Source organism: Carcharodon carcharias, chromosome 2, assembly GCF_017639515.1.
Source record: "Carcharodon carcharias isolate sCarCar2 chromosome 2, sCarCar2.pri, whole genome shotgun sequence".
In the NCBI taxonomy this organism is placed as follows: Eukaryota; Metazoa; Chordata; class Chondrichthyes; order Lamniformes; family Lamnidae; genus Carcharodon; species Carcharodon carcharias.
In genome coordinates this window covers 35256142-35792023 of record NC_054468.1, presented here as the reverse complement: position 1 = coordinate 35792023, position 535882 = coordinate 35256142, and the positions used below count along the sequence as shown (strand labels likewise).

At 42.5% G+C, this 535882-nt stretch overlaps 4 protein-coding genes and 1 pseudogene across 4 annotated transcripts; 3 read left to right on the top strand and 2 right to left on the bottom strand.

Moving 5' to 3' along the window:
• The first annotated feature begins 7899 nt into the window (after positions 1-7899).
• Positions 7900-18845, top strand: LOC121287223 (homeobox protein 2-like). The gene is made up of 3 exons (XM_041204911.1): positions 7900-7974; positions 16000-16469; positions 16655-18845. Exons 1-3 carry the CDS (start codon positions 7900-7902, stop codon positions 18843-18845), a joined length of 2736 nt encoding a protein of 911 aa, XP_041060845.1.
• Positions 18846-117875: 99030 nt separating this feature from the next.
• On the bottom strand, positions 117876-135981 carry LOC121292701 (NACHT, LRR and PYD domains-containing protein 3-like). Its single transcript, XM_041215006.1, has 9 exons — positions 132807-135981; positions 131413-131499; positions 130954-131124; positions 130272-130442; positions 125895-126011; positions 124765-124935; positions 123827-123997; positions 122722-122889; positions 117876-119012 (listed from the first exon to the last, which is right to left on the bottom strand). Exons 1-9 carry the CDS (start codon positions 134528-134530, stop codon positions 118916-118918), a joined length of 2877 nt encoding a protein of 958 aa, XP_041070940.1. The 5' UTR covers positions 134531-135981; the 3' UTR covers positions 117876-118915.
• Positions 135982-197264: 61283 nt separating this feature from the next.
• Positions 197265-246615, top strand: LOC121287217 (NACHT, LRR and PYD domains-containing protein 14-like). The gene is made up of 9 exons (XM_041204898.1): positions 197265-199102; positions 207264-207350; positions 208197-208367; positions 214059-214229; positions 216777-216893; positions 219298-219468; positions 220672-220842; positions 233129-233296; positions 244888-246615. The coding sequence occupies exons 1-9, from the start codon at positions 197265-197267 to the stop codon at positions 244982-244984; spliced, it is 2991 nt and encodes a 996-aa protein (XP_041060832.1). The 3' UTR covers positions 244985-246615.
• Positions 228450-244598, bottom strand: LOC121292696 (annotated as a pseudogene).
• Positions 246616-286735: 40120 nt separating the features above from the next.
• Positions 286736-535577, top strand: LOC121287210 (uncharacterized threonine-rich GPI-anchored glycoprotein PJ4664.02-like). The gene is made up of 131 exons (XM_041204885.1): positions 286736-286919; positions 329463-329666; positions 329948-330127; positions 331980-332129; positions 332459-332605; positions 338415-338561; positions 339900-340046; positions 340357-340545; positions 341387-341533; positions 341844-342032; positions 342874-343020; positions 343331-343522; positions 344361-344507; positions 344818-345006; positions 345848-345994; positions 346305-346493; positions 347336-347482; positions 347793-347981; positions 348823-348969; positions 350310-350456; positions 351797-351943; positions 353284-353430; positions 353740-353928; positions 354767-354913; positions 355224-355415; positions 356254-356400; positions 357739-357885; positions 358196-358384; positions 359226-359372; positions 359683-359871; positions 360713-360859; positions 361170-361358; positions 362201-362347; positions 362658-362846; positions 363686-363832; positions 364143-364331; positions 365171-365317; positions 365628-365816; positions 366658-366804; positions 367115-367306; positions 368147-368332; positions 390907-391032; positions 394550-394675; positions 396169-396294; positions 406375-406500; positions 408950-409075; positions 412900-413025; positions 414506-414631; positions 416461-416586; positions 418076-418201; positions 420642-420767; positions 423052-423177; positions 423514-423639; positions 424226-424351; positions 425737-425862; positions 426203-426328; positions 426913-427038; positions 428435-428560; positions 429577-429702; positions 431101-431226; positions 431561-431686; positions 434252-434377; positions 439862-439987; positions 440327-440452; positions 441028-441153; positions 442550-442675; positions 443015-443140; positions 444417-444542; positions 445940-446065; positions 446405-446530; positions 447106-447231; positions 448630-448755; positions 449093-449218; positions 449789-449914; positions 451309-451434; positions 451773-451898; positions 452474-452599; positions 453997-454122; positions 454462-454587; positions 455163-455288; positions 456705-456830; positions 457170-457295; positions 457871-457996; positions 459395-459520; positions 459858-459983; positions 460554-460679; positions 462074-462199; positions 462538-462663; positions 463239-463364; positions 464759-464884; positions 465223-465348; positions 465924-466049; positions 467447-467572; positions 467912-468037; positions 468613-468738; positions 470155-470280; positions 470620-470745; positions 471321-471446; positions 472845-472970; positions 473308-473433; positions 474004-474129; positions 475524-475649; positions 475988-476113; positions 478677-478802; positions 479378-479503; positions 480903-481028; positions 481368-481493; positions 482078-482203; positions 483614-483739; positions 484077-484202; positions 484786-484911; positions 486289-486414; positions 486750-486875; positions 488956-489081; positions 489422-489547; positions 490132-490257; positions 492131-492256; positions 492829-492954; positions 494338-494463; positions 497490-497615; positions 501943-502068; positions 505545-505670; positions 506010-506135; positions 512194-512319; positions 517411-517536; positions 518815-518940; positions 522472-522597; positions 525650-525775; positions 527157-527282; positions 530346-530467; positions 535327-535577. The coding sequence occupies exons 1-131, from the start codon at positions 286841-286843 to the stop codon at positions 535354-535356; spliced, it is 17970 nt and encodes a 5989-aa protein (XP_041060819.1). The 5' UTR covers positions 286736-286840; the 3' UTR covers positions 535357-535577.
• Positions 535578-535882: the final 305 nt, after the last annotated feature.

The following is a 535882-nucleotide window of genomic DNA, read 5'->3' as shown; positions in this document are numbered from 1 at the left end:
ATTAAAGTTAAAAAAAATGACTTCTGGGAAGAACTCTTTCTTCACAGAAGGCACATGTGACCTGACAGATGCCTACAATAGTTTTGAAAATGGGTTTAGAGAAAAGAGCATTTGGAAGGAAATCAAAATAGCAAGTGGATAACAGCAATAAAAATATTGCAATAAATAGAAGTATAGATATTTCAATTGGTCAAAGTCCCTGGTATTTTGAGGAGATTATTATTGCATTCTTAGAGTTGAATTTAACTCATGTCAAAGATGCTTACATTGCCAATAAATTTGAAACAATTAACATGCTTTCTATTTTGCAAACTTACCCAGCAGAGTAATTGGGATATAAAAGTGCCATGATAAGGGCAAGCAGCATTTGGATTTTTATAACTGTGTGACCACAGGCAGTTCATCATGTAGGGTCACTGTATGATTTATTACAGTGTGGATGGACAGGTGCTGGGGTGGGGTTGTGGGGTGGTGAAATAAAGGCAGTACTTTAGACTTCCATGCGCTGGATAATTTTTTACAACTTTTTAATAGCAAACTTCCTGCAACTAAGTCAATAACCTGTATGCAGTAAAAACGTAATTCTTCATGTTGGCAAAAATTGCCTTTCTCTCAAACATATTCATTAAGTATATCAATGGGAAGAGGATAACCAGGAAAAGAGTAGGGCCCATAAGGGACCAAGGGGGCAATCTATGGGTGGTGCCAGAGGACATCACTAGAGTGTTGAATGAATACTTCACGCCCGTCTTCACCCAAGAGCAGGAGGATGAAGGTATCAAACTCGTGGAGAGAGCCTGCGAGGTTCTTAAGCAAATTGATGTAGGGAGTGACAAGGTATTGGAGGTGTTGGCGAGCTTAAAAGTGGACAAATCTCCAGGTCCGGATGATTTGTGTCCCAGGCTGCTGAGGGAGGCAAGGGAGGAAATCACAGGGGCTCTGATCTGAATTTTTAATTCCTCTCTGGCCACGGGGGAGGTGCCAGAGGACTGGAGAACAGCTAATGTGGTTCTGCTATTTAAGAAGGGTTGTAGAGATAAGCCAGGGAACTACAGGCCAGTGAGTCTCACATCATTGGTAGGGAAACTATTGGAGAAAATTCTTGAGGGAGAGTATCTATCTCCACTTGAAGAAGCAAGGTTTGACCAGGGATAGTCAGCATGGCTTTGTCAGAGGAAGGTCATGCCTAACAAATTTGATGGAATTTTTTGAGGAGGTGACCAGGTGTGTAGCTGAGGGTAGTGCAGTTGATGTAGTTTATATGGATTTCAGCAAAGCTTTTGACAAGATCCCACATGGGAGACTTATAAAGAAGGCAAATGCACATGGGATACAGGGTAATTTGATAAGGTGGATTCAAAATTGTCTTAGTTGTAGGAGGCAGAGGGTGATGACAGAAGGATGCTTTAATGACTGGAAGCCAGTGTCCAATGATGTACAATGGGAATTTGTTCTGGGTTCCCTATTATTTGTCATTTATATAAATTACATAGGTGACTATGTGGGGGGTAGGGTTAGTAAGTTTGCAGATGACACCAAGATTGGCCGGGTGATTAACAGTGAGGTTGAGTGTCTTGGGCTGCAGGAAGATATAGACGGGATGGCCAAATGGGCAGATAAGTGGCAGATGGAATTTAACCCCTGAAAAATGTGAGGTGATAAACTTTGGAAGGAGTAATTTGACAAGGAAGTATTCAATGAACGGTTTGGCACTAGGAAGTTCTGAGGAACGGAGGGACATTGGCGTGTATGTCCATAGATCTCTGAAGGCAGAGGGGCATGTTAGAGGGATGGTGAAAAAGGCATATGGGACACTTGCCTTTATCAATCGAGGCATAAATTACAAAAGTAGGGAGGTCATGTTGGAGTTGTATAGAACCTTGGTGAGGCCACAGCTGGAGTTTTGTGTGCAGTTCTGGTCACCACATTATAGGAAGGATGTGATTGCACTGGAAGGGGTGCAGAGGAGGTTCACCAGGTTGTTGCTTGAAATGAAGCATTTAAATTATGAAGAGAGGTTGGATAGACTTGAATTGTTTTCGTTGGAGCAGAGAAGACTGAGGGGGTGACCTGATTGAGGTGTACAAGATTATAAGGGGCATGGACAGGGTGGATAGGGAGCAACTGTTCCCCTTAGTTGAAAGGTCAGTCACAAGGGGGCATAGGTTCAAGGTGAGGTGCAGGAGGTTTAGGAGATATGTGAGGAAAATCTTTTTTACCCAGAGGGTGGTGATGGTCTGGTATACACTGCCTGGAAGGGTGGTGGAGGCGGGTTGCCTCACATCCTTTAAAAAGTGCCTGGATGAGCACTTGGCATGTCATAACATTCAAGGCAATGGGCCAAGTGCTGGTAAATGGGATTAGGTAGGTAGGTCACGTGTTGGTGAAAACTTGATGGGCCGAAGGGCCTCTTCTGCACTGTGATTCTGTGATTCTGTGAAAGAGCTATCTGACTATTTTTCATATATCAGTAAATGGAATTCAATATTATATATGCTGATCTTTTAAAAATGCAGTAAATTGACAAAACTTAATAGTTGATTATTTTACCCTGAATCAAACACAGTTACGTGTCCAGTAAATTTTAAAATATTCCAGTTAATGTATGGCTCAGAAAACATTATCAAAGGTTAACTTTTATGAACTAATTTTAATTGGCACAGTTAACTGTAAAATAATTTAAAATTATCATAGTTAGAGTATGGTCCAGGATAGAAGGATCAAAAGTGACTTTTTTTGTGAAATTTTTATTAGTGACATGACATTTATTATTACTGACAAGTCATGTCTTATTTTTCGTGGCCTCCTAGGGTTTAAGAACCTCTATTAAGGCAGCAGTGAACCCAGAAAAACTGAATGGAAAATGTATGGCACTTGCTTTGGCTGGTTTTTGCCCACTATTGTATTGGGGTCCTGAACAAAGCGTTAGTCCCTCAGTTAGCGTACTCAAAGTGCCTAACGCTTGTTTTTGGCAATTGCCCTGGCCACTTGGAAATCAGCAGCTGTCGATCTCAAGGCCTGTTTCGAAGGGGGAGCAGCTGCCGTAGATTGTGCCTTGAAAATGGTCCCCTCAACATGCATTTTGCACCAGAAAATCAGGTCAGAAATTATTTTCTCCCCCAACTAATAGTACCATAAAATGTACACCTCAAGGCCTCAGGAAAATTGGTCGAAGACTGGTATCTGGATTCACTTTTGATGGTCCTGGCTGGCAAATTCTGGACGCTCAAGTGATTAAAGAAAGAGCGTCAAAGAGATCCCTTCAAAGGAAAATTACAGCCCACCCTCCACCAAGGCTCTTGGCAGACAAGTCCATAAGAAAGAGGACATGGCAAGCATTAAAAATGGGAAGGATACCACAGCAAACTGCCAAACTCAGAACATCACTCCGCAGCCTCCTGTAGAGCAGACAGAGTCGATGAAAGAGGAGGCAGCTGCACAATATCAAGGAGACCAGCAGATGGTTAAGAGAAAAACCATAAATAAGAAGACACAAAAGAAAGGGAAAAGCCGTCATCCAATTTAGCAACAAGAAGTGACTGATGTCCCAAACAGACACCAGTAGGTGCTCCCTGTCAGATGAGGAAGGGCAAGAAAGCTGCTATAAGGAGAGAAAGTGACAAAGGTGGTAAAGGAGGTAAAGGCCAACAGCAAATTAGACACCACATACAGACTCCTGTCTCCTGATGGAAATGCTAAAAGACATGCGCATGACATCTTCAGCAACCCTGTTGATGGAGGGCCGCATAGCTACACCTGGTTAAGGCCATACAGGTCTATTGGTTCAAGATAGACTTCCTGTTTGCACCCTAAGCACTAATGGTCAGAGTTACTGACATCAACCTGGTATTCTTCTCTGACTACTGCCTCCTACCGGCTGGTGGTCAACTAAAGGACGAGCAGAATGTTGGGAGTCATGGCAGCTGAGTGTGAAACTGTTGACACCAGAAAACATCAAATAACTCAAAAAAAGATTACAAACATTGGAAAACCGTGAAACTCCTCTTTGAGTTACCAAAGCACTGATGGGAAGTGATCAAGATGAATATCAAGAGGCCCTTCATCCCCAAAGGTCATCAGAAGATGAGAGAGAGAGGAACAGGAGGAAATGTCTTGACTCCAGGAAAGCACAGAATCTACTCCTGCTGCAGTTTATGTAGGTCGATGTCAGAGAGGATCCCTAAAAATGTGAAGAGCCAGCTGGCCTCAATTTTTTGCCTCCAAGGTTTCCAAGATTATCTTGCAGTCCAGATTCTGCTCTGCGGAGCAGATTAAGGCATACATACATTTCTTCTTCTAAAAAGTGCACAGCAAGAGCTCTGTGATCAGCAGCCCGAAGGCAGAGGATGGCTCAGTAATGCGATTATGGCCTGACAACCAATTAAAGAAAGCAAATACTTTTATGCCGGCCTGTACAACGTGAAGCCTACAGACAGCACAGCCTCCCAGTCCTTCCTGTGCTCTAATACAGAAATCTTAGACAACAGTAAGTGGGAGAGTCTGGACAAACTGTTACCTCTGGACAAGTTGGTCCTTTGGGCCAAGTAAAACTCCTGGAAGCGATGGTTTACCAGCCAAGTTGTATTCAACTCTGCAGCAATGGGTCAGCCCAGGCCTGCTTGAAGTGTATGAGAGAGTATGTTGCTGGCAGCATGTCGGAATTCATGCATGTACATTCTCATCTACAAATGGGATAGGGAGTTGATCAGAAATTGGCAGCCCATTTCACTGCTTAATAGGGACTACACAATCTCTGTCCAAAGCCAAATGGGTCAAGTCTGCTCTGTGGTTAGTGATCCATCCTGGTCAGCCCTACACTGTATCTGGCAGAAAGATCTCTGAAAGCCTCTGACTCCAGGAGAGGCGGTGGCGTGTGGTATTATCTACTGAATAAAAGCAAAATACTGTGAATGCTGGAAACCTGAAACAGAAGCTGAAAAAGCTCAGCAGATCTAACAGCACCTGTGGAGAGAGAAACAGGGTTAACATTTCAAGTCCGTATGACTCTATTTCAGAGCTCTGAAGAAGAGTTATATGGACTCGAAACATTTACTTTGTTTTTCTCTCCATTATCTACTGAATGTTGTGTTAAATCCACCAATTACAATAGTGAAACTAGGTATCATAAAAATTGGTGCCAAAATGGTAAGCAATAACAGTGAATTACATTGAACAGTTCATTGAACAAATGCTGGCCTTGCCAGTGACATTCACATACCATGAAAGAATAAAAACAAAAATTCCTCTTCTTCTTGAGTTCTCTGCCTGAAGGCAGGTCTGACCCACAGCACTGCACTCTCCAGCACAGTTAGGGCAAAGAGACAGGTCCCAAATCCATCCCAGCCAGAACCCATACTGTAGGCACCAATTGGATCTAAACCAGCTGTCCAGCCAATTAGCCTCCCAAGGAGTCCAAATTGACATGGCAACATGCACCTTGACATGCATGCTGTTGCCTTGAGAAGAAGCTCCAATTTCTTTCCATCACATGACTGATCAGGAATATCTTCTGCTCTTACCACCTGCCATTGGCATATGTTGGAAGGATTTACAAGTTAATACTCAACCTGTTTGGCCACATTACGATGTACTTTCCTTGGTCATGAAATTCTGGAGTGGGACTTGAACCCAGAGCTTCTAGATGAGAGGCAGAGACCCTACCCACTCCCTGCACCACAATACCTCACAGCAATTATAAAGGTGCTTAAACACCTTTCATTATTGAACCTGCATGACAACTCAAAAACAAGCTTGTTATGCAGCAAAGTTTTACATAATATCTGAGTAGTCGAGCTTTTGATAAATCTGAAGTTCGGTGGAGATCTGTGTTAGACTAGTTAGACTCTCTTGGCGCATGGTCAACATTAAATGGTTTTTTAATCAATTTTTGCCTAACAATTTTCACTGACACAGGCACCACCAATAGTAATCAGAATACAATACAGAGATTAGGATAAAAGGTTTTCTCTGTAAAAGAGAAATAGTTTTAAAAATGATTTACTGGAGAAGTGTCTGCATGAGTTTCCAGTACAGTTTGTAAATTGTAAATGCCAGATTATTGAATCACTTCAAAGAGTACCTTTGATAGATTTCTTCTTTGTTCAACTACAGGAAGAAAGAAATCCCTTCAGAACCTGCCTTTTAATGTTTTTTCAAGATTGCCTTACACCCCATCATCCAATATGCTCCTTTATTTATAAAAACAAAAAACTGCGGATGCTGGAAATCCAAAACAAAAACAGAATTACCTGGAAAAACTCAGCAGGTCTGGCAGCATTGGCGGAGAAGAAAAGAGTTGACGTTTCGAGGCCTCATGACCCTTCCACAGAACTGAGTGAATATAAGGAGAGGGGTAAAATAATGTTAAAAATCATCAAACCACTCTCCAGTTGCCTATCGAGTGCAAGTGGAGACTTACCTTTATGGAGATGATTATCCATTTAAATACTACATCAACCGCATACTTCCTGTCACCCCTCTCCTTATATTCACTCAGTTCAGTGGAAGGGTCATGAGGACTCGAAACATCAACTCTTTTCTTCTCTGCCGATGCTGCCAGACCTGCTAAGTTTTTCCAGGTAATTCTGTTCATGCTCCTTTATTTCGTTTTTTAAATTCATGGTGTGGGCATTGTTGGCTAGACCCATCTTTAATTCCCCCTGTTAAGAGGGCATTTAAGAGTCAACTACATTGCTCTGGGTCACATGTAGGCCAGTATTAGTGAATCAGATGGGTTTTTAACAACAATCAGGCTTTTTAATTGAATTCAAATTTCAACACCTGCCATGGTGGGATTCAAACCCCAGTCCCCAGAGCATTACCCTGGGTATTTGTCAGTGAACTATGCTACCGCCTCCCCTTATTTTTCCTGAGCGAGTATAATGCTCCTATCTGTTCATTTATTTTTCATGGATCAATGTTTACAGGAGGAGAATAATTTTTCCTGCCTGCAAATATTTGCGCATTACTTCTTTCTCACTCTGTTGATATGACTGCGGGGGCTATGAAGGACCAATCTGGTGCAAGGCATCAAATGATATAATAAAGCACAGAATTACATGCTTTAGGATAATCACTTTAGGAAGGGTTTCGACTTCCACATTCATGTTCATAGAAAAATTGCTAAAAGAATGGAATGATTTTTAATTACTGCTATACATTTTAAAATGTTTGAAATGAAAAGTTTGTAATAACTTTTTGGGTAACTTTATAAAATGTAACATTATAAAACACTCTAGGTGAAATTTCAATGCTGCAGAATAATTTGAAGTAGATCCAATCACAATATTATTTAGCAAGCCGTGGTACAAGTTGCAGTCTAAATTCAACATTGTTGTGCCTGTTTACCAGGCTTGAAGCGGGTGCAATAATAAAAACATAGCACTGTGATGGACTGCACCCAATTTGGAGTTTGCAGCCACATCTGTCCTGAGATTTTTTGAAGTATTTCTTATGGTCACTTGAAAGGTGCACCAACTGGATTTTCATATTAAGATAAGAGTCCTACACTTCAGCATGATCCATTTGCTAAGTTTATGTTTGGAAGCACCTGATTCACTGGGTTTTAACATTGATCAGCTTTGACAGGAAGTATGCGGTTGATGTAGTATTTAAATGGATAATCATCTCCATAAAGGTAAGTCTCCATTTGCACTCGATAGACAACTGGAGAGTGGTTTGATGATTTTTAACATTATTTTTACCTACTGTTGCATGAGTCAAATTAGTGGGTGATTTTTATGAGCTATTGCATTATTTCAAAAGGTTGCTGCTCCAACGTCATTGGTACATTCTGTTTGACCTGCCTTAGGTGCAGCAACAGGAAGAGAAAGGGCAATAGCTGCAGCAAGAAATGCCATTAGATGAGAGTGAAAGAGGATGGGGCAAAGGCTTTACACCATGACAATGTGCAGGGATTTGATTTTCAACACAAACTTTGCAAAAGAGCTGTGTGATGGGCAGCTGCTGATCCAGGTATTGCAGCCTAGGTGATATTCAAAATTGAAGCACCGTCGGTTCACAGATGTGAATTGCAGACATCCTTAAATGAGCACAGAAGACAACTTGTGTAGCCTTGTCTGCTTGGCATCCCTCCTTTGGCTCTCCCCTTATCCTAGACATGCCAGATAGGAGGATTCATATTGTAAAACCAACTGATACCAATAGTTGTGCTGGGAAAAATATTATTTACATCAATCGGCACAAAGACTCATAAAAACCTAAATCCCAACAGAGAAAAAAACTAAAAGCAATTAAGAAATGGTCAAACAACTTTATTGTGTCCTTTTAGTAAACCTGGTTGGGCCTAGGACACTACCCTGTGGAACTCCTGCAGTGATGCCTAGAACTGAGACGATTGACCTCCACCAACCATTGTCCTTTGTGCTAGGTATGACTCCACCCAGCAGAAAATTTTCCTCCTGATCCCCATTGACTCCACTTTTGCTAGGGCTCCTTGATGTCACACTCAGTTAAATATGGCCTTGATGTCAATGGCAGTCACTCTCACCTCACCTCTGGAGTTTAGCTCTTTTGTCCATGTTTGAACCAAGGCTGTAATGAGGTCAGAAGCTGAGTGACCCTTGCAGAGCCCAAATTGAGCGTCAGTGAGCATGTTATTGTTAAGCAAGTGCCGCTTGATAGCACTGTTGATGACCCCTTCCATTACTTTACTGATGATCGAGAGTAGACTGATGGGACAGTAATTGGCTGGGTTTATCCTGCTTTTTGTGTACAGGACATACCTGGGAAATTTTCTGCACAGCTGGGTAGATGCCAGTGTTGTAGCTGTACTGGAACAGCTTGGCTTGGGGGCACAGAAAATTCTGGAGCACAAGTCTTCAGTACTATCACCAGAATATTGTCAGGGCCCATAGTCTGTGCAGAATCCAGTGCCTTTAGCTGTTTCTTGATATTATGTGGAGTGAATTGAATTGGCTGAAGACTGACCTGTTACAGGTTTGCTATTTCAATAGAACAAATTTAAGCAAATAACACCTACAAAGGCATCAGTATGTTCCAATATTCCGTTTTTATTTGATAGAGCAGAGTTTTTTTAGTATATGTCACCTGATTATCAGTTTACCCATTTGACTACTATTGTTAACAAAAGAGCTAATCCATCTAATTTATGCCAATAATACATAAGAAATAAGAACGTATGAAATAGGAGCAGGATTAGACCATATGGTCATTGAGACTGCTCCACCATTAAATTTGATCACAGTGACCTTTGACTTCAATTCCACCTGCTCCCCATATTTCTTGATTCCCTGAGAGATGAAAAATCTGACTACCTCAGCATTAATTTTTTTTTTTGAAAAATATACTTTATTCATAAAATATCTCGAAGAATATTACAAAACAATTCTAAATCGCCGTCACAAAAAGTGCAATCAGATTCAACTATTACACATGGATCACGAGGTGCTTCAATACACTCAATGAATATTACAATCATTTCAATATGGTCATTACAGACAGACAGTGCAATGGGATTGGAGTTATCAACATACATCATGTTGCACTCTTAGGTGCTTCAATACAATTATAATATAATTAGTATTTAAAGCATACATTCATTGTGAGCCATACAGCCCGAGAGGGTCCATAAAACTCCCAGCCCCTCGGTGCACTATGGCAGAAAGGTCTTAGACAGCGACCTTTCCCCATTGCGCCTTTGCAGTGGCTGCCCCAAGCTTTTGTGCATCCCTCAGCACGTAGTCCTGGACCTTAGAACGTACCAGTCTGCAACACTCGGTTGGGGACAACTCTTTCAGCTCTTTGCACTGGAAGACCAACAAGTTTCGGGCAGACCAAAGAGCATCTTTCACCGAGCTGATGATACTCCAGCTGCAGTTGATGTTTGTCTCGGTGTGTGTCCCTGGGAACAGCATGTAGAGCACAGAGTCCTGTGTCACAGAACTGCTCGGGATGAACCTTGACAGAAACAACTGCATCTCTCTCCAGACTTTCTTTGCAAAGGCACAATCCACAAGGAGGTGAACAACAGTATCGTCCCCACCACAGCCACCTCGAGGGCAACGTGCAGAGAGGGTGAGACTCCTGGCGTGTAGGAAGGATTTGACAGGGAGGGCCTTTCTCACCACCAGCCAAGCTACATCTTGGTGCTTGTTGGAAAGTTCTGGCGATGAGGCATTCTGCCAAATGACTTTGACAGTCTGCTCGGGGAACCATCCCACAGGATCCACCATCTCTTTTTCTCGCAGGGCCTCTAAGACGTTATGTACTGACCACTGCCTGATGGACTTGTGGTCAAAGGTGTTTCTCTGCATAAATTTTCCCACAAGGGACAGGTGATAAGGCACGGTCCAACTACTTGGAGCATTCCGCAGCAGCGTGGCCAGACCCATCCTTCGCAACACCGGGGACAGGTAGAACTTCAACACGTAGTGACACTTGGTGTTTGCATATCGAGGATTTATGCACAGCTTGATGCAGCTGCACACAAAGGTGGCCATCAGGATGCGGGCGATGTTGGGCACGTTTTTTCCCCGCCTTCTCTAGAGGCTTTTACATCACGCCCTGCGGACATGATCCATTCTCGACCTCCAGATGAAGCCAAAGATGGCTCAGGTGATCGCCATCACGCAGGAGTCTGGAATGGGCCAGACCTGCGCCACGTACAGCAACAGCGAGAGTACCTAACACCTGATTACCAGGTTCTTATCCACAATGGAGAGGGAGCGTCGCTCACACATACCTAGTTTTCTTTGCACCATAGACACTCGCTCCATCCAGTTTCTAATGCGTGCCCCGATCCCTCTGAACCATATCCCCAGCACCTTCAGGCCGTCAGCCCTGACGGTGAAGGGAGCAAAGGATTGGTCAGCCCAGTTCCCAAAGAACATGGCCTTGCTCTTCCCACAATTTACTTTGGCTCCCAAGGCCAGTTCGAACTGATCGCAGATGTGGATCAGTCTGCTCACCGACAGCGGATCCGAGCAGAAGACGGCGATGTCATCCATGTACAGGGAGACTTTGACCTGTGTGCCACCACTGCCTCGGATTGTCACTCCTCCTATGCCCAGATGGGCTTTCTGATGGACTCAGCAAAAGGTTCTATGCAACAAACAAACAGGACAGGGGAGAGAGTGCAGCCCTGCCTGACTCCAGATTTACTAGGAAAGCTATTTGATTCCCACCCATTGATTGAGACTATGCTACTGATGTTAGTGTAGAGCAGTTGGTTCCAGTTGCAGATTCCCTCCCCAAACTCCATTTTGGGGAGCACATCCACCATGCATGTGTGCGATATTCTGTCAAAGATCCAGGCTGATGAGACAGGTGTCCACACCCCAGTCCTGCACATAGGCAATCGTATCACTGAGTAGCGCAAGGCTGTCAGAGATCTTCTTGCCGGGCGCAGAGCAGGTCTGGTCAGGGTGGATCACCAATTCCAGAGCGGACTTGACCCGATTGGCAACGTCTTTGGACAGAATCTTGTAGTCCACATTCAACAGTGAAATGGGTCGCCAATTTCTGATTTCCTCCCTTTCCCCCTTATGCTTGTGGATGAGGGTGATGATGCCTTTCCTCATGGATTCTGACATGCTGCCGGCCAGAAGCATACTCTCGTACACTTCTAGCAGCATTAAATGTATTCAAGAATGCTGCATCCATAACCCTCTATGGCAGAGAATTCCAAAGATGGTCCGCTTGTACTGAGACTGTGCCACCAATACATTATAATATTTCCAATGTCACTGAACACTTCTGAACCCTTACAATGGATAGAAAAGTGAAACTTACAAGGAACATGTCTTAAGCAAACAAAAAATAAAAGCAATGTAAATACCTTGTACAAGGTAACCTTTAATCAGATTACACGAATATACTCTAGGGGAAAGTCCACATGGAAACATAAATAAATGACAGTTATGAAGCACAAGTCAGCATCTATTGAAAGGGCATAATAAAAACATGTTTATCTAGCATTTGAAAGACAACATTCATTTTCACATTTGCTCCAAACATTGCTTGACTGTTCTCCCAGTAACATAATAGTTTTGGAAGTGCTTCTTCAGTATGATCTCATGCTTTAACATTGCAATGGCGACAAACCCTAAACATTTTTGTGTGCTTATCTTGCAATTTCTGGTAAGATTGTTCATTTTTGTTCAGTTCAAATTCTTAATTACTTGTCTATTTTTGCTTTCATTAGTCTCTAAACTCTATAAGCATTGTTCAGGTATATGTTAATCTTTAAAATGCTTTGCAACTGTATTTTAAAATTAAGCTCCCTTGTAAGGTTTTGGATGATTTATTGTTAGTTCTTTCTTTTTTAAAATTCTTTCATGGAACATGAGTGTGGGTGGCAAGGACTACTTTTATGGCCATCCCTAACTACCCTTGAGAAGGTGGTGATGGGCCACCTTCTTGAACCATTGCTGTCCATGTGGTATAGGTACACCCACAGTACTATTAGGAAGCGGCTTTTCAGATTTGGACCAAACAACAGTGAAGGAATGACGATGTAGTTCCAAGTTAGGATGTTTTGTGGCTTGAGGGCAACTTGCAGGTGGTGGTGTTTGTTGCCTTTGTCCTTCTAGCTAAAAGAGGACTTGGGTTTGGAAGGTGCTGTCAAAGGAGCATTAGAGCATTGCTTAGTGCATCTTGTACACTGTCACTGTGCACTGGTGGTGAAAGGAATAAATGTTTAAGATGTTGGATGAGATACCCATCAAGTGGGTTGCCTTGTCTTGAATGGTGTCAAGACAAGTGGAGAGCATTCCATCACACTCCTGACTTGTGTCTTGTCGATGGTCGACAGGCTTTAGGGGGCCAGGAATTGAGTAACACACTGCAGAATTCCCAGCCTCTGACTTGATTTTGTGGCCACAGTATTTATGTGTACTGTGGCTACACAGCAGTGACTGAAGCAGTCCATGTTGAAAGATAGCAAGACCTGGACAATATCTAGACTTGGGCAGACAAGTGGCAAATAATATTAGTGTCACAGAAGTGTCAACGAGAGAATCTAACCATCACTTCTTGATATTCAATTGCATTACCAACGTTGAATACCCCACTATCAGCATCCTGGGGGTTACCATTGACCAGAAACTGAACTGGACTAGCCATATAAATACTGTGGCTATAAGAGCAGGTCAGAGGCTAGGAATCCCGTGGCAAGTAACTCACCTCCTGACTCCCCAAAGCCTGTCCACAATCTACAGAGAACAAGTCAGGAGTGTGATGGAACACTCCCCACTTGCCTGGATGAGTGCAGCTCCAACAACATTCAGGAAGCTTGACACCATCCAGGACACAGCAGGCCGCTTGATTGACATCCCTTCCATGAACATTCATTTCCTCCACCACAGATGCATAGTGGCAGCAGTGTGTACCATCTACAAGATGCACTGCAGGAACTCACCAAGCCTCCTTAGACAGCACCTTCCAAACCCATGACCACAACCATCTAGAAGGACAAGGGCAACAGGTACATGGGAAATCCACCACCTGGAAGTTCCCCTGAAAACCATTCTCTATCTTGACTTGGAAATATACTGTTGTTCCTTCAATGTTGCTGGGTCAAAATCCTGGAACTCCATCCCTAACAGCAACAGTACCTACACCATATGGATTGCAGTGGTTCAACAAGGCCGCTCACCGCCACCTTCTCAAGGGCAATTAGGGATGGGCAATAAATGCTGGCCTATGCCCACATCTCATGAATAAAAAAAAAATGCTGGTCCAGTTAAGTTTCTGGTCAATGGTAACATCCAGGATTTTGATGGTAGGGGATTCCGCAATTAATGCTATTTAACGTCAAGGAGCGATGGTTAGATTCTCTCTAGTTGGAGATTGTCATTGCCAGGCACTTGTGTGACATGAATGTTACTTGCCAGTTACAAGCCTGAATGTTGTTCAGGTCCTGCTGCTGCAGGCACAGTCTACTCCAGTATTTGGCGAATGGCACTGAACACTGTGTAATCATCAACGATCATCCCCACTTCTGACCTCATGATGGTAGGAACATCATTGATAAAGCAGCTGAAAATTGTTGGGCCTAACTAGGACACCTGAGTTGCCTGAGTTCTTGGAATCAAAACTTTAAGGAATGCTTCACATATTTAAATGCATTTTCAGCATTTGTTTAGCCAGACAAAGAAACCTATGGCTATATTATTCTCTGCAGGAGTGCTGGAATTTGGACTTTTTCTTAACAAACTGCAATAGTGTTGACCTCTGCAAATCTTCCAGGATCAACTTAATTCACACAACTTTACCCTTATTGAACTGGGGCCAAAGTCTGCAGTGTTCTCCAACACTAGCCTGGTTAATGTTTGCTGGGTCTGTGGGAAGGTACCACAGGCAGGCAGCTATGAGTACCAATTTGGGCATTTCCCCAGGACCTGTGTGCCCATGGAAGCCAGAAACTCTGGTGCCTGTCTGTTCATAGAAGGATGGGGGTTACACCCTGGAGTTCACTCAACCCTCTTGGTGGTGGTCTTGTTGTTCTGTTAGTAGAGCACCTGCCTCTGTTGATATGGCAACAACTTGTGAAACAACGTTTAAAAATTCCTCAGGGTTCCACACTGCTTGCCTGGCCTCATGAATGGGTCTCATACCTTCTATTTTGGAGACCTGAATGCTTCTCCTCATTTGCAGATACACTGGCTCCTGACTGATCCTTGCAAGTGGAACCTCTTGGCATAGCGAATCCACTGCCTCGGCTCCTTTGCCATTTACCTTGTGAAAGATTGATGACATTTCCACACCTTACGTGGCAAATAGGAAACTAACAGAACTGGCAAAGAGATGCAGTACAAATGTGTCTATGCCATTTTTGTGGTATTGTTGGTGGTGGGAGGAGGGGAGGGGCAGTGATTGAAGCGATGAAAGGGAGGTAGGGGGTGGGGGTGGCGAGGTTTGTCCCACTGGTTTCCTGCTGGAAGTCTGCAGGATCATAGAACATGAGAAGAGTAGGCCATCCAGCTTCTTAAGCCTTTTCCTTCATTGAAGGAGATCACAGCTAATGGCCTAAATTCAATACTCTCCTTGCCCCCACATCCCTTAATACTCTTGACCAGCAAAAATCTACCAATCTCAGGTTTAAGGTTCTTCATTAAGCTAGCATCTATTGCATTTGGTGGGAGGGAGTTCCACACTTCTACCACCCTTTACAAGAATAAGTGTTTCCTAACTTCTCTTCTGAATCGTATGGCTGTGTTGTAAGTTTATGTCCCTTTGTTCGAGACTTCCCCTACAGTAGAAAAAGTTTCTTCCTATCTGGCCTTACCAATTCCTTTCAAAATCCTAAAAATCTCAATCAAACCATCCGTAGCTGTCTATGTGCCAGGGAGTAAAAGCCTAATTTATTTAGTCTCTCCTTATAATTTAACCTTTGTAACCCGATTAACATTTGCAGCGAAACTATTCTTCTCCCCCTCCATTGACCAGTATATCCTTTCAAAGGTCTAGTACCCAGAACTGGTCTACCCCAGATACAGTCTGACAATGACTTAATTTAGCTGGAACAAAACTTTCTCCCCTTCATATTTTAGCGCTGTAGTTATAAAGGCAACATTTCATTAGTCTTTTTGATTGATCTTTGTACCTGACCACTACATATTAGTGATCTGTGTACATGAGCCCCTAAATCTCTTTGGAATGCAACTGTTCCTGGTTTTTCACCATTTTAAACTACTCAGATCTATTCTGTTGTGATGGCCTCACACCTACCTTATTGAAAGCCATCTGCCACTGTTTTAACTACTCAGTCTGTCAATATTTCTTTATATTTTTATGCTGTTATCTATACTACTGACTATGTGACCAATCTTTTAGGCGAACTTGGATATATGATTCCCTCTTGTATTACCTAAGTCATGAATGAATGTACTGAATAATTGAGGCTCAAGCACAGATTTTTATGACAACTGCTAGTTACTACCTTTCAATTCAAGGTTCTGCAGAATTTCAGAGCCACTGTATGTGTATGACTTAAAATGTACTGGTTTCCTTTTTCAGATCCGGGTTGCAGCACAAACAATTCACACTAATCCTGTCACCACTAATACAGTTGTTTACATGAACATGACTGTAGAAAATATTCATATGAATTATTCTGAGGAATCTTCATCAACCCGTTCATCAACATTTTCACAAAGGCCAGAATATAAAGCCACAAAGCAAAAAGTAAAATCAGATAGAAGGATTGGTCTCTATCCATTACTAATTCATTTAAAGAACACTGAATGTAAAACAAGAAGGGATAATCAAAGTAAAGCAGAAAATACTGCTCTATTAACTTCAGAGCTACATTCGGCATCCACAAAGTTTAACACAAGTCGAGAAATGACAACATTGCTAAACAAACCAATTCACCATTCAAAATCACAGCAAAGGAAAGTATTGCAGAACACAATACAGCCACTAATGAAAACAATTCTCACCATACAACAAGAACAACTGAAGACAATTAACCTAAAATACGGGTGGTTAATACCTCAACAAAGTAAACGAACTCCAATCAACACGCTTGAGCAAAACATTTTTTCTAAAACATCACAAGAAGCTCATCAAAAACGTAAACAGACATTGATGAACAAAGCTTCTCCTACAATAATAGGAAGAAGGGTTGAAGGTGAAATGCAATCTTCACAGAATAAAGCTTTCCTGGCAGCAACAGAAACAAGTACACAGAGACAAAACCAGATATCAGTGAATACAACATTCCCAACAACAACAGAAAATGGTACACAGAGAGAAAACCAGACATCAATGAATACAACTTTCACAACAACAGAAACAAGTACACAGAGAGAAAACCAGACATCTGTGAATACTCCTTTCCCAGCAACAATAGGAACAAGTACAGAAAGGAAAAGCCAGACATCGGTGAACGCAACTTTAACGACATCAATAGAAGAAACAGAAACAAGTACACTGAGAGAAAACCAGACATCAGTGACTACAACTTTCCTGACAACAACAGAAACAAATACGCAGAGAGAAAACCAGACATTAGTGAGCACAACATCCTCAACAACAACAGAAACAAGTACACAGAGAGAAAACCAGACATTAGTGAACACAACATCCTCAACAACAACAGAAACAAGCACACAGGCAGAAAACCAGACATCAGTGAATGCAAATTTCCGAACAACAACAGAAACAAGCACGCAGGCAGAAAACCAGACATCAGTGAATGCAAATTTCCCAACAATACTGGAAACAATTACACTGAGAGAAAACCAGACATCAGTGAATACAGCTTTCCCGATAACAGCAGAAACAGCTACACAGAGAGAAAACAAGACATCAGTGAATACAACTTTCCCAACAATACTGGAACCAAATACACAGAAAGAAAACCAGACACCAGTGAATACAACTTTCCCAACAATACTGGAACCAAGTGCACAGAAAGAAAACCAGACATCAGTGAATTCAATTTTCCCAACAGGAACAAGTATAGAAGGAGAAAGCCAGACATCAATGAAAACAACTTTCCAGACAACAACAGAAAATGGTACACAGAGAGAAAACCAGACATCAGTGAATACAACTTTCACAACAACAGAAACAAGTACACAGAGAGAAAACCAGACATCTGTGAATACAACTTTCCCAGCAACAATAGGAACAAGTACAGAAAGGGAAAGCCAGACATCGGTGAACGCAATTTTAACAACATCAATAGAAGAAACAGAAACAAGTACACAGAGAGAAAACCAGACATTGGTGCATACAACTTTCCCAACAACAACAGGAACAAGTACACACAGAGAAAACCAGACATCAAAGAATACAACATTCCCAACAACAACCCAAACAAGTACACCGAGAATATACCAGACATCAGTGATTACAACTTTCCCAACAACAGCAGAAACAAGCACAGAGAGAGAGAATCAGACATCAAAGAATACAACATTCTCAACAACAACAGAAACAAGTACACTGAGAGAAAACCAGACATCAGTGACTACAAATTTCCTGACAACAACAGAAACAAGTACACTGAGAGAAAACCAGACATCAATGAAAACAAATTTCCAGACAACAACAGAAAATGGTACACAGAGAGAAAACCAGACATCAGTGAATACAACTTTCACAACAACAGAAACAAGTACACAGAGAGAAAACCAGACATCTGTGAATACAACTTTCCCAGCAACAATAGGAACAAGTGCAGAAAGGGAAAGCCAGACATCGGTGAACGCAATTTTAACAACATCAATAGAAGAAACAGAAACAAGTACACAGAGAGAAAACCAGACATTGGTGCATACAACTTTCCCAACAACAACAGGAACAAGTACACACAGAGAAAACCAGACATCAAAGAATACAACATTCCCAACAACAACCCAAACAAGTACACCGAGAATATACCAGACATCAGTGATTACAACTTTCCCAACAACAGCAGAAACAAGCACAGAGAGAGAGAATCAGACATCAAAGAATACAACATTCTCAACAACAACAGAAACAAGTACACTGAGAGAAAACCAGACATCAGTGACTACAAATTTCCTGACAACAACAGAAACAAGTACACTGAGAGAAAACCAGACATCAATGAAAACAAATTTCCAGACAACAACAGAAAATGGTACACAGAGAGAAAACCAGACATCAGTGAATACAACTTTCACAACAACAGAAACAAGTACACAGAAAGAAAACCAGACATCAGTGAATATAACTTTCCCAACACCAATAGGAACAAGTACAGAAAGGGAAAGCCAGACTTCAGTGAAGGCAACTTTAATGACATCAACAGGAACAAAGGAAACAAGTACACTGAGAGAAAACCAGGCATCAATGAATACAACTTTCCTGACAACAACAGAAAATAGTACATTGAGAGAAAACCAGACATCCGAGAATACAACTTTCCCAACAACAACAGAAACAAGTACACAGAGAGAAAATCAGACAACAGTGAATACAACATTCTCAACAACAATCGAAACAAGTTCACCGATAATATACCAGACATCAGTGAATATAACTTTCCCAACAACAGCAGAAACAAGCACAGAGAGAGAGAACCAGACATCAAAGAATACAACATTCTCAACAACAACTGAAACAAGTACACTGAGAGAAAACCAGACATCAATGAAAACAACTTTCCAGACAACAACAGAAAATGGTACACAGAGAGAAAACCAGACATCAGTGACAACAACTTTCACAACAACAGAAACAAGTACACAGAGAGAAAACCAGCCATCTGTGAATACATCATTCTCAACAACAACCGAAACAAGTACACTGAGAATATACCAGACATCAGCGAATACAGCTTTCCCAACAGCAACAGAAACAAGTACACAGAGAGAAAACCAGACATCAGTGAATATAACTTTCCCAGCAACAATAGGAACAAGTACAGAAAGGGAAAGCCAGACAACAGTGAATGCAACTCTAACAACATCAACAGAAACAGCAGAAACAAGATCAAAGGAAGAAAACCAGACATCAATGAATACAACTTTCCTGACAACAGAAACTACTACACCGAGAGAAAACCAGACATCAGTGAACACAACTTTCCCGTCAGCAACCGAAACAAGTACACAGAGAGAGATCCAGACATCAGCGATTACAACTACCCCAACAACAGAAGAAACATGCACAGAGAGAGAGAACCAGACATCAAAGAATACAACGTTCTCAACAACAACTGAAACAAGTACACTGAGAGAAAACCACACTTCAGTGAATATAACTTTCCCAACAACAATAGGAACAAGTACAGAAAGGGAAAGCCAGACAACAGTGAATGCAACTCTAACAACATCAACAGAAACAGCAGAAACAAGATCACAGGAAGGAAACCAGACATCAATGAACACAACTTTCCCGACAACAACTGAAACAAATACACAGAGAGAGATCCAGACATCAGTGATTACAACTACCCCAACAACAGAAGAAACAAGCACACAGAGAGAGAACCAGGCATCAAAGAATACAACATTCTCAACAACAACTGAAACAAGTACACCGAGAATATACCAGACATCAGTGATTACAACTTTCCGAACAACAACAGAATCAAGCACAGAGACAGAGAACCAGGCATCAAAGAATATAACATTCTCAACAACAACTGAAACAAGTACACAGAGAGAAAACCAGACATCTGTGAATACAACTTTCCCAGCAACAATAGGAACAAGTACAGAAAGGGAAAGCCAGACAACAGTGAATGCAACTCTAACAACATCAACAGAAACAGCAGAAACAAGATCACAGGAAGGAAACCAGACATCAATGAATACAACTTTCCTGACAACAGAAACAACTACACCAAGAGAAAACCAGACATCAGTGAACACAACTTTCCCGTCAACAACCGAAACAAGTACACAGAGAGAGATCCAGACATCAGTGATTACAACTACCCCAACAACAGAAGAAACAAGCACAGAGAGAGAGAACCAGACATCAAAGAATACAACATTCTCAACAACAACTGAAACAAGTACACTGAGAGAAAACCACACTTCAGTGAATATAACTTTCCCAGCAACAATAGGAACAAGTACAGAAAGGGAAAGCCAGACAACAGTGAATGCAACTCTAACAACATCAACAGAAACAGCAGAAACAAGATCACAGGAAGGAAACCAGACATCAATGAATACAACTTTCCTGACAACAGAAACAACTACACCAAGAGAAAACCAGACATCAGTGAACACAACTTTCCCATCAACAACTGAAACAAGTACACAGAGAGAGATCCAGACATCAGTGATTACAATTACCCCAACAACAGAAGAAACAAGCACACAGAGAGAGAACCAGGCATCAAAGAATACAACATTCTCAACAACAACTGAAACAAGTACACCGAGAATATACCAGACATCAGTGATTACAACTTTCCGAACAACAACAGAATCAAGCACAGAGACAGAGAACCAGGCATCAAAGAATACAACATTCTCAACAACAACTGAAACAAGTACACAGAGAGAAAACCAGACATCTGTGAATACAACTTTCCCAGCAACAATAGGAACAAGTACAGAAAAGGAAAGCCAGACAACAGTGAATGCAACTCTAACAACATCAACAGAAACAGCAGAAACAAGATCACAGGAAGGAAACCAGACATCAATGAATACAACTTTCCTGACAACAGAAACAACTACACCAAGAGAAAACCAGACATCAGTGAACACAACTTTCCCGTCAACAACCGAAACAAGTACACAGAGAGAGATCCAGACATCAGTGATTACAACTACCCCAACAACAGAAGAAACATGCACAGAGAGAGAGAACCAGACATCAAAGAATACAACATTCTCAACAACAACTGAAACAAGTACACAGAGAGAAAACCACACTTCAGTGAATATAACTTTCCCAACAACAATAGGAACAAGTACAGAAAGGGAAAGCCAGACAACAGTGAATGCAACTCTAACAACATCAACAGAAACAGCAGAAACAAGATCACAGGAAGGAAACCAGACATCAATGAATACAACTTTCCTGACAACAGAAACAACTACACCAAGAGAAAACCAGACATCAATGAACACAACTTTCCCGTCAAAAACCGAAACAAGTACACAGAGAGAGATCCATACATCAGTGATTACAACTACCCCAACAACAGAAGAAACAAGCACACAGAGAGAGAACCAGGCATCAAAGAATACAACATTCTCAACAACAACCGAAACAAGTACACTGAGAATATACCAGACATCAGCGAATACAGCTTTCCCAACAGCAACAGAAACAAGTACACAGAGAGAAAACCAGACATCAGTGAATATAAATTTCCCAGCAACAATAGGAACAAGTACAGAAAGGGAAAGCCAGACAACAGTGAATGCGACTCTAACAACATCAACAGAAACAACAGAAACAAGATCACAGGAAGAAAACCAAACATCAATGAATACAACCTTCCTGACAGCAGAAAGTACTACACCTAGAGAAAACCAGACATCAGTGAACACAACTTTCCCGTCAACAACCGAAACAAGTACTCAGAGAGTGATCCAGACATCAGTGATTACAACTACCCCAACAACAGAAGAAACAAGCACAGAGAGAGAGAACCAGACATCAAAGAATACAACATTCTCAACAACAACTGAAACAAGTACACTGAGCGAAAACCAGACAGCAATGAAAACAACTTTCCAGGCAACAACAGAAAATGGTACACAGAGAGAAAACCAGACATCAGTGACTACAACTTTCACAACAATAGAAACAAGCACACCGAGAATATACCAGACATCAATGAATACAACTTTCCCGACAACAACAGAAACAAGCACACCGAGAATATACCAGACGTCAGTGAATACAACATTCTCAACAACTGAAACAAGTACACTGATAATATACCAGACATCAGCGAATACAGCTTTCCCAACAGCAACAGAAACAAGTATACAGAAAGAAAACCAGACATCAGTGAATATAACTTTCCCAGCAACAGTAGGAACAAGTACAGAAAGGGAAAGCCAGACAACAGTGAATGCGACTCTAACAACATCAGCAGAAACAACAGAAACAAGTTCACAGGAAGAAAACCAGACATCAATGAATACAACTTTCCCGACAACAGAAACAAGCACAATGAGAGAAAACCAGACATCAGTGAACAGAACATTCTCAACAACAACCGAAACAAGTACACTGATAATATACCAGACATCAACGAATACAGCTTTCCCAACAACAGAAACAAGTACACAGAGAGAAAACCAGACATCAGTGAATATAACTTTCCCAGCAACAATAGGAACAAGTACAGAAAGGGAAAGCCAGATAACAGTGAATGCGACTCTAACAACATTAACAGAAACAGCAGAAACAAGTACACCGAGAGAAAACCAGACATCAGTGAACACAATTTTCCCGTCAACAACCGAAACAAGTACACTAAGAGAAAACCAGACATCAGTGAAAACAACTTTCCCTACAACGACAGAGACAACTACACAGACAGAATACCAGACCCCAACCTTACTTAAACCTATACCATCAACCCCTGCAACTTCGGGAGTACCGAGAGGTAAAGTAATGAATCTCAGGAATGACCGAAAGATGTACTCAAGGATATGCACTTACTGCTTTATCTCATCTATTCTCTTTAGATTCGAAAGAGTGCCAATTCATGTGATTTTCCTGGATGTCTATTTGTAGAAAAATAAGTTAACATTATGTTTGGGTATGTTTTAACTTGGCAGCAAACATCAGGAATTGTAACAACTGTGCATGGGCATTTTTCATTCTAAGCCTCTGCTGTTCATTTTAGCGCTTTTGAATCGCTCAACTTCCATTTCGCATGGCTAAAATCTCTTTCACATCCTTTTATCTTGATAACGCTGAAGAACGTTTCAACTTTTTGTCAATTAATACCAAATCAATCAATGATAACCCAACCTCTGCTGAGAACAGCACTCTTGACAACTTCAATTGTATATTCAGGAATTGATCCATTTCACTTCTACAGGATAGGCTGATGTTAACGCTGATAATTTTGCTGTTATGTTTGATCTTGGATAACGCATCAATCAGACTATCCGCTCTATGATACTGGTATTTCAATGGATTCCAAACTATTTTCCTAAAACAAGCTGCACATTATTGAAACTGCCTCAAATCTGTCCCAAATAATTGAATGAGAATTCTAAAAAAAAACCCCATCAGTTTGAAGCCTCGCTGTAGTTGAATGGGGATACTATTTCAAACAGAATAAAACTAAAGCTGTCATTATATAAGCATGACTAGCAGAACTACATTACTGAGATTATTACATACAATCTAAAGTGAAAAACAGGCCATTCAATTAAACCATTTCAGGCCGCTGTTTATACTCCTCATGTGCTTCCTCCCACTCAACTTCTTCTCCCTTTATCAGCATATCATTCTGTTCCACTTCCCTCATGTACCTTCATGATCAATAATATGCACTGTACTTAAGGTACAGTCTACCCAAAGTTCCACGTAAGTTTAACACAACTTCCCTGCTTTCCAATTTTATTCTTCTAGAAATTAAGACCGATGCTTTCTTTGCATTGTTATGACCTTGTTTACCTGCTTTGCTTCTTTTAATGATTGGTGTATCTGTATCCCTAGATTCTTCAACCACATTTAGACTTTTATTTACCAAGGAGCATGTTGCCTCTATGTTCTTCCTACCAAAATGCATCATCTCATACTTCTCTATATTGAAATTAAGTTGTCATTTACAAACCCATTCTGCAATGCGGCTACCTAATTGCCCATCTTTTTAAATCTACTTCATCTATCAGGGCTACTCTATCTGTTACTTCTCGAAGTAATTCTATAAGTTTGGTCAAGCATGACCTTCATTTTTGGAATCCACCCTGACTATTCTTTATTCTACTTTTCCGTGACTGCTTTGAATGTTGCGTGTGTTATAATGATATAAATGCACCAATCACTCCTAAGGAATGTGTGAGTACATTATGCATTCATTTATTAATACTAACCGCGTACGAACTGATATACATGGACAGAAAGCTTGAGGACATCAAAACTGCAGAGCTGTGTGTCTGTGTTTTGCTGCAAGCCATTGTGAAACTGAGACTGGATCACATGACACACTTCCCTTAAAGCGATGTCATGTTGCAATCCCTTAAAGGCATATTGCAACATTGAGTAAAGATATAATTATATTTTCTACCACCAATATTGATCTAACTAATTTATAATTCCCTGGACTCATTTTATCTCCCTTTTTAACTACCTGAAAAACACTGACTTTCCACCAGTCCTTTGGTAATATACCCTTTTCTAATAAACTAAATGTAATTACTGCCTCTGCTATCACTTCCTTGGCATCTTTCACACAAGTGACCAAACATCCATCTCCAACACCTATTCACCATTGTTCAGCAGGTTGGTATTACTCTCATCTTGTTCCATTCTTATTTATCCAGTCATACGCAGAGGATCATTTGCAATAGCTTCTCATCCCAGTCCTGCACCCATTACTTCTGACCTCTCCCAAGGACCTTTTCTTATTCGTCATCTTCATATGGCCTCTGGGTGACATCATCCAAAAACACGGAGTAAGGTTCCACGTTTATGCTGATGACACCGGCTCTATCTCACCACAGTTTCTCTTGACCTCTCCATTGTCTTTAAATTGTGAGATTGCTTGTCAGTACTAGATGAACAGATATTTCCTCTATCTAAATAAGGAGAAGGTTGAAGCAATTGTCTTTTGTTCCTACCACAAACTTGGTCCCCTGGCCCTCATTTGTGGCTTCGATAATTCTAGGCTTAATTATCCCAACACATTCCTGACTGCTCTCCCACATTCTATCCTCTGTAAATTTCAGGTCATTTAAAACTCTGCTCCTTGCATCAAGTCCTGTGAACCCCTCACCCCTGTGCTCATGATCTACATTAGATCCTGTTTAAGCAACTTCTCAATTTTAAAATTCTCATCCTTATTTTCAAATCCATCCAAAGTGTCGCTCCTTCCTAACTTTGTAATCTCTTCCAGGCCTACAACTCTCTGAGCTATCTGTGGTCCTCCAGTTCGGGCCTCTGATTTCCTCAATTGCTCCAAGATTGGCAGCATTGCCTGTAGGCTCTGGAATTCACTCTCTCTTTACCTCGCTTTCCTCCTTAAAGGTATTCTTCAAATACTACATATCTTTGACCAAGCATTTGGTCATCTGCCCTAATATCCCCTTATGTGGGTTGGTATTAAATTTTGTTTGTTAATGCTCCTGTGAAACACCTCAGGACATTCAAATATGTTAAAGGTGCTATAAAAATGCATGTTGTTGTCTTTTGAGTTATGCATGGATGAATTCCCTCTGAATCCTAGTTTTATCCACTCCAAGTGTTATTGGTTTATCAATTATCTCCCTCTTTTCTATCCTAGATGTTTTGATTTTTTTTTTGATTTCTCCTTATCATGCCATGTCTGCCTTGTTAGCCTCCCCGGTAAATATTGAGGCAAAATAATTATTCAACATTTCTGTGTTCTCATTATCTTTACTACATTGACTAGGCCATTGGTTTGTTGGAGCCACTGGTTTGCGTTGTGTTGCTGTGCCATTTAATATCACTATCAACATCCTGGGTGTTCTCATTGATTAGAAACTGAACTAGACTAGTCATATAAATACTGTGGCTATAAGAACAGGTCAGAAGCTAGGAATTCTGCAACGAGCAACTCATCTCCTGATTCCCTAAAGCCTGTCCACCATCTACAAGGCACTAGCCAGGAATGTGATGAAATACACTCCACTTGCCTGGATGAGTGCAGATCCCGCAACACTCAAGAAGCTTGACACCATACAGGTCAAAGCAGCCCACTTGATTGGCATCACATCCACAAACGTTCACTCTCTCCACCACCGACAAACAGTGGCAGCAGTGAGTACCATCTACAAGATGCACTGCAAAACTCACCAAGTCTCCTTTTCCAGCACCTTCCAAACCCATGACCTTTATCATCTAGAAGGACAAGGGCAGCAGATGGATGGGGACACCACCACCTGGAAGTTCCCCTCCAAGCCACACAACATACTGACTTGGAAATATATTGTCATTCCTTCACTGTCACTGGGTCAAAATCCTGGAACACCCTCCCTAACTGCACTGTGAGTGTAGCTACACCACATGGATTACAGCGGTTCAAGAAGTCAGCTCACCACCACCTTCTCAAGGGCAATTAGGGATAGGCAGTAAATGCTGGCCTAGCCACGATGCTCATATCCCATGAATGAATAAAAAAATTTGGTGGTCTTGCCAATGACACCCACAATAAAAACAAATAAAAATAAAGTTCTAAAATCTTGCGCTTGATTAAATCCAGCGGAGTCCTGCAATATAGCCCTGTAAATCTTTCCAGAATGATTGTAGCTGATTGATTTTACATAATTTTACAATGAAGAAAGATCTACGATGTTTAGATGCTGAAGGAAATGATGCTGATGATAGGGGCAGTAGCTCTTTCCCCCAGAAATAGCTGCACAGAAAGGAGAGGAGAGGCATCAGCCAGCTGTCAGAGAAAGGACAGGACTATTTATAGCCTAGTTCTTTCAATGAATTGAAGTGTGTGTGTAAATATATACATATTATACATAATATATAAAGTCACTTAAAATCTGCCTATTCCCATCGTATCCTTGCAAAGTCCTTCACTGTCAAAGACTTCTGGCATTTCCTTCATAAAACAGAGATGTCAACAAACAAGCTGCAAGTAAATACAGAAGTTAACTCTGAAATCTATTTTGGAAGGGTGTGCTTACTTTCCAGAGAAACTTTCACTGAAAGTCAACAAATCTGTACATCCTATCTATAACTTCTTGCTAGTTTGCTTTTTGTGTCAGTTACCTTAAATGCTCTTGACCATGATCGATTGCTTCAATGAAGTGTTCTGTGAGTGAAATGAAGTTGAGTGGAGGAATGAGATGGTTCCTTGAAGGTCTGAAAACATTCTTAGCTCCGTGAAGCAGCTGTACCAGAGGGATCAGCTTCTAGCAGACCTTTTTTTTAATGATGAGCCCTTGACTATATCTCCTTCATAAGTAAGAACTAGAGGGTACCTTAAGGAAACAGGTTGCTTGTCACTCTCTGAAGACCCAGTGACATTTGTGACCACTTCTTGCAACCCACTGTGGCACAGAGGCTCTGAGCTGCAATGGTCAGGGATGCAATGATTTGAAACAAGACTGAAAACCCTTGTGAAATTAAGCTGTGCAGGTTGACACTGAGGCATAAGTGAAGCAATAGTAGCCGACATTCAGGAACCACCAATGCCCTTAATACCTCATCCAACACCGTGAAACTGGAGAAACCTCCTGGGTTGTCACTTACTCCAGGAAACTTAGTAGACCAGGAGAAATTTTCTGCAATGTATTGCAGATGAGTGTAGTTGCTTACTCTGCCATTTCTCTGCCATCTCAAAAATCCGTAGAAACTCTCTTCACTGCTTGCACATGAAATTGATGCCTCCTAATGCCCCTGAAAGTAGAACTTTGACTCCTCAGGAAAAGATGCTTATTTTCACCCTTGGTGAAGGATTGACACTTCCCTTCTTCACTCCCTTGTCCTTTAAGCTTATTAGTGCTTAATGCCTCGATCAGTGGAAACCATTCCCATTGACTACTTCTTGGTGAATAGGTGACGCCATGCAGGTGCTGGGGCAGGTGAGATGTCACTGCAGAGTTGGTGAGGACATAGCAGGATTTGTGGATAATGGTATGGCTGGATTTGTGGATATGGAAGTGTTTTGCTGGTTGTTAGTGTGGCTGGCCTCTTCCTGTGCGTGGTCCTTTTGATATGAAACCCAGAAGAGCCTGTTTAACTGCTTGTGCAGTAATATTTCCTCTTGGAGTGGCTGGGTGTAAAGGCATTGAAATATCTTCAGAAAACTCATAGGGTGGAATTTTCCATGCCTGCTGGCATCAGGTATGTTTGGCGGCATGAGTGAACAATATGGCTGGAAGGCCAAAAATCAGTTTCACAATGTCATGAAACCAATTTGCAATCACCCGCTCAGCCCGTCAATGGCGGGCCGTGTTTCCTGCCATCTGACATTGGGAACTTCAATGGAATACGTCTTCATATCATATATGGCCAGCCCACTGGAATCATCCCTCCCCCCGCTGGATTGTCCACCCATGTCAGCGTGAAAACAAGCCGGTGCAGAACACATCTTGACAAGTATGACATGCAGAAGTCATGACTTCCGCCAGAGCCTCACTCTTATCATGGACATCTGAGGAGCAGAAGATGCTAGAGCCCGGCAGCAATGGGAGGAACATCCATAGCATGCTGGTGGATTCTCATGGACATGGCTCTTCTGTGAAGCCGCTCACGGAAGGTGGAAAGTCACTGTTAAGGGTCTGCTCACAATGGATGATGGTTGAGGGGATGGAGAGGAAGGTCCAGCTGTGTTCAGGAGAGGAAGATGTACCGGCGGTGGGGTGAGGAAGATCTAAGACCGACTGGGAGAGGAAAAGGTGTCAGGGGTGGTGAGTTTGGGAGGGGGGGAATTAAGGTGTTGGGAAGTGAGGTTGGGAAGGGGGAAGCAAAAGTGTCGGAAGGGGTAAGGTTGAGAGGGGGAACAAAGGTGTCGGGGGAGGTTGGGGGCAGGGAGGGACTACAGGGGGAGGAGGGGGTAACGGGGAGAAGACGGCAACTGAGGAAGTAGGTGTAAGGGCAAGGTGGAAGGTGTAAGGGAAGGAGTTTGAAGGGAGGAAGGAGTGTGGAGAGGGAGGGAGTAAGGGTGGAGGAAGGGTTCAGAAAGGGGGAAAGACTAAGGGGGGAGGTGGGTGGGGAGTCCGGGGGCTGGGCGGCAGGGGGAAGGAGTTTCAAGGGGGTCAGGGGTTCCAAAGGAGGGAGGGAATTCCAAGTGGGGTACGAAGGGGGGGATGTCCAGGTGAACATGGAAGGGAGTGTTCTGATGAGTTCATGACTGCCTCCTGGGGAGGGAGAGCGTGGAAGTGGTATAAGGGAATAGTGAGTATGACCAAGGACAGAGTGAGGCGGTAGGGTGGAAGTGTCAGTTTTTGACCATATCAGTAGAAGGAACGGCGAGGTTGGTTCGTGGGGACTCGAGGCAGTAACGGGCCCTGGGGTGGGAAGCAGGAGGTCAAGGAGGGTAATGTGGATCGGGGTGGGATTTTTGGGAAGGAAAGGAACGTGCATGTTCACCTAGACATCCCTGAAAGAAAAGTTGTGGCTGGTAAGTGACAGTGGAGAGGTGAAAGTTCCTTCCCAGGGGGGGTCAACAGTGATAGAGGATAGGAAATGGGTGACTGGAGGAGGGGAAAATGTGGGGGAGTGAAAGAAAAACTGTATTACCACCACTCTGGCTAAATCGAAAGTGTAACGAAAGTTATGGTGGATCAGATCAGGTGCTGCATTGGGCGGGCAGAGATGTAGGTCAGCTCAAATGGACAACTGAAAGTGAACCCCAGCAGGCAGCATTGAAAATGCTCAGGACATTGAGATGAGTGTGATATGAGAAGGATCCATGTGCATGGGAGAGTGCTTGCCACATACATACACACATTTCACCCACAAGAATCAAGAATCACTTGTGGGCTGGCCGCATGCAGCTGAACTACTAGTAGGGAGGGGGGGAGGCGAGGTGGGGGGACAATGCAGGGGGAGGCCTGTCAATGAAGCTGAACAACAGCATTACACATTATTTAATGAAAGCGCATGTATTTCCAGAGTGTAAAGTGCCAAAATGTGTTCACCCATGTAACTAATTGTGATCAGAATTTCTTAATTTTTGAACGCCTTAGACTTCTAGTTGCTGCTAGAAGGGATGGTTGGCCCTGTTGTCTCTGATGCCTTTGGTGTGGGTATTCTGGAGAACCGAGGGCTTGAGGTGACAGAGGACGAGGTTGAGCGGGGTCACAGGTAATGGGGGCTTGGAGGGAGTGGACAGCCTCTGAGATTCCTGAATGGGTGGCATAGGGGTGTCCAGCTGCCGCTCCTCCTCCCTTCGGGTGCCCTGGGGCCCTGGACTGACTCCTTGAGGGGAAGGACCACCTTGGGAGGTATCGAGGTCTCCCATTTCCCTCTCGTGTTGCCACTGCAGGAACTCACCCATGGCTCCTGCGATGGAGTGCAGGTCTGCACACATCTCTGCATTCTGCTGGATCAGGGTCTGCATGGCATTCGCCATCCTTCCCATGGAGACCTCCATTCATGCATATTTGGGCACCACTTCATCAGAGAGCAGACAGACGCACTTCTCTGATTTGTTGAGCTATTGAGGGCTTCCAACAGCTCTGCGTGATGTTCCCTCATCTGTTGCAGACTTCCCAGGATGAGTTGGTAGGCCAAATCCAGAGGTTCATCATCTGACTTGGACCTCATAGATGCCTCTTCCCCAGCAGTCCTCTGAGTGCCAGGGAGCTCTGCTCACCCTGCCTCCTTCTGTTGCGAACACACATCCATGCGGTGACCACCAGATTGTGAACCTGAACCTGCTCTAGATCTAGGTCTCACCAAGGTGTGTATCTCTGCGCTGTTGCAGTGTATGGATAAGTGCTGTGATGGGTCTTCCAGACTGCTTATTTCCAGCTCTTCAATGGAGGAGTCCTCTTGGCTTGAGATGAGGACCTGGATGGAGCTGAGGGACTGGCTGGCTGAGGGTGTCGGTTGCTTGGCAGAGCTCCCTGTGAACCAAAGTAGAGATAATTAGTGCATGGCAGCAGGGTCAAAAGCAGGAGAGAGAGCGCTCACAGTTGTGTTGAGAGATGGATGATGTGGTGCAGGATCCCCCATGAGGGTGTTCGCCGCCGGGATCACCATCACCGCAGGCACTGTCAACATCCTCACTAGTCATAGCGATGGCATGGGTGAGGGGGCTAATGTGGGCCACTCCACCCCCAGTCTGGGACTTCTCCCTGCTGATGTGAGCAGGCTTTTCCTGTATGGAAACAGGCAGAGAGAGTGTGAGAAGGACACATGGCACTGCATGGAATATTTGTATGGTGAGCGGAAACATGGACGGGATAAGACACGAGTTCCAGAGGGTATGAGCATGAGGAAGATGTGATGGTGTGTGTGAGAGTTAATGGTGTTGTCCCTTGAGGTGTGAGATCCCTGTCGATGTGTGACGGGTTTGTGAGTGTGTGAGTTGAGAGTGGTGAAAAGAGCGACTTGTCCTGGCTGAATGGATGAGACCATTTATCCTGTTGTGGCACTGTGTGGCTGTCCTCTTTTGCGGGGCATTGGTGCTGATCACTGCTGCCACCTCCTCCCATACTGAATTGGTGATGCTGCTGCCCATCTTGTAGCCAGAGAGGGGGTACAAGACATCACAGCGAGTCTCCTCTGTGTCCAAAAGGCGCACGAGGGATGCATCATTGAACCTAGGGGCTGCAGTCTTTTTGCCTTTTGGGGCCATGTCTTCTGTGCAGCAGTTGTGGGCTGGAAGCACTGAGAGGTACACTTTAAATATAGTGCCTGGCATGATGAAGCAGCAAGGTGACGGCGTGGCAGGCGATTGAGAGCCCAATTACCATCGAAGTGGCATGTTTCCCGGGAATGCGTAATTAAGGTGGCGGGATTTGGACAATACTGTGTGAGAAGCTGCCATTGGGGCCGGCGAGTAAAACATCGTTTTTCCCGACCCGCATCAGAATTAGTGCAAATCTGCGACGATTCCACCTATAATACTGGACTCTACCTATGATGAGCTTTGGCTTGCTAGCACCAAAGCTTTTTGTGCATCTCGCCCCCATCTTTGCTATCTCCCCACAACCCTCCTTTTTGTTTTATTTTCTGTAGAACTTCATCTTCTTGCAGACTCAAGATTTTCAATATTACTATTCCTTCCTCAGATGCATTTCTCTGACAATTTTCTTGATTCATTCATGATAATGCTGGCAAAGCCAACATTTATTTCTCACTCTATTGCCCTTGAGAGGCTGTTGTGAGCTCCAGTCTATGTGGTGTAGATACACCCACTATGCTGTTGGGCAGGGTGTTCCAGGATTTTGTCCCAGCGACATTGGAGATGTATCTGGTACCTATCCTGGATGCTCCACCAGTTTTACTCTGATTTGAATTTTCTGGAGCAGTTTGATACAACTGAGCTAGGCCAGTTCAGAAGGCAATTAAGAGTCAGCCACATTGCTGTGGGTCTGAAATCAGATATATTCCAGATCAGTAAGGATGTTAGATTGCCTACCCTAAAGGAGATTAGTGAACTGGGTGGGTTTTTACAAGAATCCAGTACTTTCATGGAATTCCCCCAGCTGTCTTGGTGGAATTCGAATTCACGCTTCTGGAGCATTAGCCGGTCCCTCTGGATTACTAGCCCAGTAACATTAATACTTTGCAATGTTGCCATTACTGGTTATGCATGAATTCCTTCTTTACAGGTACAGAACACAATATTAAGATGCAATGGCGTGGACGTTTCTTTCTCCATAAATGGCTGTGGGCACCCCATGATAAGGTCTGTGGGTGCACTGATCCTTTAAATCACTGATCCTTATCCTTAATTGTGGCAGTCCTTGGGGTGGTAAAGATCACATGGAACCTCCCTTCATATGCCTGAACCACCCTCTCACGGAATCACAGAATTGTTACAGTGTAGAAGGAGACCATTTGTGTCTGCACTGGCTCTCTGAGCATTTTAACTTAGTGCCAATCTCCTGCCTTTTCCCCCAAACCTGCACATTGTTTCCATTTAAATATTCATTCAATGTCCTCTTGAATGCCTCAGTTGAACCTGCCTCCACCACACTTCCAGGCAGTGCATTCCAAACCCTAACTACTCGCTGTGCAAAAAGGTTTTTTCTCACCTCACATTTGCTTCTTTTGCAAAACACTTTAAAACTGTGCCCTACGGTTCTCAATCTGTTTATGAGCAGGAACAGTTTCTCCCTATCCACTCTGTCCAGACCCCTCATGATTTTGAAAACTTCTATCAAGTCTCCTCTTAGCTTTCTCCTCTCCAAGGAAAACAGTCCTAACTTCTGCAATATTTCCTTATAACTGAAGTGTCTAATCCCTGGAACTATTTTCTTAAACCCCTTCTGCACTCTGTCCAATGTGTTCACATCCTTCCTATAGTGTGGCACCCAGAACTGTACATAATACTCCAGCTGAGGTCATAACCTCAGTACTCTTGCACTCTATGCCCCTATTAATGAAACCTAGAATACTGTATGCATTAGAAACAGCTCTCTCTACCTGCCCTCCACCTTTAATGACTTATATACATATACACCCAGGTCTCTCTGCTCCTGTACACCCTTTAGAATAGTATCCTTTCTTTTATACTGTCTCTCCATGTTCTTTGTACCAAAGTGTTTCACCTCACACTTCTCCGCATTGAACTTCATCTGCCATTTATTTGCCCACTCCACCAACGTGGCAATGTCCTTTTGAACTCCTACACTGTCCTCCTCACGCAGTTTATAATTCTCCCAAGTCTTGCGTCACCTGCAAACCTTGAAATTGTCCCCTGCACACCAAGATCTAAGTCATTTATAAAAATCAGGAAAAGCAAGGGTCCCAATACTGACCCCTGAAGAATTCCCTTACAAACCTTCCAGCTTGAAAAACATCCATTAACCATTACTCTTTGTTTCCTATCCCTCAGCCAATTTTGGATCCACATTGCTACTGTCGCTTTTATTCCATGACTTATAACTTTCCTCACAAGTCTGTTGTGTGGCACTGTGTTGAATGCCTTTTGGAAGTCCATATACACCACATCAATGGCCTTGCCCTCATCAACTATCTCTGTTACCTCTTCAAAAAACTCCAGCAAGTTAGTTAGACATAATTTTTCTTTAACAAATCCATGCTTACTCTTCTGAATCAATCACATTTTTCCATGTGACTATTAACCCTATCCCGAATAATTGTTTCTAGAAGTTTCCCCACCACCGAAGTTAAACTGACTGGTCTGTAATTGCAGATATTTACAAACTTTTTTGAATAAGGGCATAATATTTGCAATTCTCCAGTCCTCCCCCGAATCCAGGGAACATTGAAAGATTATTGCCAGTGCCTCTGCAATTTCAACTCTCGCATCCTTCAATATTCTTGGGTGCATCTCATCCAGTCCCGGTGCCTTATCAACTTTAAGTACGACAGTTTATCCAATACCACCTCCTTATCAATTTTAAACCCTTCTAGTGACTGAATTTCCTCCTCTGTCACCATGGCCTGGGCAGCATCTACCTCATAGGTAAAGACATGCAAAGTATTCATTTAACACCTCAGCCATGCCTCTTGCCTCTATGTGTAAATCCCTTTTTGGTCCCTAATCAGCCCTATTCCTCATTTTACCACCATTTTACTATTGATGTACTTAAAGAATACTTTGGGATTTCCTTTTATGTTAACTCCCAGTCTTTTTTTACCAGTCTTTTTTCATAATCCTTCTTTTTTCTTGTGTTTGCTTTTGCACATCCCTTCAGAACCTTCTGTATTCAGCTTGGTTTTCAATTGTTTTTGCTACCTGACACCTGTCTTAAGCACACTTTTTCCTCTTTAACTAAATTTCTATCTCCTTTGTCATCCAGGGAGCTCTGGATTTGTTTGTCCTACCTTCCCTTTTGAGGGAACATACCTTGACTGTGCCCAAACCATGTCCTCTTTGAAGGTAGCCCATTGTTCAGCTACTGTTTTTCCTGCCAACCTTTGGTTCCAGTCTATCTGGCCCAGCTCCGTTCTTGCCCCATTGAAGTCCACTCTCTGCCAGTTGATTATTTTTACTCTGATGGGGCTTTCTGCTCTCAGTGCCAGTTGTTGTCTCCTTTTGGCCCTTATTTCAGCCAATAATCATCTATAGACACATCTGAGAATCTGGAAGTCCTTGTTGCTGCAGAGCTTCCACGGCTGCTGATTCTTCAGAATTTCTTCATTGTGGCTAATGTTCTCAAAATGACATGCCCGCTAGGAGCAGTACATTGATAAAGAGTTTATTATTGCTCCTAAACCATCTCACGTACACAATTTGAGCCCCTGGTGGATAAATTGGTTGCTTTAGCTGTGGAGTCACGTGGGCAGTTGTAAGTAGCTGTTACCTTGGTGACTGGGGGAACAATCCAGCCCTCTATCTCTTTACTTACCAGAGATTCCAAAGCACTACCAGAGTTCCCTTCAAACTGAGGCAGGCTCCCAAAAAGAGAGCGTCAATGGCTGACAGGCCACACGTCTGCAATGGTTTATTAACCAAGTTTACTTCTTTACTATTGGTGCTAAGAGCCAATATAAGTAAGCTTTTGGTGCAACATGCATTATAATTGATCAGACTATCAGAATATTGAGATTTCACTTCAGCAACCTGAGAGAGCTGCAGTACAAAACTATAGGATCTTATGCATAATTGTCATTTGCTGGATGCTGCAGAATTTTACATTTTTAAAGGACTCACTTTTGATGCGCTGGAGGAGGATGAAGAAAAGGAGGAGGATGAAGTAACGGTTTAGGTAGCTACTGGAGGGTCTGCCTCAGGCAGAAGTTGACCAGCAGAACTCACTTGCAGCTACCAGACTGTTGTGTATGTAGTGGAATAGCTTCCCCAAGAAAAGCTCCTTGCTTATTTAGCAATTAGTCCTACTATCATGTTCCCGAGTTTTGCAGATTCCTGTTTTGAAAACATTCTGCTCATCTGTCACGCATATATTTTCCCTGCCTAAGCTAATTCATTGCATGTATATACAATTGATGTTAAACAGAATTTGATGATAGTGTGTCAGATTATCAACTTGCTTTTCAGAAGAGGTCACTGGATAGATATAGTGAATGCAGGTGGATGTATTTATTGTATGTGGAATTTAAGAAGGTGTTTGATAAGAATGAAAATTTTCTTTTTCTTCCTAAGTTTAGTATCCATAAAGCTAATAGGTATTCTAATCATCACAGGCCTATTATAGAAATACTTTTAAAGTTTAGGCTAGCAATAATAGGAAAACTATTGTCAAGTACAGTTATCTATTTAAAAACAATCATAGCTCCAGGTAAAGTTGCTGAAAAACCACATGCAAGTTTGCAGACTGTGAAATGGAGACAGAAATACCTAGACATTGGTTGAGCAGCAAATTTAAGGGTAGATTTTAACATCCTCCTTCCCTGCCACCCATCCCATCTCCGCCCCTCAGACTGGTGTAAGTGGAGTGGATGAGAAGTTAATATGGTGGAGGTGGAATGGCAGGCCACCACTTAGTTTTGCATTATGCTCAGTAATGCTTACATTTTTTCATGTTGTCTTCTAGAGACTACATCAACACAAACTCCTATGATAATGACAACTCCAAAGCTAACAGCTCCAGCAGTAATATCCACCTCAACTTCAGCTGTTACCTTAACAACCATCACCAGAGCTCCAACTCCGACTCCAATTCCAAGTAATCCATGTGTACCTAATCCATGCAATCATAATGGGACCTGTATTGTGACAGAGGGATATGTTTGTATTTGCCCTTCAAATTGGACAGGAACAAATTGCAGTGAAAGTAAGTATATAAATCAGTATGTTTTAACAAGTCAGGTTTTCTGATTCTTTTGTTTTAAGTTGTTTTGTTCTTTCTTAGGTAAGTTAATTGCAATTAGTAAATGTATTCCTAACAATTCAGCTGTTAAAGCTATGGCCATGGACCTTCATCTTTTAGAAGAAAATTAATGACATATTATTAAAAGCATTGTTGCTTACAGAAATAACAAAAAGTCTCTTCCTACAAATTTCCCTTAATCTTCTCTGCTCTCCCAATTTGTTCTTTGCTGACCTCTCTTTGTCTTCCTATTTTCCACCTCTCTTGGTATGCCTTTCACACAGTTTTCTCATAGTGATGTTTATCTGTTTGTCTCTGACTGCTTTCTCCTTTTATCCTCTCAATCTTTGTGTAATTTTACTTCTCTCTTCTCCCATCGAATGCAGGACTGCAGCTCCCACAGTGTACTATGGCAAAAGCACCTGCACATTGCACATCATCTCCCTTTCAGACTGCACTGTGACAATCGTACGTGTGTGTTATCAACTGAATACCCATGCCAGGCTATGATTACCTGTGTGCATTGCAAAAGTTGTACCTGGTGCAATGATACCAGATCTCCAAGAGTTTCAAAAATGTGCGTGTGGGTCACTTTGAGGGCTTTGCGTGCTTCATACTTAGATCTAACAGCCCTGACATTCTGATGCTTGATTGGGTGTAAATTCAATGGATTTTTCTAGGGTGGTTTGGAATTTGGAGTTAAACAGATAGTGACAGTTTTATGCTCCATTTAGTTATACCCCAAATTTCGCCAAATATGAGGGAGAATGTAAGAAATGGCCATCCTTACTAAGGTGCAGATTATGGGTGGAATTTTACGGCCCCTCTCGCCAATGGGGTTTTCCAGTCTCGCCAGTCAATGGACTTTTGAACGACTTGCTGAATTTTCGGGCCCTGCCGCCACTGTGAAGGGGCTGTAAAATTCCACCCTATGTCTTTAGGCTAGGGTGATATTATAGGTGATGATATTATAAAATTTCATTATTATCCTTGGAGGATTTGCCCTTCTAAATTGTGGCACTATGTAAAAAAGAGATCGGGACCAGAATGAGGGAAGTACCATGCATGGAAGAAGATTTGAACAAAGCAGCCAAATGCTTTGTGGTATTGGCTGTTAAAAGAGTGGATGGCTGGGATTTCTTTACTTGCCCCTCCTCTGTTGGGTGCCCAACTTGTGCCATTGACACACTCAGTTCATGAGAACTCTCTCTGATGTTAGGCAGGATCAGAAGCAGATGTCACCAGCGTTCACTTTGCCAAAGTTTCACCAGAAGATGAGTCTTTGGAGTTTTGGGCCCAAGACCTTTATTTCATTAGCATTAGTCTTAACTAGATTTGTGAAGAGTGAGATGTAAAATAGTCTGTTAACACTCACTTTCCAGGTTCATGTTTGAGCAATCATGACTTGGTATTGACGGGTAGCTGTTGCCCATGGAAGTGTACCACAGCATGAATTAGCATCTTCAGGAGAAAGAAACAAAGCTGAAGGGGTAAAACCTATTTAATTCCTATCCAGCATGATGGAGGGCATGGGTTGGAAATTATTGAAAATCTTACTGAGGAATTATTTTCTCTCCTCAGCTGCAGTCTGCAAACAATCCACATGCCATTTTAATGGAACTATTATGCTGACATTTGACACAATTCTGTTGGGATCGTTTGGTTATTCAAAAGAGTTTTGTGGGAATAACGACGCAAATGGTACGTAAATTGAATTTTTAATGTGTGATCTGTTTACCATTTATTCTATACTTATACATTTCTTCTACACAATGGACAATTAGTTATTTACTTGATTGCAGTATACCTGCCTCCCATTTCATGTGGACATTCAGTGTTTCTGACTTAGCACCCATGTTTCTGGATGAAAACTGGCTTAGCTAGCAACGTCCACATCCCATAAGTAAAAAAAAAACCTAACCTGTGTATTGCTGAAAAAAAGAAGCATGTCAAAGCCTTTTGTCTTGCCACTTGTCTTGCCTCATCAGGCCACTTCGCAAGAATACCAATATAAGGGGAAAATAATAATTTATATTATATGTGAAGAGAGAGCTGATTGGTTGGCAAGTGGACTCTGATTGCTAGAGGTGTTGCCATGGAGGATGCACCAATGATGGTGACTCATAGTTAACTGCCAAGCATTGTTTGAAAATTAAAGCAGGCAGCTTGACCCTGAATGGTCAATGCATTGTCCTGAGGAATGAGAATGCGAATGGCTTACACTTATTTTGTTTAGCTGCAACAGGAGTAATGTGTGTACATATTCTTTCTGTCTGCAAAGAACAGGGTCCTAATATATGTAGGTTCCAGTACATGCAAATATGCCACATTCTGAGCTCAACTGACAAGCTTAAATTGGTTGTCATTGTAATTCTTAGCACACAATTTAATTAGCAAATGTTGTGCAATCGTGGGATCACTGTGTTTGAGTTTTGCAAGCATGGGCTGGTTGGGTATGGTCTGTATCTTGCCCATTGTGAACAGTGGCTGGGACATGCTGTTTGACACTATCCACCAGTCTTTGGAACTTACAGCCTGCATACCTAGCATCACACTGGCACTGAAATTCATATACCGCATTATTCATTTGTGTAATAGGCAGAACATCTTTTTGGCTTGACAGCAGCATCCTGTTAGTGGCGAATATCATTCGTGGTTGCTACTGTATAGTAGCAGCTGTTGCTCAAATTTTTGAGTTACCTTGCCCTTCCAGGGTAATCTGAGGTAGACTGGGCACTTTTCAGGGCAGAAATTGATGGCCTTAGGCCCATTCATGAGTCTGTGTGATATACAGAGCGAAATGATCTGATCAGGGCAGTCGTTATCCTGCAAGATGCCTTTGGTGCGCCCTGTTTCAGCATCAAGCTCGCATGGTTTGCAAATGGCTCGAGCCCTGGTTACAAGGTTGCTGATAAGACCAATGTTATAGTGTGGAACTGTAGGAATCCCAACGTGTATATTGACCAGTGAAGGTAGGCTTGTGGTAGAGAACCTCCTGGCAGATTTCTCAACTAGTACGTCAAGGAAGGGGAGTTCATTTGACTGCTCCATTTCAAAAGGTGAATTTGAGCACAGGATGGAGCCCATTAAGACATGTAAGGAAATTATTACATGCAGCTGTGAATTTAAATACAGTAAACATATCATCTACATATCGAACCCAACAAAGATGTTTGCTAGAGCTGGGCCTGGAGGAGATCCCATAGTGACACCATCTATTTGGGCATACATGGTGTCATTAAAGCTGAACTCAGCTCCGCGAGTTGTCAAGTTCATAAGTTCAATGAATACTGATTCACTCAATGGTGGCAGGCCTAGATTGCCATGATATAGTGCTGTAGCACAAATATCTATGGCTTCCTTAAGTGGAATATCAGTGAATAGGCTAGCAATGTGTGATGCTAGTTGTGTAGGTCATACTTCCCAAAGACTGGCAGATCATATCAGACAGCATGTCTCAGCCGCTGTTTGCAATGAGCAAGGTACAGACCATACCCAACCAGCCCATGCTTGTAAAACCCAAAACACTGTGTACAACTTTAGATATGATTCCATGATTGGACAACATTTCCTAATAATCCTCAGTGTGCTGAGAATTACGTTGACAACCAATTTAAGATTTTCAGTTGGGTTCGCAATGTGGCGCATTTACTTGTACTGGAAGCATATATTAATACACAAGGCCCTGTTCTTTGCAGAAGGAAGAACATGTACATGCATTGTGCCTGTTTCAGATAAACAAAATAAGTGATAGCCATTCGTGACTCATTCCTCAGGACAACGTATTGGCCAATCAGAGTCAAGCTGCCTAGTTTAAATTGCAAACAATGCTTGGAAGTTAATTGTCAGTCACCATTACTGATGTATTCTCCATGGCAACACCTCCTCCAATTAGAATCCACTTGCCAATCAATCAGCACTCTCTGCTTATATGGTATAAATTGTTGTTTTCCCCTTATATTGGTATTCTTGCGAAGTGTTCTGATGAGTGCAAGATGAAAAGCTTTGACATGTCTCTTTTTTTCAAGTAATACTCAAGTTCTGTACTCCCAAAAACTAACCTGTCCCCTGATACTCACCCATTTCTAACTGGAACTGCTTCTCTGGCAATCAGAATTCTGCTTCATGACGTAGGCGAGAATTTCCGACCTCTGACAGTTTTGTAAAATCTATAATTTCTGCTGGCCATGGAGTTTTAATCAAGCGAGGGTGAAGGGAAAATTATTGAAAGCCTTTGTCAGTGTGAACTGGGTGGAAGGGGAGAGGGAGAATTGAAGAGGAGTACCTTCTATGAACTTGGAGGGGGCGGGAGTGAATGGGGGAAACAGGGCTGAGAGTCCAAAAAGTGACACCATGAATTGAAAGGGGTAAGATTAGAGAGGAGTACTGGCCTGAACTGGTAGTGGAAAGAAGAACGCCAGCGTGAACTAGAATGGAGGAAGGGAAGAGTACCACAGTGCGCTGGTAAATAGGGAGAGGAAACATGCCTGGAGGAATTGTGAAGGGGGAAATGAGACATGTGAGGGGAGGCTGGCGGTGTAAGGAATATAAAGTGAAGGAATATGTGAAGGGCGAATGGGCAAAGAACCGGGAGAAGATTGTGGTCTGGACCTATCACAAGCCTGGAAACAATTTTATCATCAGATTTAATATAAGAGTCTAAATAACCCATAATTTCTTTCAGGAAGTGCGAAAGAATGCCTCAAATTGTTTCCACAATTTTTATTGTTATTTTCTGCCTTTTAAAATAAAGAGAAGGCAAAATACATGTCTCCCTATTTTTGTGAATGTTTTTGGTAGCAATTTCAAATGGCTGTATCATATTTAATTAATACAATTACCTTTATTACCTTTCATTTGTTGTTTATAAGCTGGATTACCACTTGCAACACGACAATGCTTACTCAATGGAAGTTTGACTCTGACTACGCCACAGTTGCTTAATTGTAACTTGAGTCTGCACAGCGTCTTGGTAAGACAATGTCAAACCACAAGCAATAAATTAACATAAACATGATTAAACATAACATGAATTTTTATTCATATGGCTTGGGAAGCAGTTACAGTTCAATGTCGAGGTTAACAATCCATTTGCCTGCTTCAGCTGACACAATGTGAATGGTCTGATGCCACCAAGAATAGATTTCTCAGGGCAGAAGTTCAGTATATGGACAATGGTCTGACTTGGAACGCCACAGTCACAATTTAAGCTAGGGAGCAGGTGATCACGTCTTCCCTGGCCCGTTCTCAAGCGGTTGAGGGTTGTCCAGATTTTCTGTGAAAGATTTAAAACTAGGACTTCACCACTTGGGTCAGGTTGCAGTTGGTGATGTTTGCAGTCACTGGGGGAGGTGCACCACTGAGAGGTGGGTCTGTGATCAGTTTGAAGGTTGTGGAGTGTGTTCCAGTAGGGACTACGGGATTTGAGATGAGTGCGTGGGATTTTTTGAGGTCCTGTGTCTATGGGAGTGTTTCGTTAGCTGTCAGTTAGTGGTGTTCATTGAGGAGGATGTTTGCCTTGCAGACATCAGGAGGCTCAATATTTGCTAGTTCAGGAAGCCATCTCGAGCTGTGTGGATCTCAATATCCCAGAAATAATCCTCATGACTTCCCGGAGGTGGATATCTACCACATTTATGTGATAGCTCCGGAGTCAAGTTGAGCAGCAATACTCTGCTGTTGGGCAGACCAGAGTGAGTGAAGCAGTGAGTAGTGTGTTGGCTCTGCTGCCCAAAGTGTCACTTGCCTCTTTCCGTACGAGATTCACTTTCACCTTGACCTCGCTCTGGTGTCCTGGAGATGTTGCTAATAGGTCAATGTATGGTCAAGAATGATGCCAATGTATTTTGTTTTTTTTCTACTAAGGTTTTTCTTTCTCTGTGATCAAGAATGCATTTCATTATAGTTGTTCCCTGTCCCATGCACGTGCTTTGACTCTTCCTCTTCTGACGTTGACCCCCCTATCTACAGTTTGAATGAATGATCCTCCAAATTTGTATAAGTAAATTTCAGTGCCATAGAGGCTGTTTAGCAGTTATTTTTTAAATGAAGATGTGAGCATAACTGGCAAGATATGTGTTTAATTTTCACCCCTTGAAGTGGTAGTGGTGAGCCACCTTTTTGAGCCGCTGTGCCCTTCTGGCACTCACAGTGTGGTCAGGGGTGGAGTTCCAGGAATTTGACCTAGCAATAGTGATGGAGAGGTAATATAGTTTAAGGCCAGTATGTTACATGAGTTATAGGGAAACCTGAAGGTGGTGGTGTTCCCTTGCGTCTGCTGTCCTTGTCCTTCTAGATGGTAAAAGTCATGTGTTTGGAAGGTGCTGTTGAAGGAGCCTTGGTGAGTTACTGCAGTGCATCTTGTAGATGGTATGCACTGCTGCTACTGTGCATCAGTGGTGGGAGGAGTAATGTTTAAGATGATGAATGGGGTGCCAATCAAACCGGCTGCTTTGTCCTTGACAGTGTCGAGTATCTTGAATACTGTTAGAGCTGCATTCATCCTGGCCAGTGGCGAGTATTCAATCACACTCCAGATTTCTGCCTTGTATTAGCCAGATTGGATATGTCCTGCTTTTTGTGGAGAGGACATACCTGGATAATTTTCCACATTGTCAGGTTGCTGCTAGCATTGTAGCTGTACTGGAACAGCGTGGCTAGAGGCGCGGCAAGTTCTGGAGCACAAGTCTCCAGTACTATTGCTGGAATGTTGTCAGGGCCCATAGACTTGTCTCCAGTGCCTTCAGCTGTTTCTTGATATCAAGCGGAGTGTATTGAATTATCCGAAGACTGGCATTTGTGATGTTAGGGCCCTCAGGAGGCGGCCGGGATGGATCATCGACTTGGCACATCAGACTAAAGCTGGCAGCAAATGCTTCAGACTTGTCTTTTGCACTTTGCCATCATTCAGGATAGGGATGTTCGTGGAGCCTCTGGTTAGTTGTTTAATTGTTCACGGCCATTTACCGCTGAAGGTAACAGGACTGCAGAACTTATCATGCCATTAAAGTTTAACCTTTTTTCAGTTCTAATAGAGATTGCCTCCTGAAATGTTAACAACATTTTCATTTTAATTTGCTGTTAAATCTGTTGCGCATTTCCAGAATTTTATTACTTTTTTGTGTTTTCTGTTATTTTTTACACAGACTGATTTGAAAACAAATCTCAAAGTAGAGGAAGCTGCATTTCAAACTGTGATGCTGACAGCAAAGCCAGAAAAGTTAACTGTGGAAAATGTTAGCTTAACCGCAGATATTCTCAGTGAAATAATGAGTGATCCAACGAATTTAGAATTACAGGTCATGTAATATGATCTTTTGTTTACTCACTTAAGCTTGCTGCATCGAGCTTACTACAGTTCTAATGAAAGATTAATGATCAGCTTGATGTTGTAATTTCAGTGCTAAGCCTTTTTTTTGAACAATAGCAGGTTTCCCTTGATGATACAGAGAATATTCTGTTTTATGAAGGGCGGACTTAGGGATGCAATGAAGTGGTAGTTGTGAGCTTGTCGTTTATAAGATTGGCAGAACCGATAGTGCACTGAGGCCCTCCAAGCCTGCGCTGATCATATTGCCTGTCAACTAAAACATTTTGCACTTCCGCGGTTCCCAGTATTCCCATCCTATTCAAGTATTTGTCAAGCTGCCTCTTAAACACCACTGTCCTACCTGCTTCCACCACCTCCTCTGGCAGCAAATTCCAGACATTCACTACCCTCTGCGTAAAAAACTTGCCCTGTACATCACCTTTATAGTTTTCTCCTCTCACCTTAAATCTATGTCCCCTAGTAATTGACTCTTCCACCCTGGGAAAATGCTTCTGACTATCTACTCTGTCCATGCCACTCATAATTTTGTAAACTTCTATCAAGTCGCCCCTCAATCTCCGTCACTCTAGTGAGAACAATCCAAGTTTCTCTAACCTCTCCTCATAGCTAATAACCTCCAGACCAGGCAGCATCCTGGTAAACCTCCTCTGCACCCTTTCCAACGCCTCCATATCCTTCTGGTAATGTGGTGACCAGAATTGCACACAAGTGTGGCCTAACCAAGGCTCTATACAGCTGCAGCATGACTTCCCAGCTTTTATACTCAATACCCCTGCCAATGAAGGCAAGCATGCCATATGCCTTCCTGACTACCTTATCCACCTGCGATGCCACTTCCAGTTACTTGTGGACCTGTACACCCAAATCTCTCTGCCCGTCGATGCACTTAAGGGTTCTGCCATTTACTGTGTAATTCCTGCCTGTATTAGACCTTCCAAAATACATTACCTCGCATTTGTTCGGATTAAACTCCATCTGTCATTTCTCCGCCCAAGTCTCCAACCGATCTATATCCCGTTGTATCCTTTGACAATCCTCTTCAATATCTGCAACTTCTCCAACCTTAGTGTTGTCTGCAAACTTACTAATTAGCCCAGTTACATTTTCCTCCAAATCATTTATGTATACCACAAACAGCAAAGGTCCCAGCACTGATCCCTGCGGAACTCCACTAGTCACTGCTCTCCATTCAGAAAAGCACCCTTCCACTTCTACCCTCTGTCTTCTATGACCAAGCCAATTCTGTATCCATCCTGCCAGCTCACCTCTGATCCTGTGCGACTTTACCTTCTGCACCAGTCTGCCATGAGGGACCTTGTCAAAGACCTTACTGAAATCCATGTATATAACATCCACTGCCCTTCCATCATCAATCATCTTTGTCACTTCCTCAAAAAACTTGACCAAGTTAGTGAGAAACAACCTCCATTCACAAAACCATGCTGCCTCTCACTAATACGCCCATTTGCTTCCAAATGGTAGTAAATCCTGTCACGAAGAATCTTCTCCAATAATTTCCCTACCACTGACGTAAGGCTCACCGGCCTGTAATTTCCTGGATTATCCCTGCTACCCTTCTTAAACAATGGAACAACATTGGCCATTCTCCAGTCCTCTGGGACCTCACCCGTAGCCAGTGCAGATACAAAGATTTCTGTCAAGGCCCCAGCAATCTGCTCCCTTGCCTCCCTCAGTACTCTGGGGTAGATCCTATGTGGCCCTGGGGACTTATCCACCTTAATATTCTTCAAGACGCCTAACACCTCCTCTTTCTTGATCTCAACATGATCCAGGCTATCTACACACTCTTCCCTAGACAAATCGCCCACTAAGTCCTTCTCTTTGGTGAATACTGATGAGAAGTATTCATTCAGTATCTCTCCCATTTCTTCTGGCTCCACACACAGATTCCCACCTCTGTCCCTGAGTAGGCTCACCCTTTCCCTGGCTACTCTCTTGCTTTTTATATATGTATAAAAGGCCTTGGGATTTTCCTTAATTCTGGTTGCCAGTGACTTTTCATGACCCCTTTTAGCCCTCCTAACTCCTTGCTTAAGTTTCTTCCTACTTTCTTTGTATTCTCCATGGGCTTCATCTGTTCCCAGCCTTCCAGCCCTTACGAATGCTTCCCTTTTCTTTTTGACTAATCTCACAATATCCTTCGTTATCCGAGGTTCCTGAAACTTGCCATGCTTATCCTTCATCCTAGCAGGAACATGCTGGTCCTGAATTCTTATCAACTGACATTTGAAAGCCCCCCACATGTCAGTTGTTGATTTGCCCTCAAACATCTGCCTCCAGTCTAGATTCCTCAGTTCCTGTCTAATATTTTTATAATTAGCCTTCCCCCAATTAAGCACCTTAACCCAAGGACTCCTGTTTTCCTTATCCACCAGTACCTTGAAATTTACTGAATTATGGTCACTTTTCCCAAAATGCTCCCCTACTGAAACTTCGACCACCTGGCAAGGTTCATTCCCTAATACCAGGTCCAGTGTTGCCCCTTCCCTAGTTGGACTATCTACATATTGTCTCAGGAAGCCCTCCTGGATGCACCTTACAAATTCTGCACCATCCGAACCCCTAGCACTAAGTGATTCCCAGTCAACATAGGGAAGTTAAAATAACCCACCACACTAACTCTATTGCTTTTACATCTTTCCAAAATCTGCCTACATAACTGTTCCTCAATCTCCTGCCGGCAATTGGGAGGCCTACAGTAAACCTCCAACATTGTGACTGCACCCTTCCTAATCCGGAGCTCTACCCATATTGCCTCGCTGCATGAGCCCAATGAGGTGTCCTCCTGTCGTACAGCTGTGATATTCCCCTTAACCAGCAGTGCAACTCCCCACCTCTTCTACATCCCTCTCTATCCTGCCTGAAACATCTAAATCCTGGAATGTTCATTTGCCAATCCTGTCCATCCTTCAACCAAGTCTCTATAATAGCAATAACATCATAGTCCCAAGTACTAATCCAAGCTCTAAGCTCATCTGCCTTGTCTGTTATACTTCTCGCATTGAAACAAATGCATTTCAGACCCCCAGTCCCACGGTGTTCAGTAATTCCTCCCTGCCTGCTCTTCCTCTTAGTCCTACTGGCCATATTCAATGGTTCCCAGTCGTTTATTTCACTTGCTGACCTATTGCTCTGATTTCCACCCCCCCTGCCATACTAGTTTAAACTCTCCCGAGTGACACTCGCAAACCTCGCAGCCAGGATATTGGTGCCCCTCCAGTTTAGTTGCAACCCGTCCTTCTTGTACAGGTCCCACCTGCCCCGGAAGAGATCCCAATGATCCAGATATCGGAAACCCTCCCTCCTACACCATCTGTTCAGCCACGTGTTCACTGCACTATCTTCCTATTTCTAGCCTCATTGGCATGTGGTACAGGGAGTAATCCTGAGATTACAACCCTAGAGGTCCTGTTTTTTAACTTTCTACCTAACTCCCTGAACTCCCACTGCAGGACCTCGTCACTCCTCCTGCCTGTGCCCTTAGTACCAATGTGTACCACGACCTCTGGCTGTTCTCCCTCCCCCTTCAGAATGTCCCGTACCCGATCAGAGACATCCTGGACCCTGGCACCAGGGAGGCAACATACCATCCTGGTGTCTCTTTCACGACCACAGAAGCGCCTATCTGAGCCCCTGACTATAGATTCCCCTATGACAATTGCTCTTCTGTGCTTTGACCCCCGCTGCTGAACAACAGAGCCAGCCGTGGTGCCACTGCTCTGGCTACTGCTGTTGATTTCCCCTGACAGGCCATCCCCCCAACAGTATCCAAAATGGTATACCTGTTAGGGAGGGGGACAGCCACAGGGGATTTCTGCACTGACTGCCTGCCCCTTCTAGCGGACACCCATCTATCTGTGTGTACCTTGGGTGTAACCACGTCTGTAAAACTCCTGTCTATGACCCTTTCCACCACCTGAATGCTCCTAAGTGCATCCAACTGCTGCTCTAACCGATACATGCGGTCTGTGAGGAGCTGCAATTGGGTACACTTCCTGCAGATGTAGTTGTCCGGGACACTTGAAGCATCACAGATTTCCCACATCCCACAGTTGAAGCACTTCACCCCAGCAACTGCCATTTCTAGAACTATTTAATAAATTAATTTAAATCTAATAACTGCTTATTGACTCCTTATTAACTATACGTTCCCTAGGGCTAGATTTCTACTATAAATGCTAAATTCTAAGAACAGTAATCCCCTGATTCTGGTCTATATACCCTCTACTTATTAATTAATAAGAGTTGCTTTCTAGTACTGTTGGTTGATGTTGTTGTTTCTCTTTCTCTTCTTGCTGCTCTTCCTCGTCCTCGTCCTCCACTTGTTCCTCCCAGGTGGTGGTAAAGGCTGACCCCTCTGTATAGCAAAACTATGTAGCATGTAGCACACCACACAAATCTGAAAACTCAATCAGAGGTGTACTGCAGAGGTCCTCCAGATGTTTCAGGCACCGGAACCCTTGTTTTGAGCATGTCGATAGTCTGCGAAGTGAAATTTCTGGCGGTGGCATGACATTCATCGTAGGCCTGCTGTGCATCTGTATCTTGGTTTCTGACAAGAATCATGAACAATGTCTGAAAGGGATATGCCTTGATGCAGAGTAGCCAGCCCCTGACCTGATGGTCTGGCTCAAACAGAGGTGGGGAAGAGGCCTGGTCTGGGAAAGAATGAATTGTGACTTCTGACAGGAAACCAGGCACACACCTGTCTTGTTTGCTGCCTGTGGTTGCAAGCCAGCTGGATATTGAGGAAGATGCCAGGTTGTAAAGGGGGAGCACACAGAGCAAGTGTGCAAGAATATGTATGCAAGTATATGGCACCTTGTACCCTGGGAAAGCCTGCAAACCTCGTTCAGTTTTGTCCTACTTCATTTGGTGCATGGGCAGGAAATGCAGGTGGTTATCCTCAAATTGAGATTGTCGATCACCTCCCTGCAATTGCAGTGAACAGTGAACTATGAGATGCCATTCATATCACCTGCTGCAGCCTGGAACAACTGTGGTGTTAAAAATAAGGGGCTCAGTGACTTTGATAGTCACAGGTAGTGCTGCCCATGCCCTAGTTCGGAGCTCCATTTGCGGCTGCAGCAGGTATCAGAGCTCAGTTACCGCTTCTCTGGTAAAGCACAGATATCTCTCACGTTGTATAAATTGGGTTAAGGTGTAAAAAATCTTACCTGAGGACTCACTGTGGATCGTGCCTCCTATGCAGTGCCCTCCTTTTCCATCCTCCCAGCTCCTCCTTCTTGCTGTTGGCTTCTTTTGTGCTCCGCTTTCCCCTCTAGTCCCAAAAGCAGATCTAACAGACTACCCAAGTGTGAAGTCCAACATTTTCATGGCAGACCAGCTCAAAGTTCTTCCCAGAATACTCAGGGACAAAATTCGTTGGGACATGAAAGTGGATGAGGAAACTGCGATGTTCAAACATCGTGATCATTTAAATGATTACAGCATTCAGCCAGCATTAAACATACTGCTGAGTGGCTGTAGACCTGAGCATTGGACACAATTGTGAGAGGCTAACACCAGTTCAAAACTAGCCTGTGCTACTTAAAGCCAGTCTGCACCTTTTAAAAGGATTGTGCATTGTGACTGAATCAGGTGCCTGAAGTCATTCTCATAGAAATGGCAGAACCCGGCAGACTTCAGGCTCCTAAGTTGGAGCACTGATGCAGGAGGTGGACAGGAGGGGAAAGGTCCTCTATCCAGAGAGAACATGAAGGTCCTCCAGGCAATGGAAGCAGATAGTCGTTTAGGTCAATGCCTGAGGACCTGGATGCAGTGTCACAAGTAGTTTAATGACCACACTTGTGGTCAAGGTCATTGAATGCATATTAAAATCCATAACCACACAAATGTACCAGTAGCTTTACATACTGCTTAATGCACCACATCCTCATCACTCACTTACCTACAATCTCTCTGTCACAACTTACACCTCACATTCAGAGTTTCACCAAACCTTCATACACTTAGCACCTGCTGCAAGCCTCACAAGCTCACCTGTCAGCTTGCACACACTGCCAGCGATTCCATGATGGGCACACCAACCAAACACACTGCACTGTTCTTTTGCAGGACAAAGTGCCACACAACCACAGACAACAGCACCTAACCTGATGGGGGACAGGCATGGCTGTATGTGCTCAACCTGTTGGGGGAAATTAGTGCTCACTGTTATTGAAGTGGCAGTGACTAAGGTCGTGGCCAATGGCGGGGCTGAAAACATTGAAGATGATGGAATGCTCCTACCTAACCTTCCTTCTCATGTCCCACAACTTCTTCTGATTAGAACCTGCAGATGGTCTAAGGATACACCTCTTGCTTCTCTCCGTTCAAATACCTAAGTACTGAAAGCATACCAGTCAGCTGTGTAGAAATGTGAAATGCAAGAGGGAGAAGAGACTGATGATAAGGAAACATCATCGCTCGATTTCATACTTGCAACCATCAGCTCAGATATGGGCATTGCATTTTTGGGTAGAGGTAGCTTAAAGGTAGAATCTATCAGTGATGAGGCATTGATACAAGTAGCCTGCAGCAATATAAGTGGGAAAGGATAGCGCAGGCGCCCCCTTGCCAGAGAGTGAGATCACACATGAGTTCTGTGGCAGAAAAATAAGATGAGGACTTTGTAGGGGAGGTCTACAGGAAAAGGTTGGTGCAATGACAGGCCTGCCAGAAAGCCTGCGGTCACCCTCAAGAAGCTTGCAGCAGTCTGGAAGCAACATTACATAAATCTTTCTTTCACAAAGCATCCTTTCCAGTACACCAGTATGGCCAATACTATTAATACACTTTCTCCTTGTGTACCCAGGCTGGATATGATGTCCTGCTGAAAGCTCTGCTCCCGCTCCTGCTCCTCCCTCTTCAAGATGCTTGTCCTCCACTGTGTGCCCTATGCTCATTACCTGCGCAGAATCCTTGGAGTCAGAACAAAGTCCTTCACCCCATTTCTACTTCACCTCTTGCGCACTTCACCAAACCTGACAGTACAAACTACCAAACACTACTAATTCTGCAGTAACCAATAGAAATCAATCGTCAACTAACCTGAAAGTTACTGATGATTCCTTTTAAACAATGCTGGTTGTTGTGGGTGGCCAGCTTGTACTATTAATGATAGAGTTGATCTGCAGACACTTCTTGGTTGAAAACATTAAGTTTATTTACAATATACTCAGCAGCAACTACACATGTACCATCAACTCTAACTCCGTCTGACTGCTGAGGTAGCCCACGCTACCCTCCTATTGGTTACTACAGATCATGTGATCTTCCTTAACACATGTTATTCTTAAAGGTACATTACACACTAAATAAGACCACAATTACTACATTCCTTCCCCTTTAACTTGGATATACGTATTATAGTTACAAGTACATATTTTTCAAGACAACATAATATTTACACTGGGTAAGGAATTAATAAGTTCAGTCTTTCAGGTGGTTTCCTGATATGTGTGGAACACTGCAGCTCCACAACTTCAGATTCTTCAACAGGAAACTCATTTCTGGAGTTGCCTGAACATTAGGTGCTTTGGTGGGCACCTGCAGTTCTGTATCTTCAACTCTTACAGGAATATCAGACATGTCAGTCCTGGGTTGAGCATCCTCATAAGGAAACGCGGACCCGGTCATGGTCACTGGTGGAACCATATCTTGGTGATTTGTCTCTCTCTTCCTTAAATGGTCCACATGCTTATGGATGATCCGGCCTTCCATCTCCATGTAGTAAGATAGAGGTCCAATCACTGCACTTATTTCACCCGGAAACCACTTTGGTCCTTCTCTGAAATTTTTCACGTATTCCGTCTCTCCCGCAGTAAATTTCTCCTCACGACTATGCCAGTCGTATCTAGTTTTCTGGCTTCCCTTTCCACCTTCCCCTCTAAATCCGGCATTATTAAGTTCAATCTCGTCCTGAGATGGCTTTTCAGCAATAACTTCGCAAGTGTGACACCTGTTGTTGTATGAGGGGTAGTCCTGTATTGAAAAGTAAAGCGTGCCAACCTGGTTGCCAAAGAATCACCAATTAGTTTTTTCATGCTTGCCTTGAATGTTTGAACTGCCCTTTCAGCCAGTCTGTTTGAGGAAGGGTGGTACGGTGCAGTTTTCACAAGTGATACTGTTGAAACTCAGCACTCATAAATACCGTGCCATTATCAGAAATGACTACACCTGGTAGTCCGTGAATGGCAAAACTCTGATGCAGTTTCTCAGTCGTAGCGCCAGACATTGGTGACTTCACCTCATATACGTCCGACCATTTTGAATGGGCATTGACAATGAGCAGAAACATTGTTCCCAGGAAAGGTCCAACGTAGTCAATGTGTAACTGCACCCAAGGTCTACCTGGCCACTCCCATGTGGGTATTGGAGCTGTCACTGGCAATTTTTGGAGTTGCTAACATTGCACACAGTGCTTTACTAAACTCTCTATTTCGCCATCCATCCCAGGCCATCATAGATAGCTGCTATGGTCTGCATTCGGGAAATTCATGGATGGGCACTGTTTAGTTCAATTAAAAGTGGCTCTCTTCCCTTTGGAGGAACTATCACTCATGCTCCCCAGAATAAGATGCCATCCTGGCTGGTTATTTTATGTCGTCTGTTGAAGTTCGGTTTCATTTCGTCAGATACGGACTCATGTGACCAACCATGTAGTACTTGTTCTCGTACTTGAGATAGGACTTGTCCAGTCTCTGATGTGTCAAGCACATACCAGTGAGGAATCTAAGAAATTTAACAGTAAAACAAGTTCTTGTGGAACCGGAAGGTGTTGATAATTTTCTTGTAAAGGCAAACGACTAAGGGCATCGACGTTTGCGATTTGGTTGCCAGGTCTATTTATAAAAGTGTATTCGTATGCTGCCAGAATTAAAGCCCATTGTTGTATCCTTGCTGAGGCTATGGGTGGTATAGCCTTTTCCTCACTAAACAATCCAAGCAATGGTTTGTGGTCTGAAACGATTGTAAAATGGTGGCCGTGTACGTACTGGTGAAATTTCTTGACATCAAAGATGATGGACAGGCCCTATTTTTCTATCTGTGAGTATCCCTTTTCTGCTGTGGTGAGCATTCTTGATATGTAACCTATTGGCCGTTCCGGGCTGTCATCCATCCAATGAGAGAGCGCTGCTCCCACTCCGTAGGGGGATGTGTCACATGTCAACACCAATTCTGTCGTCTGGTCATAATGCACTAATAGATTGGACGAGTGCAACAATTTGTTTCACCTTTATGAAAGCTTCTTTCTGGAGCGCTTCCCACGACCAGTGTTGGTTCTTTTTGAGTAGAGAATGCAGGATGGCCAGCACTGTAGACAAATTGGGTAAATACCGTCCATAATAGCTCATCATCCCTAGGAATGATTTGGGCTCTGAGGTGTTCTTTGGCGCAAGTGCCTCTCTTATGGCTCTCATTTTCTCTTCAACTGGGTGGAGGTCCTGTGAATCTACCTGGTGACCCAATAGATTACCTCCCTCACCTGGAATGTGCACTTTTCTTCTTTCTAGTACGGACTTTAATCTTGGCCTTCGTTTTGACTTCACTGTTGGCCAGATTTCTCTCAGATGCAAGCTGAACTTGTCTGAGCTCAGTGGCTGAGTCTCCCAAAATTTCATTTTCTGTCTGCTTCTTGGGAAATTCTGCGACTTTTGCTTCCAAAACCTCTTTGGCTTCAGTTAGCTGATTCTTCAGCTCTTCACTAGACAGCTAGTTTCACTGAGTCAGCACTGCCTTGGAGTTTATCCGAACTCCTGTCTCCTGGCTGTATCCAGCTATGTGTGACTCCCAGGGCTTCTTGTGAGCCCTCTCTGATTACCAGGACTCCTCCTGAGCCTTCTTCATGTTTCTTCTACTGTGCTTCCATTCTACTGTTTGAGACGACCTTCATTTCTTCATGTTGCTGAATGGTTACACATTCCTTTTGCATCTTGAATGACAATTAACTGTTCTTTCAACTGTTTAATTTCTTGTTGCCCTCCCTCTGGGGTCTCCTATTGATCTTGGCAGAGTTGCCCTCTCTCTGGGGTCTCTTGTTCCCTTCAGCACTAGTTGCCCTCTCTCTGGGGTCTCTTATTCCCTTCGGCAGAATTGCCCTCCCCCTGGGGTCTCCTGTTGCCCTTGGTGGAGTTGCCCTCTCTCTGGGGTCTTTTGTTGCCTTCTGCAGAGTTGCCCTCTCTCTGGGCATAACCACTAAACTTGTATTTGCCACTTTAAATGTATTGCTGCTTCAAGAGCAGTCACTGCTTTTATCTCAGGCTGTCGCTTTCTTCTCTCTTTTCTGGGTGATTCTGCGGGTTTTTTTAAATTTAAAACTGCATCACCACTTTCTGCTCTGATTGCTGCTTTTTTTTTACTTGCAAGCTGTGTGCCAGCTTCTCTGACCTACTGAGCCTGCAGAGTTACCGCCTATTTTACAATTGAAGTGCAGATTTTCTTTTTTGTTTTGCTCACCCATCTTGTGGATTTTCACTCAGGGGTCTTCAAATTTTGGTATTTTAAAAAAATGTCGGGAGTGCTCTGGGAAATTTCTCAGCCATTTGGATCGGGGCCTTTTTTTTTACCTTAAAGCAAACAGCATACCTAGTGAGTATAGCTTCCTTTCTTTTTAACCTGATTTCTTCTGTTCAATCCTATTTTATCTTCATTGCCAGTTTGTTGTAGGGTGGCTGAGTTGTGCTATTAGTGATAGAGTTGATCTGCAGACAGTCCTTGGGTGGAAACATTGTTTATTTACAATATACTCAGCAGCAACTACATGTGTGTTTTCAACTCTAACTCCATCCCTACACTGACTGCTGAGGTAGCTTGCAGTACTCTCTTATTAGTTACAACAGATCACGTGATCTTCGTTAACAAGTATTATTCTTAAAGGTATATTACACACTAAATAAAACCATAATACTATGCTTTCTTCTGCTGATTGCATATTCAGCTGGGTGAGATTTAGGGAGGGAGCTAGTTGATCATTCAGGTGGAAAATGACACTAGTACAGTCAAATCAATGTTACACGCTGACTGACAACACAATCTGCCTACTCGGCGTACTCCTGGTACATGCTCCTAGCATTGACACTACCAACCTACCCAAAGTGGAGTGGTCTGCACCAGTGGTGTGCACATATGGCACAAAAGCCATCCCGGGTCCAGCCCATGGTGGCAAAAATACAAGCACGGTGGAGCTGAATTTTACAACATTAAAGTCTAGCGGAATTGCAGAAAGTAATAACAAAAATGAACCAGAAATGGACCAGCAGATTAACAAAACAGCAACTAACCTATATGGAGGCTATGAAACCTATAAATAGCTCTGCTGCAGGGCCCTTCTTGACTGCCTGAGTCATGAGTTGCTGGGCAGCTTCATTGTGTGGAGAGCCAGGTGGTGGGCAGACCAACTAAGAGCCCTACAACAAACATAGGACATTAATTTTAATATTATAATGAGCTTCCTGAAAAGTTCTAAAATGTACCCTACAAGCCTAAGAAAGAACCCAATCCAATATGGCTGATTCTGCAGGCAATATTGTGTCTCTAAGATACTAGTTTCATGCCGGTAAAATCTGTGTAACTGGCCTGGCATGATTGAATTTTCAAACTATTAGCTACAAGACCAGGCTTTTGGAAGAAGGTAAGATGTTCAAGGAAAATTTTTAATGGAGGTGCTCAAAATAAAAGTTTGACTGATACATTTTATCATGTTATTTTGAGATATGTAATTTTAAATATCAATAACTTTATTTAAAACTCTATATTGCATATTGGAAATTTCAACTATTAAGAGAAGTAGTGACAAAGGGCAGAATTATCCGAGAGTTGCATTAAGTCCGGTAGAAATGACATTTTATCTGCAGGCTGCAATGGCAGCTTCTCACGCCGTATCTTCCCAATCCCGCCGCACTAATTATGCATTCCTGAGAAACACACTATTTCAATGGTGGGCAGGCTCCGATTCACCCACCACGCCATCAACTCGCTGCTTCATCATGCCAGGCACCACATTTAAAGTACAGCTGCGAGTACACCTCTCAGTGCTTCCAGCCCAGGACTCCTGTACAGAAGACATGGCCCCGAAAGGCAAGAAGACTGCAGCCCCCAGGTTTAGTGATGCATCCCTTGAGCACCTTTTGGACACTGTGGAGATCTGCTGTGATGTATTTTACCCCTGCTCTGGCTGCAGGAGGGGCAGCAACATTACCATTCCAGCTTGGCAGCTTTGTAGGCAATGACAGTGGTGATCAGTGCCAATGCCGCACAGCAGGGGCTGGCCATCCAATGCTGATAGGGGATGAATGATCTCATTAATGCAGCCAGGATGTGGCAACCATCTCATCACTCTAAACTCACACACTCAAGGCCATCACACATTCACTGGCAATTCAGTCACTGCCAGCTCAAGGGACATCACCACCCCTTCCCATACACATACCCTCAATGTCCATCTGGCCTCATCTCCTCTGGAGACTGCCTGCTCAGCCCTCACCATCTTAAGACTACTTGCATAGATCAACATGTGTCCCAACACACAACCTGGGATACCCCCTTCCCCTGTACAGCCCTCATCCTGCAGCCTCTTCCCTTGCCTGAGGCCACTTCTCCCTCTTCCCCAAGCAAGTTAATTAATTGGTTTTTTCTCTCTTTATTTCAGATATCAAAGTTTGACTTTTCTTTTGTTTCCAGTTTCTAATTGGCACTGAAAATTATGTTTTATTTAAAAATACATTTCATTGATGCTCCTGCTATGTAAGTATGAGCTGGGGGTCTCTCTGCATGGACAGATGCTCACTGAAAGAGAAATCAAACAGTACGATTTTCAAATGAAAAGAAAGCCAAATAATTATAGCAGTTTGCTTTCTCTGGCTGGAGAGCCAGAGCAGTCAACAGGAATTTTAGTTAAAGTACCAACTTGGATTAGTTTATTCAAACTACTAGGATTAATGGAATAATTGAACTACAAGCTGCCAACATTATATTGAATTTTGTATTGTTGTCAGCATGCCGAGGCAGTGGGGAAATACCCCTTTCACCACTTGTAGATTAGTTTAATCCTGTAAATACTGCTACCATTTAGGTTTCCACAATCTATAGCACATACTTGTCTCAAAGATTTAATAGGAAATTGAGAATTTTGTCTGAAGTTCATGTGTATTTATAATTTTTGTGTTTCCCCATAGACTTCCGTAAGTGCAATTAAAGCATTCTGTAATATGCTGGAAGCGAATCCTGACATCATTCTTAAAGTACAACCAGAACTGTCAAGGTAATGAGACCATTATGAAAGAAAATAATTACTTTTACAGAATCTGGTTTTATGTATTGCTTCTGTCTTTATTGAAAATACATGAGACCAACTTTTAAGTAGCTATTTGAAAGTTTGAGCTATGGTATTAAAATTGCGGATGTTTTAATAATGTAAGATTCATAATCTAGTTCGTAACCAGGCTAGCCATAGACACTGCAATACTTAGTGCATTGTGCCACCCAGCTGCCACTTGTTATGCTTGGACTTGGATTTTTCCAAACACAGTCTCAATTTTAGCTTTGGTCATCCATTCTTACCTAAGGATCATTTTATTTCCATTCAATGATAGGATCCCGATTTGCATATATTGATGAGGTGAACACCTGAGTCAGATGGACATTTAAACTGCAGTGGCACGGTAAAGGCTGTGGAATAGAATAACCATTTCTAGTTATTCTGCCTGGTTTCTAAAGGCCAGGAGCAGCAGTAGGCCACTTGGCCCTTAAAGCCTGCTCCAACATCCAATAAGATCATGACTGATCTGATTGTATACTCCTGCCTATCCTGATAATCTTTCACTCCCTTGTTAATCAGGAATCTATCTAGCTCTGCTTTAAAACTGTTCCACTGGCTTTTGAGGAAGAGATTTCCGAAGACTCACGACCCTCTGAGAGAAAAAAATTCTCCTTGTCTCTGTCTTAAATGAGTAACCTCTTATTTTTAAACAGTGACCCCTAGTTCTAGATACTCCCACAAGAAGAAACATCCTCTCCACATCCACTCGGTCAAGAACCCCCAGGATCATAAAGGTTCAATCAAATCACTTCTTACTCTTCTACACTCCAGTGGATTTATAATATTAATAAACTTCACAAGTAATTAGAAGTTCCATACCATGCAGCTGGTAGTGAAATCAGTTAATACATTGCTCAACGCCTTTAAAAAAAAATCTTGCTGAATCTCTGGTTATATAGAGATAGAGGTGATCATGTGTTGATTGGAGCATGAAGTTGTAATTTATACAAAGCCACTGTCCTGGGTTTAAATAAGATTGGACTTTGCTCTTACAGAGTGTTTTCATAAGGAAAGCTTTGGGGGTGTACTCATCTTTTTCAGAAGAACTTTCAAGAGACTATGACAGAATAAATTCTACTGTTCTCAGTGCCTATGAGTTTTACCAGAGGCCTAAAGACAGAAATTTAGAAAATTACAAATTTATAAAGGATACAGGATCAGACTTACATGGAATTTACTAGAGAGAAGGAAATGGTATTCTATAGCGAGTGTAGTTTCATCTTGTTTTCCTTCATCAGAGACAAGAAGGCAGTACAGGCATGAGGCTATGCATGGATTGCAAGATTCCCCAAGATGCAGGGTGTCATTGGATGCCTGAATATTGATTCACACATACTCCTCATGTGAATTTTCCTGAACTGAAAGTGATTCCATTCCATCAGTGTGCAGCTGATGTGTGAATACAAGCAGCTCAACACACAGATGAATATCCATTTTCCTGGCAATGCAAAAAAATTGATGGAAACACAATAGTATTAGTGCAATAGAAATACAGGCATTTAAGAAGGAAAAGAGTAACCAAAGTGAGCATTGGTCCTCTAGAGATTGAATCTGACAAATTAATAATGGGAAACAAGGAAATGGCAGAAGCCATGAACAGGCATTTTGTGTCTCTTCACTGTAGAAGAATTACAAAGCTTTACAAAGATACTTGAAAATCAAGAGGTGATAGGGAGGGAGGAACTTAAAACAAGTACCATCACCAGGGAAAAGGTACAGGGAAAATATTAGAACTAAAGCTGGATAAGTCCCCAGGACCTGATGGCCTGCATCCTATGGTCTTGAAAGAAGTGGCTGCAGAGACAATAGATGCATTGGTTATCATGTTCCAAAATTCCTTAGATTCTGGAAAGGTCCCAGTGGATTGGAAAATAGCAAATGTAAAATCTGAATTCCACAAAGGCAGGAAGGAGGAAGACAGGAAGCAGGAAGCAGTTAGCCTAACATCTGTCATAGGGAAATTGCTAGAATTTGTTGTAATATACCTTTAAGGGATAGGAGCATGATATCACTAGAAGGGAAGTGTGTCATGCAATCCAGTTTTAGTTTAACTTTTGCCTGTGAGCACAACACAGCACAGCTCTGATGTCTTCAGGATTTCTACATTTGTATAAATATTCTCATGTACCTAGTCTTAATAAATGAATCCACAACGTATTTACCCAATCCTTTATGAGTGATTGGTGCCTTTACATCATTATAACAACACAGCAGAATCCAATATTAAGAAGGTTATAGCAGGATTCTTAGAAAATCATAATTTGATCAGGAAGTGTCAACATGGTTTTGTGAAAGGGAAATCATTTTTGGCTAATTTGTTAGAGTTATTTGAGGAAGTAACAAGCAAGGTGGATAAAGGAGAACCTGTAGATACGGTGTTCTTGGATTTCCAAAAGGCATTTGATAAGGTGTTACATCAAAGTTACTGCGCCAGATAAGAGCTCTTGGTGTAGGGTGTTACATTTTAGCATTTATAAAAGATTGGTTAGCTAACAGGAAACAGAGAATATGGAAAAATGGGTTATTTTTGTGTTGGCAAGCTGTAACCACAGGCATCAATACTGAGGCCTCAACTATTTGCAATTTATACTAACGAATGAAGGGATTGAGTACATGGTAGCTAAATTTGCTGATTACACCAAGATAGTTAGGAAAGTAAGTTGTCAAGAGGATGTAAGAGTCTACAAATGGATATAAATAGGTTAAACAGGTGGGCAAAAAATTGGCAAATGGAGTATAATGTAGGAAAATGTGAACTTGTCCACTTTGGCAGAAAGAATAGAAAAGCAGTACCCTAATTAAATAGAGAAATACCACAGAACTTGGTGGCACAAAGGGATCTGGAGTCCTGGTACATGAATCACAAAGAGTTCGTATGCAGGTACAAGAAGTGATTATGAAGACAAATGAATGTTGGCATTTATTGCGAGGGGAATGGAAAATATAAGTAGGGAAGTTTTGCTGTAACTGTACAGGGCTTTAATGTGACCCCATCTGGAGTATTGTGCATAGCTTTGGTCTCCTTATTTGAAAAAGGGATATAATTGTATTAGAAGCAGTCCAGAGAAGGTTCACTTGACTCATTCCTATGATGCAAGGTTTCTCTTATAAAGAAAGGATGAATAGGTTGGGCCTTTACCGAGTAGAGTTTAGAAGAATGAGGGGTGATCTTATTGAAACATATAACATCCTGAGGGGACTTGAGAGAGTGGATACTAGGAGGATGTTTCCTCTTATGGGGGACACTAGAACTCGAGGATACAGTTTAAAAATAAGAGACCTCCTATTTAAAACAGAGGTGAGGAGAAATGTTTTCTCTCAGATGGTCATTAGACATTGGAATTCTCTTCCCCAGAAATCAGTGGAGGCTGGGTCATTTAATTTATTTAAGGGTGAGTTATGTAGATTTTTGGTAGATGAGGGAGCCAAGGATCATGTGGGGCAGACAGGAGAGTGGAGTTGAGGACACAGTCAGATCAATCATGATCTTATCGAATGGCAGAGCTGGCTCGAATGGCTGAATGGCCTACTCCTGCTCCTATTTCCTATGTTCCTATGTTTCTTCTCCAGCTCCCAGGTAGCTTCAAAGGAAAAACCCATAGCTTTAATTATGTAGCTTTAATCTGAGATTCTGTTATATTGACCTAATTCCGAATGTATTTTTGCCCTATGTGTCTTATTAAATCATATCAATAATTATTCTACCCGCTCTGGAACTGCTGACAATAAACATTCCTTCACAAAATATCCTCCAGTTTTTTTTGGAACATTGCCAAAGAGACGTACTCATCTCATGCCAGTTCAATCCCCAGTCTAGGACATGAGTACATAAATCTAGGCTAACGTTTCAATTCAGCAACGTGGGGTTACTGCTATTTTTATATGAGGCATTAAACCATTGGATTTTTTCAACACCTATCCTCTCAGATGTAAAAGATTCCATGACATCAGTTGAAGAAGAGCAGGGGAATTCTCCCAGTATTCTATTCAGCATTTATCCCTTATTCATCTCCTTCAAAACAGATTAGCTTGTCATTTATGTCATGACTGTTTGTGGGGCCAAGCACTGATTGACTGTTAGGTGCTTTGGAACATCCTGTGAAGTTGTTGTGTAAATACAAGCTTTTATTTATTTTTATTTTGGCATATGTCTCAGGGTACTCAACTGTCATAAGCTTCTGCCCTTAACTGTAGCTCCTTTCAGGGCTGAAATACTCCATGCCAACAGTTTCAAAGTATATGTGTGGGTGAGGTTTTAAATGCAAATACTTTGACCCTAAAAATCCTGGGGATTTTGATCTTGGTGTAAGTGCCTTCAGCCACACTGTTGATGTACTTACAGCTACTTGCACTCACCTAGAAAATTGGGACCATGTTTCCTAAAATTCATAGTCCAAAAATGAGGTGAACAATCAACTCTTTCTTGGACTTGAACGCAAGTTCTGTCGAAGGGTCATGAGGACTCGAAATGTCAACTCTTTTCTTCTCCGCCGATGCTGCCAGACCTGCTGAGTTTTTCCAGGTAATTCTGTTTTTGTTTTTAATCATTACAGTAATTGCATTTAAAGTGAAAAGTGATTTTATTTAATACATTGCTTTATCATTTTAGATTGACTCTACGCCTTGAAAACATGACAGTTCATGTTCGTGACCTGGATCATGTGTGTCCACAAGTAGCAGTGAAATCAACTAAAATCAATTCTACTCATTATCAAAATGGCTTTGGACTAGTTTCATATCAAAGTAAGACTTTATAAGAATAAATCACATAATAATTCAATATGCCAAATAATATAGAATGTGCACATCTCTTGAAAAAACTTTTAAATCTGTTCACTTATTATTAAGGTTATGAATTACACATGATTTAGCAATACATCTCCAACATGTTGACCATCTCCAACAAGAGAGAGTCTAACCATCGCCCTTTGACATTCAATAGCATTGCCATTGCTGAATCCCCCACTATCAACATCCTGGGGGGTTACCATTGACCAGAAACTGAACTGGACTAGCCATATAAATAATATGGCTACAAGAGCAGGTCAGAGGCTAGGAATCCCGTGATGAGTAACTCATCTTCTGATTCCCAGAAAACTGTCCACCATCTACAAGGCACAAGTCAGGGGTGTGATGGAATATTCTCCACTTGCCTGGATGAGTGCAGCTCCAACAAAACTCAAGAAGCTTGACACCATCCAGGACAAAGCAGCCAGCTTGATTGGCACCCCACCCACAAACATTCACTCCCTGCACCACTGACGCACAGTAGCAACAATGTGTACCATTAACAAGATGCACGGCAGGAACTCACCAAGGTTCCTTAAACAGCAACTTCCAAACCCACAACTGCTACCATCTAGAAGGACAAGGGCAGCAGACACATGGGAACACCAACACTTGGAAGTTCCCCTCCAAGCCACTCACCATCCTGACATGGAAATATATTGCAGTTCCTTCACTGTTGCTGGGTCTAAATCTTGGAACTCCCTCCCCAACAGGGACAAGCCAAGCTGCACCAGCTGAGCTCTACATGATGTGGACGTGGGAAGGGTATGGAGCTTTTAAACTCCTCAAGGAGAATTATTTCACGGAGGTTTTCATAAGTGGCTTCAGTTTTAAGTGCCTGCACCCACTAGTCAAAAGCAAGTTGCTTAAGTCTTTCAAATTCCAAGTATGTCTGGACATGCCGTTTCCTGAGGGTACAGAATTTCTGATGGTACGCCTCTGACACTAACTGGTACACACTTAAAATAACCCTTTTTTGCTGCCTCTTGGTCAGTGGCACTTTCCTTAGGCAAGAGGGAATAAACCTCATGAGCCTTTCCTGAAAATTTACTCTGCAGTAATAAGGACCAATGTTGGATTGGCCATTTTAACCTCTGTGCTAACCACTCGATAAAGGCAGTTTCCAGATCTGTTTCATCAAATTTAGGGATTAAATGAGCAAACTGGGTTGCCTCAGCCCTTAAGTCTGAGCTAGTGGTGTCTTCAAGGGACATAATAGGATTCCTGCTCCTCAGTTCGAGCTGCTTTAGTTTAAAATCCCTTTCTCTCTCTCTTTGTCCTGAAATTCTCCCTCTTCTCTCTGTGCTCTTTCCTGTCTTCCCCCTTTTTCTCTTTCTCTTTCCCCTTCCCTTTCTCTTTCCTGAAATTCTGATTTCCGCTACTACATTTTTAATCTCTCTACTGCTACTTATCTGTTTCATCATCCTCAATTTCCACCTGTAGAATGTTGATTGAGCCATTTGCATTCAAATATCATGTTGTCAGACTGACATAGCTGAGGTGCAGGGTCGGGACCCAGAATTTATTCAGGTGTTAGGTTCTCAAATCAGCTTTGAAAATATGCTAATTTTTAAAAATTATTCTTTTTCTATTGCATTTCTCTAGATAATTTGGGAACCTTGGAGATAGATGCAATTAAACCTGTCTTTAAGCCAGATAATATCAACAATACCGCAATGAAGGCATACATCTTCATACCTAAAAATGATTCCAGTAAGGATTTTCTTATTGATATCGAACAGTTTTAATTCATGTGCTTGAAAAAATAAGACTTGCAGTCAGAAGTTACTGTAATAAGTGAAAGTATTTTAACTTGGTACTGTAAACTGTGTTACAGTTATTGGTGGACTGCTGAAATTGTTTACCATAAGTGTTGTAAATGTCTAGTTCATTGTTCATGGTTTTAGAAGACTCTTTTTAGCTTTGCGACTATAAGTTTTGACTGTTGAGAATGGGGTCATCTAGTTGGGAAACTGATGAGCAACGCTGAGCAATTCAAACAAGCTTGGAGTTTATTACACTTAAAAGGTTGGGGTCATGCTGACTTAAGAAGTCAGAACTAGAAAGGTGATGTCATAATCAGCATGGTACTTGCTCTTAGATTCGTAATGGTGCCAGTAAATCTGGGAACTGTGTTTTATCTTTATTAGAAATATGAGTTATTCTAGTAAATTATGTGGTTTCCCAGAATCAAGGAAAGCTTTGGGAATTAAAAGGTTGTTAAAGCCATTTGCTTCTTCAGATCAAAGAAAAAAATAGGACAGGGATAATTAACCTAAATGTCTGATGAGAGGATATCCCAAGGCATGCTGTCACTGAGATGGGTGGAGCTTTGTGAAATTCTTTTTTTTTTGAGTTTACCTCCTCGAATTCAGTTAGTTTAGCCAATAGATAAGACTGGTTGAGAGAAACAGCTGGGAACCTGTGTCATGGAAATTGAGACAGTGGAAGCTCATTTGAGAAGATAGTCAAAGCTGATGGTATTAGAAAGCTGGCAATTAAGCCAAGAAAATATTCGCTTCATCATTCTGCATGGAATGCAGGTGAGGGCTTAATCTCAGTTTGGATTTCATGTGAGAAAAGCAGCTAGAAGTTTTACTCTAGCTCGCAGCTACTGGAAGAAATCTGCAGTGGTCCTCATGGAACCTTATGACAAAAAAAAATCAATCAGCAGAATTAGCATGGAAGCATTGAGAAAGCAACCAGAACAAGGGACTTCAGCAACCACAATCAAGATGCATTTAAAAAAAAAGAGTCTTATCTTGGTGAATAGCTGGAACTGAGGAGAATTAAAGTAAATTCCAGAGAACTGTGCCATTGTTTTTGATGGTCCCAAAATGAGTAAGTAACTCTATCATTAGTATAAGAGAATTTGTGGGGTAAGTAAGAAGTAAACTGAGTGCATACGTAGTTATGAACCATTTTGTTAAGCTAATAGTGTTTGTTTTATTTAAACCTTTATATACATTAAAGTTCATTTTTGTTTAAAAATCTAAAATCTTGTGGCGTTGTTCTATTGTTTATAATGAGGGGCAGGATTTTACGAGTCGGTGAGCGGGGGTGGGGCCCGCTCACTGACACATAAAATGACGCACAGTGACATCGGGGGCACGTCAGCGCACCCCATGTAAATTTTCAGGAAGGCAGGAGCACAGCAAAATCAGCTGCACACCCGTCAACCTGTCAATGGCCAATTGAGGCCATTGACAGGGTCAATTAAGTAATTAAAGGACCTGCCCGTCCAACATTAAGGTTGGTGGGCAGGCCAGGAGCCCGGGTGGGAACTAGAAAAAACATGAAACCTCATCCACGGGTGGGATGAGGTTTCATGTAGGCTTTAAAAAATTTTAATAAAAATTATGGACATGTTCCAACTCATGTGACATTGGCACATGAGGGGACATATTAGAGAAATTTTGTTTTTCTATTTTTATCTTTTGTATATTTACAGCTGATCTCCCTGGGGCTGCACTTAGCTCAGTGCAGCCTCAGGGAGATGAGTGCACTTTTTCATGCGCATGTGTAAAAGAGTGCAATCTTGATTTTGGGATTCCTCTCCGCCCACACAGGGAGCGCATAGCATTTCTGTGCGGACGTTACGCTGGGTGGGCCTTAATTGGCCTGCCCACATAAAATGGCTGCATGCCTCCAGTTGGGGGCGCTGATCGGAAGCGCGCCTGTACACACCCGCCCTTCAAGTTACCTCTGACGGGGGGAAAATTCAGCCTGAGGTGTTTGGATTTCGCTTTAAATGTTAATGGTCCCGAACAGGATCATAATGTTTGGAAACCTCTTTTGTTTTGTATTAATTTACATATCAATGAAATATGCGGTGTGCAAGATACTACTTCAAAAATGTGTGTATATTGTTCATAAGTTATCAGAAATATTTCCATTTCATATTGTTATGTTAAAACTTGAACTCCAATTTGGTAATGTAAACCATAGTTGTTGTTTGCTATTACTGCCATTGGTAACAATTTCAATATTATATTGGCCCAGATTAAAAGTGCTTTTAAAAGTATGTTTCTCCTCTTTATGTAGGCTGCAGCGGGAACTTGCCTCTCCCAGCTGCAGTGTGGCATCAGTCAGATAAGTATTGAGGCCTAATGGCGAGGTGCAATTCAAGCAAAGCCACGCCCTCTTTGGCATCATGAGCTGAAGACATATCCCTTGAGGACTACCTTCAGCTCAATGAAATGTAAGTGCTTGCAATGATTTTAAATGTTTTCTTTAATCTACTTCCAGACGTGACTCCAGGATGGTGTGTTGCCTTCCTGGTGCCAGGATCTGAGGGACGGTGATCAGCCAGAAGTTGTGGTCCATGTTGGTACCAATGACTTAGGTAGGAATGGGGATGAGGTCCTGAAAGCAGACTTTAGGGAGCTAGGAAGGAGGTTGAAAGGCAGGACCTCTAAAGTAGTAATCTCAGGATTACACCCAGTCCCACGTGCAAGTGAATGTAGAAATAGGAGAATTGAGTGATTAAACATGTGGCTGGAAAGCTGGTGTAGGAGAGAGGGCATCAGATTTCTGAAGCATTGGGACCAGTCCCGTGGAAGGTGGGACCTCTACAAGCTAGATGGTCTACACCTGAACAGGACTGGGATGAATATCCTCACAGGGATTTTCATTAGTGCTGTTGGGGTGGTGGGGGCGTGGTGTTAAACTAGATTGGCAGGGGGATGGGAACCTGTGGGCAAGTTCAGAGCAGGGAACAGGAGATGGAGAATTAGTGAGTGACTCTGAAATGCAGAAGCAGCACAGGTTAAAAAGTGTACAGCACAGGAATTTGGCAGTGTTAAAAGGTATATATGTAAATGCAAGGAGAATATTAAATAAAGCCAATGAACTGAGGGCACAGATAGACACATGGTAGCATGATATCATTGCTATAACAGAAACTTGGCTTAAGGAGGACAAAAATGGCAACTCAGCATCTCTGGATGTAGAGTTTTCAGGCAGGATAAGGAGGGGGATAAAAAAGGTGGGGGTGTAGCATTATTGGTTAAAGAATCAATTACAGCTCTGAGGAGGGAAGACATATTAAATGAAGCATCAGATGAGGCTGTATGGGTTGAGCTTAGAAATAAAACAGGAGCAGCCATATTGCTAGGAGTGTACTATAGACCCCCAAATAATGGAAGAGAGTTAGAAGAGCAAATATGTAGACAGATTTCTGAGTGCAAGAACAATAGGGCAATAGTCGTCGGGGACTTCAGCTACCCAAATATCAATTGGGATATCTTGTATTCAATGCCTCACCCAATAAAGGAAAACGTTCCATATGCTTTCTTGACGTTGTTCACCTGTTCTGCCACTTCAAGGGCATATGGACATGCATTCCAGGGTCTCTCACTTCCTCAACCACTCTCAGTAACTTCCCGTTTATTGTGTATTCCCTTGCATTGTTAGCCCTCTGTAAATTCATTACCTCACACTTCTCCAGATTGAGTTCCATTTGCCACTTCTTTGCCCACTCAACCAAATCATTGATATCATTCTGGAGTACACAGCTATTCTCTTCGCTATCAACTATACAGCCAATTTTTGTGTCAGCCGCAAATTTCCCAATTACGACCATTACCCTTTGTTTTCTATCACTGAGCTGCCACTTTCCCCTGTATCCCATGAGGTCTCACTTTCCTGACTAGTCTGCCATGTGGGATCTTGACAAATGCCTTACCGAAATCCAAGTAGACAATATCCACTGCACTAACCTCATTAGTCTTCCTTGTTAATATGAACAGTCTGAAGGGCAGAGAGGAAGCAAAATTCTTGAACTGCATTCAAGAGAATTCTTTTAGCCGGCATGTAACAAGCCCAACGAGAGGAAGCACAATTCTAGATTTATTCTTAGGAAATGAAACTGGATGAGTGGATGAAGTACGTGTAGGGGACCATTTTGGAGATAGTGACCATAATTTAGCTAGATTTAGCATCGCTATGGAAAAGGACAAGGATAGAACAGGAGTAAAAGTTCTAAATTGGGGGGAGACATATTTTGCAAAGCTGAGAACTGAGCTGGTGACAGTGGACTTGATACAACTATTAGAAGGAAAAACTGTGTCATATCAGTGGGAGGCATTCAAAGGCGAGCTTCTACGGGCACAATGTAGACATGTCTCCAGAAAGAAAAAGGGTGGTACTGCCAAATCTAGAGCCCCCTGGTTATCCAGAAGCATACAGGCCAAGATAAAGCAGAAAAAGAAAGCTATGACAGTCATAAAAGACTTAATACTGTAGAAAGCCTTGAGGAGTATAGAAAGTACAGGGGTGAAGTAAAAATGGAAATTAGAAAAGGAAAGAGAGAATACGAAAAATATTGGCAGGTAAAATCAAAGCTAGTAAAATCAAAGAAAATCCTAAGATGTTTTACCAGTACGTTTAGAGCAATAGAATAACTAAGGAAAAAGTAGGGCCTATCAGAAATGTGCATGGTAACTTGTAGGTTGATGCAGAAGATATGGGCAGGACTCTCAATGAGTGCATTGCCTCTGTCTACACTAAGGAGAGGGATGATGCAGACATTCCAATTAAAGAGGAGGAGTATAAAATGTTAGATATAATAAGCATAGTGAGAGAGGAAATACTACATGGACTGACATCCTTGAAGGTGGATAATTTACCAGGGCCAATTGGATTGTATCCCAGGCTGTTGAAGGAAGCCATGGAGGAAATAGTGGATGCTCTGAGGATCATTTTCCAATGCTTACTAGATACAGACGAGGTCCCAGAGGATTGGATCTCTGTAAATGTTGTACCATTATTTAAAAAGGGTGGAGGGATAGGCCAGAAAATTATAGGCCGGTCAGTCTGACTTCAGTGGTGGGCAAATTATTAGAAACAATTCTGAGAGACAGGATAAACTGTCACTTAGAAAGCCATGGATTGATCAAAGATAGCATGGTTTTGTTAGGGGAAGATCGTGTCTTACTAACTTAATAGAATATTTTGAGGAAGTAACAAGGAAGATTGATGAGGGTAGAGCAGTGGATGTTGTCTACATGGATTTCGGTAAGGCATTTGACAAAGTCCCACATGGCAGACTAGTCAGGAAAGTGAGGTCTCATGGGATACAGGGGAAGGTGCCAAATTGGCTCAGTGACAGGAAACAAAGGGTAATGGTCGATGGATGTTTTTGAAAATGGAAAAAGGTTTCCAGAGGTGTTCCATAAGGCTCAGTGCTGGGGCTCTTGCTGTTTGTTGTATATATTAATGATTAGACTTAAATATGGGAGTCATGATTAGGAAATTTGCAGAATGAAAAAAAATTGGCTGTGTAGTTGATAGTGAAGAAGATAGCTGTCTACTCCAGAATGATATCGATGGTTTGGTTGAGTGGGTGGAGAAGTGGCAAATGGAATTCAATCTGGAGAAGTGCGAGGTAATGAATTCGCGGAGGGCAAATAAAGCAAGGGAATACTCAATAAACATGAAATTATTGAGAGGGTTTGAGGAAACGAGAGACCTTGGAGTGCATGCCTCCGGACCCTTGAAGGTGGCAGAACAGGTGGACAAGATGGTCAAGAAAGTATATGGAACACTTTCCTTTATTGGGCAATGTATTGAATACAAAAGCAGGGATGTAATGATTGAACTGTATAAAATGCTGGTTAGGCCACAGCTGGAATCTTGTGTATGGTTCTGGTCACCATATTACAGGGAGGATATATTTGCTCTGGACAGTGTGCAGAGGAGATTTACAAGAATGTCACCAGGGCTTGAAAATTGCAGCTATAAGGAGAGAGTGGACAGGCTGGGGTTGTTTTCCTTAGAACACAGGAGGCTAAGGGGTGACCTAATTGAGACGTACAAAATTATGTAGGGTCTATATAGGGTAGACAGGAAAGACTTGTTTCCCCCAGCTGAGGAGTCAATTACCAGGTGTCATAGATTTAAGGTGATTAGTAGAAGGATTAGAGGGGACATGAAGAGAAACTTTCTCACCCAGCGGGTTTTGGGCATCTGAAATTCACTGCCTAAGTTGACGGTTGAGGCTGAAACACTCAACTCATTTAAAAGGCACCTGGATCTGCATCTGAAGGGCTGTAAGCTGCAAGGCTACGGACCAGGTGCTGGAAAATGGGATAAAAATGAGCAGCCAGTTTCTTTCTTCTATTTTTTGGCTGGCGCTGAATGGTCTCCTTCTGCACCATATCTTTTCTTCGGTTCTATGGTAATTCTAGCTACACCCCCACTCCCCAGCACCTCTGGCTCCACAACACCTCTGGCACCTTTGGCCCTACTCCGATTCCCCATCACCACCACCCCCCACGCCGCCGTCATCCCAGCTCCTTTCCCCACTCGGCTGCTCCTCCCAACCCCTCCACCAACCCCTCCCCAGCTCTTATCTGACATTGGCAGGACTCTTTTTTCAGACAGTGCAGTTTTCACATAATTTCATTTAGTTTACATACAATGCGGAAGATGTAAATGATAAAATAGATGATTTCATTGCAGATAAACTTGATCCATACCTGATGGCTGACCTAGGTGCAGAATTATCCCCCCCCATCGGGGGAGCAGGTTTAGGAGCGGGTACATGGAGGTGCGCCTCTGATCGGCACCCCCGATTGGGGGTGCGCCGCCATTTTATGTGGGCAAGCCAATTAAGGCCCGTCCAGCATGATGTCTGCCAGGAAGTGCTATACGCTCCCTGTACGGGCAGAGGGCTTCCCTGAGCCGAGAGTGCACTTTTCTCCCTGAGGCTAAGTCCGGAAAATTTTTAAAAACATAACAGATAAATTCTCCTGACATGTCCCCTCATTTCACTGTAACATAAGTTGGGGCATGCCCATCACTTTCATTGACACTTTTATTAAAAATTTTAAAAGCTATATGAAACCTCATCCCGCCTATGGCTCCTTAAGGTTGGATGGGCAGGTCCATTAATTATTTTAACGACTTTGTCAATGGCCTCAATTGGCCATTAACAGGTCGGTGGGTGCACAGCTGATTCTGCTGAGCCCCTGCTGACCTGAAAATTGAAATGATGCGGGGTGACATTGGGAGTTCCGCCCAACATCATCCCATGTCATTTTATGTGTCGGCGAGCAGGCCCCGCCTCCCGCCCCCCCACTCGCCGACTGGGAAATCCTGGCCCTAATGACTGATTTCGCCACTTTGAGAAATAGGCCCTATCTCGTAGATTAAAAAATGACCAAAATTCAGAATCATCCAAAATTCAATACTTCTCTTTGTTGGGAACTAGGCAGAGTATTTACTGACAATAGATGATTCTGGACTTGTGGAGTTTGTCCACAGTTCCATCAATCAGGGGAAACGGGAGGAATATGAGCAAGCTGTTTGTCAAGTGGAGGAGTGCAAATCATAGAAGTCCATGCATCACAACGTTCAAGGAATGATCTTTGGAGACAGAAATGGTAGACCTAGGGCTGAAAAGTACAGCAAGGCAAAACAGCCCAGCTCCATAACAATGTGCTGGGTGATCACTGATGTTTGTATTATTTGCACCCAAGCAGCTATCTATATTAACCAAAGCCCCAGCTATTGTGTATGTATTCTGTGAGGATGATCAGACACTGGCAACAGATGTGACTGATATATGTAAAAGTTCTTTGACTTGATACCTTTGACCTGTTGAAGATCTTTTACAATTGGCCATTTACATGAATAGAAACAGTCTTATTGATTATTAATAAACTGAAAGGCTGATGTGGAATTAAATATTTTTAAAAGCAGAAAATTTTGATTTGATAAATATTAGTTGATCTGCGCAATTTGTATGGATGTACTTTGAAAACATTCAGAGTATGGCATATTTTGAACCATCACTTTACAAAGTGGGTTGAACTGTAGACATAGGCCAAATATGCCTGACTGTCATTGAAGAAACCTCATAATGTCCTATAAAAGACAGAAGGTATACGTCTCTCAGGAAAAGAAGGGCATGACTGCATCTTTGTATAGCATCTTTGGCTTAAATGATACATGGGCTTTTAGAATTCATAGGGACACAATAATATCATAACTGTTCTGCTGAGATTGTATTGCCCTCTGAACCCTGCCACTGACCTCACTGTGGTTTGTGGGGTCAGGAGGAGGACTCTCAAACAGCAGACCGTTGGTGGTTTGGGGGTCTTTGCTGTCCCCCGTCTCCTGTATTAAAGCTGCTATCATAGCCTGTAGAAGCTTTCTGGACCAAGAGGGTGTCTCCCCAGAAAGATGATGAGGCAGTTCCCCGAGGCTCCCTGTATCAGGCTGCTGTTTTATTGTCATCTTTGAAATTCTTCCTGCCTTTAATCTTTGGGGACCCAAGCCCCTTTCAGGTTTGGACCCTCAGGTGAACCCTAACTGTTTTAAGGCTATACTGGTTCCTGGCTGAGAGCCAGGGTGTAGGAACTTTGAGGCATTCTCATTCTATGGTCTACCAACCATAGACTCAGTTCCTTACACCTCTGCTGCTGTTGAACAGAGCAGAGGTTCTACCATCTTGAAAACTCTGGCATAAGGCTAGGATCAATTCCAAGCTAAATTTGTGGGCGTTCCAACAGACTTCTATCCAACTTACAGTTTGACTTCAATGAAAATAAAACTCAGGAGTGAATTTCAGAAAGTGCTTGGAGCTCAGGCTACCCATAAACATCTGCAATGTTACTATCCTGTTAGGCACCGTTGACATTTAAAGAGAAATCTGAACACTTTGTTTTAAATAATAGAAACACACCACAAGATTTCATGTTTTTCAACAAAAACAAACTTTATTGTATATAAAATAATTAAAAAAACAAGCTGTCTTAACACTATAAGTTACAATTATGTTTGTTATGCACTCAGTTTTATTCCTTACTTTCCCCACGTCTTTTCCTTAAAAGTCACATCAAACTTACTTCTTTAGGGAGCACCCATAAGTATACCACTGTCCTCTAAAATCTACTTCAATTTTCCTCAACTCCAGCTAGTGTCAGAGGCTATTTTTCTCAGTGAGCTACAAACTGTATACACCAGATCCAAGCTGCAACTACCTCTCTCAGCAAACACCCAGATAAATTGAAACCAGAGAACTTCCCTAAGCTCTATCCATCTCCATGATAACACAGCATGCTCTAGGATGTCCTCAAACAGACATTTAGTTTAAGTATCCCTCATTTAAAATTCCTTCTTTGATCTGAAGAAAGAAATGTATTTTACAACCCTTCAAGATTTACTGAATGCATCTAAGCTAACTCCAACTTCCAAAACAAAAACCTCTTTCTGCAAGGATTGCAGATGTCATGTCTCCAATTCTTTAGCTAAGTAAGCCCACTTGCTGTTTATGATCTTACCTTTCTCACTGTTCACCTCTTAAGTTAACACAGCCCCAATCTTTTTAAGTGTAATAAACTCCAAGCTTGTTTTTCATGCATTTATTCTATTTTCTACAGTTAAACCTTTAATTCTTAAAACTAAAAGTTAACTTCTAAAACACAGGAACAAATGATCTAAATATTTATAAAAGCAGTAGCACACTTTGCATATAAAAACTGTTATCATTTGAATTGTACGTCTTAAACAATGTCAAATTTTGGAAGGAGGACCAGAATTGGCAACATTCTGCCTTTTATGATTAATTAAAAAATGGCCTGTTGAATTCTAATTATTAATCACTATTTCTCAATTCAATTAGAACTTTCTGCTTGCTTCTTATCCTTGATTCAGATGGTGGCATTGGATTTGTGCTCTATAAGGATGCCTCATTCTTTCCAAACCCTAAAAAGAAAGACGGTATTGTGTTGAAGACTCAAGTAATATCTGGCTCTGTGTCAAAATCCACTGGTCGCGTTGCAAACCAAGTAACAGTAAAATTAAGGAGCAAGGTAAGATAATTGTAACTATAATAGCTGATAATGCAAAAAGTAGAGAGACAATTAAAAGTGCAATTGCAATGCCTTTCATCCAGCTCAAAAGTTTACTTTATGAACAGATGGGGAGTAATTTAGTCGACTTCAAACAGATTGCTTCATTTTAATAAAAGCAAAAAACTGCAGATGCTGGAAATCCAAAGCAAAAACAAAAATACCTGGAAAAACTCAGCAGGTCTGACAGCATCTGCGGAGTGGAACACAGTTAATGTTTTGAGTCCACGTGACTCTTCAGCAGAACTAAGGGAAAATAGAAAAGAGGTGAAATATAAAGATGACTGCAGGATGACTTCTAGGATCCAGATCACCATGATACCGTGATTGGATTTACTACCATTTGGAAGCAAATGGGTGTATTAGTGAGAGGCAGCATGGTTTTGTTAAGGGGAGATCGTGTCTCACTAACTTGATCAAGTTTTTCGAGGAAGTGACAAAGATGATCGACGATGGAAGGGCAGTGGATGTTATCTACATGGATTTCAGTAAGGCCTTTGACAAGGTCCCTCATGGCAGACTAGTAGAGAAGGTAAAGTCACACGGGATCAGAGATGAGCTGGCAAGGTTGGTACAGAATTGGCTTGGTCATAGAAGACAGAGGGTAGCAGTAGAAGGGTGCTTTTCTGAATGGAGAGCTGTGACTAGTGGATTTCCGCAGGGATCAGTGCTGGGATCTTTGTTGTTTGTAGTATACATAAATGATTTGGGGGAAAATATAACTAGGCTAATTAGTAAGTTTGCAGACGACACTAAGGTTGGAGGAGTTGCAGATAGTGAAGAGGATTGTCAAAGGATACAACGGGATATGGATCGGTTGGAGACTTGGGCGGAGAAATGGCAGATGGAGTTTAATCCGGACAAATGCGAGGTAATGCATTTTGGAAGGTCTAATACAAGCAGGAATTATACATTAAATGGCAGAACCCTTAAGTGCATCGACGGGCAAAGGGATCTGGGTGTACAGGTCCACAGGTCACTGAAAGTGGCAACGCAGGTGGATAAGGTAGTCAGGAAGGCATATGGCATGCTTGCCTTCATCGGCAGGGGTATTGAGTATAAAAGCTGGGAAGTCATGCTGCAGCTGTATAGAACCTTAGTTAGGCCACACTTGGAATATTGCGTGCAATTCTGGTCGCCACATTACCAGAAGGATATGGAGGCATTGGACAGGGTGCAGAAGAGGTTTACCAGGATGCTGCCTGGTCTGGAGGTTATTAGCTATGAGGAGAGGTTAGAGAAACTCGGATTGTTCTCACTAGAGCGACAGAGATTGAGGGGCAACTTGATAGAAGTTTACAAAATTATGAATGGCACGGACAGAGTAGATAGTCAGAAGCTTTTTCCCAGGGTGGAAGAGTCAATTACTAGGGGACATAGATTTAAGGTGAGAGGAGAAAACTATAGAGGAGATGTGCAGGGCAAGTTTTTATGCAGAGAGTAGTGAATGTCTGGAATTCGCTGCCAGGGGAGGTGGTGGAAGCAGGTATGATAGTGGTGTTTAAGAGACAGCTTGACAAATGCATGAATAGGATGGGAATAGAGGGATATGACCCTGGAAGTGCAAAATGTTTTAGTTGACGGGCAATATGATCGGCGCAGGCTTGGAGGGCTGAAGGGCCTGTTCCTGTGCTGTACTTTTCTTTGTTCTTTGTTCTTTGTTCTAAGCTGGTTTAAGGGGGGTAGGACAGGTAGAGCTGGATAGAAGGCCAGTGATAGGTGGAGATAACCAAAAGATGTCATAGTCAAAAGGACAAAGAGATGTTGAAGGTGGTGATATTATCTAAGGAATGTGCTAATTAAGGGTAGAAAGCAGGACAAGCAAGGTATAGGTAGCCCTGGTGGCGGTTGGGGTGAGGGGAAGGGATCGAAATAGGCTAAAAGGTAGAGATAAAACAATGGATGGAAACACATTTAAAAATAATGGAAATAGGTGGGAAAAGAAAAATCTATATAAATTATTGGAAAAAAGGGGGATTGGAAAGGGGTGGGGATGGAGGAGAGAGTTCATGATATAAAATTGTTGAACTCAATATTTAGTCTGGAAGGCTGTAAGGCCTAGTTGGAAGATGAGGTGCTGTTCCTCCAGTTTGCATTGAGTTTCCCTGGAATAATGCAGCAGGCCAAAGACGGACATGTGGGCATGAGAGCAGGGTGGAGTGTTGAAATGGCAAGCAACAGGGAGGTCTGGGTCATGCTTGCGGACAGACCGAAGGTGTTCTGCAAACCGGTCACCCAGTCTGCGTTTGGTCTCTCCAGTGTAGAGGAAACCGCATTGGGAGCAGCAAATGCAGTAGACTAAATTGAGGGAAGTGCAAGTGAAATGCTGCTTCACTTGAAAGGAGTGTTTGGGCCCTTGGACGGTGAGGAGAGGGAAAGTAAAGGGGCAGGTGTTGCACCTTTTGCGGTTGCATGGGAAGGTGCCATGGGAGGGGGTTGAGGTGTAGGGGATGATGGAGGAGTGGACCAGGGTGTCCTGGAGGGAATGATCCCTGTGGAATGCCGCCGGAGGGGGTGAAGGGAAGATGTGTTTGGTGGTGGCATCATGCTGGAGTTGGCGGAAATGGCAGAGGATGATCCTTTGAATGCGGAGGCTGGTGGGGTGATAAGTGAGGACAAGGGGGACCCTATCATGGTTCTGGGAGGGAGAGGAAGTTATGAGGGCGGATGTGCGGGAGATGGGCCTGACACGGTTGACGGTCCTGTCAACTACCGTGGGTGGAAAACCTCGGTTAAGGAAGAAGGAAGACATGTCAGAGGAACTGTTTTTGAAAGTGGCATCATCAGAACAGATGCGACAGAGGCGAAGGAACTGAGAGAATGGGATGGAGTCCTTACAGGAAGCGGGGTGTGAGGAGCTGTAGTCGAGGTAGCTGTGGGAGTCGGTAGGCTTGTAATGAATATTGGTGGACAGTCTATCACCAGAAATTGAGACAGAGAGGTCAAGGAAGGGGAGGGAATTGTCAGAGATGGACCATGTGAAAATGATGGAGGGGTGGAAATTGGAAGCAAAATTAATACATTTTTCCAGGTCCAGATGAGAGCATGAAGCAGCACCGAAGCAATCATCGATGTACCGGAGAAAGATTGCTTCATTGATTGGCCAATTAATATATTTATATAAAGGAAGAAAGACTTTCATTTATATAACACCTATCATAACCTCAGGCATCCCAAAATGCTTTACAGTCAATGAAATATATTTGAAGTGTATCCACTGTTGTAATGTAGGAAATATGGCAGCTAATTTGTGCACAGAAAGCTCCCAATGTGATAATGAGCAGATATTCTGTTTTAGTGACATTGACTGAGGGATAAATATTGGCCAGGACACCCTGGAAAACATCCTGATCTTCTTAGAAATTGCACCATGGGATCTTTTATATCCACCTGAGAGGGTAAACTGGGCTTCAGTTTAATATCTTTTACCTAGGAGATAGCACCTCCAACAGTGTAACCCCCACTCTACTACTCTGGAGTGTCAGCCTAGATTTTTGTACTCCATTTCCTGGAGTGGGATTTGAATGCGGAACCTTCTGATTCAGACGGTGGAATTTTGTGCTCTCGCTGGTGGTGGGTTTGGGAGCGGGAAGGACATTTACTTAGGAAGGTTGGTGGCGTACCTGAACCCCATTGCCTTTTCGCCTCCACCAGAATTAAGTTCTGGGTGGAATGGCCCATGGTCAGCCTTCCCTTCCAGCTGCTGCTATTGAGGCTGCCAAGTGGCCAATTAATGACCATTTAAGGGCATCACCCGCTGCCACTGGTATTAACCCAGCGGTGGGCAGGCCTGTCACATGTGGCACGCACAACAGGTGGACGCAGGTTTGATCATCTGAGCACAGGATTCAACAGTTGATATATTAGAATATACAGAAAAAAACTATGCTCAAAAAATGCCTTCAAGGTAAATAAGAACCGACACTGAAGATGATGAGTGGAATGTCTGGCAAGTAAATCTATGATAGCAAATTGGATATTGCAAATACAATGTGGACCAATTGCATATGGACACTTGGAATGGTCAATCAGAAATTGCTGCCTCCAATATAGTCTCAAATGAATTCATCAATTCTGCGTGGCAGTCATGCTGGGTAGAAGATGTAAATGTTTGGATGGTATTTTCCTCTCCAGTATTTCAAAGTAAGCATCAGCTAATCAAAAGAAATGGGTTATAACCACTTTTAAAGATATGGAGAGCAGGATCCCAAAGGAAACATAGAAACATAGAAAGTAGGAGCAGGAGTAGGCCATTCAGCCCTTCGACCCTGCTCCACCATTCATTATGATCATGGCTAATCATCCAACTCAATAGCCTGCTCCCGCTTTCTCCCATACCCTTTGATCCCTTTCGCCCCAAGAGCTATATCTAACTCCTCCTTGAAAACATACAATGTTTTGGTCTCGACTATGTTCTATGGTAACAAATTCCACAGGCTCACCACTCTCTGGGTGAAGAGATTTCTCCTCCTCTTAGTCCTAAATGGTCTGCCCCATATCCTCAGACTGTGACCCCTGGTTCTGGACTCCTCCACCATCAGGAACATCCTTCCTGCATCTACCCTGTCTAGACCTTTTAGAATTTTATAGGTTTCTATGAGATCCCCCCCTCATTCTTCTGAACTCCAGCGAATATAATCCTAATCAACTCAATCTCTCCTCATATATCAGTGCTGCCATCCCAGGAATCAGTTGGGTAAACCTTCGCTGCACTCCCTCTATAGCAAGTACATTCTTCCTCAGATAAGGAGACCAAAACTGCACACAATATTCCAGGTGTGGTCTCACCAAGGCCCTGTACAATTGCAGCAAGACATCCCTATTCTTGTACTCGAATCCTCTCGCTATGAAGGCCAACATACCATTTTCTTTACCGCCTGCTGCACCTGCATGCTTACCTTCAGTAACAGGTGTACAAGGTCTTGTTGCACATTCCCCTCTCTCAATTTATAGCCATTCAGATAATAATCTGCCTTCCTGTTTTTTGCTACCAAAGTGGATAACCTCACATTTATCCACATTATACTGCATCTGCCATGCATTTGCCCACTCACTCAGCTTGTCCAAATCACACTGAAGCATCTCTGCATCCTCCTCACAGCTCACCCTCCCACCCAGCTTTGTGTCATCTGCAAATTTGGAGATATTTCATTTAATTCCCTCATCTAAATCATTAATATATAGTGTGAATAACTGGGGTCCCAGCACCGATCCCTGCAGTACCCCTCTGGTCACTGTCTGCCATTCAGAAAATGACCCACTTATTCCTACTTTTTGTTTCCTGTCTGCCAACCAGTTTTCTTTCTATCTCAATGCACTACCCCAATCCCATGCGCTTTACTTTTACACACTAATCTCTTATGTGGGACTTTGTCGAAAGCCTTCTGAAAGTCCAAATAAAACCACATCCACTGGCTCCCCCTCATCAACTCTACTAGTTACATACTCGAAAAATTCCAGTAGATTTGTCAAGCATGATTTCCCTTTCATAAATCCATGCTGATTCTGTCCGATTCTGCCACTGTTTTCCATGTGCTCAGCTATTAAATTTTTTATAATGGACTCTAGAATTTTCCCCAATACCAACGTCAGGCTGACTGGTCTATAATTGCCTGTTTTTTCTCTACTTCCCTTTTTAAATAGTGGGGTTACATTAGCTACCCTCCAATCTGTAGGAACTGTTCCAGAGTCTATAGAATTTTGGAAGATGACCACCAATGCATCCACTATTTCTAGGGCCACTTCCTTAAGTACTCTGGGATGTAGATTATCAGGCCCTGGGGATTTACTGGCCTTCAATCCCATAAATTTCCCCAACACCATTTCCCTACAAATACTGATTTCTTTCAGTTTTCCCCTCTCACTAAACCCTGTGTTCCCCAATGTTTCTGGTAAGTTATTAGTGTCCTCCTTTGTGAAGACAGAATCAAAGTATATATTTAGTTGGTCAGCTATTTCTTTGTTCCCCATTATAAATTCCCCTGTTTCTGACTGTAAGGAACCTACATTTGTCTTCACCAACCTTTTTCTCTTTACATACTTTTACAGTCAGTTTTTATGTTTCCCGCAAGCTTAACCTTGAACTCTATTTTCCCCTTCTTAATCGATCACTTGGTCCTCCTTTGCTGAATTCTAAACTGCTCCCAATCCTCAGGTCTGTTTTTTTTTCTGGCCAATTTGTATGCCTCTTTCTTGCATCTAATGCAGTTTCTAATTTCCCTTGTAAGCTGTGGTTTGGCTACCTTTCCTCTTTTACTTTTGCGCCAGATGGGAACAAACAATTGTTACAGTTCACCCATGCACTCTTTGAATGTTTGCCATTGCCTATCCACCATCATCCCTTGAAGTAACGTTTCCCAATCCATCATAGCCAACTCGCGCCTCATACCATCGTAGTTTCCTTTATTAAGATTCAGGACCCAAGTCTCAGAATCAACTCTACCACTCTCCATCTTGATGAAGAATTCTATCATATTGTGGTCGCTTATCCCCAAGGGGCCTCGCACAACTAAATTGCCAATTATTCCTTTCTTATTACACAATACCCAGTCGAGGGTAGCCTGTTCTCTCATTGGTTCCTCAATGTATTGTTCCAGAAAAACATCCCGTGTACACTCCAGACATTCCTCCTCTACAGTATTGTTACTTATTTTATTTGCTCAATCTATATGCATATTAAAGTCACCCATAATTACAGATGTTGGCATGTGGGGGCTGGCCCGACACACATGCAATTAAAATGATGCGTGATGATGTCAGGTGTGCGTTCCGACGTCACCGTGCACCATTGTAATATTTCGGAAGGCGGGCTCTATGAGTTTGGAGGTGCACCTGCCATTAATTAACGGGCCAGTTAAGGCCCTCGAGGCAGCAATTGACATTGATTTTGCGCAGCCCGTGTGATTTTCAGGGCGTTGCACGGACACAATGGGCAGGCGGGTAGGCCACATTTTTAAAAACCTCATCCACTGGTGGGATAAGAGGGGTGAGCGGGCTCGCTAATGCAAGTTGTTAGAACTTTAGTTTATTACTTACTGCTACTTGCTTGTGTGAACAGGACAACTTCATTTCACTTCACAGCTGCTTTGACAGAAATAACAGGCTTTAGTTCAGGACTCTGGAGGAATCATAACACTTGGGGCCTTCCAGGTATCAAAGGACACTCCCTTACCCAGGGAATGGGGATTGTGGTCTCCACTGGAGGCACCTCCTCTGAGAAGGAAGAGAGGGCTAGAAGGGGGAGGAGGCCAGGAGTCCATATTTAGCCTCCAGTGGAGTGATCTGTGGGAGGAGAGGTGCAGGCACAAGGGGTGCATGGTTAACAGGAAGTCCAAGACAGAAGGGGCTGCAGAGGATGCCACTATCCTGCTGGCAGGGTTTACAGGCAGGGATGCAGCTACCTCAATATGTCTGAGGTTCAATGCTGAAGGAGGCTCCGTCTCAAGAAAGTCAGTAGCCTCCATCTGTCAGATGATTGGCCCTGAGATCAGCTGCAATTGTGTGGGTGGACACCCCATGCCAGTGGCTCTGAAGGTCAAGGTGGCCCTAACCTTCTATGCCTCCTTCCAGGGGTCGGTGGGTGATCTTTGTGGAGTCTCCCAATCAGCTGTCCACAGTTGTGTCAAGCTGGTGACAGACGCTCTGTTCAGGCTTGCATTGACTTTCATTCACTACCACACGGACAAGGCCAGCCAGGCAGTGAGCCAGAGGCTTTTCAGCAATTACTGGGTTCCCCTGTGTCCAGGGTGCAATAGACTGCACACATGTGGCCATCAAGGCGCCAGTGGGTGAGCCCGGTGCCTTCGTCAATAGGAAGGGTTTCCACTCCATGAACGTGCAGATGGTGTGTGATCACAGGATGCAGATTCTGCAAGTCTGTGCAAGGTACCCAGGCAGCTCCCACGATGCCTACATCCTGAGACACTCCCAGATGCCAGGGATCTTCAGTGCTCCAGTCCAGCTTGATGGATGGCTGCTGGGTGACAAGGGCTATCCCCTCAAAAGGTGGCTCAAACCTTTGGGTTCCACCCAAAATCATAAGCTGATAGCAGTACAATAGGAGCCACACCCCCACAAGGGCAGTGGTAGAGAGAACCATCAGTCTTTTCAAGATGCGCTTCCGATACCTGGACCATTCATGGGGCACACTGCAATACCCCCCAGATTGTGTGTCACTGATAGTGGTTGCATGCCGCACTCTCCACAACCTGGCACTGGAAAGGGGAGATGCAGTGCAGGAAGAAGATGATGCAGCTGCTCAGGCAGCAGACAATGAGTCCAGTAGTGAGTCCGAGGATGAGCACGGTCCTGAAAATAATGAGGGTATAGATGTCGATCTGGGGACAGGGGCAGCTGGGAGGCTCTGATCCGTTGCTCCTTCAGCTAGCCTACCAAAGATGAACCACCACCACATGCAGACTCCATACCTGATACCTGACAGCAACATTTGCTTGGTTAACAACATGCACTATGTGCCATTTTAATAAAGCTCAATGACAAACAAGTCTCTCATAACATCATGGGTTCCCCTTCACCTACAGAACTAATGAAGCACCTAGAAGCTAGTGATAAGTCCGTGTTGTGCCTAAGGTGCTTTGCGTTTAGGCTTGCAGGTGCTACGTCTAGGTGCTCCCCCCCTTGCTGGCACCGGCATTGGAGACAGTCTGCTCACTATGCTGTCCTGTTGGCCTTGATGACCTTGGTGGGCGTCCTCTGGCCCATGGAGCCCATGCCTGGGAGGGAGTGGCTAGTGGCACGGCTGGCATCTCCCCAGTTGCCGTAGCCTCATTGGATGCCACAATCACTGGCGGAGGGGCAGAGGAGCTGTTGCCCTCATCCAGAGTACCCTGAGAGGAACCCGTGAAGAGGACAGGTTGCATCAGTGTCAGGTTGCTTTGGACTTTCCTGCTCATAATTGATGGATGGGCACCTGGCTGGGATACTGGGCCAATCCATCTCCCACACTCACAGTGACCACCTGAGGTTATTGCCAGTGCAAGGGTTCGCAGGTCTGAGCGCATCCCCAAGAAGTCCCGATTGATCTCCTGGAGGAGCCTATCAATGAGAGTCACCACTCTCTCCACGGAGGACGCAGTACACTCGGCATGAGGGTCATTGCATTGCTCATGCTCCACAGGGACTCCTCCACAACGGAGACCATGGCTTGCATTTCCACATGTATCTCCGCCAGATCCTCCTGCACACCCTGCTGGACTTCCAGCATCTGCTGCCTCAGGTTCAACTCCAGAGGCACATCATCAGCCACCGACCGAGCATGTTCCTGGTCCCCAGCAGTCCTCTGACTGCCGGCACCATGGGCACTCTCTGCCTCTGCCTGCACCTTAAGCGAGTGTGAAGTGCCCTCACCGCTTTGCACTGAGATACTAGCCGACGATCATATTTCTACCAAGGCGCTGGTGCCTGCCTGGATGAGAGGATTTGGAGCTGGTGCGTTCATGTCTTCTGTGCCCTCAGGGGTCAGCAGCAGTCCCTCAGGCTCCTGAGACCAGGCGTGCTCTGGTGAGGCTGAAAGGAAGAACAAGGACATTTGATCAGTTCAAGTAGTTAAACTGTTAATGTGCATGCTTGGCACATGGATCAGGATGCACTCGTCTTTCCATTATCAATGGGGATCCCATGTTGAAGGCTGAAATCAATATACAGCCAACAGTGGAATGGTTGCAATGACAGACATTCTGACCTCAGCGCATGGTACTCTTACCTCCCAGTGGTACACCAACCTCACCGCAGCTGGTTGACCTAGGTGCATGGTGCCTCTCCAACTCCAGTACCTCCTGCTCGTATCTGGTGATGATCAGAAGGTGGGGCTGCCCTCTGCCAAAGCGCAGCCGCTCAGCATTATTGTGCACTGTCTTCTCCTGAAAGGAGAGAGGAGAATTGATTAATCCATCATTTACCTGCATTGCCATTGCAGCCTTGACATCCCATCTGAGGAAAACCTTAAAGGTCTCATCTGATTCGTGACCCTGGAGCCGCTCGACACTCAGTCCAAGCAGTGAGGGCTCATCCCCTTGCCCAGATGCTGCCTCCATGACATTTGCCACTCACACTCACACACTAAGAACGTCCAAACCCACAACCACTACCACCTAGAAGGACAAGGGTAGCAGATAGATGGGAACACCACCTCCTGGAAATTCCCCTCCAAGTCACTCACCATCCTGACTGGGAAATGTTAAGTCGTTCCTCTACTGTCGCTGGATCCAAATCCTGGAACTCACCCCCTAACAGCACTGTGTGTGTACCTACACCACGTGGACTGCAGCGGCTCAAGAAGGTGGCTCACCACCACTTTCTCATGGGCAACTAGGGATGGACAGTAAGTGCTGGCCCAGCCAGCGAAGTCCACATCCTGTGAATGAATGAGTAAAAGAACACATTTCTGAGGTGCGGTGGGGGTGAGGAGGTGGGGTTGGGGTGGGGGGGATGGGGGTGGCCAACCTAACTGCTGTGCTAAGTGGCCCATGCCAACACGGTACTCACCCTTCTCAATCGCTGGAGGTCATTCAACTGCTTACGGTACTGTACCCATGTGCGTCTCACCACATCATGGGAGCTGACCCGTGATGCCACATCCTCCTAGGCATGTTTGGTGAGGTGCGGGGACCTCCTCCTCCTGTTCCTTGGGACAAGGATATCCAGGCGTGCTGCCACCTCCTCGAGGAGGGCAGCGAGGCACTCATCGGAAAACCTCAGGGCCGACTGCCCTGCCGACCTGACCTCCTGCCTGGCCTGCTCTCCGGCGATGTTGTCCATTGCAGCTAACTGAACTCAGTGGCAGATGATTGAGCTCAGTGGCAGCAAACCGAAGTCAGTGGCAGCCCCTTAGGACGGCTGCCTGTGCCATTTTTGAATAGGCCGCCGGATCGCCATTGGACCCGGCGGACATCGGCCTCATGCTGCCGACCGACCCTTCCCACAGATCTTGGGAGCTGTGAATTACGCATTAATTGGCCCGCCCACGTAAAATCACGGTGTGCACCCGATCGCAGGTGGCCGGTCGGGTTTGTGACCGGCCCTGACCGCTCCTGCCGAGCCCGCCCGCCAACTGAAAAATTCTGGCCTATGTATCTCTTTTACGTAGGAACATAGATTCAGGAATAGACCTTTAATGACATAATAAGTTGGCTGCATAAAACAATATTTTACAGTATTATGCTAATGTATCTTCAGGGCATCATGTTGTTTAATCTATACACTGATATATTGCATTACATTTCTCCTCAGTGTATATTAGCTTTATATAGCCTTCATTTACTAAAACTTGGCTTGTATTCTCTTGAATAAGGAGATGGAGGTATTTAAAATGTTGAAAAGATTTGATAGAATAGATACAGAGAAACCCAGGTACCCTAGTGGGGGAATTACAAACAAAGGATAGAATCTTAAAGTTAGAGCAGAACCATTTAAGAGGAAAATCAGGAAGCTCTTGGATTACAGAAGTATGGCACTCTTTCTCCTAAAAGTCTGTGGATGCTGGGACATTTGGAGCTGTTAGAATTGAGGTTGATAAATTTTAGATAGATAGCCAAATGTATCGAAATATAGGGAATGGAGGTAAAAGATGAGCCATGAGCTCATTAAATTATGAAACAAGCATGTGGGGCTGAAAGGTTTACTCCCATTCCTATGAATTTTAGCACTCTATCATGTCTTTCAGAATAATCCAACACACTGCACATGCAGCAAATTACTTTAAAGTGTCAGGAAGATATAATAATGTTCTTGGAATTTATTGTAAAATAGTGGTATTTATGTCTATAGGTGTCCGTGAGTGTGTGTGAGAAACTTAATTTGATTAAAGTCAGCTGGTCTGAAGGCTTTGATGTGTATTAGAAGATAAAGCTAGGTTTGAAATGTTAAGTAGGTAAACTTAGGGGAAGTTTAGAATGTAAGATGTAAAAGGACATTTGCATTTTAAAATAAACTAGACTAGCTTGAATTCAAAAGAAGAAGTGAAATATTACACCTAGCCAAGGGAAGTTAAGAAACAGTGCATTTATTTTTCCCAAAGATTACTGGTGAACTTGGTCCTATGAGCGATTTTTATTACCAGAAAGGTAGAGTCCAAAGACATAGTGAAACAATGGGAATTTGCATTCAAAGGGGAAAATATGTATGAAGGAATGAAGGCTGTGTCTAAGGGTAGGAATTCTAAGATCTAACACATGTGAAAAGCCTTCAGCATCTAAGCCTCAAGCTGCTGTCTACAAAGAATTGAAGTTAAGGAAACTCATTATGAATTTGATTGTTCAGGGTATCAGGTTTCTTTGCCTGGTTCCTTTAAAATCTATGTGGCCTACTGTTGCCTTAATGAAAGTGTGACTGGGAGTTAGATTAATTAGGGGATTTAGAAATTATTGTAGTAGTAATTTGTAGTCATATTAATGTGCTTAAAATCATTTCTCTTATTAATAAATGTTTAATCTAGTTTTGTAAAAACCTATAAAGCTCGGTGGTCTTATTACTACTAAATTCAAAGCCTGCATCTTGAAACATACAAATTGCAAAAATAGTTGTCGCAGTTGTCTCAAGTTTCCCTCTGGGATTTGAACAACTCAGCATTTACCATCGGCTGTGCCATAACAAAAGTGCAGTCACTAAGTCTGTGTGGATCATTATGTATTTTGGAGTTCCTTTGAAAGGAGGTTTTTTTAAATACATGGGGTACTTTTCCTTCACTTTTTTTCTTCAATTTGGGTCCAGTTTTTCTTTTAAAATTCCTTTGTTTCTTTCATCTTCTTAGTTGTACTAAGAGTATAAAAAGGAATCCCAAAGGATGGTCGGTTTGAAAAAATGAGAAATTCACACCATAGGCTTTGTAAGGTTGTGTTTCAGGTACATCTGGTGAGGATTCTCTCTGTAAGCGCAATGTGGTGAAATGCTAAACATATTATCCCTTTAAACGTATTTCGGCTTTTGCTATGCCCACAGAGCAACTCTTTCTCATTTTTGAACAGAACAGATAGGATCTTACTCTATGTCTGCATCATCTTTGTTAATTCAAATTTGGAATGCTTCATGTTGACACTTGAGTTCCTTTCTCAAAATTGACATTAGTCCCTCTGCTGAAATGAATGAAATAGATAACATAAAAAGAGTTTGTACTCTAAGGGACACTGCAGAAAAGCTGTCTCCAGATCTGAAATCCAGTTTTTCTTTAATTCCAGGTCCTAAATGCTGGATTTTACTTTAAAAGTTATGAATGTGTTTACTGGAATTACTCCGTTGGACAATGGAAGGGAGATGGATGTCATCTCAAGAGAGAAAATAAAACTGCAGAATATTTTACATGTGAATGTGATCATCTGACTAACTTTGCTGTTCTCATGGTGAGTAATTCACTTCATCTTTAGTTTGGATGCAAAAAAGAACTGAGTAGATAATAATAGTATGCTAAGGTGGGCTTCATACATGTCATATAGGTACCAAATCACACATGCTCATCCACATACATGAAAGGTTGCAAATAGGCATATGTAATCATTTTTGCATTATGTCAAGAACTGATTGTGGGACAAGTTTCCTTTTATCTTAGGTCCCAATTACATGTATTCTCATTTTTTGAGCTGCATCTGTCCTTGTTGTGTAGCCAATAATACATGCATCAGAGTGCAAGAGCTACAGACAGCAATTCCCATAATTTCTTGTTGCAATATTATGTGTAATTACTCCGTGCATTTGACATTCCATGAAAATCATTTAAACTCACTCTTCTATGAACTTGCATTTGGGGCTGTTCCTGTGGTAGCAGTACTTTTATTAGAAGGTAGCACATTAGCTGTAGAAAGTTAACTTGGCAAAACAGGCTTCAGGGGTGGGGGTAGGGTGGAGTTGGGGGGCTGGGGGAACAGGTGGTGGTGGTGCTCAGTGGTTCTCTTTGATGGTTGGGCCAGGTAATTTGGTTCTCACAAATTGTGGGACAGTTGTGGGGGTAATTAGTGAAATTGCAGCCAATTGCAGGCGATACTTTTCCTTAAGTTCCAATTAAGACTTTTCCCTCATCATTACTTTGAGTTTAATCAACAGCATCATGGCATTGTTTGAAATCATAGTTTGAATGATTAAAGTGTCAGTAAGCAGAATATACGCTGCTTGTAACTCTTTCGAGTTAAAACCAATTAAACCAAATTAACAAAATTGGGATAACTCAGGCACAGCCCCTAATTCAGGTCAGCTGTAAAACCAAGAATAAAGTTTAAAGGAAACTTACAAACTTTAAATTAAAATGTGATTAAAGGGGTCGATAAAGCACCCCAGTCCCCTTGGTGCTCACCGAGCACGGAAGGCCTCGAGAGTGCCGGCAGACACCGCGTGCTCCCTCTCCAGGGACATCCGGCCGCGAACATAGCCGCGGAAGAGGGACAAACAATCGGGCGGGACTCCCCCGTCGATCGCCCGCTGCCTGGATCTGTTAATGGCCAACTTGGCCAGGCCCAGGAGCAGGTTCACGAGGAGGTCCTTCTCCTTCCCGACCCCCTTCCGCACCGGGTGTCCATAGATCAGGAGCGTGGGGCTGAAGTGCAAACAAAATATTAATAAAAGGTTTTTCAAGTAACTAAAAAGGGAGTGCAGCCTACAACACCCTATATATGCATGGTCCACGGACTCCACAAGACCGCAAAAAGGGCATGTGTCCTGGGAGGCCGTGAACCTATGCATTCTACGATTATAGGGGACTGCTGCATGCAACAACCTCCAACCCAGGTCCCTGATAGAAAGGGGGAGGACACCTCCGTAGAGGGCCTCCCATCGGGGGCCTCCGCCGCCGGACAGCAACAAGGCACGCCAGGGCGTGTCCGGGCGGCGGACAAGGGCGAGAAAATGGAAGGTGTATATGCTGTTTGTATGTGCAGCTGTTACAATAACCAGCTACAAGCTTTGGAACAGAAAGGAAATGCAGGTGGGGCGCATAATTACTGGCCAATCTGCGACCACTGGTGAAAATGAAAATGTATCCCATTGTGTAAAACCAAAACATAGAATTGTGTGCCAATTATTCCCCTCTCCTCAGCATACCTTCTTCTAGTGGTCAACAGGTTTTTACTGCCATTTTACAGCATTGTTCTGGATTATGATATCATCACAGTTTGTTTAGGTGCCTATCTGGTGTTCTCCAGGGAACAAGTGTTCCATTTCCTGCTGGTTAACACGCTAAACCATAGTTAGCGTGGCTATGTGCTAGTCAGTGCCTTAACTAACTTACTAATTTAAACTGTGTTTATAAGATGTAGCAACATTCTTACTTTGTTAGTAAATAAATATGATATTTTCATCTATCTGTCTAAAAGGTCTTAATAAGTTAGGGTATATTTCATATTGTTCTGAAGTAAGAATGAGTAGAAAAACTGCTGTACAACTGAGCAAAATCTAATTTGGTTTTAGTTATTATTACTTTGACCTTTATGATATTTAATAATAAACCATTAGCCTACAGATAAGAATTAATTTTGTTTAATTTTACTTACAGACTGTTAGAAGTGAAGTTTTACAATATTTGGACACAATTTCATATATTGGGAGTGCATTATCCATTCTGGGACTACTGGCAACAATAATTACACCAATATGGATGAGGTAAGGAGCTTTAAATATTTTATTATTCACATGAATTATGAAGTTTCTTCAGTAGAGACATTGTAATAATATATATGAATATATATATATATATATATATTAAACAGCATAATCAGTTCCTTGGAATTGTTACAGTCAAATTTGACGTCAGCACTTCTATTGGGTGGGGAGTTGGTTAAAACATGAGCCATTTTCATAGCTGGGCCTTGTGAACTCCACCACAAACTGCTCAAGCATTGGAGCTAATTGCTGATTGGGTTAATTTGGTAGCTCCTTCACAGAACCCGATAGGACAACTAACTGAAATCAAATGAAGACGAAGGGGCCAACTTTCCTTTTGTCTTGTGATGGAGAATTAGTTAGGTGCAGCATATCTGAAATGCATTCTGCCTGACGTTATCCGAACTCACCTCGATTTCTGACCAGATGCTCCCCTAGCGCAGGGCTGCCTCTTTGCACCTGGAAGCAGAGGCAGGAATCCCTCAGGCATTCCTCTGCTATGCTGGCTGAACACAGCAGCCAGTGGGCTTTTAGGTTCAAGGATTATTACCAATGCCTGTAATGAACAGATATTTGTTGCATACTCCCTTCATATTCTCTGATCTGAAAGGAACTGGGAGTGTGGTCTAAGCCTCACTTCTTCTGTCTGCACCTCCATAATGGGTAGCCATGAGGTGTAGGGGGAGGAAAATGAGGAAGGAGGGTCAATTATGCCCTGTTAAGCTACACTTGCATGGCATAACTGCATTCCACCCTATCTTCCCCCCTGGATTTCCAGCTAATTCTAGGACAACATGAAGGGTGCAAGTGTCCAGTATGATAGAGAAAGATGCAATTAAACTTTTTCTAGCTTTTCACCAAACTCGATGTGAAATCAGACAAATAAGAAAAATGCCTAACAGAACAAGTTCTTGTTACAATATGCAGCTTGAGCATTGTCTAATTCATTTAATTTTAATTCAAGGGACTATCGTAGAAGTGTGAATGGAAAACTTCAAATAAATCTATCACTTGCCCTTCTGGGAGTATACATCACCTTTCTAACTGGGTCAATAAGTAGTAGCTGGGCAAATACTCCTGCTGAAATGAATGATTCATCAGTAAAGACCTCAACATCTGAGGATCCCTTCTGTACAGCATCAACATGGTTTTTACATTTTTTCCTTCTGGCTTCCTTCGCATGGATGTGTGTGCAGGGAATTGCATTGTATAGTTCGTATAATCGTCTTATTCAACAAATGGAAAGGAGCTATTTTGCTGCAGTGTCAGCAGGTATAGCATGGGGTAAGTAGCTGATGTGCCAAGTTAATCATAATTACATAAAAGCTAATAATGGACATTCAAATATAACTAGACTTCAGATTTCAAGAATCCAAAATGTGCAGCAATGGAATCAGGTTTAAAGTTGGCTAAAGAGTTAAATCCTCGAGTTTTTCCATCTTTGACAGTTGGATTGCAGTCCTAAGACTAATATTAAAACGAATAGATGGAAAATCATGGACTATGAGCATTTGGTTCACTGGCCTCTGTTTCTTGCAAGTGCAGCTTCTTGTTGTGAGTGCCCAAGTTAGGAACTAGCTCTTATAACTCTTTCGAGTACAAACCCATTTCCATCTGTTTCAGATGAAGTTACATTGTTTCATAGTTTGCCATTGTGAGATTTGAACTTTTGATCTTGGGGTTACAAACCCAGTACCATAACCACTTGGCTATTTAGGCCAAGCCAACTAGCTCTTATATCTGTGCTAGTGTAATTGTAATAGTAATTGATATCAGGTGTAAGATTTTCAAGCCTTGATTAAGGTTTGGCAGGGTTTTGTGCACACCTTTTACCAAAGGTCTGGCAGATGAACAGAATGTTCATGGTAATTTAAAATCTTAATCTTCTGTAAATTTATGAATATACAAACATTGATGGAATTTAAAGATCCTCTAATTTATCCAGCCTGTCTCACACAATTATCATATCTTGTTTAGAATGATTGATACCATCTCCACCTCATCCAAAACCAGGCAATTTCCTCAGACAGGTGAAAACTAGATAAAAACCCAGGCCAATTTGGAGGAAAAATATCTGAGAAATCTCTCTCCTGATCATTTGGGTGATCAAAACCAGTCCAGATCACTCTGGCCTTGAATTCCCTGCAATACCTACCTTTTCTAAAAGGTGATTTGCACCCCAGCCAGAAACAGGTCCAGTCTTCACTTGAAGAAATTGAGTGCACTGGCATCTACCACATGAACTGATGGCCTGTTTCAGAGGCCCATGGTGCAAAAGTAAAAGTTCAACATGAAGACAGTATGGAAAAAGAGGGTTTTGATGGACTGAATGAACTATGGGGACAACTTTATTTCATTCCATAGTTCCCACTACTCTGCAATAGCTCAATATTAGGTCAGAAATTGCTGTCAAAGTACCAGTGAAGCTAATAACACTCAGTTACTTGTCCGTAAATAGTATAGCAACTTAAGGCAAGGAGCAGATGTACGGTTAAATGCAAATACCCAAAAATTGCTGTTGAAGTTGCACTGCACTACTGCACCATTAGCTTTGTAAATAAGGCATTTCACTGTTTGCCTCACCATTGACATGGAATGAATGTTGTGAAGTTGTGATATATATGAACTAACCCTGCAGATATTTAGAGCCAGTAATTAATAGCGTATTTACTCTAGCAAAACCATTCATGATTGTTAATGCCACCATCAAATCTTCTGACCTTTGCTACTCTAAAAAGAACAATTGCAGCTTATCTAGCCACTCCACATTGCTGAAATCCCTCATCCCTTGTACCATTCTAGCAAATCTCTTCTGCACCCTCTCTAAGGTCTTGACATCATTTATAAAGTTTAGCTCCCAGAAATAAATGCAGTATTTCAGCTGAAGTTTAACCTATATTTTACAAAGGTTTATCATAAATTACTTGTTGTTGTACACTAAAAGCAAAGTTTCTCTCTGCTTTTTTAACATCCTTGTCCTGCCACCTTCAAAGATTTGTGTGCAAACAAATTCATCCATTGCATCTCTGTTGCTGCAATCGCTTTAAAATTGTACCATCTAGTTCAATTTGCCTCTCCTCATTCTTCCCACCAAAATGTATCACTTTACACTTTGTATTAAATTCCATCTATCATATGAATCCTCATTTACCCAGCCAGTCTGGCACTCATGACGTCGGTTACAACCCTTCTTGTTGTTTCATATTATCTGCAAACCAAAGTTTAGGTTATTAATATATATGTCAAGATCATCAGTATAAATCTGGGGAGCTAGCAATTCTGCACCACTGAACAAATCCTTGCCCTTTTGCCCTTACAATTATGTATGTGTTAACGTATTTTGTTTTTGTTGCAACATGCTTAGAATAATTTTGCTGCTTAATCAGAGATAATTAAAGGCTTTCCAAGATTGCTTAATATGTAAGCAATCAGCAATGTGATATCGAATTGCCACTGGTCTTAGTATCTACAGGCTAGTGTGGTACAGATCACTACCCAACAATTCCTGCTAGATGAGTATGTTTGTGTGTAGAGGGGAAGGTTGGATTTGTTTTTGATTATCCCCATTGTCGATTATTCAGTCGACATTCCAGATGCATCTATAAAGAATGTCATTTGGGTCAAATTACTGGGAGATCGCCATTACATGCTAAATTAGTATTATTTGACACATGAAAAGGATTGACAAGGTACAAAAACAAAGAGTCCATGTCTTCAGAAATAGTACAAAGTGGTTTAAAAAAAAACCTTATTCTAATCACATTTTTCTTTTATTATTTAGGTGTACCAGCTCTTATTGCAATTATAACAATTGCTGTAACACAGCCAAAGAATAAATACAGACAAGACAAAATGTGAGTACAATAAAAAATACCTTTTTGACTTTTTATACCAAGAAATGTGGTTAGCGAAGGAAAGGCCAATCACAATCTCTAGAACTGGGGATGGATGCCTGGCCTTTAGATGAGGTTATAAACCTAAAAGAAAATGACCCCAAAGCCAGGGTCTAAAAGGGATGAAGTTTATCAATATTATGACAGAATCCCAGATTGCACCAAATGTTAAAGTGAGGAGTAACAAGGTGTAAAGAAGAATACAACCTTCATGAATGTTTCGACTCATCTCACCAATTCCACATCAAAAAGTGGCCATCTAAATTTTCATCTCAGCAGTGCCAGTCCCAAATACCACTTACCATGAGCCCACCCCACCACATACACACCCCCTGAGACCCTATCAAACACAAGGGATGGAATTTAATGCCATCCCCTGAAGCAAGTTTGGAGGAAGGAGGCAATTTATTGGGCTAGAGGATGTGGGGTGGTGGGGAGCCCACCCCATCCTTCCTCAGTCCTGATTATGCATGCGGTGGGAAGACTTGTGGACGGTCTCCCCGCCCTGACACTAATTGAGGCCGAAAAGTAGGCAATTATTGCCCACAATGGTCTCAACCCGTCTCCACTGGTACTCAGCCAGAGGGAAGTTGCCATGTGGGGAGCCTAAAAAGCAAATCCCTGTCAGGTTTGCTTGTGGGCTCTCGAGGGCAGGTGAAGAGGGAGGGTCCCTCATTGTCAGGCACTCAGTGCCTGATCGAGGGCCTGGACATTGAGTGGGGGGCTGGGGGCGGGGGGGGGTCCTCTGAAAGCCAGCCCCTCCCTTTCTTCTGACACTCTTTTCCCCTCCCCCGGCCAGCAAACCCTCCCCCGTGACCCACATCCTACCCTACTGACCTGTGGCCTGGGTCCCTCGCTGACCCTGGGCCTCTGGTGGATGCCTTACCTGCAGCTACCACCAGTCCCTCACTGGCACTGACTGTAATGAGGAACTACCAGTTTCTGATTGGCTGCAGCTCTTGGGAGATGGGATTTCCACCTCAGGTCCTTGATCCTGAACTGGTACTTAATATGGCAGGCCTTCCCCAAAGAAGGCATTGCAGGCGGATAAGACCCTTGATGCCTGGATTAAATTCTGCCCAGAGCTTCTTCATCCCAAATGGGCGAGCCGGGAGCACCCATGGGTTTTGATAGGGCAAGTAGGTTTCAGTAGCCAGAAGCCACAGATTTAAAATAATTGGCAAAAGAACTAGAGGATTTGTTTTCACACAGAGGATTGTTTTGAATTGAAATGAAAGAGAGGTGAAGTAAAAACTTTCACAGGGAATTTCAAAAGGTAATTGGACAGGTACTTGAGGGGTAAAAACAAAAAACTGCAGATGCTAGAAATCCAAAACAAAAACAGAATTACCTGGAAAAACTCAGCAGGTCTGGCAGCATCGGCGGAGAAGTTGAAGGTTATGAGGAATAAGTAGGAATGTGGGACTAATTTAAGCTGCTTTTTCAATGAACTGGCATAGGCATGATGGGCTGAATGGCCTCCTCTGTGCTGTAAGATTCTTTTTTGTGAGCTACCTTTTCATTCTCAAGCGTTAAAGAAAATAGATTGGCAATTAGACTTGTTTTATTAAACATGTCTGCACACACCCCATGATTATAGTGTTTCTTATCAATCAGATGATAAAATAAATCTCATTTGTGTGCATAACATTTTAGATCAATAATCTTTATGGTCGATGTTGAATTCCAGCCTGAAATTCCAGGGCCCCTGCTTTGTAACTCCTACCTACCTACAGTGAATGGGGTGGTCCTAGGCTGTTGAGATGTGGCTATTTAAATAGTCAAGGATTGTGTCCCACCTGTACAAACATAATCAACTCAAAGCCATTCTTAAGTTTCTTTATTGGTTTATAGCACAGGATGTTACAATAAACTAAGATTTTATACATTATGATTGCAACATTTTTTACTGTAATATATGAATGTTCCAATTTCAGCTGCTGGCTTGCTGGAAGCACAAGCACAAATCCTGCCCAGTTCCTTAGTGGTGAAAATGTACTTTTTTGGGCATTCTTACTTCCAGTCACTTTGATGCTGTTGCTGAATGTGGTGATCTTTGGTTTGATCATGTCCAAGATGGTTTGCAACAAGAAAAACCTGAAAGCTTACAGAGGGTGAGCTTTTGATATATTTTACTTATTACCCTGGGTTTACATTGTAGCTCACAATTCAGTGGAACCTAAATAAATAATACATGCAACAGGGTAAGTTTCCTTAATAGTTGGCTTCCCAACATTGAAGAATCTGATATTAATGAATTGTTAAACAGTCTAGCATGTTTGACATTGTGACGATATTAATATATGAACACTTAATGAGTTGGTATAACATTTAAAATTAAACAGTTAAAATAGCAAAATGTGGAATGCAATACAAACATGTTTTTTTAATATCACCACTTGTTACTGAAGGAAGAGGGGATATAGAACACTTACAACTAAAGCCTCGAGCTAAATATATGATGCAATAGAAAGAGATAGTGGGCTGGATTTTTGCTACCAGGATGGGTGGCTATGGGGGCTGACAAAGGCTGAGGTGGGTTGGTTAGAAGGCTTATCTCAGTTCCCTGGGATTTCATCCCAGTTGTTTTAGAAGCTGTTAGGTCCTTTATCTCTTACCTCTCACAGCTTCTCACTGCCCATGCCACCTCATGGTCCCTCTATGTCAATCCATGCCACCCACCCATCCCCATGCTCCCCTATAGCCACTCACCCAGCATCCATCCAAATTAATATCAGGAACCTGTGAAGATGAAAAATGATTACACTTGTAATAACCTAATGCAGCTCTCATTTGTACACGTTTGATAGTGAAAGAATCCCATTCATGAAACCTGTTCAAACTTTATAAATCTCCTCAAGTGTTCAATCTCTTATGTTAAGAAACAAACTTATATTCAGTAGTTACATCAAAGATAGGTAATCCTGCAATAGCATCTTTAAAATGTCAATCAACCAGTGAACTCAGAATCCCTGCTGAGATAATTATAGATTTTGAAACTCAGCCAAGCATGCAGAATAACCTAATAATAGCCCTTATCACATCTCTATTGAAACCGCACAAGCAGATGGTACTTTGTTTTCTAACCTATACCAGTAGGTATAGTCAGTCAAGGCAGCCCAGCACTGGTATTTTATCTTAATTCTCAGCCTGTTTTTTTAGGTTTAAAGAGCCATGGTATGTAAATACCATGGCACTTAAACAGAACTTACCCACCTTTCAACAACATTTACTTCACACCATCAATTCATGACTCCCACACTGCAGGATAAAGCCCTCGGAACAGCCAAAATGGGATCTGTTTGATCTTAGCACTAAGTTCAAATGGCCCCACTGAGTTTGTGTTTCTCTCCTGTGTGAATCACACCCCGACCCCTTATCCCTGCCAGCAAAAATTGGATCTGTCAAAAATGGGGGCTTCCGCATTTGAGTCCTGCTGTCATTTTTAAAAGACTCCAGAGTCTTCCCAATTCTGTGAAAATCCGGCCTAGTGTTTAAGAACACTTATTTATACGGTATATAGGAAGTGATACAGATATTATTTAAGGAGTGCATTGTTCTAATTTTCTTTGTTCAACATCAGAAAATAAATTTAATATTTACGAGCAAAAACACCACTTATAAAATAACAACTTATTCATATCCGCAACTGATCTGATTCAAGTTTTGAAAGTTGAATTTAATAAGAGCTGGAAACCTTCAGAGAAGCTCTATGTTTCTTTCCCCACAAACTGCTGTGATACTTAAGCCAAAAACCGGAACTAATGTTCCTGTATGATTACATCCATGTTTGTTTTTGGAATATAACTATACAAGCTGCAAATAAAAACTCCTACAATTCAAAGTAAATAATTGCACATTGGACGTTTCTAAGAGGCATGATATTATAATAACATGAACTTAAACGAATGCACATCTTTCTGTTTGCATTTCATAAATAATTATAAATTATAAAATGGAAGTTATTTATATTTAATTTCTATTATAGGGACTTTAAGAAAACTCTTCAGAAGCATTTTGCAATAATCTTTGCTAACACAGTGACGTTGGGCATGTGCTGGGTTATTGGTTATTTGATGCTTATCGACGCATCATACGAAGTATTCAGCACGCTTTTTTGTATACTGAATTCTCTACAGGTAAGGGAAAGAATTAAATAATGATAGAGAATGCGCGGTGTTGTAAAATGCCAATGCTATAGTAAGAGGAATTAAAATCAAAAAAAAATTCTTAAAAACTCTTTCCCAGCTCCAACAATTAGTTGTCCTGATGAAGGGTCATCATTTCTTTTCTTTCCACAAAAGCTGCTGAGCATTTCCAGCATTTCATATTTTTTTCATTTCAGATTGACAGCATTTTTTGCATTGTTAATTTAGTTGTCAAAGTTTCTTCGAGCTTTAGGCTCAAAAGTGCCTAATTTCTTCTGGTCTTATACTTTACTGGCAAGAAATATGTTTTACTCCTTCCACTCTAATTTACCCCTGGTGCAATGTGAACATAAAATCTCCGGTCCTCATTCAAATTTGTTTAAATTAACTGTATAGGATTCGGCGGGTGGATAATGAAGAAACCCCAACAATCATTATAATCTCTCATGCATTGACCTTGTGACAGAAACTTGACAGTCTAGTTTCCTGCTCCGATGTTAAGACCTGAAAATATTATGCTTTTTCATCACCAATGATATGTCAAAAGCAGGGCCAGTGCAACTTCTAGACTAAATGCTAGCCTTTTTTCATTAAGAAAACCTTTAAAGAAAAATAATCTGCTTCTACAATGTCCCTGACTCATGACTGAAGGTATGTCAAAAAGGGGGGAAAAAAAAACACCTTCTGCCATTGATTACACTGCATACTTGTAGCAAATGTGAATTACCTTGCTTAGACCCAGTGTGGTACCTAGATATAGATATTAGAACTTACATTTCTTTGAATAGCCATTTGTTATTGCAGTGGAAGAGAATATTAATTTCTTAATTTATTAATAATAAGAACCTTCTATCCTCAGTTCGTACAATACTAATATCTTGATATGATTTGTATTTTCAGGGTGTTTTTATTTTCCTGCTGTGCTTAATGAATATGCAAGAATTTCGAAGAAGGATGAAGCAACCACTGAAAATATTCAAACACGAGAAAAGGACCAACATTTCAATGAGCTGTCTTATCATTAGAGACAATTAGCAGGCAACAATTGTGTGAAAGCTGTAACTTTTGGATGACCAGATTTTCCCCTCAGTGTTTTGGAGGCGGGCCCCACTCACTGAGGGGAAAATGAAGCAGGATGATGTCGGGAGGAATCCCCGATGTCATCCCAAGCCATTTAAATTTTTAGGAAGGCGGGCGGACAGCGAAATGAGCCCGCCAACCTGTCAATGGCCAATTGAGGCCATTGACAGAATTATTAAAGTAATTAAAGACCTGCCTGGCCAAGCTTAAGGCTGATGGGCAGGCCAAGAGCCCCAGTGGGCTCCAGATTATTCATGAAACTTCATCCACTGGCGGGATGAAGTTTCATATCTGTTTTGAACAAAAATAATAAACTTTATGTGTTCTTTTTTAACATGTCCCATCTCATTGCCAGTGGGCCCGCACGCCATCCGAGGGTTAAGATTCTGCCCAATATTACAGTAAGGGGCATGTTGTATATCTTGTAAGTACTCTCCTGCAATTGCCTTCTCAGGGTCCCTGTTGTAATTTTATCTTCCCTTATTGTGACTGCTATATTTTTGACACCAATGGTGTTAAAGTGAAAGGCCAGCATAAAAAGTTAAGAACAGGAACCAGTTCTGTCGAATCATATTTGGGTTTATTTTGGTGACTCTTGCAACCGAAGCCAGAGCATCTGAGAGAGCAGTAAACCACTGCAATGTTACCATCTGCCTACTATAGGGCTGGAAATCCTCCAGGATTGGCCTGGCGATATCAGGAATTGAAGATTAATCTGCAGGACACTGCTATGAGCAACCCTAAGGCAAAATCGTCAGGCTATTAAGAAAATATTCATGTTTTAAATTTCTATTTATTAGTTATAAAAATATTTTCAACCAGCATGGGGCGGTAGACTGTGATGAAAATGGACAAATCAGGGATCCAAAGCTGTGGAGCATGGGGCAGGGTGGTTGGAGATAAGGAGGTAACATGATGAAACCTCCAGGTGTACATTCAAACAGAGCTGGCAACCTTCATTTTCTAATTAACAGCATGCTTACATGCTTTTAGAACCATAGAACCATAGAAAAGTTATGGTGCAGCAAGAGGCCATTCAGCCCATCATGTCTGCGCCAGCCAAAAAGAGAAAAAAGAAACTAGCTGCTCATTTTAATGCCACTTTCCAGCACGTGGTCCGATACTTGCATCACCAAAGAAGCATCTTGAAGATGGGAATGAATCAGTGAAGGCTATAAACTTAGTCTTGGTATGTCCATACAAGAAGCCTATGAGTTTGACCATAGCTCCGTTACATTATTAACAAAGGAAAGGTGATTACTTTAGAGAAATTGTAATACAATTGTATCTTTACTCACAAAGATTTAGTTTTTGGATATTCATATTATGCATTAAATTGTTTTTACTTGTGATGAAATTGTATTACCCTGTGGAATGTTAAATAAAGAACCATTAATAATGCATCTCCATGTTTCACACTGTCCTTTTTATATCTGATCTAAGTTATGTTGTGCTTTACTCACTGTATTACTGTAATCCTGCCATGTAAAGAGCTGACTTTGTTAACAACCAGTAACTTTCAAACTGATTTATGTAGAACAGCTTGAATCCAGCTAATTTAAGCATCAGACATTAAATTCTGGGCCTAAAAGGGAAACTCCAAACCATTTCTTTCATGTATGAATATTGGGTTTCTGCCCCTGCTTTAGTACTGAAACTGTTCTTATCAAAACCACCAATTTGATTGCCATGGTAAAATGTCCCAAGTCATTTCATGAAACAAAATTTGACACAAAGCTACATAAAGAGAGCTCAGGACAAGTGACCAAAAGCTTGGCTAATGAGGTAGGTTTTAAAGAACATCTTAAAAGGAGGAAAGAGAGAAAGTGAAGTTTAGGGAGGAATTCCAGAGCTTAGGGTCTTGAAGCTGAAGGCATGATCACCAATGGTAGAGCAATTAAAATCAGGGATCCTCAAGAATCCAGAACTGGAGGAATTCAGATATCTCAGAGGATTATAGGGCTGGAGGAAATTACAGAGATAGGGAAGGGTGAGGCCTTTGAGGGATTCGAAAACAGGGATGAGATTTTTTAAATGGAGTAGAATGGTGCCAAAGGCTGCATTCTGGTCGAGAAGGATGAGGAAGGAAAGTTTATCTTTGTCAGTCACATAGATGTTATTTGCAACTTTGATAGGAGTTGTTTTGATGCTATGGCAGGACGGAAACCTGGACTGAATAGATTCAAACATGGAGTTATGAGAAAGTTGACATGGATTTCAGGGGATGTAATATGTTCAAGGACTTTGGAGAAAGGAAGGAAGATTGGAGATGGGGCAGTAGCTTAAGGACAGTGGGAATCAAGAGTTGTTTTTTTTGAGGACTGGTGATAGCAGCAGGTTTGAATGATAGGACGAAACCTGAGTACCATTAATAATGTTAGCTAACATGAGGATGGGAAGGGGAAGTTGGTTAATCAGCAATTTAGTGGAAATAGGGTTGAGGGAGCAGGAGGTAGGTCCCATGGACAAGATGAGCTGACAGAGGGCATGAATGAAGATAGCCGCGAAACTAGAGAAGATGTGAGTTCAACAATATGGCAGGGAGATCCTTAAAGGAAAATTGGCCCCTTGCTAGGGGGAGGGGAGAAGGATGCATAGAATCATTGATTCTTACAGTATGGAAGGAAGCTATTCAGCCCATGTACCTGTTTAGCTCTTTGAAAGCGGTCCGATTTAGACACACAACCCAGTTTTTTTTTCCCCCAAAGCCCTGCAAATTCAGCCTCTGCAAGTACAAGTGCATTGCTTTTTGAAAGTTCCTTTGGAACCTGACTCCCTTCTTTTAAATGGTGCATTCCGAATGTTAACAACCAAAGAATGTTAACAACCAAGATGGAGAGTGACATAGTTGATTCTGAGACTAGGGTCCTGAATCTTAGTAAAGGAAACTACGATGGTATGAGGCACGAGTTGGCTATGATAGATTGGGAAATGTTATGAAAAGTGGATAGGCAATGGCAAACATTCAAAGAGTGCATGGGTGAACTGCAACAATTGTTTATTCCTGTCTGGTGCAAAAGTAAAACAAGAAAGGTAGCCAAACCATGGCTTACAAGGGAAATTAGAGACAGTATTAGATCCAAGGAAGAGGCATAGAAATTGGCCAGAAAAAACAACAGACCTGAGAATTGGGAGCAGTTTAGAATTCAGCAAAGGAGGACCAAGGGATTGATTAAGAAGGGAAAATAGAGTATGAGAGCGAGTTTGCGGAAAACATAAAAACTGACTGTAAAAGTTTCTATAGGTATGTGAACAGAAAAAGGTTGGTGAAGACAAATGTAGGTCCCTTACAGTCAGAAACAGGGGAATTTATAATGGGGAACAAAGAAATGGCTCACCAATGAAATACATACTTTGGTTCTGGCTTCACAAAGGAGGACACAAATAACATACCAGATATGTTGGGGAACACAGGGCTTAGTGAGAGGAAGGAACTGAAAGAAATCAGTATTAATAGAGAAATGGTGTTGGGGAAATTTATGGGATTGAAGGCTGATAAATCCCTGGGGCCTGATAATCTACATCCCAGAGTACTTAAGGAAGTGGCCCTAGAAATAGTGGATGCATTGGTAGTCATCTTCCGAGATTCTATAGACTCTGGAACAGTTCCTACAGATTGGAGGGTAGCTAATGTAACGCCACTATTTAAAAAGGGAGGTAGAGAGAAAACAGGGAATTATAGACCAGTCAGCCTGACGTTGGTATTGGGGAAAATTCTAGAGTCCATTATAAAAGATTTAATAGCTGAGCATTTGGAAAACAGTGGCAGAATCAGACAGAGTCAGCATGGATTTATGAAAGGGAAATCATGCTTGACAAATCTACTGGAATTTTTTGAGGATGTAACTTGTAGAGTTGATGAGGGGGAGCCAGTGGATGTGGTTTATTTGGACTTTCAGAAGGCTTTTGACGAAGTCCCACATAAGAGATTAGTGTGTAAAATTAAAGAGCATGGGATTGGGAGTAGTACATTGAGATAGATAGAAAACTGGTTGGCAGACAGGAAACAAAGATCAGGAATAAATGCGTCTTTTTCCAAATAGCAGACAGTGACTAGTGGGGTACTGCAGGGATCGGTGCTGCGACCCCAGTTATTCACAATATATATTAATGATTTAGATGAGGGAATTAAATGAAATATCTCCAAATTTGCAGATGACACAAAGCTGGGTGGGAGGGTGAGCTGTGAGGAGGATGCAGAGATGCTTCAGTGTGATTTGGACAAGCTGAGTGAGTGGGCAAATGCATGGCAGATGCAGTATAATGTGGATAAATGTGAGGTTATCCACTTTGGTAGCAAAAAACAGGAAGGCAGATTATTATCTGAATGGCTATAAATTGAGAGAGGGGAATGTGCAAATTATCTTGGGTGTCCTCGTACACCAGTCGCTGAAGATAAGCATTCAGGTGCAGAAGGCGAATGGTATGTTGGCCTTCATAGCGAGAGGATTCGAGTTCATGAGCAGGAATGTCTTGCTGCAATTATACAGGGCCTTGGTGAGACCACACCTGGAATATTGTGTGCAGCTTTGCTTTCCTTATCTGAGGAAGGATGTTCTTGCTATAGAGGGATGCAGCAAAGGTTTACCAGACTGATTCCTGGGATGGCGGGACTGACATATGAGGAGAGATTGAATCGATTAGGATTATATTCACTGGAGTTCAGAAGAATGAGGGGGTATCTCATAGAAACCTATAAAATTCTAAAAGGACTAGACAGGGTAGATGCAGGAAGGATGTTCCTGATGGTGGGGGAGTCCAGAACCAGGGGTCACAGTCTGAGGATACGGGGTAGACCATTTAGGACTGAGATGAGGAGAAAGTTCTTCACCCAGAGAGTGGTGAGACTGTGGAATTCGCTACCACAGAAAGTAGTTGAAGCCAAAACATTGTATGTTTTCAAGAAGGAGTTAGATGTAGGTCTTGGGGTGAAAGGGATCAAAGGGTATGGGGAGAAAGTGGGAGCAGGCCATTGAGTTGGATGATCAGCCATGATCATAATGAATGGCGGAGCAGGCTCAAAGGGCTGAATGGCCTACTCCTGCTCCTAGTTTCTACGTTTCTATGTATCTATGGAAGATAAAGTTCTCCTAATTTTGCCTCTAGTTCTTTTGTCAATTATTTTAAATCTATGACCTAGCGTTACCGACCAATTTGCTCAAGGAAACATATTATCCCTACTTGCTCCAACAAAACCTCCCATAATTTAGAATTAGATCTCTCCTTAACTTCCTTTAACCTGAGGACAACAAGCTCAGCTGCTCCAATCTCTCCACATAACTAAAATTACTCATTCCTTGTGTCATTCTCATCAACCTCAAGTCCTTGACATCCTTCCTAAATTATGATGCACAGAATTGTACAAAAATGCTCAAGCTGGGACTTAAATAGTGATTTGTAAATGTCTAGAATGAACTCTTTGTTATTGTTCTCAATATTCCTGCTTATGATCCAATTATCCCTCCCCCATCTGTATTATTACTTTCCTGTCACTGGGTCAATTATAATTAAGCTGTAAGTAAGGGTGTAAAGGGTATTGCTGCCAGTCAGTGATAAGAGATGGTGCTGGTTGAGAACAGTGCTAATTAGGATCTTATTCTTAGTGGACATTTGAAACCTCTTCAGGGAATTCTGTGGGTCACTGGAGCCTGGTAGAGAAACCCTGATTTAGGTTATACTTCCTCTCAAAGTTATTCCTCCCAATGTGCAGAACTTCACACTTATTAACATTATTTCTTTGCACAGCAATTTAGAGATTGGAAGACATCATTGACATAGGAATCACTGATATAGGTAAGCTGGAAATGAAGTACTGCGAGGGAGTTTGAGGTACTAGGGTCCAAATTAAAAAGCGGTACATTAGCTAGGGTAGCTACGCTAAACCGGTATTGAACCTTGGTTGGACCACACTTGGACCACTGTATGCAGTTCTGATTGCCATATTATGGAAAGGATATAGTGCCACTGGAGAGGATGCTGAGGAGACTTATAAGGATGATACCAGAAATACATGAGTATGCATATCAAGAAAGAACAAACAGGCTGGATCTCTTTTCACTTGAAAAAGGAAGGCTGAGGGGTGTCCTTGAGATTTTTAAAATTATGAAAGGTTTCAATAGAGTGGGTTCAGAGAGATTGTTTCCTCTTGTGGGAAAGAGCCTAACTACAGATCATCAACTTAGGCTAGTCACCACAAAAACCAATAGGAATTCAGAAGTAACTTCTTTACTGAAAGAGTGGTGAGAATATGGGAGTTGCTCCTGCAGGAAATGGTTAAAGTGAATAGCAAGGATGCAATTAAAGGGAAGCTAGGCAAGCTTGGGCCGTAACTTCCCCAGAGTGGCAATCAGCATTGGATTGCCACTCCGTGCTCAACTACTCACACTAAAGTTCTTTTGTGCCTGTTTTGTCTGACATTCCGACTCAGGCGGGAAAGATCCAGGCACGACAGCTGTGCTCGAGGCCCAGCATCACAGTCCAGCAGAGTCTGACTGAAGAAGGAGGAGCCCCCTTTTTTTATGCCGCACCAGGTAAGCTAAAGGTCCCATTGAAGTTGACAGGCCAGAGAGAAGGTAGGTGGATAAGATTTGCTGTGGGGGGATTGGAGGTCGAGGTTGGGGGTATCAGACCTCGGAGGTTTGGGGAAGTTGGACCTCGGTGGGGGGGTGGGGGTGTATGGAAATCAGACCTTGATGGGGGTGTCAGACCTCAGGATGGAGGTGAGGGGGGGTGAGTCAGACCTCGGTGGTGTGTGGGATGGGTGGGGGTGTCAGTTCATTGTGGGGGGGGGGCTGCAGAGGAGGGGGCGGTCATCAGAAGGCATGGTGGAGGGGACGGACCTCGGGGGGTGGGGTAGTAGGGGTGTCTGACCTCGAGGGGACTGGAGGGGACAGACCTCAGGGTCAGGGTGGAGTGGGGTCAGAGGTCATGGGGGTAACAGGTTGGTTCAGGAGATGTTGGGCTTTTTCAGGGGCGGTTGGGTTGGGTCGGGGGCGGGTCGGACCTCGGTGGAGGGGTGGAGGGTGCCAGCCCTTGGTGGCGGGGGTTTGGGTTGGGTAGGAGTGGTGTTGGGTCTGCAGTGGCGGAGATCGCTTGGGTTGGGTCAGGGGGGTGGGTTGGGTCTGGTGGTTGGGTGTTATGCCCCCTGGAGTGGGGGATGGGGGGTTGCTGGGTGTGGTCTATACTGGTTGGGCGGGTCACGGGCCAGGCCTGCGGTTGTGGGGAGGTCGGGTTGGGTAGGGGGGCGTAGCTCAGCGCCAGGCTTCATAGACAGCATCACATCACTTTTAGTGGGGGCTCATGGGCAGGTCTCTATCTACCAGGTCAGCCATATGTGGGTGGCTTTTCAATGGCTGCAGGGCAAGGTCTTTATTGGGCAAAGGGGAGGTGGCCTCAGGCAAGGGAAAAGGCTGCAGGAAGATGGCTCTATTGGGGAAGGAGGGTGTGTGTGTTGGGGCACATGTTGATTTGTGCAAGTGGCCTCGATATGTTGAGGGTTGAGGAAGCAGTCTCCAGAGGAGATGTAGCCAGATGGAGATGCAAGGGTGTGTGTGAGAGAGTAAGTGTTGATGTCCCTTGAGCTGGCAGTGAGCGAGATGCCAGTGAATGTGTATTGGGCTTGAGTGTGTGAGATTAGAGTGATGAGATGGTTGTCATACCCTGGCTGCACGGATGAGATCATTCATCCCCTATCTACATTGGATGACCAACCTCCTCCGTGCAGCATTGACACCGACCACCACTGCCATCGCCTGTCATGCTGGATTAGTGATGCCGCTGCCCATCAAGTGGCCAGAGTGGGGGTAGAGGGCATCACAGCAGGCCTCCACGGTGTCTAAATGGCATTCCAGTGATGCCTCACTAAAACTGGGGGCTGCAGTTCTTTTGCCTCTCATGGACATCTTCCCTGCAGTAGTCGTGGTTTGGAAGCACTGAGATGTGTGCGTGCGACTGGACTTTAAATAATGTCGTGATGAAGCGGTGAGATGATGGCTTGGCAGACGAAAGAGAGCCCACCTGCCATGGAAATGGCATGTTTCCCAGGATAAGTAATGAGGCAGGTTTGGGACGATATGATGTGAAAACCCACCATTACAACCTGCAGGGAAATTTCATTTTACCTGCCCGCTGCCGTACTTAGTGCAAATCTGGGATGATTCTGCCCAGTGGGTGGAATTTTCTGGATTCAGTCCTTGTTGAAATGGCGGGCCCATTTATGGGTCAGGAATCCATTTGACTAATTGCTGGTCTTTGCCTAGGCTCTTTCGCTGAGTCACAGCATTATCATCCCACCTTCAGATTGCCCGACCAATTAGAGAGTGTGGGCGGGATGATCTACCCAAACATCCAATGGGTGATCTCTGTTTAAAGGGACCCAGGCAGGATTCACAAAGGCAGCAGTGAGTGAAGTATTGTATATACCAATGGAAAGGAAGAAACTGCTGCAAGCTAGAAGCAAAATTCAGGAAGGCTGTCCCTACAGTTCTCAGATGTCATATGAAGTCATGATGGATGAATCAGGGATGGGAAGAGGAAGCCAGCCAGCCTGACCAAGGAGGCTTTGCTGGATGGGCAGGCAGTGAGCAGCAGGAGTGTGGAGCTCCAGGACTTTGATTCAGTGTTGAGAATGGTTTAATGGTGGCTCACCTGGCAGCCATTGTACTCTTTACCTCCTTAGCATTCTCCTGCACATCAATCTTCTGACTGGCACACCTTGCTTGTCAACCAGAATCCTTCCTCTCCGGCCTTCCCTTCAAATCCCCATCTCAATAGCCAACATACATTCACTCTCATTCTATTGCCCCCTCACACACATTCCTCACAGTCACCCTCTTAAGCCATTCTCCTTCCATCCTCAGTAAGCATTTCATTGCTCACATCCCTAACCCTCTGCTTTTTTGCAGGGAAAGAGAGACCATAACTCCATGGAGCGGCAGAGAACCAAGGTAGACCTGCAACCAGTTCCACCTTGATCATGATGGAGGAGGACACCTTTGAGATGGAGAGGAAGGCGGGGGAGGGGAGTGGTGGGGCAGGGTGGGGAGTGCAGAAACCTGGTGGCAAAATTAAATGAAGCACTACCACTTGAAGCTTAACTTTCATTCGTGTTGAATTGATGCCACCAATACATGAAACATCACAATCTGCATTATGACGTTTGTACCTTACTTCACCTACTTCAGCACAATTCATGTCTTTAATCTACCACAGGTGAATCACAGTTCAGACAGGGGAGATGAGACAGGAGACTTAGGCGTCATCAGAGGAGGCTCTGAGGATGTACCATCAAGTGACTTCTGTGTCTCCTCTACCAGCACCAATAGACGCACCTCAGTGGGCCCATTTTCTCAGGTGGACAGGGTGGTGCACGATCAGGAGCACATCACATGGGAGAAGATGATGGAGAAAGGGCTGCAATGGAGACACCCCATGGGAGGCCACAGGACACACCAACCCCTGCTTAGCTGGGCACAGATGCTAAGCCTAGGGAGCTAACACAAAAAGGGAACCTTTGGAGCAGCAACGCAAAATATGTGTGCTTTTGTTGGCATTTCCAGAGGCAATGCACACCCTTGGAGAGATTGGAGGAATCCATCTCTAGCATAAGTACCATGGTGTCGCAGGCATTTGTGCTGATAAGCACCTCCATGGAAACAGTGGCCACCTGCAAGGAGAATCAGACACAGCAGGCCACCTCAGTACTGGCCCTCACCAATGGCCTTCACATTCTGTCTATCACTTTACATAGGTCAAGCAAAGCCTCACCATGGTGGCTCAATGCCTCACTAACATGCAGCAAAGTGCTCTCCCTCTCTTCGCTGGCAGACCAGTGTAGGTGGGCTCTGAGAGGGAAGATGGAGAAAGGGCAGTGGATGCTTGTCTCAAGGAGCTCTAGCTTCTCACCCCTTACTGTTGTCCTCTCAGACAGAGTGGCACATTCTGCCTCCCACCCTGATGATGAAGTCTATCCCCGCTCAGATGCAGATGGAGCAGTTTTTAGTGGAGGCCTCTTGGTCTCCAAAACCCAGAGGCCTTCCACCAAGAACTTCTCAAGTCAGAGCAGGGGAAAAAAAAGCCTGTCTCCAGCTCACTTAGCCACAGGATTAGCACCATAAGCAAACAATAGAAAACATAAGAAGATATTATTGAGGCACACCCTTGGAGAGATTGGAGGAATCTCTCTTTATTTCAATGAAAGAATGAAGTTATGTGAACTCCTCTTGGCCTCTAATTTGTTACATTCCCAATTCACCCTGCTCAATTTCTGTGCCTTGAATTGAATGAACAACATTGATGAGGAGTAAAGAGTTTGAAAGTGTTGATTGGCTGGGAGGCTGTAGGAAGAAGGAGTGTTTTGGGGTGCAGGGTTTGCACAAAGCTCTTTTTGAAAAGCACAGATGGCTGCAAGCACATTTTTCAAATGAAGCGCATCTGGATGAGTCCATCTTGGGTTTTTCTGTCAGCCATGTGTATGGCTGCAGGCACCAACAGCACATCAGGCTCCTCCTCCTCTTCTGAGGATGCTGTACTGTTCACCTTCCTTTTGCGCCAACTTAGTCCGCCATGTAGAACCATGTTATAAAGTGCAAAGCAGAGCACACAAACCTGGAGACTCTTGTTGGGCATATTGATGTCTCCTTCAGATCTGTTAATGCTCTGGATTCTTATCTCAAACAAGACAATGGCTTGTTTTATTGTCACCATGGTGCTGATGTGGCTCTTGTTTTTCCTCTCCTGTGGGCCTATAGTAGAATTCCTCAAGGGGTAATCAGCCAGGTCTTGAGTAGGTATTGCTTGTCTTCCAAGAACTAGCAGCTGATGGTGTTTGGTGGAGAGAACACCTGGGGTACAGGAGACTGCTAAGGGAAGAAAGAATCATGACAGCTTTTCGAAACCTGGTACACACTTGCATGTGCTTCTTGCCGTGGTGACAGGCTAGCTGAACATTAAGCCAATGGAAGCCCTTCTGATTAACAAAGATGATTGCCACATGAGTGCAGTCCATCACCCCCTGGACCTCAGGCAATCCTACGAGTGAAGCAAAGCCAAAAGCCCTCTGGGTTTGACTCACTTCATCTGTGTCAAAATGGATGTCATTGGAGACCTATACAAAATAGCATTAGTTGATGCAGTTGTGGGTAGCAGGTTGTGCATCCTATAAATGTCACCTGCTCCCCTTGGGTGGAGGCCTGTTTTCAAAAGGCTACAGATTCCTGCGACAACCTGCTACAATCCTTTTGAAGCACTTTTTTCATGGACATTTCAAGGGGGCTCACCCTAGGGCATTGTGTCCATTAAGAAGCAACTCTGTTTCCATTCCCACCGCCCTGTGGAGCTGTATGTAGCTATGGAGAAGGTTGCTGCTATTGCTGCTGGAGTTGTTGCTGCTATTGCTGTGATTGTTGGGCAGGATCAAGATGTTACCCCTTTTCAGGGTCCAAACTACTGCAGCATTGTAGATCCAATGTTGCTGAGAAGTCACATAGTTAAGAAATTGAAAGTGAATTCAGTAGACTCCAATGCATTTTTTTTTTGCAAAAATATACTTTATTCATAAATCTTCAAAAACATTGTGAACCATTTCAAAATCACCATTACAAAAATACAATCAGGTTCAACTTTTACAACATGAATCACAAGGTGTATCAATACAAACAATGAATATTACAATCATTGGCAGACATTCATTTTAAGCTGTACTGCCTGAGGGGCTCTAAACAGTTCCCAGTCCCTCAGTGCACTGTGACAGAAAGGTCTTAGGCAGCGACCCTTCCCCATTGCGCCTTTGTGGCGGCTGCCCCAAGCTTAACTGTGTCCCTCAGCACGTAATCCTGGACATTGGAATGTGCCAGTCTGCAACACTCGGTCGGGGACAACTCTTTGCGCTGGAAAACCAACAAGTTTCAGGCAGACCAAACAGCGTCTTTCACCGAGTTGATGATCCTCCAGCTGCAGTTGATGTTTGTCTCGGTGTGTGTCCCTGGGAACAGCCCATAGAGCACAGAGTCCTCTGTCACAGAACTGTTCGGGATGAACCTTGACAGAAACCACTGCATCTCTCTCCAGACCTTCTTTGCAAAGACACAATCCACAAGGAGGTGAACAACAGTCTCTTCCCCACCACAGCCACCTCAAGGGCAATGTGCAGAGGGGGTGAGACTCCTGGCGTGTAGGAAGGATCTTACAGGGAGGGCCTTTCTCACCACCAGCACCATCTTGGTGCTTGTTGGAAAGTTCTGGTGATGAGGCATTCTGCCAAATGACTTTGTCAGTCTGCTCAGGGAACCATCCCACAGGAACCACCCTCTCCTTTTCCCTCAGGGACTTTGAGACGTTACTGCCGACCACTGCCTGATGGACTTGTGGTCATAAATTTGCATAAATTTTCCCATGAAGGACAGCTGGTATGGCACGGTCCAACTACTTGGAGCATTCCGCAGCAGTGTGGCCAGACACATCCTTCGTAACACTGGGGACAGGTAGAACCTCAGCATGTAGTGACACTTGGTGTTTGCGTACTGAGGGTCTACGCACCGCTTGATGCAGCCGCATATAAAGGTGGCCATCAGTATGAGGGCGATGTTGGGCAGGTTTTTCCCCCTCTATCTAGAGGCTTGTACATTGTGTCCCTGCGGACACGATCCATTTTCGACCTCCAGACAAAGCGGGAGATGGCTTGGGTGATCGCCCTTGCACAGGAGTGTGGAATGGGCCAGACCTGCGCCACGTACAGCAACAGCGAGAGTGCCTCACACCTGATGACCAGGTTCTTACCCGCAATGGAGAGGGAGCGTCGCTCCCACATGCCCAGTTTCCTTTTCACCATCGACACTCGCTCCTTCCAGTTCCTTCCGAACCATATCCCCAGCACCTTCAGGCCGTCAGCCCTGACAGTGAAGGGGACAAAGGATAGGTCAGCCCAGTACCCAAAGAACATGGCCTTGCTCTTCCCATGATTTACCTTGGCTGCCGAGGCCAGTTCGAACTGGTCGCAGATGTGGATAAGTCTGTGCACCGACAGTGGATCCGAGCAGAAAACGGCGACATCGCCCATGTACAGGGAGACTTTGACCTGAGTGCCTCCACTGCCTGGGATCATCACTCCTCTTATGCCCGGATCCTTCCTAATGGACTCAGCAAAGGGTTCTATGCAACACACGAAAAGAACAGGCGAGAGAGGGCAGCCCTGCCTGACTCCAGATTTAATGGGAAAGCTATCAGATTCCCACCCATTGATTGAGACTGCGCTACTGATGTTAGTGTAGAGCAGTTGGATCCAATTGCGAATTCCCTCCCCAAACCCCATTTTGGAGAGCACATCCACCATGTAGGTGTGCGATATTCTGTCAAAGGCCTTCTCCTAATCCAGGCTGATGAGGCAGGTGTCCACACCCCTGTCCTATACATAGGCAATCGTATCCCTGAGCAGCGCGAGGCTGTCAGAGATCTTCCTGCCTGGCACAGTGCAGGTCTGGTCAGGGTGAATCACCAATTCCAGAGTGGATTTGACCCGATTGGCGATGACCTTGGACAGAATCTTATAGTCCACATTCAACAGTGAAATGGGTTGCCAATTTCTAATTTCCTCCCTTTCCCCTTTGTGCTTGTAGATGAGGGTGATAATGCCTTTCCTCATGGATTCTGACATACTGCCGGCCAGGAGCATACTCTCGTACACTTCTAGCAGGTCCGGGCTGATCCAGTCCCACAGAGCCAAATACAGCTCTGCCGGCAAGCTGTTGCTTCTCGGAGTTTTACTCTTCTCGAAGGACTCAAGGGCCTCAGTCAGTTCGTCAGGAGTTAGCGCTTTTTCCAGACTCTCCTGTGTACTGTTGTCTAAGACCTCCGTGATAGAGGACAGGAAGGACTGGGAGGCCGTGCTGTCTGTGGGCTTCACGTCATACAATCTGGCATAAAAGGATTTGCTGATCCTCAAAATGTCGGACTGTGATGACTTTACTGAGCCATCTTCTTCCTTCAGGCTGCTGATCACAGAGCTCTCTCTGTGTACCTATTGGAAGAAGAAACGTGAGCATGTCTCATCCTGCTCCACGGAGCAGACTCTGGAACGGAAGATGATCTTGGAGGCCTCCGAGGCAAAGAGCGAGGCTTGCTGGCTCTTCACCTCTTGGAGTTCCTCCTTGACATCGACCCCCATCGACTGCAGCCGGAGCAGATTCTGCATGTTTTTCTGGAGTCGGGACATTTCCCACTGTTCCTTTCTAGCTTTCTGGGTGCCTTTGAGGACGAAAAACCTCTTGATGTTTCCCTTAATTGCTTCCTACCAGTGTGTCAGTGACTCAAAGTGGGGTTTCATAGTTCTCCAACCTTTGTAGTCCTTCTTGAGCTCCTCAATGTTCTCTGGGGTCAGCAGTTTCACGTTTAGCTTCCATGCCCCCCTGCCAACCCTCTGGTCCTTCTCTAAGTGACAGTCAGCCAGTAGGAGGCAGTGGTCAGAGAAGAACACCGGCTTGACGTCGGTGGATCTGACTGTGAATGCATGGGACACAAACAGGAATTCTATCCTGGAACAGACGGACCCGTCAGGCCGCGACCAGGTGTATCTACGCTGCGCTCCGTCTGCAGGGTTGCTGAAGACGTCGTGCAGCTTGGCATCCTTTACTGTTTCCATCAGGGATCTGGATGTAGCATCCAATCTGCTGTCGGCCCTGCCGGATCGTCCAGCCGCATCGATGATGCAGTTGAAGTCACCGCCCAGAATGACCGGCCTGGAGGTTGCCAGCAGCAGTGGGAGCTGCTGAAAAACCTCCAGCTGCTCAGCCCCTTGTGACGGGGCATAGACGTTAATTAACCGGAGTGGAGCATTCTTATACATTACGTCTGCTACAAGGAGGTGCCCGCCCACCACCTCCTTAACCTGGGAGATGGTGAAGCTGCCTCCCCGCAGCAGAATCCCCAGGCCGGAGGAACGAGAGTCGTTTCCTCCCGACCAGATCGATGGCCCATGGGACCACCATCGTGACCATTGCCTGTAGGTATCACACACTCCTGCAGAAACAACAGGTCAGCTTTGACCTTGGCAAGGTAGTCCAAGGTCGCAACACATCGCTTAGTAGATTTAATGCTATGCACATTTATGGATACAATCTTTACACCCATTTTAAAGCAGTTAGTCGCTTACCAAACCTGTTGTCTCTGAGAGTTCCAGACCATTGGTCTGCTCCTTCATGCCCGTGGTGTGCTCAAATTGCTTCACTTGGGATGGGCTGAGGAAAGCGTCCTGAACCTCCCCATTGGAGATGTTCTGCTCGGGTGGCATCTGGGGGTCCGTGCAGAGAGCGGGGTTTGAAATGTCCTCTGTTGGAGAAGCTTCTCCAATCCTCTCCCCCTCTGAGGCGTTGCTGCTCCCAGCTTCCCAGAGCTGGGGTGCACTGAGCGCCTCACTGTTCCTAGATTCCTGGGGTTGTGGGCAAAGTTGGGGTGCGCTGGTCTCTTCATTGTCTCCAATGTTCTGGAGCTCGGGTGTCTCATCCTCCAACTCCCTAGCATTTTGCCGCTTCTTCTGTTGGCGCCGCCCTGGCCCTTCTTCATCCGAAGAGCTGCTGCTCTTGTTATCCGTGTCGGATAGGAGACGCCTCTTGACTCTTGTCTGGGAAGTGGCTTGGTTTCTTTTTAACCCCTTCTTCCTTTTGGCTCTCTTCACCAGCTGCCACTCCCCTGCTGATTTCCCACTGCTGCCTCCTCCTCCTCCGTTGATTCGCTCTCCTGAGGAGTGGGAGGTGTTCAGGGGGCAGTGCTGTTGGTTGGCCGTCTGTTGCCCCAATCTTTTCCTCCACCTTGTCTCTCTCCGTGTCCTCCTTTGTCCTGTTGTTCTCCCTGGGGGCCTTGGTAGTTGGAGTGACACGAGGCATTTCTTCTGCTTCCCCCTCATTGGCTTTGGCTGCCTGTGCATAAGTACGGCAACGTTTGGGGCAGGTCTTGTAGAGGTGACTTGACTCGCCACACAGGTTGCAGCACTTAGCCTGTTTACAGTCTTTTGTCTGGTGCCCTTCCTGTTTGCAGTTCTTGCAGAGGACGGTGCTGCAGTTGGCCGCCACATGACCAGACTTGCCGCATGAGCGACAAAGTTTGGGTTGCCCAGCGTAGACCAGGTAGCCACGGCTTCCCCCGATAGCGAACCTGGAAGGGGGTGGAAGACGGCTCTCTTACTGTCGGTCTTGAGCGTTACCTTAACCTGGCATTTACATGTCCAGATCCCCAAATCATCTCTAACTGCGGTACGGCTCCCAACCTTATCGAAGTACCTGGTAAGGAAGGTGAGCACATCAGCGACAGGGACGTAGGGGTTGTACAGATGCACCGAAGCAACCCATTCTCGTTGCAACGGCAGAGCAAAGAGCGGCTCCGCCGTCAGGAGCTTCATTTCTGGCAGGTCTTTCTTTTCCTCAAACACCTTCAGGAGTTTGACACAAGCTGCCACTTGCTTGAAAGTCACATCAAAAAATCCAGCGCTGGGGAAATCCTGTAGGCAGTAGATCTCCGCAGCCTCGAAACCACACAGCTTGAATAGGATCCTCTTGGTGAAGAAGGTCCTATCCATTCCTGTTCCTTGCTCGCTGCCCTTCACCATGACTCAGATGGTGTTAGGTACCCCATGGTAAGGAGTTCGACTGGTTATAGCCATTGCTCTTTTCCTGGCAGAAACTCGATGAAGGTCTCTCCCCTGCCAGGTAAGTCAGTAGACTCCAATGCATCTGAAAGGTACTGGACAGAACTCCTCTTCCTAAAGAAGGTAATGAATTCAGGCTGGAAGAATTATCCCCCTCAGGACTAGCTTTTCATTGTGGCTTACTACAAGCTTGTAGGTTTCAGTCTTTATGCTATTGTTAACAGGTCAATTTCAGACATCTATTCCTACTGTACTGAACCACCCTGGTGAAATGTTGAAACAGTGTGGAACACGTGTACTGGCAAGGAAAGAATGCAGCATTAATGAATATGTAAATTAGCTTTTTAAGTGTCTTAATTGGTTTCCAACAGGTCTAAATGGGTCCCCTAATGGATTGGAACCCACCCAGGGAAAGTCAGAAGACATAGGATGACATTGGAATCCTGACCCAAAGTCACTTTTAAGGGATTTAATTCCACACATTCACCTAAACATGCCTCCCCTTCCCTGGGAAAACTTCACCTGGAGTTAATTAGTAATCTTATATTAAAGGATCCTGTGTGGAAGAGTGATCATAATATGCTAACAGGTGGGCAAAACATTGGCAAATGTAATTCAATCTGGCTAAGTGTGAGGTAATGCATTTAGGGAGGGCAAACACAGCAAAGGAATACACAATAAATGGTAGTACACTGAGAAGCGTAGAGGAATAGAGGGACATTGAAGTACATGTCTACAGATCCCTGAGGGTAACAGGCAGGTAAGGTGTACAGGATGCTTTCCTTCATTAGCCATGACATCGAATATAAGGAGATGGAGGTTAGGCTAAAAGCTATATAAAACACAACTGAAGCTTCAGCTAGAGTACTGCATGAAATTCTGGTCACCCCATTACATCAGGTGCAATTATATGAGAGACAGTACAGAAGAGATTTGTGTGGATGTTGCCAGGAATGGAGGATTTTAGCTATGAGAAAGAATTGTCTAGGCTCTAGCTGTTTTCTTTGGAACAGAAGAGACTGAGGTGACATTTAATTGAGGTGTATAACATTATAAGGGACCTAGATAGACTGGAAAGGAAGGACCTATTTCTCCTACAATAACCAGGGGACATAGATTTAAAGTAGGTGGTAAGGGATTAGAGGGGAGCTGAAAAGACATTTTTTCACCCAGGTGATGAGGATTTGAAACACATTGTCTGAAAAAATAGTAAGGGAAAAAAACCCTCATGGCATTTTAAAAAATCCATGGCTATGTGCTTAAAATGCCATAACCTACAGGGCAATGGACTGAGAGCTGGAAAGCAGGATTAGACTGGAAAGGTCTACTTATGTCAGTACAGGTAAGGTGGGCTGAATGACATCCTTGTCTGCATTAAATTTTGATAATTCAATGATTTTATGAAGATTCTAGAATAATCCACGTGAACTGGAAAATAAGGAAATGTAGGTACAACATGTAATTAGGAAGGCAAATGATATGTTAGTCTTTCTTGCAAAGTAGTTGGAGTATAAGACCGGGGAAATCTTGCAGCAATTATATAGGGCTTTGATGAGTCTATTCCTGGGTTATTGTGTATAGTTTTAGTTTCCTCAACTAAGGAATGGTATAATTATCTCAGAAAGGTAAAATGAAAGTTCACTAGATTGATCCCTGAGAAAAGAGCATTGTCCTATGTGGAGAGATTGAGTAGGGTCGAACCATGTTTTCTAGAGTTTAGAAGAATGAGAGGTGATCTCATTGAAATGTATAAAGGTTTTAGAACTGGGTAGATGCTGAGAGAATGTTTCCCCTGACTGAGGTCTTGAACTAGGGACCATAGATTCAGGGTAAGAGGTTTACAATTGAAGACTGAGATGAGGAGAAATTTGTTCACAAAGCGTTGTAAATCTGCAGAATTTTCTACCTCAGAGAGCAGTGGATGCTCAGCCACAGAATATATTCAAGACAGAGATTGATAGCTTTTTGTACACTAAGGGAATTAAGGGTTATGGGTATAGGGTTAGAAAGTGGAGTTGGGATAGAATATTAAGCATGCTCTTAATTGAAGGATGCAGCAGTCTAGAGGGGCTATTTGACCTACAGCTACTCCTCTTTCTTATGCTCTTATGCTCATTCTCACTCCAGATAGGGGAAGCCTAAGTTTTCCGATTGATGTGGGAGAACCACAGACTTATAGCAATGTAAAAACTGATGTAATTCTGAGACTTCAACAAAGTTTAATTCAAAAGCATGGGGAAAATGGTTCCCTTGTGCATTCTCCAAGGCAACACCTCAACCAATCAGAGTAGATTTGCCAACCAATCAGCATTGTTTTCTCATGCAGTATAAATTGTTGTTCACTCGAAATTTGGCATTTTTGCATCTGTCCTGATGTGCAAGACAAAAAGCTTGACAGCATATCTCTTTTCACAGCAATGCCAACATTAGATGAAAACACGTATAATTTTTATACATTTTAAAGTAGAATTTAAAATACACAGCTATCATCAATTAATATAATTGTAAATTGAAAATATTTCAAAAGAGTGAACACTTTTCCATTAACTTAATCATATTATTCACTGATCAAGTTACACAACAAATCATTAAAAGTCTGCTTTTAAAATGTACCAGCATGATTCACTTTGATTTGTTTAGATTTTATATAATTTAAAATATAAACATTGCAGGGTAACATTTTGTTTTTAGTTAACCACAAATGATTTGGTACCTTTGTAATCAAACTTAAACATCAAACCATCACATTTTCATTCAGACTGCTAATGAAAGCTGTTGAGAAAATTTGTTCTTCAATAGCACAATATTCTTCCACACCCTTCCAATTCACCAGTATTTGATACTATTCTGTGAGATCTGCATTCTCAAATCTTATTTTAATGACAGAATGCCCAAATACCCCCGGCAGATCCCATTTAGTAATAACAAGAGTAGGAACCCTAGTCAATTTTCCCTTTCTAACCCAGGACACTGAGGCTAAATGTTGAAATCAGAAATGTCACTGCATACCAGGAAATAAATGTTAGCCTTTCCTGAACTGTATGACTCAAGTATCCATGGGTTTGCTGACACAATTATCAAAGAAAATAAATGGATTTCACACCTTTACACAGTGGCAATGTTAACACAATTTTTAAAAGTACAATTTTTTTACATGCATCTTCCATTGTAACTCCTATGAAAATGTAGATCATTATAATAGAGGACAGAAAACTTTATGTGCATTATTGAGCCTTTTAAGCTTTCAACACCACAATCTGGAGATCGTTGTTTTTCTTATTCAGGTCTTCTAGAGTTTTGCATCCATTTGCAGAAAACCGATTCTTCTCCAACCTTCACCGGAGAAGAGAAATATGGTTAGTTATTACTCATAAATGTAAATAGACTACTTCACCATGCAACAGTTATAACATCTTGGGGAAAAAATTCCATGGTGGTTTAATATATCTCCTACCATAACTCCAAGAGGAAGTCAGCAAAATGGTAGCGATATGGCCACAGAATTTCGTTGAGTTAGGATGACTCGGAAGCCCTTTTGAAATGGTGGGTGGGACATGATTCCAGGATTCCCGTCCCAATTTCCATTTCCGGCAATGCAGAATAAGGGTGCGGGCAGTCAGCCTGCATGGAGGACTCCCGCCCTTACCGGCTCCATTGCGGGGGGTAGGCAGTTTAACTTCCCTCCCCTCACAATTTTAGTGGAAACAGACCATTTTAGTAAGCAGACCTGGTTCACAACCCCAGTCCCAAGTGGGGAACAAAGAAAAGACTCTATCATCTGTTCCTGGAAATCTTTCATTGACAGACTTTGACATGCAAAGAAAACATATTTCTTTTTCCAGTTTCACTGGTTGGAAGCCATATTGTAATTTAGATATGTTTTTACTGTAGTGATTGATTATAGGGCTCTGTCCTGCAAAGGAAAGTTGGCCATTACATTGGGATGCATTTGAGTACTAATGGGAAAAGTGCTAATTTTAAAAATTAATTCATGGGATGTGGGCATTGCTGGCTAGGCCAGCATTTATTGCCAATCCCTAATTGCCCTTGAGAAGGTGGTAGTGAGCAAGCTTCTTGAACAACTGCAGTCCATGTGGTGTAGGTACACCCACGGTTCTGTAAGGGAAGGAGTTCCAGGATTTTGACCCAGCAACAGTGAAGGAACAGTGACATATTTCCAAGTCAGGATGGTGAGTGGCTTGGAGGGAAACTTCCAGGTGGTGGTGTTCCCATGTGTCTGCTGCCCTTGTCCTTCTAGATGGTAGTGGTCGCAGGTTTGGAAGGTGCTTTCTAAGGAGGTTTGGTGAGCTCCTGCAGTGCATCTTGTAGATGATACATACTACTGCCACTGTGCATTGGTGGTGGGGGGAGTGAATGTGAATGGAGTGTCAGTCAAGCAGGCTGCTTTGTCATGGATACTTCTTGGGTGTTTTTGGAGCTGCACTCATCAGGCAAGTATTCCATCACACTCCTGACTTGTGCCTTGAGGAGTCAGGAGATGAGTTACTTGCCACAGGATTCCTAGCCTCTGACCTGCTCTTGTAGCCACAGTATTTATATGGCTAGCCCAGTTCAGTTTCTGGTCAATGGTAATCCCCAGGATGTTGACAGTAGGGGATTCAGTGATGGCAATGCCGTTAAATGTCAAGGGGCAATGGTTAGATTCTCTCTTGTTGGAGATGATCATTTTCTGGCACATGAGTGGGGTGAATGTTACTTGCCACTTGTCAGCCCAAGCCTGGATTTTGGTCCAGGTCTTGCTGCATTTGGACATGGACTGCTTCAGTATCTGAGGAGTCTCGAATGATGCTGGAGATTATGTAATCATCAGCGAATATCCCCACTTCTGACCTTATGATGGAAGGAAGGTCATTTATGAAGTAGCTGAAGATGTTAGGCCTAGGATACTATCCTGAGGAACTCCTACAGTGATGTTCCGGAGCTGAGCAAACTGACGCGCCAACAACACAACCATTTTCCTTTGTGCCAGGTATGACTCCAACCAGAAGAGAGCTTTATGATTCCCATTGATTCCAGTTTCTCTAGGGCTCCTTGATGCCGCACTTGGTCAAATGCTACATTGATGTCAAGGGCTGTCACTCTCACCTCGCCTTAAGCATTCAAAACTGAAGAAAAAACTGTGTGGGATCTATAGTGTAATAATCTTAGGTGATTTAAATGCCCAGAAAACTTTTAAAATGAAAAGAAAATCTTAAGCAGCTTTCACTTAGAGAAAAAAAAACATCTGTTCCTGGACTGCTTTGATTGACAGGACATCTGGTGTACCTTAGGGAAAAAAAGGCTCTCTGGATTTTCATTTTTGATAGATTCTATGGTTTACATTTTCCTTCCAATTTGAGCTTCCTGCCTCTTTCATGAAAATCTGGCCATGTTCTCATTTCTGGTAGTTTCTTCATTCCTTTTCAAATAAAATGACTGAACAGGCTGAAATCAGAAGTAGGGACTCCTTAAACCAGAAGCTCCCTCTGCTAAAGTGGAAGGGGTTGGGTGCAGGCATGGTGCTAGTATACTGAGTGAAAGGGAGCAAGCTTCCCTTCACAAAGGGTGTATATGAGCCCTAACTGTGGAATCATGAAAGGCAAGCAGCGTGGATTCCCAAATAACTTTACATTTAAAAATGCTGCACGTTGGTTCAGTTGCTCAGGTATTAATAGCTTGTGGGATAGAGGATCCATGCAACTGGGAAGGAGATGCGGGGGTGGCAGGCCCTGAAGTTTTCAACAGGCAAAGATGGATGAGAGCTCAAAGTGATCCATGTTAATAAAGTTCCCTCTTCTCTAATCTTGAGAACTGTGTTTGGTTGATGCGGGAGACATTTTCTAACAGAAAAGCCCATTGTATAATAATCTTTATTTGTTAATCTGTTTATGTTTAAATCAATTACTACAAAATGAAATGGAAGTTTATATCCTACTATAGAATCCTATTACATGACCTCATTCAAAACTAGGGGCTCTAAAATTTTGCGTGGTGACCAACTTTGACAAGGGATTGGTGGAATTTCTAAGGGGATGGTGTACACTGCTAAGTTTATGCTGTGTCTCTACAGCTTCCATTGGTCATAGCGTAAGAGGCAGATGAAAGGCTGATGAAATTTCAGGGTAGGGTCTCGATGTGACAATCAGTGCTCCAAGTGCTTTGACAAGGGCACCTGGAATAGAGGTGGTGATTATGAACTGGATTTTCCTCTGTGGCAGGTTTGACGCAGGAAGTCCACCTCAACTAGACTTCTGTTTGTTGATGTGACACTACTGTGACCTTATTTTTCTCTCTGGACCAACTTAATTTCAATATGAAGGAGCTTCTCAGCACTATTTGCATGTTTAGTGGAAGTTCACCTTCTGGGGGGGGGGGGGGGGGCGGGGTGGGGGGCGCGTAGGTGGTGGTTCCAGCAATGCTGCAGTAGCTTAAAATGGAAAATTGGGTCTCAAAATTTGGAAGATCATCAGGGAATGAATGATATCTACAACTGCTACATCAAATAACTGAGCTCCCAAATTTTTCATCTTGCCTATTGAAATTTTGTTGGTTGAAATAAAGCTGGATGCAGGCAATCTTTAGCATTGAGGGAAAGCAGCCAACCAAAAGGATAGTACAAGCCCAATAATTTGTGTTGAAAACTGAACTTGGCTGAGTGCTACTTTCAGCGATCCCTGTATTCACTGCAGAGTGAAATTCAATGACTTGCCAGGTCAGCCAGAATAGTAGAAGAATGTCCAATTTTCACAATGCAATTTGGTAAGCAAATTCCATATTTTTGTCCATCTTGCTGTTCTATACTGAATACCATTGGATTCATATTGCATGTTATTTTGACTATTGGTGATTCAATGACCAAAAATAGCATAATCTAATTATGTCAAAAGTAAAAGAGACAGCGTTCCTCTAGGTGGACACTTTATGTAATGGCATTCACAAATACAACTAGATTCTGTCTATAGAAATACATCTCAATTGAAAAATCTTTGGCAGCAGCAACCTTTGATTATGTTTTTGAACTAATAACGAGGCGACACCTTACCGTATGGTCTTTAGATTAGCACAACCCGAAATGAAATCGTAAAAGCTTTGAACAGATTTGTCTGTAAATTTGTTATGGCTTAAATCAAGATACATCAATGTCTGCGATGTTTCAAATGTGGATTTGAGGTCATTGGAGCAGGCATCTGTGAGACCAGTTTTTGATAGTCTAAGAGACACAGAAATATAAAAAGAGGAGAATTCATAAAATAAATTTCAGAATTTGGTTGTCAAAGATTTTAAGAAATTGAGTTTTCAAAAATGACAGAAACGTTCAAATTACTCTTGGAAAAGGGGAACTAATGGGCAGAATAAGATTTAGGGGTTGAAATTGTGTGTGAAATATTACATTCTCATATGAAATTATTCTGTCTACCTTTTTAACAAAGATGTCAACTCATTTATTTTAAATGGGTTAAAATTGTCTTAAAATTTTAGACCAAGGAAATTTAATATGATCACATTAAATATGCCTATTACAAGTATTGTGCAATGTGAATATGACCCATTCGTGCCCAGAATGCAGAAAAAGCAGAAGATAAACAAGGGTTGTCTGTTAACACAGAATTATCTGAAAACCACAGAGCTTTCTTATCTAGGACTTAGCTTCAGAATCAACCAAGGCTGATGAGATGAAAATCTCCTATGTTAATTGGCTGTAGGGTGTTATGTGAAATTAATTTGGACAGTCATAACCCACGTCCCAATGGGCATGGTCGCAAAGCATAAACCTACCCTTAATCCAGAACAAATTAGAATTTTCACTCAGAGAGTGGCTGATGTAAGATATGACAATTGCAGTGATGTTACATGATGCTAGTGGTTATTTTTTGTTCTGGTATTGCTGGCTTTTAAGGTGTATTATACAGAGCACTAGGACAATGAGCAATATTTTAACAGATATAATATTATTCTTCTGTGTACTGCTGTGAAATTTTACAGTAACAGGTGTCAATATTGAATGCAGGATGTGGTATAGGGATCAATACATCACCAGGTTAATTTCCTGAATGTAAAAGAACCAACATGCATGAGCATCACAGATGTGTGTGAATTATTAAGGTGTTCTGATAGGTTAAAGTTAATCAACCTCTGTATTTACATACCCTAGCTTTTCTAATTTACAATGCGAATCCTTAAATGAAGGAAACAATACGTTCACCCCGTTATTGCCCAATTCGTTCATGCTCACATCCAGTTCTGTCAGTGCCTGGTTAGTGTTGAACAGAGAAGCGAGTGTCTCACAACAATCACTTGTTAGTTTAGTATTTGCCATTCTGTGGAAATAAAGAGTTAGAAACATAAGATTTTGAAAATAGTCAAAAGATATATAAAATCTCTGGTCATTGTACTTTGTAGCTCCTTTCTGGCAAATGACCCTGTCACCACTTTTCACTAATTAGGCAAAATTCCTATTGCTGATAACTCTAAATCCTGGTTCTTATGTAAGATGGAATTTTACTAAAATATCAACAGGAGGTCTAGGCTGGTATTTTTCACTGAGGGGCAGCAAGAGTGGTGATGTGACTTCTGCAGACACCACAACCCCACCATGGCTCCCAACTCATTTTCTTGTGTTGGAGTTTAACAATGCAAAGCTTCATTTCTGCCAGCAAGGAGAGCCTGCCGGGGAGGGACTGATGTGACAATGCTGCAATGGTGGCTAACCTAGGATTTTCTATGTAGGCCTTAGACAGAGCTGTACTTTCATCTGATGAATGGCTGGGGCCTTACAAGAGGGAATTTTAACTCAAAAAGGAACTTCAGAGGGCCTTTCACTGCTGCTCTAACATATACTGCCACCCCTCTCCTGACAGTGCTTGCATTCATCCACAGTAGTTGTGGAAGGGTGGGTCATCATGAAGGTTGCCGAACTTTTCTGTTATAAACAATGGGGTGATCTTGGATCAGGCAGCCATCTCCTTTACAATGCAGAAGCCCTCATGGCTGGATTTTCTTTAGTTTTGCCACAAGAATGCCCAATATCAGGCAGTATATTGCAGAAAAAGTAGCCTCACAACATGATGCATTTACGGGTACTTACTTCAATGATTTAATTTTACAGTCTGGCCCTTTCAGAATTTCACACAATGCAGTAATTCCCTCATTGTGTAAATTGTTAGAGCTGAGGTCTAACTCCGTCAGTATATGATTGCCTGTCAGAGATGAAATAAGATTGGCGCAACCTTTTTGCGTGAATGAATTCTTTGCCAACCTGTAAGGTGCAAAAGAAATGTCCGTAATGAAATATATACATGAAGGAAGTAAATCAGAAGTTATTTAAAAATATTTCAAAACTCAAGTTTTAAAACTTAGGCATTTAAACAAAGTATGAATTGCCGGAGTGCACAAATGGTGACGTACACGGAGACTCACATGAGACAGGATTTTTCGGATGGCAGGGTTTCCCTTCCCACCATCTGAGGAGACAGTGGCACTGGTGGCTGCTGATACTGGCCACTCCAAGGAGCGTTAATTGACAAGGGATGGGACTTCCACCCCTCATTTGGGAGGAAGTCCTGCCTCAGAGAGCTGCTGACCAATCTGATTGGCTGGCAGCTTTCTAGTCCCAGCAGCGCCAGAAGCTGCAGTGAACAGAATTGGGACTATAAGCAGTCCCCACCCCAGAAGTCCAGGACCAAGTAAGCATAGGGGTCTCAGGGCAAGGACGGGTGAGGCCAAGGGTGGGAGGGGGTTGGTTGGAGTGGCAGTAGCAAGGAGGGGAGCTGGTGGACAGGCCAGATGGGGCAAGCATCTGCAGGGGCCAGATCATTTGGGGGGAGGCCCAATGTTGAAAGGTTGATGGTGGCGTCTCCCAACCCACTTTCACGCGAGGCCTGAGCAGATTCACTTTTCTGGCATCCCCCCTGCATCTCAACACTTCCTGCCAGCCTGAAAGCTGAAGTGGGGCAGGAAATGACCCTTAAGTGGTCATTAATTGGCCACTTAAGGACCTCAATTGGGGCAAGGGTGGGGAACCAGCCTAGGCTTCACCCATCCCACTGTAAAATTGAGGGCAGATTGGGGCATTCCAGAGCCAGGTGGAAGGCTACCTGAAGAATTTTACTGCCCCGCCTGCAAACCTGCCGGTGGGGGAATGTGAATTCCTGCTCGTATACATATATGCACATTTGTTTGAGCGGGAGAATGTGGACAGTTACAATGTAAACTTACCCTAGGCTTTGTAATGTACAATTTTTGCTTTTCAGTATATCGCACAGTTTTTCAGCTCCAGAAGCATCCTCATAAGTGCCCATTAATCCAAACTCAAATGCAAATATAGAATTTAACCTAAACAGAATACAGATAAGTTTGATTTCTACTTTGATTCACAACATTTGTTTAATGCTGTGAAGAAATAACAATGAATTTGGATGAATTATGATTATCCATACACTAAACATATATGGTGTGATGTTTAGTTTCCCCTCGACTTTACTTGCAAATGTCTGGGGCAATTTTCAACTGACAATCTTCCCAACCTGAAATGCCAGGTTAGCCTGTGTTTAGTGTGAGACATGCTTCTTTGAGTAATCAACAAGGTGGGTACAGTTCAGAAGTTATGGGAACAGTGTTTGCAAGTATTGATTTAACTTGAAGGGAGCAGGGTACTGCTGTGTATAGGTTATCAGTGGAACAATAAACTGTTACCAAGGTGTACAGAGTTGTGAGCTTTGACCATCTTCTCCAACCAGATGGGCTAGGTCGGACTTTAGAGTTAAGAGAGAAGTTGCAGGTTAGCTGCCTATAACTCCCACGTTTCTTTGTTCCTGCACTCCCCTTAGAATTGTACCATTTAGTTTATATTGCCTCTCCTTATCCCTCCTATCAGAATATATTATTTCACATTTCACTGCATTCATTTTCAACTGCCACATGTCCAACCATTTGAACACTCTTTCTTCTGTCATCTTGAAGTCTATCACTAATCTCTTCACAATTCATATAACTTCCAGGTTTTCTGCAAATTTTGAAATTATGCCCTGTGCAACCAAGACTAAAGTATTAATATATGTCAAGAAAGGCAGTGGCCCTAATACAGACCCATGGGGAACACCTTCCTTCAGTCCAAAAGACAATCATTCACCACCAATTTTTGTCACTCAATCAGCTTTATATCCATACTGCCACTATCCCTTTTAGCCCATGGGCTTCAACTTCACTGACAAGCCTATTGTATGGCGCATTATCAAATAACTTTTGGAAGTTATTTTACACCGCATCAACTGCATTACCCTCATCAATCCTCTCCATTATTTCAACAAAAAACTCAAGTTGGTTAAACATGATTTACCTTGAACAAATTCACTCTGGCCTTCCGTAATTAATCCACAACTGTCGAAGTTAACTTCTTTCTGGATTATCACTTTATAAGATTTTGCACAACCAAGGTTAAGCCTACCGGCCTGTGATTGTTATGTTTATTTTTACACCCCTTTTTGAAGAAACATTTGCAATTCTCCAGTCCTTTAGTGCCATCTCCATATCTAAGCAGGATTGGGAAATTCAGGCCAGTACCTCTGCAATTTCCATCCTTGCTTCTCTCAGCACCCTGGAATGAATCTCATCTGGTCTTGGTGACTTATCAACTTTAAGTACTCTAATACCTCCACCTTATCAATTTCTACTCCTTCCAGCATCTAAACTATCTTCTCTTTCACCATGGCTTTGGCAACATCTTCTTTCTTGTTAAAGACAGATGCAAAGTACCCACTTAGTACATCAGCCATTCCCTCTGCTTCCATGGGTAGAATCTTTCCTATGGCGGGTGGGCTGTTCGGGAACAGTCGTGGGCAGGTGTGGAGCCAATCGCCACCCGCGATCGTCTGCGCGCTGCCATTTTACGCGGATGGGCCAGTTAAGGCCCGCCCAGCGTAACACGCGGTCAGTAGCGCTCAGCGCTACCTGTGTGGGTGGGTGGGGCGGGGAGGAGGGACAGTTGAGGCTTTGTGCGAAAGAACACAGCAATCTCTCTGAGGCAGCTCCGTGCCTCAGGGAGGTTAAGTAGATAATGAAACTTTTTTAAAAATAAAGTAAAAAATTATTTAAACATGTCCCCTCTCAATTTTATAAAGCCTTCAGGAAACCACATCCCGCCTGTGGATGAGGTTCCCTGGAAAGCGCGAAGGCCGCTTGGGCTCTTCGCCTGCCTGTCAACATTAAGGTTGGATGGGCAGCATTGTTAATAAGGTAAATTACTTTTTTAATGGCCTTAATAGGCTGTTGACAGTTTGGTGGGTGCACAGCTGTCTCTGGCGCATGCCCGCCAAACGAAATAGCGGAATGACGCGTGGTGACGTCGGGAGGCATGCTCGACATCATCTCGCGTTATTTTATGTGTCAGCGTGTCGGGCCCACCCTCGCACGCTGACGGCAATATCCTGCCACATATGAAGATCCACTTTTTAGCCCCTAATCAGCCCCACCCGTTCTCTTACTATCATTTTACTCTTCATATGTCTATAGAAGACTTTTGGATTCCCTTTCATGTTGGCTGCCTATCTCTTCTCATACTCGTTTTTTGCCTCATATTTCAGTTTTCACTTACCCTCTGAATCTTCTCTATCAGGCTGGTTCTCACTTGTATTTTCAATCTAATGTCTGTCATCACCACTCTTTTTTGCTTCATCTTCTCTATAACTTTCATCATCCAGGGAGCTCTGACTTTGGTTACAGCTCCTTTCTGCCTTATGGGAAAATACCTTGACAGTACCTGAACTATCTCATCTTTAAAGTTCTGTAACAGTTTTGCTCGCCAATCTTTGATTTCAATTTACCCAGGACAGATCTGCTCTCACCCCACTGAAGTTGGCCCTCCTCCTTATGTATGTTTACGCTAGATTGCTGCTTGTCCTTTTTCATAGTTAATCTAAACCGCATGATATTATGATCACTGTTCCCTAAATATTCCCTACTGACGCTTGATCCATTTGACCCACTTCAATCGCCAGAACAAGATTAGACAATCCTTCCTTCCTCGTTGGGCTGAAAATGTACTGATCAAGACAATTCTCAAGAACACATTTCTGAAATTCTTCCCCCTCTCTACCTTTTACACCTTTACGATCCCAGTCTATATTAGGATGTTTGATGACCCCTTTGTCACTATAATTCATGCACTTCTCTGTAATTTCTCTGTGAAATTACTCCTCCATATCTTTCCCACTATTTGGTGCCCTATAGAATACATGCAATACTAAAATGGCACTTATAATGTTTCTTAACTCTCATCAAATATATCCGGTCCTTGACCCCTTTTAAAGAAAAAATGTTTCTTTCTTTTTTCTCATTGTGTTCTTCTTTGAGTCTCTCTGAGTCATGTAGCAACCCTAGCCAATGAAATAACTTATTTGGAGTCCAGTGTATTCTGCAGTGTGTTAGACTTCAACATTTATTCATTTGTAGTTGTTAAAACTGGACACTTGTAACTCGTGACTGGATATTTTCTGAACAATCAGCTGAGGTGAGGAGCAATAGTGGTCTTGCAGCATGGTTATTTCCTTGAAATAGCTAATTTTGTATCAGGTTAAAATTTTCTCTGATATTTGATTGTTCGGGCATACCTTATAAGATCAGCCAAGATATATTTATTACCTGGGGAATCAACAGCAAATGTTTATTTTACCCTTTCTTTTCAAATGTCATTGATTTCGCAGTCTATAAAAGTCATTTGGCAGTACAGAACTTGAGTATTGCTGAAAGCAGAGACATATCGAAGCTTTTTGTCTTGCACTCATCAGAACACTTTGCAAGAATACCAATATAAGAGGAAAACAACAATTTATACTGTATGAGCAGAGAGTGCTGATTGGTTGGCAAGTGGACTCTGACTGGTAGAGGGGTTGCCATGGAGAATGCACCAGTGATGGTGACTGTCAGTTAACTGCCATGTATTGTTTGAAATTTAAACCAGACAGAGTCAAGCAATGCTTGGCAGTTAACTGTCAGTCACCATCATTGGTGCATTCTCCATGTCAACATCTCTACCAATCAGAGTCCACTTGCCAACCAATCAAAACTCCCTTCTCATACAGTATGACTTGTTGTTTTCCCCTTATATTGGTATTCTTGCAAAGTGTTCTGATGAGTGCAAGATGAAAAGCTTTGACATGTCTCTTTTTCCAGTAATACTCAAGTCTATAACAAGTTAGGAAATTAGATCGGATCCAATCCCAGAATATTTAGTTTGGTTAAAGCATCCTAAATTGACTTTGCAGACATAAAATCAGGACATTTTTAAAATGTACTCAAATTAATAACTGAAAGTACAAAAGGAAAGTTACAAAAACAAATCTTGCGGCTATAGTCTGCTAATTCTAACATGCTGAGTACAGCTTTTCATTCAGTTGCAAGGCAAACTGCCAGTTAGAAGTTCATATCAATGGCAGGTTATTGCTACAAATTTACTGATAAATAACTTGAAGTGGATTATGTGCAACATTATGTTTGCTGACAAATATAATTAAGACAAATAAAATAAACACAAAAGATTTCACAAGAGAAGCAAGGATGCAAGCACCACTGATGGCAAACTTGTCAGTGATTACATACCCCAGCTTTTGTAATGTACAATTCTCATTCTTCAGCGCTTCAGATAGTTGGCCTAGTCCCTCCTCACCTATTCTATTATTACTCAGGTCCAGCTCCACCAGGGTCTTGTTTTGCTCAAGCACCTCAGCCAAGTCCTTACAACAACTGGCTGTTAATTTATTGCCACCCAAACTATGGAGATAAAAAGATAAATTACAGAACAAAATGCCAGAAGTACCAAATGACACAAAAGTACCTTAGCTGCATGCACAAATTTCACTTTAATGCAGTTCTCCCAGAAGTTCCCTACGAATCCAGTCATCTTGGCAGGCACTTAGTTAAAATATTGCTTTGCTTCTGATGACTTTGTGAAGTGACCAACTCCATAATAGTCAAAGTTGGAACATCAGTAAGAATCCCCCAATTGCATAATCAATTTACTGGTTTCAATGTAGCATTGTAATTCCATTGTAATTAAGGATTTCTCCAGTAAGCAGATGACTATGAAAAAGAGACAAAGGCAGAAGAAGAGGAAAAGCACTCAGTGCTTTGATTTGAATACACTTTCTCTTTTAATCATCTCAACTTAAAAACAAAACTTGGTTTATTAGTGATAAACCTACATTGTAAACAAAAATAAAACCATGGATTTTAGTACTTAAAACATTTTCAACACAAATAAAGCCTTAAAGAATGTGCTTACCTTAGCATTTGTAGAGAACACTGCTCAGCTTTTAGGGCATTGCACAGTAAAATAGCACCTTTGTCTTGTAAATTATTATCAGCCAAGTCCAAAAGTATTATGCTGTGGTTGTCATTCAGAACACCAACAAGTTGTTCACAACTTTTATGAGTAAGATTGTTTCCATCTAACCTAAACAATGCAGGAAAAAGCCAATTATGCATGGGAAAATATCATTCAGAAGAGGGCTTGTGTTTTATTTTGAATAGAGGCACTGATTTTAAAAATGAAGATACCTTCACCTATGTTAACCAAAATATCTTGGCTTGCACTTTCATTAAAATGTGCTTGCATTTAATCATGCTGACAGTGACCACATCATTGCTTCACATTTCTTTGTGCTATATGGTAGTAGGTGGGAGGAAAGATAAATTAATGGACCTTTGCTTAATATTATACACACATCAGGTTCTAACTTACTTCACGTTTTGCAATTTGCAATCCCGCCTTTTCATCACATCAGTGAGTATTTTCATTCCAGAGTCTTTGATATTGGCCCCAGATAATCTAAATATGAGCAGATTTCAAATAAAACCAGCAGTATGAGCAAAATAAAATCACTATTCATTGTTTCTGTTTATTACACTACTAATGCTGATATGGGATATTTAAAGAAAGACTTGCATTTATATATCTAAGTGCTTTCCAGTCCATTAAATCGATTTGGGCCGCAGTTACATTGGGTTTCTGATCTGAAAACCGTGGGTGTAGAATGTGACTCTCCACTGAAATAAGCCCTGTTAAATTTCTTTCCTGTGAACTGTACTCCGGCCATTGGTAGAAAGTCTTGCAAATATATGCATGAATTTGTCTACAGAGCATTCCTCCTGGTCAGTATTTATTTTAATGTTTTGAAAGCAGATTAAAAAATTCCGTTAGCTATTCTTGCCTGACAAATGGGTAACCAGCAGAAGGAATTCTAATGGGTACCTTGAAGACATCTTTGTCCTATAATTCTGCTCCAGGTAGGTGCTGGTCTGAAGCTTGTAGTAAATACCCCTTCCATGGTCATAACTAAATTATACAAGCTGATAGGATGGCTTGTCCTTTACGAGCTCTCAAGATTCATACAATGAGGGGCACCCACACCCACTGAACTCGTACCCTGCTGGATAGCAACCTTGATTCCAGAGCTGGGCTTCAGTATCTAGCACTGTCTGAAATAGTTTTCAAACCCTACACCTTTCAACCCAGAAACAGGCATGCTAACAGTTAAGCCACAGACCCTTTCCAGTGCTTGTCACAATGATGAATATGTTCTGCCAGAGTTGGCAAATAATACATTTCAAAATAGTCTTTTAGCCCTTTGTACGTGATGTTAAGAGTGCTTGGTAGAGATATTGATGGAACAAGTTCCAATCTGGGAGCTGAAGTTCCAACATTCACATCATATCAAAACAGATAAGCGTTGACTGGAAGTCACACAGAATGGCCTCCTGCTTTCTATCCTTAATGTCACCATTAACACATTCCTTAGATAATATCACCACTCAACACCCCTTCCTCCTTTTGCCTCCATCTATCACTGGCCCTCTAACAAGCTCTATCTGTTCCACCCCCCCTCTACCAGCTTATATTTCGCCTCATTTCTATTTTTCTGTAAGAGTCATACTGACTCGAAACGCTAACTCTGTTTCTCTCTCCGCAGATGCTGTCAGCCCTGCTGAGTTTTTCCAGCGATTTTTATTTTTGTTTCAGAATGGTTTCATGATGCATTAACGAAGAACTCGGCACAGCAGCAAAAAAGAAGCTACAGCCATCTACTCTTGAATGTGGGGAATAATGTTACAAATTGCCGGGAAGCAAATACTCACTTTATCCCCGTAAAATAGTTAGCAATTAGCAGCAGTCTTTGTATACCAATAGATGGCAGTTTGTACAATGACAGATCCAACTCTCTGTAATTCTCTTCTGACATTTGCAGAACAAAAGCGAGCGCCGCGCACTGAGCAGGGGAGAGACTCCCAGAAGAGAAGGTCCCACTCTTGAAGGCATCTTTTATTTCTTCAAGGGCAGATGTATCACTTAATTCATTTAGGCAGTGTAAAATGTTAATGGTTTGTTCTGGAGGAATATTTGCCTGCAAGGTCTTTTTTAAGAATTTAGCGATTTTCTTTGAATCGTCTTTTTCCTTCATGTTCCGGCCATGTTCCAAAAGCCCTTTCAAAAACTGCTGACTTTTTCCTGTTCCCAATCCGCAAAGGAACCTTAGAAAAAACTCCTGATGGCCCTTTCCATCTTTGGACGCAGACTCGCAGGCTTCTTTACATACCTGCGAGTAGCTGCATTTTTCAAACAGTTTAAATCTTTTCCCAATAGCATTCTTCTTCTGGTTGTGGAAGGAGAGAAAGACATAGAGAGCCGCAAAATATTCCTGGACCGCTAAATGGACAAAGGAGTAACTGGTTTTCTCGCGCTCGCCGTTGCCTTTGCAAAGCCCGCCGCAAACAAACGGGAGTTCGATGTTGTGACTTTTCAACTCTGTCTCAGTGAATGAGACTGTCTGGGGGCCTTGGTTGAAGCTTCTTTCAAAAGCCAGTTTCCCCAGAGAGAAGATCGAACCGCGCTTCGAGCACAGCAACTCGGCCTGTAACTCTTCCTTTACAAATTCGACCTTTTCCTCTTGAAATAAAATCAAATGGACTAGGAAGTGGGAATACACTTCTGTTAAGGTCTGAGGTATTTCATCTTTGCTCTCCGTAGATTTCAGCACAGTTTCTAAAACAGAAAAAAGAATGCAGCAAAAAGCAGGGACGGAGCACATGAAAAACAGGTTCCTCTGCTTCTTCACAATCTGGATTATTTTTTCTGCCAGTTGCTGCTTTTCGCATCGCCTGCGGAAATAATCTTCCCTTTCCTGCTCCTGGAATCCTTTGATTTCAGTCACCCTGTCCACGTATTGAGGAGGGATGATGTTCTTTGTCCCGGCTCTGGTAGTTATCCAAATGGAAGCCGAAGGAAGAAGTTCCCTTTTGATGAGATTAACGAGGATGGTTCCAAGTGTAACCGCCCCGCTCAAATCTCGACATACAACGTGTTTGTTAAAATTCACTTCCAGCTCGCCGTCCGACAGCCCGTCAAAGACAAACAGTGTTCGGATGGCTTCATTTGCCAACATGCTTTTACAGCTCTCCATGTGTGGGTAGTACTGCTTGACAAGCTCAGGTAGAGTGATCTCCTTCTTCTCTTTGGACAATAAGCTAAGCTCGCGGAAAGGGAAGATGAATATTAAATCATACTCAGTCAGTGCAGCGCCAATAGCCCAGTCATAAATGAGCTTTTGGACAAGAACTGATTTTCCAATACCAGCTATTCCCTTTGTAACTACTGTCAGGGCCGTTTGGACCTGTCCCGACGGTGGCCTGAAAAGGTCGTCAAATTCGATGAATTCGATATTCTCATCATTCTGATTGTCCTCGTCAACCTCAGTAATGCTGACATTAATGAATCGCTCCCTCAGCAAAACTCGTTTTTTCCCCTTCTTTCCGGATTCTACCATGTATTCAAACGCTTCTTTTGATTTATTTTTGTGGGTCATTTTGAGATTTGCCAAATCAGCCTCTATGATGGATGTAAAAGGTAAAGGTTAAAACCATTCTCAATGCGGATGAATCTTTCAGCTGTAAGTCATTTCAACTTCCAGATTTGGTTTTGACAATCAAGAAGCCAGATTCATCTCGATCACAACAGTTTGCACCAATGCAGGTGCTTTCATATAAAACAGACATCCCGAAGCACCAGAGGTGTTTGGACATTAGGCGGAGGTTTGGAAGGAAGTTAGTGAAGATACGAGCTCAATGGATGCAGGGCTGAAGGAGGAGGTCGAGAGGAGTGGGACAAGATAAGAGATTTATAAAATACATGTACAAATATTTTGAAATTAAGACACTGGGGAATGGGAAGCCAGTAGAAAAGTAATAGTTGGTAAAAGTGTGAAATTGGATGCAGAAAGTAGAATTCTGGACGTGATGCAGTTTGTGTGGGGTGAGATTTGGGAGAGGGTGATGGAAGCATGCAAAAAGACTTTGGTATCAATGGCTGTGCAGCAGGGGTAGCAGCTAATGGAAACAGGCACAGGCAAACTCGGAAGTGGTTGATATGAGGGATGACGCTTCAAATCAAACAGGACACAGAGGATGTACATTGTTTTATGTTCAGTCTGAGCATGCAGGCTGGATATGGAAAGGAGTTTGGGACTAACGTGTAAAGTTTCCAATTGGATGAACCGGGTAAAAATACCATAAATTTAAGTTGAGCTGGACATCTAACAACTTGCTAGCCTTGGGGAAAATCAAAATTAAAATATTACAATGAAGGTGAGCTGAGCATGTGACATCTAGAACATAAAATATGAAGAAGATTTTTTAGGAAAGTAACGGAAATCAACATTTTTCTGACTTGTAATATATATTTACTTATAAATCATAGGTCTGATTAGATCCTTTTAATACCTACCCGAAAGGTCTTTTTCATATTCTCCTGAAAATTAAAAATAAACCGTGAACAATATATCCAACAACATTTAAAAGTATTCAAATTTTTAGACAAACACAAGCAATAATAAGAGGTTACCGCCATAGTGGTTAACAACGGTACTGTTGCCCATGGAGACTGTCACAGGTCCAGCGAAATGATCACTTTGGATATTGGGTGCAAACAGTTGCCCACCACTTGTGACTGACTGATGATTTTCAATTTTATGACCTTAATTATATAAACAATTTAAGATAATAAGTCAATGCACAAAAATCTGCTTAATTCTGAAAAAAACTTTTGTTGAACTTGTTAAAAATATATTTTAAAAAACATTTGAACTAGTTTTCAGTAGTTTTATTAGTTTACAATTGCCTGCCTCAGAAGGCACATTTTCCAATTATATTCTGGAAATTTACTTCTATATGTATATTTAAATTACGTTGCTCCTAAGTAAATTTATTGTTAGTTCACTTGTATAACTATTTATTTTACTACTGTTTGACTTACCTGCTGCCATGGTGCCGATCTGTGGATCAATATAATTAAGAACTTGGAATGGGAATCTCTGAAAGGAAAATCATCCACATAAAAAGAGTTTTGTTTTTGATTGCATTTTATCTTCATCTCTTACACAATCACAGTAGGAAAGAGTAACAATCTCTTATCATGAAACGACAATTACTTTTTACATATGGTATCTGTTATATTTTTGGCTCCTTCTATCCATTTTTACTTTAGGGTCTTTGGCACCTGGATGTTAGATCACTTTCCCCGTGAGTCCCAATTTCCCAGGTCATCCAACAGAGAATGCTGGTGAGAAGTGACTGAAGCATTCTGGGAGAAGTCACCGCAGACAGCCTGACTCAGGAGGGAATCGAGGAGAAGGACTCTTGCACTCAACAGGTGGAAGAGCATCCAAGAGAGGGTGATGGTGAGAAGTGACTGAAGCATTCTGGGAGAAGTCACCACAGACAGCGTGACTCAGGAGGGAATCAAGGAGAAGGACTCTTGCACTCAACAGAAGGAAGAGCACCCAACAGAGGGCGTTGGTGAGAAGTGGCGGAAACATTCTGGGAGAAGTCACCGCGACTCAGAAGGGAATCAAGGAGGACCCACTGTCAAAGAACAGAATAGCCCCAAACATTACATTGCTGTTGTGTTTCCATCCATCCCTCCCTCCTCCTCGAACCTAAAAAAAAAAGAAAGAGGCAGTGCCTTCAGGATTGCACCAGACCTATGAGGGACACTCTTCTGAAAGTGCATTTTAAAGAAAAAGTAGCTGATTGGTGAGTAAATCCTGGGAGCAGACTTGGAGGGAGGAGCACCGCAGTATAAATGTAGCTTACCTCGGGGATTTGCAGTTTTGTCTCCAGAGAGCAGACTTGGAGGGAGGAGCACCAGAGCTGGCACAGAGTAACTGAAGCCTAAACTGAAAAAGTGACATCACAGGAAAGCTGTGACCTGATTGGTTGGTAGGAAATCTGCACCAAATTTGAAAAAAAAACACTGCAAAGCTAATTAATAAACTAATTATCTAAGTCGAGATGGCTGGGCAGGTGATGTGCTGTAGCGGTATGATGTGGGAGCTGGCAGGTTCCGTTGCGAGCTGCAGTGACCAAATCTGCAGCAAGTGTTGGTTGCTGGAGGAACTCCGGCTCAGAATTGATGAGCTGGAGTCCGTGCTCCAGATGCTGCGGCACATCCAGGAGGGGGAGAGTTACCTGGACGCTTTGTTTCAGGAGGCGGTCACACCCGGTAGATTAAGTACCTCAAGTTCGGTCAGTGGTCAGGGTCAGCAGGGTGTGACTGCAAGTGAGGCAGGTAGAAGGATCCTGTGTTCAGGAACAGAGGAGCCTCAGCTCTTGACCTTGTTCAACAGGTACGAGTTACTTGCTCCCTGTGTGGATGAGGAACAGGGCTGTAGGGAGGATGAGCCAGCTGACCACGGCACCGTGGCACAGGAGGCCATTCAAGAGGGGGGAGCAAAAAGACAAGTGGTAGTTGTAGGGCATTCTATAATTAGGGGAATTGATAGCATCCTTTGTAAGCAGGATCGAAAGTCCCCCATGGTATGTTGCCTGCCTGGTGCCAGGTTGAGGGACATCTCTGACCGGCTTGAAAGGATATTGGAGAGGGAAGGGGAGGATCCAGTTGTTGTGGTCCACGTTGGGACAAATAACATAGGTAAGACTAGGAAAGAGGACCTATTTGGGGATTATCAGGAACTAGGAACTAAATTAAAGAGCAGGTCCTCAAGGGTTATAATCTCCGGATTACCACCTGAGCCACGTGCAAATTGGCATAGGGATGCGAGAGTAAGGGAAGTAAACATGTGGCTAAAGGAGTGGTGCGGGAAAGAGGGGTTCCATTTTGTGGGGCACTGGCATCAGTATTGGAACAGAAGGGATGGTTGGGATGGTCTCCACCTGAACCGACCTGGGACCAATGTTCTAGCGAAAAGGTAAATAAGGTGGTCAACAGGACTTTAAGCTAGAAAGTTGGGGGGGGGGTGTGGAGGGAAGGGTAAAATTCCAAGAAGTATGACTAATGGGAAACAAAGCAGCAGGTTAGCGTGTGGGGGGTGGATTCAACTTCATGGAAAATTATGAAAAAACTGAAAAGAAAGGAGAGCCCAGGAGAGGCTATTAAAGTCCCCAGAACACAAAATAGGACAGAGTGTTTGGAAAGGGCTAGGAATCTAACTTCAAGCACATCAGATAAAGGGACGACAATGAGAAAGGGGACGGAAAATACAGGACGGAAGGTGTTTTATCTGAATGCACGCAGTATACGAAATAAGGTAAATGAGCTTGTGGCGCAGATTGAAATTGGGAGGTATGATGTGGGGGCATCACGGAGACATGGCTGCAAGGGGATCAGGACTGGGAGCTAAATATCCAAGGATATACATCCTATTGAAAAGATAGGCAGGTTGGCAGAGGGGGTGGGGTTGCTTTGTTAGTAAGAAATGAAATTAAATCGATAGCAAGAAATGACATAGGGTCAGATGATGTAGATTCTGTGTGGGTAGAGTTGAGGAACCGCTAAGGTAAAAAAACCATAATGGGAGTTATGTACAAGCTTCCAAACAGTAGTCAGGATGTGGGGCACAAGATACACCAGGAGATGGAAAAGGCATGTAAGAAAGGCAAGGTTACAGTGATCATGGGGGATTTCAATATGCAGGTAGACTGGGAAAATCAGGTTGGTAGTGGATCCCAAGAAAAGGAATTTGTAGAATGTCTACGAGATGGCTTTTTGGAGCAGCTTGTGGTGGAGCCCACTAGGGAACAGGCAATTCTAGAGTTAGTGATGTGTAATGAGGCAGATTTGATAAGGGAGCTTAAGGTGAAGGAACCCTTAGGAGGAAGTGACCATAATATGATAGAACTTACCCTGCAATTTGAGAGGAAGAAGCTGGAATCAGATGTAACGGTATTATAGTTGAATAAAGGCAACTACTGAGGCATGAGGGAGGAGCTGGCCAGAATTGTCTGGGAGTTGAGCCTAGCAGGAAAGACAGTGGAACAGCAATGGCAGGGGTTTCTGGGAGTAATTTGGGAGACACAGCAAAAATTCATCCTTAGGAAGAAGAAGCATACTAAAGGGAGGACGAGGCAACCATGGCTGACAAGGGAAGTCAGGGACAGCATAAAAGCTAAAGAGAAAGCATACAATGCGGCGAAGAGCAGTGGGAAACTAGGGGATTGGGAAGCTTACAAAGACCAACAGAGGGCAACTAAAAAAGAAATAAGGAGGGAGAAGATTAAATATGAGGGTAAACTAGCTAATATAAAAGAAGAGTGCAAGAGTTTTTTTAGATATATAAAAGGTAAGAGAGAGGCAAAAGTGGACATTGGGCCGCTGGAAAATGACGCTGGAGAAGTAGTAGTGGGGAACAAAGAAATGATGGAGGAACTGAATAGGTACTTTGCGTCAGTCTTCACAGTGGAAGACAGGAGTAACATCTCCAATGTTCAAGAGAGTTGGGGGGCAGAGATGAGTATGGTGGCCATTACCATGGAGAAGGTGCTAGGAAAACTGAAAGGTCTGAAGGTGGATAAATCACCTGGACCAGATGGATTACACCCCAGAGTTCTGAAGGAGATAGCTGAAGAGATAGTGGAGGGGTTAGTGGTGATCTTTCAGGAACCTCTGGAGTCAGGGAGGGTCCCAGAGGACTGGAAAATCACTAATGTAACCTCCCTGTTTAAGAAGGGAGTGAGGCAAAATACGGGAAATTACAGGCCGATTAGCCTGACCTCGATCGTTGGTAAGATTTTAGAGTCCATTATTGAGGATCAGATTTCAGAATACTTGGAAGTGCATGGTAAAAAAGGGCACAGTCAGCACAGTTTCATCAAGGGGAGGTCATGCCTGACAAATCTGTTAGAATTCTTTGAGGAGGTGACGAGTAGGTTAGACAAAGGAGAGCCAATGGATGTTATCTACTTGGATTTCCAGAAGGCCTTTGATAAGGTGCCGCACAGGAGGCTGCTCAGGAAGATAAGAACCCATGGTGTTAGAGGCGAGGTACTAGCATGGATAGAAGATTGGCTGTCTGGCAGGAGGCAGAGAGTGGGGATAAGGGGGTCCTTCTCAGGATGGCGGCCGGTGACTAATGGAGTTCCGCAGGGGTCACTGTTGGGATCACAACTTTTCACTTTATACATTAATGATCTAGATGAAGGAACTGAGGGCATCCTGGCTAAGTTTGCAGATGATACAAAGATAGGTGGAGGGACAGGTAGTATTGAGGAGGCAGGGCAGCTGCAGAAGGATTTGGACAGGTTAGGAGAATGGGCAAAGAAGTAGCAAATAGAATACAATGTGGGGAAATGTGAGGTCATGCACTTTGGTAGGAAGAATATTTTCTAAATGGGGAGAGAATTCAGAAATCTGGAGTGGCCCTGGAGATGGTCCAGAGGAGGTTCACAAGAACGATCCCAGGAATGAAAGGCTTAATGTATGAGGAACGTTTGAGGACTCTGGGTCTATACTCGATGGAGTTTAGAAGGATGAGGGGGGATTTGATTGAAACTTACAGAATACTGAAAGGACTGGATAGAGTGGATGTGGGGAAGATGTTTCCATTAGTAGGAGAGACTAGGACCCGAGGGCACAGCCTCAGAGTAAAGGGAAGACCTTTTAGAACAGAGATGAGGAGAAACTTCTTTAGCCAGAGAGTGGTGAATTTATGGAATTCATTGCCATAGAAGGCTGTGGAGGCCAGGTCATTGAGTGTATTTAAGATCGAGATAGATAGGTTCTTGATTGGTAAGGGGATCAAAGGTTACGGGGCGAAGGCGGGAGAATGGGGTTGAGAAACTTATCAGCCATGATTGAATGGTGGAGCAGATTCGATGGGCCGAATGGCCTAATTTCTGCTCCTATGTTTTATGGTCTTATGGCCTTTCAGAGTGTCTTCACTGGGCTTACTAGTTAATGGGCTTGAGATAATGAACAGAAAGCACTCTCAGCCATTCTTAAACAGCATTTGCAGCGATCATGTGATGAGACATCACATAACAAGTGTCATTTGGTTAGACATCGAGTGATTATAATATCACATGATTAAATCTCCAGTAATGTTCCCATTCAGAGTTGGTAACCCAACTCTTTGAAGTCAACTGGTGAATTTTACCTGAAGGATTACATTTGAATTATATAAAATGTATGGTACACAAACAGACCACTCAGCCCAATCAGCCCATGCCAGGGCTGGTGCTCTGTTTGAGTCACTACCCATCTTTCCTCATCTAACCCCATCTGCATAATCCTCTATTCCCTTCTCCCTCATGTGCTTTTCTAGCATCCCCTTAAATAAAATTTTACTATTTGCCTCAACTATACCATATTGGTAATGCGTTGCACAATCTCGTCAATCCTGTATAAAGGAACAACAACAGAAATGCTAGAAAAACTCAGCTGGTCTAGCAGCATATGTGGAGAGAGAAACAGAGTTAACATTTCGAGTCCGTATGACAGTCATATGGACTCAAAACGTTAACTCTGTTTCTCTCTCCACAGGTGCTGCTAGACCTGCTGAGTTTTTCCAGCATTTTCTGTTGTTATTTCAGATTTCCAGCATCGGCAGTATTTTGCTTTTATCACCCTGTGTAAAGGAGCTTCCTTTGAATTCCCTATTTGATTTTTTAGTGACTATCTTACATTGATGGCTTCTAATTTTGCACTTCCCCACATTGGAAATCATCTAATTCAGGTGGAATATTTAATGGCACCTCCAAAGCATTAGCTTAATGCTCTAAAATGGATCGCAATTTGGAGGAAAATTCAGCCTATGGCATTTAAAATAGTTAGTTTAACTTGCCAAGTTGTAAAGTAAACAGAGGCTTTTATCGGCTCTTCACGGTTGTAACTAATAAGAAAAGTGGGCAAAAAGGCACTTGGAAGCACCATTTTTAATACTGAAAACCTTTAACGCTGAAGACTTTGAGGTCTTGCTGCAAAAGGTCCATCAAAGGAGAATGGTCCCACTTGGGGTTGGATAACCCCCTCCAATTAAATGACAGGAGTCATTAGCACGGAGATAGGTCAGTGGCTTTTACCTGGCTTCAAATGAGGCAGGTGTACAGTTATCAGGAGAAAATTGAGGGTGCGTGTTCTTCACTCTTGAACACATTTTTGTCTGTAACCCTGTAAGTTCCTCATCCTCATGCACCTATCCCATTTCCTTTTAAAATTATCCATCAAATCAGTTTCCATCACCTTTTCAGAAAAAGCATTCCAGATCCCAACAACTCTCTGAGTGAAAAAATTCTCCCAATTTCCCCTTTAGAACTTATTCCAATGATTTTAGATCTATGACCTTTAGTGATTAATCCACATGCTGGAGGGATTTTTTTCCCCCATGTGTCCTATCAAAACGTCTCATCATCATGAAAAGTAATCTTTTAGCCTTCTCTATTCCATGGAGAACAATCCTAACTTTTCAAACCTTGCCTCACAATTGAAGTCCCTCATCTCTGGTAGCATCATGGTAAACTCTTCTGTAGCCTCTCTAGTGCCTTTACATTTTTCCTGGTGTCCAAGATTGTCTCAATACTCCAGATGAGACATAACCAGTGATTTATAAAGTTCTCGCCCCCGACACCTTTGTCTCCCCCTCCCAACCTCACCCACCGTGGTATGCCACTCACCCCTAGACCTTCCTCTCACACTACCACCCCCGCCGCCCCCGGTACACCTTCTTCTCCCCACCCTCGCCAATCATCCATAGCAGCCCTTGGCCAAGGCCCCTGAAGCATCAATGGAGACCTTCTGCCTTCTGTGAACTGCTTCACGGCAGAGCCATGTCCATGAGAATCTACCCAGCATGCGATGTCCGTAATGCTCCAGGGTCTGGTAGCTGTAGGGCTCCAGCATCTTCTGCTCCTTGGATGTCCACAATCTGAGCAAGGCTGTAACGGTAAGTCCTGACTTCTGCATGCCACACTTGTCCAGACATGTCCAGCCTGTTTTCCCGCCAGCGTAATGGTAAATCTGGTGGGGGGGGGGGTGGTGGGTGGGGTTGATTCCAGCCGTGCCTTACTTTGCATCCCATTAGGAGGACACAAAGTGGGTTCACACTGGCCTCCAGCAGGATTCATGGTCCTCCATGACGGAGACCATCGGAGGATCCTGCTGTGCTTTCATGCCGGCATGAAACCGATTTCTGGCCTTCTCGCTATATAGCCCTCCCCCCACCCGCTAAGACGCCCAATGCCAAGGGGACGGAAAATTCTGGCCAATATCTCTTTACCACAAAAAAGCTCTATGTTTTTAAAATAATACTGTTTTTATTTTTAAAGTTTGCTTATGGTGTTGGTCTAAGTCAAGGGGATCAACCTTTGAAATTTGTCAAAAAGTTTGTTCATCCTTCATTTCCTTCTCACTGTTTCACTCCTAGCAACATAGCAGCCTTCCCCTCTGCTTCTCAACTCAAACCAAATAGCTTCATTCAGCCTTGCAACCATCTTGTAAATTCTTTCCAATTAGGACTATAACATCCCCCTTAAACAATACTGCAATGCCCCCCTGCACTCTTTCATAAAATGATAGAATTATAGAAGGAATACAACACAAAAAGCAGTCCTTCATCCTGTCATGTCCAAGTTCACTTTCTGCAAGAGCAATTCAGCTGATCCTTTCCATGTAGCCCTGCAATTTTTTGTCTTTAGGTGCTTTTCCAATTGCCTTTTCAAAGACATGATTGCATCTGCCTCCACTGCAGCGAGTGGTTAGGATCCATGACGACCCTTCAGCTGATGAATTTTGGTCTATTGACGCAGCCCTAAAGTTTAAAAGCTACCTATATCCTTTTCTTGATTTTGCCAAATTCTCCTTTAAAATTACCAATATTATCACTGTTTCAGCAAGTGTGCAACATGAACATACCTTCAGGAAACTTATTTGAGAAGACTACACTCAAGAATCGCAATGTGTCCAATATCTATGGGTGGAGCCTAACCTGTCATTGGAAGATTTAGTGAATGACCTAATTTAAGTAATTCTATTTAAATGAGGCTCAAATTTCCCATTGAAAAATCAGGTGCACTTTGCATTGATTCTTCACGATTGGGTGCTCAATTTCCTGACCTGCTGCCATTGAAGCTGTGCTGAGGGTGGTCCTACAGGACATAATGACTGTAGTTCATTGCCAGTCTTTCACTAAACAAAGCAGAGACATCTAAAGTCAAATTTGACTCATCTGCAAAGATTATCCTCCTAGTGGCACATTACAGCGACGAGGGAGTTCCATCCTACCTTATGACACTATTGGAAACCCAGCTCAGTTTGCACTATGGTGGGTTTTTGGTGGGATTCTCACCGTCAAACCAGAGCTTACCATTGAAATCCAAGTGGCACTGTAGTACCAGAGGAGGTGAATGGGCAGTCACATTGGCAGAACTACCCAGAAAATTAAGAGATCAACAGAGACTGTTGAAGAAAGTGGGAGAGAGTTGGAATGGGAGGTGAGACTGGTGCTACAAGGCTCTTCTCACTTTGAAAATTGAGGGCTGTTAGCACCATTTACTAAGTCTACCAATATCAATTTTCCATGGCAGCAGGGCCTGGGAAATATTGAATGGAAGGGAAATCCTTCATGGGGCTCAAACCTAGACCCACAGAATTATTTGTATATAGTGGGCAGAAAAGAAATGGTCAATAGTGGTCCTAACAGAGAAGGGAGTTCCAATTGGAGCAGTGATGTGGTGGTAGGTCTCAATGCTTCAATTTTCTGTCTTACTCTTCTGATCAAGATTGTAGAGGATTATTCTGGTAACTGGTTAAATGCAATATTTCTAACATTGCACTTTCTCTGAGTGAATCTGCAAACAATTTAAAAAGATTTATATTAACTTATGTTTTTTTATCCTGACCTGTCCCTATCTCTCTCAAGCTGAAAGTAATCAATAGAAGTAGGGATTGTGCTTGTATGATAATATTCCTGTCATTAACCTGAAGAAAGGCCGATACAATGGGGTGGATTTTAACACAAAGTTGGGAAGTTAAGAAGAGATGATTGTGTTCCCACCTGGGAGCATTCATGACAGACCTTGACTGATTTTAATGAATGGCCCCATTTACATTCTGATAAAAGCAACAAACTGCGGATGCTGGAAACCCAAAACAAAAACAATGGAAGAATCATACAGACTCGAAACGTTAACTGTGTTCCTCTCCGCAGATGCTGTCAGACCTGCTGAGTTTTTCCAGGTATTTTTATTTTTAATCCCATTTAAATCTGATGGTTGAATGCTTGTTTGTAAGTTTGGAAAGAGGTAGCTGGTTGGCTTTATGGCAGGTCAAGAATGTGGGGCCTCGACATTACCTGCCAGCACCAAGGTAAATTGGGTGGTGGGGCATCAGGCCTGTTTTGTCGGTGGGAAGGTGGTGATGGTTGGGTGAGGTCGGTTGTGGGGGGGAAGTCCCAGGGCAACCATACAACCATTGTGAATCCTGGAAAAGCATTCACACTCTCCTTGGCCCCACTAAGGTAAACCTTTGAAACCGTAGATGGCCTTGTCCTCTTCCACGCCAGAACCTCCACACACACCTCCCCCACCCTACCAACCCCATAGTACATAAGCCATTAAAATGCTATCAGGGTGCTATCGTCATCTTTGGACATTGAGTAGCATATACTGATGAGGCAACCATGGATGAGTCTTTGCACAGCTATTTTAGCCACGTGCCCACTCTGTTCTTATAGGGCGGACAGGTTAGGATTCCCCCAAAGAAACAAAAATAATTATTTAATGAACTGTATCCCTACAATTTTGTTACATTAAAATGTACAGTCCTACAGAAAAATGGCTTTCATTCACAAATATAAGTGTTTCTTTTTAAATAAACAGCCAATGAAGCATTAAATTAAAGATTTAACTTACCTCAGATAATGCAGTTGCATATGTGGAACTTAAATCTTTTGCAGCGTTAACTTCAAATAGATAAACAATGAATTCATCAAGTTTTTCAGATGACTGTAAGAGTTAAGTTTGTTACTGATGTTATGAAAGGCATGAACATCGCAGCTCTGGTTAGATTTGCAAAGTTTGATTCTGTTTTCACTTATGGATGCTGTAAATGTTACTTATTAACTCTAAACAGCTGCGGTAATATTTATCATCACTGCTTTAGGGCATTTATAGATTCAGCACATCTCTCATTGCTTTATTATTTTGTGTACTTTTGTTATACAGTGTCTATGCATGCACGCAATTACACCGTCACGCAAAGTGCTGTCATTGCGTTACCCTGGCCGCTCTGTACACGTGCGCGAGTACCATACCAGCATGAGTTTTGGAGACAGCACACCCACTGAGCTTGACTTTTGAAACCCAGCAGGAGTTAGTTATAGTTGTGGAATTGTTGCAGTCATAGGAACATAGGAGCAGGAGTAGGCCATTCAGCCCCTTGAGCTTGCTGCAGCATTCATGGCTGACCATCTATCTCAACGCCACTTTCCCGTGCTAACCCCATATCCCTAGCTGTCATTAGTATCTAGAAATCTATCGATATCTGTCTTGAACATGCTCAATGACTTGAGCTTCCACAGCCCTCTGGGGTAAAGAATTCCAAAGGTTCACTACCTCTGAGTAAAGAAATGTCTCCTCATCCCAGTACTAAATGGCCTGCTCCTTATTCTGAGACTGTGCCCCCTGGTTCTAGAACTCCCCCCCCCCAAACAAGGAGAAACATCCCTCCTGCATCTATCCTGTTGCCCTGTAAGAATGTTGTAAGTTTCAATAAGATAACCTTTCATTTTTCTGAACTCTAGAGAACACAGGCCCAGTCTCCTCAATCCCTCCTCATAGGACAATCCTGCCACCCCAGGAATTAGTCTGGTGAACCTTCGCTGCACTCCCTCCAAGGCAAGTACATACTTCCTTAGGTAAGAGAGCCAAAACTGTATACAATACCCCAGGTGTGGCCTAACCAAGTTTCTATACAATTGAAGCAAGACATCTTTACTCCTGTACTCAAATCTTCTTGCAATAAAGGCCAACATACCATTAGCCTTCCTAATTGCTTACGGCACCTGTATGTTAGCTTTCAGTGACTTATGAACAAGGACACCTGGGTCCTAGTGGACACCAACACTTTCCAATCTTTCACCATTTAAGAAATACTCTGCACTTCCATTCCTCCTACCAAAGCAGATAACCTCACACTATTCACATCATATTCCATCTGCCATGTTCTTGCCCACTCACTAAGCCTGCCTAAATCACCTTGAAGATTCTTTGCATCCTCCTCACAACATACATTCCCACCTAGTTTTGTGTCGCCTGCAAACTTGGAAATATTACAATTAGTCTCCACATCCAAATCATATATATAGATTATGACCAGCTGGAACCCAAGGACTGATCCTTGTGGTATCCTACTAGTCCCAGCCTGCCAACCTGAGAATGACCCATTTATTCCTACTCTCTGTTTTCTATCCTTTAACCTATCCTCAGTACATGCAAGTATGACCCTATGCCTTGTGCTGTAATTTTGTTTACTAATCTCTTGTGTGGGATCTTATCAAAAGCCTTCTGAAAATCCAAATACACCACATCTGCTGGTTCCCCCTTATCTACACTGGTAGTAACACCCTCAAAAGCTCCAACAGGTTTGTCAAACATGAAAATAAAAGCAAAATACTGCAGATAGTGGAGATCTGAAATAAAAACTGAAAGTGCTGGAAAAAGTCAGCAGTCTGGCAGCATCAGTGGAGAGGGAAACAGAGTTAACGATATGAGTCAAGGTGACATGCATCAGGGATGAGAAATCTCTGCTATTTGGCAGCATTCCAACTTTTGGATAATGGAATTCTGTCCTTTTAAATTTTTTTCTGACCTTCTCCTCCCCTTGGCTGCTGCCACCTCCAATGTAGCCAAATCTGGGAGGAGAGAATCTCAGAAAGTCTGGAAAATTTCTGTCAATACTGAGGCCAGGAGCAGGCTCCGGGAATCTGCCACTGGGAGGCCATGCCCTGCTGCTGGTCCCGGCAGTCTGGGTGGGGGTGTGGTGGGAAGTAGTGGAGCCCGAGTCGTGGTGGGGTGGGAACCGTGGAGACTGGCTCTCAGTGGGGGTGGATGGATGGCTCAGTGCTCCCTCAAGTGTACACAATATGAAATTGGAGAGGATTATAGCGAGTGACCGGTTAGAGATAAGCTATCAGCTACAATTTTTCTACTAAGCGGAGCCCATTAGAGGTTGTGATGCCTAAGATTGTGGTAGTAGAATGAGTAGCCTGAGATTGTGACAAGGTATCATCCACAACAATGGTAGCTTGTGTTTATGCATTGCTTTCAATCGGGGAAATCATCACATGGCTCTTTACAGAGGCAGCGAAGACATGAGTCAGGGGAAGATCTAAGTTTGCAAATGGTCTTGTAAGAGGAGAGGGAAGTGGCGAGGCAAGTTGCCTTGCAAGGAAATTCCAGCCTGCAGAGTCTGGGCAGGTGAGAGTGGGCTGAAAGCCTATGGTGCTCAGGACAGGCATATATATGGTGGATTTAAACAGAAGAATGTGAATACAAACCACAGCTGTCATCCAAAGCACTTGTTCAAAATGTCAAAATGCAAATAATCTCCAGGGATGAGAGTGGCCGAACACAAAAAGGCACCCCCGTTGCCCCCTCGCCCCACTGGGCCTGCTGATGCAAAGCTAGGTGGAATGGTAAACTGTTGGGAGGACACAGAGGGGCAGTAAAAAGATATAGACAGGTTAAGTGAGCAGACAACAAGATGGCATTTGGAGATTAATGTGGGCAATTGTGAAGATATTCACTTTGGTCATAAGAATAGAAAAGTAGAATATTTTTAAAAGATGGAAAACTTAGGGCGGGATCATCCCAGGTTTGCATTAAGGTGGTTGCGGGTGGGAGAAAGGACGTTTCACCCACTGGCTGCAATGAGAGCTTTTGACACCATATCGTACCAATCCTGCTGCATTAATTATGCAGCCACAGGAAACATGCCATCTCACTGGTGGGCGGCTTTTGAATTGCCCTACCACACCATTGCCTCGCTGTTTCCTTACTCCAGGTGTCATATCTAAACTGCAGCTACCCACTCAGTTCCCAACGCTTGTGGCCCAGGACTGCTCCAGTGAAGATATGACCCTGAGAGCCAAGAAGAGTTCAGTGACCCGTCACCGGAATGCCTTTTGGAGGCCAGCTGTGATGTCCTCCACCCCCGCTTTGGCTGCTGGAGGTCCAGCAATCTCACCACTCCTGCTTGGGAGGAGGTGGCAGTGGTGGTCAGTGCCATATGTCAGTCAGCGGGTGCGTGTGAGAGTTGAAAGTGTGCTGGCCGACAATCAGGAAGACATTTAAGGTCGTTAAGGTTCCAATTGTCCCCTGATTTTTCGTGGTCCGTCCAACCTTCTGGTTGGTAGACCGGCGAATCTGTGCATTTTTGATTAAACCTCATCCAAGGGCAGGAGGGGGTTTCTGTTATTAAATAAAAGACAAATAAAAATGTACAGGCAGAATTTTCATTAGCTATATGTTCAGGTGACTGATTGTGATGTGTGGACATTTTAAAATCGTTATTTAATTGTTTTGAAGTCTTCAGTCCCCTGAGGCAGCTCTCTGCCTTCAGGGAGCTTTCTGTCAGTGCTCACCCGTGCCCGCGCTTAAATTAGCCGTTAATTGGCCAGCCAGCATGAAATCGTGGTAGGAAGGCCGATCCTAGGCAGCGATCTGTTCCCCGGCCTCTCTCGGGCCTGCCAATCGCGCCCACACAGTGACCTAAAAATCCTGCTCCGGGGTCTCCCATTTAAGAATGAGGTGAGGAGCAATTTCTTCTCTCTGGGGGGTTGTTTCTCTTTGGAATTCTTTATAGGGAGTGGGGGCTGCCGCCAAACCTCCAATGCAGTCAAAGCTAGGAGGAGCAAGGCTCAGCATGGAAAATTTCCGCCGGGAACAAGGCTGGGATAAAGGAACCGGGCAAAGCTGCCACCCAGCCTTGCGCCAGCCCAGACCCGGCTGCCGGCGCTCATCCCACCAGAATGGCGCACAAGATCACACGAGCATTAGAAATAGGGGCAGGAGTAGACCATATGGCGTGTTAAGCTTGCTCTGCCGTTCAATACAATCGTGACAGGTTTTGGGCTTCAGTTCCACTTTCCTGCCCGCTCCCCTTATCCCTCGAATCTCGGAGAGACCAAAAAAAAAAATTGAATATGTTCAAAGCTGAGTTCAAAGGGAGATAAGGGTTATGGGGCGCGGGGAGGAAAGTGCGGTCAAGGCCGCAATCAGATCAGCCGTGAGCTTTTTGAATGGCGCATTGGGCTCAAGGAGATGAATGGCCTCTTATTTCTTGTGTTCTTACTGTCTCATACTCATGTTAAAGTCCAATTTTTTAAATCAGAAATCAGGGGGCCGTCTTTTAGTTAGGCAATGTTTCTGAGGTATTGACATGTGTGCTTGCTTTGGACCCAAAGAAAGATCACCGCAATGCATTAAGGCCAAAACGAAGAAAACTGCAAAACTCATATTAGTGCTTTAACACTTACTTTATAACTTTTAAACTAGAATCTGCATTTGACCCCTATTAATTAACTTTATTTATTTTATATTATTATATATCACATATGATTCATCCAACACAATACTGGTTTCATCCATAATGCATTAACTGCAACACTTCATGTTGAGGTCACTCTAATCGACATCCCTGAACAAATTGTCCCAGTAGCTGGTTGTATAACGTCATTACATGTGTCTTCCTCATCTTCCAAAACTTTTCCTCCCACTCATTCATTCAAGAGCCCCACTTACCAAACCCACAACACAGATACGCCCCTTTTTCCCAGCCTCCCTTTTGCCCATTCACTCAGTCACTCAGCAGCCCTTTTTGACAAAAACTTCTCCCAGCCTTGGCCTGTCGAACCTCACTGAGACTCGGGCTCCGCTGCTCTGCCCACACCGAGACCCGGGCTCCGCTGCTCTGCCCACACCGAGACCCGGGCTCCGCTGCTCTGCCCACACCGAGACCCGGGCTCCGCTGCTCTGCCCACACCGAGACCCGGGCTCCGCTGCTCTGCCCACACCGAGACCCGGGCTCCGCTGCTCTGCCCACACCGAGACCCGGGCTCCGCTGCTCTGCCCACACCGAGACCCGGGCTCCGCTGCTCTGCCCACACCGAGACCCGGGCTCCGCTGCTCTGCCCACACCGAGACCCGGGCTCCGCTGCTCTGCCCACACCGAGACCCGGGCTCCGCTGCTCTGCCCACACCGAGACCCGGGCTCCGCTGCTCTGCCCACACCGAGACCCGGGCTCCGCTGCTCTGCCCACACCGAGACCCGGGCTCCGCTGCTCTGCCCACACCGAGACCCGGGCTCCGCTGCTCTGCCCACACCGAGACCCGGGCTCCGCTGCTCTGCCCACACCGAGACCCGGGCTCCCCTGCTCTGCCCACACCGAGACCCGGACTCCGCTGCTCTGCCCACACCGAGACCCGGGCTCCGCTGCTCTGCCCACACCGAGACCCGGGCTCCGCTGCTCTGCCCACACCGAGACCCGGGCTCCGCTGCTCTGCCCACACCGAGACCCGGGCTCCGCTGCTCTGCCCACACCGAGACCCGGGCTCCGCTGCTCTGCCCACACCGAGACCCGGGCTCCGCTGCTCTGCCCACACCGAGACCCGGGCTCCGCTGCTCTGCCCACACCGAGACCCGGGCTCCGCTGCTCTGCCCACACCGAGACCCGGGCTCCGCTGCTCTGCCCACACCGAGACCCGGGCTCCGCTGCTCTGCCCACACCGAGACCCGGGCTCCGCTGCTCTGCCCACACCGAGACCCGGGCTCCGCTGCTCTGCCCACACCGAGACCCGGGCTCCGCTGCTCTGCCCACACCGAGACCCGGGCTCCGCTGCTCTGCCCACACCGAGACCCGGGCTCCGCTGCTCTGCCCACACCGAGACCCGGGCTCCGCTGCTCTGCCCACACCGAGACCCGGGCTCCGCTGCTCTGCCCACACCGAGACCCGGGCTCCGCTGCTCTGCCCACACCGAGACCCGGGCTCCGCTGCTCTGCCCACACCGAGACCCGGGCTCCGCTGCTCTGCCCACACCGAGACCCGGGCTCCGCTGCTCTGCCCACACCGAGACCCGGGCTCCGCTGCTCTGCCCACACCGAGACCCGGGCTCCGCTGCTCTGCCCACACCGAGACCCGGGCTCCGCTGCTCTGCCCACACCGAGACCCGGGCTCCGCTGCTCTGCCCACACCGAGACCCGGGCTCCGCTGCTCTGCCCACACCGAGACCCGGGCTCCGCTGCTCTGCCCACACCGAGACCCGGGCTCCGCTGCTCTGCCCACACCGAGACCCGGGCTCCGCTGCTCTGCCCACACCGAGACCCGGGCTCCGCTGCTCTGCCCACACCGAGACCCGGGCTCCGCTGCTCTGCCCACACCGAGACCCGGGCTCCGCTGCTCTGCCCACACCGAGACCCGGGCTCCGCTGCTCTGCCCACACCGAGACCCGGGCTCCGCTGCTCTGCCCACACCGAGACCCGGGCTCCGCTGCTCTGCCCACACCGAGACCCGGGCTCCGCTGCTCTGCCCACACCGAGACCCGGGCTCCGCTGCTCTGCCCACACCGAGACCCGGGCTCCGCTGCTCTGCCCACACCGAGACCCGGGCTCCGCTGCTCTGCCCACACCGAGACCCGGGCTCCGCTGCTCTGCCCACACCGAGACCCGGGCTCCGCTGCTCTGCCCACACCGAGACCCGGGCTCCGCTGCTCTGCCCACACCGAGACCCGGGCTCCGCTGCTCTGCCCACACCGAGACCCGGGCTCCGCTGCTCTGCCCACACCGAGACCCGGGCTCCGCTGCTCTGCCCACACCGAGACCCGGGCTCCGCTGCTCTGCCCACACCGAGACCCGGGCTCCGCTGCTCTGCCCACACCGAGACCCGGGCTCCGCTGCTCTGCCCACACCGAGACCCGGGCTCCGCTGCTCTGCCCACACCGAGACCCGGGCTCCGCTGCTCTGCCCACACCGAGACCCGGGCTCCGCTGCTCTGCCCACACCGAGACCCGGGCTCCGCTGCTCTGCCCACACCGAGACCCGGGCTCCGCTGCTCTGCCCACACCGAGACCCGGGCTCCGCTGCTCTGCCCACACCGAGACCCGGGCTCCGCTGCTCTGCCCACACCGAGACCCGGGCTCCGCTGCTCTGCCCACACCGAGACCCGGGCTCCGCTGCTCTGCCCACACCGAGACCCGGGCTCCGCTGCTCTGCCCACACCGAGACCCGGGCTCCGCTGCTCTGCCCACACCGAGACCCGGGCTCCGCTGCTCTGCCCACACCGAGACCCGGGCTCCGCTGCTCTGCCCACACCGAGACCCGGGCTCCGCTGCTCTGCCCACACCGAGACCCGGGCTCCGCTGCTCTGCCCACACCGAGACCCGGGCTCCGCTGCTCTGCCCACACCGAGACCCGGGCTCCGCTGCTCTGCCCACACCGAGACCCGGGCTCCGCTGCTCTGCCCACACCGAGACCCGGGCTCCGCTGCTCTGCCCACACCGAGACCCGGGCTCCGCTGCTCTGCCCACACCGAGACCCGGGCTCCGCTGCTCTGCCCACACCGAGACCCGGGCTCCGCTGCTCTGCCCACACCGAGACCCGGGCTCCGCTGCTCTGCCCACACCGAGACCCGGGCTCCGCTGCTCTGCCCACACCGAGACCCGGGCTCCGCTGCTCTGCCCACACCGAGACCCGGGCTCCGCTGCTCTGCCCACACCGAGACCCGGGCTCCGCTGCTCTGCCCACACCGAGACCCGGGCTCCGCTGCTCTGCCCACACCGAGACCCGGGCTCCGCTGCTCTGCCCACACCGAGACCCGGGCTCCGCTGCTCTGCCCACACCGAGACCCGGGCTCCGCTGCTCTGCCCACACCGAGACCCGGGCTCCGCTGCTCTGCCCACACCGAGACCCGGGCTCCGCTGCTCTGCCCACACCGAGACCCGGGCTCCGCTGCTCTGCCCACACCGAGACCCGGGCTCCGCTGCTCTGCCCACACCGAGACCCGGGCTCCGCTGCTCTGCCCACACCGAGACCCGGGCTCCGCTGCTCTGCCCACACCGAGACCCGGGCTCCGCTGCTCTGCCCACACCGAGACCCGGGCTCCGCTGCTCTGCCCACACCGAGACCCGGGCTCCGCTGCTCTGCCCACACCGAGACCCGGGCTCCGCTGCTCTGCCCACACCGAGACCCGGGCTCCGCTGCTCTGCCCACACCGAGACCCGGGCTCCGCTGCTCTGCCCACACCGAGACCCGGGCTCCGCTGCTCTGCCCACACCGAGACCCGGGCTCCGCTGCTCTGCCCACACCGAGACCCGGGCTCCGCTGCTCTGCCCACACCGAGACCCGGGCTCCGCTGCTCTGCCCACACCGAGACCCGGGCTCCGCTGCTCTGCCCACACCGAGACCCGGGCTCCGCTGCTCTGCCCACACCGAGACCCGGGCTCCGCTGCTCTGCCCACACCGAGACCCGGGCTCCGCTGCTCTGCCCACACCGAGACCCGGGCTCCGCTGCTCTGCCCACACCGAGACCCGGGCTCCGCTGCTCTGCCCACACCGAGACCCGGGCTCCGCTGCTCTGCCCACACCGAGACCCGGGCTCCGCTGCTCTGCCCACACCGAGACCCGGGCTCCGCTGCTCTGCCCACACCGAGACCCGGGCTCCGCTGCTCTGCCCACACCGAGACCCCGGGCTCCGCTGCTCTGCCCACACCGAGACCCGGGCTCCGCTGCTCTGCCCACACCGAGACCCGGGCTCCGCTGCTCTGCCCACACCGAGACCCGGGCTCCGCTGCTCTGCCCACACCGAGACCCGGGCTCCGCTGCTCTGCCCACACCGAGACCCGGGCTCCGCTGCTCTGCCCACACCGAGACCCGGGCTCCGCTGCTCTGCCCACACCGAGACCCGGGCTCCGCTGCTCTGCCCACACCGAGACCCGGGCTCCGCTGCTCTGCCCACACCGAGACCCGGGCTCCGCTGCTCTGCCCACACCGAGACCCGGGCTCCGCTGCTCTGCCCACACCGAGACCCGGGCTCCGCTGCTCTGCCCACACCGAGACCCGGGCTCCGCTGCTCTGCCCCACACCGAGACCCGGGCTCCGCTGCTCTGCCCACACCGAGACCCGGGCTCCGCTGCTCTGCCCACACCGAGACCCGGGCTCCGCTGCTCTGCCCACACCGAGACCCGGGCTCCGCTGCTCTGCCCACACCGAGACCCGGGCTCCGCTGCTCTGCCCACACCGAGACCCGGGCTCCGCTGCTCTGCCCACACCGAGACCCGGGCTCCGCTGCTCCCTCCCTTCCACACCTCTCAGCATACACCCCAGCCCACCCTGCGCCTCCATTCCAAGACTCGGACACCAATGTTCTGCACCTCCCTTTGGACATCCTGCATCTGCTGCCTCACGGGTTACTTCAGGGGCTCAGCATCTGCCGGGGGCTCAGCATCTCCCTGGTCTCCCACACTCCAAGAGCCAGAGGCCTGTGTTGTCACTGCCTCTGACAGCTAGTCTGGTGTGTTTGTGGTGCTCAAACCACTAGCTGCAATCCTTTCAGCTGATGCACCAGTATCTGAGCTGGTGCTAGGCATGGAGCAAGGGAACAATGCATCCTTTGAGGTTCTCCCTTCTTTCTCAGAGGTAATGCCGGTTCGTTGGGGTTGATGTCTGCCTGGGCTTTGAGTGACCTGCTAAAGGAATAAGAGAGGTGAATGAGGAGGAACACTGAGTTAAAGTGGCTTTATCTTGAACACAGATATGCAACATGTGACGCATGGCTCAGATGTGATGATGCTCGCCAATTTCACCACACACTCTCATCCCCACGGAGTCTCAGGCACGACTGCTACCTATTCCCACCACCCAACCCCGGCTGAGAGTCGGCTTCCATTCTTCCCCATCGCCCCCCCCCCATGCTGCTCTTCCCTCCCCACTCAGACTGGGGCTCCACTGCCCCTCTCACCACTGAAATTCTGACTCTACTGCTCTTACTCCCCTGCCAAAACTGGGGCTACATCGTTCCCCCATCCCCACCCCCCAACCTCCTATCCCCGTCAAGATGCCGGCTCCATTGCTCACCCCTGCCCTGCCTGCCACCTCCATACCCCCTGCTGACTGGTCAGGCCCAGGATGCCCTCCTGCATCTTTGTCAGCACTGCCAAGATGGCACTTCAGCACGTGCCATCGACCTTTCATGGGCATTGTGGGCCTTCTTTTCCTGTGATGCCAATGGCAGAATATTGAATTCCATATTTGAATAGATCAACCTTTCAGGAGGCATCTGTTATTTCTGGTCCTTCCGTATTGCACTTCACAGTTTTCTCCCTCGTAGTTGAGTTTCCCAGCCATCATGCCCCAGCCCGAGAGTCAAGATTTCAGTTGGCATTGTGGGCATGTGGAGACCATACATCCACGTCCCTAATGGGTATCTCTGACACAAGCCAAATGCATACCCTCCCATTGTTGTGCGAGCACATTGACAGTTACAATTGCCACTCGTCCTTGTAGGATGTGGAAAGACATTCACCCTTTTGCTGCACTGCAGCCAGGTCCTATGCATAAAAGCAAAAAACTGCGGATGCTGGAAATCCAAAACAAAAAGAAAAATACCTGGCAAAACTCAGCAGGTCAGGCAGCATCTGCTGAGAGGAACACAGTTAACGTTTCGAGTCCGTATGACTCTTCAACAGAACTAAGTAAAAATAGAAAACAGGTGAAATATAAGCTGGTTTAAGGTGGGGGGGGAGGGTAGAGCTGGATAGAGGGCCAGTGATAGGTGGAGATAGCCAAAAGATGTCATAGACAAAAGGACAAAGAGGTGTTGAAGGTGGTGATATTACCTAAGGAATGTGCTAATTAAGGGTAGAATGCAGGACAAGCAAGGTACAGTTAGAAACAGAAATACCTGGAAAAACTCAGCAGGTCTGGCAGCATTGGCGGAGAAGAGTACAGTTGACGTTTCGAGTCCTCATGACCCTTCTACAGAACTAATTACAATTAGCCCAAGAGGGGGTGGGGTGGGGTGAAGGAATCGAAATGGAAGGAATCCTGTGCATGATCGCCTCTGTTGTCTCCACCCAGGCTTTTTTTGTCAGATGGGGAGATTGCTTCTTGCCTTCCTGTGAGAGGAGAATCTCCTGTTGTTCACCTAGAGGAAGGTATGCAGGGAATCATCGTTAAACCACAGGGTCACCTGTACACAGTCCTCTGCCATTTCTGACCAATGAAGATTCTGGTTGACTCCCTGCAATCCCTTGTGGTGTGTGAACTTCTGTCCGCAATGGCTTACACTGAATCAGGTGCAATGGGGCTGGCAGGATGGTGACAGCCCCTCTGCTTTCAGCTGCCCTTCACTGCCTGCCTCTGCTTTACCCTCTGTCCTTCTCCTCCAGGCCCCTTCTTGAGCAGAAGCTCACTGACAGTGCCCCTTTTAAAACTCCCATGGGCAATTGCTTCTGCCTGTGAATCCATCCTCGTCGCTCCCTCCAAGCCCAATCTGCACCCCTCTCACTGTGATTCCCACCGGATAGACATTAGTTGGGCAGCCAGCACATGGCTAATGTGGGAAGAAGGGACTGGGTGGGAGCAATTGATACGCTGACTTCACTTCTGCCCATGCCACCCGCTTGCTCCCTGTAAAAGCCTGCGTGTTGTGTGATCAGGAGGCAATGCAGTCCAGTGAGCATAGCTAAAAGACATTTCTAAACCAACACACCCGAGAGTGGAGATTGATCCAGCTGCACTCTCAAGAAGTGTCTCTCCTGCTTATTTCTTATTACAATCCTCACTATTTAGATAGACCTTTGTTATCTCAAACAGCCTTTATCGAGAAAATGGCACTAATCGTTTTCATAGGCATCAGTTACAAAGGTGAGTTTCAGATTCAGTCTTAGCAAATTTTTAAAAAAACTGATGTTTTTATGGCTGATTCCAATCAACAGAGCCATAAACAGAACCACAGAGCCAGAAGAAGCTTTAAGCTGTTTTCCCAGAATTTGATCTGGCCTTGAGTTAAACATATTAACTGACTGAAGCTGCCCAAAGTCACCATTGCCCCCTGTTAACAGTGAACAGCTGATAAAGACTTCAGACAGTTTTAACTAGCTTCTTGCACCTTTAAGAACTTTGGGAAGCAGTTAGAAAATGCAGTTCTGCTGCTTTCTATTACCTCAGTGGATTCTAAAGCTCCTGTGAACTGGTTTTGCCTGCTTGTTGAGCCCCATGTCTGTAAAGAGCTCTTTCAAAAATGTTTTGGTTACACTAGGCACCACATATAGCAGACAAACCTGACACCGACCTGCCCCCTTTAGGCAATGGCGACTGTACCACATTTTGCACAGGTTGAATGTCCTTTATCTGTACATCCAAAAACCGAACCTTGTTTTGAGTGGCTATGCAGTTAACTTGTATGTTAATAAAGCACCATAAGGTTATATTACAGGTGTAATAAATATTAACAGATAAGAAGTAAGGTGTGAGAGAGTTGGTAAATGGAGAAGCAACAGATTATAGCAGCCTACGCTTAGGTTATACAGTATATCACATCCGAAAACCGAAAATACCCTGTGGTGACTAATTCATCTTCTGACCCCCCCAAAGCCTGTCCACCATCTAAAAAGCACAAGTCAAGAGTGTGATGAAATACTCTCCACTTGCCTGGATGAGTGCAGCTCCCACAACACTCAAGAAGCTTGACACCATCCAGGGCAAAGCACCCCTTCCACAAACATTCACTCCCTCCACCCCGGCGCATAGTGGCAGCAGTGTGCACCATCTACAAGATGCACTGCAACAACACACCAAGGCTCCTTAGACAGCACCTTCCAAACCCATGACCAGTACCATCTGGAAGGACAAGGGCAGCAGACACATGGGAACACCACCACCTGGCAGTTCCCCTCCAAGCCACTCACCATCCTGAGATGGAAATATATCATCATTCCTTCACTGTCACTGGGTCAAGATCCTGGTACTCCCTCCCTAACTGTACGATGGGTGTACCTACACCACATAGACTGCAACGGTTCAAGAAGACAGCTCACTACCACCTTCTCAAGGGCAATTAGGGATGGGCAATAAATGCTGGCCTAGCCAGTGATGCACACACCCCATAAATGAGTTAAAAAGTATATCTTTGATAACAGTGGTAGATTTCTGAATGGGATAATTTCGGACAAATTATTTAGTTTTACCATTGACTTGGTTTTCACTGTGGTTAGCCTGTTGTCTTGGTATTATCATGAAAATGCCTGTTTATTCTTGAAAAATGATTCATAAAAAAACTTCCAACTGACTGGAAATTTGTGCCTTTAAAAAATGAGACAGCAAACTGCTTTAAAATGTGCAGCATCCTTCCATGGTGCTGGTGAGAAAAGCAGAACAATTGGCTGACTGGGCAAGTTGTAGAATCCCCTTGTGAAAGGTGGACAAGGCACAATTGCTGGTTAAGGAGCTCAGGGCAGACAAGCAGAAAAGCAGACAAGAATTCCCTCTGAAAGGAAGTGTGAAGAGAGAGACATTTCAAAGGAAACCTACAGACATCAAAACCTAACACACTAATTAAGAGTCCTACTGACATCAAAACCTAACACTCTAATTAAGAGTGAGATTAAAAATGCTATGTGCTGAATTCTAATCAACAGTAAAGGGAATGGGAACTGCTAATCAGCCTGGTACACTCAACAGACACTCAAAACCCGCCTGTGAAAATAACCCCATCCCCTGTTGGTTGCTACTATTTTGAAATGTGTCAAAAGTTTCTGGGATGAAAGACCAAAATGTGATTACTTGTTCCATTTTTGGAATACATAGATAGGAAGTTTTTAAGAACTGGTTTTGCAAAGGCAGACACAGAGAGAAGTCATCAATGTCATCTGGAAAAACGGCTGAAGGGAGCAGTAAGGAGTCTCCCCCTCTCTCTCTTTGTCTCTCTCAAGTTAAGAAAAGCCCTATGTCTGCAGTATAAAAATCCAAACTAAGAGATAGTGACTATCCATTGGAAAAAACCTCAGGAGAAACCCATCGATTTCTGGGAGGCCAATCACAGAATTAGAAGGAAGGAAATTATCTCCAGCAAAGTGCAGTTACCTGGACTTCAATTTAACTCCAGGGGAAGAATTTTCCCATTGGCGTATGGGGGCGGGTCCCACATGCACGTGCATAAAATGGCCCGTGGTGATGTTAGGCGAGGGTCCTGACGTCACTGTGCGCCATCGCAATATTTCGATGGGCGGGCGTGCGATGCTCTCTGATTAACAGGCCACTTAAGGCCCTTGACACTCCAATCGACCACGATTTTTTGGTGTCTGTGCAATCTTCGGGTCGGTGCATGGGCGCACTGGGCAGGCGGGTAGGACACATTTGTATAAACCTCATCCACGGGTGGGATAAGAGGGCTCACTGGGGTCACCAGGGTGTGCTCTCTCTATTGATTTTTCGAAGTTATTGAAACTTGCCTGTATGATCTGCAATACGTCAAAATGCACACCAGCTGCTTTGTCTGGACTCTTAACCTTCAGGTCAGCACCCTACTGTTAGGCTGCAGGTTTCAGGAAGCCTTCCCTTAGCCTGGGAATGGGAGCTGAACTCTCCACTGGAGGCACCTCCTCTGAGGAGGAAGGGAGGGCTAGAAGGAAGAGGAGGCCAGGAGTGCACATTCAGCCTCCAGGGGAGTCACCTTTGCGAGGACAGGCTCAAGCACAAGGGGTGCAGGGCCAAGAGGTAGACCAAGGTGGAAGGGGCGGCAGAAGACACCACTATCCTGCTGCCAGGCGATACAGACGGCAAAGCAGCTACCTCAATATGTCTGAGGTGCAGTGCTGAAGGAAGATCTGTCTCTTAAGGGAGGCAGTGAACTATATTTATCAGATGATTGGGCCTGAGATCTCCGCTAACTATGTGGGTGGACACCCAATGTGAGTGGCTCTGAAGGTCACAGCTGCCCTCAACTTCTATGCCACTGGCTCCTTCCAGGGCTCGGTAGGTGATCTTTGCGGTGTCTCCCAATCAGCTGTCCACACTTGTGTCAAGCCGGTTACAGACGCTCTGTTCAGACATGCATTGACCTTCATCCACTTTCACTGGGATCAGGAAAGCCAGACATAGTGAGCAAGAGGCTTTGCGGCCATTGCTGGCTTCCCCCGTGTCCAGGGTGCAATAGACTGTACACATATGGCCATCAAGGCACCAGCAGGTGAGCCCGGTGCCTTCGTCAACAGGAAGGGTTTCCACTCCATGAACGTGCAGATAGTGTGTGATCACAGGATGCTGATTCTACAAGTCTGTGCAAGGTACCCAGGCAGCTCTCATGACACCTACATCCTCAGACACTCCCAGGTGCTGGGGCTCTTCAGTGCTCCAGGTCGTCTTGATGTATGGCTGCTGGGTAACGAGGGTAACACCTCAGAAGGTGGCTCATGACACCTCTCTGCTACGCAAGAACAGAAGCTGAGCAGCGGTACAATAGGTCCCACATCTCCACAAGGGCTGTGGTGAAAAGAGCCATTGGTCTTCTCAAGATGCGCTTCCTATGCCCGGACCGCTCGGGGGCGCACTCCAGTACCCCCCAGATCATGTGTCACTGATAGTGGTTGCATGCTGCGCTCTCCACAATCCTGTGCTGGTAATGAGTCCAGCAGTGAGTCTGAGGATGAGCATGCACAGGGAAATGCTGAGGGGGTAGACGCTGAACCGGGCATACTCCAGGGAGGCAGGGACACCCAGGAGGCTTTAATCCAATGAACTTTCAGCTAGCACACCACAGATGGACCTCCTGGTCAAGCCTGGGCTGTAGGCTCCATACTCGATACCTAAGTGCAAAATCTGCCAGGTTAGAAACAGTAACTAAGGACCTTGTTAATAAAGCTGAATGTCTCACAAAGCACTCATAACATTTTTGGAAACCATACACATGCAGAAGAAAAAAGGCACCTTTAGTCATGGCCACATGTCTGAATTTAATATCAGAAGCAAAGATACTTGAGCAAAAAAAATGACAACCATGTTCCAATTCAAAGCAACTTATGAAGACCTCATCTCGGGCCAACACAAAAGCATCAGTGATAAACCCATGGTGTGCCTAAGGTGCCTTATATTTATGCTTCCAGGTGCTGTGTCTTGGTTCTGCCCCATCGCTGGGACTGGCATCTGAGATAGCCTGCTGACTCTGCTGCCCTGTTGGCCTTGATGACCTTGGCGGCCGTCCTCTGGCCTGTGGAGCCTGTGCTGGCCTCGCCTGGGATGGAGCTGCCAGTTCCACAGCTGGCATCTCCCCAGTTGTCGCAGCCTCATCGGATGCTATGGTCACTGGCAGAGGGGCAGAGGAGCTGCTGCCCTAGTCCGGAGCGCCCTGAGAGGAGCCCGTAGAGATGCCAGGCAGCTGCTGCACCGACGTGAGGTTGCTTCGGACCTCCCTGCTCACCGTGGATGGATGGGCACCGAGCTAGGAAACTTGGTGCCCAGACTATCTCTCACATTGGCACTGACCTGCTGAGGTCAACGCTGATGTGAGGGCTTGCTGGTCCGAGCGCATCGCCAGGAAGCCCTGATGGGTCTCCTGGAGGAGCCGCTCCACGAGAGTTGCCGCTTTCTTCATGGAGGACGCATGGTGCTTGGACATGTGGCTCAATGCTTCAGCGATTGTCTGCATTGACTCCTCCAACATGGAGACCAAGCCAAGCAGAGGCTCATGTATCTCCCCCAGATGCTCCCGCACACCCGGCCGCATTTCCTGCGTTTGCTGCGTCGCAGACGACTCCGGAGGCACATCATCAGGCACTGACTGAGCATATGCCTGGTCCCCTGCAGTCCTCCAACTGCTGGCACCATGGGCACTCTCTATCTCTGCCAGCTCCTCCAGTGAATGCGATGTGCCCTCACCACCGTGCCCTGGGACACTAGCCGATGTTCTAATTCCCACCGAGATGCTAATATCTGTGTTGATGCCTGCCTGGCAGAGAAGATGTGACGCTGGTGAGACTTCAGGCCCTTCTGGTGTGAGGGGGCCTCTGCTGTTCCTCCTCCCGGCCCTGCTCCGCTGATGCTGAAAGGAAGAACAAGGACATTGGATCAGTTAACGTGGAGACAATGTCAATGTTCATCCCTGTCCCCAGGATCATTATGCGCTCATCCTTCCATAAGCAATGGTCAAGCCATATTGCAAAATTAAATCACTTAACATTCAGCAGTGCTATGGCTGTTGGGAGAACAATGCTGACCTCACTGCTGGGCAAACATATCTGGCTGTGGCACCCCAGCCTCACTGACACCAGTGGACCTGGGCGCATGGCACCTCTCCAAATGTGAGGGGCATAGATAGGGTAGACAGGAAGGAACTTTTCCCCTTGGCGGAGGGATCAATAACCAGAGGGCATAGATTTAAGGTAAGGGGCAGGAGGTTTAGAGGGGATGTGAGGAAGAATTTTTTCATCCAGATGGCGGTGGGAATCTGGAACTTACTGCCTGAAAGGGTGGCAGAAGCAGAAACCCTCATAACATTTAAGAAGTATTTGGATGTGCACTTGCGATGCCATGGCATACAGGCTATGGGCCTAGTGCTGGAAAATGGGATTAAAATAGTTAGGTACTTGTTTGAATGGCACAGACTCAATGGGCCAAAGGGCCTTTTTTTGTGCTGTAGACCTCTATAACTCTATGAGTCTATCAAGGGCCTCCTGCTCAAACCAGCTGAGAATGGCTAACTGTGCCTGGCCACCGCTAGTCCTCGCATGCTCTGCAGAATTATGAGCATTCTTCTCCTGAAAATGAGAGAAGAGCATTGATTAGTGCAAATTGTACCTGGATTCTCTTCACACACGGCCCACACCAACCAGACTGGGACATATCAGGGCTCCAGTGCCTCCTCACCCTGCCGCTGCTGAACACTCACACAAAGATGCTTGGCCTGTCCCCGCCACCCCCCCCACCGGACACATGCTGCCTACATCACATTAGGCACCACATGGTATATCCTTCCACAGCAAGGAGGCGCAAGCACGTGGAGTACAGAGGGCAGCAGATGGTTCGTTGCCACGCCACCTTGAAGCACCCCTCCCACCATCTCATCACCCTGACTTGGACATGTCCTGGAGTTCAAGCACAGAGCCTGGGTGCAGTTCCTCCAGGTTGTCCCCAAAACAGTAATGTGGGTCTCAGTGTACCACATGCTGCAGGTGTAGAACCCATATCTTCACCACCCTCTCAGGCTGACCTCAGTATGGGCAGTATCTGCTGGCCCACCCAGCGAAGGACACATGCCATCAATGGTTCAATGCAGTCACTGCACTCAGACTTGGGGGGAGCTGGGGGGTGGGGGGCAGGGTGCGTGCAGCCGGGGGGAAAGCCGACCTGCTGGGTTAAGTGACCAATGCCAACATTGTCCTCACCCTTCCCGAGTGCAACAAGTCGTTGAAGCGCTTGTGACACCGGATCCAGGTGCACAGCACCACATCGCGGGAGCTCACCACCTCCACCACTTACTCCTCCCAGGCACGTTTCATCATGTGGGGGGGCCTCCTCCTCCCATCCTGGGGAACCAGCACCTCCTGCCGTGCTGCCACCTCCTCGGGGAAGGCAGCAAGGCAGACATCGGAAAAATGAGGGGCGCACTGGCCCCTGGCCTGCCCTGATGGCCTACTCTCCGGACTTGCGTCACCCTCTGCAGAATCCTTCACCCAGCCATTGCGAGCAGCCTTTCCAAGTCTGTCAGGCCTTCCTTTGTACAGGCCGCTGGGTCGCCATTGGACCTGGCGGGCTGAGCACGCCCGCCACTGCCCACCAACTCCCGTTATGCACGGGAGTCGTGAAGTACGCTGGGTGGGACTTAATTGGCCTGCCCGCGTAAAATGGCGGCATGGACCCGATCGCGAGTGGAGATTGGGTCCGGGCCCACCCGTGCCCCCTCCCATTCCGCCCTCCCTCCCCCCTCCGCCCGGCCAGGCGGAAAATTCAGCCCTAAGATTTTAAAGGGAACCAGCTAACTTCAAATGGCCACAACGTTTAACAATCTGTTTGTGAAGGACAAGCAAAGGACTTCATTGTATATTCTTCTAACTTTTATCTGGACTGTGTGTCTTGTGTGTGTGTGTGTCTTGTGTGTGTGTGTGTCTTGTGTGTGTGTGTGTCTTGTGTGTGTGTCTTGTGTGTGTGTCTTTGTGTGTGTGTGTGTCTATGTGTGTGTGTGTGTCTATGTGTGTCTACGTGTGTCTGTGTGTTTGTGTGTGTGTGTGTGTGTGTCTGTGTCTGTGTCCGTATATGTATGTCTGTGTGTGTGTGTGTGTGTGTGTGTGATCACAACTTTTATTATTTTTCCATGGGTTTAGTAGCTAATTAACTTGCTCTTTATTTAACTTATGAAAAGCTGGTTTGATTGGCTCCTTATTAGAAAGTAAGTTGCAAAAAGGCATCTATAGGGAAAAGAAATCTACAAAGCCCTTGTTGTGACCAACCAAGGAGGCTGAATAAAGGAATCAAGCCGTCCCTTCTCACCGTTTGTAACAGTATTTCTGCATGTTTCAAGTGCCCCTTTGCCAGTTCCCTCTTTGATAAAAGTTGCTTATGTTATCAATTTGGTTTACCAAAAGTTACCTGTGAGAAATATAGCCTCCCTGGTATTTCTCCTACTATAAACTATAATAGGAGAAATAGCAGGCCTGACAGCGCGAGGGCTCCTTAAAATGAAACTGCCCCGAGAGGGGTAAAAATAATTAAATATTTTAGAGGGAGAAAGGTGGCAGGCCCTGGAGAATAGGGAGGAGACTGTTAGGGCCGTGGAGGTGGGGAGAGGAGAGTGGTGGATGGGGATTGTTCACGCCTCTGTTCAAGGAAGAAGTGGAGAGCCCTCAGACCGACCTAGTGGGAGATGGAGGTGTAGAGGGGCTAGACATCCATAGTGAAGAGGAGGTGGTTAGGGCCAGGAAGCTGCAAATTGTTGAAATGACATAGGACATCAGAGGAATCACGAATGTAGGTGGGAAGAGGCTGGACAAGGGGGGAGAAAATGTAGGCAAGATAGGAAGAAATTAGTTCTGTTGGGCAGGAACAGGCTGACATGATGGGTCTACTGGGACAGTCCTGTTTGTGGATTTTGGGAAGGAGGTAGAAGCGGGCTGTGCATGGTTGGAAGACTGAGGTTGGAAGCTGTAGAGGGGAGACCTCCGGAGCAGATGAGGTCAGTGACTACCCTGGAAGCAATGGCTTGATGTTCGGCGGGTGGGATCCTGGTCTAGGGGGAGGTAGGAGGAAGTGTCTGAGAGTTGGCAAGGTAGAGGTCAGTGCACCAAACAACAGCAGCACCACCTAGGTTTGATAACAAAGGGTTGGACCTGAGAGAATGGAGTGCAGCAAGTTCAGAAGGAGACAGGTGGGAGTGGGTGAGATGAGCAGAGAAATTAAGATGGCTGATGTCACGCCAACAGTTCTCAATGAAAAGATCAAGAGCAGGTAAGAAGCCAAAGGGAGGGGTCCAGTTAGAGGGAGAATGCTGGAGGCGAGTGAAAGGATCCATTGAACAAGGGGAGGACACCTGCCCAAAGAAGTGAGCACAGAGATGAAAGCTATAGAAGAAGAGTTCAGCATTGTGCTGAGCCTGAAATTCATGGAGGTGAGGGTGTAAGGGGATGAAATGGAGTCCTTTGCTTTCATCTGGACCTGGAAAAATTTATAGATTTTGTTTCCAATTGCCTTTCTCTTTCACCTTCACATGGACCATCTCTACCCTTCCCTTCCTTGACCTCTCTGTCTCCATTTCTGGTGATAGACTGTCCACCAATATTCATTACAAGCCCACCAGCTCCCACAGCTACCTTGACTACAGCTCCTCTCACGCTGCTTCTTGTAGAACTCCATCCCATTCTCTAGGCTCCTCCGCCTCTGTCACATCTGTTCAGATGATTCGAACTCCCAAAATGGCACTTCTGACATATCTTCCTTTTTCTTTAACTGAGATTTCTCCCCACTGAGGTTGACAGAGCACTCAACCATGTCCGACCCATCTCCTGCACCTCTGCCCTCACCCCTTCCCCTCCCTCCCAGAACCATGATAGGGTTGCCCTTGTCCTCACTTATCACCCCACCAGCCTCCGGATTCAAAGGATCATCCTCCACCATTTCCTCGAACTCCAGCATGATGCCACCACCAAACACATCTGTGCACCCCCCCCCCCCCCCCCCCCCCCCCCGCCCCCAACCAAATACCTTTAGCATTCTGTAGGGACCATTCCCTCTGTGACACCCTGGTCCACTCCTTCATCACCCCCAACACCTCATTCCCTTGCTACGGCACCTTCCCATGCAATCGCAGAAAGTGCACTACCTGCCACTTTACCTCCTCCCTCCCTCTAACCGTCCAAGGCCCCAAACACTCCTTTCAGGTGAAGCAGCGGTTCACTTGCACCTCCTTCAATATGGTCTATTGTACTCGTTGCTCCTTCATGTTGGGGAGACTTAACGCAGACTGGGTGACTGCTCTACAGAACACCTTCGCTCAGTCCACAAGCATAACCCAGACCTTCCTGTTGCTTACCATTTCAACATACTATCCTGCTCTCATGCCCTCATATCTGTCCTTGGCCTGCTGCAATGTTCAGTGAAGCCCAACACAAACCTCATCTTCCGATTAGGCAGCTTACAGCCTTCTGGACTTAACATTGAGTTCAACAACTTCAGAACATGAACTTTCTCCTCCATCTTGACCCCTTTTTCAATGTATTATTTATTTCTTTATTTATTTATAATTATTTTATTTTATTTATTTGTTCATTTTTTAAAATCCTTTTCTCCCAACCTTCTCCCCTCCCCCCACAGGGTCATCTGTAACTTGTTTCTACGTTTTGCTTTCACAATGTGCTGACCTTTGTCGTTATTAATACCTTCTGCTATCTTACCTTAATGCCACTATCAGCACTTTATTTACTCTTTACCATGACTATTAACATTCCCTTTGTCAATCTCTCCTTGACTGCCATCTACCTTGTTCCACCTGCTCTATCCTCGCTTAAACAGTAAAAATCCATCACATTTCTAGTTCTCTTTAGCTCTTAAGAAGAGTCAGAGGGACTTGAAACATTAACTTTGTTTCTCTCTCCACAGCTGCTGCCAGACCTGCTGAGTTTTCCCAGCACTTTCTGTTTTCATTTAGCTTGCTTACTGTTGCCTAACCAAGAGCATCTGGAGTTGTATTTTCTTCATGCTGCTAAACAGAAAACTGGTCTAATTGTAGAGAACTCTGCTTGGTCCCCTTACATCAATTCTGTGTTCTGAACCACTGGTTCTCTTCTGAGTTGTGGCTGTCTTTTCTCCATGCAATGGAACCTTCTTCAACGGGACACAAGCTGTAATTCAACATCCAATTAGCTGTCTGTTTACTTTTTGCTTCATCTTTCATCCCCATAGGAACTTCAGGTCACATGGGCATTTCTTGGAATCTGATGATGTTATAACACTTTTTCAGAATACTCCCCACTTTCACTTTGGAACTAAAGTGGACATCGCACAAAAATAAATTACAGGCTTTTCCGAGAGCATATCAGTCATCATAGTCTTCTCAGACAAACCCTATGCCATATCAACACTGAGTACAAATTACATTGTGGAGCGTCTCCATGACAAACATGATTCAAAATGTCATACTTAGGGCGGGATGTTCTGCACCCGCCTGCCGCCTTCCGGGTCTTCTGGTCCCACCGCAAGTCAATGGTCACCTGACTGGAGCGCCGCCTCGCCTGTGATGGGTCCCACCCGCAGGAGGGCCGGGAAAATCCCAGCCTTTGTCAAATTGATCTCAGTACTGGCAAATATGCAGCTTCAGCTCCCAATGCTCAAATTTTACGGGTGGAATGGCAAGGTTTCTCCTTTCTTTTCTGCCAATATTAATCTTACTAATGAGATTTGACCCACATGGCATTCTTTAACACACACAATTGATTTCACACAGCCAGCAATATTGAGTACAATAGTCAATGGCTGGGACATTGGTGTTCAGCCACCCTTTCAGATATACTGCCACTCCTCCTTTAGTCATTACTGCTATAACTTTTTACCCTGATATTGTGCTCAGCTTATACTGTCCAAGTTTTCATTTCCATGCTGTTAAAGATATTTAAAAAAGCCTAGTCATTGTAAAATGTTTCAGTGATAAGGGTTAAATAGGTGTACATGAAAGTAGATTCTGCATAAAAACACTTGCTGCGTTTAAGTTATGTTTAACATACAAATAATAAAAACACAGTTGCCTGATGGGCGAAATAAGGTTGGAGACAATAAAACATTAATGAGTAAAAACTCAGGCCATCTAAAATAAAGTTAGGATTAAATTCTTCTTGGGAGTGCCTGAGGTGAGATTGTTTGCTGAGGTGCCGATAGGTGGCTGCCAACATACCTGCTTTTCAACAAATGGTGCTTTTGTGTTTTGATCTGATTGCAGCAAAATGAATCACTTAGAGGAATAGAGTCGCTATCTTTTTTTATATTTGTTTACAGAATGTGGGTGCCGCTAGGCCAACATTTATTACCCATCCCTAATTGCCCTTTTCCACTTAGCTCATCTTGAGAAATGTAAAATGGTTTCTATTACTTTTATAACTTTATTAGCTGGGCCGCTAGCCAAACTTCCAGCGCACCTACAATACTGGCATCTCTAACAACGTGGAAATCGCCCAGTTATGCCCTGTCGACAAAAAGCAGGACAAATACATTCCAGCCAATTACTGCCCTATCATCCTGCTCATAATTATCAGCAAAGTGATGGAAAGAGTTGGCAAAAGTGCTATTGTGACACGTACTCACCAATAACCTGTCCAATGATAATCAGATGGGGTTCTGCCAGGACCACTCAGCTCTAGATCTAATTACAACCTTTACCACAAACATGGATGAAGCAGCTGAATTCCAGAGATGAGGTGAGAGTGTCTGCCAAAGGAGCATTTGACTGAGTGAAAATTGTAAAACTGAAGCCAGTGGGAATCAGGGGGAAAACTCCCCACTGGTTTTCATCATTCTCATGCAAAAGAAGATGGTTGTGGTTGTTGGGCGTCAATCCTCTCAGACTCCTAGGCTTAACATCTTCAGCTGCTTCATAAATGAACTTCCTTCCATTAAAAGGCCTGAGTAGGATGTTCACTGATGGTTGCACCATGTTCAGTACCATTCGCAGCTCCTCAGCCACTGAAGCAGTCTGTGTCCACATGCAGCAAGACCTGGACAAGCTTGGGTTGATAATTGGTGAGTAACGTTTGCCCCACACAAGTGCCAGTCAATGAGAACCCACAACAAGAGAGTCCAACGTCCTCCCTTTGATATTTAATGATGCAACCATCACCAAATTCCCCACCATTAATATCCTTGAGATCACCATTGACCTGAAATTCAATTTAAGTGCCATGACTACTACAGCAGGTCAGAGGCTGGGAATTCTGTGGAGAGTAACTCACTTCGTGACTGCCAAAGCAATTCCACCATCTCTAACCCCATCTCTGGCTAGATTGTGAAGGAATACTCTCCACTTGGTTAGATGAGGGCAGCTCCAATAAAATTGAAGAAACTCAAGCAGCATCCAGAACGAAGTAGTCCACTTATTCAGCAAGCCATCCAACACCTGAAACATTCATTCCCTCCACCAAGGATGCACTGTGGCTCCAGTGTGTACTACCTATAGGCTGTACTACAGATAATCACCAAAGCTTCTTCCACTGCACCTCCAAAATTTGCAGCCACCTCCATCCGGAGGAACAAAAGCAAGTCCTCCTCCAAACCACACATCAACCAGGAGGATATATATTGCTCTTCCTGCATTGTTGCTGGCCCAGAATCCTGGAACTCACTACCGAACAGCAATGTTACCTAAGCCTTCACCACATGGACTGCAGCCATTCAAGTAGAAACCTTGATAATAGCCCAAAGGCTGCCAATGTATACTCTAGGCACAAACCTGTGCTTTGCCTTGGAGAGACAAATGTCCAACCTGCAGAGATTGGTGAATCGCATGGATATGGCTTTGAAGGCATCACTAACTGTCTGCAGTTTACTGTCCTGAAGATCATAGAAAATGATGAGCCGCAGTCCCATGGGAGTAGCAGTGATGCAGTGGGAGTAGCAGTGATGCAGTGGGAGTAGCAGTGATGCAGTGGGAGAGGAAGCATGCAGTGGGAGTGGTAGTGGCACAGTAGCAGTAGCGGTAATGCAGTGGGAGGAACAATAGGGTAGCGGGAGTGGCAGTGATGCAGAAGGAGTGGCAGTGGTGCAGTGGGAGTAGCAGTGATGCAGTGGGAGTGGTAGTGGCACAGTAGCAGTAGCGGTAATGCAGTGGGAGGAACAATAGGGTAGCGGGAGTGGCAGTGATGCAGAAGGAGTGGCAGTGGTGCAGTGGGAGTAGCAGTGAAGGAGAGGGAATAACAGTAGTGCAGGGGGAGTGGCCATGATGCAGGGGGAGTGGCCATGATGCAGGGGGAGTGCCAAGGTGCAGGAGGTGTGACAGTAGTGCAGTGGGAGTGGCAGCGGTGCAGAAGGAGTGCCAATGGTGCAGTGGGAGCGGCAGTGATGCAGAGGGAGTGGCAATGGTGCAAAGGGAGTGGCAATGGTGCAGAAGGAGTGCCAATGGTGCAGTGGGAGTGGCAGTGGTGCAGTGGGAGTGGCAGTGCTGCAGAAGGAGTGGCAGTGGTGCAGTGGGAGTGGCACTGGGAGTGGCAGTGGTGCAGTAGGAGTGGCAGTGGTGCAGTGAGAGCGGCAGTGGTGCAGAGGAAGTGGCAGTGATGCAGGGGGAGTGCCAGGGTGCAGGGGGTGTGGCAGTAGTGCAATGGGAGTGGCAGCAGTGCAGAAGGAGTGCCAATGGTGCAATGTGAGCGGCAGTGGTGCAGAGGGAGTGGCAATGATGCAAAGGAAGTGGCAGTGGTGCAGAAGGAGTGGCAGTGGTGCAGAAGGAGTACCAATTGTGCAGAGGGAATGGCAGTGTTGCAGTGGGAGCGCGGCAGCAATGCAATGGGAGCGACAGCGGTGCAGTGGGAGCGCGGCAGTGGTGCAGTGGGAGCGGCAGTGGTGCAGTGGCAGCGGCAGTGGTGCAGTGGGAGCGGCAGCAGTGCAATGGGAGCGGCAGTGGTGCAGTGGGAGCGGCAGTGGTGCAGTGGGAGCGGCAGTGATGCAGAGGGAGCGGCAGTGGTGCAGTGGGAGTAGCAGTGGTGCAGACTGCTCAGACAACATCCAAGTGTTGCAAGTTAAGGAATTATGAATTTCTGAGACTGTGCACCAACTAAAATGTTTGTAGTTAAAATAGTGTGTGCATAGAATTATGTTATTCAGCCATGACTTTACTTTTATAATTAGGCCCCCATATGTCTTGGATTAGTGGCTGTTTGAAGATAAAATAACTGTCACTTGAAGTGGCATGTGGCTTGGGAACAGTGCAGAAAGTTCCCAAACCTAATTTTAACTATTCACTCACCCTGCTTCTGACAGGTGAGGTAGGTTAAACTCACATCTATGGCATTTGGGATTAAAATGACCTTTTTCACATTTGGCACTCTGGCCTATAGTTTCTTTTCATTACTGTTTCTTGGTCAGCATTGTCAGAATGTTATTGGTTTAGAGTTTGGATGAATAATTTCAATGGTTTAATGCAAAATACGTCGATTGGTGAAAGGGGAAATGAGGACTGTTAATGCAGAGGAACTGTTTGTGACTGTTCAGATAAGGGGATTGAGCTGCTGCTGAAAGTGCTGTTAGGTCAAATGCTCCCTGGTCTCTCTAATGACAATGAGTTGTGCTACCCAGCTGCACACCCCCCCCCCCCCACCGCCTCCCCTCCCCTTGTAGTTCTTCCTCACCTTCACCCATTTCTTCTTCATGGAATGATGCTTCATCTTCTTTCTGTGTCTCCTGCCCAAGTCCAGTCCTCTTTGCCTTGCTGAACTGTATAGAATGCAGCAAACTACAATTATGGGCCCTCACTTTATCTGGTCCATTTTATGGTGAGCCCCCAGATATGTAAAGGCACTTGAAGCTTTGTTTTAATATTCCATTAATAAGTAATGTGGCATTTGAATTTCAGTGCCAGTGTTTGCTAGTCATGACTGGCAGATTGTGTAAAACAGCATGCCCCTTCTGCTGTTTACAATGGGCAAGGTACAGACCGTACCCAAGGCCCTCTTCTTTGCAGACAGAAGGAACGTGTATATGGATTGAACCTGTTTCAACCAAACAAAATAATTGACAGCCTTCACTAGTTCATTCCTCAGGGCTATGCCTTGACCAATCAGAGTCAAGATGCCTGGTTAAAATTTCAAGCAATGCTGGCAGTTAACTGTCAGTCACTATCAACTGGTGCATTCTCCATGGCAACACCTCTACTAATCAGAGTTCATTTGCCAACCAATCAGCACTCTTTTCTCATACCGTATAAATTGTTGTTCCCTTTACATTAGGTATTCTTGCGAATTGTCCTAATGAGTGCAAGGCGAAAAGTTTAGACAAAAAATGTCTTTTTTTGGCAATACTCAAGTTCTGTACTACCAAATAACTAAATGTTAATTACTTAAACTGTTGAAGACAGTTATTCAAATTAAAGTTTAAAATGCTGGAAACACTCAGCAGGGCAGGCAGCATCTGTGTAGAGAGAAACAGAATTAACGTTTTAGATTGATGACCTTTCGTCAGAGCTGGCAAACTGAGACTTTGACTGTTGATGATAGGTTATCAACCTGAGACATTAATTGTGTTTCTCTGTCTCCACAGAAACTGCCAGATGTGCTGAGTATTTCCAGCATTTCCTGTTTTTATTTCAGATTTCCAGCATCCGCAGTATTTTGCTTTTGTGAAGGTGGTTACTCCGATAGCTCGGACAGTGGAAGTGGTGCTCCACAGGGATCAGTGCTGTGACCATTGTTTCCAATTACATAAATGATATGGACTCAGACATTAGAGGTACAATATCAGAATTTGCGGATGACTCCCAAATTGGGTTGTAGTTAATACTGAGGGGAACTGCAACAAAATACAAGAAGGCGTTCACAAGCTTGCAGAATGGGCCTGTAAATTATAAGTGAATGTCAACACAGGCAAGTATGAGGTGGAGAATTTTGCTAAGGGGAAGGAGGCCACTTACTCCTTGACAGATAAAAGTTTAAACATGACAGGGACACAAATGGATCTAGGGGTACAGATGCACAAATCATTAGATGTAGCAACACAGGTTAACAAACCCATGAAAGCTGCAAACACAGGTTCACTTCTAAAGGAAAAAAATTTAAAACAGCGAAATTGTGCTAAACTCGATCAGAACTTTGGCTAAACCACACTTAGATCACTCTGCACAGTTGTCTCCACATTATATGAAGGATCTAGAAACACTGGAGAAAGCACAAAAAAATTTACAAGCCTGATAGTAGAACTGAGAGAATAGAACTGAAAGGATATAACTATCATGAAAGACTGAACAGCTAGTGCTCTTTTCCCTAGAAAAGAGAAGATCGAGAGCTGACCTGATGGAGGTTTTTAAAACTATAACGGGGTTCAAGAGGATAGATGTAGAGTCAATACTTCCACTTGTAGGGGAGTCCAAAACCAGGGGCCATAAATATAAGATAGTCAAAATAAACCCAGTGAGAAATTCAGGAATACCCTTATTGGGAGCGGTGAGAATGTGGAATGCTGTGCCACAAGGAATAGTTCTGATGAATAACATTGTTACAGTTAAAGTAAAGCTAGATAAATGTGAGGGATAAAGGAATAGAAGGATATATTGATGTGGGGAGAAAGGAAATAGAGCGGGAAGAGTCTCATGAGGAGCACAAAAATTAGCTGAATGGCCTGTATCTGTATACTAAATTCTATGCAATTCTACATAAAATGATTACAAATGTAGTCAGTTAAGAAATAATTTAGTAAACTATCCAAGGTGTCTTTAATCCAGGAAGTAGATGCACTATGACCTCAACATCATCGGTTGTGTGTCTCCTGAGGAAATTCCTGGGCCAGAATTTTATGTCCCATGGGCAGGCGCACACGCGACCCCTCCGGCCGCAAAATAGCAGGAGATGATGTCGGGCACGCGCAGCATGCCCGCTGACAATTAAGCAGGCAATTAAGCCCATTGAGGAGGCAATTTAAAGCGATTTTTCGTGGCCTATCCACTTTTATGGTTGGCGGAAGGACCAATCAGCCAGGCGGCCTTTACATCTTTGCTCAAACCTCGATCCAGGGCGCGTTGAAATCTCTGTGGGAAAATAAAAAGAGATTCCTGAGGACTGTTTTTTGTGTGAGGGGTGCTCTCGGGCCCTTGATTGTGCTGCATGGACATATTTTGCAGCATTTTTGTTGTTTCGTTTATTCTGTCGAGGTCCTCAGCTTCCTGAGACCGCTGTCTGCCTTCAGGGAGCTCACTGGAGGCGCTCACCAGCGGGGACATTGGCACCCGCTCTCTTCCTGCCCCTACCGGCAGTGCTGACCCTTTCTCAGCACACGTTTCACGCTGGCTGGGCGTTAACTGGCCAGCCAGCGTGAAATCGCGGTCAGGGCCGATCTCGGTCGGGGGCCCGTTTCCTGTTCACTCCAGGGCCCGCCAATCACACACACCCAATGAGCGAAATATTCAGGGCCCGGTCTTGCACCTACTTGGAGTTCTGAAGCAGCATTAAACAAAGAAAAATCATTCATTGGTGCTTTTTATTGACATACACTTCTTACACACAACTTTTTTTCTCCAATTATTAGACGCAGGATGTTAAAGGGTAATGTTAAAACTTACATTACTGCTCAGTTCTCTCAGATAACTAAGTTATACATGCGGGATCATTATGTTTAAGAACAACGTATGGGTGGAATCTTGCTGAGGTGTCGGGGTCGGGGCCTTCTGGCCGGAGAGCTGACAAGAGACCTAAGCTGCCCCTTTTCTGGAAGGCCTACTGAACCACATACCGACCAGACAGTGGTGAAGACAGAGGTGGGCCTTCCCCTGGAATCAAGATCCTGGGAACGGAATACTTGCCAACCGAGAGCTGCCAGCCAATCAGAGGCTTGTGATCTTGTGCAGGGGAGGTGGTGGCTGCTACTGGAAGGACAGCTGCTGCAGTCCCTGGACCACGGAGTGAGCTAGGCCACAAGTAAGTAATGGGGGGGGAGGAGTGGGGGTTTCATCCAGTGGGCATCATGGGGAGAGGGCTGTAGGGGTGTCGGGCCCAAGGTCAGGGGGGTGGCTCTCCGCAAGCTCCCCCTTTCCGATGTCCAGTGCCTCGATCTGGCATTGACTGTCTTTGATCGAGGGAATCCCTCCCCGGAGGTTAGAAGCTGCCTGCAGGGCTGCAGCTGTTGTGCACACCGCATGTCAACATGCCTGGCTGCAGCTGAGTTAATACCAGTGGAAGTGGGATGAGGCACTTAAATGGTCCTTATTTGGCCACTTGAGGGCCTCAGTTGGCAGCGGGGCAGGAAGGTTGACCATGGGCCTTCCTGTCCAGAAGTTAACTTGGGCGGAAGTGTGTCGGCGGTAGGGCTCGGGTACGTCACCATTCTGCCTAAGTACTTGCGCTTCCCACCTCCAAGTTCAGCACCAGCAAGAGCAGAAGATTCTGTCCTATGTATGTAAATAAAATGGAGAATCTTTACCAAGCAATGTCATGTTTGAAAAGTAGGTTTTCTGACCACCAATAGTCCATATAGAAATTACAGAAAATTTAGGGTGGAATTGTCCCAGATTTCTGTTAAGCGTGGTAGCAGGTGTGAAGAAAGATGTTTTACCCTCCAGCTGCAGTGGTGGGTTTTTGTGCCCTTCATGCCTTATTAATTATGCAGTCATGGGAAATACCCCGGATCGCTGGCAGCAGGCCTCCGATTGGCCCGCCACACCATTATCTCATCGCTTCCTCACACCGGGCACCATATTTAAACTGCAGCCACATGCACACCTCTCAATGCTCAGTCCTGCAGCTCAGGACTGTGACACCGACCCCGGCATTGAGAGCATCTCAGGTGAGGACCCTGAGGGCAGCAGCATTGAAGATCCGTTACAGTGCCCACCCACACCTTCACCAGCACAGTGACATGCACCTCAGTGGGACTTAGATGTAGAGTAGCCTCGGGATCACAGTCCTGTGTGAGTGAGGACCTTGATGTCCAGCACTCCAGCTCCGGTCTGGGACCTCTCCTGTTGATTGTGCACGATCTTGTCTGTTCAATAGCAGGTAGAAGCAGGGACATCCTTGGTCAGTGTCACAGTTGCCTGAAGGAGATGTGTCAGATGTGCCTAGGAGAGAAAGTGGAGATTATTAGTGCTTGGCAGCCGCGTTACAAACAGAACAGTGGACTCAGAGTAACTTTGAGAGAGGGATGATGTGATGCAGGATCCTCAAGTGGGTTTTCACCGCCGACCTCTCCATCACCGCAGGAACGGTTGATGTCCTCTCCGGTCAGCTCCAATGCACGACTCTGGAATGGAGTGAGGACCTTGATGTCTGGCATTCCACCCCCAGTCTGGGACCTCTCCTGTTGATTGTGCATGATCTTGTCTGTTCGACAGCAGGCGGAGATAGGGACATCCTTGGTTGCTGGCACTTGGAGCACTGCTGGAGGCAAGGAATCTACTGAGTCCGAGTCAGATGATGAGCCTCTGGACTCAGTCCTCAATCAGTTGGTGGAGCTGCAAAGTCAATCACAAGATCATCAGGAAGGGATGTCTGGTGCACTCCCCAGATTACAAGGGATGATGGAGGAGTCCGTCCGCCTTCAGTCCGAGGTGATAGCGCTGGCATGCCAATGCATTGAGGTCAATGCTGACAGAATGGCAGCCGCTATGGAGACCTTGGTCCAGGACGTCGGTCCTGCGCTGTTGCATTGGTCCTGCATGGGCTGAACTCCATCACTGACACCATAGTTGGCCTCCAACCATGAAAACATGAGAGGGGTGCAGGGCAGCTCGATCTCACTCCAGCTTCCCTTCTCCTCAAGGAGTCAGCCGGGGACCATCAACCTCCCATAGGGAGGAGGATCAGGAGCTCAACACTTCAGGGCCATCCACCCAGGTAGCTCCGGGAATGTACAACTGGTGCAAATCTCTTTTTTCTGTGACCACTGCAGCTCCAGCTCAACAGGCTGAGGAGCGTTCCACTGCCACACAGCAGGACCTGGAAAGCAGGCTGGGGCCCTCCAGAGGCTGCCTGCTAAGGTTATCACAGACAGGGCATTGGAGTCAGCAGGCTGTCCCCTCCTCCGCTGTGGATGTCGGGAGAGTACGAAGATGTAGTTGCAGGATTAGGAAGGTTAAGAAGATGTAGTTGCAGTCTGGGCACGGGTGTTAATTACTTGTACATAATGTTCACTATTGTAAATAAACTCCCAAGAATGTCTCCTTGCCTATGGGTCCTGGTTATGATGAGCAGTGTTTGTGTCACTCAGATATGAAACCTCGGTTCCTGAACAAGATAAAGGCAAGTGTCTCAGTCCAGGGCCTCTTTCCTGTGCTGTGTGTAACCTTCAGACCAAAGTGATGGTCCGGTTTCACACTCCCTGGGCACATTAGTGATGGTGCTTGTCATGAATGTCATGGGCGGGGGTCACAGGGTTCCATCATTCTCTCTGTGTACTCTAAGCATCTTTGAGGTGGGGCTGGCCCCCCCATCGCTTCAGCATCTGTGACCGGTAACATTGCGCCCCTGAAGGGGTCAAGTGCTGAAGGCTGACAAAGGATCAAGTTCATTTAAAGTTTCATGGTTGTGTCACCATGATATGACTCTGATCACAGAGCGCAAGGGAGCTGCCCTCAACCAAATAGGAGTCAGACATTCACAAAGGCTTTGTGAAGATCTATGGAGTGCCCTCACTGCATGTCGTCATCAACCTCCTGGAATTTAATGACTGTTCGGGCCTCCTTTGCATCTCCATGACATGGGCCTGAGCACTGAGGATATGTGCTCTGCCATCAGCCACACAGGAGCTAAACGTTTACAAGTGCAAGGTGAGGATGTCAGGACTGTCCTCATTGCATTTTGTCATCATCCTCTGTGAATCTTAAGGCAATAACAACCTCCCGAGCGCACCTTCCTCGTCTGGCCAGTGCAATGATCTCACTACCGGCATTCTCGCCTTTGAGAACCTCAGCCGTCATCCCCTTCAACGTCCTCCTCATCAGAGGAGACGTGCAGCTCCTTCATCTCCTCCTCAGCTAGGTCCTGCCCGAGTTGCTGCGCCAGGTTGTGGGGCACGCTGCAAGCGACAATGATGCTCGCCACCCTCGGTGGACTGTATTGCAGTGCTCCACTGGACCTGTCGAGGCACTGGAACCTCATTTCCAATATGCCAATTGTTTATTCCACCAAAGTCCAGGTCATAGCATGAGCCTTGTTATACTGTCACTCTGCTACAGACTGAGGCTGCTGCACGGGTGCCATCAGCCACATCCTCTGTGAGTAGCCCTTGTCCCTGAGGAGCCAACTCTGCAGCCTCTCTGGTCCCTGGAAGAGATCAGGAATATGAGACTTGATAAGGGTACAGGAGTCATGGACAGTCCCTGGGAATGGTGCACAGACCTGTAGGATGCGTTTGTGGTGGTCGTAAACCAGCTGAACATTCAGTGAGTGGAAGCCCTTCCAGTTGACATAGTTGAATTTTTGTTGTCACAGAGATCTAAGCACCATATGAGTGCAGTTGATGGCTCCCTGCACCTGTGGAAAACCTGAGATCTTTGCAAATCCCAGCGCTGTTACTTCCTGGCTTTCCTGATCACAGGTGAATGTGATCCCTAGAAAGAACCACTGGCGTAAAAATTGAGCACAGCGGTCACTTTCACGGACACTGGCAGTGGATGCCCTCCATGTCCCTGTGGCACCAAATCCTGCAGCAGTGGCATATGTGATGGATCAGTTCCCTAGAATGTGTAGTCTGTGATGACACTCGTTCTCAGTCATCTGCAGGAATGACAAGCGCCCCTGGGCCTAGCGAAGCACTTATGAGCACTGGCCCTCTCTGGACCTCCAGCTGCGTGCACAGCAGGCCCTGTCGCCCCTTCATCTTGAAGGAGGCACTCCTCCCTTTGCCAAACCAGGTGCCTCCGCCACACTCTTCTTCTCCGCTCCTTGTAAACCATGAGGTATACCGCTAAGTCACCAAGCTTCATGATCCTGATGTTCTCCTCCTGCAGATTCAAAGATAAAGATGCATGGGTTAGCTTATGTGTCCTAAGAGCCTCTCTTGATTAAGTCTGAAAGCTCCTTCATGCATGCAAGAGAGTGCTGGCCACCACTTGGATGGCCACTGTGTTGTGTGCTTCACATCTGTCTGAAGCCCCACTCACCTCTGCCCTGCTCCACCTGACCGATTGGCAGCAGCTTCGGCCGCTGTGCTCTCAGTTCAGACATAGGCATTCTCCTAACCCACACTGCAAGGTTGCACTGTTAGCTTTAACCATGAGGGATACTGGTCCAAGCCTTAATAAAGACATTGCAAGGGGCTGTGAGCACCTCCACCAGTGACTGCACCATGGCCACCTTTCTCAAGGGGATTCTACGACTTGCCCAGTTGGTCAATTGCTCTGCTGCCCCTAAAACACACATTAATTTGCAGTCTGCACCTGAGGGGTGAAAAGTTCTGGAGCATTTGGTGGCACTTTCATGCTTTTGCGTTTCTTGAGTGGGCAGAAATGCTTTAGAAGCCCGACTCTAAGCATGTCAATAGAACTGCTGCTGAATGGCCTCAGCTGTGGAAGAATGCTCACTTTGGAGAAGCTTTTCCAAGCATGTGGCCTCTTCCCTCATCACCCCCCCACCACACACCCACCCCCCCCCACCCACCCCACCCCCACCCCTCACCGCCCTTCACCTCTTGTGTACTCCTTTCAGTCTGTGCTGCCCTGCCCCCGCACCCTCCAGCTGCAAACTCCCCACCCCGTCTCACCCACACTGGGGCCCTTGCCGCGGTACTGCACCGAAAGCCAGCCGGGAAGAAGTGAATTGCCTGTGCCCCCTCCCGAGTTCCCCTTGAAGTTCACTTTGCCAGGTGCACACCTTTTAAAGGCAGCCGTGAAGCACATCGTTCCGAAGTCACGCCGATGGAGGTGGTAAATTTGACGCGTGGGGCGATGATTGCGGTGTGCAGGGCTTATAATGAGATGCTAAAGTAGTGAAGTTAGTTTCCTGATGTGCAGCAGCAGGAAATGTGGCCGGCCATTGACGGATGGAAAGAACAATCGAAAACAGATTTCACGATGGCATGAAGCCAACTTTTGGCATTCTCACCATATTGTCTGCTGATGCCCACTGCCAGCGGGGGCCAGGCAATTCCACCCATAGCCACAACATTTTGGGACAAGGTTGTAACAATGCCAGAATCATGAGATGTTTAAAAGTGAAAAAGAAATATAAGTTTTAAGAAGCTATAAACACAGTTTGACCTGCATTAAACTGTAATTGCATAGAGAAGCTAAATATGTTCCCAAAAAATAAAACCATGAAGGAATCAGCGTTACTTGAAATAATTGAAGAAGTTTCATTGCTGAACAGGAAATGCAACTTGCACATGACACAAAGGCACTGAGCCCACGCATAATATTTTATAGTTAATATGTAATCTTTACAGCATGAACAATTATAAAGAGTCAACACCATATAACAAACCAGAGTTGCTTCTTGCATTTATTGAAGTATCAAAAGCATAGGGAAATACTCTTGCATTTGGTGTGCTTTGCTTCTTTGAAGAAATCTTACTTCAAGATATTTGTCCTGCTACCTAGGTTAAGGTAACTTTTTTATTTTATTATGATGTGTGCCAAACTTGCTTCATTTTAAAAGACAAATTAAGATAGTGCATTAATCATACTTCTTAATGTGTGTACATGTAACTAATAGAATTGTATGAGTTTCACTCACAAGATGTGAGTGTCGCTGGCAAGGCCAGCATTTATTGCTCATCCCTAATTGCCCTTGAGAAAGTAAAATGCTGACAGGGCTGAACAGACTGGATGCAGGGATGATGCTTCCTCTGGCTGGGGGGTATCTAGAACAAGGGGTCACGGTCTCAGGATTATTGGGAAAGCCATTTAGGACTGAGATGAGGAGAAATTTCTTCACTCAGACTGGTGAATGTGTTGGAATTCACTATCACACAGGCTGTAGAGGCCAAATCACTGAATATAAGGAAATAGATTCCTAGACATTAAAGGAGTCAAGGGGTATGTGGAGAGAGTGAGAGTATGGCATTGAGATAGAAGATCACATTGAATGGTGAAGCAGGCTCCAAAGGCTGATGGCCTACTCCTGTTCCTATTTTCTATGTTTCTATGATGGTCAGCCACCTTCTAGAACCATGTAGTCCACGAAGTGTAGGCATGAGGTGTAGGCACTCCCACAGTGCTGTTCGGGAGAGAGTTTCAGGAATTTGATCCAGTAACAGTCAGGAGGTATGACTTGGAGAGGAAATTTGTCAGTGCTAGTGTATTTTTTTTATTATTCAATCATGAGATGTGGGCTTTGTTGGCTGGGCCAGCATTTATCACCCATCCCTAATTGCCCTTGAGGAGGTGGTGGTGAGCTGCCTTCTTGAACCGCTGCAGTCGATGTGCTGTAGATACACCCACAGTGCTGTTAGGAAGGGAGTTCCAAGATTTTTGCCCCAGCAACAGTGAAGGAATGGCAATATATTTACAAGTCAGGATGGTGAGTGGCTTGGAGGGGAACCTCCAGGTGGTGGTGTTCCTATCTATCTGCTACCCTTGTCTTTCTAGGTGGTAGTGGTCGTGGATTTGGAAGGTGCAGTCTAATGAGCCTTGGTGAATTCCTGCAGTGCGTCTTGTAGATGGTACACACTGCTGTTGTTGTGTCAGTGGTGGAGGGAGTGAATGTTTGTGGATGTGGTGTCACTTAAGTGGGCTGCTTTGTCCTGGACGGTGTCAAGCTTCTTCAGTGTTGTGGGAGCTGCACTCATCCGGGCAAGTGGGGAGTATTCCATCACACTCCTGACTTGTGCTTTCTAGATGGCGAACAGGCTTTGGGGAGTCAGGAGGTGAGTTACTCGTCGCATAATTCATAGCCGCTGACCTGCTCTTGTAGCCACAGTATTATATGGCTATTCCAGTTCAGTTTCTGTTCAATGGTAACCCCAGGATGTTGATAGCAGGGGATTCAGTAATGGCAATGTCACTGAACATCAAGGGGTGATGGCTGGATTCTCTCATGTTGGAGATGGTCACTCCCTAACACTTGTGTGGCGCGAATGTTACTTGTCCAGGTCTTGCTGCATTTGGACATGGACTGCTTCAATATCTGAGGAGTCACGAATGGTGTTGAACATTGTGCAATCATCAGTGAACATCCCCACTTCCGATATTATGATGGAAGGAAGGTTATTGATAAAGCAGCTGAAGATGGTTGGGCCTAGGACATTATCTTGAGGAACTCCTGCAGTAATCTCCTGGAGCAGAGATAACTGATCTCCAACAACCACAACAATTTTCCTTTATGGTGGGTATGACTCCAACCAGTGAAGAGTTTTCCCCCTGATTCCCAACAACTCCAGTTTTGCTAGGGCTCCTTGATGCCACACTCGGTGAAATGCTGCCTTGATGTCAAGGGCAGTCACTCTCACCTCACCTCGGGAGTTCAGCTCTTTTGTCCATGTTTGAACCAAGGCTGTAATAAGGGCAGGAGCTGAGTGGCCCTGGCGAAGCCCAAACTGGGCATCAGTGAGCAGGTTATTGCTAAGCAAGTGCTGCTTGATAGCACTGCTGATGACCCCTTCCATTACTATACTGATGATGGAGAATAGATTGATGGGGTGGTAATTGACCTGGTTGGATTTTTCCTGCTTTTTGTGTACAGGACATACCTGGGCAATTCTCCGCATAGCCGGGTAGATGCCAGTGTTGTAGCTGTACTGGAAAAGCTTGGCTAGGGGCACGGCATGTTCTGGAGCACAAGTCTTCAGTACTGTTGACGGAATGTTGTCAAGGCCCATAGCCTTTGCAGTATCCAGTGCCTTCAGCTGTTCCTTGATATCATATGGAGTGATATCTGTGATGCTGGGGACCTCTAGCAGCTATGTCATTTAGGACTAGGCCAGCTCAGTCAGTAGTGGTGCTTCCGAGCCACTCTCGATGAGGAACATTGAAGTCCCCCACCCAGAGTACATTCTGTGCCCTTGCCACCCTCAGTGCTTCCTCCAAGTGATGTTCAACATGGAGGAGCACTAATTCATCAGCTGAAGGAGAGTGGTACGTGGTAATCAGCAGGAGGTTTCCTTGCTCATATTTGACCTGATGCCATGAGACTTCATGGGGTCCAGAGTCGACGTCGAGGACTCCAAGGGCAACTCCCTCCCAAATGTATACCACTGTGCCACCACCTCTGCTGGGTCTGCCCTGCAAGTGGGTCAGGACATAACCAGGAATGGTGATGGTTGTGTTGGGGACATTATCTCTGAGGAATGATTCCATGAGGATGGCTATGTCAGGCTGTTGCTTGACTAGTTTGTGAGACAGCTCTCTCAATTTTAGCACTAGCCTCCAGATGTTAGTAAGGAGAACTTTGCAGGGTCGACAGGGCTGTGATTGCCTCTGTTGTTTTCGATACTGGGTGGTCTGTCGGGTTTCATTCCTTTTTTGTGACTTTGCAGCGGTTTGTTACAACTGAATGGCTTGCAAGGCCATTTCAGAGGGCATTTAAGAGTCAACCACATTGCTGTGGGTCTGGAGTCACATGTAGGCCAGACCAGGTAAGGACAACAGATTTCCTTCCCTAAAGGATATTAGTGAACCAGATGGGTTTTAACGACAATCGACAATGGTTTCATGGTCATCATTTGACTTTTAATTCCAGATTTTGATTAAATTTAAATTCCACCATCTGCCATGGTGGAATTTGAACCCAGGTCCCCAGAACATTACCCTGGGTCACTGGTTTACTGCATGCATCTGCTGCCTTTGTTCTTCTGGGTAATAGAAATGAGGATAGTGCTGTCAAAGGATGCTTGGCATCTAGCTGCAGTGCATCTTGTATATGGTACACACTGTTGCCACTATGTGTTGATGGCAGAGGAAGTGAAAGCTTAATGTGGTGGAGAGGTTGCTGATCAAGTGGGTTGCCTGTTTTGGATGCTGCCGAGCTCCTTGAGTTTGTTGTATCTGGACTCATCTACGCAAGTGGAGAGTATTCCATCAGACTCCTGTTGTGCCTTTTAGAAGGTGGACAGGCTTTAGGAGATGAGTTGCTTGCTGCAAAATTCCCAGCCTCTGACCTGCTCTTGCAGCCACAAGGCATTAGTAGGGTTTGAAACAAAACTATGTTAAGATAAATAGGTGAATACTTAATAATCTTGAAATTGCGTAGTGGTTCTACTGTCTTTGGGCCTTACTAGTGATTGACAGAATCCCAGGGAAATGGCATAAAAGACTATTTATCTAAGTGTCCTGCCACAGTTATGCAAGAAGACCAGTGGTTCCCCCACAGGAATTTGGGGCTAATGTGTTTGAAGGATCTTAACCAACCTAGAAAACTAGCAAATACTGATAAACGGCTTCAAAAAACCTGACATAATTTGGCCCTGAGATCTCTCACTCCTGGCCCAAGATACGCCACCCTGGCCCACGATCCCTCTCACTCAGCCTCTAGATCCCCCACTTCTCCAGCATAGCTAATGGTACAGGGAGTTTAATGACTTTCAAAAAGGAACTAGTCATGTTCTTGCCAGTGTAAGAGGTTTCCAGTTATTCAAAATGTGACAATGGAACACTTTGGATAGGCAGGTTAGTTGGACTGAAGGTCTTCACCTTTTTGAAATGAGATATTTGAAATCCTTGGAAAGTGCCTTTGGAAGTTTCCCATTGTGCCCGACTGGGATAAGGACTGAAAGGCCCAGACTTGTGTGGGAAGGTTCAGAGCCCAGTCTCCATTATTATCAGGTGTTGCTGGCTCTGTCAGTCTTTCCTTGGGGTCTGTGAACAGTAAAGACTGTAATCTGGGTGGGTGGTTCAGGGAGGGGGTGGTTGGGGGTGGGGGGGGGTGGGGGGTGTGGTTGGTGGTGGTATTGGGGGGATGGGCACCCTGGTCTTCATAATCTGCCATGGATTGTGGGAGACATGTGATACTAAGCCAAAACTGCCCGGAGTTGGCTGCCTAATAATGGAGACTGAGATTGGGAAAGGTGAATCTATGCTGCTATTTGGTGAACTGCAGGATTCTGAAATGGATTGAGGGTTTCTGCCTGTGCCTTTGCCTACAAGTGTTTATCTACTCTTCTCTTAAAAGGTGCAATTGTCTCTGCGTAACCATCCCCTGTGCAGGACCGTGTTTGTTCCAACAGCTCATACAGTAAAGAAATTCCTCCTGGTCTTTCCCCTCACACTTGATGTTAGTTTTAAGTTGATAACAGTTTATTATTGACTCTAACAAGAGGAAATAATCTTTCCCTTTTCACCTTATCATAATAATTCATGATAAAATTCCTTCTTAGTCTTCTCTGTTACAATGGAAGTGGTCCCAATATCTCAAGAACATTTGGTTGAAAAAAATGGCAGATCAACAGCATTGAAAATATGTTTCCCAGGCCAACAGTACTTTACTCGCTGGTCACCAGATGGCAAATCTCTAAATACTGGAAAAGTTACAATTAATATATCAAAATATCACAGTCATTTTCAAAAACTATGCTTTCTGATTAGAGATTAGCCAACCTTGGTCTATTTCCTAGAAATAATAATGACAGAACAGAACATCCTTAGGATGTCCCATAGGACTTGGCACAAAGAGTGAGCAATACCTGGAATGGACTTCCTGATAAAGTAGTGAAAGTGAAAACCCTTGAACCATTACAAAAAAAATGGATGCAGCAACGAGGGGTGTCATGAAGCTATTAATGTATATAATGTTATTGGAAATTATTTTCTTTTAAATAGAAGTTTAGCCTGTGGATGCATCTGTGTGTCTCTTAATTGGATTAAAACCAGCTAGTCTGGGTGCTTTGATGTATAGTAGTTTTGAGGTGTAAACAGAGGTAGAAATACATTTTCACTTTGTTGAATAGAGTATTCAAGAGTGGGAGTGAAATCTTGCACCTAGCTAGCAGACACCAAGCAATGTTTATATTACTAATAAAATTGGTACTATGAAAGGGGTTTTATTGATAGAAAAGGTGGAGTTCAAAGGGCCTAGTGATACAATGAGAATTTACATTCAAAGAGAAGTGCTGGGTATAACAGAAGGGAGTAGGTGTGTGAAAGGTAGAGGCATGTAACATCAAAGCAGCAGTAAGCCTACAACTGTCTGCATAGTAACCAAATTGAAAGGAACCTCATTTTGAATTTATAAGGTGAAAATGCTTTGCCTGGTGTCTGGTTAAGTCGATTGGCTATTATTGCCTAAGTGGAGATTAATTTGAGAATTTGTTAAAAGTTATGATGGTAGTAATTTGTAGCCATGTGAATATGTTTAATTTGTTGTAAAATAATAAATATTTCATTTAGTTTAATATAAAAACCTCTCGAGAACTCATGGTCTTATTCCTGAATTTTGAGCTGCAACTCAAAACATACCAATTGAAAATATAGGTTATGACAGATGTTTAAAGTTTTCCTCTGGGATTTTAAATAACTCAGCCTTTATCAACTGCTGTGTCATAACAGGGGACATTAGGGTCTTTTGGTTTAGATGAATTAAGATGGTTGGAAAGTAAGAACATTCCCAATCGAATTTAATGAAAAGTAAAATTGGGCAAAGTGTATAATGGGCTTCCAACCTGACTGTACCAGTTTTATGACTCCGGTGTAGATGAAAAATATCTTGAAAATCTTTGAATTTTTGCTGGGATTTGTGAAGATAATTTTGGAATAAATTGTTGAGAATGTGCTGCTGTTGGGAACTTCAACTGCTGACCTTGTGTATCTGAATATTGCAGGTCCATTGAAAAAGCACTGGCAGTGGTCCAGCTACACCACCAGCAACAGGACTTGGAAAATAAGCCCATACATTTCTTATCTTCTGGACAACAAAAGCAATCCCAGTGAAAAAGATTTTTGAAGCCAACTGTTGGTCCTGGCCTCCAGGTCTAGTTTTACAGCATCATGGAGCAAGGTAAATGTAAAAAGCTGCATCATGTTAAAGATAACTGAACAGTAAGTAGAAATGTGAAAGTGCGCAGTGAATTTACAGTTCTGTTGAAGAGTCATATGGACTCGAAACGTTAACTGTGTTCCTTTCCGCAGATGCTGTCAGACCTGCTGAGTTTTTCCAGGTATTTTTGTTTTTGTTTGGTGAAATTAGACTTGTACATTAATTGGTATCTTCAGTGTTGAGTGGAAATGTTTCTGATGGAGTTTCAATAAGACAGGTTTTGAATGGGTATTTCAAGGGAGAAATTTGTGTAGCTCTGGAAACTGGCACAAAATACATGCTATACCCGAATCACCACTCAGAAGGCGCCAGCCCGAGGCTTGCTGGAAATTGGGCTTGAGTTCATCTCCATAAAATGGGCAAACTAACCTGTCATCTCAAAATTGGTTGCTGAGTGTGACTTTGAGAAACTCTGCTAGTTCCAACACTGAGTTGACTTGTGTGTAAGCCCTGGAAGGACAGCCATTGTGTGGTGAGCGACCAGCTGGATGTGGGGATGATGTGAAGTGTTACGGACAGGAGGGGGATTAACTTAAATAGCTCTGATTTCCCCTCTCACTACCTGTCCATAAACAGAAAGGTGTTTTTGATTTCTGATTTCCCCCCTTTATAAATAGTGACATAGTTTCCCCAACCCTTCAGTTTAGAGTGATCCAATCCTTTATCAATAACCCCACAGCAAACTCGAGATAAGGTAATATAAGAGGTTTTTTTTACAGAAAATGCTGGAAGGGATTTGACAATGTTAGACCCTTTTGCACTCATACAATAAAAGAGGGATAAGGGAAGGAAAGGGGTGCTGGGCGAAGACCACGATAAAAATAAGAGTTATGGTTTCTCATGAGTCAAGAGTCCAGAATCCAAAGTCCAATGGTGTTTTCCTTCAGAGGTTTAGCAGGCTGAACTGTTGCAAGGTGATCAAGCTTTCAAGAAGCGAGGACCTCCCCAATGGAAGAGAGCACGTTGAGATGAGTCTTATAGGCCCTGATACAGGAGTTTCAATGTTCCAGCAGTTCACAATGTGGATTATGGCCAGGCAATTTCCGTGGACAGAGCTCTTTCTGCTGCTACCTGTCAGATGGTAAAATGATAGGCTGCCTGGGTTCAGATCCACACTGCAATATTATAGGTTCTAGCAGCTTGGGGGAGATCATGTGACATACCTCCCACTTCTTCTCCTGGGTTTTGGACAAAGGATGTATTTTTCAAGGTCTGGAACCTTGAGCGGTTTAATAGGGGAGTCAGGGTTCCTTTTGTCCTTGTAGATATACCGTCTCCATTGGCCACAGCCCTGTCTTAGAAATGTGAAGGGTGATGGTGCATTTCTTTGAAATTTGATTTTCTGCAGTTACAGGGGGCATGAGCACCTCTTTAAAGATAATGAGGTCCTTGTTGGTTTCTGAGTCATGGCTAGTCAGGCATGTCAGAGTAAAACCCTTGCCCATTTTAAAAATAAAATAATTTTAGAAAGTAAGTAGGTTGACGTAGATATATATTTTCCTTCCTGCCTTCTGGATGGGACAATGGTCTTGATCGGACAGTGGGTAGGGCAAGGTCACTATCAGAGTGAGGATGAGCAGTGGCTGGCAATAGCCTATGGCTGAATGTTCCATATTCCAGTGTGAAAGTTCCATATTCACGTAAATATTTGACTCGCTAGGCATCTGTTGCTCACTGCAGACACTGTTGTACATAGTAGAACACCATTACTTGACTCAAGATTGGGGGCTTTTGAAATTGTTATTTCACCATCACAGAACTGTTAGAGGGAGTGGGAGGAAGGTGACAATATTTGGCAGCTGCCTCCACCCACAGGTCAGAAGAAAAAGCCTGGGAGCATATCAGCAACATGGTCAGTGATGCATTCATTATCCATAAAACATGACAAGGGTTCAGGAAACATTTGAATACATGGGAAAACAGAGGGAAAAACTGTTCTTTAACATCAGGAACTCAAGACCATAGGTCAGGTGCACAGTCTCTCATGAAAGGATTATGCGAGTAGATTTGTTGACACACGGTCAGGTTTATCAACACTTCTATAGGATTGTAGCGACAGCAGTTTTTTTAAAAAGGAAATTAAGAATGGGTGTTTTTTAAGCAGTTCCACACGTGCCATTGTTATTGGAGGGTTCACTAGCACAGAGTGTATACTGGGTGAATAAGTATGGAAGTGACATGAGTTGCCATGGAGAGTAGGAGGGTCCACTGTGTTGGGGCTATGAGTTGGAATGGAGGTTATCAGGGGTCATTGGAGGTGGATGAGGGCATGAGTTGGTATGGAGGTGGCATGGAGAGTGGATAGGGGAGTGAGGGGTGAGGACTAGAGGACCTAAAATTCAAGCAAACAACTGGGATGAAGACCAAAAGAACCAAGGTGCACCTTATAAATAACCCGCCTTGGCACTCGGCTGCCCCTGTGGCAGCCCCTGATCTGCTTCTGGTGGCAGCGGGGCTGACTCCATCCTGTACTACTCCCCTAGAGCGAACATTGACTCTGACAGGGCACTTCCTACCGAGGCAGGACTGCCAAGTAGTGAAAATCCAGTCCATTAACTTGTTTTCTCCATTCACAGATGGTGCCTGACCTGCTGAGTATTTCCAGCATTTTCTGTTTTAGTTTCAGATTTCCAGCATCTGCAGTATTTTATTTCTGCAATAATTGATTGAAATGGTTTACTTTTGCCCTCACTGATACAGTATAGTATTTTAAGTCTTTCACCTCATTCTATTTATTCAGGTAATGATGTTCAACATATTGTGGCACTTATTGAAGAGGATGAAAGTGTTTTAGTGACATCTCCTGGAGAGTCTATAAACAACCTTCCAGATAACAACCAGGATTCAAACAGCAATATGACCAATGTGATAAATGGGGGTAAGAATTTTATGAATAACTGTACATTATGCTATAATTATGTCTAGAAAATAAGTATAATGATGAGACAATAGAATGTATTTGGAAATATGTAAGGAACTTTGAAATTGTATACACTAATGATGATATCTACATGATCTTTCCTGGTCGCTGTCCCATCAAAGTCCTCATCTGAGTCCTCTGCAGCAGTACGTGTCTGTGACCTTGCCTTCTGGTAAGCTGGAAACCAAACCATCCTTTCTCCCTGGCCCTCCTGCAGGCTACTTATGACCAGATGGCTCACCCCCATGTGCTTATCCCAACTCTATACAAGTGTCCAAGGTACATCCAGTGCCAGTATCTAAGGTGGTGGCTGTCAGTGGCACATCAAGTGATGGGGCCTCTTCATGAGGGCTGTTCTGTTGCTTTCTCTCCTCCTCCTGGGGCTCCCATGTGCTGGGAGTTGAGAAGGTGCACAAGGGCATTCACTTATGTGTTTAACACGTTGTTACATTTCTATTTTATGTTTATGCACCATTAAAATTATTTCACTGCTCCATTGTACTGTCTTGCTCATTTTTGCCTGGAGCCTGCCAAGTCATCTTCTGCCTTGTGAAGAATGATGTGATAGGAGCTAGTGACAAGTAATGGGTGTCTCTAAAAGAGTTAGATTGTTGATTGTGAGATGCTTTGGGCTGGGGCCAGGGGCCGGTGTGTTTGGGACTTGTGTGCCAGGTAGCTGCACTGCCTTAGTTTAGTTGAATTGCGCCTGGACCCAGGCTGTCCTGGGCATCCCTGGCAGCTATGTATGCAACTACTGGTGCCTCCATATCATGTTCCCCCTCCTCTTCCTCCTCCAAGGAGGCAGAACACTTATCACCTTCCTCCCCCTGCAGATCCGATCCTTGTTCCTGCACCATGTTGTGCAAGGCACAGCAGACCACTACCATTCTGGATACCCTGGCTGGTGCATGCTGAAGGGTGGCTCCTGATCTGTTCAAGTGCCTGTAATGCATTCTAGCACCTCCATTGCTTTTTCAATTACAACTCTGGTGCTCAGGTGGCCTCTGTTGGGCATCAGTGTTTGGACTACTGTCATTCATGTCTTCATAGTGTAGACCTTATCTCCAAGGAACCATTTTCTAACTCTGCCTTGAGTGTGAATATTTAAATAGCAGACCCGCCCATCCCATGGGGGTTTCCCACACATTGCCGATCAGCTCAGGTTAAAGTTGGCATACCAGTTGGTTTCCTGACACTCCGACAGTCCCAGCTGCTTTAACCTGCTGTGTACTCACAGGTCAGATTAAAATATTGTCCCTCCTGTTTCAGGTTGATGACCTTGCGTCAGGATTGGCCAGGGTTTTACCTGTTCCCGGGAGTCCGAATGGGAGGCATGTGGGCCAGTAAAATCACAGGGAGCTGGGTCAGATCACCTCCATTCCTGTTGCCCAGGCATTTTACCAACAGCAGGACCGGATGTTATAAGAGTGTCCACCCCAAGGAAGTAGGCAGCTGATTTGTATAATTAAAAGCCCAACTGGGGGCCATTTTACGGTGCTGTTGGCATTTTGATGATGATGGGGTGATTCCCCAGCCCCGTCCCAGGGTGAGGAGGCCACCAGCTGAATGAAGGAGGTCACCCTGCAGCAGCCGGTCAGGGGAGGTGGGTAAGGTTCCATAGGGCCAAAGAAAGGACCGCGGGCAGGGAGAGCAGCTCCTGTGGGCCCAGCGACCTCCCCTGAGGGCTTTCCCCTCTGACCCTCAGTCCTGTGATTCCTTTTCTTCACTTACCTACTGTTGGTCCAAGTTCTCCTGTATTCCTCAGCAGTGACCACTCTCCTGGTGGCGCTGCTGAGGCTTGAAAGTTGCCAGTCTTTTGGTCAGGCCAGCAGTATCAGGAACCAGCCCACCATCCTTGATTGGACACTAGCTTCTACCTTAAACCTGAATGTGATCTGCAACATGTGGGAAACCCCCTTAATCAGGTGGGCTTGCTATCTAAATGGTCACAACTCAAAGCAGAGTTAGCAGATGGGCCTTGGAGACAAGGTCTACCCTCTGACTGATGGCCAGGCAAAAACAGAGGCCATCTGAGAGTTGTAACTGAGAAAGCATTGGAATGCTGAAAATGTGATTTAGGGCCTGGACAGATCTGGGGGTTGGGGGTTGGAGGGTGCCCTTCAGCATGCAGAATAGTAGAATGGTAGTGGTCTGCTGCACCTTTCAAATGACCAATTAGGTGGCCACCTGTGGTAAAATTTCTGAGCAGGTCTCACTGTCAGCAAGTGCGGGCTTGGGACTCGCTTTTTATCCCAATGTCAATGATGCTGATGCCCCTTGTAAAATTCAGCCCATGAACTGTTTCTCTCTTCACAGAAGCTGCCTGACCTGTTGTGTATTTCCAGCATGTTCTGCTTTATTTCAGGTTTGCAGCATCCCTAGTGTTGACCTTTGAATTAATGGATTGAAATGTTTTACTTTTGACCTTGCTGATAAAGTATAAATTTTTAAGTCTCCTCTTGCACCTTTTTTTTAAATTAAAGTGATGAAGTTCTGCATGGTCACATTGCTATTCGATGGGATGTCATCTGGAAGACTGTTTATAAACTCTTCAGGGATTGTCAATGAAACACTTTCATCCTCCTCGATAGGTGCCACAATGTATCATCTTAATAATTACAATAAAGGTGCAAGACTTAAAAAAAAGTACATTATCACTGAGGACAAAAATTTGTACTTGGGTAGTGGCTGTTTGTGTGATTCACTGAATAGCTGGAGGTATGTGGAGGCATCAAGAGATATTTGTGAGTCTGGAAGCATTGCAAGGTTTGTGTGGGTGAGGTAGAGTATCTGTGAGTCCTTAATGCCAGGGACTGGTGCTAGGTAATCAATGGTATTAGGGTACACTGAGCAGTTTGAGAGGTTGGTGTGGTGGTGGATTAACAACACTCAAAATAAAAATGGAACCTTTAATCCCATACAGCTCTCTTCATGATACTAGGAAGATGCATTCACTGAACTTGACCAGCTGCATGAGGTCATTAGACCTCTCCTGTTACTGTTGATATGTTTTTGCTATCCAAAGGTATTAAGGAATATATGGTAAATGGAACTAGTTTCAGATCAGCCATAATATCTTGAATTGTGGAACAGGTTAGAGGGGCTAAATGGCTGACTCCACTTCCTATGTTCCCCCCCTCTCACCCCAATCTTCCCTTTCTGCTTTTATACTTTCAGATTCCCAAGAACTACAGCCTGGCCAGGCACAGCACACCCAAGAGGAAGAGGGAGAGCAAGTCCACACCAGTGATGAGGAAATTCCGTCACTAGATCTGACACTTGCAGCCTCCATCTTAGATACTGGCATTGTGTGTTCCTTAGACGCTCATACAGAGTCGGGATCTGCAAGTGGTGAGTCATTGGGCATGAGCGGGCTACAGCCAGGCTAACAGGAAAGGGTAGTTTATGTGCCACTTCAACAGGTGAGGTTGCGGAAATGTCCTGCTAAAGGGGGCTCAGATGAGAACTGCGATATGGCAGCACACAGGAGATTACGGATGACAATGCAATCAAGATGCTTGGTGCATTAGCAAGCCTGCCAGGTTGGTACTGTCAAGCAGCCCGGAGGAGTGTGGCTCCATTGTAGCACAGGGCATTGCGTAGAGCTTTGAGCCCATCCTTTCCACCATGGAAGTAGTGGCCAACTGCATGATAGCACCAGCAGACCCAACCATGCTGCAACATCTGGTGGCTGCTGTTAATGCTTCCACTGCAGCATAGGTAGAAACCACGCAATGGCTCAGTGCTGCAGTGCAAGCTCAGACAGAGGTCATGAGATCCATGCTTGCTGCCCTGTAGGCTCAGACTGCTGCTATAGTGGCTGCAGATCTCAGTGCTCACAGCAGTCCAACAATCTGCCCTCCAGCAGATTACCAGGATTGCAGAGGTGTTGCCCTCTGGGAGTGGCAGCAGCTCCATGGAGCACTAACTGGCTGCTCTGTCTCAGAATGACAGTATCTTTCCTCTCACCACTGCTACTCCACCAGGACCCTTGTTGCCTGTCAGCCAGTCAGCCCAGGCTGCTGCAGCTTATGCTGAGGTGGTGCAGTCAAAGCCGGGCCTTCAAGACTTAAAGCTGCTCAAGGCCATCTGCAGAATCCCCCAGTGAAAGTCAGCAGCCTTTCGCCAGCCGTGTCCCAACCTCTGACTGCACAGACAAGCAAAGACAGGTGGATTGTACAAGGGTGAATAGTTCATTTCTGCTTGAACAATTGGATGTTTTGGCTAAAGGTGTTAATGAGGAGGTTTTATGTGGGAGGCCTTTATTGTTGGATGGTGGCCAAGGGATGTGATGAGGCATCTTGGATAGATAGAGTTGGAAGTCCATGGTGGTCAGGGGAAGCAGTTTTATTGAAAATGGGGTCTAAGAATGCACTCCCTGATAGCACGTCAGGATTATAGGCCGTTGAGGAGGCATCCTTCCTGTCTCCTTCTCTACCCCCCTCCTCCTCCTGAGGTAGCCTCCAGATTCCTGGTGTAATTGCTGCGCCCTCCTGCTAACAATGTTATGGAGGCCACAGCAGACCACCGCAAACATCAGAAACTGTGCTGAAGTATACTGTAGGAGGTGACCTGCCCCATTTGAAATTCTGCTATTCTGGCAAAGCAACACGTTCTTTTGTTCTAATTGTCCCTGCTGATAGAGAAGATGATGTACTCCCCTCTTCTGGAGTAGATAGCCTCAGTGACTTCCCAGATGCTCCAAAGGATGATGTACTGGGGTATTTGGAGATACCACCCCCTCTTTCCTGGAAGGACCTGGACACATAAAAGTTCAATGCTCCTGTGGCCTTTACAGTCACTTGCAGGGTGGTCCTCCCCCTGGCGTGATATTGCTTCAGGCACTGCTCCTGGCTGAGATATAGGTAGAAGTGCTTCCAAAAAATCCATCATGGGCAGGGCCTTCTGTTGAGAGCCCTCCTCCTTCCTCTGCTTCCCTTCTCTGTGATCTCTGTACCATCTGATGGCCATGTTGCAGGTTAAGAGGCACTGCAACCACAGCCCCCATACCTGTCTCCAAATCCAGTGTCCTCCCTGATTTTAAGCATTAGCTCGCCAAAAGGCCTCCAAAAGTACAGCACAGTACTTCCGTAAACTCAGCCTAAACAAAGAAACTCACCTATAAGTTGGTGCCTGGTCCATTACATAGGGCAGGACTTTACATCCTGCAGGCGGGCACACACCTGACCCGATTGAGCATAAAATAGCGTGCAATGACTTTGGGCGAGGGTCCTGATGTCATCGCGCACTCACGCCATATTTCGGTCGGCGGGCAGGTGCTAGAGTCGGCAGCGCACCCGCCAACAAGGCTCTTAATCAATTAGTTAAAAGCAATTGTTCGCTGGCCGTCCTACCTTACGGTCGGCAGCTGGGTGAATTGGCCAGGCAGCCTTTGGATTTTTTATGAAACCTCATCCATGGGTGGGATGAGGTTTCCAACAATAATTTTAAAAAAAGTAAAAATTTTTAGACATCATTTTTAATATGTCCCTGTTCATGTGACTAAGTCATATGTGAGGACATGTTTCTCTCATTTTTAAAATCTTTATTCTGGTTTCTACACATTCTTCAGCTCCCTGAGGCAGCTCCATGGTTTCAGGGAGCTTTCAGTGCACACACCCCCACGCATGGGCAGGCTTCGCGCTCGCCCTCCTCCTGAATCCACCTTGGCAGCACTGAGCTCCTCAGCGCGCCCTTCATGCTGGCTGGTTGTTAATTGGTCAACTAGCGTGAAGTCATGGTTGGGGGCTGATTGCAGGCACCGGGAGGCTTCGTGGCCGCTCCTGGGCCAGCCTGCTGCTCCTACCCGACGACTGGAAAATCCTGCTCATAGTGCTGTTGGGCTGTCCCTGCGCTGCTGAACTCCTGATCACCTTGGAGTGATCAACACAGGAGTTGTTTGGACATGCACGGACCACGTTCCTGAAGCTAATGTCAAAGCTGCCAGAATGGCTGTTTGATGCTGTGATAGCACTAGTCCTGCTGCTTCTGGAGCATGCATGACTGTGTTAGTGCCCTTCCCAGCATGGGGCACCACATGGGGCCATACTGTAAGCATCTTGAAGCATGGGTGGTGCCATTTCCTTTCCTTAGGAATTCCGTAACACCGGCAACAGCAGCACAATGGAATGCGATTGTAGGCCCCTATTGTCATTTCAAATGGCTGATTATTTATAAGCCTTATGATTGGATAAGACGCTGTATGATAAAATGAAAGCAGATGAACACCTGGAGTTTACAGTTTGATGTTCAAGAAGCCACTTTGAGCCAAAAAAGTAAGAATGATTACTTACCTGAAGTTATACATTTTGCTTCCTATTTCCATTATAGAGGATGCTTTCTATGATCTCCGAAAAACTCATCTCAAGGTTTTGAAAGAAAGCTGTGTGTACATAACAGAAAATGCAGACTCCGCATCCAACAAGTTTGCAGATCTATGGATTGTTGAAAGCAATGAATACGCTTTGCAGCATGGAGGCTCACAACGTGAGGGCACAGGTCAGAACGTTACATCGTCAGGACAGCCCCTCAGCTATACAGAGATTTTAACACCTGCGGTTGGAGAGGGAACAGCTCATAGAACCATCATAACAAAAGGAATAGCTGGGATTGGAAAAACATTTTGTGTAGAAAAATTAATTCATGACTGGGCTGCTGGTTCCATACTGTCAGAATTTGATTTTATATTCATGTTCCCCTTCTATAAGCTCAATAAGCTGCCAAAAAAGTCAATAAGCCTGGTGCAACTTCTCCAGCATTACTACCCACACATGCAGTATTGTGAAGAGATTTTGATAAGCTTGTCAGTCAAATCCTTGTATATATTTGATGGACTAGATGAAAGTATTCAAGGTCTAGATTTTAAAAACCAATTAGCTTGCTACGATGAGAATGAACCCATATCACTTGGATCATTACTCACAAATCTCATCAGAGGCAACATTCACCCTTCAGCTTCAGTTTGGATAACTTCCCGCCCAGCAGCCATGGGGCAAATACCCCTCAGTTATATTGACAGAGTTACTGAAATACAAGGATTCCATGAGCAGCAAAAGAAAGAATATTTTCACAAGAAGTATAAAAATAGGCAGCTGGCAGAAAAAATGATAACAGTTATGAACAAAGAAAGGAGCTTATCCCCCCTATGCTACATGCCAATTTTCTGCTGTGTTTTATCAACCATTTTGGAGACTGCACTTAAATCATTTCAGCACTATGGGCTCGGTGATTACATGCCAGTAGCTATTACACCTGTCTACACAAAGTTCTTAGTGCAAATCTTTTCTCACCAACAGCAAAAACTGGAGTATTTAAGAGGCATGAAGCAGTCTGTTGTTGCATTGCTGCAATCAAAGCAAAAAGCTATCATCAGTTTGGGGAAACTGGCTTTTGACCTGCTGAGAGCCCAGGCACTGATATTCTATGAGAAAGATTTAGAAATGTATAATGTTGATGCTTCCCTGGTTGAGAGTGGACTTTGCAAAGAACTTATTGTGGGAAATGCAAATACTTCAAAGAAAGCCTTCTGTTTTGTTGATGGGACACTGCAGGAATACTTTGCTGCTTTGTATGTTTTTCTTTCCTTTAACAACAGCAAACATAATCCTTTAAAGACCGCATCTAGTGCGAAGACATTACGGAGACATGAAAAGTCCAGCTATCTCCAAGTCTGTAAACAGGCTTGTAAAGAAACAATCAAGAGTTCTTGCGGTCACATGGACTTATTTCTCAGATTCCTTTGCGGCTTGGGGACAAGAAAGCATCAGCAAAGCTTGAAAGGACTGATAACAAGTTGTGAAATAAATTGTGATGATATAACGAAGATTATTCAAATTTTGAAAAAGCAATTGAAGGAAGATATTCCTCCAGAAAAATGTATTACTCTTCTACAGTGTTTGAATGAATTAGATGATAATTCACTCGTGGAGGAGACCAGAAAGACCATGGCTGTTGGTGCTGTCACTTCTCGGACACTTACACCAGCAGAATACTCGGCGTTGGCATTTGCCTTGCAAATGTCGGGTGAGGATATGGAGACATTAGATTTATCACATCACAAAATATCTTCAGTTGGACTCCAGAGACTGGTGCCAGCTCTACATCATTTTACAAGTTTAAAGTAAGGATTTCTGCTTCCCCTAATTCAACAAGTCATTTATAAAGCAGTAATTTATAATTAAAAGAGTGAACTTATTTGGTTACTTGTAGGGGGAAAAATTGAACAGTTGCCAAAAATAGGCGCAGGGTTCGTGGTGCACGAATAATTTGTGCTCATTCAATGTGAAGCAGGCAGCATGCTAACTTTGTACTGCCTCCCCAAAACCATGAGTGTAGTGCACAGCCAGTGCTAACTGCACAGTTGATGGCTGCACTCCTCAGTGGGGGGCCCAAAACTGTGAGAGGCTACCACAAGTTAAAGTTACCCCGCACCAACAGAGGTGCATTGTGGCTGGAGTAGGTAGTGAAACTTCTTGTACAAGTTACTCTGACATGGAAAAAGGATGAACAATGGCACAACAAGGGAGAGAGTGGGTTCCAAGCATCTCAGACCTTGCACTGGAGACCTACACAGGGAGGGTCTGCAGACAAATGCTTAGAAAACAATGGGGCTGTCTGTATGACTGTGGCCATCGATGCCACGAGTCAAGCCGCAAAGCCTTGGATGCAATGCCACGAATATTTGAATGAACTCACAGGAATGGTGGACCAGGAGTGCCCATTGGTGCAGAAATGATGGGCAGAGTGGCCTCCTTCTGGTGCCGTAAGTTTTTCTACATTTTCTAAATTTTCTAAATATCTGAAAGGAGGAATTTGCATGGATGTGGTGAGAGGACAGGGGAATGGCAGTATGTGAATTGTTCTTTAGGAGAGCCAGCACAGACACGATGGGCTAAATGGCCTTCTGTGCTGTAACAACTCTATGATTCTATGGTCAAGGTCTGTGATTAGGGCTGCCAACTGTGATTAAATGCATTCCTGAAGGTTTCAACACATGACTTGTCTCCCTACACTCCAGCCATTTGTTGGCCAAAACATCCACCCTGCTCTGAAGAAGTCTTACGGACTCGAAAAGTTAACTCTGTTTTTTTCTCCACAGATGCTGCCAGATCTGCTGAGGTTTTCCAACATTTTTTGTTTTTACATTCATCCTTGTGACTCACTGCCTTCCTACGCCAACTGCAAAGCAAAAAGATTCATTACCCAAATGGATGATGCTTGCTTGTCAGTCAAACAGCCTTTTCTCCCCACTTTCAATATATCTATACCTGGTCAAGAGAAACATTAAAGAAAAATGACAAAAAGAAGCAATCTTTTTATAATGTCCTGATGATTTTTCTCCAGGGTTGCACACAGATTGATCTTCAATTCCTGGAGACTCCAGGCCAGTCCTGGAGGGTTGGCAACCCTGTCTGTGAATTCATTTTGAAATGCCATATTCTACCATCTGCACCACTAGCCTCAGGCACTCTTCATTACTACATCCCCATCACTCAACTGCTAACAACCTCCATCAATGAGGGCTCATACCTAACATTCATATCTGCACCAGATCCTCATAAATTTAGCACCTGCTGCAAGTCTCACAGCACATCTCATAGCTGGTACACATTGTCAGTTATTTAATATGACAGCACATTACCCAAACAGATTGCCCCATACTCACTAAAACACTCCTGTCTCTCCTGCAGGATAAGACAACTAGACATGGCTGCATGTCCTTACCCCCATGAAGGAGACAGTTCTTGTCAGCACTGGAGATGTCATTGTTGTGGTCGCACTAGAAGTGGTATTGAAACCATAATAGACAGTAGATCTTCACACCTAATCCTTTTTGTCATATTCACTTCCCTAGCATCCCACACTTGCATTTTTTTATTCTTTCACGGGATGTGGGCATCGCTGACTCGGCCAGCGTTCTTATTGCCAATCCCTAATTGCCCTTGAGAAGGTGGTGGTGAGCTGCCTTTTGGAACTGCTGCAATCCATGTGGTGCAGGCACACCCACAGTGCTGTTAGGGAGAGAGTTCCAGGATTTTCACCCTCTTCTGATTTACAAGCTGTAAATGGTATAAGAATGCACTTCTTGCTTTGCCCTGCTCCCATAGAACCATGGAAAAGTCACAGTGCAGAAAGAGGCCATTCAGCCCATTGTGTCTGTGCTGTCCAAAAAGAGAAAAAGAAACTAGCCACTCATTTTCATCCCACTGTCCTGGTCCATAGCCTTGCAGCTTATAGCACTTCAGATGCAGATCCAGGTACCTCTTAAATGAGTTGAGTGTTTCAGCCTCAACCACCAACTTGGGCAGTAAATTCAGACGCCCACCATCCCCTGGATGAAAAAGTTTCTTCTCATGCCTCCTCTAAACCTTCTACCAAACACCTTAAATCTATGCCCCCTGGTGATTGACCCCTCAGCTAGTGGAAAGAAGTCTTTCTTGTCTTCCCTATCTAGGCCCCTCATAGTTTTATACATCTCAATTAGGTCACCCCTTAGCCTCCTCTGTTCTAAGGAAAACAACCCTAGCCTATCCAATCTCTCCTCAATTTTCAAGTCCTGGCAACATTACCCTTGTGCTTTTCTCCTTTCAGACATCTAAGAATTGCCACCTGGCCCGGCATGGATGGAAGAGTCACAAGACACTGATGATGAAACACCTTCACTCAATTTCACACTCAAAGCCACCAGTTCACTTACTGACAATTTAGGAGAAAGTATAGAGGTGGGATCTGCACAGGTTGAGACATGGGGTATAAGTGGCCTGCAACCAGAGTAGGGGGCAAGGATTGCACAGGTGCCAGTTGCCGAGAGGGTGAGGTTAACTCATGAGTTCTGTTGCAAAGGGCTCAGATATTCAGTTCAATTGGGCGTGCTACGGAAGAAGTTTTGATTTTTGCATTATGACCAAGTGAACACTTCGATGGTCGGTGTCAGATGGAAGGTAGACTGTAGGACTGTTAGTGAATGGGGAATTGGGGTTACAGGATTACTGATATTATATTCGACAGAACTGTTCATGGATAACCTGGACAGAAAGGAATTGTCTAGATTGCCTCCTCCCTTCATCAGCCTCCTCCTCCTCAACCATTCGGTGTATTGCTGGTGGAAAGGGTCGTCACCTAATGATGGCGAGATTGCGCAGATCGTGACAAACCATGAAACCAGCTCTATTGAGTACTCCAGGCTCCTTCAGAGTGATCCATGCAGCGGACGGGGGATGGTTGTTTGAGTTCCCCAATAGTCTTTTCTTTCACATTTTGTGTCAGCATGGCTTTCTTTGTATGCTTGCTGCTACTCATGTGTGGTCAGCGGATAGCCCTTATCACCCAGTATCCACCCTGTGGTTTGTCGTGATGGCTCAAATGTAGATGGTATGGCAAGCTGTTGCAGAATGAAGACAATGTGCTGTCAGGATACTGGGCATTGACTTGTATGTTTACGCTTGCAAACCAGCAGGACGTTGATCCTTTTTGGTTGAATTACATCTCAGAATTGACATGTGATGCCTGCAAAACAAAATGTTTGCAGTCAATACCTGCAAAATGGGGGAGCCTGAAAAGCTAGTGAGGAAGTGTGTTTGCTCCACCTCCTACAGTCTGACAAGAGAGAATGAAATGTATTCACTTCTCTTTGAGTAAAGAGCTGCAGTGATCTCCTTTATGCAAAATGGGCAGCAAACTGTGAGCTCTCCATCTCCGCCTGGAAGGAGCCTGACACATAAAAGTTCATCGCCACAAGTCGCCTAATAGCCACTGGCAATGCTGTCCTAGCCCTGCTCTGAGGTTGTAGTTGTGACTGCAGAAGGTGGCAGATTTCAGTGAGGACATTCTTAAAGAAGTGCAAATGTCTTACACATTGTTCCTCCCTAAGAAAGTAGGAGAATTGCTCCATGAACAGCCTGAGCAGGCATGGCCTTCTGCTGAGTGCCCTTCTCCCCCTCCCAGCTTGCCCTGCTCTGTGTCGCCTAGCTCTGCTTATTCTCCCAGTCATGCCATATACCAAATGGAATATTTACCACTGTACTTCTATCTGGGAGCAATTGGTATGTGTAAAAGCCTGGAAGTTAGGACAAAGTCCTGCCATTTGTCCCACACTGCTCCCTGTGGACTTTAGCAATGTGAGAGAACTCTAGAAAGCACCAAACAGTACAATCTGAACAACACCTAATAGAAATCAATCATCAACTAACTTGAAAGTGGTTGATAATACCCTATACATAGAGTTGGTGGGGGTGGGGGATCCTTTCTGCTGCTGAACACACATTCAGCTGTGCCAGTTTAAGAGATGGCATTAACATTGAGCTTCAAAATGGCAGCTCATTGATTTGGAATCATGTCTGCCTACACTGCATGCTTCCAGTGGAAACTCCCTGCTTTTGCCCTCATTGATATGATGTATGGTGTGACTTGCACCAGAAGGGCTGAATTTTGTCTTGGTGGCAGTGGCTCCAGCGATGAGCCAGAAGGCCGGGGGCAGACATGCCTTGGACATTTCAGGGGGCCTTAACCTGATTTTATGTCCACCAGACAACTAATGGACCCCTGTCTTTTTAAAGGATGGAATCCCACATTGAGAAGCTGCTGGCCAGTCAGAGGGCCGGCAGTTCTTCAGTCCCGGCAGCCTCACCAGGTGTGGTGGCTACTGCTTGGACAACCCCCAGCCAGGAGAAGCAGCATGGACGCTGCTCTCAAAAGCAGGCAAGTGGGGTTGTGGTCACTGGCCCAATGAGGTGGGATTGGAGTGATTGGTGAGGACAGAGGTGGGGTGTTTCCCTGGTGTGGCCTTTGCCACTGAGAGGCCCCTCTGTGGGCCACAGAGTGCCCTATCAGGAGGGTACCCCTGAACCCACACAGAGGCTGTCAGGTTTTACTGGGTGGTCTCCCCACTTGGTTGAGGGCCCCCCATCACTGGTGAAAGGTCAATGTATTTTCAGGCTTTGACTGATATAGGCTTATCATATATAATTGATTCATTGTGAAGCGTTGACGCAATATAAATTGCTAAACACAGCCATTTAAATTTACATTTTATTTGTAATGTATTCATTTTTAAAATTACGTGAATCATTATTATATCTGTGAGTAAATACATTGCTTGATTTCTTCTAGCTGTCAGTCAAAACCCCCGAATAGTGAAGAGATTAATTTAATAACACACTTAAATGTCCAGGAGCAGAAATAAAGGGAGAGGGATGGTGCGGTGAGTTTTAGACCGCCCTTCTTGGGATCAAAGTTCCAATCCAGCCAGATATAATAAAAGCCCCCTTTCTCTCTTAGCAGTGAGGGCATGTGACAAATTTAGTTTGAGTAGCTTGACCATAGTCAATAGTTGATATTGTCCACAGCATAACAACAGCCCATAATTCAGTCCAAATTGGCACCTTCATTCAGAGTGAACACAAGGATGATTGATGGAAGAAATGAAAATATTACATTTCTGCAGCAGTCAGTATACCATTAGGACAAAGTGGATGTAGTTTTATTATGCACCTATACCATACCTGCCCTATGGCTTTCTCAAATGCAGTGAGAGCGCGCATTGCTGGAGATGTTACCTTTGGATGAGGTGATAAACTGAAAGCCTACCTGTCCTGCTCCCAGATGGACATAAAATATCTTGGACTCGAACTCAAGTTCTGTCGAAGGGTCATGAGGACTCGAAACGTCAACTCTTTTCTTCTCCGCCGATGCTGAGTTTTTCCAGGTAATTCTGTTTTTGTTTTTGTTTATAAAATATCCCTTGACCCTATTCAAAAAAAAGCTTGGGCATTCTCTCCGGTGTACTACCCAATACTTATTTCTTAACTAACATGACTAAAACAGATTACCTGGTGGTTATCAGATTGCTGTTTGTGGAACCTATATGTGTGCTAATTGGCTGCCATTTCTTGCAATATAACAGTGACTGCCTTTCAAAAGTAGTCATGGGATGCAATGCACTTTGGAATATCCTGAAGTTGTGAAAGTGTTACATGATGCAAGCCTCTTTTTCTTCCACAATGCATGTCAAATAGATGTGTTTCTTTCCTCAATAACCAACCACTGATTTCCTTCACTTAATGAACACAAAAAGATACAAATTACAAAGCAAACAGTATGCAATAAATATATTTACAATTGAATTTATTTTTCTACTGCACATACACAAAAGTCTAATTTTCATGAAATATTTTCTCATTTCACACATGGTGGACATAATTCAGGACAATAGCATTCCTAGAACCATTCTGTAATCTTGCATCAATTTAGATGTTCATATTCAGATCTCTTCAAAGCCTCAATCTGCCTGATCTGAGTGACACTAGTTTGCCTTCTCTAGTTCTCTGACACCAAATTATTGCCTCTATACTGTTTCAACACCAAAAGTTGATTCCTCACTCATTATGCCTGTGTATTCTAGAATTCTCTTTCAAAACCTCTCTTCCTTGCTGTCTTTCCCCCGTCCTCAAAAGCCTCCTTTATTTTAACGTTTCTATTATGTATTTAGTCTCTGCACATTTTTCCGCTTGGTGTATTTCCTACTTGGAATGTCCAATGTGTGTTTAAATATGTATTTAGAAACAGTGGCATAAAATTTATGTTCTTTTTGTGGCATTTACTGTAATTCATGAGTGACAAAGCAACTTCTGAGAGTTATCAAGTTATTCAACCATGAGGTATGAATCACAATCTGTGGAGCCTGACCAGACGTGCAGGAAAATCAGAATCAAATTATTGATTGAGAATATAATTCTCAGAAGCTATTATAGGTTGTATATTATTATTATTAACGTAATAATCTTGCTGAAAAGAGAAACATGTTGCTGAAGTTCTATTTTCAGCAATAGATCTGTTGAAACAAGCTATTGGGCTGGATTTTCCACACCCGCCCCCCGGCCACGATCTCCCGGTCCTGCTGCAAGTCAATGGACTTCTGGCTGGGGCACTGCCTTGCCCACGGTGGGTCCCACCTGCAATGGGGCTGGAAAATCCCAGCCATTGTCTCTCTTTTCAGTTATATTTAAGCTACTGTTTGAAATAATAATCCTTCTTTACAGAATCAAACAATATTCTTTTTCTGATAGAGCTGTGGTATCCAATAGGATTTCAATGCTCATCAAACTTGTGGTGATCAGGTCATCATATTTGCTACATTATACAAAATATGTGCAATATTAATAAAACGAATGTGTAAACTTTTGAAAATAGGTTTAAAGTTTTAAACCATCAACAATCAAGGCTGATACACTGACCGTCAGATCCAGGAGAACAGCTCTGAATGGATTTTGCAATCCAACCGTTCCTTAAAAGCAAGCCTGCTGTATACGATTTCAAAGGGTGGTGACAATCTGTTAACTGAAGTGTTCTGTTTCTGACAGTGCGCTCCAGCCTATTTCCAAGAAAAAAAATCTTCAAGGGTAATCCATCTCTATTTTATCATATTCGATATATTTGGACCTCAGGGAGTGAAAAGCATCAACACATCTCTACTTATTGGCTCCTGTGCTCTGACTCTTGCCTTTCTTATGCTCTGTTGCCTACTATTTCCTGACACAGCATTCCATTATTTACTCCAATAGCGTCCTATTCCTTTCAATAGCTCATTTCAACAAATCTATTAAAACCAAGGTAGATCTTGCTGCACCACCCTAGCTTGCATAAAATTGCACATTTCCACCCTTATTGGAAGCCATTCATCCCTGTTTGTTGCTCTTGCACCTGAACTGTTTGTGAAGACTGTCAGCTACCAGCTAAACAAAACCAAGTTCTTCATTTACCACCCCCTGTATCACTAGATTTCCCATTACAATTTTGAGAGCAATTTGTCCTTCCAAAAGCTGGATCTGTTTTCACAACACTTCACAGAGCAGTCTCATAGATTTGAATGTATTATCATTTACAGGCACCCAAAGGGAACAGGAACAAAGAAGTTAATAAACAGACTATTTTTCTTGCTTCGTTGAGCAATAGTTCTTCAGCTTCCAGGTCATTAGAAACCCAATAACTGGACTATATGCTGATAAATGTAGTCATGGTCTGAGCAATATTTGGCTCCTGTCTGACAGCAAAGTGATGATTCTTCCTTACTCAATTAGGGACAGACGACAAATAATGGTCTATCTAGTGAGTCACACCAATACTCATATTCACCTCTGCAACTTTAACACAATGCAGTATTTTGTGGTTCTAAAAATGTTGCGAGTGTATTGGACAACACTGTCCTTGAGATATATATATCTTATATAGTATCAATAAATGTTGCACTTTGGTTCCAAATTTATTTGCAATGTATTTCCATGTAGGATGATTGGATCGAAGTTGGGAGATTCTGGAGTCAATATATTGTCTCGAATGATGAAAAGTCCAGACTGTAAATTGCAAAAGCTGGAGTAAGTAGTAAAAACCCTGTGCTTAACACCTTATACAACTTGCCCAACATCCAGCTCGTAGCCATGTATTAAATGAGTCATTTATTGGAGTTAAAATATGTCGGTTGTGTTACCTGGGCAATGAGCTCAAAAGTGGAAAGCAAGTTATGAAATAGAAAGTAAGTTTGTTTGTAAATGCTTAATTTTCAGGCATGTAGCCTAAGAACATTAAATGATGAGGTTTGTTTTGTTGAAATTACTGTTATGTCCAAAACTGTTTCTAAACGACTAGGGATAATCAACAAATCAATCAATCTGTTGTGTTCTTGTGATAAAAACAAAAAATTGTGGATGCTGGAAATCCAAAACAAAAACAGAATTACCTGGAAAAACTCAGCAGGTCTGGCAGCGTCGGCGGAGAAGAAAAGAGTTGACGTTTCGAGTCCTCATGACCCTTCAACAGAACAGTTCTGTTGAAGGGTCATGAGGGCTCGAAACGTCAACTCTTTTCTTCTCCGCCGATGCTGCCAGACCTGCTGAGCTTTTCCAGGTAATTCTGTTTTTGTTGTGTTCTTGTGTTCAGTAACCAATTAAATGAGGCCCAGTATCAAACCCCCCCCCCCCCCCCCCACCACATTACAAACAAAATAAAAATGTTCCAGTGATCAATCCACTGGACAGACATTGCAGCATGTCATTTACACGCGCAGCAAATAACAACTATTTTAGAGGTTAATAAACAGGAAATGATTCTCCTAATACTTTCAATGGCCCAGTGAACTTCCAAATGGCAAAACTGAAAGCAATTTCTAGGCTATATATAGGATATATAACTTTAGGAATGTTTGTCCTTTCTGAACTGTATAGATTGGAAAAAAATGATCTGACGCATAGGTGCTGTGAGGCACTAGCCTTCATTCTGATCAACAGTAGAATGTTATCAACTCTGAACCTGAGTAATAACAGTCTTGGAGATAGAGGCATATGTTTATTGTGCACTGCTTTGAAGGATCCTCAATGCAGAATACAGAAGCTGAAGTAAGTGAAGTATTTTTACATGTACATTTTTACATATTTTCAAATATTTTTACATATAGAAATAATATGAGATTGTTACTGGCACTGATGGAGCTCTGTACCATAACATCCTTATGTCCAATCTCTTTGTTCAAACCTTCGCCAGCCCAAGTTCTTCTTTTCTGTCCCATGAGCTAAACCAACCTGTCCCTGACTCCTGACTCCATTCATACATAATTTAATACCAGTATCATTGCTCCTCTCCTTAAAAAATCTGGTCTAAACTCACTTAGCCACCCCAAGTAGCATCCTATCCCAAACTTTGCCTTTCCTCCTAAAATTTTGAACTGTGCCTTGCAATTGTTATTCCACATCTCTTAGCATGCCCTGTTTGAGATCAGACTTCCTGATGCCCACAATGCTGAGACTGTGCTTGTCAAAATCACCAGCAACATCTTCATGAGAGTGGCTCACTGTACATTCTCAGTCTTTAACAAGAATGAGTGTTCAACTCTCCTCCAACATCTCTTCATCAAAGACAGTCTATATAGTTCTGTGCTGCCTTGGTTCTACTTGACCCTACCACAGCCCAGTTCAGCCTCTCAGCCTGCTCCATTGACCTCATAGCTTTTGCCATCCTCTCCAATTGCCTGCCTGACTTTAATCAAAACTCCCCTAATGATTAAATGTACAATACAGGCTAGAACATTTCTGGATTTGACTCGGGTCTATGCATTAATTTTTATACGGTTTGCCCTAATAACATGGCAGTTACATCATAGCTATGCAAACTTCAGCAAGTAGGATTGAGCTGGATTTCACATTCAGTGGTGGAGCAATGTAGCTCTCCACTGACACCAATGAAAGCTGCCCACAAAGATCTAGGGCAGAATTCCCTGGTCAGCAAGCGGAGGCAGGGCCCACTCGCCGACGTGTAAATGTCACGCGGTGACGTCAGGTCGAGTTGGTGCGCGCCTGCCAAACTGTCAAAGGCCTATTAAGGCCTGTTAAAAACTAATTTAAGCAATTAAATGAGCAGCCCGTCCAACTTTAAGGTTAGCGGCAGGCGAAGAGCTCAGGCGGCCTTTATATTTTTCATGAAACCTCATCCACGGGCGGGATGAGGTTTCATGAAGTGTTTTAAAATTCAATAAAAAGTTTTAAAATAATTCTCTGACATGTCCCAGCTCGTGTGACAGTATCAAATGAGGGGACATGTTTTAAAAGTTTTAAATTATTTTATTTCAGTTTTTAAATATCAAACTGATCCCCCTGAGGCACCTCTGTCCCTCAGGCAGATTTCTGCTCTCGAGAGTAGGCTCCGACTCAGGGAATAAACCCTCCCCCCCGCCCGCACAGGGAGCGCTCAGCGCTTCTGGGCGAGCTTCACGCTGGGCTGGCCTTAATTGGCCCGCCTACATAAAATGGCGGTGCGGCTGCCAATTGGGTTTGCACCTGCCCCCACTCGCACAACCCTCCCGATGAGGGGGAAAGATTTTCCCCTAGTGATCTCTGTGGCGTGGAATTCTTCCTTCCTGACATCAGTTCGAATCTGATGCCAAGTCAAGGGATCTCCAAGTGTCTCTCAACCTGGCTGTTCCCCCAGTACAGCTTTCACCTCCATTCCTTTAGGTCCAAAGGATACAGACTTGAAAGAAAATGATTTAGCTATCAACTGCCAGATCCGGCTGGACCAGTTAAAACACTAGTGGGTCCTGATGTCTTCTGCTAAACTGCTCACCATTACGCATCATCTTGGAATGCAAAGATAACCCCAGACTTATTTCTCTACTGCAATCTGTCTCTTTAGATGCCCCCCCCACCACCCCCCAACCTACACCAAGAATAAATGTTCATCTTTGTCACTAAGAATGAGACAATTCAATCCAGCGTCTCTGTCATGTCCCACCCTTCCATTAGCTGACCTGGCCAAACTTCCCCTAGAGCTACCCACTGCCTTCGCCCTGAACTCACATCTTTCTCTAGGCCTGAATCTCCTGGTTGGCGTGTGGGGACGGGCTAATGTCACTGCGCGTCATTCCGATGTTCAGTTCGGCAGGCGCGCAGCTGACTCCGGTCCGCGCCCACCGAACTGTCAAAGGCCTATTAAGGCCATTTAACAACTAATTAAACTAATTGTCTGGGCTGCCCGTCCAACTTTAAGGTTGGCGGGCAGGCGAAGAGCCCAGGCGGCCTTCGCATTTCTTATGAAACCTCACCCACGGGCGGGATCAGATATCATGAAGAGCTTATAAATCAAATAAAATTTTTTATTAAAATTCATTGACGTGTCCCAGCTCATGTGACACTATCACATGAGGGGACATGTCTAAGTAATTTTTTCTATTCTTTTTTTCAAGTTTTCATAATGAAAATAATCTCCCTGAGGTAGCCCCACGCAGGCCCCGAATCTCCCTCCTCCCCTGTGTGCGCGTCACACTGGGCGGGCCTTAATTGGCCTGTCCAAGTAAAATGGTGGCACGCAGCTGATTGCAGGCGGTGATCGGCTGCGCGCCCGCCCGCGCCCACTCCCACCGGCCCACACGACAGGAGAAAATTTCCCCCCTAGTTTCTGTTCTGTTTCCTCTCGTGCTCTTTCTGAGCTCATTTTGTCCATGAGACCCACCTCCTCCTACCTTAACCCTCTTCCCACGAAACTGATGACCATCCAACTTCACCTCCTGGTCTATGTTAGCCAATATTGTAAATGGTTCTCTTTCTTCAGGTGTTATCCCTCTCTCCCCTTGAATCCGCTGTCATCAACCTTCTTCTCAAAAAATCAGCCTTCGACCTCATCGTCCTTGAAAACTACCATTCAAAGTCCAATATCCCTTTCCTCTCTAAAGATCTTGACCCTTTTTTTTCTTTCATAGGATATGGGGGTCGCTGGTTAGGTCAGCATTTGTTGCCCATCCCTAATTGCCCTTGAGAAGGTGGTGGTGAGCCATATTCCTGAACCGTTGCAGTTCATGTGGTGTTGGTACACCCATAGTGCTGTTAGGAAGGGAATTCCAGGATTTTCACTCAGCGACAGTGAAAGAATGGCGATATAGTTCCTACTCAGGATGGTGTGTGACTTGGAGGGGAACTTGATGCCCTTGTCCTTCTAGGTTGTAGAGGTCGTAGTTTTGGAAGGTGCTGTTGCAGTAGCCTTGGGGAATTGCTGAAGTGCATCTTGTATATGGTACACACTGCTGCCGCTGTGTGTTGGTAATGGAGGGAGTGAATGTTTAAGGCAGTAGGTGAGATGTTTATCCTGGATGGTCTCAAGCATTTTGTGTTTTGTTGGAGCTGCATTCATCCAGGCAAGTGGAGAGTATTCCATCACACTCCTGACTTGTGCCTTGAAGATGATGGACAGGCTTTGGGGAGTCTCGGGGTGAGTTACTCGCTGAAGAATTCCCATTCTCTGACCTGCTTTTGTAGCCACAGTTTTTATGTATGACTAGTCCATTCAGTTCCTGGTCAATGTTAACCCCTAGGATGTAGATGGTAGGGGATTCAGAAATGGTAATGCCTTTGAATGTCAAGGGAGCTGGTTAGATTCTCTTTTGTTGGAGATGATCATTGCTTGGCACTTGAGTGACATGAATGCTACTTGTTACTTATCAGCCCAAGCCTGACTATTGTCCACCTTGCTGCATTTAGACACGGACTGCTTCAGTATCTGAGGAGTCATGAATGGTATTGAACATTGTGCAATCATCAGCGAACATCCCCACTTCTGACTTTACGATGGAAGGAAGGTCATTGATGAAGCAGCTGAAGATGGTTGGGCCTAGGACACTACCCTGAGGAACTCCTGCAGTGATGTCTTGAGACTGAGATGATTGAACTCCAACAACCACAACCATCTTCCCTTGTGCTAGGTATGACTCCACCAAACAGAGAATTTCACCCTATTGACTCCAGTTTCACTAGGGCTCCTTTCCACACTCGGTTAAATGTTGCCTTGGTGTCAAAGACTGTCGCCTCTCATCTTACCTCTTGAGTTCAGCTCTTTTGTCCATCTGTGGGCCAAGGCTGTAATGACATCAGGAGCTGAATGGCCGTGGCAGGACCCAAACTGAGCATCAGTGAGCAGGTTATTGCTGTGTAAGTGCCACTTGATAGCACAGTTGACAACATCTTCCATCACTTTGCTGATGATCAAGAGTAGACTGATGGGATGGTAATTGGCCTGGTTAGATTTGTCCTATTTTTTGTGGACGGGACATAGCTGGTCAATTTTCCACATTGTCAGGTAAATGCCAGTGTTGTAGCCATACTGGAACAGCTTGGCTAGGGGTTCTGTTAGTTCTGGAGCACATGTCTTCAGTATTACTACTGGGATGTTGTCACTATAGACTTAGACTTTGCAGTATCCAGTGCCTTCAGTTGTTTCTTGATATCAGGTGGGGTGAATTGGATTAGCTGAAGATTGGCATCTGTGATGCTGGGGAGCTCAAGAGGAGGCTGAGATGGATCATCCACTTGGCACTTCTGACTGAAGATGACTGCAAATACTTCAGACTTTTCTTTTTCACTGATGTGCTGGGCTCTCCATCATTGAGGATGGGGATATTTGTGGAGCCCCCTCCTCCGGTTAGTTATTCATTGTCCATCACTGTTCATGCCTGAATGTGGCAGGACTGCAGAGCTTTGACCTGACCTGCTGTCTCCTCCCAAATCCGTGTCCATCTTTCCTTGAAGTTGATGTTTGAATCCCTCCAGTCAGGCTTCCACCTTGCCACAGTACTGAAACAGCTCTTATCAATGTCACAAACGGCATCCTACGTTACTGTGACAAAGGTAAACCTTCCTGCTCACCCTTCTCAAGTTTTCTACAGCCTTTGACATGATTGAGTATACGATCCTCCTCCAATGGGAGCTGAAAACCTAAGTCATGCCTTTGTTACCTTTAGACCTGACAATTCCAATACACCCCTGGCTGATCTCCCACATTCTACCCTCTGTAAGCTTTAGGTCATCCAAAACTCTGCTGCCCATGTCTTAACACACACCAAGTTCCATTCACCCTGTGCCCACTGACCTACATTGACACCAGTAAAGCAATGTCTTGATTTCAAGATTCTCAACCTTGTTTTCAAACCCCTCCATTGCCTCGCCCTTCCCCATCTCTGTCACCTCCTCCAGCTCCACAACCCTCTGAGATAGTTGCTCATCAAAAATAACTAATCTTTTAGAATATTTTTCTATTTCTTTTATCTCTCTCACTCTTAATCCCACCATCCTTTCCCTTTCTTTCTTCGCTTTCCATGCGTGATATTATATTGATTTTACTATTCCTGTTTACGTTCCCTGGTTGAGATTCTGCATGCCTCAATAAGGATTATTCAAATCGAATGATTAATCAAACATGCTGTTGCTTTCTCTGTTCACACAAGTTCCAGATCTGCTGTAGAGGGTGTTGTGCTCTTTTTGATTCCTAGCAGTGCAAAAGTCTGTAGAAAGTCTATTGGCAATTGTAAGTGTAAATAAAACCTACTGCCATTCGATTTGCTGAGCGTAAGATCTGGGTCACACAATTTTCAGGCAGACTTGGTTGGTGGGCCTGAGACAATCTGAGTATATGGTTTTTATCCAGTTTAGGAGCCATGTAATTATTATATGAACATTAGAATTATTAACAATGTGACATGAATGACTATAAATGAAGTAATTTGTATAATTTCATTTTCAATCATATTAACTATTCTTTGATCTCTTTAGCTTGAGCAACAATAATCTCTCTATTGAAAGTTGGGAGGAAATTGTCTCTGTGCTCATCATAAACCAAACGTTGAGAGAGCTAAATGTGAGTAGTAATAGAATGGGTGAAGCAGGCCTGAGGACACTGTCTACTGCACTGAAAGATCCACGCTGCAAATTACAAAAACTAGGGTATGTCATTATTGTGAATGATCATTTTTATTCAATTATTACTCTGTAGTATTCTGGTATTATTTTCTTATTCAACCAACTTTATATAGAGATACATTAATAAACAAGTTCATCTCTCATACATTCGCACATCAGCCTGGCCAGAAATTTACTGGGGCTGTAAGAGCTGGGTAGGAGGCTGGAGATGGGCTGGGGGGGAGGGCAGAAGGGCAGGGCTGACAAGTGCAGACAGGAAGCTTTCGCCTGGAACACACGAACATACGAATTAGGAGCAGGCGCACAAAGTCAGATGTACAAATTTTATGAGTGGCTGGAAAGTTGGAGAATGAACTCCTCACTGCAAGGCAGCAGGATGTCAATTAATTGAGCTTGCTTATAAGATAATTAATCTGAATTTAAATGCAATTGGCTGGAATTTTACAGCACAGTTTGTATTTAGTGAGCAGCGCATGGGAATTGCGGGCCTTCAGGGCCCTGACTGGTTAAAGGTGGTGTCAATGAGGCGGGTTTTTCCTTTGCCAGGCATTCTGAAAGGCTTAAAATCAGAAAGCGCTGGAAATACTCAGCAGGTCAGACAGCATCTATGGAGAGAGACACAGAGTTAATGTATCGAGTCGAATAGGACTCTTCAGAACTGAAGGAAAGTAGAAATGTGATGGGTTTTATGCCCTTGAAAACGGGGAGAGGAAGCTAAAATAAAATGGAAAGTCTGAGATGGGGTAGAGGACAGGAGAGACAAATGACAAAATGTCATCTGTTTTTATTTCAGATTTCCAGCATGTGCAGTACTTTACTTTTATTCTAAAAGACTTTGCATGCTCAAAGGAGGAAAGTAGGAAATGGAGAGGGTTGTCGAACTGTGGGTGGGCATCTCTAAGGGTGCATCACCAATGGGTGGGGCCTCTACAGGTGCCAGCAACAGTCGGTGGGGGGGGGGGGGGAGACATTCTAAAAGGGACACAGAGGAACAGTGGCAAGGGGAACGTTCTGAGGAAGTTTGACTGTATGGATGGCACACAATAGGTAGAGAGAGACCAATTGGCATGGAACTGATCCACCCTGCCTTCATGGCCCCCATGAGGAGGAGTGATGCAGAGGGAGGGAGGACTGGGCACCAGCGGCTCCACAGCAGCAGGAGGGCCAGCGAGAGAGCAGAAATATGTAGGGAGGGTATTCCAGAGCTTGGAACTTCTCATGGCCATTATGAAACAAAATATGACATTGAGCTACACAAGGAGATATTAAGTCAGATGATCAAAAACTTGGTCAAAGAGGTGGGTTTTATGGAGTGCCTCAAAGGAGGAAAGTGAGGTAGATTGGCAAAAATGCATAGGGAGGGTATTGCAGAGCTTGGTGCCTAGGCAAATGAAAGCACGGTCACTAGTGGTGGAGCAATTACAACTGGGAATGCACACGAGGCCAGAATTGGAGCAGTGCAAATATCTTGGAGGGTTGTGGGACTGGAGGAGGTTACAGAAGTAGGGAGGTGATGGAGTGACTTGAAAACAATTGAGAAATTTAAAGTGAAGATATTGTTTAATCGGGAGCCAATGTAGGTCGACGACCACAAGGGTCTTGGGGAACGGGACTTGCTGTGAGTTAATTTATGGACAACAGAGCTTTGGATGACCTCAGATTTATGAAGGGTAGAATGCAGGAGTCTAGTCGGGCATGCTTTGGGAATCTAGCGGGTACAAAGGCATGAATGAAGGTTTCAGCAGCAGGCGAGCTGAGACAGGGCCAAAGTCAGGCAATGCTACGGAGATGGAAGTTTACTGATGGCATGACTGTAAGGTCAGAAGCTCATTTCAGGATCAAATGTGACACCCAGGCTGCAAACAGACTGGCTTAATCTCAAACTGTTGCCAGGGAGAATGATGGAGTCGGTAGCTAGGGGAAGGAGTTTTGAGCGGGAATCAAAAACAATGGTTTCAGTCTTCTCATTATTTAATTGAAAGAAATTCCTGCATTCCCAGTATTGGATATCAGATAAGCAGACTGATAATTTAGCAACAGTGGAGGAGTCAAGAGTGATGGTGGTGAGGTAGAGCTGTGTGTCATCACCATACATGTGAAAGCTAATGGTTTGCCTTCAGATGACGTTGCCGAGGGGCAACGTTTAAATAAGAAATAAAAGACAAAAAGCAGCTAGAGGCAATGTTGCATGTGCCCTAGTTGCCCCCTACTTTATCACTCAATGAGGCATTGCAGCAGCTTGATCTTCAATCCTGCTTTACCTGTTCTTGTTCATAGCGCTGTGACTTAATGATAATGAGGCCTGAGGCCCAATGCCAGGTGCACCTCAGATCTCACCATTCAGATATAGTGATTGTTTCCTGTGCTCCTCATGTTCCCAAAAATGGACACAACAGAATTTCTAGGAGGTATTGTTTGCTCAGCATTGTTATATTTCTACTTTGGTACATTGGAATACGTTACCTATGTCATGAATATAAGGAAAAAAACTTTCAGTAATTAATGTTTTGTATTAATCAACATTAATTAAAATTAATTAAAATTAATATGTTATGTTTTCTCTTGTATTAGGCTGAATAATACTTCTACACTTGATTTTGGGATGATGGGCTCTTACCTGGAGGAAACTGGAATGGAAATACTCAGTGATGTGCTAAAAGATCCTCGTTGCACATTAAAAGGTTTAGAGTAAGTTGGAAATATATCTTGTTTATCCACAAAACACAACTCCACTTATTCCCACTAAACTGCTTAAATGGGAGGTTTGTTGCTTAGATAGCGCTAAAGCCCCATTAAGTCTATGCCAGTGTTTATCTTCATGTATATCTTTGTAACAATTGCACATTTATTTTCAAATAAAGAAGAATAATGAAGACACTGCTTCTTTGTTTAGAGTGTCACGTTAAAACATTCTTATAACATGCTCCAATGCTGTCATTTCTAGATGTTAAAGGCAACCTTTATTTTAACTATGTATCTGAAACCTGCTTAAGAACCATTTTTGGTCAATTTTGTTTTCCTTTCAAGCAAGCAAATTATCAAAAACTTGTGCAGAACAATATGTTTGGAGTGGAGATTAGTGTTTGTTTCATATGTTATCCATGTTCTAATGAGTGCCACAAAGTGAAATTTTGTTGTGTAATGTCACACACTGGAACAACACAGAAATGCACCTGATGCCATTTTGGGTTGGGTGGGGTGCTTCAGTGTGTCCCTGACCACTACCTGGAATAAATGCAGGCATTCTTTAAATACGTTAGCAAAAGTCCTATGCCTACATGAGGATCCCTTTGTAAAATAAGTGCCTGTATGTGCCTGGAGTATCACTGTCTGAAGCTGCCCAGGAAACCATGATGGAAATAGGTGTCAAAGAGCCTTCACAAATGTAATTTAAAGAGCCTTTTTTAAACCTCTAAGGTGCTTGTAGGCCAAAGTTTTGGATGTTTTGGCAAGTGTACATTTATGAGATATTTCTGAAAAAAGAGTCATGTCAAAACTTTTGTCTTGAGCTCATCGCAACAGGCAAGGTATAGACCGTATCCAACCAGCCCGTTCTTGCAAAACTCAAAACACAGTGTTCAACGTTAGATGTGATTCCATGATTGGACAATATTTGTGAAATTCTACATGGCAACACCTCTACCAATCAGAATGTACTTGCCAACCATTCAGCACTCTCTTATACAGTATAAATTGTTGTTTTCCCCTTATATTGGTATTCTTGCGAAGTGTCCTGATGAGTGCAAGATGAAAAGCTTCAACATGTCTCTTTTTTCAGCAGTACTCAAGTTCAGTGCTACCAAATGACTATTTTGAGATACTTTTGCAGATGAGTTTGTGGACGTCAAGTATTGTTTCACAGGATTTGATTGTTTTTAATTGCTGAACATGAGAACACGATTATGCTTAGGCTTTAGTCTCCCTGGTCTAGTGGAAGAAGAATGTCAAATAAGGCAGCAAAGGTCTACACAGGCTTCAATAGGAGATCTTAATGCAGGGAAGGATAATACCCTGAAATTTGGAAAATGAAAGGTTTCATAGCAATGGCCACATTTTTATGCCACGATAATGGAAGACAGTGGCGTAGTGTTTTTATCACTGGGCTATTAATCCAGAGGCCCAAGCTAATCTCTGGGGACATGGACTCAAATCCCACCATGGCAGCTGATGGAATTTAGATTCAATTAATAAATCTGGAATTGAATGCTAGCCTCAGTAATGGTGACCATAAAAGTCATCATTAATTGTCATAATAACCCATTTGTTCACTAATGTCCTTAGGGAAGGAAATTTGCCATCCTCACCTAGTCCAGCCTGCATGTGACTACAGACCCACAAGCAATGTGGCTGACTCTGAAATGGCCTAGCAAGTTACTCAGTTCAAGGCTAATTAGGGATGGGCAAGAAATGCTGGCCTTGCTAGCGACACTCACATCTCATGAAAAAATAAATCACTCTGTAATATTACTAACATCCATGAGAAATGTGAACTGGGTAAATGTGTGGTGCACAATCAGTATGGAGAACTGGCAACCTTCCCAAAGAAACCATTTTTTCTGATTATTCCTTTGATGATTAATACCAGTGCAGCTTTCTCAACTATCGGAATTTTCAGCTGCATTCCCCCCCACTCAATGGATGAAATTGGTTTTGCATGGTAAAGCAAAACAAGGGGAAAATGAACTGACAGCCAAATCTACTCAACCTAATTTTCTTTTTCACCTAATCTATGACAAATTTCATCCCCCATGAGTATTGATCAACTTTCTTTAGCTTCACGTTTGTGGTTCAATATGCAAAAAATGTTGCTAAACGTTCTGTAACTTCTTTCTTCTGCTTCTGTATCTATAACCATAGATCTCAGTATGGATGCTAGTAACATGCTTTTACATAATAACATTATCAAATCAGTGCCACTTGATCAGCTTCACAAACACAAGCAAATATTGTGGATCAAATAGTTTCTAACAGGTCCTACCAAAAAAATTCCAACACCATCAAAATTCTGAAGCCTTCCATCTTAGTATGGAGAGCTCTCGTTTTAACTTTCTTGCAAGTGCACCTATAAAGCTGTTCTTTTTTTATTCTAAAGGCTGGCTAATAATTGTCTGACACAGAAAAACTATGAAGAAATTGCCTCTGCCATCAGAATCAATCGCACTCTGACCCATCTGGATCTAAGTTCCAATGTTATTCAAGACTCTGGAATAAATGTTTTAGCTATGGCATTGATGGACACAAGCTGCTCACTACAATCATTGCTGTAAGCAAAGATTTATAAAGCATAGCTTTACATACTAGCGTGGTTATACATTTTACTTCACAGCATTTGAAGGAGCATTGATGCAGTAAGCGTGGGAATTTGAAATGAGCTTAAGAAGTTTAAATTTAGTAAGTTGCAGGGCAGATCAGTGAGGATGAGATTGATGAGCAACCAGGACTTAGTGTGAATAGGATATTGGCAGATGTACTTTGGACATGGGAATTGGGGGATGGAAGCTCAAAAAGGAAAGTGAGTGAGTGAACAAGTGTTGAGGTGACAAAACATGGATATGGTTTCAGCAGCAAGATGGCTGAGGTTGTATAATAGATGAGCAAATGCACTGGTGGAAGTAAAGAGGTGATGGATAGGACTTTCAGTTTGCAACATAGCTCTGGGGAAATTAGTACCTAGGTTTTGTACAGAATAGTTAGAGAAGGAGTCATTTGGCCTGTTGAGCCAAAATCAATCTAACTATTTGCACTCCCCTGACCTTTCCCCGTGGTTACTGCAATGTTTTGTTTCACTTCAGGTGCTTATGTAAATCCTGTTTGAAAGCCACAGCTGAACGTGCCTCCACCACATTCTCAGGCAGTGCATCCAAGATCCTAGACACTGGCTGCATTTAAAAGTTTTTCCTTCTCTCGCAGGTCACCTTTAATAGTATTCTTGGGTTCATGACCCTTCACCAATGGGAAGTTTTGCTATCTGTCCAGACCCCTCATAGTTTTGAATACCTCATTAATTCATTTTTCAACTTTTTCTTCTCTAAGAAGAGCAACCTCAACATTTGTAAGCTATTCACACAACTTAAGCCCATCATTGCTAGATCCACTCTTGTTAATCTTTTCTGCACCCTCTGTAAAACCTTCACATCCGTCCTAAATTGTGGTGCCCAGAACTGGACACAATACTCCCATTGAGGCTGAATCAATGTTTTATAAAGGTTCATCAAACTTCCTAGTTTTTGTAATCTAAGCTTTGATTTATAAAGTCCAGGATCCTGTATGTCTATTTCATTTCATGGTTGAATTCTGCCAAATGTGCCCAGGAAGAGGCTTGAAGTCAGTGGTAAGGGAGTTGAGTTTATGGCAGGGGACAAAAAAAAAGGCTTGTTTTGCAGATAAATATTAATGAATCAATGGTTGATATTAAAAGTGTGAAAGTTTCTAATGTTTGTATCCATGCTAACATTTATTTTTGTAGGCTGACCGATACAAAGCTAACACCTACTTGTTGTGAGAAACTTGCCACTGTGCTTGTCACAAACCAGACACTGAGAACGCTAGACCTGAGCATGAATAAACTGGGTGATGCAGGAGTATGTTCACTGTCTACCGCACTGAAGGAACCATCCTGCAAACTGGAAACTCTAGGGTACGTGCATGTCTTGGAGGTCTGACGTTTAAACATCATTTATAAGATATTTTATTCTTATTAAGCCAATGAGTTTAAATTTGGAACTGCGATGAATGTTACACATTGTTTAATTTGTTCTATTTTATTGAATTCTTTGTATTACAAAAGTACTGGATTTTATGGATTCAATAGGAGGGTTTTATTATTACTCTGTTACCGAAGGGACAATAGTTTTGCAAGATATTTTCTATAATTGGTTAGCAATAGAAAATCATTTTGGCAACTTTTCTAGTTCTTTGTCAGAGTGATTTGGATTGATTCCGAGTGGTATTCCTCGAGTCTCTTTCTTGTGTCTTCTTCTGAAATAATTCAGTTATTCACATGTGGCCTAACTTTAACTCCAGGACAGCCACTGTAAGGTGAGTAATGGTATGAGTTAGACACTCACCTGCTGCTCCAGAAGTGACACTGGAGTATTTCAAATCCTGGGCCTCAGTTAAATCTCACTCGCTGCTTCCCATCAGTTCTGGCCGGGAATTTGGTTGGAGAATCACATCATCCAGTGATAACCTGCTGAGATCAGGTACTTGGAAAGGTGATTGGTTAGGATTGAGCTGTGCAGGTTTTACGATCGATAAAGGAGCATGACTTTGCAGCAAGGGAAACCTGGCTCTGCAAGGAAAGCCAAAGAAAGCTTTTAAAAAAAATACCTTTAAGGGTCTCATCTGGTCCAACTCCTCTTTGATGAATCATGGGTGGAAACTCACTGTGGCTTTCTGCTCATGACACTGAGTTAAAATTGTCATCAGGTCCCAATGGATTCTTTGGAAACTGACATGCATCTATAAAAAAGGACTGAACCAGCTTTGTACAGGTCTCCCTGCTCCCTACCCACTTCAGCAGGCATCTCCAGGGTGGATAAATAACCTGGACAACTTTATCCATATATCTAATTGGTTTCCACTGGGCATTTGGGGTTAAAATAGTTCCCCAGATCTACAAGAAACATGAATCCAATTTCATTTTTAAAAACAAAAGGCCCTAAAATTCCTTGGGTTGCGACCTGACAATTACACTGGGATTACACATGTTGGCGACCAGGGTATGCAGGGCCAGTGGCAGGTCACTTCATCTTATACAGGCAGAATGGCACAACACACGCACTCACATGCCCTCACTAGTCTGGGCCTTGATGCCCAGGTAGTGTTAAACCCACTTAGAAATACTCTGCTATTGCCATATGCTACCCTCTTTACAAGGGGATAATTTTCAAAATTATCTATTTTTTTCCTATTCAGGGAATAGGAAAATTGCAGGTGGGCCTCATTATTATGTCTGCTTCTCCAAGGAACTGCTAGGCTCTGCCTTTCACTTCAGTAGTTTTGTCTGTGTCAGGTGGAGGCTGTGCCACCAAAGCCATTGGCAACTCTGACTTTAGACTGGGACCCGCCATATTTGGATCCTGGCCTAGTTGTAGCCCATCCACTGTGCTCCTACTGAAATTACAATGTGACTGCACCAAAAAAAAATATATTTGCCCCCAACATCACTAACTGCTCTTCTGAAAAGGATGAGGATTAAATAAAGTATATAAAATAGTTAAATGCTAAACCAAATGTGATTAGTTTGCTCTTTGTACAAATTTAACAACTTACAAATCATTACTTTTCCTTAAATGCTTTAAAATATAGTCAATTGTGGCTGTAAATTGCTGAGGAGCCTAATTAATCACCTGCTCTCCGGTCTGTCTCCATCAATTCCATCCCTCTTCGTGGCAACTGTCTGAGGCTGAACCAGGCTGTTTGCAACCTTGGTGTCATATTTGGTCCTGAGATGAGCTTTCAAACATCTATCTGCACCATCACTAAGACCACTTACTTTCACCTCCATAATGTTTCCCATCTTTGCCCCTGCCTCAGCTCACCTGCTGCTGAAACCCTCACCCATGCCTTTATTACCTCCAGACTTGACTCCTGCCTGGCCTACCAAATACTACCCTCCACAAACTTTAGGTCATCTGGCCTAAAACCGAATTTGCACCAAATCCTGATCACCTATTTCCCAGCTTGCTAACCTACACTCGCTCCCAGTTAAACAATGCCTAGATTTTAAAATTTTCATCATTGTTTTCAAATTCCTCCCTATCTTTGTAATATTCTCCAGCCCTCATTGTTGGCTGTCCCTCGATTTGAGAATGATGTCTAGGGTCTCAAATTTCTGCCATGGGTCTTCATGTGGCTTAACAGGCCTATTCTCGATCTACAGATCTTTGGGCACATCAGGCAGGGTGTCCCATGGTGTAGTGGGATCCAGAGTGCAGGATTTTCTTCCTCTGCTTTCCTTCTATGCCGTTGCTCTGCCTGATCAATAAGATGATGTGACTCAAAGTGTGACGCAGCTTATTGGACAAGCTATCAACACTTCAAATGATTGCTAGCAAGTCATTGACGCAATGCTGCCGCACTTCAAGGAAGTATTTCCTTTGTCCTCCCTGGAACGTTGGCCATTTGAGATTTGAGAAAACAGGAGTTGGCAGGGAAGATAGTTTCTGGACATTTGGACAAAGTGCCCAATTCATCAAAATTGTCTTTCCTGGAGATTTTCCTGATTGCTTGTGTAGCTGGCTTCAAGAAGGAGACGAGTGTTTGTTGAATCCAGAGGATGTGGGTTGGGTGGGGGGGTGGGGGGGGGGGGTGGTGGTGGTGGTGCTGGTGGTGGTGGTGGTGGTGGTGGTGGTGGAGGGATCCATCTTGGCCTCCTCCAGAGGTCCCCAGTAATACAGATGCCAATCTTCAGCCACTTTGATTCACTCCAGGTGATATGAAGAAACGGCTGAAGGCACTGGATGCTGCAAAGCCTATGGGCCCTGACAATATTCCGACAATATTACTGAAGATTTATGCCCCAGAATCGTTGCACCCCTAGCCAAGCTGTTCCAGTACAGCTACAACACTAGTGTCTACCCGACTATGTGGGAAATTGCCCAGGTATGTCCTGTACACAAAAAAGAGGACAAATCCAACCTGGCCAATTACCGTCCCATCAGTCTACTTTCGATCATTAGTAAAGTAATGGAAGGGGTCATCAACAGTTCTCACTGACACCCAGTTTGGGTTCCGCCAGGGCCACTCAGCTCCTGACCTCATTACAGCCTTGGTTCAAATGTGGACAAAAGAGCTGAACTCCTGAGGTGAGGTGAGAGTGACTACCCTTGACATCAAGGCTGCATTTGACCGAGTGTGACATCAAGGAGCCCTAGCAAAACTGGAGTCAATGGGTATCAGGGGGAAAACTCTCCGCTGGTTGGATTCATACTTAGCACAAAAGAAGATGGTTGTGGTTGTTGGAGGTCAGTTATCTCAGCTCCAGGACATCACTGCTGGAGTTCCTCAGGATAATGTCCTCGGCCCAACTACCTTCAGCTGATTCATCAATGACCTTCCTTCCATCATAAGGTCAGAGTGGGGATGTTTGGTGATGATTGCACAATGTTCAGCACCATTCATGACTCCTCAGATGCTGAAGCAGTCCATGTCCAAATGCTGCAAGACCTGGACAATATCCAGGCTTGGGCCAACAAGTGGCAAGTAACATTCACGCCACACAAGTGCCAGGCAATAATCGTCTCCTACAAGAGAGAACCTAACCATCATCCCTTGATGTTCAATGGCATTAGCATTGCTGTATCCCCCACTATCAACATCCTGGGGGTTACCATTGACCAGAAACTGAACTGGACTAACCATATAAATACTGTGGCTACAAGAGCAGATCAGAGGCTTGGAATCCTGCAATGAGTAACTCACCTTCTGACTTCCCAAAGCCTGTCCACCAGATGGCAGAAGTCAGGAGTGTGATGGAATAGTCCCCACTTTCCTGGATGAGTGCAGCTCCCACAACACAAGAAGCTTGGCACCATCAGGACAAAGCAGCCCGTTTGATTGGCACCCCATCCACAAACATTCACTCCCCCCAGCACTGACGCACAGTAGCAGCAGTGTGTTCCATCTACAAGATGCACTGCAGGAATTCATCAAGGCCTCCTTAGACAGCACCTTCCAAACCCGCAACCACTACCATCTAGAAGGACAAGGGCAGCAGATAGATGGGAACACCACCACCTGGAAGTTCCCCTCCAAGACACTCACTATCTGGACCTGGAAATATATTGCTGTTTATATTGCCCAGCCAGCGAAGCCCACATCCTGTGAATTAATTTTAAAAAATGTCCTTTATCTTCTGGATTTGTCTTTGGGTGTCAACCTTGAGCTGTTTCAACATGGCCTTCTTGAGTTGTGACCTTGGATTGCTCGGCCAGGCAATGAAGGCTGTTCATTTTGGTTCCAGGAGGTCACATACTTCAACATTGATTTCACTGAATCAGACCTGGTGACGACAATGCTGGAATCCAAGGGTCCAGACACAGGTGTCTAGTACAGCTGGCTTTATTTGATCCCACTGTACTGAAATTGAGATGGATGTGTGAAGATTTTCCAGGTTAGTCCTGAGCTCCACTTGGAATCCATCTCTTTGGTCAGGCTTTTTTTCCTTTTGGACTTTTGGGTCTTGCAATGCTGAGTGGATGTTCATCACCGATCGAACAAATTGATCATTTGCCCAATAGGAATCAGTCTCTCAAATGCATTGAATGATACAGACATCACTTAGACTTGACTTGAATAATGACATAAACCAGGAGGTGCCAATGCTTTGATGAGGATGCATACATATGGTTTATTCTTTGTTCTTCTGGCAGAAGAGGCTGTTTTTTTATAATGAGGCCATGCTGGGCACACGTTGTCAGCAGGAGCACGCCATTTTGTTGGCTTTTTCCACTTAGGTTTTCCTAATAATTGCACTCAAGACATGGGAATCATGACCAACCCTGACATTAGATTCCCAAAATGATGTTTGTTTCTTCTTTTGGGATGGCCAAGAGGATTTCATCAAGGTCAGAACTGAACTTTTCCTTAAGATCTTCATCACCACCTTGACGTGGTGGAGAGGCTTGTGCAATCTGACGATCCCTTGAGTGAAACTGTCGGGAGCTTCTTGCTCCTGGTAGGGCCACCCATAATGGCAAGGTTGGAGAAAGGTGCCAGACAAAGTGTGGTCCAAAAAGTCTTTAATAGCAGAATAGGCAACGGGAGACATTTTACCAGTTGCAAAGGTGACATAAAGTTGCAGCAGCAAAGTGGTCCAGGCTGTTGTGGTTCGATATGTCACTGGTATATGAACACAGATCTGTCAAGGTCACGTGGACAATGACAATGCCCCAAGGTCCTCATGTTAAACAAAGGCACATGTACTTTTCTACCAGGGTACATTTGCCACGTCCTGTGGTGATGGAGAATTGATGACAGGGACAGGGCTGTGAACCTGGGATTCCCTAATCAAGAATGTCCAAATGCAGCAAGACCTGGACAATATCCAGGCTTGGGCTGACAAATGGCAAGTAACATCCATGCCACACAAGTGCCAGGCAATGACCATTTCCAACAACAGAGAATCTAAACATTGCTCCTTGACATTCAATGGCATTACCATCGCTCAATCCCCCACTATCAAAATCCTGGGGGCTACCATTGACCAGAAACTGAACTGGACTAGCCATATAGATACTGGGACTACAAGAGTGGGTCAGAGGCTAGGAATCCTGTGGTGAGTAATTCACCTCCTGACTCCCCAAAGCCTGGCCACCATCTACAAGGCACAAGTCAGGAGTGTGATGGAATACTTTCCACTTACCTGGATAAGTGCAGCTCCCACAATACTCAAGAAGCTTGACATCATCCAGACAAAGCAACCCACTTGAGCACTCCTTCCACAAACATTCATTCCCTCCACCACCGAAACACAGTGGCATCAGTGTGTAGCATCTACAAGATGCACTGCAGGAACTCACCAAGCCTCCTTAGACAGCACTTTCCAAACTCATGACCATTGCCATCTAGAAGGACAAGGGCAGCAGATACATGGACACACCACCACCTGGAAATTCTCCTCCAAGTCACTCACCATCCGGACTTGGAAATATATCACCGTTCCTTCACTGTCACTGGGTCAAAACCCTGGAACTCCCTCCCTAACAGCACTGTGGGTGTACCTACACCACATGGACTGCAGCAGTTCAAGAAGGCAGCTCACCACCACCTTCTCAAAGGCAATCAGGGATGGGCAATAAATGCTGGCCTAGCCAGTGAAGCCCACATCCCTTGAATGAATAAAAAAAAATCCACACATAGATACCAGATGCATGAAGGTCATTGGATACCCTTGTTGGGACAGAGGTGTCTTTGGGCAGCAGCATCTGTGACTGAGCTGTTTGCTTCAGGATACCCCCCAGTTCACCCCAAATGAGGAAGCATTTCGAAAACATGTCCAAAAAATAGGGTGTGCCACTCTTTCCTGGTGGGTGAACCACACTTTGCAGGATCACCACCTTTGTGGTTAAAGAAAGCTTTAACTTTTGCAACTTGGAATGTCAGCACACTCATGGATAATCTCAAGAGTGACCATCCAGAAAGAAGAACTGCAATTCTATCATGTGAGCTATCAAGACTTCAAATTGACATCACTGCCCGGGGTGATGCCCCACTCCATTCTGGGGAGCGGTGGTTAAAGGAAGAAACACCTGGTACTGGAAAGGAAAGGCAGTGACCCTCATACCCATGGAATTGGTTTTGCCATCAGGAATAGGGTCTTGGATGCATTACCAGAGCTTCCCAGTTGTAGAAATAAAAGACTCATGACACTTTACTCACAGGTCAGCTATAACCAACCAATATGTCATTATCATCAATGCTTATGCCCTGACCCTTGAGTCCACCCCTACAACCAACCTCTTTTTCCAGCTTCTTGAGCATCCCTGATTTTTATCACTTCACCAGATGCCATGATGGGTTTCAAACCCATGCCCCCAGAGCATTAGCCTGGGCCTCTGGATTAGTAGTCCAGTAATAGGCCTTAAAACCCACTACCTCTTTTTTTGTCATCTGCCCTAATATCTCCTTATGTGACTCAGTGTCAAATTCTTCTTTATAATTCCTCTGTGAAGCAAGTTGCGATATTTAATTATACTAAAAGTGCTATATAAACATAAACTGTTGCTTTTTAAAAATTCATTCAAGGGATGTGGGCTTTGCTGGCTAGGTCAGCATTTATTGCCCATCCCTAATTGCCCTTGAGAAGATGGTGGTGTGCTGCCTTCTTGAACCACTGAAGTCCCTGTGGTGTGGTGTAATAAGCTTGGAACATTGGACTGATTTCTTGTAAGAAACAGTAAACTTTATTTACAGGCTTCAGTGGAGGCTACTTGCTTGTACCAAGACCAAGGCTAAAAACCCCACCCCTAAGATTCCCACACTTGCGGCTGATTCATCTGTACAGTCACAAGATCCCCATAACAGCAAGAAATGGTTTAACTTACAATTACTACATGTAGGTACAGCTGCAGTGCTGTTATGGAGGGAGTTTCAAGATTTTGACTCACCGACGGTGAAGGGACGGTGATATATTTCCAATTCAGGGTGGTGAATGGCTTGGAGGGGAACTTCCAGGTGGTGGTGTTCCCATGTGCCTGTTGCCCTTGTCCTTCTAGATGGTAGTGGTCGTGGGTTTGGAAGGTGCTTCTAAGTAGCCTTGGTGAGTTTCAGCTTTTGTTGTTGTATGCAAGGCCCTGCGAGGGAAGAATTCACACTGAGATTTATCTCCAGTCACATCCTGCAGCCTTTAAATAGGCCACAGTGGGGTGCCAGAGTTAAATATCTAAATCCAGTTTTACAGTCTATTCTAAAACTATGCATGGGTTTTGAAATGAAACTATTGGATAATAGCTCATGTACACTTAATGCACTTTCATGGAATTACCCTTTCTGGTATTATTTTAGTAGAGGTATTATTCAATTTAAATGAATGAGTTAATGTTTCTATTAAAATAGTAGAGGAATTTAATGAGCAATGTTACAAATTTTGACTGTCTCAGAAATTCTTTCTTGACAATGGTTTTGGTTACTCTTAGAAGTTGTCTGAATGCCTTACTTTTGGGATTGTCCTCATATTTTATTTAATCCTATGATAGAATAATCCAGGGGTGTAATAACAGGAAGAATTTGTGACCTGCATGCTGGTGGAAATTTGAAGTTGGCTTCTTCTTGGAAAAGGATCAATTCTCTGCACTTGAAAGGATGTCAAGATTGTAGAGAGGATGCAGAGGAGATTTACTAGAATGGTACCAAGGATTTGTTGGCTGTCCCTCGATTCAAGGATGACGCCTACTCAGGGTGATGAGTTTCTGCTATGGGTCTTCATGTGAATGAACAGGTTAATTTTCGACCCACAGATCTTTGGGCGCATGTGGTAGCACATCCCATGAGATAGCGGGATCTGGAGCGCAGGATTTGTTTCCTTTTCTTTCTTTCTTTGCCACCGTTCTGTCTCATCATTATGGCATTTGGACTCAAAGCACAATGCAGCTTTTTGGACAAGTTGTTGCCATTTTGAACAATTGGTAGCAAGTTCCTCTACTAATGTCAATGCTGCTTCAGTTGAAGGAAAGCCTCAGAGTGCCTTTGAAGAGTTTTCTTTGTCCTCACCGGAATGCTGGTCATTTGAGAGTTGAGAAAAGAGGACCTGGTAGGGGAGATGCTTTAAGGCCGTCCAGACACAGTGTCCAGTCCATCGTAGTTGAGTTTGCAAAAGTTTTGTCTGAATGCTTGTGAAGCTGGCTTTAAAAAGGACATTAGCATTGAATCTGGATGATATGATGGAGGCATTGCTAATGGAATTTCTCTGGTGCTCTTACGTGTCGCTGAGACACAGTCCAGGTCTCACTGCATTATAGGAGTATGGTGATGACTACTGCTGTGTACAATTGGACTTCTGTTGACTTGTTGAGGTCTTTGTTGTCAAACACTCGCTGCGGAGTTTATAGAAGTCTGTGCTTGCGCAGCTCACCCAGTGTTGGCTTCCCTCTTCAATGGTGGTCTTTTGAGAGAGGTGGCTGCCAAGGTATGGGAAGTGCTCAACATATTCCAGAGTCTTTCCTTCACCGTATACGGGAGGTGGAATATTTGACTGACCAAGTCTGGGTTGATATGAGTTTTGTTTTGGGAACATTCAAGAACAGGCTGAGTCTCTTGCATGCAGAATCAAAGACATTGAGAGTGGCTTGCAAATCTGGTGCAGAGTGGGAAACGACACTGCAGTCATCCTCAAACTGTAGATCATATATGTCTCTGGTGGTCATTTGGCATACAGGCAACTGAGGTTAAAGTGTATTCCATGCAGGTAGTGTTTAATACTCACACCAGAGGTCAGTTGACCATTGATGAGGTGAATAGCCACTGTCAGATAGATTGTAAATAGTATGGGGGCTATTCACACAAACTTGCTTGAAACCAGTCCAGATTTTGAAGGGACCTTTTTAAGATCTCTCACTTAAGACTTACAGTCATATCATCAAGCAGCAGTTGCAGGATTGTGATGAACATCCAAATCTCTGGAGAACAATCACAGAATCTCAGAATTTATTGAGTTAAATGCTTTGATCAGGTCAATGAATGCAATGAAGAGTTCCTGGTGTTCTTGACACTTTTCTTGAATTTGTGACCTTGGGTTGTCTACCAGGCAAAGAAGGCTGCTCGTTTTGGTTCTAGAGAATCGCATATTTCAGCATTGTTTTCATCGAACCAGTCTTGGTGACAACGATGCTCGAACCCAATGGGCTGGACATAGGAGTCTAGTACAGCTAACTTTATTTGAGCCCACTGTTCTGATTGGATGTGAGATGTGCTTCAAATCCTTCCCTTCAGTTGGTCTGCTTTAGGGCTGAAACATTGATCTTCTTCTTCTTAGACTTTTGATTCTTGCAGTGTCTTGGTGCTGGGTGGATATTCATCACCGATCGAACAAGTCAATGATCTGTCCAGCAGGAATCAGTACCCCATATGGATTGAGTGATGCAGATATTACTTGTAACTTTGACTCGAAAAATGACATGATCCAAATGTGCCAATCTGTGGATGAGGCTGCCTCCCTGTGGGTTTATATTTGTCCTTCTGGCAGGTATTTGTAACAATAAGGATGTGCTGAATTCACTTTGTCAGCAGGAGGACACCATTTGCATTGGTTTTTCCCATGTTGTTTTCCCAATGGTTCCTCTCCAGACATAGGAGTCACGGCCAAACATGGCATTAAAGTCCCTCAGAAGGATAACCTTTTCTTCTTTTGGGATGGCAGTGAGGACTTCACCAAGGTCAGATTAGAATTTTTTATTAAAATAATCATCAGAGTGAAAGGTCAGGACATTAGCACTGATGAAAGTGGCATATCAATTGTGGCTGAGCTGTAGGTGAAGTTTTATGAGCCTTTCATTTATGCCATTGGGGAGTATTGGCAATGCATCCAAGATCTTATTCCAGATGGCAAAACCATGGACATGAGGGTCATTGTCAGTCTTTAGGATGGCGATGTCAATTTTGAGTCTTGATTGCTCATGTGATACAAGTGCAGTTCTTCTTTCTGCGTGGTCACTCATGAGATTATCTGTGAGTGTTCTAACATTCCAACTGCGAAATTTTGAGTCTTCTTTCTTTGACCACAAAGATGGTGGTCCCACAGGATATGGTCCCTTTGGCAGGAGAGAGCGGGATGGTCTATTGCCACGGCAGCTTTTCTAGCCCCTTCGTCACTTGGGGTGAGCAGAGGGTATCCTGAAGAGGATTGCTCAATCATGGATGCTGCTGTCCAAAGACGTCTCTGTCCCAACAAAGGTAGCCAATGATCTTAATGCAGCTGTTGCCTGTGTGCAGATTCTTGCTTTGGACTCCCAGTTTCACAGCCCTGTCCCCGTCGCCAATTCTCCATCACCTCAGGACTTGGCAAATGGACCCTGGTAGAAGTGTGCACGTAACTTTGTTTAACATGGGGACCTTGGGGTACTGTCATTGTCCACACGACCTTGCTAGTTTGGAGGTTGGATTTCAGTGATATGTTGAGCCACAATGACTGGAACTACCTTGCCACTGCAGCCTTCTTTTGCCATCGCACCTGGTGAGACACACAGTCTGTCTTCACCTGTTCTGCTGTTAAGGACTTTTTGGACCTCCTGGAGCAAGGAACTCCTGATTGGCATCGCTCAAGGGATTGTTGGTGCGCACGTCAAGCCTCTCCATCACGTGAAGGTAGCAATCCATGGAGACTACCAAAGATTAGGCTCTTCAGTTATGTGGAGAGCCTAGAGAAGCTAGGATTGTTCTCCTTAGAATAGAGAAGGTTGTAGGAGATTTAATAGAAGTATCAAAATTCTGAAGGGTTTTGACAAAGTAAATAAAGAAAAATTGTTCTGACTGGAAGGATAGTCAGTAACCTGAGGACACAGATTTAAAGTAATTGGCAAAAAAACTAGAGGAGAGATGAGGTCTTTGTTCAGCAACAAATTGTTATAATCCTGAAAGCATTGAAAGGATGGTGGAAGCAGATTCAGTCGTAACTTACAGAAGAGAATTGGATGTATGCTTGAAGAGGAAAAATATTCAGGACTATGGGGAAAGAACAGTGCAGAGGGCATATTTTGATAGCCCTTTTGAAAAGCTGGCATGGGTAAAATGGGCTGAATGGGCTATGTGATCTGTGCTGTACCACGAAAGCCTCTTTGGTTGGAATTCTCAGCATTCAGGCTGCACAGTGACTAATATTGCAATATTCCTGGAACTCCCTCCTTAACAGCACTGTGGGTGTACCTATACCAAATGGATTGCAGCGCTTCAAGAAGGCAGCTCACCACCACCTTCTCAAGGGCAATTAGGGATGGGCAATAAATGCTGACCTAGCCAGCGACTCCCACATCCCACGAATAAATAAAAAGCAAATTCCCTCCCTTTCCACCTGGCAGTTATTCCAGTTGTGCCGATACTGATGTAGATGCTCACCCATTTATGCAAATATTCCAACTCTTGGAATTTTGACAGGGAGAAGACTACCAGTAGGTAATCCTGGAATACTGCTACACTGAAGTGGTGGCAGTGGACTGCAATTGGTGTTTTCAGGGGCTATAAACCTGCATGCTTTGGGGCTATATTGTAATACTGAATGAATTTGCTGTGATACCTGAATCATTCAGAAACCAGAGCCTAAATGCTCGTCATGTACTTGTCTAGATTCTGTTAAGTGGCATGAAGTGTAGATATTAAGAGATGAGGCAAAAATGGGAGGAAGAAACCCCCAGATTCCATCACCAATGCTCCAAAATCTCTTCTAATAATAATCCTAATACTAGCCCATTTTCTATTTCTGATTTCTCTAGGTTAAAGCAAACATCTCTCACTGATGCATGCTGTAAGAAACTTGTAACCGCACTCAGCACAACACAGAGAATAACACATCTTGACTTAAGTGAGAACTCATTTACAGACAGCTCCATAAAGAACTTCTGCAGCTTCATTCTGACCTGTAGCAATCTGGAAGTTATAAGGTGAGTTTATCGTAAATTTATTATTTATTTAAATTGCGTGTGCAGTATGTCTGCACTAATTCTGTCACGTGCTTTGAGTTACCGATGCTACAGAAGAAAAGCAAAAGAAAAGAATATGTGGAGTGAAATTCTGTTATGCACTATTACAATACAAACACAATGTGTTATTTGCAACCTGGGTAGCGTCAAGACCAAAATAGTAGACAAAGTAATTTCACACAGATTTATTAAGTATTCAGCCTTTTTTTTTGCAGAATTCAATTTCCCTTTAAATAATAAAGGAAATTCAGTGTTATTTGATGAGTTTTAATGAATATATAAAAGAAGACTTGCTAATACATAGGGCTGGATTTCCTCCTGGGGCAGGAAACAACGGTTCAGACTGTTTCCTGCCCCAAGTCTGCTCCTGGGGGGAAACAATTAAGGACAGTGGGTAGGGTCTACAGGGGGCTTGTGGCTCTCCTTGCACCGAGGCAGGTAGGAAAGGCTTCTGGGCCTGTCTGGAGTCTAGTCCCCTGGCCTGCCTCACGGATCCTGCTAAACTGCCCCCTGTCACCTGTGGGAACCTGGAGGCTGACTGGAACTTTAATTGGCTTTTATTAGGCTCTGAATAAGCCTGAATGGCTACCTGCTGCTTGCCTCCACAAAAATGGTCCAGGGACGGAATGGAGCCTGGGAACGGGTTCATAGGCTGGCGGTACTAATTTTAGCTCCTATCCACCTCTGATCCTAGCTCTTGCAAGGGCCAAAAATTCAGCTGATGATCTGAGCAATGAGTTTGTGGAATAATAGTGATCCAGTAGCCGGTTAAACCAGTTGTCCACTGAAATCCAGTTTCATGCAAAGAATGGGAATTTCCTTGGAGCTACTTGCATTCTGAAACCATAACTTTGCCATAAATGCAATGGAACCTAACATATCTGCCAAAGGTACAGCGATGAAGTAGGAGCAGCTCCTAGAAAATTCCCAGCTTATAACCAAAGGTTGATTGCACTCTCGTGGCTGCAAGACAAGGTCAGAGGCTAGGAATCCTGTGGTGAGTAACTCACCTCCTGACTCCCCAAAGCCTGTCCACCATCTACAAGGCACAAGTCAGGTGTGTGATGGAATACTCCCCACTTGCCTGGATGAGTGCAGCTCCAACAACATTCAAGAAGCTTGACACCATCCAGGACAAAGCAGCCCACTTGATTGGCACCCCAACCACAAACACTCACTCCCTCCACCACTGAAGCATGGTAGCAGCAGTGTGTGTACCATCTACAAGATGCACTGCAGAAACTTACCAAGGCTCCTTAGACAGCACCTTCTAAACTCACGACCACTACCATTTAGAAGGACAAGGGCAACAGACACATGGGAACACCGCTACCTAGAAGTTCCACTCCAAGCCACTTGCCATTCTGATTTGGAAATATATCTCCGTTTCTCCACTGTCGCTCGGCTAAAATCCTGGAACTCCCTTTCTAACCGCACTGTGGGTGTACCTACATCACATGGACTGCAGCAGTTCAGGAAAGCGGCTCACCACCATCTTCTTAAGGACAACTAGGGATGGGCAATAAATGCTGGCCCTGCCAGTGACACCACATCCCATGAATGAATCAACAAACTTCTCATGATCTAAAGGTAAGAAGCTGTGAACTATCTACAATACATACAAATGTTTGTTTGTCATGTGGGAAGCATGACAAACAGCAAAACCTTCTTTACCAAACATGATAGCATTTGAATTACTGGAAGGTTCTCTGGAATTTTGCTTTCCATTCACCATTTTTAGCTCAAATAAAATCTGACTTTATTAAATGCTGTGAATTCTTTTTGTCTATATTTAACGGGGTAGGTGTAACCTTAACATGCATAGAGAGATGATTAAAGGAGTTGCTAAGATAGATAGGGTGAACCTATTTCCTCTTACGGGAGAATCCAGAAGAGGGAGCATAACCTTAACATTAGCACTAGGCCATTCAGAGCTAATGACAGAAAGCACTTCTTCACAAAGAGTATTGTAAATCTAGAATGCTCTCTCCCAGAAAGCTGTTGAGGTTAGACCAATTTGAAATGTCAAAACTGAAATTGCTAGACTTCTGTTTGTCAAGTCTACAACAGAGAAACACCATTTGGTCCAACTGATCCATGCCAGTGTTTATGCTCCACAATAGCTACCTCTAACTTCTCTTCATATTATTCTATCAGTATAGTCCTCTTCTTTCTCATATGCTTCTCTAGATACCATTTAAAAGCATCTCTGCCATTTGCTTCAGCTACTCTAGGTGGTTGTGTGTTCAAAATTCTCATCACTGTTTAGGTAAAGAAGTTTCTCCCAAAGTCTCTATTTCAGGAGGGATTATCTTACATTATGGCCCTAGTTTTTGAATCTTCTCTATTGAACCGCTTCATTGAGCAGAATCACCCCAGATTTGCACTAAGTGCGGTAGTGAACAGGTAATACGATGTCTAACGCTGGCCGTGATGGTGGGTTGTCACACTGTATCGTCCCAAACCCACTACATTATTTATGCATTCCCAGGAAACACGCTGTTTCCATGGTGGGCGGGCTCTCATTCGCCCACCTGCTATTGCCCTGCCGTTTCATCATACCGCCCGCCATTTTTAAGTCCAGCCGCACGCACACATCTCAGCGTTCCAGCCCATGACTGCTGCAGGGAAGATGTTCATGAAAGGTTAGAAAACTGCAGCTCACAGGTTTAGCGACACGTCATTGGATGCCTTTTGGATGTTGTGGAGGCCTGCCGAGATGCCCCCTGTCCCCGCTCTGGCTGCAGGATGGGCAGCAGTGTGACCAACCAGGCTTGTGAGGCAGTGGCAGCGGTGGTCAGCATCAACGCCCTTCAAAAGAGGACAGCCACCCAGTGCCGCAGGAGGATGAATGATCTCATCTATTTCACCAGGGTAAGTAACTCTTCTCATCACTCTCAACTCACACACTCACAAACCCATCACATGTCCACAGGGCCCTCACTGCCAGTTCAAGGGACATCACCATTCACTCTCTCACACTCACCGTCATTGTCCTCATCCCGTCCATGGGACCACTCACTACCCACACAGGCCAGGCACACTTATCATCTGGTCTGGCAGGCATCCCACTTACACTCTCTCCACCCCTATTCATGTAGGACAAGCTCACACACAACAAGAGAGAGAGGTCGCAGACTGGTGGAGGAATGCCTGAAATCAAGGTCCTCACAGACTTTGAAAACAGAGCTATCCAGCTGGCCGGCGATGGTCTGGACCAGTCCTGTGCTGATTGTGAGGGCGGCAGTGGTCTACCAAGTGAGGGTCCAGCAGTGCTACCCCTTCTCCTCGGGCACCCATAAGGAGGAGGATCAGCAGGTGTACACCCCGGGGCCATCCATCAAGATGACCCCGGGAGTGTCTGGCCCATCCGAATCCCCTCTTCCTGTGACCTCAGCAGCTGCAGCTCCTCAGGCCAAGGGAGGGTGCCACTGCCACACAGCAGGTCCCTGAAAGAAGGCCGGGGCCCTCCAGGTCTCGGCCCTCCAGAGGACACTTTACAAAGTCATAACAGACATGGCATAGCCGTCAGCAGGCTGCCTCCACCTTCGCTGTGGATGTCCGGGGAGCCCCAAGATGTAGTGGCAGGGTTAGGAAAGTTAAGAAGATGTAGTTGCATAACCTGGGCACTGGTGTTAGTCACTTGTACATACTGTTCACTATTGTCAATAAACTCCCAAGTATGTCTCCCTGCCTGTGGCTCCTTGTCCTGATGAGCAATGTTCTTGTCACTCAGATGTGAAACCTTTCTGCACGAGATAGAGACAGGTGTCTCAGTCCAGAGCCTTTTCCCTGTGCTTTGTGCAGCCTTCAGAGCAGAGTGATTGTCCGGCCTCACACTCCCTGGAAACATTACTGATGCCTGCACCTCAACAATGCTCGTCATTGCTGTTAGAGTGTAGTTGGCAGGTGCCACAGAGTTCTCTTATTCTTTCGGTGTGCTCTCGGCACCTTTGGGTGGGGCTGGCCTCTATCTCGTCAGCATTTGTGACCAGTGACGCTGTGCTCCTGAAGGGCCCAGGTGCTGAAGGTGGACAAAGGATCAGATGCTTCTAAAGTTTCATGGCTGCATCTCTATGATATGACCCTGATCACGGAGCACAAGCGAGCTGCCCTCAGCTAGACAGGAGTCAGACATTCTCAAAGGCTGTGTTAAGATTTCTGGAGTGTCCTCATTCCATGTTGTCATCATCTGCCTGTGATCGAGTGACTATCAGGGCCTCTGCTGCATGACAGGAGCATTCTCACAGAGGGTATTCATGCTGCTGTAAGCCAGACTCGAGTCAAACGTTCACAGATGCAATGTGAGGATTTATGGGGTCACCTCACTGCATGTCATCATCATCCTCCACAAATCTAGCAGCTATGAGTGCCTCCCGAGCGTGCCTCGTCTAGCCAGTGTGAGGGCCTCATCCTAGTCATTGTCGCCTTTGGCGGTCACCTGACCCTCATCACTATCGGCGTCCTCCTCATCGGAGGAGACCTCCAGCTCCTCCATCTCCTCCTCAGCCAGCTCCTCTCCTTGTTGCAGCACCAGGTTGTAAAGGGTGCAGCAGACGACGATGATGCGTGACACCCTCTGAGGACTGTATTACAGGGTTCCACCAGACCGGTCCAGGGACCGCAACCTCATTTTCAGCATCCCAATGGTCTGCTCCATCAAGTTGCGAGCTGCTTCATGAGCTTCATTATACCGTCGCTCTGCTGCAGTCTGAGGCTGCTGCATGGGCCTTATCAGCCATGGCCTCTGTGGGTAGCCCTTGTCCCTGAGGAGCCATCCCTGCAGTTTCTGTGGACCCTGGAAGATGTCAGGGATCCGTGACCGACTGAGGATGTAGGAGTCGTGCACACTCCCTGGAAACTGTGCGCACACCTGCAGGATATGTTTCTGGTGTTTGCACACCAGCTGCACATTCAGCGAATGGAATCCTTTGCAGTTGATGAAGTCCACCGTGTGCAGTGATTGAGATCTGAGCACCATGTGAGTGCAGCCAAGGGCACCCTGCACCTGTGGGAAACCTGAGATTTGGATGAATCCAATTGCTCTTGTATCCTGGCTCTCCTGGTCCCGGGTGAAATGCAGAAAGTTGTGTACCCTCACAAAGATGGCATCTGTGACCTCATGGATGCGTTTGTGGGTGGAGGCTTGAGAGATCCCATAGAGGTCTCTGTGGAACCCTGAATGGAGCCACAGGCATAGAAATTGAGTGCTGCTGTCACTTTCACGGCCACTGGCAGTGGATGCCCTCCATGTCCCCGTGGCACCAAATCCTGCATTAGCTGGCAGATGTGACTGTGACCAGTCTTCGGCAACACTGGTTCTCAGTCATGTGCAGGAATGAAAGGTGGCGTCTATAGGCCCTGGCTGTCACAAGGGTCTGACCAGCAATGACTTGCTGTGGCTCTCCGGGGGCACGTGCAGGAGCCCCAGGCGCCCCTTCTCCCAGAGCATGTTGCTCCTGCCTCTGCGTAGCCAGGAGCCTCAGTCACTCTTGCCTCTGTCATCTATGCTCTCTGTAAGCCATCAGGCATATAATTAGTTCACCAGGCTCCATGCTCCTGATGTACTACTCCTGTAGGATGAAAGAGAGAGACATGTGGTTAGCATGGGTGTACGAAGAACCTGTCTTGGTTGAGTCTGAAGGTCCCTTAATGCTTCCCGTAGAGTGCTGGCCCCCATTTGGATGGCCAGAGATTAGTGCGCTGCATGGCTACCTGAGACCCCACCCACCTCTGCCCCACTCCACCCAACCGATTTTCTGCAGCTTTGCCCATTAGACTGCATGCTGTGCTCTCAGCTCAGGTGCAGGCATTCTCATAACTCACCTTAAAAGTGCTGAGAGCACACAGAGAGAATGACAGAATTCTGTGATGCCTGTCTACAACATTCTGGCAGCAACGACAAGCACCATTGAGGTGCAGGCATCACTAATGTGTTCATTGAGTGTGAGGCCGGACCATCACTTTGGTCTGAAGGCTGCACCGAGCACAGGGAAGAGGCTCTGGACTGAAACACCTGCCTTTATTTTGCGCAGGAACCGAGGTTTCATATCTGAGTGACACAAAGACTACACATCATAACAAGGAGCCATAGAGGAGACATCCTTGGGAGTTTATTGACAATAATAAACATGATAACTTGTAATCATGTTACAAGTGATTAACATCCATGTCCAGGCTGTGTAATTACATCTTCTTAGCTTTCCTAATCCTGCCGCTACATCTTGGTGCATCCCGGACATCCACAGCAGAGGTGGAGGCAGCCTGTCTTGATGACCTTGGTGGGCTTCCTTTGGAGGGCTGAGATCTGGAGGGCTTGGCCTGCTTTGGATGTCCTGCTGTTGGCCAGTGGCGCCCTCCTTAGCCTGTGGAGCTGGAACTGCGGGGGTCCCAGGAAGAGGGGATTTGGATCGGCTGGACATTCCCAGAGTCACCTGGATGGATGGCCCTGGGGTGTTGAGCTTCTGGTTCTCCTCCCTATGGGTGCCTGACGGCTCCTGGGTGACTCTTTGAGGAGAAGGGAAACTGGAGTGAGATCGAGCTGCCCTGCACCCCTCTCACGTTGAGACTGTTGGAGGCCAACTTTGGCATCAGCCCGCGCAGCAGCGATGTCCTGGACCAATGTCTCCATGGTGATCACCATCCTGCGTTGGCATACTGATGCTATCACTTCAGCCTGAAGGTGAACAGACCCCTCCATCGTGCCTTGCAATCTGAGGAGTGCAGCAGACATCGCTTACTGATGTTCCCTAGCTTGCCTTTGCAGCTCCAGCAACTGTGACATGACTGAGTCCAGAGGCTCCTCATCTGACTTGGACTCAGCAAATTTCTGGCCTCCAGCAGTTCTCCAAGTTCTGGAAACCTGGGAAGTCCCTGACTCTGCCTGATGTGGATCAGACAGCGTGATGTGCTCACCAGATTGTGATCCCCAGGCTAGTCTATAACTAAGTCCCTCGGAGGCATGTGTCTCTGCGCTGGTGGAGGGTGTGTGTGAGTGTCGTAATGGGTTTGCAGTTAGGGTGTCATCAGGCTCTTCTTCTGAGGTGTCTTTGGGGCTTGAGTCAAAGGCCTGCGAAAGCAAGGAAAGATAATTTGTGCATGGCAGGAGACTGCGGAACAGGGGAACTGACTCACAGCATGGTTGTCTGATGGATGTTACACTGCTGGATCTTCACATAGTTGAGCACCACTGACCGACCGTCAACACAGGAACAGTCCAGGTAGTTTTTGGCCAGGTGGATGACTGTATTTTAAGTCTGTGAGGACCTTGATGTTAGGAAGTCCTCTCCCTCTTGTTGTGTGCTAGCTTGTCCTGCATGAATACACATGGAGAGAGTGTAAGCAGGACACATATCAAGCCGGATGAGAAGATTGTCGGTGATTTGTACCATGGATGGGATGAGCAGGGCAGATGAAGGTGTGTGAGAGAGCGTGAATGGTGGATGGTGCTTGAACTGACAGTGAGTGAGGACCCTGTGGATGTGTGGTGGGCTTGTGAGTGTACGAGTTGGGAAAGATGAGAAGAGTGACTTACCTTGGTGCAACAGAGGAGATCATTCATCCTCTTTCTGCACTGGGTGGCTGGCCTCTTTTGCAGGGTGTTGGTGCTGACCACCACTGCCACCGCCTCCCATGCTGGATTTGTCTGGTCTTCACCCAAAGCAGGGGTAAATGACTTCATGGCAGGTCTCCACTGCATCCAGATGGTGCCCGAGGGAGGCGTTGCTAAATTTAGGAACAGCATCTTTCCTTGCTTTAACAGCCATGGCTTTTCCGCAGCTTCCGATCCCTTAGACAGTGCTAGCTCTGTGCAGGGACATCCTTTAAATATGGCGCCTCGAGTACTCTAGCCTGAGGTGACAGCGGGACGAATGAATCAGATGCTGCCCTGCCAGTGATCTGGTGTGTTTCCAGTGAATGCATTATTAATGAGGCAGGATGCACCGGGAGGGACGATGTTGCGTGAAAACTCCCCGTTGCAGGCGGTGGGTAAGACAACTTTTTTTATTCCTGTTACCGCACTTAGTGGAAATCTGGAATGATTCTACCCTAAGTCTGGTGGCTGGCAGGAAAGTTGGCATGATTCCCTCTGGGCAGCGGGGGTGGGTGAACACGCACAATCTTCCACTTGTCAGCTCATTAATTATGTATTCGCAAGGAGTTTGCTGAATCGTATGGTGGGGAGGACAGGAAGGTGCTCACTCCTCTGTTACCTCATGGGGTTAAAGGTCCTGACGCCATTTTTAAATGGCACCTGGACAGGCATTCACTCAATGCAGGCTAGGAGCTCCGCATTACTCCTGCAGAGTCCTTGCAGCTGCAGCTTGTACTGGAGAATCTGGCAGGTGTGAACAACCACATCGCGGGACATATGAGTGCACCTCCGGCATTGCCTCTTGCTCATCTCTAGATAAGAGCACAGCTGGTGATACATCCATGGTCAGGCCAATGCTCACCATTGCAGTGGTCCACGTTTTCCAGCCTCTTGACCTTCTTGAGGTCCTGCTGCCTCTTGTTGCTCAGGCCCTTGGCTCCTCGTGGCTCTTGCCAATCTGCAATGCACCCTCCTTTTCATCTGGATGACAGCCATTACCAAGGCAGGTTTGCCATCCAGCTTGCATCATTGACACCTCAGTGGTTGTGTGAATTAATTGAAGTGACACATAAAGCGAGCAAGTCCTTTACAGATTCCCCTCCGTCTCAAAACCAGCAGGGAAGTGCTAAGCCCTTCTCCTGGCCTCCATCTAGACATGGCACCCACCCCCACCCACCCCCCACCCCCCCCCCCCCCCACCCCCCCAATACCCCTTCCAGCTGTCGGGCATCCTGGAGAACCAGAGACGGGTGTTCCTCCTGTTCATACATGAATGCGCTTGGAGACATTGCTCTTTGATCAGGGTGATGAGAGCCATGTGCAAGAAGTCTCACTCATATTCTTTTCTGCTTGCCTTCACTACTCTAGAAACTCTATAGACAGACCATTGCCTTGGCAGCATAGAAAAGCATGATCCCTTGTCAATCATGACCATTCACCCCCGGGGATGGAGGTTTGGAGTTGCGAGGTGGCTGCCTTCCACCAGCCGTTCCTCTTGGAGGCATCCACCTCCCTCCTTCCTTTCATCCCTGCCTCTGACTACAGCAGATGGAAAATGACCCAGAATGAATGGCAGCTCCATTCCTTGCTGGGATGTTGAAGTTTTGAGGCCCATGAGTTGGGAACAAACCTGTGGGCTTCATCATGGAGAGGAGAACACAACTGAATATCTTTGATATCCAGTTGCATCATAAATATTAGGGTGTCCCTTTAGTCGGCCACTTGTGTTGATCTTGAACTCCACCCACGCGAAAAGACACCCTTCCCACTTTGAGGGATCTCATTGACTGACTAACTGCGTGGTCTAGGTCAGATTTGAAAAATGGTGCACATCACCTTTCAAACTCATTCTACCACATCTACTCTCCTTCGTCACCCACCAAATTCCCCCCATCACCATAGACCCACCCAATGTCACCATTCCTCTCCCCTCTGCCACAATTGAACCTCCCCACTCTACCCTGGACCCTATCACGCTCCACCTCCACATGCCTTTCCTCCTCTTAGAGCTGATACCTGTTACTGTCCCTGTGCCCAGCCTGACCCTGCCCCCTCCCCTTATCTGAGCCACCTATCTTGACTGTCTCTGTGACCCATCTGATGAAACCTTACCTGGCAGACTCTCACCCTGGACCTGCTACCCCAGTGCATCCCAATCCCCCCGTTGACTGACTGTTCCCTCCTATCACCAGTACCCTGAGTTCTCCCCCCAGGATTGCACCGTCAACCCCATCGACCCCACCCCCTAAGACATGCACCTCTTCCCTGGACACATTCCCCACCCTTCCCCCATAAGCCAGCCTCCCTTATCTAGCCTCTGCTCCACCCTACTGCCCTGCCTCCTCCACCCTTCACCTGCCTCCCTTGTCCAGTCTTGGCATAGTGTTTTCTCGCGACACTCAATGTAAGTGGAGGTCCTCAAAGAAGGAGAAAGCAACATCTACAGGCCTCAAAGTCCTGGAAGAAGTGAAGCTCGCCAGGTGCATGCCATTTATATACAGTTGGGAAACAGGCATTTCTAATTATCCTCTGGGATAATTAAACTTAATTTGGAGGGGGAGCATAATTCTGGTGAGTTGGCCTTTTAATGAGCATTCATGAGATGCAATGATAGATCCCAACATAGATCAGTGGGAAATTCGACCCACCTTGAACCGCCATCAAAGTTGGGAGAACAAAATTCCAAACTAATTTCTCATCGGTATCACTGGCTTTTCCCATCACGCCAAATTTAGTGTCACTGCCCGCCACGATTCCCACCGCTGATAGGAGTGGAAAATTCCGCCCAGTATTTCTGTTGTAGCCAGGTTGCTATCCATTCTGCCACTTGTTATGTAACTCCACTTTCTCTGACCTTAGTCATGAGTTTACAATGTGGTACCTTATCAAAGATCTTTTGAAAATTCAGATTCAAATATTCAAATAATTGCACAACCACTGCATTAAACTCGTCTATTCTTCCTGTTACTTCTTCACCAAATTCAATAAGGTCGGTCAAGTGTGACATTTTTTGAAATCCATGCTAAGAATTCTTATATTTTCGATTTCTATATTTTTCTATTGGATCTTTGAGTAAAGCTTCTATTACCCCTACCAGTGATTTTCTGCAAATTGGTCAAGATTTCTCTAGTTTTGTTCTATCTCCCTTTTAAATATATGAACAATATTGGCTGTTCTCCAGTCTTTTATTTCTCAATATGTGACAATTACACATTTACTTACCACAATCAAATAAAAGTGTTAACGGTAAGATTTCTGGTAATATGCATGGGCATCGGGTCCACCAAATTTCTTGGCCTCACAACAGTGTGGATCAGCAACCAGCAAGGTCCTGATGTACTGTATGAGGATGTCCTTGATCTCTTTCTTGAAGGCTTCATCAACATATTTCTGGTAGTATGCCACCAATGCTTTAAAAATGGATTAACAGTTAGCATAGATTTGAGCTACATGACCATCACCCTTCACACAAACTCGACTGTCGACTCCAGCAAATCTTTCCTTGCCCAACAGTAGAACTGGTTCCAACAGTATGTACTGTAAAGTTCTTGGCTCAATCTGTTCCAGAGGCCTTCATAAGGCCATTTCCTCTTTTGCAGTGGGCAACAGCAGTTGCTGTTTCCTTCACTCAAAAACCTGGACCGATTGCAAAGGGCCTTTAGCAGGCATCTTCCTGTTACTGCCAAGCGGAGCCTATTCCCTTTTCTAATCAATTGCTTGGCAGGGGTAGTAAGGAAACAATCTGCGTAAATGGAGTTATGATGCAGGTCAGCCAATGATCTAATTGAGTAGTGGCACAGGTTTGAGGAGCTGAATCACCTAACAACACTTGTGCTGGTTAGAAGTATTTTAAATAGAAAGATAAGGAGATGTAGAATGTGGCAATAAAGAGTAGATGTAGATTAGCTGTCTTATTTCCAGTCTGTACAGTATTTCATAATCTTTCTTTCTGCTATAGGTTAGAGCAGAACCAATTCACAACAAACGGACAGATGGCGATAAAGAAGCTGAGCCCGGAGCAATCAGGAGTTCAGATCGTAGTAGAAAGAAGATAAATTTTTGCCTAATATTTTTATATTATAATCTTTGTGTGCCCTTTGTAATTGATTTTATAATTCCTCTGATAACAAAGCATATTTTGAATGTATTTTGCAACGCATACCTACAAATAGATACAAGAACAAGCTGACCCCCTCTGTTTTCTTGTTAGATTACATGCCGGTGTCACGTTACTTCATGATTAATGACGTTTTTTGCTTGTAAGGTTTTCTATATTTAATTATTGGGAAGAAATCACATTTATATATTTGGCATATAAATAAATCAAGATTGCAGTGCCATAAAATGGGCTTTGAAATTCATCTTTACGTCAGAAAACAGGTGAGCCGTGGGGTTGGCAGTTGAACTGCATTCACTGGTTGAAGTGGTTATGGGGACCACAGAAAATTCTTGAGAACTTACGACCGCCAGTGGTGTGTCCGACTGGGGGGATGGGCATGAAACAAATGCAGTGCAATCCAATTTCTAGGTCACTATCCCTAATCTGTAAAGTTAAATAATCTTTGGTTTGTTAATAATTATCCTCTGCTGGTTTTTGTCATATTGATTTATTGGCCCAGATTTTGTGACCCGCATGAAGTGATGACGCTTACCACTGAACTCTAAGAAAACTGTCCAGAAAGATCTGGCAAGTTCTGTGCTGTGCATTTCACCTTTTCCACATTAATTTAATTCTGCCAGCAGCTATTGGGGATCTCTGGTGTCCAGCAATAGTGATGTCATCAAGCAGGCTACCCAGCCAATCCCATTGAAGAATTCTCACTGACAGCATACTAGGGAGTAACAAACAAGTTATATCATTCACTTTTTATAATTTTACATATAGTGAAATAAGGATTAAGGTAGAAGCTGAAATATTATAAACAACCCAAAAAAGAAAAGAATTTCTTAAAGAATATACAGAATATTGATTACAGAATGGTGAAATTTGACATTCTACAGATATAAAATTTGTTCTTCAGGGCCAAAGAGGGAGTTTTTCAGGACCAGAGAGGCTGTTCATTAATAATTATGACTTAATATGACATTAAAAACCCAGTTATCCCTCATTCAACAAGAACTTTTTCAAGGATTTTTAAAGTAATAGTCCACAAGAAGTAGAAGTTCATGTCAATTCAGTGATTTCTAATTGTTTTGAGGAATGGTACAACAGCACACCTTGTGGGTTAGTGTGTAATCATTGATTGCAATTTCTGGATTTCTATGTTTAGCTATGTATGTTTGACTACCAGAAGTTGCTATCACTTTTACAGGGTAATGATGGCAAATATTGATACTTGCACCATCATCTCAACCATAAAATCCAGGCCCGTAATTTTTAAAAATTCAGATGCATATCTGTAATATTCTTTCAGTTCCTGAAACACTGTTTAAAGAAGACAGTACAAGTTATGCAATAAATTTAAGTGATGAGTTTATTTATAATACAGTAGTAACATCAATAACATTTATAATGCTGTTTATAATAAGGCTTCTGTTGTTTTAGCACCTTTCTACTTTATTATGATATGCTATACTGGCAAAAATAACCCTGTGATTTTTGTACAATTGGACAGTGGTATTCTCTGAATGAATGGATGTATTTAACCGGGAGCTCAATTCAAATGTTATTAAATTGATACAGTCTCTTTGTTTAATTGTCATTTCTTCACGTGGTACCGCAGCAGTTCTCAACATTATTGCTACCGAGGCCCCGTCCTATGTTGTAAAAAATTCCACGGATCCCATGTAAACATTTTTATATAAAATTTATGGGCTGAGTTCTCCCTTGGGTGCTGGGAACTTGACGTTGGTATCATTCCCGGTTCTGCAACCCACCCTTGTCAGTAGCATGACCTGTGGTCTAACTTTGCAGGAGATGGCCAATTAACAGGTCCCTTCTGCATTCAATGTCCAATTATGGATGGTGGGGGATCCCGGAAGTGGGAGCTCAGGACAGCATGGCCCACTGCAAGAGTGGCAGGCAGCCGTCACTCTGTGACCAGTGGGTGCACTGCTGAAACTCAAGCAGAAGTGGCAGGGGAGCACTGGAACTGCCACAGCATCAGGAGAGTGGCTGAGACATCAGGAGGTTCACGGTAATCAGAGACATCTGGATCCACGAATTCAGTGCACAATGAGTCCATGAGTTGGGTAGGTAGCAGCCTTTCCATTTTCTGCTATCAATTAAAGTTCTTTCATCTGTTATGCAGCTTCTGTCTCCCACTGTGCAGCCATCTCCTTTCACTAGGGTGTGGAGACAGCGTGGAGCCGGTGAGCCAATGGGATTCAGTGATTCCAACATTTTGAGATCGTCCAGATTCTGGACACAAGCCCACAGTACAAAGGCAGAGTTACAGACAATAGGAATAAGGATGAAAGAACTGCTCTCAGATCTGGATGCCAGTGCAAAAGACAGGATTGGAGCAGGTGAATGAACTGCAGAAATGCTGGGGACCAGGCAACAGGTACTCCAGGTGTGACTCAAAATATCATTATGTGAAGAACTGCCAAAAGCAGAACAGCAAGTTTCTTGAAGTAATGTATGATACACAGAATTTGGATACTGAAGATGATAATGATCAATCTGAAGGAATTGTATGAGTCACAAGAACCTTTAGTCCAGTGATGAGTGTATTCGTCATGGGTTCATTTTTTGTGTGATGTTTGAAACCTCAACAGTGTGTAGAACAGATTGGCTAAAATGTTACCTAGATTAACTCAGTAGTAAGGATTGAGGTAAGGTTAGGGAGTATGAAAGGTTCTACTTGTTTTAGGCTCGAGTATAATGACAAATTGAGGTCACTGCAAAGAGTGGTAATTCCATGCAAAATAGCAGGATTAAGGCATTTTGTTAGTACTGATGAAGTTCTACCTTTGTTGTTAAGTAGGCCTTCCGTGAGTAAGGCACAAATTAAATTGACATGGAGCATGATTAAGCATGTTTTTTAGAAAGTAGGTGGATCTGAAGTTTATCTAGTCATGGCATTGTTTTCCCTTAAAACCTGATGTTTCTGATCAGAATGTTAGAGAAGTATTAATGGCAGTGGGTGACAAGAATCAGGAAGAAAAAAATGGTCTTAAAGCTGCACAGACAATTTGCTCACCCTTCTTGTCAAAGATTAAAAATCCTCCGAAAGGATGCAAGTGTGTTTGGTGAGGCGTATACAAGGCTCATTGAAGAAATTAGTGCAAAATGCAAAATATGTAAAAAGTATCAGCAGACACCACCACGTCCTATTATAAGCCTTCCATTGACACATGACTTTAATGAAGTAGTTGTCATGAATCTAAAGTTATGGGACAAAGACAGCAAAGTTTTCATTTTAAACTTTATAGACATGGTGACCAGATTTAGTCTTTCCACAGTAACACGTGGCCAGGACAAAAGGGTGATTGTAGATAAAGTCTTGGAGAAAAGGATAGGGACTGGACTTTGGGTATCGGCTAAGTTTCTGACTGATAATGGAGAGGAATTTGCTAATAATGAGTTTAGAGACATGTGTGAAACATGAACATTGTGGTCATGAATACCACAGCTGAAAATCCTTTCAACAATGGGCTCTATGAAAGAAATTGCACGGTGATAGATGAAACGCTACGTAAAACCTTAGCTGAACAACCAAACTGCAAGTTGATAACTGCACTGGCATGGGTGGTTCATGCAAAGAATCTGCTTCAGATGGTTGGAGGGTTATATATGGGCCTTATAAATTGGCCTCAGTGAGGAATTCCAAATTACCTTCTGTGCTGAGCAATAGCCCCCTGTCCTAGAGGGAATTACAATTAGCTCCTTATTTTCTGCACATTGGAATGCTTCACATGCAGGGAGAAGGACTTTCATCAAGTCTGAGGTCTCTTAGAAAATTCAAAGAGCTCTAAGGAATTGTATAAGAAAGTCTGAGATCGACTTTAATTCTGGTGTATTATGAAAGAGAAGGCAGGGCCATAAGGAATGGAAAAGTCCTGGTAAGGTAACAGAGTGGAGGGGTTTATTAAAATCTGTGTGTTGGGTGGTGGGGAAGCTGGTGATGGATTAGTTAGAGTATGTGTGGTGGTGGGAGAGAGGGGTTGATTACTGTGGGGGTGTGTGTGTGTGTGTGTGTGTGTATGCGTTGAGGTGAGATGGAGGGACGCTGATTAGTGTGTGTATGTGTGTCTTGGGACAGGGTGGAGAGGTGCTGATTACAGTGTGTGTGTGTGTTGGGTGAGGCACAGAGGTGCTGATTACAATGTGTGTGTGCGCATGTATGGTCGGGTGGGGTGGGTGGATTCACTGAGTTTCTGTCACCAGGGAATATTGAGAGCTTGGTTGAAATCAACATGAGTACATCAAATACTAACATTTTTCCGAAGTACTTTGAAAAAACATATAATCATTTTATGATGATCTATAATGCTTGAACTTTCTTTATATAATAAATAAGCTGCTCTTTTGTTGTTTTGTTTTTGTCGGCATCTAGGATCATGTTAATTTTCAATTGTTCAAATGGGGTCATACTTGAAAATATTTTGGGAAGATCTGGTTTAAATATACCGATACAAGGAAATAAATACTTTCTTAAATTAAGACTATGGAAGGGCGAGGTTGTTGCCTGCCAGGCACAGGCATGTCTTTGCTCGTTTTAAAATTTACATACAAACATGTCTTGATTTGAAGAATTTGAATTTAATATCACTGGTTGCTTTGATACAACGATCAACTTATTCTAACATAATATTATCATTGTATTTGAATTCATTATAGGCAGAAGACTGACTATTAATCCTCTAATGACAAAGGTAAAGCTTCCTTGGATTCTGTGGATTGATCATGCTCCCAGGCCACTCCTGATCATAGCATCTCCGGTCTATTATTGGACTGCCCTGTGATGCATCCTGTAACTGAACAGGCAAGCAGAGAGAGAAATCCCTTCTCAGGGTGACCATGTTGACAAGAACATTTAGGGTGAAACTACTGAAAGGAAAGTGCACAAAAATGTTCTTCTTTCAATGTTATGCAACAGCTAGTTAGCATGTTTTATTTCTAGATAGCCAATAGTGCATACCTTAACCGTCAGCGTGAATTACCCGAATATTGAGCTACTTCTTTGTTCTCAGTTAATAGTGGTCTACAATTGATGAATATAGTTATCCATATTGTAACGGGATATTCTTAGAATATTGTTAAAAATGTTTTAAAGCTGTTATATTTTGATTTATTACCTAAACTCGATGCTAAGAGACAACATGACAAATGACTCAAAGTGATGCCTGTTATTTCCCTTAAGGTCCTCTGCATGGTGATGCAGCGAGTCAGGTATTGTCCTGGGCTAATCTTGCAAGCCTTACAGCATTAGTTTGCTGATCTTCTTAGGCTGGGAACCGTAATTTCCGGATCTTGCTATCATATCCACAAGCATCCTTGATAGCAAAGATGCAAGGTTTATTTGCTTCTAGTGTTGTGGGGGCCCAGCCCTGACCTTGTCCTGGACCCCCAGGTGGACTACACTTCCACTCTGCATCAGGGAAGTATGCATAGTGAGACCAAACATGCCTCTACCAAATCTTAGCTGGTTGGCTCCCTGACGAAATTACCTTGGAGGTCCAGTGACCTGCAGCCGCAGGCTTCCAACCCCTCTTATCTTTTGGACTTGATTGTCCAATGCTGTGTCATGGAGAAAAATTACAATTGTGTTGTTTTCTTAGCAATTCATTAATAGGACAGAAATGTCTTTTGCTCAGCTTCAAATCAACGCATCGTATGTATTCAGCAGTGAAATGCACAATCATATCAGTTCCTTTGTTATTGTTGTCCCAGTTTCTTCAGTTCACACCCACTTATGGGAACAGCAGTACTTATTGTAAAACCAGACTAACAAGAGTTTTCTACTACATAGGCACAACGCTGTGGACAATGGAAATCTGAAATAAAACAGAAAAAAGAAATACTCAGCAGTTCTGCCAACATATGTGGAAAGAGAAACAGAATTCATGGGTGGAATCTTCCATTCTGAAATCTAAGTCCGGTGGTAGGCAGGGAAGTCGGAGTGATTCCTGCTGGGTTGCAAGGCTGAATGCATGTGATCTTCCGTCGTTCAGTTTATTAGTTATGCATCTGTAAGGAGCACAGTAGATCTTGTGGTGGGGCAGGCAGGAAGTTGCCTGCCGTTACCTCATAGTGTTGAGGATCCAGGCGCCATATATAAATGGTTCCTGGACAGCCATGCACTCAATGCAGTGCAGGAGCTCCAGACCTGAGTGATCAAAGATGTCAAAGAGAAGAAAGCAGCCTTAATCCACACGGTTCAGTGATACCTGTCTGGAAATCCCCCTCCAGGCCATCCAGGAAAAGGTGGGAGGTGCTGTTTCCAAGGGATGGGAGCAGGAAGCCCTCCCATCTTACCACAGCAGCCTGTGAGGAGGTGGCTGGGGTGGTTCGCACCCGTGGGATCCAAAAAATGACCAGCCTGCAGTGCAGGAAAAGAAAGAATGATCTGCTGCACTCCACCAGGATAAGTGTACCATCTACTCACTGCAAACTCACACTCTCATTAGGGCTACAGGAGATGTAAGGGTTAAAATGCACAGGGATGTCACACTTAACAGCAGGTGGAATCTGCCAGGTAGCTCTTAAAGCTACATGTGTGCATGCGATGGCATCTGCATTTGTGAGAAACCAGATGTTGTTGCGAATCCCACTGCTCTGGTAGCCTGGCTATCAGCATCCATGTGGAACTGGACATAATGATGACCTCCAGCTCATGGGGCATCCATGACCTCCTGTATGCATTTGTGTGTTGCCAACTGGGAGATGCCACAAAGGTCCCAGTGGAAGAGCCCACTGGCAAAGCAGTTCAGTGTGGTGGTGACATTCAATGCCACTGGCATGGCATTCCCTCCAAGTCCTTGCAGCCTCAGTTCTTCATGCAGAAACTAGCAAATAAGAGCTACCACATCCCTGGAGAAGTGAAGATGCCATTCACTCATTTTAATATATGAGCAGTGCCTTCAATATACTGTGGTTGGGCCACTGGTCTTTGTTACATTTGCCCCTCTTTGGGACCATCTTAGACATCCTGGAGCCCCACTCCCTCTTGCAGCTCATGCCTCTGCTCCTCCTAGACGTGTGCCAGTTGACAACAAGCACTTCTTTTTCTCATTCATATTAGAGCAATAACCAAGGCAGGGTTCCCTGCAGCCTTGAAGCTTGAGCTGCCTTTAACCTGCCTTGAAAGCTGGGAGAACAAAATTCCAACATTTTTTCTTGCCATCGGGAAAGTGAGGGTAGAATCTTGCCCTTGTCGGGGGCAGGGGTGGGCGGGAAGCCAACCGCTGCCCATGATCGAGGCTGGAAGGAAATTTCATGCTGGTGGGCCAATTAAGGCCCACCCAGTGTGAAACGTGAGTGGCAGCGCTCAGCGGGCAAGGGGAGAAGGGCGAGCGGGGTGAGCGTGAACTTCACGCATGCGCGTCAGTGTGCGCTTGATAATCTCCCTGAGGCACAGAGCTGCCTCAGACAGATGAAGAATAAAAAATAAATTAATTAAAAATTTTATAAAACATGTCCCCTCATGTGACATTTTATTAATTATATTTTAAAATTTTTAGTTTATTTTTATTTGCTTTAAGGGAACCTCATCCCGCCCATGGGTGAGATTTCCTAAAAAGTGCAAAGGCCGCTTGGCCTTTTCGCCTGCCCGCCAACCATAAGGTTGGATGGGCAGTGAAAAATGTCAGACAATTGATACTTTAGTGGCCTTTACAGGCCTTTCAATTGTCGGCAGGCGTGCTACCAACTCCAGCGTGCCCCCGCCGACCAAAACATTGTGTAACGGCGCATTGACTTCGGGACACTCGCTCAACGTCAACGTGTGTCATTTTATGCTCGAGTGGGTGGGGCCTGATTTTTTGATTCACACCAATTTCAGTGCCCCCGCCCACTGCAATTCCCACTGCTGGTGGGAGCAGAAGATACTGCCCAACCTTTCAGGAATTAACTACTTTCTTGTTACTTTTTATTTATATTGTTATAGGATATTTACACAACCTTATTAAAATATTTTAAAGCTGCTGCCTTTTGCTTTCTTACACTTAACCTCTATTGCAATTAACAACATGAGAAATGAATCAGAAGCAGTTAACTGTATAAGTAGTGAGTCAGATATCACTCTGGGATAGGGAGGTCTCATGTCTCAACAGGCAGCACCCCTGTCTCTGAGCCAGAAACTCAGGATTCAAGTACTGCTGCCCGGAATGGACGTTTGTGACATAGTTCAACAGATTGATAATCAGCCTGATAATCCTTCCAAAACTTCTTCACTGTTCTCCTAAGGGAAAAAAATAGAAGCTGACACTAATTACATTATTGCCTTCACATATATGGAGCCTGCAGTACTATTTTGACATGGGATCATCCTCAACTGTATCACCATGCAGGGTATATGTGAAAAATGGCAAGCGCTACTTTATGAGTCATTTGTTAGGTTGTTTAATACCATTGAATTTAGGTGTAAGAAGTCAAAACCAGCTTTAAAACATTGTAACAATATTCTGTTACAATATGGGTAACTATATCAGTCAGTTGTAGATCTTTATGAATTGAGACCAAGGAAGTAGTTCAGTGTTCCAGTAATTCATGCTTACAGTTAAAGTATGCAGTGTTGAATAGCTATGAATAAAATTTGCAAATTAGCTGTTGCCTAACATTGAAAGAATGTTTTGTGCTCTTCCCTTCTAATAGCCTCAGCATAAATGTTCTTGTGTGAAGATGTAAGACAAACAAACAATCATATTAGACTGATCTTGCTGTCCCTACTTTGTCATTCTGCTCATTCTCCCCCCGGGGGAACTTGATTCCTGGATCTTGCTATCATATTCACACAAGTATATTTGCATGCAAAGATGCTGATTGGAACAATGTCCATGTAATGCACAGTGGCTACCATCTTAGTTTTTTTCTGCTCATTCTTTGTTTTCATCACCACTACCACACATGATCGGTGTTTACATTAGGGTAATGGCTCTGAAATGCCAGTTTTAGATTTGGTTACCAGGAACTGTAATAACTTGGTTAAACAGGTCATGAATTTTACGTGGACTACATATTCCATCAGTTGTCAGATCATACTTGAGACTTAGCGCAAGATTTTCTGGACCCATCTCCCACCGACATCATCCGGCCCCGCCAAAAGTCAATGGACTTGTCGCTGGGCCACCGCATCCCTGTGGCGGGACCCGCTATGACAAGGCTGGAAAATCCCGGATTTGTATATATTGCTGCTGTCACAGGCCCTCACCACGGCCAACCACAGGAATAGTCTACTGTAAGGGATTAGTTGGAACTCCTATTGATGAAAGTAGTTGATCCCAAGTCACATATATGAAGGCAGTAACCAACTGGTGTTAGCTACTATTTTTTAAGGAGAAAGTCATTGCCCAATCCCTTGCTCAATAACTTTATGGTTGGTAGGTAACTATTAGATTGTCCTTTATGTATTAAAAATTCCACAAAGCTAGAGACAGTGATGTGTCCGGTAATTCATTTCATTTACTGTTGAGAAAAATTAATATCCAGCACTCTTAGAGTAATGCACATTAACCACATGTCCAAGACTTGTATTCGTGGAATTTAATGAGGAACTCACAAGTTGGCCCCTTTATGTTACAGCAGTGTGTGCCTGCATAATAAGATTTAAATGGGCTTCGCATTTAAACAATTCACCCACATTCCAACCAAAAAATTAGAGACATTGTTGCTTGGGTCCTATGACCTTTGAAGTTTCTGACCAGCCTGCCATGTGGGACCTGGTCAAAAGCCCTGAGAAAATCCATGTAGATTACATAAAATACATTATCCTCATCGGCGCTTCTTGTTTCCTCCTCAAGAATTCAGTTAAGTTAGTTAGACACAATCTTCCCTTAACAAATCTATGCTGACTGACTGTGGTTAATCCATGCCTTTCTAAATGACAATTTATACAGCACTTCAGAATGTTTCCAATAACTTGCCAACCACTGAGTGTAGGCTGACTGGCCTGTAATTACTCTGGCAGTACCTTCCTCGCTTTTTAAACAATGGTACAACATTAGTAGTGCTCTTGTCATTTGGCATTACCCCTGTATCTTGAGAGGATTGGAAAATGATGGTGAGCAGGACGAGAGAGAGGGATTCTCCTGTTTCAGGGTTCCTTATGCCCTCCCCAACACCATTTGACCCTGCCCCTCATATCCTTCGGGTGCCCAGAATTGGGAACCATAATCACAATGGGGTTGAACTGCTTCATATAGATTTAGCAAAACTTCTTGGTCTTTATACTCTATTCCTCCATATATGGAGCCCATCAAAAGCTCAAGTTTCAGTATGATACACTTTACAACCATGGCTTTGTCAGACAATTACACACAAGTTAGTTGTTAATATTATTCAAGCAGCTCTGCTTCTTTGAACTTGGCCCTATGCAATATCCAGACAGTAACATCCAAAAGACTTGAACCTCACAATCACTACAAACATCAGTGTCATGCTCAAATGAAAATATCTTGAATTAATTCAATTTGCGCATGACTCTTAGTTTAATTTCCAAGTTTAAAAATGGCAAAACCTTCCAGCAAATTATCACCAATTAATTCACCTGCAATAATGTGCTATTCTATCCACGAGTGGGTTTTGTTAACAGAAAAATTGCACTTTGCATTGAATGATAAATATTTTCTCATTTTAAATTGAAACTAACCACACTTACAAATGCCAAGTATGGAATGTAAATAAGAGAGCAAAGTACAGCAGTTGCTTGATATCTGAAATATAGGGGAGAATTTTTCCTACAGCAGGTTGGCTGGGCGGGAGCGGGCACGGAGCCGATCATTGCCCTTGATCAGCTGTGCCCCGCCATTTTACGCGGGCGGGCCAATTAAGGCTCGCCCAGTGTAACACGCGGCCGGTAGCACTCAGTGCTGCCTGTGCGGGCTGGGGGAGGAGGGAGAGTCAGAGCCTGTGTCCTTTCACACATGCGGGCAGAAGGGCGCAGCAATCTCCCTGAGGCACGGAGCTGCCTCGGGGAGATTGAATGGATTATAAAAGTTTTCAACAAATAAAGTAAAAATTTATTTCAACATGTCACCTCATGTGATAGTGTCACGTGAGCTGGGACATGTTTGCGAAGTTTGGAAAATTTATTTAATTATTTTATAAAACCTTCAGGAAACCTCATCCCGCTCGTGGATGAGGTCTCCTGAAAAATGTGAAGGCTGCTTGGGCTCTTTGCCTGCCCATCAACCTTAAGGTTGGACGGGTAGCATTTGTAACAACTTTAATTACTTTCTTAATGTCCTTAATAGGCTGTTGCCAGTTCGATGGGCGTGCAGCCACCTCTGGCGTGTGCCCACTGAACGAAAGATCGAAATGATGCGTAATGACATTGGGACGCATGCTCGACATGATCGCATGTCATTTTATGCTTCAGCATGTAGGGCCCGCTCCTGCTCGCCAATGGCAATATTCTGCTCATAAACAGAAATTGCTGGAAACAATCACCAGGCCGGGCAGCATCTGTGGCTTCAGGTCCATAACCTGCATTGGCTCTTATGAAGGGTCACTGACCCCAGTTTCTCCTTGCACGGATGCCACCAGATGTTCTGGGCATTTCCAACATTTCCTGTTTCTACTGCCAGACTTCCAAAAGGTAATCAGACTTCCCGTGAGCCTCTCATTCCCCTTCAGCAAGAAGCAACTGCCTGAGCTCTGGCTTGGCAAAACATCAAACATGTATTTCAAAAAAAAAATTAAATTATGAAGAAAACATAAAAAACTTGCTGATCAAAAATAATCAGTGTCAAAGCAGTAAATTGATAATTAAAAAAAATAAGCAATCCATAAAAATGACCATTATAAATGCCAGTCAGCAGGGCTAACTAATAAAACCTCTTTTACATTTTTGCTTAAAAAGCAGAGCTAGACAGAAAGGGACAGACTAGGCCCCAAGTCCTGGCCAACAGGGAAGAGGAAGATGCTGGGGCTGAGCTACCAAGTTGGGTTTATCTAACATCAATCTTGTGTTTGCCTCTGATGGTGGACCCTCTAAGCTGGCCTTCGCGGAATTCATGCAAAAATAGAGGTCAGAAGTGGGTTGCCTTTCAGCCTGGTTTTTCCTCCTCCCCTGGCTCGGTGTGTGGATAAGTTTTTGTGGGGAGGTAGGAGGAGGAAGAGGATGTGTGTGTGTGTGTGTGTGTGTGTGTGTGTCTGGTTTACTCTCAGTCTCCAGGTTCACTCACTCACTCACACTCATTCTTCCGTCACATTATCAAGAGACAGGAGGTCAAGTTGGGAAGAGCCCAGCTCAGGGCCACAAACCATTAAGGGGCAATTTATTTTTGATTTTGGTTTTATTTTGTTTTAAAATAGTGTGCATATGGATAATTAAACTGAAAAAGTAATTTAGAAAGGCGTTAGATAATTGAACGGGAAATATAGTTGCTAAGAGCATTCCATGTATATCATATGAATATAGCAATGATATTTGACTTCAGTAATCAAAACAGAGAAAATGATTTTATAACTTATATAGGAAGCCAGAAATTAAGAGATATAAAGACCTCATGAAGAAATTGATAACACAGGGATTATTAACATGACTTATGGTAGTAGTTAAGATATTAGCCAATCAGCAATTAATAAAAGAAATAAAGTGAGAGCAGGAAAGAAATAAAAGAGTAATGGTCCAATGGTAATGGTCCACTAGTTATGTGTAACCTGTCATGCATGAATAAAACAACTAGAATAACACCAAAACCATTGTAATAAATTAGAAGGAATTGCGCTATACTTCGCTGGTTTGTAACCCACACTGGGATCTTCCTCTTCTTACTGCATCAGGGCCTAGCATTGGGACAAAGCGTGAGGGTTTCCAGCGCTGCACATTGCTGGTGAAATCATGCCCTCCCCACTAGTGACATCATGGCTAAAGAAACGTCCCATGAGATTAGCCTTGTTTGAACTATAATTTTAAATATTTTAAAACAGTTATGACACTTTTAAAAACTGTGATAAACCTTTAATACATCAAAAGCTGTAATAACAGTTTTAAAAAATTTTAAATACTGTGGCTAAGCGAGAAGGGGAGAGGGACTCAGGGAGAGGGAGAGAGGGAGACAGATCCTGAGAGAGAGGAAGAGATAGAGAGAGGGACAGGCATGGGAAAGTTTTTGCCAATTCTCTCTGGCCATTGACTTTCCCTAAACATTCCCAATGGCCAGCATCTGTTGCTCAGGTATCAAGGTCACCCGGCTGCTCTATCTGCTGCCCCCACCCTCACCACCGCCCCCCATTCTCAGTCCCGCCAATATCAGAAACAGCACTTGATGAGGTGTGATAACACAGTCTGTTTCCAATGCTGCTGAGATGGAGGAGGGGAGGGGAGGTGTGAAGTGGAGCCTGGTGAGCCGATTTGGAAGGGGGGTGGAGCTGACGGGGGGGTGAGTGTGGGTAGAGGAGCTGGGGAAGAGGAATGGTGGAGCTGGTGTGGCTGGGGTAGATGGCGCCAGGGGAGCTAGACTTTATTTGTGACACTCTTTCATTCATGGCAGAAAATCATGAAGAACGGTGATTTTTTTGCTGCTATTTTCATCTCTACAACCCTGCCCTGACAGAGTATCACTGCTTGATTAAAGAAGGCATAGATGCATTGCAGTGACACCAATTGCTGAAGATCCGAAACGTGGAGCTCAAGTTCCACCAGCTGACAACACTTCCTGCATGATGAAGCGATGGCACTAGAAGACCCCTGGAGTCCCCACATGGCATAGATTGTGTATTTGATGGGACTGGGATGCTCTGCTATGCTTCAATTTAATAAACCATTAATCAACTTAAAAATGAATGTAAGACCTACTCTTATTATTATTTGTTTCATGGAATATGGGCATTTCTGGCTAGGCCAGCATTTATTTCCCACCCCTAAGTGCTCTCGAGAAGGTGGTGGTGAGCTGCCATCTTGTACTGCTGCAGTCCATGTGGTGTAGCTGCATTCACAGTGCTGTTAGAGTGAGGGTTCCAGGTTTTTGACCCAGCGACAGTGAAGGAACAACGATATATTTTCAAGTCAGGATGGTGAGTGGCTTGCGGTGGAACTTCTAGGTGATGCTGTTCCCAAGAACCTGCTGCCCTTGTCCTTCTAGATGGTAGCAGTCGTGGGTTTGGAAGGTGCTGTTGAGGGAGCCTTGGTGAATTGCTGCAGTGCATCTTGTAGATGGTACACACTGCTACTACTGAGCCTCAGTGGTGGGAGGAGTGAATGTTGAAGCTGGCAGATGGGAGGCCAATCAAGCGGGCAGCTTTGTTATTGAGTGTTGTTGGAGTTGGTCTCATCCAGACAAGTGGAGGTTATTCCATCGCACTCCTGACTTGTGCCTTGCAGATGGTGGACAGGCTTTGGGGAGTCACGAGGGGAGTTACTTGCCGCAGGATTCTTAGCCTCTGACCTGCTCTTGTAGTCACGATATTTACATGGCTGGTCTGGTTTGTTTTCTGGTCAATGGTAACCCTCTGGATGTTGATAGTGGGGGATTCGGTGATGGTAATACTGTTGAATGTCAAGGAGAGATGGTTAGGTTCTCTCTTGTTGGAGATGGTCATTGCCTGGCACTTGTATGGCATGAATGTAACTTTCCATTTATTAGCCCAAGCTTGAATGTTGTCCAGGTCTTGCTGCAAATGGACATGGACTATTTCAGTATCTGATGAATCATGAATGGTGCTGAACATGGTGCAAACATCAGCGAACATCACCAATCCTGAGCTTATGATAGAGGGAAGTCATTTATGAAGCAGCTGAAGATGGTTGGGCCTAGGACACAGCCCTGAAGGACTCCTGCAGTGATGTCCTGGGTCAGATGATTGACCTCCAACAATCACAATCATCTTCCTTCGTGCTAGGTATGACTCCAACCATTGGAGAGTTTCGCCCTGATTCCCATTGACTCCAGTTTAGCTAGGGCTCCTTGATGCCACACTCAGTCAAATGCTGCCTTGATGTCAAGGGCAGTTAGTCTCACCTCACCTACTGAGTTGAGCTCTTTTGTCCGGTTTGGTCCAAGGCTGTAATGTGGTCAGGAACTGAGTAGCTTTGGCGGGGCCCAAACAGAGCGTCAGTGAGCAGGTTATTTCTGCATAAGGTCTGCTTGATAGCACTGTCGATGACCCCTTCCATCACTCTGCTGATGATCGAGAGTAGACTGGTAATTGGCCAGGTTGAATTTGTTCTGCTTTTTGAGTACAGAACATACCTGGGAAATTTTCCACATTGCCAGGTGGATGCCAATGTTGTAGCTGTACTGGAACAGCTTGACTAGGGGCGCTGCAAGTTCTGGAACACAAGACTTCAGTGTTATTGCTGGAATATTATCAGGGCCCATAGCCTTTGCAGTATCCAGTTCCTTCAGCCGTTTCTTGATATCACTTGTAGTGAATCAAATTGGCTGAAGACTGGCACTGTGATGCTGGGGACCTCCAGAGGAGGTCAAGATGGATCAATCACTCAGCAATTTTGGCTGAGGATGGTTGCAAATGCTTCAGACTTCTCTTTTGCACTGATGTTCTGGGATCCCCCATCATTGACGATGAGCATATTTGTGGAGCCTCCTCCTCCAGTGAGTTGTTTAATTGTCCACCACCATTTATCTGGACGTGGCAGAATTGCAGAGCATAGATCTGATTCGTTGGTTGTGGGATCACTTAGCTCTATCACTTGCCGCTTATGCTGTTTGGCACAAGTAGTCCTGTGTTGTAGCTTCACTAGGTTGGCACCCCATCTCTAGGTATGCCTGGTGTGCTCCTGGCATGCCCTCCTGCACTCTTCATTGAAGCAGGGTTGATCTCCTGGCTTGATGGTAGTGGTAGAGTGGGGGTTATGCCTGGCCATTATTTTGTAGATTGTGGTTGCATGCAACCACAATGCTACTGATTGGCCCACAACATCTCATGGATGCCCAATTTTGAGTTGCTTGCTCTGTTCGAAATTAATCCCATTTAGCACGGTGCTGGTGCCACGCAATACACTGGAGGGTATCCTCAATGTGAAGGCATCTCCACAAGGGCTGTGTGGTGGTCATTCCTATCAATACTGTCATGGACAGATGCATCTGTGACCCTAGGTAGGTTGTTGAGGATGGGGTAAAGTAGGTTTCTCCTTTTTGTTGGCTCCCCTCACCTGCTGCAGATCCAGTCTAGCACGCATATCCTTCAGGACATGGCCAGCCTCAGTCAGTAGTGGTGCTACCGAGCCACTCTTAGTAAGTCCATCATCATCACATCAAAGTTCCCCATCCAGAGTAAATTCTGCGCCCTTGCCATTCTCAGTGCTTCTTCCAAGTGGGGTTCAGCATGGAGAGGTACTGATTTATCAGCTGAGGGAGGCTGATAGGTGGTAACTGGCAGGAGGTTTCCATGCCTGTATTTGACCTGATGCCATCAGACTTCATGGGGTCCAGAGTCTATATTGAGGAACCCCAGGAATACTCCCTCCTGACTGTATGCCACTGTGCCTCCACCTCTGGTGGGTCTGTCCTGTTGATGGGACAGGACATACCCAGGGGTGTTGGTGATCGTGTCTGGTACAGTGTCTATAAGGTATGATTCCATAAGCATGACTATGTCAGGCTGCTGCTTGACTAGTCTGTGGGACAGCTCTTCCAATGTTGGCACAAGCCGCTAGATGTTAGTAAGGAAGACTTTGCAGGGTCGGCAGGGCTGGGTGTGTTGTTGTCATTTCAGGTGCCAAGATCGATGCTGGGTGGTCCATCTGGTTTCATTCCTTTTAGACGCATTGGTTTAGGGGTGAAAACTGGCCGATCTATCATATTTTTCTGCCAATTCCATTTTTCTATTGTAAAAAAATTTAATCTTAAAGCCTTGTTGCTTCATTCTCCATTCATTTGAGAAGCTTAAAACTTAAAACTTAGAACTTAAAAAAGTGGATTTTTGATTGGACTTAAAGGGGAAGTTTTCAGCCCATCAAAGGTACCTAATAATGAACCACATAAATACAATCTTTTTCTTTGTTAGTAGCCAAAGGTGCCTGGTAAGTTCAGGGTCACCTCAAAGTATGGATGAAATCAGAAATTTGGCAATGTCCTGTAGATTGTTCACACGATATATCCTATTATTACTTCCTTACGCATGAGTTAATATGTCATGTTCAGTCTGTCAGTGATTATCATAACAGGTCCAGTAGTGTTTCTGGAGTAAAACCAACACATTCCCTTAAGATAAAAGCAAAAAACTGCGGATGCTGGAAATCCGAAACAAAAACAAAAATACCTGGAAAAACTCAGCAGGTCTGCGGAGAGGAACACAGTTAACGTTTCGAGTCTGTAGAACTAAGGAAAAAGGGAAAAGAGGTGAAATATAAACTGCTTTAAGGGGGGGGCGGTGGGACAGGTAGAGCTGGAAAGAGGGCCAGTGATAAGTGGAGCCCTCTATCTAGCTCTACCTGTCCCCTGTCCCACCACCGCACCCCCCCACCCCCCCAACCCCCACCCCCTTAAACCAGCTTATGTTTCACTTCTTTTCCATTTTCCCTTAGTTCTGGTGAAGAGTCATATGGACTCGAAACGTTAACTGTGTTCCTCTCTGCAGATGCTATCAGACCTGCTGAGTTTTTCCAGGTATTTTTGTTTTTGCAACACATTCCCTTTCCCACTTCATTGTGAAAAATATATGCTTTGCAGAAGTCCGGTGATACAATTTTTTTTGCACTCCACTGATATAAAGTACATTCAGTTCTTAAAACTTCATGGCTGAAGTACAAACAGGTAGAAAATTGGATTTACTCAAAACAGAATAGGAAGATAGAAACCATCGTATTGACAGATTGTCTCCCGAAACATTGGGCAGGATTTTCGGGTAGGCGGGTCTGGGTGCGGCTGTGAAACGGGCTGCCACCAAGGGCATATGGGATGCATGGAGGTTCAGAGTCTCGCCTATTCAAAGGAGACGAGATATCTGAGCTTTGAAGAAAACTGGCAACTATACAATGAAGCTGGCTGCAGGCTGTGTCAAAGCAGTGAAGTTATCGAGTTTGGAGGCATGCCCATGTTAATGCTGCTAGTTGACATGTGTCTCGCAGGTCCACAGCAACCACTAAGAGACAGGACAAGGTTCTTGAGAGGCACATCACTGTGGAGGCTTCATCTGGCTTGGAGTCAATGTTTTCACACTTTGATTCCCCAGAGGAGAGTGGCACAGAGATCGTGAGGCAGCTACATGAAGTGCCTGTGCAGTGACCAGGGAAGCTCCAGTGGTCTGAGAAAGCCATTGGAGGTGGATGAGGAAGGCACATGGGGGCAAAAGGCCAGCCTCGTGGCCACAGAAGGCACTACCCAGCTCACTGGGTGTAACATCAGAGGCCCAGCTTCATGGAGATGTCTGAACAACATGTCTACAAAGACGGCATCCCTCTAGGGAGGTGATGGTGGATGAGGTATGCTGGAGTGGGACTTGATGCCAATAGGAAGTGGCAGACACACAATATCTGTAGCCTCATAGATGATGCTGACAGTCAATGTTTTTGTCCATGGCTTGTTCTGGGGAACATGTGGAGATTTGTGTGGTATCTCTCAGTCAGTGGCCCAATTGCTACATAAAGGAAATCATGGATGCCATGTATAGTCGGGCTGGCCATTATATGAAGTTCACAACCGAACAGGCCAACCAGGCTGCGAAGACAATTGGCTTCAGAGCTATGGCTGGATCGGTGCAGAGGGTCATTGACTGTACCCATTTGGACATCAAGGCTCCCTTGTGTGCCAGAGAATATTGCTGTTAACAGGAATGGGGTGGGAATCCCAGAATCAGGTCTCACCTACCATTTTTAAAGGTCCTCCGAGTTGTCCTGACTTGGTGAAAACCTGGCCGTAAAATTGTTTTTCCTCAGCAAAAATGTATTTACTACTTTGATAAACTAAGTGTAGTTTTAAATAATATAGATGAGAAAAAATGTTACTTTGACCGACACATGTTGCTGCTCCTCTCTGTTTAAATTACATTACACCTGAAGTAATTCACTGTGTGTAGAGAATAAAGATAAAATAAAAAATTTGAATGAAGGGCATGATATTTGTAAGAATTTAAACAGTGCCCCCATTATGCAACATCTTTTAACTTGGGCATTCAGTGGAGTTGGTGACAGAACGGGATGGCACTTTGTTTCCAGGCCTTGGACAGCTTTTTCAGCTAACAGAGATCAGTGTAGGTTATTGTCTTCATTACCTGGGTGGTAAGCTGATGCCATTCGTCCTTTATAGAATCTTTCAGGCTGGCTTTATAACCCAGTTAAAATAAACAGGGTTAACATTTGTTAAGAAATAATAGAGGAAGGTCATACACAAGTTTTAAGCTTTTGATCAATAATGTCACAAATGGTACTTTCTAAGCTATAATTATTTACAAGATAAAATGCCTTCCATTCATTTCTATATGAGCTATAGGTGTAGAAATTGAACCATGCTGCATTGTAAAACAAACTCAATGTGGCCCAATTGTAAGGACTATCAGCCTGTTGCTTACAATGTGGTCACCAACAAAAGTGTTTGTTATAAAACCTTCCTGCAGAGCCAGGAGGAGCACGAGATCTCCTCCAGGCCCCACTGCACCTCTGCCAGCAAGGATTGGCCACCCTCCCTCTATCCCCCTGCCTCCTCCTGCTGTGCCCCACAACCACCTCCCCCACACCACCCCCTTTCTTTTTTTGATGAGCTGTTGCACAAATGATTCCTTTGTGTTCAACTCTGTTCACAACTTATTTATCAACAGACAGCTGATGCCAACCTATAACAGGAGTTGGAAAACATCCAGCCTTGGGTTGTCAAGTAGCAGATAATATCCACACCATATAAACACCTGATGATGTACATTTTCAACACAAAGATTAATTGCCTCTCCCTGATCTTCAAGGGCAGAAATATTGCTGAGATGCAAGCCATCAACTTCTTTGGTGTTGCCATTGACTAGTAGCTTAACTGGACAGCCATTCCAACACAATGGAAGTCACAAACCCTAAGCCAGCAATGTAGAATGACGTAATAAATGTTGTGAAACTATGTGTGTTCTGCGCTCCCACTATCAATGCTTATTAAGTCCAAGTAATTTAGGTATTTGAACTAGCAGTAATAGCTGGAAAGACCAATCATCTCCAAGACCTTCAGCTCTAATCTGTTCTCTATCAAAGCAAAGACTAAGGTCTGGATTTTCAAGCTCAAGGCAGGTAACGAGTTGGGAAAATTCCTGGCTCAGCCTGCCACCCTTGGGATGGAAAATGCGGGATATTCATTACCAGCAGGTGGGTGCAGGCTAGAATGGGCCACCAGGAAAAAAGTTTAGAGGCAGCTACAGAGGCTGCCAGGTACGGTAGAGGCTGTTTAAAAGGTCCGTCTTGGTGTACTTGGACTTAGTCCCTGTTAGAATAAAAACACAAAGGCCCTTCAACCCTCACCTCTCACACCCCCTCATCCTCCAAACACTCCCCATGCCCCATCCATGCACCTCATGTCCCCCCACCTACCCCCTATGGCCCCTCATGCTTGCTATGCCAAACTCTGCCCTTCCAACCACCCCCAAAGTCCATCAAGCCCCCTTGGACATGCTGAGAGCCCAGGTATCCATTGTGCTTGTTGAAACACCTGCACCCCAGAGAAAACATCACTTGCTTGACAGCTCAGGCTCTCTGATCTCTGCTGTCAATTTCACAATGTTTGCTTATTTGATGTTAAGTGGTTTCACAGGTTTGTGGTTTTTGTTATTTATACTTTAAACAGTCTGGATGATTGACACTTTTATTGTCTTCTAAGTGAAATGTCTATTTTTCAGGTATTAGAAAGTTATGAATAAATTACTCCCTTTAAAGCTTTTTTTTTAACACATCCTTCTATAAGGTTCATTGGTTCTATACAGTGCATAGTGGGTTTGTGTGGGTGGAAATGCCATAACTTGACATCAGGGGCATGATGGGCCATAAGGTGTGGGTAGAAGGGCAGAGCTTAGCATAGGGGGCATGAGGAACCATCAGGGTTTGGTGGAAGGGCAGAACTTGGCATAGGGCACATGAGGAGGACATTTAAACTCACCTTTTAAAAGGTCCACTCATGCAGATTAGGTTTCACGACCCCTCATGACTCTTTAAAACTCTGTCCAACTCCATGAAAATTTTGGAAGAGTAGGACATGCCTATCTCCACAACGGAGCCGGACAGGTTGAGAGTGTGAGATAGGGGCTTTTGGCAGGAAACAGCCTTCACCCTTTAAAGGCACTTCCAAAAATTAGACAGCCCTGGAATGGGGTCAGGAATCCTGGAATCAGGATCCGCCCACCATTTTTAAAGGGTTCTCCAGTCATTCCAACTTGGTGAAAATCCAGGCCTAGGTTTCAGAATGCAGTTCTAGAATGTTCAAAATCAATTTAATAACTAAGGAGTGAATGATTAAATAATTTGTGCACCAATTCCTCATAACATCCATTTATCCATTGCCTTGAGCATTAAGGAAACATTGATTTTGTGCCGGATTCAACTTGTAATCACTATATTGATCTCGCATCACATAACAACGTTGTTAGGCCTGATCATATTATTGCCATGTTTCTTGGAACAGAATTACAATGTCTTTCAGGTGTTCCAATGTCATTCTAAAATGAAGGTAAGGCACAAACAATATGTTAAATATTTTACCAAATAGAAACAGCTAAAATAACAAATTCATCCTGCATCCTGAGGCATAACTAACCAATTGATAATAGCCTTTAGATACTTATAGTGAATGGTCCTTTTTTTTTTTCATTATTCTCCCTTTCTTTGCTTTAAGCGTGCTGTCTTATACTGGTGTAGAATTCCTCAAGCACTGGCAGCTCTCCAGTGCCTTGCTCAAGGGGGCATTCTTCATGAGTAAACCTTGGGAATAATGGCCGCTACAAAGCAGCACAACATTGTCCTCATCCATCATCCCCAGAAAGGTACTTTTCAGCACGGGGTCACCGAAAAATGATCAGAATAGAAACTACAGTTGATTTTCACCTTCCATAGCTCATTGCATGCCAAGGTCAATACAATAGCAACCCAGCCACACTCAGCTGAGCAAAATTCACAGAATCACAGAATCTTTACAGTGCACAAGGAGGCCAACTGGCCCTTCGAGAGTGCGCTGGCTCGCTAAAGGAGCAATCTACCTAATCCCACTCCCCTGCCTTATCTGCGTAACCTTGAACATTCTTTCTTTTCAGATAGCAATCCAATTCCCTTTTGAATACCTCGGTTGAATCTGCCTCCACCACTCTTTCAGGAGTTCCTTTCCAGACCCTGAACATTTTTTTTCCTCACATCACTCCTATTATAAATATCCTTTTGCCCATTATTTTGAATCTGTGCCCTCTAGTTCTTGTACTCTTGAGAGGGAACAGTTTCTTACTATTGACTGTCCATTCCCCTCAGGATCTTGAATACCTCTATCAAGTCTCCCCTCAGCATTCTTTTCTCCAAAGAAAACAGACCCAACATCTCCAACCTATCCTCATAGCTACAGTTTATTCCTGGAATCATTCTTGTGAATCTCCTCTGTACTCTCTCCAATGCCTTCACACGGCACCCAGAACTGGACTCAGTGCCCCAGATGAGGCCTAACTAATGTCTTATACAAGTTCAACATGATGTCTTTACTCTTGTACTCAATGCCCCTATTAATAAAACCTTGGATACCAAATGCTTTATTAACTGCTCTCTCAACATGTCCTGCCACCTTCAATGACTTATGTACATATAGACTAAGGTCCTGGTCCCTTTGTTCCTGCAATTCCTTTAGAGTTTCTCTCTTTATTTTATACATCTCTCCACATTCCTCATGCCAAAATGAATCACCTCACACTTCTCTGCATTGAACTTCATCTGCCATTTGTCTGCCCAATTTGCCAATACGTCTGTGTCTTTATGAAGTTCAAGACCATCATCATCATGGTTGACAATGCTTCCAATCTTCGCATCAACAAATTTTGAAATCATACCTGTACACCACAGTCTAGGTCATTAATATATATCATGAAGAGCAAAGGTCCCAAAACTGATCCCTGGAGATCTCCACTACACACCTTCTTCCAACCCGAGAAACAACAATTTACCACCATTCTCTGTGTCACTCAGCCAATTTCTTATCCAGGTGCCTACTTTTCCTTTTATTCCACGAGCTAGAATTCTTCTCACAAGTCTGTTGTGTGGCACTGTATCAAATGCCTTTTGAAAATCTATATACACCACATCAACAGCATTGCCTTTATCAACCTTCTCTGTTACGACATGAAAAACTTCAGCAAATTAGTTAAACATGATTTCTCTTAATGAATTCGTGCTGGCTTTCCTTAATAATCCCAACCCTGTCTAAGTGACTATTGATTTGGTACCGAACTACAATTTTCAGAAGTTTCCCTACCACTTAAGTCAATTAGCCTAGCATAGGCAATACGGTCTGGGACCAAATGGCCCTGGTGGAACCCACCTGAGCATCAGTAAGTAAGGTGCTGCTGAGTAAGTTCTGCTTGAGAACACTATCAATGACACTTTTCCTCACCTGGCTGATATTTGAGAAAAGACTGGTGGTTAGTAACTGACTGGGTTGGATTTCTCCTTCTTTTTGTGGACAGGACTGACCTGGGCAGTTTTCCACATTGCTGGGCAAATGCCAGTATTGTAGCTGTACTCGAATCTTGGGCAGGGGTGTGTCTAGTTCTGGAGCAGAAGTCTTCAGTACTACAGCCAGGATATTGCTGGTGCCCATAGCCTTTGCTGTATCCAGTGTGCCCAGGCAAATTTTAATGTCATGTGGAGTGAATCAAATTGGCTCATCTGGCATCTGTGACGGTGGGGGCCTCAAAGAGGGGGCTGAACTGGATCATCCACTTGACAATTCTGGTTGCTAATACTTCACTCTTGTCTGTAGCACTGTGCTGGGCTCAACCATAATTGGGAATAAGGATGACAGAGATCCAAAATGACAAGTCAGGCAGCAAAGTAATGTTAGACACTTACTGAGGTTATGATCTTCTCATCTTGCATGCTTTCACTGCATGCATTGCATGCCCATGTTATTTTCCTTTCAAGTACAGTGATCGATAATTCCACAACGGAAGCCACTGAAAGTGAACCAGCATTTTTATTAGCACGGCTCCCATCATGCCAAAGCCATTGACACTATGGGAATCCAATTTTGCAGTTTTGGAGTTTGTTACCCCGGCTCTAGTAAAATTAATGAGTTTTACCGTTGTATTCAAAAACACTGCATGGACCTGGTTCTATGGGCGGAACTTTCCGGTCCCACCAGCAGTGAGAATCATAGCTGGCGAGGGCATTGAATTTAGCGGGAAGGAAAAAATCTGCTTCCTGACAGTGGGGTAAACTGTTGGAATTTTGTTCTCCCAACTTTCAAGGTGGATTAAAGGCAGGTTGAGCTTCCCGATGAACAATGTTGGGAACCCCATTTGCATGCATCAGCATGTCATGAATGCTCATTAAAAGGCCATCTCGCTGGAATTACACTCCCCTTCCAAATTAAGGCCTCCACCAGTGGAACCTGTTCAGTTTTATGACTGTACATAAGTGTCACGCACCTGGCAAGCTTCACCTCATCCATGCTTTTGCTTTCCTGTTGACTGTCCACAGTCACTTTCATATCAGGTACTGATGGCACAAGCTGTGCCAAGGTTGGACATAGGTGGCAGGGCCAGCAGGGAAGGGTGAGATGGAGGTGGGATTTGGGGGTGGGAAGGACCAGCGGTGTACGGTAAGAGAGTTTCCAGAGCATGTTTAAGAGACTGTCAAGGGGTTGCATTAGAGGATTCAGCATGGCATGCATGTCTTGGTCCCTCATGGGTGAGGTAGGCCTTTCTGGGCAGTGACAGTCTTAGAGAAATGTCTCAGGAGGACTTGGTCCATGCATTTAGTCCTGGGAGTTGGAAGGATGGTACTGGGATGCAGAGGCCACAGTTACATTCAGGGGAGGCATTTGGGTCTAGCATGGTGGGGGTGGTCCCTGAAAGTGAGGCTGCAGCTGGCCTTGAGAACAGAATGGGCTAGGTTCACAGGGTGGGGGAGGGGGGGTGGTGGCCTGGGGATGTCAACATTGAAGGGAACAGGGGGGAAAGCAAGAAAGTTGACATAAATAATAATGGGGTGAAGGGTGATGGTGGGTGGCTGAATGGTGACAGGAGGAAGGGGAATTAGGAGACGATGACTGTGGAGGAAGATGGGAGGAACTTGGTGGGTAACGGGAGAGGTTGGAAGGTGCTGGAAGCACTCATTATTGTACATGAACCATCTTCAATCTTCGCATGTAATGACGCAGTTCAAAAAATCTACAGAAAAATATATGGGAGGGATCTCCAAGCTGGTGGGAGGAGTTAATGGCTACTCTTTTGGCCTGAGTGAAGGGGCACCATATTAACTATTTCTTGAAGCCATGGAGAACTAGGCTCAGCTGAGTACTGTTCTCGAGGGTCAAATCCTCATTGAAGGAGCAATGCTCCATGACTAATGGGGCACATTTGTACGAGAATCCAGTAAGCTGGGGTTGAGTAGGTGAGATTGGCCATCTGGTCCTGACGGAGGCAGGAAAGAAGGGATGGAGGTGAATTCATCTCAGGGGCACTCACTGCAGGGCAGCAGTTAGATGCACACTCCAAACCTCCATTCTTCCAGCTAAATGGTCATGACAAGGCATAATGCAGAAAAACTTTCCATCACGCCAAGGCCATGATCTCCCTATAGAGTGTCTCTGGTATGGAGGCAAACTGACAACTGCTTGACGGATGGTTCTAACACATGATTGTCATCACCTGGGTCAATGTGCAATCTCTACATGTGCAATCATGTCTAAAGGGGAGGAACACCCATCAGTGGGCCTCCATAATGTCCTTCATCTGGAAGAAGTGGGCTAGGTAAGTCATGTCTAGATGGAAGCCAGGCCAAGGGCTTAGCACTGGCCTGCTGGATTGCAGATGGAGGAAAGCCTGTTAAGGGTATGCTCAATAAAATGTATCGTACCAATTTCTTCACAGATACAAAGAGGCACCAAGAATATAGGCTGCAGGCAACCCTGGCCTTGGTTCTGGCTCTCATACAAATGAGGAGAAGAAGGGCCTGTCATACAGGGTCAGGAGGAGCAGCACCTCAGCAGCAGGAGGGAGGGGGCCTCCAAGAAGTCCAAGATGCTCCTGAAAAGGGGAAAATGTAATGATAACCATTGGCCCGACTGCAGGTATATTGCAGATGCTGCCCATGTTTGGAAATTTGTCAAAGGCAATCCCACAGGTGCCTTCACTTGTCCAGGGATGTGGTAGCTCATATTTTCCAACTTCTCTGGGGAGAAATGCAACCGCTTGTACTTGGATGGCATCCCATGCCAGTGGCATTGAAGGTAACTGCCACACTGAAATTTTTGTCAGTGGTTCCTTCCAGGGCTCCACTGGGGACCTTTGTGGCATCTCCTAATCAGCGACACACAAATGCACAAGGGAGGTGACAGATGCTCTTTTCACTGGAGCTCCACAAGATGCCCAGTTCCGCGTGGATGCCGAAAGCCAGGCTGCCAGGTCAGTGGGATACGCAGTGATATTTGGTTTCCCGCATGGTGCCATTGACTGCACACATGTGGCCTTGAGAGCTCTCTGGAAGATTCATTCATAGAAAAGCATTTCACTCTTTGAATGTCCAGGTAATTTGTGATCACAGAAGGCAAATCCTGCATGTTTGTGCTTGCCACCCAGGGATATCTCCCAACTCTTATATTTTGAGCCACTTGCAGGTGCCATAGATCTTTGAGGGGCCTTGGCGATTACAGGGCTGGCTCCTTGGGGGCAATGGATACCTTCAGAAGACATGGCTGATGATGCCAGTTTGTTGTCCAAAGAGTGCTGCTGAGGAGAGCAACAATGTTGCAGTGCCTCTACCAGGTCTGTGATAGGGCAGGTGATTGGCCACCTAAGGATGTGTTTCTGATGTTTGGACCTCTCTGGCAGGGTCTGCAATACTCACCACAGAGTGTGTCCGGCGTCATTGTTGTCTGTTGCATCCTGCACAACCTCACGCTGCAAATGGGGGATGTCTCACCTGAGGGAGATATGGGGGAGTGAGATATCTCCTTGGATGAGCACTTTGAAGGGGGTGGAGCTGATGAGGGCCAGGATGTTAATGAGCCACATGATAAGGCCATTGCACAGGTATGACATGGCAGATGGACCTGTGACAATTTGATAGCTACCAGGTTCCAGGAGGAATAATGTGCCGACACATTTTTACAATTGTTTGGTTTTCTTGCCTTTGCTGGCTGGAAGGCCCCAGCACCTTGTTGCTCGTGGACATTCTTTCACACAAAAACTCCATGCTTTCTTAGAGCTTAATGAAATATCAGTACTTACTGCCTGCCCTAATGTTGGTTTGATCATTTGAATGCGCTAAAACATGGTTAAGTGCATAGCCCTAGAGATACCACGTAGCCGCTGTAGAACCTGAACTGCACTCCCTTCTCCCACAGCTTTCGGCAGCTTTAAGTAGAATAGTGATTTCACCCATCCCTCACCAAGTCAGTGTGCATGGCAGCTTATCAATGGTTTGACCTCATATTTAGTCAGGGATGCAATCCTGTCACCCTGACACCTGGTCCCAAAGTGGGGCTGACCAAACAGATCACTCTTTCAGGCATAACCACGTGGATGGGTCAACAGAGAGCAGCAGCACCATATGTCCCCTCGACATCGCTCCTCAGTGCAGATTGATGAGGCCTGATAGTGCTCCTGCCCCTCGATCACCATTTGTACATCATAAACCCAGGACTCTTGACATCTTTATCATGCCATGAAGTTCTTTGTAGTTTTTTGTAGTGTCCTCACTGAGTGTGCCTCACCTAGACCATGGGTTGCTGATGGGCATCCCTGCAATCATCAAAACACTTAAGTCTTTTTCCTCAATGGCTTTTGCATTAGTATGAGAGGGTGAGCCAACATTTTGGACATGCCAGCTGAGGTGGAACTGTTTGCTGCATTGATTCTGCAGGGGCCTGATAGAGCTGGCGTTGCATTGATAGCATCACAGTCCTCGAGATGGGCCAGAACACAAGCCCTTTCTAGGCTCTCTCCTAAATGACTAATAACCTTGTCATGCAACAAGTTCCAACTTGATTTGAGTGGTAACCCTTTACCCAAGGCCTACTGGCACCCTTGATAAGGAAGGTAGCAGGTCAAACAACTCTCCATATGAGGTCTAGCAAAGGCTTCAGCAAGATACATACAGATCTCTTAAATCCTACACTCAAAGCCCTCTTACAGTCAAGGCTAATGTGCCTGTTTTATCCTTACTTGCCTTGTTCAGCTGCATGGTCACTGAAATTGACAGATCACCAAAGATGGACATCCAACATTGAACGCGCCCACCACATCTTCCTCCAGGCATTAAGGTAGCCTCTGGATTTTGATTGTTATGATTACAGTGTGCAACTACAGTCTCTCACCCCTGAAACTGCATTCACAATGAACCTTGACACACACGTAGCTGATTTAAGTCCCTATGAGTAATTGTGCCATCCACATAAAACTGACATCAGTGCAACAGCAGCAGGAGATGCTACAGGCTTGATGAACACATCTCGCACTTGCACAGCATGATGAGCAGCTAGAATTGGCTGACAGGCGCATTGGCCAGGCAGCACACTGACAACCGATGGCATTGCCTAATCTTGCTTATTTGGGATTATGGGCTACTCATATTGGTGACAAAGTGGAGATTTACTTGGAGCTGGTGTACTTGGTCACCACGTTTGTCCCTTTCAACACGGCGTGCTTGGCCAGTTCCCCGGGCAGCAGCAGATGCACAGCGGTCTGGATGTCCCGAGAGCTGGGGAACTAAATCAATAGAAGTTCCTGATCAGACTTAGATGGGGGCCAACATTCTGAATTCTTAATTGACCATGAGACTTTGAAGCTACTATTAGAAAAATGGCATCCATGAGACTTGTAAATTAACTTAAAAATATATTTACAAATGTGCAGACTATAAACAATGAGTGTACATCTGTGCCACCTGTGTGCATTCAATACTTCTGAATTTTTCTTACTCTACCGCTCTGTCTCAGTGCAGTCCTGACATCCATAGCTGAGGTGGAGCCAGCCTGCTGACTGCTCTGCCCTATTGACTGACCTGAACTTTGGCGGGCATCCTCCTGAGGCCTAGAGGGCCCTGGTCTGCTAAGGGTCCCCTGCTAAGGTGCAGGTGCACCCTCCATGGCTTGACCTGCTGGAAGGCAAAGGTCACTGGCAGAGGGGAGGTGGAGTGCCAGGGCACCCTTGGAGTGTCCTAGATCAATGCCCCCTGTGTGCCTGGCTGGCACTTCTCCTCCCTGTGGATGTCTGATGGCTCCTCCCTGACTTCTTGAGGAGAAGAGGCACTTGGAGGGAGATCAAGATGCCCCGTCCCACTCTCACCTAGCCACTTCTGCACTGCACCCATGGCTAGAGCACATATCCGGCAGACACCATGCGTTCTGCTGGGCCTGTGTCTCCAAGGAAGGAGCCACTCTTTATATGGAGGCAGCCTAGCACTCGCATGTTGGAACCACACCAGCAGAAAGAACATGGATGGACTCCGCTAGCCCTCTATCCAGTCTGTAGACGACCTCTGGTATCTCTGCCTGATGTCCCCCTGCATGTCTGTGCATTTCCAACAGGTCTCTTAGGGCCCAGTCCAGAGGCTCATTATCTGATTTGGGCTCAGCAGGGGCCTATTCTTCAGCAGTCCTCCTGGGCTTCAGCTGTCACTGCCTCTACTAGCTGTGGATACATGCCTGTGAGGTGATCACCAGATTGTGACCCTGAGCCTGCTCTAGAAATAGGACCCATCTGAGGCGTGTGTATCTGCGTTGATGGAGGGTGCAGGTGAACGACTAACAGTGCATTGTTTGAGGATACTGAGGCTTCCTCCTTAGAGGTGGGCTGGGACTGTGATGTGTCCTGGTGAATGTCTGCCCCCATTTCTTGTTGGTACCTGGATTGGAGAAAAGAGAGATTTACTAAGCAGGCTTGTACATTAAAGATCCCTCACAGTCAATGTGTGCATATTGGAGCTGGAGAGTGGATGCAGCCTCACTTGGATCCTGGGGAATCTGATCTCACCTTCTGTGCAGGCACGGTCACACTCCAGCACTCTCTGCAGTCTGCTCCTCAAAGCTGCTGAGTGGAGGAATTTCTGCCATTCTGCTCCCGGTCTTGGCCTGCTGATGCTTGTTATGTCCTATCTTGTCCTGCAGAAAGACAGAAGGGTCGATTGTGAGGGAACTGGGTGAATGAGCAGTTAAGACACAAGCATTCCTATTGCCGCAGCTGAGCTCTCCCCAGTAAGTGATAAGAAGCTGATTGTCCTGGAGCTCAGTATGAGATTGAGAACTTAAAGTGGCTGACACTCATGCAGTGCTGATGTCCTATCTTTCTATCATGTGTGACATCCCTGTGCACCCTAATACTTAGATTGCCTAAAGCCCTTATGAGCATATGAGTTTGCAGAGCGTAGACGGTTCACTTACAATCACAGAATCACAGAATCACACAGTGCAGAAGAGGTCCTTTGGCCCATCGAGTATGCACCGACACATGAAAAACACCTGACCTACCTACCTAATCCCATTTACCAGCACTTGGCCCATAGACTTGAATGTTATGATGTGCCAAGTGCTCATCCAGGTACTTCTTAAAGGATATGAGGCAACCCGCCTCCACCACCCTCCCAGGCAGCGCATTCCAGACCATTGCCACCCTCTGGGTAAAAAGGTTTTTCCTCACATCCCCCCCTAAACCTCCTGCCCCTCACCTTGAACTTATGTCCCCTCGTGACTGACCTTTCAACTAAGGGGAACAGCTGCTCCCCATCCACCCCATCTATGCCCCTCATAATCTTGTACACCTTGATCAGATCATCCCTCAGTCATCTCTGCTCCAACAAAAACAAGCCGATCCAACCTCTCTTCATAACTTAAATGTTTCATCCCAGGCAACATCCTGGTGAATCTCCCCTGCACTCCCTCCAGTGCAATCACATTCTTACTCTGGTGGAACACAACAGACCATTTATCCTTTTGCTGCACTGAGGGCCTGTTCATTTTTTGGACCCCACGGGTGCTAACCACCCCCAGCAACCTCCTCCCAGGCTACCATGGTCAGACGGGAGGGCCTCCTGCCCCCATCCTGTGGAAACAGGACCTTCCGCCTTTCCTGGACAGCCTGGAGGAGAGTCTCCAGGGAGGTGTCGCCGAACCGTGGGTCCGAAGGTTGCCTTTTTTTCTTTTTGACATTGCGTTTGAAGCATAACTCGAAGGTCCCCTCCAGCAGTGATTGAAGGGCTGTCTGGGTGCCTTTGAATGTGGTGCCTAGACCTTGGGCCCCAAATTCCTGTCCCGCCCCGCGAGGAGATTTGCCGCGCTGCACGTGGATGCATAAATAATGAGCTGAAAAGTGAACACGTGTTCAACCATCCCACCATGAATCACTCAGACTTCCCCCAACCACCACAGAGCGGACGATGCTGGCCTATGTGTTTCTCAGTAAGCCTCTTCGGATATAAAAAGGAATGGCTTTTATTTTTTTTACACAAAATCAAAATGCTTTCTGGTCATTGCTGCAGCCCCCAAGGCAATTTGTCCAGCTGATTCCTGCTGAAGTTGTGAAATCATTCAGCATTGCAAAAATATTACCTGTCTTTGCTGTCGTCTTGAGCTCTTTGCAAAACAGGAAGTCTCCCTTTATTTCCTTATTCCACACATATCTAACATAACTGGCACATTTTAGAAACTTCTGTGAATTCATCAAGCTGTACAGTAAAAGCATTGTCATACAGTTTACTAAATCAATCCATTGTTTGTGTCACTTGACATTGGCATTTTTCAGTGTCATTTGACATTGATATATTTTCCAGTTGCTTGGCTTTCTGCTGTCCAAACATTTCCCTTATGATTTCAAAAACAGACAACATTATCAACACTTCAGTAATTATATTTAATATTTTGCTGTAGCTATTTTCTGCACCACCGTGTAGGATGAGATTACAAGCTTTTTATCAGTGACAGATATGGATTTCTTTAGAACTGACTGGTTTTATTTGCTCAAAAAATGAATGCTGCTTTTCCTTAATTAGTAATAAGTAATAAGTACTAATGTCCTACATTTAGGCAAGGCTGATTTCAATGGGATGAGAGAAACTACACAGTAAACTGGGAAAATCTGTTCACGGGTAAAACTTCAAAAGATGGGAGGTGTTCAAAAAAGAATTATATCCTTAAGAGGCAAGAATCCTGCTCGCTAAAATGGGCAGCCATGGGCAAAAAGAGGCAAGAGACAACATAAAAATAAAAGAAAAAAACATACAATAGTGCAAAAAATAGCACAGATCCTGGGGAATGAGAACGAACAAAGGGTGACAAAGCAGACAGTAAAAGCTACAAAAAGGAAATATGAAAAGAAACTTGCAATGGATAGCAAATCAACACAGAACAATTTTACAATTACGTTAGGATGCACTGCAGCAACTCACCAAGGCTCCTTTGACAGCACCTTCCAAACCCATGATCACTACCACCTAGAAGGGCAGCAGATGCATGGAAACACCACCACCTGCAAATTCCCCTCCAAGTCACACACCATTCTGACTTGGAAATATATCACCATTCCTTCATTGTGGCTGGGTGGAAATCCTGGAACACTGTCTCTAACAGCACTGTGGGTGTACCTACATCACATGGGCTGCAGCTGTTCAAGAGGGTGGCTCACCACCACTTTCTCGAGGACAATTAGGGATGGGCAAAAAATGTTGGCCTAGTCAGCGACACCCACATCCAATGAATGAATAAATTAAAAAGAAATGTGGGCCTGTTGAAAACTGATAATGTTGATTTTACCAATGACAAGAGGTTAAAAAGTGGACCTGCTAAAGTACAGTAGAGAAGAGGTCAGAATGCCAAACATCCCAAGAAAACTAATATCATATAAGGGACAGGAACTCACCAAAATTAATGTAAGGAAAATAATAGTAATGAAGCACCAAAGAGTGACAAATTCCCAGAACCAGATACTTCCAATTTCAGTATTTTAAAGGAAGCAGGTGAATATATTGCAGGTGCCCTACTATCATTTTCATCTCTTGCTGGGAAATTGTTAGAATCTATAATTAAGGTTAACTGACTGAACAACTGAACAGAGGGCCAGCATGGATGCAAAAAGGATATGTCATATCTGATAAACTTGATTGAATGTTTGTTGAAGAAGTCATTAAAGGAGTGGAATGTCTATGCGTCTAATTTATACAGACTTTCAGAGGGCATTTGATGAATTCCCATTAACAGATTGTTAGCTAAAGTTGAAGTTTATGGAATTAAAGACAAATTATTGGCTTGGTTAGGAAACTGGCTGAGTGGCTGGAGTCAGAAAGTAAGGATAATGGGCAGGTATTCTAATTAGCAGTAGTGCACCAGGACGATCTGTTTTGGTGCCTCATCGATTCACCGTATTTATTAGCAACTTAAATGAAATGGAAGGCCACGTATTCAAGTTTGCTGATGACACAAAGAGGGCCGGTATTGTAAGCAGTTTGGATGGAAGCATAAAATTGCAAGAGATATTGATAGATCAAGTGACTGGACAAAGCTATGCCAAATGGATTTCAATGTAGAAACATGTAAAGTCATCCACTTTGAACCTGAAAAGGGTAGAAAACTTTTTAAATGGTGAAAAGCCAGAAATAGTGGATGTCCAAAGAGACTTGGGGGTCCAGGTACATTGTTCATTAAAATGTCATGAACAGGTACAGAAAAAAGTTAATGGAACACTGGCCTTCATTTTCAGCAGACTCGAATACAAGGCAGGTATAAATCATGCTTCAGCTGTACAAAGTCCTGGTTAAATTCAACCTGGCTTATTGTCAGCAGTTCTGCGCACCATGCCTTTGGTCTTGGAGGGAGTGCAGCATTGATTTCCTAGAATGTTACCTGGATTCCAAGGGCTAAGTTCCAAGAGATTACACAAGCTAGCATTGTACTCACTGGAATTTAAAAGGTTAAGGGATGATTTGCTTAAAGTTTTCAAGATATTAAAGGAATAGTGTAGATAGAGAGAAGCTATTTTGACTGGTTGAGTAGTCCATGATTAGGGAGCATTGTCTAAAAATTAAAACCAGACTTTCAGGAGTGATGGGAAGAAACAATTCCACACACAAAGAGTGGTAGAAGTTTTGAACTTCCAGAAATCTTCCAAAAGTCTCTTCCACTAATGGCAATTGATGCTAGTTCAATTGTTAGTTTTAAGTATGAGAGTGATAGATTTTGTTAATTAAAGACGCTAAGGGATATGGGGTTTAATCACAGTTCAACTATGATCTTATTGAATGGCAGAAGAGGCTCGAGCGACTAAATGATCTACTCCAGTTCCTATGGCCTGAATCTTCCAGTCAGCGTGCAGGGGCGGGCGGGCGATCGTGGATGAGGTTTCCTAAAAAACGCAAAGGCCGCTTGGCCTTTTAGCCTGCCCGTGAACCATAAGGTTATACGGGCAGCATTAACAATTAGATCAATTACTTTCTTAATGGCCTTAATGGGCCATTTACATATTGGTGGGCACACAGCCGCCTCTGGCGTGCGCCCACTGAACGAAATATCGCGTGACTGCGCGATGACATCAGGACACACACCCGACGTCATTGCGCGTCAATTTACATGTCGGTGTGTCAGGCCCACCTCCACATGCTGACTGAAAAATCCTGCTCCTCAATTTTCGAATGTCACTCCTGCCTTCAGTACCTTCCTTTTTGTTCTAAGAAAAAAACTTCTTGGGAACTTCCAGCTGCTCCTTCTCTTCCCTGACTACCTGCCATCCTTTCACCTTCCCACTTTTTATCCTTTTCCAATTTGAAAGCGTGATGGAAAAAAAGGCTTAGCTCTATGAACTAACTCATAATTATCAGCTATCTCTGCTGCTTGTCTTACAGAATCAACCCTCGGTTCCTCCACATGAGTTCTCACTACCGAAGGGATTGAATCTTTAAATTCTTCCAAAAGAATGACTTCCCTAAGAGCTGCATAGGTTGTCTCTATTTTTAATGCCCATATTCACCGGTCAAAATTACTTTGTTTTACTCCTTCAAACTCAAGATAAGTATGCCCAGGCTTTTTTCTCATATTCCTAAATTTCCACCCGTATGCTTCAGGAACCAACTCATATGCACTCAAAATAGCTTTTTTCACCACATCATAATTCACCAACATTTCTTTTGAAAGTGAAGAATATACCTTGTGTGCTCTACCTAACAACTTAGACTGTAATAATAATACCCACTTTTCATGTGGCAATTTCATCTGTCTAGTTAGCTTCTCAAATGAAATAAAGGATGCTTCAATGTCTTTCAAGCTGGAAGAGCTTGTACAAATTTAAACATATCCCCACTGGGCTCTACTCTGGAGACAAATCCTTCCTCATCTACTGATGTCTCTTTTCTAACTGCCAACGTTTTCATTTGGAATTTTCTTTCTTACTTTCTCTTTCCTCCTCTTCTTGCTTTCTCTTTCCTCCTTTCCTCCATCTTCACAATTTCTAATTCCCTTTTAAAAGCCATTTCTCTGTCCTTTGCTTCTAATTCAAGCTTTTACATTTGCAACTGAAGTCTCACTACCTCCAGCTGTGACTCACTAGTGTCAGGTTTCACTTCCAACTGTAGATGCTGTGCTATACTTTTAATATAATCTGATTTCCTAGCCCCCTCAGGTAACCCCAATTTTAACTTACCTGCCAACTCTGTTAACTTACTTTTGGTTATTTTCTCTAACCCAATCAGAGTTATCTCTTCTACACCCAGAAAAGTCTCAGCAATTGCCAAAGCCATCTTTCAGTCTCACCACTTTAGAAATACCTCACCAACACATGAACTCAAAGTGCGTCTCGTACTCGTAAGCTTAAGATTCACCAATTCCTAACCAATCGAGGAATTAGAAGTATAATTTATCCCGGTACTGCCCCCAATTGTTTTGCAGTTGGTACAGCTGAGTTATTTAAAAATCCCAGGAGGGAAACTTTAAATAACTGTTATAACCTATAATTTTAAGAGTTATGTTTGAGATGAGACTCTAAATTCAGGTATCAGACCACCAGTTCTCGAGGTTTTACATTAAATTAAATGAAACGTTAAGGCAACAGCAACCCATAGACTTAACCAGAGATCAGGCAAAGCATTTTCCCCTTACAAATTCAAAATGAGGTTCTTTTCACTTTGGTTCCTGTGGAGAGGGTTGGAGGCTTACAACTGCCTTTTGATTTCACATTGCCTTTGCTCTGCATACCCAAAAACTGCTGAAGTTATATCTACCATCCCTCCTGCCGAGATCTCCTGCCACCTGAAAAATTCAGATCGAGGTGTTTTCATTGTAATAAAGTGGGGCGCATAAAATCAGTCTGTTGGAGATTGCAGGAAAAATCTGTAAGAATTATTGGGGTACAGAAAAGCTCTGGAAGTAAAAGTACTGGGGGTTCTGATGTTCACGCACAGGAAAAACCAGTAGTTTGTGTACAGGTGAAACAGGGAGAATCCGTGAAAGGTAAAGCAGTGGGAATGTGTTCACAGTTTACTCAAGAGAATTCTGGAGAGAAGGTTGCAGAAATGTTTAAAGATTTTGTATGTGACGGGATGGTCTTTCCATGTGTACAGGATGGAGTAGATAAAGATGTTAACATTTTAAGAGACACAGAGGCTAGTCAATCCTTAATGTTGTGGGATAGTGATATTTGTTGTTCAGAGGGAATGTTGCACGAGAAGGTAATAATAAATGGGTTTCATGGTGATGCTAAATCTATTCCATTGTGGAAGGTAAATTTAAAGAGCAAATGGAAGACAGGTGAAGTTATAGTTGGAGTGGTGGAAAAATTGCCCATTGCAGATGTTCAATTTATTCTGGGTAATGATATAGCTGGATCACATATGTGGGTGATGCCTGTGATAGTTGAGCAGCCTGTAGAAGTGTTTTCAAAAGAAGTGCTACAGAAGGAACATCCTGGATTGTTTCCTGATTGTGTTATAATGAGATCAAAGGCCCATAGGGAAGAACTAAATAAACAGGTTAAGCAGGCAGTTCAAAGGCAAGAAGAAGGTGTCGAAATCCAATTAGCTGTTATTTGATAACATTGTTCTGGAGGAAGGAATGCAGGACAGTTCAGTTGAAGCATTTAACTCAAAGAGGTTATTGGAGTTACAGAAAAATGAGTTGCAATTAAAAGTTATGTCAGGTAGTTTATTCAGAAACAGAAACAAAATGTATTCCAGTTGATTATTATCTTCGAGGGAATTTGTTTTTTTATTCATTCACGGGATGTGGGCTTTGCTGGCTGGGCCAGCATTAATTGCCAATCCCTGGTTGCCCTTGAGAAGGTGGTGGTGAGCTGCCTTCTTGATCCACTGCAGTCCCTGTGCTGTAGGTACACACACAGTCCCGTTAGGAAGGGAATTCCAGGATTTTGATCCAGCGACAGTGAAGGATCAGCGATATATTTCCAAGTCAGGATGGTGAGTGACTTGGAGGGGAAATTTCAGATGGTATTCCCATTTATCTGCTGCCCTTGTCCTTCTAGGTGATAAAGATCATGGGTTTGAAAGGTGCTGTCTACGGAGCCTTGGTGAATATCTGCAATGCAGGAATTGTAGATGGTACACACTGCTGCTAATGTGCATCAGTGGTGGAGGGAGTGAATGTTTGTGGATAGGGTGCAAATCAAATGGATTGCTTTGTCCTGGATGGTGTCCAACTTCTTGAGTGTTGTGGGAGCAGTACTCATCCAGTCAAGTGGAGAGTATTCCATCACATTCCTGGCTTGTGCCTTGTAGATGGTGGACAGGCCTTGAGGAGTCAGGAGGTGAGTTATTCACTGCAGGATTCCTAGCCTCTGATCTGCTCTTGTAGCCACAGTATTTATATAGTTAGTCCAGCTCAGTTTCTAGTCAATGGTAACTCCCAGGATGTTGATAGTGGGGGATTCAGTGATGGTAATGCTATTGAACATTAAGGGGTGATGGTTGGGTTCTCTCTTGTTGGAAATGGTCATTCCCGGACCCTTATGTGGCGTGAATGTTACTTGCCACTTGTCAGCCCAAGCAAGTCCAGGTCTTGCTGCATTTGGACATGGACTGCTTCAGTATCTGAGGAGTCGCGAATGGTGTTGAACATTGTGCAAACATCTCCTCTTCTGGCCTTATGATGAAAGGAAGGTCATTAATGAAGCAGTTGAAGATGGTTGGGTCTAGGACACTACCCTGAGGAACTCCTGAAGTGATGTCCTGGAGCTGAGATGACTGACCTCCAACAACCACAACCATCTTCCTTTGTGCTAGGTATGACTCCAGCCAGCAGAGAGTTTTCCCCCGATTCCCATTGACTCCAGTTTTGTTAGAGCTCCTTGATGTCACCCTCAGTCAAATGCTGCATTGATGTCAAGGACAGTCACTCTCACCTCACTTCAGGAGTTCAGCTCTTTTGTCCATGTTTGAACCAAGGCTGTAATGAGGTCAGAAGCTGAGTGGCCCTGGCAGAACCCAAGCTGGGCATCAGTGAGCAGGTTATTGCTAAGCAAGTGCCACTTGATAGCACTGCTGATGGCCCCTTCCATTACTTTACTGAAAATGGAGAGTAGACTAACGGGCCGGTAACTGGCCGGGTTGGGTTTGTCCTGCTTTTTGTGTACAGGACATACCTGGGCAATTTTCCACATAGCCCGGTAGATGCCAGTGTTGTAGCTGTACGGGAACAGCTTGGCTAGGGGCACGGCAAGTTCTGGAGCACAAGTCTTCAGTACTATTGCCAGAATATTGTCAGGGCCTATAGGATTTGCAGTATTCAATGCCTTCAGTCATTTCTTGATATCACATGGAGTGAATTGAACTGGCTGAAGACTGGCATCTCTGATACTGGGGGCATCTGGAGGATGCCGAGATGGATAATCCACTCGGCATTTCTGGCTGAAGATTGTTGCGAATGCTTCAGCCTTATCTTTTGCACTGATGTGCTGGGCTCCTCCATCATTGAGGACGGGGATATTTGTGGAGTCTCCTCCTCCAGTGAGTTGTTTAATTGTCCACCACCATTCACAACTGGATGTGTCAGGACTGCAGAGCTTAGATTTGATCTGTTGGTTGTGGGAATGCTTAACTCTGTCTGTCACTTGCTGCTTATGCTAATTGGCACACAAGTAGCCCTGTTTTGTAGCTTCACCAGGTTGACACCTCATTTTTAGGTATACCTGGTGCTGCTCCTGGCATGACCTCCTGCACTTTTCATTGAACAGAGGTTGATCCCCTGGCTTGGTGGTAATGGTAGAGTGGGAGATATGCTGGGCCATGAGGTTACAGATTGTGTTTGAATATATTTCTGCTACTGCTGATGGCCCACAGTGCCTCATAGATGCCCAGTCTTGAGTTGCTAGATCTGTTCGAAATCTATCCCATTTAGCACAGTGGTAGTGCCACACAACACGATAAAGGGCATCCTTAATGTGAAAGCGGGACTTCGTCTACGCAATGATTGTGCGGTGGTCACTCCTACCAATACTGTAATGGACAGATGCATCTGCGGCAGGCAGGTTGGTGAGGATGAGGTCAAGTGTGTTTTTCCCTCTTGTTGGTTGCCTCACCACCTGCTGCAGACCTAGTCTAGCAGCTATGTCCTTTAGGATGCGGCCTGATCGGTCAGTAGTGGTGCAACCGAGCCACTCTTGGTGATGGACATTGAAGTCCCTCACCCAGAGTACATTCTGTGCCCTTGCCACCCTCAGTGCTTCATCCAAGTGATGTTCAACATGGAGAAGCACTGATTCATCAGCTGAGGGAGGGTGGTATGTGGTAATCAGCAGGAGGTTTCCTTGCCCACGTTTGACCTGATGCCATGAGACTTCATGGGATTCGGAGTCAATGTTGAGGACTCACAGGGCAACTCCCTCCCGGCTGTATACCACTGTGCCACCACCTCTGCTGAGTCTGTCCTGCTGGTGGGACGGGACATATCCAGGGATGGTGATCATGGAGTCTGGGACATTAATTGTAAGATATGATTCCGGAATGTTGCTTGACTAGTCTGTGAGACAGCTCTCCCAATTTTAGCGCTAGCCCCCAGATGTTGGTAAGGAGGACTTTGCAGGGTCGACACAGCAGCGAATGCCATTGTCACTTCTGGTGCCTAGGTCGATGCCGGGTGGTCAATCCAGTTTCATTCCTTTTTTGTGTCTTATTTTAATGAGAGAGTGGTGGTCAGATTATGTCTCAGCAAATGAAAGCTGGAGGGAGTTGCATCAGATTGTTATCCCATTAGGGTATAGAAATGAGATTCTGAGGATTGCTCATAAAATACCAATGGGGGGACATTTAGGAATTAGGAAAACACAGGAAAAGGTACAGAGGTATCTTTTTTGACCAGGATTGCATAGGGATGTTGTCAAATTCTGTAGAACCTGTCATATATGTCAAGTAACCATAAAACCATGAGCAGTGATTCAGCTGCCGCTTTTAATCCCAATACCTTTGAAGAACATTTTACCAGGGTCATGATTGATTGTGTAGGACCCCTCACTGAGACTAAAAGTGGAAATCAGTATTTACTTACAATGATGGATGTATCTACTAGGTTTCCTGAAGTGATACCTTTAAGAAATATTACAACTAAGAAGATTGTGGCTGCTTATATTTCACCCCTTTCCTATTTCTACTTAGTTCTGTCAAAGGGTCATGAGGACTTGAAACGGCAACTCTTTTCTTCTCCGCCGATGCTGCCAGACCTGCTGAGTTTTTCCAGGTAATTCTGTTTTTGTTTAAGATTGTGGAGGAGTTAAGTACATTTTTTACGAGAAATGGCTTACCTAAAGAAATACAATCAGATCAGGTGTCAAATTTCATGTCACAGCTGTTTCAGGAAGTAATGAACAGTTTGGGGATAAAATAGTTTAAATCACAGGATGAGGTCTGTTCCATTGTCATGTTCTACCTGGTGCTGAAAATTGTGGATTTCCCAGTGCCTGTTCTGTTCTCCATTCTGTTCATTTCCTCTTTCTTTGTCAATCTTTAGGATTCTTTTTGGCATACACATATCAGGGCCGAATTATGTCACTGGGACATGACAGCAATTTGCCAACCCACTGCATAACTGAACCGGTGCTAGATGTGGCCCATAAATTTTTGTTAGTAAATATTTTTGTTTTGTTATGAGGTCAGTGTTTCACCATGGTGATTCCTAAGAAGACACACTGCTGCATATTGAACCCCATGGTCTTTACGATCCCAGTCAAAATTCTATTAAAAAATTAAAATAAAATGTGATATTTATATTACTGCAACATATTAGTACAATAGTATTATTCTCATTATACTAGCGTAAGTTTCAGTTTTGAAATCACACTGCACCCAGAATCCAAAGGCTTATATTTCAGCCTGTTCCTCATTCCTCTTACATATTCACATCTTTTATAAGTTTTCTTCAAGCAATTGAATTCCATTGAAAGAAAAATGAATGATTTATCACAGTATGTTTACAATCCTATAATTCCTCTAGGCTTTCATTATATATAATAAAGCATAAATATCAGAAATCTATCAATGTGGTAGAAAGCCTGGAGTTTATATGAATCATCTATGAAATATGAGAAGTTTACTTAACCCGGAAAAAAGTGTCAGAAAAAAAAATCGTAGCGGGGAAGAGTTCCAGAGGAGGGAGGAGTGGTCACAGACAAGCTGACTGCAACTGAAAACATTTGCCTTAGCAAAGTTAACACAAGCTCTATAACTTTGTGCACAAGGGTACAAGGAAGCATATACTGTAGCAACATGGGGAGAGCAGCAGCATGGATCTATCCCTTTCTTTTACTGGTTAATAGTGACTTAATTCGTGGAGAGAGTACAACAGGTAAACAAATTTAACATCGTTCTTGTCTGTGTTCACTGGGCAATAAGATGCAAGAAATGAGATTTCTTATGGAGCATAAACATAAGGGGAAGAGTTTCCACAGGCATTAGGTGTGGATAAATATGTTTATATTTTAGTGCATATTTCTGGTAAACTATGTGATTTTAGCTGGTTAAATTTAGGTGCGTATTTAGAGGGGGGGTCTCCAAACTTTGCTGTTGCTAAACTGTGCCTGGAATCCCTGGATGTCGACAAATGCATTGTCTGTCAATGGGAGAGAATGCACACCCTATGCAAGATAAACAGAAACTAGCAGGATTTCTTAATTTGGCTTGGAAGCTTGTAAACCTGCCAGACAGCTGATCAGAACAAAAATAAAACTTTGCTACACATATCACACATGTTCTCCTTATTTATTAGATAAAGGGTGAAATATCTGAGATCCAACCTGACTTTCAGGTTTTTATTATTCCTTCATGGGACGTGAATGTTGCTGGCAAGGCCTGAATTTGTTGCCCGTTCCCCTTTTGCCTTGAGAAGGTGGGTGGTGAGCTCCAGCAGGTCTCCATCCAGCAGGTGGATTGCCACTGACTTTACACCCGCAATGGATTTGAAAGGAAAAAATTAGACCCTTGGCCAAAACGGGGCACATGCCGAAGGTGTTAATTTCTCAGTGTGCAGGTCCCTGCGGCATGAGCTGGCACCAAGTCTTGTTTAAATAGAAGCCATGAGCCATGTGGGCAACAAATGGAGCTTGCTGGTTGGGGCCTGATTTATACTGTTGAGCTTCGACATCAAGTTGCCCCACAGGTAGGTCCTTGGTGGGGCTCCCGGTGATGGTGGGGGTTGGTGGTGTGGCAAATGAAGCCAGGGTCATGAACCCCAGCTTGGAGAAGAAAACAATATTTTTCTGAAGCCAGAAGGAGCACAACAGGACCCTAACTTTGACAAAGGTTTGTAGCTGTTTTTCCAGTCAACTTCTGGCAGTCCCATTCGTAGCTGAATTTTGTATCAGGTTCACTGATTCCTGGATCCAGTTTTGTAAAGCAGCATTATACCTGTCTCAGGTAAGTGGGCTGCTCGCCAATTTAGTGGCTGCCTGAAAATGGCACCTGGCAGGCTTTGGACATCCATGGGGCAGTGAGGTGCACCCCACCCCCACCCCCCAAATGGACAGCAGAGAGTTGAATTTCTTGATTTTCTGATTAACTCCCTAGCTGTGCAAGACCCTACCAATAGCACAAGGTCTCAGGAAATTTCATCATAATTGTACTCAGATATAATTTACACTTACAGCATTGGGTTTAAGTGGTTGGGGTTCGGGTCCTAGTTATGATGGTCTAAACAGCATGAGTAGGACTGGCTTGAGGGACCAACTGGCACTTTCCTGCCAGTTACATTTGTATATTCATACATTTTACCTGCCATGATGGACCACTTTGGCTTTAACAGTAAAACTTAATAGTGGTGAAATGAAGTCAGTTGCAGGGCAGGTTGGAAATTACTGGATTTAACTCACAGGACAGTGTCCTCACCTAATCTGAAGTTCCTGTTTATTCTGGGCTTTCTGGCAGCTCTCTCCTACTTTTATCTCTCTCTTGGCTTCCACTTCACCCTCTTAGACTGTGGGCTGTGTGGAGCAGCCATGTCCCACGGGGAAACCGTAGTAAATGATGTGACATTTACGAAGTGAATTATAGCTTTTGGTTGCGAAGATTGTTTGATACTCGTGACACTTAATACTCACATGTATACAGCCTGCAGCAAAAGGTTGCATAGCGTTAATATCATTAGAGGTTTCAGATAATTAAATTATCGTTTCCTGAAAGTCTCAGTATGCGTTATTATTTTTGGTATATTTTTGACTTACTTGTCCCTGGTGTTCACTTTGCAATCCTGCAACTCGCCACAATGAAAGAAGCCTGAGGGCGCTTCATCAAAAATGAGGGTGTAGGCATATCATTTGCATGTTCATTGCTTACTTTCAATGGCTTAAAAATCAGATTTGTTGTATTATGGGCGGGTGCTTCACTCCATAACATTAGTTCCCAGGTGGTGAAGTTGAAAATTAACCTGAATATTCAAGATTTTTGACAATACTTTTTTTAAGTTACAGGAACTTTTCAATTAAGGAATTTAAATAACTCAATGAAGTGTAATAAGCAAATTAGCAAATAACCAGCTTATTTTTAGTCCAATCATGAGGTGTGGGCATTGCCGGCAAGATCAGCATTTATTGCCCATCCCCAGTTGCACCGGAGAAGTAATGTTGAGTCCTGAGCTTGAACCTTGGGCTTGATTTTCCCTGACAGCAGGAATCAGAAATTGGGACTGTTCTGAGCCCTGAACCTGCTCCCGGGGGAAAGCTGTCATTCTCTCCCATTTTCATGTGGTTTCCCCCGTAATTGGCATGGAGACAGGTTCTCCACCCAATTAAGGGTAGTGGAAGGGCTGCTGAAGCTGGAGAGCCAATCAGAGGCCTTCCAGCTTGACAGTCTCAACCACCTGTAATGGAAGACAAGTAACAGAGAGGGTGCTTCAACATGGAGGTGTCCTCTCTCCATCCTTTTAACATCTTTAATTAAAAAATAGTTTCAACAGACAGGTCACCACTCTGAGGGGAGTGGGGATGGGGAATCCATTTAGATACAGCCTTCGGTTAATCTGGCACCCAGTCTGACAGGCAGCGAGGGTCTTTAGGCCCACCTACAGACTCCTAAGTTGGTCCCTGCCATTGTGCGAAACTGGTGGGTGTACTGCAAATCCCAGTCAGCCTCCTTTAATTGGACTAAATTAAGCTTTAAATAACCTAATTTGCTACCCTGCTGGCTGTGATCCCATCTGTGCAAAATGGCGAGATGGAGCTCAAATATATTTCTAATTTTCATTTGATAAACAAATAAACTTAATAAATGAATAAAATAAATATATTTAACACATCTCCTTCCCTCTGTCTCTCTCCCTGTCTTTCGCTCTCCCTCACTATCTTTCACTCCCTCTCTCTCTCATCTCTCACACTCTGTCTCTCTCTCTCCTTCTCCATTCCTTTTATAAAAGTCTAAAGTTAGAGAGGAATTGACACATATTGAGGCGAGATAAAGTCTCCACATGTCAAGATCCTAACATTGTCCGTTGCTTATGAGGACAGTATTGAGTAAAACAAGTGAGGCAATTGGAGGAAAGCAAGTGAGGCAAGTGAGTTGCCTGATCCTGCCTTTCCCCCACTCCTGAGTGAGATCCCTGACTGTCAGAATGGTGTCAGGAAACCACCATGATGATTGGCACTCATGGACCTCTGCCCTCGCCCCCATATCTTGGCGAGAATCAAGTCAATGTGGACCCCTGTCCCATCATCTAACATCTGATTACAGAGTACAAAAAAACAGAAAATTGTGTTCTCGAAGGGTATGTATGCATACTATATGTGGAAAAGGAAAAGGACTTGAATATCATTCAACTATTCATTGAAATTTTCCAGTCACTATGAAGCAGTTATTAATAAAGCTAATAAATACAGGACAATAACACTTCACAAGTTTAAAGTATTTGTTCTAATGTTACCTAGGCCACTTTAGTTGCTGATGTAGTATCAGGACTGATTTGTGCTGGTGGGAAGCCTTGCCTGTTGTTTGCGTCTATAGGTAATTTGTGGGTGTGCCGCCCACATCCAGTCATGAATGTTGGTGGACAATTAAATAATGAACAAGAGGAGGAGGCTTCACAAATATTCCATCCTTAATGATGGGGGAGCCCAGCACATCAGTGCAAAAGACAAGGCTGAAGCATTTGCAATCCAGAAGTACCATGTAGATGATCAATCTCCTTCTGAGGTCCCCCAGCATCACAGATGCCAGTCTTCAGCCAATTTGATTCACTCCACGTGATATCAAGAAACAGCTGAAGTCACTGGATACTGCAAAGGCAATGGGCGCTGACAACATTCCTGCAATAGTACTGAAGACTTGTGCTCCAGAACTAGCTGTTCCAGTTCAGCTACAACACTGGCATCTAGTTGAGAATGTGGGAAATTGCCAAGGCGTTTCCTGTCCACAAAGAGCTAATCTAACTCACCCAATTACTATCGAATCGGCCTGTTGTTGATCAGCAGCAGACTGATGGAAGGTTTCATCAACAGTGCCATCAAGCAGCATTTACTCAGCAATAGGCTGATGTTCAGTTTGAATTCTGCCAGGGCCACTCAGTTCCTGACCTCATTACAGCCTTGGTCCAAACATGGAAAAAGAGCTGAACTCAGGAGGTGAGGTGAGAGTGGCTGCCCTTGACATCAAGGCAGCATCTGACTGTGTGGCATCGAGGAGCCCTAGCAATGAGAATCAGTGGGAAAACTCTCTGCTGGTTGGAGTCATACCTAGAGCAAAGGAAGATGGTTGCAGTTGTTGGAGGTCAATCATCAAAGTCCTGGGATATCACTGCAGGAGTTCCTCAGGATAGGCCAAGCCATCTTCGGCTGCCTCATCAATGACCTTCCTTCCATCATAAGATCAGAATGTTCGCTGGTGATTGAACAATGTTCAGCACCATTCTCAACTCCTCAGGTACTGAAGCAGTCCATGTACATATGCAGCAAGACCCGGACATTATTCAGGCTTGGACTAATAAGTGGAAGGTTACATTCATGCCACAGGAATGCCAGACAATGACCACATCCAAGAAGAGAAGGATAGGCATGTTGGCCTAGCCAGTGACACCTACATCCCATGAAAGAATAAATAAAAAATAACACTTTTCCTTTCTCCTTAACTGATGGAATAATTGAAGTTAAAGTGCCATTGTTTCTCCTGATGGATGTTAAGTGGGCAATGATCCTACCGGTGGAACGGGATTAAAAAATAGATTCTGTTGAATGCAACTTTGGGCCTCTACTTTTAAAAGAAACATTGTTTCGCTGGAGGTTATTCAGGGAAGGGTGGTTAGGATGCTTTTAGGAATTGGGGCTCCTAATTACGAGCTGAGATATTGGAGCTTAACTTGCTATTGTTTAAAAAAATGATTGATGACATGATTTGGGATTTTTTTAATAGAGTATGGCATTGAACTGTTGAGGTCAGGATTGGTAGTCCAGGAGTTTATGAATTCATATTACCATAGCCAGTTAATACAATTGATTTCAATAAATCTGAGAGCTTACAGGCCGATAAACTGCTTGATCATGGTAATATACCAAATAGATTAAAGATGATCTTCAAGGAAGGGAAGCCCATCACTCCAAGCAAAAATAACTCAAGTTGCATATCGAGGCTAACCCAATGCAGAATACTCATACACCACAAACACATTAAAATCACATGCTATTTAACAGACTGTGAGCACAGGCTGGAGAATGCACATTGAAGTTAAGAAATCTTATTAGACACTGAGGACTATAAGATATATTTAGACACTGAGCACGCATTATGTGGAATAGCAAAATGAATTGATGGTGTGTCGACTACTCTTTTAAAAAGGGTTAGATAATGATCTGTTTGGGAATGGTATGGTTGGCTATAAAAATACAAGTGGACTGAAATAATCCGGACAGAATTGAATGATTTTCCTATCACTGCAGCCCCAATAATGCCTGTAAACAGGGTTGTAACTCTTTTGAGTCAAAGCAATTAAACTAAATTAACAAAATCAGGGACAATAAACAGGGTTGTAGTAAGATAAAAATGGGGAACCAAGGCAAACAAGCCGCAGTTGCTAGAACCAATTCCGTATGAGTTCATGGCATAATTTTGATACCAAATTAAATAAATTTACTGTGTCTAAAAAAAAAAAAAAAAAATGGGGGGTGGGGGGGAACACCGACTTGGCATGGAGAGCTGCCTTTTCTGGTCTTTGGTCAGACCTTGATTTAGGCAGTTAGTGCTCCTATTGGAAACAGGTGGGACCTAATGAAAGTAGTTATATCATTGCCAGGACAGCTGATGCCATTTTTGTGTCAATCAGCGCTGCCTCACCTACTTCATGAAACTGCCTGATGTACTGCTCAGGAGGAGCCTGTTACAAGCTAGTTAAATGAGTTCCTCAGAAAGGCAGGGGAGCACACCGGCACTGTCGATGACTTCTGTGCTTGGTGGGCACCGTGGGGACTGGGGTGTTTTATCAACCCCCTTAATCACATTTTGGTTTGATGTTTGTAAGTTTCCTTTAAATTTTGTCTAATTAAAAAGGTTTAGGATAAGTTTTGCTGGTGGTTTATAGTGCTTTTTGTCTACTGACTTCAGTTAAGTGCTTGCAGTGGCTTCGCAAATTTCTGAAATCATAAGAGAGTTCTGGCAGTACTTTTCTTTAAATAGGAACTCTTCTGGCAATTGCACTTTTGAGTAGAAGAAGGAGCAAAGAGAGCTTTAAGAGTAGGAGTCCTTACCTTTCATGTAGAATGTAGAGGCCAAGGACAAAATAACTGCACTTACTTGAGCAGCAGTGCATGAGGAGACTGTGCTTCTCTATAGAGATAAGCACAAAGATGTGTTGTCTCTGGCAACAAATTACCACTGCTTACACAACCTTTCCTGTTGTTGCTTTGAATTTCTTTATTTTTCCTTTCTTTGGTGTAATGGACTTTACCCAATTTTCAACCATCTTCTGTAGCTCCCTCACATTGCATTTATAAATTGTTGGTGCACAGGAAGCAATTATTTTTTGAAGGCTGGGCCCTTAAAGCTTGCACCACCATACAGCACAGATAAAACCCGATGTTGCCCTCTGGTGAGCTGTTTCTTGGGCTCTTTCCACTTAGACCTGTTCCTGCTCACTTGTGCTATTTGATCAACCCTTGCAAAATCCTGTAACTCACTATCTAAAGAGTCAGAGATGTCAATACCAATGCCAGTTCTTGGAAAGCTAAGAAGAAATAACTATATATCATCAGAGGTTGTTTCCTTCTGTCTGCACAGGTGCGGCGATAGTCATGAGAAGGATCTGGAAGAGTGGCCAGTTGTCAAGAGTTTGCACAGGTGTAGCTGTGCAATGTAGCCCCACATTGTCATGCTGTGCTCGTGTAAGTGAGTGAGATGGAGAATTACATTTTAAGAGAAAAGGAGGGCAAGATGTTCAAACACTTTGCTATGTATAGCCTCCAGCCTCATCTCCAATGCTGCAAATCCTTCCTCTTTCAATTATACTGATGATGGGTATCCTCCATTGGAAAGAGGGGCAAGTTGGTTAGACCACTAGCGTGAGTGTAGACAGAAAGAGGTGTTGTGAAGAGTCTCATTGTGACTGGAGAAAAGATTTGTGAAATGCAGTAAGTTAAGGGTTGTGCAATAAGAGAACTGTGAAGGTGAGTCTTAGCTTGGTAATCTTGCTAAGGTCATTAATTTCTTCCTGAACTGTAGGTAAATTGTAGGAAGTATGCTACTAGCATTGATCTACTCTGCCACATCTTTTGCAAAGTAATTCTTGGACCTAATTACCATAGTTACTCAGATGCCTTGCACGATGGTGATCTGAAGACACTTGAGAACAGACATGATCGTCTCTGCTGTTCTTTATCTGCCAAATTCTAAACTTCACTACTTACTACCTGCGGACAGATCTCATTGTGGCTACCAGCTGTGGAGCTCTCAAAAGAACTAACTGAATTAAAGTGTAAAAGAACAAGATTTAAAAATAGTCCACTGCCATATCTCATTCCCATATTGAGCAAACTTTAATGACTGTGAAAATTTGAACCCTGATAACATTAAGACACTAATCTAATGCTGTACATTATTTTCGTCTGTTGATCTATTTTTTTAAAATATTTTTATATCTTACTTGGAATGATTGCTTATAATGCTGCCATGAAGAGATAATGTTTGTAATGTTATTGGAAATTATTTTAAAAATGGAATTGTAGTGGGGTCTGTTGACTGTCTTAACTGGATTAAAGCCAGCTAGTCTGGGTGCTTTGACATATAATAGTTTGAGATGCTAATTGGGTAAACAGTAAGGAGAATAGAAGGTAAAGTGTAAATTTGCATTTGCTGAATAAAGCATTCAAGAGTGGGAGTAAAATCTTGTATCTAGCTAGAAGACACCAAGTAATGTGTATTTTTTCAGTTTACTAATAAAACTGGTAGAATGAAAGGGTATTATTGTTAGGAGATGTAATGTTAAAATCCTGGTGATACAATGGAAAATTTACGTTCAAAGGAAAAGCTAGGTATAAACAGGAAGGAGTTTGTGTGTGTAAGGCAGGGACATTTAAGGTTCAACCAGTCTATAAGCCTACAACTGTGTCTGCAAAGGAACCAAATTACAAGGAACCTCCTTTTGAATTCATAAGGTCAAAGGTGCTTTGCCTGGTGTCTGTTTAAAATCTATGGGTTACTGTTACCTTGGTGAAGATTTACTTGGGAGTGATGAATTTGGGGATTTGTTTATAAGTTATTATGATAGTAATTTTGGACATGTGTATGTGTTTATTTGTTGTAAATTAATAAATGTTTAATTTTTTTAAATAAAAAACCGCTTGAGGCTCGGTGGCCTTATTCCTGAATTCAGAGCTGCATCTCAAACATACTAATTGAAAATATAGGTTATGACAGTTGTTCAAATTTCCCTCTGGGGTTTAAACAACTGCTGTGTCATAACAAAGCTTACTTGACTGCAACAGAAGTTGCTTGTTAAATAAAGAAATAAACAAACCTTTTAAATGATACTGGCTAATATGAAGGTTCAGCCATCACCCATTTGGAGGAAAGAAGGGCTCCATTCTATTCCTCAGTTGCTCTATGAGGAATATCATGGTTGCATTACAGTACCAAGGTGTTTTGGTGGATCTCCTGCTTCTCTGTATTGTGCACTCCATTGACCACTTTGGAAAAAAAAGTACATCTACCCTTTAAGAGTTGCAGGTTGCTTTTAAGTGGTGACAGAACCACCAGATTTCTGGTCCTTCAAAATGGTAAGCTTCCATAAGTAATGAATTTAGAGTGGGTAGCTTGCCTGTCATTGTATAAGAGGCCTAATCGCTAAAGTCAATCAGGCCTCCTGATGATTTCTTTCTATGGGTGAGCACTATGTGCATCATTGCGGTCACATCACAAGAATCCCCAGTATTTCTGTTGTGGTTTGTGTGCTGTGGCCCATCAGGATATCATTCAATAATGAAAATGTGGAGATGGGTAAATATTTTGTAGTTTTCTTCTTGGGAATGAGGGAATATTTTTGCTTCGAGAGATTGAATTAAATGTGTAAAGTTAGTGAAAGTGTAGATTGGAGGAATAATTTGTAAAGGAAATTTTTTTTAACCTAATATTACTGTGGGATACTGAAGCAGGTGCTTGGGGATTGTGTGTATGTATGTTTGTGTGTGTGTCTAATTTAATTAAACTAGAGGCAGTCAGACAACAAGGGTTGAATCATCAAAAGGGATTAGGTGTAAAATCAGCATTTGAAACAGAGATGGGTAAGCTAGGATGAAGTCTCAGCAGATAGTGTGAATAGAATTTGCATTTTTAGATAAGTTGAGAGGTTGTTTGATTTTCAAAGGGACATGATAAGATGTTTACAACTGGCAAGTTAAATAAGGCAAAGTTATTAAGTTGATTTTTCCCAAAAGTGCTGGCCATAATGACAATATGAAAGATTTTTATATTCTGGGAAAAGTAACTTCCAAAGGATCGTTGAAACAATGGGATTTACAGATCAAAAGGGAGAACATATTTAAAGAAAGATGGAAAGCTGTATGAGTATGGATCTTGAAGAGTGTACTGTGAAGTAACAGTTTCTAGTTGCCCTGGGGAAATTTGCTGTTTCAAGGATGTGTTCAAAATCTTTGGAATTCTATTGTTGAGTGAGATGAAGAGAGAAGCTGTGAAATACTTCCCTTATAGCAACAGTGAGTGCTGTGGTAATATTGCTGGATGTTTTATAGATTCAGAATCTATTAGGATTGTTGCCTGATGGAGGTATGTAGTTGGGAGTCTAACTAAGTAGAAATTTTGGGAACTGCTATAAGACTAAATAACTATGTAACTGAAATGTTGTGTGTGTCTATCTTTTTATTTAGTTAAAGGTTTTAATTTAATCTTTAAAATCTCTATAAGTGATAGTGGACTCATTACTACTGACTTCAGTTCACAAACCTTCTCGTAATAAATACAAATTGCAAAATTGTTGTGATAGCGTGACCAAGTTTCCCTTTGGGATTTGGTCAACCCAGCAAATACCACCTGCCATATCATTATAAATTCATTTTTTCAAACATTTTCTTGACTGGCTTAAGTTCTGTTCCTGCTTAATTTCAGGACTACACTTCAGAGACATACTAAGGGAATTTGTGCTTTCATGCTGCTGACTTTTCATGAAGGCTTTTGTACAAATTTTGCAGGACATTGTAGTTTCTTGAAGTGTCAGAGAATCACAGGCAGTGGGCCCAAGATCTTCCAATCCATTGCTGCAGAGTTAAAGCCCTGCCAATGGAATGGGGGCTTACCAAATATTTGATGTTAAACCAAGGGCCTTTGAGGATGGAAAGAATTTCCTTAGCATTATTTGAGTAGCAGGTGTCTTGCCTCTTAGCAAACATTTCTCAACCAGCTAAAAACAGGTAGCTGGTCATTATCTCACAACCTGCATTGTTTTCCACCCTGCTTGCAAATTAGACACACTGTTTGACCACACAACAATTTGTTGCAACAGTAATTGATTAGCTGTGAAGCTTTGGAATATGCGGAATATGTAAATAGTGTTGGGATTGTCAAGAAGATAATGTCTACAATGTCTTTGGAGGTTATTTTACAATAGGGTGTAGTGGTATCAGTGTGTATAGTCAGAATATTGCCCTCATCAGGCAGGCTCGTCGGGGGCAATGGGGAAGCCGACTGCCGGCTGCAATCAGGGCCGGACCTTGATTTCATACTGGCGGGACAATTAAGGCCCACCCAGCATGAAACACTTGCTCAATGCTGCCTGTGGGGGAGGAGGGTGGGGGGGGCATGGACATGGAGGGCAAGCATGAACTTCACACGTGTGCGCTGGAAAAGCTCCCTGAGGCACACAGCTGCCTCAGGGAGATGATCAGTTTTGAAAATAAAAAGTAAAGAATTCTAAGGTGTTAAAAAACAAGTCCCCACATGTGACTCTGTCACATGAACAGGGACCTGACAGAAATTAGGATGAAATTTTTTTTTTTAAATGACAGATCGAAGCTGTCTGGTCTTTTCACCTGCCCGCCAACTGTAAGGTTGGACGGGCAGTGAAAAATTTAAATCAATTGGATTGTTACTGGCCTTAATAGGCCTTTTAGTTGTCGGCGGACCCGCCGCCAACTCCCACATGCGCCGGCCGACTGAAATATCACGTGATTGCGCGATGACCTCGGGACGCTCGCCTGATGTCATTATGCATCATGTTACGCTTGTTCGGGTCGGGCACCCACCTGCCCAACGAGTGAAAAGTTCTGCTGTGTGTGTGTGTGTGTTTTAATTGGATTAAAGCCAGCTGATCTCGAGGCTTTGATGTACAGAAAGGAAGTAGGTTTGAAATGGTAATTAGATGAACATAAGGAAATAAAAGGTGAGATGTAAAGGGGGCAATTTGCGTAGATAGACCATTCAAAAGAGCGGGTTAGATATTACAGCTAACCAGATAAAGCTCAGAAACGATGTGTTTATTTTTTTAAAGCTTACTAGTAAAGTGGGTGTTATGAAAGGGTTTTATTGTTAGAAGATTTAAGATTTAAAAAAAAAACCTAGTGACAATGAGAATTTGCGTTCAAAGAGGAAAATATGTATAAAGGAAGAGAAGGCTGTTGAAAAAGGTAGAGGGCTTCTAAGATCTAAAGTATCCATCCTGTAAGCCTCAAGTCTGTCTGTGAGGACCCAGAGCTGAAAGGACTGTCCAGGGTGTGCTTTGCCAGGGTAACTGTTTAACTCTGTGTTTTACTGTTTCCTTAACAGGTGTCTAACTGAGAGTCAGATTAATTAGGGGATTTTTGTAGTTATTATAGTAGTAATTTGTAGACATATGTATTTACAATCTTGTATTAATAAATGTTTAATTTAGTCCTATAAAAAAACCTCTTGAGACTCAGTGGTCTTATTACTACTGAATTCAAAGCCTGCATCTTGAAACATACAAATCACAAAAGTAGGTTATGACATTTGGTTCAAGTTTCCCTCTGGGATTTTAACAACTCAGCCTTTACCATCAGCTCTGTCATAATTGTAATATTGTAAGTTCACTAATGAAGAAGTTCAGAGGCTTATACATCTAACAGCTATTTATTATATACAGGCAGTAGGCTTCTTCAGCCCCAGCCATGAGCTATCTTCATGCAGATATCTACCAGACTACTGGACACCACTCTACTACTCTAGTCATGTGACTCCTTTTACATCACATGGGCCTTACTGTTTTCCAGTCCCACGTTAACCCTTTCAATCCTAAACACCCTAATATTACAAATAGTGGCGGGTTATTTTTTCTATATTTCAGTGTTGTTGTCATATTTGCACATTGGAGTGGAGAAATACAGTTGTAGGATGCATTGCTTTGGAAGTTTTTGGAAGTTTCTCTGCTTCCTTCTCATATTTTCTGAAGCCATTAACATCTGTTGGGGTACAGTCCCATGTATGCAATCATTTGGGAGCACCTTGACTAAGTATGCTTACTTTGTTAAAATATATGCATAAACATTATATGAGTATAAGTAATAAATGGTAAGGCCATTCATTTATGGGGCTTCAGATCTAAAACTGAGCACTTTCCTGTACTTGTTATTGAACAGGAATTAGGAGCTAAAGGACACTAAATGCAGTATCCAAACTTAGCACACATTGAGCAGCAAATCTCAATGTCTGATCTTTTATCACTCAATTACAGTGTCTTTGCTCACAGTATCGGGAGGACTGATTTCTAATTGCTATGGGATATTTTGGGACAAAGGTATTTTTCAGTGAGAAGTTTAAAACTTTAATTCAATGTATGTATATAGTTGTGCTAATAACAAATAGTTATTGTTACATATACAAGCCTCTGAACTTCATTAGAGAACTTACAACGTTACAACATTATTCACATTTTCTCCATATCCCAAAGCATCACAGCTAATTAATTACTTTTGAATCAAATTGTTATGTGGTCAATACGGTAGCTAATTTGAAAGTAGAAAAAAATGCAGGAGAGGAGATAATGACCAGTTACCTGATTTGTGTTATGATCCTAGCTGAGGTTACCCTTGGACAAGCTTGATTCCAAGGTAGAACCCAGCATGATAGATCCTAACTTTTATTTGTTTGGTTAGATATGTGGAGAGTAGCTACTGAACAGAATCACAAGTCAGCTGATGAACTTTCAACAAAAGAATAAAACATTTGTTAAACAAGAAAAGACGAACTATATTACAATACTCCCCTATCCATAACTATAACATTATAGATATGTACAGATTTGTAAAGATAAAACAAATTACAGTAGCTATCTTATACTCTAATGTTCACAGTAAGTATGCAGCCCATGTACCAATAGGCACCCTGTGGCCAGACACACAACACTCTGAAACCAAATGACAGATGCCATCTCAATCAGATGCAATGGATCTCTCCTCAACTATCCCCAAACGCTTGTCACACCGTGAGTCAACCATTCTCACTGAACTCTCTTTCTCACAAGGGTTTCCAATCTCCAGTCTCCAAGAACTCGCTTTGGAATCTTCTCCCAAACTGATGCATTCTCTGACGCCTTCCGCAAGGGTTCATCTCCAGTGTTTCAAACTCTTCCTCTGATGTTCCTCTTCCCTGGGCCACCACATGCATGCAAGCTGTCTTACACACACTCTCTCTCACTGACTCAGCCTTCAACAGTACATTGCTTCACATATCCATAGCAAAGAATTACAGACTTTCAGTTGGCTCTTTGGACCTTCTTGCCTCTTGCAAGCTGGTTCTAACTTTAAGTCTGCTTTCTGCAGCTTTTGACTCTTTAAATCTGAAGCTTGGAGCCTTTCTTTCTCTGCCCTTCGCTTAACAGGGCTTCTTCCAAGTTCCTGTCCTTCCATTGACTAGAAGGTCTGCTTGGGACTTTCTCTTGTTCCACTCTACTGGATTTTTGGGATTTTTCTTTAGCTTGGGACTGGCTATTGGTCCCATCTAGGCTGCTTCTGCTTGACAGCTGTCTTCAAAACCAGTTGAATTCCAACAGCTTCCAAAACAAACTGCTGTTTCTAGCTTTTCTGTGTCTGTGTGTGTGAGAGAGAGGGACCTGCCCCTTTGAACCCCTGTTGCTAGGCAACAACCTAATTCTTCTACTCATATTTGTTTACCTTCTCTTTAGGAGTCATAAAACTCATCAGAAATGCAGGTACCTTTTTTAAAGTAAAACTAAAACTCAATTTGACCTTTCTTAACACCCAGATACAGAAAAACAAATCTAACTTAAACTTTAAAGTTAAAACTCATTCCTAACACCTACAAATACCAATATAACTTAAACTATCTCTATTTCCTAACAGTTGAGACAAGTTTGCTAAGATGCAAGACACCTGATATTCAAATGATGCAAAAGAAATTCTTTCCATCCTCAAAGGCCCTTGGAATAGAAATGCTGCAATTGTGATGGATCATGTGTTGATTCTAAAGTAATCTGTATCTGCTGCCTACTCATTAGTTCAACTGATATTATGAATGCACAATATTGGCAAAACATTTCATCTGTCTTTCATGTTAGGAAATGATGAATCTGTTGCATGCCTAGTGTACCCATGATTTCTAATATGCATAGTCTGTTTGAAGTCGTGTGCATTAAAAAAATCAGCCCTAGCTGCCTGAATTTTATCAGTCGGCTGAATGACCCAATATCAGGCAGAAAGGCAAGTTGACAGCATGCTTAGTCATCAAGCAGGGGAGCAATTAATGGTGGCAGATGGGTCCTAGTGTTGCCATATTTAAAGGTACATGTGCAGCAGTCAGACAGGCTGAAGAAACAGGCAAAAGGAGGGGGGTCAACATTAATGGAGGCAGCAGTGGAATGACACCAGAATGAGGAAGGACTGCCCTACAATTCAGTGACGCCTCCCTGGAGGTGCTCCAGGGAGACAGTCAGAGAAAGACGCAGGTCCTGTTTCTAGCAGACAGAAGGCAAAGAACAGCAAATTTCTCCATGAAGGCATGGCTGGAGGGAACAGGCATCATAAGTGGCTGACGGATCGTTGCAAGAACCTGGATCCAGTGCAGGAAGAGATATAATGATCTACTGCAGTCTGGAAAGATGAATGTCACTTAGAGTTGCAGACTGGGAGCCCAGCATGGATTAAAAGGTTTCATGAAATGTGAAGCCATGATTGGGCAACCCCGGGTACCAAAGTTCATATTTGGGTGCCAAAGTTACACACACCTGAACCCCATGCTCAGTGATGTGTGAATGGCCACAGCACTATGCCATTTCAGTAGCACAGTGCTGCACCTTTACATTGCTTCAGAATGACCAGCACAGATGGCCACTGAGATAGGAGTGACATTGCATATATCTGTGCTTGTAGGGCGCTAGGGAGCGCACTGAAGGTGGATTGCATTTCATTGTTGCGATAATAATGCTGGAGGAGGAAACCATGGGAGATCAGATAGGATGTATGCCATTCTATCACTGAGGACAAGGCGTGGAAGTTGTGAGTATAGCAATGGTTGCGTCCATCATTCCCTAGACCATGGCCAGAATATTTCCGTTGGTGAGTTGGGGGTGGGGCACGTTCGCTGATGCGAAAATGATGCGGGATGACATTGGGGGGAACCTCCGACATCATCCCGCCCCATTTAAATATTCAGGAAGGCGGGCGGACAGCTGATTTTGCTGTCCGTCCGCCAACCTGTCAAAGGCCAATTGAGGCCATTGATAGGATAATTAAAGGACCTGCCCGATCCACTGGTGGGATGAGGTTTCATGTCTGTTTAAAAACTCTTTAATAAAGTTTTTCATTTTATTAACATGTCCCATCTCATGTGGCATGTGGGGGACAGGTTAATAATTTTTTTGTTATTCTATTTTTGAGGTTTATGAAACTTTGTGCTCTCCCTGAGAGAGCACTTAGTCTCAGAGAGATGTGCGCAAAAGAGCGCACTATAACAGCTGGGGAATCCCTCCCCCCACCCCTGCACAGGAAGCGCATAGCGCTTCCCATCAGGCAACCTGCTGGGCGGGCCTTAATTGGCCCACCCACTCAAAATGGCGGCGGGGCCAGCTTCGACGGCAGCGATTGGCTGCTGGCCTGCCGGAGAGCCGGTGGGGCCCACCTGCCCATCAAGGTCAAAATTCTGTCTCACGTGTGACTTGCAGCACACACGGCCTTTACCACTGGCAGTTTCTGACCTAAAGGGAAGCACCAGGGGCTTGGTTGAAGGAGCACTGTTTCACTTAAATCACATCTCTCCAGCAGGTACAGCAGCAGATGAGGAAGAGACCAGGGCTCCTGCAACAATGGAAAGCTCACAGGATGCATCGCCATCTCAAGACGCTGCATCATTTTATTCAAGTACACCCACCACCAGCGCAGATATACACATTAATGCGTTCTGTTTCATGTGTAGAACAGGTGGCACAATATGGTGAGCACTGCAGGACATGCAGGTGGAGGGAACAGGGGCTGCAACAGCTGTAGCTACTTCCCCTTGGAGGAGTGAAGAGAAAACCAGCAATGCTCAACTCCAAGCAGACAACGAGCCTTGGATGTTATCAGCAAATGCTTCAGCAGTGGCATCAAATGTGTGAACATCTATCAGAGTTACTAATGGCAGTGCCGTCTCATGCACAATGGATGAGTCCATCCTCCACCCTTACCTCCAACAATAAGTGAAGTGTTCACGCACTCCTTTGTCACTAAGATCGAGACCATCCAATCAGCTGCCACTGCCACGTCCCTCCCTTCCTCTAGCCCAACTGGCAAAACTTCCTCTATTGTTACCTCCTGCCCTAGTTTTGAATTCACAGCTTTCTCCTGTTTCCCTCCTATCTCCTCTCATCACCTCGCGGAGACCATGTTGATCCATGAGACCCACCTCTTATCCCCTTGGTCCTGCTCCCACTAAACGAGTTGCCCTTGAGAAGGTGGTGGTGAACCACCTTCTTGAAACTCTGCGGTGTAGGTACCCCCAGAGAGCTGTTGGGAAGGGAGTTCCAGGATGTTGACCCAGAGACAGTGAGGAACAATGACACATTTCCAAGTATGATGAATGACTTGGGAGGAACTTGCAGGAGGTGATGTTTCCATACACCTGCTGCCCTTGTATTTGTGCACCCTCTAAAAGAATCAGCTCCTCTGAGGAGTTGCTGTCTGCAATCTTCATCTCCTGTTGCTGTACATGTGAGGGACCTGTTAGAGATAGAATATGAATTAGAACTGGCAAGGTAAGTGTGATAATCTGATGTGTAACATACCTTTAAGAAGAACATTATCATGGAAGATCACATAATCTTAGTATCCAATAGCAGAGTAGCACGGGCTACCTCTGGAGTCAATAGTGTAGAGACAGGGCTTGAATTGAAAGCATACAAGTGTAGCTGCTGAATATCATTGTAAATAAACAGAATGTGTTCCACCTAAGAACTGTCTGCTGATCAACTCTGTCTATTGTACCAACTCGGCCATTTCAAAACAAGCATGCAACCTGGATCCTTAAGTCCCAACAAACTGGTGACCAGGGTCCAACAGTAAGAATGTTACACGTTATCATTATGCAGATGATATATTTTACTCACTGCTGAAATCAAGATAACATGATTGAATATTCTATGGCATGTGGGTCATTGTGTCACCAGATGGCTGGAAGATCCCTGTCTGCTCATCTCCGATGGTCAGGGATGCAGATATGCCACAGATCTCCCATCCTTTGCATTTATGAGCTGGGAAATCTGTGAAAAAACACCTCCAGGTCTCTTCCTCCCCCTTGTGCTCTGTGCTGTCTCTGCAACAAGGGGAAGAACAGTGACAATGAGTGACTGTCATGGCATATGTTCACCTGATCTGATTGTGCATTTGCTGAGGGTGGTTATCAGGGAGAGACATGAAACTGTATAAATAATGAGGGTGTTGCAGTAATAAAGCATGTAAAACATTAGGTGCAGTTTTATTCCTGTAGTATCAATCCTATGACACTTGTAACTGTTTGTCCTCTATTCTCTTTCACCATTCTTCCTTTTGCCCTTCTCATTTCTACAGAATTGATGCTTGTCCCTTGGAATGGCAATTTGATCCTGCCTGGATGTAAAGCAAGAAGGATTATATATTTGACTATAATTATTTTTAGTGTTGTAGCAGAGGCATATTGAGTAGTTAGTTTCAGTTTTCATCAGCCTTTACCAGCCAGTCAGGGATTGCTTCATAATTGCCCTTAGAGCAGGAATGCTTTATTAGTAGTTTTGTTTTTAACCCTTATATTGCTGGAATGAGTTCACAGGATTTTTATACGTAATTCAGCATTGATATTAAAACTCCTGCCAGTGAATATTTATCCAATTTAAAATAATGCATATTGGAATGGGAAATGTGGTGGATACATGATGAATCAAGCAATTAGAGGTGGAAAAGGGGAAATATTTGTGGAGTTATCAACCATTTATTGGAAGTTTATAGTTTGTGTACCGGAATGCTTCAAAAGCATTTACCTCAATGTCAAAACTCACTCAACCACCTCAGCCATTCAACCACCTCACCCATTCCATATACTTTGCTAGCAAGGTCACATTTTAAACATTGGACTTGTGGTCAGTTAATAATTTTCCTGCTGCATAAACAACAGGGGAGGGATGGTGTCAGAGAGGCAATTTTATCATCCTGAAGGTTTAATGATTGTTTATCTTTTTATTTTTACGATTATTTGGACCAAATCTTCCGATCTCTGGAAATGCATGTTGAGACTTGTGGAAGTCCTAATGCAAGAACCTAGGTGGGAATAGCCCAGGGATTTTCAACTTCTAATGTGTAATTCCTCTGGTCCCCAGGACCCTCCATGAATGTCTCTGATCCTGAGCTTAGTGTGGAGACTTGGGATAGATACACACACCCTACTTGATAGTTGCCCAGGAAATGGTAGACAGTTTAAAATCTAGTCCAACTTCTGGTAACTCCCAGAACTGATTCCTAATCACTCACACTGACCCCGAATACCCCACTGTACCCTGACTATCCTCATGACCGCCTCCCCGTGGCTGGACCACCCACCCCCTCCTGATCAGCTGTTTACTCCCGACCCAATCTCAACTACCCCCCCATCTCAACTCTACTACCACAAAAACTCGAACAGAGCCCACCTGATTACCTCGACCCCGGCTGACTACCCTTCGAACCTACCCTACCACCCCTGAACCTACTCCCGATCACTCAAATACCACCCCAACCCAAACTGACTAGCCCCCAACCGAATAACCCCCCAGTCCAACTACCAGCCTGACCTGACTCCACGATCATACTAACCACCCAAAAGCCAACCCCTGACCCAACTGTGCACTCAATCACCTACCAAACTACTCACCTACTCACTCGCCCATTTAAAGACTGGACCTTTAAATACTTACCAGAATAAGACAGCTGTAAAAAAAACTCTCGTTCTCCTGAGTGAGATGCCTTACCCTGTTGAAGAGTCACAAGAGAGTAAAGCAGGAGCTGAGCATCCACTTGAGGGTAGAAGTGTTCCAGAAAGCATGGAACAATTTAGGGGAGCTTCCATTCCCAAGGCAAAGGAATGAGCTAATGACCCAGTGATTTATTTAGCAGATCTTCATGGCAGCTTTAAATGGGGACCAGGGAAGTTCCCAAATAGACCAAGAAAGAGTAAGGGTGATGCTCCATTCATTGAAGCGCAACAGGGGAGTATAGCAAGAGCTGAATATCCACCCGAGGGCAGTAGTGATCCAGAGGACATAGGACATTTTAGAGAAAACCCATTCCCAAAACTAAGGATGAAAGGGTCAGCGAGGATGAGTTGCAGGGAAACATGGGTGAGGCCCACATTGAACCTGCTACTATCTACCTAACAAACACACAACCTCCTGCAAAATTGGGCTCAATATTCACCCACCTAGTGGACTCACTGGGTCTGCCTAGACAATGGCTGCCTGAAACAAGATCCTCAACATGGATGGTGACTCTTTCAGAGGCTAACAACTGGGACAGTATAAGCCATGAAACAAAGGCCAGACCCAGATACCAGATAAACATCCCTTTTGAAATCATTGTGGAGGAAGGAGGGCACATGACTCGAGTGACCATTTTGAAATCTCGATAGTCAGTTGAGGAATGAGAAGCAAGTACTCTGCTAAATTAACACCAACTGAAAAGACCTCCAGCAGGACTCCCAGTTGACCTAAAAGCTGGTCACCATGTCTCAACTCCTCAAAGCCTGTTTGATTTTAAAAGCCTCTGATCATCACCTGCCAAGAGGTCTACACACAGAAATCCCATTGTGCTGCATTGTCATTCATTTCAAGGATTTTCATGCTGCTGTCTCCAACCAGGACCTGACCTGGACTGAACTCTGCCACAAAAGAAACACCCTCTAGGCTTTGATTTTCTGGACTCTGGAAACCATGTGAATTAACATTAATTTCTGCGGTCCTTTGCTGTTGTTATCCATAGTTGTAAAAACTCCCTCTTTTCTATCCCACTGTGTGTGTGTGTGTGTGTGTGTGTGTGTGTGTGTGTGTGTATATGTGCAGGTGCGCGCATGCGCATGCATGTGAAGTTGCGAACATTTATCCTCCTCTGGGTTTCAGTGAGAAATAAACTAATCTTCCGAGTTAATAATAAAGACAGTTTACTGAGTGTTACTTATAAAATTAGGCCGCACAAACTGAGGGTTTGGGAAAACATGCCACAGAATACTTTAAAAATAATTCAAAAATATCTCTGCTTATGCACAAATGGTGAGAAAATAAAGTTCACTTTGCCTCGCTCGTGTCTGTAACATAAGGAAAATCAGGCATGGTGTAAAATGGGTGGCTAATTTGATAACCCCACTTTACAACATCATCAGAAGTTAAAATCACTTCCATTGATTTCTCTCCCTGAAGTTTATCAATAACTGTTGTTAGATGAACTGATCTATAATTATCCTGTTTGTTATGATCCTGGACCAGACTCCCAAACTCTTGGTATAATCCAGTTAGGGACCAGTAAATTTTTGTTTAAAGTGGACAATGTTTGAGATCCCAGGGACTTACTAAGAAAATAAAACCACAAGATTCCATAGTTTTTGAACAATCAAAATAAACTTTACTATGCACAGTCAGACAAGTAAAACAATTTATAATATCTATCTTATGCTCTAACATTCAGAATCAACATGAGGTACATGTGAATTAGCAGGCAAACTGTGGCAGAACACACCACACAGCACAATAAATAACAAATGTGACCAAGACAGATCTCTCAGATTTCTCAGCAACCCACCAAGATGCTATGTAAACAACAGAGATGACTATGTGGGGGTTAGGATTAGTAAGTTTGCAGATGACACAAAGATTGGCTGGGTGGTTAACAGTAAGGTTGAGTGTCTTGGGCTACAGGAAGATATAGATGGGATGGTCAAATGGGCAGATAAGTGGCAGATGGAATTTAACCCTGAAAAGTATGAGGTGATACACTTTGGAAGGAGTAATTTGACAAGGAAGGAATCAATGAATGGCATGACACTAGGAAGTTCTGAGGAACAAAGGGACATTGGCATGTGTGTCCATAGATCTCTGAAGGTGGAGGGGCATGTTAGTGGGGTGGTGAAAAAGGCATATGGGACATGTGCCGTTATCAATCGAGGCATAGATTACAAAAGTAGAGAGGTCATGTTGGAGTTGTATAGAACCTTGGTGAGGCCACAGCTGGAGTACTGTGTGCAGTTCTGGTCACCACATTATAGGAAGGATGTGATTGCACTGGAGGGGGTGCAGAGGAGATTCACCAGGATGTTGCCTGGGATGAAACATTTAAGTTATGAAAAGAGGTTGGATAGACTTGGGTTGTTTTCATTGGAGTAGAGAAGACTGAGGGGCGACCTGATTGAGGTGTGCAAGATTAAGAGGGGCATGGACAGGGTGGATAGGGAGCAGCTGTTCCCCTTAGTTGAAAGGTCAGTTACAAGGAGACATAAGTTCAAGGTGAGGGGCAGGAGGTTTAGGGGGGATGTGAGGAAAATCTTTTTTACCCAGAGGGTGGTGATGGTCTGGAATGCACTGCCTGGCAGGGTGGTGGAGGCAGGTTGCCTCACATCCTTTAAAAAGTACGTGGATGAGCACTTGGCATGTCATAACATTCAAGGCTATGGGCCAAGGGCTGGTAAATGGGGTTAGGTAGGTAGGTCACATGCAGACTCAATGGGCTGAAGGGCCTCTTCTGCACTGTGTGATTCTGTGCTTCTATGTCAATGTTGACTGTGAGTTACACAACTTGTTAAAACTTTGTGTCCTTCACGAGGGGTTCCAAATTTTTCATTTTTGAAGATCAAGTCTCTGAATGACCCCAAAGCTGCTCTGACTTGGACTGCTTCAATGACTGCTCATCTCCCAGGATTTTAAACTTGTCTCCCAAGACTGCATTCCTCTGGATTCCTGACTCTGTACTCCAGCACCAACTTACAGACAAAACTTCAGCAACGGTGAGCAGAATACCTCTGCTCCAAAGGGTTACCATTGCCCCACCAGCCCCCTGCCTTTTTGACACTCCATGGTTTCTCCTGAGCCCTCACTGCTTTAAGTCTGTCAACCACACCATTTTTATTGCTTTGGGCCTCTTTCTTTGTTCCTCTCCCCAGTGGTTTCTCTCCCCGGTTGTTCCTACTGATGTTCACCAACATGTGGTTCCTTCCCCAGTCTTCTCTCTCTCTCTCTCTCTGGGACCTCTCCCTGTCCCCTCTCCCTGTCTCGGTACTCCTCTCTTCTTGTGTTTTGTAATCAGGTTTTTGCACTGTTTTCCCCCGCACAGGTGCACTGGCCACTTGTCCCAGCCCTGAAGATCTCACAATGCTGAACAGCACAGAACTTGCCAGAGCATGTTGGGACTTGTGGTTCCCAGCCTCTGCTTGGAAATCAGATACATCGGAATTCTTAATAAGTTTTATCTCTCTCTTTCCCTTGACCAAGGGTTGTGACATCAGCTCTCCTCCAGCCTCACATCATAATTTGTATTTTTAAGAAGTATCATGTTTCAGTATATTATGAACTTTCAGTCAATGCATTAAATTTTTAAGAACTGAACAAAAGACTATAAAAGCTGGCTGCCTGAGAATCTCCTGACGTCCTCTGTGGATTGAAACCACATCCCTGTCTCAAGAGGGAACAAAATTCACCTTCCAGACTGATGGTGACTCAATCCCTTTTCCTGAAATTAATTCAAAAGGGTAATTTCAAATTGAATGGGTCATTCAGATACAAAGACATTGGCTATCTCAAGCCCTCATGTGAAAGCCATAATACAGCATGTATAATTAGCCTAACCACCCACCTTATTTGGGAATGGACTTTGGATTTGAGGAAAAAATAAGCCACATGATGAGACAGTCATCCTTATGTTTGCTTATAAAAATAGCAGAAGATGCTTTAGAGACAGAGTTCCATCAGGAAGCCATTGAAGCACTTGCAAGTCATCCAAACTGCCAAGGAAATAAACAGCAATGCTTTGAAAGTGGGAGAAGGATGTCCCCAACCTGTTCTAGTCTTGAGTTCACCTGAGAATCAAGCTCTTGGAAATTTGACTACAAGAAGCCTCACGCTTACTGAGAATTCTCTGCTTTACAACACCTTCAGTTCATCTAAAGCATCAACTCATTTAAGAAACTACAGGACTGCCACAAATGAGAATGAGACAATTATAAATTGTAATTGTATTGTTTTACCTTCAACTGTATCTAATATTTGTGTGTCTGAGTTGAGCAAGCGAGGCATCACATTTTAAATTCCAGGGCAATGTGTGAGGATAAGTAACCTCCTTTGTTTTTAAACTTACAAAAAGCTTGCTGCTGGAAATTATTTTATTGGGACAAGCACTTTAAGAGTGAAAAAACCACAACTCTGCTACATTTAAACTTATTGATGATGGGCAATAAAAAGGAAAACAAATTCTGACCTTGACAAAATTGGGTGCTGCAGGTCAGCATAAAATTCCTTGCAAATGAACCAAATCTGACTTTAAGGGAGTTGGAAGTAGAAGGGGAAAGGTAACATAGCCAAAATTGTTGAAACAAGAAACCAAAGGGATTACAGAAGTGAGCTCTGTAAGTACTAATAATAGAAAATAACATGGCTACTTTCAATGTGAAAGCATTTATGTAAAAAGACTTAACTTGGTCAAAATTTGCATCCCTAAATATAGAACCCCTAAAACGTATAGCCGAGCAGGTAGAACTTAATATATATAATAGAACATAGACACTCGAGGTACTAACGATGCTGGCTGAGCATCTTGGCCTCACTCCAGATTTGGAACAGGTAGAATACACAAAAACTGAAACAACTGGGCTACCTTAGCCAAAATTCACCTAGCAGAGTGAAGGCTAGAGTTAGAATTTCAGGCAAGGGAGAAAGAGAAGCCTAAAAAGAAAGGGAAGAGACAGAAGACCAGTTGGAAAGGGCAAGAGAATTCCAAGAGAAACATGAGGAGCATGCTTGAAAAGCTTGAGTTAAACAGACACAGAAAGAGCGGGAACTGAGACAGATTACAGTAGCTAGGGAGAATTTGACTTTATCTAGTGATAACCTAAATACCCTTAGCCCAGAGTCAAACTTTAATTTTCTAAAATATTCCCGATTTGTGTCAAAGTTGGAAGAGGAGGACATGGAAACTTTCTTTATAGCCCTTGCGAAACTGGCAGCTCAATTACAATAGCTAGCAGGGTTTTGGATACTCTTGATACTCGGTCAGCTAATAGGAAAGGGCCATGAGGTGTTTTCTGTGCTGCCTGCTGACAGCTCTGCCAGTTACGATCAGACAAACTATTTTCAACACTATTTTCAGTGCCTATGAACTCATACCAAATGCATGTGCCAACAGTTCCAGAACTCCCATAAAAAAACCTTCACAGGTTTTCCTGGAGTTAAAGAGGATTAAATAGTTAGATTTTGACTGGTGTGTCTAAGACCTAAAAATTAACCAAACCTCCAACGGGTTGAAGAAGCTCCTGCTAGTGAAGTTTAAATTGCCTCCTTTACAGCATTAAAACTCATATAGAGGAACAAAGGGCTTCCAGAGTCAGAGATGACAATGAGGAAGACACTTTACCAGCCGAAGAACCACAAAAGCTGGCGAGCCACCCGTGTGCAGTAGTGTATCAAATGACATGGGGCAGACTGAGAACAAACCAATCCACAAAATAGGAGATAAAAGCAAAATAATGTGGATGCTGGAAATTTGAAACAAAAACAGAAACTGCTGGGAAAACTCAGCAGGTCTAGCAGCATCTGTGGAGAGAGAAACAGAGTTAACATTTTGAGTCCATGTGACCTTTCTTCAAGCCACAAAATAGGAGAAATAGGGAAGTTGATACCCCTTAAGGTAAACCACACTTGTGAAAACCACAAGGGAAGTACAAATGCAGCTAACACAGAATTAACCACAAAACTATCACAGGAGCAGTTTCAAAACTTAAAATCCACCTGAACTTGGCAGTTCAATTTCCCAGGCCACTGACAATAAGATGCAGTGAGAGAACACAGACACCTCTCATGAGATTAAAAACAATACATCCCACACCATCACCCTAGAAATACGAATCATCATTGGGCTAGAACCAGGAGTATCAGACTTCTGAGTTGTGGAAGCAGCCATGGAAGGGGTAAGAGCCCTACAGGCAACTGTTATGTTCCTTCCAATGGTTTGATTTTCTCAGCGAACAAAGCAAGTGACTGTCTCTCCAGGCAGGCGACACCTCGAGTTAAATTTAAAACGCTGCATTGTTACTGTTTCAGCTGGGTGTTGCATGCCTATCTGCTGAGGAGTGAGTTAGTAATCAAGATGATGCAGATGAAGAGACCATTGTAAGATGAAGCACATGCTGTTTATTAACTTAAGTAATGGAGCATTAACACAAGTGTCTTTTCAAACCAAACCCAAACCAAAACTACTGATTAACAATGTAGCCCATGCTACACAGCAGTTGGGTAATACAATTGGTACATTAAAGGTGTATTCAAAGGTAAAATCTATAATATTTAAAACGTATCAACAAGTTACATAAATAAACTATTCACAAATTCAGTCTCTCTGGAGGCTTCTTCAAATGTGTCAAACGTTGTAGTTCTACAACTTCGGATAGTTTATCCGATGCCTCCCTCTCAGGAGTCATCTGTCCACTAGGCTCCCCAGTAGGAACCTGTAAGTTTGTTTTTTCGACTCTCTCAGGCTCAACGGATCCTACAAGTACTTCCAAACCAAGGGGAGTTCCTTCCACATGTGGTGTAGACTCAAATGGAAAGGCTTGGTGCATCCTTTCTTGTAGATCTGTTTCCCTTTTCCCGAGGTGATCTATGCGTCTCCTAATTATCTGACCTTCAACCGATATGTGATAGGAAAGAGGTCCTGTCACTACACTAACCTCACCTGACAGCCATTTCGCCCCATCTCCAAAGTTCTTTGCAAACACTGTCTCCAATAGTGAAGTTTCCTTCACGACTGTGATAATCGTGTCCGTTTTTCTGGACCTCCTGACTTCTGTCTTCCCTCCCGTCGGCCTCATGAGATTCAAGCGTGTCCTGAGACGTCTCTTCATCAATAACTCTGAGGGAGAAATAATGGTGGTTGTGTGTGGTATATGCCTACAGTTGAATAGAAAAGGTGATAAGCTAGTTGCAATAGTTTTTCATTAAAGACCTGGACTGCCCCCTTGGCCAACCCATTGGCTGCAGGGTGGTATAGCGAGGTCTTAACATGTGTTATGTCATTGAGACTGGCAAATCTTTGGAATTTCCTGCTGGTGAATGCCATTCCATTATCAGACTCTATTATCTCTGGTAACCCGTGTATCGCAAAACTTGGATACAATCTGTCTATGGTGGCAGCAGATGTGGGTTATCTTACTTCATACACATCCATCCATTTCAAGTGAGCATCAATGAGCAAGAGGAGCCTTATACTGGTGACGAATCCAGAAAGTTTAATAGTAACAAGTTCACGGGGAATTGGGACATTCACGTTGCTGTCTTTTAGAGGTAATCGGCTCAGTTTTTCGGCATTAGCGATCTGGCCTCATGGCTGGTGGATAAAAATATATTCAAAAATAGCTAGAATCAATGGCCACCTTTGGATGTGTGCAGAGGCAATTGGGGGTATAGCCTTGTCTTTGCTGAACAAGCCTAGTAGTGGCTTGTGGTTGGATACGATCGTAAAGTGGCAACCATGGATGTATTGGTGGAATTTCTTAACCCCAAATACAATGGATAAGCCTTCTTTCTCTACTTGTGAATAGCTTCGTTCTACAACACTGAGTGTACTTGAGATGTAACCAATGGGCTGTTTGGAGCCATCCACCATCCAGTGGGAGCGTATTGCCCCTATTCCGTAAGGGGATGCATCACAAGTTAAAATTAATTCTTTCTTTGGGTCGAAATGTACTAACAGGGCTGATGAATGTAACAACTGATTTACCGTCATAAAGCCTTCTTGTGGAGCTTGCCAAGTCCACCTGTAGTGTTTCTTGAGTAAACTGTATAATGGAGCCAGTACTGTTAACAAAATTGGGAGAAAACGGCCATAATAGTTAATCATTCCCAAGAAAGACTTAAGACTTTTGGTGCTGGTGCCTCATGAATAGCTCTCACCTTTTCTTCTACTGAGTGAAGGACCTGCAAGTTGACCCTATGACCCAGGTAAACCACTTCTTTTGCTTGGAAGATACATTTTTCTCTTTTCAAACGTACTCCAGCTTGTGAGAAATGCGACAACACTCTACTGGGTTAGCCGGCTGTTCTTCATCAGTTAGGAACATGTCCTGTTACTAGGACATCATCAAGATAAACCACAAAATGAAGAAGTCCTTGAAATAAATTTTCCATGGTCCATTGGAAAATGGCACAAGCCGATGAGACTCCGAAGGGTAACCGGGTATATTGGTATAACCCCCTATGTGTGTTGATAGTCACAAAGTCCCGAGAGGACTTTTCTAGTTCGGTTTGTTGGTAAGTGTGGCTTTCGTCGAGCTTCGTACATGTGGTTCCCCATGCCAGCTTGGAGTACAATTCATCAATTTTCAGTATAGGATGCCTGTCTAGTCTGGCCACTTTGTTAACGGTCAACTTGTAGTCCCCATTTATTCACACACTCTGGTCAGGCTTTAGTACTGGAATTATGGGTGCTGCCCATTCGGAAAATTTCTAGCCTGTCTAATTTGACATCAACTTTTTCTCACAGTGTACAGGGGCCTGGCCTTGCCTTCATGAATCTGGGGGGTTGTCTCAGGATCTATGTGGATTTTAGCTTGCAGCCCTTGAATCTTTCCAAGCGCCTCCCTGAAAACGGAAGCATATTTCAGTAATAATTTCATTCTGAGTTGAAAAATCTTGACCCACTCCAACTTTATTTCTTTAAGGCAGTTCCAACCAAGTAGATTTGGACCCTCTCCTTCTACCGCTATTGGGGGTAGATTAACACACTGATTTCCATACTGTACTGGAACCTTGCATATGCCCGTCACTCGTATGTCTTCACCAGTATACATCTTTAATTTAGCACCTGAATTTTCCAGACTTAATGGGTGGTCACTCCCATTCAGATATTTGAACTTATATCCCCTATAACTGTCATGGATGCCCCTGTATCCACCTCCATTCAGATGGGTTTCTCATTGACTCTCAGTCAAGTAGATTGGCTCCGTTTTACCCATTTTTAAGTTGTGTAGTGAGTAAGTATCTGACTCTGTTTCTTCTGGTTCCTCTATTATGTGGGTTTCACAATTCTTACCTTTTTGCTTAAAGTTTTGTCTTAATCTGCCTTTGCAATGTCGCATAATGTGTCCATTACAATGGCAGAAGGAATATTCAATTATTTTAAATTGTTGTTCATTTGCAGGCTGTCTGGATCCATTTCTGTCACTATTATATTAGGTTTTCTCTGTTAAACCATTGCTTTTTGCTGGTCTGTTAATGGTGACTGTTTTGCGCCTTTCTGTGGAACCCTGTGCTTTTGCACCATTTCTAAATGGTGCTTCCCTCCCGATATGAAGGGCTACATCTCCCTTGATTACTCCCTTGATTGCTTCTGAATCCCTGACTGCTCTCTCCATTACGAGGGCCTGCTCTAAGGCCTTGCTGAAGTCCAAATTCATTTCTGACAACAACCTTTTTTGAATAGCATTTTCGTTAATCCCACATACTAATCGGTCTCTTAACATGTTGTTATTCAACGTCCAATGCTCACAGTGCTCTGTCAGTTGTTTTAAAGCTGCCACATAGCAAGTGACTATCTCTGGAATTAAATTTAAAACGCTGGATTGTTACTGAGGGTTTCGGCTGAAAGCTTTTCACAAGATTTACCAACTCAACAAAACTCTTGGAGTCTGGTCGTTGGGTGTCTTTAGACTACGAATTAAGCTGTATGTTTTACTGCCACACGTCGATAAGAGGATTGCTCGCCTCTTCTTCTCCCCCAACATGTCGTTTGCCGAAAAGAAGAATGCAAGGCGTTCAATGTAATATGACCAGTCATCGGTGGTTTGATCAAATGGTTTGATATAGCCAAACTGGATGTGGCATACTAGAAGGAGATAACTTTGATGACTATGAAGAAGACTATACCTACAATCACCTGCAAAGTGCGGCTGATTTACTTCTGTTTAATTTCTGCGGCTTTCTTTGGTGTCATTGACTGGTTGTATTTTGCCTCGTCACCAATTATTATATTCCTTCTATTGGGTCGCTTTGCTCAGCGAACACGGTTACACGCCTATCTACTGATGAATGAGTTGGTAATCAAGATGATGCAGATGGAGAGACCATTGTAAGATGAAGCACATGCTGTTTATTAACATAAGTAATGGAGCACTAACATAAGTATCTTCTCAAACCAACCCTACTCTAAAACTACTGATTAACAATGTAGCCCATGCTACACAGCAATTGGGCAATAAAATCATGTGCTCAATCTGCTCATGTTCTCTTAAAGGTGTATTGCGCCTCAGATTACCACAGCAACCCAACTAAACAGTCAGTGTAATTTACATCTTGCACGCTTCAAAACAGAACCTTGTGAACCATTAAGGGTAAGAGAACATGCACCTTTACACACAAATGTATTGATCACAGGCAATAAAAAGGAACACATAAATTTGGTCCATGACCAAAAGATTCAACAATCATTAGCTATCTTGTCCTTTCAACAATCTAGGCTGCATATGGTCAAGTCTTGTTGACTTCCCGTTGCATAAAAAAATGAAAAGATTAATCTGAACTTGTAATCTCTCACACTGATTTTTCCATTTTGTTTAAACAAGTATATCAAGCACCAGAATGATAACAGAAGCATCTCCTACAATGGTGCAATCTCAAACTAAAGCACCTTAAACTATGTCAGTTCTCCTTGGGACCTGGACAGCTGAAGGCATAGCCACCACTGGTAGAGCGATTAAAATTGGGGATGCTCAATTGCCAGAATTAGGTGAGCAAAGATATCTCGCTTCAGTGCAGGTAACGAGGACATCCACTCAATCATCTACCACTGAATTAATAGAAACCTCACAGGCACACATCTGATCCACAATAACAAGTAATAATGATAAGAACTGACTTTTAAGATATTTCATACTGTTGGTATTGGAAATAATGCAACTCACATCAGAGTTGCAACATATTTAAAAGCTTGTAGTTTTGGTTGGTTTATAATCAGAGCTGCTGTGACATAAGATAAAACTAGAAAGATAAAATTTGTTGAATGTGAAAATATTATATTTCTCAGATTTAATATATTTTAGGGAAGAATTTTTGGGTCGGTGAGTGGGGGTGTAAATGATGCGCGGTGACGTGGGGCGGGCATCCTGATGTCACCACGTGTCATTTAGACTGTCAGTTCGGCGGGTGCGCAGCTGACTCGACTGCATGCCCTCCGAACTGTCAAAGGCCTATTACGGCCAGTAAGGAAATAATTGTTAAGAATGCTGCCCGTCCAACCTTAAGGTTGGCGGGCAGGCGAAGAGCCCAGGCAGTCTTCTCATTTTTCATGAAACCTCATCCATGGATGGGATGAGGTTTCATGAAGGGTTTATTAATTAAATAAAAATTTTTGAAAAAATTAATGGACATGTCCCAGCTCATGCGACAGTTCCACATGAGGTGACATGTACTTAATTTTTTTTTACCTTTCAATGTTTCATAAGTTACATGTCACAGCTAAAACCTCATAACACATTAATTCCCAAATCCTTTGAAGACAGTCTATTCATGAAAACAGTTGTAGTTGTTTACTCCAAAGGTGCTTTACTTATGATTTCCAAAGATGCTTTTACACATGATTTCCGATGGTAGATGGCCCTGTTCGACATCAGAATTACATTGTTTCATTTACATTGTCAGTTTTCCTCGAAGGATTCCCTCTGTCCTAGCCCTGACCTTGCTTCATTCTTGAGTTCCTCCCCTATGTCCCCTCATCCCCTCTCCCAGCTCCCCTTCTTCAAGCACTGGAAAGCACTGCACTGTTGAAGGTGCCGTCTTTTGGCTAGCACATTAAACTGAGGCTCCACTGCCTGCTCGGATGGATGTAAAAGATCCCTTGGCATTTTTTCGAAGAAGGGCAGGGGAGCTACCCACTGGTGTACTGGCCAATATTTGTTGCTCAATCAACATCACAAAAAACAGATATTTGGTCATTACCACATTGCTGTTTGTGGACACTTGCTGAGGGCATATTGGCTGCTGCATTTCCTACACTACAACAGTGAAAACTCATAAAAAGTACTTCATTGGCTGTAAATCTCTTTGAGATGTCCAGTGGTTGTGGAAAGTGCTATATAAATGCAAGTCTTTCTTTCTTTACGAGACCCATGTTCTGCTCCATTGACCATATTCCCAATAAGCTGCTAACCACTCAATTTGCTTCCCTGGCTCCCATGTTAGCTGATATTTTTTATGGTTTTCTCTCTTCATGTACTATCACCTTTCTTTTGAGAAAAAAACAACCCTTAACCCCTAAATACTTGCACACCAGTGTCCCATCTCCAACCTCCCTTTTTCAACTTCTTTGAATGTTTTATACACCCCCCACCCCCACCAAATCCATGCCACCTTTCCCAGAAATCCATGTTTCAATCCCTCCAATCAGGTTTCCTCTCCTACCACATCCTATGTGAATGTGACAAAGGCAAACTATCCCTTCTCATTCTTCTTGGCCTGTCAGCAGCCTTGGACACAGTTGGCCATACTACCGGACTTCAGATTGATCCATCTCCTCACCCATCACTACCCCTGTAATCTCCCCAGCCCCACAACCTGCGGAGACATATGTGTTTCATTAATTCTGGTCTCTTGAGCATCGTTGATTTTAATTGCTGCACCAGTGGCAATCATGTCTTCAGTTGTCAAGTTTCTAAGCTATAGAATTCCCTCCTTTATGTGGTCTGTCCCTCTTCCTTGATTTCCTCCTTTGAGATATTCCTTAAAATCTATCTCTTTGCCCAAGATTTTGGCCCTCTGCCTAATATCTCTTTACCTGTCTCAGTGTTAAGGTTTGCACTGGAGTGCTGCTTTGGGCTGCATTAGAGTGCTTCAGTTGGAGTTTGATGAGGGAGGGATTTTAAATTTCTATCGAAAGCTGAATCTTTAGTTAATTTAGCGACTAACTAAAAGTTGCTCTTTGGGTTAGGAGAAGGTGAGTTTTAGTCCAGCTTTAAAACAGGAGTTATAGAGGCTCTGCTTGCAGTTGTAGCTAGTATATTAGTTAACTGGCTTAAACAGGTTTGCAGAAGCTAGATTCAGACAGCATAAAAGCAAGCCATCTGCAGTGCTGCTTTCGTCTGCACTGGAGTGCTTCTTTGGGCTGCATTAGAGCGCTTTAGTTGGAGTTTGGTGAGAGAGGGAGTTCAGTGACAAGGGAAGGAGGGGATCCTTTCATTTTCTACCCTTCCTCAGTAAGAAGAGTGGTGGCCTTGGTAAGTAGGACCTGGTAAGTATTTATTCTGTCCTTAATATTCTCCAGAGGAAGTAAAAGTAAAGGGAGTAATTTAAGGGTAAGTTGTGGCAGGGTAGCTCGGCCAAGTGGACTGCTCCTCCTGTGTGATGTGGGAAGTCAGGAACAATTCCAGTGTCCAGGGTGACCATGTGTGAAGGAAGTATCTCCAGCTGCAGCTACTCGAAATCTGTGTTTCAGAGCTGGAGCTGCACCTGAAGTCACTGTGGAGCATCAGCAAGGAGGGAAGGATTTAGATTTCTGAGACATTGGGACCGATTCTGGGGAAGATGGGACCTGTACAAGCTGGGTGGGTTGCACCCCAGCAGGGCTGGGACGAATATCCTCGCAGGTGCATTTACTAGTACTGTGGGTGAGGGCTTAAACTAGATTGTCAGGGGGATGGGAACCTGAATGGGGAGACACAAGGGAGAGAACAAGGAATTGGAAGAGCAATTAAACAATTACTTTAGTTCTGTCTTCATGGAGGAAGACACAAATAACTGCCCAGAAATACTAGGGTCCAGGAAGAAGGAGGGATTGAAGGAAATTAGTATTACTAAATCAATTGTGCTGGAGAAATTAACAGAACTGAAAGTTACTAAATCCCCAGGGCCCGATAATCTACACCCCAGGGTACTAAAGGAGGTGGCCATGGAAATAGTGGATGCATTGGTCATCATCTTCCAACATTCTGTTGATTCTGGAACAGTCCCGCCTGATTGGAGGGTGGCAAATGTAACCCCACTATTTAACAAAGGAGGGAGGGAGGAAAAAGTGAATTACAGACTGGCTAGCCTAATATCAGTGGTAGGGAAAATGCTAGAGTCTATTATAAAGGATGTGATAACAGTACATTTAGAAAATATCAATGGGATTAGACAAAGTCAACATGGATTTATGAAAGGGAAGTCATGTTTGACAAACCTACTGGAGTTTTTTGAGGATGTTACAGAATAGACAAGGGAGAGCCAGTGGGTGTGGTGTATTTGGATTTTCAGAAAGCTTTTGATAAAATCCCACATAAGAGGTTAGTGTGTAAAATTAAAGCACATGGGATTGGGAGTAATATATTGGCATGGATTGAGAGTTGGTTAGCATACAGGAAACAGGGAGTATGAATAAATAGATCTTTCTCGAGTGGCAGGCGGTAACTAGTGGGGTACTGCAGGGATTACTGCTTGGGCCCCAGCTTTTTACAATATATATCAATGATCTTGATGAGGGAACTAAATGTAATATCTCCAAGTTTGCTGATGACATGAAACTTGGTGGGAATGTGAGTGATGAAGAGGATGTTAAGAGGTTTCAAGTTGATTTAGACAAATTGAGTGAGTGGGTAAATACATGGCAGATGCAGTATATGATGGATGAGTGTGAAGTTATCCACTTTGGTAGAAAAAAGAATGGCAGCGTAATATTTAAATGTTGGTAGATTGGGAAATGTTGATGTACAAAAGGACCTGGGTGTCCTTGTACACCAATCACTGAAAGCAAGCATGCAGGTACAGCAGGAAGTTAAGAAGGCAAAAGGTATTTTGGCTTTTATTGTGAGAGGACTTGAGTACAGGAGCAAGGATGTCTTACTGCAGCTGTACAGGGCCTTGGTGAAACCACACCTGATGTATTGTGTGCAGTTTTGGCCTCCTTACTTAAGAAAAGATATATTTGCCATAGAGGTAGTGAAGATCCACCAGACTGATTTCTGGGATGGCAGGATTGTCGTATGAGGAGAGAATGGGCCAATTAGGCCTGCATTCACTGGTGTTTAGAGGAATGAGAGAAGATCTCATTGAAACATATAACATTAGACCATAAGACATAGGAGCAGAAATTAGGCAATTCGGCCCATCGAGTCTGCTCCGCCATTCAATCATGGCTGATAAGTTTCTCAACCCCATTCTCCCGCCTTCTCCCCGTAACATTTGATCCCCTTACCAATCAAGAACCTATCTATCTCGGTCTTAAATACACTCAATGACCTGGCCTCCACAGCCTTCTGTGGCAATGAATTCCATAGATTCCCCAATCTCTGGCTAAAGAAGTTTCTCCTCATCTCTGTTCTAAAATGTCTTCCCTTTACTCTGAGGCTGTGCCCTCGGGTCCTAGTTTCTCCTACTAATGGAAACATCTTCCCCACGTCCATTCTATCCAGGCCTTTCAGTATTCTGTAAGTTTCAGTCAGATCCCCCCTCATCCTTCTAAGCTCCATCGAGTATAAACCCAGAGTCCTCAAACGTTGATGAAGCCATGCTGACTTTGCCCGATTTTACCATGCAATTCCCAGTATTCTGAAATCTCATCCTTAATAATGGACACTAAAATCTTACCAACGACTGAGGTCAGGCTAATCGGCCTGTAATTTCCTGTCTTTTGCCTCACTCCCTTCTTAAACAGGGGGTTACATTAATGATTTTCTAGCCCTCTGGGACCCTCCCTGACTCCAGTGATTCTTGAAAGATCGCCACTAACGCCTCCACTATCTCTTCAGCTATCTCCTTCAGAACTCTGGGGTGTAATCCATCTGATCCAGGTGATTTATCCACCTTCAGACCTTTCAGTTTTCCTAGTACCTTCTCCTTGGTAATGGCCACCATACTCACCTCTGCCCCCACGACTCTCTTGAATTTGGGAATGTCACTCGTTTCTTCCACTGTGAAGACTGACATTCTGACAGGGTGGACAGACTGGATGCAGGGATGATGTTTCCTCTGGCTGGGGGTGGTCTAGAACAAGATCTCAGGATATTAGGACTGAGACGAGGAGAAACTCCTTCACTCAGAGGGTGGTGAACCTATGGAATTATCTACCACAGAAGGCTGTGGAGGCCGAGTCACTGAATATGCTTAAGAAGGAAATAGATAGATTTCTGGACCCTAAAGGCATCAAGGGGTATGGGGAGAGCACGAGAGTACGGCGTTGAAATAGAGGATCAGCCATGATCATATAGAATGGTGGAGCAGGCTCCAAGGACCGAATGATCCATTCCTGCCCCTATTTTCAATGTTTCTATGTTCATAATACTGCTGTGAAGTGACTTGGGGTATTTTGTTACGTTAAGAGAACTATAGAAATATGAGTTGTAGTTGTGGCCCTCTGTTCCTTTCTGTTAGCTAATCCTCTATCCACGCTAATATATTACCCTTACACCCATGAGCTCTTATCTTGAGTAGTAACCTTTTATGTGACACTTTATCAATTGGAAATACAAAGGCACTACATTTACTGGTTCCCCTTTATCCACCCTGCTTGTTATATCCACAAGGTACTCAAATAAATTTGTCAAACACAATTTCCCTTTTATTAAAGCATGTTGATCCTGCTTGATTAATTGTATTATGATTTTCTAAAGGTCCTGCTATTACTTCCTTAAAAATGGATTCCAGAATTTTCCCAATGATAGGTGTTATGCTAACTGGCCTACAACATCCTGCTTTCTGTCTCCCTCCTTTCTTGAATACACCTTTCTTGAAGGTGTTACATTTGCAGTTTCCAATCTGCTCAGGCCTGTGCAGAATCTTGGGAATTTTGGAATCTTACAAATAAAGCATCCACTATTAATGCAACCTCTTCTTTTAAGACCCTAGGATTCAGGCCATCTGCTCTGGAAAACCTGTCAGTCCCATTAGTTTACCTAGTGCTTTTCTCTAGTGATCATGATTGTTTTAAGTTCCTCCTCCCTTTTGTCTCTTAATTTTCTGTTTTCCTTGGGATAATTTTTTGTGTTTTCTACCATAAAGGCAGATACAAAATATTTGTTCAAAGCCTCTGCTCTTTCCTTGTTTCCCATTATTAATTCTCCAATCTCATCCTCCAAGGGACCAATGCTTATTTTATAAATTTGTAGAAACTCTTATTGCCTGTTTTTCTATTTCTTGCTCATTTTCTTTCATACTCCAATTTCTCCCTCTACATTTTTTTAAGTCGAAATTTGCAGGTTTCTAAAATTTTCCTAATCTTCTGGCCTACCACTAATCTTTGCAGCATTGTGCTTCTTTTCAATTTGATACCAATCTTAATTTCCTTAGTTAGTTAATGTATCCTTTTTGTAGACTCTTTCTCTATGAATGGAATATATTTTTGTAGAGAATTACAAAATATCTCCCTAAATGTTTGCCACTGCTTCATGACTATCTTACCTTTTAACCTATTTACCCAGTCCACTGTAGCCAATTCTATCTTCATTCTTTTGTAATTGCCTTTATTTAAGTTTAAGGCACTAGTTTCAGACCAAAATTTCTTAATCTCAAACTGATCTTGAAATTCTGTTATACTATGATCACTTTTGCCTAGGGGATCCTTAACGATAAGATCATTAATTAATCCTATCTCGTTACACATTACCAGATATATAATAGCCTGTTCCCTGGTTCCAGAATGTATTGTTCTAAGAAATTATCCTGAATGCACTCTATGAACTCATCTGCAATGCTACCTTTGCCAATTATGAAGATTATAATTGTACATAATTATTGCAGTATTATGAAGATTATAATTGTACATAATTATTACAGTATTTTTCTCACAAGCCCCAATTATTTCTTGATTTGTCCTCTGTCCTAGAGTTTAGTCACTTTTTTCCCTTGCTATTTCCTATCTCCACCCAAACTGAATCTATGATTTGACCTCCAAGCCAAGATCATTTTTCACTACTGCACTGGTATCATCCTTTATTAACAGAGCTACCCCATCTCTTCTTCCTTTCTTCCTATCCTTCTAACATGCCAAAAATCCTTGAATATTCAGTTCCCAGCCTTGTTCACTTTGCAACCATGTCACTGTTAAGGCAATTATATCTTACCCATTTATTCCAAATGTGCTATCAATTCATCCATCTTGTTACAAATGCTGTATGTAATTTTATTCCCACTCTGACCCTATTTTCTAGTGCACTCTTATGTTTGTAAGCTCTGTCCCTTCCTGTCACACTCTGGTTATCATTACCCATATTCCTACCCTCCACTATTTCCTTGTCCTTTCTCTTAAGGCAGTCACATGCTTTAGGTTAGGTACATTAGATTTGGAAGGTGGTCTGGGACAGGACGGTGTGACTGCAAGTGAGGCAGTTATGGGGATCTAGAAGGTATAGCTAAAGGAGACCCAGTCCTTGTACTTGTCTAACAAATTCAAGGTTCTCAGAGACTGTGAGGCCATTCAACTGGGGGGAGTAAAAAGGAATGTAATAGCAGTTGGGGACAGTATAGATAAATTGTTGTGGTCCACATGAAATCACTCCCCCACCATTTTGTTTGAAGCACATCTACAGCCCTAGTTATACAATTTACCAGGACATTGACCCAGCATGGTTCAAGAGAAGGCCATCCCAACACTGCAGCTCCCTCTTTCCCCAGTACCGGTGCCAATGCCCCATAAATTGAAACCCATTCCTCTCATATCAATCTTTGAGCTATGCATTCAACTCTGATCCTATTTACCCGATTCCAATTTTCTCATGGGTCAGGTAGTAATCCAGAGATTTTTACTTCTGCAGTTCAGTCTTTTAGTTTAGCCCCTGGCTGCTTAAGCTCCCTTAGCAGAAGGTCTTTCTTAGTTCTACTATTGATCATGACAACTGGATCCTTTCTCTCCCACTCCAAGTTTCTCTCCAGCCTTAAGGAGCTATACTTAACCCTGCCATTGGGCAGCAACACATCCTTTGGGACTCAGGCTCTTGGTTGCAGAGAACAGTACCTTTCCCCTTAATTGTACTGTCCCCTACTGCTACTACATTCTTTTATACTCCCCCCAGTTGAATGGCCCTCTGCATTACCATTGCTGTGGTCAGTTTTCTCATCCTTGATGCAGACCCTTCTCTTGGCCACACAGTCTGTGAGAACCTTGAATCTGTTAGACAAGTGCATGGGCTGTAGCTCCTTCTGTGATACCTTCTGGATCCCCATGACTGCCTCATTTGTAGTCACACCCTCCTGTCCCTGACCATCTTCTAAATCTGATATACCTAACCTAAGGCATGTGACTACCTCCTGGAACAAAATGTCCAGGTAACTTTCTCTCTCCCTGATGCACCATAGTGTCCAAACCTTGGACTACAGCTTATCAGTTTTGAGCTGAAGTTCCTTGAGCTGCAAACTCATTCTACAGACGTTGTCTACCCATGCCACATGCTACAGCTGCAACATATCACCTGCCCTTCCATCTTTATTATAGTTTGTTTAACTAATTAGGATTTCAAGTTTAGAAATACTATTCAATGATAATTTGTAGTTATATTAAGCAGTTTAACTATTTGAGCATAAATTTGATGCAGTGCTGTTTCCTTGGGTTAGTTTTAAAAGAATCTTAAAACTCATCAACTAATCACTTATCTGCTTAACTAATTAATGCCTTTAGACTTCAGCTCTTAGGTCTCACTGTCTCTTGCTCAGGCCACCCACCCCAGGCCTCTCCTTGTTCTGTAAAAGGCCAGAACAGAACCCCTTGCCTCACTGTGCCGAATTTCCTCACTCACCAAATTCCTGAGTTCAATGCTCTGTCAAGCAGAATTCTGTCAAGCTGGCCTCCATGCTACTTACTCATTTTCATACCTGTATCTACACCTGTACATGCACAGCTACAGCATCAATCTTTATATCCATTTCAGGAACACTACACACACTAGCGCCATTAATTATAGAGAGCTCCATTCAACAATCAACACCTGAATCCACACCAATAACCTCAGCACATGGTTCAATAACAGCAGCAAGTAGGAATCAAGAGAAATCATCTTCATCAGGCATTTTACACAGCATGAAAAAGCAAAATACTGAAGATGCTGGAAATCTGAAATAAAAACAGAAAATGGTGGAAATACTCAGCCAGCAGAATTTTCAAGCCAATGATGAGGTCAGGAACAGAGGCAGATGGGGCCTGAGAATCCTGGCGCCAGCTGGTTTTTTAATTTCCTGACCCTGTTCTTGACTGAAGGACAATCTGTCTAGCAGGTTTTGTGACTATCTGCCGGTAGAGTTACAGTCTCCTGTGGCACTGGGCCTTGGTCATCTCCAGGTCACTCTGTTTTCTGCGATAGGTCCTGTGCTGAGGGTATGGTCTCTTTTGCCTTCCTGCCCTTCTTTTCTCTCTCATGCTCTCCTGCTCAAGGTTCACACTTCCTTAACATGATGTTGCCCCTCATTGCCACTAGGCCCAAAACCTGACAATGGTGCTCCATCGTCAGCTGCAGCCTTCCTTTTAGACAGATGGCTGGCATTATTGGCAGCCTTGCCCTGGCTGTTCTGCTCCCAATGCTGACTGCATACTCTCCCTGCCATCAAGCAGGACCCAAGAACAACTTTCCAAAGGCCGAGCCCCCTCTGCCTTGCTGATCCTCTTAAGGGGCTTGAGTAAGTCCCTAAAGTGGCCAGGACTGACCCACTCTGTATTCCACTCCCTTAAGCTGTTCAGCAACAGACAGCGCACGCAACCAGTGCGCCCCCATGAAAATTTCAACCGGCCCCTCTAACAGACTCTTAATGAGCTGCTTAACAGATTTAATTGGTTTCAATTGGGAGATGGACCGGATTGCAGTCCCACCCTCCCCCTGCCCTGGTGAAGATTACCGGTGCTGGGAATGGCTCCCCAAAACCGACATGCCAGCTGATGCCAATATTTTTGGCCCCTGTCTGCTGCATTCCTAACCTCAGGGGGAAGTCAGGGCCAATAATTGAGCCCTGATTTTCTTTCCCTATAGGCTTGTTGGGCTAAATTTTCACTTTGAAGGCAGAAAACAGGTTCTGAAGCCAACCCCGGGTGAAACGGTCACTGATCCGCGATTTTGACCGGGGCACCCACTTAGTTGGCATGGAGATATGTTCCCTGCCTAATTAACAGTGGCAGGTGGGTTCTTGAAGCTGATGTGCCAATCAGAGGCCTTCCAGCTTCAGAGGAGCACTTGGCTGCAGTAAAGGGTAAGTGACCAAGCGGGTGCTTCAACATGGAGGTGACCTCCCACCAACTGTTTTTAAAACATCAAATAAAATGTAGAAATGCAGCCAAGTCACAATTATGGGGAAGGGGGAACCCCCCTACATGGTGGTCTTTGTCTTGTTACAATCCCCATAGACACCAATAACTTGTAAAAATAAATTTGAATTCCCAGTGGCCAACTTAAAGGAATTACACAAGAATTCAGGTGTTAATACTTTTATCATAACACAAACTAAACACAACACTGACTAAACATTATTTCAATAGGCAAATTATACTCAAAAGTATAGAGAAGATCCCCCATTTAATGTTTCAAATGACTGAAAAACTCCCCCTACAGTTATTCTTTATTCTTTCTCTTAAGTGGATACTTCATTCTCCAGGAACCAATCCAAAATGATTCTTAGCTCTTTTTATTTATTCCAGGCAGATAACTTCTAAACACTGGACTGGTTTTCATGTGTGGGTTACCCTGGAGATCCCTCCCTCTAGTCAAAGCTAGGTGAATCTTCCAGCTTTGTTTAAACACTCACAACCCTGGTCTCTTTACTCCACACCTGAGCTCCTGCCCACATTCTTGCATGGTGAATCATAGAGACTTGTTGACTCAACCTCTTGGCTGTCTGTCTGTCTGTCTGTCTCTCTCTCAGATTCTTGCAGACTGAACATCCCTGTGAAGCACAGTGATATTTTTAGGAAAACCTGTAACCCAATCCTACAATGGCTTCCTATGGATTTTTCCGATCTCAAAGCCCATCTCCATAGCAATGTGAATCATATGGTCCATGCATCCAGGTAGAAATGAAAATTAGCAACCCTTTAGACTTCCAGCTTCATTTTATCTTGAAATTAAATGGACAGATTAAAGTAGAACTATTTATAAAACCTGATATTTCTAACACCTTCCAAGGACTGTGGAGATGAACAGGCTATGTCACCATAGTCTTGTCATTGTTTGCATGTGTGAACACCTTGCACCTTCTTCCCAGTAAACAACCAGGATCCCCTTTTAATATTTAACACCAAAGCCACCTAGGCTTGCTGACAGTAGAATTCAGGTCCTGTCACATGACTTCTTCATTCCTCCATTTTACCCTAAATTAAAGACACAGTCCAGAAACATAACAATCTTATCACACCTCACATTTGTAACAAGCTGCACTCACACCAAGGCAGGCGGACAGTGCCTGTAGATCTGCCTGAGCACTAGCACCCAGCCTGTTATTGGATGCCTGCCTCCAGGCTGTTGAACTGCCCATCATTGTGTCGGGAAACTGGACGCTGACTGGAAAACCCCAGTTGACTTCCTTTGACTGTCCTTAACACGGCTCTTAATGAGCCTTATAGGCTGCCCACCTCATGGGGGGGCCAGCCTCCTAGCTGGGACCCAAATCTGCCTCCCCTAAAATGATCAGACCCGGGAATGGGTTTGGGAAACCAGGAGAAAGACTTAATTGTTGGACATTTCAATATTATATTGTTCACCTGTCATGCAATGTAATTTAAATACAACTGGTCAGACCAAGTCTCATCTTTTTATTCTAAGGCTAAGTTTTAATTTTGTTACACAGCTACACCAAATACTTCTATTACACTTACGACTAATGAGACATCTACATCACTTCAAACAACTACAGCACATTCTCCCATATCCACTTCAGAAACAACAAGCAGAACAGAACCAACAACTACAGAGAAATCCACACAGATATCAACAACGGAATCTCCAACAACAACCTCAATAACGGAGCTCAGTTCAACAGTACCAATAACCAGTAAGGGTCAGAACTTTTCTTTAAACCACTATTTTGTACTGATGGTGCTGAAAATATGCAACTCATGTCAGAGTATCTGATGGCATCAAAAACAGTTAATTTTGTTGCTTTATAATTGCATTTAGAGTGACAATACTTAACAACATAAGCATAGAGTGACATCATGGTTGCATATTATAATATTATATTACTCGGATGTTACATAATGTAGTTTAAGTAGAACAAGTAAAACTGATTTTCACCTTATATTCTAAGGCTGAATTTTCATTCTGTTTATACAGCTATGTCAATTGCTCCTACTACAACTACTGCTGCTGAGATATCTACACCTGTACAGTCAACAACTACAACATCAACCTTTACATCCACTTCAGTACCAACAAACATGACAGTAGCAACAACTGTAGTGAACTTGACTCAACTGCCAACAAGTGAACCAACAACAACAATTTCAACAGCTGGTACAGGAGCAGTATGTTTACAGCTACTATTGTATAGATATTATGTGACTGGATTATTAATCCAGAGACCTGGACTATTAATCTGGCGACATGAGTAGAAATTCCAACATAGCAGCTAAGGAATTTAAATTCAGTTAATTAAATAATTCTGAAATAAAAAGCTAATGTCAATAATGGTGAACATTCAAACCTCCTCTCAAACGTTTCTTTATTCAAGGTGGTTCAGAGGCAGAACAACCTGGGTGTATACATGTATAAAGTTGGTAAGGCACATTGTGAAAGCAGTTATTAAGGCAAACGGGATTCTGGACCATAAATGGACACCTCAAATGGAGTACTCAAATGGACACCCGACTTTAGGAAGGATGCAAAGGCCTTATAGAGAAAGCAGAAAACAATTATTAGAATGGTTGCAGGAATGATGGATTTGAGTTATGTGGCTGGATTAGAGAAGCTGGAGCTGTTCTCCTAAGAGAAGGATATTTTGAGAGGAGATTTAATAGAGAGCTTAACAATCATGAGGAATCTGGATAGAGTAGATATGGAGAAACTGTTCCAATTAGCTGAGGGTCAAGATCCAGAGGGCACCAATTTAAGGTGAATGGCAAAAGAACCAAAGGTGACATGAGGAAAAACTTTTTTATGCAGCCAGCAGTTAGGATCTGGAATGCACAGGCTGGGAATGTGGTAGAAGCAGATTCAATCATGGTTATGGATCATAGATATTTATTTAACAGATGAGAAAATAATTGCAGGGATATGGAGAAAAGGCAAGGCAGTGGGACTAGCTGAGTTGCTCTTGCTAGAGCTGGCCCAGACATGACAGGCCAAATGGCTTCCTTCCTACCCAAAAGCCTTCACATAGTTCCTAAGCTGCCGTGTCCAGAATTGTACATCATCTTTCACTTGAATCTGAACCAATATTTGATAAAGGTTTAAAATAACATTTTTTGTACACCATGCCTCTAATTGTAAAGCCCACATTCTTGTGAAGGCTTTTGCGTGGGAAGAGAAAAATTGAGGAGAATGGGAGAATGGTCCAGTTGCTGGAATAGATTAGAGTTAGGGTTAGCTGGAGTTGCTCTCCTTATAGGGTTGGGTTGTCAATGGTTAAATCCCATTCTCTGTATTTTGTGGGTACTGTTATCCTGAAATGGATGAAGAGGTCTGTGTGTAATTGTTAATGGAATGGAGGAAGATGAGGATATTGTTTTTCTAAAGTGGGTGTTTTGAAAGAAAAGAACCACCAACTACAGAGAGCACCACTCGGCCATTAACAAGTGAATCCACAACAACCTCAGCAATAGGAATAAGCCCAATAACCAAAAGAATTAGTATGGATGAGATTGTTCTTTAATGGCTATTTTATGCTGATGTTACTGACAATAACTCAACTTCTGCCAGATTTTATGATTCAATTGAAAATAGATTATATTTTAAAAACAAAAAACTGCGGATGCTGGAAATCCAAAACAAAAACAGAATTACCTGGAAAAACTCAGCAGGTCTGGCAGCATTGGCGGAGAAGAAAAGAGTTGACGTTTCGAGTCCTCATGACCCTTCAGAATTAGTTGAATCCAAGGAGAGGGCTGAAATATAAGCTGGTTTAAGTTGGGGGGGTGGGGGGTTGTGTGGGGGGAGAGAAGCGGAGGGGGTTAGTGTGGTTGTAGGGACCCCACCTTAAACTAGATTATATTTTGTTGCCTTATAATCACAAGTAGAAATAACAACATATTTTACAAAGACACCTGGTTGCAAAATTAAATTCGTCAGGATTGACATGTCATTTAAGTACAAGTACAATTGAGTTCATGTTATGTTTAAAGGCTAAAGTTTGATTTTGTTTACACAGCCACTTCAAGCGCACCTACAACTACTCCTGCTGAGACATCTTCTACGTCCAGTCAATCAACAACTACAACACCAATCTTTAAATTCACAACAGCACCAACAAGTACACCAGAACCAACAACTACAGAGAGTTCCACTCAGCCATTAACATGTAAGTCCACAACAAGCTCAACAGGTAACAGTTTAACAGTGATAGTAAATAGTAAGGATCAGATCTTTTCTTCAGGAACTATTTGATACTGATGGTGCTGATGATAATTCAACTCATGCCAGAATCTATGATTGATTTCACTACTGGCTATATTTATTTTATAATCACAGCTGGAGTAACAGTACTTAACAACATAAGTATACAAAGACATCGTGATTGGAAAAAGCATGATTATTTGTATTAGGATTGATATCATGCCATTTACAAACGTTAAGTAAGATTGAGTTCATGTTATATTTAAAGACTGGTGTTTGATCTTGTTTACAAAGCTACATCAAGTGATCCTACTACTCTTGCTGAGACATCTTCTCCATCTGTGCAATCAACAACTACAACCCCAATCTCTACATCCACAACAGCACCAACAAGTACAGCAGGACCAACAACTACAGAGAGTTCCACTCAGCCATTGACAAGTGAGTTTATTACAAGCTCAAAAATAGGTATCAGTCTAACAGTAACAGCAAATAGTAAGGATCAGACTTCATATTAACTGCAAATGCAGCCTGATGGTGTTCTAAATAATTCAACTCAGACCAGAATTTATGATTGCATTAAAAACAGATGATATTTTGTTGTCCTATAATGACAGTTGAAATGACCACACTTTATAATTAAGTATACAAAGGCATCCTAAATGGAACATTACATTTGCCAGAATTGACATCATGCCATTTAAGGAGAGCGAGTAAGTATAAGCTCATGCCATATTTTAAGACCATAGATTGATCTTGTTTACATTGCTGCACCAAGTAATCCTATAGCTACTACTCCTGAGACACCTTCCACACATGTACAGTCAACAACTAAAATACCAATCTCTACATCCACAACACCACCAGCAAGTACACCAGAACCAACAGCTGCAGAGTTCCACTCAGCCATTAACAAGTGAATCCACAACAACAGGAATCAGTTCAAAAATTACAGGAGGTAGTTAGCAAGAGAAATTATCATCATCAGGCATTTTATACTTCACGTTCTGGAAGGAAATCTATTGCAAAATGACTTTAATCAGAAACATAAAAATAATATGTATTTTTTGCCTCTACTAATGCATGTAATTTGTGAGCATAAAATTTAAAACATTAATATGTGAGAACATTGTTGTTGAGCCTGCCAATTTGGCAATATATAGGATTCTTAGAACCATAGAACAATAGAAAAGTCACAGCACAGAAGGAGGCCATTTGGCCTATCTTGTCCATGCTAGCCGAGGACAACCAGGTGCCCTTTCTAATCCCACCTTCCTGCACCCGGGCCATAGCCCTGCAGCTTACAGCACTTAAGGTGCAGATCCAGGTACTTTTTAAAAGTGTTTAGAGTTTCTGCCTCTACCACCAACTTGGGCAGCGAATTCCAGACACCCACTACCCTCTGCATAAAAAAGTTCTTCCTCATGTCCCCCTCTACACCTTCTGCCACTTATCTTGAATCTATGTTCCCTGGTTCTAGAATTCTCCACCAAGGGAAACAATTTTATCATGTCCACTCTATCTATTCCCCTCATAATTTTGTACATCTCAATCATGTCACCTCTCAGCCTTCTTTGTTCTAAGGAAAATAACCCCAACCTATCCAATCTCTCCTCATAGCTACACTTTTCTAACTCTGGCAACATTCTTGTAAACCTCCTTTGCAGTCTCTCCAGAGCTATTACGTACTTCCTGTAAAATGGTGACCAGAACTGCACACAATACTCCAGTTGTGGCCTCACCAGTGTGTTTTATACAATTCCAACATTATATCCTTACTTTTATATTCTATACCTCTGCCAGTGAAGGAAAGCATTCCATATGCCTTCTTTACAACCTTGTCTACTTGAACTGCTGCCTTCAGGGACCTGTGTACTTGTACGCCAAGATCTCTCACTTCATCTACCCCTCTTAGTATATTTCCATTTATTGTGTAATCCTGATAACTGTTTGCCCTCCCTAAATGTGTGACCTCACACTTTTCTATGTTAAAATCCATCTGCCATTTTACAGCCCACTCCACCAACCCATCTATATTGTTTTGGAGATTATGGCTACCTTCTACACTATCCACTACTCGGCCAATCTTTGTATCATCTGCAAATTTCCCAATCTTGCCCCCCACGTTCACATCCAAATTGTTAATATATAACACAAACAACGAGGGTCCCAACACCGAGCCCTGTTGAACACCACTTGAGACAACTTTCCATTTGCAGGGGCATCCGTCGACCATTACCCTTTGTTTCCTGTTACAAAGCCAACCTTTTATCCAGTTTGCCACATTACCCTGAATCCCATGGGCTTTTACTTTCCTGACCAATCTGTCATGTGGGACCTTGTCCTCAGCTTCTTCTGAATCAGAAAGGACAGTATGGACCATAAACAATAGTTATTGTGTTCTGCATTGATTTGTCTGTTTTGTTCTATCAGCTACACCAAGCATTGCAACAATAGAAACCTAACCATCCTCCTAACTATTGACTGTATCATATATCTGCTCAGTACCTTTAGTCAAACCAGGAGTATTAATTAGAGATAGCAGCACTTCATTCATAAACCATTATATGAAAGCTGCAACTGAAGTTCAGTTTAATAACAATGGGAGGTTGTTAGCAAAAGAAATTGTCTTCGTCAGACATTTTATACTTCATGTTCTGGAAGGAAATCTATTACAGGATGACTTTTGTTGTATAAAGGGTAAGCAGATGGGATATGCTAATGTATGATGTAGATGATGGTGTACCACTGAAATCAGTCAGTAATGTGTTAGACTCTCTCTCTCTCTCTCTCTCTCTCTCGATTGAAATCATGTCTAAGAGTAATGTGCCTACACTGTCATCTATTTAGATGTAGTCCTAAGAAACAAGTTTTTAGCAAATACCAAAGTATGTCTACTGTCCAAGAATCAAGTCCCACGCCTATAGTCCAAGGTAGAAGGTCAGAACATGATGGCAGCTGTGGAGACATCTGGTGGGATTTTCCAGCCGCTCCCACCAGTGGGACCTTCTGTTCCTGCTGATGTCAAGGGGGTTTTGGATGGCTCGCCGCATCCTCAGCAGAAGGACCAGCCATGGCGGCCCTGGAAATTGCTGGCCATCGATGTAAGAGACACATCGGTGTTACTGAAGCAACCACAGAGTGAAGAAACCTTTGAAAGCAGCTCGTAAAAAATCGGGGGACTAAGGATGCGCACTGGAGAGAGATAACATTGACCATAGCTGGTGAGCAGTCCCTGCCCTTACCCCGCCTGTTTGCCTGCCTTGAGGGCCCTCAGAGAGGCCAGCAGTGGGAGTTATGGAAATGCCATTTTCTCCGCAGTCAGGTCTTCATGAAAAGAAGTCAAAGCTTCAAGTTAGTTCTTTCTTTATGCGGTAGGCCCAGTAGCGGATGACATTCCCCTCAGGCAGGGTGTGCAGGAGTCCACTGCGGACTTTGATTCTACCATTAAAGTTTTTGCACCTATTTTAGCCAGAAGCCAACTTCAGTAATTAAATATGTTTTATCTACCGCTCGCAACGACCTGGGAATCCCACCCATACAAAAGCTCGCCAAACCAAGCGAAGGGTGGTGGGGGGTGGGGGAGGGGGTTGTTAAATCCATGCTGGCAATCATTGTGAGATGTTTGCATTGTGGAGCAAAAACCCAGCATAGACACCAAGATTGCCCAGCAGGGGTGTGGAATGCTTCCAGTGTGGCAAAACTGGACATATCAAGCATTTCTGCAAATCCAATAATTTCACTTAAGTCAAAGATCAGAAAGTATTTATGAAACACATTCCTTCAAGAAATGGGAAGTCAAAAAGAGACAAAATTACAGAGTTTCTAGGAGAAGTAGATAGTCTTAATCCAGACTATCGGTTATTTACAGTCCAAGTTCAAGGCTTCAATACTACTTTTAAAATCAATACTGGCGCTGCTGTTAACAGATTAGCAGATGACCTCGATTGGCCTCAGCCAATGACCCTTCATCCATCAGACATCTGCTTGCGAGGTGCAGGTGGCATAGACCTTCCAATCAAAGGCAGGACTATTGCTCCTCTTAACTACAAGGGGTGACAGATTGTTGATTCTCTCTGTATTCTTCATAATCAACATGCATCCTTATTGAGTGGCAATGTTGGCATACTCTGGGAATCCTAGAAATACCAGATGATTGTCATCATTTGAATGACTCACTGTCTTTCATGAAACACTCTTCATCCTTATCTACAAGCAATGGAAATTCAGCCTTCAGAAGCTGAGGAAGTTCAAGCACTCAGCAGTAGGTTTCTTTCTTTCACAGAGACACCATCCACCAGACCCAGGGCTGACATGGAAGTTATGAATCTATCAGTTCTCTACGAAGTAAGGTCAGAGGTGACAGATACAGAAGGCACTGCAGCAATGGTGACCATCTGTGTGAGGACCTGGTGGATCTAAATTAGCTGTTCCTAGAGAGTGATGATGAAGAATCCTTTGCAGTACTGAGTGATCTCTTGAAGATTGAGCTCCTAGAGAATGATTCATCTTTCCCGTTGATGGATGCACCTTATGAAGTCTCTGTTGACTTTTCAGAAGAATCAGCTGTGCTTTTAGTGGCTGAGCAGCATTCAGACCTTAGATGCACTGAACCTACCAATGTGTTTCCTAATTAATCTTCCATTGTCCATGAAGAATCTTCCAGAGAGGATGCTTTACCTGAGTCCAGGCCAGAATCCATAGAGGAGTACACTGCACAAGAGCTGGTACCTTCCAAAGGTGAAAGTCAATTGCCAGCCATACTTAAGTCCCAGCTGAAAGTCCTCTTCCCTCCAGAGCTGGAGATCAGCACAGAAGCTGCCACAGAATCTTTAGCACTTCTGAAGCTGTAGAATCCTGTGCAGCAATCTTGTCCCTGGGTTGATTGTCTACAGGAAATAACTCTCATTACAGAAGACGATACTGTTTTGTCTCCGTATTCTCAGCAAATTTTCCCATTGTCCAGAGTGGAGCAGCCTCACACAGAGAAAAGTGTGCCTCTCTCACCATTGCCTGGAGAAGGTAGACAGTCCCCCTGAAAAATCATTGGGAAATGATGTTTTATCTTTTCCTGCCAGACTTGCCTTCATCCTCCAAGTTCATTGAAATCTCAGATTTTCAGTGCCTTTTCAGTCTTTGATGCAGCAGTGGATGGTACAGCTGTGATGGTCTTCCTTGAGGTTGAAGATTATTCCTCTCCTGAAACATCTCCCCAGAGCCCTTCGAGGGAGCAACAAGTTCCTCAGAGTGTCCTGACTACTTCTCTTCTAGTTCCAGTGGGCCCAAAGCTCAATTCTCTTCAGTCTTTTCTTTTGGATCAGTCTTTCATCAAAAAGTCTTCGCTGTCCTTGTAGTTCAGTCATCCTGTACCTACACTCAGCTTCCCAGCAATGCTGACAAAAATGTTGACACTGTTGTCCTATTGTGCAGATGATGGTGTCCGAATGGATGCAGAAAGAAGCTCTTATATCTCCAAGATGTCTTCCCTAAGGGCCAAGAAAAATGTTGGAGATTGAGCCCTCCAGGATGGTGACTTGGGGAAGGGAAGATTGGAAGTTGGAGTTAGCTAAGAACTGTAGTTGTAAAAAAGGAAGTTACAGAAATGTAATGTAAATAGTAAGGATCGGACTGTTCCTTTAATAACCAGATAGGACAAGATAAACCATGATGCACTATTCATCATGTTCCAGACTGATTTTCCTGTTTTGTCCTATCAGTGACACCAGGCATTGTAACAATCGAAACCAATTTGACCTCCCAACATCGACTGTATCTCATGCATACATTTAGTCACATCAGGATCAACAACTAGAATTAGCAGCACTCAACCGTCGACATGCCATTACATGACAGCTACAACAAGTCTTCAGTTTAACAAAAATGGGAGGTAGTTTGCAACAAAAATTGTCTTTGTCAGGCATTTTATACTTCACCTTCCTTAAGGAAATCTATTGCAGCATGACTTTTTATCAGAAATAAAAAAGGATATTTCTTTTTGTCCATACACTCAACAAGCGAATCCTCAACAACAAACTCAGCATTAATTCAATACATTCCAGAGTTTATGATTGAATTCAAAACAAATTATAATTTGTTGCCTCATAATCACAGCTGCAATAACAACACTCAACATAAGTACACAACGGCATCTGATTGGAAATAGCAATATTATTAAGCTTAACATTGTGCCATTTAGGGAGAATGAGTAAGATTGAGCTCAATCAACTAAAATTTGATTTTGTTTACACAGCCACATCAAGTGATCCTATTTCTTCTGCTGTGACATCTTCCACAGCTGGACAATCAACAACTACAACACTAATCTCTACATCCACAACAGCAGCAAGAATTACACCACAATCAACAACTACAGAGAGTTCCACTCAGCCATTAAAAAGTGAGTCCATAACAAGCTCAACAACAGATGTCAGTGTAACAGCAATAGCAAATAGTAAGGATCAGACTGTTCCTTTAACTGCAAAGGCGGCCTGAGTGTGCTGAAAATAATTCGACTCAGGGCATAGAGTTGCATTAAAAATGGATTATTTTTGTTGCCTCATAATTACAGCTGGAATAACAACATTTAACAATTACAAAGGCATCCTGACAGAACATTACATTTGTCAGAATTGGCATCAGGTCATTTAAGTGGGGCAAGTAAGACTGAGCTCATATTATATTTTAAGACTAAAGATTTATTTACACAGCTACATCAAGTGATCCCACTACTCCTGCTGAGAATTCTCTGCACCTGTACAATGAACAACTACAACACCACTCTTTACATTCACAACAGCACCTACAATTACACCAGATCCAACAACTGCAGAGAGTTCCACTCAGCCATTAACAAGTGAATCCACAACAATAGGAATCAGCTCAACAACAACAGGAGGTGGTTAGCAAGAGAAATTGTCATCATCAGGCATTTTACACTTCACGTTCTGGAAGGAAATGTAATGCACGATTACTTTTATCAGAAACATGAATAGAATATATATTTTTGCCTCTACAAGTGCATACTTTTGTGAGCTTCGAATTGATAATATTAATGTGTGAGAACATTGTTGTTGAACATGCCAATTGGACAACATATACGATTCTTCTCATGTCCTCAGCTTCTTTTTAATCAGATAAGACAAGATAAACCATGATGCACTATTTATCATGTTCCAGACTGATTTTCCTGTTTTGTCCTATCAGTGACACCAGGCATTGTAACAATCGAACCCACTTTGACTTCCCAACATCGACTGTATCTCATGCATACATTTAGTCACATCAGGATCAACAACGAGAAATAGCATCACTCAACCGTTCAAATGCCATTACAAGACAGCTACAACAAGACTTCAGTTTAACAAAAATGGGAGGTAGTTTGCAACAAAAATTGTCTTTGTCAGGCATTTTATACTTCACCTTCCTTAAGGAAATCTATTGCAGCATGACTTTTTATCAGAAATAAAAAAGGATATTTCTTTCTGTCCATACACTCAACAAGCGAATCCTCAACAACAACTTAGCATTAATTCAATACATTCCAGAGTTTATGATTGAATTAAAAACAAATTATAATTTGTTGCCTCATAATCACAGCTGCAATAACAATACTCAACATAAGTACACAATGGCATCTGATTGGAAATAGCAATATTATTAAGCTTAACATTGTGCCATTTAGGGAGAATGAGTAAGATTGAGCTCAATCAACTAAAATTTGATTTTGTTTACACAGCCACATCAAGTGATTCTATTTCTTCTGCTGTGACATCTTCCACAGCTGGACAATCAACAACTACAACACCAATCTCTACATCCAAAACAGCACCAAGAATTACATCACAACCAACAACTACAGAGAGTTCCACTCAGCCATTTACAAGTGAGTCCATAACAAGCTCAACAACAGATGTCAGTGTAAAAGCAATAGCAAATAGTAAGGATCAGACTGTTCCTTTAACTAGAAATGCGGACTGATGGTGCTGAAAATAATTCGACTCAGGGCAGAGAGTTGCATTAAAAATGCATTATTTTTGTTGCCTCATAATCACAGCTGGAATAACAACATTTAACAATTACAAAGGCATCCTGACAGAACATTACATTTGTCAGAATTGGCATCATGTCATTTAAGTGGGGCAAGTAAAATTGAGCTCATGTTATATTTTAAGACTGAAGATTTGTTTACACAGCTACATCAAGTGATCCCACTACTACTGCTGAGACATTCTCTGCATCTGTACAATCAACAACTACAACACCAATCTTTACATCCACAACAGCACCTACAAGTACACCAGATCCAACAACTGCAGAGAGTTCCACTCAGCCATCAACAAGTGAATCCACAACAACAGGAATCAGCTCAACAACAACAGGAGGTGGTTAGCAAGAGAAATTATCATCATCAGGCATTTTACACTTCACGTTCTGGAAGGAAATGTATTGCAGGATTACTTTTATCAGAAACATGAATAGAATATATATTTTTGCATCTACTAATGCATATATTTAGTGAGCATCGAATTGATAATATTAATGTGTGAGAACATTGTTGTTGAACATGCCAATTGGACAATATATACGATTCTTCTCATGTCCTCAGCTTCTTTTTAATCAGATAAGACAAGATAAACCATGATGCACTATTTATCATGTTCCAGACTGATTTTCCTGTTTTGTCCTATCAGTGACACCAGGCATTGTAACAATCGAACCCACTTTGACTTCCCAACATCGACTGTATCTCATGCATACATTTAGTCACATCAAGATCAACAACTAGAAATAGCAGTGCTCAATCGTTCACGTGCCATTACATGACATCTATAACAAGACTTCAGTTTAACAAAAATGGGAGGTAGTTTGCAACAAAAATTGTCTTTGTCAGGCATTTTATACTTCACCTTCCTTAAGGAAATCTATTGCAGCATGACTTTTTATCAGAAATAAAAAAGGATATTTCTTTTTGTCCATACACTCAACAAGCGAATCCTCAACAACAACTTAGCATTAATTCAATACATTCCAGAGTTTATGATTGAATTAAAAACAAATTATAATTTGTTGCCTCATAATCACAGCTGCAATAACAATACTCAACATAAGTACACAATGGCATCTGATTGGAAATAGCAATATTATTAAGCTTAACATTGTGCCATTTAGGGAGAATGAGTAAGATTGAGCTCAATCAACTAAAATTTGATTTTGTTTACACAGCCACATCAAGTGATTCTATTTCTTCTGCTGTGACATCTTCCACAGCTGGACAATCAACAACTACAACACCAATCTCTACATCCAAAACAGCACCAAGAATTACATCACAACCAACAACTACAGAGAGTTCCACTCAGCCATTTACAAGTGAGTCCATAACAAGCTCAACAACAGATGTCAGTGTAAAAGCAATAGCAAATAGTAAGGATCAGACTGTTCCTTTAACTAGAAATGCGGACTGATGGTGCTGAAAATAATTCGACTCAGGGCAGAGAGTTGCATTAAAAATGCATTATTTTTGTTGCCTCATAATCACAGCTGGAATAACAACATTTAACAATTACAAAGGCATCCTGACAGAACATTACATTTGTCAGAATTGGCATCATGTCATTTAAGTGGGGCAAGTAAAATTGAGCTCATGTTATATTTTAAGACTGAAGATTTGTTTACACAGCTACATCAAGTGATCCCACTACTACTGCTGAGACATTCTCTGCATCTGTACAATCAACAACTACAACACCAATCTTTACATCCACAACAGCACCTACAAGTACACCAGATCCAACAACTGCAGAGAGTTCCACTCAGCCATCAACAAGTGAATCCACAACAACAGGAATCAGCTCAACAACAACAGGAGGTGGTTAGCAAGAGAAATTATCATCATCAGGCATTTTACACTTCACGTTCTGGAAGGAAATGTATTGCAGGATTACTTTTATCAGAAACATGAATAGAATATATATTTTTGCATCTACTAATGCATATATTTAGTGAGCATCGAATTGATAATATTAATGTGTGAGAACATTGTTGTTGAACATGCCAATTGGACAATATATACGATTCTTCTCATGTCCTCAGCTTCTTTTTAATCAGATAAGACAAGATAAACCATGATGCACTATTTATCATGTTCCAGACTGATTTTCCTGTTTTGTCCTATCAGTGACACCAGGCATTGTAACAATCGAACCCACTTTGACTTCCCAACATCGACTGTATCTCATGCATACATTTAGTCACATCAAGATCAACAACTAGAAATAGCAGTGCTCAATCGTTCACGTGCCATTACATGACATCTATAACAAGACTTCAGTTTAACAAAAATGGGAGGTAGTTTGCAACAAAAATTGTCTTTGTCAGGCATTTTATACTTCACCTTCCTTAAGGAAATCTATTGCAGCATGACTTTTTATCAGAAATAAAAAAGGATATTTCTTTTTGTCCATACACTCAACAAGCGAATCCTCAACAACAACTTAGCATTAATTCAATACATTCCAGAGTTTATGATTGAATTAAAAACAAATTATAATTTGTTGCCTCATAATCACAGCTGCAATAACAATACTCAACATAAGTACACAATGGCATCTGATTGGAAATAGCAATATTATTAAGCTTAACATTGTGCCATTTAGGGAGAATGAGTAAGATTGAGCTCAATCAACTAAAATTTGATTTTGTTTACACAGCCACATCAAGTGATTCTATTTCTTCTGCTGTGACATCTTCCACAGCTGGACAATCAACAACTACAACACCAATCTCTACATCCAAAACAGCACCAAGAATTACATCACAACCAACAACTACAGAGAGTTCCACTCAGCCATTTACAAGTGAGTCCATAACAAGCTCAACAACAGATGTCAGTGTAAAAGCAATAGCAAATAGTAAGGATCAGACTGTTCCTTTAACTAGAAATGCGGACTGATGGTGCTGAAAATAATTCGACTCAGGGCAGAGAGTTGCATTAAAAATGCATTATTTTTGTTGCCTCATAATCACAGCTGGAATAACAACATTTAACAATTACAAAGGCATCCTGACAGAACATTACATTTGTCAGAATTGGCATCATGTCATTTAAGTGGGGCAAGTAAAATTGAGCTCATGTTATATTTTAAGACTAAAGATTTGTTTACACAGCTACATCAAGTGATCCCACTACTACTGCTGAGACATTCTCTGCATCTGTACAATCAACAACTACAACACCAATCTTTACATCCACAACAGCACCTACAAGTACACCAGATCCAACAACTGCAGAGAGTTCCACTCAGCCATCAACAAGTGAATCCACAACAACAGGAATCAGCTCAACAACAACAGGAGGTGGTTAGCAAGAGAAATTATCATCATCAGGCATTTTACACTTCACGTTCTGGAAGGAAATGTATTGCAGGATTACTTTTATCAGAAACATGAATAGAATATATATTTTTGCATCTACTAATGCCTATATTTAGTGAGCATCGAATTGATAATATTAATGTGTGAGAACATTGTTGTTGAACATGCCAATTGGACAATATATACGATTCTTCTCATGTCCTCAGCTTCTTTTTAATCAGATAAGACAAGATAAACCATGATGCACTATTTATCATGTTCCAGACTGATTTTCCTGTTTTGTCCTATCAGTGACACCAGGCATTGTAACAATCGAACCCACTTTGACGTCCCAACATCGACTGTATCTCATGCATACATTTAGTCACATCAGGATCAACAACTAGAAATAGCATCACTCAACCGTTCAAATGCCATTACATGGCAGCTACAACAAGACTTCAGTGTAACAAAACTGGGAGGTAGTTTGCAAAAAAAATTGTCTTTGTCAGGCATTTTATACTTCACCTTCCTTAAGGAAATCTATTGCAGCATGACTTTTTATCAGAAATAAAAAAGGATATTTCTTTTTGTTCATACACTCAACAAGCGAATCCTTAACAACAACTTAGCATTAATTCAATTCATTCCAGAGTTTATGATTGAATTAAAAACAAATTATAATTTGTTGCCTCATAATCACAGCTGCAATAACAATGCTCAAGATAAGTACGCAAAGGCATCTGATTGGAAATAGCAATATTATTAAGCTTAACATTGTGCCATTTAGGGAGAATGAGTAAGATTGAGCTCAATCAACTAAAATTTGATTTTGTTTACACAGCCACATCAAGTGATCCTATTTCTTCTGCTGTGACATCTTCCACAGCTGGACAATCAACAACTACAACACCAATCTCTACATCCACAACAGCACCAAGAATTACATCACAACCAACAACTACAGAGAGTTCCACTCAGCCATTTACAAGTGAGTCCATAACAAGCTCAACAACACATGTCAGTGTAAAAGCAATAGCAAATAGTAAGGATCAGACTGTTCCTTTAAGTAGAAATGCGTACTGATGGTGCTGAAAATAATTCGACTCAGGGCAGAGAGTTGCATTAAAAATGGATTATTTTTGTTGCCTCATAATCACAGCTGGAATAACAACATTTAACAATTACAAAGGCATCCTGACAGAACATTACATTTGTCAGAATTGGCATCATGTCATTTAATTGCGGCAAGTAAGATTGAGCTCATGTTATATTTTAAGACTAAAGATTTGTTTACACAGCTACATCAAGTGATCCCACTACTACTGCTGAGACATTCTCTGCACCTGTACAATCAACAACTACAACACCACTCTTTACATCCACAACAGCAACTACAATTACACCAGATCCAACAACTGCAGAGAGTTCCACTCAGCCATTAACAAGTGAATCCACAACAACAGGAATCAGCTCAACAACAACAAGAGGTGGTTAGCAAGAGAAATTATCATCATCAGGCATTTTACACTTTACATTCTGCAAGGAAATGTATTGCAGGATTACTTTAATCAGAAATGTGAATAGATTATATGTTTTTGCATCTACTAATGCATATATTTTGTGAGCATCGAATTGATAATATTAATGTGTGAGAACATTGTTGTTGAACATGCCAATTGGACAACATATACGATTCTTCTCATGTCCTCAGCTTCTTTTTAATCAGATAAGACAAGATAAACCATGATGCACTATTTATCATGTTCCAGACTGATTTTCCTGTTTTGTCCTATCAGTGACACCAGGCATTGTAACAATCGAACCCACTTTGACTTCCCAACATCGACTGTATCTCATGCATACATTTAGTCACATCAGGATCAACAACTAGAAATAGCAGTGCTCAATCGTTCACGTGCCATTACATGACATCTATAACAAGACTTCAGTTTAACAAAAATGGGAGGTAGTTTGCAACAAAAATTGTCTTTGTCAGGCATTTTATACTTCACCTTCCTTAAGGAAATCTATTGCAGCATGACGTTTTATCAGAAATAAAAAAGGATATTTCTTTTTGTCCATACACTCAACAAGCGAATCCTCAACAACAACTTAGCATTAATTCAATACATTCCAGAGTTTATGATTGAATTAAAAACAAATTATAATTTGTTGCCTCATAATCACAGCTGCAATAACAATACTCAACATAAGTACACAATGGCATCTGAATGGAAATAGCAATATTATTAAGCTTAACATTGTGCCATTTAGGGAGAATGAGTAAGATTGAGCTCAATCAACTAAAATTTGATTTTGTTTACACAGCCACATCAAGTGATTCTATTTCTTCTGCTGTGACATCTTCCACAGCTGGACAATCAACAACTACAACACCAATCTCTACATCCAAAACAGCACCAAGAATTACATCACAACCAACAACTACAGAGAGTTCCACTCAGCCATTTACAAGTGAGTCCATAACAAGCTCAACAACAGATGTCAGTGTAAAAGCAATAGCAAATAGTAAGGATCAGACTGTTCCTTTAACTAGAAATGCGGACTGATGGTGCTGAAAATAATTCGACTCAGGGCAGAGAGTTGCATTAAAAATGCATTATTTTTGTTGCCTCATAATCACAGCTGGAATAACAACATTTAACAATTACAAAGGCATCCTGACAGAACATTACATTTGTCAGAATTGGCATCATGTCATTTAAGTGGGGCAAGTAAAATTGAGCTCATGTTATATTTTAAGACTGAAGATTTGTTTACACAGCTACATCAAGTGATCCCACTACTACTGCTGAGACATTCTCTGCATCTGTACAATCAACAACTACAACACCAATCTTTACATCCACAACAGCACCTACAAGTACATCAGATCCAACAACTGCAGAGAGTTCCACTCAGCCATCAACAAGTGAATCCACAACAACAGGAATCAGCTCAACAACAACAGGAGGTGGTTAGCAAGAGAAATTATCATCATCAGGCATTTTACACTTCACGTTCTGCAAGGAAATGTATTGCAGGATTACTTTTATCAGAAACATGAATAGAATATATAGTTTTGCATCTACTAATGCATATATTTAGTGAGCATCGAATTGATAATATTAATGTGTGAGAACATTGTTGTTGAACATGCCAATTGTACAATATATACGATTCTTCTCATGTCCTCAGCTTCTTTTTAATCAGATAAGACAAGATAAACCATGATGCACTATTTATCATGTTCCAGACTGATTTTCCTGATTTTGTCCTATCAGTGACACCAGGCATTGTAACAATCGAACCCACTTTGACTTCCCAACATCGACTGTATCACATGCATACATTTAGTCACATCAGGATCAACAACTAGAAATAGCATCACTCAACCGTTCAAATGCCATTACATGACAGCTACAACAAGACTTCAGTGTAACAAAACTGGGAGGTAGTTTGCAAAAAAAATTGTCTTTGTCAGGCATTTTATACTTCACCTTCCTTAAGGAAATCTATTGCAGCATGACTTTTTATCAGAAATAAAAAAGGATATTTCTTTTTGTTCATAAACTCAACAAGCGAATCCTGAAAAACAACTTAGCATTAATTCAATTCATTCCAGAGTTTATGATTGAATTAAAAACAAATTATAATTTGTTGCCTCATAATCACAGCTGCAATAACAATGCTCAAGATAAGTACGCAACGGCATCTGATTGGAAATAGCAATATTATTAAGCTTAACATTGTGCCATTTAGGGAGAATGAGTAAGATTGAGCTCAATCAACTGAAATTTGATTTTGTTTACACAGCCACATCAAGTGATTCTATTTCTTCTGCTGTGACATCTTCCACAGCTGGACAATCAACAACTACAACACCAATCTCTACATCCACAACAGCACCAAGAATTACATCACAACCAACAACTACAGAGAGTTCCACTCAGCCATTTACAAGTGAGTCCATAACAAGCTCAACAACAGATGTCAGTGTAAAAGCAATAGCAAATAGTAAGGATCAGACCGTTCCTTTAACTAGAAATGCGGGCTGATGGTGCTGAAAATAATTCGACTCAGGGCAGAGAGTTGCATTAAAAATGGATTATTTTTGTTGCCTCATAATCACAGCTGGAATAACAACATTTAACAATTACAAAGGCATCCTGACAGAACATTACATTTGTCAGAATTGGCATCATGTCATTTAAGTGGGGCAAGTAAAATTGAGCTCATGTTATATTTTAAGACTAAAGATTTGTTTACACAGCTACATCAAGTGATCCCACTACTACTGCTGAGACATTCTCTGCACCTGTACAATCAACAACTACAACACCACTCTTTACATCCACAACAGCAACTACAATTACACCAGATCCAACAACTGCAGAGAGTTCCACTCAGCCATTAACAAGTGAATCCACAACAACAGGAATCAGCTCAACAACAACAAGAGGTGGTTAGCAAGAGAAATTATCATCATCAGGCATTTTACACTTTACGTTCTGCAAGGAAATGTATTGCAGGATTACTTTAATCAGAAATGTGAATAGATTATATATTTTTGCATCTACTAATGCATATATTTTGTGAGCATCGAACTGATAATATTAATGTGTGAGAACATTGTTGTTGAACATGCCAATTGGACAACATATACGATTCTTCTCATGTCCTCAGCTTCTTTTTAATCAGATAAGACAAGATAAACCATGATGCACTATTTATCATGTTCCAGACTGATTTTCCTGTTTTGTCCTATCAGTGACACCAGGCATTGTAACAATCGAACCCACTTTGACTTCCCAACATCGACTGTATCTCATGCATACATTTAGTCACATCAGGATCAACAACTAGAAATAGCAGCGCTCAATCGTTCACGTGCCATTACATGACATCTATAACAAGACTTCAGTTTAACAAAAATGGGAGGTAGTTTGCAACAAAAATTGTCTTTGTCAGGCATTTTATACTTCACCTTCCTTAAGGAAATCTATTGCAGCATGACTTTTTATCAGAAATAAAAAAGGATATTTCTTTTTGTTCATACACTCAACAAGCGAATCCTCAACAACAACTTAGCATTAATTCAATACATTCCAGAGTTTATGATTGAATTAAAAACAAATTATAATTTGTTGCCTCATAATCACAGCTGCAATAACAATACTCAACATAAGTACACAATGGTATCTGATTGGAAATAGCAATATTATTAAGCTTAACATTGTGCCATTTAGGGAGAATGAGTAAGATTGAGCTCAATCAACTGAAATTTGATTTTGTTTACACAGCCACATCAAGTGATCCTATTTCTTCTGCTGTGACATCTTCCACAGCTGGACAATCAACAACTACAACACCAATCTCTACATCCAAAACAGCACCAAGAATTACATCACAACCAAGAACTACAGAGAGTTCCACTCAGCCATTTACAAGTGAGTCCATAACAAGCTCAACAACAGATGTCAGTGTAAAAGCAATAGCAAATAGTAAGGATCAGACCGTTCCTTTAACTAGAAATGCGGGCTGATGGTGCTGAAAATAATTCGACTCAGGGCAGAGAGTTGCATTAAAAATGGATTATTTTTGTTGCCTCATAATCACAGCTGGAATAACAACATTTAACAATTGCAAAGGCATCCTGACAGAACATTACATTTGTCAGAATTGGCATCATGTCATTTAAGTGGGGCAAGTAAAATTGAGCTCATGTTATATTTTAAGACTAAAGATTTGTTTACACATGCACATCAAGTGATCCCACTACTACTGCTGAGACATTCTCTGCACCTGTACAATCAACAACTACAACACCACTCTTTACATCCACAACAGCAACTACAATTACACCAGATCCAACAACTGCAGAGAGTTCCACTCAGCCATTAACAAGTGAATCCACAACAACAGGAATCAGCTCAACAACAACAAGAGGTGGTTAGCAAGAGAAATTATCATCATCAGGCATTTTACACTTTACGTTCTGCAAGGAAATGTATTGCAGGATTACTTTAATCAGAAATGTGAATAGATTATATATTTTTGCATCTACTAATGCATATATTTTGTGAGCATCGAATTGATAATATTAATGTGTGAGAACATTGTTGTTGAACATGCCAATTGGACAACATATACGATTCTTCTCATGTCCTCAGCTTCTTTTTAATCAGATAAGACAAGATAAACCATGATGCACTATTTATCATGTTCCAGACTGATTTTCCTGTTTTGTCCTATCAGTGACACCAGGCATTGTAACAATCGAACCCACTTTGACTTCCCAACATCGACTGTATCTCATGCATACATTTAGTCACATCAGGATCAACAACTAGAAATAGCAGTGCTCAATCGTTCACGTGCCATTACATGACATCTATAACAAGACTTCAGTTTAACAAAAATGGGAGGTAGTTTGCAACAAAAATTGTCTTTGTCAGGCATTTTATACTTCACCTTCCTTAAGGAAATCTATTGCAGCATGACTTTTTATCAGAAATAAAAAAGGATATTTCTTTTTGTTCATACACTCAACAAGCGAATCCTCAACAACAACTTAGCATTAATTCAATACATTCCAGAGTTTATGATTGAATTAAAAACAAATTATAATTTGTTGCCTCATAATCACAGCTGCAATAACAATACTCAACATAAGTACACAATGGTATCTGATTGGAAATAGCAATATTATTAAGCTTAACATTGTGCCATTTAGGGAGAATGAGTAAGATTGAGCTCAATCAACTAAAATTTGATTTTGTTTACACAGCCACATCAAGTGATTCTATTTCTTCTGCTGTGACATCTTCCACAGCTGGACAATCAACAACTACAACACCAATCTCTACATCCAAAACAGCACCAAGAATTACATCACAACCAAGAACTACAGAGAGTTCCACTCAGCCATTTACAAGTGAGTCCATAACAAGCTCAACAACAGATGTCAGTGTAAAAGCAATAGCAAATAGTAAGGATCAGACCGTTCCTTTAACTAGAAATGCGGGCTGATGGTGCTGAAAATAATTCGACTCAGGGCAGAGAGTTGCATTAAAAATGGATTATTTTTGTTGCCTCATAATCACAGCTGGAATAACAACATTTAACAATTACAAAGGCATCCTGACAGAACATTACATTTGTCAGAATTGGCATCATGTCATTTAAGTGGGGCAAGTAAAATTGAGCTCATGTTATATTTTAAGACTAAAGATTTGTTTACACATGCACATCAAGTGATCCCACTACTACTGCTGAGACATTCTCTGCACCTGTACAATCAACAACTACAACACCACTCTTTACATCCACAACAGCAACTACAATTACACCAGATCCAACAACTGCAGAGAGTTCCACTCAGCCATTAACAAGTGAATCCACAACAACAGGAATCAGCTCAACAACAACAAGAGGTGGTTAGCAAGAGAAATTATCATCATCAGGCATTTTACACTTTACGTTCTGCAAGGAAATTTATTGCAGGATTACTTTAATCAGAAATGTGAATAGATTATATATTTTTGCATCTACTAATGCATATATTTTGTGAGCATCGAATTGATAATATTAATGTGTGAGAACATTGTTGTTGAACATGCCAATTGGACAACATATACGATTCTTCTCATGTCCTCAGCTTCTTTTTAATCAGATAAGACAAGATAAACCATGATGCACTATTTATCATGTTCCAGACTGATTTTCCTGTTTTGTCCTATCAGTGACACCAGGCATTGTAACAATCGAACCCACTTTGACTTCCCAACATCGACTGTATCTCATGCATACATTTAGTCACATCAGGATCAACAACTAGAAATAGCAGTGCTCAATCGTTCACGTGCCATTACATGACATCTATAACAAGACTTCAGTTTAACAAAAATGGGAGGTAGTTTGCAACAAAAATTGTCTTTGTCAGGCATTTTATACTTCACCTTCCTTAAGGAAATCTATTGCAGCATGACTTTTTATCAGAAATAAAAAAGGATATTTCTTTTTGTTCATACACTCAACAAGCGAATCCTCAACAACAACTTAGCATTAATTCAATACATTCCAGAGTTTATGATTGAATTAAAAACAAATTATAATTTGTTGCCTCATAATCACAGCTGCAATAACAATACTCAACATAAGTACACAATGGTATCTGATTGGAAATAGCAATATTATGAAGCTTAACATTGTGCCATTTAGGGAGAATGAGTAAGATTGAGCTCAATCAACTAAAATTTGATTTTGTTTACACAGCCACATCAAGTGATTCTATTTCTTCTGCTGTGACATCTTCCACAGCTGGACAATCAACAACTACAACACCAATCTCTACATCCAAAACAGCACCAAGAATTACATCACAACCAACAACTACAGAGAGTTCCACTCAGCCATTTACAAGTGAGTCCATAACAAGCTCAACAACAGATGTCAGTGTAAAAGCAATAGCAAATAGTAAGGATCAGACTGTTCCTTTAACTAGAAATGCGGACTGATGGTGCTGAAAATAATTCGACTCAGGGCAGAGAGTTGCATTAAAAATGCATTATTTTTGTTGCCTCATAATCACAGCTGGAATAACAACATTTAACAATTACAAAGGCATCCTGACAGAACATTACATTTGTCAGAATTGGCATCATGTCATTTAAGTGGGGCAAGTAAAATTGAGCTCATGTTATATTTTAAGACTAAAGATTTGTTTACACATGCACATCAAGTGATCCCACTACTACTGCTGAGACATTCTCTGCACCTGTACAATCAACAACTACAACACCACTCTTTACATCCACAACAGCAACTACAATTACACCAGATCCAACAACTGCAGAGAGTTCCACTCAGCCATTAACAAGTGAATCCACAACAACAGGAATCAGCTCAACAACAACAAGAGGTGGTTAGCAAGAGAAATTATCATCATCAGGCATTTTACACTTCACGTTCTGGAAGGAAATTTATTGCAGGATTACTTTAATCAGAAATGTGAATAGATTATATATTTTTGCATCTACTAATGCATATATTTAGTGAGCATCGAATTGATAATATTAATGTGTGAGAACATTGTTGTTGAACATGCCAATTGGACAACATATACGATTCTTCTCATGTCCTCAGCTTCTTTTTAATCAGATAAGACAAGATAAACCATGATGCACTATTTATCATGTTCCAGACTGATTTTCCTGTTTTGTCCTATCAGTGACACCAGGCATTGTAACAATCGAACCCACTTTGACTTCCCAACATCGACTGTATCTCATGCATACATTTAGTCACATCAGGATCAACAACTAGAAATAGCAGCGCTCAATCGTTCACGTGCCATTACATGACATCTATAACAAGACTTCAGTTTAACAAAAATGGGAGGTAGTTTGCAACAAAAATTGTCTATGTCAGGCATTTTATACTTCACCTTCCTTAAGGAAATCTATTGCAGCATGACTTTTTATCAGAAATAAAAAAGGATATTTCTTTTTGTTCATACACTCAACAAGCGAATCCTCAACAACAACTTAGCATTAATTCAATACATTCCAGAGTTTATGATTGAATTAAAAACAAATTATAATTTGTTGCCTCATAATCACAGCTGCAATAACAATACTCAACATAAGTACACAATGGTATCTGATTGGAAATAGCAATATTATGAAGCTTAACATTGTGCCATTTAGGGAGAATGAGTAAGATTGAGCTCAATCAACTAAAATTTGATTTTGTTTACACAGCCACATCAAGTGATTCTATTTCTTCTGCTGTGACATCTTCCACAGCTGGACAATCAACAACTACAACACCAATCTCTACATCCAAAACAGCACCAAGAATTACATCACAACCAACAACTACAGAGAGTTCCACTCAGCCATTTACAAGTGAGTCCATAACAAGCTCAACAACAGATGTCAGTGTAAAAGCAATAGCAAATAGTAAGGATCAGACTGTTCCTTTAACTAGAAATGCGGACTGATGGTGCTGAAAATAATTCGACTCAGGGCAGAGAGTTGCATTAAAAATGCATTATTTTTGGTGCCTCATAATCACAGCTGGAATAACAACATTTAACAATTACAAAGGCATCCTGACAGAACATTACATTTGTCAGAATTGGCATCATGTCATTTAAGTGGGGAAGTAAAATTGAGCTCATGTTATATTTTAAGACTAAAGATTTGTTTACACAGCTACATCAAGTGATCCCACTACTACTGCTGAGACATTCTCTGCATCTGTACAATCAACAACTACAACACCAATCTTTACATCCACAACAGCACCTACAAGTACACCAGATCCAACAACTGCAGAGAGTTCCACTCAGCCATCAACAAGTGAATCCACAACAACAGGAATCAGCTCAACAACAACAGGAGGTGGTTAGCAAGAGAAATTATCATCATCAGGCATTTTACACTTCACGTTCTGGAAGGAAATGTATTGCAGGATTACTTTTATCAGAAACATGAATAGAATATATATTTTTGCATCTACTAATGCATATATTTAGTCAGCATCAAATTGATAATATTAATGTGTGAGAACATTGTTGTTGAACATGCCAATTGGACAATATATACGATTCTTCTCATGTCCTCAGCTTCTTTTTAATCAGATAAGACAAGATAAACCATGATGCACTATTTATCATGTTCCAGACTGATTTTCCTGTTTTGTCCTATCAGTGACACCAGGCATTGTAACAATCGAACCCACTTTGACTCCCCAACATCGACTGTATCTCATGCATACATTTAGTCACATCAGGATCAACAACTAGAAATAGCAGCGCTCAATCGTTCACGTGCCATTACATGACATCTATAACAAGACTTCAGTTTAACAAAAATGGGAGGTAGTTTGCAACAAAAATTGTCTTTGTCAGGCATTTTATACTTCACCTTCCTTAAGGAAATCTATTGCAGCATGACTTTTTATCAGAAATAAAAAAGGATATTTCTTTTTGTTCATACACTCAACAAGCGAATCCTCAACAACTTAGCATTAATTCAATACATTCCAGAGTTTATGATTGAATTAAAAACAAATTATAATTTGTTGCCTCATAATCACAGCTGCAATAACAATACTCAACATAAGTACACAATGGTATCTGATTGGAAATAGCAATATTATTAAGCTTAACATTGTGCCATTTAGGGAGAATGAGTAAGATTGAGCTCAATCAACTAAAATTTGATTTTGTTTACACAGCCACATCAAGTGATTCTATTTCTTCTGCTGTGACATCTTCCACAGCTGGACAATCAACAACTACAACACCAATCTCTACATCCAAAACATCACCAAGAATTACATCACAACCAACAACTACAGAGAGTTCCACTCAGCCATTTACAAGTGAGTCCATAACAAGCTCAACAACAGATGTCAGTGTAAAAGCAATAGCAAATAGTAAGGATCAGACTGTTCCTTTAACTAGAAATGCGGACTGATGGTGCTGAAAATAATTCGACTCAGGGCAGAGAGTTGCATTAAAAATGCATTATTTTTGGTGCCTCATAATCACAGCTGGAATAACAACATTTAACAATTACAAAGGCATCCTGACAGAACATTACATTTGTCAGAATTGGCATCATGTCATTTAAGTGGGGCAAGTAAAATTGAGCTCATGTTATATTTTAAGACTAAAGATTTGTTTACACAGCTACATCAAGTGATCCCACTACTACTGCTGAGACATTCTCTGCATCTGTACAATCAACAACTACAACACCAATCTTTACATCCACAACAGCACCTACAAGTACACCAGATCCAACAACTGCAGAGAGTTCCACTCAGCCATCAACAAGTGAATCCACAACAACAGGAATCAGCTCAACAACAACAGGAGGTGGTTAGCAAGAGAAATTATCATCATCAGGCATTTTACACTTCACGTTCTGGAAGGAAATGTATTGCAGGATTACTTTTATCAGAAACATGAATAGAATATATATTTTTGCATCTACTAATGCATATATTTAGTGAGCATCGAATTGATAATATTAATGTGTGAGAACATTGTTGTTGAACATGCCAATTGGACAATATATACGATTCTTCTCATGTCCTCAGCTTCTTTTTAATCAGATAAGACAAGATAAACCATGATGCACTATTTATCATGTTCCAGACTGATTTTCCTGTTTTGTCCTATCAGTGACACCAGGCATTGTAACAATCGAACCCACTTTGACTTCCCAACATCGACTGTATCTCATGCATACATTTAGTCACATCAGGATCAACAACTAGAAATAGCAGCGCTCAATCGTTCACGTGCCATTACATGACATCTATAACAAGACTTCAGTTTAACAAAAATGGGAGGTAGTTTGCAACAAAAATTGTCTTTGTCAGGCATTTTATACTTCACCTTCCTTAAGGAAATCTATTGCAGCATGACTTTTTATCAGAAATAAAAAAGGATATTTCTTTTTGTCCATACACTCAACAAGCGAATCCTTAACAACAACTTAGCATTAATTCAATTCATTCCAGAGTTTATGATTGAATTAAAAACAAATTATAATTTGTTGCCTCATAATCACAGCTGCAATAACAATGCTCAAGATAAGTACGCAACGGCATCTGAATGGAAATAGCAATATTATTAAGCTTAACATTGTGCCATTTAGGGAGAATGAGTAAGATTGATCTCAATCAACTAAAATTTGATTTTGTTTACACAGCCACATCAAGTGATCCTATTTCTTCTGCTGTGACATCTTCCACAGCTGGACAATCAACAACTACAACACCAATCTCTACATCCACAACAGCACCAAGAATTACATCACAACCAACAACTACAGAGAGTTCCACTCAGCCATTTACAAGTGAGTCCATAACAAGCTCAACAACAGATGTCAGTGTAACAGCAATAGCAAATAGTAAGGATCAGACCGTTCCTTTAACTAGAAATGCGGGCTGATGGTGCTGAAAATAATTCGACTCAGGGCAGAGAGTTGCATTAAAAATGGATTATTTTTGTTGCCTCATAATCACAGCTGGAATAACAACATTTAACAATTACAAAGGCATCCTGACAGAACATTACATTTGTCAGAATTGGCATCATGTCATTTAAGTGGGGCAAGTAAAATTGAGCTCATGTTATATTTTAAGACTAAAGATTTGTTTACACAGCTACATCAAGTGATCCCACTACTACTGCTGAGACATTCTCTGCATCTGTACAATCAACAACTACAACACCACTCTTTACATCCACAACAGCAACTACAATTACACCAGATCCAACAACTGCAGAGAGTTCCACTCAGCCATTAACAAGTGAATCCACAACAACAGGAATCAGCTCAACAACAACAGAGGTGGTTAGCAAGAGAAATTATCATCATCAGGCATTTTACACTTTACGTTCTGCAAGGAAATGTATTGCAGGATTACTTTTATCAGAAACGTGAATAGATTATATATTTTTGCATCTACTAATGCATATATTTAGTGAGCATCGAATTGATAATATTAATGTGTGAGAACATTGTTGTTGAACATGCCAATTGGACAATATATACGATTCTTCTCATGCCCTCAGCTTCTTTTTAATCAGATAAGACAAGATAAACCATGATGCACTATTTATCATGTTCCAGACTGATTTTCCTGTTTTGTCCTATCAGTGAAACCAGGCATTGTAACAATCGAAACACTTTGACTTCCCAACATCGACTGTATCTCATGCATACATTTAGTCACATCAGGATCAACAACTAGAAATAGCATCACTCAAGAGTTCAAGTGCCATTACATGACAGCTACAACAAGACTTCAGTTTAACAAAAATGGGAGGTAGTTTGCAACAAAAATTGTCTTTGTCAGGCATTTTATACTTCACCTTCCTTAAGGAAATCTATTGCAGCATGACTTTTTATCAGAAATAAAAAAGGATATTTCTTTTTGTCCATACACTCAACAAGCGAATCCTCAAGAAGAACTTAGCATTAATTCAATACATTCCAGAGTTTATGATTGAATTAAAAACAAATTATAATTTGTTGCCTCATAATCACAGCTGCAATAACAATACTCAACATAAGTAAACAATGGCTTCTGATTGGAAATAGCAATATTATTAAGCTTAACATTGTGCCATTTAGGGAGAATGAGTAAGATTGAGCTCAATCAACTAAAATTTGATTTTGTTTACACAGCCACATCAAGTGATTCTATTTCTTCTGCTGTGACATCTTCCACAGCTGGACAATCAACAACTACAACACCAATCTCTACATCCACAACAGCACCAAGAATTACATCACAACCAACAACTACAGAGAGTTCCACTCAGCCATTTACAAGTGAGTCCATAACAAGCTCAACAACAGATGTCAGTGTAACAGCAATAGCAAATAGTAAGGATCAGACCGTTCCTTTAACTAGAAATGCGGGCTGATGGTGCTGAAAATAATTCGACTCAGGGCAGAGAGTTGCATTAAAAATGCATTATTTTTGTTGCCTCATAATCACAGCTGGAATAACAACATTTAACAATTACAAAGGCATCCTGACAGAACATTACATTTGTCAGAATTGGCATCATGTCATTTAAGTGGGGCAAGTAAAATTGAGCTCATGTTATATTTTAAGACTAAAGATTTGTTTACACAGCTACATCAAGTGATCCCACTACTACTGCTGAGACATTCTCTGCATCTGTACAATCAACAACTACAACACCACTCTTTACATCCACAATAGCAACTACAATTACACCAGATCCAACAACTGCAGAGAGTTCCACTCAGCCATTAACAAGTGAATCCACAACAACAGGAATCAGCTCAACAACAACAGGAGGTGGTTAGCAAGAGAAATTATCATCATCAGGCATTTTACACTTTACGTTCTGCAAGGAAATGTATTGCAGGATTACTTTTATCAGAAACGTGAATAGATTATATATTTTTGCATCTACTAATGCATATATTTAGTGAGCATCGAATTGATAATATTAATGTGTGAGAACATTGTTGTTGAACATGCCAATTGGACAACATATACGATTCTTCTCATGCCCTCAGCTTCTTTTTAATCAGATAAGACAAGATAAACCATGATGCACTATTTATCATGTTCCAGACTGATTTTCCTGTTTTGTCCTATCAGTGAAACCAGGCATTGTAACAATCGAAACCACTTTGACTTCCCAACATTGACTGTATCTCATGCATACATTTAGTCACATCAGGATCAACAACTAGAAATAGCATCACTCAAGAGTTCAAATGCCATTACATGACAGCTACAACAAGACTTCAGTTTAACAAAAATGGGAGGTAGTTTGCAACAAAAATTGTCTTTGTCAGGCATTTTATACTTCACCTTCCTTAAGGAAATCTATTGCAGCATGACTTTTTATCAGAAATAAAAAAGGATATTTCTTTTTGTCCATACACTCAACAAGCGAATCCTCAAGAAGAACTTAGCATTAATTCAATACATTCCAGAGTTTATGATTGAATTAAAAACAAATTATAATTTGTTGCCTCATAATCACAGCTGCAATAACAATACACAACATAAGTAAACAATGGCATCTGATTGGAAATAGCAATATTATTAAGCTTAACATTGTGCCATTTAGGGAGAATGAGTAAGATTGAGCTCAATCAACTAAAATTTGATTTTGTTTACACAGCCACATCAAGTGATTCTATTTCTTCTGCTGTGACATCTTCCACAGCTGGACAATCAACAACTACAACACCAATCTCTACATCCACAACAGCACCAAGAATTACATCACAACCAACAACTACAGAGAGTTCCACTCAGCCATTTACAAGTGAGTCCATAACAAGCTCAACAACAGATGTCAGTGTAAAAGCAATAGCAAATAGTAAGGATCAGACTGTTCCTTTAAGTAGAAATGCGGACTGATGGTGCTGAAAATAATTCGACTCAGGGCAGAGAGTTGCATTAAAAATGGATTATTTTTGTTGCCTCATAATCACAGCTGGAATAACAACATTTAACAATTACAAAGGCATCCTGACAGAACATTACATTTGTCAGAATTGGCATCAGGTCATTTAAGTGGGGCAAGTAAGATTGAGCTCATGTTATATTTTAAGACTAAAGATTTGTTTACACAGCTACATCAAGTGATCCCACTACTACTGCTGAGACATTCTCTGCACCTGTACAATCAACAACTACAACACCACTCTTTACATCCACAACAGCAACTACAATTACACCAGATCCAACAACTGCAGAGAGTTCCACTCAGCCATTAACAAGTGAATCCACAACAACAGGAATCAGCTCAACAACAACAAGAGGTGGTTAGCAAGAGAAATTATCATCATCAGGCATTTTACACTTTACGTTCTGCAAGGAAATGTATTGCAGGATTACTTTAATCAGAAATGTGAATAGATTATATATTTTTGCATCTACTAATGCATATATTTTGTGAGCATCGAATTGATAATATTAATGTGTGAGAACATTGTTGTTGAACATGCCAATTGGACAACATATACGATTCTTCTCATGTCCTCAGCTTCTTTTTAATCAGATAAGACAAGATAAACCATGATGCACTATTTATCATGTTCCAGACTGATTTTCCTGTTTTGTCCTATCAGTGACACCAGGCATTGTAACAATCGAACCCACTTTGACTTCCCAACATCGACTGTATCTCATGCATACATTTAGTCACATCAGGATCAACAACTAGAAATAGCAGCGCTCAATCGTTCACGTGCCATTACATGACATCTATAACAAGACTTCAGTTTAACAAAAATGGGAGGTAGTTTGCAACAAAAATTGTCTTTGTCAGGCATTTTATACTTCACCTTCCTTAAGGAAATCTATTGCAGCATGACGTTTTATCAGAAATAAAAAAGGATATTTCTTTTTGTCCATACACTCAACAAGCGAATCCTCAACAACAACTTAGCATTAATTCAATACATTCCAGAGTTTATGATTGAATTAAAAACAAATTATAATTTGTTGCCTCATAATCACAGCTGCAATAACAATACTCAACATAAGTACACAATGGCATCTGATTGGAAATAGCAATATTATTAAGCTTAACATTGTGCCATTTAGGGAGAATGAGTAAGATTGAGCTCAATCAACTAAAATTTGATTTTGTTTACACAGCCACATCAAGTGATTCTATTTCTTCTGCTGTGACATCTTCCACAGCTGGACAATCAACAACTACAACACCAATCTCTACATCCAAAACAGCACCAAGAATTACATCACAACCAACAACTACAGAGAGTTCCACTCAGCCATTTACAAGTGAGTCCATAACAAGCTCAACAACAGATGTCAGTGTAAAAGCAATAGCAAATAGTAAGGATCAGACTGTTCCTTTAACTAGAAATGCGGACTGATGGTGCTGAAAATAATTCGACTCAGGGCAGAGAGTTGCATTAAAAATGCATTATTTTTGGTGCCTCATAATCACAGCTGGAATAACAACATTTAACAATTACAAAGGCATCCTGACAGAACATTACATTTGTCAGAATTGGCATCATGTCATTTAAGTGGGGCAAGTAAAATTGAGCTCATGTTATATTTTAAGACTAAAGATTTGTTTACACAGCTACATCAAGTGATCCCACTACTACTGCTGAGACATTCTCTGCACCTGTACAATCAACAACTACAACACCACTCTTTACATCCACAACAGCAACTACAATTACACCAGATCCAACAACTGCAGAGAGTTCCACTCAGCCATCAACAAGTGAATCCACAACAACAGGAATCAGCTCAACAACAACAGGAGGTGGTTAGCAAGAGAAATTATCATCATCAGGCATTTTACACTTCACGTTCTGGAAGGAAATGTATTGCAGGATTACTTTTATCAGAAACATGAATAGAATATATAGTTTTTGCATCTACTAATGCATATATTTAGTGAGCATCGAATTGATAATATTAATGTGTGAGAACATTGTTGTTGAACATGCCAATTGGACAATATATACGATTCTTCTCATGTCCTCAGCTTCTTTTTAATCAGATAAGACAAGATAAACCATGATGCACTATTTATCATGTTCCAGACTGATTTTCCTGTTTTGTCCTATCAGTGACACCAGGCATTGTAACAATCGAACCCACTTTGACTTCCCAACATCGACTGTATCTCATGCATACATTTAGTCACATCAGGATCAACAACTAGAAATAGCAGCGCTCAATCGTTCACGTGCCATTACATGACATCTATAACAAGACTTCAGTTTAACAAAAATGGGAGGTAGTTTGCAACAAAAATTGTCTTTGTCAGGCATTTTATACTTCACCTTCCTTAAGGAAATCTATTGCAGCATGACTTTTTATCAGAAATAAAAAAGGATATTTCTTTTTGTCCATACACTCAACAAGCGAATCCTTAACAACAACTTAGCATTAATTCAATTCATTCCAGAGTTTATGATTGAATTAAAAACAAATTATAATTTGTTGCCTCATAATCACAGCTGCAATAACAATGCTCAAGATAAGTACGCAACGGCATCTGAATGGAAATAGCAATATTATTAAGCTTAACATTGTGCCATTTAGGGAGAATGAGTAAGATTGAGCTCAATCAACTAAAATTTGATTTTGTTTACACAGCCACATCAAGTGATTCTATTTCTTCTGCTGTGACATCTTCCACAGCTGGACAATCAACAACTACAACACCAATCTCTACATCCACAACAGCACCAAGAATTACATCACAACCAACAACTACAGAGAGTTCCACTCAGCCATTTACAAGTGAGTCCATAACAAGCTCAACAACAGATGTCAGTGTAAAAGCAATAGCAAATAGTAAGGATCAGACCGTTCCTTTAACTAGAAATGCGGGCTGATGGTGCTGAAAATAATTCGACTCAGGGCAGAGAGTTGCATTAAAAATGGATTATTTTTGTTGCCTCATAATCACAGCTGGAATAACAACATTTAACAATTACAAAGGCATCCTGACAGAACATTACATTTGTCAGAATTGGCATCATGTCATTTAAGTGGGGCAAGTAAAATTGAGCTCATGTTATATTTTAAGACTAAAGATTTGTTTACACAGCTACATCAAGTGATCCCACTACTACTGCTGAGACATTCTCTGCATCTGTACAATCAACAACTACAACACCACTCTTTACATCCACAACAGCAACTACAATTACACCAGATCCAACAACTGCAGAGAGTTCCACTCAGCCATTAACAAGTGAATCCACAACAACAGGAATCAGCTCAACAACAACAGGAGGTGGTTAGCAAGAGAAATTATCATCATCAGGCATTTTACACTTTACGTTCTGCAAGGAAATGTATTGCAGGATTACTTTTATCAGAAACGTGAATAGATTATATATTTTTGCATCTACTAATGCATATATTTAGTGAGCATCGAATTGATAATATTAATGTGTGAGAACATTGTTGTTGAACATGCCAATTGGACAATATATACGATTCTTCTCATGTCCTCAGCTTCTTTTTATTCAGATAAGACAAGATAAACCATGATGCACTATTTATCATGTTCCAGACTGATTTTCCTGTTTTGTCCTATCAGTGACACCAGGCATTGTAACAATCGAACCCACTTTGACTTCCCAACATCGACTGTATCTCATGCATACATTTAGTCACATCAGGATCAACATTAGAAATCGCATCACTCAACCGTTCAAATGCCATTACATGACAGCTACAACAAGACTTCAGTTTAACAAAAATGGGAGGTAGTTTGCAAAAAAAATTGTCTTTGTCAGGCATTTTATACTTCACCTTCCTTAAGGAAATCTATTGCAGCATGACTTTTTATCAGAAATAAAAAAGGATATTTCTTTTTGTCCATACACTCAACAAGCGAATCCTCAAAACAACTTAGCATTAATTCAATACATTCCAGAGTTTATGATTGAATTAAAAACAAATTATAATTTGTTGCCTCATAATCACAGCTGCAATAACAATACTCAACATAAGTACACAATGGCATCTGATTGGAAATAGCAATATTATTAAGCTTAACATTGTGCCATTTAGGGAGAATGAGTAAGATTGAGCTCAATCAACTGAAATTTGATTTTGTTTACACAGCCACATCAAGTGATTCTATTTCTTCTGCTGTGACATCTTCCACAGCTGGACAATCAACAACTACAACACCAATCTCTACATCCACAACAGCACCAAGAATTACATCACAACCAACAACTACAGAGAGTTCCACTCAGCCATTTACAAGTGAGTCCATAACAAGCTCAACAACAGATGTCAGTGTAAAAGCAATAGCAAATAGTAAGGATCAGACCGTTCCTTTAACTAGAAATGCGGGCTGATGGTGCTGAAAATAATTCGACTCAGGGCAGAGAGTTGCATTAAAAATGGATTATTTTTGTTGCCTCATAATCACAGCTGGAATAACAACATTTAACAATTACAAAGGCATCCTGACAGAACATTACATTTGTCAGAATTGGCATCATGTCATTTAAGTGGGGCAAGTAAAATTGAGCTCATGTTATATTTTAAGACTAAAGATTTGTTTACACAGCTACATCAAGTGATCCCACTACTACTGCTGAGACATTCTCTGCACCTGTACAATCAACAACTACAACACCACTCTTTACATCCACAACAGCAACTACAATTACACCAGATCCAACAACTGCAGAGAGTTCCACTCAGCCATTAACAAGTGAATCCACAACAACAGGAATCAGCTCAACAACAACAGGAGGTGGTTAGCAAGAGAAATTATCATCATCAGGCATTTTACACTTTACGTTCTGCAAGGAAATGTATTGCAGGATTACTTTTATCAGAAACGTGAATAGATTATATATTTTTGCATCTACTAATGCATATATTTAGTGAGCATCGAATTGATAATATTAATGTGTGAGAACATTGTTGTTGAACATGCCAATTGGACAACATATACGATTCTTCTCATGTCCTCAGCTTCTTTTTAATCAGATAAGACAAGATAAACCATGATGCACTATTTATCATGTTCCAGACTGATTTTCCTGTTTTGTCCTATCAGTGACACCAGGCATTGTAACAATCGAACCCACTTTGACTTCCCAACATCGACTGTATCTCATGCATACATTTAGTCACATCAGGATCAACAACTAGAAATAGCAGTGCTCAATCGTTCACGTGCCATTACATGACATCTATAACAAGACTTCAGTTTAACAAAAATGGGAGGTAGTTTGCAACAAAAATTGTCTGTCAGGCATTTTATACTTCACCTTCCTTAAGGAAATCTATTGCAGCATGACTTTTTATCAGAAATAAAAAAGGATATTTCTTTTTGTTCATACACTCAACAAGCGAATCCTCAAGAAGAACTTAGCATTAATTCAATACATTCCAGAGTTTATGATTGAATTAAAAACAAATTATAATTTGTTGCCTCATAATCACAGCTGCAATAACAATACTCAACATAAGTAAACAATGGCTTCTGATTGGAAATAGCAATATTATTAAGCTTAACATTGTGCCATTTAGGGAGAATGAGTAAGATTGAGCTCAATCAACTAAAATTTGATTTTGTTTACACAGCCACATCAAGTGATCCTATTTCTTCTGCTGTGACATCTTCCACAGCTGGACAATCAACAACTACAACACCAATCTCTACATCCACAACAGCACCAAGAATTACATCACAACCAACAACTACAGAGAGTTCCACTCAGCCATTTACAAGTGAGTCCATAACAAGCTCAACAACAGATGTCAGTGTAACAGCAATAGCAAATAGTAAGGATCAGACCGTTCCTTTAACTAGAAATGCGGGCTGATGGTGCTGAAAATAATTCGACTCAGGGCAGAGAGTTGCATTAAAAATGGATTATTTTTGTTGCCTCATAATCACAGCTGGAATAACAACATTTAACAATTACAAAGGCATCCTGACAGAACATTACATTTGTCAGAATTGGCATCATGTCATTTAAGTGGGGCAAGTAAAATTGAGCTCATGTTATATTTTAAGACTAAAGATTTGTTTACACAGCTACATCAAGTGATCCCACTACTACTGCTGAGACATTCTCTGCATCTGTACAATCAACAACTACAACACCACTCTTTACATCCACAACAGCAACTACAATTACACCAGATCCAACAACTGCAGAGAGTTCCACTCAGCCATTAACAAGTGAATCCACAACAACAGGAATCAGCTCAACAACAACAGGAGGTGGTTAGCAAGAGAAATTATCATCATCAGGCATTTTACACTTTACGTTCTGCAAGGAAATGTATTGCAGGATTACTTTTATCAGAAACGTGAATAGATTATATATTTTTGCATCTACTAATGCATATATTTAGTGAGCATCGAATTGATAATATTAATGTGTGAGAACATTGTTGTTGAACATGCCAATTGGACAACATATACGATTCTTCTCATGCCCTCAGCTTCTTTTTAATCAGATAAGACAAGATAAACCATGATGCACTATTTATCATGTTCCAGACTGATTTTCCTGTTTTGTCCTATCAGTGAAACCAGGCATTGTAACAATCGAAACCACTTTGACTTCCCAACATTGACTGTATCTCATGCATACATTTAGTCACATCAGGATCAACAACTAGAAATAGCATCACTCAAGAGTTCAAATGCCATTACATGACAGCTACAACAAGACTTCAGTTTAACAAAAATGGGAGGTAGTTTGCAACAAAAATTGTCTTTGTCAGGCATTTTATACTTCACCTTCCTTAAGGAAATCTATTGCAGCATGACTTTTTATCAGAAATAAAAAAGGATATTTCTTTTTGTCCATACACTCAACAAGCGAATCCTCAAGAAGAACTTAGCATTAATTCAATACATTCCAGAGTTTATGATTGAATTAAAAACAAATTATAATTTGTTGCCTCATAATCACAGCTGCAATAACAATACTCAACATAAGTAAACAATGGCATCTGATTGGAAATAGCAATATTATTAAGCTTAACATTGTGCCATTTAGGGAGAATGAGTAAGATTGAGCTCAATCAACTAAAATTTGATTTTGTTTACACAGCCACATCAAGTGATCCTATTTCTTCTGCTGTGACATCTTCCACAGCTGGACAATCAACAACTACAACACCAATCTCTACATCCACAACAGCACCAAGAATTACATCACAACCAACAACTACAGAGAGTTCTACTCAGACATTTACAAGTGAGTCCATAACAAGCTCAACAACAGATGTCAGTGTAACAGCAATAGCAAACAGTAAGGATCAGACTGTTCCTTTAACTAGAAATGCGGACTGATGGTGCTGAAAATAATTCGACTCAGGGCAGAGAGTTGCATTAAAAATGGATTATTTTTGTTGCCTCATAATCACAGCTGGAATAACAACATTTAACAATTACAAAGGCATCCTGACAGAACATTACATTTGTCAGAATTGGCATCAGGTCATTTAAGTGGGGCAAGTAATATTGAGCTCATATTATATTTTAAGACTAAAGATTTGTTTACACAGCTACATCAAGTGATCCCACTACTACTGCTGAGACATTCTCTGCACCTGTACAATCAACAACTACAACACCACTCTTTACATCCACAACAGCAACTACAATTACACCAGATCCAACAACTGCAGAGAGTTCCACTCAGCCATTAACAAGTGAATCCACAACAACAGGAATCAGCTCAACAACAACAAGAGGTGGTTAGCAAGAGAAATTATCATCATCAGGCATTTTACACTTTACGTTCTGCAAGGAAATGTATTGCAGGATTACTTTTATCAGAAATGTGAATAGATTATATATTTTTGCATCTACTAATGCATATATTTTGTGAGCATCGAATTGATAATATTAATGTGTGAGAACATTGTTGTTGAACATGCCAATTGGACAACATATACGATTCTTCTCATGTCCTCAGCTTCTTTTTAATCAGATAAGACAAGATAAACCATGATGCACTATTTATCATGTTCCAGACTGATTTTCCTGTTTTGTCCTATCAGTGACACCAGGCATTGTAACAATCGAAACCACTTTGACTTCCCAACATCGACTCTATTGCATGCATACATTTAGTTACATCAGGATCAACAACTAGAAATAGCAGCGCTCAACTGTTCAAATGCCATTACATGACAGCTACAAAAAGACTTCAGTTTAACCAAAATGGGAGGTAGTTTGCAACAAAAATTGTCTTTGTCAGTCATTTTATACTTCACCTTCCTTAAGGAAATCTATTGCAGCATGACTTTTTATCAGAAATAAAAAAGGATATTTCTTTCTGTCCATACACTCAACAAGCGAATCCTCAACAACAACTCAGCATTAATTCAATTCATTCCAGAGTTTATGAATGAATTAAAAACAAATTATAATTTTTTGCCTCATAATCACAGCTGCAATAACAACACTCAACATATGTACACAACGATATCCGATTGGAAATAGCAATAATTTATTAAGCTTAACATCGTGCCATTTGGGAAGTATGAATAAGATTGAGCTCAATCAACTAAAATTTGATTTTGTTTACACAGCCACATCAAGTGATCCTATTACTTCTTCTGTGACATCTTCTAACCCTGTACAATCAACAACTACAACACCAATCTTTACATCCATAATAGGACCAAGAATTACACCACAGCCAACAACTGCAGAGAGTTCTACTCAGCCATTAACAAGTGAGTTTTCAACTACAGGAATCAGTTCAACAACAGGAGGTAAGAAGCAAGACAAATTGCCAATGTGAGGCATTTTATACTTTATTTTCTTGGAATGAAATCTATTGCAGGATGATTTTTGATCAGAAACATAATATAAATGTATTTAATATGTGTGGTGACGCAAATTTTCTGTCAACATAGAATAAACATTATTACGTGAGGACATTTTTGATGAACCTACCAATTTGACAATATATAGAAGTCTTCTTCTGTACTAAGCTTTTACCTGACTCAGAAAAAACAACATTGTCTATAATGCATTATTTACAGTATTCCATATTGATTTTTCTGTTTTGTGCTAACAGCTACACCAAGCATTGCAACATTAAAACCCACTTTGTGCTGCAAACCATTGTAAGATTTTAGGGTTACAAGGTGTAAAACCCTTCTAATTAAAATTTCTATGTTCTGAATTCTTAATTTCTAATGCTAAAGTCCTCAGTTGTGTCTGACCTAACAAGGCACAAATAACTAATATTTATGAATCAAGTAGAATTTATTAAGCAAGATTTACATATACTTAAAAAACAGTGAAGGCACACAATGGAAGTTCCTTATCTCTCAAGTTCTGAGAATTCCTTGAGCCTTGCCAGCACAGATGATGTCTTTCCCTTCTCTATCTATGAAATGATGTTGAACTATGACCAGAAGGGTCATACCCCAGACACCATGGTAACACTGTGCCAACAAAGATTACGATTTTCCAGCTTTTATCCCCACTTCTCATTATTCCGGCATCCCTTATTTGGAACTAGTCCAAATCCACCTCTTCCATTGGCTTAGGCTGTGAGTCATCTTGTGACACCCCACCTCTGTAACTAGAGTCTTATAGACTAAAGGCACCTGAGCATCTGAGTCTGTACGGACTCGAAACGTCAACTCTATTTCTCTTTTCACAGGTGCTGTCAGACGTGCTAAGTTTTCACAGCATTTGCTGTGTTTGTTTCAAATAACATATTCCTTTAGCTACAGAGCAGTTACAACAATGCTATATCCTCTTGTCAATAATGCACCCGTCATAAACATTCACATGAACATCCTCTAACCCATTCTTACAAATACTAAAACATTTAAGAACAAATGTTAGTAACACTTCTTACCATAATGTCAAAACAGAAAGAAAGGTTTCCCTCTAATACAGATATTCTGCCCTACAAATATAGTTAATCAATTAAATCAACGCATGGGTTTTGTTTAAAGATAAAGTCATTCAAAGTTCAAACTACTTTTAATGATTTCTTCAAACATAAAGCTGCCGAATCCAGACTCTCAGGCAACTTAAAGTTGTGAAGCAATTAAGTTCAGTTTGTCTTAAGTAAATGCCTTCCTGTAAAGTATTCCAACCACCTGGACTGCCCATTGTCTCACTAACAGAAATTTAAATTGAACCATATAATTTAAAATGTGGTTAAAAAATAAAATCCGTAAATGTACAGACCAACAGCCAGCACTGTGGGCAGGGTTTTATGTTTATCAGGTGGGTGTGTGCCCGACCCAATTGGACATAAAATCACACGCGATGATGTCAGGCGAGCATCGCAACGTCATTGCGCATTCTTGTGACCTTTTGGTCAGCGGGTGTACACAAGAGGCGGCAGCGTGCCTTCTGATAATTAAGAGCCTATTTAGCCCTTAGGCAATTAATTAATTTGTATTTTTCGCTGCCCGTTCAACTGTTCGGTTGGTGGGCAGGCAAATAGTCCAGGCGGCCTTTCCATTTTTAACAAAACCTCATCCATGGGTGGCCAACAGTAAGTAAAAATGCATTAAATAACTTTCGCCATCATTCTAAACATATCCCTCTTAATGTGACAGAGTTACATGTGGGAGCATGTTTTTATCATCTATAAAATCTTTATTTTTGTTTCTCCAATTCCTCAGCTCCCTGAGATAGCTCTGTGCCCTCATGGAGCTTTCAGTGCACACTCCCTCGCTCGTAAGCAGACTTCCACTCTCGCCCTCCTCTCACCCCCCAGCAGCGCTGAGCGTTTCAGCCTACCTTTCACACTGGTTGGCCGTTAATTGGCCAGCCAGTGTGTATTCACCATCGGGGGCCGATCACAGGCCTTTTTCTGGCCCGCCCATTGCGCCCGCCAGACAAACGGAAAATCCTGCCCTAAAAATTGGTGGTATTATCAAAATCTTACACCATTAACAACTGCATCACAGGCTTGAACTATACCTTTAGTCACATCAGTACTAACTTATACAGGTAGCAGCTCCCAATCATTCATGACCGTTACAAAACAATTGCAACAACTGTTCTGATCAGCAACTGTTTTGTTCAGTTAGTTGTGAGCATCAAAGCCTATCTATAACAATTTGTTGCTCACAGAGCAGAAGGTAATGCTCATAATGTTTAGCAGTCTCTAGGCCGCAAATGTCCTCTATTCCAATGTCAGCTTCTAAAAATGTTCTTTTGGGAAAATGAATCTCCACACTTGTAAGATTAGTTTTTCAGATCTTGGCAGGTAACTAACAGAGTATGCCATTAAAAATTCAGTTACTCCTGACTGAATAAGGATTAACTTTTTCATGGTCTTTACAGTGAGACTAATGGGTAATTAGCTGATATTCAGAACAAATCAGTGATTTCTATGATAAAAGCAAAATACTGCAGATGCTTGAAATCTAGAACAAAAACAAAAATACCTGGAAAGACTCAGCAGGTCAGACAGCATCTGCGGAGAGAGATACAGGCCTATCTTCTTGGCCTCCGCCTATCACTGACCCCCCTATCGAGCTCCTCCTGTCCCACCCCCTCTACCAGCTTATATTTCATCTCATTTCTATATTCTTTAGTTCTGATGAAGGGTCACACGGACTCGAAACGTAAACTGTATCCCTCTCCGCAGATGCTGTCAGACCTGCTGAGTTTTTCTAGGTATTTTTGTTTTTGTTTCAGTGATTTCTATGTTGATTCTATCTGCAAAGACTGCAATAGCACATCCTTCGGTGGAGCAGGCTATATCTGACAGCAAATTCAAGTTTTCTATATTTATCTGTGCAGATGCCAATAATAACATTGAGGACTGACAGTCTCATTGTTATTACTACCAGAAAATCCAGAATGCACAATGAAGCTTAGCTGAGAGACCAGACACCCATTAGTCTGTTAAAACAGCAATGCTCACAGGAAAACATTGCTTGATTGACAGCCTTCTCTCAGATATATTTCTCAATTGCTCAATGTTTATTTACACAAGGTAAAGAGGTGTCAAGTCCTTGCAGTTTCTGCTATTGACACTTAAAAGGGTTGGTTGATTGACACTTATTTAGGGCTGTAGTAAAAGGAGTTTTTTTTAAAGAAAGCTATGAATTAATTACTTTTTTTAAGCTTTTGACACAATATTATTACTATAGGATTAATTGGTTCTGTACAGAGTGTACACTAGGTAAATGGGCATTGAAGTGCATAGTTTGGCAGGGAGAGTGGATGTGGACATCAGGGTGGGTGTAGGAGCATAGGCTGGCATGGAGGGAATGAGGGGCTATTGAGGGTGGGTAGAAGGGCATAAAGTGGCAAGGGTTGGCATGGAGAGGGCATCAGGATTGTGTGAAGGGGTGTGGAGTTGTGAGGGCGAGAGCTGGAGGGTTGTTTTCAGTTTTATTGGCCCAGATGTTCCTATCTCTAGAGGGTCATACTTGGAGGTACCCCTCCAAGTTGCACTGGGGGTCCCCCTGGAGGCCCCTAAACAAGGAGTGCATGGGAATTGCTGGGGAAATTGAAACTTCCATTGGGCAATTGCACTGCACCTGCAAACATCTGAAAGTCTGATTTAAATCAGAGACTTTGGATGGTTCCGACTCTCTTAGCAGAATGATTATCGAGGAAAGTTAGAAAACCACTTCTAACTATACTATTGACCCCTGACTACCCCTCCATTCTCTCGACTACATCCCTAGCCACCCCATCCACAATGACTACCTGATCCCCCCACCACCACCTACCCACCCAAACCCCAGCCCCTGACTACCACCCAACTACCCACCCATCCCAACTACCCCACATCCCCCCGATTACACATCCACACTCCTGACTATCCTCCCAACCTCCCAACTACCCCACGCACCCTTCATATTCCCCCAACCCCTCTATGACCACCTAACACCCTCCAGCCCCCTGACTATCACCTGGCTACCCTCCCAGCCCCCTGACTATCCCCTCAAACCCAGCTACCTCCCACACCCCAATACCAGCCCTGTCCACCTGACCCTCCTCACCCCTCTACCCCTGACGCTCCCCCACCTGGTCCCCTGACTACCCCAACCCCGACTACACCCCCACATACCAAATAGACCCAACCCCATCCCTGACCGCCCCCCCCCCCCCCCCCCCCCCCCCCCCCCCCCCCCCACCACGCCCCCCAACTGGCCCGCAAACAATTTTCTGAAGGCTTTTGTTAACATTCCACACAGGAGGTTAGTAAACAACATTAGAACACATAGGATTGGGGGTCATATACTGGTATGGATTGACAATTAGTTACGAGACAGGAAACAGACAGTAGGAATTAACAGGTCATTCTCAGGGTACAAGCTGTTCCTAGTGGGGTTCTGCAAGGATTAGTATTGGGACCACAATTTCACAATCTATATCAATGATTTGGATGTGGGGACCAAATTAATATTTCCAAGTTTGCTGATGACACAAAACTAGGTGGGAATGTAAGTTGTGTGGTTGATGCAAGGAGGCTTCAATGGGATTTGGACTGGCTAAGTGAGTGGGCAAGAACATGGCAAATGGAATATCATGTGAATAAGTATGAAGTTAGCCCCTTTGGTAGAAAAAAATAGAAAGGTAGAGTATTCCTTAAATAGTGAGAGGATGGGAAGTGTTGAATTCCAGTGAGACCTGGGTGTCCTTGTTCATGAATCACTAAAAGCTAGCATGCAGGTGCAGCAAACAATTTGGAAGGCAAATGATATGTTGGCCTTCATCATGAGGAGATTTGATTATAAGAGTAAAGATGCCTCACTGCAATTGAATAGAGCCTTGGTGAGACCTCACCAGGAGTATTGTGTATAGTTGTCATCCCTGGGATGGCGGGATTGTCCTATGAGGAGAGATTGAGAAAACTGGACCTGTAGCCTATAGGGTTTCAAAGAATGAGGGGTGATCTCATTGAAACTTACAAAATTTTTACAGAGCATGACAGAGTTGATGTAGATAGGATGTTTCCTCTGGCTGTTGAGTCTAGAAACAGGGGATGCAGAAGGGATCTCAGAATAAGGAGCAGGCCATTTAAGACTGAGATGAGGAGGAATTTCTTCACTCAAGGTGGTGAATCTTTGGAATTCTCTACTCCAGAGGGCTGTGGAAGCTCAATCACTGAGCATGTGCAAGACAGAAATCAATGGATTTCTGGATACTAATAACATCAAGTGATATAGGGATAATGAGGAAAAATGGTGTAGAGGTAGACGATCAGTTGTTATCTGTGTGAATGGTGGAGCAGGCGTGATCAGCTGAATGGCTACCCCTGCTCCTATCTTCCTATCTTACTAACCGCCTCTACTTCCCCAGGCTCCGACTACTCTCCCACTGCCCCTGAGTACCCCCCCAACCCCCCCGACTGGCCCCAACCGCAGCCACCCCCCCTCCCCCCACAACCAGCTAGTGCTGTAAAAAGGCATGCCTTCACATCCCACGATGATTCTACGCAACACGCAAGATCTCCAGGAGCTGCTGCACTGCACATTTCTCAGCAGGCCCAGGGCCAAAGTCTGGGCAAGAAATTTGCAACTCCACTCTAAACAGCAGTGAAGTGGCAATCTGACAGCGATTGCCACTCCATAGAAGATTCCACTGCCTCCGAACTATTTCCAGGAGCGACGGGCCCGACTTCAGTTAGCACCTGCTCCCCCCGGAACGAACATTCCGCCTTTACTTTCTCTCAAGGTGGGCACACCGAGCCGGGAAATTCCCCGATTCTGACTACCTGCTTATGGGAGGAAAATCCAGCCTCATATCTAAGAAAGGATATACTTGCCTTGGAGGCAGTACAGTGAAGGCTCACTAAATTGTTTCCTGGGATAAGAGGGTTGTCCCATGATGATAGTTTAAGCAAATTGGGCCTATACTCTCAAGTGTTTTAGAAGAAAGAGAAGTGATTTCATTGAAACACATCGGGTTTGAAGGCTTGACAGGGTAGACACAGAGAGGGTGATTTCCCTAACTGGGAATCTAGAACATGGGGGCGCACTCTCAGGATAGGAGAAGATCACATAGGACTGAGATGAGGAGAAATTTATTTATTCAAAGGTTTGTGAATCTTTGGAATTCTCTACCGCAGAGGGTTGTGGATGCTCCAGCGTGGAATATAATTATGGTTCAGCTGAACAGATTTTTGGTCTCGCAGAGAATCAAGGGATACGGGGGGGCAGGCGGGCATGGGGATCTGAGGCGAAAGATCAGCCATGATCGACTTGACTGATGAAGCAGGCTCAAGGGACCATATGGTTTACTCATGCTCCTATCTCTTCTGTTCTTATCTGACTGACAATATGAAAATGACCATTGAAATAAATTTCGACAGTAGTAATAAGACACATTAGCAAAAACAACTAAAATACAGTTCAGTGCTGCATCACAGAGACAATAGATGACCTCTTTTAATATGCACCTATTAACATAAATTCTACCTTTGAACTCAACAGTATCTGGACAGGTAGGCTCAATTTTCGGAATTATAGGTTATTGGTGCCATTTATTGCAATCAGGTCACCATGTGTGCTTGTAAGCGATGGTCTCTCTTTAATCAATGAAAAGATTCATTGCTCCATTGAGGTCTCATGTGAGACCACCAGCAAAATATTTGCAAGTTACTACTCATTTACTTGCAGGTGTTCCACACCAATTGAAATATAATTAACCATTCACAAACCATTTGGAGGTGAAAACAGATTGCAAACTGTTGTTGCTACCTGTGCAGAACCCAATAATTCTTCAAAGACAGCTTATCATGGCATACATTTATGAAGTGGACACATAGGCTTGGGGTCATCATTGGGTTGCCTCTCCACTCAAACTTTCTCCTTCTCCCACCTTGACGTTACTCCCCCTTTCTTGCTGGGTCTTCTGAGCCTGGCTTTCCCAGAAATACAGAGTACAGCATCACTCAGAGCGCTTCATCAATCGCAGTAGTCATCGTGTGGTAAGTTTAAAGGCCCAGTGTGAATGTTGGTGAGTGGATGAATAGATGGAATTAAAGGTTTCATGAGGACCTTGAAACCATTGCCTATTGACAGAAAATCCCATCTGGTTCACTCATGTCCTTTAGGGAAGGAAATCTGCCGTCCTTATCTGGTCTGGCCTACGTGTGACTCCAGACTCACAGCAATGTGGCTGACACTTAAATGTCCTCTGAACAAGGACAATTAGGGATGAACAATAAATGCTGGCCTAGCCAGCGACACCCACATCCCATGAATGAATAAAAAAAAAGAATGGGTGAGCGGGTGAATGAGTGAATAGGTAGGATGGTAGATGGAGGGGAATAGGCAGGTCGGGTCGGGGTCAGAGGGGTGGTCATGGGTGGGTCAGATAGCCAGTTGGGAGGTTGGGAGGAATGGTATGGGGCTATTGCCGGGTTGGGGGGGTGGGGGGGTGGTGGGTGGGTGGGGTGGTGGGGGGGGGGGGTTAAGGGGCTTTGGGGGGGGAATCAGTGTTGGGAGGGTGTCAGTTCTATAGTTACCCAGATGTTAGACTAGGTTTTAATCTGTCTAATAGTTCTTAGGTAACTATTCAGGTAAATACTCTGAAACTGCCTGAATTGTCTGGGTTTTTGGGAGCAAGGGAATTGCCTGTTGGAAGTTTACACTCCCAGGCAATTCCCACCGAAGTCAGCATGTCAGAATTTCCACAGGATCCAGACATGCATCTTGGGCCTTACTTTCGGTCGCTGACGTTCTGGAGACTATAACATCTGGGCCATAATAGTCTATGGGCCTGAAGAATGCGATAATTCAAGAGTAACTTATAAAATGATCCAGAATGAGTTGAGTGAATAATTATAGATTTGTGATGCAGCAAAATATTGAGCTGAAAGAGTTGTAAGAATACTTACTATAGTGGAATATCAATGAGCCAAACCCAAGAGCAAGACTAGGAGAACACAAATCCATTGTAACAATTCACACACTGCCTTAATTGCCACAGTGCAAGGGGCAACCAACAAAGCTTTTTTCCCTAAGGGGCCGGCATGGGAGTCTCTCTGCAATCTTCCAATATTACAACACTGTTCATACTTTAATAAGTTCTTCTTTCACTATGAAATGTTTGGATATCTACTGGATGTAAAAGGTGCTATATAAAAGCAAATTATTTCATTTCTTTCTGGACTAACATCATGAAGTTGTAATTTTACCTTGCCATCAGGGATCTTTAAATTTCCATTATATTGTTTTGTTTTATGCAATGTTAAGTTTGATATTTTTGAATTAGGCAAGAAGTAATGACTACAACATTTATACAATTAAACATTTAACAACTTATGATTCCATCGGCCACCTGGATCTACAATTTTAGTTCGTGTGCATTTTAAATTATTATTAAAAATAGAAATGAATTGAAAGATTCCTCAGTGTTTGTTACTTATCCACAACTTGAAATTATTTTGCAGTCGTAACATATGTAATTGGAGACATAATTTATCAATATGATTACAACTGGTCATTTTTATAATTAATTTAAATATATTATTAGTATGTTTCAAGTAAAGTTGGTATCTTTAAATCCTGTGAGCTGAAAATTAAACATTTTTCTAGTGCTAGTTCTGTATATTCAAATTCAAATTAAGAGTTCAGAAAGGCAACTCACCACCACATTCCCAAGAGCAATTAGTTAATTTTTAAAAACTTATTCTTTCATGAGATGTGGTTGTCGCCGGCAAGGCCAGCATTTGTTGCTCACCCCTAATTGTCCTTGAACTCAGTGGCTTGCTAGGCTGTTTGGAGGGCAGTTAAGAGTCAACCACATTACTGTGGATGTGGAATCCCATGTAGGCCAGACCAGCTAAGGATGGCAGACAAAGATAGGCAACAAATGCTGGCCTTATTGGTGATGTTCACATTCTATGCAAGAATAAAAAAAAACTGAATAGGAAATGGTTCAGTGGACAAAATATCATTAGCTTTGGTCAGAATAAATCTCAAGAGTTGGATTTGCAAAACCTTCTTTTCAAATTGATTAAGAAGTCATTTCACAGATACTGATGAATGAGTGGCAAACACATTGGGTGCAATTTCAGTCATAGCAGGGGAAGAACAGGCAATATTGAACAGTCATCATTTTGCAACTGTTAAGAAATAGAGACAGTTTGAGTAAGTTATATCTGTATTTTAGGGGTGTTAGGAATAAGTTTTAGCTTTAAAGTTACAGTTTGATTATTTCTGTATCTGTATGTTAAGAAAGGTCAAGTTGAGTTTTAGTTTCACTTTAAAAAGGTGCTTGCATTTCTAATGAGAGTAAGCTAAGTTAAACAAACATAAGAACATAAGAAATAGGAACAGGAGTAGACCATTCTGCCCCCCGAGTCTGCTCCGCCATTCAATAAGATCATGGCTGATCTTCTTGTGTTTCGATTTCCACATTCCCATCTAACCCCTATAACCTTTGATTTCCTTACCTAACAAGAATCTATTTACCTCTGCCTTAAAAATATTCAATGGCCCCGCCTCCACTGTCTTCTGAGGCAGAGAGTTCCAAAGTCGCCCAACCCTCTGAGAGAAAAAAATTCTCCTTATCTCTGTCCTAAAAGGGCAACCCCTAATTTTAAAACAGTGTCCCCTAGCTCTGGGCTCATCCAAGGAGGAAGCATCATTTCGAATTCCACCTTGTCAAGGCTGTTCAGAATCTTGTATACTTCAATAAAATCACCCCTCACTCTTCTAAACTCCAGTGGAAGCAAGCCCAGTCTGTCCAACCAAACTGTCCAACCCAGTCCGTCTGTCCCAAACAAGAGTAGAAGAATTGGGCTGTTGCCTAGCAATGGGGGTGTAGAAAGGCAGGTCCCTCCCACAGGGACACACAGAAAAACTAAAGAAACAGCAGTTTTGAAGTCAGTTTTGAAGACAGCTGCCAGACAGAAGCAGCTTAGAAGGCTCAGAGAGCCAGTTCCAAGCTAAAGTTGATTGGACATAGCTGACAGGAGAGACTGGAGAAAAGGGCACAGATAGCTAGTCACAAGCTAAAGAAAAGACCCCAAAATCCAGGGAAGTGAAACAGGGGAAAGTCCGAAGAAGACGCTCCAATCAAAGGAAGGACAGGAACCCTCCTTCCTCTATGAAAGAATAAAAGAATTGCAGAATAGGAAATGGCTCAGTTGACAAAATATCATTGGCCTTGGTCAGAATAAATCATATCAGTTGGACTCACAAAACCTTGTTCTTTGTTTCAATATGTGAGTCTGTTTATTACTGATGTTCACTGTGCCTTGATTGGGTAAGCCTGGGTGTCGAATCAGGGAAAAGTAAACAAAGCTGTAAGCATGGAGTAGACGTATTAAAGCACAGTGGATAAAATTTGTTATACGCATAGAGCCTAGTGTCATTGCCGCATGGATCCAAGATTTAAAATATACAAACAGTGGCTCTGAAGATGATGGAGAAAAATTTAAATTTATAGACTCCTGCAAGTTTCTTTCTTTGCTGCATGATCCATTCATGCTGTGGAATCAGGGGTGAAAGTAACTTAAATTTCTTACTGGCATGGTCATATTACAACCCCACTTCCCACCAATTAATACATCACCAGGAAGGAGCACATCCAGTAGATGTCACATTGACCTTGAATTTACGCAGTGATATCAATATAAAAATGTTTGCTCTAAAACTTCCTTTACCTGCTAGTTTAACAGAGGTGTTAATTTGTTATGGAATCGTACCTCAACAAGGAGCGAGTGTGTTAGTAGGAGAGGAAAAATGTGAAAATATAAATTAAACTTCTACTTCCTTGCTATTGATGCAAATTCATCAGAAATATTCAGAATTAATGGCTGTCTCTTCATCATGAGATACTGGCACAAGTGGAAAGAAAAACACATCTCGAACTTTTACATGCACACAAAAAATATGTGAGATCCAGTTCCCCCTTCAAAAGCTTACTGGACACCTTATTGAAAAATCAAATCATGCAGACCGAAACCAATCAGGTAGCAACAGGCTATATAGTCTTTGGCGCCCCTTTAAGTGAAGCATGAAGCTCAGCTCACCTACCCCTTCAACCCTGCAAACCCACTCACCCACTACCCTCCTCTCAAACCCAGAGCCCAGGAATGACACATCCCAGCCTCATTGTTGGGACTGTAACCATCACAATATCTTGAGTGTGGAACGCATTTTTGGAAAATTTGAAGGACATTGAATTTTGGATGTTCTTTCCCTTGAGTTATTTTTAAAAGTTTGCAATAGTAATTCAGAGCTCTAAATGTGCCATTCTTCCAGATCAACATAGATGTCAAGTGGGGAACACCTGCTGGAGGGAAGAGATATTTTGTATATCTAAGTTAACAAAGAACTTCTGTTGCCAGGCTAAAGACTCTTGCTGATTGGTTAAAAGCACCCGGCCTAAGAGAAGTATTTGAACATCTTAGTCTTTAAAAACCCTCAGGCAGCTGGCAGAGTGAGGTTGAGTGGGGGTGTGCCTTAGAAACAGTCTGAAGGAAAAGACTCTCTTTCCCTCTCTCTACCCGACCTTTGTGTTAAACTTTCCTCAGAAATGTCTCATCAGGATAACTCATCTATTTTGAAAGTCTGAAAAGCTGTGATAAGTAAGAGTCATCAAGGACAGTTTCAACAAAAAAATCTGTTTGAAAGAACTTTCAGGTCTATTGTGACCAGAATTCTGTTCAATCAACAGTGTTGAGATCTCTTTGAATTTTATCATTTCAAAAGAAACGTTCTGAAATCATTACACTTCTAACATACAACTTGTATGTTAACCAGTTTATTACCTTGTTTTTTTTAAAATAAGCTTTATAATAAATCAATGATTTCTTTGTGTTTACTGAAAGAGGCCTGGTTAGAGTCTTTTTATACTGGGAGTAACAGTATCAATTGTTTACCTCTGAGTCTTTTTATACTGGGAATAACAGTATCAGAGGTAAACAATTGACCAGTTTTATGGGTGAATTAAACATTTAAACTATTGCTATGACCAAATGGAGAAGTGGGGCTAGAATTAACTGCGTACTTCTCCCATCACAGTCCATAACACTTGTATCCAATTCCAGACTGGCAGTTGCAGCTGCTCTGGATTGAGCGGCACCCCTGGCCTTGGAGACTGTTGCTAACAATGTTTATTGCTGAAATTAACAGCAGTTTCTGGGGAAAGGAGTCTATCAGGATCTCACTGAACCTGCCAGCCAGGTGGGTCGCAATGCTTCGCTACAACTTTACACTGAACTATTTCATTGCTGATTTTCAAACCTGTTACAATGCTGTTTAATCTAAACCCAGGAGAGGTTTGTTATAAATGATTAACTAGCGATGTGTCCGTAGACCCGACGGGGTCCGCTTTGTTGCTTTAATTTCATTGATTTACAATTTACTACAATTCAGGCAGATTTCAGTCCGAATGGTTACAAATCAAATAGAAATTGCCATTTCCTGCAGTCCCTGCTGGCTGAGACTTCTATTAATCTGAAAGGCTTCTTGAGTAATTAGAAAAAATCCAATAAACTTTCAACCAGAATCACGATTCATTCGCACTGCAGCCTAATTTGGGTCAGTGTTGCCTGAATTTTTCCAAAGGTCAATGGTTCTGAGTGGTCAAAAGACCAGAGTGGGTTTTAAGTTCCATATTCTGGGTCTGTGCTGTATTAACTGGTATCAGACAGAAAGCGAGACTGGGGTGCTGGGAATTGGCCTCAGTGCCACTTGGTTGGGGGTGGGGGAGGGGGAATGCTTCAGCCACCTTCTTACCAGCATGCTGTACCAGGCCATTCCGGCTTACTTTCAGCTCTATTTGGGATCGATGAGTTTCAGGGTTCAAGACCTACTTGCTCTCTACAGGGACAGTCTGGATGTAGCAGCAATCCACAAGTAGGCAATAATATTACATTGCATCAGAGCAGAAGCCCAGCAAATATTTGAACAGCTCACAGAAGAAGGTCTGCATTTGATACAGTGGTAAATGCTCTCAAAAAATACTTCAAGCCAAAGAAAAGTGTGATAATCACTAGAGATGCCAGGGAAATGGTGAGCCCATCAAGCAATAGTGGCAGCATTGCAGCACTTGGCATCTATGTGTAAATTTTGTATACTAACCCACAAAATAATTTGTGACCAATTAATTGAAAAGATTTAAATTCCACGAGATAGTGTCCATGTCATCATGGAAGATTTAACATTGGAAAAAGCCATGACCTTGACAGTCCAATCAAATTTGCCATGTTAGATTTGGGGAGGTTACACAGGAATGCACCCTCAGGCTCAGTGTTGCAGACACAGCTTGCCCAACCAGTTCAAGTGCAAGGGTAATGGACAAAAAGACCTCATCAGCCTTATCAACACGTGCTTCATCACAGTTAGATACCTTCAAAACTGTGCCTAAATTATAAAAGTGTTCATCAATTCACAACCCCAAGTCCAGCTTGAGTGAAAAAGTGTAATTCATATTTAAAGTGGAATCATTTTGCAAAGATATGCAGGTTGGAGAAAAAAAGGACTCCATCACTTCGACATTTAGAGGAGCTTCTTCCTGAGTTGAGATACAGCATGTATATATCATCATGAATGGTAAAGCACCAGTTCATTTTAAGGATTTCTCAGACGAGATTACGGGCATGCCTCTCATGGATCTTGGTGTGAAAGTGTCTACTTTGATGTCCTAGGTGTCCTTGTTCATGACTCACTAAAAGCTAGCATGCAGGTGCAGCAAGAAATTAGGAAAGCAAATGGAATGTTTGCCATCATGGCAAGGGGACTTGTGTACGGGATTAAAGATGTCTTACTGCAAATGTATAGAGCCTTGGTGCGACATGGAGTATTGTGTACAGTTTTGGTCTCCTTATCTAAGAAAGGAAATACTCGCTATGGAGGGAGTGCGATGGAGGTCCACCAGACTAACCCCTGGGATGGCAGGATTGTCTTGTGAGGAGAAATTGAGGAAATTGGGCCTGTATTCTCTCAGGTTTCAAAGAATGAGAGGTGATCTCATTGAAACTTACAAAATTCTTACAAGCCGTGACAGGGTAGATGTAAATAAGCACAGTCTCAGAATAAGGGGCAGGCCATTTAGGACTTAGATGAGGAGGAATTTTTTCACTCAGAAGTTGGTGAATCTTTGGGATTCTCTACCTGAGAGCTGTGGAAGCTCAAATATTGAACATGTGCAAGACAGAATGCGATGGATTTCTAGATACTAATGACATCAAGAGATATGGGGATAGTGCAGCAAAATGGCATTGAGGTAGATGATCAGCCATGATCTAATTAAATGGAGGGGCAGGCTCGACGGGTTGAATGGCCTACTTCTGCTCCTATGTTTCTAAGTTCCTGGAGCGACAAACTTTACCATCAGTATTTTTCATAAATTCCTCTCACCCCTGTGACAGACAGTCTTCAAGCTTACAACTCAATTATTCTGGTTTTGGGAACAACCACAGTTCCAGTACAATACAAAAACATCACCTGACACTGGTTCATATTCTATGAAGCTACATGGGGTAATCCCTTTTGGTAGGCTTGGATTCAAACTGATGGACCTCATCGGAGGACACATTAATGTGAATGATGACTCAGGCTATGCACGCTGGTGTCCTTCCTTATTTACCGGATTTGGGGAGATCAAGGGGTACTGTCTTGGTCCTCACCCCATTCCAGAAAAAGCTGTAAATCAGGAATTGGAAGGGATGGAGGAACTCAAGAAAATTACAATCACCAAGGAAGTGGCACTTAGCAAATTGTTGCAACTGCAGTTTGACAGGTCCCGGGGTTCTGATGGATTTCATCCTAGATCCTTAAAAGAAATGGCTAGTGAGATGGTTAATGCATTGGTTTTAATTTTCCAAAATTCACTAGATTCGAGGAAGGTTCCATTTGATTGGAAAATAGCTAATGTAACTCCTTTATTCAAAAAGGGAGGGAGACAGAAAACAGGAAACCATAGGCCAGTTAGCTTAACATCTGTCATAGGGAAAATGTTAGAAGCTATTATTAAAGATATTAAAGCAGGGCACTTGGATAAATTCAAGGTAATAAGGCAGAGTCAACATAGCTTTGTGTAAGGGGAATCATGTTTAACCAATTTATTGGAGTTCTTTGAGGAACTAACATGTGCTGTGGATAATGAGGAACTGGTGGATGTGCTGTATTTGAATTTCAAGAAGGCATTTGATAATGTGACATATCAAAAATGATTTTAGAAAATAAAAGTGCATGGTGTAGGTGGTAACATATTGGCATGGATAGAAGATTGACTAGCTAACAGGAAACAGAGAGTAGGTAAATTATGGGTCATTTTCTGATTGGCAGGATGTAACGAGTGGTGGGTCCTCAACTCTTTATAACTTATTTAAATGATTTGGGTGAAGGGACTGATGGTACGGTTGCTAAATTTGCTGATGACGCAAAGATAGGTAGGAAAGTAAGTCGTTAGAAGGACATAAGGAGGCTACAAAAGGATATAGATAGGCTGGGTGGGTGGAATAAAATCTGGCAAATGGCGTATAGTGCAGGAAAATGCAATGTTGTCCATTTTGGTGGGATGAATAAAAAATAAACTTATTATCTAAGTGGTGATAGATTGCAGAACTCTGAGATTCAGAGGAATCTGGGTGTCCTAGTGCATGAATTGCAAAAGGTTAGTATGCAGATACGGCAAGTAATTAGCAAAGCTAATAAAATGTTATTGTTTATTGCAAGGTGAATTGACTACAAGAGTTGAGAAGCTATGCTTCAGTTATACAGGGCATTGATGAGGCCACATCTGGACTACTGTGTACAGTATTGGCCCCCTTATTTAAGAAAAGATGTAAATGTGTGGAAGTAGTTCAAAGAAGGTTTACTAGATTAGTAGCTGGAATAGGCGGGTTGTCTTATGAGGATAGGCTGGACAGGCTAGGTTTGTATCCACTGGAGTTTAGAAGAGTAAGACGTGACTTGATTGAAACATATAAGATCCTCAGGCGACTTGGCAGGGTGTGTGGAAAAGATGTTTCCTCTTGTGGGAGAATATAGAACTAGGGGTCGCTGTTTAAAAATAAGGGGTTGCCCATTTAAGGCAGAGATGAGGAAATTTTTTTCTCTCAGAGGGTTATGAGGCTTTGGAACTCTCTTCCTCAAAAGATGGTTGAGGCAGGGTCTTTGAATATCCTTAAGGCAGACAGAGGTAGATTCTTGATAAGGAAAGGGGTGAAAGGCTACCGGGGGTAGGCAGGAATGTAGAGTTGAGGTTAAATTTAGATCAGCCAAGATCTTATTTAATAGCAGAGTAGGCTTGAGAAACTCCTAATTTGTATTTTCGTATGTTTGTATGTCAACACATCAATTCCTCCAGTTTCACAAAATTTGAGAAGGTTGTCATTTGCAATCCATACTGAAGTCCAAGGGCTGGAATGACTAGAAACCAACAGTATCAGTGAGCAAATCAACTCATCGCCGTGGATATCAAATCTAGCCATTGCAGAACGCGGTCAACAAATTCATCATCCCATACCTACTTCCTACCATGCAAGAATCATTAGCATCATTCCATGACTTCACAGCCTTCACAAAGCTCAACATGTGATGAAACTATTTTCAGAGACCACTAGCAGAGCAAAGCCAATATCTTACAGCTTTTGTTACTCATAAATGTGTGTTCCAGTACCACAGAATTCCCTATGGATAAACTCAGCACCTACCGCCTTCTTCAGTTTCTGAAGTCTTGTTAAGCCTTGAGGGGAAGCTCAGCCTACTTGACAATGTTATTGCCCATGGAAAGGACAAACCAGAACATGATCATCAGTGCACACTTGACTCAAACAACCCATTTTGACGATCAACAACGGCAAATGCACATTCATGATATCCAAGATTGACTATCTAGGGTACAGAATGACAGCAGCTGGAGTACAGTCTACACGGAGCAATGTCAAAGCCATTCAAATGCTTCCAACCCTGTCTCATGTGAAAGAGTTGGTACTGTTCCTCGGTACTACCAACATTTATCACAAACTCGTTCCTAAATATACAGCGAATGTGGAATCTCTTCAAAAGCTAATGTGCAAAGATGCATAATGGGAATGGACAATTGCACAGCAAACAGCATTTGATACGTTAAACGTGAAGATAGCATCTCTGCCAGTCCTCGAGCATTTCAACCCACATGTCAGATGTGTCAGGAAATGTAATTGGAACTGTACTCTCAGAGTGCATTGAAGGAAACAAATAACCAATCGCTTATGCATCATACCCATTGTCAGAAACTGAATGCAAATACCCTACTTGGGAGCGGGAAGCACTAGCCTACATCTACGCTTGTGAACATTGGCACATGTATCTCTATGGTAGAAAGTACACTCTCCGCATTGAGCACCAAGTGTTGACTACATTGTTAGCCACATCAGGATCTAGCCATCATCTCTACATACCTACAGATGGTCTAATCGTCTTCATCAGTACAACTTTGAGGTTGAGTATGTCGCAGGTTCACACAATTGAGTAGCTAACATGCTTAGCCAGACAGCATTAGTGATAATGAAATAACTTGTGGCAGTGGAGACTACGTGATTGTGGCGATTTCACACACGACTGTGAATCCTGTAATGCGAGATCAGTTGAAGGCAGCATGAATGACAGACAGTGTACTGCAGGAGGTAATCCAGTGCTTAAAAATAGAGAAGGAATTGGTCCTGTACTACAGAGTATGCAACGAGCTTGCATTGTTTAATGATAACTGCATTGCATGTGGAACTTGAGTGGTTATCCCAAAAGTGCTACAGTGACGTGTATTGCATCTTGCCGATGAAGACACAATGTTCCCGTGAAACAACCAGGTAGCCATCAATAGATTGCTGTGTAGAAAAGTTTGTTAGAAACTGTATAGCATGTCCACTCAGTGAAAATTCTGTTAAACCATGTCCCGCCCCTCTAAAATCAATCCCATGGCAACAAATCCATGGCAACAACTTCAAGTTGATTTTTTGGAGAAGTGCAAGCAGCTGCTATGAATCAACATTTTTTGGTTGCTGTTCATGATTTATATAGTAAATGGCCAGAAATTGCTACAACACATTCCATAACCACCACTTCCATCATTCACATAATAGACAAGTTGTTTACAAAATAAGGTTTGCCGGAGGGAATCACTAAGACAATGGGCCACAGTTTATTTCCAGTCAGTGCACAAACTTCCTAGCATGCTACAGAATTCATCACCAACTGACAATGTGCTACAACCTGTAATCGAATGGTGGCATTGATTGGTTCAATAGGGTGATCGAGGACAGTCTCTCTAGCATTTTGGAGGGGAAAGTATTTAAGCAATCCATTCATATTCTGCTTCATACATTTTGATGCATCCCACACTCTCTGACCGAAAAGATACCAGCCAAACTGATGATAGGTCGCATGTTTTGCACACCACTGACCATTCTTGAGCTGACACTGCCGTTCTATGAGAATGTCAGAATCAAAGCAACAAGGTAAAGCTTTGACAAGCAAACATGTGCGAGGGAACCATGATTTGAAGCTGGAGATTGGGTTTGCATCAAACAGACAAATCGTGACCACAAACTTGCCTCATCTCTGTCTTGACCAAAGCAGATTATGTGGATTTTGCTTGGTACCAACACTTATGGATGACAACACTAGGTAGAACACAACATGCTTAATAGCAAGCAGACCAAGGTATTTCAAGAACAGTGATTATGAGGATATATTTCTTTTCCCGATGAGTGACTGTGATGTTGATCAAGTGCCTCATCAAGTTGATCTCACAGAACCACAACATCAAATTTGTAGATCTTTGTTGATCTCAGCGTAGTCATCAGAGACCTTCGCATCTCAAAGACTATTGCTGTACTTAGAGAAAAAGGACAAGCTGAACTTGAAATGATGTAATTTATGTATGCTTGTTGTTTAGGATGATAAAATTTAAAATGAGGTTTTTAGTTAAAAAGGGAGAAAGATGTAGTTCAATTGTTCTGTGTTTGATTATATAAGTCTGTTTACTTTTGATGCTCACTGCGCATGATTAGCTAAGCCTAGGTGTGGATTCAGGGAAAAGTAAACAAAGCTGTTGAAAGAGCCTGAGCTAGAGCATGGAGTAGACATTTTAAAGTGCTGTGAATAAAACTTGTTATGCACATAGAAACCAATGTCATCTCTGCATAGATCTGAGATTAAAATATACAACATTATGCTTTTCACAATATGGCACTCCAAAGAGGAATGGAGAGTGGCCGCCATCCTCCTCTGAGAAGGATGAAGAGGGGGAGGAGAAGGAGGAGAAAGGGGAAAAAACAAATTTTCCAAGGTGCCTGCAGCTGCACACCTGGCTGCCAGAGAAGTCTACAGTGGACTCATCCATGTGCACTTCACATAATATGTGTGTGTGTGCAGTCATCTGAGAGTTCCATTAAGAACCTTGTGTGCATCCTGCACCCTCTGCCTCACCAAAACACCTAATACCAACAGTTAAGGCAATCTTTGCATTTACACCGTTTCTTCTTCATAAAAGCTGATTATACCATTCACAAGACTACAGCACAGGGTGAATGGGGGATTGAACAAAGTAGTAGCCAAGCGAATGAAGAATTCAAATAGTGTTCCATTCTTTGAAATAAAGATCATTGTTACTACATTAACATTGTTAAAAGCACCCAAGTGAATTGTCTTGTACAACTAAAACCTTTTGTTGATACATTCCCCCTCTGTGATTTCAGCTGAGCTTATTCCCCAGCTCTAACACATGAGATGTTCGTGGCCAATGTCCTCTGGAATTCATGAGGGGTCTGCCAAATACTGCCCCACCTGTACCTGGGCAGGGACAGACTCAGTCATGGGGCAGGAAGCAGCATGGGTGACACTGCCTATGGTGTTGGATAGAGTGTGCCAAGAGCTGAGAAGTGGGTGTGCCTTGAGCGGAGTCCACTGCAATGTTGCTTTTGCCCATAATCCCTCTCAGGGACCAACTGCACTTCCCTGCTAGCCAACAGCACGAGAGCTGCTCTCATCAGTGGTGCATTGAGCCATCAAGATGAGGCTTTGCTCCTACCTGTATAAAATGGCAGTCAGAGCATGCAGGCCATTGGTCTGGGCCAGCATGCACTTGTGGGCTGCCAGGCCTGATTCCCCATGCAACTGGTCTCTCTCTTTGTGATATAAATATCAGCACAAACTTCTGAGGCTTCATGCCTCTCATGCTTCATTTGAAGGATTCCTTCAATCTCTTTCCAAGGGTCAGTGCACTGCCTCTGGAAATGCTGACAGCAGTGTACACTTTTCCCATTGTTTCTCCTCAAGTTCCCTTATTGTGGCACAGCGCCTAAGTACAGATGAGCAGAGTTAAGAATGCCCTGCACCGTTTGACAGAGAATCTCCACTGCTCTCCTTGCTGCCAAGCTCTGCTCCTGCTCACATATGATGTCTTCTCACCATCTGACAACCTACCCTATCTCTACTGCTGGACCCACCAAGGTGTGTGTATCTGCACTGGTGGAGGGTGCATATGAGTCATGTCACTCTGCATCCTCGGAGCGTTGCTACTCCTCTGAGGGCTTCTAAATATGGTCACTCATCTTCTCTGTCATCACCCTGAAGGACATGTGGTAGAAGAAAGACTGACCGTGACATAGGTTATAAACATAGCACAGTGCATATAAGGACATTTCAGTTAGTGGTGACATCAGTTCAACATTAGTGACTGCTAACTGTCAAGTGGCAGTGCATCATCTAATGTTGTTACCAGGGGCTACATTTTATGTATCCCCAAAGGGTGTGTTTACACCAGAGGGGCACATAAAATAGGGCAGGTGACCCCCTCGTCACCTTCTCACCCATCTGTGAGCTCACTCCATAATATGGCAGATAAGTGGGTATCAAAATTGGGCAAAGAGAGAAGTCAGTGCCATTGGTACTGATACAGATAGTAAAGACTTATAATGCCAATTTTATATTTGAAAGAAAAGCAATATAAATAATGCTGCTGTTAAATTACAGAAGAACTTAACATTATAGAGTCCATCTAGATATTTTGAAAACATAAGACAGAGATTAACGATGTATGATCTAATGTCAAACAAACTGAGCAATGAGTATTTGAACTGTTATAAATGGCAGCTTCACATGCAGCTGCCATCCTGGAACTAGCAGCAATGTGACAAAGGGCAGAATCATCCCAGATTTGCACTAAGTGTGGTAGCAGGCGGGAAAAAGGGTGTTTTACCCGCTGGCAGCAAGGGTGGCTTCTCACGCCATATTGTCCCAATCCCGCCTAATTAATTATGCATTCCCAGGAAACATGTCGTTTCAATGGTGGGTGGGATCTCATTCAGCTGCCACGCCATCACCTCGCCGCTTCATCACGCTGGGCACCATATTTAAGGTGCAGCCGCATGCCCACCACTTAGTGCTTCCAGCCCAGACCTGCTGCACAGAAAACATGGCTGTGAAAGGCAAGAAAACTGCAGCCCTCCCTTGAGCATCTTTTGGACTGCATAGAGACACGCCGTGATGTCCTCTACTTCCGCTCTGGCCGCAGGATGTTCTACTTCTTTCTCCATCACCAATGGAATTTGCTGGGTCTGCCAGTGGCCATAGCTAATACCGTGGAGCATGTGACCCTTACCTTAGCCTGGGGTGATTAACAAAACGGCAGGCTCAGCAAGCCCTGAGGAATCCCATGAGCCTGGTACACTCATGAATGCATTTTTTTCTGCAAGATTGATGAATGTGCAACCAACATATCAAGTTGCAAACAAATCTGCACCAATACAAATGGGAGCTTTACATGCTGTTGCCAGCCAGGCTTCAGCACCAACGTGACCAAAATCTTCCCTTTGTGATGGTAGGACATTCTTAAGTGCAGAGATAATCTGCAATTGTTGGTTTTGGAATTCCATTCTATTTACAAGCTCTGAATGCCTTTTAAGCCTGGATGGCTTGAAGTAAATAGTTTAGGCTCCTCAGGAATTAGACAATGAATGGATCACAACAATTATCTACTGTAACACAATAGGGATATTATTGAGGCAGAATATTGAATTGGAGGAAATCAGTCATTACCAGGAGATTCTTAAACGGTTCATCAATTTCTGATCAACAGCTCACAGTTTGCATTCCTGGATTTGCCAATAATTAACATTGTTGTCACTTAGCCTAAATGGTAGCTGTAACACAGTCAGTTAGTGAGGACAAAAGAAAAAACTCATGGCCAGTAACAGCATTACAATTATTTAGGTATTATGTGGCCAATTTTTATATTTGAGAGAAAAGCAAGACTAAATTTATTGCTGTTGAATTACAGAGTAATTTAACATTATCAAGGCTATAAGGATGTGTTGGAGTCATGTGACATAGACTGACAATGTATGGTCTAATGTGAATCAATCTAAGCAAGGAATAATTGCATCTCTTTCTTGCAGATGTCAATGAATGTGCAACCAACACATCAACCTGTCAACAAATCTGCATCAATACAATTGGAAGCTTCAACTGCAGTTGCTATCCTGGATTTAGCACCAATGTGACAAACACTTCTCGTTGTGATGGTAGGCAATCTTCAACATGCAGATTCTCACAAACTGATGATTGACGAATCACACCACATCCAACCACTCTCAATACTAGATTGCTACAAAGAAGCTCTTTGTATTCCTTCACAATTAAACTATCAGAGGTTGATGACAATAATTTGTGCCTGTATGATATCATTACATGTCGATCGAAGATTATGATTTCCATTGTGATGAATTCATAGACTATGAGGAAATTGCATGTATGATTCAGAAATTTGGATCAACGGCATGTGTTTTGCACTTCTGGACTTGCTGTTAATCAGGGTTCCTAGTTGTTTAGCTCCCATGTGGGAAGGAATGTTATAGTTTGATGAGGGCAGCAGCAGAACGCCCTAACCAAGAGAATCAGTACATTAGTCATTGTGAACAGTCAGAAGTGTCTGCTCATTTCAGCACACTTGGTATTTTGCACTTTCCCCTTCCATTGTATGGAGGAAATGCCCATTTTCAATTTCAGTGAGCATCGATCAATATAATTATGTGAGCTAAATTTGGATGGGTTGAAGCAAATAGTTTATGGCTCCTTAGGAATTAGACAACCAATGAAGCACAACAATAATCTATGCCACAGGAGCCATCAACAACTTGCTTCAACCCATCTAGATTTAGCGGCATTCAGAGCTCGTACATTGAATAGAATACCTAAACCAAGAATTTCAGAGTATCTCTAAAAATTGAACTTCTATAAAAGTGCAAAGAGAAAAAGATTAGCGAAGACAAGTGTAGGTCCCTTACAGTCAGAAACGAGGGAAATTATAATGGGGAACAAAGAAATGGCTGAAGAATCGAACACATATTTTGGTTCTATGTTCACAAAACAGGACACAAGTAATTTCAAAGAAATGTTAGGGACCCAAGGGTCTAGTGAGAGGAAGAAATGGAAGGAAATCAGCATTTGTTAAAAAATGGTGCTCGAGAATAATGGGGTTAAAGGCTGAAGAATCCTCAGGGCCTGATAATTTACACCCCAGGGTACAAAAGGAAGTGGCCCTGGAAATATGGGATGCATTGGTAGTCACCTTCCAAAATTCTTTAGACTCTGGAGCAGTTCCTACAAATTGGAGGGTGGCAAATGTAACCCCTCTATTTAAAACTGGAGGGAGAGAAAAACTGAGAATTACAGACCAGTTATCCCAACATCAGTAGTTGGGAAATGCTAGAGTCTATGATAAAAGATGTGGCAACAGAGCACTTGGAAAACATTAATGGGATTAGACAAAGTAAGCATTAGTTTAAGAAAGGGACACCATGCTTAACTAATCAACTGGGGTTTTTTGAGGATGTAATGAGTAGAATAGATGAGATGGAACCAGTCGTTGTGATGTGTTTGGATTTCAAGAAAGCTTTTGATAGGGTCCCACGTAAGAGGCTAGTGGGCAAAATTAAAGCACATGGGATTGGGGCAATATACTGGCATGGACTGAGAACTGGTTGATAGACCGGAAACTGAGGGTGGGAATAAATGAGTCTTTTTCTGGGTGGCAGTTAGTGGCTAGTGGTGTCCCATAGAGAACAGTGCTTGGGCCCCAGTTATTCACAATATATATGAATGACTTGGATGAGGGAACCAAATGCAATATTTCCAAGTTTGCTGATGACACAAAACTGGGCGGGGTTGTGAGTTGTGAGGAGGATGCAAGGCGGCTTAGACAAGTTGTCTGTGTGGGCAAACACATGCCCGATGCAGTGTAACATGGATAAATGTGAAGTTATATGCTTTGGTGTGAAAAACAGAAATGCAAAGTATTATTTAAATGGTGATATATTGGGAATGTGGATGTACAAAGGGTCCTTGTACACCAGTCAATGAAAGTAAATAGACAGGTGTAGCAAGCAATTAGGAAAGCAAATGGTATGTTGGCCTTCATTGCCAAAAGATTTGAATTCAGAAGTAGGGATGTCTTACTGCAGTTATACAGGGCCTTGGTAAGGCCACACCTGGAGTATTGCATGCAGTGTTTGGATCCTTACCTGAGAAAGAATATACTTGCCATAGAGGGAGCGCAGCGAATGTTCACTAGGCTGATACCGAGGATGGCAGCACTGTTGTATGAGGAGATATTGTTTCGATTGGGCCTGTATTCATAGAGTATTGAAGAATGAGAGGAAATCTGATCGAAACATATAAAATTCTAACAGGGCTAGACAGACTGAATGCAGGTTTCCCCAGGTTGGGGACTCTGGAACCAAGGGCCACAGTCTCAGGTTACAGCGCAGGTCATTTAGGACTGAGGTGAGGAAAAATTTCTTCACTCAGAGGGTGGTCAACCTGTGGAATTCTCTACCAAAGAAGTCTGTGTAGGCCAGGTCACTGAGTATATTCAAGAAAGAAATAGATAAATTTTTGGATCCTAGTGGCATCAAGGGTTATGGAAAGAAAATGGGAACATGGCATTGAGATAGAGGATCAGCCGTGATCTCTTTTAATGATGGAGCAGGCTCAAAGGGCCGAATGGCCTACACCTGCTCCTTGTTTCTATGTGTCGATGAGCTTTTGACTTGGAAAAGAATTATGTGAGGTAGTTTCCCATCGCCCAACTCATGTGTGATTAAAGAAATACAATCCTCTTCATAGAATGGACACTGTGAAACAGCCCTTATTTAACAGTTTTGAGTTCTTTATCCATTGCCAATGGAATTTGTTGGTTCCACTAGTGGCCATGGCTCTTGAACTTGGGCATGTGACCTTACCTGAGCCTGAGTAACTAGCAAAAGGGCAGGTGCATCAAGCCCTGAGGTCTCCAATCACCCTGATAATCTTCATGAATGTAATTTTTTCTGCAAGCATCGGTGAATGTGCAACCAACACATCATGTTTTCAACAAATCTAACCCCAATCCAAATGGGAGCTTTACATGCAGTTGCCATCCAGGCTTCAGCATCAACATGGCCAAAATCTTCCCTTTGTGATGGTAGGAAATTTTTAAGTGCAGAGATACCCTGTAATTGTTGTTTTTGTAATTCTATTCTGTCTACAGGCTCTGAATGCTTTCGAAATCTAGATGGCTTGAAGCAAATAGTTTATGGCTCCTCTGGAATTGGACAATGAAGGGATCACAAAAATAATCTGTGCCACAACAGAATAGTGATGTTATTGCAGAAGAGTATTGTTTTGGAGGAAAGCAATCATTACCAGGAGATTTTTTAAAATTTCATCAATTTCTGATCAACGGCTTTCTCTTTGCACTTCTAGACTTGCCATTAATTAACATGGTTGTTGCTTAGCCTAAATGGCAGCTGTAACATTGTAGCTTCAAGAGGTCAGAAAAAAAATCTCATGGCCAACAACAATACAATTATTTAGGTATTACATGGCCAAATTTTATATTTGAGAGAAAAGCAAGAATAAATTGATAGCTGCTTAATTACAGAGCAATTTAACATTATGGAAGATATAAGAATGGTTTTGGAAAACTGTGATCTAGGTTGAAAATGTATGGTCTAATGTAAATCAAATTAAGAAAGGAATAATTGGATCTATTTCTTGCAGATATTGATGAATGTGCAACCAACACATCAACCTGTCAACAAATCTGCACCAATACAATTGGAAGCTTCAATTGCAGTTGCGATCCTGGATTTAGCACCAATGAGACAAACACTTCTCTTTGTGATGGTAGGCAATCTTCAAACATGCAGGTTCTCGCAAACTAATGATTGTCGAGTCACACCGCATCGGGCCGCTTTCAATCCTGGATGGCTACAAACAAACTCTTTGTTTTCCTTCACAATTTAACACTCAAACGTTAATGACAATAATCTGTGACTGTATGCAATCATTATGTGTTGGTTGCAGATTTCAGGTTCCATTGTGATAAAGTCATAGACTGTGAGGAAACTGCATGTATGATTCAGAATCTTGGATCGAGGGAATGTACTTTGAACTTCTGCACTTGCCATTAATCAGGGTTCCTTGTTGTTTAGCATCCATGGTGGTAGGAATGTTGTAGTTAATGAGGGCAGCAACGCAATGTCCTCATGAAAAGAATCAATACATTAGTCATCGTCATCGCTCTGAGATCCCTGTTCATTTCAGCACAGCTTGGTGTCTTGCACTTTCCCTCTTCCGTTGCTTGGAAAAATGCCCATTGTTAATTTCAGTGAGCAGTGAGGAATATGATTTTGGAAAGAAATACATGAGGTACTTTCCCATTGCCCACCTCATGTGTGATTAAAGAAATCCAAGTCCTCTTCATTGAATGGACATTGTGAACAGACCTTGCCAAATAGGTTGTAATTCTTTCTGCAAAGCCAATGGAATTTGCTGCTTCTGCGACTGGACATAGCTCATAACCTGAAGCACGTTTCCCTTACCTATGCCTGGGGTGACTAGCAAAAGGGCAGTTGCAACAAGCCCTGATGTCTCCTACGACCCAGATGGTCCTCATGAATGGGCTTTTTCTCCGAGTATTGATGAGTGTGCAACCAACACACCAAGTTATCCACATATCTGCCCCAATACAAATGGGAGCTTTACGTGCAGTTGCCATCCAGGTGTTAACTCCAACATGACCAAAATCTTCCCTTTGTGATGGTAGGACATTTTTAAGTGCATAGATACTCTGCAGTCATTGGTTTTGGAAGTCTATTAGATCTATGAGCTCTGAATGCCTTTTAAATCTGGATGGCTTGAAGCAAATAGTTTATGGTTCCTCAGGAATTAGACAATGGATGGATCACAACAATAATCTGTGCCACAACACAATAGGGATATTATGGTGACAGAATATTGAATTGGAGGAAAGCAGTCATTACCAGGATATTATTAAATGGTTCATCAATTTCTGATCAACGGCTTGCTGTTTGCATATCTGGATTTGCCATTATTTAACATTGTTGTTAGTTAGCCAAAATGGTAGCTGTAACACAGTTGGTTAGCGAGGACAGAAGAAAAATCTCATGGCCAAAAACAACATTACCATTATGTAAGTATTATATGGCCAATTTTTATATTTGAGAGAAAAGCAAGACTAAATTTATTGCTGTTGAATTACAGAGCAATTTAACACAATAGAGGCTATAAGGATGGAAACATGTGACATAGATTGAAAATGTATGGTCTAATGTGAATCAATCTAAGCAAGGAATAATTGGATCTATTTCTTGCAGATATCGATGAATGTGCAACCAACACATCAACCTGTCAACAAATCTGCACCAATACAATTGGAAGCTTCAATTGCAGTTGCCATCCTGGATTTAGCACCAATGTGACAAACACTTCTCTTTGTGATGGTAGGCAATCTTCAAACATGTAGATTCTCAGAAACTGATGATTGGCACTCTCAATGCTAGCTTGCTGCAAATCTCTTTGTGTTCCTTCACAATTGAACAATCAGAGGCTGATGACAACAATTTGTTCCCGCATGCAATATTTATATATTGAGTGCAGCTTACGGATTCAATTGTGATAACTTCACAAACTACGAGGAAATTGTATGTATGATTCAGAATTTTGAATCAAGGGCATGTGCTTTGCAATTCCGAACATGACATTAATCAGGGATCCTAGTTGTTTAGCATCCATTGGAGAAGAAATGTCGTAATTTGATAAGGGCAGCAGTAGACCATCCTAATTAAGACAATCAATGCATTTGTCATTGTGATCTGTCTGAGATCTCTGCTCATTTCTGCACAGCTTGGAGTCTTGCACTTTCCCCTTTTATTGCTTGGAAGAAATGCCCATTTTCAATTTCCGTGAATATTGAGCAATATGTCTTGGGAACAAAATATGTGAGGTGTTTTCCAATTGCCTACCTCATATGTGATTAAAGAAACACAATCTCCTTTGTAGAATGGATGTAGTGAATCAGACCTTATCCAAGATGTTCTAGTACTTTCACCATAACCACAGGAATTTGATGGTTCTGCTACTGGCCATGGCTCATCCCCTGCAGCATGTGATCCTTACCTGAGCCTGGGTGACTAGCCAAAGGGCAGTTTCAACAATCCTTCAGGCCCCAAATGACCCTGATACACTAATGGATGGACTTGTTTGTGCAAGTATCGATGAATGTGCAACCGACATATCACGTTGTCAACAAATCTGCACTAATGCAAATGGGAGCTTTACATGCTGTTGCCATCCAGGCTTCAGCACCAGCATGACCAAAAATCTTCCCTTTGTGATGGTAGGAACTTTTTAAGTGCAGAGATACTCTGCAATTATTGGTTTTGGAATTCTTTTCTATCCATGAGCTCTGAATGCCTTCTAAACCTGGATGGCTTGAAGCAAAGTTTTTATGCTTCCTTAGGAAATCGACAATGAATGGATCACAACAATAATCTGTGCAACAACACAATTGTAATGTTATTCCAGCAGATAATTGAATTGTCGAAAGCATTCATTACAGGGAGATTGTTAAAAAAATTATCAATTTCTGATCAACGGCTTGTCCTTTTCACCTCTTGACTTTCCATTAATCAAAATTAATTTTGCTCAGCCTGAACGGTAGCTGTAACACTGTCGGTTAGCGAGGACAGAAGAAACATCTCATGGCCAAAAGCAACAATGCAATTATTTATGCATTATGATGCCAATATTCATAATTGAGAGAAAAGTAAAACTAAATATATAGTTGTTGGTTTACAGAGCAATTTAACTTTGTAGAGACTATGTGTTGGAAACATGTGATCTAGATTGAAAATGTACGGTTTAATGTGAATCAAACTAAGCAAAGAATAATTGGATATGCTTCTTGCAAATATCAATGAATGTGCAACCAACACATCAACCTGTCATCAAATCTGCACCAATACAATTGGAAGCTTCAATTGCAGTTGCCGTCCTGGATTTAACGTCAAAGTGACAAACACTTCTCATTGTGATAGTAGGCAATCTTCAAACATGAGGATTCTCAAAAACTGATGATTGGTGAATCACACTACATCCAACTGCTCCTGATGCTAGATTGCTACAAACAAACTCTTTGTTTCTTAACAATTAAACTATCAAAGGTTGATGACAATAATTTCTGTCCATATGCTATCATTATATGTTGATTGCAGATTATAATTTCCATTGTGATGAATTCATAGACTACGAGGAAATTGCATTTGTGATTCAGAATTTTGGATCAATGGCATGTGCTTTGCACTTCTGGACTTGCCGTTAATCAGGGTTCCTAGTTGTTTAGCATCCATGGCGGTAGGAATGTTATAGTTTGATGAGGGCAGCAGCAGAATGCCCTAACCAAGAGAGTCAATACATCAGTCATTGTGATTTGTCTGAGATCTCTGCTCATTTCAGCACACTTGATATTTTGCACTTTACTCCATTGAATGGAAGGAATGCCTATTTTCAATTTCAATTTAATTATGTGAGCTAAATTTAGATGGGTTGAAGCAAATAGTTTATGGGTCCTTTGGATTTAGACAATGAATGAATCACAACAATAATCTATGCCACAAAGAGCCATCAACAACTTGCTTCAACCCACCTAGATTTAGCAGCATTCAGAGCTCATACATTGAATAGAATTCCTAAACCAACAATTGCAGAGTGTCTCCAAAAGTTGAGCTTCTATAAAAATGCAAAGAGAAAAAGATTAGTGAAGACAAATGTAGGTCCCTTACAGTTAGAAACAGGGAAAATTTTAATGGGGAGCAAAGAAATGGCGGAAGAATCGACACATGTTTTGGTTCTATGTTCACAAAACAGGACAGAAATATTTTCCCATAAATGTTAGGGACCTAAGTGTCTAGTGAGAGGAAGAAGTTGAAGAAAATCAGTATTCGTTAAAAAATGGTGCTACAGAAATTAATGGGGTTAAAGGCTGAAAAATCCCCAGGGCCTGATAATCTACACCCCAAAGTATTAAAGGAAGTGGCTCTGGAAATATGGTATGCATTGATGGTCATCATCCAGTATTCTAGAATCTGGAGCAGTTCCTACAGATTAGAGTGTGGCAAATGTAACCCCACTATTTAAAAATGGAGGGAGAGGAAAACAGAGAATTAGAGACCAGTTAGTCTAACATCAGTAGTGGGGAAAATGCTAGAGTCTATAATAGAAGATGTGGCAACAGAACACTTGGAAAACATTAATGGGATTAAACAAAGTCAGCATGGATTTATGAAAGGGAAACCATGCTTAACTAATCCACTGGAGTTTTTTGAGGATGTAACGAGTAGAATAGATGAGGGAGAACCAGTGGATGTGTTTTATGGAACCAGTGGATAATTGTGGGGCGTATTTGGATTTCAAGAAGGCTTTTGATAAGGTCCTACATAAGAGGCTAGTGGGCAAAATTTAAGCACATGGCATTGGGGCAATATACTGGCATGAATTGAGAACTGGTTGATAGACCGGAAACTGAGGTGTCTAGTGGTGTACCACAGGGATCAGTGCTTGGGCCCCAGTTATTCATAATAAATGACTTGGATGAGGGAACCAAATGCAATATTTCCGAGTTTGCTGATGACACAAAACTGGGCGGGGTTGTGAGTTGTGGGGCGATACAAGGAATCCACAGGGCAATTTAGACAAGTTGTGTGTGTGGGAAAACACATGGCAGATGCAGTATAACATGGATAAATGTGAAGTTATATGCTTCGGTATGAAAAACAGAAAGGCAGAGTATTATTTAAATGGTGATATATTGGGAAATGTGGATGTATAAAGGGATCTGGGTGTCCTTGTACACCAGTCAATGAAAGTAAACAGACAGTGCAGCAAGCAATTAGGAATGCAAATGGTATGTTGTCCTTCATTGCAAGAGGATTTGAATTCAGAAGTATGGATGTCTTGGTGCAGTCGTAAGGGCCTTGGTGAGGCCACACCTGGAGTATTGCAAGCAGTGTTTGGATCCCTACCTATGAAAGGATATACTTGCCATAGGGGGAGCGCAGCGAAAGTTCACTAGGCTGATATCAGGGATGGCAGGACTGTCGTATGAGGAGAGATTGGTTCGACTGGGCCTGTATTCATGGAGTTTAGAAGAATGAGAGGGAAGCTGATCAAAAAGTATCAAATTCTAACAGGGCTAGACAGACTGAATGCAGGGAGGATGTTTTCCATGGTTGGGTAGTCTAGAACCAGGGGCCACAGCCTCAGGACATGGGGCAGGCCATTTAGGACTGAGCTGAGGAAAGATTTCTTCACTCAGAAGGCGGTCAACCTGTGGAATTCTCTACCACAGAAGTCTGCGGAGGCCAGGTCACTGAGTATATTCAAGAAATAAATTGATAAATTTTTGGATATTAGTGGCATCAAGGGGTATGGAAAGAAAGCAAAAAATTATGTTGCGAGAGAGGATCAGCCATGAACACATTGAATGATGGAGCAGGCTCGAAGGGCCGAATGGCCTATACCTGCTCCTAGCTTCTATGTGTCTATGTTCCTATGTGTCTATGACTTGGGAAACAATTATTTGAGGCAGCTTCCCATTGCCTACCTCATGTGTGATTAAAGAATCACAAGTCCTCTTCATAGAATGGACGCTGTGAAACAGCCCTTGTTTAATAGTTTTGAGTTCCTTCTCCATCGCCAGTGGAAATTGGTTGTTGAACTAGTGGCCATGGCTTGTAACTTTGGGCAAGTAACACTTACCTGAGCCTGGGGTAGTAGGAAAAGGGCAGTTTCAACAAGCCCTCAGGTGTCCAATGACCCTGATATCCTCATGAGTGGACTTTTTGGGCAAGTATCGAGGAATGTGCAACCAACACATCAAGTTGTCAACAAATCTGCACCAATGCAAATTAGAGTTTTACATGCACTTGCCATCCAGGCTTCAGCAGTAACATGACCAAAACCTTCCCTTTGGCATGGGAGGAAATTTTTAAGTGCAGAGATACCCTGTAATTGTTGTTATTGGAATTGTATTCTGTCTACGGGCTCTGAATGCCATCGAAATCTAGATAGCTTGAAGCAAATAGTTTATGGCGCCTCAGGAATTAGATAATGAATGGACCACAAAAATAATCTGTGCCACAACAGAATAGTAATGTTATTGCAGAAGAGTTTTGCATTGGAGGAAAGCACTCGTTACCAGGAGATTTTTTAAAAGTTCATCAATTTCTGATCAACGGCTTGTCCTTTACACTTCTGGACTTGCCATTAATTAACCATTGTTGTCACTTAGTCTAAATGGCAGCTGTAACATTGTAGTTTCGAGAGTGCAGAAGAAAAATCTCATGGCCAACAACAATACAATTATTTTGGCATTACATGGCCAAATTTTATATTTGAGAGAAAAGCAAGAATAAATTGATAGCTGTTGAATTACAGAGCAATTTAACATTATGGAGGCTATAAGGATTTGTTGGACACCTATGATCTAGTTTGAAAATGTACGGTCTGGTGTGAATCAAAGGAAGCAAGGAATAATTGGATATATTTCTTGCAGATATCGATGAAGGTGCAACCAACACATCAACCTTTTTTTTTGCAAAAATATACTTTATTCATAAAACATCTTCAAGAACATTCCAAACCATTTCAAAATCACCATCACAAAAATACAATCAGGTTCAACTTTTACAACGTGTATCACGAGGTGTATCAGTACAAACAATGAATATTACAATCATTTGCAGACATTCATTTTGAGCTGTACAGCCCGAGGGGCTCTACACAGTTCCCAGTCCCTCAGTTCACTGTGGCAGAAAGGTCTTAGACAGCGACCCTTCCCCATTGTGCCTTTGTGGCGGCTGCCCCAAGCTTTAGTGCGTCCCTCAGCACGTAGTCCTGGACCTTAGAATGTGCCAGTCTTCAACACTCGGTCGGGGACAACTCTTTGCACTGGAAGACCAACAAATTACGGGCAGACCAAAGAGCGTCTTTCACCGAGTTGATGATCCTCCAGCTGCAGTTGATGTTTGTCTCGGTGTGTGTCCCTGGGAACAGCCCGTAGAGCACAGAGTCCTGTGTCATAGAACTGCTCGGGATGAATCTCGACAGAAACCACTGCATCTCTCTCCAGACCTTCTTTGCAAAGGCACAATCCACAAGGAGGTGAACAATGGTCTCGTCCCCACCACAGCCACCTCGAGGGCAATGTGCCGAAGGAGTGAGACTCCTGGCATGTAGGAAGGATCTTATGGGGAGGGCCTTTCTCACCACCAGCCAAGCTACATCTTGGTGCTTGTTGGAAAGTTCTGGCGATGAGGCGTTCTGCCAAATGACTTTGACAGTCTGCTCAGGGAACCATCCCACAGGATCCACCATCTCTTTTTCCCGCAGGGCCTCTAAGACGTTACGTGCTGACCACTGCCTGATGGACTTGTGGTCAAAGGTGTTTCTCTGCATAATTTTTTCCACGAGGGACAGGTGGTATGGCACGGTCCAACTACTTGGAGCGTTCCGCGGCAGCGTGACCAGACCCATCCTTCGCAACACCAGGGACAGGTAGAACCTCAGCACGTAGTGACACTTGGTGTTTGCTTACTGAGGGTCTACACACTGCTTGATGCAGCCACACACAAAGGTAGCCATCAGTATGAGGGCGATGTTGGGCACGTTTTATCCCCCTTTATCTGGAGGCTTGTACATCGCGTCCCTGCGGACACGATCCATTTTTGACCTCCAGATAAAGCGGAAGATGGCTCGGGTGATCGCCACCATGCAGGAGTGTGGAATGGGCCAGACCTGCACCATGTTCAGCAACAGCATGAATGCCTCACACCTGATGACCAGGTTCTTACCCTCAATGGAGAGGGAGTGTCGCTCCCACATGCCCAGTTTCCTTTTCACCTTAGATACTCGCTCCTTCCAGTTTCTAACACAAGCCCTGGTCCCTCCGAACCATATCCCCAGCGGCTTCAGGCTGTCAGCCCTGACAGTGAAGGGGACAAAGGATTGGTCAGCCCAGATTCTCAGAAACTGATGATTAGTGAATCACACTACATCCAATCGCTCTCAAAGCTAGATTGCTACAAACAAACTCTTTGTTTCTTAATAATTAAACTATCAGAGGATGATGACAATAATTTGTGTCAGTATGCTATCAATATATGTTGATCTCAGGTTACGATTTGGATCGTGATAAATCCCTTATGTTTGGAGGAAATTGCATTTGTGATTCAGAATTTTGGATCAATGGCGTTTGCTTTGCACTTCTCGACTTGCCATTAATCTGGATTCCTAGTTGTTTAGCATCCATGGTGGTAGGAATGTTGTAGTTTGATGAGGGCGGCAGCAGAACACCCTAACCAAGAGAATCAATACATTAGTCATTGTGATTTATCTGAGATCTCTGCTAATTTCAGCACACTTGATATTTTGCACTTTCCCCTTCCATTGTATGGAAAAAATGCCCATTTTCAATTTCAGTGAGCATTGATGAATATAATTATGTGAGCTCAATTTAGATGGATTGAAGCAAATAGTTAATGGCTCCTTAGGACTTAGACAATGAATGAATCACAGCAATAATCCATGCCACAAGGAGCCATAAACTATTTGCTTCAACCCATCTAGATTTTGCAGGCATTTAGAGCCCCCTAGATAGAATAGAACTTCTAAACCAAGAATTGCAGAGTATCTCTGAAAATTGAGCTTCTATAGAAATACTAAGAGAAAAAAGATTAGCGAAGACAAATGTAGGTCCTTTGTAGTCAGAAAAGTGGGGTATTATAATGTGGAAGAAAGAAACGGCAGAAGAATCAAACTCTAACTTGGTTCTGTGTTCACAAAATAGGACACAAATAATTTTCTAGAAATGTGAGGGACCCAAGGGTCTAGTGAGAGGAAGAAATTGAAGAAAATCTGTATTTGTTAAAAAGTGATGCTCGAGGAATTAATGGGCTTAAAGGCTGATAAATCCCCAGGGCCTGATAATCCACATCCCAAAGTACTTAAGGAAGTGGCCCTGGAAATACTGGATGCATTGGAGGTCATCTTCCAAATTTCTATTGACTCTGGAGCAGTTCCTACAGATTGGGGAAAAAACCCACTATTAAAAAAAGGAGGGAAAGAAAAACAGAGAATTATAGACCTATTAGCCTAACATCAGAAGTGGGGAAAATGCGAGAGTCTTTGATAAAAGATGTGGCAACAGATCACTTGGAAAGCATTAACAGATTAGACAAACTCAGCATAGGTTTATGAAAGGGAAACCATGCTTAACTAATTTTTTGAGGCTGTAACATGTAGAATAGAGGAGGGAGAACCAGTGGTTGTGGTGTATTTGGATTTCAAAAAGGCTTTTGATAAGGTCCCACATAAGAGGCTAGTGGGCAAAATTTAAGCACATGGGATTGGTGCAATATACTGGCAAGGTTTGAGAACTGGCTGATAGACTGGAAACCAAGAGCGGGAATAGATGGGACTTTTTCTGGGTGGCAGACGGTGTCTAGTGATATACCGTAGAGAACAGTGCTTGGGCCCAAGCTATTCACAATATATATGAATGACTTGGATGAGGGAACCAAATGCAATATTTCCAAGTTTGCTGATGACACAAAACTGGGTGGGGTTGTGAGTTGTGAGGAGGATACAAGGAGGTTCAGGGCGATTTAAACAAGTGTGTGTGTGGGCAAACATATGCCAGATGCAGTGTAACATGGATAAATGTGAAGTTATATGCTTCAGTGTGAAAAACAGAAAGACAGAGTATTATTTAAATGGTGATACATTAGAAAATATGGATATACAAAGTGATCTGGGTGTCCTTGTACACCAGTCAATGAAAGTAAATAGACAGGTGCAGCAAACGATTAGGAAGGCAAATGGTATGTTGGCCTTCATTGCAAGAGGGTTTGAGTTCAGAAGTAGGGATGTCTTACTGCAGTTATACAGGGCCTTGGTAAGGCCACACCTGGAGTATTGCATGCAGTGTTTGGATCCTTACCTGAGAAAGAATATACTTGCCATAGAGGGAGCGCAGCGAATGTTCACTAGGCTGATACCGAGGATGGCAGCACTGTTGTATGAGGAGATATTGTTTCGATTGGGCCTGTATTCATAGAGTATTGAAGAATGAGAGGAAATCTGATCGAAACATATAAAATTCTAACAGGGCTAGACAGACTGAATGCAGGTTTCCCCAGGCTGGGGACTCTAGAACCAAGGGCCACAGTCTCAGGTTACAGCGCAGGCCATTTAGGACTGAGGTGAGGAAAAATTTCTTCACTCAGAGGGTGGTCAACCTGTGGAATTCTCTACCAAAGAAGTCTGTGTAGGCCAGGTCACTGAGTATATTCAAGAAAGAAATAGATAAATTTTTGGATCCTAGTGGCATCAAGGGTTATGGAAAGAAAATGGGAACATGGCATTGAGATAGAGGATCAGCCATGATCATATTGAATGATAGACTAGGCTCAAATGGCCGAATGGCCTACACCTGCTCCTTGTTTCTGTGTATCTATAATTTTGGAAAGAATTATGTGAGGTAGTTTCCCATTGCCTACCTCATGTGTGATTAAAGAAATACAAATCCTCTTCATAGAATGGACACTGTGAAACAGTTTAATAGGTTCAAGTTCTGTCTCCATCTCCAATGGAATTTGCTGGCTCCACTAGTGGCCATGGCTCTTGAACTTGGGCATGTGACACTTAGCTGAGCCTGGTGTACTATGAAAAGGGCAGGTGCAACAAGCCCTGAGGCCTCCAGTCACCCTGATATCCTCAGGAATGGATTTTTTTTCTGCAAGCATCGAAGAATGTGCAACCAACACATCATGTTTTCAACAAATCTGCCCCAATCCAAATGGGAGCTTTACATGCAGTTGCCATCCAGGCTTCAGCATCAACATGACCAAAATCTTCCCTTTGTGATGGTAGGAAATTTTTAAATGCAGAGATACCCTGTAATTGTTGGTTTTGTAATTCTATTCTGTCTACAGGCTCTGAATGCTTTCGAAATCTAGATGGCTTGAAGCAAATAGTTTATGGCTCCTCTGGAATTGGACAATGAAGGGATCACAAAAATAATCTGTGCCACAACAGAATAGTGACGTTATTGCAGAAGAGTTTTGCATTGGAGGAAAGCATTCGTTACCAGGAGATTTTTTAAAAGTTCATCAATTTCTGATCAACGGCTTGCCCTTTACAATTCTGGACTTGTGATTAATTAACCATTGTTCAGAAGTAGGGATGTCTTACTGCAGTTAGTCTAAATGGCAGCTTAACATTGTAGGTTTGAGGTGGCAGAAGAAAAATCTCATGGCCAACAACAATACAATTATTTTGGCATTACATGGCTAAATCTTATATTTGAGAGAAAAGCAAGAATAAATTTATAGCTGTTGAATTACAGAGCAATTTAACATTATAAAGGCTATAATGATGTGTTGGAAGCCTGTGATTTAGGTTGAAAATGTAAGGTCTGTTATGAATCAAATTAAGTAAGGAATAATTGGATTTATTTCTTGCAGATATCGATGAATGTGCAACCAACACATCAACCTGTCAACAAATCTGCACCAATACAAATGGAAGCTTCAATTGCAGTTGCCATCCTGGATTTAACACCAATGTGACAAACACTTCTCTTTGTGATGGTAGGCAATCTTCAAACATGCAGATTCTCACAAACTGATGTTTGATGAATCACACTACATCCAGCCGCTCTCAATGCTAGATAGCTACAAAGAAACTCTTTGTTTTCCTTCACAATTGAACACTCAGAGGTCGCTGACAATAATCTATGGCTATATGCAATCATTATATGTTGATTGCAGATTTCGGTTTCCATTGTGATAAACTCATAGACTACGAGGTAATTGCATGTATGATTCAGAATTTTGGATCAAGGGCATAAGCTTTGACTTCTGCACTTGCCATTAATCAGGGTTCCTCATTGTTTAGCTTCCATGGTGGTAGGAATGTTGTAGCTTGTTGAAGGCTGCAGCGCAACGTCCTAATGAAAAGAATGAATACATTTGTCTGTGTCATTACTCTGAGATCTCTGCTCATATCTGCACAGCTTGGTGTCATGTACTTTCCTCTTCCATTGCTTGGAGCAGATGTCCATTTTCAATTTTAGTGAGCATTGAGGAATATGATTTGGGGAAGAAATATATGAGGCACTTTCCCAATGCCTACCTCATGCGTGATTAAAGAAACAAAAGCCCTCTTCATTAAATGGACACTATGAACAAACCTTGTCTAACAGGTTGTATTTCTTTCTCCATCACCAATGGAATTTGTTGGCTCCAATACTGGGCATGGCTCCTTGGAGCATGTTTCCCTTAACTGTGCCTGGGGTGACTAACAAAAGGACAGTTGCAACAAGTCCTGAGGTCTCCAATGACCTAGATACCCTTCATGAATGGGCTTTTTCTCCGAGTATCGACGGATGTGCAACCAACATATCAAATTGTCCACATATCTGCACCAATACAAATGGGAGCTTTGCATGCAGTTGCCATCTAGGCTTCAACTCCAACATGACCAAAATCTTCCCTTTGTGATAGTAGGACATTTGTAAGTTCACAGTTAATCTGCAATTGTTGATTTTGGAATTCTATTCGATCTACGAGCTCTGAATGCCTTTTGCTACCTGATGATTGGCGAATCACAATACATCCAACCACTCTGAATGCCAGATGGCAGCAAGCAAGCTCTTTGTGTTCCTTCACAATGATACAATCAAAGGTTGTTGACTATAATCTGTAGAGTATACAATAATAATATGTTGTTTGCAGACTACTGCTTCCGATATGATAAATTCATAGACTACGACCATGTATGATTTAGAATCGATGGCATGTGCTTTGCACTACTGGACTTGCCATTAATCAGGGTTCCTAGTTTTTTTGCATCCACATGGGAAGGAATGTTGTAGTTTGATGAGGGCAACAGCAGAACATCCTAACCAACAGAGTCAATACATTAGTCATTGTGATCTGCCTGAGATCACTGCTCATTTCGGCACAGCTTGGTGTTTTAGAACTTTCCTTTTCCATTGCTTGGAAGAAATGCCCATTTTCAATTTCAGTGAGCACTGAGCAATATGTCTTGGGAAAGAAATATGTGAGGTGTTTTCCCATTACCTACCTCGTGCGATTAAAGAAACACAAGTCCTCTTCATTGAATGGACATGGTGAAACAGCCCTTATCTAAGATGTTCTACCTCTTTTGCCATCACCACTGGAATTTGCTGGTTCTGCTACTGGCTATGGCTCATACCCTGGAGCACGTGAACCCTTATCTGTGCCTGGGTGACTAGCAACAGGTCAAGTGCAACAAGCCCTGATGTCTCCAATTACCCTGATATCCTCATGAATGGACTTTTTTCTGCAAGCATAAAAGAATGTGCAACCAACATGTCATGTCTTCATCAAATCTGCACCAATACAAATGGAAGCTTTACATGCAGTTGCCATCCAGACGCCAACTCCAACATGACCAAAATCTTCCCTTTGTGATGGTAGGAGCTTTTTAAGTGCAGAGATACTCTGCAATTGTTGATATTGGAATTCTATTCTATTTACAAGCTGTGAACACCTTCTAAATCTAAATGTCTTGAAGCAAGTAGTTTATGGCTCCTTAGGAATTGGACAATGAATGGATCACAACAATAACATGTGCCACAACGCAATAGGGTTATTATGGCTGCAGAATATTGAATTGAAAGAGAGCAGTCATTACTGGGTGATTGTTAAAAAGTTAATCAATTTCTGATCAATGGCTTGCTGTTTGCTCTTCTGAACTTGCCATTAATTAACATTGTTGTCACTTAGCCTGAATGGTATATACAACAGTCGGTAAGCGAGGACAGAAGAAGAATCTCATGGCCAATAACAACAATACAATTATTTACGTATTATATGTCCAATTTTTATATTTGAGAGAAAAGTAAGACTAAATATATTGCAGGTAAATTACAGAGCAATTTAACACTACAGAGGATATAAGGATGTGTTGGTAGCAGATGACGTAGATTGAAAATTTATGTTTTAATGTGAATCAATCTACTCAAAGAAAAATTGGATATATTTCTTGCAGATATCGATGAATGTGCAACCAACACATCAACCTGTCAACAAATCTGCACCAATACAATTGGAAGCTTCAATTGCAGTTGCCATCCTGGATTTAACCCCAATATGACAAACACTTCTCATTGTGATGGTAAGCAATCTTCAAACGTGCAGATTCTCACAATCTGATGATTGGCGTATCACAATATAACCAACCACTCTCAATGCTACATGACTACAAGCAAGCTCTTTGTGTTCCTAGAATATTCTATAATATATAATCTAATACAATATAATATAATGTAATATAATATCCTATAAATATTTAACAACCACTGATTGTATAATTGTGAAGGAACACAAAGAGCTTGTTTGTTCCCATCTGGCATTGAGAGCAGTTGGATGTATTGTGATTCACTAAACATCAGGTTGTAAAAGGCATTCAGAGCTCATAGATAGAATAGAATTCCAAAACCAACAATTGCAGAGTATCTATGCACTTAAACATATACCCATCCTAGACTGGGTATTGTGTAATGAGAAAGGAATAATTGGCAATGTAGTTATGCGAGGCCCCTTGGGGATAAGCGACCATAATATGGTCAAGATGGAGAGTGATGTAGTTGATTCTGAGACGAGGATCCTGAATCTTAATAAAGGAAACTACGAGGGTATGAGGTGTGAGTAGGCTATGATGGATTGGGAAACGTTACTTAAAGGGATGATGGTGGATAGGCAATGGCAAATATTCAAAGAGCGCATGGGTGAACTGCAACAATTGTTTATTCCTGTCTGGCACAAAAGTAAAACAGGAAAAATGGCCAAACCACGGCTTTCAAGGGAAATTAGAGATTGTATTAGATCCAAGCAAGAGTCATACAAATTGGCCAGAAAAAAACAACAGACCTGAGGATTGGGAACAATTTAGAATTCATCAAAGGAGGACCAAGGGATTGATTAAGAAGGGAAAAATAGAGTACAAGAGTAAGCTTGCAGGGAACATAAAAACTGACTGTAAAAGTTTCTATAGGTATGTGAAGAGAAAAAGATTGGTGAAGACAAATCTAGGTCCCTTACAGTCAGAAACAGGGGAACTTATAATGGGGAACAAAGAAATGGCTGACCAACTAAATACATACTTTGATTCTGTCTTCACAAATAACGTACCAGAAATGTTGGGGAACGCAGGGTTTAGTGAGAGGGAGGAATTAGTAGGGAAATGGTGTTGGGGAAATTGATGGGATTGAAAGCAGATAAATCTCCAGGGCCTGATAATCTACATCCCAGAGTACTTAACGAAGTGGCCCTAGAAATAGTGGATGCATTGGTGGTCATCTTCCGAGATTCTATAGACTCTGGAATAGTTCCTTCAGATTGGAGGGTAGCTAATGTAACCCCACTATTTAATAAGAGAGATAGAGAGAAAACAGGGAATTGTAGATCAGTCAGCCTGATGTCAGTGGTGGGGAAAATTCTAGAGTCCATTATAAAAGATTTAATAGCTGAGTATTTGGAAAACAATGACAGAATTGGACAGAGTCAGCATGGATTTATGAAAGGGAAATCATGCTTGACAAACCTACTGGAATTTTTCGAGGATGTAACCAGCAGAGTTGATGAGGGGGAGACAGTGGATGTGGTTTATTTGGACTTTCAGAAGACTTTTGACAAAGCCCCACTTAAGAGATTGGCGTGTAAAATTAAAGTGCATGGGATTGGGGGTAGTGCATTGAGATAGATAGAAAACTGGTTGGCAGACAGGAAACAAAGAGTAGGAATAAATGGGTCTTTTTCCAAATGGCAGGCAGTGACTAGTGGGGTACCGCAGGGATCGGTGCTGGGACCCCAGCTATTCACAATATATAATAATCATTTAGATGAGGGAACTAAATGTAATATCTCCAAATTTGCAGATGACACAAAGCTGGGTGGGAGGGTGAGCTGTGAGGAGGATGCAGAAATGCTTCAGTGTGATTTGGACAAGCTGAGTGAGTTGGCAAATGCAGTATAATATGGATAAATGTGAAGTTATCCACTTTGGTAGCAAAAACCGGAAGGCAGATTATTATCTGAATGGCTATAAATTGAGAGAGGGGAATGGCAATGAGACCTGGGTGTCCTCATACACCAGTCACTGAAGGTAAGCATGCAGGTGCAGCAGGTGGTAAAGAAGGCAAATGGTATGTTGGCCTTCATAGCGAGAGGATTCGAGTACAGGAACAGGGATGTTTTGCTGCAATTATACAGGGCCTTGGTGAGACCACACCTGGAATATTGTGTGCAGTTTTGGTCTCCTTATCTGAGGAAGGATGTTCGTACTATACAGGCAGCGCAGCAAAGTTTTACCAGACTGATTCCTGGGATGGCAGGACTGACATATGAGGAGAGATTGAGTTGGTTAGGATTATATTTGCTGGAGATCAGACAAATGAGGGGAGATCTCATAGAAACCTATAAAATTCTAACAGGACTAGACAGGGTCAATGCACGAAGGAAGTTCCTGATGGTGGGGGAGTCCAGAACCGGGGGTCACAGTCTGAGGATATGGGGCAGACCATTTAGGACTGAGATGAGGAGAAATTTCTTCACCCAGAGAGTGATGAGCCTGTGGAATGCGCTACCACAGAAAGTAGTTGAGGCCAAAACATTGTATGTTTTTAAGAAGTTAGATATAGCTCTTGGGGCAAAAGGGATCAAAGGATATAGGGAGAAAGCAGGAGCAAGCTATTGAATTGGATGATCAGCCATGATCATAATGAATGGTGGAGCAGGCTCGAAGGGCTGAATGGCCAACTCCTGCTCCTATTTTCTACGTATGTTTCTATGTATGTTCCTTCAAAATCAGAGGTTGATGACAATAATCTGTGCCCGTATGCAACAATTATATTTTGATTGCTGATTACGGTTTCCATTTTCATAGACTATGAGGAAATTGCATGTATGATTCAGAATTTTGGGTTAAGGGCATGTGCTTTGCACTTTTGGACTTGCAAAAGTCCAGAGGTCCAGAGAATCAGGGTTCCTATTTGTTTAACCTCCGTGGGGCTAGGAATGCTGTAGTTTGATAAGGGCAGCAGCAGGGCATCCTAACCAAGAGAAGCAATACGTAGTCATTGTGATCTACTAGTGGCCATGGCTAATACCATGGAGCATGTGACCCTTACCTGTGCCTGGGGTGATTATCAAAATGGCAGGTTCAATAAGCCCTGCTGTCTCCGATGAGCCTGGTACACTCATGAATACATTTTTTTTTCTGCAAGATCGGTGAATGTGCATTCCACACATCAAGTTGTATACAAATCTGCACCAATACAAATGGGAACTGTTCATGCAGTTACCATCCAGTCTTCAGCAACAACATGACCAAAATCTTCTCTTTGTGATGGCAGGACATTTTTAAGTGCATAGATACTCTGCAATCGTTGGCTTTGGAATTCTATTCTATCTGCGAGTTTTGAATACCTTCTAAATCTGGATTGCTTGAAGCAACTAGTTTATGGCTCCTCAGGAATTAGACAATATAAGACAATGAATGGATCACAGCAATAATCTGTGCCACAACACAATAGGGATATTATGGCAACAGAATATTGAATTGAAGGAAAGCAGTCATTACCATGATATTATTAAATTATTCATCAATTTCTGATCAAGGGCTTGCTGTTTGCATATCTGGATTTGCCATTAATTAACATTGTTGTCACTTAGCTGAAATGGTAGCTGTAACACAGTCGGTTAGTGAGGACAGAAGAAAAATCTCATGGCCAATAACAACATTACAATTATTTAAGTATTATATGGCCAATTTTTATATTTGAGAGAAAAGCAAGACTAAATTTATTGCTGTTGAATTACAGGGCAGTTTAACACTATAGAGGTTATAAGGATGTGTTGGAAACATGTGACGTAGATTGAAAATATAAGGTCTATTGTGAATCAAACTAAGCAAGGAATAATTGGATCTATTTCTTGCAGATATCGATGAATGTGCAACCAATACATCAACCTGTCAACAAATCTGCACCAATACAATTGGAAGCTTCAATTGCAGTTGCCATCCTGGATTTAGTCCCAGTGTGACAAACACTTCTCTTTGTGATGGTAGGCAACCTTCACCACACAGATTCTCAGAAACTGATGTTTGGCAAATCACACCACATCCAACCACTCTCAATGCTAGATGACTACAAACAAGCTCTTTGTGTGTTCCTTCATGACTAAACAGTCAGAGGTCGATGACAATAATTTGTGCCCGAATGCAATATGTTGATTGCAGATTACGATTTCCATTGTGATAAATTCATAAACTACGAGGAAATTGCATGTATGAATCTGAATTTTGGAGCAATGGCATGTGCTATGCGCTTTTGCACTTGGCATTAATCAAGTTCCTAGAAGTTTAGCATTTGTGGTGGTGGAAATGTTGTAGTTTGATGAGGGCATCAGCAGAACCAGTTGAATCAACACATTAGTCATTGTGATCGATCTGAGATCTCGGCTCTATTCATAGTGGCTTGGTATCACACACTTTTCTCTTCCATTTCATAAAGAAATGCCCATTTTAAATTTCAGTGAGCATTGAGCAATATGACTTTGGAGAGAAATATGTGAGATGTCTTCCCATTGCCTAGCTCATGTGTGAATAAACAAACACAATTCCTCTTCATGGAATGGACACCGTGAAACAGCCCTTATCTAAGATGTTTTAGTACTTTTGGCATCACCACTGGAATTTGCTGGTTCTGCTACTGGCCATGGCTCATATCCTGGATCATGTGACCCTTACCTGAGCCTGGGTGACTAGCAAAAGAGCAGGTGCAACAAGCCCTCAGGTCTCCTATGACCCTGATACACTCATGAATGGGCTTTTTTGTGCAAGTATCAATGAATGTGCAACCAACGTATCAAGTTGTCAACAAATCTGCACCAATACAAATGGGGGTTTTGCATGCAGTTGACATTTGGCTTCAGCACCAACATGATCAAAATCTTCCCTTTGGCATGGGAGGAAACTTTAAGTGGAGAGATACTCTGCAATTGTTGGTTTTGGAATTATCTTCCATCCGTGAGCTCTGAATGCCTTCTAAATCTAGATGGCTTGAGGCAAATTGCTTCTGGCTCCTTAGGAATTGGACAACGAGTGGATCACAACAATAATCTGTGCCGTAACACAACAGGGTTATTATGGCAGCAGAATATTGAATTGGAGAACAGTCATTACTGGGTGATTGTTAAAAAGTTCATCAATTTTGGATCAATGGCTTGCTGTTTGCACTTCTGGACATGCCATTAATTAGCATTATTGTCGCTTAGCCAAAATGGTAGGTGGAATACTGTTGATTAGAGAGGGCAGAAGAAAAATTTCATGGCCAGTAACACCAATACAATTATTTAGGTTATGATATTGCTATTTTTTATATTTGAGAGAAAAGCATGACTAAATATATTGCTGTTAAATTAGAGAGTAATTAAAAATTATAGAGGCTATAAGGATGTGTTGGAAGCATGTGATGTAGATTGAAAATATATGGTCTAATGTGAATCAATTTTAGCAAGGAATAATTGGATCTATTTCTTGCAGATATCGATGAATGTGCAACTAACACATCAACCTGTCAACAAATCTGCACCAATACAATTGGAGGCTTCAATTGCAGTTGCGATCCTGGATATAGCACCAATGTGACAAACACTTCTCATTGTGACGGTAGGCAATCTTCAAACATGCAAACTGATGATTGAAGCATCATACTACAACCAACCACTCTCAATGCTACATGGCTATACAAATAAGCTCTTTGTGTTTCTTCACAATTAAACAATCAGAGGTTGATGACAATAATTTGTGCCTGTCTGCAACATTTCTATTTTGATTGCAGATTACAGTTTCCATTGTGATAAATTCATAGACTATGAGAAAATTGAATGTCTGATTCAGAATTTTGGTCAATGGCATGTGTTTTTTGCACTCCTGGACCTGCCGTTAATCTGGGCTCCTGGTTGTTTAGCTTCCGTGGGGGTAGGAATGTTGTAGTTTGATGAAGGCAGCAGCAGTACATATTAACTAAGAGAATCTATATTTTAGTCATTGTGATCTCTGCTCATTTCTGCACAGCATGGCATCCTTGCATTTTGTTCTTCCATTTCTTGGATGAAATGCCAATTTTCAATTTCAGTGAGCTTTGAGCAATATGACCTGGGAAAGAAATATGTGAGGTACTTTCCTGTTGCCTACCTCATGTGTGATTAATGAAACACCAGTCTTCTTCATGGAATGGACATTATGAAACAGCCCTTGTCTAAGATGTTCTTGTTCTCAATGGCATGTGCTTTGCACTTCTGGACTTGCTGTTAGTCAGGGTTCCAATCCATGTAGGAAGGATTTGATGAGGGCAGCAGCAGAATGTCCGAACCAAGGGAACCAATACATTAGTTACTGTAATTGGTCTGAGATCTCTGCTAATTTATGCACAGCTTGGTATTTTGCACTTTCCTCTTCCATTGCTTGGAAGAAATGCCCATTTTCAATTTCAGTGAGCATTGAGGAATATGATTTGGGAAAGAAATATTTGAGGTACTTGTCCATTGCCTACCTCATGTGTGATTAAAGAACCATAAGTCACCTTCAGAGAATGGAAACTGTGAACAGACCTTGTCTCATAGTTTGTAGTTCTTACTCCATTACCAATGTTTCTTCTACTGGACTGGGTTCATACCCTGAAGCATGTGCTCCTTACCTGAGCCTGGGGTGGTTTGTAAAAGGGCAGTTGCAACAAGCACTGATGTCTCCAATGACCCTGATGGCCCTCATGAATGGTCTTTTTCTCCAAGTATCGATGAATGTGCAACCAACACATCAAGTTGTCCACATATCCAAACCAATACAAATGTGAGGTACGCATACAGTTGCCATCCAGGCCTCAGCGCCAACTTGATCAAAGTCTTCCCTTTGTGATTGTTGGAAATTTTAAGTGCATAAATAATCTGCAATTGTTGGTTTTGGAATTCTGTTCTATCTACAAACTCCGAATGCTTTTTCAATCAATATGGCTTGAAGCAAATAGTTTATGGCTCCTCAGGAATTAGACAATGAATGGATCACATCAATATCCTGTGCCTCAACACAATAGGTATATTATTCAGGCAGAAAATTCAATTGGAGGAAAGCCGTCATTACCAATAAATTGTTAAAAAGTTCATCAATTTCTGATCAATGGTTTGCTCTTTGCACTTCTAGACTTGCCATTAATTAACATTGTTGTCGCTTAGTCTGAATGGTAGCTGGGACATTGTAAGTTAGAGAGGGCAGAATAATAATCTCATGGCAAACAGCAACAATACAATTAGTTATGCATTATATGGCCAGTAATTATATTTGAGAGAAAAGCAAAACTAAATATATTGCTGTTGATTTGCACAGCAATTTAACATTATCGCGGCTAGGAGGATGTGTTGGAAACATATCACATCGAGTGAAAATGCATGGTCTAATGTGAATCAAACTAAGCAAGGAACAATTTGATCTATTTCTTGCAGATATTGATGAATGTGCAACCAACACATCAACCTGTCAACAAATCTGCACCAATACAATTGGAAGCTTCAATTGCAGTTGCGATCCTGGATTTAGCACCAATGTGACAAACACTTCTCTTTGTGATGGTAGGCAAACTTCAACATGCAAAATTCTCAGAAACTGATGTTTGGCAAATCACTACATCCAACCATTCTCAATGCTAGATGGGTACAAACAAGCTCTTTGTGCTCCTTCACAATTAATCCATCAGAGGTTGAGGATAATTATTATTGCTCGTATACAATCATTGTATATTGATTGCAGATTCTGATTTCCTTTATGATAAGTTCATAAACGACGAAGAAATTGTACGTGTGATTCAGAATTTTCAATCAACGGCATGAGCTTTTCACTTCTGAATTTGGCATTAATCAGGGTTCCTAGTTGTTTAGCATCCGTGGGGGTAGGAATGTTGTAGTTTGATGAGGGTGTCAGCAGAACGGCCAAACCAAGGGAATCAATACATTAGTCATTGTGATCTGCCTGAGGTCTCTAATCAGTTCAGCACGGTTGGTTGTCATACACTTTCCTCTTCCATTTTATGGAAGAAATGCCCATTTTAAATTTCAGACAGCATTGGACAATATGACTTGGAAAAGAAATATGTGAGGTGTTTTCCCATTGCCTAACTCATGTGTGAATAAACAAACGCAAGTCCTCTTCATAGAATGGACACGGTGAAACAGCCCTTATCTAAGATGTTTTAGTTCTTTCGCCATCACTGCTGGAATTTGCTGGTTCTGCTACTGACCATGGCTCATACTGTGGAGTATGTGAGCCTTACCTGAGCCTGGGTGACTAGCAAAAGGGCAGGTGCAACAAGCCCTCAGGTCTCCAATGCACCTGACACCCTCATGAATGGACTTTTTTGTGCAAGTGTTTATGAGTGTACGACCAACACATCACGTTGTCAACAATCTCCACCAATACAAATGGGAGCTTCACTTGCAGTTTCCATCCAGTTGCACTAGCTGATCAAAATCTTCCCCTTGTGATGGTAGGAACTTCTTATGTACAGAGATAAGATGCAATTGTTGGTTTTGGAATTCTATTCTATCTACGCGCTCTGAATGCCTTCTTAATCTAGATGGGTTGAAGCAAATAGTTCATGGCCCCTTAGGAAATAGATAATGAATGGATTGTAACAATATTCTGTGCCACAACACAGCAGTGATGTTATTACAGGAGAATATTAATTTGCAGGAAAACAATCATTGCCAGGATATTGTTAAAAATTCATCAATTTCTGATCAATGGTTTGATGTTTACACTTCTGGACATTTCAACAATTAACATCGTTGTCACTTAGCCTAAATGGTGGCTGTAATGCTGTAGGTTTGAGAGGACAGAAGAAAAATCTCATGGTCAATATCAACAATTCAATTATTTAGGTATTATATGGTCAATATTTATATTTGGCAGAAAAGCAAAACTAAATATCTTCTTGTTGATTTACAAGCAATTTAACAATATAGAGGTTATGAAGATGTGTTGGAAACATATCACGTATATTGAAAAAGTATGGTCTAATGTGAATCAATCTTAGCAAGGAATAATTGGATGTACTTCTTGCAGTTATCGATGAATGTGCAACTAACTCATCAACCTGTCAACAAATCTGCACCAATACAATTGGAAGCTTCAATTGCAGTTGCCATCCTGGATTTAGCACCAATGTGACAAACACTTCTCTTTGTGATGGTAGGCGATCTTCAACATGCAGATTCTCAGAAACTGATGTCTGGCAAATCACACTACATCCAACCACTCTCAATGCTAGATGGCAACAAACAAGCTCTTTGTCTTCATTCACAATTAAACCATCAGATGTTGATGACAATTTGTGCCTGTATACAATCATTATAAATTGATTGCAGATTACGATTTCCTTTGTGATAAATTCATAAACGACGAGGAAATTGCATGTGTGATTCGGAATCTTGGATCAACGGCATGATCTTTGCACTTCTGGACTTGGCATTAATCTGTGTTCCTCATTGTTTAGCATCCGTGGGGGTCGAATTGTTGTAGTTTGATCAGGGTATCAGCAGAATGGCAAACCAAGGGACTCAATGCTTTAATCATTGTGATCTGCCTGAGATCTCTGCTCAGTTCAGCATGGCTTGGTGTCATGCACTTTCCTCTTCCATCGTATGGAAGAAATGACCATTATAAATTTCAGAGAGCATTGAACAATATGATTTGGGAAAGGAATATGTGAGTTGTTTTCCCATTGCCTAGCTCATGTGTGATTTTAGAAACATAAGTCCTCTTCATAGAATGGACACTGTGAAATAGCCCTGGTCTAAGATGTTCTAGTTCTCAACGGCCTGTGCCTTGAACACCTGGGCTGGCCGTTAGTCAGGTTTTCAAGCTATTTCGCATCCATGTGGGAAGGAATGTCATAGTTTGATGAGGGCAGCAGCAGAATGTCTGAACCAATACATTATCATTGTCATTTTTCTGAGATCTCTGCTAATTTCTCCACAGCTTGGTATTTTGCACTTTTCTCTTCCATTGCTTCGAAGAAATGCCCATTTTCAATTTCCGTGAGCATTGTGGAATATTATTTGGGGAAGAAATATGTGAGGTACTTGTCCATTGCCTACCTCATGTGTGATTAAAGAAGCATGAGTCCTCTTCAGAGAATAGAAACTGTGAACACACCTTGTCTAATAGGTTGTTGTTTTTACGCCATCACCAAACGAATTTGCTGCTTCTGTTGCTGGACTGGGTTCATACCCTGGAGCATGTGTTCCTTACCTGAGCCTGGGGTGGTTTGCAAAAGATCAGTTTCAACAAGCTCTGATGTCTCCAATGACCCTGACGGCCCTCATGAATTATCTTTTTCTCCAAGTATTGATGAATGTGCAACCAACACATCAAGCTGTCGACATATATGCACCAATACAAATGGGAGTTTTGCAAACAGTTGCCTACCAGGCTTCAGCATCAACTTGATCAAGATCTTCCTTTTGTGATGGTCGGAAATTTTTAAGTACATAGATAATCTGCAATTAATAAAAATAAAAAAACTGCGGATGCTGGAAATCCAAAACAAAAACAAAAACAGAATTACCTGGAAAAACTCAGCAGGTCTGGCAGCATCGGCGGAGAAGAAAAGAGTTGACGTTTCGAGTCCTCATGACCTTTCGACAGAACTACAGTTCTGCAAAAAGTAATTGCAAACAGCAACAATACAATTAGTTATGCATTATATGGTCAATAATTATATTTGGGAGAAAAGCAATACTAAATATATTGCACAGCAATTTAACTACAGTTCTGTCGAAGGGTCATGAGGACTCGAAACGTCAACTCTTTTCTTTTCCGCCGATGCTGCCAGACCTGCTGAGTTTTTCCAGGTAATTCTGTTTTTGTTTTTGTTTTGATGAATGTGCAACCAACACATCAAGCTGTCGACATATATGCACCAATACAAATGGGAGTTTTGCAAACAGTTGCCTACCAGGCTTCAGCGTCAACTTGATCGAGATCTTCCTTTTGTGATGGTCGGAAATTTTTAAGTACATAGATAATCTGCAATTACTAAAAACAAAAAAACTGCGGATGCTGGAAATCCAAAACAAAAACAATAATCTGCAATTGTTGGTTTTGGAATTCTGTTCAATCTATGAACTCAGAATGCCTTTTCAATCTATACGGCTTGAAGCAAATAGTTTATGGCTCCTCAGGAATTAGACAATGAATGGATCACATCAATATCCTGTGCCTCAACACAATAGGTATATTATTCAGGCAGAAAATTCAATTGGAGGAAAGCCGTCATTACCAATAAATTGTTAAAAAGTTCATCAATTTCTGATCAATGACTTGCTCTTTGCACTTCTAGACTTGCCATTAATTAACATTGTTGTCGCTTAGCCTAAATGGTAGCTGGATCTTTGCCGGTTAGAGAGGGCAGAATAATAATCTCGTGGCAAACAGCAACAATACAATTAGTTATGCATTATATGGTCAATAATTATATTTGGGAGAAAAACAATACTAAATATATTGCACAGCAATTTAACATTATTGTGGCTATGAGGATGTGTTGGAAACATATCACGTCAATTGAAAATGCATGGTCTAATGTGAATCAAACTAAGCAAGGAATAATTGGATCTATTTCTTGCAGATATTGATGAATGTGCAACCAACACATCAACCTGTCAACAAACCTGCACCAATACAATTGGAAGCTTCAACTGCAGTTGCCATCCTGGATTTAGCACCAATGTGACAAACACTTCTCTTTGTGATGGTAGGTAGCTTTCAACATGCCAAAACCTTCCCTCTGTGATGGTCTGAACTTTTTAAGTGCAGAGACTCTGCAATTATTCGTTTTGGAATTCTCTTCTATCCGTGAGCTCTGAATGCCTTGAAGAAAATAGCTTATGGCTCCTTAGGAAATAGACAATGAATGGATCACAATAATAATCTGTGCCACAACACAAAAGGGATATCATTGTGGCAGAATATTGAATTGAAGGAAAGCAATCATTAACAGGAGACTGTTAAAAATTCATCAATTTCTGTTAAACGGCTTGCTCTTTGCACTTCTGCACTTGCCATTAATTAACATTGTTGTCGCTTAGTGTAAGCAATACCTGGGACAATGTAAGTTAGAGTGGGCAGAAGAAAGATCTCATGGCCAATGACAACAATACATTTATTTAGACATCATGTGTCCAATTTTTATATTTGAGAGAAAAGTAAGACTAAATATATTGCTGTCGAATTGCTGAGCAATCTATCATTATAGAGGCTTTCCAGATATGCTGGAAATATTTGGCTTAGCTTGTATGGTCTAATGTGAATCAAACTAAGCAAGGAATTACTGGATATATTACTTGCAGACATCAATGAATGTGTAACCAACACATCAACCTGTCAACAAATCTGCACCAATACAATTGGAAGCTTCAATTGCAGTTGCGATCCTGGATATAGCACCAATGTGACAAACACTTCTCTTTGTGATGGTAGGCAATCTTCAAATAATCAGATCCCTGCAATTGGTGTTTTATGAATTGCGCTTCACCTAACATCTATCAGTACATTGCTGATTGGCTTCATGCAAAGACTTGGTGCTCCTTAATAATTAAATAATAAGAAGCTGCCGATATATTTAGTGATGCTTTGTAAAGGGGTATGTAATATTTGGAAGATGTTGTTTTTTGATCTTTGATGATGTTGTTGTTAAATTAGAGAGGTGTTTATCACTATAGTATCTGAAAGAAAGTGTTGCACACGTGATTAAATAGTCACTGCAATGCTTATTTTAATCAAACTGAGTAAGAATCGGCATGTGCTTTGTGCTTCTGGACTTGCCATTAGTCAGAGATCATATTTGTTTAGCATTCATGGTGGTAGGAATGTTGTAGTTTGTGAGGACAGCAGCAGAATATCCTAACGAAGAGAATCAATAATTAGCCATTGCAGTCTGTCTGAGATCTTTGCTCATTTCTGCACAGCTTGGAGTCTTGCACTTTCCTATTCCATTGCTTGGAAGAAATGCCAATTTTCAATTTCAGTGAGCATTGAGCAAAATGACTTGGGAAAGAAATATGTGAGATACTTTACCATTGCCTACCTCATGTGTCATTAAAGAAACAAAAGTCCTTTTCATAGAACGGACACTGTGAAACTGCCCTTGCCTCATCGATTGTAGCACTTTCTGCATTGCCAATGGAAAATGCTGGTTCTACCACTGGCCACGGCTCATACCCTGGAGCATGTGACCCTCACCTGAGTCTGGGGTGACATTCAAAATGGCAGTTACAAGAAGCTCTCAGATCTCCAATGACCCTGGTACACTCATGAATGGACTTTTTTCTGCAAGTATCAATGAATGTACAACCAACATGTCAAGTTGTCAAGAAATCTGCACCAGATTCGGGACCTTTTCATGCAGTTGCCATCCAGGCTTCTGTGCCAACATGACCAAAATCTTCCCTTTGTGATGGTCGGAGCTTTAAAAGTGGAGAGATATTCTGCAATTGTTAGTTTTGGAATTCTGTTCCATCTATGAAATCTGAATGCCTTCTAAATCTAGATGGGTTGAAGCATGTAGTTTATAACTGGTTAGCAGATAGGCAATGGAAGGATCACAAGAATAATCTGTGCTGTAACATAATAGTGATGTTATTGCAGCAGAATATTGAATTGCAGGAAAACATTCTTTACCAGGAGATAGTTAAAAAGTTCATCAATTTCTGATAAATAGCTTGGTGTTTGGGATTCTGTACTTGCCATTAATTAACATTGTTATTGCTTAGTTTAAAAGGTAGCTGCAATGTGGTAGGTTAGTGAGGACAGAAGAAACATCTCGTGGCCAATAGAAACAATACAATTATTTAGGCATTATATGGCATATATTTATATTTGGGAGAAAAGCAAAGATAAATATATTGCTATTGATTAACAGAACAATTTATCATTTAAGAGGCTATAAGGATGTGTTGGAAACTTGTCACTTGGACTGAAAATGTATGGTCTAATGTGAATCAAAATAAGCAAGGAATAATTGGAAATATTTTGTGCAGATATCGATGAATGTACAACCAACACATCAACCTGTCAACAAATCTGTACCAATACAATTGGAAGCTTCAATTGCAGTTGCCGTCCTGGGTTTAGCACCAATGTTACAAACGCTTCTTTTTGTGATGGTAGGCACTCTTCACATAAACAGATTCTCTGTTATTGATTGTGAATTGCGCTTCATTGAACATCTATCACTATATTGCAAATCTAATTGGCTTCAAGCAAGACTTGGTGCTCCTTAGTAACTAAATAATCAGAAGCTAAATAATATGTTTAGTAGCGCTTTATGAAGAGATATTTTGTATTTGGCAGATACCACTGATGATATTGCTGTTAAATTACACAAATGTTGAATATTATACAATTCAAAAGTAATTGTTGCAAACATGTGATTTAAGTTGCCAATGCCTGGTTTCATGTCAATCAAACTGAGCGAGGAATAATTGGACATTGTTTTGCAGATATTGATGAATGTGCAACCAACATATCAACCTGTCAACAAATCTGCACCAATACGATTGGAAGCTTCAATTGCAGTTGCAATCCTGGCTTTAGCACCAACGTGACAAACACTTCTCTTTGTGATGGTAGGCAATTTTGAAACAATCAGACCCCTGCAATAATAACAAAAATAGCTGGAAAAACTCAGCAGGTCTGATAGCGTCTGTGGAGAGGAAGACAGAGTTAACGATTCGAGTCCATTTGACACTTCACATTTCTCTTCATTCTGATGAAGACGCATACAGACTCGAAACGTTAACTCTGACTTCCTCTCCACGTATGCTGTCAGACCTGTTGAGTTTATTCAGCTATTTATGTTTATGTTTTTGTTTCAGACTTCCAGCATCTGCAGTATTTTGCTTTTGATCCCTGCAATTGATGATTTGTGAATTGCGTTTCACTGAACAGCTATCAGTACATTGCTAATTGGCTTCACGCAAAGACTTGGTGCACCGTAATAATTAATAATAAGAAGCTGACAATATATGTAGTAATGCTTTGTAATGTGATATGCCATATTTGGAAGATGTCTTTTATAATGTTGTTGAATCATGGATGTGTTAATCGCGACAGAATGCAAAAGGAAGTGTTACAAACATGTGACTTAAATTGTCAATGTATTGGCTTATTTTAATGAAACTGAGTGAGGTTTGATTGGACTGTTTTATGCAGATATCGATGAATGTGCAAACAGCACATCAACCTGTCAACAAATCTGCACCAATACAATTGGAAGCTTCAATTGCAGTTGCCATCCTAGATTTAGCACCAATGTGACAAACACTTCTCTTTGTGATGGTAGGCAACCTTCAAACATGCAGATTGTGACAAACCGATGATTGGCGTATCACAATATATACAACTGCTGCTAATGCTAGATGGCTATCAAAAATCTCTTTGTGTTACTTCACAGAAAAACACTCAGAGGTTGATAACAATAATCTATGTAATTGTACATTGTGGTTTCCATTGTGTTAAATTCATAGACTACAATGATATTACATGTATGATTCTGAATTTTGTATCAAAAGCACGTTCTTTGTGCTTCGGGACTTGCCGTGAGCCAGGGATTCTGGTTGTTTTGCAACCATGGTGATAGGAATATTGTAGTTTGTTGAGGGCAGCAGCAGAATGTCCTACCCAGAGAATCAATACAATAGTCATTGTGATCTGTCTGAAATTTTTGCTGATTTCTGCATTGTGTGGAATCTTGCACTCTCCTCTTACATTGCTTGCAAGAAATGCCCATTTTCAATTTCATTGATCATTGAGCAATATGATTTTGGAAATTAATATTTGAGGTGTTTTCCCAGTGCCTACCTCATGTGCGAATGTAGAAACTCAAGTCCTCTTCACAGAATGGATATTGAGAATCAGCCCTTGCCTATGATATTCTCGATCTTTCGCCATCACCACTGGAATTTGCTGCTTATGCTGATGGCCTTTGCTCATACCTTGGAGCATATGACACTGACCTGAGCCTGGGGTGATGAGCAAAAGGGCAGGCACAATGACCCCTGAGGTCTGCAATGACCCTGACACAATCACAAAAAGAATTTCTTCTACAAGTATCAATGAATGTGCAATCAACACATCAGGATGTCAACAAATCTGCACCAATACAATTGGGAGATTTACATGCTGTTGCCATCTAGGCTTCAGCACCAAAATTTTCACTTTGTGATGGTCTGAAATGTTTAAGCACAACTGTTGAAGCAAATAATACATGGCTCATTCAGAATTAGGAAAAGAATGGATCACGACAATAATCTATGCTAAAACACAATAGGGATCTTCTGGAAGCAAAATGTTGTGTTGCAGTAAAGCAGTCATTACGGGGAGATTATTAAAAAGTTCCCCAATTTCTGATAAATGGCTTGCACTTTGCACTTAAGGACTTCCCATTATTTAACATTGTTGAGCCTAAGCCTACTAAGTAGCTGTAACATTGTAGGTTAGAGAGCACAGAAGAAAAGTTTCATGGCCAAAAACAACAAATCAATAATTTAGTCATTGTATGGCCAGCTGTTATATTTGACGGAGAATTGAAACTAAATATATTGCTCTTGAAATACAGAGTAAACCAACATTATAGAGGCTAGAAGGATGTGTTGAAAACATGTGAAATGTATGGTCAAATGTGAATCAACTAAGCAAGGAATAATTTGATATATTTCTTGCAGATATTGATGAATGTGCAACCAACACATCAACCTGTCATCAAATCTGTACCAATACAATTGGAAGCTTCAATTGCAGTTGCCGTCCTGGGTTTACCACCAATGTTACAAATGCTTTTCTTTGTGATGGTAGGCACTCTTCACATGAACAGATTCACCGTTATTGATTGTTTGTGAATTGTGCTTCATCAAACATCTGTCACTATATTGCAAATCTAATTGGCTTCAAGTAAGACTTGATACTCCTTAGTAACTAAATAATCAGAAGCTAAATAATATGATTAGTAGCGCTTTATGAAGGGCTATTTTATATTTGGATGATGTCACTGATGATATTGCAGTTGAATTTGAGAAATGTTGAATATTATACAATTCAAAAGTAATTGTTGCAAACATGTGATTTAAGTTGCCAATGCCTGGTTTCATGTCAATCAAACTGAGTGAGGAATAATTGGACATTGTTTTGCAGATATTGATGAATGTGCAACCAGCACATCAACCTGTCAACAAATCTGCACCAATACAATTGGAAGCTTCAATTGCAGTTGCATTCCTGGCTTTAGCAGCAATGTGACAAACACTTCTCTTTGTGATGGTAGGCAACATTCAAACAATCAGGCCCCTGAAATAAAAGCAAAAATAGATGCCAAAACTCAGTAGGTCTGACAATATCTGTGGCAAAGAAAACAGAGTTATCGTTTTGAGTCTGTATGACTCGTCACATTTCTCTTCATTCTGATGCAGACTCATACGGACTCGAAACGTTAACTCTGACTTCCTCTCAACAAATGCTGTCAGACTTGTTGAGTTTTTCCAGCTATTTATGTTTCTGTTTCAGATTTCCAGCATCTGCAGTATTTTGCTTTTGATCCCTGCAATTGATGTTTTGTGAATTGCGTTTCACTGAACAGCTATCTGTACCTTGCTAATTGTCTTCACGCAAAGACTTGGTGCACTGTAATAATTAAGTAAAAAGAAGCTGACAATATATGTAATTATGCTGTGTAATGAGATATGCCATATTTGAAAGATGTCTTTTATAATATTGTTGTAGAATCATGGATGTGTTAATCACGATAGAATCCAAAAGGAAGTGTTGCAAACATGTGATTTAAATTGTCAATGTATTCGCTTATTTTAATCAAACTGAGTGAGGATTGATTGGACTTTTTTGTGCAGATATTGATGAATGTGCAATCAACACATCAACCTGTCAACAAATCTGCACGAATACAATTGGAAGCTTCAATTGCAGTTGCCGTCCTGGATTTAGCACCAATGTGACAAACACCTCTCATTGTGATGGTAGGCAATCTTCAAACATGCAGATTGTGACAAACTGATGAATGGTATATCACACTGCATCCAACTGCTCCTAATGCTAGATGGCTATCAAGAAGCTCTTTGTGTTAATTCACAAAAAACATTCAGGTTGATTACAATAATCTATGTCTGTATGCAATCATTATAGGTTGATTGCACATTGTGGTTTCCATTGTGTTAAATTACTAGACTACAATGATGTTAAATGTAGGATTAAAAATTTTAGATCAACTTTGCACTTCCGGACTTGCCATGAGCAAGGAATTCTGGTTGTTTTGCATCCATGGTGGTAGGAATGTTGTAGTTTGTTGAGGGCAGCAGCAGAATGTCCTAATCAAGAGAATCAATACATTAGTCACTGTGATCAGTCTGAGATCATTGCTCATTTCTGCACAGCTTGGAGTCTTGCACTTTCCGCTTCCATTGACTGGAAGAAATGCCCACTTTCAAATTCACTGAGCATTGAGCATAATGATTTTGGAAATTAATATTTGAGGTGTTTTCCCATTGCCTACCTCATGTGAATTTAGAAACTCAAGTCCTCTTCAAGGAATGGACATTGAGAATCTGCCCTTGCCTATGGTGTTCTAGTTCTTTCGCCATCACCACTGGAATTTGCTGCTTATGCTGATGGCCTTGGCTCATACCTTGGAGCATGTGACCCTGACCAGAACCTGGGGTGATGAGCAAAAGGGCAGGCACAAACACCCCTGAGGTCTGCAATGACACAATCACAAATAGACATTTTTCTACAAGTATTGCTGAATGTGCAATCAACACATCAAGATGTCAACAAATCTGTGCCATACAAATGGGAGCTTTACAATGCTGTTGCCATCCAGACTTCAGCACCAAAATCTTCGCTATGTGATGGACTGAAATGTTTAAGCGCAAATCTTTATGGGTTGAAGCAAATAATACATGGCACATTCAGAATTAGAAAATGAATGGATCACAACAATAATCTGTGCCACATCACAATAGGGATCTTCTGGCAGCAGAATGTTGTGTTGGTGTTAAGCCATCATTGCTAAGAGATTGTTAAAAAGTTCCCCAATTTCTGATAAACGGCCTGAAATTTGCACTTCTGGATTTGCCATTATTTAATATTGTTGAGCCTAAGCCTACTAAGTGGCTGTCATGTTGCAGGTTAGAGAGCACAGAAACATGGTCTCATGGCCAAAAACAACAGTACAATAATTTAGCCATTATATGGCCATCTGTTATATTTGACGGAGAAGTGAAACTAAATATATTGCTCTTCAAATACAAGAAAAACAACATTAAAGAGGCTAGAAGGATGTGTTGAAAACACGTGAAACTGTATGATGAAATGTGAATCAACTTAGCAAGGAATAATTTGATATAATTCTTGCAGATATTGATGAATGTGCAACCAACACATCAACCTGTCATCAAATCTGTACCAATAGAATTGGAAGATTCAATTGCAGTTGCCGTCCTGAGTTTACCACCAATGTTACAAACACTTCTCTTTGTGATGGTAGGCACTCTTCACAAAACAGATTCTCTGTTATTGATTGTTTGTGAATTATGCTTTATGGCAACATCTATCAATATATTGCAAATCTCATTGGCTTCATGCAAGACTTGGTGTTCCTTAGTAACTAAATTATCACAAGCTAAATAAGATGTTTAGTAGCGCTATATGAAGGGATATTTTGTATTGGAAGGTGTCACTGATGATATTGCAGTTGAATTTGAGAAATGTTGAATATTATACAATTCAAAAGTAATTGTTGCAAACATGTGATTTAAGTTGCCAATGCCTGCTTTCATGTCAATCAAACTGAATGAGGAATAATTGGACATTGTTCTGCAGATATTGATGAATGTGCAACCAACACATCAACTTGTCAACAAATCTGCGCCAATACAATTGGAAGCTTCAATTGCAGTTGTGATCCTGGATTTGGCACCAATGTGACAAACACTTCTCTTTGTGATAGTAGTCAACCTTCAAACAATCAGACCCCTGCAATAAAAGCAAAAATAGCTGGAAAAACTCAGCAGGTCTGACAACATCTGTGGGGAAGAAGACAGTTAACGTTTTGAGTCCGTATGACTCATCACATTTCTCTTCATTTCTCTTCATTCTCTAACTCTGGCTTCCTCTCCACATATGCTGTCAGACCTGTTGAGTTTATTCAGCTATTTATGTTTTTTTTTCAGACTTCCAGCATTTGCAGTATTTTGCTTTTGATCCCTGCAATTGATGATTTGTGAATTGCGTTTAACTGAACAGTTATCAGAGATTGCTAATTGTCTTCACGCAATGTCTTGGTGCACCGTAATAATTAATAATAAGAAGCTGACAATATATGTAGTAATGCTTTGTAATGAGATATACCATATTTGGAAGATGTCTTTTATAAAATTGTTGTTGAATCATGTGTTAATCACGATGGAATCCAAAAGGAAGTGTTGCAAACATGTGATTTAAATAGTCAATGTATTTTAATCAAACTGAGTGAGGATTGATTAGACTTTTTTGTGCAGATATTGATGAATGTGCAACCAACACATCAACCTGTCAACAAATCTGCACCAATACAATTGGAAGCTTCAATTGCAGTTGCCATCCTGGATTTAGCACCAATGTGACAAACACTTCTCATTGTGATGGTAGGCAACCTTCAAACTTGCAGATTCTCACAAACTGATGATTGGCGTATCACGCTGCACCCAACTGCTCTTAATGCTAAATGGCCATCAAGAAGCTCTTTGTGTTACTTGACAAAGAAAAACTAAGAGGTTGATGACAATAATCTATGTTTTTATGCAATCATTATATGTTGATTGCACATTGTGGTTTCCATTATGTTAATTTGATGGAATACAATGATATTACATGTAGGATTAGGATTTGTGGATCAACTTTGCACTTCTGGACTTGCCATGAGCAAGGGATCCTCATTGTTTTGCATCCATGATGATAGGAATGTTGTAGTTTGTTGAGGGCAGCAGCAGAATGTCCTGACCAAGAGAATCAATACATTAGTCCTTGTGATCTGTCTGAGAGCATTGCTCATTTCTGCACAGCTTTGAGTCTTACACTTTCCACTTCCATTCACTGGAAGAAATGCCCATTTTCAATTTCATTGATCATTGAGCAATATGACTTTGGAAATTAATATTTGAGGTGTTTTCCCATTGCCAACCTCATGTGAATTTAGAAACTCAAGTTCTCTTCATAGAATGGATATTGAGAATCAGCCCTTGCTTATGGTGTTCTAGATCTTTCGCCATCACCCCTGGAATTTGCTGCTTATGCTGATGGCCTTGCCTCATGCCTTGGAGCATTTGACCCTGACCAGAACCTGGGTTGATGAGCAAAAGGGCAGGCACAACCACCCCTGAGGTCTGCAATGACACAACCACAAATAGACTTTTTTCTACAAGCATCGCTGAGTGTGCAATCAACACATCAAGATGTCAACAATTCTGTGCCAATACAATTGGAAGCTTTACATGCTGTTGCCATCCAGTCTTTAGCACCAAAATCTTCACTTTGTGATGGTCTGAAATGTTTAAGCGCAAATCTTTATGGGATGAACTGAATAATACATGGCTCATTCAGAATTAGAAAATGAATGGATCACAACTATAATCTGTGCCACAACACATAGGGATCTTCTGGCAACAGAATGTTGTGTTGGAGTAGAGCAGTCGTTACTAGGAGATTGTTAAATAGTTCCCCAATTGCTGGTAAACGGCTTGTATTTTGCAATTCTGGATTTGACATTATTTAACATTGTTGAGCCAATAACTACTAAGTAGCTGTAACATTGTAGGTTAGAGGTCACAGAAGAAATGTCTCATGGCCAAAAACAGCAGTACAATAATTTAGCCATTATCTGGCCAGCTGTTATATTTGAAGGAGAAGTGAAACTAAATATATTGCTCTTCAAATTCAAGAAAAAAAACATTGTAAAGGCTACAAGGATGAGTTGAAAACACGTGAAACTGTATGGTGAAATGTGCATCAACTAAGCAAGGAATAATTTGATATATTTCTTGCAGATATTGATGAATGTGCAACCAACACATCAACCTGTCATCAAATCTGTACCAATACAATTGGAAGCTTCATTTGCAGTTGCCGTCCTGGGTTTACAACCAATGTTACAAACACTTCACTTTGTGATGGTAGGCACTCTTCACAAAACAAATTCTCTGTTATTGATTGTGAATTGCGCTTTATCCAACATCTATCAATATATTGCAAATCTGATTGGCTTCATGCAAGACTTGGTGTTCCTTAGTAACTAAATTATCACAAGCTAAATAATATGTTTAGTAGCACTTTATGAAGGGAAATTTTGTATTGGAAGGTGTCACTGATGATATTGCAGTTGAATTTGAGAAATGTTGAATATTATACAATTCAAAAGTAAGTGTTGCAAACATGTGAATTAAGTTGCCAATGCCTGCTTTCATGTCAATCAAACTGAGTGAGGAATAATTGGACATTGTTTTGCAGATATTGATGAATGTGCAACCAACACATCAACCTGTCAACAAATCTGCACCAATACAATTGGAAGCTTCAATTGCAGTTGCGATCCTGGATTTGGCACCAATGTGACAAACACTTCTCTTTGTAATGGTAGGCAACCTTCAAACAATCAGACCCCTGCAATAAAAGCAAAAATAGATGCAAAAACTCAGCAGGTCTGACAACATCTGTGAGGACGAAGACAGAGTTAATGATTCGAGTCCGTATGACTCGTCACATTTCTCTTCATTCTGATGAAGACTCTTACGGACTCGAAACGTTAACTCTTACTGCCTCTCCACATATGCTGTCAGACCTGTTGAGTTTAATCAGCCATTTATGTTTTTTTTTCAGACTTCCAGCATTTGCAGTATTTTGCTTTTGATCCCTGCAATTGATGATTTGTGAATTGCGTTTCACTGAACAGCTATCAGAAGATTGCTAATTGTCTTCACGCAAAGTCTTGGTGCACTGTAATAAGTAATAATATGAAGCTGACAATATATGTAGTAATGCTTTGTAATGAGATATACCATATTTGGAAGATGTCTTTTATAAAATTGTTGTTGAATCATGGATGTGTTAATCACGATGGAATCCAAAAGGAAGTGTTGCAAACATGTGATTTAAATAGTCAATGTATTTTAATCAAACTGAGTGAGGGTTGATTAGACTTTTTTGTGCAGATATTGATGAATGTGCAACCAGCACATCAACCTGTCAACAAATCTGCACCAATACAATTGGAAGCTTCAATTGCAGTTGCCAACCTGGATTTAGCACCAATGTGACAAACACTTCTCATTGTGATGGTAGGCAACCTTCAAACATGCAGATTTTCACAAACTGATGATTGGCGTATCACGCTGCATCCAACTGCTCCTAATGCTTGATGGCCATCAAGAAGTTCTTTGTGTTACTTGACAAAGAAACACTAAGAGGTTGATGACAATAATCTCTGTTTTTATGCAATCATTATTTGTTGATTGCACATTGTGGTTTCCATTATGTTAAATGGATAGAATACAATGATATTACATGTAGGATTAGGATTTTTGGATCAACTTTGCACTTCTGGACTTGCCATGAGGAAGGGATCGTCGTTGTTTTGCATCCATGGTGGTAGGAATGTTGTAGTTTGTTGAGGGCAGCAGCAGAATGTCCTGACCAAAAGAATGAATACATTAGTCCTTGTGATCTGTCTGAGAGCATTTCTCATTTCTGCACAGCTTGGTGTCTTACGCTTTCCTCTTCCATTGAATGGAAGAAATGCCCATTTTCAATTTCATTGATCATTGAGCAATATGACTTTGGAAATTTATATTTGAGGTGTTTTCCCATTGCCTACCTCGTGTGAATTTAGAAACTCAAGTCCTCTTCATAGAATGGATATTGAGAATCAGCCCTTGCCTATGGTGTTCTAGTTCTTTCGCCATCACCACTGGAATTTGCTGCTTATGCTGATGGCCTTGGCTCATACCTTGGAGCATGTGACCCTGTCCAGATCATGGGATGATGAGCAAAAGGGCAGGCACAACCACCCCTGAGGTCTGCAATGACTCAACCACAAATAGACTTTTTTCTACAAGTATCGCTGAGTGTGCAATCAACACATCAAGATGTCAACAAATCTGTGCCATACAAATGGGAGCTTTACAATGCTGTTGCTATCCAGACTTCAGCACCAAAATCTTCGCTTTGTGATGGTCTGAAATGTTTAAGCGCAAATCTTTATTGGTTGAAGCAAATAATACATGGCTCATTCAGAATTAGAAAATGAATGGATCACAACAATAATCTGTGCCACATCACAATAGGGACCTTTTGGCAGCAGAATGTTGTGTTGGAGTTAAGCCATCATTACTAAGAGATTGTTAAATAGTTCCCCAATTTCTGATAAACAGCCCGAAATTTGCACTTCTGGATTTGCCATTATTTAACATTGTTGAGCCTAAGCCTACTAAGTGGCTGTCATGTTGCAGGTTAGAGAGCACAGAAACATGGTCTCATGGCCAATAACAACAGTACATTAATTTAGCCATTATCTGGCCAGCTGTTATATTTGATGGAGAAGGGAAACTAAATATATTGCTCTTCAAATACAAGAAAAACAACATTATAGAGGCTAGAAGGATGTGTTGAAAGCACGTGAAACTGTATGGTGAAATGTGAATCAACTAAGCAAGGAATAATATGATATAATTCTTGCAGATATTGATGAATGTGCAACCAACACATCAACCTGTCATCAAATCTGTACCAATAGAATTGGAAGCTTCAATTGCAGTTGCCTTCCTGGGTTTACCAACAATGTTACAAATGCTTCTCTTTGTGATGGTAGCTACACTTCACATAAACAGATTCTCTGTTATTGATTGTTTGTCAATTGCGCTTTATCCAACATCTATCACTATATTGCAAATCTGATTGGCTTCATGCAAGACTTGGTGTTCCTTAGTAACTAAATTATCACAAGCTAAATAATATGTTTACTAGCGCTTTATGAAAGGATATTTTGTATTGGAAGGTGTCACTGATGATATTGCAGTTGAATTTGAGAAATGTTGAATATTATACAATTCAAGAGTATATGTTGCAGACATGGGATTTAAGTTGCCAATGTCTGCTTTCATGTCAGTCAAACTGAGTGAGGAATAATTGGACATTGTTTGGCAGATATTGATGAATGTGCAACCAACACATCAACCTGTCAACAAATCTGCACCAATACAATTGGAAGCTTCAATTGCAGTTGCCTTCCTGGATTTGGCACCAATGTGACAAACACTTCTCTTTGTAATGGTAGGCAACCTTCAAACAATCAGACCCCTGCAATAAGAGCAAAAATAGATGCAAAAACTCAGCAGGTCTGACAACATCTGTGGGGAAGAAGACAGATTTAATGATTCGTTTCCGTATGACTCGTAACATTTCTCTTCATTCTGATGAAGACTCATACGGACCCGAAACGTTAACTCTAGCTGCCTCTCCACGTATGCTGTCAGACCTGTTGAGTTTATTCAGCTATTTATGTTTTTGTTTCAGACTTCCAGCATTTGCAGTATTTTGCTTTTGATCCCTGCAATTTGTGATTTGTGAATTGCGTTTCACTGAACAGCTATCAGAAGATTGCTAATTGTCTTCACGCAAAGTCTTGGTGCACCGTAATAATTAATAATAAGAAGTTGACAATATATGTAGTAATGCTTTGTAATGAGATATACCATATTTGGAAGATGTCTTTTATAAAGTTGTTGTTGAATCATGGATGTGTTAATCACGATGGAATCCAAAAGGAAGTGTTGCAAACCTGTGATTTAAATAGTCAAAGCATTTTAATCAAACTGAGTGAGAATTGATTAGACTTTTTTGTGCAGATATTGATGAATGTGCAACCAACACATCAACCTGTCAACAAATCTGCACGAATACAATTGGAAGCTTCAATTGCAGTTGCCAACCTGGATTTAGCACCAATGTGACAAACACTTCTCATTGTGATGGTAGGCAAACTTCAAACATGCAGATTCTCACAAACTGATGATTGGCGTATCCCGCTGCACCCAACTGCTCCTAATGCTAGATGGCCATCAAGAAGCTCTTTGTGTTACTTGACAAAGAAACACTAAGAAGTTGATGACAATAATCTATGTTTTTATGCAATCATTATATGTTGATTGCACATTGTGGTTTCCATTATGTCAATTTGATGGAATACAATGATATGACATGTAGGATTAGGATTTGTGGATCAACTTTGCACTTCTGGACTTGCCATGAGCAAGGGATCCTCATTGTTTTGCATCCATGATGATAGGAATGTTGTAGTTTGTTGAGGGTAGCAGCAGAATGTCCTGACCAAGAGAATCAATACATTAGTCCTTGTGATCTGTCTGAGAGCATTGCTCATTTCTGCACAGCTTGGTGTCTTACGCTTTCCTCTTCAATTGACTGGAAGAAATGCTCATTTTTAATTTCATTGATCATTGAGCAATATGACTTTGGAAATTAATATTTGAGGTGTTTTCCCATTGTCTACCTCGTGTGAATTTAGAAACTCAAGTCCTCTTCATAGAATGGATATTGAGAATCAGCCCTTGCCTATGGTGTTCTCGTTCTTTCGCCATCACCACTGGAATTTGCTGCATATGCTGATGGCCTTGGCTCATACCTTGGAGCATGTGACCCTGACCAGAACCTGGGGTGATGAGCAAAAGGGCAGGCACAACCACCCCTGAGGTCTGCAATGACTCAACCACAAATAGACTTTTTTCTACAAGTATCGCTGAATGTGCAATCAACATATCAAGATGTCAACAAATCTGTGCCATACAAATGGGAGCTTTACAATGCTGTTGCCATCCAGACTTCAGCACCAAATCTTCGATTTGTGATGGACTGAAATGTTTAAGCGCAAATCTTTATGGGTTGAAGCAAATAATACATGGCTCATTCAGAATTAGAAAATGAATGGATCACAACAATAATCTGTGCCACATCACAATAGGGATCTTCTGGCAGCAGAATGTTGTGTTGGAGTTAAGCCATCATTACTACGAGATTATTAAAAAGTTGCCCAACTTCTGATAAATGGCCCGAAATTTGCACTTCTGGATTTGCCATTATTTAACATTGTTGAGCCTAAGCCTACTAAGTGGCTGTTACATTGTAGGTTAGAGAGCACAGAAACATGGTCTCATGGCCAAAAACAACAGTGCAATAATTTAGCCATTATATGGCCATCTGTTATGTTTGACGGAGAAGTGAAACTAAATATATTGCTCTTCAAATGCAAGCAAAACAACATTAGAGAGGCTAGAAGGATGTGTTGAAAACACGTGAAACTGTATGGTGAAATGTGCATCAACTGAGCAAGGAATAATTTGATATAATTCTTGCAGATATTGATGAATGTGCAACCAACACATCAACCTGTCATCAAATCTGTACCAATACAATTGGAAGCTTCAATTGCAGTTGCCGTCCTGAGTTTACCACCAATGTTACAAATGCTTCTCTTTGTGATGGTAGGCACTCTTCACATAAACAGATTCTCTGTTATTGATTGTGAATTGCGCTTTATCCAACATCTATCAATATATTGCAAATCTCATTGGCTTAATGCAAGATTTGGTGTTCCTTAGTAACTAAATTATCACAAGCTAAATAATATGTTTAGTAGCACTTTATGAAGGGATATTTTGTATTGGAAGTTGTCACTGATGATATTGCAGTTGAATTTGAGAAATGTTGAATAATATACAATTCAAAAGTAAGTGTTGCAAACATGTGAATTAAGTTGCCAATGCCTGCTTTCATGTCAATCAAACTGAGTGAGGAATAATTGGACATTGTTTTGCAGATATTGATGAATGTGCAACCAACACATCAACCTGTCAACAAATCTGCACCAATACCATTGGAAGCTTCAATTGCAGTTGCGATCCTGGATTTGGCACCAATGTGACACTCACTTCTCTTTGTAATGGTAGGCAACCTTCAAACAATCAGACCCCTGCAATAAAAGCAAAAATAGATGCAAAAACTCAGCAGGTCTGACAACATCTGTGAGGAAGAAGACAGAGTTAATGATTCGAGTCCGTATGACTCGTCACATTTCTCTTCATTCTGATGAAGACTCATATGGACTCGAAACATTAACTCTAACTGCCTCTCCACATATGCTGTCAGACCTGTTGAGTTTATTCAGCTATTTATGTTTTTTTTCAGACATCCAGCATTTGCAGTATTTTGCTTTAGATCCCTGCAATTGATGATTTGAGAATTGCGTTTCACTGAACAGCTATCAGAAGATTGCTAATTGTCTTCACGCAAAGTCTTGGTGCACCGTAATAAGTAATAATATGAAGCTGACAATATATGTAGTAATGCTTTGTAATGAGATATACCATATTTGGAAGATGTCTTTTATAAAATTGTTGTTGAATCATGGATGTGTTAATCACGATGGAATCCAAAAGGAAGTGTTTCAAACATGTGATTTAAATAGTCAATGTATTTTAATCAAACTGAGTGAGGATTGATTAGACATTTTTGTGCAGATATTGATGAATGTGCAACCAGCACATCAACCTGTCAACAAATCTGCACCAATACAATTGGAAGCTTCAATTGCTGTTGCAATCCTGGATTTAGCACCAATGTGACAAACACTTCTCATTGTGATGGTAGGCAACCTTCAAACAATCAGACCCCTGCAATAAAAGCAAAAATAGATGCAAAAACTCAGCAGGTCTGACAACATCTGTGAGGAAGAAGACAGAGTTAATGATTCGAGTCCGTATGACTCGTCACATTTCTCTTCATTCTGATGAAGACTCATATGGACTCGAAACGTTAACTCTAACTGCCTCTCCAAATATGCTGTCAGACCTGTTGAGTTTAATCAGCTATTTATGTTTTTGTTTCAGACTTCCAGCATTTGCAGTATTTTGCTTTTGATCCCTGCAATTGATGATTTGTGAATTGCTTTTCACTGAACAGCTATCAGAAGATTGCTAATTGTCTTCACGCAAAGTCTTGGTGCACCGTAATAATTAATAATAAGAAGCTGACAATATATGTAGTAATGCTTTGTAATGAGATATACCATATTTGGAAGATGTCTTTTATAAAGTTGTTGTTGAATCATGAATGTGTTAATCATGATGGAATCCAAAAGGAAGTGTTGCAAACATGTGATTTAAATAGTCAATGTATTTTAATCAAACTGAGTGAGGATTGATTAGACTTTTTTGTGCAGATATTGATGAATGTGCAACCAGCACATCAACCTGTCAACAAATCTGCACCAATACAATTGGAAGCTTCAATTGCAGTTGCCATCCTGGATTTAGCACCAATGTGACAAACACTTCTCATTGTGATGGTAGGCAAACTTCAAACATGCAGATTCTCACAAACTGATGATTGGCGTATCACGCTGCACCCAACTGCTCCTAATGCTAGATGGTCATCAAGAAGCTCTTTGTGTTACTTGACAAAGAAAAACTAAGAGGTTGATGACAATAATCTATGTTTTTATGCAATCATTATATGTTGATTGCACATTGTGGTTTCCATTATGTTAATTTGATGGAATACAATGATATGACATGTAGGATTAGGATTTGTGGATCAACTTTGCACTTCTGGACTTGCCATGAGCAAGGGATCCTCATTGTTTTGCATCCATGATGATAGGAATGTTGTAGTTTGTTGAGGGTAGCAGCAGAATATACTGACCAAGAGAATCAATACATTAGTCGTTGTGATCTGTCTGAGCGCATCACTCATTTCTGCACAGCTTTGAGTCTTACACTTTCCTCTTCCATTGACTGGAAGAAATGCCCATTTTCAATTTCATTGATCATTGAGCAATATGACTTTGGAAATTAATATATGAGGTTTTTTTCCCTTTGCCTACCTCATGTGAATTTAGAAACTCAAGTCCTCTTCATAGAATGGATATTGAGAATCAGCCCTTGCCTATGGTGTTCTAGTTCTTTCGCCATCACCACTGGAATTTGCTGCTTATGCTGATGGCCTTGTCTCATACCTTGGAGCATGTGACCCTGACCAGAACCTGGGGTGATGAGCAAAAGGGCAGGCACAACCACCCCTGAGGTCTGCAATGTCACAACCACAAATAGACTTTTTTCTACATGTATCGCTGAATGTGCAATCAACATATCAAGATGTCAACAAATCTGTGCCATACAAATGGGAGCTTTACAATGCTGCCACCCAGACTTCAGCACCAAAATCTTCGCTTTGTGATGGTCTGAAATGTTTAAGCGCAAACCTTTATGGGTTGAAGCAAATAATATATGGCTCATTCAGAATTAGAAAATGAATGGATCACAACAATGATCTGTGCCACATCACAATAGGGATCCTCTGGCAGCAGAATGTTGTGTTGGAGTTAAGCCATCATTGCTAAGAGATTGTTAAAATGTTGCCCAATTTCTGCTAAACGGCCTGAAATTTGCACTTCTGGATTTGCCATTATTTAACATTGTTGAACCTAAGCCTACTAAGTGGCTGTCATGTTGCAGGTTAAAGAGCACAGAAACATGGTCTCATGGCCAAAAACAACAGTACAATGATTTAGCCATTTTATGGCCAGTTGTTATATTTGACGGAGAAGTGAAACTAAATATATTGCTCTTCAAGTACAAGAAAAACAACATTAGAGAGGCTAGAAGGATGTGTTGAAAACACGTGAAACTGTATGGTGAAATGTGAATCAACTGAGCAAGGAATAATTTGATATATTTCTTGCAGATCTTGATGAATGTGCAACCAACACATCAACCTGTCATCAAGTCTGTAGCAATACAATTGGAAGTTTCAATTGCAGTTGCCTTCCTGGGTTTACCACCAATGTTACAAACGCTTCTCTTTGTGATGGTAGGCACTCTTCACATAAACAGATTCTCTGTTATTGATTGTGTGTGAAATGTGCTTTATCCAACATCTATCAATATATTGCAAATCTCATTGGCTTCATGCAATACTTGGTGTTCCTTAGTAACTAAATTATCACAAGCTAAATAATATGTTCAGTAGCGCTTTATGAAGGGATATTTTGTATTGGAAGGTGTGACTGATGATATTGCAGTTGAATTTGAGAAATGTTGAATATTATACAATTCAAAAGTAAGTGTTGCAAACATGTGATTTAAGTTGCCAATGCCTGCTTTCATGTCAATCAAACTGAATGAGGAATAATTGGACATTGTTTTGCAGATATTGATGAATGTGCAGCCAACACATCAACCTGTCAACAAATCTGCACCAATACAATTGGAAGCTTCAATTGCAGTTGCGATCCTGGATTTGGCACCAATGTGACAAACACTTCTCTTTGTAATGGTAGGCAACCTTCAAACAATCAGACCCCTGCAATAAAAGCAAAAATAGATGCAAAAACTCAGCAGGTCTGACAACATCTGTGGGGAAGAAGACAGAGTTAATGATTCGAGTTCGTATGACTCGTCACATTTCTCTTCATTCTGATGAAGACTCATACGGACTCGAAACGTTAACTCTAACTGCCTCTCCACATATGCTGTCAGACCTGTTGAGTTTATTCAGCTATTTATGTTTTTGTTTCAGACTTCCATCATTTGCAGTATTTTGCTTTTGATCCCTGCAATTGATGATTTGTGAATTGCGTTTCACTGAACAGCTATCAGAAGATTGCTAATTGTCTTCACGCAAAGTCTTGGTGCACCGTAATAAGTAATAATATGAAGCTGACAATATATGTAGTAATGCTTTGTAATGAGATATACCATATTTGGAAGATGTCTTTTATAAAGTTGTTGTTGAATCATGAATGTGTTAATCATGATGGAATCCAAAAGGAAGTGTTGCAAACATGTGATTTAAATAGTCAATGTATTTTAATCAAACTGAGTGAGGATTGATTAGACTTTTTTGTGCAGATATTGATGAATGTGCAACCAGCACATTAACCTGTCAACAAATCTGCACCAATACAATTGGAAGCTTCAATTGCAGTTGCCATCCTGGATTTAGCACCAATGTGACAAACACTTCTCATTGTGATGGTAGGCAAACTTCAAACATGCAGATTCTCACAAACTGATGATTGGCGTATCACGCTGCACCCAACTGCTCCTAATGCTAGATGGTCATCAAGAAGCTCTTTGTGTTACTTGACAAAGAAAAACTAAGAGGTTGATGACAATAATCTATGTTTTTATGCAATCATTATATGTTGATTGCACATTGTGGTTTCCATTATGTTAATTTGATGGAATACAATGATATGACATGTAGGATTAGGATTTGTGGATCAACTTTGCACTTCTGGACTTGCCATGAGGAAGGGATCCTCATTGTTTTGCATCCATGATGATAGGAATGTTGTAGTTTGTTGAGGGTAGCAGCAGAATATACTGACCAAGAGAATCAATACATTAGTCGTTGTGATCTGTCTGAGCGCATCACTCATTTCTGCACAGCTTTGAGTCTTACACTTTCCTCTTCCATTGACTGGAAGAAATGCCCATTTTCAATTTCATTGATCATTGAGCAATATGACTTTGGAAATTAATATATGAGGTTTTTTTCCCTTTGCCTACCTCATGTGAATTTAGAAACTCAAGTCCTCTTCATAGAATGGATATTGAGAATCAGCCCTTGCCTATGGTGTTCTAGTTCTTTCGCCATCACCACTGGAATTTGCTGCTTATGCTGATGGCCTTGTCTCATACCTTGGAGCATGTGACCCTGACCAGAACCTGGGGTGATGAGCAAAAGGGCAGGCACAACCACCCCTGAGGTCTGCAATGTCACAACCACAAATAGACTTTTTTCTACATGTATCGCTGAATGTGCAATCAACATATCAAGATGTCAACAAATCTGTGCCATACAAATGGGAGCTTTACATGCTGCCACCCAGACTTCAGCACCAAAATCTTCGCTTTGTGATGGTCTGAAATGTTTAAGCGCAAACCTTTATGGGTTGAAGCAAATAATATATGGCTCATTCAGAATTAGAAAATGAATGGATCACAACAATGATCTGTGCCACATCACAATAGGGATCCTCTGGCAGCAGAATGTTGTGTTGGAGTTAAGCCATCATTGCTAAGAGATTGTTAAAATGTTGCCCAATTTCTGCTAAACGGCCTGAAATTTGCACTTCTGGATTTGCCATTATTTAACATTGTTGAACCTAAGCCTACTAAGTGGCTGTCATGTTGCAGGTTAAAGAGCACAGAAACATGGTCTCATGGCCAAAAACAACAGTACAATGATTTAGCCATTTTATGGCCAGTTGTTATATTTGACGGAGAAGTGAAACTAAATATATTGCTCTTCAAGTACAAGAAAAACAACATTAGAGAGGCTAGAAGGATGTGTTGAAAACACGTGAAACTGTATGGTGAAATGTGAATCAACTGAGCAAGGAATAATTTGATATATTTCTTGCAGATCTTGATGAATGTGCAACCAACACATCAACCTGTCATCAAGTCTGTAGCAATACAATTGGAAGTTTCAATTGCAGTTGCCTTCCTGGGTTTACCACCAATGTTACAAACGCTTCTCTTTGTGATGGTAGGCACTCTTCACATAAACAGATTCTCTGTTATTGATTGTGTGTGAAATGTGCTTTATCCAACATCTATCAATATATTGCAAATCTCATTGGCTTCATGCAATACTTGGTGTTCCTTAGTAACTAAATTATCACAAGCTAAATAATATGTTCAGTAGCGCTTTATGAAGGGATATTTTGTATTGGAAGGTGTGACTGATGATATTGCAGTTGAATTTGAGAAATGTTGAATATTATACAATTCAAAAGTAAGTGTTGCAAACATGTGATTTAAGTTGCCAATGCCTGCTTTCATGTCAATCAAACTGAATGAGGAATAATTGGACATTGTTTTGCAGATATTGATGAATGTGCAGCCAACACATCAACCTGTCAACAAATCTGCACCAATACAATTGGAAGCTTCAATTGCAGTTGCGATCCTGGATTTGGCACCAATGTGACAAACACTTCTCTTTGTAATGGTAGGCAACCTTCAAACAATCAGACCCCTGCAATAAAAGCAAAAATAGATGCAAAAACTCAGCAGGTCTGACAACATCTGTGGGGAAGAAGACAGAGTTAATGATTCGAGTTCGTATGACTCGTCACATTTCTCTTCATTCTGATGAAGACTCATACGGACTCGAAACGTTAACTCTAACTGCCTCTCCACATATGCTGTCAGACCTGTTGAGTTTATTCAGCTATTTATGTTTTTGTTTCAGACTTCCAGCATTTGCAGTATTTTGCTTTTGATCCCTGCAATTGATGATTTGTGAATTGCGTTTCACTGAACAGCTATCAGAAGATTGCTAATTGTCTTCACGCAAAGTCTTGGTGCACCGTAATAAGTAATAATATGAAGCTGACAATATATGTAGTAATGCTTTGTAATGAGATATACCATATTTGGAAGATGTCTTTTATAAAATTGTTGTTGAATCATGGATGTGTTAATCACGATGGAATCCAAAAGGAAGTGTTTCAAACATGTGATTTAAATAGTCAATGTATTTTAATCAAACTGAGTGAGGATTGATTAGACTATTTTGTGCAGATATTGATGAATGTGCAACCAGCACATCAACCTGTCAACAAATCTGCACCAATACAATTGGAAGCTTCAATTGCTGTTGCAATCCTGGATTTAGCACCAATGTGACAAACACTTCTCATTGTGATGGTAGGCAACCTTCAAACAATCAGACCCCTGCAATAAAAGCAAAAATAGATGCAAAAACTCAGCAGGTCTGACAACATCTGTGAGGAAGAAGACAGAGTTAATGATTCGAGTCCGTATGACTCGTCACATTTCTCTTCATTCTGATGAAGACTCATATGGACTCGAAACGTTAACTCTAACTGCCTCTCCAAATATGCTGTCAGACCTGTTGAGTTTAATCAGCTATTTATGTTTTTGTTTCAGACTTCCAGCATTTGCAGTATTTTGCTTTTGATCCCTGCAATTGATGATTTGTGAATTGCTTTTCACTGAACAGCTATCAGAAGATTGCTAATTGTCTTCACGCAAAGTCTTGGTGCACCGTAATAATTAATAATAAGAAGCTGACAATATATGTAGTAATGCTTTGTAATGAGATATACCATATTTGGAAGATGTCTTTTATAAAGTTGTTGTTGAATCATGAATGTGTTAATCATGATGGAATCCAAAAGGAAGTGTTGCAAACATGTGATTTAAATAGTCAATGTATTTTAATCAAACTGAGTGAGGATTGATTAGACTTTTTTGTGCAGATATTGATGAATGTGCAACCAGCACATCAACCTGTCAACAAATCTGCACCAATACAATTGGAAGCTTCAATTGCAGTTGCCATCCTGGATTTAGCACCAATGTGACAAACACTTCTCATTGTGATGGTAGGCAAACTTCAAACATGCAGATTCTCACAAACTGATGATTGGCGTATCACGCTGCACCCAACTGCTCCTAATGCTAGATGGTCATCAAGAAGCTCTTTGTGTTACTTGACAAAGAAAAACTAAGAGGTTGATGACAATAATCTATGTTTTTATGCAATCATTATATGTTGATTGCACATTGTGGTTTCCATTATGTTAATTTGATGGAATACAATGATATGACATGTAGGATTAGGATTTGTGGATCAACTTTGCACTTCTGGACTTGCCATGAGCAAGGGATCCTCATTGTTTTGCATCCATGATGATAGGAATGTTGTAGTTTGTTGAGGGTAGCAGCAGAATATACTGACCAAGAGAATCAATACATTAGTCGTTGTGATCTGTCTGAGCGCATCACTCATTTCTGCACAGCTTTGAGTCTTACACTTTCCTCTTCCATTGACTGGAAGAAATGCCCATTTTCAATTTCATTGATCATTGAGCAATATGACTTTGGAAATTAATATATGAGGTTTTTTTCCCTTTGCCTACCTCATGTGAATTTAGAAACTCAAGTCCTCTTCATAGAATGGATATTGAGAATCAGCCCTTGCCTATGGTGTTCTAGTTCTTTCGCCATCACCACTGGAATTTGCTGCTTATGCTGATGGCCTTGTCTCATACCTTGGAGCATGTGACCCTGACCAGAACCTGGGGTGATGAGCAAAAGGGCAGGCACAACCACCCCTGAGGTCTGCAATGTCACAACCACAAATAGACTTTTTTCTACATGTATCGCTGAATGTGCAATCAACATATCAAGATGTCAACAAATCTGTGCCATACAAATGGGAGCTTTACAATGCTGCCACCCAGACTTCAGCACCAAAATCTTCGCTTTGTGATGGTCTGAAATGTTTAAGCGCAAACCTTTATGGGTTGAAGCAAATAATATATGGCTCATTCAGAATTAGAAAATGAATGGATCACAACAATGATCTGTGCCACATCACAATAGGGATCCTCTGGCAGCAGAATGTTGTGTTGGAGTTAAGCCATCATTGCTAAGAGATTGTTAAAATGTTGCCCAATTTCTGCTAAACGGCCTGAAATTTGCACTTCTGGATTTGCCATTATTTAACATTGTTGAACCTAAGCCTACTAAGTGGCTGTCATGTTGCAGGTTAAAGAGCACAGAAACATGGTCTCATGGCCAAAAACAACAGTACAATGATTTAGCCATTTTATGGCCAGTTGTTATATTTGACGGAGAAGTGAAACTAAATATATTGCTCTTCAAGTACAAGAAAAACAACATTAGAGAGGCTAGAAGGATGTGTTGAAAACACGTGAAACTGTATGGTGAAATGTGAATCAACTGAGCAAGGAATAATTTGATATATTTCTTGCAGATCTTGATGAATGTGCAACCAACACATCAACCTGTCATCAAGTCTGTAGCAATACAATTGGAAGTTTCAATTGCAGTTGCCGTCCTGGGTTTACCACCAATGTTACAAACGCTTCTCTTTGTGATGGTAGGCACTCTTCACATAAACAGATTCTCTGTTATTGATTGTGTGTGAAATGTGCTTTATCCAACATCTATCAATATATTGCAAATCTCATTGGCTTCATGCAATACTTGGTGTTCCTTAGTAACTAAATTATCACAAGCTAAATAATATGTTCAGTAGCGCTTTATGAAGGGATATTTTGTATTGGAAGGTGTGACTGATGATATTGCAGTTGAATTTGAGAAATGTTGAATATTATACAATTCAAAAGTAAGTGTTGCAAACATGTGATTTAAGTTGCCAATGCCTGCTTTCATGTCAATCAAACTGAATGAGGAATAATTGGACATTGTTTTGCAGATATTGATGAATGTGCAGCCAACACATCAACCTGTCAACAAATCTGCACCAATACAATTGGAAGCTTCAATTGCAGTTGCGATCCTGGATTTGGCACCAATGTGACAAACACTTCTCTTTGTAATGGTAGGCAACCTTCAAACAATCAGACCCCTGCAATAAAAGCAAAAATAGATGCAAAAACTCAGCAGGTCTGACAACATCTGTGGGGAAGAAGACAGAGTTAATGATTCGAGTTCGTATGACTCGTCACATTTCTCTTCATTCTGATGAAGACTCATACGGACTCGAAACGTTAACTCTAACTGCCTCTCCACATATGCTGTCAGACCTGTTGAGTTTATTCAGCTATTTATGTTTTTGTTTCAGACTTCCAGCATTTGCAGTATTTTGCTTTTGATCCCTGCAATTGATGATTTGTGAATTGCGTTTCACTGAACAGCTATCAGAAGATTGCTAATTGTCTTCACGCAAAGTCTTGGTGCACCGTAATAATTAATAATAAGAAGCTGACAATATATGTAGTAATGCTTTTTAATGAGATATACCATATTTGGAAGATGTCTTTTATAAAGTTGTTGTTGAATCATGAATGTGTTAATCACGATGGAATCCAAAAGGAAGTGTTTCAAACATGTGATTTAAATAGTCAATGTATTTTAATCAAACTGAGTGAGGATTGATTAGACTTTTTTGTGCAGATATTGATGAATGTGCAACCAGCACATCAACCTGTCAACAAATCTGCACCAATACAATTGGAAGCTTCAATTGCAGTTGCCATCCTGGATTTAGCACCAATGTGACAAACACTTCTCATTGTGATGGTAGGCAAACTTCAAACATGCAGATTCTCACAAACTGATGATTGGCGTATCACGCTGCACCCAACTGCTCCTAATGCTAGATGGCCATCAAGAAGCTCTTTGTGTTACTTGACAAAGAAAAACTAAGAGGTTGATGACAATAATCTATGTTTTTATGCAATCATTATATGTTGATTGCACATTGTGGTTTCCATTATGTTAATTTGATGGAATACAATGATATTACATGTAGGATTAGGATTTGTGGATCAACTTTGCACTTCTGGACTTGCCATGAGCAAGGGATCCTCATTGTTTTGCATCCATGATGATAGGAATGTTGTAGTTTGTTGAGGGTAGCAGCAGAATATACTGACCAAGATAATCAATACATTAGTCCTTGTGATCTGTCTGAGAGCATCGCTCATTTCTGCACAGCTTTGAGTCTTACACTTTCCTCTTCCATTGACTGGAAGAAATACCCATTTTCAATTTCATTGATCATTGAGCAATATGACTTTGGATATTAATATATGAGGTGTTTTCCCATTGCCTACCTCATGTGAATTTAGAAACTCAAGTCCTCTTCATAGAATGGATATTGAGAATTAGCCCTTGCCTATGGTGTTCCAATTCTTTCGCCATCACCACTGGAATTTGCTGCTTATGCTGATGGCCTTGGCTTATGCCTTGGAGCATGTGACCCTGACCAGAACCTGGGGTGATGAGCAAAAGGGCAGGCACAACCATCCCTGAGATCTGCAATGACACAACCACAAATAGACTTTTTTCTACAAGTATCGCTGAGTGTGCAATCAACACATCAAGATGTCAACAATTCTGTACCAATACATTTGGAAGCTTTACATGCTGTTGCCATCCAGTCTTTAGCACCAAAATCTTCACTTTGTGATGGTCTGAAATGTTTAAGCGCAAATCTTTATGGGATGAACCGAATAATACATGGCTCATTCAGAATTAGAAAATGAATGGAACACGACTATAATCTGTGCCACAACACATAGGGATCTTCTGGCAACAGAATGTTGTGTTGGCGTAGAGCAGTCGTTACTAGGAGATTGTTAAATAGTTCCCCAATTGCTGATAAACGGATTGTATTTTGCAATTCTGGATTTGACATTATTTAACATTGTTGAGCCAATATCTACTTAGTGGCTGTAACATTGTAGGTTAGAGAGCACAGAAGAAATGTCTCTTGGCCAAAAACAAGAATACAATAAATTAGCCATTATATGGCGAGCTGTTATATTTGAAGGAGAAGTGAAACTAAATATATTGCTCTTCAAATTCAAGAAAAACAACATTGTAAAGGCTACAAGGATGAGTTGAAAACACGTGAAACTGTATGGTGAAATGTGAATCAACTAATCAAGGAATAATTTGATATATTTCTTACAGATATTGATGAATGTGCAACCAACACATCAACCTGTCATCAAATCTGTAGCAATACAATTGGAAGCTTCAATTGCAGTTGCCGTCCTGGGTTTACCACCAATGTTACAAACACTTCACTTTGTGATGGTAGGCACTCTTCACAAAACAGATTCTCTGTTATTGATTGTTTGTGAATTGCGCTTTATCCAACATCTATCAATATATTGCAAATCTCATTGGCTTCATGCAAGACTTGGTGTTGCTTAGTAACTAAATTATCACAAGCTAAATAATATGTTTAATAGCGCTTTATGAAGGGATATTTTGTACTGGAAGGTGTCATGATGATATTGCAGTTGAATTTGAGAAATGTTGAATATTATACAATCCAAAAGTAAGTGTTGCAAACATGTGATTTAAGTTGCCAATGCCTGCTTTCATGTCAATCAAACTGAGTGAGGAATAATTGGACATTGTTTTGCAGATATTGATGAATGTGCAACCAACACATCAACCTGTCAACAAATCTGCACCAATACAATTGGAAGCTTCAATTGCAGTTGCGATCCTGGATTTGGCACCAATGTGACAAACACTTCTCTTTGTAATGGTAGGCAACCTTCAAACAATCAGACCTCTGCAATAAAAGCAAAAATAGATGCAAAAACTCAGCAGGTCTGACAACATCTGTGAGGAAGAAGACAGAGTTAATGATTCGAGTCCGTATGACTCGTCACATTTCTCTTCATTCTGATGAAGACTCATATGGACTCGAAACGTTAACTCTAACTGCCTCTCCACATATGCTGTCAGACCTGTTGTGTTTATTCAGCTATTTATGTTTTTTTCTCAGACTTCCAGCATTTGCAGTATTTTGCTTTTGATCCCTGCAATTGATGATTTGTGAATTGCGTTTAACTGAACAGCTATCAGAGATTGCTAATTGTCTTCACGCAATGTCTTGGTGCACCGTAATAATTAATAATAAGAAGCTGACAATATATGTAGTAATGCTTTGTAATGAGATATACCATATTTGGAAGATGTCTTTTATAAAATTGTTGTTGAATCATGTGTTAATCACGATGGAATCCAAAAGGAAGTGTTTCAAACATGTGATTTAAATAGTCAATGTATTTTAATCAAACTGAGTGAGGATTGATTAGACTTTTTTGTGCAGATATTGATGAATGTGCAACCAACACATCAACCTGTCAACAAATCTGCACCAATACAATTGGAAGCTTCAATTGCAGTTGCCATCCTGGATTTAGCACCAATGTGACAAACACTTCTCATTGTGATGGTAGGCAAACTTCAAACTTGCAGATTCTCACAAACTGATGATTGGCGTATCACGCTGCACCCAACTGCTCCTAATGCTAAATGGCCATCAAGAAGCTCTTTGTGTTACTTGACAAAGAAAAACTAAGAGGTTGATGACAATAATCTATGTTTTTATGCAATCATTATATGTTGATTGCACATTGTGGTTTCCATTATGTTAATTTGATGGAATACAATGATATTACATGTAGGATTAGGATTTGTGGATCAACTTTGCACTTCTGGACTTGCCATGAGCAAGGGATCCTCATTGTTTTGCATCCATGATGATAGGAATGTTGTAGTTTGTTGAGGGTAGCAGCAGAATATCCTGACCAAGAGAATCAATACATTAGTCGTTGTGATCTGTCTGAGCGCATCACTCATTTCTGCACAGCTTTGAGTCTTACACTTTCCTCTTCCATTGACTGGAAGAAATACCCATTTTCAATTTCATTGATCATTGAGCAATATGACTTTGGAAATTAATATATGAGGTGTTTTCCCATTGCCTACCTCGTGAATTTAGAAACTCAAGTCCTCTTCATAGAATGGATATTGAGAATCAGCCCTTGCCTATGGTGTTCTTGTTCTTTCGCCGTCACCACTGGAATTTGCTGCTTATGCTGATGGCCTTGGCTCATGCCTTGGAGCATGTGACCCTGACCAGAACCTGGGGTGATGAGCAAAAGGGCAGGCACAACCACCCCTGAGGTCTGCAATGACACAACCACAAATAGACTTTTTCTACAAGTATCGCTGAGTGTGCAATCAACACATCAAGATGTCAACAATTCTGTACCAATACAATTGGAAGCTTTACATGCTGTTGCCATCCAGTCTTTAGCACCAAAATCTTCATTTGTGATGGTCTGAAATGTTTAAGCGCAAATCTTTATGGGATGAGCCGAATAATACATGGCTCATTCAGAATTAGAAAATGAATGGATCACGACTATAATCTGTGCCACAACACATAGGGACCTTCTGGCAACAGAATGTTGTGTTGGAGTAGAGCAGTCATTAATAGGAGATTGTTAAATAGTTCCCCAATTGGTGATAAACTGCTTGTATTTTGCAATTCTGGATTTGACATTATTTAAAATTGTTGTGCCAATACCTACTAAGTAGCTGTAACATTGTAGGTTAGAGGTCACAGAAGAAATGTCTCTTGGCCAAAAACAAGAATACAATAAATTAGCCATTATATGGCGAGCTGTTATATTTGAAGGAGAAGTGAAACTAAATATATTGCTCTTCAAATTCAAGAAAAACAACATTGTAACGGCTAGAAGGATGAGTTGAAAACACGTGAAACTGTATGGTGAAATGTGAATCAACTTAGCAAGGAATAATTTGATATATTTCTTGCAGATCTTGATGAATGTGCAACCAACACATCAACCTGTCATCAAATCTGTACCAATACAATTGGAAGCTTCATTTGCAGTTGCCGTCCTGGGTTTACCACCAATGTTACAAACACTTCACTTTGTGATGGTAGGCACTCTTCACAAAACAAATTCTCTGTTATTGACTGTTTGTGAATTGCGCTTTATCCAACATCTATCAATATATTGCAAATCTCATTGGCTTCATGCAAGACTTGGTGTTCCTTAGTAACTAAATTATCACAAGCTAAATAATATGTTTAGTGGCGCTTTATGAAGGGATATTTTGTATTGGAAGTTGTCACTGATGATATTGCAGTTGAATTTGAGAAATGTTGAATATTATACAATCCAAAAGTAAGTGTTGCAAACATGTGAATTAAGTTGCCAATGCCTCCTTTCATGTCAATCAAACTGAGTGAGGAATAATTGGACATTGTTTTGCAGATATTGATGAATGTGCAACCAACACATTAACCTGTCAACAAATCTGCACCAATACAATTGGAAGCTTCAATTGCAGTTGCGATCCTGGATTTGGCACCAATGTGACAAACACTTCTCTTTGTAATGGTAGGCAACCTTCAAACAATCAGACCCCTGCAATAAAAGCAAAAATAGATGCAAAAACTCAGCAGGTCTGACAACATCTGTGAGGAAGAAGACAGAGTTAATGATTCGAGTCCGTATGACTCGTCACATTTCTCTTCATTCTGATGAAGACTCATATGGACTCGAAACGTTAACTCTAACTGCCTCTCCAAATATGCTGTCAGACCTGTTGAGTTTAATCAGCTATTTATGTTTTTGTTTCAGACTTCCAGCATTTGCAGTATTTTGCTTTTGATCCCTGCAATTGATGATTTGTGAATTGCTTTTCACTGAACAGCTATCAGAAGATTGCTAATTGTCTTCACGCAAAGTCTTGGTGCACCGTAATAATTAATAATAAGAAGCTGACAATATATGTAGTAATGCTTTGTAATGAGATATACCATATTTGGAAGATGTCTTTTATAAAGTTGTTGTTGAATCATGAATGTGTTAATCATGATGGAATCCAAAAGGAAGTGTTGCAAACATGTGATTTAAATAGTCAATGTATTTTAATCAAACTGAGTGAGGATTGATTAGACTTTTTTGTGCAGATATTGATGAATGTGCAACCAGCACATCAACCTGTCAACAAATCTGCACCAATACAATTGGAAGCTTCAATTGCAGTTGCCATCCTGGATTTAGCACCAATGTGACAAACACTTCTCATTGTGATGGTAGGCAAACTTCAAACATGCAGATTCTCACAAACTGATGATTGGCGTATCACGCTGCACCCAACTGCTCCTAATGCTAGATGGTCATCAAGAAGCTCTTTGTGTTACTTGACAAAGAAAAACTAAGAGGTTGATGACAATAATCTATGTTTTTATGCAATCATTATATGTTGATTGCACATTGTGGTTTCCATTATGTTAATTTGATGGAATACAATGATATGACATGTAGGATTAGGATTTGTGGATCAACTTTGCACTTCTGGACTTGCCATGAGCAAGGGATCCTCATTGTTTTGCATCCATGATGATAGGAATGTTGTAGTTTGTTGAGGGTAGCAGCAGAATATACTGACCAAGAGAATCAATACATTAGTCGTTGTGATCTGTCTGAGCGCATCACTCATTTCTGCACAGCTTTGAGTCTTACACTTTCCTCTTCCATTGACTGGAAGAAATACCCATTTTCAATTTCATTGATCATTGAGCAATATGACTTTGGAAATTAATATATGAGGTTTTTTTCCCTTTGCCTACCTCATGTGAATTTAGAAACTCAAGTCCTCTTCATAGAATGGATATTGAGAATCAGCCCTTGCCTATGGTGTTCTAGTTCTTTCGCCATCACCACTGGAATTTGCTGCTTATGCTGATGGCCTTGTCTCATACCTTGGAGCATGTGACCCTGACCAGAACCTGGGGTGATGAGCAAAAGGGCAGGCACAACCACCCCTGAGGTCTGCAATGTCACAACCACAAATAGACTTTTTTCTACATGTATCGCTGAATGTGCAATCAACATATCAAGATGTCAACAAATCTGTGCCATACAAATGGGAGCTTTACAATGCTGCCACCCAGACTTCAGCACCAAAATCTTCGCTTTGTGATGGTCTGAAATGTTTAAGCGCAAACCTTTATGGGTTGAAGCAAATAATATATGGCTCATTCAGAATTAGAAAATGAATGGATCACAACAATGATCTGTGCCACATCACAATAGGGATCCTCTGGCAGCAGAATGTTGTGTTGGAGTTAAGCCATCATTGCTAAGAGATTGTTAAAATGTTGCCCAATTTCTGATAAACGGCCTGAAATTTGCACTTCTGGATTTGCCATTATTTAACATTGTTGAACCTAAGCCTACTAAGTGGCTGTCATGTTGCAGGTTAAAGAGCACAGAAACATGGTCTCATGGCCAAAAACAACAGTACAATGATTTAGCCATTTTATGGCCATTTGTTATATTTGACGGAGAAGTGAAACTAAATATATTGCTCTTCAAGTACAAGAAAAACAACATTAGAGAGGCTAGAAGGATGTGTTGAAAACACGTGAAACTGTATGGTGAAATGTGAATCAACTGAGCAAGGAATAATTTGATATATTTCTTGCAGATCTTGATGAATGTGCAACCAACACATCAACCTGTCATCAAGTCTGTAGCAATACAATTGGAAGTTTCAATTGCAGTTGCCGTCCTGGGTTTACCACCAATGTTACAAACGCTTCTCTTTGTGATGGTAGGCACTCTTCACATAAACAGATTCTCTGTTATTGATTGTGTGTGAAATGTGCTTTATCCAACATCTATCAATATATTGCAAATCTCATTGGCTTCATGCAATACTTGGTGTTCCTTAGTAACTAAATTATCACAAGCTAAATAATATGTTCAGTAGCGCTTTATGAAGGGATATTTTGTATTGGAAGGTGTGACTGATGATATTGCAGTTGAATTTGAGAAATGTTGAATATTATACAATTCAAAAGTAAGTGTTGCAAACATGTGATTTAAGTTGCCAATGCTTGCTTTCATGTCAATCAAACTGAATGAGGAATAATTGGACATTGTTTTGCAGATATTGATGAATGTGCAGCCAACACATCAACCTGTCAACAAATCTGCACCAATACAATTGGAAGCTTCAATTGCAGTTGCGATCCTGGATTTGGCACCAATGTGACAAACACTTCTCTTTGTAATGGTAGGCAACCTTCAAACAATCAGACCCCTGCAATAAAAGCAAAAATAGATGCAAAAACTCAGCAGGTCTGACAACATCTGTGGGGAAGAAGACAGAGTTAATGATTCGAGTTCGTATGACTCGTCACATTTCTCTTCATTCTGATGAAGACTCATACGGACTCGAAACGTTAACTCTAACTGCCTCTCCACATATGCTGTCAGACCTGTTGAATTTAATCAGCTATTTATGTTTTTTTTTCAGACTTCCATCATTTGCAGTATTTTGCTTTTGATCTCTGCAATTGATGATTTGTGAATTGCGTTTCACTGAACAGCTATTAGAAGATTGCTAATTGTCTTCACGCAAAGTCTTGGTGCACCGTAATAATTAATAATAAGAAGCTGACAATATATGTAGTAATGCTTTGTAATGAGATATGTCATATTTGGAAGTTATCTTTTATAAAATTGTTGTTGAATCATGGATGTGTTAATCACGATGGAATCCAAAAGGAAGTGTTGCAAACTTGTGGTTTAAATTGTCAATGTATTTTAATCAAACTGAGTGAGGATTGATTAGACATTTTTGTGCAGATATTGATGAATGTGCAACCAGCACATCAACCTGTCAACAAATCTGCACCAATACAATTGGAAGCTTCAATTGCAGTTGCCATCCTGGATTTAGCACCAATGTGACAAACACTTCTCATTGTGATGGTAGGCAACCTTCAAACTTTCAGATTTTCACAAACTGATGATTGGCGTATCCCGCTGCACCCAACTGCTCCTAATGCTAGATGGCCATCAAGAAGCTCTTTGTGTTACTTGACAAAGAAACACTAAGAGGTTGATGACAATAATCTATGTTTTTATGCAATCATTATATGTTGATTGCACATTGTGGTTTCCATTATGTTAATTTGATGGAATACAATGACATTACATGTAGGATTAGGATTTGTAGACCAACTTTGCACTTCTGGACTTGCCTGAGCAAGGGATCCTCATTGTTTTGCATCCATGATGATAGGAATGTTGTAGTTTGTTGAGGGCAGCAGAAGAACGTCCTGACCAAGAGAATCAATACATTAGTCCTTGTGATCTGTCTGAGAGCATTTCTCATTTCTGCACAACTTGGTGTCTTACGCTTTGCTCTTCCATTGACTAGAAGAAATGCCCATTTTCAATTTCATTGATCATTGAGCAATATGACTTTGGAAATTAATATTTGAGGTGTTTTCCCATTGCCTACATTTTTCCCATTGCCTACCTCGTGTGAATTTAGAATCTCAAGTCCTCTTCATAGAATGGATATTGAGAATCAGCCCTTGCCTATGGTGTTGTAGTTCTTTTGCCATCACCACTGGAATTTGCTGCTTATGCTGATGGCCTTGGCTCATACCTTGGAGCATGTGACCCTGACCAGAACCTGGGGTGATGAGCAAACCGGCAGGCACAACCACCCCTGAGGTCTGCAATGACACAACCACAAATAGATTTTTTTCTACAAGTATCGCTGAATGTGCAATCAACATATCGAGATGTCAACAAATCTGTGCCACACAAGTGGGAGCTTTACAATGCTGTTGCCATCCAGACTTCAGCACCAAAATCTTTGCTTTGTGATGGTCTGAAATGTTTAAGCGCAAATCTTTATGGGTTGAAGCAAATAATACATGGCTCATTCAGAATTAGAAAATGAATGGATCACAACAATAATCTGTACCACATCACAATAGGGATCTTCTGCCAGCAGAATGTTTTGTTGGAGTTAAGCCATCATTACTAAGAGATTGTTAAAAAGTTGCCCAATTTCTGATAAACAGCCCGAAATTTGCATTTCTGGATTTGCCATTATTTAACATTGTTGAGCCTAAGCCTACTAAGTGGCTGTCACGTTGCAGGTTAGAGAGCACAGAAACATGGTCTCATGGCCAAAAACAACACTACAATAATTTAGCCATTATATGGCCATCTGTTATATTTGACGGAGAAGTGAAACTAAATATATTGCTCTTCAAATACAAGAAAAACAACATTAGAGAGGCTAGAAGGATGTGTTGAAAACATGTGAAACTGTATGGTGAAATGTGAATCAACTGAGCAAGGAATAATTTGATATATTTCTTGCTGATCTTGATGAATGTGCAACCAACACATCAACCTGTCATCAAGTCTGTAGCAATACAATTGGAAGCTTCAATTGCAGTTGCCGTCCTGGGTTTACCACCAATGTTACAAACGCTTCTTTTTGTGATGGTAGGCACTCTTCAACTAAACAGATTCTTTGTTATTGATTGTTTGTGAATTGCGCTTTATCCAACATCTATCACTATAATGCAAATCTCATTGGCTTCATGCAAGACTTGGTGTTCTTTAGTAACTAAATTATCACAAGCTAAATAATAAGTTTAGCAGCGCTTTATGAAGGGATATTTTATATTGGAAGGTGTCACTGATAATATTGCAGTTGAATTTGAGAAATGTTGAATATTATACAATTCAAAAGTAAATGTTGCAGACATGTGATTTAAGTTCCCAATGTCTGCTTTCATGTCAATCAAACTGAGTGAGGAATAATTGGACATTGTTTGGCAGATATTGTTGAATGTGCAACCAACACATCAACCTGTCAACAAATCTGCACCAATACAATTGGAAGCTTCAATTGCAGTTGCGATCCTGGATTTGGCACCAATGTGACAAACACTTCTCTTTGTAATGGTAGGCAACCTTCAAACAATCAGACCCCTGCAATAAAAGCAAAAATAGATGCAAAAACTCAGCAGGTCTGACAACATCTGTGGGGAAGAAGACAGAGTTAATGATTCGAGTCCGTATGACTCGTCACATTTCTCTTCATTCTGATGAAGACTCATATGGACTCGAAACGTTAACTCTAACTGCCTCTCCACATATGCTGTCAGACCTGTTGAGTTTATTCAGCTATTTATGTTTTTGTTTCGGACTTCCAGCATTTGCAGTATTTTGCTTTTGATCCCTGCAATTGATGATTTGTGAATTGCTTTTCACTGAACAGCTATCAGAAGATTGCTAATTGTCTTCACGCAAAGTCTTGGTGCACCGTAATAATTAATAATAAGAAGCTGACAATATATGTAGTAATGCTTTGTAATGAGATATACCATATTTGGAAGATGTCTTTTATAAAGTTGTTGATGAATCATGAATGTGTTAATCACGATGGAATCCAAAAGGAAGTGTTTCAAACATGTGATTTAAATAGTCAATGTATTTTAATCAAACTGAGTGAGGATTGATTAGACATTTTTGTGCAGATATTGATGAATGTGCAACCAGCACATCAACCTGTCAACAAATCTGCACCAATACAATTGGAAGCTTCAATTGCAGTTGCCATCCTGGATTTAGCACCAATGTGACAAACACTTCTCATTGTGATGGTAGGCAAACTTCAAACATGCAGATTCTCACAAACTGATGATTGGCGTATCACGCTGCACCCAACTGCTCCTAATGCTAGATGGCCATCAAGAAGCTCTTTGTGTTACTTGACAAAGAAAAACTAAGAGGTTGATGACAATAATCTATGTTTTTATGCAATCATTATATGTTGATTGCACATTGTGGTTTCCATTATGTTAATTTGATGGAGTACAATGATATTACATGTAGGATTAGGATTTGTGGATCAACTTTGCACTTCTGGACTTGCCATGAGCAAGGGATCCTCATTGTTTTGCATCCATGATGATAGGAATGTTGTAGTTTGTTGAGGGTAGCAGCAGAATATACTGACCAAGATAATCAATACATTAGTCCTTGTGATCTGTCTGAGAGCATCGCTCATTTCTGCACAGCTTTGAGTCTTACACTTTCCTCTTCCATTGACTGGAAGAAATACCCATTTTCAATTTCATTGATCATTGAGCAATATGACTTTGGATATTAATATATGAGGTGTTTTCCCATTGCCTACCTCATGTGAATTTAGAAACTCAAGTCCTCTTCATAGAATGGATATTGAGAATTAGCCCTTGCCTATGGTGTTCCAATTCTTTCGCCATCACCACTGGAATTTGCTGCTTATGCTGATGGCCTTGGCTTATGCCTTGGAGCATGTGACCCTGACCAGAACCTGGGGTGATGAGCAAAAGGGCAGGCACAACCACCCCTGAGATCTGCAATGACACAACCACAAATAGACTTTTTTCTACAAGTATCGCTGAGTGTGCAATCAACACATCAAGATGTCAACAATTCTGTACCAATACATTTGGAAGCTTTACATGCTGTTGCCATCCAGTCTTTAGCACCAAAATCTTCACTTTGTGATGGTCTGAAATGTTTAAGCGCAAATCTTTATGGGATGAACCGAATAATACATGGCTCATTCAGAATTAGAAAATGAATGGAACACGACTATAATCTGTGCCACAACACATAGGGATCTTCTGGCAACAGAATGTTGTGTTGGCGTAGAGCAGTCGTTACTAGGAGATTGTTAAATAGTTCCCCAATTGCTGATAAACGGATTGTATTTTGCAATTCTGGATTTGACATTATTTAACATTGTTGAGCCAATATCTACTTAGTGGCTGTAACATTGTAGGTTAGAGAGCACAGAAGAAATGTCTCTTGGCCAAAAACAAGAATACAATAAATTAGCCATTATATGGCGAGCTGTTATATTTGAAGGAGAAGTGAAACTAAATATATTGCTCTTCAAATTCAAGAAAAACAACATTGTAAAGGCTACAAGGATGAGTTGAAAACACGTGAAACTGTATGGTGAAATGTGAATCAACTAATCAAGGAATAATTTGATATATTTCTTACAGATATTGATGAATGTGCAACCAACACATCAACCTGTCATCAAATCTGTAGCAATACAATTGGAAGCTTCAATTGCAGTTGCCGTCCTGGGTTTACCACCAATGTTACAAACACTTCACTTTGTGATGGTAGGCACTCTTCACAAAACAGATTCTCTGTTATTGATTGTTTGTGAATTGCGCTTTATCCAACATCTATCAATATATTGCAAATCTCATTGGCTTCATGCAAGACTTGGTGTTGCTTAGTAACTAAATTATCACAAGCTAAATAATATGTTTAATAGCGCTTTATGAAGGGATATTTTGTACTGGAAGGTGTCATGATGATATTGCAGTTGAATTTGAGAAATGTTGAATATTATACAATCCAAAAGTAAGTGTTGCAAACATGTGATTTAAGTTGCCAATGCCTGCTTTCATGTCAATCAAACTGAGTGAGGAATAATTGGACATTGTTTTGCAGATATTGATGAATGTGCAACCAACACATCAACCTGTCAACAAATCTGCACCAATACAATTGGAAGCTTCAATTGCAGTTGCGATCCTGGATTTGGCACCAATGTGACAAACACTTCTCTTTGTAATGGTAGGCAACCTTCAAACAATCAGACCTCTGCAATAAAAGCAAAAATAGATGCAAAAACTCAGCAGGTCTGACAACATCTGTGAGGAAGAAGACAGAGTTAATGATTCGAGTCCGTATGACTCGTCACATTTCTCTTCATTCTGCTGAAGACTCATATGGACTCGAAACGTTAACTCTAACTGCCTCTCCACATATGCTGTCAGACCTGTTGTGTTTATTCAGCTATTTATGTTTTTTTCTCAGACTTCCAGCATTTGCAGTATTTTGCTTTTGATCCCTGCAATTGATGATTTGTGAATTGCGTTTAACTGAACAGCTATCAGAGATTGCTAATTGTCTTCACGCAATGTCTTGGTGCACCGTAATAATTAATAATAAGAAGCTGACAATATATGTAGTAATGCTTTGTAATGAGATATACCATATTTGGAAGATGTCTTTTATAAAATTGTTGTTGAATCATGTGTTAATCACGATGGAATCCAAAAGGAAGTGTTTCAAACATGTGATTTAAATAGTCAATGTATTTTAATCAAACTGAGTGAGGATTGATTAGACTTTTTTGTGCAGATATTGATGAATGTGCAACCAACACATCAACCTGTCAACAAATCTGCACCAATACAATTGGAAGCTTCAATTGCAGTTGCCATCCTGGATTTAGCACCAATGTGACAAACACTTCTCATTGTGATGGTAGGCAAACTTCAAACTTGCAGATTCTCACAAACTGATGATTGGCGTATCACGCTGCACCCAACTGCTCCTAATGCTAAATGGCCATCAAGAAGCTCTTTGTGTTACTTGACAAAGAAAAACTAAGAGGTTGATGACAATAATCTATGTTTTTATGCAATCATTATATGTTGATTGCACATTGTGGTTTCCATTATGTTAATTTGATGGAATACAATGATATTACATGTAGGATTAGGATTTGTGGATCAACTTTGCACTTCTGGACTTGCCATGAGCAAGGGATCCTCATTGTTTTGCATCCATGATGATAGGAATGTTGTAGTTTGTTGAGGGTAGCAGCAGAATATCCTGACCAAGAGAATCAATACATTAGTCGTTGTGATCTGTCTGAGCGCATCACTCATTTCTGCACAGCTTTGAGTCTTACACTTTCCTCTTCCATTGACTGGAAGAAATGCCCATTTTCAATTTCATTGATCATTGAGCAATATGACTTTGGAAATTAATATATGAGGTGTTTTCCCATTGCCTACCTCGTGAATTTAGAAACTCAAGTCCTCTTCATAGAATGGATATTGAGAATCAGCCCTTGCCTATGGTGTTCTTGTTCTTTCGCCGTCACCACTGGAATTTGCTGCTTATGCTGATGGCCTTGGCTCATGCCTTGGAGCATGTGACCCTGACCAGAACCTGGGGTGATGAGCAAAAGGGCAGGCACAACCACCCCTGAGGTCTGCAATGACACAACCACAAATAGACTTTTTCTACAAGTATCGCTGAGTGTGCAATCAACACATCAAGATGTCAACAATTCTGTACCAATACAATTGGAAGCTTTACATGCTGTTGCCATCCAGTCTTTAGCACCAAAATCTTCATTTGTGATGGTCTGAAATGTTTAAGCGCAAATCTTTATGGGATGAGCCGAATAATACATGGCTCATTCAGAATTAGAAAATGAATGGATCACGACTATAATCTGTGCCACAACACATAGGGATCTTCTGGCAACAGAATGTTGTGTTGGAGTAGAGCAGTCATTAATAGGAGATTGTTAAATAGTTCCCCAATTGGTGATAAACTGCTTGTATTTTGCAATTCTGGATTTGACATTATTTAAAATTGTTGTGCCAATACCTACTAAGTAGCTGTAACATTGTAGGTTAGAGGTCACAGAAGAAATGTCTCTTGGCCAAAAACAAGAATACAATAAATTAGCCATTATATGGCGAGCTGTTATATTTGAAGGAGAAGTGAAACTAAATATATTGCTCTTCAAATTCAAGAAAAACAACATTGTAACGGCTAGAAGGATGAGTTGAAAACACGTGAAACTGTATGGTGAAATGTGAATCAACTTAGCAAGGAATAATTTGATATATTTCTTGCAGATCTTGATGAATGTGCAACCAACACATCAACCTGTCATCAAATCTGTACCAATACAATTGGAAGCTTCATTTGCAGTTGCCGTCCTGGGTTTACCACCAATGTTACAAACACTTCACTTTGTGATGGTAGGCACTCTTCACAAAACAAATTCTCTGTTATTGACTGTTTGTGAATTGCGCTTTATCCAACATCTATCAATATATTGCAAATCTCATTGGCTTCATGCAATACTTGGTGTTCCTTAGTAACTAAATTATCACAAGCTAAATAATATGTTTAGTGGCGCTTTATGAAGGGATATTTTGTATTGGAAGTTGTCACTGATGATATTGCAGTTGAATTTGAGAAATGTTGAATATTATACAATCCAAAAGTAAGTGTTGCAAACATGTGAATTAAGTTGCCAATGCCTCCTTTCATGTCAATCAAACTGAGTGAGGAATAATTGGACATTGTTTTGCAGATATTGATGAATGTGCAACCAACACATTAACCTGTCAACAAATCTGCACCAATACAATTGGAAGCTTCAATTGCAGTTGCGATCCTGGATTTGGCACCAATGTGACAAACACTTCTCTTTGTAATGGTAGGCAACCTTCAAACAATCAGACCCCTGCAATAAAAGCAAAAATAGATGCAAAAACTCAGCAGGTCTGACAACATCTGTGAGGAAGAAGACAGAGTTAATGATTCGAGTCCGTATGACTCGTCACATTTCTCTTCATTCTGATGAAGACTCATATGGACTCGAAACGTTAACTCTAACTGCCTCTCCAAATATGCTGTCAGACCTGTTGAGTTTAATCAGCTATTTATGTTTTTGTTTCAGACTTCCAGCATTTGCAGTATTTTGCTTTTGATCCCTGCAATTGATGATTTGTGAATTGCTTTTCACTGAACAGCTATCAGAAGATTGCTAATTGTCTTCACGCAAAGTCTTGGTGCACCGTAATAATTAATAATAAGAAGCTGACAATATATGTAGTAATGCTTTGTAATGAGATATACCATATTTGGAAGATGTCTTTTATAAAGTTGTTGTTGAATCATGAATGTGTTAATCATGATGGAATCCAAAAGGAAGTGTTGCAAACATGTGATTTAAATAGTCAATGTATTTTAATCAAACTGAGTGAGGATTGATTAGACTTTTTTGTGCAGATATTGATGAATGTGCAACCAGCACATCAACCTGTCAACAAATCTGCACCAATACAATTGGAAGCTTCAATTGCAGTTGCCATCCTGGATTTAGCACCAATGTGACAAACACTTCTCATTGTGATGGTAGGCAAACTTCAAACTTGCAGATTCTCACAAACTGATGATTGGCGTATCACGCTGCACCCAACTGCTCCTAATGCTAAATGGCCATCAAGAAGCTCTTTGTGTTACTTGACAAAGAAAAACTAAGAGGTTGATGACAATAATCTATGTTTTTATGCAATCATTATATGTTGATTGCACATTGTGGTTTCCATTATGTTAATTTGATGGAATACAATGATATTACATGTAGGATTAGGATTTGTGGATCAACTTTGCACTTCTGGACTTGCCATGAGCAAGGGATCCTCATTGTTTTGCATCCATGATGATAGGAATGTTGTAGTTTGTTGAGGGTAGCAGCAGAATATCCTGACCAAGAGAATCAATACATTAGTCGTTGTGATCTGTCTGAGCGCATCACTCATTTCTGCACAGCTTTGAGTCTTACACTTTCCTCTTCCATTGACTGGAAGAAATGCCCATTTTCAATTTCATTGATCATTGAGCAATATGACTTTGGAAATTAATATATGAGGTGTTTTCCCATTGCCTACCTCGTGAATTTAGAAACTCAAGTCCTCTTCATAGAATGGATATTGAGAATCAGCCCTTGCCTATGGTGTTCTTGTTCTTTCGCCGTCACCACTGGAATTTGCTGCTTATGCTGATGGCCTTGGCTCATGCCTTGGAGCATGTGACCCTGACCAGAACCTGGGGTGATGAGCAAAAGGGCAGGCACAACCACCCCTGAGGTCTGCAATGACACAACCACAAATAGACTTTTTCTACAAGTATCGCTGAGTGTGCAATCAACACATCAAGATGTCAACAATTCTGTACCAATACAATTGGAAGCTTTACATGCTGTTGCCATCCAGTTTTTAGCACCAAAATCTTCATTTGTGATGGTCTGAAATGTTTAAGCGCAAATCTTTATGGGATGAGCCGAATAATACATGGCTCATTCAGAATTAGAAAATGAATGGATCACGACTATAATCTGTGCCACAACACATAGGGATCTTCTGGCAACAGAATGTTGTGTTGGAGTAGAGCAGTCATTAATAGGAGATTGTTAAATAGTTCCCCAATTGGTGATAAACTGCTTGTATTTTGCAATTCTGGATTTGACATTATTTAAAATTGTTGTGCCAATACCTACTAAGTAGCTGTAACATTGTAGGTTAGAGGTCACAGAAGAAATGTCTCTTGGCCAAAAACAAGAATACAATAAATTAGCCATTATATGGCGAGCTGTTATATTTGAAGGAGAAGTGAAACTAAATATATTGCTCTTCAAATTCAAGAAAAACAACATTGTAACGGCTAGAAGGATGAGTTGAAAACACGTGAAACTGTATGGTGAAATGTGAATCAACTTAGCAAGGAATAATTTGATATATTTCTTGCAGATCTTGATGAATGTGCAACCAACACATCAACCTGTCATCAAATCTGTACCAATACAATTGGAAGCTTCATTTGCAGTTGCCGTCCTGGGTTTACCACCAATGTTACAAACACTTCACTTTGTGATGGTAGGCACTCTTCACAAAACAAATTCTCTGTTATTGACTATTTGTGAATTGCGCTTTATCCAACATCTATCAATATATTGCAAATCTCATTGGCTTCATGCAAGACTTGGTGTTCCTTAGTAACTAAATTATCACAAGCTAAATAATATGTTTAGTGGCGCTTTATGAAGGGATATTTTGTATTGGAAGTTGTCACTGATGATATTGCAGTTGAATTTGAGAAATGTTGAATATTATACAATCCAAAAGTAAGTGTTGCAAACATGTGAATTAAGTTGCCAATGCCTCCTTTCATGTCAATCAAACTGAGTGAGGAATAATTGGACATTGTTTTGCAGATATTGATGAATGTGCAACCAACACATTAACCTGTCAACAAATCTGCACCAATACAATTGGAAGCTTCAATTGCAGTTGCGATCCTGGATTTGGCACCAATGTGACAAACACTTCTCTTTGTAATGGTAGGCAACCTTCAAACAATCAGACCCCTGCAATAAAAGCAAAAATAGATGCAAAAACTCAGCAGGTCTGACAACATCTGTGAGGAAGAAGACAGAGTTAATGATTCGAGTCCGTATGACTCGTCACATTTCTCTTCATTCTGATGAAGACTCATATGGACTCGAAACGTTAACTCTAACTGCCTCTCCAAATATGCTGTCAGACCTGTTGAGTTTAATCAGCTATTTATGTTTTTGTTTCAGACTTCCAGCATTTGCAGTATTTTGCTTTTGATCCCTGCAATTGATGATTTGTGAATTGCTTTTCACTGAACAGCTATCAGAAGATTGCTAATTGTCTTCACGCAAAGTCTTGGTGCACCGTAATAATTAATAATAAGAAGCTGACAATATATGTAGTAATGCTTTGTAATGAGATATACCATATTTGGAAGATGTCTTTTATAAAGTTGTTGTTGAATCATGAATGTGTTAATCATGATGGAATCCAAAAGGAAGTGTTGCAAACATGTGATTTAAATAGTCAATGTATTTTAATCAAACTGAGTGAGGATTGATTAGACTTTTTTGTGCAGATATTGATGAATGTGCAACCAGCACATCAACCTGTCAACAAATCTGCACCAATACAATTGGAAGCTTCAATTGCAGTTGCCATCCTGGATTTAGCACCAATGTGACAAACACTTCTCATTGTGATGGTAGGCAAACTTCAAACATGCAGATTCTCACAAACTGATGATTGGCGTATCACGCTGCACCCAACTGCTCCTAATGCTAGATGGTCATCAAGAAGCTCTTTGTGTTACTTGACAAAGAAAAACTAAGAGGTTGATGACAATAATCTATGTTTTTATGCAATCATTATATGTTGATTGCACATTGTGGTTTCCATTATGTTAATTTGATGGAATACAATGATATGACATGTAGGATTAGGATTTGTGGATCAACTTTGCACTTCTGGACTTGCCATGAGCAAGGGATCCTCATTGTTTTGCATCCATGATGATAGGAATGTTGTAGTTTGTTGAGGGTAGCAGCAGAATATACTGACCAAGAGAATCAATACATTAGTCGTTGTGATCTGTCTGAGCGCATCACTCATTTCTGCACAGCTTTGAGTCTTACACTTTCCTCTTCCATTGACTGGAAGAAATGCCCATTTTCAATTTCATTGATCATTGAGCAATATGACTTTGGAAATTAATATATGAGGTTTTTTTCCCTTTGCCTACCTCATGTGAATTTAGAAACTCAAGTCCTCTTCATAGAATGGATATTGAGAATCAGCCCTTGCCTATGGTGTTCTAGTTCTTTCGCCATCACCACTGGAATTTGCTGCTTATGCTGATGGCCTTGTCTCATACCTTGGAGCATGTGACCCTGACCAGAACCTGGGGTGATGAGCAAAAGGGCAGGCACAACCACCCCTGAGGTCTGCAATGTCACAACCACAAATAGACTTTTTTCTACATGTATCGCTGAATGTGCAATCAACATATCAAGATGTCAACAAATCTGTGCCATACAAATGGGAGCTTTACAATGCTGCCACCCAGACTTCAGCACCAAAATCTTCGCTTTGTGATGGTCTGAAATGTTTAAGCGCAAACCTTTATGGGTTGAAGCAAATAATATATGGCTCATTCAGAATTAGAAAATGAATGGATCACAACAATGATCTGTGCCACATCACAATAGGGATCCTCTGGCAGCAGAATGTTGTGTTGGAGTTAAGCCATCATTGCTAAGAGATTGTTAAAATGTTGCCCAATTTCTGATAAACGGCCTGAAATTTGCACTTCTGGATTTGCCATTATTTAACATTGTTGAACCTAAGCCTACTAAGTGGCTGTCATGTTGCAGGTTAAAGAGCACAGAAACATGGTCTCATGGCCAAAAACAACAGTACAATGATTTAGCCATTTTATGGCCAGTTGTTATATTTGACGGAGAAGTGAAACTAAATATATTGCTCTTCAAGTACAAGAAAAACAACATTAGAGAGGCTAGAAGGATGTGTTGAAAACACGTGAAACTGTATGGTGAAATGTGAATCAACTGAGCAAGGAATAATTTGATATATTTCTTGCAGATCTTGATGAATGTGCAACCAACACATCAACCTGTCATCAAGTCTGTAGCAATACAATTGGAAGTTTCAATTGCAGTTGCCGTCCTGGGTTTACCACCAATGTTACAAACGCTTCTCTTTGTGATGGTAGGCACTCTTCACATAAACAGATTCTCTGTTATTGATTGTGTGTGAAATGTGCTTTATCCAACATCTATCAATATATTGCAAATCTCATTGGCTTCATGCAATACTTGGTGTTCCTTAGTAACTAAATTATCACAAGCTAAATAATATGTTCAGTAGCGCTTTATGAAGGGATATTTTGTATTGGAAGGTGTGACTGATGATATTGCAGTTGAATTTGAGAAATGTTGAATATTATACAATTCAAAAGTAAGTGTTGCAAACATGTGATTTAAGTTGCCAATGCCTGCTTTCATGTCAATCAAACTGAATGAGGAATAATTGGACATTGTTTTGCAGATATTGATGAATGTGCAGCCAACACATCAACCTGTCAACAAATCTGCACCAATACAATTGGAAGCTTCAATTGCAGTTGCGATCCTGGATTTGGCACCAATGTGACAAACACTTCTCTTTGTAATGGTAGGCAACCTTCAAACAATCAGACCCCTGCAATAAAAGCAAAAATAGATGCAAAAACTCAGCAGGTCTGACAACATCTGTGGGGAAGAAGACAGAGTTAATGATTCGAGTTCGTATGACTCGTCACATTTCTCTTCATTCTGATGAAGACTCATACGGACTCGAAACGTTAACTCTAACTGCCTCTCCACATATGCTGTCAGACCTGTTGAATTTAATCAGCTATTTATGTTTTTTTTTCAGACTTCCATCATTTGCAGTATTTTGCTTTTGATCTCTGCAATTGATGATTTGTGAATTGCGTTTCACTGAACAGCTATTAGAAGATTGCTAATTGTCTTCACGCAAAGTCTTGGTGCACCGTAATAATTAATAATAAGAAGCTGACAATATATGTAGTAATGCTTTGTAATGAGATATGTCATATTTGGAAGTTATCTTTTATAAAATTGTTGTTGAATCATGGATGTGTTAATCACGATGGAATCCAAAAGGAAGTGTTGCAAACTTGTGGTTTAAATTGTCAATGTATTTTAATCAAACTGAGTGAGGATTGATTAGACATTTTTGTGCAGATATTGATGAATGTGCAACCAGCACATCAACCTGTCAACAAATCTGCACCAATACAATTGGAAGCTTCAATTGCAGTTGCCATCCTGGATTTAGCACCAATGTGACAAACACTTCTCATTGTGATGGTAGGCAACCTTCAAACTTTCAGATTTTCACAAACTGATGATTGGCGTATCCCGCTGCACCCAACTGCTCCTAATGCTAGATGGCCATCAAGAAGCTCTTTGTGTTACTTGACAAAGAAACACTAAGAGGTTGATGACAATAATCTATGTTTTTATGCAATCATTATATGTTGATTGCACATTGTGGTTTCCATTATGTTAATTTGATGGAATACAATGACATTACATGTAGGATTAGGATTTGTAGACCAACTTTGCACTTCTGGACTTGCCTGAGCAAGGGATCCTCATTGTTTTGCATCCATGATGATAGGAATGTTGTAGTTTGTTGAGGGCAGCAGAAGAACGTCCTGACCAAGAGAATCAATACATTAGTCCTTGTGATCTGTCCGAGAGCATTTCTCATTTCTGCACAACTTGGTGTCTTACGCTTTGCTCTTCCATTGACTAGAAGAAATGCCCATTTTCAATTTCATTGATCATTGAGCAATATGACTTTGGAAATTAATATTTGAGGTGTTTTCCCATTGCCTACATTTTTCCCATTGCCTACCTCGTGTGAATTTAGAATCTCAAGTCCTCTTCATAGAATGGATATTGAGAATCAGCCCTTGCCTATGGTGTTGTAGTTCTTTTGCCATCACCACTGGAATTTGCTGCTTATGCTGATGGCCTTGGCTCATACCTTGGAGCATGTGACCCTGACCAGAACCTGGGGTGATGAGCAAACCGGCAGGCACAACCACCCCTGAGGTCTGCAATGACACAACCACAAATAGATTTTTTTCTACAAGTATCGCTGAATGTGCAATCAACATATCGAGATGTCAACAAATCTGTGCCACACAAGTGGGAGCTTTACAATGCTGTTGCCATCCAGACTTCAGCACCAAAATCTTTGCTTTGTGATGGTCTGAAATGTTTAAGCGCAAATCTTTATGGGTTGAAGCAAATAATACATGGCTCATTCAGAATTAGAAAATGAATGGATCACAACAATAATCTGTACCACATCACAATAGGGATCTTCTGCCAGCAGAATGTTTTGTTGGAGTTAAGCCATCATTACTAAGAGATTGTTAAAAAGTTGCCCAATTTCTGATAAACAGCCCGAAATTTGCATTTCTGGATTTGCCATTATTTAACATTGTTGAGCCTAAGCCTACTAAGTGGCTGTCACGTTGCAGGTTAGAGAGCACAGAAACATGGTCTCATGGCCAAAAACAACACTACAATAATTTAGCCATTATATGGCCATCTGTTATATTTGACGGAGAAGTGAAACTAAATATATTGCTCTTCAAATACAAGAAAAACAACATTAGAGAGGCTAGAAGGATGTGTTGAAAACATGTGAAACTGTATGGTGAAATGTGAATCAACTGAGCAAGGAATAATTTGATATATTTCTTGCTGATCTTGATGAATGTGCAACCAACACATCAACCTGTCATCAAGTCTGTAGCAATACAATTGGAAGCTTCAATTGCAGTTGCCGTCCTGGGTTTACCACCAATGTTACAAACGCTTCTTTTTGTGATGGTAGGCACTCTTCAACTAAACAGATTCTCTGTTATTGATTGTTTGTGAATTGCGCTTTATCCAACATCTATCACTATAATGCAAATCTCATTGGCTTCATGCAAGACTTGGTGTTCTTTAGTAACTAAATTATCACAAGCTAAATAATAAGTTTAGCAGCGCTTTATGAAGGGATATTTTATATTGGAAGGTGTCACTGATAATATTGCAGTTGAATTTGAGAAATGTTGAATATTATACAATTCAAAAGTAAATGTTGCAGACATGTGATTTAAGTTCCCAATGTCTGCTTTCATGTCAATCAAACTGAGTGAGGAATAATTGGACATTGTTTGGCAGATATTGTTGAATGTGCAACCAACACATCAACCTGTCAACAAATCTGCACCAATACAATTGGAAGCTTCAATTGCAGTTGCGATCCTGGATTTGGCACCAATGTGACAAACACTTCTCTTTGTAATGGTAGGCAACCTTCAAACAATCAGACCCCTGCAATAAAAGCAAAAATAGATGCAAAAACTCAGCAGGTCTGACAACATCTGTGGGGAAGAAGACAGAGTTAATGATTCGAGTCCGTATGACTCGTCACATTTCTCTTCATTCTGATGAAGACTCATATGGACTCGAAACGTTAACTCTAACTGCCTCTCCACATATGCTGTCAGACCTGTTGAGTTTATTCAGCTATTTATGTTTTTGTTTCAGACTTCCAGCATTTGCAGTATTTTGCTTTTGATCCCTGCAATTGATGATTTGTGAATTGCTTTTCACTGAACAGCTATCAGAAGATTGCTAATTGTCTTCACGCAAAGTCTTGGTGCACCGTAATAATTAATAATAAGAAGCTGACAATATATGTAGTAATGCTTTGTAATGAGATATACCATATTTGGAAGATGTCTTTTATAAAGTTGTTGTTGAATCATGAATGTGTTAATCACGATGGAATCCAAAAGGAAGTGTTTCAAACATGTGATTTAAATAGTCAATGTATTTTAATCAAACTGAGTGAGGATTGATTAGACATTTTTGTGCAGATATTGATGAATGTGCAACCAGCACATCAACCTGTCAACAAATCTGCACCAATACAATTGGAAGCTTCAATTGCAGTTGCCATCCTGGATTTAGCACCAATGTGACAAACACTTCTCATTGTGATGGTAGGCAAACTTCAAACATGCAGATTCTCACAAACTGATGATTGGCGTATCACGCTGCACCCAACTGCTCCTAATGCTAGATGGCCATCAAGAAGCTCTTTGTGTTACTTGACAAAGAAAAACTAAGAGGTTGATGACAATAATCTATGTTTTTATGCAATCATTATATGTTGATTGCACATTGTGGTTTCCATTATGTTAATTTGATGGAATACAATGATATTACATGTAGGATTAGGATTTGTGGATCAACTTTGCACTTCTGGACTTGCCATGAGCAAGGGATCCTCATTGTTTTGCATCCATGATGATAGGAATGTTGTAGTTTGTTGAGGGTAGCAGCAGAATATACTGACCAAGATAATCAATACATTAGTCCTTGTGATCTGTCTGAGAGCATCGCTCATTTCTGCACAGCTTTGAGTCTTACACTTTCCTCTTCCATTGACTGGAAGAAATACCCATTTTCAATTTCATTGATCATTGAGCAATATGACTTTGGATATTAATATATGAGGTGTTTTCCCATTGCCTACCTCATGTGAATTTAGAAACTCAAGTCCTCTTCATAGAATGGATATTGAGAATTAGCCCTTGCCTATGGTGTTCCAATTCTTTCGCCATCACCACTGGAATTTGCTGCTTATGCTGATGGCCTTGGCTTATGCCTTGGAGCATGTGACCCTGACCAGAACCTGGGGTGATGAGCAAAAGGGCAGGCACAACCACCCCTGAGATCTGCAATGACACAACCACAAATAGACTTTTTTCTACAAGTATCGCTGAGTGTGCAATCAACACATCAAGATGTCAACAATTCTGTACCAATACATTTGGAAGCTTTACATGCTGTTGCCATCCAGTCTTTAGCACCAAAATCTTCACTTTGTGATGGTCTGAAATGTTTAAGCGCAAATCTTTATGGGATGAACCGAATAATACATGGCTCATTCAGAATTAGAAAATGAATGGAACACGACTATAATCTGTGCCACAACACATAGGGATCTTCTGGCAACAGAATGTTGTGTTGGCGTAGAGCAGTCGTTACTAGGAGATTGTTAAATAGTTCCCCAATTGCTGATAAACGGATTGTATTTTGCAATTCTGGATTTGACATTATTTAACATTGTTGAGCCAATATCTACTTAGTGGCTGTAACATTGTAGGTTAGAGAGCACAGAAGAAATGTCTCTTGGCCAAAAACAAGAATACAATAAATTAGCCATTATATGGCGAGCTGTTATATTTGAAGGAGAAGTGAAACTAAATATATTGCTCTTCAAATTCAAGAAAAACAACATTGTAAAGGCTACAAGGATGAGTTGAAAACACGTGAAACTGTATGGTGAAATGTGAATCAACTAATCAAGGAATAATTTGATATATTTCTTACAGATATTGATGAATGTGCAACCAACACATCAACCTGTCATCAAATCTGTAGCAATACAATTGGAAGCTTCAATTGCAGTTGCCGTCCTGGGTTTACCACCAATGTTACAAACACTTCACTTTGTGATGGTAGGCACTCTTCACAAAACAGATTCTCTGTTATTGATTGTTTGTGAATTGCGCTTTATCCAACATCTATCAATATATTGCAAATCTCATTGGCTTCATGCAAGACTTGGTGTTGCTTAGTAACTAAATTATCACAAGCTAAATAATATGTTTAATAGCGCTTTATGAAGGGATATTTTGTACTGGAAGGTGTCATGATGATATTGCAGTTGAATTTGAGAAATGTTGAATATTATACAATCCAAAAGTAAGTGTTGCAAACATGTGATTTAAGTTGCCAATGCCTGCTTTCATGTCAATCAAACTGAGTGAGGAATAATTGGACATTGTTTTGCAGATATTGATGAATGTGCAACCAACACATCAACCTGTCAACAAATCTGCACCAATACAATTGGAAGCTTCAATTGCAGTTGCGATCCTGGATTTGGCACCAATGTGACAAACACTTCTCTTTGTAATGGTAGGCAACCTTCAAACAATCAGACCCCTGCAATAAAAGCAAAAATAGATGCAAAAACTCAGCAGGTCTGACAACATCTGTGAGGAAGAAGACAGAGTTAATGATTCGAGTCCGTATGACTCGTCACATTTCTCTTCATTCTGCTGAAGACTCATATGGACTCGAAACGTTAACTCTAACTGCCTCTCCACATATGCTGTCAGACCTGTTGTGTTTATTCAGCTATTTATGTTTTTTTCTCAGACTTCCAGCATTTGCAGTATTTTGCTTTTGATCCCTGCAATTGATGATTTGTGAATTGCGTTTAACTGAACAGCTATCAGAGATTGCTAATTGTCTTCACGCAATGTCTTGGTGCACCGTAATAATTAATAATAAGAAGCTGACAATATATGTAGTAATGCTTTGTAATGAGATATACCATATTTGGAAGATGTCTTTTATAAAATTGTTGTTGAATCATGTGTTAATCACGATGGAATCCAAAAGGAAGTGTTTCAAACATGTGATTTAAATAGTCAATGTATTTTAATCAAACTGAGTGAGGATTGATTAGACTTTTTTGTGCAGATATTGATGAATGTGCAACCAACACATCAACCTGTCAACAAATCTGCACCAATACAATTGGAAGCTTCAATTGCAGTTGCCATCCTGGATTTAGCACCAATGTGACAAACACTTCTCATTGTGATGGTAGGCAAATTTCAAACTTGCAGATTCTCACAAACTGATGATTGGCGTATCACGCTGCACCCAACTGCTCCTAATGCTAAATGGCCATCAAGAAGCTCTTTGTGTTACTTGACAAAGAAAAACTAAGAGGTTGATGACAATAATCTATGTTTTTATGCAATCATTATATGTTGATTGCACATTGTGGTTTCCATTATGTTAATTTGATGGAATACAATGATATGACATGTAGGATTAGGATTTGTGGATCAACTTTGCACTTCTGGACTTGCCATGAGCAAGGGATCCTCATTGTTTTGCATCCATGATGATAGGAATGTTGTAGTTTGTTGAGGGTAGCAGCAGAATATCCTGACCAAGAGAATCAATACATTAGTCGTTGTGATCTGTCTGAGCGCATCACTCATTTCTGCACAGCTTTGAGTCTTACACTTTCCTCTTCCATTGACTGGAAGAAATACCCATTTTCAATTTCATTGATCATTGAGCAATATGACTTTGGAAATTAATATATGAGGTGTTTTCCCATTGCCTACCTCGTGAATTTAGAAACTCAAGTCCTCTTCATAGAATGGATATTGAGAATCAGCCCTTGCCTATGGTGTTCTTGTTCTTTCGCCGTCACCACTGGAATTTGCTGCTTATGCTGATGGCCTTGGCTCATGCCTTGGAGCATGTGACCCTGACCAGAACCTGGGGTGATGAGCAAAAGGGCAGGCACAACCACCCCTGAGGTCTGCAATGACACAACCACAAATAGACTTTTTCTACAAGTATCGCTGAGTGTGCAATCAACACATCAAGATGTCAACAATTCTGTACCAATACAATTGGAAGCTTTACATGCTGTTGCCATCCAGTCTTTAGCACCAAAATCTTCATTTGTGATGGTCTGAAATGTTTAAGCGCAAATCTTTATGGGATGAGCCGAATAATACATGGCTCATTCAGAATTAGAAAATGAATGGATCACGACTATAATCTGTGCCACAACACATAGGGACCTTCTGGCAACAGAATGTTGTGTTGGAGTAGAGCAGTCATTAATAGGAGATTGTTAAATAGTTCCCCAATTGGTGATAAACTGCTTGTATTTTGCAATTCTGGATTTGACATTATTTAAAATTGTTGTGCCAATACCTACTAAGTAGCTGTAACATTGTAGGTTAGAGGTCACAGAAGAAATGTCTCTTGGCCAAAAACAAGAATACAATAAATTAGCCATTATATGGCGAGCTGTTATATTTGAAGGAGAAGTGAAACTAAATATATTGCTCTTCAAATTCAAGAAAAACAACATTGTAACGGCTAGAAGGATGAGTTGAAAACACGTGAAACTGTATGGTGAAATGTGAATCAACTTAGCAAGGAATAATTTGATATATTTCTTGCAGATCTTGATGAATGTGCAACCAACACATCAACCTGTCATCAAATCTGTACCAATACAATTGGAAGCTTCATTTGCAGTTGCCGTCCTGGGTTTACCACCAATGTTACAAACACTTCACTTTGTGATGGTAGGCACTCTTCACAAAACAAATTCTCTGTTATTGACTGTTTGTGAATTGCGCTTTATCCAACATCTATCAATATATTGCAAATCTCATTGGCTTCATGCAAGACTTGGTGTTCCTTAGTAACTAAATTATCACAAGCTAAATAATATGTTTAGTGGCGCTTTATGAAGGGATATTTTGTATTGGAAGTTGTCACTGATGATATTGCAGTTGAATTTGAGAAATGTTGAATATTATACAATCCAAAAGTAAGTGTTGCAAACATGTGAATTAAGTTGCCAATGCCTCCTTTCATGTCAATCAAACTGAGTGAGGAATAATTGGACATTGTTTTGCAGATATTGATGAATGTGCAACCAACACATTAACCTGTCAACAAATCTGCACCAATACAATTGGAAGCTTCAATTGCAGTTGCGATCCTGGATTTGGCACCAATGTGACAAACACTTCTCTTTGTAATGGTAGGCAACCTTCAAACAATCAGACCCCTGCAATAAAAGCAAAAATAGATGCAAAAACTCAGCAGGTCTGACAACATCTGTGAGGAAGAAGACAGAGTTAATGATTCGAGTCCGTATGACTCGTCACATTTCTCTTCATTCTGATGAAGACTCATATGGACTCGAAACGTTAACTCTAACTGCCTCTCCAAATATGCTGTCAGACCTGTTGAGTTTAATCAGCTATTTATGTTTTTGTTTCAGACTTCCAGCATTTGCAGTATTTTGCTTTTGATCCCTGCAATTGATGATTTGTGAATTGCTTTTCACTGAACAGCTATCAGAAGATTGCTAATTGTCTTCACGCAAAGTCTTGGTGCACCGTAATAATTAATAATAAGAAGCTGACAATATATGTAGTAATGCTTTGTAATGAGATATACCATATTTGGAAGATGTCTTTTATAAAGTTGTTGTTGAATCATGAATGTGTTAATCATGATGGAATCCAAAAGGAAGTGTTGCAAACATGTGATTTAAATAGTCAATGTATTTTAATCAAACTGAGTGAGGATTGATTAGACTTTTTTGTGCAGATATTGATGAATGTGCAACCAGCACGTCAGCCTGTCAACAAATCTGCACCAATACAATTGGAAGCTTCAATTGCAGTTGCCATCCTGGATTTAGCACCAATGTGACAAACACTTCTCATTGTGATGGTAGGCAAACTTCAAACATGCAGATTCTCACAAACTGATGATTGGCGTATCACGCTGCACCCAACTGCTCCTAATGCTAGATGGTCATCAAGAAGCTCTTTGTGTTACTTGACAAAGAAAAACTAAGAGGTTGATGACAATAATCTATGTTTTTATGCAATCATTATTTGTTGATTGCACATTGTGGTTTCCATTATGTTAATTTGATGGAATACAATGATATTACATGTAGGATTAGGATTTGTGGATCAACTTTGCACTTCTGGACTTGCCATGAGCAAGGGATCCTCATTGTTTTGCATCCATGATGATAGGAATGTTGTAGTTTGTTGAGGGTAGCAGCAGAATATACTGACCAAGAGAATCAATACATTAGTCGTTGTGATCTGTCTGAGCGCATCACTCATTTCTGCACAGCTTTGAGTCTTACACTTTCCTCTTCCATTGACTGGAAGAAATGCCCATTTTCAATTTCATTGATCATTGAGCAATATGACTTTGGAAATTAATATATGAGGTTTTTTTCCCTTTGCCTACCTCATGTGAATTTAGAAACTCAAGTCCTCTTCATAGAATGGATATTGAGAATCAGCCCTTGCCTATGGTGTTCTAGTTCTTTCGCCATCACCACTGGAATTTGCTGCTTATGCTGATGGCCTTGTCTCATACCTTGGAGCATGTGACCCTGACCAGAACCTGGGGTGATGAGCAAAAGGGCAGGCACAACCACCCCTGAGGTCTGCAATGTCACAACCACAAATAGACTTTTTTCTACATGTATCGCTGAATGTGCAATCAACATATCAAGATGTCAACAAATCTGTGCCATACAAATGGGAGCTTTACAATGCTGCCACCCAGACTTCAGCACCAAAATCTTCGCCTTGTGATGGTCTGAAATGTTTAAGCGCAAACCTTTATGGGTTGAAGCAAATAATATATGGCTCATTCAGAATTAGAAAATGAATGGATCACAACAATGATCTGTGCCACATCACAATAGGGATCCTCTGGCAGCAGAATGTTGTGTTGGAGTTAAGCCATCATTGCTAAGAGATTGTTAAAATGTTGCCCAATTTCTGATAAACGGCCTGAAATTTGCACTTCTGGATTTGCCATTATTTAACATTGTTGAACCTAAGCCTACTAAGTGGCTGTCATGTTGCAGGTTAAAGAGCACAGAAACATGGTCTCATGGCCAAAAACAACAGTACAATGATTTAGCCATTTTATGGCCAGTTGTTATATTTGACGGAGAAGTGAAACTAAATATATTGCTCTTCAAGTACAAGAAAAACAACATTAGAGAGGCTAGAAGGATGTGTTGAAAACACGTGAAACTGTATGGTGAAATGTGAATCAACTGAGCAAGGAATAATTTGATATATTTCTTGCAGATCTTGATGAATGTGCAACCAACACATCAACCTGTCATCAAGTCTGTAGCAATACAATTGGAAGTTTCAATTGCAGTTGCCGTCCTGGGTTTACCACCAATGTTACAAACGCTTCTCTTTGTGATAGTAGGCACTCTTCACATAAACAGATTCTCTGTTATTGATTGTGTGTGAAATGTGCTTTATCCAACATCTATCAATATATTGCAAATCTCATTGGCTTCATGCAATACTTGGTGTTCCTTAGTAACTAAATTATCACAAGCTAAATAATATGTTCAGTAGCGCTTTATGAAGGGATATTTTGTATTGGAAGGTGTGACTGATGATATTGCAGTTGAATTTGAGAAATGTTGAATATTATACAATTCAAAAGTAAGTGTTGCAAACATGTGATTTAAGTTGCCAATGCCTGCTTTCATGTCAATCAAACTGAATGAGGAATAATTGGACATTGTTTTGCAGATATTGATGAATGTGCAGCCAACACATCAACCTGTCAACAAATCTGCACCAATACAATTGGAAGCTTCAATTGCAGTTGCGATCCTGGATTTGGCACCAATGTGACAAACACTTCTCTTTGTAATGGTAGGCAACCTTCAAACAATCAGACCCCTGCAATAAAAGCAAAAATAGATGCAAAAACTCAGCAGGTCTGACAACATCTGTGGGGAAGAAGACAGAGTTAATGATTCGAGTTCGTATGACTCGTCACATTTCTCTTCATTCTGATGAAGACTCATACGGACTCGAAACGTTAACTCTAACTGCCTCTCCACATATGCTGTCAGACCTGTTGAATTTAATCAGCTATTTATGTTTTTTTTTCAGACTTCCATCATTTGCAGTATTTTGCTTTTGATCTCTGCAATTGATGATTTGTGAATTGCGTTTCACTGAACAGCTATTAGAAGATTGCTAATTGTCTTCACGCAAAGTCTTGGTGCACCGTAATAATTAATAATAAGAAGCTGACAATATATGTAGTAATGCTTTGTAATGAGATATGTCATATTTGGAAGTTATCTTTTATAAAATTGTTGTTGAATCATGGATGTGTTAATCACGATGGAATCCAAAAGGAAGTGTTGCAAACTTGTGGTTTAAATTGTCAATGTATTTTAATCAAACTGAGTGAGCATTGATTAGACTATTTTGTGCAGATATTGATGAATGTGCAATCAACACATCAACCTGTCAACAAATCTGCACCAATACAATTGGAAGATTCAATTGCAGTTGCCATCCTGGATTTAGCACCAATGTGACAAACACTTCTCATTGTGATGGTAGGCAACCTTCAAACTTTCAGATTTTCACAAACTGATGATTGGCGTATCACGCTGCATCCAAGTGCTCCTAATGCTAGATGGCTATCAAGAAGCTCTTTGTGTTACTTGACAAAGAAAAACTAAGAGGTTGATGACAATAATCTATGTTTTTATGCAATCATTATATGTTGATTGCACATTGTGGTTTCCATTATGTTAAATGCATAGAATACAATGATATTACATGTTGGATTAGGATTTTTGGATCAACTTTGCCCTTCTGGACTTGCCATGAGGAAGGGATCGTCGTTGTTTTGTTTCCTTGATTTTAGGAATGTTGTAGTTTGTTGAGGGCAGTAGCAGAATGTCCTGACCAAGAGAATCAATACATTGGTCCTTGTGATCTGTCTGACAGCATTTCTCATTTCTGCACAGCTTGGTGTCTTACGCTTTCCTCTTCCATTGACTGGAAGAAATGCCCATTTTCAATTTCATTGATCATTGAGCAATATGACTTTGGAAATTAATATTTGAGGTCTTTTCCCATTGCCTACCTCGTGTGAATTTAGAAACTCAAGTACTCTTCATAGAATGGATATTGAGAATCAGCCCTTGCCTATGGTGTTCTAGTTCTTTCGCCATCAGCACTGGAATTTGCTGATTATGCCGATGGCCTTGGCTCATACCTTGGAGCATGTGACCCTGACCAGAACCTGGGGTGATGAGCAAAAGGGCAGGCACAACCACCCCTGAGGTCTGCAATGACACAGCCACAAATAGACTTTTTTCTACAAGTATCGCTGAATGTGCAATCAACATATCAAGATGTCAACAAATCTGTGCCATACAAATGGGAGCTTTACAATGCTGTTGCTATCCAGACTTCAGCACCAAAATCTTCGATTTGTGATGGTCTGAAATGTTTAAGCGCAAATCTTTATTGGTTGAAGCAAATAATACATGGCTCATTCAGAATTAGAAAATGAATGGATCACAACAATAATCTGTGCCACATCACAATAAGGTTCTTCTGGCAGCAGAATGTTGTGTTGGAGTTAAGCCATCATTGCTAAGAGATTGTTAAAATGTTGCCCAATTTCTGATAAACAGCCCGAAATTTGGACTTCTTGATTTGCAATTATTTAACATCGTTGAGCCTAAGCCTACTAAGTGGCTGTCACGTTGCAGGTTAGAGAGCACAGAAACATGGTCTCATGGCCAAAAACAACAGTACAATAATTTAGCCATTATCTGGCCAGCTGTTATATTTGACGGAGAAGTGAAACTAAATATATTGCTCTTCAAATACAAGAAAAACAACATTAGAGAGGCTAGAAGGATGTGTTGAAAACACGTGAAACTGTGTGGTGAAATGTGAATCAACTGAGCAAGGAATAATTTGATATAATTCTTGCAGATATTGATGAATGTGCAACCAACACATCAACCTGTCATCAAATCTGTACCAATACAATTGGAAGCTTCAATTGCAGTTGCCGTCCTGGGTTTACCACCAATGTTACAAACGCTTCTCTTTGTGATGGTAGGCACTCTTCACATAAACAGATTCTCTGTTATTGATTGTTTGTCAATTGCGCTTTATCCAACATCTATCACTATATTGCAAATCTCATTGGCTTCATGCAAGACTTGGTGTTCCTTAGTAACTAAATTATCACAAGCTAAATAATATGTTTAGCAGCGCTTTATGAAGGGGTATTTTATATTGGAAGGTGTCACTGATGATATTGCAGTTGAATTTGAGAAATGTTGAATATTATACAATTCAAAAGTAAATGTTGCAATCATGTGATTTAAGTTGCCAATGTCTGCTTTCATGTCAATCAAACTGAGTGAGGAATAATTGGACATTGTTTTGCAGATATTGATGAATGTGCAACCAACACATCAACCTGTCAACAAATCTGCACCAATACAATTGGAGGCTTCAATTGCAGTTGCGATCCTGGATTTGGCACCAATGTGACAAACACTTCTCTTTGTAATGGTAGGCAACCTTCAAACAATCAGACCCCTGCAATAAAAGCAAAAATAGATGCAAAAACTCAGCAGGTCTGACAACATCTGTGGGGAAGAAGACAGAGTTAATGATTCGAGTTCGTATGACTCGTCACATTTCTCTTCATTCTGATGAAGACTCATACGGACTCGAAACGTTAACTCTGACTTCCTCTGCACATATGATGTCAGACCTGTTGAGTTTATCCAGCTATTTATGTTTTTGTTTCAGACTTCCAGCATCTGCATTATTTTGCTTTTGATCACCGCAGTTGATGATTTGTGAATTGTGTTTCTCTGAACAGCTATCATTACATTGCTAATTGGCTTCACGCAAAGAATTGGTGCTCCGTAATATTTCAATAATAGAATGCTGACAATATATGTAGTAATGCTTTGTAATGAGATATGCCATATTTGGAAGATGTCTTTTATAATATTGTTGTTGAATCATGGATGTGTTAATCATGATAGAATCCAAAAGGAAGTGTTGCAAACATGTGATTTAAATTGTTAATATATTGGCTTATTTTAATCAAACTGAGTGAGGATTGATTAGACTTTTTTGTGCAGAAGTAGATGAATGTGCAATCAACACATCAACCTGTCAACAAATCTGCACGAATATAATTGGAAGCTTCAATTGCAGTTGCCATCCCGGATTTAGCACCAACCTGACAAACACTTCTCATTGTGATGGTAGGCAACCTTCAAACATGCAGATTGTGACAAACTGATGATTTGCGTATCACTTTGCGTTCAACTGCTCCTTATGATAAACAGTTTTCAAGAAACTCTTTGTGTTACTTGACGCAAAAATCACTCGGAATTTGATGACAATAATCTATGTCTGTTTGCAATCATTATATGTTGATTGCACATTGTGGTTTCCATTGTGTTAAACTGATAGACTACAATGATATTACATGTAGGATTAGGAATTTTGGATCAACTTTGCACTTCTGGACTTGCCATGAGAAAGTGATCCTTCTTGTTTTGCATCCATGGTGGTAGGAATGTTGTTGTTAGTTTGAAGGCAGCAGCAGAATGTCCTGACCAAGAGAATCAATTCGTTATTCATTGTGATCTGTCTGAGATCATTTCTCATTTCTGCACAGCTTGGAGTCTTGCACTATCCTCTTCCTTTGATAGGAAGAAATGCCCATTTTCAATTTCATGGATCATTGAGCAATATGACTTTGGAAATTAATATTTGGGATGGTTTCCCATTGCCTACTTTGTGTGAATTTAGAAACTCAAGTCCTCTTCATAGAATATATATTGAGAATCAGCCCTTGCCTATGATGTTTTCGTTCTTTCGTCATCATCACTGGAATTTGCTGCCTATGCTGATGGCCTTGGCTCATACCTTGGAGCATGTGACCCTGACCTGAGCGTGGGGTGATGAGCAAAATGCAGGCACAACGACCCCGGAGGTCTGCAGTGACGCAACCACAAATACACTTTTTTCTACAAGTATCGATGAATGTGCTATCAACACATCAAGATGTCAACAAATCTTCACCAATACAAATGGGAGCTTTATATGCTGTTGCCATCCAGTCTTAAGCACCAACAAGACCAAAATCTTCACTTTGTGATGTTCTGAAATATTTAAGCGCAAATCTTTATGGGTTGAAGCAAATAATACATGGCTCATTCAGAATCAGAAAATGAATGGATCACGACAATAATCTGTGCCACAACACAATAGGTATCTTCTGGCAGCAGAATGTTGTGTTGGAGAAAAGCAGTCATTACTCGGAGATTGTTAAAAAGTTCCCCAATTTCTGATAAACGGACTGCACTTTGCACTTCTGGACTTGCCATTATTTAACATCGTTGAGCCTAAGCCTACTAAGTAGCTGTAACATTGTAGATTGGAGAGCCAAGAAGAAAAGTCTCATGGCCAAGCACAGAAGTACCATAATTTTGCCATTACATGATCAGCTGTTATATTTGACGGAGAAGTGAAACTAAATATATTGCTCTTGAAATACAGAGTAAACCAACATTATAGTTGCTAGAAGGATGTATTGAAAACATGCGAGAATGTATAGTCAAATGTGAATCAACTAAGCAAGGGATAATTTGATATATTTCTTGCAGATATTGATGAATGTGCAACCAACACATCAACCTGTCATCAAATCTGTACCAATACAATTGGAAGCTTCAATTGCAGCTGTCGTCCTGGGTTTACCACCAATGTTACAAATACTTCTCTTTGTGATGGTAGGCACTCTTCACATAAACAGATTCTCTGTTATTAATTGTTTGTGAACCGCGCTTCATCAAACATCTATCACTATATTGCAAATCTAATTGGCTTCAAGCAAGACTAGGTGCTTAGTAACTAAATAATCAGTAGCTAAATAATATGTTTAGTAGCACTGTATTAAAGTCTATTTTGTATTTGGAAGATGTCACTGATGATATTGCATTTGAATTTGAGAAATGTTGAATATTATACAATTCAAAAGTAATTGTTGCAAACGTGTGATTTAAGATGCCAATGCCTGCTTTCATGTCAATCAAACTGAGTGAGGAATAATTGGACATTGTTTTGCAGATGTTGATGAATGTACAACCAACACATCAACCTGTCAACAAATCTGCACCAATACAATTGGAAGCTTCAACTGCAGTTGCGATCCTGGATTTAGCACCAATGTGACAAACACTTCTCTTTGTGATGGTAGTCAACCTTCAAACAATCAGACTAAGGCAATAAAAGCAAAAATAGATGCAAAATCTCACAGGTCTGACAACATCTGTGTGGAAGAAGAGAGAGTTGACGTTTCGAGTCCGTATGACTCGTCACATTTCTCTTCATTCTGATGCAGGCTCATACGGACCCGAAACATTAACTCTAAGTGCCTCTCCACATATGCTGTCAGACCTGTTGAGTTTATTCAGCTATTTATGTTTTTGTTTCAGATTTGCAGCATCTGCATTATTTTGCTTTTAATCACTGCAATTGATGACTTTTGAATTATGTTTCACTGAACAGCTGTCAGTACATTGCAAATTGGCTTCATGCAAAGATTTGGTGCACCGTAATATTTTAATAATAGAAAGCTGACAATATGTGTAGTAATGCTTTGTAATGAGATATGCCATATTTGCAAGATGTCTTTTATAATATTGTTGTTGAATCATGGATATGTTAATCAGGCGAGAATCCAAAAGGAAGTGTTGCAAATATGTGATTTAACTTGTCAATGTATTGGCTTATTTTAATCAAACTGAGTGAGGATTGATTGGACTTTTTTGTGCAGATATTGATGAATGTGCAATCAACACATCAACCTGTCAACAAATCTGCACCAATACAATTGGAGGTTTCAATTGCAGTTGCCATCCTGGATTTAGCACCAATGTGACAAACACTTCTCATTGTGATGGTAGGCAAACTTCAAACATGCAGATTCTAACAAACTGATGATTGGCATATTACTCTGCATTCAACTGCTCCTAATAATAAATAGCTATCAAGAAGCTCTTTGTGTTACTTGATGAAAAAATCACTCGGAATTTGACGACAATAATCTATGTCTGTATGCAATCATTATATGTTGATTGTACATTGTGGTCTCCATTGTGTTAAATTGATAGTCTACAATGATATTACATGTAGGATTAGGAATTTTGGATCAACTTTGCACTTCTGGACTTGCCATGAGCAAGGGATCCTGGTTGTTTTGCATCCATGGTGGTAGGAATGTTGTAGTTTGTTGAGGGCAGCAGCAGAATGTCCTAACCAAGAGAATCAATACATTAGTCATTGTGATCTGTCTGAGATCATTGCTCATTTCTGCACAGCTTGCATGCTAGCACTTTCCCCTTCCATTGATCCGAAAAAATGCCCATTTTCAATTTCATTGATGATTGAGCAAATGGAAATTAATATTTGAGATGTTTTCCAATTGCCTACCTCGTGTGAACTTAGAAACTCAAGTCCTCTTCATAGAATGTATTTTGAGAATCAGCCCTTGCCTATGATGTTCTAGTTCTTTCGTCGTCATCACTGGAATTTGCTGCTTATGCTCTTGGCCTTGGCTCATACCTTGGAGCATGTGACCCTGACCTGAGCTTGTGGTGATGAGCAAAAGGCAGGAACAACGACCCCTGACGCAACCACAAATAGACTTTTTTCTATAAGTATCGATGAATGTGCAATCAACACATCAAGATGTCAACAAATCTTCGCCAATTCAAATGGAAGCTTTACAGGCTGTTGCCATCCAACAGGACCAAAATCTTCGCTTTGTGATGGTCTGAAATGTTTAAGCGCAAATCTTTATGGTTTGAAGCAAATAATACATTGTTCATTCAGAATTAGAAAATGAATGGATCATGACAATAATCTGTGCCACAACACATTAGGGATCTTCTGGCAGCAGAATGTTTTGTTGGAGTAAAGCAGTCATTACTCGGAGATTGTTAAAAAGTTCCCCAATTTCTGATAAACGGCTTGCACTTTGCACTTATGGTCTTGCCATTATTTAACATTGTTGAGCCTAAGCCTACTAAGTAGCTGTACCATTGTAGGTTAGAGAGCACAGAAGTAAAGTCTCATGGCCAAACACAGCAGCAGGTTAATTTCGCCATTACATGACCAGCTGTTATATTTGACAGAGAAGTGAAACTAAGTATATTGCTCTTGAAATACAGAGTAAACCAACATTATAGTGGCTAGAAGGATGCATTGAAAACATGTGAAAATGTATGGTCAAATGTGAATCAACTTAGCAAGGAATAGTTTGATATATTTCTTGCAGATATTGATGAATGTGCAACCAACACATCAACCTGTCATCAAATCTGTACCAATACAATTGGAAGCTTCAATTGCAGTTGCCGTCCTGGGTTTACCACCAATGTGACAAACACTTCTTTTTGTGATGGTAGGCAATCTTCACATAAACAGATTCTCTGTTATTGATTGTGAATTGCGCTTCATCAAACATCTATCACTATATTGCAAATCTAATTGGCTTCAAGCAAGACTTGGTGCTTCTTAGTAACTAAATCATCAGAAGCTAAATAATATGTTTAGTAGCACTGTACCAAAGTCTATTTTGTATTGGAAGGTGTCACTGATGATATTGCATTTGAATTTGAGAAATGTTGAATATTATACAATTCAAAAGTAAGTGTTGCAAACATGTGATTTAAGTTGCCAATCCCTGCTTTCATGTCAATCAAACAGCGTGAGAAACAATTGGACATTGTTTTGCAGATGTTGATGAATGTGCAACCAACACATCAACCTGTCAACAAATCTGCACCAATACAATTGGAAGCTTCAATTGCAGTTGCGATCCTGGATTTAGCACCAATGTGACAAACACTTCTCTTTGTAATGGTAGGCAACCTTCAAACAATCAGACCCCTGCAATAAAAGCAAAAATAGCTGGAAAAACTCAGCAGGTCTGACAACATCTGTGGGGAAGAAGACAGAGTTAATAATTCGAGTCGTTATGACTCGTCACATTTCTCTCCATTCTGATGAAGACTCATACGGACTCGAAACGTTAACTCTGACTTCCTCTGCACATATGATGTCAGACCTGTTGAGTTTATCCAGGTATTTATGTTTTTGTTTCAGACTTCCAGCATCTGCATTATTTTGCTTTTGATCACCGCAATTGATGATTTGTGAATTGTGTTTCACTGAACAGCTATCATTACATTGCTAATTGGCTTCACGCAAAGAATTGGTGCTCCGTAATATTTCAATAATAGAAAGCTGACAATATATCCAGTAATGCTTTGTAATGAGATTTGCCATATTTGGAAGATGTCTTTTATAATATTGTTGTTGAATCATGGATGTGTTAATCATGATAGAATCCAAAAGGAAGTGTTGCAAACATGTGATTTAAATTGTCAATATATTGGCTTATTTTAATCAAACTGAGTGAGGATTGATGAGACTTTTTTGTGCAGAAGTAGATGAATGTGCAATCAACACATCAACCTGTCAACAAATCTGCACCAATACAATTGGAAGCTTCAATTGCAGTTGCCATCCTGGATTTAGCACCAACCTGACAAACACTTCTCATTGTGATGGTAGGCAACCTTCAAACATGCAGATTGTGACAAACTGATGATTGGCGTATCACACTGCATCCAACTGCTCCTAATGCTAGATGGCTATCAAGAAACTCTATGTATTACTTGACGAGAAAACGCTCAGAGGTTGATGACAATGATCTATGTTTGAATGCAATCATTATATGTTGATTGCACATTGTGGTTTCCATTGTGTTAACTTGATAGACTACAATGATATTACATGTAGGATTAGGAATTTTGGATCAACTTTGCACTTCTGGATTTGCCATGAGTATGAGATCCTTGTTTTTTGCATTCATATTGGTAGGAATGATATAGTTTGTTGAGGGCAGCAGCAGAATGTCCTAACCAAGAGAATCAATACATTAGTCACTGTGATCTGTCTGAGATCATTACTCATTTCTGCACAGCTTGGATTCTTGCACTTTCCTCTTCCATTGCTTGGAAGAATTGCCCACTTTCAATTTCATTGATCATTGAGCAATATGACTTTGGAAATTAATATTTGAGGTGTTTTCCCATTGCCTACCTCGTGTGAATTTAGAAACCCAAGTACTCTTCATAGAGAATCACCCCTTGCCTATGGTGTTCTAGTTCTTTCGCCATCACCACTGGAATTTGCTGCTTATGCTGATGGAGCATGTGACCATGACCTGAGCCTGGGGTGATTAGCAAAAGGGCAGGCACAACGACCCCTGAGGTCTGCAATGACACAACCACAAATAGACTTTTTTCTACAAGTATCGCTGAATGTGAAATCAACATATCAAGCTGTCAACAAATCTGCGCCAATACAAATGGGAGCTTTACATGCTGTTGCCATCCAGACTTCGCCACCAAAATCTTCGCTATGTGATGGTCTGAAATGTTTAAGCGCAAATCTTTATGGGTTGAAGCAAATAATACATGGCACATTCAAAATTAGAAAATGAATGAATTACGACAATAAGCTGTGCCACAACACAATAGGTATCTTCTGGCAGCAGAATGTTTTGTTGGAGTAAAGAAGTCATTACTAGGAGATTGCTAAAAAGCTCCCCAATTTCTGATAAACGGCTTGCAATTTGCACTTCTGGACTTGCCATTATTTAACATTGTTGAGCCTAAGCCTACTAAGTAGCTGTAACATTGTAGGTTGGAGAGCACGGAAGAAAAGTCTCATGGCCAAAAACAGCAGTACAATAATTTCGCCATTATATGATCGGCTGTTATATTTGACGGAGAAGTGAAACTAAATATATTGCTCTTGAAATACAGAGTAAACCAACATTATAGAGGCTAGAAGGATGTGTTGAAAACATGTGAAAATGTTTGGTCAAATGTGAATCAACTAAGAAAGGAATAATTTGATATATTTCTTGCAGATATTGATGAATGTGCAACCAACACATCAACCTGTCATCAAATCTGTACCAATACAATTGGAAGCTTCATTTGCAGTTGCCGTCCTGGGTTTACCACCAATGTTACAAACACTCCTCTTTGTGATGGTAGGCACTCTTCACATAAACAGATTCTCTGTTATTGATTGTTTATGATTTGCGCTTCATCAAACATCTATCACTATATTGCAAATCTAATTGGCTTCAAGCAAGACTTGGTGCTCCTTAGTAACTAAATAATCAGAAGCTAAATAATATGTTTAGTAGCACTGTATGAAAGTCTATTTTGTATTTGGAAGATGTCACTGATGATATTGCATTTGAATTTGAGAAATGTTGAATATTATACAATTCTAAAGTAATTGTTGCAAACATGTGATTTAAGTTGCCAATCCCTGCTTTCATGTCAATCAAACTAAGTGAGGAATAATTGGACATTGTTTTGCAGATATTGATGAATGTGCAACCAACACATCAACCTGTCAACAAATCTGCACCAATACAATTGGAAGCTTCAATTGCAGTTGCGATCCTGGATTTGGCACCAATGTGACAAACACTTCTCTTTGTAATGGTAGGCAACCTTCAAACAATCAGACCCCTGCAATAAAAGCAAAAATAGCTGGAAAAACTCAGCAGGTCTGACAACATCTGTGAGGAAGAAAACAGAGTTAACGTTTCGAGTCCGTATGACTCGTCACATTTCCCTTCATTCTGATGAAGACTCATACGGACTCGAAACGTTAACTCTGTCTTCCTCTCAACAAATCCTGTCAGACCTGTTGAGTTTATCCAGTTATTTATGTTTTTGTTTCAGATTTCCAGCATCTGCATTATTTTGCTTTTGATCCCTGCAATTGATGATTTGTGAATTGTGTTTCACTGAACAGCTATCAGTACATTGCTAATTGTCTTCACGCAAAGACTTGGTGCACCGCAATAATTAAATGATAAGAAGCTGACAATATATGTAATAATGCTCTGTAATGAGATATGCCATATTTGGAAGATGTCTTTTATAATACTGCTGTTGATTCATGGATATGTTAATCCCGATAGAATCCAAAAGGAAGTGTTGCAAACCTGTGATTTAAATTGTCAATGTGTTGGCTTCTTTCAATCAAATTGATTGAGGATTGATTGGACTTTTTTGTGCAGATATTGATGAATGTGCAATCAACACATCAACCTGTCAACAAATCTGCACGAATACAATTGGAAGCTTCAATTGCAGTTGTGTTCCTGGATTTAGCACCAATGTGACAAACAATTCTCATTGTGATGGTAGGCAAACTTCAAACTTGCAGATTCTCACAAACTGATGATTGGCGTATCACGCTGCACCCAACTGCTCCTAATGCTAGATGGCCATCAAGAAGCTCTTTGTGTTACTTGACAAAAAAACACTCAGAGGTTGATGACAATAATCTATGTCTGTATGCAATCATTATATGTTGATTGCACATTGTGGTTTCCGTTGTGTTAAATTGATAGTCTACAATGATATTACATGTAGGATTAGGAATTTTGGATCAACTTTGCACTTCTGGATTTGCCATGAGTATGGGATCCTTGTTGTTTTGCATCCATGGTGGTAGGAATGTTATAGTTTGTTGAGGGCAGCAGCAAAATGTCCTAACCAAGAGAATCAATACGTTAGTCATTGTGATCTGTTTGAGATCATTACTCATTTCTGCACAGCTCGGAGTCTTGCACTTTACTCTTCCATTGCTTGGACGAAATACCCACTTTCAATTTCATTGAGCATTGAGCCATATGAATTTGGAAATTAATATTTGATGTGTTTTCCCATTGCCTACCTCATGTGTGAATTTACAAACTCAAGTCCTCTTCATAGAATATATATTGAGAATCAGCCCTTGCCTATGATGTTCTCGTTCTTTCGCCATCACCACCGGAATTTGCTGCTTATGCTGATGGCCTTTGCTCATGCCTTGGAGCATGTGACCCTGACCTGACCCTGGGGTGATGAGCAAAAGGGCTGGCACAACAACCCCTGAGGTCCGCAATGACACAACCACAAATAGACTTTTTCTACAAGTATCGCTGAATGTGCAATCAACACATCAAGACGTCAACAAATCTGCACCAATACAAGTGACAGCTTTACAATGCTGATGCCATCCAGGCTTCAGCACCAACATGATCAAAATCTTCGCTTTGTGATGTTCTGAAATGTTTAAGCGCAAATCTTTATGGTTTGAAGCAAACAATACATGGCTCATTCAGAATTAGGAAATGAATGGATCACGACAATAATCTGTGCCACAACACAATAGGGATCTTCTGGCAGCAGAATGTTGTGTTGGAGTAAAGCAGTCATTACTAGGAGATTGTTAAAGAGTTCCCCAATTTCTGATAAACGACTTGAACTTTGCACTTCTGGACTTGCCGTTATTTAACATTGTTGAACGTAAGCCAAATAAGTAGCTGTAACATTGTAAGTTAGGGAGCACAGAAGAAAAGTCTCATGGCCAAAAAAAAATACAATAATTTAGCCATTATTGACCAGTTGTTATATTTGACGGATATCTGAAACTAAATATATTGCTCTTGAAATACAGAGAAAAACAATATTGTAGAGGCTAGAAGGATGTGTTGAAAACAAGTGAAAATATATGGTCAAATGTGAATCAACTAAGCAAGGAATAATTTGATATATTTCGTGCAGATGTTGATGAATGTACAACCAACACATCAACCTGTCATCAAATCTGTACCAATACAATTGGAAGCTTCAATTGCAGTTGTCGTCCTGGGTTTACCACCAATGTTACAAGTACTTTTCTTTGTGATGGTAGGCGCTCTTCACATAAACAGATTCTCTGTTATTGATTGTTTGTGAATTGCGCTTCATCAAACATCTATCACTATATTGCAAATCTAATTGGCTTCAAGCAAGACTTGGTGCTCCTTAGTAACTACATAATCAGAAGCTAAATAATATCTTAAGTAGTGTTTATGAAGGGATATTTTGTATTTGTAGGATGTCACTGATGATATTGCAGATGAATTTGAGAAATGTTGAATATTATACATTTCAAATGTAATTGTTGCAAAGATGTGATTTAAGTTGCCAATGCCTGCTTTCATGTCAATCAAACTGAGTGAGGAATAATTGGACATTGTTTTGCAGATATTGATGAATGTGCAACCAACACATCAACCTGTCAACAAATCTGCACCAATACAATTGGGAGCTTCAATTGCAGTTGCCATCCTGGATTTGGCACCAATGTGACAAACACTTCTCTTTGTAATGGTAGGCAAACTTCAAACAATCAGACCCCTGCACTAAAAGCAAAAATAGCTGGAGAAACTCAACAGGTCTGTGGGAAAGAAGACAGAGTTAACGTTTTGAGTCTGTATGACTTGTCACCTTCTCTTCACTCTGATGAAGACTCATACGGACTCGAATCGTTAACTCTGACTTCCCCTCCACATATGCTTTCAGACCTGTTGAGTTTATCCAGCTATTTATGTTTTTGTTTCAGGTTTCCAGCATCTGCATTATTTTGCTTTTGATCACTGCAATTGACGATTTGTGAATTGGGTTTCACTGAACAGCTTTCTGTTCATTTCAAATTGGCTTCACGCAAAGACTTGGTGCACCGTAATAATTAACTAATAAGAAGCTGACAATATATGTAGTAATGCTTTTTAATGAGATATACCATATTTGGAAGATGTTTTTTATAATATTGTTGTTGAATCATGGATGTGTTAATCACGACAGATCCAGAAGGGAGTGTTGCAAATATTTGATTTAAATTGTCAATGTGTTGGCTTATTTTAATCAAACTGAGTGAGGTTTGATTGATCTTTTTTGTGCAGATATTGATGAATGTGCAATCAACACATCAACCTGTCAACAAATCTGTACCAATACAATTGGAAGCTTCAACTGCAGTTGCCATCCTGGATTTAGCACCAATGTGACAAACACTTCTCTTTGTGATGGTAGGCAATCTACAAACATGCAGATTCTCACAAATTGCTGATGCGCGTAACACACTACATCCAAGTGCTCCTAATGCCAGATGGCTATAAAGAAGCTCTTTCTGTTACTTCACAAAAAAACAGTCTGAGGTTGATGACAATAATCTATGTTGTCTGTATGCAATCATTATATGTTGATTGCACATTGTGGTTTGCATTGAGTTAAACTGATAGACTACAATGAAATTACACTTATGAGTCGGAATTGTGGATCAACTTTGCGCCTGTGGACTTGCTATGAGCAAGGGATCCAGGTTGTTTTGCTTCCATGGTGGTAGGAATGTTGTAGTTTGTTGAGGGCAGCAGCAGAATGTCCTAACCAAGAGAATCAATACATTAGTCATTTTGATCTGTCTGAGATCATTGCTCATTTCTGCACAGCTTTTAGTCTTGCAAATTCCTCTTCCATTGCATGGAAGAAATGCGAATTTTCAATTTCATTGGGCGTTGAGAAATATTACTTTGGCAATTAATATTTGATGTGTTTTCCCATTGCCTACCTCATGTGTGAATTTAGAAACTCAAATCCTCTTCATTGAATGGATATTGAGAATCAGCCCTTGCCTATGATGTTCTCGTTCTTTCGCCATCACCACCGGATACCTTGGAGCATGTGACCCTGACCTGAGCCTGGGGTGATGAGCAAAAGGGCTGGCACAACGACTCCTGAGGTCTGCAATGACACAACCACAAATAGACTTTTTCTACAAGTATCAATGAATGTGCAATCAACACATCAAGACGTCAACAAATCTGCACCAATACAAATGGAAGCTTTACAATGCTGATGCCATCCAGGCTTCAGCACCAACACGACCAAAATCGTCGCTATGTGATGGTCTGAAATGTTTAAGCGCAAATCTTTATGGGTTGAAGCAAACAATACATGGCTCATTCAGAATTAGGAAATGAATGGATCATGACAATAATATGTGCCACAACACAATAGGGATCTTCTGGCAGCAGAATGTTGTGTTGGAGTAAAGCATTCATTACTCGGAGATTGTTAAAATGTTCCCCAATTTCTGATAAACTGCCTGCACTTTGCACTTCTGGACTTGCCATTATTTAACATTGTTGAGCCTAAGCCTACTAAGTAGCTGTAACATTGGAGGTTGGAGAGCACAGAAGGAAAGTCTCATTGCCAAAAACACCAATACAATAATTTAGCCATTATATGACTAGTTGTTATATTTTTTGGAGAATTGAACCTAAATATGTTGCTCTTGAAATACAGAGTAAACCAACATTATAGTGGCTAGAATGATGTGTTGAAAACATATGAAAATGCATGGTCAAATCTGAATCAACTAAGCAAGGAATAATTTGATATATTTCTTGCAGATATTGATGAATGTGCAACCAACACATCAACCTGTCATCAAATCTGTACCAATACAATTGGAAGCTTCAATTGCAGTTGCCGTCCTGGGTTTACCACCAATGTTACAAACACTTCTCTTTGTGATGGTAGGCACTCTTCAAATAAACAGATTCTGTGTTATCTCTGAGGCTGAACGTTCAGTGCTCAGCAAAGGACTTAGTTTTATACCCTTACGCCCTCATCTCAATGAATTTCGGTCTCGGCACGATGCTGAACTCTTCTTCCGCCACCTTCGTCTCCGTGCTCACTTCTATGGGCAGAAGTCCTCTCACCATACAATGGATCCTTTTATGCACCATCAATATTCTCCCTCCACCTGGTCCCCTCCCTCTGGATTCTTACCTTCTCTTGATCTTTTCATTGAGAACTGTTGGCGTGATATTAGTCATCTCAATTTCTCTGCTCCTCTCACCCATTCTAACCTGTCTCTCTCTGAACTTACTGCACTCCGTTCTCTCAGATCCAACCCTGACATTGTCATCAAACCCGCTGACAAGGGTGGTGCTGTTGTTGTCTGGTGCACTGACCTCTACCTCGCAGAGGCTGAGTGTCAACTCGCAGACACTTCCTCCTACCTCTCCCTGGACCACGATCCCACTACTGAACATCAAGCCATTGTTTCCAGGACTGTTACTGACATCTCCTCTGGAGATCTTCCTTCCACAGCTTCCAACATGATAGTCTCCCAACCTCGGATGGCCTGCTTCTACCTCCTACCTAAAATCCACAAACAGGACTGTCGCGGTAGACTGATCGTTTCAGTCTATTCCTGCCCCATGGAACTCATTTCTCGCTCTCTTGACTCCATTCTCTCTCCCCTTGTCCAGTCCCTTCCCACCTACATCTGTGATTCCACTGACACCCTACATGATATCAACAATTTCCAGTTCCTTGCCCCCAATTGCCTCCTCTTCACCATGGACGTCCAATCCCTCTACACCTCCATCCCCCACAGGGATGGGCTGATGGCTCTCCGCTTCTTCCTCAAACAGAGGCCCGGACAATCCCCATCCACCACTACTCTCCTCCGTCTGGCTGAACTTGTTCTCACACTTAACAATTTCTCCTTAAACTCCTCTCACTTCCTACAAACAAAAGGTGTGGCTGTGGGTACCCAGATGGGCCCCAGCTATGCCTGTCTCTTTATGGAGTGTGTGGAACATTCCTTGTTCCAGTCCTACTCCGGCCCCCTCCCACAACTCTTTCTCCAGGACATCGATGATTACTTCGGTGCTGCTTTATGCTCTCATCCGGACCTGGAAAATTTTATTAATTTTGCTTCCAATTTCCACCCCTCCATCATTTTCACATGGTTTATCCCTTCCTTCCTTGACCTCTCTGTCTCAATTTCTGGTGATAGACTGTCCACCAATTTCCATTACAAGCCTACCAACTCCCACAGCTACCCCGACTACAGCTCCTCACACCCCGCTTCCTGTAAGGACTCCATCCCATTCTCTCAGTTCCTTCGCCTCTGTCACATCTGTTCTGATGATGCCACTTTCAAAAACAGTTCCTCTGACATGTCCTCCTTCTTCCTTAACCGAGGTTTTCCACCCACGATGGTTGACAGGGCCCTCAACCGTGTCCGGCCCATCTCTCGTGCATCCGCCCTCACACTTACTTCTCCATCCCAGAAACATGATAGGGTCCCCTTTGCCCTCACTTATCACACCACCAGCCTCCTCATTCAAAGGATCATCCTCCGCCATTTTGCCAACTCCAGAATGATGACACCACCAAACACATCTTCCCTTCACGCCCTTGGTGGCATTCCATAGGGATCGTTCCCTCCGTGACACCGTGGTCCAGTCCTCCATTCCCCCCCCCACCACACCTCAATCCCCTCCCAAGGCACCTTCCCATGCAACCGCAAAAGATGCAACACCTGCCCCTTTACTTCCCCTCTCCTTACCGTCCAAGGGCTCACACATTCTTTTCAAGTGAAGCAGCATTTCACCTGTACTTCCCTTAACTTATTCTACTGCATTTGTTGCTCCCAATGCGGTTTCCTCTACATTGGAAAGACCAAACGCAGACAGGGTGACCGCTTTGCAGAACACCTTCATTCTGTCCGCAAGTATGACCCAGACCTCCCTGTTGCTTGCCATTTCAACACTCCACCCTGCTCTCAAGCCCACATGTCCATCCTTGGCTTGCTGCAATGTTCCAGTGAAGCTCAACGCAAACTGGAGGAACCGCACCTTATCTTCCGACTCAGCATTTTACAGCCTTTCGGACTGAATATTGAGTTCAACAATTTTAGATCATGAATTCTCTCCTCCATCCTCACTCCCTTTCTGATTTTTCCCCCTCCTTTTTGTTTTCCAATAATTTATATAGATTTTTCTTTGCCCACATATTTCCATTATTTTTAAATATATTTCCATCCATTGTTTTATCTCTACCTTTTAGCCTTTTTCGATTTCTTCACCCCACCCCACCCCCACCAGGGCGATCTGTACCTTGCTTGTCCTGCTTACTACCCTGAATTAGCACATTCCTTTGATAATATCAACACATTCAACACCTCTTTGTCCTTTTGTCTGTGATATCTTTTGGTTAAATCCACCCATCACTGGCCCTCTATCCAGTTCTCTTGTCCCAAACCACCCCCACCCCCTTAAACCAGCTTATATTTCACCCCTTTTCTATTTTTCCTTAATTGTGTTGAAGAGCCATACGGACTCGAAACGTTAACTGTGCTCCCTTCCACAGATGCTGACAGACCTGCTGATTTTTTACAGGTATTTTTGTTTTTGTCTTCGAGTTCCAACATCTGGAGTTTTTGCTTTTATCTCTGTTATTGATTGTTTGTGAATTGCGCTTCATCAAACATCTATCACTATATTGCAAATCTAATTGGCTTCAAGCAAGACTTGGTGCTCCTTAATAACTAAATAATCAGAAGCTAAATAATATGTTTAGTCGCACTTTATGAAGGGATATTTTGTATTTGGAATATGTCACTGATGATATTGCATTTGAATTTGAGAAAAGTTGAATATTATACAATTCAAAAGTAATTGTTGCAAACATGTGATTTAAATTGTCAATATATTGGCTTATTTTAATCAAATTGAGTGAGGATTGATTGGACTTTTTTGTGCAGATATTGATGAATGTGCAATCAACATGTCAACCTGTCAACAAATCTGCACCAATACAATTGGAAGCTTCAATTGCAGTTGCCATCCTGGATTTAGCATCAATGTTACAAACACTTCTCATTGTGATGGTAGGCAATCTTCAAACATGCAGATTGTGACAAACTGATGATTGGCGTATCACACTGCATCCAACTGCTCCTAATGCTAGATGGCAATCAAGAAGCTCTTTGTGTTACTTGACAAAAAAACACTCAGAGGTTGATGACAATAATCTATGTCTTATGCAATCATTATATGTTGATTGCACAATGTGGTTTCCATTGTGTTAAATTCATAAACTACAATGATATTACATGTATGATTCAGAATTTTGGATCAACGGCACATACTTTGGCTTGTTGACTTGCCAAGAGCCAGGGATCCTGGTTGTTTTGCATCCATGGTGGTAGGAATGTTGTAGTATGTTGAGGGCAGCAGCAGAATGTCCTAACCATGAGAATCAATACATTAGTCATTGTGATCTGTTTGAGATCTTTGCTCATTTCTGCACAGCTTGGAGTCTTGCACTTTCCTCTTCCATTGCTTGGAAGAAATTCCCATTTTCAATTTCATTGAGCATTGAGCAGTATGACTTTGGAAATTAATATTTGAGGTGTGTTCCCACTGCCTACTTCATGTGTGAATTTAGAAACTCAAACCTCTTCATAGAATGGATATTGAGAATCAGCCCTTGCCTATGGTGTTCTTGTTCTTTTGCCATCACCACTGCAATTTGCTGCTTATGCTGATCGCCTTGGCCCATACCTTGGAGCATGTGACCCTGACCTGAGCTTGGGGTGATGAGCAAAAGGGCAGGCACAACGACCCCTGAGGTCTGCAATGACACAACCACAAATAGACTTTTTTCTACAAGTATCGCTGAGTGTGCAATCAACACATCAGGATGTCAACAATTCTGTACCATACAAATGGGAGCTTTACATGCTGTTGCCATCTAGGCTTCAGCACCAAAATCTTCACTTTGTGATGGTCTGAAATGTTTAATGGGTTGAAGCAAATAATACATTGCTCATTCAGAATCAGAAAATGAATGGATCACGACAATAATCTGTGCCACAACACAGTTGGAATCTTCTGGTAGCAGAATGTTGTGTTGGAGAAAAGCAGTCATTACTCGGAGATTGTTAAAAAGTTCCCCAATTTCTGATAAACGGACTGCACTTTGCACTTCTGGACTTGCCATTATTTAACATTGTTGAACCTAAGCCTACTAAGTAGCTATAACATTGTAGGTTAGAGAGCACAGAAGAAAAGTCTCATGGCCAAAAACAGCAGTACAATAATTTAGCCATTATATGATCAGCTGTTATATTTGACGGAGAAGTGAAACTAAATATATTGCTCTTGAAATACAGAGTAAACCAACACTTGCAAAGCTGCGCGTGCCCCCAGTTTCATTTTATTCTTCGTCTCATCCGACGCCTCAACAAGAAACTTTTTCTCTTTCTCTCAAGTGCTAAGGAACGCAAGCTCCAACAACTCATCGACACCAACACCCATCTAGGACCCTCCACCCCGGCCTGTCCCTCCGTCCCCACCCCATCTTCCAATCCAAGCCCCAGCCGTGTATTCACTATACCCCCTGACCTTCCCCTCTCCGATGCTGAATGTTCAGTGCTCAGCAAAGGACTTAGTTTCATACCCTTACGCCCTCACCTCAATGAATTTCGGGCTCGGCACGATGCTGAACACTTCTTCCACCGTCTTTGTCTCCGGCCTCACTTCTTTGGGCAGGAGTCCTCTCCCCGTTCAACAGATCCCTTTACCCACCTCCAATATTCTCCCTCCACCAGGACCCCTCCCTCTGGATTCTTACCTTCTCTTGATCTTTTCATTGTGAACTGTCGGCGCGACATTAGTCGTCTCAATTTCTCTGCTCCTCTCACCCATTCTACTCTCTCTCTCTCTGAACTTACTGCACTCCATTCTCTCAGGTCCAACCCTGACATTGTCATCAAACCACTGACAAAGGTGGTGCTGTTGTTGTCTGGTGCACTGACCTCTACCGTGCGGAGGCTGAGCGTCAACTCGCAGACACTTCCTCCTACCTCTCCGTGGACCATGACCCCACCACTGAACATCAAGCCATTGTTTCCAGGACTGTCACTGACCACATCTCCTCTGGAGATCTTCCTCCCACAGCTTCCAACCTGATTGTCGCCCAACCTCAGACGGCCTGCTTCTACCTCCTACCCAAAATCCACAAACAGAACTGTCCTGGTAGACCGATCGTGTCAGCTTGCTCCTGCCCCACAGAACTCATTTCTCGTTATCTTGACTCCCTTCTCTCTCTCCTTGTACAGTCCCTTCCCACCTACATCCATGATTCCTCTGACACCTTACGTCACATCAACAATTTCCAGTTCCCTGGCCCCAACCGCCTCCTCTTCACCATGGACGTCCAATCCCTCTACACCTCCATCCCCCACCAGGATGGTCTGAGGGCCCTTAGCTTCTTCCTCGAACAGAGGCCCGAACAATCCCCATCCATCACTACTCTCCTCTGCCTGGCCGAACTTGTTCTCACACTGAACAATTTCTCCTTCAACTCCTCTCATTTCCTCCAAATAAAAGGTGTGGCTATGGGTACCCGCATGGGCCCCAGCTATGCCTGTCTCTTTATGGGGTATGTGGAACATTCCTTGTTCCAGTCCTATTCCGGCCCCCTTCCACAACTCTTTCTCCGGTACATCGATGATTACTTCTGTGCTGCTTCATGCTCTCATCGGGTCTTGGAAAAATTTATTAATTTTGCTTCCAATCTCCACCTCCTCCATCATTTTCACGTGGTCCATCTCTGACACTTCCCTTCCCTTCCTTGACCTCTCTGTCTCAATCTCTGGTGATAGACTGTCCACTAATATCCATTACAAGCCTACCGACTCCCACAGCTACCTCGACTACAGCTCCTCACACCCCGCTTCCTGTAAGAACTCCATCCCATTCTCTCAGTTCCTTTGCCTCCGTCGCATCTGTTCCGATGATGCTACATTCAAAAACAGTTCCTCTGACATGTCCTCCTTCTTCCTTAACCGAGGTTTTCCACCCACGGTCGTTGACAGGGCCCTCAACCGTGTCCGGCCCATCTCCCGCACATCCGCCCTCACGCCTTCTCCTCCCTCCCAGAAACATGATAGAGTCCCCCTTGTCCTCACTTATCACCCCACCAGCCTCCGCATTCAAAGGATCATCCTCCGCCATTTCCGCCAACTCCAGCATGATGCCACTGGCAAACATATCTTCCCTTCACCCCCCCGTTGGCATTCCGTAGGGATCGTTCCCTCCGGGACACCCTGGTCCACTCCTCCATCACCCCCTACTCCTCAACCCCCACCTATGGCACCACCCCATGCCCAAGCAAAATTGTAACACCTGCCCCTTCACTTCCTCTCGCCTCACAATCCAAGGGCCCAAACATTCCTTTCAAGTGTAGCAGCATTTCACTTGCATTTCCCCCAACTTAGTCTACTGTATTCATTGCTCCCAGTGCGGTCTCTCTACATTGGAGAGACCAAACGTAAACTGGGCAACCGCTTTGCAGAACACCTGCGGTCTGTCCGCAAGAATGACCCAAACCTCCCCGTCACTTGCCATTTTAACACTCCACCCTGCTCTCTTGCCCACATGTCTGTCCTTGGCTTGCTGCATTGTTCCAGTGAAGCCCAACGCAAACTGGAGGACCAACACCTCATCTTCCGACTAGGCACTTTACAGCCTTCCGGACTGAATATTGAATTCAACAAGTCTTGAACTCCCTCCTCCATCCCCACCCCCTTTCTGTTTCTTCCCCCTTTCTTTTGTTTTTTCCAATAAATGATATAGATTTTTCTTTTCCCACCTATTTCCATTATTTTTAAATATTTTTAAATCTTTTATGCTCCCCCCACCCCCACTAGAGCTATACCTTGAGTGCCCTACCATCCATTCTTAATTAGCACATTCGTTTAGATAATATCACCAACTTTAACACCTATGTGTTCTTTTGTTCTGTTGTCTGGGACATCTTTTGATGATCTGCTTCTATCACTCCTTGTTTGTCCCTACAACCACACCAACCCCCTCCACTTCTCTCCCCCCACCCAACCAACGCCCCCCCCCCCACCCCCCCCCCACACACACACACACACACACACACACACACACACACCCACACCTTAAACCAGCTTATATTTCACTCCTTCCTTGGATTCACCTAGTTCTGTTGAAGGGTCATGAGGACTCGAAACGTCAACTCTTTTTTTCTCCGCCGATGCTGCCAGATCTGCTGAGTTTTTCCAGGTAATTCTGTTTTTGTTCAACATTATAGAGGCTAGAAGGATGTATAGAAAACATATGAAAATGTATGGTCAAATGTGAATCAACTAAGCAAGGAATAATTTGATATATTTCTTGCAGATATTGATGAATGTGCAACCAACACATCAGCCTGTCATCAAATCTGTACCAATACAATTGGAAGCTTCAATTGCAGTTGCCGTCCTGGGTTTGCCACCAATGTTAAAAATACTTCTCTTTGTGATGGTAGGCACTCTTCACATAAACAGATTCTCTGTTATCTCTGAGGCTGAATGTTCAATGCTCAGCAAAAGACTTAGTTTTATACCCTTACGCCCTCATCTCAATGAATTTCGGGCTCGGTACGATGCTGAAATCTTCTTCCGCCGTCTTCGTCTCCGGGCTCACTTCTTTGGGCAGGAGTCCTCTCCCCGTTCAACGGATCCTTTTACCCACATCCAATATTCTCCCTTCTCCTGGATTCTTACCTTCTCTTGATCTTTTCATTGAGAACTGTCGGCATGACATTAGTCGTCTCAATTTCTCTGCTCCTCTCACCCATTCTAACCTGTCTCTCTCTGAACTTGATGCACTCCGTTCTCTAAGGTCCAACCCTGACATATACATCAAACCCGCTGACAAGGGTGGTGCTGTTGTTGTCTGGAGCACTGACCTCTACCTCGCAGAGGCTGAGTGTCAACTCACAGACACTTCCTCCTACCTCTCCCTAGACCAGGACCTCAATACTGAACATCAAGCCATTGTTTCCAGGACTGTTACTGACCTCAACTCCTCTGGAGATCTTCCTTCCATAGCTTCTAACCTGATAGTCTCCCAAACGCTTCTACCTCCTACCCAAAATCCACAAACAGGACTGTCCCAGCAGACTGCTCGTGTCAGCCTGTTCCTGCCCCACAGAACTCATTTCTTGCTAACTTGACTTCATTCTCTCTCCACTTGTCCAGTCCCTTCCCACCTACATCCATGACTCCTCTGACACCCTACATCGTATCAACAATTTCCAGTTCCCTGGCCCCAACCGCCTCCTCTTCACCATGGACGTCCAATCTCTCTACACCTCCATCCCCCACCAGGATGGACTGATGGCTCTCCGCTTCTTCCTCGAACAGAGGCCCGAACAATCCCCATCCACCACTACTCTCCTCTGTCTGGCTGAACTTGTTCTCACACTGAACAATTTCTCCTTAAACTCCTCTCACTTCCTACAAACAAAAGGTGTGGCTATGGGTACCCGCATGGGCCCCAGCTATGCCTGTCTCTTTATGGAGTGTGTGGAACATTCCTTGTTCCAGTCCTACTCCGGCCCCCTCCCACAACTCTTTCTCCAGGACATCGATGATTACTTCGGTGCTGCTTTATGCTCTCGTCTGGACCTGGAAAATTTTATTAATTTTGCTTCAATTTCCACCCCTCTAACATATTCACATGGTCTGTCTCTGCCACTTCCCTTCCTTGACCTCTCTGTCTCAATTTCTGGTGATAGACTGTCCACCAATATCCATTACAAGCCTACCGACTCCCACAGCTACCACGACTATAGCTCCTCACACCCCGCTTCCTGTAAGAACTCCATCTCATTCTCTCAGTTCCTTCGCCTCCGTCACACCTGTTCTGATGATGCCATTTTCAAAAACAGTTCCTCTGACATGTCCTCCTTCTTCCTTAACTGAGGTTTTCCACCCACAGTGGTCAACAGGGCCCTCAACCGTGTCCGGCCTATCTCCCGCGCATCTGCCCTCACACCTACTTCTCCATCCCAGAAACATGTTAGGCTCCCCTCTTGTCCTCACTTATCACACCACCAGCTTTCGCATTCAAAGGATCATCCTCCGCCATTTCCGCCAGCTCCTGAATGATGACACCACCAAACACATCTTCCCTTCAGCCCCTTGGTGGCATCCTTAGGGATCATTCCCTCCGTGACACCCTGGTCCACTCCTCCATCACCCCTACACCTCAACCCCCTCCCATGGCACCTTCCCATGCAACCACAGAAGATGCAACACCTGCCCCTTTACTTCCCCTCTCCTCACCATCCAAGGGCCCAAACACTCCTTTCAAGTGAAGCAGCATTTCACCTGTACTTCCCTTAACTTAGTCTACTGCATTTGTTGCTCCCAATGCGTTTTCCTCTATATTGGAAAGACCAAAAGCAGACTGGGTGACCGCTTTGCAGAACACCTTCATTCTGTCCGCAAGCATGACCCAGACCTCCCTGTCGCTTGCCATTTCAACACTCCACCCTGCTCTCAAGCCCACATGTCCATCCTTGGCTTGCTGCAATGTTCCAGTGAAGCTCAACGCAAACTGGAGGAACAGCACCTCATCCTCCGACTCGGCACTTTACAACCTTTCGGACTGAATATTGAGTTCAACAATTTTAGATCATGAAGTCTCTCCTCCATCCCCACACCCTTTCTGATTTTTCCCCCTCCTTTTTGTTTTTTATCGTGTTCTTTCACAGTTAAACACTCAGGGGTTGATGACAATAATCTCTGGCTGTACATAATCATTATATGTTGAATGCAAGTTGCATTTTCCATTGTGTTAAATTCATAGACTAAGGTGAATTTACATGTATGATTTGGAATTTTAGGTCAATGGCACGTGCTGTGTGCTGCTGTGCTTGCCATTAGCCAGGGATACTGTTTGATTAGCATCCATGATGGTAGGAATGTTGTAGTTTCATGAGGGCAGCAGCAGAATGTCCTAATGAAGAGAATCAATACATTAGTCTTGCACTTTCCTCTTCCATTGCTTGGACGCAATGTCCATTTTCAATTTTAGTGAGTATTGAGCAATATGACTTTGGAAATTAATATTTGAGATGTATTCCCATATCCTACCTCATGTGTGAATTTAGAAACTCAAGTCCTCTTCATAGAATGGATATTGAGAATCAGCCCTTGCTTATGGTATTCTAGTTCTTTCGCCATCACCACTGGAATTTGCTGCTTATGCTGATGGCCTTGGCTCATACCTTGGAGCATGTGACCCAGACCTGAGCTTGGGGTGATGAGCAAAAGGGCAGGCACAACAACCCCTGAGGTCTGCAATGAGCCTGAAACAATCACAAATAGACTTTTTTCTACAAGTATCGATGAAAGTGCAATCAACACATCAAGTTGTCAACAAACCTATACCAATACAAATGGGAGCCATCCAGGCTTCAGCACCAAAAGCAAAATCTTCCTTTTGCGATGGTCTGAAATATGTAAGTGCAAATCTTTATGGGTTGAAGCAAATAATTAATGGCTCCTTCGGAATTAGAAAATGAATCGATTACACTAATAATCTGTGCCACAAACAATAGGGATATTTTGGCAGCAGAAGGTTGTGTTGGAGAAAAGCAGTCATTACTAGGAGATCATTAAAATGTTCCCCAATTTCTGATAAACAGCTTGCACTTTGCACTTCTGGACTTGCCATTATTTAACATTGTTGAGCCTTATCCTACATCGTAGTTGGAAAATTGTAGGTTAAAAAGTGCAGAAGAAATGCCCAATAACAACAATACAATTATTTAGCCATTATATGGCCAGCTTTTATATTTGACTGAGAAGCAAAACTAAATATATTGCTCTTGAATTACTGAGTAATCCAACATTATAGAAGCTAGAAGGATGTATTGGAAACATGTGAAAATTTATGGTCAAATGTGAATCAACTATGCAAGGAATAATTGGATATATTTCTTGCAGACATCAATGAATGTGCAACCAACACATCAACCTGTCATCAAATCTGTACCAATACAATTGGAAGCTTCAATTGTAGTTGCTGTCCTGGGTTTACCACCAATGTTACAAACGCTTCTCTTTGTGATGGTAGGCACTCTTTACACAAACAGATTCTCTGTTATTGATTGTTTGTGAATTGTGCTTTATCAAACATCTATCACTATATTGCAAATCTAATTGGCTTCAAGCAACAATTGGTGTTCCTTCATAATAAATAATCAGAAACTAAATAATATGTTTAGTAGCACTTTATGAAGGGATATTTTGTACTTGAAAGGTGTCACTGATAATATTGCTGTTGAATTACACAAATGTTGAAAATTATACAATTCAAAAGTAATTGTTGTAAACATGTGATTTAAGTTGCCAATGCCTGGTTTCATGTCAATCAAACTGAGTGAGGAATAATTGGACATTGTTTTGCAGATATTGATGAATGTGCAACCAACACATCAACCTGTCAACAAATCTGCACCAATACAATTGGAAGCTTCAATTGCAGTTGCGATCCTGGATTTAGCACCAATGTGACAAACACTTCTCTTTGTGATGGTAGGCAATCTTCAAACATGTAGATTCTCACAAACTGATGATTGGCGAATCACACTACATACAACTGCTCCTAATGCTATAATAATAATAAAAACAAAAAACTGCGGATGCTGGAAATCCAAAACAAAAACAGAATTACCTGGAAAAACTCAGCCGGTCTGGCAGCATCGGTGGAGAAGAAAAGAGTTGACGTTTTGAGTCCTCATGACCCTTCCACCGAACTGAGCAAATATAAGGAGAGGGGTGAAATATAAGTTGGTTTAAGGTGGGTGGGGGGGTGGGGGCCGGGGTGGTTGCGGGGGGGGTAGAGAAGTTGGGGGGTGTAATGTGGTTTAGGGACAAGCAAGCAGTGATAGGAGCAGATAATCAAAAGATGTCACGGACAGAAGAGCAAAAGAACACAGAGGTGTTGAAGGTAGTGATATTATCTAAATGAATGTGAACAAGGCAAAAGAGAGATACAGAAATCTTGTCGCAGAGAGGAACAAAACCTCTTCAAGGTAGGCATTTCTTGAAGAGGAGTGGCAGTCAATTAAACACAGAGATAATCTGTTGATTGCACATTGCGGTTTCCATTGTGTTAAATCCATAGACTACAATGAAATTACATGTATGATTCAGAATTTTGGATCAACAGCACGTACTTTGCGCTTCTGGACTTGCCATGAGCAAGGGATTCTCGTTGTTTTGCTTCCATGGTGGTAGGAATGTTGTAGTTTGTTGAGGGCAGCAGCAGAATGTCCTAATCAAGAGAATCAATACATTAGTCACTGTGATCTGCCTGAGATCTCTGCTCATTTCTGCACAGCTTCGAATCCTATACTTTTCTCATCATCTGCCTTCGACCGTGCATCGTCCTGGTCTCCTGCAGTCATCCAACTGCCAGCACCCTGGGCGTTCTCTGCCTCCGCCTGCTCCTCAGGCGATTGTGAAGTGCCCCCACCACTGTACTCCGACATTCTAGCAGTGGATCTAATGCCCATTGAGGTGCTGGTATCTGCGGTGGTGTCTGGCTCAGAGAGCAGGTATGACGCAGGCACACGTGAAGCCTGGCGGTCCTCTGGCATCAGGGGTGGCTCTTCGGGGTCTTGAGATTGAGTGCGTGCTGGTGAATCTCAGGGAGAACAACCACATGTGATTAGTTTAAGTCGCACACTGTCACTGTGCATGGCGAACACACTAGTAAGAGAATGGAGATCTGCATCATGGTGCCATCATCTTTCAATGATCAATGGGAAATCCAGTTTTGAGGCTCCTATCAATGAGAAGGTTACACAAGAATTTTTGCACCGTCTGAAATTCTCACCTCTGTGCACTGCACCCTTCTACTTGTCTGGCACCTCAGCCTCTCTGCGGCTGGTTGACCAAGGTCTTTGGTGCCGCTCCAGCTCCAAGATGTCCTCCTCGAATCTGGTTAGGATTAGGAAGTTTGGGGACCCTCCACCTGTCCGCAACCTTTCCATGTTGTAATGGGATGTCTTCTCCTAAAAGGACAGAGGAGCATTGATTAGTCCACTCTCTACCTGCAGCACCATTGCAGTCTGGCCAACCCCACTTGAGGAGTACCTAGCAGGGCAGATCCAAATTGTGGCCCTCGAGCCGCAAGACACTCAGTCCAAGCAGCCAGGGCTCACCCCTTACCCAGCTCCCTTTGGCATTGCCAGTTAGAACCCAGGCTCTGAGTTCAACAAGGGGACAGCTAGGCCTTAACACTTCAACACATTGATCCATGCCAACATGCTACTCACCCTTCCTGAGCGCAGCAGATCGTTAAACCATTTATGGCACTGCACCCATGTGCACTGCACAACGTTGTGGCTGCTAACCTGTGCTGCCACCCCCTCCCAAGCTCTTTTTGTTAGGTGTGGTGGACTCCTCATTCCACCTCTGGGAACATGGGTGTCCCTCCTGGCAGCCACCTCCTCCAGGAGGACCGCAAGGCACTCATCAGAAAACTGGGGTGGGGGGCCGAGTGCCCACCCGACCTGCCTTCCCGCTTGGCGCCTCCAGACTTTCTTGATGCTGTAACTTCGTGTTCGTAACGCAGAAGATATGTTCTTCCCTGGTAGCCTTCAAGGAGCTGCCTGTGCCATTTCTAAACCAGCCGCCGGGTCGCCATTGGACCGGCGGCTGATAGTCCTCCCACCCCACCTGCCCCTTCCCGACCATTGGGAGGATGTGATTCTTGCTGCGCAGGCCTTAATTGGCCAGCCAGCGTGAAATCAGGGGCCAACTGTGGTCAGCGACCCATTTCCCGACCGATTGCAGGCCTACCGATCACGCGTGCCCACCATGCGTAAAACTCAGGCCTTGAAGATTGTTAAAAAGTTTGCCACTTTCTGATGGACGGCTTGTGCCAGGCATTTCTGGACTTGCCATTATTTAATATTGTTGTTGCTTCTCCTGAATAGTAGCTGCAACATTTTAGGTTAGAGAGGGCAGAGGAAGAAACTCATGGCCAACAACACCAATAAAATTACCTAGGCAATATACAGCCAAATGTTATATTTAACAATAAATATATTGCTGTTGAATTCCAGAGGAATTTAACATTATCGAGTCTAGAAGGATTTGTTGGAAGCCTGTGACATAGGCTGAAAATCAGGCTTATCCAACCTTTTCACTTGGGGGGTGGGGGGGGGGGGTGGGAGGAGCGATTGGGGGGGGGGGCGGGGGGGGGGGGTGCACATTCCCATTGACTCTTCAGTCAAGGGGCCGATGAGCAAATTTCAGAAAGATAAGGTTTGGCGCAACATTAAACATGAATTTCAAAATAAAGTTGAGGTATGAAGAAAAGAAGCAACTTGCTGAGTAAAAATAAAGCAATGTCAAATAAATAAATTGATAATTAAAGAGTAATTAATAACCATCACATAAGAGTGTGAGAGGAACGAGTCTTTTTGTCTGACTCACTCCTAATTTTTGATGCTCTCACTCTCACCGCCGTGTGAGTGGGTGTGATTTTGTGTGGGTGTGTGGGGGTGAGAGTGAATGTAAATCCTGAGATTGAGAGTGAGCCAGACACATACACACTCCCCCCCTCACACTCGCACACACACACTCACTCCCCCACACACTCTCTCACTCCCACAACTCACACCTCCCCACACCCCCCTCCTTCCCACACTTGCTCATGACATCCCCGCCATCCCCTACTCTCTCTCACACTCACTCACTCCCTCACTCTCTCCCTCTCTCTCTCTCTAACACACCCCTGGGCAGCAAGTCTTTTCATCCTCACCATGCACCCCCCACCTCCCCTGTTCGCTCTATTGCATGCAGCAATGTCTACATCTTCCTGCCCACAGTGAGTCTGTCCTCCCAGCTGGCCTGGCCCAGCATGGAGCGAGTCTCTCCTTCCTGCACCTGGCCCAGTCCAGCATGGAGCGAGTCTCTCCTTCCCCCACCCGGCCCAGTCCAGCATGGAGCGAGTCTCTCCTTCCTGCACCTGGCCCAGTCCAGCATGGAGCGAGTCTCTCCTTCCCCCACCCGGCCCAGTCCAGCATGGAGCGAGTCTCTCCTTCCTGCACCTGGCCCAGTCCAGCATGGAGCGAGTCTCTCCTTCCCTCACCCGGTCCAGTCCAGCATGGAGCGAGTCTCTCCTTCCCCCACCCGGCCCAGTCCAGCATGGAGCGAGTCTCTCCTTCCCTCACCCGGCCCCGTCCAGCATGGAGTGAGTCTCTCCTTCCTGCACCCGGCCCAGTCCAGCATGGAGCGAGTCTCTCCTTCCCCCACCCGGCCCAGTCCAGCATGGAGCGAGTCTCTCCTTCCCGCACCTGGCCCAGTCCAGCATGGAGCGAGTCTCTCCTTCCCGCACCTGGCCCAGTTCAGCATGGAGCGAGTCTCTCCTTCCCTCACCTGGCCCAGTCCAGCATGGAGCGAGTCTCTCCTTCCCCCACCCGGCCCAGCACAGCCCAGCCCAGAGCGAATCTCTCCTTTCCCCCACCCAGCCCGGCCCAGAGCAAGTCTCTCCTTCCACAACCTGAACAGGCCTGCCTGGAGAAAGTCTCTCCTTCACCCACTTGGTATGGAATGAGTCTCTCTTTACCCCACCTGGCAGACTCGCTCTCCCCAAATTGGCAGACTTTCTCTCTCACTCTCACCTCCCAATACCTGAGTTTACAGAGCCCATTTTCTGCTGCCAGTCTTTCTGTTCCTCCAATCACAGGCGGCTTCTCTCCCACATTTGTGGGACAGGAACAGCCTGTGATTGGAGGAACAGTTGCTTTAAAAATCTTTCACTGCAATTACCGCCATTTTGAAAATGTCCTCCAGGGGCCACAATGCGGGACTTCGGGCCAAACTTTGGACAAGCCTGCTGAAAATGTGTGGTCTAATGTGAATCAAATTAAACAAGGAATAATTTGATATATTTCTTGCAGATATTGATGAATGTGCAATCAACACATTCAACCTGTCAACAAATCTGCACCAATACAATTGGAAGCTTCAATTGCAGTTGCCACCCTGGATTTAGCACCAATGTGACAAACACTTCTCTTTGTGATGGTAGGCAAACTTCAAACATGCAGGTTCTCAGAAACTGATGTTTGGTGAATCCCACTACATCTAATGGCTCTCAATGCCTTGCACATTCTAGATGACTACAAATGACCTCCTTGTGTTCTTTCAAAATTAAACAATCAGTGGTTGGCGACAATGGGGAGGTGGTGCTGTAATGGTATTGTCACTGGACTGGAAACCCTGGGTAATGCTCCTGTGTAATGTTATGACCAATGCAGTTGGTAAAGTGGAGTTATTCAAAAATCCCAGAGGGAAGCTTTAAACAACCGTCATAACCTATAATTTTAAGTGTTATGTTTGAGATGCGACTCTAAATTCAGGAATCAGACCATCAGTTCTTGAGGCTTTACATTAAACTAATTGAAACATTTTATTAATTTACATAGGATAAAATATATACACATGGCTACAAATTACTACTATCATAACTTTTAACAAACTCTTAAACTAATCTCCATCAAGGCAACAGCAACCCATAGACTTAACCAAACACCAGGCAAAGCATTTTCACCTTACAAGTTCAAAATGAGGTTCCTTTCATGCTGGAGCCTGTTGGAGGCTTGTAGCTGCCTTTTGATCTTACATTGCCTCTGCTCTGCAATCCTGGAAACAACTGAAGTTATACCTACCACCATTGAATGAATTCATTGTCTCACCAGTCTCCTTGAACTTTACTTTTTAACAATGAAATCCCATTCATTGTACCAATTTTATTAGCAATATAAACATATTGCTTGGTAGCTGTTAGAAAGGCTTCAAGTTTTCACCCCACTTCTTGAATGCGCTGTTCAAAAAATGCAAATGTATGCTATCTCCCTTACATATCAAAACTAGTACATATCAAAGCACCCAGACTAGCTGGCTTCAATCCAATTCAGACAGACCCATAGACCAACCTCTATTTTAAATGAAAAATATTTTCCAAAATATCATATACGTTAATAGCTTCATGACACTGACCCTTAACTGAGCCTGGGATGATTAGCAAAAGTGCAGGTGCAACAACCCCTGAGGTCTCCAATGACCCTGATATACAAATGAAAGGACTTTTCTCTGCAGATATCGATGAATGTACAGCCACACATCAGCTTGTCAGCTCAGCTGCATTAATACAAATGGGAATTTACCATGCAGTTGCCATTCTCGCTTCAGCACCTGGCTTCATTGGGCTAAAACAAAGATTACTGGGAGATTGATACAAAGTTTGGTACTTTCTGATGAACAGCATGTTCCTTGCCTTCTGACCTTGACATTAATTATCATTGCTGTCGATTCACCTAAATGGCAGTTGTAACCTTGTAGGTTAGAGAGGTCAGAAGAAGAAAATCATGGCCAATAACAGCAATACCATTGTTTAAGCCAAACATTATACCTGAGAGAAAAGCAAAAAACTGAATTTACTGCTGTTGAATTACAGTGGAATTTAACATTATGAAGTCCAGGAGTTGTGCTGGAAGCATGTTACATAGGCTGAAATTGTATGGCCTAATGTGAATCAAACTGAGCAAGGAATAATTAGATTTTTTTTTTGCAGATATTGATGAATGTGCAGCCAACACATCAACCTGTCCTCAAATCTGCACCAATACAATTGGAAGCTTCAATTGCAGTTGCGATCCTGGATTTGGCACCAATGTGACAAACACTTCTCTTTGTAATGGTAGGCAACCTTCAAACATACTGATTCTCTGCAATTGATAATTTGCAAATTGCATCCATCTAACAGATAGCACAACTTTGCAAACTAAATGGCTTCATGCAAGGACTTGCTCCTTAATAATTAAATAATTGAACAGATGAAAATACGAACATACGAAATACGAGTAGAAGTAGGTCACTCAGACCCTCGGGCCTGCTCTGCCATTGACCAACTGACCTCTTTGTGTTTCAAATTCCACATTCCAATCTACACCCGATAATCTTTGATTGCCCTGTCTAACAAGAATCTATCTACCTCCGCCTTAAAAATATTCAATGACCCCGCTTCCACCGCCTTCTGAGATGGAGAGTTCCAAAATCATACAGCCCTCTGAAAGAAAAAAATTCTCCTCATCACTGACCTAAAAGGGCAACTGCCAATTTTAAAGCATTGCCCCCTAGTTCTGGACTCACCCACAAGAGGAAACATCCTTTCCACATCCATCTTGTCAATGCCATTCAAGATCTTATATACTTCAATCAAGTCATCCCTCACTCTTCTAAACTCTAATCGAAACAAGCCCAGTTTGTCAAACCTTTCCTCATATGACAACCCGGTCATTCCAGGTATCAATCCAGTAAATCTCCTCTGAATCGCCTCCAATGCATTTACATCCTTCCTTAAATAAGGAGACCAAAACTGCACACAGTATTCAGGATGTGGTCTCACCAATGCCCATATAACTGAAGCATAACATCCTTACTTTTATGTTCAATTCCTCTCATTATAAAGAATAGCATTCTATTAGGCTTCTTAATTACTTGCTGTACCTGTATACTAACTTTTTGTGACTCATGCATGAGAACACCTAGGGCAAAATTTTCTGTTTGAATTGTGGGGGGCGGGCTCCGCATGCCAGTGTGTAAAATGATGCACGGTGACGTTGAGCGAGTGTCCTGATGTCACCGCGTGCCATCGTGATGAAATTCGATGCACGCCTGCCACTAATTAATGGGCTAGTTAAGGCCCTTAAATCATCAATCGATGGTGATTTTCAGGCACCCATGCGATCTTTGGGTTGGCGCACAGGTGCAACGGGCATGTGGGTAAGAGACTTTTTAATGAAACTCATCCACGGGCGGGATAAGAGGGCTCAGTAGGTTCGTCAATCTGGTCTGTGAGTCTTTATTGCAAAAAGTTTTTTAAACTTGTCTGTGTGATCTGTAGCAGTTCAGAACGAATTCCAGCAGCTTCCTGTGCACTTTGAACCTTCAGTTCAACACTCTTCAGTCAGTAATCTTTATCAGGCCTGCAGTTTTCTGGAGGCCTCCTTTTAGCCTGGGTATGGGTTCTGACATGTCCACTGGAGACAGCTCCTCTGAGGAGGACAGGAGGGCTAGAATAAGGAGGGGCCAGGAGTGCACAATCAGCCTCCGGGGAGCCACCTTTGGGAGTACAGGTGCATGCACAAGGGGCGCAGGGCCAAGAGGTAGTCCAAGGTGGAAGGAGCTGCAGAAGATGCCACTATCCTGCTGCCAGGGTATACAGGCAGTGAAGCAGCTACCTCAATATGACTGAGGCGCAGTCGAAGGAGGCTCCGACTGTCAAGGGAGACAGTCAACTATATCTGTCAGATGATTGGGCCTGAGATCTCCCCTAACTCTGTGGGTGGACACCCCATGTCACCGGCTCTGGAAGTCACAGCTGCCTTCAACGTCTATTCCTCTGGCTCCTTCCAGGGCTCGGTGGGTGATCTGTGCGGTGTCTCCCAATCAGCTGTCCACACTTATGTCAAGCAGGTTACAGACGCTCTGTTCAGATGTGCATTGACCTTCATCCACTTCCGTTGGGACCAGGCAAGCCAGACATAGCGAGCCAGAGGCTTTGTGGCCATTGCTGGCTTCCCCCGCATCCAGGGTGCAATAGACTGCACACATGTGGCCATCAAGGCGCCAGCAGGTGAGCCCATTGCCTTCATCAACAGGAAGGGCTTCTACTCCATGAACGTGCAGATAGTGTGTGATCACAGGATGCTGATTCTACAAGTCTGTGCAAGGTACCCACGCAGCTCCCACGACCCCTACATCCTCAGACACTCCCGGGTGCTGGGGCTCTTCAGTGCTCCAGCCCAGCTTGATAGATGGCTACTGGGTGACAAGGGCTATCTCCTCAGAAGGTGGCTCATGACGCCTCTCCACCATCCAAGAACAGAAGCTGAGCAGCAGTACAATAAGACCCACGCCTCCACAACAGCTGTGGTGGAGAGAGCCATCGGTCTTCTCAAGATGCGCTTCCGATGCCTGGACCGCTCAAGGGCTGCACTCCAGTACCACCCAGATTGTGTCTCGGTGATAGTGGTTGCATGCTGCGCTCTCTACAATCTTGTGCTGTAAGGTGGGGGCCGCAGTGGATGATGACGATGTTGACGCAGTGGCTGCGCCTGCACATGATGAGTCCAGCACTGATTCTGAGGATGAGCATGCACAGGGGAATGATGAGGGGCTGACCCACGACTACACCAAGGAGGCAGGGGCACCTGGAAGACTTTAATCCAATGAACCTTCAGCTAGCTCCACACAACATGGTACTCACCTTTCCAGAGCACAACAAATCACCTCATCAGTCACGGGAGCTCACTACCTCTGCCACCTCCTCCCAGGCATGATTAGTCATGTGGGGGAGGCTCCTCCTCACATCCTGGGGGACCAACACCTCCTACTGTGCTGCCACCTCCTCGAAGAGGGCAGCAGGGCAGTGATCAGAAAAGCGAGGAGTGCATTGCCCTACCCTGCAGCCTGCCCTGCTCCTCTACCCTTCCCTCCAGCATGCCCTGCTCAGCCGACCTCCTGTGGTGTGACCTGGAAGTGGCCATTGTGAGCAGCCTACAGGAGGCTGCCAGGCCTTCCTTTAAACAGACTGCTGGGTCGCCATTAGACCCGACGGCCTGTGCATGCCTGCCGCAGCCCGCACACTCCTGCTATTCACAGGAGTCGGCAACTGCACTGGGTGGGCCTAAATTGGCCCACCTGCACAAAATGGCGGTGCGGACCCGATTGCGGGTGCCGATCAGGTCCATGTCCACCCGCGGCCGCTGCAGCTCCGCCCGCCCGCCCGATAGGCAGAAAATTCTGCCCCCAGATTCCTCTGCAGCATGGAATTCTGCAGCCACCCTCTGTTTAATTGATACTCAGCTTTTTATTCTTCCTGCCAAAGTGAACAACTTCACATTTTCCCACATTATACTCCATCCTCCATATTTTTGCCCACTCATTCAACCAATCTATATCCATCTGCAACCTCATTATGTCCTCTTCACAAATACTTTCCTCCCTATCTTTGTGTCATCTGCAAATTTGGCTATCATGCCTTCTCTCTCCTCACCTAAGTCATTGATACAAGTTGTAAAAATTTGAGGCTCCAGCACAGACTCCATGCGTCATATCCTGCCATTCAGAAAAAGGCCCATCTACCCATACTTTCTGTTTCCTGCCAGCCAGTCAATCTTCTAACCATGCTTTACCACCTACACCACGATATTCTATGTTACACAATAAACTTTGATGTGGCATCTTATCAAACGCCTTGTGGAAATCAAAGTACAGCATGTCTACAGGCTCCCCTTTATCCACACTGCCTGTTACTCCTTCAAGGAACTCCAAAAAATTGGTTAAACATGATTTCCCTTTCACAAAACCATGCTGACTCTTCCTGATTACCTTGGGTGTCTCTAAATGCCCAGCTATAATCTCCTTAATGACAGATTCCAACACCTTCCCCATGACAAATGTCAAGCTAACTGGCCTCAAATTTCCTGTTTTCTGCTTCCCTCCTTTCTGGAATAGAAGGGTTATATTTGCTACTTTCCAGTCTGATGGAATCTTTCTATAATCTAGGGAATTTTGGAAAATTAACACCAATGCATCTACTACCTCATTAAGACCCTAGGATGAAGTCCATTTGGACTCAGAGACTTGGCAGCCCACAGCTCCATCAGTTTGTTCAGTACAGCTTCCCTAGCGATTGTAATTTCACCAAGTTCCCCTCTCCCTTCCACCTCTGGATTTACAGTTATTACTGGAATGTTTTTTGTGTCCTGTATCGTGAAGGCAGAAGCAAAATATTTGTTTGTTTCATCTGCCATTTCCTTATTACCTACCGTTAACTCCCCATTGTCACTCTCTAGTGGACCACATTCACTTAACTTACTCTTCCTTTTTAAGTACCTAGCTATCCATTTTTCCATTTCTAGCTAGCTTCCTCTTATACTCTAATTTCCTACTCCTGCTTAACCTTTTAGTCATTCTCTGCTGTTCTTTATATTTTGACCAATCACCTGACCTGCCACTGATCATTGTGCAGTTATATGCTTTTTTTTTAGGTTTGATGCTTTCTTTAGCTTCGTTGGTTAATCACGGATGCTGGGTCCTCTCTTTGGAATTTTTCCTTGTAGTAGGAATATACTTCCTATGAGTATTCTGAAAGAAACCCTTAAATGTCTGTCACTGCTTCTATCCCCTAGTCTAATATCCCAATACATTTCATCTAGCTCAGCTTTCATGCCCACATAGTTGCCCTTATTTAAGTTTCAAATACTAGCCTTAGACCAACTCTTCTTCCTTTCAAACTGGATGTAAAATTCAATCATATTGTGGTTGCTGCTACCGAGGGGTGCCTTCACTCTGAAGCTGACTTCAATATAATGCGCACAGAAATAATAGATATAATTTGTTTGCAGAATATGGTATGTATGGATAAATCAATACATTATGATGAAATTGCAATTAAGTTTCATAATTTCTGCTCAAATGTTTGTTCTTGGACTCAGCATTATTCAATGTTCCTTTTGTTTATCATAAATCAGGACTGGAGCATTAAAGTTTGATGAGGGCAGAATAGGGAATTCATAGCTAATAGTATCAATACATTTGGTAGGTTATTTAATGTTAATTTTATAATTGAAAGAAAAAGAATACTCATGATATTGCAGTTTAATGTAAAAGGAACCTATCATATGGTGCATTATAATGTTTTGAAAACAAGCAATGTATTATTACAATGTACGGTCGAATGTCAATCGAATTGAACGAGGAATAATTGGACTTTTATTCGCAGATATCGATGAATGTACAACCAACACACCAACCTGTCAACAAATCTGCACCAATACAATTGGAAGCTTCAATTGCAGTTGCCGTCCTGGATTTAGCACCAATGTGACAAACACTTCTCATTGTGATGGTAGGCAATCTTCAAACATGCAGATTCTCACAAACTGATGATTGGTGAATCACACTAGTTGCAACCGCTCTCAATGCTAGATGGCTGCAAACAAAGTCTTTGTGTTCCTTCTCAATTAAACAATCAGAGGTTGATGATGATAATCTGCCCGAATGTAATCATTATAAGTTGATTGCAGATTACGGTTTCAATTGTGGTAAATTCATAGATAACGATGAAATTGTATGTATGATTCAGAAATTTGGATCAATGGCATGTGCTTTGCACTTCTGGACTTGCCATTTATCAGGGATCCTAGTTGTTTAGCATCTATGGGGGGGTAGGAATGTTGCAGTTTGATGAGGGCAGTTCCAGACCATCGCAACCAAGAGAATCAATGCATTCGTCATTGTAATCTGTCTGAGATCTCTGCTCATCTCTGCATGGCATGGTGCTTTGCACTTTCCTCTTCCATTGCTTATAAAATAATGCCCATTTTCAACTTCAGTGAGCACTGAGCAATGCGATTTGGGAAGAAATATATCAGGTACTTTCGCATTGCCTACCTCATGTGTGATTAAAGAAACACAAGTCCTCTTCATAAAATGGACATTGTAAAACTGTCCTTGTCCCTCGAGGTTCTAGTTATTTTGCCATCAGCACTGGAATTTGCTAGTTCTGCCTTTGGCCATGGCTCATACTCTGGAGCATGTGACTCTAACCTGAGCTTGGAGTGACTAGCAAAAGAATAGGTGCACAACCCCTGAGGTCTTCAAGGACCCTGATACACTCATGAATGGATTTTTCTCTGTAGTCATCAATGAATGTACAACCACACATCAACTTGTCAACTCATCTGCATTAATACAAATGGGAATTTACCATGCAGTTGCCATCCTGGCATCATCACCTGGCTTCATTGGGCTAAATCAATGACTATTAGGACATTGATAAAACATTTGGTACTTTCTGATCAACGGCATGTTCCTTGCCTTCTGGCCTTGCCATTAATTATCATTGCTGTCGATTCACCTAAATGTTAGTTGTAACCTTGTAGGTTAGAGAGGTCAGAAGAAGAAAATCATGGCCAATAACAGCATTGCAATTGTTTTAAGCATCATACAGCCAAATAGTGTATCTGAGAGAAAAGCAAAACTGAATATATAGCTGCTGAGTTACAGAAGAGTTTAACATTATAAAGTCCAGAAGGATGTGCTGGAAGCATGTTACATAGGCTGAAAATGTATGGTCTAATGTGAATCAAACTGAGCAAGGAATAATTGAATTTTTTTTTTGCAGATATCGATGAATGTGCAACCAACACATCAACCTGTCAACAAATGTGCACCAACACAATTGGAAGCTTCAATTGCACTTGCCACCCTGGCTTCAGCATAAACATGACAAACACATCTCTTTGTAATGGTAGGAAATCTTCAAATGCAATGATTATCTGCAATTAGTGATTTGCAAATTGCGTCCATCTAACAGATATCACAACTTTGCAAACTAAGTGGCTTCATGCAAGGACCTGCTCATTAATAATTAAGTAATTATACAGACGAATATACAATACGAAATAGGAGCAGAAGTAGGCCATTCAGACCCTGGGGCCTGCTGTGCCATTGACCAATGTCATGGCTGATCTGTTTGTGTTTTGAATTCCACGTTCCAATCTACACCCGATAACCTTTGATTGCCCTGTCTAACAAGAATCTATCTACCTCCGCCTTAAAAATATTCAATGACTCCGCTTTCACCGCCTTCTGAGATGGAGAGTTCCAAAGTCATACAAACCTTTGAGAGAAAAAATTCTCCTCACCTCTGTTCTAAAAGGGCATCTGCCAATTTTAAAACATTGTCCCCTAGCTCTGGACTCATCCACAAGAGGAAACATCCTTTACACGTCCATCTTGTCAATACCGTTCAAGATCTTTTATACTTCAATCAAGTCATCCCTCACTCTTCTAAACTCTAATGGAAACAAGCCCAGTCCATCTATCCTTTCCTAATATGACCACTCGTTCATTCCATGTATCAATCTAGTAAACCTCCTCTGAACCACCTCCAGTGCATTTACATCCTTCCTTAACTGCACACAGTATTCGGGATGTGGTCTCACCAATGCCCGTATAACTGAAGCATAACATCCTTACTTTTATGTTCAATCCCTCTCGTAATAAAGAATTGCATTCTATTAACCTGCTTAATTACTTGCTGTACTTGCATATTCTTTGTGACTCATGCGTGAGAACACCTAGATCCCTCAGCAGCACCAAATTCTGCAGCCAATTTCTCTTTAAGTAATATTCTGCTTTTTATTCTTCCTGCCAAATTGAATTTCACATTTTCCCACCTTATACTCCATCTGCCATATTTTTGCCCACTCATTCAACCTATCTATATCCATGTGCAATCTCCTTATGTGCTCTTCACAAATTACTTTCCTCCCTAACTTTGTGTCATCTGCAAATTCAGCTACCATGCTTCCTCAGAAACTGATTGTTGGCAAATCATACTTGGTCTAACCGGTCTCAAAACCCTGCATAATCTTTCCGGCTACAAACAAGCTCTATGTATTCATTTGCAATTAAACAATCAGAGGTTGATGTCAATAATCTGTGCCCCTATGCTACAATTATATGTCGATTGTACATTACAGTTTCCATTATGGTAAATTCATAGACTACAGTGAAACTGCATGCATGATTCAGAATTTTGGATCAACAGCATGTGCTTTGCACTTCTGGACTTGCCATTAGTCAGGGATCCTAATTGTTTAGCATCAGTGGGGGTAGGAATGTTGTAGATTGATGAGGGCAGTTGCAGCCCATCACAACCAAGAGAATCAATGCATTCATCATTGTGATCTGTCTGAGACCTCTGCTGATTTCTGCAAGGCTTGCAGTCTTGCACTTTCCTCTTTCATTGCTTATTAGAAATGTCCATTTTCAGTTTCAGTGAGCATTGAGCAATGTGACTTGGGAAAGAAATATGTAGTGTGTTTTCCCATTGCCTACCTCATGTGTGATTAAAGAAACATAAGTCCTCTTCATAGAATGGACATTGTGAAACAGACCTTATCCCTCGAGGTTCTAGTTCTTTTGCCATCACCACTGCAATTTGTTGGTTCTGCCCCTGGCCATGGCTCAAACCCTGGAGCATGTGACCCTTACCTGAGCCGGGGGTGACTAGCAAAGTGACAAGTGCAACAACCCCTGAGGTCTCAAATGACCCTCACACACTCATGAATGGACTTTTTTCTGCAAGAAGATAGGAATGTGCAATCAACACATCAAGTTGTCAACAAATCTGCACCAATACAAATGGGAGCTCTACATGCTGTTGCCACCCAGGCTTCAGCACCAACATGACCAAAACCTTCCCTTTGCGATTTTTTTTTAATTGCAATTTTTAATTGCAGAGATACTCTGCAATGGATGATTTTGGAATTCTAGTCTATCCAAGAGCTCTGAATGTCTTGTAAATCTAGGTTTAGAAGCAAAGACTTTAGGGCTTGCTAGGTGTTAGGGAATCAGTGGATCATGATAATAATTTCTTCCTCAATGCAATGTATTCATTATGACGCCCAAATACGGTATATATTGGGCTAAATCAGTCATTTGTTAAAAAGTTTGCTACTTTCTGATGGACGGAACTTGCCATTAATTAACATTGTTGTCGCTTTGCCTAAATGGGAGCTGCAACATTATAAGTTAGAGAGGGCAGAGGAAGAAACTCATGGCCAATAACACCAAAAAAATTACCTAGGCAATATACAGCCAAATGTTATATTTGACAATAAATATATTGTTGTTGCATTCCAGAGGAATTTAACATTATTGAGTCCTGAAGGATTTGTCCGAAGCCTGTGACATAGGCTGAAAATCAGGCTTATCCAACCTTTTCACTTGAGGGGGTGGGGGTGGGGGGAGCGGGGGAGGGGCACATTTCCATTGACTTCTCAATCAAGCAAATGATGAGCAAATTTCAGAAAAACAAGGTTTGGCGCAACATTAAACATGAATTTCAAAATAAAGTTGAGGTATGAAGAAAAGAAGCAACTTGCTGAGCAAAAATAAAGCAGTCATAAAAATAAATTGATAATTAATAGAGTAATTAATAACCATCACATAAGGGTGTGAGAGGAACAGAGTCTATTTGTCTGGCTCACTCCTAATTTTTGATGCTCACTCACTCTCACCGCTGTGTGATTGTGTGTTGGTGTGTCGGGGTGAGAGTGAATGTGAATCCTGAGACTGAGAGTGAGCCTGACACACACACACTCCCTCCCCGCACACAATCAATCGCCACACACTCACTACCCCACACACACCTCACCGCCCATCTTCGCACACTCGCTTGACACTCACTCAGTCCCCCCAACTCGCACCCCCTCTCCTCCATACCCCTGGGCAGTGAGCCTTTTCATCCACAACATGCACCCGCCACCTCCCTCATTTGCACCATCGCATGCAGTCTCTTCCGACCCGCAGCGAGTCTCTTCTTCCCCCTCCCGGCCAGGCCCTGCCGGAGCGAGAATCTCCTTGCTGATCCAGCCCAGACTGGAGTAAGTCTCTCCTCCCCACACCCGGCTCAGCCCAGTCTGGAGTGAGTCTCTCATTCCCCCATCCAGCAGTAGCGCTTTTGCCAAACCGGTTCTCTCTCACTCTCTCCCCCCTATACCTGAGTTTACAGAGCCCACTTGCTGCTGCCAGTATTGCTGTTCCTCCAATCACAGGCAGCTTCTCTCCCACATTTGCGGGACAGGAACAGCTGGTGACTGAAGGAACAGTTCCTTTAAGAATCTTCCTCTGCATTTACTGGCATTTTGAAAACTACCTCCAGGGACCACAATGTGGGACTTTGGGCTGGACTTTGGACAAGCCTGCTGAAAATGTGTGGTCTAATGTGAATTAAACTAGACAATGGAATAAATGGATATATTTCTTGCAGATGTCGATGAATGTGCAACCAACACATCAACCTGTCATCAAATCTGTACCAATACAATTGGAAGCTTCAATTGCAGTTGCAATCCTGGATTTAGCACCAATGTGACAAACACTTCTCTTTGTGATGGTAGGCAATCTTCAAACATGCAGATTCTCACAAACTGATGATTGGCGTATCACACTATATCTAATGGCTCTCATTGCCCTGCACATTCTAGATGACTACAAATGATCTCCTTGTGTTCCTTCAAAATTACCATTGTGGTTGACAACAATGGTGAACTGGTGTTGTAGTGGTATTGTCACTAACTGGAAATCCCAGGTAATGCTCCAGGCACACAGGTTCGAATCCTGCCAGAGCAGATGGTGGAATTTGAATTTAAATGATGTCCGTTGAAACCATTGTCAACTGGCCTGGCTGACATGTGACCCCAGACCCACAGTAATGTGGTTGACCAGTACACGCCGACTGAAATGGCCTAGCCAGCCACTCAGTTCATGGGCAATAAATGATGACCTAGCCAACAATGGCCACATCACAATGAATGAATAGAAAAAAAAATCTGTGCCTGTTTGTAATAATTATATCTTGATTGCTTGTGACGGTTTTCATTTTTTGAAATTCATAGACTACTCGGAACTTGGATGTGTGATTTATTATTTTGGGTTAATGGCATGTGCTTTGCACTTCTGAACTTGCCATTAATCAGGGATCCTCATTGTTTAGCACCCATGGGGTAGGTGTGTTGTAGTTTGATGAGGGCTGTAGCAGAATGTCCTGGCCAAGAGAATCAATACATTCATCATTGTGATCTGTCTGAGAGCTCTGCTCAATTCTGCACGGCCTTGCAGCCTTGCACTTTCCTCTTCCATTGCTTGTAGGTAATGGCCATTTTCAATTTCAGTGAGCATTGAGCAATATGACTTGGGAAGGAAATATGTGAGGTGCTTTCCTATTGCCTACCTCAAGTGCATTAAAAAGAAACACAAATCCCCTTCATAGAATGGACATTGTGAAACAGCCCTTATCCCCCGAGGGCTCGTTCTTTCACCATTGCCATTAGAATTTGCTGGTTCTGCCATTGGCCATGGTTCATACCATTGAGCATGTGACCATTACTTGAGCCGGGGTTGACTAGCAAAATGAAAGGTACAACAACTCCTGAGGTCTCAAATGACCCTGATACACTCATCAATGTACTTTTTTCTGCAAGGAGCGAGGAATGTGCAATCAACACATCAAGTTGTCAGCAAATCTACACCAATATAAATGGGAGCTTTACATGCTGTTGCTGTCCAGGCTTCAGCGCCAACATGACCAAGGTCTTCCCTAGTGATTGTCAGAAATTTGTAATAGCAGAGATACTCTGCAATTGACGATTTTGGAGTTATATTCTATCCAGGAGCTCTGAATGTCTTGTACATCCAGATTTAAAAGCAAATACCTTAGGGCTTGCAAGGTGTTAGGGAATCAGTGGATCACAATAATAATCTGTGCCACAATGCAATGTATTCATTATGATGCCCGAATACGGTATAAATTGGGCCAAATCAGTCATTACTAGGAGATTGTTAAAAAGTTTGCCACTTTCTGATGGGTGGCTTGTGCCAGGCACTTCTGGACTTGCCATTAATTAACATTGTTGTCGCTTCGCCTAAATGGGAGCTGCGATATTGTAGGTTAGAGAGGGCAGAGGAAGAAACTCGTGGCTAATAACACCAAAAAAATTACCTAGGCAATATACAGCCAAACTTTATATTTGACAATAAATATATTGCTGTTGAATTCCAGAGGAATTTAACATTATCGAGTCCTGAAGGATTTGTTGGAAGCCTGTGACATCGGCTGAAAATCAGGCTTATCCAACCTTTTCGCTTGGTGGGGGGGTGGGGGGGGTGGGGGGGGGGAGGTGGGGTGGTGGTGGTGGTGGGGGATGGGGGAGCACGTTTCCATTGACTCCTCAGTCAAGGGGCCGATGAGCAAATTTCAGAAAGATAAAGTTTGGCACAACATTAAACATGAATTTCAAAATAAAGTTGAGGTATGAAGAAAAGAAGCTACTTGCTGAGTAAAAATAAAACAATGTCAAAGAAATAAATTGATAATTAAAGAGTAATTAATAACCATCACATAAGAGTGTGAGAGGAACAGAGTCTATTTGTCTGGCTCACTCCTAATTTTTGATGCTCACTCACTCTCACCGCCGTGTGAGTGGGTGTGATTTTGTGTGGGTGTGTGGGGGTGAGAGTGAATGCGAATCCTGAGATTGAGAGTGAGCCAGACACATACACACTCCCCCCCTCACACTCGCCCACACACACTCACTCCCCCACATATACTCATTCACACACCCCACCGCCCATCCTCACATGCTCCCTTCCACACTTACTCATTCCCCCCAACTCGCTCCTCTCTTCTCACACTCCCTCCCACACTCACTCACTCTCTCTCTCTCTCCCACACCCCTTGGCAGTGAGTCTTTTCATCCTCACCACGCACCCACCAGCACCTCCCCCATTCACACCATTGCATGCAGTCTCTTCCGACCCGCAGCGAGACTCTCCCTCCTCATATGCCTCGGCCCGGAGTGAGTCTCTCCTTCCCCGGCATGGCTGGGCATGGAGCATGCCTCTCCTTCCCACACCTGGCCCGGCACAACATGGAGTGAGTTTTTCCTCCTGCCACCTGGCCTAGCCTAGCTTGGAGCGAGCCTATTCTTCTCCCACCCGGCTCAGCCCAGCCGGAGCGAGACTCTCCTTCTTCCACGTGGCCCAGCCCAGTCCAATCCAGAGTGAGTCTCTCTTCCCGTTGTGGCCCAGTCTGGAGTGAGTATCTCTTAACCCCCCATCCAGCAGTATCGCTCTCCCCAAACCGAGAGACTTTCTCTCTTGCTCCTTCCGCCTAATGCCTAAGTTTGAAGAGCCCATTGGCTGCTGCCAGTCTTGCTGTTCCTCCAATCACAGGTGATTTCTCTCCTGCATTTGTGGGACAGGAACAGTCTGTGATTGGAGGAACAGTTCCTTTAAGAATCTTCCACTGTGTTTACTGGCATTTTGAAAACTACCTCCAGGGGCCACAATGCGGGACTTTGGGCTGGACTTTGGACAAGCCTGCTGGAAATATATGGTCTAATGTGAATTAAACTAGACAAGGGAATAATTGGATATATTTCTTGCAGATATTGATGAATGTGCAACCACCACATCAAACTGTCAACAAATCTGCACCAATACAATTGGAAGCTTCAATTGCAGTTGTCATCCTGGATTTAGCACCAATTTGACAAACACATCTCGTTGTGAAGGTAGGCAATCTTCAAACATGCAGATTCTCAGAAACGTATGACTGGTGAATCAATGACCACATCCCATGAACGAGTATAAAAAAATTTTGTGCCTGTTTGCAATAATTATATCTTGATTGCAGATGACAGTTTTAATTTTTAGAAATTCATAGATTACTAGGAATTTGCATGTCTGATTCAGAGTTTTGAATCAATGGCATGTGCTTTGCACTTCGTGACTTGCTATCAATCAGGGATCCTAACTGGTTAGCATCAATGGCAGTAGGAACGTTCATCATTGTGATCTGTCTGAGATCATTGCTCATTTTTGCACAGCTTGGAGTCTTGCACTTTCCTCTTCCGTTGCTTGGATGAAATGTCCATTTTCAATTTCATTGAGCATTGAGCAATGTGACTTGGGAAAGAAATATGTGAGGTGTTTTCCCATTGTCTACCTCATGTGTGATTAAAGAAACACAATTCCTCTTCATAGAATGGATATTGTGAAACAGCCCTTGCCTAAGATGTTCTAATTGTTTCGCTATCACCACTGGAATTTGTTGGTTCTGCCACTGGCCATGGCTCATACCCTTGAGCGTGTGGCCCTTATCTGGGCCTGGGTTGACTAACAAAAGGGCTGGTGCAACAACTTCTGAAGTCTTATATGACCCTGATACACTCAGGAATGGACATTTTTCTGCAAATATCAATAAATGTACAACCAATGCCCAAGCTGTCAATTTATCTTCACCAATACAAATGGGAACTTTAAAAGCAGTTGCCACCCTCGCTTCAGTGCCAACATGATCAAAATTCTCCCTTTGTGATGTGGCAAATTTTTAAGTGCAGTGATAATCTACAATTGGTGATTTTGGAATTATCTTCTATCCAAGAGCTCTGAATGTCTTGTAAATCTTGATAGGTTGCTGCAAACACTTTAGGGCTCCTTAGGTATTACACAATCAGTGGATTACAGTAATAATCTGTGTCATAATGCAGTAGGGATATTATGACAGCAGAATATGGTGTGCATTGGGCTAAATCAATCATAACTAGGAGATTGTTAAAATGTTTGTCAATTTCTGATCAACGACTTGCTCTTTGCACTTCTGGACTTACCATGAACTAACATCATTGTCAATTCACCTAAATGGTAGGTGTAGCTTTGCAGGCTAAAGAAGGCAGAAGAAGAAAATCATGGCCAATGACACCAATATAATTACTTAGCCGTTATACAGTAAAAGTTTGTATTGATGGAAAAGCAAAACTAAATATTTTGGTGTTGAATTAACAGAAGAATCCAGCATTATAGAGTCCAGAAGGAAGCATGTAAAATGCTTGAAAATGTTTTGTCTAATGTGAATCACACTGTGGAAAGAATGATTTGATATATTTCTTGCAGATATCGATGAATGTTTAACCAAGACATCAACCTGTCAACAAATCTGCACCAATACAATTGGAAGCTTCAATTGCAGTTGCGATCCTGGATTTAGCACCAATGTTACAAACACTTCTCTTTGTGATGGTAGGTAGTCTTCAATATGCAGATTCTTGGCAACTGTTGATTTTCAAATTACCCTCCATCTATTAGATATCACAGCATTACAAATCTAATTGGCTTCAAGCAAAGACTTAGTGCTCCTTAATAATTAAATAATCAGAAGCTGACTTCAATATAATGTGCACAGATGCAAAATATATGTTTGCAGATTATAGTACCTTTTAGATAAATGAATAAGTCACATTGAAATTGCAATTAAGTTTCACAATTTCTGCTCAAATGCTTGTTCTTGGGCTCACCATGACTCAATGTTCGTTTTGTTAAACATGAATAAGGACCGGAACATTATAGTTTGATGAGGGCAGGATAGGAAAGTCATAGCCAATAGTATCAATGCATTTAGTAAGGTGATATAATGACAATTTTATAAAAAGAACACTCATGATATTGCTGTTGAATGTTAAGGGAACCTATTATCATATGGTGCATTATAATGTTTTGAAACCATGCAACATATGATTACAATGTATGGTCGAACGTAAATCGAACTGAACTAGGAATAATTGGACTTTTTTGTGCAGATATCAATGAATTTGCAACCAACACATTTTTTTTTGCAAAAATATACTTTATTCTTAAATCTTCAAAAACATTTCAAACCATTTCAAAATCACCATCACAAAAATACAGTCACGTTCAACTTTTACAACATGAATCACAAGGTGTATCAGTACAAACAATGAATATTACAATCATTGGCAGACATTCATCCCGAGGGGCTCTTTACAGTTCCCAGCCCTTCGGTGCACTGTGGCAGAAAAGTCTTAGGCAGCGACCCTTCCACCCATTGCGTCTTTGCGGCAGCTGCCCCAAGCTTTAGTGCGTCCCTCAGCACGTAGTCCTGGACTTTGGAATGTGCCAGTCTGCAACACTCGGTTGGGGACAACTCTTTGCACTGGAAGACCAACAAGTTACGGGCAGACCAAAGAGCGTCTTTCACTGAGTTGATGATCCTCCAGCTGCAGTTGATGTTTGTCTCGGTGTGTGTCCCTGGGAACAGCCCGTAGAGCACAGAGTCCTGTGTCACAGAACTGCTTGGGATGAACCTCGACAGAAACCACTGCATCTCTCTCCAGACCTTCTTTGCAAAGGTACAATCTACAAGGAGGTGAACAACAGTCTCTTCCCCACCACAGCCACCTTGAGGGCAACGTGCCGAGGTGGTGAGACTCCTGGCGTGTAGGAAGGATCTGACAGGGAGGGCCTTTCTCACCACCAGCCAAGCTACGTCTTGGTGCTTGTTGGAAAGTTCTGGTGATGAGGCATTCTGCCAAATGACTTTGTCAGTCTGCTCAGGGAACCATCCCACAGGATCCACCCTCTCCTTTTCCCGCAGGGCCTTTAAGACGTTACGTGCCGACCACTGCCTGATGGACTTGTGGTCAAAGGTGTTTCTCTGCATAAATTTTCCCACCAGGGACAGGTGGTACGGCACGATCCAACTACTTGGAGCGTTCTGCAGCAGCATGGCCAGACCCATCCTTCACAACACCGAGGACAGGTAGAACCTCAGCATGTAGTGACACTTGGTGTTTGCATACTGAGTGTCTACACACCGCTAGCTGCAGCCACTCACAAAGGTGGCCATCAGTAGGAGGGCGATGTTGGGCACATTTTTTCTCCCTTTATCTCGAGGCTTGTACATCGCGCCCCTGCGGACACGATCTATTTTCAACCTCCAGATAAAGTGGAAGATGGCTTGGGTGATCGCCACCACACAGGAGTGTGGAATGGGCCAGACCTGCGTCACTCACAGCAACAGCGAGAGTGCCTCACACCTGATGACCAGGTTCTTACCCGCAATGGAGAGGGAGCGTCGCTCCCACATGCCCAGTTTCCTTTTCACCTTAGACACTCACTCCTTCCAGTTTCTAACACATGCCCTGGTCCCTCCGAACCATATCCCCAGCACCTTCAAGCCGTCAGCCTTGACAGTGAAGGGGACAAAGGATCGGTCAGCCCAGTTCCCAAAGAACATAGCCTCACTCTTCCCATGATTTACCTTGGCAACCAACACATCAACCTGTCAACAAATCTGCACCAATACAATTGGAAGCTTCAATTGCAGTTGTCATCCGGGCTTACGCACCAATGTGACAAACACTTCTCTTTGTGATGGTAGGAAACTGTTAAACGTGCAGATCCTCTGCAATTTGAGAACTACACTCTGGACAACAGCTCACACTGTCCAGCTAAGGTTTCAAGCAAAGTCTTCCATGCTGCTGAATAATTAAACAATCTGTGGCCCACTACAATATTCTGTACCAAGCAGAATACAGTATCAATTGTGGTCAATTAGTTACCCTGTACTTCAAAATAGGTTTCACACTTTCTGCTCATAGGCTTGTCCTGTGCATTTCTTGACATGCTATTATTCAATGCTCCTGTCATTTAACATAAACGGGGAAGGAAAATTGTAGCTTAGTGAGGGCAGAATAGGAAAGTCATGGCCAATAGCCCCAATATATTTAGTAACACGTTATAAAACCATATTTTATGTTTGCTGTCCCTGTTGTTTAAATAAGTGGGGCAAGAGTATTGTGGCTCAGTGAGGTTCTTGCACAATATACAGATGAAACTGTACATTGCTGCAGGGTGGAAGAGTGAACTGACCAGGGCACCATGGCACAGGGAGCCATTCAAGTAGGGGGAGTTAAGAGGAATGTAGTGCTAGTAGCAGACAGTATAGTAAGGAGGATAGACACAGTTATCTGTTCCAAGTGCAAGAGTTCCAACAGCTGAATTGCCTGCCCATTGCAAGGTTGCCAGAACTCTTACTCCCTCCAGTGCTTATTTATGCCCACTCTGTTCTCGTTCTTTCTTGCCACTCACCAAGTGAATTCTCATTCTCTTTCTGGTGTTCTTTTGTACCCCGCTATCTTCTCTTAACTTAAGTAGCCTGATTACCTGATTACCATCATGTTTCAAAGAGCATCTGGTTATCATAGTCAGAGAACTGAAATATGTAAGGAACATCCTGGAAACAGCTTGCTTCAATCATTAATCACTTTTTCACATTATGTGCAGCACAACGCAAAGTTATCCTAAGGGTTACTGTCACAAGTGAGAATTTGAATTTGGTTGATCAACAAATCAGAGAGAAAGTTCTTCAAAGACTTCACGTTCTAGCTAACAACAATATCCAACAGGTATGTTGTGAAAAATAACCATGAAATGTGTACATCCTTGTTGTAGGGTGGCCGGGTTGTACTATTAGTATTAGAGCTGAACTGCAGACATTGTTAAATGGAAACATTAAGTTTATTTACAATATATTCAGCAGCAACTACGTGTGCTTTCAGCTCCAACTCTATCTCTACACTGTCTGCTGAGGTAGCCCGCGCTACTCTCCTATCAGTTACTACAGATCATGTGACCTTTCATAACAAGTATTATTCTTAAAGGTACTTTACACAGTAAATAAAACCATAATTACGATATTCTTCCCCCCTTAATTCAGTTATACGCATTATGTTTACAAGTACATATTTTTCAAGACAATGTAATATTTACACTGGGTAAGGAATTTGCAAGTTTGGTCTTTCAGGTGGTTTCCTGGTAAGTGGGGAACGTCACAGCTCCACAACTTCAGATTCTTGTCAGGAACCTCCTTTTCCGGAGTTGCTTGAATATCAGGTGCTTTGGTGGGCACTTGCAGTTCTGTATCTTCAACTCTTACAGGAACATCAGACATGTCAGTCCTGGGTTGAGTATCCTCATAAGGAAACGCAGACCCAGTCATGATCACTGGTGGAACCATATCTTGGTGATTTGTCTCTCTCTTCCTTAAATGGATGATCCAGCCTTCCACCTCCACATGGTAAGATAGAGGTCTGGTCACTGCACTTAACCACTTTGGTCCTTCCCCGAAGGTTTTCATGTATACTAGGTCCCCCATGGTAAATTTCCTCTCACGACTACGCCAGTCATGCCTAGTTTTCTGGCTTCCCTGGCTTCCTTCCACCTTCCCCTCTAAATTAGGCATTATTAAGCTCAATCTTGTCCTGAGACGGCTTTTCAACAATAACTCTGCAAGTGTGGCACCTGGTGCTGTGTGAGGGGTAGTCCTGTAATGAAAAAGAAAGAACGCTAGCTTGGTTGCCAAGGAATCACCAGTTAGCTTTTTCATGCCCGTCTTGAACGTTTGAGGAAGGGTGGCACAGTGCAGTTTTTACATGAGTAATACCATTGAGGCTGATATACCATTGAAATGCAGCATTTGTAAATGCTGTGCCATTATGGGAAACGACTACTTCTGGTGGTCCACGAATGGCAAAACTCTGATGTAGTTTCTCAACTGTAGCACCTGACATTGGTGACTTCATCTCATATACGTCCAACTATTTTGAATGGACATCAACAATGAGCAGAAACATTGTTTCCAGGAAAGGCCCAATGTTGTCAATGTGTAATCACATCCAGGGTCTACCTGGCCACTCCCATGGGTGTAATGGTGCTGTCACTGGTAACTTTTGCGGTTGCTGACATTGTCCACAATGCTTTACCGCTCTCTTTATTTCACCATCCATCCCTGGTCACCATAAATAGCTGCGTGCTATGATCTTCATTTGGGAAATTCCTGCATGGGCACTGTGTAGTTCAACTAAAAGTGGCTCCCTTCCCTATGGAGGAACTATCACTTATGCCCCCCACAATAAAATGCCATTCTGACTGGTTATTTTACGTCTTCTGTTGAAGTGCGGTTTCATTTAATCAGATATGGGCTCCTGTGACCAATCATGTAGCACGTGTTCTTGTATTTGACATAGGGCTGGGACTCGACGTGTCTAGTTTCTCATCTGTCAAGCACATACCAGTGAGGAATCTAAGAAATTTAACAGTGAAACAAGTTGCTGTGGAACTGGCATGTGCTGATCATTTTCTTGGAAAGGCAAACGACTAAGGGCATCGGCATTTGCGATTTGATTGCCAAACCTATGTATGAAAGTGTATTCGTATGCTGCTAGAATTAAGGCCCATTGTTGTATTCTTCCAGAGGCTATTGATGGTAGAGCCTTTTCCTCACTAAACAAACCTAACAGTGGTTTGTGGTCCGAAACAATTGTAAAATAGCGGCCATATACGTACTGGTGAAACCAAAGATGATGGATATCCCTTTTCTGCTGTGATACATAACCTATTGACCATTCTGTGCCGTTGTTCATCTGATGAGATAGCACTGCTCCCACTCCATAGAGATATGTGCACATGTCACCACCAATTCTTTCGACTGGTCATAATAAACTTGTAGATTGGATGGGTGAAACAATTGTTTCATCTTTATGAAAGCTTCTTTCTGGGGCACCTCCCAAGACCAACAATGGTTCTTTTTGAGTAGAGAATGCAGGGCGGCCAGCACTGTAGACAAATTGGGTAAGAACCACCCATAATAGTTGATCATCCCTAGGAATGATTTGAGATGGCTACAACCTGGAGCAGTCCCTGCAGTAAGCTTTCCATTGTTCTCTGAAAGATGGCACAAGCTGAAGAGACACTGAAAGGCAATCATGTATTTTAGTACAACCCTTTGTGGGTATTAATTGTGACAAATTCCCAGGAGGCATTATTGTTGATAAGCATGACTCATGTCATGTTTTGTGTATGTTGTCCCTCCTGCCAGTTTGGCATACAGGTCTTCAATTTTAGGGGTGCCTGTCCACCTAAGCGACTTTGTTAACTGTCAGTTTGAATGCTTTGGTAAGGTTTAAGGATGGGGGACTATGGGTGCTGTCCATTCTGAGAACTGAACAGCTTGCATAATGCCCAGTTTCCCTAGCCTATTCAGCTCAGTGTCAACCTTTCCATGCAAGGCGTATGGCACTGGTCTTGCCTTCATTAAGTGAGGAGTTGCTTCTGGATCCACATAAATCTTGGCCTGCAGACCCTGGATTTTCCCCAGCTCATCCTTGGAGATAGGGGCATACTTTCTAGGTAGCTCTGGTAGCCCACTTCTTCTCACTTAGAAAATTTCTGACCATTCTAACTAAATTTCCTTTAACCAATTTTGCCCCAGGGGACTTGGCCCTTCACTTCCTATCACCATCCTGAGTAGTTGTGCCAATTGCCTTCCAAAATGGACAGTTAATCTGCTTATGCCTTTTAATTGAATATCTTCACCCGTGTATGTTTTTAGCTTGGCGGCTGTTTGTTCTAAACTTAATTAATGTTTGCCCATTATTCAAATATCTGAAGGTATGTTCCCCAGTTACTGTGGAAGCTCCCATGTGCACTTCCATTTTAACAGGCTTGCCATTTAATTTCACTGTGACAAATATTTGTTATGTCTTTCCAACTTTCAGATTAAACAACCAGTAAATGTCTGAATTTGTTGTTCCAGGCTCTTCTACATTTCATTGGGCCTCTTCTTTTGTTTACAAGCCTGCTTGAATCTTTCCTTACACTGCCCCATCATCTTTCCATTTCTTTCACCATAGTAGCATTCGATTTTTTTAAACTGCCAATCACTAAAAGACTGCTTGTTTCCACCTCTATTAAAATTATTCTTTGATCTCGCGGCTAAGTTATTTTTCTTTATTCTTCGGCTAGCAGGAGCTGTTTCACGTCACTTTCGTTTGAGGTTTCCTGCCAGATGTAGAAGATGGTGCCATTTCGAGTACTTTATAATGCCTGTGAATCTCTTGCAGTGATTTCCATGGCCAGCACTATCTCTAGCATGAAGACCCCAGAAACATCGCAATGTCTCAAGGCTTAAACAGACAGTCAAGAAGGAATTCCTCTCAGAGAAACTCGAAAGTTGCCTGTGTGTGCAGCAAAAATGGACACTCACTGTATTGAGGATCTCTAGCACCTTCTTGAAATCCAGATTCACTTTGGACAACAATCTTTTCTGAATAGTGTCCCCTTTCACACCACACACCAAACAATCTCCTGGTGATAAACCAGTAGACTGGGGAATGCAAACAGAGCATTGTAGTCTTTTTCCAACCTTTGTGCTCTGAATATGACTGAAGTTTGCCTGCTTTCTGATTCAGCTAAGAATCTTGCATCTCTCTGAGCTTGCATTAGACAGTCCCACAGATGTTTTGGTAGGCATTGTGCTCAGATAATGATTACTTGTCAGTGGGGTAAACCCTGTAGAGGGGATGTTTCTTCAGCAGCGGTTTTTGGATTATTGCATTGGTTTCACTGAACCAATCTTGATGCTTATGAGAGCTAGGGCCGAGGGCCTCTAGAGCAATGGAGTACACTATATCCCTGAAGGTCACCCACTCATCCTCAATACAGTGAGTGTCCATTTTTGCTGCACACACAGGCAACTTTCGAGTTTCTCTGAGAGGAATTCCTTCTTGACTGTCTGTTTAAGCCTTGAGACATTGCGATGCTTCTGGGGTCTTCATGCCCTGAGGCACCTACGGGAATAGATCTTGATGTATAACTTTAAAATGATAAGACAATGATCAGTGCAACAGTCAGTGCTGCACATGGCTTTTGTTACAAGCACATCCTGCCTGTCCCTCTGTCTGCTGATGCCAATGCGGAGAACGGGAATGCACCTTGTTGCAGTTAGGGAGGTGGAAAACTATACTGGTGATTAAGGGCTCATGCTCAGAACATATCTTCAGCAAGAGGAGACCATTGCTGTTACAACTGCCAACCCTGATTTTTCCGAGGATTCCTTCCCACACCTGGTGGTCACCAAGAATGATTAGCTTGTCTGATTAGGCACGCTCAATACCCAAATGTTACAATCAGGCTTTAAAATATCTAATTAGACAATTGTCATCCTGCAAATACAGGGGGTATCAACTACCAAATCAACCCATCAAACAATCAGAAAAATTGTGGATAGACAAAATCATTGAATTATTATTATAGATGGGACTCCTTTCCTATGACTTCTATTACTTATATTCTTTATACAATTATATACAAGTATACTACTTATAATTGCTGATTGATTAACATCAATCGAAATTTCAGATAAATTGACATTTCCAACAGTTAGGTCTATATTGTACTAATGATGTGATATCGAATTTCTTTTCAGCAAAGACAGGGGAGAATTACAGCTAAATGAAACCTTCAACTTATTTCATTAATACACTCCACACCTCAACCCGAATAACAGAGTGTGACCTCAAAGTGGAACAAGAATGTCTCATTGCTGTACTATTTAAATTAATATTAATTTTATATTGGACACCTTCTGTATGGCCTCTACTACCTATAATCTAGTTGTATAATTGCTGATTTATCAATATGAATGGAAATTTCATTAAACCAGAAAGATTAACATTTCGACTAATTAAATTGTGGAGTTTTGTTTCAGTGTATTGTTAAATTAATAACATTAATGTGAGAAAATTTGAAAGGCTACTCCAAACAATTCTCGTATATTTATTCAGGAAGACCTGAAGACAGATTTTCTACTTATTAGTAAAACTGCTATTATAGATTCATCACTCATATTCATTTTCCTTGAAATCCATGAGATTGCATGATAGGAATTTAAAGTGGTATTAATTCTTTTTTTCTGTTATCTTGGTGGAAGTGCTCTTGCCTCTGCAGGAATAGTGGATAAAGACATTAAACAACAACAGCTC

What these genes read in the sequence shown, in the direction of transcription:
- LOC121287223 (XM_041204911.1), top strand. Translation starts at nt 7,900, where the DNA reads ATGACAATGTGCAGGGATTTGATTTTCAACACAAACTTTGCAAAAGAG. An exon ending in ATGGGCAGCTGCTGATCCAG is followed by an intron (nt 7,975 to 15,999) that starts GTATTGCAGCCT and finishes TTCCTTTTTCAG; the next exon opens with ATCCGGGTTGCAGCACAAAC. An exon ending in ATTAACCTAAAATACGGGTG is followed by an intron (nt 16,470 to 16,654) that starts GTTAATACCTCA and finishes CTTTCCTGGCAG; the next exon opens with CAACAGAAACAAGTACACAG.
- LOC121292701 (XM_041215006.1), bottom strand. Translation starts at nt 134,530, where the DNA reads ATGACCCACAAAAATAAATCAAAAGAAGCGTTTGAATACATGGTAGAA. An exon ending in TGTTCTCTACAAATGCTAAG is followed by an intron (nt 130,443 to 130,953) that starts GTAAGCACATTC and finishes TTATCTCCATAG; the next exon opens with TTTGGGTGGCAATAAATTAA. An exon ending in TGTAAAATTAAATCATTGAA is followed by an intron (nt 123,998 to 124,764) that starts GTAAGTACCCGT and finishes TTATTTCCACAG; the next exon opens with AATGGCAAATACTAAACTAA.
- LOC121287217 (XM_041204898.1), top strand. Translation starts at nt 197,265, where the DNA reads ATGATTACTTACCTGAAGTTATACATTTTGCTTCCTATTTCCATTATA. An exon ending in TGTAAATTGCAAAAGCTGGA is followed by an intron (nt 207,351 to 208,196) that starts GTAAGTAGTAAA and finishes TGAACTGTATAG; the next exon opens with ATTGGAAAAAAATGATCTGA. An exon ending in TGCAGAATACAGAAGCTGAA is followed by an intron (nt 208,368 to 214,058) that starts GTAAGTGAAGTA and finishes TGATCTCTTTAG; the next exon opens with CTTGAGCAACAATAATCTCT.
- LOC121287210 (XM_041204885.1), top strand. Translation starts at nt 286,841, where the DNA reads ATGGGGAGAGCAGCAGCATGGATCTATCCCTTTCTTTTACTGGTTAAT. An exon ending in AAACACTTCACTTTGTGATG is followed by an intron (nt 459,521 to 459,857) that starts GTAGGCACTCTT and finishes ATTGTTTTGCAG; the next exon opens with ATATTGATGAATGTGCAACC. An exon ending in AAACACTTCACTTTGTGATG is followed by an intron (nt 472,971 to 473,307) that starts GTAGGCACTCTT and finishes ATTGTTTTGCAG; the next exon opens with ATATTGATGAATGTGCAACC.